The sequence below is a fragment of the Schistocerca americana genome, chromosome 3 (assembly GCF_021461395.2).
Source record: "Schistocerca americana isolate TAMUIC-IGC-003095 chromosome 3, iqSchAmer2.1, whole genome shotgun sequence".
Taxonomy (NCBI): Eukaryota; Metazoa; Arthropoda; class Insecta; order Orthoptera; family Acrididae; genus Schistocerca; species Schistocerca americana.
Genome location: NC_060121.1, coordinates 968,464,924 through 969,041,639, shown reverse-complemented (window position 1 = coordinate 969,041,639; position 576,716 = coordinate 968,464,924). Strand labels below are relative to the sequence as shown.

The window sequence follows — 576,716 nt, the reverse complement described above, 5'->3', positions numbered from 1 at the left end:
TGAATAGTGAATTTCGGCATTAACATCTATTTATTAATAACTGTTTAACCATGGGTAACGCCACGGTCCAAGCTAGAAACATGTATATTTATACTAACCCCCATAAGACATCCCCCCCAATGGTAAAAGCACAAATCGCACACTGAATTGTCCATAGGTACCAGTGATGTATTACAATGTGAAATGAAGGTGGAAGCTTTAAAAAAATGGCTGAAAATGACCCACGGTTGAAACTGGCCAACTGCACGGATAATACAAAGAATACAACCTAACAACCTAATTGGATCATGCTTTCAGGCTAAAAACTCGTTGAGGCTGTGGATCCCCACAAAAATAAAATTTTAAAATGTGTAACTCGTTTATCGTTTCTGCCATAGATTGGCATACACGTTAAGATTTGTGGCTGCTGAAGAAACGTTCCAGTCGTTGGCCTATGCAACAGGAATTGCGGCAAATACATTATTTACAACAAAGGGGAAAAAGTTTGCTGGAAGGCAGATACGAATCTGATACAGCTCCCTTCAAAGTTCATGACCCGATCTGTTGCACTACGGCGTGATGATGATAGTATCGTCTGTGTTACACGATATGCAATTTTTACGTCTGTATTACACGGTATACAGTTTTTACAAATGTCTAAAGGCTGCAACCAAAGATGTCAATTTTTGATACATAGTGATTCTCGAGGGGTATACTTGCAGAATTCTAGTAAAAGCAGTTAACAGACTGTATTACCGCTAACGGACGTACACCAGAAACGCGTGTGCACAGTACAATTGTTCATAGTGTACGCAGCAGGCTAGAGTGTCAAAGATTTTTCTCCCAGTGAAGGGCTGAATTCACATCACTGTCAAAGATTTATTTAAGTAATATTTTATGTAATCGAAAATGAGGTTGCCTTAAAGAGCCCCCCCCCCCCCCCGCCCCCTCCCCAATCCCGCAGTGCAGACCACTGGCAGAAGGGAGTTGGTGAAGGTTCCAGCTGCTGACATGTTCTTCGCACATTTGCGACTGCAAGACAGGACACGACTGGACCGTTTCTCGACAAGAAGTGCAGTGATGGTGCCTCCTTTCTTCAGTACAGATTTTAATGGCTGAAGTATGAGGGAAGTCGTTGAGTATCGCCGTAGTGGTATTGCTTATCGGCGTGCAATTCTTTGGCTAAGGTGGCGAAAGACGTGGTACAGTGATGTCCTTCTCTTCATGTGTGCTTGCTGGAGGTAATTGTTTCCTAGGAGCTGTGATGGTTAGGAAATCGTCAGCTCATAGGCATGATCATATCGCCTCTGGTACATCACTATTGGTTAGCATGTAGCAACAAGTGAACTGTCTGGAAATAAAACCGTTCTCAGCCTGTCATTCCTCACGCTGTCCTTCAGCAATAAAATCGTCTAAAGTTTTACACTTACTTCATTTGGCTGGAATTGTCGCACATCAAGGCTCACCTTGAAATCGTTGTTAGTATTCCAAATGTTTGATGCTCCACCATGAGTCTTCTGTCTGAGCAGCCCATGCTTCACCTATGCTGGGTGTATGTCGCAAAATCCAGGAGGGTTTGAGGTGATGCATGGAGCTGGTGACCAGCTTCCCATGTAGTGATTTGTTGACTGTATTGTCTTCCAGTCCGAGTACCCGATGCGGTCCAGAGTATGGCGGCTGCAGTGCTGGTCTGATTGTATCATCCTGTAACATGACATACTCGCAGTCTGCTAGATCAGCATGCACACAGATTTTACGGAGCCATGGGACTGAAACAGTGGTATTCCTATTCATATGATTTGTTCGTTCACTTTCTGGACTAGGGCTGGTAACTCCATAGTGACAGGTGGATGTACTGGGCAAATGAAATCTGTTGGTCAGTTGAGCAGCTCACCATATAAAATCTCTACCAAAGAGGCTCAGAGGTCTTGTTTGAATGTGAAACGAACGCTCAGTATGACCAAAGGGTAAGAACTTTGCCCACTGGCCCTCATGACACATTGGAGCTGCCTTACCACTGTTCCACCAGTCCATTGCTTTGTAGATGGTAGGCCAAGATGCAGTAACACTGAATGCCAGAAATGTTATGAAGATCGGAGAACAGTATAAACCCACATGGGGAAGGCCTCAGACACGGCCTACGGATTCGGCTCAAAGTTGGCAGGTCGCTTGTGTACAACCTAAAACGAAGGAATCTAAGCTATTTTGGGTCAACACCCTAAAGGTTGTGAAGAGCAATCGACTCAAAATTGGAGGGGTCGATACATAATTGTAAATAGAGCATTTTTCATCATCGGGTATGGGGTCCGCAAACGCAAACTTTTCCAGAAATCGAGGAAAGAAACTTATACAACTGCCGCTTCTGTACCCACATGGTAAACGCTATTCGGCGACAGCGCTGATAGCGGCTGGCTGGCTGGCTCTGAGCACTACGGGACTTGACATCTGAGGTCATTAGTCTCCTAGAACTTAGAACTACTTAAACCTAACTAACCTAAGGACATCACACACATCCATGCCCGAGGCAGGATTCGAACCTGCGACCGTAGCAGCAACGCGGTTCCGAACTGACGCGCCTATAACCGCTCTGCCACTTCGGCCGGCCGCTGATAGCGCACCGGCCAAGGTAACTGGCTGGGACTCGAAGAACCCGGGTTCGAATCTCGAAAGATATGACACAACAAACAATAGCTAGTTACTACAGCATAAAAAGACGAGCTAATTACTACAAACTACATACAGTACTCGTCATATGTTACTTACGAGGAGGAGGAGGAGGAGGAGATTAGTGTTTAACGTCCCGTCGACAACGAGGTCATTAGAGACGGAGCGCAAGCTCGGGTGAGGGAAGGATGGGGAAGGAAATCGGCCGTGCCCTTTCAAAGGAACCATCCCGGCATTTGCCTGAAGCGATTTAGGGAAATCACGGAAAACCTAAATCAGGATGGCCGGAGACGGGATTGAACCGTCGTCCTCCCGAACGCGAGTCCAGTGTGCTAACCACTGCGCCACCTCGCTCGGTATATGTTACTTACGAAATGACACTGTATTCATTCACAAAACGTATTTCATTCGGCGCATTAACGATGGAAAAATCACTTCATGTATCCGCGAGGTTCGCGGCAGCCTAATGACGGAAAACAACTCTTTCCGATTGACTTCTATAAGGCTCGTGCTGGACAGCTTCACTCTTCCGGGTTCACAACTATGATATGACGAAGAGGCAACCGGGACAACTTAACTCTCCGCGCGTGCATTCTGTCCCGTGCCTCGCTATAAACAAGCGTCGCGCGGTTGGCTATCTGTGATCCCTTGTAAGGAATTCGCAGCACCCTTACTCGGAGTTGTTTTCATGTGACAAGGCTTAAAAGTTTCATACTTTACTAACTCACGGCGTTTGGGAAATTAGTTTGCCTACCTTATTACTATCATTCCTTATTGATTTACTTACCTTATTAACCCTCCTATCTGCATCAATTGAGATATGGAAAAATACAGACGAAAAGAATAACATCCGCTAGGTTTCTTCGAGATTCGAACCCGGGTTCTCCCATGCCGAGCCAATTACATTTTTTTATCTCATTTTGTTCGCTTTTGTTCGTTGAATCTGCTCGGGGCGGACGTCGTAAGACTTCCGTTTAAGTTCGCTGTTGATCGATTAACTCAGTTTTTTTTTTTTATTACAGAGGGCTACTAACCCTGTGACCGAACACGCTGAGCTACCGTGCCGGCTTTACCTTGGCCATTGCGCTATCGGCGCTGCCGGCGAAAAGCGTTTTGCATGTCGGCACACAAGCGGCAGTTGTAAAAGTTTCTTACCCCAATTTGTGGAAAAGTATGCGTTTTCGGACCCCATACCTGATGATGAAAAATTCTCTACTTACAATGTAAGTAGGCTGTTTATGTTTTCTTATTGGTAACGCCACGTAGCGCTCTGTATGAAAATCACTGGCTGTGCTGTGTGCAGTCTGTGGCTAGTTTGCATTGTTGTCTGCCATTGTAGTGTTGGGCAGCGGCAGCTAGATGTGAACAGCGCGTAGCGTTGAGCAGTTGGAGGCGAGCCGCCAGCAGTGGTGGATGTGGGGAGAGAGATGGCGGAGTTTTGAAATTTAATACTGGATATCATGAAGTGCTTTATACATTATGACTTTTGAACACTATTGAGGTAAATACATTGTTTGTTCTCTATTAAAATCTTTCATTTGCTAACTATGCCTATCAGTAGTTAGTGCCTTCCGTAGTTTGAATCTTTTATTTAGCTGGCAGTAGTGGGGCTCGCTGTATTGCAGTAGTTCGAGTAACGAAGATTTTTGGTGAGGTAAGTGATTTGTGAAACGTATAGGTTAATGTTAGTCAGGGCCATTCTTTTGTAGGGATTTTTGAAAGTCAGATTGCGTTGCGCTAAAAATAGTGTGTGTCACTTTAGTGAATGTTTGAATACGTTCAGTTTTGCTCAGCTGTTTGAAAAGCAAATAATGTAAGAGGTTTATCAGCACAGTAATTCTAAAATTGTTCTAAGGGGACGTTTCAACAATTATCTATCGATCCCGCCAATTTTGAGTTGATCGCTCGTCATAACCTTTAAGGGTGATTTTCCCAAAAACGAGGGGGTGTTGACCCAAAATATCTTAGATTCCTTCGTTTTAGGTTGTACACAAGCGACCTGCCAAATTTGAGCCGAATCCGTTGGCTGTGTCTGAGGCCTTCCTATTGTCAGACTGGCAGCCCTGGTCAGTAGTAATGGATGCTGGCAAACCGAAACGTGATACGTACAATTTTACAAACGCCTTAGGCCTAATTTTCATCAATATATCCAGCGAGGGCGTCACCTCAGTCCAGCAAGTGACGTGATCAATTGCAGAAAGATTATACCTGTAACTTTCTCATTGTGGTAGGGTACTGACCAGATTAAGTTCAGCATGTTGCAACTGGTCTTTAGATATTTTGTATTGCTTGTGCCCTGGATGTGCTGGTCGATCAATCTTGCAGTGCTAGGAAGCCATGTAGGTTTAAGTCCTCAGACTGCAATCTCACTTCACATCAGACCAGACAAACTGATATGTAATAAGCTTAGTAGTAGAGCATACCCCAGATGTGGCTGTTGGTGCAAGTTATGAAAGATAGCCTTCCTCATATTTAGTGGGATTAGACACCATTTGGTGTTGTAGTACATCACACTAGATCTGTGTGGACGATTGATGGGTGGGTTGATATTCTGGTTTCAAACCGGTTGTAATATATTGTAGAAGACTGCTGATTTGCCGATTCTTTTGTTGAGTCTTGCCGAGGTCATCTTAGCTCATCTCAGCTGTCAGTGCATTTACTCAAGGTAGGTAATCCATCACGACAATGCCTGTGCATTTCAGGTGCTGAACGTCTGTGGTGAACTGCGCAATCTACTCGAGGTGACGGTAACAACGTGGAGAACAGTATTTGCCAGACGGTAGATAGAATCTGCTAGCAGTTAGTAGTCTGTGTAAGTTGTGAGTGGTGTACCCTCGATATCACCCTGTATGTGTCGCACTACCAGATATGTGGCTAACAGTTCCCAGTCTTAAGTTGACCACTTACATTGAGACTCGGCTAGCTTCTGTGAGAAGACATGAAACAGTTGTTGCTCGCCTGTAACAATCTGCTGAAGAACTGCACTGATTGCAATTTCGTGCACATCAGAGGTAATTGACCTGGGAGATGCTGCTACCAGATGGGCTAATGTTGTAGCCCGTAGCAAGCTGGGCTTCAGACAGTTTTGGGCCTGTTGCATTTTTGGAGTCCAAGTGAGAGCCTGCCTGACGAATGTGTTTTTTCCGGCCAATGCACCTGTCAATGGCGCCTGTATGGCTGCCTCTTATGGCATGTCATGTCTTGTCTGTAGAAATTAATCATGTTGGGAAATCGCTATAACTCCTGATAGCTTTTGGGCCATGGAAGATGGCAGACAAGCTCTGTACGTTGGGTTGTAAGGTTGAACTCCAGCTCACCTGACAGAGTGTCCCAGCGATGTTACTTCAGATTGCCGAAGTTGGTATTTGCTGTCATTCGTCACTACCCTGAGACGTTCAAGGCTCTCAAAAATAAGTTGGTACTCATTTTCTTTTAGTGATGCACAAAACTTAACGACTGTCTAAGTATGAGAAACAGAACGGAACTTGGGGGAGAATTTTATTGATGAAGCATTGCCACGTTTGGGCCGTGTTTCTCAAATCATAAGGCATGAACAAGAGTTCGAAAAGCCCAAATGGTGTTATCATCACAGTTTTTGGTATGTCATTGGTAGCCATGGGAATTTACAGGTAATCTTTTTTACAATCTAGAACGCTAAGCACAGAAACACCTTCTAAGGTGTGAGTAGTCTTGCATTTTCAGCATTGGGTAACAGTCGGGTATTGTGTGTGGGTGTTCAGGGCCCAATAATCACCACGTAATCTGTATGAGTGAAGCCTATGGGTCCTCCTATGGTATTACTGTGCCTACCTGCAATAATTCATCGACAGCAGTTTTAGCTGCTCATATTCTGTCGGGTGACAGTGTGCATACTTTGTGATAGACTGGCGGACCTGGTATGATGTTTATTTTGTGCACCGTGTCGCGATTAATGCTTCTACGTTTATATGTTGTCCAGGTGGCATAGAGAACACAGGGACATACGTAGGAGAGGCATGCACATTATTACAAAAGTTCATCTTACTGGCCTATATCTGTGGTGAGTTATGCAGCGTGTAAGCTCTGATTGTCCATGTGTGTCATCCATCGACATCACAGCAGGTGCTGTCTCATTGACGCTGGATATTTGCAGACAGTGGTGCATTTCTCGCTGTAACTTTGTAACGCCGGAAATGCATATCCTCCTATTTCCATGTATTGTACTATAAATTTTCTCCTTATTTTGTTGCCCGAATATATGAAATTTCTGTGCCTTTATATATTGTAATTGTTTTACTATTTGTATATATATTTATGCATCTATGTCGATGTATAATTGGTTTGTTTTGTAAATAATATTTGTATTTTACGCTGGGTCTTGCCTAGGGAAAACTGTGCTATCGAACGAATGCATCGATAGGTCGTGTGAAGAACGAAAGTGTTTAGGATCTTTGGTAGTGTTAACTCTGCCGCGTGAAGCGCGGGCAGAGGGGAGTCTGACTGGAGTAGTGCAGTGGAGAAGGTGTGTTGTGTGACGCTCCCGCGAGTTGCCGCGCGTTCGGGGTTTGGCAGCATGTAAATGCGCTCGACTTGCTATGATAGTTTCTGACACGGTGTCGCGGACGGGAAGCATTAGCTAGCGCACATCAGGAGCCCGTTTCGCCTGGTGACCGTGTCGAGAAGAAGGCGCGCCAACATCCAGCTTCTGCAACAGCGACGGCCGACAATGAGTGACTGTCGCCACCTCCTCGACCGACGACTTCAAACCTTCAATCAACCAACAAGGAAGACTGGAAGCACGTAAAGTTTTAGAACTGTATGGCAGATCTCAGCTTTTAAAATTGTTGCATCAAAAAATTACAGCAACTTAGCATGAACCTTTGTTGTTCATTGTCCCAATTGCATGACCAAGCAGGGTCCCTCCTTTTCCGGAATGAACCCGAGTGTCGTTGAAATTCAAACGCCAGCATTAAAGTAATAGCATTCGATTTCACTCCTTTAATTTCAAAGTTCAGTTAAGGTATTCATAGCTGGCTACAATATTTAGATTACACAAGCACAAATTAAGAGTGCGAGTTTTGTTAGCGTATTTTAGCTTACCTGTGACTGCATTTCAGCTTGGTATGTACTAAATTTTACTATTGTTAGTTGTTCAGAATCATTAAATTCTAGTTCAAAGTTAAATCTCTTATTTCTAAATTGCGTAGATTCAAGTAGCTTTTGAAATGATTGTTGAGGTAGCCCAGGACTAACCGTATTTTACTGAATTTCGATGTGCTTCAGAAACAAAGCTCACTTTTAATTTCAGTGACTAATTTTTCCGATTTTATTAATTCTTTTGCTAAATTAAGTCAGAGTGTAGCGAAATTTATTACTTCTGACAAACTTTCAGTTTTCACACTACACGCGTCAACCTTCAGTTGCCACACTTCTAGTGCTAATTATATGTGTAATAACCTTTCTGTTTCAGTTACTATAGTAATTGTCCATAGGACTGGCGACTGTAATTTCCCCCAAATCTCAAATATCTAATTACCGCTAGTTAATTGTTAACGTAACGGCCGCACATTTACTTTCTTTATTAACTTTACCCCTTTTCAAAATTAATTTCCACAAGTTTCATTTGCATTTTTCCTTTCATTTAGATGTAACCCTTTCCTCCCTCTTTACCGACAGATTAACTTTGGTGACGATTGCTTTTTCCAAATTTCCATTAGGTACACGCGGTTTAATTTTTCACTGTCATTAAGGTCGATAAGTGAGGAGGAGGTTACAACTTCCGTAGGTGAGGTTGCGTGGCAACCAGTCCCCTTCCTAACGAAAGTACTCGAGTTTTCAATTCTAAATTCTCGTTGTGCAGCCTGAGCCTCTCATTTCTTTGTAACGCTTCATCGCAGTTTGTAATTCAGATGCTAAAGTCAAATGGTCATTAAGTGCTTGGAGGCAGATATCATATATAGAGATTGAAGGGCGTTGTACCAGATTAGTTCCTTCCAAGGCTGCATGTGAATGCGCTAGCAGACTGCCACTGATACTGCATACTGACTCTCCACTGCTGGTTTGTCTGAGGATAACTTGTTAGTTCAGAGAGATGTGAAATTGATTGAGAAAATCCGTGCCCAATATCAGTTCACGGGCATCTGCAACCATAAACTTCAATGGAAATTTCTCATCCAAGTTGAGGTCCACTTTGTGCATGATGGTTCCAAATAGCCTGATGTGAGTGTCGTATGTGGCGTGCAGTTGGATTACTGACATTGTAAGTTCCATTTGCTGCTGTTCTCCAGGAATGGTGCTCGCTTCAGAGCCAGTGTCGATATGGAAGCATTGATTTGTTGAGCTCTCTAGCATGTACAGTCTACTATTGTCACTTGTAAATGGGGCAAAACTACACTCCTGGAAATTGAAATAAGAACACCGTGAATTCATTGTCCCAGGAAGGGGAAACTTTATTGACACATTCCTGGGGTCAGATACATCACATGATCACACTGACAGAACCACAGGCACATAGACACAGGCAACAGAGCATGCACAATGTCGGCACTAGTACAGTGTATATCCACCTTTCGCAGCAATGCAGGCTGCTATTCTCCCATGGAGACGATCGTAGAGATGCTGGATGTAGTCCTGTGGAACGGCTTGCCATGCCATTTCCACCTGGCGCCTCAGTTGGACCAGCGTTCGTGCTGGACGTGCAGACCGCGTGAGACGACGCTTCATCCAGTCCCAAACATGCTCAATGGGGGACAGATCCGGAGATCTTGCTGGCCAGGGTAGTTGACTTACATCTTCTAGAGCACGTTGGGTGGCATGGGATACATGCGGACGTGCATTCTCCTGTTGGAACAGCAAGTTCCCTTGCCGGTCTAGGAATGGTAGAACGATGGGTTCGATGACGGTTTGGATGTACCGACCACTATTCAGTGTCCCCTCGACGATCAGCAGTGGTGTACGGCCAGTGCAGGAGATCGCTCCCCACACCATGATGCCGGGTGTTGGCCCTGTGTGCCTCGGTCGTATGCAGTCCTGATTGTGGCGCTCACCTGCACGGCGCCAAACACGCATACGACCATCATTGGCACCAAGGCAGAAGCGACTCTCATCGCTGAAGACGACACGTCTCCATTCGTCCCTCCATTCACGCCTGTCGCGACACCACTGGAGGCGGGCTGCACGATGTTGGGGCGTGAGCGGAAGACGGCCTAACGGTGTGCGGGACCGTAGCCCAGCTTCATGGAGACGGTTGCGAATGGTCCTCGCCGATACCCCAGGAGCAACAGTGTCCCTAATTTGCTGGGAAGTGGCGGTGCGGTCCCCTACGGCACTGCGTAGGATCCTACGGTCTTGGCGTGCATCCGTGCGTCGCTGCGGTCCGGTCCCAGGTCGACGGGCACGTGCACCTTCCGCCGACCACTGGCGACAACATCGATGTACTGTGGAGACCTCACGCCCCACGTGTTGAGCAATTCGGCGGTACGTCCACCCGGCCTCCCGCATGCCCACTATACGCCCTCGCTCAAAGTCCGTCAACTGCCCATACGGTTTACGTCCACGCTGTCGCGGCATGCTACCAGTGTTAAAGACTGCGATGGAGCTCCGTATGCCACGGCAAACTGGCTGACACTGACGGCGGCGGTGCACAAATGCTGCGCAGCTAGCGCCATTCGACGGCCAACACCGCGGTTCCTGGTGTGTGCGCTGTGCCGTGCGTGTGATCATTGCTTGTACAGCCCTCTCGCAGTGTCCGGAGCAAGTATGGTGGGTCTGACACACCGGTGTCAATGTGTTCTTTTTTCCATTTCCAGGAGTGTAGTTTGGTTCATGTATTTGAGCAATGGATGACTTTGTTGAGTGTAGCGATCCTCAGTGCCTGCTGCGGACTGCGTCTTGTATTTGGGTTGTTGCATGGCGTGGAGCATAGCAAAAGCAGGCGTGAAACCAACACAGCAGTAGCTACACCCCTCGCTGCTGTGAGGAATGCTATTGTTGGCTGCGGGTTTGTCAGTCACGGCTGGCAGGCGATCACTGTCCTCGCAGTGGGGTCTAGTGACGTCACTCTCGTGAGAGTATGTAATAACTAAGGTCTCGTCTAGTGAATGATGTGTCGTGTCAGGAATGTGCTGCTGGCGGTCATTGTTGTCGATCACATGTGAGTTTTGTCGTTCTTGCAGGATTTGTGAGTTAGCTTCCACCTCTGCTCGCTAAATGAATTGCGAAGCAGTTTAATAATGCAGATTTTAAATGTCCCAGGTTGGTGTTGGAAGCAGTGCAACGAAAGATGTGGACCGATGCAATATTTGAAATTTCAAATTCCATAACGCGACCTGATAACCATTCTATGCTGTATGATCAGTGAAAATTGTGAGACTTCTCCTTTGAATGACTACCGTTTCAGGTTGTACAATAAGAGAAAAAGAAACTTAAAATTAGTAACAAAGTCATGTCAATGACGGTCCTGTGCCACGTCGAAGAGTTACGTCTCTGCCACAAAAGAGCTGAAAAATCGAAATAGTAGCACAGTGACCCAAAATTATGGATTCACATGAGTGCTAAAAGGAATCCGTTAAACTTCTATTATACGATAAATCAGTAAAATCTAAAGGCCGTAACTTCAACTAAATAACGAGGAATTACAATTACGAACAACTTGAATTGGAAAGAACACATAGAAAATGTTGTGGGGAAGGCAAACACTTAGAAAATGTAACAGATCTACTTAGAGATTGCCTACACTACACTTGTCCGTCTTCTTTTGGAGTACTGCTGTGCAGTCTGAGATGCCTACCGGATAGGATTAACAGATTACATCGAGAAAGTTCAAAGAAGAGCAGCCCCTTTTGTATTAAACCCGAAATAGGAGAGAGAGTGTCACGGAAATGATACAGGACTTGGGGTGGACAACATTAAAACAAAGGGGTTTTTGGTTGCGGCGGAATCTTCTCACGAAATTTCTGTTACCATCTTTTTCCTCCGAATGCGAAAATACACTCCTGGAAATGGAAAAAAGAACACATTGACACCGGTGTGTCAGACCCACCATACTTGCTCCGGACACTGCGAGAGGGCTGTACAAGCAATGATCACACGCACGGAACAGCGGACACACCAGGAACCGCGGTGTTGGCCGTCGAATGGCGCTAGCTGTGCAGCATTTGTGCACCGCCGCCGTCAGTGTCAGCCAGATTGCCGTGGCATACGGAGCTCCATCGCAGTCTTTAATACTGGTAGCATGCCGCGACAGCGTGGACGTGAACCGTATGTGCAGCTGACCGACTTTGAGCGAGGGCGTATAGTGGGCATGCGGGAGGCCGGGTGGACGTACCGCCGAATTGCTCGACACGTGGGGCGTGAGGTTTCCACAGTACATCGATGTTGCCGCCAGTGGTCGGCGGAAGGTGCACGTGCCCGTCGACCTGGGACCGGACCGCAGCGACGCACGGATGCACGCCAAGACCGTAGGATCCTACGCAGTGCCGTAGGGGACCGCACCGCCACTTCCCAGCAAATTAGGGACACTGTTGCTCCTGGGGTATCGGCGAGGACCATTCGCAACCGTCTCCATGAAGCTGGGCTACGGTCCCGCACACCGTTAGGCCGTCTTCCGCTCACGCCCCAACATCGTGCAGCCCGCCTCCAGTGGTGTCGCGACAGGCATGAATGGAGGGACGAATGGAGACGTGTCGTCTTCAGCGATGAGAGTCGCTTCTGCCTTGGTGCCAATGATGGTCGTATGTGTGTTTGGCGCCGTGCAGGTGAGCGCCACAATCAGGACTGCATACGACCGAGGCACACAGGGCCAACACCCGGCATCATGGTGTGGGGAGCGATCTCCTACACTGGCCGTACACCACTGGTGATCGTCGAGGGGACACTGAATAGTGCACGGTACATCCAAACCGTCATCGAACCCATCGTTCTACCATTCGGAGACCGGCAAGGGAACTTGCTGTTCCAACAGGACAATGCACGTCCGCATGTATCCCGTGCCACCCAACGTGCTCTAGAAGGTGTAAGTCAACTACCCTGGCCAGCAAGATCTCCGGATCTGTCCCCCATTGAGCATGTTTGGGACTGGATGAAGCGTCGTCTCACGCGGTCTGCACGTCCAGCACGAACGCTGGTCCAACTGAGGCGCCAGGTGGAAATGGCATGGCAAGCCGTTCCACAGGACTACATCCAGCATCTCTACGATCGTCTCCATGGGAGAATAGCAGCCTGCATTGCTGCGAAAGGTGGATATACACTGTACTAGTGCCGACATTGTGCATGCTCTGTTGCCTGTGTCTATGTGCCTGTGGTTCTGTCAGTGTGATCATGTGATGTATCTGACCCCAGGAATGTGTCACTAAAGTTTCCCCTTCCTGGGACAATGAATTCACGGTGTTCTTATTTCAATTTCCAGGAGTGTATTTTGTTGACGCCGACCTACATAGGGAGAACAGGTCATCACAATAAAATAACGGAAATCAGAGATCGCACGGAAAGATATAGATGTTTGTTTTTCCGCGCAGTCTTCGAGAGTGGAGCAGTAGAGAATTAGCATGAAGGTGGTTCGATGAACCCTCTACCACGCACTTAAGTGTGATTTGCAGAGTATCCGTATAGATGAAGATGCAGATTATTAACGTAAATGTGTGGATTGGTATCGTAATAAAGTATTCGAACACATTCTCAATGGCCCCTTATTATATTAGAAATTATTCAGAGCTGCAGACAGCGATGCTTAAATGACAAGATCAGGATGGTAAAAGACAAAAGTGAACAGCCAGGCATCTCCTAGCTACCCTCGAAGAAAAAAAAAAAATGGCTCTGAGCACTATGGGACTCAACTGCTGAGGTCATTAGTCCCCTAGAACTTAGAACTAGTTAAACCTAACTAACCTAAGGACATCACAAATATCCATGCCCGAAGCAGGATTCGAACCTGCGACCGTAGCAGTCTCGCGGTTGCAGACTGGAGCGCCTTTAACCGCACGGCCACTTCGGCCGGCTCGAAGAAAAAAATTGAAGGTTGTGCCCTAGTTTATTTCTACAGACAGTATAAATACTGCCAAATGGGCTCTTTGATCCTCAATCGATGTATCAATTAAATTTTCCTTTGCACAAGCATATACAAAATTTTACACAAAAATTTATAGAAAAGGCGTCTTACAAATTGCAAAAGGATTTTGAGCCAGGAATTATTTGAGTTCCCTCATTTCGTTTCCGTGCGAAATCATCGGTTGTTGTGTCTGAGGCGGTAATTTAATTAATGGGAGACTCCATAGTGTGCTGTCTGGCATGAGAGTCAGGTTGATAGACGCACAGAGATATCTCCAAAACTGAGAAGGTGTCCTGCTGCCCAATTTTTCCTTGCAAATTACTTGTTGCAGCTGTTGCTCTGGTTTCTTGGCAAGTCAGTGGGGCAATGCAGGATCTGCAGAGTCGAATTGGCCTTCGTCCAAGGTGATTGTATGATATCACTTATGAAGTGTGTGTGTGTTCCCCTATATTGCTTAGCAGGACCATGAACTTGGAAGTACAGTAGAGCGTCGATTATCCGAAGTAATTGGGGGGACATGGGTGTTCGGAAAACTGGTTTGTTCGGATAATTGAACTGTACATGTTTATTTGCCAAAAAGAAGTACTGTACAGTAGAATCAAGCATAGCTATAAAATTTGCTATGCTCATCTTTTGTTTTTTTATATCCGTAATTGTCGACTTCCCCACCTTGTACTCATTGGATGAAGTGGTTACAGATTCACCTTCTTCTAACCTTTTAATAATCTCGTACTTGTCCCTCATGGAAAGGACAACACGTTTACGTTTAAGCATCTTGTATCGTCAAGTTCACTTCTTCACGCAGCAGCACACAAGTGGTCGTAACAGAGAACAGAAGGTGACTGTTTGCACCGTGAGAAGCTCTTCTTGGGGGCGCGCAATCCTTCAAATTGCGCGGAGCGGCACGCCTCAATTCTAAGCTGGGGCAGCTGCTGCTGTGAACAGCTTTGATACTGCCGCTACTTCTACTGCCAGTACCAAGCCGACAGAAGTGTGCTGATTGTTGGAACACAGCGACTGGCTGCTTGGCCGGTCAGCAGCGCCTTGTGAAGGCTCCATTAGAAGCAATGTTCCGCCAGCGGTGGCCCAGTGCGGCGACTACTGTGGGAAACTTGGTTTGGGAGTGAGGAGGGGGATGATGGACGGTAGGGTGGGAGAGTAACAGGTGCGAGCGAGTACACAGTTCGGTTAAGCGGTCGTTCGGTTGACCGACGTTCGGATAATCGACGCTTTACTGTATCATCGAAGATTCTGTAACTGTATAGTATGAATTAGACGATTATGAACTGTGTTCTGATTGGAAGGTTGGCAGTTTAGGTGTGGAAAGTCGGTCATATATGTGCTCTACAGAAGTTCTCTTGTTGATGTGCTGGAAAATGTGGTCTGAGGATGATGGCAGATAGGATTCCTTGGACCATGTGTGGCGCTAGTGCCAAACTGAGGGTCTTCTCATGTGGCCCAGCTGACTGGACCCCACATGACTTTATGAACGGATCAGCTAGACAGTTCCTGACATGGATGGACTGCAAAACCGCACGAGCTGTTGTCATGCAGACATGAATTAGGTGGCGGAATATTGTCTTTTTGGCGTGAGAGAAGATCACCGCAATCGCCAAGGAGGTCGAAAGGCATTGCACGATGTTTGTGCTCACGTTCGCCATTGTTGTTGGCATTTGTAAGACACGGCAGAACGCTGAAACGGTACAGTAGTTTCCGCTCTATAAGCAGCAGGTTTCGCTGCTCGCTCGCACCAGGAAATACAAATGGAGGCGGCTCCGCAGCCAATTTTATTGCACGACGCGGCCTGCTGCGGGTGCAACAGAGCCCATGTGGACAGGTGGAAAGAAATGTGTCAGGCTTCATAATACGTATTTATATGTGTCGTGTATTATGCATTTCTTGTACGAGAATGTGAATCTGCACATGAACTTTCCTAATCCTCCTCACACCTTTCCGTAAAGCGTGGACAAATCTTAGTTGGGAAGTAGTTCTGTAGTATAGTAGGGAATCAGAGAGACAGCACAGGCAGGTAAAAGTCAAAGATGTTCCAGTGTCGCCGGCCGCGGTGGTCTAGCAGTTCTAGGCGCGCAGTCCGGAACCGCACGACTGCTACGGTCGCAGGTTCGAATCCTGCCTCGGGCATGGATGTGTGTGATGTTCTTAGGTTAGTTAGGTTTAAGTAGTTCTGAGTTCTAGGGGACTGATGACCACAAATGTTAAGTCCCATAGTGCTCAGAGCCATTTTTGTTCCAGTGTCACAAGATTTGAGGGTGGAGAGGTTGGTCACGGCAAAGTGGTTCGACCACCCCCTCCACCGGGGCCCAGGAAGACCTCTGGGTGCCCACTATATTCTGGGAGTGTTACAGAAGACGGGTAAGTGAGCAGACGTGTCCTCAGTGCGTCTGTCTCAATGTTCACTCGTGGAAGAGAGGTATTTAAATATTTGTACTAATTCTTTTATTTCCAGCTTCGGATTGTGTAAGGAAATGAATTTTCTCGTTTGATTTCGGAAATTTGACCCCCCTTTGTTAAAGTACACTCCTGGAAATTGAAATAAGAACACCGTGAATTCATTGTCCCAGGAAGGGGAAACTTTATTGACACATTCCTGGGGTCAGATACATCACATGATCACACTGACAGAACCACAGGCACATAGACACAGGCAACAGAGCATGCACAATGTCGGCACTAGTACAGTGTATATCCACCTTTCGCAGCAATGCAGGCTGCTATTCTCCCATGGAGACGATCGTAGAGATGCTGGATGTAGTCCTGTGGAACGGCTTGCCATGCCATTTCCACCTGGCGCCTCAGTTGGACCAGCGTTCGTGCTGGACGTGCAGACCGCGTGAGACGACGCTTCATCCAGTCCCAAACATGCTCAATGGGGGACAGATCCGGAGATCTTGCTGGCCAGGGTAGTTGACTTACACCTTCTAGAGCACGTTGGGTGGCACGGGATACATGCGGACGTGCATTGTCCTGTTGGAACAGTAAGTTCCCTTGCCGGTCTAGGAATGGTAGAACGATGGGTTCGATGACGGTTTGGATGTACCGTGCACTATTCAGTGTCCTCTCGACGATCACCAGTGGTGTACGGCCAGTGTAGGTGATCGCTCCCCACACCATGATGCCGGGTGTTGGCCCTGTGTGCCTCGGTCGTATGCAGTCCTGATTGTGGCGCTCACCTGCACGGCGCCAAACACGCATACGACCATCATTGGCACCAAGGCAGAAGCGACTCTCATCGCTGAAGACGACACGTCTCCATTCGTCCCTCCATTCACGCCTGTCGCGACACCACTGGAGGCGGGCTGCACGATGTTGGGGCGTGAGCGGAAGACGGCCTAACGGTGTGCGGGACCGTAGCCCAGCTTCGTGGAGACGGTTGCGAATGGTCCTCGCCGATACCCCAGGAGCAACAGTGTCCCTAATTTGCTGGGAAGTGGCGGTGCGGTCCCCTACGGCACTGCGTAGGATCCCACGGTCTTGGCATGCATCCGTGCGTCGCTGCGGTCCGGTCCCAGGTCGACGGGCACGTGCACCTTCCGCCGACCACTGGCGACAACATCGATGTACTGTGGAAACCTCACGCCCCACGTGTTGAGCAATTCGGCGGTACGTCCACCCGGCCTCCCGCATGCCCACTATACGCCCTCGCTCAAAGTCCGTCAACTGCACATACGGTTCACGTCCACGCTGTCGCGGCATGCTACCAGTGTTAAAGACTGCGATGGAGCTCCGTATGCCACGGCAAACTGGCTGACACTGACGGCGGCGGTGCACAAATGCTGCGCAGCTAGCGCCATTCGACGGCCAACACCGCGGTTCCTGGTGTGTCCGCTGTGCCGTGCGTGTGATCATTGCTTGTACAGCCCTCTCGCAGTGTCCGGAGCAAGTATGGTGGGTCTGACACACCGGTGTCAATGTGTTCTTTTTTCCATTTCCAGGAGTGTATATGGTCCCCAGTTTGCCTGTTATCCCCCTCAAATAGTGGATGTCCCACGTAAAATATTGGGAGACTTTGGTGGTATACATTTGGCCAATGCAATTCCGTCTTGCCCGTAGAAATGTGCGTGCAGATTACTATAAAATATACCCGAGCTGTAAGTTGTAAAATTGTAATATCTGTAAAACTGGAACAATTGCTGCAATCGCTGTAAAGTCGAGTGATAATGTTTAAAATAAATAGGTAATCAATTGTCATCATTCTTTAACATACCTTAAGAATCACAAAGAAGTCAAGTTAAAGGAATTCATTTAAAATAAAAGATATAGAATGCAGGGACCCACACATCAGCGTGTGAGTCCTCCAGCCCCTTGCCTAGTATCATACAGAAAGGACACGCTCTCTAGGTAGCGCTCTCAAGCTCCCCTCCCCAGTTATCCGTTGCGCAGTTTTCATTCAGGGCTTGACGACATCAACTTTCATCTTGCGTCCCTAGGCAAGGAGGTTTGAAGGTTATCTTTCAACGTCATTTTTGTGTTTCGCATAAATCGTAAACTGATCCGGGTGGAAGCACGGAAATGGCGTAATGTCATAGCATGCAAGTTATGATACGGAAAGCATCAAATACTAGTAGCCCTCAACCACTGATATACAGTTGTCCATCACTTTATATAATACATCGTATCAAAAACATCGAGTTTTCGAGAGCTCCTCAATCTGCTGGTTTTTTGAGGCAGCATACCTCGCACAGTACAATATAAAAATCAGCAAATAAAAAGTTCAAATCCATTTGGCGTACTACCCTATGGCGTCTCCTAAGTTCTGCTTGTGATGTAGAACCGTTGCTGCACCTTATTGGCCACACTTCACGAAGCAAAAAACAGATGTGGGCAGTTCCTCCTTTCACTTTTTGCAATGTAAGGGAAGTGGAATTTCACACTGTGACGTGACAGGCTCCACGTCCATTACATTTGCACATCCCGTGAAAGGACACCAGGAAAACTGGAGTTGCAATTTAATTGCGCTGCCTCCATGCACCTCACGTTTAGTGCAAATTGAGAAACCTAAATTCTTTCTTCCCTACACCAAGGTTTATGTATCTGTTCTTCATTGAGACTGTAATGCACTGTACAGAATATATGTTAAACAAATTTACAGCAACGATTTTAGTGCAATAAACCAATTCACAGTGTATGCTTTTCTGTTTGTTCCCTCGCATCTTCTTACCTTAGCTCCAGCGTAAATGCTTATTCACGTTGCCAGTCAAGGCTTGTGTACACTAGTGAATCCCCTGCACATTTTTGTCAATGCGCGCTTGCCAATGTTCATTTATATTCACTTCGCTGTAAAGGGATCTAAATGCAACCTAGAGACTTGTAAACTTTTGACGACTGCAATTGCATACAAATTTATTCGAAAGTGAATAAAGCATTAGTACTTATATGCTAGTTTCGAGACAAATTCTGAGCTAGGAATAGCCACAATTTTAGGACCATTCTTTATACGCTTTTGAAGAATTCAGCTTAAAATGATCTCTTAATGAGACACTTCTGTATATATAAAAAAAAAAAAATTTATCTCAGCAGCACATGGATGGAATTTTTTTAACTCCCCTACTAAATATCTGGATTTTCTTTTTTGCAACATCTCTTCAGGAAAGAATCATGTTCTCTCACTTTTCAAAGCATTCATAATCTTTTCAAATTCCAATTCATACACTGCTGGCCACCGTAAATGCAACACCAAAAAAGACAAGAGGCAGCACAACAAAATTTATTTTGTAAATAACATGTTGACCAAGTGTCAAATGATTACGTTTACAGACGTCTGTGACATGTGGTTCCTGCCAGAATCAGTAGCCAGAGTAGCCGCCATTGTTGGAGATCACCGCTGCCACACGTCTCGGCATTGAGTCGAAGAGACGTTGGATGTGTTCCTGGGGTACAGCAGCCCAAGCAGCTTCCACACGTTGCCAAAGATCACCTGGTGTGGCAGCTGGGGATGTAATCTGGGTCACTCGTTGAGCAACCGTGGACCACATGTTTTCTATCGGCGAAAGATCCGGAGAGCGAGCCGGCCAGGGAAGCAATTCAATCTGGTTATTGACGAAGAACCTTTGGACAATGCGTGCCACGCGTGGTCGCGCATTATCCTGTTGAAATATGACTGTGGCCGAGCCCTGAAGGTAAGGAAGGGCAACTGGCTCCAGCACCTCGGATATGTAGCGCCGGCTATTTAAAGTACCGGCAATGCGTACTAGAGGCGTGCGAGCCGCCCCATACCATAATACCCGGTGCAAGACCAGTGTGGCGCTGCATAATGCAGCTGTCCAGCATCCTCTCTCCACGGTGTCTCCACACTCGAATCCACCATCGTGGTGCTGCAGACAGAAGCGTGCCTCGTCAGTAAAGACAACGTCATTCCATTCTGCCGTCCACATCCGTCTGTCATCACACCATTGGCGACGGAGACGTCTGTGGTTCTGCGTCAATGGTAGACGAAGCAATGGACGTCTTGCGGACAGACCACTCTGCTGTAAACAGCGTCGAATGGTACGCGCAGACATTGGATGATGCGTTACAGACGCAATATGCTGTGCTATGGTTCGGGATGTCACTGAGCGATCCGTCACTGCCATGCGTACAATTTGCCTATCAGCACGTGCAGTGGTGCACCGATGTGAATGCGATCGACCACGTCGGTCCGTCGTACCCTCCTGCATCCAACGGTCAAATATCCGCATTACAGTTGTTTGGTTTCGTCCAACACGACTAGCGATTTCTCTGTATGATAATCCACAATCTCGGTAAGCCACTATCCTTCCTCTGTCGAACTCGGATACTTGATCAAAAGATGTTCGCTGTTGTCTACGAGGCATAACTGATCGTCTTGCGAAACAACCACAAGGTAAACACACGTGCCGAACGTACACTCGTCGAAATCTCCAAGCCTTAAATGGCGCTATGAGGTGGCGCCACAGGCGCGCGTGATGTGCGTCTGCGCTGAAATTCTAATCAGTTGCATATCTCATCGCTGCAAACTCATGGTGTAAATTTCACTCGATTCGGATGCTTCCTTCAGGGTGTTGCATTTACGGTGTATTTTCCCCTTGATTGATAATTGTTGTGACAATATCTGCAATGTAGCCTTCCTAAGTCACGCCATTACTGTCGATTATCTCACAAGAAATCCTTTTCTACTGCAAGGACTTTCCATGAAATCCATCTGACTTTTACGGTTTGACGTTTGTCCAGAGGTTTCTCCTCCCTCCTCCACTCCTTTATATCTGTCATTACCTTACCGTATGTTGAACATTGTCTCTTCCTAACTTTCAGTTTCGTCATTTATTACTACTAGCTCTTCATGAGCAATGGTAACCCTTTTACCTCTCTAAAATTGCTTTTTATTAAGCGTGTTTCCCCTTCATCTTCACAAGCCTCATTAAAGTTGGCTTCCTTATTAGTATTTCAGTGTGGTAACACTAGATCTTCTGTGATTCTATACACCTCTTTCTCAAACTCACTCTCTTCTATTACGAAACCATCAGAATAGCAAACTACTTCACTGCCATCCACACACATGGTTAATATATCTTCCTGTATCACGTTAACATCCACATACCTATGCTGAGGCAAAATCCTTATTCCATCGATAAGTACTTCGTCTTCTTCACTTTCGCTACCCTCTGAATCGCTTTTGCTGTTGTCAGATTCAATAGACCTATATTGTCGAAGGAAGGCAAATTTGTAATCACTGCTACCAAGTGGATCTTCCTCATTAACATAACATTCTACCTTTGCTTCATAAACATCTTAAACACCATGGATTTCCACTAATAATTGTTTGCCGGCCGCGGTGGTCTCGCGGTTCTAGGCGCGCAGTCCGGAACCGTGCGACTGCTACGGTCGCAGGTTCGAATCCTGCCTCGGGCATGGATGTGTGTGATGTCCTTCGGTTAGTTAGGTTTAAGTAGTTCTAAGTTCTAGGGGACTGATGACCACAGCAGTTGAGTCCCATAGTGCTCAGAGCCATTTGAACCATTTTTGAATAATTGTTTAAAATGTGTTCATCTGCTTTGAAATTTATCGTTTTATATGGATTGAGTCTTTCCACATAATCTGCGAATAGGGTTATTTCATCTACAATGTCTTGGGTAAACATGTTTGTGTTATGCCCCTTTTCGTCCCGAATTTCCTTTACTGTTGGTAGAACCTCCTTCAGGTCACTACTTCCTTCATTTTCTTATCTTGAAACATCCTGTACATTTGAATGAGTTTCTTCACAAATACCTCCTCTCCTTATACCTCATCCATTTGTGTACAGTTGTCATGCAAAACGACAGACTGCCTTTCTCTTGATGCTTCCAACTAACCCTCACACAGATCCCTTACTTCAATTCGCTTATCGCCATTTGCCTCAAGTTCCAACTGGTCCTTGTTCTTCCAGTTCAGTTTTTACACCCATGTTTGCACTTCTATTGTATTCTGATCATAGGTTCTCTTTTGAAACCATTTTACATTATGACAACGCTTTTCCTCCTGCCCCTAACCTCATATCGGACACACTTATGTTTTCTGTTGTCTTTGGGCCAAGCACTTTCATCTGCAGACACCAGTCATTCAAACTGTGTGCAGAAACTAGTTTTCCTCGTCATCGTGTGTTCTGCTATAATGGAAGTTACTCCTACACCGATTGGCAAAGTGCCTCCGACACGTCCTCTCATCATATTAATTTGTGGTCCATTCCACCCACCCCTATCGACACATTTACCTGTCTAAAATTCCGTAATTCGTGAGTTTCGTGCCAATGGTCTTCATTCTCTACTTCTTCCAAAAACTCGTTGACTGTTTTATGGTAACTCCTGAAGCAACGTTTTAAGTCACCTTGAAGTTTTTTGCTAGAGTTCCCATACCATCTCAGATTCACACTTCGGTAGTAGGGTAGTGGGGGCATCACGCCAATTTTGATATCAGATTGATACGCAAATTAATGAAATTGATCAATTAATTCTCCCAACCATGCTCACCCCCACCCCCCACCACGCCTACTCCAACCCCCCGAATGACGTCATGTGTTTTCCTCAGCCTGCACGTGGTCCCCAGCCCACTAACACTCTCCCCCTTCCCTGCCCCTTCCAACCCCCCCCCCCCCACCCCCCATGCAGAAATTGGTGGAAAATTAAAAACGACGGTACCCTTTCCAGGATTCAGCCGTGGTCCTTCTGGATGGAAAACCTAAGTGCACCCCCCAACACATGGAAACTGCCCAGATGCAGGAGAGGAGCGTTAGGTTAGTGTACTTTATTTATGTTGGTTGGGGAAATGAAGTAAAGATAGGTCCTAATTATGTATTTAATCATAAAGATTTGGCTTAATCACACAACTATAGCCGCGCGGGATTAGCCGAGCGGTGTAAGGCGCTGCAGTCATGGACTGTGCGGCTGGTCCCGGCGGAGGTTCGAGTCCTCCCTTCGGCATGGGTGTGTGTGTTCGTCCTTAGGATAATTTAGGTTAAGTAGTGTGTAAGCTTAGCACTACACAAGGACGACCTAAAATCACAATACAACTCAAAAACGAACGATACCATACAACTGGTGTTATCCTGCTGGAAAAAAATTTCACAGTACCACTCCAAACTAGTGACAGACACACTCAAACTCTACCCTTCATCCACAAGCTGGTGGGAAAGAGGCAGGGGTGTAAGGCACTATCTTTATTCTTTTTGGCTGGAAATATAGTCAAGTGACAAGATGCTGGTGTTGGACAGAGAGGAATTTAAAAAGTGTATTACCTGTAAGCATACAGTATCTATCGTTGTTTGACGTCAGATTTCGCTACAGACGTCTGCTCAAAAACCTCCGTGCAGCCCAGGTAACCGAAGCCAATACATGCTACCACAACTGACAGAAAAATGCATCACAGTTCTACTTACACTTCGAAATTGTCCTGAAAGAAAAAAAACAGCACTCGTAATGAAAAAGAGTGCAGAGGGGGGCGGTAGTTGAATGTGCGTTCTCGTCGACAGGTGCTCACAAACTGCCTAAAATCGAGGTCCTCTTTCCCTCCACCCGTCCACCTACGGGAAGGACACAGGGTTTTTCAAACGGCCAGCTGCTCCGCCGTGCTTTGCGTGGCCGCTAACCGCCTTGAGGCGATGCTCCTTCGCCAGCATAATAGCATGTATACTCAACTTCGAGGAGAGAGCACTCCAGTCGTCGGATTTGAAACCTACGTGATTTTGGCGATATGTGGACGACACCTTTGTTATCTGGCCTCACGGAACTGCATCGCTGAATGTATTTCTTGAGCATCTTAACTCGCTTCATCCCAACATGAAGTTCACTATGGAGATGGAGCTGTGAACTTCCATTTCTGGACGTGTTGGTACGAAGAAAAGAAGATGGTACATTGGGTCACGCAGTGTACCGTAAACCATCACACACGGACTTATACTTACAGGCCACCAGCTGTCACCATCCTTCGCAACGAAGTCTCGTACTTAGGACGCTCGTTCACAGATCACGAGCCATATCAGACGCAGACAGCTTATCCAATGAGCTACTCCATCTGCGTACCACTTTCCAACAAAATGATTACTCCGAACGGGAGATTCGCTGTGCCTTACACCTGAAGCGGGTTACCCAACGTGAGGAACTGGAAGAAGGCAAAGAACAAAGGGGAATGGTCATCTTGCCATACATCGGCGGTGTCTCTTCAAAAATAGGAAGACTATTGAAGCGGCATAAAGTTATATGTGTCTTTCGTCCGCCGGCAAAACTCAGAGCTCTCTTGGGCTGATCTTACGAGATTCCTTACAGCTGCGGCATGTCGTACATCGGACAAACTTGTCGCACTGTAGAAGAGACATGTACTGAACACCGACGCTACACTCATCTGGAGCAACCAGAGAAGTCTGCAGTGGCCGAGCATTGTCTCAGTACAGGCCATTCTATGAACTATCAACACACCAGAATTCTCGCGTCGACGAGTTCGTACTTTGACAGTGTTATTAAGGAAGCAGTGGAAATACGTAGCTCGACGAATCTTGAAACAGAGACACGGGCTTTCAGCTCAGTTCAGCTTGGAATCCGGCAGTGGTCATATTGAAGTCGCATCGAGCAGAGAAGAGTACTATTGGTCATACGACGGATGACGATTCGCCAGCAACATAAACATTCTATTGACAACGAGAGGATAGTCACGCGCCTACGGGGACCACATACAACACATGACCAACCGAGCTAGCACGAGGCTCAAACAGCTCTACCCTTTGCTCAACAGGCGTAGCACACTGAACAGAAGGGTGTCGAGGTCCATGTACATGACACTTATTCGACCCCTGATGACGTACGCAGCTCCTGTCTGGGGATACGCTGCGCCTACACGCCTGCGCCGTCTGCAGCTCATACAAAACAAAGTACTCAAAATCATAAGCAATGCTCCACGATACACACGCATCGCGGACCTTCACCGGGAATACCGACTTGAGACTCTCACGGTTGTTATCCACAAACTCACCACAAGACTGTACAGAAATTCCAGACATTCGCAGAACCCATTTATTCTGAATCTGGGGAACTACGACCACAACCATAGATGGAAACATGAAAGACCAAAAGACATACTTGTAAGGACCTAACATCTATGGCCAAGCACACGCAAACACAACGGTACTGGCGAGCCCCTGTTAATCAGACGCCATTACTGGATATCCAGCTGGAATACACTGCCGAATAACTGGCACCACGCAGGGATGCCGTACCGTACACTGCATGCAGACAAGCTCTACGCATCCTCCACACAGTGAAATGATCTATGGCCGATCTTCCACTACTGTATAACGATCTTGATTGTTCCAGGAAGGTAGCGGCTGCAGCAACTGGGATACATCGCCATCGCTCGCCACTGTAATGAAGCATGATACCCATACTAACAAATCCAACCTTGCATGAACTATCGCAGCTAGTAAGCCACTACTGCTCTTACTACCCATCCCACTGTCGCAGAGGTTTTTTCTCACAGCACGAGCCTTGGCACTTTTTTCCCTCTGCTCTTCAAATCGCTACCCTGACTCGCGTTTCGTCCACTATCTATCACCTGATGGACCGTGTTAATGCGTAGTCTTACCCAGACGCACGGATAACATCACAGCCCAGCATCCTGTGATCCACTTACTAGATATCTAACACGTTGACGGAGGTGACAGTAGAACTTTTGGTTTGGTCACCACGTTGGTGCGGGCGTGGAGGGGCCCCATCTCTATTTTTTTTAAAAAAGTGCCTTTGCAGTGTATTCGTCGCACCTGAAGATGTCGGCCAGATGCGCTGATGAAATATTGTGGAGTTTTCGCTATGACATCTGACGTCTCGTGCGAGAACCATATATACAACTAAATAATAATAATACATATGAGAGGCACCCACATGCCTTGCTCATACTGTGGCATCAAGCAGTCAGGCCTGCAAGATGAGTGGTCTGCCAAGCGAGTGGATTCATTCTTACTTATCGAGTAACATGAACTCTAGTACTCACACTTAAGTTACAAGTTATCCTCCTATATGATTAATACGCAACGGAAACACGCGTCTGACTATCAGTAATTTACAGAACTCTGAATGTACACTACGCACTGGCAATACCACATTTTCTTTTTGTCTTTTATTTAACGGCTTTTGTCAACACGTGGCCACCGCACTGAATATGAATGGCGCACACACTATAAATTCGGGACATTATGACAACATACAATTCGAAGGAAAAGTCCACCAATCTTTTTCTTTTCACTATCTTATTTATTCCGATAAATTCTCTAACCTAAACACACAAATTCTACAACCTACAACAATAACACATGAGAAATTCCGCCCAGTGGGCATGGCTTTACAATGGTGAATCTCTATCTTATGGTCTCGTAATTACTTTTAACGCTACAGTGCACTTTCTGGATAGGATGGTGGATCTTTTATTATACCTCACGCTTCGACTCTCACAATCATCATCACTAAACTTTCCTCCAGACCGAGCGGTACTGAAGGAACAAGCATAACCCACTAATCTTTTGAAACTACCTCGCTACTCTCCCATGCAAACCACAAATACCCTAATTACATGACATACACCACACTACAACATGAAATACTACACAGAGAATAGTCACAACATTATCACTTTCAGCTTTCCCACTTCAATTAATATTTATCCCAGTTTCACACGACACTGCCCCACTTCATAATTCCACTTTCCTACTATGAACTCTGGAGATATATGCACGTCTTCCTGTGCAATGCAAGCCAAGTGGCGTTGCTGGATAGACGGCCGACTCACCTTGCTTCTCTCTCAGAGTTTGAATCTAGCGTCGCACGGAATCATATCACGCAAAGTAATATTAAGAACGTATTCCTCACACACACGCGAGTCCTCAACTGATACCATGGACGAGTACTTCTCTTTATCTTTTGTCTCATACACAGTTTGAGACTCACACAGTACTCACCACGTGGAAGTACTCGTCTCTAATTTCAAGTCCTGCACACGCCATTTCTTAAATATTTCAACTTATGGTACACACGCTATTTCTTAAATATTTCAACTTATTGTACACACGCTGGTAATTCAGCTTAACTTAAGCACACAGAAGTATTTCAACTTATTGCTACACGTGGTTTCATAGCGACCGTTGGTCACTTCCAAAGATTACTACGATCCCATTAATATTACCTGCCTGACATTTAATTCACCCCACAAAAGTTCCTGAAATAGAGAAATTATTATTTCAAACTGCTCTTAAATATTCCACAAGCATACCATGTCTCCACTCTTTTGTCTTTATGGAGCACGCCTAAGACAGGTCTTAACAGCACAAGATCCAGTGGCAGAGTGCTGAAACATGGCCGTTCTTCAGGTCATCTCGCACCTCTGCTTAAGTGGGGGAGCACCTTGCTACCGTATTGGTCAGCCACATTTCAGGCGCTCAAAGCTCAGGTAAATTTCATCTCTTTGGTTCCACCAAAGGTGGCCAAAGGATCGTCTCAAAGATGATCATATACTCACGTTCACTATCTGCGGTTAGCAGACGACCATACATTCATTCATTTCACAGATCTCACCAAACTGGATGTAGGGATTTATTTTTGGGAGTGCACATGTGATCAATTAAATAAATAAATTGTCATTCTTTCCCACACTGGTATCCGGCTTCGCTGTATTAATTGAAACTGAGTTATTATTAGAAAAAATATGTTGTTCAGACAAGAATAATGAAGTATGTTGTACCTATTTTCAATGTCGGGCGGTACTGTACCCTTTCACATAAACATAGTGACACAGCCACCACATTCCGCGGCTGTGTCTGGTGACCACCCACAGCAGCCCGCTGTTCTTCGGTGCAGAACAATCGTATTTATTGTCAACGCAACTCTTTCTCGCAATATGTTAAACATATTTCTTGGAAAGACTGTACCCCTCTGGAACAACAACGGAATTCCGGAGAACACTCCAGGGGCTGGGGGGTTGGTTTGTTTGGGGGAAAGAGACCAAACTGCGAGGTCATCGGTCTCAGCGGATTAGGGAACGACGGGGAAGGAAGTCGGCCGCGCCCTTTCGAAGGAACCATCCCGGCATTTGCCTGGAGCGATTTAGGGAAATCACGGAAAACCTAAAACAGGATGGCCGGACGCGGGATTGAACCGTCGTCCTCCCGAATGCGAGTCCAGTGTGCTAACCACTGCGCCACCTCGCTCGGTCGTGAACTCTCCAGATCGCTTTTCAAACGGGTAGCTGCTCCGCCGAGAGCTTTCTCTGCGGCCAACTGCCACCCGTCTGTGGTCAGTGGTCTCACCAGGCCTTCCGCTACCATCTGCGGCCCCTCGCGGTATATGACCTGCCTTCAGGCGACGGCCATTCGCCAACCTAAAAGGGAAGTTTAGCGGCACCGCCACGCCCCTAGTCGGAGTGCGGCTGTGTCCGGCGACCACTCGCAGTAGAGTGGCCCGCCCGCACTCGCCATTCTCAGATGGAGAACAACTGTACTTAACATCAACGCATCTCTTACAGTCGAGCATCTATTTAAAAAGGAGAACACAATTGCTACAATAATAAATGTCCTCTTTTCACAAAAACAGGTGCAGTCCATTTTCTTTCAGTTTTATCCGCAAAATCGGTATAGTTTTTTACGTTCGACTGCAGGATACAATTCGCATCTTATTACTTTGTGACGTCCAATGAAGTGCACCGCCCCTACATATACATCTACATGGATACTCTGCAAATCACATTTAAATGCCTGGCAAAATGTTCAAATGGCTCTAAGCACTATGGAACTTAACATCTGAGGTCATCAGTCCCCTAGAACTACTTAAACCTAACTAACCTAAGGATATCACACACATCCATGCCCGAGGCAGGATTCGAACCTGCGACCGTAGCAGTCGCGCGGTTCCACACTGAAGCGCCTAGAACCGTTCGGTCACACCGGCCGGCTAAATGCCTGGCAGAGGGTTCATCGAACCACCTTCACAGTTATCTATTATTCCAATCTCGTATAGCGCGCGGAAAGAATGAACACCTATATCTTTCGGTACGAGCTCTGATTCGCCTTATTTTATCGTGGTGATTGTTCCTCCTTATGTAGGTCGGTGTTAACAAAATAATTTCGCATTCGGAGGAGAAAGTTGGTGACTAGGATTTCGTGAGAAGATTCCGTCGCAACGAAAAACGCCTTTCTTTTAATGATTTCCTGCCCAAATCCTGTATCATTTCCGTGACACACTCTCCCATATTTTGCGATAATACAAAACGTGCTGCCTTTCTTTGAACTTTTTAGATGTACTCCGTCAGTCCCATCTGGTAAGGATCCCACACCGCGCAGCAGTATTCTAAAAGAGGACAGACAAGCGTAGTGTAGACAGTCTCCTTACTAGGTCTATTATATTTTCTAAGGGTCCTGCCAATAAAACGCAGTCTTTGGTTAGCCTTCCCCACAACATTTTCTATGTGTTACTTCCAATTTAAGTTGTTCGTAATTGTAATACCTAGGTATTTAGTTAAATTTAAAGCTTTTAGATTAGACTGATTTATCGTGTAACCGAAGTTTATCGAGTTCCGTTCAGCACTCATGTGGATGACCTCACACTTTTCGTTATTTAGGGTCAACTGCCGCTTTTCGCACCATTCAGATATCTTTTCTAAATCGTTTTGCAGTTTGTTTTGGTCTTCTGACGACTTCATTAGTCGATAAACGACAGCGTCATCTGCAAACAACCCAAGACGACTGCTCAGATTGTCTCCCAAATCGTTTATATAGATAAGGAACAGCAAAGGGCCTATAACACTACCTTGGGGAACTCCAGAAATCACTTCTGTTTTACTCGATGACTTTCCGGCAATTACTATGAACTGTGAGCTCTCTGACAGGAAATCACAAATCCAGTCACATAACAGAGACGATATTCGATAAGCACGCAATTTCACTACGAGCCGCTTGTTTGGTACAGTGTCATCACAAATGATCAGCAAAGACATGTCCACTCTGCGTAAAATCAGGAAAAAGAAACTTATACTATTTTGCTGCAAAAATTATCGATCCCCGCAGAATGTCCTCTTTATCTCGAAACCACCATCGGATTAAATAAAAAGCGAGAATTTAAACTCCAAAGAAAAAAGTCTACAGGGTGGTCCATTGATCGTGACCGGGCCAAATATCTCACGAAATAAGCTTCAAACGAAAAAACTACAAAGAACGAAACTTATCCAGCTTGAAGGGGAAAACCAGATGACGCTATGGTTGGCCCGCTAGATGGCGCTGCCATAGTTCAAACGGATGTCAACTGCGTTTTTTTAAAGTCGGAACCCCCATTTTTTATTACATATTCGTGTAGTACGTAAAGAAATATGACTGTTTTAGTTGGACCACTTTTTTCGCTTTGTGATAGATGGCGCTGTAATAGTCACAAACGTATAAGTACGTGGTATCACGTAACATTCCGCCAGTGCGGACGGTATTTGCTTCGTGATACGTTACCCGTGTTAAAATGGACCGTTTACCAATTGCGGAAAAGGTCGATATCGTGTTGATGTGTGGGTATTGTGATCAAAATGCCCAACGGGCGTGTGCTATGCATGCTGCTCGGTATCCTGGACGACATCATCCAAGTGTCCGGACCGTCCGCCGGATAGTTACGTTATTTAAGGGAACAGGAAGTGTTCAGGAATATGTGAAACGTCAACCACGACCTGCAACAAATGATGATGCCCAAGTAGGTGTTATAACTGCTGTCGCGGCTAATCCGCACATCGATAGCAGACAAATTGCGCGAGAATCGGGAGTCTCAAAAACGTCAGTGTTGAGAATGCTACATCAACATTGGTTGCACCCGTACCATATTTCTATGCACCAGGAATTGCATGGCGAGACTTTGAACGTCGTGTACAGTTCTGCCACTGGGCACAAGAGAAATTACGGTACGATGACAAGTTTTTTGCACGCGTTCTATTTAGCGACGAAGCGTCATTCACCAAGAGTGGTAACGTAAACCTGCATAATATGCACTATTGGGCAACGGAAAATCCACGATGGCTGCGACAAGAGGAACATCAGCTATCTTGGCGGGTTAATGTATGGTGTGGCATTATGTGAGGAAGGATAATTGGCCCCCATTTTATCGCTGGCAATCTTAATGGTGCAATGTATGCTGATTTCCTACGTAATGTTCTAGCGATGATACTACAAGATGTTTCACTGCATGGAATGGCGATGTGCTTCCAACATGATGGATGTCCGGCACATAGCTCGCGTGCGGTTGAAACGGTATTGAATAGCATATGTCATGACAGGTGGACTGGCCCGCACGTTCACCGGATCTGACGTCCCCGGATTTCTTTCTATGGGGAAAGTTGAAGGATATTTGCTACCGTGACCCACCGACAACGCCTGACACCATGTATCAGCGCATTGTCAATGCTTGTGCGAACATTACGGAAGGCGAACTACTCGCTGTGGAGAGGAATGTCGTTACACGTATTACCAAATGCATTGAGGTTGACGGACATCATTTTGAGCATTTATTGCATTAGTGTGGTATTTACAGGTAATCGCGCTGTAACAGCATGCTTTCTCAGAAATGATAAGTTCACAAAGTTTCATGTATCACATTGGAACAACCGAAATAAAATGTTAAAACGTACATACGTTTTTTATTTTAATTTAAAGAACCTACCTGTTACCAACTCGGTAGCGTTCTCGCTTCCCACGTCCGGGTTCCCGGGTTCGATTCCCGGCGGGGTCAGGGATTTTCTCTGCCTCGTGATGGCTGGGTGTTGTGTGATGTCCTTAGGTTAGTTAGGTTTAAGTAGTTCTAAGTTCTGGGGGACTGATGACCATAGATGTAAAGTCCCATAGTGCTCAGAGCCATTTTTTTGTTACCAAGTGTTCGTCTAAAATTGTGAGCCATGTGTTTGTGACTATTACAGCGCTATCTATCACAAAGCGAAAAAAGTAGTCCAACTAAAACATTCATATTTTTTTACTTACTACACGATAATGTAATAAAAAATGGGGGTTCCTATTTAATAAAAAAAAAAAGGTGTTGATATCCGTTTGACCTATGGCAGCGCCATCTAGCGGCCCAACCATAGCGCCATCTGGTTTCCCCCTTCAAGCTAGACAAGTTTCGTTCTTTGTAGTTTTTTCATTTGACGCTTATTTCGTAAGATATTTGGCCCAGTCACGATCAGTGGACCACCCTGTATGTTAAGCAATTTCCTTCAGCTTAATGGACAAATTAAATGTCCTGAGAGGCCTCTCGCGTGCAGTGTCTGTAAATAAACTGTAATGAATGTGTGTATTGCAGACATTTCAGTCACGTGAAATAACATTAGAGAATACAATCTTCAACGCTATTGGCTTACAAGTCAGAAAAAGCACATTCAATTTGTAAGAGGTCCGAACAGATGTAATTTCGATGTATTGCTCATCCGCTGCCTGCAATAGGCAAGGTATAAGAGAATCTCTGACCAGAGAGCAGTGTTGACTGCAGTAGGAACTGTGTAGCTGTAGCAGTAAGTTGTTGCTAGTCTGCAGTCTGCTCTGGTCTGGTCTGGTGTATCGTGTTGGCTGGCCAGGTCGCGGTGCAGCGATGACGGAGCCTGAGTATTATTGTATAAGGTAAAAAGCAGCCTCGCGCATATGTATTAATGTTATCTCAAGTCGCATGTAAATGTTTTAAAACTCTCGTAATAATAATCTTCCTCATAAAAAGTAACTTTTAACAACCATTCATTTCAATTTAAAGAATTTACTAATTTCTCCCATCCATGATCATCCCGGTTATTGCAATAGAAAAATCAGTTGCTTCCTTTCATAAATGACAGATAGGTCGGCCAGCATTGCACAGAGCTGTGCCGGAAAATTTATTGTAAGAGCAGATATATCCGGCGACTTCATTGACGTAAGAATTTTTCCTTTTTTTATTCAGAATGATCTTTCAGGGCCATGACGCAGCACTGCTGTCGTCCAAAATTTACCAGGTTCAATTCACAGTGAATTATTGAAAAGTCATAAGTGAGCGACAATTTAATTGAGAGGTTACTTACATTGTTTTATTACCAGGTTACTGAATTTATTTTTATTGGGACGTTACACTGAATGTGAACGACATAATTATAATTTTTTACTGTTGAGAGGCTTAGGAATTTTTCTGTTATGAGGTCACGCTAAATGTGAATGAATTTTGAGCTTCGATTAAATCGAAAAGAATTTTGTAGGGAGGTTATAAATGTAAATGAATTTTGTGGGGAGGTTACACTGTGAAAGAATTTTGTTTTGAGCTTACACTAAATCAGAATCATTATCCATAATATTTATTTTATTTTTTGTGGGGAGGTTACAAATTTACTTTCGACAACAACAAGCTGTAATTCAAGAGGACGTAGCTGTTTTACACTCTGTGGCAGGTCCTGTTTTATAAATGTGATGCTGTATCATACTAGCATTTACGAAACAAATTGTGAGAGCCTGTTTCGCCCTGTGTATGTGGGAGATTGAAATGTCCTTAAGAGATATCGCCGAAACGAAAAAAAAGAAAAAAGAAACACCTGTCAAGAACCATTCCATGCTGTCCTACCCATCTCCTCCACCAACAAGGCACGTATTTGATATCAGTTTCATTGGCTAAGAAATTAAATTGATCGCGAGAGTCAGTTTGCATGGCGAGTAATTTTTTTTTTTCAGTAGTCGGATTACAGTTACTAGGTAGGCCAAATGGGAATCTGTGGAGGGAAAACAATTTTCTTTTCGAGGAACACTACTGAGAACCGACATTTGATGCTGACCGCAGAGAAATTCTACAGCCCACACCATACGTTTCACGTAAGGACCGCACTGTTAAAAACATTATCGTAGCGACAATGTTACCGTCACCCTGCATAAAAAATGGTCTACAGGCACACACGAGTTGCTGATAGCATTACGCTTTCTGGTAGAAATGCTGTCTGCTGTTTTGACAACTCGGTGGAAAAGCGAACATCTCGTAGCTCTACCAACCGTGTACAGTGTGTAAGGCCAGCGCCAAACGAAGCACTAAAGAAGATACATGATACATACATGACACATCTGGAGTGTCCTGTATTGATGCCCATGTACAGAAGTTAACTTCATTCTCATAATCGTTTCCATGCAGCTCTTGATGGAAAGAGATGTGACAGGGTTGGAACCTATGTTGATGGAGAATGCACAGGACACTTGCCTGTCTTATGACATTTCCTTGTGCGATTGTGTGGGATCTAATGTGCGGATCAACTGCAACGGCAGCAAGAACATCAGTTTCTCCATCTTCTGTCGTCACTTGTTTCCTTCTGTTACACTGTCTAGGTGTTACACTAGCACTTTCATATAACTGGTTGAAGAGGGTGATAAATTACTGCCGAGATGGCGGACGTCAATCGCAATATCTTGCTGCATACTTGTACAAGAACAAACTGCATTCTTCCTACACTCTCCATACACCATGAGCATGACGGCTTTTTGTGCACATTATCCACTCACGAACTAACGCTTGGACTGCCACACACTAACTGACTAGCAACTCGCATTGTACTTAAGGAACATACAAGCCCACTATAAGCAAACATAACATTGCACCTAGGTTGATTATGCTTAAACTGAAGGTGGAGAAGGGGAGAAATGAAAGGGGATCACTGTTGTCTGCTGCATTGGCACATTACGCGGAGTCAGAGGCGACCAGTGAAAATGTGTACCAGGTCGGGATTCGAACCCAGGATCTCCTGCTTAGTAGGAAGGTGCGTTAACGACTGCGCCATCCGGGACACAACATTATCGAAAATGCGTGGACTGTCTCGCCATGCCTCATGACTGATCCAAATGCCCACCAAGTGCCACCTATCTGCAGTCCCTGTCCATTTCCTCCGTATTTGCTACTCTGAGATTCCCACAGGAGGTCAGACATATTTGTGCATATGCACTGAAGAAGGTGGATTCATTGCCCAGCTAGGCATTTCAATTATGTGAATGCGTGGCATGCAGATTGAATGACACAAAGAAGTTTCAGTGTGGAAGCTTTTCAGAAAACGATGTCTTGTAAACGACGACTAGCACTAGAATCCCACAACAAACACCACTAACATTCTAATTTATCCTACTTTTGGTTTGTTAATGTCGATAGGCATTGTTCCATTTAAAAAAAGTGTATGTTTGCGTAAAAAATACACTTTCTATGTATCATTGCAATCTGTTGAGTGGCTAACGATACGAACCCCTGACTCCTAACCTAGCATGTGTAAGCTGCACACTAATAGCATTTTCCCTTTCCGCAATATTTGCGATGCAAATTTTAGGTGATTCACCTTGTACAAAAGTTGGAGATGGCAGTTGGAAAAATGAACGTTTTGTGCAATAAAAGGACAGATTGTCAGTTGCATAAGTCAAAATATAAGAAGTTGATGTGGTGATAAATTAAAATATAAAATGGATGACTGGAGAATGAGTCTCACACACAAATATATAGAAAAAGACAGATACTTGCATAAGATGAAATAGAAAGGCTGATATGCTGATTGATTAAAATAGATATACACATGAGTGAAGAGATGAGTGGATGTAAACTGCCTGGGATAAGGGTATCATTGGAATGTAGCTTTTAAAGGTATTGCGTAGGATGGCGTTTGTGTGGATGGTTGTTTGGAGGTTGGTTCAAATGGTTCAAATGGCTCTGAGCACTATGGGACTTAACATCTCAGGTCATCAGTCCCCTACAACTTAGAACTACTTAAACCTAACTAACCTAAGGACATCACACACATCCGTGCCCGAGGCAGGATTCGAACCTGTGACCGTAGCGGTCGCGCGGTTCCAGACTGAAGCGCCTAGAAGCGCTCGGCCACATCGGCCGGCTTGGAGGTTGGATGTTTGGAGGACCCGTGGTCTAGGGGTAGCGTCTTTGATTCATAATCAAAACGTCTTCGGTCCCGGGTTCGATCTCCGCCACTGCCTAAATTTCCGGCATAAGAAGTCAGCCTCATTCTGCCAACGGCCTTGTCAAAGAGGGCGGAGGAGCGGATAGAGGTTCAGGGCACTCTCTTGTCCTAGGGGTGGGAAATTGCCCCTAAAGGCGGAAGAATCAGCAATGATCAACTACATGAGGATTCAGAAGGAAATGGAAACCACTGCATTAAAGACACGTAATGTGTATCCACAGGACATGTGGCCTGTAATTGAAGAAGTGTCATGATGATCTCTCCATTGGCAAAAGATTCCGGAATAGTCCCCCATTCGGATCTCCGGGAGGGGACTGCCAAGGGGGAGGTTACCATGAGAAAAAGATTGAATAATCAACGAAAGGATAACATTCTACGAGTCGGGGCGTGGAATGTCAGAAGCTTGAACGTGGTAGGGAAAATAGAAAATCTGAAAAGGGAAATGCAAAGGCTCAATCTAGATATAGTAGGGGTCAGTGAAGTGAAGTGGAAGGAAGACAAAGATTTCTGGTCAGATGAGTATCGGGTAATATCAACAGCAGCAGAAAATGGTATAACAGGTGTAGGATTCGTTATGAATAGGAAGATAGGGCAGAGGGTGTGTTACTGTGAACAGTTCAGTGACCGGGTTGTTCTAATCAGAATCGACAGCAGACCAACACCGACAACGATAGTTCAGGTATACATGCCGACGTCACAAGCTGAAGATGAACAGATAGAGAAAGTGTATGAGGACATTGAAAGGGTAATGCAGTATGTAAAGGGGGACGAAAATCTAATAGTCATGGGCGACTGGAATGCAGTTGTAGGGGAAGGAGTAGAAGAAAAGGTTACAGGAGAATATGGGCTTGGGACAAGGAATGAAAGAGGAGAAAGACTAATTGAGTTCTGTAACAAGTTTCAGCTAGTAATAGCGAATACCCTGTTCAAGAATCACAAGAGGAGGAGGTATGCTTGGAAAAGGCCGGGAGATACGGGAAGATTTCAATTAGATTACATCATGGTCAGACAGAGATTCCGAAATCAGATACTGGATTGTAAGGCGTACCCAGGAGCAGATATAGACTCAGATCACAATACAGTAGTGATGAAGAGTGGGCTAAAGTTCAAGACTTTAGTCAGGAAGAATCAATACGCAAAGAAGTGGGATACGGAAGTACTAAGGAATGACGAGATACGTTTGAAGTTCTCTAACGCTATAGATACAGCAATAAGGAATAGCGCAGTAGGCAGTACAGTTGAAGAGGAATAGACATCTCTAAAAAGGGCCATCACAGAAGTTGGGAAGGAAAACATAGGTACAAATAAGGTAGCTGCTAAGAAACCATGGGTAACAGAAGAAATACTTCAGTTGATTGATGAAAGGAGGAAGTACAAACATGTTCCGGGAAAATCAGGAATACAGAAATACAAGTCGCTGAGGAATGAAATAAATAGGAAGTGCAGGGAAGCTAAGACGAAATGGCTGCAGGAAAAATGTGAAGACATCGAAAAAGATACGATTGTCGGAAGGACAGACTTAGCATACAGGAAAGTCAAAACAACCTTTGGTGACATTAAAAGCAACGGTGGTAACATTAAGAGTGCAACGGGAATTCCACTGTTAAATGCAGAGGAGAGAGCAGATAGGTGGAAAGAATACATTGAAAGCCTCTTTGAGGGTGAAGATTTGTCTGATGTGATAGAAGAAGAAACAGGAGTCGATTTAGAAGAGATAGGGGATCCAGTATTAGAATCTGAATTTAAAAGAGCTTTGGAGGACTTACGGTCAAATAAGGCAGAAGGGATAGATAACATTCCATCAGAATTTCTAAAATCATTGGGGGAAGTGGCAACAAATCGACTATTCACGTTGCTGTGTAGAATATGTGAGTCTGGCGACATACCATCTGACTTTCGGAAAAGCATCATCCACACAATTCCGAAGACGGCAAGAGCTGACAAGTGCGAGAATTATCGCACAATCAGCTTAACAGCTCATGCATCGAAGCTGCTTACAAGAATAATATACAGAAGAATGGAAAAGAAAATTGAGAATGCGCTAGGCGACGATCAGTTTGGCTTTAGGAATAGTAAAGGGACGAGAGAGGCAATTCTGACGTTACGGCTAATGATGGAAGCAAGGCTAAAGAAAAATCAAGACACTTTCATAGGATTTGTCGACCTGGAAAAAGCGTTCGACAATATAAAATGGTGCAAGCTGTTCGAGATTCTGAAAAAAGTAGGGGTAAGCTATAGGGAGAGACGGGTCATATACAATATGTACAACAACCAAGAGGGAATAATAAGAGTGGACGATCAAGAACGAAGTGCTCGTATTAAGAAGGGTGTAAGACAAGGCTGTAGCCTTTCGCCCCTACTCTTCAATCTGTACATCGAGGAAGCAATGATGGAAATAAAAGAAAGGTTCAGGAGTGGAATTAAAATACAAGGTGAAAGAATATCAATGATACGATTCGCTGATGACATTGCTATCCTGAGTGGAAATGAAGAAGAATTAAATGATCTGATGAACGGAATGAACAGTCTAATGAGTACACAGTATGGTTTGAGAGTAAATCGGAGAAAGACGAAGGTAATGAGAAGTAGTAGAAATGAGAACAGCGAGAAACTTAACATCAGGATTGATGGTCACGAAGTCAATGAAGTTAAGGAATTCTGCTACCTAGGCAGCAAAATAACCAATGACGGACGGAGCAAGGGGCACATCAAAAGCAGACTCGCTATGGCAAAAAAGGCATTTCTGGCCAAGAGAAGTCTACTAATATCAAATACCGTCCTTAATTTGAGGAAGAAATTTCTGAGGATGTACGTCTGGAGTACAGCATTGTATGGTAGTGAAACATGGGCTGTGGGAAAACCGGAACAGAAGAGAATCGAAGCATTTGAGATGTGGTGCTATAGACGAATGTTGAAAATTAGGTGGACTGATAAGGAATGAGGAGGTTCTACGCAGAATCGGAGAGGAAAGGAATATATGGAAAACACTGATAAGGAGAAGGGACAGGAGTAAAGGACATCTGCTAAGACATGAGGGAATTACTTCCATGGTACTAGAGGGAGCTGTAGAGGGCAAAAACTGTAGAGGAAGACAGAGATTGGAATACGTCAAGCAAATAATTGAGGACGTAGGTTGCAAGTGCTACTCTGAGATGAAGAGGCTAGCACAGGAAACGAATTCGTGGCGGGCCGCATCAAACCAGTCAGTAGACTGATGACAAAAAAAAAAAAAAAAATGAGGGAATAGTGGAGAGGAATGCAGTTCCAAACCAAGGCTTAGAAAGTGGTTGGAAAGGACTGCAGTGTGAAGGAGTCCTGACAAGAGGAGTGCGATAGGGATCTCCTAGATCCGGTAGGAGGGTATATATCATGGTGGATTTTGTAGTCTGATAAGGGAAGGTACTTAAAGCTTCATCAGGAGAGGATGTAGATGTGTGATGTTGAGGGAATGTGGTGGTAGAGGCACGACAGAGTAGAATGATCAGTGAGCATGGAGGAAGCTAGGAGGTGGGTAGTGTTGAGTTTATGGGTAATGAAGGATATTTCGGCGGTGTCCAAGATGAAAGAGTAGGCTGGGGAGTTTTAGTTGGTAGGGGATGCGGGTGCAAATTAGAAACTTTCTTCTTTTTTGCAATGGGTGTGGAGTCCCGTCACACTTGCACTGGCAGGGTGACCATCACCAATGTTCTACTGTCACCTCTGCGTTTGTTAGTGTTAAATCGAGGAGTTTACAGGATGCGGTCTGTGATATTATTCGTACGTCTGGGTAGGATTACTCATTAATATGGACCCATGGGGAGATAGAGTTGGTCAAAAGTAAACAAAGAGTAGTGCTTTGGAGGGGCACAGGGAAAAAGTCCCAAGGCAAGTGACAATGGAAAAGAAACCTTTGTGACAGTCAGGTTAGGGAGTAAAGGTAGTAGCAGTCTCCTGCTATCTGCGACAGATCACGCAAGGGATAGGTTGTATCAGTGGTTGGGTATCACGTGTCACTACCATATGTCATAGCTACGTTTGTCATATAGTGCATCAGACCTGTCAAGGAGGGAGACGCCACTGCTGCTGGACACCGACAATGTCTCCTAGGCCAGCTGCTTCAGCTGTTCCTGTAACATAGCAGTGTCGTCAAATGACAGTCAATTCTACATCTACATCTACATATATACTTCGCAAGCCACCCAACGGTGTGTGGCGGAGGGCACTTTACGTGCCACTGTCATTACCTCCCTTTCCTGTTCCAGTCGCGTATGGTTCGCGGGAAGAATGACTGTCTGAAAGCCTCCGTGCGCGCTCTAATCTCTCCTATTTTACATTCGTGATCTCCTCGGGAGGTATAAGTAGGGGGAAGCAATGTATTCGATACCTCATCCAGAAACGCACCCTCTCGAAACCTGGACAGCAATCTACACCGCGATGCAGAGCGCCTCTCTTGCAGAGTCTGCCACTTGAGTTTGCTAAACATCTCCGTAACGCTATCACGGTTACCAAATAACCCTGTGACGAAACGCGCCGATCTTCTTTGGATCTTCTCTATCTCCTCCGTCAACCCGATCTGGTACGGATCCCACACTGATGAGCAATACTCAAGTATAGGTCGAACGAGTGTTTTGTAAGCCACCTCCTTTGTTGATGGACTACAATTTCTAAGGACTCTCCCAATGAATCTCAACCTGGTACCCGCCTTACCAACAATTAATTTTATATGGTCATTCCACTTCAAATCGTTCCGTACGCATACTCCCAGATATTTTACAAAAGTAACTGCTACCAGTGTTTGTTCCGCTATCATATAATCATACAATAAAGGATCCTTCTTTCTACCTTCTTTCTATGTATTCGCAATACATTACATTTGTCTATGTTAAGGGTCAGTTGCCACTCCCTGCACCAAGTGCCTATCCGCTGCAGATCTTCCTGCATTTCGCTACAATTTTCTAATGCTGCAACTTCTCTGTATACTACAGCATCATCCGCGAAAAGCCGCATGGAACTTCCGACACTATCTACTAGGTCATTTATATATATTGTGAAAAGCAATGGTCCCATAACACTCCCCTGTGGCACGCCAGAGGTTACTTTAACGTCTGTAGACGTCCCTCCATTGATAACAACATGCTGTGTTCTGTTTTAACAAAACTCTTCAATCCAGCCACACAGCTGGTCTGATATTCCGTAGGCTCTTACTTTGTTTATCAGGCGACAGTGCGGAACTGTATCGAACGCCTTCCGGAAGCCAAGAAAAATAGCATCTACCTGGGAGCCTGTATCTAATATTTTCTGGGTCTCATGAACAAATAAAGCGAGTTGGGTCTCACACGATCGCTGTTTCCGGAATCCATGTTGATTCCTACATAGTAGATTCTGGGTTTCGAAAAACGGCATGATACTCGAGCAAAAAACATGTTCTAAAATTCTACAACAGATCGACGTCAGAGATATAGGTCTATAGTTTTGCGCATCTGCTCGACGACCCTTGAAAGAACTGTCAGGTGTTGATGGTGTTGGGAGTTGATTTGCGTATTGTGTTCGAGTTCCCTGCAACTGGCCATTCTTCTGTCTGAGGCTCAGCTAGCAGTGCTAGTCAGTATCAGATATGCAGGGTTTTGTCTTATTGTGTCGTTTGCATTATTGTATAAATACTATAGATGGTTAGTCCCTAAGGAACAATGTCTTTGGGTCTTATGTTTCCATATATGGTTGTGATCGTGCTTCCCCAGATGTGTTATGTCAGGATTGATCGAGAGACTAGATTTTCTGTTTAGCCATGTGGTATGGTTTTTGAATACCTCTGGTAGAGATTCGTGGCGGTACTTGTTTTGAAGATCCGCTGTATGAGTATATCTTGGAGTACTGTTTATGACGCATAGAGCCTTGCTCTGTATTTCCTGGAGGAAGTTCAGGTATTTAGCTGCTGCTTATCCCCAGACAGGAGCAGCATACATCAATGGTGCAATCAGTGTTGCCTATACGGACCTAGACACCCACCTACACATTGTACTATTCCTGTTGAGCACTGGGTATAGTTGTTTGAGCCTTGCATTAGCTCTGTTGGTCACGTGTTGTATGTGGTCCCCCCCCCCCCCCCCCCCCCTCCCAGGCAAGATCCGGTGCAACCAGATGCCAAGGTACCTGACTTTAAAGAAGCAGCTTATTGGGCATTTATGTGGTATTATCTGTCTATAGTCTTGGTATTTGTGCAACAGTTTTTGTCTGCGAGTAAACAGAAGTGACTCACACATGTCAGCGTTTATTTGAATATGCCATCGCTTCAGCCAAGACTCAATAGTTCTGAGTGGTGTCTGTTCGAGTCTTGTGCAAGGATGGTGAAGTCATCCATGTAGATGGCTACCATCGTGTTGTGTGTTATTGGGATATCATTGATGTAGAGGTTAAACAAGATGGGGCTAAGGATACTACATTAGGATACCACTGCTTGGATTACGTGTTGTACTGATTGTTTTCCCTGAATGTCCATGTTGAAACATCTGTTTGTGATGTATGAGTTGCAAAACAAACGAGCCCATTAGGGAACCCAACATCTATGAGTGTGCATATAATACCACAGTGCCAGAGAGGATCAAAGACTTTTTTGATGTCCAGAAACAAGGCCCCAGTTGCTATGTTCATGTTGTGGCCATGTGTTATGTACTCTACTACTCTTAGGAATTGTTGTGGTGTGGAGGGGTGATTCTTGAAGCTGAACTGCTCCACGCACAGGGTGCTATTGTCGATAAAATACCGAGTGAAGCGTTTTAGTATTACCTTCTCAACAACCTTTCTGCACGTGCTCAACTGGCTGAAAGGGAGGTAATCTTGTGGAAGGGAGTGGTCTTTCCCTGGATATCTGAATTTCAGTACTGTGGCTGCCTTCCAATAGGCAGGGAAGTGTTGTTATTGTAGGGTGGCATTCGTGATGTGTGTAAAGTTTTCGATAACTTTAGCTTTGAACTGCTGGAGGACACAGTTCTGAATGCCATCATGACCAGGGGATTTCCTAGGTGGGGAATGCTCAGTTGTCCAGGTGATTTCATATGTACTCGTGTGTCTGGTTTTAGTGCACGCTGCCTGGGCTACAAGACGTGTAACCGCTCGGTCAGTTTCAAATGCAAACGCTGTGTCAGAAGGTACCAGATTCGTTGTGAAATGTGGAAGATGCTTCTGGTGTGCTGGCCATAAGCTCCGCTTCCTCCTCAATCGGCTATGCTGGGCTATCCAGACCCTGTAGAATTGATGTGTAGCGTTTTTCCTTGGTGAAGTGTCAGAATAGATGCCACACTCCAGGATGCGTGGTATCCAGCCCAGCGAGTTTCTGGTCCCATTGTGTGATTTTAAATGTTCGTGTTTTGTTCCGTGTGATCCCCTGGAGCTTGTTAATGTGCAGTTTATACAGCGGGCGCCTGGTATTCCACCAGTATCTCTTGAGATGGCACAGAGCCGCTGAGTGGTGTTGTGGTGAATTAAGTGGAATGGCATCAATCATTGCTCTCTGGACTGCAGTGATGAGAGCTTCAACCGCTTCATCAATTTATTCTGGTTGCCTAATGTCGTGCATGTAAGGAAAACAACCATCAAGCTTTTCCTTGAACAAAGCCCAATTCGCGCCCCTATAGTTCAGCATTCTGCTTGGTTCATTGTTCTGCATAGCTTCTTTCATTTGAAGTATAACATGCGTGTAATTGGAGGGCAGATCGTTTAGAGCCTCAGGGTTCAGCGTTATGCCCTTGATGAGGGCATGTCTAACACACCTTGACTCTGATTCCTTTGGCAAGAAATATATGTCAGTTCAACTGCCACCAGTGTGATGTAGTTTCGGGCTAATGTATGATCGTATAGTTTTTTGCCGTTGGAAGTTCGTCTTTGGGAATTCCAATCAGGGTGTTTTGTGTCAAGATCTCCAGCGGCTATTACATGCGGTGCTATGTTGAGCAATGCGCTGATATTGCGTGTGCTGACGTTTACTGGCTTGTTGTAGAGCGAATCAGTGCCCTGTGAGTTCCGTTGAACTTACCCCGACGATCGTGGCCTGTACTCTCTCAGATGTAAGGAGCTCAATCTTCGTGTGTTCAGTGTCCTTGTGTACAATGATTGCAGTTCCGCCACCACCGCTGTTGTCCATTTGGTCGGTAAAACAGTTGCATTAATTGGTGAAGTTTAAATTGTGGTTTGTTTAGTCTCACACAAGAGAGCAATGGGAGCATCCAGCTTGACTCGTTTATTGTAGAATCTGTATGTATTCTAGAACTCGAACTGGTAGTGTTAGGTCAGTTACATAAATGGGCAGCAGTTCCCTTCAGAAATTTAGAGCACATACGTAGCAGTCACGTAGTGAGAACACTTTCCACTCATAACACAGCATCAAATTGGTTTTTTGGTTTATAAAAAAAAAAAAAAATGCACATAGGTCCAAATGTGTTCGTTGAAGTGAAATGTAATGTCGTAAACCGACAAAATCAAGGTAGGAACTGAACGGACTAGCAGACCACAGTAGAGCATACACTTGCAATAACTATCAACAGGTGGCGGTGGTATACCAATAAATCAGTGTAGTTAGGGCATTATGCTAAGATATATGAAGACAGTATCTGTTCTTTCGGACAGGTCTGAAAGAACAGATACTATCTTCATATAGGTAACGCTTATTGGCCAATGATCTTCTTCAGTGCGGATGCACTCACATTGCTCAAACTCTTACAGGAATCAGTAGATTGACTGCCACAAGTAATGAGTATAGTGGGCAAGGGCACTACAAATGAAGTGTGTAGACAGCAAGTTGGATTCCTCTGTTATGCCAGTGTTGCCTGGATATCCGCCCCCCCCCCCCCTCCAGCTTTTTCAAACGCCACATGCTCCGCCTTGCTTTCTGTATCTGCCTTCCTTCCCCCACACAACTCCAGTATGACCTCATCCCCTTCGCCCACCTCCTACTTTTCCTCCAACATCTCTGCACCTTTTACACTGTCCGCAGGCTTGATCTCCCTCGTCCTCTGGTTCCCTCATCGCTGTATCCCTCCCTCTTTCCACCTCCACAGCTTCCATCTCCTTCATCAGGGCAATTCCCAGCACCTACCCCTGCCAGATGTTGAACTTCGCCATGACATCTACCCTTCTTTCCAACTGTAACCTGGCCTTATCCCCCCCCCCCCCCGCCAGGGCCCCCTTTTCCATTTCCCCTCCTCCCAGAACGGATTTTCCTCCTTCCCTCCCTGAGTCCCTGCACCCCCTCCTTGGCTGTTTTCCTTTCCCATCCCTTCCCTCCCCAGCCGTCCTTCAGCGCACCCCCCTCATCCCCCTTTCTCTTCCCTCCTTCTCGCCTCCTTTTCTCTTCTCCCCTGCCCCCCCCCCCCCGGCAGATCCTCCTAGGTTTTTATTGATTATCAAGTGTGCTGCATTAGTGTTGTGTTCTGTGCCATTATTCAGTGTCATCTAGTGATGTGGTTTTAATTGTGTGCTTGACCTGTATATAGTCCATTATTGTTCGTGTGCTTGTTGTACTGTGGCCGCCTTTTATATTGTTTTTGCTTTGAGTGTTTTTTTAAGTGCACTTCAAATTACCAGCTGTGTTCTTTTAACTTTATGTCAACTTTTAACTGTCCCCTAGTGCATGTCCCCATATTAGTGTGTATTTTAAGTCTCCTCATCTCCATTTCCAGGGTTTTTCTATGTACCCCTTCTTTATCCCCCTTTTTATGTAAGAATCCCCCTTTCTGTATTTTATACAGCCGTTTGGCTGAAGAGCAGTGGGCAGTGCCACTGCCAGTCCTCCCCTGCCCGTGTGGGGCAGGGGAATGAAATTACAATAGAGACAAAAAAAAGCAAGTTGGAAATGTGGGTCTCACAGGGAGCGTGCTGGAGATAAGTCTCTGCAGTCGCACTATCTTCTGTGTCCTCGGTGGCTTAGTCATCCAGCACGGCAGTTCAGTGTGTTTGGCCAGAAGACTAGCTACCCTCTGTAGTAAAAAACTGAGTGAATGGATCAATGAACAACCTGGATGGGTGACATTGAACGTCCGCCCCGAGCAAATTCAATGAACTATATAGAACAAAATGAGATCAACCCCCCGCCCCCCCCCCCCCAAAAAAAAAGGAAAAATCGGATAGAGCATCTGCCATGTAAACAGGAGATCCCAGGTTCGAGTCCCGGTCGGGGCACACATTTTTCAACTGTCTACGTTGATATAATTTATCAACGCCTGTAAGCAGCTAATGGCTTGAATTTCATTGTAAACTCATTATGCTAAGATGTCAGAAACTCGTTAATAACATTGTTTTGTTTCAAAGTACCGTGCAACCGATACTGCAGCTCCTGTCGATAGTATTCCATGCTGATGCATGTAAATTTCTTATTGTGACACAAAAATTCCTTCTGTGTATTTACGATTCGCAGAATATGTTATGTGTTAATTTGTTGTTTGTAAATTAAACGATGTGTTGATATACGAGTACCACTTCTTGACAGTTTCTCCAAGTGCACGGACTATCCTGAGCTGCATGTCTGTTCAGCTCGTACCTTGATGAATACGTCGTTACATTTTACGGCTGTGCCATTTCACTTCAGGGAGCACATTTGGCATTATGTGTATGTTATATTTTCATCTTCTGTCATTGATAAATGAATGTGCTTACGCTGTATTACGAGTAGAATATGTTCCCGCAATGTGATAGATGTCTTTGCACTTTAAGTTTCCGAAGGTTTGAAATCTAATTGTAATGTCGTTTACACTCCGTTACGCTCGTACATGAAATGATGATACGAAGCTGCTGTTGAAAAGGATCGTCATAAAATAAGCTATATTTATGATCTTGGCTTCAGAAGAAATTACTTTCCATCAATTCTTAAATCTGATTGTACACTTTACAGTAGTTTCTTCTAACTGTAATATGATCTGCGATCAGGAAAAATATCATCTGCACAATTTTGTACTTATCGAAACGAAACACATTTTGACTGGCAGTTCAGCTCTTGATTTTGTTTCAGTGGTTGGTAATGTTTGAGCAGATGGCGTTGATAAACTCAGGGTTTGTTTTGTTTATGTACAGGAAGGTTGGTAGCAGTGTGAGGTGTTGATAGCTGTCAGTGTTGAATATGCAAAAATATGAGAAATTAGAGAAAATTGGCGAAGGCAAGAGCATAATTTTTTCCAGTAGATAGTGTTCGGGAGATTCTGTTAAACTGGAAAACCTCTTTGTCGAAAAACGTGATTATCGGTATTGACATCGTCATACAGTGTTTTTGTTTACACTCTTGAGATTTAATCTTTTGTTACAGGTACTTACGGAACTGTATTTAAAGCAAAAAATCGCGAAACGCACGAAATTGTCGCTTTAAAGAGAGTGCGTTTAGACGATGATGATGAGGCAAGTATTTTGTTGAATTGTTTTCTCCTGAGAGAACGTCGGAACTGTATCAAGCCAATATAGTGCTTTGCAGTTATGAATATTAATGTTGTTGTCATTGATTAGGGTGTACCTTCATCGGCGTTACGTGAGATATGCCTCTTAAAAGAACTAAAACACAAGAATATTGTACGGTTGTATGATGTGCTTCACAGCGATAAAAAACTAACGTTGGTGTTTGAACATTGTGATCAAGACTTAAAGAAATATTTTGATAGCTTAAACGGGGAAATAGATCCAGATGTAGTGAAATCTTTCATGTAAGTACACCCAATTGCTTCACTTACAAAGATTTATGAGATTTGCGCTTTATGACTTTACCTAACTGATGATAAATGACCTCTACATTTTGTGAGGCTATATAATACTAGTAAATCATGATTTATATTGTGCCAATGAATGTCTGTGTCCTTTGACTAAACGTAGCAACATTTTAATTTTCTTATGTAGGTATCAACTGCTGCGAGGCCTCGCTTTTTGTCACAGCCATAACGTTCTCCACAGAGATCTCAAGCCACAGAATTTACTTATTAACAAGGTTCGTATAGTTTTTGTCACAAGCACTGTTGAATACATATCAATGTGAAGCATTCATGTCATGAAAATGAGGTTTTAATTCAATTCCAACATCAAACAGTTTACACATGCGTGAAGAAATGAATGTGATGTGTCCTGTCATATTTTGCTTGCTGCTCCACTAACCTCATATCATGGAATAGTTTCATTAAAAAATTTTTGTGACTCTTTCTTCAATTTCTTCATGATGTGTTCAAATGCCGGGATGACTCCTTTGAAAGGGCGTGGCCATTCCTTCCCCATCCCTCCCTAATCCGATGAGACCAATGACCTCGCTGTTTGGTCTCTTCCCCCAAAAAACCCAACTCTTGTGAAGTAGCACATGCTTTGTGTGAATGACCCAACTTCATCATGGTAATGTAGTTACTTAATATTGTAGATGATAATGGTTACAGAAGGCGTTCTGTTAAGTAAAACTTCAGATGAATATAAGATATTGATTCGCTGTCCTTATATATTACTGTATAAGAAAGACATGATAACAGAAATGCAAGCCATGTGTAGAATGAGTTAGCCAGATAATAAATAGCAACTTCTGTTACATGAAGATGTTTTTCATAGAAATTGTGTTTCAGATGTTCTTAACATGCCTGATTAATTCTTGCAGCAACTGGGTTAAATGTTTGTCATTTTTTACTGTCCTTACCACTTATTTTTAACATGATGGTTTGATACGGCCTGCCACGAATTCCTCTCCTGTGCCAAACTCTTCATGTCAGAGCAGAATAGCACTTGCAACGTACATCCTAAATTATTTGCTGGATGTATACAAATCTGTGACTTCCTCTACAGTTTTTACCCTCTACAGCTCCCTCTAGTACCATGGAAGTTACTCCGTGATGTCTTAACATATGTCCTGTCATCTTGTCCGTTCTCCTTGTCAACCTTTTCCACATATTCCTTTCCTCTCCGTTTCTGCACAGAATCTCCTCATTACTTACCTTATCAGTCCATCCAATTTTCAACATTTGTTTGTAGCACCACATATCAAATGCTTAAATTCTCTTCTTTTCCAGTTTTCCCACAGTCCATGTTGAGCTACCATACAATGAGTTGCTCCAAACATACATTCTCAGGAATTTCTTCCTCAAATTAAGGCCTGCGTTTGATACTAGTAGACTTCTCTTGGTCAGGAATGCCCTTTTTACCAGTGATAGTCTGCCTTTGACATTCTCCTTGCTCTGTCCGTCATTGGTTATTTTGCTGCCTAGGTAGCAGAATTCCTTAACGTAATCTACTTCGTGACCATCAATCCTGATTTTAAGATTCTTGCTGTTCTCATTTCTGCTACTTCTCATTACTTTTGTCTTTCTTTGACTTACTCTCTATCCATATTCTGTACTCATTAGACTTTTCATCTCATTCAGCAGATCATGTAATTCTTCTTCACTTTCACTCAGGATAGAAATGTTGTGTACTGATTCTATAAGCTAAATAATGGAAACTCGAGGATGGAATAATGAAAGTATTATGAAAAGGATAGATTGCTTCTAACCATATAGAGGAGTCATTGAGTCACAGACAGGCTCAACAAAAAGATTACTATATATTTAAGCTTTTCGTCAAAACACCTTCTTCTGAAGTAGACCCCCCCCTCCCTCCCCTAACCTCCTTCCTGGTCGCCATGACTAATTATATCCTCACTCACAATTACTTCTCCTTTGAAGGCTTCACATAGAAACAAATCTGAAGTACAGCAATTGGCACAATCCTAAATTACTAGGAATGTTTCACTAGTAAAGTTTGTTCCAAAGTCTGTTTTATTAAGGCAGATCAGGAAATTCGTGAATCAACATTGAAAACTTTTGCCTTAAATTTATTTTAACACTATGATTATTGCATGTAACCATAATCACAATCATGGTACATCAAACTTTTTTTCAGAATGGTAACTTTGAATGCTTCTAATTGTTGAGCTTAACTTATGTTCAGTTCAATTAATCATCAGGTTAAGCATACCTGTGTGAGCAAAGCTATTTGATTGTAGAGGACTGGAAGAAATTTTAAAAATTAAAAAAGAAGATAGTAAGAATAAAAAAGAAATACAGAAATAATTTAACACAGTATATACTGCAAATAATATGTGCAATACTATTGTTAAGTACTTCTGTACAGAATAAAAGGAGTGTGCTACAAGGAAAACTTTCTATTTAGTTTTGTAAATTTAAGCTCTATTGCTCAGTTATATGTTGAAATCATCCTTCATATTTCTGTGGTGGGAGATGTAGTATAACAGGTAATGCCATGCACTGTACAGTGGCTGTGAATGTTTGTAAGTCTGTTTTTTTAGGTTAGATTTGTTGCAGTGGTACAACACTGCTTTCACAGTTTTAGAGGGCGAACTGCTCAACATTTGATGCAGTTAGGAGTTTTAGACCAACAAGAAGGCACAGTGTATGCTGTGGTGCAATGAATGTACGAAGCCTGTCTAAAAAGTATCCGACCTTTGGCCAGAAAAAATATTTTGAATATCTGATGGGGTTGTGACCCTAATCCCCTTCAAAGTAGGCCCCTTGTGCTTGCACACACTTAGCCCACTGATCCTTCCACTGCCGGTAACACATCTGGAAATCTGTATTCGGAATGGTGTTAAGCTATGTCGTTTTGTTCCACATGATCTCTTCTGTACTCTCAACGGGATCATTTCAGTGGCATCTTCAGTTTCAGAAACAACCAGAGGTTGCAAGGAGCCACTCCTGGGGAGTAGGGAGGTTGGGAAACGGCTGTAATTCCATGTTTGGCCAAGAAATTTTGGGTCAAGTGGGATGAATGTGCGGGGTCATTGTCGTGATGCAGTTGCCAGATTTTTGCTATCCACATGTCTGGTCTTTTGTGCCGAACTGCGTCACGGAGTTGCCGGAGATCATCTTGATAGTACTCCTTTGTCACTCGTTGTCCTTACAGTGTGTATTCATGATGCATAATTCCTTGGACATCAAAGAGGACAGTCAGCACCACCTTGATTTTGCTTTGCACCTGCTGCACTTTCTTCAGCCTTTGAGGCTCTGGATGCTTCCATTGCAATGACTGTCTTTTTGTTTCTTGGCCGTACATATACACCCATGACTCATCTCCAGTTATCACGGTGTTCAGACACCGATGATCAGTGTTGGTGGAGACCAGAAGGTCCTGTGCAACATCAAAATGGAGGTCTTTTTGATCCGGCGACAACAACTTGGGCACGAATTTCGCAGCCACTTGGTGCATGTTCAAATCATCATGAAAAATTGCATGTGCAGAATCTTTACTCACTCCACCTTCTTGGGCAATCTCCTGCACGGTTAAACAACGATCTGCCATTACCAAATTTTGCACCCTCTCAACAACAGTTGCACTCCGAGCTGTTTGGAGCCTGCCAGAATGCTGGTCACTCTCTGCTGATGTGTGGCCTTTTTTGAATCTGTTGAACCATTTCTTAATTTGTGTTACACCTATCGCATCTTCTCCAAACACCTGCTGTATCTTACGAATTGTTTTGCTTCGACAATCACCAAGCTTTTTACAAAATTTGATGCAGTCTCTTTGCTCAACACATTTAGTCATCTTGAGAGAATCAGTAATCCGATGAACATGTTGTGTAGCACCTCACTCAGTGACCAACAGGTAGTGACTGACACACTGGAAGGCAGGGACAAAATTCACACGTGCGCATAAAGATCTCTTCCTTTACTGTGTACAAATGGTGCCTTGCTATCGTTTCAATTTTGCGCGGGAAAATCAAAAGTTGGATACTTTATAGACAGACCTTGTATTGCATTCCTGCGAAAAAAATGTAGGCTGTGACTAGCAGTTTCTACTGAGTGTACTTCAGTTTTAACCTCAGATTAATACCATTTTAAACTACAAAGAAGAGTGATTGCTTTTCCCTCTTTCCTTGTATACTGCCTTATTGATTAGTATCCAGCACTGAAATTGAGGCTAAAGCATTCGTATAGATTGCATTACACGTATGTGAAGAGTAATCGTACCTGATTAGTTCAGTGAAAATGACCATGAAATTTTGAGTCTCGTGGACAGTAAGAGGGCAGCATTTGCGTGGCAAAACAACCATAGTCTGCATCCAAGGAACTACATTACCAGGAAATGATATCAGAACACAGGTGAACTTCAGAACTGAAGAGTCACTGACGGATGCTTAAGTCCTGAGAAAAGGAACGGCTGGTTGAAACCAAAACCATACAAACTGCCTTCAGTGCTACCAAGACAGAGTACAGCCTATGTACTCAAAGCCTCAACCCTATAAGATCTAGGGATGGTGGTACTTTCCTGAAAGGCAGCTGCTCTGTAAAAGGTGATTGGAAGAAACATTTCCAAGAATGGAATTCCTACAGATACCTTCTCCCCCCCATGAACCATTGACCTCGCCATTGGTGGGGAGGCTTGCGTGCCTCAGTGATACAGATAGCAGTAACATAGGTGCAACCACATCGGAGGGTTATCTTTTGTGAGGCCAGACAAACGTGTGGTTCCTGAAGAGGGGCAGCAGCCTTTTCAGTAGTTGCAGGGGCAACAGTTTGGATGAATGACTGTTCTGTCCTTGTAACACTAACCAAAATGGCCTTGCTGTGCTGGTACTGCAAACGGCTGAAAGCAAGGGGAAACCACAGCTGTAATTTTTCCCGAGGGCATGCAGCTTTACTGTATGCTTAAATGATGATGGTGTCCTCTTGGGTAAAATATTCCCCCCTTTCAGATCTCCGGGCGGGGACTTCTCAGGAGGACGTTGTTATCAGGAGAAAGAAAACTGGTGTTCTGCAGATTGGAGTGTGGAATGTCAGATCCCTTAATCAGGCAGGTAGGTTAGAAACTTTAAAAAGGGTAATGGATAGATTAAAGTTGCATATAGTGGGAATTAGTGAAGTTCAGTGGCAGGAGGAACAAGACTTCTGGCAAGGTGAATACAGGATTATAAATACAAAATCAAATAGGAATAATGCAGGAGTAGCTTTAATAATGAATAAAAAAACTGGAGGGTGGATAAGCTACTAAAAAAAGCATAGTGAACACATTATTGTAGCCAAGATAGATACAAAGCCCATGTCTACCACAGTAGTACAAGTTTATATGTCAAATAGCTCCGCAGAAGATGAAGAGATTGGTGAAATGTATGATGCAATAAAAGAAATTATTCATATAGTTAAAGGAGACAAAAATTTAATAGTCATGGGGGCATGGAATTCAATAGTAGGGAAAGGAAGAGAAGGAAAAGTATTAGGTGAATATAGACTGGAGGTAAAGAATGAAAGGGGAAGCCGTCTGGTAGAATTTTGCACAGAGCATAACTGAATCATAGCTAACACTCGGTTTAAGAATCATGAAAGAATGTTGTATACATGGAAGTGGTCTGGAGACTCTGGAAGGTTTCAGATAGATTATATAATGGTTTTAAATTGTAAGACATTTCCAGGGAGAAATGTGGACTCTGCCACAATTTATTGGTTATGAACTGTAGACTGAAACTGAAGACACTGTAAAAACGTAGGAATTTAAGGGCATGGGACCTGGATAAACTGAAAGAAGCAGGGGCTGTAAAGAGTTTTAGAGAGAGCATTGGGGGATTGTTTGACAAATACAGGGGAAAGAAATACAGTAGAAGAATGGGTAGCTTTGAGACATGAAATAGTGAAGACAGCAAAGGATCAAGTCGGTAAAAAGTCAAGGGCCAGTAGAAATCTTTGGGTAACAGAAGAGACATTGAATTTAATTGATGAAAGGAGAAAATATAAAAATGCAATAAATGAAGAAGGCCAAAAGGAATACAAAAGTCTCAAAAATGAAATCAACAGGAAGTGCAAAATGTCTAAGGAGGGATGGCTAGAGGACAGATGTAAGGATGTAGAGGCATATATCACTAGGGGTAAGATAGATACTGCCTACAGGAAAATTAAAGAGACCTTTGGAGAAAAGAGAACGACTTGTATGAATATCAAGAGCTCAGATGGAAACCCAGTTCTAAGGAAAGAAGGGAAAGCAGAAAGGTGGAAGGAGTATATAGAGGTCTATACAAGGGCAATGTACTTGAGGGCAATATCATGGAAATGGAAGAGGATGAATATGAAGATGAAATGGGAAATAGAATCCTGCGTGAAGAGTTTGACAGAGCACTGAAAGACCCTAGTCAAAACAATGCCCTGGGTGTAGAAAACATTCCATTAGAACTACTGACAGACTTGGGAGAGCCAGTCGTGACAAAACTATACCATCTGGTGAGCAAAATGTATGAGACAGGTGAAATACCCTCAGACTTCCAGAAGAATATAATAATTCCAATCCCAAAGAAAGCAGGTGTTGACAGATGTGAAAATTACTGAACTATCAGTTTAATAAGTCACAGCTGCAAAATACTAATGCGAACTCTTTACAGACGAATGGAAAAACTAATAGAAACCGACCTTGCGGATGACCAGTTTGGATTCCATAGAAATATTGGAACACGTGAAGCAATACTGACCCTACGGCTTATCTTAGAAGCTAGATTAAGGAAAGGCAAACCTACGTTTCTAGCATTTGTAGACTTAGAGAAAGCTTTTGACAATGTTGACTGGAATACCCTCTTTCAAATTATGAAGGTGGCAGGGGTAAGATACGGGGAATGAAAGGCTATTTACAATTTGTACGGAAACAAGATAGCAGTTATAAGAGTCGAGGGACATGAAAGGGAAGCAGTGGTTGGGAAAGGAGTGAGACAGGATCGTAGCCTCTCGCCGATGTTATTCAATCTGTATATCAAACAAGCAGTAAAGGAAACAAAAGAAGATTTCGAAGTAGGAATTAAAATCCATGGAGAAGAAATAAAAACTCTGATGTTCACTGGTGACATTGTAATTCTGTCAGTGACAGCAAAGGACCCGGAATAGCAGTTGAACGGAATGGACATTGTCTTGGAAGGAGAATATAAGATGAACATCAACAGAAGCAAAACGAGGATAATGGAATTTAGTCAAATTAAATTGGGTGATGCTGAGGGAATTAGATTAGGAAATGAGGCACTGAAAGTAGTAAATGAATTTTGCTATTTGAGGAACAAAATAACTGATGATGGTCGAAGTAGAGAGGATATAAAATGTAGACTGGCAATGGCAAGGATAGCGTTTCTGAAGAAGAGAAATTTGTTAACATCGAGTATAGAGGTAAGTGTGAGGAAGTCGTTTCTGAAAGTGTTTGTTTGGAGTGTAGCCATGTATGGAAGTGAAACATGGACGTTAAATAGTTTGGACAAGAATAGAATCGTAGCTTTCGAAATATGGTGCTACAGAAGAATGCTGAAGATTAGATGGGTAGATCACATAACTAATGAGGAGGTATTGAATAGAATTGGGGAGAAGAGAAATTTGTGGCACAACTTGACTAGAAGAAGGGATCGGTTGGTAGGACATGTTCTGAGGCATCAAGGGATCACCAATTTAGTATTGGAGGGCAGTGTGGAGGGTAAAAATTGTAGAGGGAGACCAAGAGATGAATACACTAAGCAGATTCAGAAGGATGTAGGTTGCAGTAGAAGCTTGCTCAGGATAGATAGCATGGAGAGCTGCATCAAACCAGTCTCTGGACTGAAGACAACAACAAATATCTTTTAAAAAAGTGCACCCACCTTATGTGTGCTTACAGATTTGCTCACTACTAAGGTATGAGCATCAGAACTTCAAAGATACAGTAATCATCATCTTCAAAAAGGAAAATTTGCCTGATTGTAGTTAGTGTTTTGAATTTTTTCTGCTCTGAGTTACAAGAGAAGGCCAGAGAATAAAACTGACCATTGCACTTGGCCTTTTATAGATCTAGTCAAGTCCTTTGACTCAGTTAAGGAAGATGCAGTCCATAGAAAAATAATATATCGAGAGACTTTTTAATTGCTGCATGCCAACATGGAAGGCATTATTCTCCCTATTAGCTCTAGTAGAGGACAAGGAGAACAATTTGGAATAGTTACAGGAGTTACACATGAATATGTAATTGCCTGCAGCCATTAATCTGCTCAAAGCAGAATAACCACTTGGAATAAGAAATGGAGCACAGGACTGATGGAGGGTTACTTAAACCTCAAAAGATTAAGGGCAAGGAAAACCGTATCTTTGACAATCATTATACAGCTCCTGTAAGCTGAGACAGTATCATTTTCACTTGCTTGGTATATGATAAGCAAGTCCTCCCACTCCTCATGACAAAGCTTATAAAACCATTGAACTTTATTTCAGCAGCAGACAGACACATACTGTATCAACATTTGTATACTGCCTAATCAGTTTATTGTTTCCTAACAAACAGTGGCAATTTTCTGCAGGACATAAAACATTATACCTATATCGCCATTCACTTGTGGACAAGTGCAAACTGATACGGAAGTGCATTGCCGTATATGTACTTTCACAACCTTCACTCACTTACAGCAAAGGGTTTTCGGTAATAGTAACATCAACACTGCGCCTATTCTGAATGTGTAACAGTCTGTGTTAATATGAACTTTAACTTATATCTGTAAAACTTGGGTGACAGGATGAATGTAATTAGCTTGGAGAAATATCATCAGTGCTGTCTGAGCAGAAACCTGACAATAAAATGACAAGACTGGCATACCAAAACCAGTGCCCTTGAAGAAGCCAATGCTACAAGAATTGAGGTGAGAATAATTGAATATCAGTTTTGATGAAGTAACATCTTCCTAAGTAAATCATGCCTACTGTACATATGGCTGGGCATCACATGCACAAATGACAACATAAAAGGTAAAAGGATACTCTGAAATTCAATATGGAGAAATGCTGGGTCAGTATTGAAAACTGGGAGTATGTAACAACTAATCAACAAGACTGGTAACTTATCTGCTTTTGGCTTGTTGTCACTTTAATGTTAAGTAACTAAAATTGTGCTAAATTTCATTATGTTGTATAATTCATGTGGCATCAGTTATGGAATTTGACTTAAGAAGTGTGTAATACATAGTCATTCTTCATGTTCTGTTAGATTAACAAGTGACTTGCATATTTAAACAGGTAAAGATACTTGGAACAACCTGTGGCCTACATAATGCAAAGACAAAGAAAGAGCTCCAGAATTTCAAGAAATTTCAAACCTTGTACTACATCGGCATTCATTACCCTCGTGTTCCTGCTAGCTTTCTGATTACGGTCTTTCACTGGATGTAAATCATGTTGGATTTATTTTTGCAGTCAGTCAGGGTGTAGGAGACAAAATGCTGAAGGGAACATTCAATTTCATCTGCCTTACTGATGTTTTGGCTGTTCACTAATGTTCAGTTAATTTAGGGCACGCATTAGGTAAATGTGGTCTGTATCCTGCCACACAAGGCTAGAATTTTATGTAATGTGACAATTGAGAAAGGAATAATTTGTAAAGTATCATTAATTGTTGTGTGATGTAATTCAAACGTTTTGAATTAACCGTACAAGAATGTCTTACTGTCTTCTATTCCTTTCCCAGAATGGTGAATTAAAATTGGCAGATTTTGGTCTTGCTCGTGCTTTTGGTATCCCTGTCAAATGCTACTCAGCAGAAGTTGTTACATTGTGGTATAGACCTCCTGATGTCCTGTTTGGTGCCAAACTTTACACTACGTCTATTGACATGTGGTCTGCAGGCTGCATATTTGCTGGTAAGCACTTTACTCAGAATAATTTGAAATTCCCAATTTAATGCTTTGTGTGATAGGGGGGCTTGTTGAATATGTTTTGCACAAGATACATGATTCCACTCTGAAACTGATAAAGAAGGCAAAATCTGCATGAAAAACATACCCTGCTTGGTAACCTTAGGACTGTTTGGTGAAATTGAGTTTAAACCTATGTTAGTATGCCTGTGTCATCAGCAGTCATGACCTTTTTGATCTGATTTTTAAAGTCATTGGAAGATCATTTCTGTAGTTTAACAGTAAGACCAGACCCAGTATTGATCCTTGGGGGACTACTTATATTATGGTCCCTTATTCTGAGGTCAGCCTTATTCCTGTGCAAGAGTCTGTAACTGTGACCCTCTGCTTTCCATTAGGAAGGTAAGGCTACATCCATCCAAGAGGAATGTTATTAATGCCATAAGATTTTCGTGTACCACATACAATCATATGAATTGTGAGTAACTGTTTATGCATCACATAATAGATGCTTATTAAACATCTTGTTAGGGTACAGGAGACACACCAAAAATTGATTTGTATAAAGTGAGGTGGAACAGCATTCTAAATTTAAGATTTTATCCTGAGAATAAAGAGTTGTATTTCCATAATAAGATGTTAAGTATCAGTGACATCCTGCTTAATTATCGATCCATCCTTAATAAACTAGTTCACTGAGTAGTAAGATTTATGTAGCGGAGTATCATGTAGCTTCTTTTTCAGTAGAGGTTCACGTTAATAACATTCTTGTCTTTGTCTGTTCAAGAGTTTCGCTCCCATACGTTGAGGATTCTCAGGAAATAATTTGTATCAGTTGACAGGAATTGTGAAACTAACTTATTTTTTTTGTACTATACAAATGATCTGAATGATTTTCCAGGAATAATTTGGGTTCGCTGTATAAAAAGATTATAATATTACCTTAGAGGGTGCAGGCTTTAAATAATGGATGACATGATTCACTTGTTTAAATTCTTGTCTAAATTTAGGCCCAAAAATTTGGCAGGGTCAATTCTACTAGGATCGGGAGGACTATTTGTCAGCTAAAGGCAATGGGAAACAGTGGGTATCAAATTTTGCTGGAGAGACATTTGCTGTAGTTGGAGACAGTATTGCTCTTTCAGCCATTGTTTCATATTGTGACATTGCTTCCCTCTGTTTTCTGTTGTTGAACTTTATTAATTGTTGATCTTTTATGTTGATCTTTGTTAGCTCCATATTTTGGAAGAGGGAAAATTGTGTTTTTTTTTCCTTTATTAATTGGTAAGTTAAACACATTTATGGTTTATTAAGTTATTTTATCATTTCCAAATGAGGTTATAACAATGAAATTACTTACTTTCAAGCCGAATAAGAACCATTACATGTTTACATTTACCCTCAAAAAAATTACAAAGCAGGGTAACTGGGTACAGTTACTGAGCGGAGATTGCAAAATAATATGATATTATTCCATATCAGGTTTTGAAAAAATGTCAACAACCTACATCAGGGGCGGGCAAACGTTGCACGCGGCTCATGAGCGCACAGTGCTGCACGTGTGCTGCTCGCGTGCAGGCGTCGACGGGCTGTGGCAACAGCGGGAAGGTTGCGGCAGTGTAGTACCAGGCTAAGCTGTGGACGTTGATGCGAAGTGACCACTACGTAGTGAACTTTGTATTTCAAGAACCGGAAAATGCAGAGTGAATCAAGGAAACGGAGAAGTGGAGATCTGCTATCTTTTAAAAAGAAATGGGAGAATCATTTTTTCTTTGTGCAAAAACGTGAAAATTCAAAATGTTTAATATGTGGCAGTATTCTCGCTGGTCAGCGGAAGTTTAGTATTGAATGCCATTATAATAAATTTAATGAGTACAATTTATTGTCGGATTCTGGGTGGATGGGGAAACTGACTGACCTTAAGAAGAGCGATCTGACGATACTACATGAATCTGGCATAAGTTGCTGTTGTCACGAGAGATCTGCGACTTTCTTTTGTCATGTCTCTCATCTAACTGATTTAACATTTTATAGAGCACTGTTTTCAATTTTCCATGACGACAACAATGATAGCCCAGCGATACGTGCAAGTTATAAGATTGCGCTTAATATAGCGAGAGCTGGAAAACCATTAGCTGAAGGTGAGTTTATAAAGGCGTGCATCAGTGGTGCTGCTGATTTACTTTGCCCACTGAATACAAATCAGTTTTGAGCTATCACTCTTTCTTGGCGGACTGTAAGTGATAGTATAAGTGCCATGGCAGTTGACGTTTACTGTCAATTAAGGAGTGCAGTGCAGGAGTTTATTGCATTTGATGAGTCCACATATATTTCAGACACCGCGCAATTAGTGATATATGTCTGCGGCGTGGACACTGCTCTGCACATAACAGAGGATTTTTTAGACATGATATCTTTAAAAAGCACGACCACTGGTGCGGACATCCTTAAAGCCATTGAAGATGCTTCGATTCAGCTGGCTTAAACTGGGAATGTTTGGTGTCAGTGACACCAGACGGAGCACCTGGAACGAAAGGGCAAGAAATGGGATTTGTTGGATTACTGATAAAAAAGAGCTACAGCTTACAGAAAAATCATTATACAGCATCCACTGCATTTTGCACCAAGAAGTACTCTGTGCAAAAGCAGCAAAACTGGGGGACGTCATGCAGGTGGTTATTCGGGCAGTTAATTATTTGAGATCCCACGGGATTACGCATAGTTTCACACATATTTAGCTGAAATTGGGGAAGAGTACGGTGACATACAATCCCACAGTGAAGGCCGCTGGCTTAGCCTCGGTAATGTACTCAAAAGATTTTTTGAGCTGAGAATACCAATAAATCAGTTTTTAAAGGACAAATGAAGGTACGATCCCAAGTTAGAAGATCCAGAGTGGGTTTGCCGACCTTGCATTTTTAGTGGACATTACCGGACACGTGAATGCATCGAACACAAGTTTGCAGGGAGAAAATCAGCTAATTTGTGAAATGGCTGAAAAGATGCAAGGTTTCACCAGCAAGCTTGAGATGTTGGAACGACAGCTCTCATCAGGGAACACACTGCATTTCCCTACTGTGTCTACTGTGCGAGAACAGAATTGCAAAGAATATGGTTCGGTACTTAGTGCAATAAAAGAGGAATTTCTCAAGCGATTGGGGATATATCATATTTATCCCAAGTTTTTGAATGGTTCTCGAGACCATTTGCTGTTTCTGTAGATGATATTCATCCCAATTTGCAAATTGAATTTATAGATATACAATGTAATTCTCGTCTGAGAGACAAGTTCCTTTTGGCAAGACGTGTAATAGACTCTTATCAAGACTTTTCACAGCAAGAGTTTCCTCGTCTCCATCGTGAAGCCACGGAGATAATGTCAATGTTTGGCTCGACGTACGTTTAAGTCTCAGTTAAGAGCAAACATCAGTGATGAAAATTTACATAACTGTTTGCGTTTGTCTGTATGTAGAAATTTGGTTCCAGACATTAAACTTATTGTAAATTCCATCTGTGATAATTATATAAAACGTATCGTAGGTTCAGAAATGGCTCTGAGCACTATGCGACTTAACTTCTGAGGTCATCAATCCCCTAGAACTTAGAACTACTTAAACTTAACTAACCGAAGGACATCACACACATCCATGCCCGAGGCAGGATTCGAACCTGCGACCGTAGCATATCGTAGGTAATAAGTACTCTTTCAAAGCGTGATTTCTTTCAAGCACTCCTACTAACCTTATGCCTTCATTCATTAAAGCAAGCTAGGAAACAAAATGCATTACAAAGGAAGAAGCGGAGAGACGGTATGGTGGGGAGGGGAGGGAAGCGGGTGGCCAGCTTGCCCCTGTGTGCACGCAGAACGCCTACTAACTGCACACAAGGAAGTGCACAGCACACGTGCAGGAATCCTGCCCGCCCCTGACCTACATTGAAAAGTGTCCAGATTGCAGTTGTGCTGTAAATGATGTTTTAAGAGTTGTGCATGAATAAAGTTAAAATACTTAGGGAACCAGAAGCAGCTGATGGTGTGCTAAAATCAGTCATATACCACCGAATTAAAGGGTGGAAATTGTATTTTTCTGAGAGTCTGGAATTAGGGAATAAAAAGAAGAAATTAAATCTGATCCTTGATACAGGATTTGCATAATTTTATTCTAATTTCTTCTTTGGTTGGAGGATACCACTGGATAAATTAGGCCTTGGGCATCAGCAAGCTCTTACTCCACGCATTGAAGCTGCAGTGACCCATTGTTTAATTGCTCATACAGAAATGGCGTATCCATGTGACGGATAAGAACTTAAGTTATTGGTACTGCAATAGGTTAAGCAGAATTCATTGAAAACTCCACTTAAGGATGGTCATCCTCGTGAGGATTAAATTTTCTTTACTTTACATTTCTGATCACAAATTTTTTTGTCATCAGGCTACTGGTTTTGGTCTATATGATCATCTTCAGATCTGTTCAATAAAAACATGTCCTAATGTTCTGCAGCCATAGTGGCATCGTCAAATGTTAAACAGAAAATTAACACTAGCATCGTCAAATATATACAAATAACAGCATATGCAAGAGTCATCTTGTCAGTAGCTGTAAAGGAAATATTTTCTATATTGGGGTCACTGTTTTATTTGCGACCAGACTAGGGTCTCTACTGGATCAGGTAGGGAGTAGACAACTGCTTTGTCCTGTATTACTGCAGATGACACTTGCCTGCTACCATTGATCCAAATACATACATCTTTACAAGCCACTGTACAGTGCATTGCTAAGGGTACATTGTACCATTGCTAATCATTTACCTTTGTGTTCCACTCACAAATAGAGCGAGGGAAAAATGACTGTTTGTATGCCTCCATGTTATTGTTGTTGTTGTTGTTGTGGTCTTCAGTCCTGAGACTGGTTTGATGCAGCTCTCCATGCTACTCTATCCTGTGCAAGCTTCTTCATCTCCCAGTACCTACTGCAATGCCTCCATATGACCCCTAATTTGTCTTATCTTATATTTGTGCACCTTATGCGAAATGTACGTTGGCAGCAGTGGGGTCCTTCTGCAGTCAATTTCAAATATCGGTTCTCTAAATTTTCTCAGTAGTGTTCCTCGAAAAGAACATCACCTACCCTCCAGAGATTCCCACTTGAGTTCCCAAAGCATCTCGATAATACTTTCATGTTAATCGAACATACTGATAACAAATCTAGCAGCTCGCTTTTGAATTGCTTTGATGTCTTCCTTTAATCTGACTTGGCGCCACATACTCAGATTGGCCGTGGGATTGTCCTGTTGCCATTTGTCGGTTGACAGGCAGCGCTGTGGTTGTCGGTTCACACATACATCACAATCTCCAACAGGCAAAGCATTAGTGGTCATGCGTTGCCCAGAGCATCTGGCAAGAGGGCAATCCCACACCCAATCGGAGCGCGTGGTGCCAAGTTTCCGTAGTTTAAAAATTGTGCATTGTCGATGTATATAACATTAGTAATTTCGGTTCCTACTGGTATCGGATATCCAGGGTTAAAATTTCATGACACAATTTTTGTCCACCCTGTATTGTTCCACATTGTTTCTGGTTTCTCTCTGTAGCACTTTTGTCATTGCCCTGTTCTTTTCCTCTATTGATGACCTGCAATCTTTGTCAAACTATTTCTGGGTTCTTCTGTTCCTTCTTATGCCTATTATTTCTTCTGCAGCATGTTTAATGGGTTTTTCAATCCTGCTCCACCTTTTGTCTATTCCTACTGTGGTCTCTTCATTGCTCAACTTTCTGCTTAGTGTTACTTGGTATTTTTTTACTTCATCAGGGATTTTCAGTTTGTCGGTAACCCATTTCATCATTTTTGCCTATTCTGTTGTCGATGCCATTTGTTAGTGACAGTTTCTCTCTCAAGACTGATTTTATCACAGAGTGGTCTGAGTCACAGTTTGCTCCTCTGCAGCTCCGTACATCCATAACTGACATGTCAGTCACTAAAATATGATCAATCTGATTGGCTACTTCATTGACTACAGACTTCCAAGTACCCAGATGGATCATTTTGTGTGGGAAGCAGGTACTTTTAATAATCATATTATTTCTTGCTTTGAATTGACATAGTAAGTATCCATTCTTGTTGTATTCTTCGTGTAGTGAATGTTCTACAGAAACTCCATATGGATGTTCATTCCTCCCTATTTTTGCATTAAAATCTCCTACTGCTAGGGTCAGGTCATATTTAGGTACTGCACAGAATACTTGTACCAAGTCTTTGTAGAACTGTTCTTTAATTATGTCCTTTGTTGAATTTCTGTAATATTCTTTTTTTTTACAGTATGGGGTTATTAGCCCCACACCCAATCCTCAACCTGGAGGACCAGAATTTGTATTAGGTTTACTCCACTAGGGAAGCTGGCTCCACACTCCTAGGTCATGACCAATCTGGCTTGGGTGACTCTGCTAGTAGCTATGCAACCGCCGGCACAACTCGCAAACCTTCCCACCTGGCACTGAAGGTGCCTACTATAAGGCAGTGTCTCCTGGGAAGGTTGGCAAGCTACTAATTACTTGAAATCAAAGTCAAAACTTCTCATAATTGTTTCCAATTTCCCGCCTGACCCAGTGCCCTTATTTTTAAGGGTTATTTTAGTTTCCTAACAGGTTAAGTGTCAGGTTTTGATTTATGCCATATGTGTTTTTGAGATGCCCAGAGTCAAAACATTCAGTTGGATCCTTGCATCTGAGCCATCGAGTGTATTAATGACGTAATCAGGAACATTTTCCACTTAATGATTTTCTGTTAAAACAGCTGTATCTTCAGCTAACAGAAATGATTAACATTGGTGGGTAAGTCATCAACACAGAGCGGAAGGGAATAGCCTTAAGGGACATCTTGTCACTGTCCTCCATTTTGAAGTCTAATTTTCTGTAGTTGAGCAGACAATTGCTCTTTACTTTCACGTGAATATGACATGGACAGCTGTTCTGCACTCTCCCAGTCTAATGCTCATCTAGTTCGTGTGTTTGCAATGTGTGGTTTAGTGAGTTGAAGGCCTATTGAATGTCTCTGAAATTTTCAGCTAGTTTATTACTTTTGTCCAGTGAATTGCTAATCTTGGAAATACTTTATTTGGTGTCTACAGTATTTTCTGCTTAATGGAAGCCATATGCATATGTTTTCCATAAAATTTTGTATCTCAATAGTAGCTACTTTCTCAGACTCTATTGATAAAATCTGAAGAAGAGAGGTAGAGACTTTCAACACAGCTGGGATACAACCTTGTTCAAAAGACTGATTTATTAATACAGCTGGTGTGGACTTCTTATTTTACACACTTTAATTATCTTTGAGGATATCCTGTCCCAACTGGTAGAATTTTGTTTTTTTAACCATAAAATAATAACGTCTGTGTCCACTATTAAAACATTTCAGAATTTTGAGATGCTCAAACTTAAAGGAGTTTATTTTTTTCTGGTAGTCTGCTATATGACATGTGATGTCACTATATTTGTGAAAAATTCGTTGGAACACTCTGATATTCATGCAGGAATAACAATGGCGTCCTTTTTGAGCTGAATTTCAGGAAGTTACAAAAGTTATATTTCATGATTTACTATGGTGTCTTTAATTGAATTTTACATCTTAAAATTTGCTTGTTTGTCATTGGTTTTTCATCTTTCACAACATTTTAAAATATTGTTTTGTAACTGGTCCACACAATAGAAGACATTGGCAAGATCACAGAATATACCAATGGGATAACTTTCCTTGTTCTGGTCTGCTAGGTCTTCATTTTTTGTGTCTTGTATCATGGTCTCTGTGAAGAATCCTTGACAAATCCTGAACTTATAGTACTTAAAAAGTTCTGCTCAGAAATATATGTCAGTTTTCTGCCACTTTACAAAAAATATTTGAAAATATCTAAAGAGGCGAACTGAGTCTGTAATTAGAAGTGGTTTGCTTATCTCCAGTTTTATAGATGGGTGCTACTGCTGCATATTTAAGTGTGTCAGGAAATATGCCCGAAATTATTGACTGACTAGTTGCACCCAATGGTGTTACCTGCAGCTAAACAATTTTTTATAAAGAAATGTTAATGCTGAAACTCACAATTCACATGTATGCACATCGCAACAGTTATCCACTTGTGGCCCAGCAAAGTGTGGCGTCATAAGGGGGAGGGGGGGGGGGGGGGGGTGGAAAATTTTGAGACAATGAGATGAGGTGGCAGAGTATGCATTCCTCATAGCTCACATGTTTACTTAAGGTAAAAATTTTTACGTGTTCGAGTAGTGAATTACAAAATGTACCAGGAAAGAGAGTAAATAATTTCAAGATTGTTTCCAAGATGCCTAGCGTGGAAAACATCATAATTGTATTAGTGTTTATGGAGAGCCAGAGAAATACTGTAATATGTCCCTGTGAACAACATTCCAAGACTTCTTGTTATCTGTGAATATGTATAGATTTCTGTCTCTTGATACATGTGAGCAGCCAGTGTAGAGTTGTCAATGTGAAAAACATGATGTGCCCAGATGAATACCTGCCACATTTAATGTTTGTCCTTGACTCATATTTATAATGATCGAGAAGGCCACTTTCAAAGGGAACTGTAAGCATTTGAACTGAAAAGACAAGTTTGTTGGCTCGATAGGAATTCATGCTATCAGTATTGTCTTTCGTATGGCTCTGCCAGTGATTATGGTGGCCTGCACGATATACCTTCTCAGCTCCATGATAGTAACTTGGTGCCATTGCACAGTCTTGGTGGATCCAGGTTATGCATCAGTGTGACAGGCACTCCCACCTTCAGCTCCAACTAGTGCGATGGCGTACCCGACAGCTCTAATGAATATAGAAACTCTACAGGGTCTGTAGTAGTGTCTGTTTTCATAACTGTATCCATTGACAGGCAGGTTGTAACCCCACCAAATATATGATCAGTAATTTTTTATTAATGTTTCCCACCGATTCATTCTTTGGGTGCTGTTATCTGTACGCTAAACTTAATGCATTCATTTGGTAGTTAACATTCATGGAAGACTTTTAGTTATGTTACCCATCCCATGGGAGCAGTAATCATGTTGACCATCCCATGGGTACAGTGACTCTTTCTGGAATAAAAGATGACATATGTGTTAATTCAGGGTATAGACTATATGTATCCAAATAGACTATATGTATCTAAATCCATTCAGACATTTCATCATAAATGAGGAACAAACATACTAACTCGGCCAAGAAAGAAAATAAGCAATTTCTAGTTTGGTGCAGCACAAATTTTATATTTGTTTGTGTAACAACGTCATATGCCCTCGTGTGTGCCTATTACCAGTGGATAGGCTTGCATATCCTAATCAGATCCTGCCTAACTAAAAGTCTACCACATTCTAGATGTAAAGGCACATCATCTGTCATACAGCATTTAAATGCCACCATGGTCATGAGTCTTCAAGTGTTTAGAAGCTGTAAGATAGCCTGATGCTCAGTGGCTAAAATGCAATAGGATTATATGAAAGTATGGATCAAACACTTTGAGGATTGTTTAAGCATTGTATTCATGACATTGAATTGTATTACGTATGACATATTACACAATAAAGGTATTTCCCCAAATACGGTACAGTTCAAAAGACAAAAAGTAAATAGCCTTTCTAAGAGTAATTATTGTTCTAAATTTCACGTTGAATGCTTCAAATCAATAAATATCTTGTACTAAACACATTTAAAAGTAGCATATGTGTTCATTTGGGCTATAAGCTAAATCCATTCCAAATTTCTTCCAAATCTGTCCTGCCATTTCAGCATAAAGGAGTAACAAGCATATACAGAACTTTTGCATTTATAGTATATGTAATGATTACAAAGATAGCATAAAAATAGTCCCTTCAAGTGGGCTCAAGATTTTAATACTCTGCAAGAAAACGATCATAGACAGCAGAATTGCTACTTTTTAGTGACATGGTGAATCCTGTTATCTCCTAAGGAATTGTGTTTTCGAAATTACGGTCAGCTGATGGTACATGCAGTGTCTGCACATATACATCTAATGCATCTGTAAGCAGTTGTTTATTAGTCGATGCACAGTGACATTTTCTGTCACTGTGAGGAAGAAATTATTGAATTTAGTTGCCAAGGATTTGAAAGTATCGTCGTTTCTGCCGTAGCTCCTGTGTGGGTCTTGGTTTCATTTGTAGCACAGTTTTTGTTTGTTTCTTGTTTGTTAATGTCTTCTCTATTCTTAGAATGTTTTATATTTTGAACAGAGTGCATTTGTCTGCTACATTAACCTGGTTTGCTTTTGTTAAGTTTTACACAAATTTATTTCTGTGGAAAACGAGACTGCAAGAAATGATGTAGGAATCTATTTAAGAAATACTTAAACTTTTGATCTATACTGTCTGCTGTATAAATTTTTTCCCAGGATTCTTTCTGTAATTTCTTTCTAAACATTATGATTGAGTCATTGTAGATTATTCTGTGATGCAGTAATTTTTTCTGTTAGCTTTATTGCCTAAAGCTAACTGGACAGCATGTTTTTTACTGTTAACATTTGACCTTCATGGTCAGAGCAAAGATAATGTAAATCTACCCATTTTACCTCTACCGAACAAGATGGTTCAACATTTGGCATACTGGATTTGCTTTCAGAAGGTGCAGTGTTCCAAAATCTTGTCTGACCATCTAGACTTAGTCCCGCCGTGAATCAGTTACGGTGAATACTTGGATGTTTCCTTTGAAAAAGACACTCAGTTTTTGAGTTTGTGCTCTGCCTCTAATCACTTCTTTGTCCACAGAATATTAAACCCTAATCTTTCTTCATTCCTCCCTTGTTTTGTAATTGGTTTTCAAGTTCTGTCAATAGCAGGTTCAATAGAAGTGGAGAATTTTAAGGTGTGAACCTATAATGGGGAAGCAGTTAATGCTGTGGCAGCATGAATGAAATTTTATTACTCACATATTGTCTGAAGAAGACTTAGAAAATCTGAAATAGGAGACTGAGCGGGAATAGATTTGACTGCAACATCTTTTTCATCTTCTTCTTCCTCTTCTCTTTCACAAAATTTCAGGCCCAAGGAGTGGTTCTGTGCAGTTTCTTTATATATTTATTTACTTCTCTCTCCTGTTCAGTCATATGTGATCTATGGCTTATTGTCTTGTGCAACCATCAACATGACCAAAAATTTGCTGCCTGCTAGTGTATTTTGTGTATCACTTAAATTTAACATCAAATTATGATTATTTTTTATTGTGGTTTCTAGCCAAATTACATTAGTAGGACACAAGGAATCTTGACAGTTGTGTACATGATCAATAAAAACTATTCTTCTTTTGGTGATATTGGGAATATCTCAGATAACAAAATTTGTGCACATGCAAATCATATTCTGAACTGCTGTATTTGTTGCTTTGATAGAGGACGAAGGGGCTGGGCTGTGACGCCCCATCAACAAAGAGGTTATTAGAGATGGAGCAGAAGTTTGGATCAAGCAAGGATGGCGAGGGAAATCACTCTTGTCTTTTTTGAAGGATACTCAATTTAAGAAAACCATGAGAAACCCATAATTATCTAGATTTTATGTAGTTTGCTTAGCATGATAGGAAATAATTTCTGTAAAAGTCCACATGAATTTCGGTGGCCTACTGTTAATCTCATTTAGAAACGAGCATTTCAGTGTCATTTTTTAATGTGTTTGTTGGATTTTTGAATTTGTTAGCTCCTGGAGTCATCTTTGTAACGGTCTAAGGTGAAACTGAATGACCAAATATTTTTTTCTGTGCATTGCTACACACACTTTGATTTTATCTGAACTAATTTTATTCAGTGCACATTTTGCAGCTCAGCAGATTTTTTTAACGTTATTTGTTGATACACCAATGTGTTTTCCAGAGTTGGCGAATGCAGGGAGACCACTCTTTCCTGGTTCAGATGTCGAAGATCAGTTGAAACGAATCTTTAAGTTGTTAGGTACTCCAACTGAAGAGACATGGAGTGGTCTGACACAACTACCAGATTATAAACCATTTCCAATTTATCATCCAAGCATGGCATTTAGTCAAGTAGTGCCGAAGCTAAATGCCAAAGGTCGGGACCTTTTACAGGTAAGCAGTTATCAGATTTCACTTCAGCATGTGATCACTCATATAATGTAGTACTAATTTTGCCCTAGTCGGGAAATAGTATAGTAGTTTTTCAAACAAAAGAAAAATCCATATTTTATTTAAAATAAGCATAAAATAGTTAATCTTTTTCTAAAGTAATTTTATACCCTTTCAGTTTACAAAATTATGACTTCACTATTCTGAAAATAATAACAGTAATTTCTGGAACCTTTCTTCTTTCTTCAGATAATTCCCTTAATGCCAAATGAAAGGGGGGGGGGGGGGGGGGGGGAGAGAGGGAGAGAGGGAGAGAGAGAGAGAGAGAGAGAATTCAGTTCTAGTAACTACTGCTTTTTTTCCCTTGCCTGTGTAATGTGTTTCATCATGTACACTGGCTCTTCCAATACTTTTGGTTTATTGAAAAAACTGGTTGCTAATGAAATAATATTAAGGGAAATATAAAATGCAAAAAAGAATTTTTTGAGAAGGGTGTAAGGTTAGTCCATAATGGCTCACATGAGCATTAAAAAAATACGAGGAGGATTGGAAGTTGAAAAATAAAATACACAAATGTTTTTGAACATTGGAATATGAAGAAATGTACATACAACTCAAATGAACTTTATTCCACAGATTTGGAATGTGCCAATATACAGATCATTAGAAGTGCAGATCTGTACATTATGTCCAACTTTGAGAATTCAGTATAGTATAAAACCCTCACATATCACATTTGGAGCCCCTAAACATACTAACATGAAATCATATACTTTTGGGAATCCTCCCCCCCCCCCCTCTCTTCTCTCTCCCCCCCCCCCTCCTCCCTCCCACCACCACATTGTCTCCTTGCCATTTCTGACACACAGGTTATATGAGAAACCACAAGGCATTAACAGTTGATGCTGGGAAACTACGGCGAAAAAGTTGCAGACCATTTGTATCCCAGACATTTATTTATTATTTATTTATTCATCCAGGGATCATTTTGCAGTGATACAGGATATGTCAAGGTAATAAAATTCCAGTGAATGGGCCAAAATATAACACAGCATAAATAACACGCTTTAAGAGAATAGGACAGGTATTCTACAGGGATAGAACAGTGGTTGGCTGTGGCCTTGATTAAGGAACCATTCTGGCTTTTGCCTTAACATTCCAGAAAAACCACGGAAAACCAAAATCAGGATGACTGGACAGAGCAGCTCTATCCTCCTGATTACAATGTCAGTGTTCTAACAGCTGCACTGTTTCACACAGTAGTTCTCTAGTGACTAATGTATCTTCATTTTCCAAAGATTGTTTCGGGTAACTTGTGATATAAAACTTAATTTCTTCTTCACTGTCCATGCACTGAAGACATGTGGTGATAACTCCTGGACGTTTCCGGTCACTTGCTAAGTAAAACATAGTTGTACTCTTCACTTTCGCTTACACTAAGCCACCTACAGATGACGCATTGACTGAGAAGATGCAGATGTGCCCCTTTGCTACTGTCCACTTGAAAAACTAACTCGGTGTACTGTACTATTGTGCATGATACATCTTGACACATGATCCTTGTGAAATCAATAAACCATGATTACTATACCCTACTCTTGTTCCTTGAAGTAATCTTTAATTGCGTGATATGCATTATTTCTGAAGTACATTTTAGCTGGCTTTTTTAAACAGATGTGTTTTAGTAATCGTCTTCTCTTCCTTTGGTGCTTTATTACACAGTTTTATCCCGTAATATAAAATACAAGGTGCATTCAAGTTGTAAGGCCTCCGATTTTTTTTCTAATTAACTATTCACCCGAAATCGATGAAACTGGCGTTACTTCTTGACGTAATCTCCCTGCAGACGTACACATTTTTCACAACGCTGACGCCATGATTTCATGGCAATGGCGAAGGCTTCTTTAGGAGTCTGTTTTGACCACTGGAAAATCGCTGAGGCAATAGCAGCACGGCTGGTGAATGTGTGGCCACGGAGTGTGTCTTTCATTGTTGGAAAAAGCCAAAAGTCACTAGGAGCCAGGTCAGGTGAGTAGGGAGCATGAGGAATCACTTCAAAGTTGTTATCACGAAGAAACTGTTGCGTAACGTTAGCTCGATGCGCGGGTGCGTTGTCTTGGTGAAACAGCACACGCGCAGCCCTTCCCGGGCGTTTTTGTTGCAGTGCAGGAAGGAATTTGTTCTTCAAAACATTTTCGTAGGATGTACCCGTTACCGTAGTGCCCTTTGGAATGCAACGGGTAAGGATTACGCCCTCGCTGTCCCAGAACATGGACACCATCATTTTTTCAGCACTGGCGGTTACCCGAAATTTTTTTGCTGGTGGTGAATCTGTGTGCTTCCATTGAGCTGACTGGCGCTTTGTTTCTGGATTGAAAAATGGCATCCACGTCTCATCCATTGTCACAACCGACGAAAAGAAAGTCCCGTTCTTGCTGTTGTTGTGCGTCAACATTGCTTGGCAACATGCCACACGGGCAGCCATGTGGTCGTCCGTCAGCTTCGTGGCACCCAGCTGGATGACACTTTTCGCATTTTCAGGTCGTCATGCAGGATTGTGTGCACAGAACTCACAGAAAAGCCAACTCTGGAGGCGATCTGCTCAACAGTCATTCGGCGATCCCCCAAAACAATTCTCTCCACTTTCTCGATCATGTCGTCAGACCGGCTTGTGCGAGCCCGAGGTAGTTTCGGTTTGTTGTCACACGATGTTCTGCCTTCATTAAACTGTCGCACCCACAAACGCACTTTCGACACATCCATAACTCCATCACCACATGTCTCCTTCAACTGTCGATGAATTTCAATTGGTTTCACACCACGCAAATTCAGAAAACGAATGATTGCACTCTGTTCAAGTAAGGAAAACGTCGCCATTTTAAGTATTTAAAACCGTTCTCATTCTCGCCGCTGGCGGTAAAATTCCATCTGCCGTACAGTGCTGCCATCTCTGGGACGTATTGACAATGAACGCGGCCTCATTTTAAAACAATGCGCATGTTTCTATCTCTTTCCAGCCCGGAGAAAAAAAATCGGAGGCCTTAGAACTGGAATGCACCTCGTACTGTTTTGAGTGCTTTCGTTTGTTTTTCCTGGCTGAATGTAACTCCAAACTGGCTCTTGTTTGATGATTATGTACAGAATTATTAGTGGAGTATTTATTAATATTTTCCCTTGTGTGCCCCATATATTGGTAATGTGGTCACTTGGTACAGTAAAGATTCCCTTTTTTTATTTTTAAACAACCCTTTAAAATGAGCCTGGTTACTACTTCCAGTTATTATCCTTATGGTTCTTTTCTACAGTTTAAAAACTTTGTACATGTTTTGGGCCTTCAATCCCCAGAAAAGAATCCCATACCTAAGAATTTAGTGTACGTAGGCTTAGTATGACACCACAAGACATTGACTGTTACGCACTGAGGCTAACACCCTACGATCATAGCATGCTGGTGACATTCTTTTTGCCAGTACCTTTGTATGTTCACTCCACATTAGATGACAATCAGTGTTCAGCCCTAAAAACTTTGTGTTTTCTAGACAGTCTATGGATTTATCATCTATGCTTAAAGTGCATACTGTTAGTTTTCTTTATGTTCAACTTTAATTTATTGCATACTGTCCAATTGGGAACATCCTTGAGGGTTTCATTTGCTTTCCCTTTTAGGAGTTCTGATGTTTTACCTGTAGCTATGATGTTGCTGTAATAGGCAAAGAGAACTTTTTGTCCCTGTCTTACACTGTCTGAAAAGTCATTGATCTATATTAAGAACAAGATTAGACCTAGTACAATATCCTCAGGACCAACTGTGTTTATATATTTCTTGTCTGACAATTGCTTTGCTAAAAATTTATCATCAGCAGACTTGTGAAAGATCTCCGCCTTTTGCACCCAATTTTTTAAGAAAGACTGAAACCACTCATTCAGTGTTACTCTTATACCTAGCACTTCTAGGTTGTTCAATACTATTTTATAGCCAACAGTGTCAAAAGCATTGTCCAAGTCTAAGATAATGTCTTTATCACAATCATCCCTATTAATAGCTTCAGGTGAACTATACAATAGAAACCCTAAACACAGGCTTTGGGGATCACACAGCTCAAAAACTCTCTCTGACTATAGAAACTGAGCTACAGCTTAAACACTGCATAACAATCACCAGTAGAAACTACAGTAATGAAAATATAAATCATTTTCTCCATTACTGGAGGAAAGAAAGCTGGGAAGAGATTTATAACTGCGAGCACACAGATGGAAAATATAATAACTGTATTAACAGTTTTTCCTACTATTTTGAACTGTGCTTCCCTTCAACCCAGAGGAAAACGTACACAAGGAAAAGAAAAAAATAAATGGATTACTCCTGGGATTCTAGTACCTTCAAACAAAAAAAGATTACTGCCCATATTGTCCAAACAACTCACATCACCAGAATTTGACTCTTATTACAAAACCTAAAAAAGATATTGAAAAATGTAGTCAAACAAACAAAAATAATGGCAAATGACACATACATAAAAAAATTCCACTAATAAGATGAAAGCCATATGGAATATTGCCAGGAAAGAAACTGCAGCAGAACAGATAGACTTCCATAACATTAATTGCCTAATGGCGAACTCAACTGTGACAACTGAGCCCACAAAAACTGCAAATAAATTTAATTCCTACTTTACGCAGATAGCTGAAAATCTTATAAATCAAAATTTATGCTGTACTCCTATAGATCAATCCAGATGTACTATAAATAACAAATCTATTTTTCTATACCCCCACCAATGAAAAGGAAATACTTAATATAATCAAAGAACTGAAGCCCAAATTCTCTGTTGGTACTGACAGTATCCCTGACTATATCTTGAAGAAATGTGCTCCCCTCATAGCCAGGCCACTTGTCAACATCTGTAACTGGTCTCTATCAGAAGGGGTGTTCCCAGAAAATTTGAAGATAGTGAGAGTGAAACCCCTGTTCAAGAAAGGGATAAAAAAAGAAGTATCAAACTACAGGCCTATCTCGCTCTTATCTGTTTTTTCCAAAATAGTTGAAAAAATCTATTATAAAAGACTAATCAGTTTCATAGAAAAAAATTATTATTTCTCAAATACTCAACATGGATTCCGAAAATCTAAATCTACTGAGACAGCTGTATTTGCATTCCTAAATGAAGCCTTAAATGCAATAGACAATAAAGAACATATCTCAGCCATATTTGTAGACCTCTCTAAAGCATTTGATGTCATCAATCACAACATCTTGCTTCAGAAACTTGAATGTGTAGGTATTAGGGGCCCGGACTATGAATGGATAAAATCATATCTCCAAAACACAGAGCAATTAGTTGAGCTTACTATCGAAGAAGGGAAAGATCACCCTCAATAAATGCCAGTTCTACTTTAATAATAACAAAAATATGACATCAATCATCTGTTTACCAAACTTAACAGCTCTGTACCATGGCATTTATGACCACTAAACCAAATTTAAAGAAAAAATTGCTTAGTAGGAGGTAGTATTGATGTTGTTAAGACATCACATATAGCTTTACTTAGCATAGCAAACAACTTTTTCCCCCCTCCTGTGTCTTCTGATAGATTTAGACTAAGCGTAGCACACAACTTTTTTTTCTCCTCCTGTGTCTTCTCACAGATTTAGTCTCTAGATTTGCCAACAGTTTACAATGTGTAAGTTGAGTAACTGTCTCAATAAAATATTGTGGGGTTTGCTCAGTTAATCTGATGGTAAATCCAATGTCCATGCATTTTCCTACACTTTGTTGTAATATCAACATAACTCCACAACTTATCCATTCTTTCTCCTCAGCATCTGAGTATCCTATTTTTCTGCTTCTTTACAGCGTCTTCTGGTGTGCAATCCAGCACTGCGGATGGCAGCTGATGATGCAATGGCGCATCTTTACTTCAGTGATCTCAGTCCTGCCATTAAAAATGACCGCTGCCAGTGACTGGTGCCATGTCCTGTGAGTGATGTTTCTTCAAACCCCACTGTGTACTCACTAATATGGTTAGTATTAATTTCAGGAAACCATTTTCTTAATCAATTTTCTGTTCATTCATGACACTGAACAAGATTTAGACTGAGTTAACTCTGAAGTGTAGTGCAATGTGTAATATAAGGAGCTTCTAAAGAGGACACACAGTGAAGGCAGTGTTTGAGGGGGGGAGATGCATTATTATGTTGTCTGATTTTATCTATTACCATTTTACCCATTGTGTACGTGGTGTAGATGTACAAAAACTGCCAAGAAATTGTTTGTGTGTCTATCGACCTGCCAGCACTTTCGTTTGGTAAGTCACATCATCTTTGTTTTTAGATATATTTTTCCCACGTGGAATGTTTCCCTCTGTTATATTCATAACATTAATTTGAACCTGACAAGAAAGTGTTTTGTTAGAGATAGAAGATTGGAAAATGTAATTTGTCTTTTTATTGGGAATTGCATGGCCACAGGAAATGTTGCACATTCTGTGTACTGTCAGAGTGTTTGAGTTTCTTGCCAAATATGTTCCGTAAGAATGAAGGTGAGGAATTATTTTTACAACTTGTTAACAGCCTGATTATCAAACTATGTCTCAGACTGACTAGACCCTTTGGGCTTTACAGGCTGTTACTGAAGTATCTGAGCATAGTGCAAGACCTAGTTCACTCCATCATTCTGTCAGTACACCTGCCCTCCTTTCTGGATAGCTGTTTTGGAAAGAGTGCTGTGTGTGAAAGACAAGTGTCCAAGTTTGGAGTCTGGGTTGATTATACAGTTTTAATCTGTCAGCAAGTTTCATAACAGTGTACGTTTCACTGCAAAGAGGAAGATATATGCCGTTGTTAATTATTCCTCTCCATTTCTCTTTTCATTGAGTACTACTTCAGCAATGGATTAATGAAAACCTCTGTGGAATTTCAAAAGTAGAAAAGAACATTAGTATTTTCAGGCTTTTGTGTGAGTTGTCTGATATATCTGGTATGACCACAGCCAGTAAAGGACAAGGGATTAACATACAGTTTTAATCTCTTTGGAAATTTCATCATTTTGTTTTAACCTCCTTGGAAATTTCATCATGATAATCATTTTAATCCTGCAAAAGTTGACTTGTCCTTAGAAACATTTTTCCCTGTGCTATCAACCATACCTTAACATGTGGAGTGCCAAGTGGCCACCATCACCATCGGGAGAGCCTCACGCCTCACACCCGATGCCATGGCCTGACCTGGCAGCGAAACATCCATCAATGTGCATGTGGCAGTCAGTGTGTTAGTGTGTTGTGGGCTGATTTCTGCAAGTGAGGCCTCAATGGCATATTAATGCCCTGCATTATGGACTGCTGCTCCCATTGGTAGCTTATTCACAATTTGGAAATAGAGCTGTGCACTTATTACTTCTGACAGATATATTCTCAAATGGTACCAAAGGCAGTGAGTGGAGACAATACGAGAGTGGAAAAGAGGGGTTCTGGATTCGAGTACCCGCTCAAATCAGCATTGTTAACATGTTATAAGCGAGAACAGAATATGATTCACGTCACAAGTTGATATGAAAATATTTGAAAGCATTGTGCATATTATAAAACGAAGTCTTGTTGATGCTATAATTGATTTGATAGTAAAGGTGAGTTTTTGTGGTGTCTGCAACAGTGTGAATAAATTCCTGCGCCACTGCTGCCGTATCGTCTACATAAACTGAAATGCTGCTGAGGGGTGAAACAGTGCACTAAATTTATTTAACTGGTGTGCAGAAGTCAGTTCTTAAAGTCATCCCAGTACATTCCAGTATAGAAACTAATATAATAATGCTGTTGTCAGGGTTCTCAAATGCTGTGTGAAATGTTTTCATGTAACCTTTGCAGTATTTTAGTGTGTGACTTCTATGATGTGGTGGTCATCATCATCATCATCTTGGACAGTTTCCAGCCACTGGCTGGGTCTGTCGGGAACACAAGCCTCTCCATCGTGTTCTGTCTTTCCACCATTCCCCCTCTTCCACCTTCGTCCAGTTCTCTCCTCTTCTCGTCACACATTCCTTCACTCCCTTCACCCATCTATCTCTTGGTCTTCCTCTGGGCCTCTTCCCCTCCAGTTGCAGATCAAACATCCTCTTTGTAATTCTTCCCTCATCCATTCTCTTCATGTGTCCATACCACTGCAGTCTTGATTTTTCTATCCTGTCCTGTACTGGTTCCTCCTTTAGTCTTTCCCTCACATACACATTTCGCAATTTGTCTCGTCTTGTTACACTCAACCTGCTCCTCTGGAACTTCATTTCACTAGCCTGTATTCTACTTTTGTCGCTTTTGTGCATTACCCATGTCTCACTTCCGTATTGGCATACGGAAGATGTGGTGGTAACAGGAATAAAATTTTATGGAATAATTTTGGTGCATTCTGTGTCTAATCTGTTAAGGTGCCTAAAATGTTGTACCATTTATTCAAAACAAACTTTGTAGCGGTAATCAAACAATGGAAAATCCAGGATTAGGATGGAATTAACAATATTATGAAGAGGATAGTTCTATTCACTGTATAGCAGGGATGCTGAGTCGCAAATAGGTACAACAAAAAGACTGTCGGAAAGTGAGCGATCAGCCAAAAAGGCCTTTATCCAACAGGCGCGCTTGCTCGCGCACTCTCTCTCTCTCTCTCTCTCTCTCTCTCTCTCTCTCTCTCTCTCTCCCCCCCCCCCCCCTCTCTCTCTCTCTCTCTCTCTCTCTCACACACACACACACACACACACACACACACACACACACACACACACAAAAACTGTGGCTCCAGCTGCCAGAGACTGTGGTCAAGTGTGTGTGAGTTGCGTTTACGTGTGTGTGTGTGTGTGTGTGTGTGTGTGTGTGTGTGTGTGTGTGTGTGTGTTTTGTCGATGTTCAACAAAGGCCTTGTTGGCTGAAAGCTCACTTTCCGACAGCCCTTTTCATTGTCCCTATCTGCCACTCAGCATCCTCTGCTATATGGTGAGTAGCAACTATTATTTTCATAATATTGTTACAGTCCATCCTGGATTTTCCACTGTTAAAAGTAGGGTGAATTAGAATGTCAGTGGTGTTTGTTGTAGGATTCTGGTGTGAGTCATTTCTGAGATATTGTAATTTGAAAAGACCCCACACTGACACTTGTACAATAGCTGTGGTAGCACGCACTAAAGAACAACACCACTGCATACGTGGGTCATGTGGGTTCTGACCAGTGACAAGACAACTGAACATCACAGGTTGTGTTGAAAATGATCACCGGTATCAGCAATACATGATTTTGTCTGGTATGGAACATCAGCTGCACATATGCTAGCATTTCAACAGAGATGTTCGAGCAGGCTGCAGTAATAAATTGTTCATATCATCGAATGCAGTTGGTATGTCCTTGTAGACAGTGTCTTTTGGCTTTCTCCACAGAAAAAAGTCTGCATGCATCAAATCCTGGGAAGGGGACAGCCAAGATATAAGTCCCCTGTGTCGAGTCGAATGATTTGGGAGCAATTCGTGAAGATTTGTCCACTATGGGCTGGACAGCTATAATTTTGGTACCAGAGGCTGCTCCTAGTCTGCAGAAAAACATTTACTGGCATCTGTGGAAGATGGTCTGTTAGAAGGCTGCGATGCATGTTCGTTTTCAGTGTTGTGTCTATGAAAAATGAGCCTATTAGCTGATGGTTCAGTATTCCACACCACATGTTTACACTCCATGGATGCTGACATTCCATGTGACAAAGCCAACAGGGATTGTCAACAGACCAATAGTGCGTGTATCGGCTGTTTATCTGACCATGATTGGTAAATGTGGCTTCATCATTAAACAAGTAGATGATACATAAGTATAATGTCTTAAAGCTCATGTACACAATTTAACACAGTTGTTGTAATTGTTTCCGTGCTGCTGTTGATGGAGAGAGGTGTGATAGGGATGGAACCTATGTCACTGGAGAACGTGAAAGATGCTTGCCTGACTCATGCCACTTCCTTGTGTGATTGTGCATGAGCTAACGTGCGCAGCAGAAAGGACATTTTATTTCCCCCACTTCTGTGGTCACTTATTTCCTTCTGTTACATTGTCTAGGTGTTACACTACCACTTTCACGTGACTGGTTGAAGAGGTTGATAAATAATTGCCAAGATGATTGATGCCTGTTGGGGTATCTTGCCTCGTACATCATACAAGAACGAACTACATTCTTCCTGCACTCTCCATATGCCATGAGCATGTCAGCTTTTTGTGCACTGGTAAATCATATCACCCGTGGAGATGTTGCACAACACGATATCTCGTAAATAAGTCACACTAGAATCCTCCAACAAACGCAACTGACATTTTAATTTACTCTACTTTTACTTTGTTAATATCAATAGGCATTGTTCCACTTAAAAAAGTGTAAGTTTGCTCATAAAATACACCAAGTATTACTACAATGTGTTGATGGGCTTCAATATGAGTCCCTGACTACCAAATCATTCTGTGAAAACCGGACACCAGTAGCACTCTACATTTCTGCAATATTTGTAGTGCAAGTTTTATGTGATCCACCCTTTTTATAACCAAATTAGTATTCATGTACAGAGTGTATATATAATTAACTACTTTGCAACAATGTTATATAGATGAGATCCCTGTCTGTTATGCAGACTAAATTATGCCATACCACTTGTGAAGACAGTTATTAGCAGATAAAGAAATGCCAAGATAGTGTCTACAGGTTTGGTTTTCTCTGACATTTTACTGCTCTGTTTGTGTGATCTAATTGAAATAATTAAATTTCCACTTTCATTGTTTTTATTTTTTGCAGTTGTTGTGCTTTGCAGAACATCTCTGCCATCAACAGAAGTTATACCTATGAGAGATGCTGCTGAATGGATGGTATATTTTATTCACAATGATGCTTGTGATGCATATGCTTGAGATCCTGATGTTTGGTACTGAACATTCCTAAGCAATATGTGTACTGTGCTTTGTCCATAGTTTCTTAAGTGGAAAGTATTTGATGTGGAATTGGATAATCACAAAGTGAACTACACATATTATATAAATACCAAAGATGAATATTTTCTTTTTGAGTGTATTACTTAAGTGTCTTTTTATGTAAGTGAGCCCCTTATTGTTGTGAGAAGAATATAATGAAAAATATTAGTTTTTGGATGGATGAGTCATTAAGAAATTGACTGAAATCTAATTGGGTTGTGTAAAATGTTGAATGTGCCCATATTCTGGTAATGACATTGCTTGAAAATATTTTTACAATGTGAGCCCCTAAAACAGTATTTGAAATGTTTGAATGGACTGTGCTGTAGTGTAGTTTAAAAAGGTTTGCGGTCGTTACTTTTTGTCATACCTTGATTTTAATCAGATCCTTTTTGTGTGGTTCATTACAGAAGTAAGTGTTTCTGTTAATATTTGTTTGTTTAGAAAGTGTATTTCACATAGCAGTTAGTTTAATAATTCTTGCTTCATTAAAGAGCTCAGTTAATTCAGTATCTAAATTCTACTGTAACTGAAATTTAAACAGAGAAAATTTAACACGTTACTACCTATCTTCACTGCTTTCTATTGTTTTAGAGTGTATTGCACCTGAATTGTCATTTTGAAACAACTCTAGTCTTGATATCAAAATCTAGCAGATAAGATAACTTCACTGGTCAAACATATTAGTCTCTTTCATCAAGCTAGGATATGCCATGTTCCTGTTCCTTTGTAACAAGTGCAGTTTGCTGTGATGTTGATTGGACAAGGCTGTGGATGTAGGTAACACCATTGTCCAATCACTACACCCATTAAACACCACATGGCAGTCAGATTAAAAAACTTTTTCATCCCTAATACTTTAAGCACTGTTCCAAATACCAATAGATATATTTAATGTGGTCTCTATTAGGGGACTTTTCAATCATTCCCAGATGCATAATTGGCTCTGGACATTCATTTTACAGTGCAACCTTTGAAGACAGTGCTGCTTAAGCTGCAATTTCAGACAGGCGAATGACAAAACATGGTTGTCATGCATGTTGTCGCTGTTGCTCTTCACAGTACCTGTCAACTGAAATGAATGATCCGTTTCCTTAAAATTAAAACAGAACAACAGATATCCATCACTAGCCTGCACAACTCTTTTTCAGGCCATTGTCCCAGAAGACTTTCTGTGCTACCCAATGAACATGGGGCTACATATGATTTACAAAGGTTGAAAGGGGGTTAGTTTGACTGAAGAACATGTTTACTGTGCTCTACTGCATCCAAATCTTTCGACCTACTGTATGCAGGCAGTTCTGTGAGCACAAGTGTGTGTTTCTTGCATGCACCTGTGTTATAAATTTACAAGTGACTGAATTCCTGGCAGTATTCATTTTGAGACGTGCAGGAATGACGTTGTCATTAGCTATGAGCTGAGAGTCATGCTATCAGTCTCAGTCTATGTTGATCAGCATTTGGTCACAATTCTGACTTGGTGAATCCAGACAGTGCTATCTGCTGAGACATAGTCAGTGTAATCCACCACATCTTTCACAGCATGACTTTTGGTACACCTAAAGGCTGTGTCACAGTTTTTACTCTCCATCACATTGTGTCTTGCACCTCTTTGTTATATCTGACTAGCCGGCCGAAGTGGCCGTGCGGTTACAGGCGCTGCAGTCTGGAACTGCAAGACCGCTACGGTCGCAGGTTCGAATCCTGCCTCAGGCATGGATGTTTGTGATGTCCTTAGGTTAGTTAGGTTTAACTAGTTCTAAGTTCTAGGGGACTAATGACCTCAGCAGTTGAGTCCCATAGTGCTCAGAGCCATTTGAATTTTTTTTATATCTGACTAATGACAGAAATAATTCAGTGGACTGCTTCAAACACACTGTAAACACTAGCCACATTCGCCAGTAGTTTACCCTACACTCCACATAATACCATGCTATGAGCAGTTCCTTGACGGAATTATTAAGTTTGATACACATGATGACTAACCTTTGTCTGCTGAACTTAAGTTATATTTATTCTAAATAGGGCAGAAAATGCAACTGGCATTTTTGTAAAGTATATTTAAGTCTATATCCAATTTTATGGATGCAGTAACACTTTATACAATAGGTAAATAATTTATATTTGTACTTTGTCTGTAAGACTTCTGTAATAGTCATTATGCTAGACATTCGTATTTGCTCTGCTGTAAAATCTGTCCATCAATGTAAAATATCTGTATTAGTCTGAAAATTTTAAGGTCAACATGGTTTGTGAAGAAAGGGACCGAATCATTTTAACGATCACGTGACACTAATAAACATCATCATGTGTGTACAGTATGTTGACATATGACTAGTAAATAGAGCACTCTATCATTATATTTAAGAAACAATGTTAGATGGGAGTAAAGTGACAGTGGTCCAAATTTTTGCTGTTTTATTGCTTATTCTCAGAGTGCTGCTCTTACTATTTTGAATATTATATGCTATGCCTGTTTTTTGTGACATTACAGTTTGTAGAAGATCAACAAAGCAACAATATTGAATCTACCTTCTTTGCTCTACATTTTGTTTTATTACACATTGTAACCAAAGATAAAATTTCATTACTATTCTGTTTCATTGCTTAACACAATAAAAAAACTGGAAGATAGTTAAACCTCTTTATCTGTGGCTGTGTAATGAGGTAGTTAGGCTTTTTCCTTACAATTGAAGTAGTTTGTCCCTGTGGCAAGTTGTATACCGTATTATTTGCCCTGAGCAAAATGACATGCTGGTTAATGCAGTGTTCAAATCCCTGTCCAGGCACGCAGATTTAGGTTTCTTGTTCTTGTCCTGAATTGGTTATGGTGAATTCCAGAATGACTCTTTTTAAAAAGAATGCAGCTAATGTTCTTTCTCATCTCTGCCTATTCTCAGAATGAGCTTGTGTGTAATGACATTGTCATTTACGTGGCAGTGAAATGCTAATCTTCCGTCCGTTTTTGTATTTTTAGGTGTTCTGTATGAATGAATTATTTTGTTTAACAGAGTTTAGCAACTGTAACTGAAATAAAGATTTCAGTTTCTATTGAATGTGTTAAATTTCTGCTGCTTCAAGAAATTAATGCAGAGTAAGTCAAGAAAAAAAATTGGTGACTAACCAGAAATATTGTGTCTTACAGATGAGATCACTGACATTGAAATGGCAAATAAAAACAGAGAACTGAGGAACAGATAACAGTTTGTAACTCCAAATATTTAGATTCTTTCTCTTGAAGTGTGGATTGAGAATAATTCTACCTATAGTATGCCCTGTCAAGTAGTTGGTAACAAATTTTTAATCAGAACAGGTTTCAGTGATATACATTTTATTTACCATGTAGTTTGGTGTTTATTACAGTTCTCCTAAATTGTTAAAGGCACATAGTAGGAACGTCAGAGCTACAGTACATCCTTCCTGATCCTCATCCAGTTGGAAGAGTATGTTTGACAAGGGAGCAGCTTTTCACCCTTTAGTGATAGTCTGAGAGAGTGGGGAGTAAGGTGACTACTCAGTCTAAATGGAAAAACCTATTTTTATTTGCAGAGGAGGAGGACAAATATATAAAGAACAGAGACATTTTAAAATAACTGAAGACAACAAAAATAATCAGTGTTTGAAAATATACTGTAAGTAGCACTTTGCTACTCCCATGGTTGTCGGAATTTTGTAATAGTGCCTGGCAGGCAGTATTACAACCTCCTCTCCTTCTCTCTCTGTCCATCTCGTCCTTTCCCCTCCCTCTGTCCATCTTCTCCTTCCCCCTTCCTATGTCATTACCTCCCCCCCCCCCCCCTGACCGTTACCTCTTCCCCCCTCTCTCCCACTTTAAGCTTTTGTTCTTGTTGTTGCAGAGAAAACCTTCATTTAGAATTAAAGTCATTTAAAATGAATCAGTGAATGTTTTGAGATCATTGGTATGCAAGGTATAGAGAGACCTCTCCAACTGCTGGTTCTGTGAGGATAGGAGCTTCAGTGACAGTATTTCACATAATTTTAATCTGCAGAGGTGGGAGGTGTGGATTATAGAGTTTCAGATATTAAGATTCTGTATTAGGATTCTAATCATAAGGCGATAAACCAAATGTCAAAATTTCTTGTGTTCTTTTGACACTGTGCCTGAGAAAGAAAACAAAATACCAAATTTTTGTGTGGACAATAATTGTTTAAAATTATATGTATACATAAAGAATATATATGTGAGAAACAATTTGACTAATGTTTAAATGCCCTGTGATCATAGTTAAAACTGATACCGAAAAAGAAAACAAAACTGCACAGTTTCACAGCACAGCATACACAGCATTTTCTTTCTCTCAGTCAGTTTCAATGGAAAACTTGTACATTGTTGCTCAAAAAAATATAGCCTATGCCCGTTGAAATGTATGTTAGAGTTGTTGTTGTGGTCTTCAGTCCTGAGACTGGTTTGATGCAGCTCTCCATGCTACTCTATCCTGTGCAAGCTTTTTCATCTCCCAGTACCTACTGCAACCTACAGCCTTTTGAATCTGCTTAGTGTATTCATCTCTTGGTCTCCCTCTACGATTTTTACCCTCCACGCTGCCCTCCAATACTAAATTGGTGATCCCTTGATGCCTCAGAACATGTCCTACCAACCAATCCCTTCTTCTGGTCAAGCTGTGCCACAAACTTCTCTTCTCCCCAATCCTATTCAATACTTCCTCATTAGTTATGTGATCTACCCATCTAATCTTCAGCATTCTTCTGTAGCACAACATTTTGAAAGCTTCTATTCTCTTCTTGTCCAAACTATTTACCGTCCATGTTTCACTTCCATACAAGGCTACACTCCATACAAATACTTTCAGAAATGACTTCCTGACACTTAAATCTATACCCGATGTTAACAAATTTCTCTTCTTCAGAAACGATTTCCTTGCCATTGCCAGTCTACATTTTATATCCTCTCTACTTCAACCATCATCAGTTATTTTGCTCCCCAAATAGCAAAACTCTTTTACTACTTTTAAGTGTCATATTTCGTAATCTAATTCCCTCAGCATCACCCGACTTAATTCGACTGCATTCCATTATCCTCGTTTTGCTTTTGTTGATATTCATCTTATATCCTCCCTTCAAGACACTGTCCATTCCATTCAACTGCTCTTCCAAGTCCTTTGCTGTCTCTGACAGAATTACAATGTCATCGGCGAACCTCAAAGTTTTTACTTCTTCTCCAAGGATTTTAATTCCTACTCCAAATTTTTCTTTTGTTTCCTTTACTGCTTGCTCAATATACAGATTGAATAACATCGGGGAGAGGCTACAACCCTGTTTTACTCCCTTCCCAACCACTGCTTCCCTTTCATGTCCCTCAACTCTTATAACTGCCATCTGGTTTCTGTACAAATTGTAAATAGTCTTTCGCTCCCTGTATTTTACCCCTGCCACCTTTAGAATTTGAAAGAGAGTATTCCAGTCAACATTGTCAAAAGCTTTCTCTAAGTCTACAAATGCTAGAAACATAGGTTTGCCTTTCCTTAATCTTTCTTCTAAGATAAGTCGTAAGGTCAGTATTGCCTCACTTGTTCCAGTATTTCTATGGAATCCAAACTGATCTTCCCCGAGGTCGGCTTCTACTAGTTTTTCCATTCGTCTGTAAAGAATGCGTGTTAGTATTTTGCAGCTGTGGCTTATTAAACTGATTGTTCGGTAATTTTCACATCTGTCAACACCTGCTTTCTTTGGGATTGGAATTATTATATTCTTCTTGAAGTCTGAGGGTATTTCACCTGTTTCATACATCTTGCTCACCAGATGGTAGAGTTTTGTCAGGACTGGCTCTCCCAAGGCCGTCAGTAGTTCCAATGGAATGTTGTCTACTCCGGGGGCCTTGTTTCGACTCAGGTCTTTCAGTGCTCTGTCAAACTCTTCACACAGTATCGTATCTCCTATTTCATCTTCATCTACGTCCTCTTCCATTTCCATAATATTGTCCTCAAGTACATCGCCCTTGTATAGACCCTCTATATACTCCTTCCACCTTTCTGCTTTCCCTTCTTTGCTTAGAACTGGGTTTCCATCTGAGCTCTTGATATTCATACTAGTGGTTCTCTTATCTCCAAAGGTTTCTTTAATTATCCTGTAGGCAGTATCAATCTTACCCCTAGTGAGATAAGCCTCTACATCCTTACATTTGTCCTCTAGCCATCCCTGCTTAGCCATTTTGCACTTCCTGTTGATCTCATTTTTGAGACGTTTGTATTCCTTTTTGCCTGCTTCATTTACTGCATTTTTATATTTTCTCCCTTCATCAATTAAAGTCAGTATTTCTTCTGTTACCCAAGGATTTCTACTAGCCCTCGTCTTTTTACCTACTTGATCCTCGGCTGCCTTCACTACTTCATCCCCCAAAGCTACCCATTCTTCTTCTACTGTATTTCTTTCCCCCATTCCTGTCAATTGTTCGCTTATGCTCTCCCTGAAACTCTGTATAACCTCTGGTGTAGTCAGTTTATCCAGGTCCCATCTCCTAAAATTCCCACCTTTTTGCAGTTTCTTCAGTTTTAATCTACAGTTCATAACCAATAGATTGTGGTCAGAGTCCACATCTGCCCCTGGAAATGTCTTACAATTTAAAACCTGGTTCCTAAATCTGTCCTACCATTATATAATATATCTGAAACCTGTCAGTAACTCCAGGGTTCTTCCATGTATACAACCTTCTTTCATGATTCTTGAACCAAGTGTTAGCTATGATTAAGTTGTGCTCTGTGCAAAATCCTACCAAGTGGCTTCCTCTTTCATTTCTTAGCCCCAATCCATATTCGCCTACTACGATTCCTTCTCTCCCTTTTCCTACTACCGAATTCCAGTCACCCATGACTATTAAATTTTCGTCTCCCTTCACTATCTGAATAATTTCTTTTATCTCATCATACATTTCTTCAATTTCTTCGTCATCTGCAGAGCTAGTTGGCATATAAACTTGTACTACTGTAGTAGGCGTGGGCTTTGTGTCTATCTTGGCCACAATAATGCATTCACTATGCTGTTTGTAGTAGCTTACCCGCACTCCTATTTTCCTATTCATTATTAAAGCTACTCCTGTATTACCCCTATTTGATTTTGTATTTATGATCCTGTATTCGCCTAACCAAAAGTCTTGTTGCTCCTGCCACTGAACTTCACTAATTCCCACTGTATCTAACTGTAACCTATCCATTTCTCTTTTGAAATTCTCTAACCTACGTGCCTGATTAAGTGATCTGACATTCCACGCTCCGATCCGTAGAGCGCCAGTTTTCTTTCTTCTGATAACGACATCCTCTTGAGTAGTCCCCGCCCGGAGATCCGAATGGAGGACTATTTTACCTTCGGAATATTTTACCCATGAAGACGCCATCATCATTTTACCATACAGTAAAGCTGCATGCCCTCGGGAAAAATTACAGCTGTAGTTTCCCCTTGCTTTCAGCCGATCGCAGTACCAGCACAGCAAGGCCGTTTTGGTTAGTGTTACAAGGCCAGATCAGTCAGTCATCCAGACTGTTGCCCCTGCAACTACTGAAAAGGCTGCTACCCCTCTTCAGGAACCACGCATTTGTATGGCCTCTCAACAGATACCCCTCTGTTGTGGTTGCACCTACGGTACGGCTATCTGTATCGCTGAGGCACGCAAGCCTCCCCACCAACAGCAAGGTCCATGGTTCACGGGGGGTGGGTTTGTTAGAGTAACAAGTAAAATTTTTAAAATAATTGAAAAGCCACGATCACTTCAGTTGTTTATTAGATGACTGGTTTCAGCTCTCTGAAGGTGCCATCATCAGATCTGGAAGGTATAACATAACAGGTTTGAGGGAATGCTTACATGAGTTAACTATATACATTAAAATTATTACAGAACCACATACCTGAAATGTGGATTGACATTTATAAAACCATATGGACATCATGGCATATGAGGCAGACCATCTGTTATACCTTCACAGATCTGATGATGGCACATTCAGAGTTCTGAAACTGGTCATCTAATAAACAACTGAAGCAATCGTGGCTTTTCAATTATTTTAAAAACAGAGTGTTCACTGTAAAAGTTTTTACGTCAGTTGGTCAAGAAATGTTTTAGATTTTTGGAAACATTTCCCTTTTGTATTTTACATATATTTTTATATTAAAAATATATAGCCTATGTCTGTCCAAATGTTTATTGAAGTATTGTGTGAAAATTTGAGTGAAATTGGTGTAGATCATTTCGAGAATTTTGACAACAATGTTGAAAAACATCTTGTCTTTTGCCTTTACAAATGTCTGCTTGTGTCTGTGTATGTGCGGATGGATATGTGTGTGTGTGCGAGTGTATACCTGTCCCTTTTTCCCCCTAAGGTAAGTGTTTCCGCTCCCGGGATTGGAATGACTCCTTACCCTCTCCCTTAAAACCCACATCCTTTCGTCTTTCCTTCTCCTTCCCTCTTTCCTGACGAAGCAACCGTTGGTTGCGAAAGCTTGAATTTTGTGTGTTTGTTTGTGTTTGTTTGTGTGTCTATCGACCTGCCAGCATTTTCGTTTGGTAAGTCACATCATCTTTGTTTTTAGATATATTTTTCCCACGTGGAATGTTTCCCTCTATTATATTAATAATAAAAATGGGTAGATAAAAATAAAATCTACTCACCAAGTGGCAACAGGGGAACACATATACACAAAAGGATTTAACTTTTACAAGCTTTCGGAGCCAGTGGCTCTTTCTTCTGATAGCAAAGTTGACAGGGAAGGAAGAGGGGTGAAGGAAAAGGACTGGATCGGTTTACGGAAAGGGGTCCAGTTCAGGAAAATCACGCAGAACCTCTGGTCAGGGGAGACTTACTGGACGGGATGAAAAGGAAAGACTCATTACACTATATTATTAATAATTGATTATTTTCATTGTTTTCTGTATTATAGTGTTATAGATTGGACAGATAAAAAATCTGTTCACCAAATTGTGGCAGGAGAAAACATATATAAAAGATTTGGAAATGCACAAGCTCTCAGAGCCAGTGGATCCTTTTTCTGGCAGAAGGGTGTAAGAGATAGGAAGAGGTGTAGAAGAAATGGACTGGTGAGGGTTACGAACTGGATGGAGTTACGGAAAATTTGCCCAGAACTTGCTGGATAGGATGAGGAGGGAGGACTATAATTGGTGTCTGCACTGGATGATACTTGAAAACCCGAGAACTTAATGGTGGAAGCTAGGGCGATAAACAAGACAGAGATTACTGACAAAACATTGTGCAAGAGTCAATAAGAGCAAAAAGCAAAGTACATTGTACTTGGTATGTACGGGGTGTTCATTTTAAGTGAAGACATTGAAATATTTGAAAACTCTACATTGGACCAAAAAAAGTTATAATTCCAAATTGTTTGTCTCAGATGGGACATCCAACGATACCACATGTGCCTCGCCACCCCATCCCGTGCGTGGCAACTTTGAAATGTTTAATGGGAACCCCCATTTTTTATAGCAGATTACAATTCTACAGCAAAATCTACATACGTTTTGTCTTAAGCATTTTCTTTGTTTCACTACAGATGGTGCTGTAATTACTGTATTTACTCGAATATAAGCCACACTCGAATCTAAGCCGCACCTGAAAAATGAGACTCAAAATCAAGGAAAAAAAATTTTCCTGAATCTAAGCCGCACCTGAAATTTGAGACTCTAAATTCAAGGGGAGAGAAAAGTTTTAGGCCGCATCTCCAAATCGAAACAAAGTTGGTCCATTGTAATATGAGAGACAATTTAGGTCGAATGAATGATGATACAGCTACAGTAGTTTGGTTCGAGTCGTAACCTTAGCAGTTAAGCTTTACCAGGTAGCCATTGCTATGTGTCAGGCGCTCCGTCCGTATTTATATGGGTACCCTTCCTTTTTCACGTGCTTCGTCTGGTTTGAATTGATTGCTTATTTTTCTTCGATCTGATAAGCGCCGTTTTCTTTGTTATAGGTGTTTACGTCACTCTAAGCTGAAATGCATTACTGTACTGCGTCACGCATTGTTTGTCGCATTCTGACTGTGCATGTTTACCGCCTGTCACCGTTCGCGGCATGGGTTGCTTTTGTGCGCACAACTGCGGCTTACAATTTAAAAAAAAAAAAAAAAGAGAGGAATCGTCTCATTAGCGAAACAATGGCAAGAGACTGCTATTTGTTGTTACTTACACTGCTGCTTTCTTTGATAATGATCAACAAGAACCAAATACACTGCGTATGATAGAAGATGTTCTGAACGAGAGTTTAGCGAAAATTTTTCTCTGTTTGAAAATCTTTGCAGGCACCTCTTTAGTACATTACATTATGAACAGAAATTAGAGTCATCTTAGATTTAAAAATCTAGTCAATTGCTGTGCTTCATTTATGACAGTATCACTATTAGGCATAAGAATAATACGAATATAAACATGACATGATATGTATATTCTTCCGCGTTTGCTGTTGTCTCGTTCTAGTTTCGTAGTTTATTAGGCTGACACGATTTAAATGAGATAGCAGCAAACACGAAACAATACATGGCAAAATGTTTATATTCGTATTATTCTTATGGTGAAGAGAATACTGCATGTGATTCACAATTCACAGAAGTTCCTATTTATTTATTTTATTTCAGAACGTAGAGTTGGCCATATTGAGAAACAACCCAAACAGTCTTGCCAATCGGATTTTCGTAGTACATTGAAATGCTGCTACATTCGAAGATGAACGATACGGAATTTGTATTTACTTCGTTGGATAATGTATGAAAATGCAGTGGTCGAAACTCGGGGCGGAGAACAAAAACTCGTATTCTACCTTTTTCTTAAATTTATTTACTGACGCAGAGGATTTGGTGCCAGTATTTATCTTTGTGCCTACAAAGCATGCCTGTGTAGCGCTACATATATTCGACAGCAGAAGTTAGTTGTGGCGGCACCCACCAACATTTTTCAGAACTTGCGCTTGCCTTGCACTCGATTCTAAGCCGCAGGCAGTTTTTTGGATTACAAAAACCGGAAAAAAAGTGCGGCTTAGATTTGAGTAAATACGGTAAAGGGATAGGAATGGGTACACAACCGTAATTTGTGTCATGCTACTCAGTGGCCCGTGAATATCCCATGGCACAGGGGGACCCCACCTCTGTGCTGTGAGTGTAGATCAGGCCAGTATTTTGTAACTGGTAATTGGAAACCCCATTCACAACATTGTATCCCTCTGACATAATGAACAGGCACTACTCGATGGGTCACCATGGCTATGTAGCAAACTATGACGTACCATAACAGGCAGCACACTGCGACCAGAGCTCATATATCGTGCAGATGAGAACAGATAGCGGCTCCGAACATTACAATACTTGTGCAGTGTTTATTGCCTGTGCACCTGCCTATCATTTGGAAAATAGTCGTGGAAGTGGACGATGAATGTTGCAACCACAGAAGCAAAAAATTTAAATGATCCTGTTTTATGGAGAACATAGGAGAAATGTGGAGGCCGCTGTTGTCTTGTATGCTGAGCATTTTCCAGAGGAAGCTCACTCTCGTTTGTTCTTTTATGTGGCTTTGAACACCATATGTCTGATGACAGTGTACAGACCGGCAAAAGGAGACGAAGCAAACATGTTACAGGAAAAGCCAATGAAACAGCTATATAGCTGCAGTGCATCACAACCCATGGATAAGCACCCAGCAAGTACACCGTGATTCTGGTGTGTCTGTAGGTAGTATTGTCACAATACTGCATCATCATAAGTATCATGCCTACCATGTGTCACTGCATCAAGAACTTTATGGCACTGATTTCCATAACCTGGTAGTGTTTTGTGAATGGGTGAATGGGCATGTCCAGAAACGCAGAAGACCCCCCATGTTTTGTGCCGAGGTACTATTTCAGATGAGCCTACCTACATTCGCATGTAGGCATTAACTGGCACAACATATATTACTGGAGTGCAGACAATCCTCAATGATTGTGGCATGTTGACATCAACATACTTGGTTGGTTAACATATGGTGTAGCATCATGGGAAACAAACTAATTGGTCCGTATTTTATTGAAAGCACATTGGATGGACACAAATATCGAACATTTATGGAACAGGAACTACTGATACTACTGCAGGTTGTTGCTCTGAATGTTTGAAAATGTATGTAGTTCCAGCAAGACAGTTGCCCAGCACATTAAGCAGTTGAAGCACAAGAGGTATTAGACTGTGTTTACACTGCTCGGTGGATCGGCAGAGGTGGCCCTATTCATTGGTCTGCTAGGTTGCCAGATTTGACTGTGCTGGATTTCTTTCTGTGGGGGTATTCAAAGGATAAGGTGTATAGCAAAGCCATCAAGCTGTGAATACATGGTCGACCGCATTAGAAATGCCTGTGTTCATATTCCCACAGATATGCTTCTGTCTTGTGTATGGTCCTACCCTCACAGCATGGAGATGGGGTCCGTCGCACCATTGGAAATTCATGGGCCATTTAGTAGCATGTTGTAAATTACAATTGAGCAACCATTTCTTTTCCTCCAATTACAGCACCATCTGCGGTGAAATGAAAAGCATGCTTCAGACAAAATGCAACGTGCAATAATAATAAGGGGGTTCCCACTGAAGATTTCAAAGTCCCCTCCCAGTCAGCAGTTTCTTTATTTGAATTGTGGTAGACTATTTAATGCAGTCTCAGGTGTTAGATGTATGTGTCAGAACCTTGGTATGGTCTTAATCGATCCCATGTAATTCCAATAAGCAATGTTCTGTAACTGGCGATTTATTAGGCTGCTGGAATCTGATGTGGCATTGGTGTTCTTGGCAACGATCTTGGACAGTGCACACCATCTGAGCTATCTGTGCCTTGCTACATAGACAGTGTACTTGATCAACCCCAGATTTACATAGACCGAGGTCGTCTTTGACACTATCAAGCAGGACTCATATTTTAGCAGGTGAGTGGAAGACTGTCTGCTGTTGGTGTTTTTTGGAAAATTTGTCATGTCTTTCTGGATAATGCACCACAAAAAGGAATAAATCCGGTGGTCACATCTTTCCTGTAGCTTTATGTGATGTGATTCTTCAGATGTATGTGTAACAACATGAAAAGACGTGACATGCTGGGCTGCTGGAAGAGATTTTTCTGAGTCCATTTGCATTCCATATGAGATTCTGTGAAGAATGTGTAATGGTAAACTCTGCCAAGGTAATGCCTCAAATCAACTCAATGACAGCTAGAAGAATTGAGAAACGTGTCCTAGCTATGAACATGTTGTGTGAAATTGTCTTTTAAACGGATAATGGTAAATCATTTACAGATATTACAATTCTTTCAAACTGTAAAAATGTTAACACATACTTTGTTACACCCAACACTTAGGTGTGCTAAATAATTGATTATAATTATTTCCTTTTATTGAACTTATGTTATCATGCAGATACATTATTGCACACCAAAGCAAAAACAATATATGAACATGACCTCTTTTGGTCTTGTGGGTTGAAAGTTGGACAACAATAGGGTAAGATCATAACTAATAAAACTTCTAATAACTGCAGGAAAGGACACAATTCTTCTATAAATAAGACAGTTTCAATGGTAATAAATAACATTTTGTATTCTAAAAACGATTTAGATAACTTAACAGCTATTACTCTTATTACATATCTATTAACATGGAACGTAAGAAGAGTGTGTTGTGCTAGGTCAGTGGTACTACTTGGAAAGGTAAGATGTCTTCTCTTTTATCAGACAAATTAAAATTAACAGAGTATATATTACCTTCTTTAATCATTTTTCTACACAGATAATAGATTGTACATTATTGTCTTTATCCATTTTCACTTGATGCACTAGACATGAAAAACTGTAAATGTTTTTCACGTATTATAGAAAAAATTAAGTCATTTTTTTTTCAAGTATATTCACAGGGAGAAATATGCCAGGAGATGGCACAAGTGATAACAGTCTGATGCTCCCTGCAAGACTATCATCAATCTTACAGTGTACAGCTAGATGAGAACGCAGCTGGGTGAGGATGCACTTTCATGTCTTAAGTAAGGACTCAATTTTGTGCCCACTCCTAAATCCACACCTGTCAAGGATATCATAAGTTTATTAGAACAGCTGTATGACTTCCTCCTGAAGCAGCTGAAGAAGTATGTTGTGAAACCTGTCGTGCTCTCATCCGAACAAGACCTTTGACACCGAACGTCTCTAGCAAGGAGAGGGCAGCCATTCGTGAACTGAGAGAAGATCCAGATACTGTGATCGCGCCAGCTGATGTTGCAGCTATTGTCCTATCTCACCAGGAACATATTGAAAATGTGGGGCCAACTGAAGAAAGTGCATACTGGAAAACTGAGACTGATTGTACCAAGAGGCTGGAAAGGAGGACTATGGTGCTTCTCAGAGAATCTGATTGGCCAGTCAAAGTTGTTACAAAGCTATGACATATAGCACTGGTTCCACTGAGACTTAATGGACTGCCAGAAGTTCACGAAGATAGCTTGGATATATGTCCTATTGTTTGCAACACAGGTGACTCTATGTGCTCACTCACTAAATACCCAATGAATTTACTAAATCCTAACATCAGGAAGTGTTCACATCACGTCGCAACTTCATGGATTTTGTTGGATACCATAATGACTTTACGCCTTAGGATACTGACATCCTTGTCAGCTCTGAAGTTCTCTCTTTTTATGGGAATGCCTTTATGGAAATCCTTAGAACTTACTGGCCAGAAATTTGACATAGAGATGACCGACCTGTTCAGGCATATCTTGATGTTGATATATTTTCTTCTTCACTAACATGTATATGGAACATTTTGAGTAGGAACCCTGGAATCAACCCAGTGGAAACCTACCTGTTTCCTTGGGTATGTAGACAACACCTTCATCATATGGCCACATGCAAAAGAAGCAAATGACTTGCTCATACAGCTCAGTTCCATACAACAGAATATCAGTTTTACCATGGAAGTTGAAATGGATATAGTGCTCCCCTTTTTGGACATTGTAAGGGAAAGAAGAGCCAATAGCGCGCTGGGCTGCAGGATTTTCCAGAAGATGACGCACAGGTGCAGGCAAGTGCCACCACATAGCACAGAGGAATGGGGCGTTCAAAACGTTGGTACATGTGGCTCACACCCTCTCTGAATGGAACTCTCAACCAAGAAAAATAATATCCAAGGGCGATAGAATGATGTTCCGGAAGAATGGCTACAGGGCAAATTCGGAGAGCCCTATGCCCTACACACAGTGTATAACCAGCGGAAACAGAAGAGGAACCTCAGGAGGCTGCAATCATTTTGTTTATTCCTTTTTGTGGTGTGTTACTGGCAAAGACTATGAATTTTCCAGTAACAACTGTTGATAGGACGGGAAGAGGATGAACATTAGGAAATAATCACTTGCTTTCTCTCATGACACTGAATTCTGTTGCCTGTCTGTTCCATTCAAACGTCCTTAGTTTTCTTTGATCCAACATGCATACATTATCTGTCAACATCGCAGACTTGCCTGGTCCCCTTTTTCTTCCTTGTTTATTTTTTTTTAAATATAAATCTCAAACAAAACTCATTCACACCATTTTAACATGAACCTTTATGTCTTAATCGTACATTATCATTACTTGTTGTATGTGTATACTGTAGATTACTGTACAATATTCTGATTTGTCTCCGAATGTTGTACATCTTGTTCCACTTTACATTGTCAAATCTTGTCCCTGTATCTACAAAGGCTGTGAAGATATCCTTTTTTTACTCCTCCCATTATGAACAGAACAGTCAGAAATACTTTCCTGCTAGCTTTACCTACCTTCTAGCCAAATTGACCTTTGTCTTCAGTTGCCTTTTGTTTCTTCTGTATATTATTTTGTTAATATTTTTGAGATGACTCACTGAATATTCATACTTCACCTGGAATTTGAAGAGTACCCTATGCATGTTGTCACTCCTTGACTGGTTTGTACAGTCTCCACTTCTAGTTTAGTCAATGAACAAAAATGGGGGAATGTCATGTCATCTCACATTTTTGCACAGTGCTAGGATGGGCTGTCATGAACTGCATACTAAACCTGCGGACTGGTGGGGTGTGAGCGTTGGGTTTAAAGGTCACTTTTTGTGTTTTTCACAAATAACTTGAAAACTGTGGTTTCTAGTGAAAATGTTTCTCAGTACAATATTAAACTACATTAAACTTCCTACAAATAGAGTCCTATTCATTTTTTCTCTGTGACTAATAGTTTTCATTTTCAGGGATGGAAACTTCACAGATTATTAAAAATATTGCTCTAACGGTATAAAACTAATTTTCATCTTCCAGTGAAGTAGATTAAAAACAAATATTAAATATGTGTACAAAAATTTAAGTGCAGGGTGTTAAGGGGTAAATTGCGTTCCAACGTTGTAACAGGGAGATGTGTGGTGTAGAAGCATGAGTGAAGACAGGTCCCCGGTCCACCCCTCTAAGTCACAAGAAGAGACTACAAGATGTTTCACAGAGTTATACGGACCCTCCACAGTGTGACTTACGAGTCACTGGCAACATAATGCACATACATGATCAGGGAGAGCTTATTTTGCACAAAATGCATTAATACCACCTGGAATGCAGATATGAGTTACTGATAACACTTAACACAGGTAATGTATTTATACAGAATTCCAGCTTGTGGAGCATTTAGAGGACAAGTTTGGGGAGGTGGAGTGCTTGTCCAAAATGTGGTCGGGGTCGGTCTTGATCAAAACGGCATCCTCTGCCCAGTCACGGGCACTACTTGCCTGTGACAAGCTGGGGGATGTTTCTGTTTCCATCACGCCCCAAAGAGCTTAAATATGGTCCAGGGTATCATATTTCACACGGACTCTTTTTTGCAGTCTGACGCTAACTTAGAGTCCGGCACGACCACCGGGGTCCGATGGATAATCAGGTTGTCACCGATACCTTCATCTTGGCCTTTGAGGGTGACACATTACCCGAGAAGGTCAAGGTGATGGTCTACTGCTGTGACATAAAGCCCTATATCCCTCCCCATTGTGGTGCTTTAAGTGCTGGAAGATTAGCCATGTCTTTCCGCTGTACTTTCAATGTCACCTGTCAGGATTGTGGATGTCCCATACATCCTAATACTCTCTGTGCCCCACCTCCTATCTGTGTCAACTGCGGAGAGCACCATTCGCCTTGCTTCGACAGACTGCAGGATTCTCCAGAAAGAAAGAAAAATAATGGCATACAAGACCCTGGACCGACTGACATACACAGAGGCTAAGAGAAAATATGAGAGGCTACATGCTCTGCATATGACGTCAACCTACACCGCCACTATGACAACAGTTGTTCCATACCACCACTTACAGTTGGCTCTCAGAGCCATCAGTCTCTACCTGCCCCCTTGATGGTGGGGGCACTTCCCTCCCTGTTGCTCCTGCACAACCTACTTCAGGAGCAACACACCCCCAACCATCGGGGATGTCAGTCCCCATTTCTCAACCGGAGAAGCGTAAGTCTTCTTCAGATCCTCTCGCCAGGAAGGGATCCCTTGGGTCACTCCCTTCCCAGGTTCCTACCAATGGCAAAGCTGACACCCGCCAGTGGCTGAAGCAACTACAGGTAGCTGGTCGTAGGGCTTCACGGCCCTCCTCAGTCCCTGAGACTGAATCAGTGAAGCTCTCCCAACCAGACAAACCTAAGGAGCAGTGAGAGAAACCTGAAAAGAAAAAGACCTCCAAGAACCAAGGCACTGCGGTGGCACCCACACCACCACTGCCTACAAGCTCTGTGTCTGAGGATGAGGTGGAGATTCTGGCGTCCGCTGAGGACCTAGATCTTGCTGGGCCCTCAGACACAATGGATGTTGATCGCACAGGTACTCATCTGGTGGGAGCAGGTGACCCTGAGGCGTAAACTTCCTCATTGAGTGTTTCATGCCTGCCCAGTCTCACAATCATGTAATCCTCCAGTGGAATTGCGGCAGTTTTTTCCACCACCTGGTTGAGCTACGGCAACTATTATGATTTACACCTGCTTTCTGCATTGCCCTCCAGGAAACCTGGTTCCCGGCAGTGCTGACCCCTGCCCTTTGCTGCCATAAGTGATATTACAGGAACCATAGCAGCTATAATTGAGTGTCTGGTGGAGTTTGTGTCTATGTCCTGAACTCAGTATGCAGTGAACCTGTGCGCCTTCAAACCCGTCTTGAAGCTGTGGCCATCAGGATAAGGAGGATGCAGGAAATAACTGTCTGCATTGTATATCTTCCTCCAGATGGTGCAGTACCCTTGAACATGTCGAGTGCACTGAGCAATCAACTCCCTAAACCTTTCCTACCTTTGGAAGAGTTTAATGCACATAACTCCTTGTGGGGTGGCACCATGCTTACTGGCTGAGGTAGGGAGGTTGAAAATTTACTTTCACAACTCGACCTCTGCTTCTTAAATACAGGTGCCCCACACATTTCAGCGTGGCACATTGCACATATTAGGCCATTGATCTGTCGGTTTGCAGTCCTGGCCTTCTCCCATCTATTCACTGGAGAGCGATGACAACCTGTGTGGTAGTGACCACTTCCCCATCTTCCTGTCACTCCCCCAGCATCATGCCCATGGATGCCTACCCAGGTGGGCTTTAAACAAGGCACACTGGGAAGCTCTCACCTCTGCTGTCACCACTGTATCTCCCCCACAAGGTGCCATGGATGATGTTGTTGAGCAGATCACTACAACAATTGTTTCTGCGGCAGAAAGTGTGATCCCTTGTTCTTTAGGGTGCTCCCGGTGAAAGAAAGTCCCTTGGTGGTCACCGGAAGTTGCTGAGGCAATTAAAGAGCATCGGTGAGCTCTACAGCAACATAAGCGGCACCCTTCCCTATAGCACCTAATAGCCTTTAAGTGGCTCCGTGCCCACGTTTGCCAGCTTATAAAATGACCATTGGATGCTATACGCCATCTTCCCAAGTTTGGACAAAGATGAGAGATCTTTTTGGGTACCAGACCCCAACAGGAGTCCCAGGCATTAACATCAATGGTGTGTTATTTACCAACGGAAACGTGATTGGCTGGCACTTTGCTGAGCACTATGCTTGAGCCTCTGCATTGGAGAACTTCCCCCCAGCCTTTTGCACCCTCAAACGGAAGATGGAAAGTAAAGTCCACTCATTCACTACACACCACAGTGAACCCTATAACACCCCATTTACAGAGTGGGAGCTCCTTAGTGCCCTTGCACATTGCCCTGACACAGGTCCTGGGCCGGATTGAATATACAGTCAGATGATTAAACAACTCTCGTCTGACTACAAGTGACATCTTGTCATCTTCGACCGGATCTGGTGTGATGGCTTCTTTCCATTGCAATGGTGGGAGAGCACCATCATTCCGGTGCTCAAACCTGGTCAAACCCTGCTTGATGTGGATAGCTACTGGCCCATCAGCCTCACCAATTTTCTTTGTAAGCTGCTGGAACGTATGGTGTGTCAGCAGTTGGGTTGGGTCCTAGAGTCACGTGGCCTACTGGCTCCATGTCAGGGTGGCTTGCACCAGGGTCGCTCTACCACTGATTATCTTGTGGCCCTTGAGTCTGCCATCTGAACAGCCTTTTCCTGATGAAAACATCTGGTTGCCATCTTTTTTTACTTATGTAAAGCATACCACACGACCTAACAACATCATATCCTTGCCGCATTCTATGAGTGGGGTCTCTGGGGCCCGCTCTCGACTTTTATCCACTATGAGGGTGCCTCCCATAGTTCCCCCCGTATTCAGGAGAATGGCATTCCACAGGGCTCCGTATTAAGTGTCTCTCCATTGGCTGTTAATGGTCTAGCAACAGCTGTAGGGCCGTCAGTCACACATTCTCCGTATGTGGATGACCTACATTTTGTACTGCTCCTCCAGTACTGGTGTTGCTGAGTGGCACCTATAGGGAGCCATTCACAAGGCGCAGTCATTGGCTCCTCTAACCCACATCTTCCAGTTTTCAGCCACAAAGTCGTGTGTCGTGCATTTCTGTCGGCAATGCACCATTTATCCAGAACCAGAATTTTACCTTAATGACGATCCACTCACTGTAGTGGAGATTTATCGATTCTTAGGACTGGTTTTTGATGCATGGTTGACTTGGCTACCTCACCTTCATCAGCTTATGCGGAAGTGCTGGCAGCACCTCAATGCCCTCTGCTATTTATTTATTTGTGTCAGAAGTACCAGGACACAGACTGTGCTGTTTTAAAAAGATACGTATTTGTATACATGAGTAATTCAGAGACATATAAACAAAATAAAATGAACATACAGGAAAAAAAGAGTAAGAAATCAATATTTACATAATACACACAATAGTAAGAAATAAATATTTGCGTAATACGCACAGGAGTAAGAAATCAATTTGTACATAATAAACACATTTACACTAGTTGTGTCCAGTATTTGGCAACATTGACTGCACTGCTATAAGCCATGGCCAGTTCCAGCCCTCCGCTGCCTGAGCAACACCAACTGGGGTGCAGATCACTCTATGCTGCTGCAGCTCTACAGAGCTCTTGTTCAATCCCGCCTTGACATGGGAGTCTGGTTTACAGTTCGGCGACGCCCTCAGCGTTGCATTTACTCAACACAATGTACCACTGTGGCGTTCACCTAGCGATGGGAGATTTTAGAATGAGTTCAGTGGCCAGTGTCCTTGTGGAGACGGGAGTCCCACCATTGAAGGGTAGGCATGCACAACTGCTCGCCAGTTACATTGCACACGTTCGTAGTTCTCCTGCACATCCGAATTACATTCTCTTTTTTCCCAACCACGGCGGTTCATCTCCCGCATTGGCGGCTCAGATCAGGGCTTACGATTGCAGTTTGCATCCGGTCCCTTCTGTCTGAACTGGAGTCCTTTCCATTACCACCTGTCCACGGGGTCCATTCATGTACACCTCCATGTTGTACACTTAAGCCTCAGATTATTCTAGACCTTAGGACTCTGTTAACCCTGGCACTGTCCGCTATCAGTTCCTCTCGATTCTCAACATGTACCGGGGCCGTGAAGTGGTTTACACCGATGGCTCGATGGCTGATGGTCACATACGCTTTGCGTATGTTCATGGAGGACAATTGAGCAGCACTCCTTGCCAGATGACTGCAGTGTTTTCACTGCTGAGCTCGCATCCATATCTCGTTCTCTTGAGTACATCCGCTCATGCCCTGACGAGTCATTTCTCCTGTGTACTGACTCCTTGAGCAGCCTACAAGCTATCAACCAGTGCTGCCCTCACCATTCTTTGGTAGCGTCCATTCAGGAGTCCATCTATGCCCTGGAATGGTCCCATCGTTCAGTAGTGGTGTTTGTGTAGACTGCAGGACATGTCGGAATCCCAGGCAATGAACTTGCCACAGGCTGGTCAAACAGGCTATGCGGAAATTGCTTCTGGAGATGGACATCTCCGAAACTGACTTGCGTTCTGTCTTACGTCGCGCCGATCGGTGTGGCCGAGCGGTTCTAGACGCTTCAGTCTGGAACTGCGCGACCGCTACAGTCGCAGGTTCAAATCCTGCCTGGGGCATGGATGTGTGTGATGTCCTTAGGTTAGTTAGCTTTAAGTAGTTCTAAGTTCTAGGGGACTGATAACCTCAGATGTTAAGTCCCATATTGCTCAGAGCCATTTGTCTTACGTCGCAGGGTTTTTCGGCTTTGGGAGACGGAATGGCATAACAGTACACACAACAAACTGCATATCATTAAGGAGACTATGAATGTGTTGAAATCTTCCATGCGGTCCTCTCACAGGGAATCAGTTGTGTCCTCTGCCAGCTCCGCATTGGCAATACGTGAGTAACGCATGGTTACCTCCTCTGTCGCGGGGACCCACCTCGGTGTCGTCCATCTCTTGCTGGGCTGCCCACTTTAAGCCACTCTGTGGTTGACTTTTAACTTTCCCAGCACCCAACCTTCGGTGTTGGGCAACAATACCTCAACAGCAGTTTTAGTTTTATATTTTATTTGTGAGAGTGGGTTCTATCATTTGATCTAAGTTTTAGCACATGTCCTTTGTCCCTCTGTGCCCTCCATCCTAGTGCTTTTAGGTTGGAGGATTTAATGCGTTGCGGAGTGGTTGGCTTCTCATGGTCATCCAGCTATGGTAATGTGCCCTCTTGCTTTGATGTCTTCTACATATTTCTTCCGTCTCTCTGGGGTTTTCTTGTCCGATTTTGCCCATTTTAGTGTTTGTTGCCCTTCTGTCATTCTTGTGGTTTTCTCCTTTCTTCCAGCTGTGTTTTGTATCTCAATTATATTCTTCACACCCTTGTGGATTTATTTTAATCAGAGTGAGGGACCGATGACCTAGCAGTTTGGTCTACCCCCCCTCCCCCCTTTAAACCAACCCAGAGGATTCAATTGTATGCCTCTACCACAGAAGTAGGTCACACCTATGTGTTATAGAACTGCAGATATTTCAACATAAGTCAAGCAATGCACTGCAGCAGGTTACTTTTCTAGACTTGAATATGATCAGTACCATTCCATCTGACAGATTCAAACTTATCTTGGAAGGTACAGTGTGGATGAGTGGTTACAAGTGCCAGAAATTCGTGAATACAAAATATTTGTGCAGTCTACTAGTAACACAATTAATGGTGAGATAAGTGCAGTTACTTCTTGGACATTCATTATTTGCCATCAAACGACTAAAACACAATTATATGGCTTTTACAATACAGCATCAATGACAGACAGCAGCAGCAAGGTGCCACATTTACCAATCCAATTCCTTTGCCCCCGACTCTACACGGGTCACTGACAACATCACGCTTACAAATCAAACTCTCAGGAATGTATTTTACATAGTAGTTCACTAACAACTGTAAATAAGTACTCAACGAACTGAAAATAACATCACTTTATAAACATGAGCTCAGTGAAGTTATTTTGTGTATGCACATAAAAGATCTGGAAAGGAAATACTGGAAAGGTACAGCATGTCTGTAAACTGAAAAGTGAGTAGTGCTCATGCTGGGGGAATTTGCTTTTCCCAGAAGCTGTCATACAGGATGACTAAGAATCAGTTTCTTATCTAGCAGTGTAGAACAGTGCGCAGAAAGTTATGTAGATTCTGTCCACATGTGTTGCCTGCAATACTTTTATTAGTAATTCATATCTGCATTCCATGTTGTGTTAATGCATTTTGCGCAAAATAACACATGCATGGCATATCTGCACGGTGTGGAGGGCTTGTTAACATTGTGAAATAGCCTGTAGTTGTTTCTTGTGATGTAGGGAGGTAGATGAAGTAGGTACACCTTTTCGGCCTTCAGTCTGCAGAGCTATGAAGAAGGGAAGTGTATGAATACAATCTGGGGATGTACCTACCCTTTGCTTACCCCATACATCTCCTCTCTCTGCACGGTTACACTCCCAGAATACATATTTTAAATTGGTTTTTATCCAACTTCATTTAAAGTTAAACTCCAATTTTATACTGTTAGAACAATATTTCTAACATTCTGCTATTTTTCCATCGTCTGAATGAATAGGACTTTTTTTGTAGGAAATTTAAAGTAGTTCAACTAGACTACTTCAATAGGACTCGTGGTTTTAGAGTGATCTGAGAAAAACATAAAAAGTGATGTTTAAACCCACCACCACCACACTAATGTTCGAACCCCACCAATCAGTATTTTTTGTATGTTTTCGGGACGCTCCCTCCTAGCACTGTGCAAAAATTTATGACTACACTATTTTTCCCCTAATCGACTGTCTTTTGGTCTTCGTTAAGTGGGCTACTCCCTGTCACTGCGGGAATGATACTCCTGAAGTAGGGACTAATGTTGTGTAAAATTTTTTATACGCATTTGGCTAGGTGTGGCTTCATGTATGTGCTGTTGTATCTTCTTAAATTTGCTTCTCTTTCATTCTCACTAGTGAAGTATATTTGCAGAAATTGAGCCATATGTTTGAGTTGTAATAGCTTCGCACCAACTGAATGATCTGCAGCATTATCATTTGGAGGCAGGTGTTATGTTTATGGATATTAACCATAAAATGCCTGTGATCAGGGTGTAGATTGTGGAGTTTGGAAATACTATGGAATGTATATTTTCAGCACTGTGCCACATTCATGGATTTTCATCTTTCCGTTTAAGTTCAGTCATGTTTGTGACTCATATTGTCACATTGTAAGCAAACTCAAGTCCAAATCTGAAAGCAGGGTTGTCAATGAATTACAACATGTAGAACTGAAAGTGCATTTATTGCAGATGCCAACATACAGCCAGAACAAAACTAAACTCCTGAAAAGAGAGTGCTGCTATTTATGAAACATCAAATATTGCAGAATGATGCTACTTACACACACATCAAATATTGTGGAATATACACACTTTACACACACGTCAAATATTGTGGAATATACAGACTTTACACACACAAGATATTTCAAGAACCTTCCAGAAATGGTGGATACTAAGGAACAAACAGTTGCTGGTGCTTGGGTTTGAACTGTTGACCAGCACACCAGCCAGCAACACTACACTGCATACACCACAGCCCATGACATTGCTCCCTCTCCTTAAAAAAAAGTGACCTTCCGTTTCAGAATTTATCATTAGAGCTGACTACAGCACCCTGGATTTAGAACTCGTCAATGATCTTCTGTACAGTGGTGCGACGGATCCTCGTGTTCTGGTCATGTTGTTACAACCTCTCCACTATGATTAGAATCAGAGATAGCCCTTCCCATCTGAGCTTCATTATTGATTTGCACCTTGGGACTGTAGGAGGGCTTCATGTGGAAGACATGGGCAATGTGTCCACACTTCTGTCTTCTTGTGGAGTGTCGTAATCCTGGCCTTCTTATGCAATGTCTGACAAGTGACAAAAGATACAACATGGCTCAGAGTAGTGCTTTAGTAACTTTTTGGATAGCCCCACTTTCTGCACAGGCATAAAATTCCCTACTTAGTCTCCTAGGCTGTATCTCACTGACTGGTGTTTGCTTTTACAGTGCTCCTGGTCTTTCCTGTGGGTGCCCAGGGTCCAGGGTGTGAGCCAGCTGCCTTGTTTCCCTGGTCCTGGTGATGAGGTGTTTCAAATAGTCAAACTGAGTATCGCCTGGTTGAAATGGGAATAGTGTGTCCATTGTCATTTCAGTCTCGCGGCAGTGGGGCAAGAAGAACGGAATGAAACATTTAATGTCTTGCTTCATTGTGTTGCATGCAACTATGTCGTCTTGTATTCTATCCTGCTCTCCTTGTTAGACATAAGCGTGGATTGAGAGCATGTCTGTCAACATCTTACTAAAGCATCCTCAGAGGTTACTCGACTGTGGTTGCTAGACAGTCAGCCTGTGTGTGATACTGCAATGTGGAATTATCACTGGTACTACTCCGGACTGGAAAACTTTTCCACAATCAATGATTATCACACTGGGTGCTCCACGCTTCAGAATGACATCTTTTATGAGGAAATTTACAATATCTAGAGCTTCAGCAGTCAGTACGGCTTTAGCGGTAGCATAATTAGTGAGGTAATAAGTGTAGTCTGTTGTCCATCAATTCCCATTTGTTGATTTTGATGGTCTCCCCAAGAAGTTTATTCCAGTTTGGTGGATGGTGCTGCTGCAGGTGGGATTGATGCCAGATGGATTGTTGTTGGGTTGTTTTTGGGGGAGGAGACGAGACAGCGAGCTCATCGGTCTCATCGGATCAGGGAAGGACGGGGAAGGAAGTCGGCCGTGCCCTTTCAAAGGAACCGTCCCGGCATTTGCCTGGAGTGATTTAGGGAAATCATGGAAAACCTAAATCAGGATGGCCGGACGCGGGATTGAACTGTCGTCCTCCCGAATGCGAGTCCAGTGTGCTAACCATTGCGCCACCTCGCTCGGTGATGCCAAATGGCCTGCAGGTAATTGCGACATGTGCTTCCATTGCCTGCATTTCCTACAGGGCTCACATAGTGTCGTAACAGATCTGTAGAGACCTATATCTGATTGATCTAGATCAGAGGTTGCCAAATTGTCAATTGTGAGCTACTGGTAGCTCATGGGGGACACTTTCTGTAGATCATGGTAATGCTGATGTTTGCCAGAATGGATTGCTCCACTGAGCTCAGACTGTGCACACAGAAACAACTGCTTTCCTTTCTGCTGAGCAGATGCCATTGTTATTCAAGAAAACTACATTATCAGCCTTTTAGTTGATTGTACACGTGTGAGGTTGTGCATATTATATTTTTCGTGTGTATATCAGACTTTTGCTAACATGAATAGCTTGATTTGCGTGTTGATATTAAGCAAAAAAACTTATTACCTTCATTCGGAAACTGATTACCTCCTTACACAGGTAAAAGAAAAATGTATGTGTTTACTGTGCTATGCAAGCGTATCTGTTGGGAAGAAAGGGAATGTTGAAAGTTACTTCAGAATTGTTCATTCGGGTATCGAAAAGGATTTCCCACTAGATTGTGCTCTAAGGAAACAAGAGGCAAGGGAGCTAAAATCCATACTCGATGATCAACAATCAGCTTTTTTAAAACCACTAAAAAAGAATAAAGGAGCAGCTGAGATTTCATTTAGAACTTCAAAAATAATGGTTCATAATAACAAACCATATGAAGACAGTGAATTAATCAAAATTGCATTTTTAGAAGCTACGGATTCATAATCAAATAGCATAAAAAACAAAATTTAATGAAAATTCATGTCATATCTACTAGAAAAGTAAGTTTATAGGCAAACAACTGTAATATTTTTTTAAATAGTTCTTATTTCTGTCCCATTTTCTTTTGATACCTCATGGTAGCATTTAGAAAAGGTGTGGTGGCTCAGAAGCTACATATGTTTGACAACCACTAGTCGAGTCTTCACAAATACAACATGATAAGTGAAAGGTCTCTGTTGGATTCCTTTCATGTTAATTTCTTAAATATGTTATCATTTACGGCATAAATTCCTCTTCTAAATTTACTGTGGTGTTTCTGACTATCTGGGAGGAGACTGAGCAGTGAAACGTGTTACTTTTACACATAAACAAGAACGAGCTGTCACCCTACTACACTTTAAAACACAGTTTATATGTAATTCATGTCACACAGTCTCATACGGAACCTACATCCACTTTCTTTTATATACTGTATATGATAAGATGCTGTCATCCCCCTTCCCTTCTGTGTGAGAGGATGAATGAGCAAATGTATTTGTAGTTGCATGCTTGAGGGTAGCAGACAAGCCTGTCTGCTAGAGAACAGTAGGACCAACGTCGGAACAGGTAGCTACACTTTCTAAAAGCAGAGAGGTTTCTATTCTTAGTATGGTCCTGTCCGTCCCTTGTCATGTTGGTATAGGAAGCGGCCTCTCTGGCCACTTCCGTTTTGTATACAGAAGCCGCCCTCAGGAAGGGACCACGGCAGTCTGTCCACGGCAAGCATCTGAAGTGGTAAGATCTCCGGCTAAGCGCGTGTCTGCTAAGTCCACAGGATAATGGATTTCTTAAGTTCAGCCTAACTGAAAATTTAATCACCTTTATTTCAGGTTTAGCTCTAAAATATCTAATGTTATCTTAAATTGCAACGCAGTGTAATTCGAGTGTGAAGTTCAGAATATATTCCGGTAGTTGCTTTGTCACTACTTTGTGAGTAAAGTGGAACCACGTGTTGATCAGTAACTCTAACTAAGTTAATCAATCTTAAATGCGAATGTGCGTGAGATTATAATGTCTCGTCTTGACAATATTTTTCAATATAGCAACTTTTCTTTATGTTCAACCCACGTGGGGTGTACTTTGTGAGACCAGTACCACGAGCTTATACAGTTGTTTGACCCATCAGGTTAATAGTAAGATGATAGTAACCAGTTCGAGGTTTTTCTTTTGTAAATTGCTTTTCGATTTAATTTATTTTAATTATCAAAATTATTGTGGAGTTACACTCTTTGTGTAAACCAAGTTGACCACGTGAAACATGTGGTGTAATCATCAAAGTAGCCCTCAGCTATTCTTTTCGGGAAGATTTCACAGAGAGTTAGTATGAATTTAGTATACCAGTGTGTGGTAATTACATGACGGACAGGATTGTGCTACGAACGTAACTTCTTTGGGTGAAGATTGAATCGGTTGGTTGTGGTTAATTTCCTCTTGCATATGTTTCAACGTTCTTTGTGTGTTGTATGCAGTCTCCCAATCTTGGCTCCATATTTGATGTGTTCTGTAAGATGACAAATTCACATTTTCACAATCTTAAATAAGGCACCAGTTTAGTTATGAATAAAGTTTAATATGCTGAAATTTCAATGATCAATGTTAAAATAAATTTCCAAATATAAACTGATTTATTTCTTATTATTTAAATTGTCTTATATATATATATATATATATATATCACCGGTTGTCGTATGACTATTAAAAGATTATAATTAATGTTAGTCTGGTTGGGAATTTGGTATGCTAGACTGGATACACAGGTGAAACAGTTGCGCAGTAATGCAAGGTTAACTTCCCCAGACAGCTCACAGGTTTTAACCCGCTTTTATTGTCTATCAGCACCGCTTACACCACAAATTAAAGCAACAACGTTACACAAAATACTGGAGTGTTGTAGAAATACTTCAGGATTACTGGCTACTTATGAACTGGGATGACGAGCAACCATTTCTGCCCCATTGGATTGTAGTTTCTTTTATACATTGTTCTGTTTTTTAACTGGAAACCTCCTTTGGTCAGTTATTCATTCTTCAAGACTTCCATAGTTTTCAGCTATACTGGATCTTCCCTCTGTTCAGCAGCAGTATCATTTAATGCAGCCATGACTAATATTTTGTCCACACTGTTGTGTTACACCGAAGGATTCCTTGAACTGCAATCAATGCCCCTGTGTCTGTATCCGATTTTGTATACCATCTTGACATCATACTCCTGAAGCCTCGGTGCCCATCTCACCAGCTGACCAGATGGATGCATCAGGCTAGTCAGCCAGCCTAGGCAGTGGTGATTGGTTTACCAAACAAATGTGGCTGGAACTTGTTGATGTTCAAAACAACTGAAAGGCACTCTTTCTCAATTGTAGAGCAGTTCGCCTCGCACTTGGATAGTACTCTCGAAGCATAAGCTATCACTTTTACACCACCTTTCTGAATTTGTCTGTATCCCAAAATGGCTAACGTGACGGTGAAGTTCTATCATAGCATTCTCATTGTACATTGTTAGGACAGGAGAATATGTTAGTGCCTCTTTAAGGACAAGGAAATATCTTTCATGTGCCTCATTCAAGGAAAATGTGGTGTATTCCTGCAGTAATTCTTGCAAGGAATGTGCATTGGTACAGAAGTCCTTTATGAATCACTGGTAGTACAAGCACATTCTGAGAAAACTTTTCACATCATAAGGTTGCAGAGGAGTCAGAAAATCTGTGACTGCTCTTATTTTTCTCGAACCAGGATGAACTTCATCACCATGTGCCAGGTGCCCCAAGATTTTTACTTCTTGAATGATGAAGAGCTGTGCTCAGAGCTGTTTCATGGACAAATGTGGGAGGTTCCATGTTATTATCTTACGTAAACTGCCCATTTGTATATTTACAAGTGCAGTAGTTTTAGGATTTTTAATGAAACAATTAAAGACTGACATGGCTTTTGTCCCTCTGTGTTACAGATAATGCTAGTGGTTTTTTAAAATTTTGAACACAGTTTGGCTTCAAGGTGCATTATGCCAGGAAATTTTTTCTGTACATGGTGCCAGACTGGAAATATGCATGATGTACTTACAGTACTGTGTCCAATACACATAGCATATAGTAGATACATAGTTTACAAGTTAGCTGTAAGATCTTGTACATGAATGTTCCATTTAATATTACTTATCATGTGACATGATATGCCATCTCAATCACAGCAGGGTGCATGTAACTGCTGGTCGCTGTGGCCGAGCGGTTCTAGGCGCTTCAGTCCGTAACCGCGTTGCTGCTACGGTCACAGGTTTGAATCCTGCCTCGGGCATGGATGTGTGTGATGTTCTTAGGTTAATTAGGTTAAAGTAGCTTTAAGTTTAGGGGACTGATGACCTCTGATGTTAAGTCCCATAGTGCTTAGAGCCATTTGAAACATGTAACTAGTTGTAAACTAATCATCAATATTGTGTATGTTGTGACAAAATGAGCAGCTTGGCTGATCTGTTGAGCACTGTGCAGAGGCGAGAAATAGAGAGCAAGTTTGTTGTTGTGTGTGGCCAGCCTAGGTGAATCAGAAAAGTTAGACAAAGGCACAGCATGAGTGAAGCTGCCGGAGAACGGTTTGTCTGCATACAGAGCAAGGCACGGCACTGTGGAAAGGCCAAGGCTAACGTTAACGCATCTGGTGACAAAGGAGATGAACACCAAGATGGCCTGACAACTGAATGTGTTACATTAAAAGTATTTTGTGTTTACTGAAGTAGCCAAAACTGCCTACAGTTGAGCTATAGAAAATATAAGAAAATTTTTGGAATCAGCAGAAACCGTAGAATACAATTATTACCATAGTTACATACATCTTGTTTTGAAGTCATTAAAGTTTAAATGTTTATTTATTTATAACAAGTAATAACTATCAGCAGAAATGTTATTAACATGTAGACACACTAATGATTAGGTCATGACCTAAGTTTTATGATGAGCAAATCTGTTGTGCAGTATGCATGAAACAAATTGTTTAATTAAAAATTATAAATACTTTGTTCTTTGTTAAACTGTGATACAACAGATAATTCTGCACATGGACACTGTTATTTAGCTTTGGCATGTTAACATTGCAGTAGGGACTATGATGTAATAATTTACTTAAATATGATTTGTTCTGTTCATAAAAAATTAAGAAATATGGCTTGAATCTCATACTGCTGCAATGACTCATAGAATACAGACATGTATTTGATGACTAGCTTCTGTGATTTATTTTCTGAAAAAAAAATAAATAAATAAAATAAAAAGATAGACATTTAGTTGTGAAATAAGATTTAGTTGTGGAATAAGATGTAAATATATGTAGATTTAAGAATGTATTCATTGCAGTTTCATAAGGTATACAAAACAGTGTTTGGAAAGATTGCACAGGGAAAGTAGCAGATTTGACCGCTGTAGGTGCTCATGTGTAGCAGAGGAGCCTTGTGGTCTTATGCCACTGTCATTGGTGAAGTGAAGATGGTCTTTTGATTGTTCTCATTGGAAGAGAAGAATCTTTTTCGGTAAGATTCGGCAGTCGATGAGCTGCTTTTGATAAACTGGTTCAGGACAGTGGTTTCACAGACTTGTTGTGATTATAGTTGAGTAGTTGACTGCATTGAGACATGAAAGTATTAAAAAGTGAGCAGCAGGACTGATATCAGTGTCAGAGTTAATTTGATTTTTAATGAGTTTTAGTGGAACTGTGAAAACACTGCAAAGTGTTGAAACTAAGTTAGGTGTGCTAATAACTCTGAGATTCATTAGTGTTCAGAACTTTTTAACTGATGCCGTGCTTGCTTTTCTGTCCTCTGTAGATTGATTCATTTAAGTATCTTCCGCAAGCCTATTTAGAAATGTGTGGCCGCCTTTTGTAAATGTTTTCTTTGTTTGATTCTTTGCTTGTAAGTAAATTTACAAGTTTAATTTAAACCAACTTGTTAAGCTACCTCATTGTCCTTCGGGATAATGTACCTCATTTTATTTGTTAATAATTCTGATTTCATATACTTGAAAAATTGCTTAATTCTCTACAATTTCACGATTATGGTAAGCCACCTAAATGCTTAATTATTTGGGCCAAAATGCAGCAATATGTAACTGACTTGTAGATGAAGTCAAGGCAGAAATATTGTAGGTTGTGTGCTTGCCCAGTCATTACAGTTGGTTTGCTCATCAGAAAGTAACCAGTGACATTGCAATGTCTTAGCTGTCATTTGTATGAATAATCATTACCAGTACTAAATGAGCTGCAATAAAGCCATGTACACCATTGGAAAGTACGTTGTCCTCGATGGTGAGTGTTCATCGGAGGTGAGGGTATCATCTGGAGTGCCCCAGGAAGTGTGGTAGGTCCGCTGTTGTTTTCTATCTACATAAATGATCTTTTGGATAGGGTGGATAGCAATGTGCGGCTATTTGCTGATGATGCTGTGGTGTACGGGAAGGTGTCGTCGTTGAGTGACTTTAGGAGGATACAAGATGACTTGGACAGGATTTGTGATTGGTGTCAAGAATGGGAGCTAACTCTAAATATAGATAAATGTAAATTAATGCAGATGAATAGGAAAAAGAATCCTGTAATGTTTGAATACTCCATTAGTAGTGTAGCGCTTGACACAGTCACATCGATTAAATATTTGGACGGAACATTGCAGAGCGATATGAAGTGGGACAAGCATGTAATGGCAGTTGTCGGGAAGGCGGATGGTCGTCTTCGGTTCATTGGTAGAATTTTGGGAAGATGTGGTTCATCTGTAAAGTAGACCGCTTATAAAACACTAATACGACCTATTCTTGAGTACTGCTCGAGCGTTTGGGATCCCTATCAGGTCGAATTGAGGGAGGACATAGAAGCAATTCAGAGTCGGGCTGCTAGATTTGTTACTGGTAGGTTTGATCATCACGCGAGTGTTACGGAAATGCTTCAGGAACTCGGGTGGGAGTCTCTAGAGGAAAGGAGGTGTTCTTTTGCGTGAATCGCTACTGAGGAAATTTAGAGAACCAGCATTTGAGGCTGACTGCAGTACAATTTTACTGCCGCCAACTTATATTTCGCGGAAAGACCACAAAGATAAGAGAGATTAGGGCTCGTACAGAGGCATATAGGAGGACGAATGGCTGGCGGTGACGGCCAATAAACTGCGGTCGGTAAAGTCAACCACTCGGCCGTGGCGTTCCTCCTGCCGGTTGCTCAGGCGGGAAGAGGTGGCCCTCACACGTCTTCGGATCGGGCACTGTCCTCTGACGCATAGCTATTTGTTACGGCGGGAGGATCCTCCGTTTTGTGGTGCTTGTGGTGTGCCAATCTGTGTCCAGCACATTTTAACAGACTGCATTTTATACATCTACATCTACATCTACATTGATACTCCGCAAGCCACCCAACGGTGTGTGGCGGAGGGCACTTTACGTGCCACTGTCATTACCTCCCTTTCCTGTTCCAGTCGCGTATGGTTCGCGGGAAGAACGACTGTCTGAAAGCCTCCGTGCGCGCTCTAATCTCTCTAATTTTACATTCGTGATCTCCTCGGGAAGTGTAAGTAGGGGGAAGCAATATATTCGATACCTCATCCAGAAACGCACCCTCTCGAAACCTGGCGAGCAAGCTACACCGCGATGCAGAGCGCCTCTCTTGCAGAGTCTGCCACTTGAGTTTATTAAGCATCCCCGTAACGCTATCACGGTTACCAAATAACCCAGTGACGAAACGCGCCGCTCTTCTTTGGATCTTCTCTATCTCCTCCGTCAACCCGACCTGGTACGGATCCCACACTGATGAGCAATACTCAAGTATAGGTCGAACGAGTGTTTTGTAAGCCACCTCCTTTGTTGATGGACTACATTTTCTAAGCACTCTCCCAATGAATCTCAACCTGGTACCCGCCTTACCAACAATTAGTTTTATATGATCATTCCACTTCAAATCGTTCCGTACGCATACTCCCAGATATTTTACAGAAGTAACTGCTACCAGTGTTTGTTCCGCTATCATATAATCATACAATAAAGGATCCTTCTTTCTATGTATTCGCAATACATTACATTTGTCTATGTTAAGGGTCAGTTGCCACTCCCTGCACCAAGTGCCTATCCGCTGCAGATCTTCCTGTATTTCGCTACAATTTTCTAATGCAGCAACTTCTCTGTATACTACAGTATCATCCGCGAAAAGCCGCATGGAACTTCCGACACTATCTACTAAGTCATTTATATATATTGTGAAAAGCAAAGGTCCCATAACACTCCCCTGTGGCACGCCAGAGGTTACTTTAACGTCTGTAGACGTCTCTCCATTGATAACAACATGCTGTGTTCTGTTTGCTAAAAACTCTTCAATCCAGCCACACAGCTGGTCTGATATTCCGTAGGCTCTTACTTTGTTTATCAGGCGACAGTGCGGAACTGTATCGAACGCCTTCCGGAAGTCAAGAAAAATAGCATCTACCTGGGAGCCTGTATCTAATATTTTCTGGGTCTCATGAACAAATAAGGCGAGTTGGGTCTCACACGATCGCTGTTTCCGGAATCCATGTTGATTCCTACATAGTAGATTCTGGGTTTCCAGAAATGACATGATACGCGAGCAAAAAACATGTTCTAAAATTCTACAAGAGATCGACGTAAGAGATATAGGTCTATAGTTTTGCGCATCTGCTCGACGACCCTTCTTGAAGACTGGGACTATCTGTGCTCTTTTCCAATCATTTGGAACCCTCCGTTCCTCTAGAGACTTGCGGTACACGGCTGTTAGAAGGGGGGCAAGTACTTTCGCGTACTCTGTGTAGAATCGAATTGGTATCCCGTCAGGTCCAGTGGACTTTCCTCTATTGAGTGATTCCAGTTGCTTTTCTATTCCTTGGACACTTATTTCGATGTCAGCCATTTTTTCGTTTGTGCGAGGATTTAGAGAAGGAACTGCAGTGCGGTCTTCCTCTGTGAAACAGCTTTGGAAAAAGGTGTTTAGTATTTCAGCTTTACGCGTGTCATCCTCTGTTTCAATGCCATCATCATCCCGTAGTGTCTGGATATGCTGTTTCGAGCCACTTACTGATTTAACATAAGACCAGAACTTCCTAGGATTTTCTGTCAAGTCGGTACATAGAATTTTACTTTCGAATTCAATGAACGCTTCACGCATAGCCCTCCTTACGCTAACTTTGACATCGTTTAGCTTCAGTTTGTCTGAGAGGTTTTGGCTGCGTTTAAACTTGGAGTGGAGCTCTCTTTGCTTTCGCAGTAGTTTCCTAACTTTGTTGTTGTACCACGGTGGGTTTTTCCCGTCCCTCACAGTTTTACTCGGCACGTACCTGTCTAAAACGCATTTTACGATTGCCTTGAACTTTTTCCATAAACACTCAACATTGTCAGTGTCGGAACAGAAATTTTCGTTTTGATCTGTTAGGTAGTCTGAAATCTGCCTTCTATTACTCTTGCTAAACAGATAAACCTTCCTCCCTTTTTTTATATTCCTATTAACTTCCATATTCAGGGATGCTGCAACGGCCTTATGATCACTGATTCCCTGTTCTGTACATACAGAGTCGAAAAGTTCGGGTCTGTTTGTTATCAGTAGGTCCAAGATGTTATCTCCACGAGTCGGTTCTCTGTTTAATTGCTCGAGGTAATTTTCGGATAGTGCACTCAGTATAATGTCACTTGATGCTCTGTCCCTACCACCCGTCCTAAACATCTGAGTGTCCCAGTCTATATCTGGTAAATTGAAATCTCCACCTAAGACTATAACATGCTGAGAAAATTTATGTGAAATGTATTCCAAATTTTCTCTCAGTTGTTCTGCCACTAATGCTGCTGAGTCGGGAGGACGGTAAAAGGAGCCAATTATTGACCTAGTTCGGTTGTTTAGTGTAACCTCCACCCATAATAATTCACAGGAACTATCCACTTCTACTTCACTACAGGATAAACTACTACTAACAGCGATGAACACTCCACCACCGGTTGCATGCAATCTATCCTTTCTAAACACCGTGTGTACCTTTGTAAAAATTTCGGCAGAATTTATCTCTGGCTTAAGCCAGCTTTCTGTACCTATAACGATTTCAGCTTCGGTGCTTTCTATCAGCGCTTGAAGTTCCGGTACTTTACCAACGCAGCTTCGACAGTTGACAATTACAATACCGATTGCTGCTTGGTCCCCGCATGTCCTGACTTTGCCCCGCACCCGTTGAGGCTGTTGCCCTTTCTGTACTTGCCCAAGGCCATCTAACCTAAAAAACCGCCCAGCCCACGCCACACAACCCCTGCTACCCGTGTAGCCGCTTGTTGCGTGTAGTGGACTCCTGACCTATCCAGCGGAACCCGAAACCCCACCACCCTATGGCGCAAGTCGAGGAATCTGCAGCCCACACGGTCGCAGAACCGTCTCAGCCTCTGATTCAGACCCTCCACTCGGCTCTGTACCAAAGGTCCGCAGTCAGTCCTGTCGACGATGCTGCAGATGGTGAGCTCTGCTTTCATCCCGCTAGCGAGACTGGCAGTCTTCACCAAATCAGATAGCCGCCGGAAGCCAGAGAGGATTTCCTCCGATCCATAGCGACACACATCATTGGTGCCGACATGAGCGACCACCTGCAGATGGGTGCACCCTGTACCCTTCATGGCATCCGGAAGGACCCTTTCCACATCTGGAATGACTCCCCCCGGTATGCACACGGAGTGCACATTGGTTTTCTTCCCCTCTCTTGCTGCCATTTCCCTAAGGGGCCCCATTACGCGCCTGACGTTGGAGCTCCCAACTACCAGTAAGCCCACCCTCTGCGACTGCCCGGATCTTGCAGACTGAGGGGCAACCTCTGGAACAGGGATGGGGATCTGCCTTGTGTTTTAGCTAACGATGAGACGTGTGTGTCTAGGGTTTTTAAGTTTTGTGATGTGTCTGGACTCTGGCCTAAACTTTTAGGCTGGAGGTTTTAGTGTATTGCAGAGTGGCTGACTCCTCCCCTTTTTCCTTGTGGTCAGCCAGCAACTTCCATCTGCTACATTGTTTTAGCTCCCTCTACCTTTTTCTTCCTGTGTTCTCCATGTTTTACTGCTGACGCCCTGCTTCATCCCACGCTTCGGTGTGGGTGAGCACATATTTTTCAATGATTGTTCCCTGTGTTTTCTGTTCTGTTTTATATAACTGTTCTGAGTTTTTTTTCTTGACACCTGTCTCACTATGATACTGAACGGGCGCTGAAGACCTTGCTGTCGTGCGCCCACCAAACCCTTCTACTACTACAAGAGGCATATAGGCAGTCATTTTTCCCTCGTTCTGTTTGGGAGAGGAAAAGGGAGAGAAGATGCTAGTTGTGGTACGAGGTACCTTCCGCCACGCACTGTATGGTGGATTGCGGAGTGTGTATGATTTCAAACAAGAGTTTCTGGTATAAAGAGCTAATCAATTAGATGAAAACTTTAGTAGTTGTTCTGGCTGTAAAATTCACAGCCTGACAAAAAGTGAAGCACACAGAATGGCAGGACGAAATGAAATGCAAATTAATTTCATGGGTTGAGAGGATATTTGATGTTATTTCAGTGATTACAATAGACACAAATTTACAAGGAACTTGTCAGTATGAGCCCCCTTATCAATATGATGTTGGACCTGCTCTGGCCTGGACACGTGCACTGATTCAGTTGAGAACGGCGTCGGAGTCACTGTATCCTCTTCCGAGGCAAGGTGGTTCTGGATGCTGGCAGTTGGGCGAATAGCCACGTGAGCTAGTTTGACACATTTTGTTGGGAACAGATCTGGAATTCTGCTGGCCACGAGAACACATCAACATCAGCAGTGTGTTCATATAGATGTGTGCCACATGTGGACAGACGTTGTCCTGTTGAAAAAATGGCACTATAATACTGTCGCACGAGAGGAAGCACACGAGGATGCAGGATGTTGGTGTTGTACCATTGTGCTGCCACACTTCTCTCTGTCAGTACCATCTGAGACCTGAAGACATACCTGATGGCTTCATATTATGAAGATGTCTGGAGTATCATTGCTGTGCTTGTCCAAAACTTTGGAAGAAAGTCACCTCGCCCTAGGTCGTTGCTGTACTTGCTGATGATGGTCATCCAACATTGTGTAGAACTGTCATTCGTTGCTAAATACAATGCGACACTATTTGTCAGCATGCTTCCTAGCATGGCACTACTCCAAATGCAGTGGTGTTAATGATAGCTTGTGGTTGGGACAGAAATTCTCTAGTCCGGCTGCTGCTTGTCCCTGATCTGTGGTTGAGATGACACAGGATGTTGCAGACAGTTGGTTAGTTGTTTCGAGATAGAAGAGACAGGTGTGAGTGGGTTATGATGTGCCTGATGCACAATACAGTTGTCGTCCCTTGTGGTGGTCAGACATGGTCAACTGGAATCTACATCTACATCCATACTCCGCAAGCCACCTGACGGTGTGTGGCGGAGGGTACCGTGAGTACCTCTATCGGTTCTCCCTTCTATTCCAGTCTCGTATTGTTCGTGGAAAGAAGGATTGTCGGTATGCTTCTTTGTGGGCTCTAATCTCTCTGATTTTATCCTCATGGTCTCTTCGTGAGATATACGTAGGAGGGAGCAATATACTGCTTGACTCTTCGGTGAAGGTATGTTCTCGAAACTTTAACAAAAGCCTGTACCGAGCTACTGAGCGTCTCTCCTGCAGAGTCTTCCACTGGAGTTTATCTATCATCTCCGTAACGCTTTCGCAATTGCTAAATGATCCTGTAGTGAAGCGCACTGCTCTCCGTTGGATCTTCTCTATCTCTTCTATCAACCCTGTCTGGTGCGTATCCCACACTGCTGAGCAGTATTCAAGCAGTGGGCAAACAAGCGTACTGTAACCTACTTCCTTTGTTTTCGGATTGCATTTCCTTAGGATTCTTCCAATGAATCTCAGTCTGGCATCTGCTTTACCGACGATCAACTTTATATCATCATTCCATTTTAAATCACTGCTAATGCGTACTCCCAGATAATTTATGGAATTAACTGCTTCCAGTTGCTGACCTGCTATTTTGTAGCTAAATGATAAGGGATCTATCTTTCTATGTATTCGCAGCACATTACACTTGTCTACATTGAGATTGAATTGGCAGTCCCTGCACCATGCGTCAATTCGCTGCAGATCCTCCTGCATTTCAGTACAATTTTCCATTGTTACAACCTCTCGATATACCACAGCATCATCTGCAAAAAGTCTCAGTGAACTTCTGATGTCATCCACCACGTCATTTATGTATATTGTGAATAGCAACGGTCCTATGACACTTACTTCGGATGACTTCTCTCCATTGAGAATGACATGCTGCGTTCTGTTATCTAAGAACTCTTCAATCCAATCACACAATTGGTCTGATAGTCCATATCCTCTTACTTTGTTCATTAAACGACTGTGGGGAACTGTATCGAAGGCCTTGCGGAAGTCAAGAAACACGGCATCTACCTGTGAACCCGTGTCTATGGCCCTCTGAGTCTCATGGACGAACAGCACGAGCTGGGTTTGACACGACAGTCTTTTTCGAAACCCATGCTGATTCCTACAGAGTAGATTTCAAGTCTCCAGAAAAGTCATTATATTCGAACATAACATGTGTTCCAAAATTCTACAACCGATCGACGTTAGAGATATAGGTCTATAGTTCTGCACATCTGTTCGACGTCCCTTCTTGAAAACGGGGATGACCTGTGTACTTTTCCAATCCTTTGGAACGCTACACTCTTCTACAGACCTATGGTACACCGCTGCAAGAAGGGGGGCAAGTTCCTTCGCGTACTCTGTGTAAAATCAAACCGTTATCCCATCAGGTCCAGCGGCCTTTCCTCTTTTGAGCAATTTTAATTGTATCTCTATCCCTCTGTCGTCTATTTCAATATCCACCATTTTGTCATCTGTGCAACAATCTAGAGAAGGAACTACAGTGCAGTCTTCCTGTGTGAAACAGCTATGGAAAAAGACATTTAGTATTTCGGCCTTTAGTCTGTCATCCTCTGTTTCAGTACCATTTTGGTCACAGAGTGTCTGGAAATTTTGTTTTGTTCCACCTACCGCTTTGACAGTGGGAATAATGTAGATAGAGAGGTAAAAATTGACACACATGCTTGGAATGACATGGGGTTTTATTAGAACCACCCCATATTGCTAGACGCATAAAAGATCTCTTGCGCGCGTCGTTTGGTGATGATCGTGTGCTCAGCCGCCATTTTCGTCATGCTTGGCCTCCCAGGTCCCCAGACCTCAGTCTGTGTGATTATTGGCTTTGGGGTTACCTGAAGTCGCAAATGTATCGTGATTGACCGACACCTCTAGGGATGCTGAAAGACAACATCCGACGCCAATGCCTCACCATAACTCCGGACATGCTTTACAGTGCTGTTCACAACATTATTCCTCGACTACAGCTGTTGTTGAGAAATGATGGTGGAAATATTGAGCATTTCCTGTAAAGAACATCATCTTCGCTTTGTCTTACTTTGTTACGCTAATTATTGCTATTCTGATCAAATGAAGCGCTATCTGTCGGACATTTTTTGAACATTTGTATTTTTCTGGTTCTAATACAACCCCAAGTCATTCCAAGCATGTGTGTCAATTTGTACCTCTCTATCTACATTATTCCGTGATTTATTCAGTTTTCAAATTTATACTGTCTTTTTGATCACCCGGTATTTAATAAGATCTGTCACAGCGACCACTCAGGTGTCAGTGGATCAGCTTGTTAAAATCAAGCTAAGGAGGAACTTTCAACATCTACTGGTATACCTGCTATAATAAGAAATTATTTGTAGCATTTTCACTGACACATCACCATGCTCATTTTGGTGTATTTGGATGTAATGCTGCTGGTATAGTTTAAATATTGTATGAAAATTGCCCATAGGTGCATTTAGGAGGGTAGAATAGTGGGGGCAATGTCTATACAAGAATTGCATGAAGGCAAATAAGTCATATTAGCTTTGTGAGTTTTATGTGGAAAGAGCTTTCAATCTGTATAGTAACAAAGCCACAGGTCATGGTCGAAGTACTATTCTGCCAAATTAAAAATCAGTTTTCTGTTTGGCATGACCATCATCACTGAGATTATATGTGTTGGATCATGTATTGATCCTTATAGTACATCGCAGTCAATAAGGGTTTTTGTTGATGAATGCATTATTGGTTTTAACGAATACAATCAATTTTTGAAAATGTAATGTAATTGGGTAGATAAAAAAATCTACTCACCTAGCCATGACAGGTAAACATGCATATAAAGGTATTAAAGTTTGCAAACTTTCAGAGTCACTGGCTCGTTCTTCTGGCACAATGGTGGAAGGTAAAGGAAGAGGGGTGAAGGGAAAGGAAGAGGGCTGAAGGGAAAGGAAGAGAGCTGAAGGGAAAGGAACTGGATATGTTTAGGGAAAAGAGTAGAGTTCAGAAAAGTCACCCAGAACCCCAAGTCAGGTGAGACTTACCAGACATGATGTCTTTCCTTCTCGTCTCATCCACTAAGTCTCCCCTGACTTGGGGTTCTGGGTGACTTTTCTGAACTCTACCCCTTTCCCTAAACATATCCAGTTCCTTTCCCTTCACACCTCTTCCTTCCCCTTAAACCCTTCAGCTGGAAGAAGGAGCCACTGGCTTCAAAAGCTTGCATAAGTAAAACCTTTTTGTATGTGTGCATTGTCCTGGGGCTGCTTGGTGAGTAGATTTTTTTGTCTATCCAATTATATTGTCAAAAATTGATTATTTTTATTGCTGCATTCTACTTCTGATTCTTGTTGACTGGAAGGCCTAAATGTTAAATAATTTTGTGGAGTGATATTGATCTCATGAAACTGGGGAGTTGGCTAGGAGCCATTGTGGGGTGCAGTAGTTGTGTCCCCTCTGGGAACCTAGATAGCATTTTCGTAGTGCATTTTTGAAGAGGGGAGGAAGTGAACCTTGTGATCACCCAAGTTGACTACCAGTATGGAAAGTCTACCAAACATTCAAAAGTGTGTTCCTGTTTGTGTGTTTGGAATTCTGCTAAGGCATTTTCCACTTTATCTCAACAAGTGTTGTATTTTATGGAGCATGGACTGTTTGAGTATGAAGAGGCTTTGAATCCTTAGCCAGCTTGAGGTATTGTTGGATAAAAGTGCTGCTAGATTTGGCAATTTTTAATTGAAGCCAAAAAATTCCATTTCTGCAGACATTTGAATGTGGTGTTCACGTGCCAGTCTTTCCATATTGATTTTGAGCTGCATTCCTATTTAGTTGTTGTGAAGATTATTGACAGAAATTGCCAGGAGCCAGTTGGAGACAGTGATGAATTGTTGGTGGTGTAAATATAATATCCCACTGATCATTCTGAAAATAATTAGTGCAGGGCTTTCATTGTGGACATTAGACCCTATGCCGCAATTTAAAGTGAGTCAGGTGACATTTATTTGGACTGATTTAACATGTGAGTCTATATGTGTCTTCCAATAAGTGTTTCTGACTAAATCATGTAATTTTTCTTGTTTTTAAAGCACGAGTAGTGCTAGAATTGGTATTTCTGCAATGAGTGCAATCTGATACTTAGAGAGAGTAGAAATACCAACTTTCAAAAGATAAGTATGTTATGTGACGTAAATAATAAAGCTGATTTTAGTAAATAAGTATTTCTTTAGCGAGGATCAGGTTGCAACAGTGAGCAGCAATGTGTATGCTGTTACAAAACCTCTTAGCAGATTAAAAATGTATGCTGGACTTTATATATATAGAGTTATAATAGAGGGAAACATTCCACGTAGGAAATATATATCTAAAAACAAAGATGATGTGACTTACCAAATGAAAGTTCTGGCAGGTCGACAGACACACAAACAAACACAAACATACACACAAAATTCAAGCTTTCGCAACAAACTGTTGCCTCATCAGGAAAGAGGGAAGGAGAGGGGAAGACGAAAGGAAGTGGGTTTTAAAGGAGAGGGTAAGGAGTCATTCCAATCCCGGGAGCGGAAAGACTTACCTTAGGGGGAAAAAAGGACAGGTATACACTCGCACACACGCACATATCCATCCACACATACAGACACAAGCAGACATATTTAAAGACAAAGAGTTTGGGCAGAGATGTCAGTCGAGGCAGAAGTGTAGAGGCAAAGAAGTTGTTGAAAGACAGGTGAGGTATGAGTGGCGGCAACTTGAAATTAGCGGAGATTGAGGCCTGGCGGATGACGAGAAGAGAGGATATACTGAAGGGCAAGTTCCCATCTCCGGAGTTCGGATAGGTTGGTGTTGGTGGGAAGTATCCAGATAACCCGGACGGTGTAACACTGTGCCAAGATGTGCTGGCCGTGCACCAAGGCATGTTTAGCCACAGGGTGATCCTCATTACCAACAAACACTGTCTGCCTGTGTCCATTCATGCGAATGGACAGTTTGTTGCTGGTCATTCCCACATAGAATGCGTCACAGTGTAGGCAGGTCAGTTGGTAGATCACGTGGGTGCTTTCACACGTGGCTCTGCCTTTGATCGTGTACACCTTCCGGGTTACAGGACTGGAGTAGGTGGTGGTGGGAGGGTGCATGGGACAGGTTTTACACCGGGGGCGGTTACAAGGGTAGGAGCCAGAGGGTAGGGAAGGTGGTTTGGGGATTTCATAGGGATGAACTAAGAGGTTACGAAGGTTAGGTGGACGGCGGAAAGACACTCTTGGTGGAGTGGGGAGGATTTCGTGAAGGATGGATCTCATTTCTGGGCAGGATTTTAGGAAGTCGTATCCCTGCTGGAGAGCCACATTCAAAATCTGATCCAGTCCCGGAAAGTATCCTGTCACAAGTGGGGCACTTTTGTGGTTCTTCTGTGGGAGGTTCTGGGTTTGAGAGGATGAGGAAGTTGCTCTGGTTATTTGCTTCTGTACCAGGTCGGGAGGGTAGTTGCGGGATGCGAAAGCTGTTGTCAGGTTGTTGGTGTAATGCTTCAGGGATTCCGGACTGGAGCAGATTCGTTTGCCACGAAGACCTAGGCTGTAGGGAAGGGACCGTTTCATGTGGAATGGGTGGCAGCTGTCGTAATGGAGGTACTGTTGCTTGTTGGTGGGTTTGATGTGGACGGACGTGTGAAGCTGGCCATTGGACAGGTGGAGGTCAACATCAAGGAAAGTGGCATGGGATTTGGAGTAGGACCAGGTGAATCTGATGGAACCAAAGGAGTTGAGGTTGGAGAGGAAATTCTGGAGTTCTTCTTCACTGTGAGTCCAGATCATGAAGATGTCATCAATAAATCTGTACCAAACTTTGGGTTGGCAGGCCTGGGTAACCAAGAAGGCTTCCTCTAAGCGACCCATGAATAGGTTGGCGTACGAAGGGGCCATCCTGGTACCCATGGCTGTTCCCTTTAATTGCTGGTATGTCTGGCCTTCAAAAGTGAAGAAGTTGTGGGTCAGGATGAAGCTGGCTAAGGTAATGAGGAAAGAGGTTTTGGGTAGGGTGGCAGGTGATCGGCGTGAAAGGAAGTGCTCCATTGCAGCGAGGCCCTGGACGTGCGGGATATGTGTGTATAAGGAAGTGGCATCAATGGTTACAAGGATGGTTTCTGGGGGTAACGGATTGGGTAAGGATTCCAGGCGTTCGAGAAAGTGGTTGGTGTCTTTGATGAAGGATGGGAGACTGCACGTAATGGGTTGAAGGTGTTGATCTACGTAGGCAGAGATACGTTCTGTGGGGGCTTGGTAACCAGCTACAATGGGACGGCCAGGATGATTGGGTTTGTGAATTTTAGGAAGAAGGTAGAAGGTAGGGGTGCGGGGTGTCGGTGGGGTCAGGAGGTTGATGGAGTCAGGTGAAAGGTTTTGTAGGGGGCCTAAGGTTCTGAGGATTCCCTGAAGCTCCGCCTGGACATCAGGAATGGGATTACCTTGGCAAACTTTGTATGTGGTGTTGTCTGAAAGCTGACGCAGTCCCTCAGCCACATACTCCCGACGATCAAGTACCACGGTCGTGGAACCCTTGTCCGCCGGAAGAATGATGATGGACCGGTCAGCCTTCAGATCACGGATAGCCTGGGCTTCAGCAGTGGTGATGTTGGGAGTAGGATTAAGGTTTTTTAAGAAGGATTGGGAGGCAAGGCTGGAAGTCAGAAATTCCTGGAAGGTTTGGAGAGGGTGATTTTGAGGAAGAGGAGGTGGGTCCCGCTGTGACGGAGGACGGAACTGTTCCAGGCAGGGTTCAATTTGGATAGTGTCTTGGGGAGTTGGATCATTAGGGGTAGGATTAGGATCATTTTTCTTCGTGGCAAAGTGATACTTCCAGCAGAGAGTACGAGTGTAGGACAGTAAATCTTTGACGAGGGCTGTTTGGTTGAATCTGGGAGTGGGGCTGAAGGTGAGGCCTTTGGATAGGACAGAGGTTTCAGATTGGGAGAGAGGTTTGGAGGAAAGGTTAACTACTGAATTAGGGTGTTGTGGTGCCAGATTGTGTTGCTTGGAATTTTGAGGTTTTGGAGGGAGTGGAGCTGGAAGTGGGAGACTGAGTAGATGGGAGAGACTGGGTTTGTGTGCAATGAGAGGTGGTTGAGGTTTGCTGGAAAGGTTGTGAAGGGTGAGTGAGTTGCCTTTCCGGAGGTGGGAAACCAGGAGATTGGATAGTTTTTTGAGGTGAAGGGTGGCATGCTGCTCTAATTTGCGGTTGGCCTGTAGGAGGATGCTCTGAATAGCCGGTGTGGATGTGGGAGAGGAAAGATTGAGGACTTTTATTAAGGATAGGAGTTGACGGGTGTGTTCATTGGCTGAGTTGATGTGTAGGTGAAGGATTAGGTGGGTGAGGGCAGTGGATTGTTCAGTTTGGAACTGGTATAGGGACTGATGGAAAGAAGGGTTGCAGCCAGAGATGGGAACTTTAAGTGTGAGGCCTTTGGGGGTTATGCCAAATGTCAGACTGTGGCTGAGGGACTGCGTCAGCTTTCAGACAACACCACATACAAAGTTTGCCAAGGTAATCCCATTCCTGATGTCCAGGCGGAGCTTCAGGGAATCCTCAGAACCTTAGGCCCCCTACAAAACCTTTCACCTGACTCCATCAACCTCCTGACCCCACCGACACCCCGCACCCCTACCTTCTACCTTCTTCCTAAAATTCACAAACCCAATCATCCTGGCCGTCCCATTGTAGCTGGTTACCAAGCCCCCACAGAACGTATCTCTGCCTACGTAGATCAACACCTTCAACCCATTACGTGCAGTCTCCCATCCTTCATCAAAGACACCAACCACTTTCTCGAACGCCTGGAATCCTTACCCAATCCGTTACCCCCAGAAACCATCCTTGTAACCATTGATGCCACTTCCTTATACACACATATCCCGCACGTCCAGGGCCTCGCTGCAATGGAGCACTTCCTTTCACGCCGATCACCTGCCACCCTACCCAAAACCTCTTCCCTCATTACCTTAGCCAGCTTCATCCTGACCCACAACTTCTTCACTTTTGAAGGCCAGACATACCAGCAATTAAAGGGAACAGCCATGGGTACCAGGATGGCCCCTTCGTACGCCAACCTATTCATGGGTCGCTTAGAGGAAGCCTTCTTGGTTACCCAGGCCTGCCAACCCAAAGTTTGGTACAGATTTATTGATGACATCTTCATGATCTGGACTCACAGTGAAGAAGAACTCCAGAATTTCCTCTCCAACCTCAACTCCTTTGGTTCCATCAGATTCACCTGGTCCTACTCCAAATCCCATGCCACTTTCCTTGATGTTGACCTCCACCTGTCCAATGGCCAGCTTCACATGTCCGTCCACATCAAACCCACCAACAAGCAACAGTACCTCCATTACGACAGCTGCCACCCATTCCACATGAAACGGTCCCTTCCCTACAGCCTAGGTCTTCGTGGCAAACGAATCTGCTCCAGTCCGGAATCTCTGAAGCATTACACCAACAACCTGACAACAGCTTTCGCATCCCGCAACTACCCTCCCGACCTGGTACAGAAGCAAATAACCAGAGCAACTTCCTCATCCTCTCAAACCCAGAACCTCCCACAGAAGAACCACAAAAGTGCCCCACTTGTGACAGGATACTTTCCGGGACTGGATCAGATTTTGAATGTGGCTCTCCAGCAGGGATACGACTTCCTAAAATCCTGCCCAGAAATGAGATCCATCCTTCACGAAATCCTCCCCACTCCACCAAGAGTGTCTTTCCACCGTCCACCTAACCTTCGTAACCTCTTAGTTCATCCCTATGAAATCCCCAAACCACCTTCCCTACCCTCTGGCTCCTACCCTTGTAACCGCCCCCGGTGTAAAACCTGTCCCATGCACCCTCCCACCACCACCTACTCCAGTCCTGTAACCCGGAAGGTGTACACGATCAAAGGCAGAGCCACGTGTGAAAGCACCCACGTGATCTACCAACTGACCTGCCTACACTGTGACGCATTCTATGTGGGAATGACCAGCAACAAACTGTCCATTCGCATGAATGGACACAGGCAGACAGTGTTTGTTGGTAATGAGGATCACCCTGTGGCTAAACATGCCTTGGTGCACGGCCAGCACATCTTGGCACAGTGTTACACCGTCCGGGTTATCTGGATACTTCCCACCAACACCAACCTATCCGAACTCCGGAGATGGGAACTTGCCCTTCAGTATATCCTCTCTTCTCGTCATCCGCCAGGCCTCAATCTCCGCTAATTTCAAGTTGCCGCCACTCATACCTCACCTGTCTTTCAACAACTTCTTTGCCTCTACACTTCTGCCTCGACTGACATCTCTGCCCAAACTCTTTGTCTTTAAATATGTCTGCTTGTGTCTGTATGTGTGGATGGATATGTGCGTGTGTGCGAGTGTATACCTGTCCTTTTTTCCCCCTAAGGTAAGTCTTTCCGCTCCCGGGATTGGAATGACTCCTTACCCTCTCCTTTAAAACCCACTTCCTTTCGTCTTCCCCTCTCCTTCCCTCTTTCCTGATGAGGCAACAGTTTGTTGCGAAAGCTTGAATTTTGTGTGTATGTTTGTGTTTGTTTGTGTGTCTGTCGACCTGCCAGCACTTTCATTTGGTAAGTCACATCATCTTTGTTTTTAGATATATATATATATATATATATATATATATATATATATATATATATATATATATATATATATATACACATTCGTCTTGCACCCATAGGGGAAAGGATGGCATCTGAAGGAATAGTTCCTGGTTTGAGTCTTGGTGCAGCATATAGTCAGGAAGATCCAAGTGAAAAATATAAAAACCTGTAAGTTGTGTCCATATAAAGTTCAACAACGTGCCCAGAACATTAAATTTGATAATGGCTCATAGTGAGTCTCATTTAAGTTAGTGCTGGAATTTCTCTTTTAATAAAGAAAGTGATCCACTGGTTGGCTTCTGGCAGAACTGATACAACTTTCAAGTAAATGGAAAACACATTTCTACAGGATCTACACTATCTGATCAAAAGTATGCGGATGCCCCCAAAAACATACATTTTCATATTAGGTGCATTGTGCTACCACCTACTGCCAGGTACTCCATATCAGTGACCCCAGTAGTCATTAGACGTTGTGAGAGAGCAGAATGGGGCACTCCACTGAACTCACGGACTTCGAACATGGTCAGGTGATTGGGTGTCACTTGTGTTATACGTCTGTATGCAAGATTGCCACACTCCGACACATCCCTAGGTCCTCAAGATCATCTCACCTAACTGAGCCTTGTTGTCTTGTTGAATGAAACAAGCATCTTATTACAGCCACAAGTAATTTTTTTGTATGTGTAGGGTATTGTGAGGGGATGTGGAGTGATTCTCTGAAACATGAAATAGCAGCTCAGGTGGTGACGTTGTGACTTCCCAAGCTGGACTACTACTCACTTGAAGATCTGCAATCCATGGCTGGTCATCTCACTCATATAGTACAGCTTTCATGAATTCTATGTGCAACAGTCAACAATAAGTGCCTACCTGTTATTTCAGCAAAGACATGATGTGGTTACCACTCTGCTGCCTAAACACTTTAACAACAAATGTCATTGAGTGATGTGCATAATAGCAATTTCTGACTACTGAAGTTAGAAATTGTTGTAAAAGCCTGTAAAAAAACATGAAGACAGACATTGTATTTCCATACAATTTTTGCCAATGATCTTACATTGGGATTCACCTGGTAAATTACATCATAAGAGCCATTCAATAAAATTGGTTATCCCACTGTTTTCTGTACCATCCTACTCTCATATATGAATTGTGTGCTGTTTACTGATCAACATCCTCAACAGATCTCATACTATTTAAACTTCACAGAACTGTCCTGCACACCTCACTGCACAAGCACCTCTGGGAGGAAGAATATTGGAGGGAAGTGGTATAGCCAAACCTAAAGATTGCTTACAGAATTAATGCTTTGTTTTGGAACAGTGTGTGCTGTTTTGACACTAGCTGATAATTTAAAAGTGTGTGCCAGACTAGGAATTGGAATCAGAAATATGGGAGTTGTCCAAAATTGTGAAAATACCATGAACATAAATGCAAATTCTAGCCAAGCCTGCATGTTGGATTGTTGTATTTGACTGCAAGCAGAATCTGTACAATGACGTCGATACATTGCAAGTGTTCTGTGTAGCTGGGAGTGCATTAGGTGGGTGCTATGTACATTCAAACATGGGTAAATTGTTGGTGCCATATGGCATGTGCTTCCATAACCAAGATAGCTTAACTGATTTGGTGCCTCTTGAACCACCGCACTTAATGCTATTGAGCCACTATGATATACTTTGAATAAGAGTTTGTGATTGCTATCTACCTCCATCATTGCTACATGTATGATGTCATTTTGCTGGAAGAATGGTGTAAGATTCCCCTGAAAACCTTAAAGAAGCTGTATTTATCCATTCTGAGATGACTTTAAACTGTTTTGAGCGCCAATGGGTTTCCTACACTGTACTGGGTGTGGTAATGTGTTGCTTTTGGTGTTTCCATACTTTTGTCCACCCCCCCCCCTGTGGGTAGTGATGATGGAAACTGTGATGCCAGGTTGAGTCATACCTGGATCACTCAGATTAGTAAGACAATTGCCTGTAAAAGCCAAGTTTCCGAGATTGCCTTTTGATCTTCCAGTTTCAAAACAGCACAGATCCTAATACAGAATGAAAGACTGTTTGTGAAAAATTCTTACTTTACACAACATTTGCTTTGTTTTGTGGTTTTTCCTTACTTTATGGAAACTGATAGCAAAAAAGAGAAAAGTCTAACAAGTAAAACTTATTGAATTTCAATCTTGTGATGCCTTTTATACAAAAGCTGCACATTAATACTGTAGCAGGTATGTGAGAATGTAACTGTGGGTGGCTGTGCATACTAAAGAATCAGTTTACTCAGCTTAAACATTTTATAGCAGTAAGTGAGGACTTCATCCTAGCTGCTCTGTGGTAACTGAAAGGTATAAAAAGATGAATCACTTCCTTTCTTTTAAGTTTCACAGCATCAGTGCAATTTATTGTAACGAGAGAAGCACTTTCTTTCAATATATTAAGGAGGATTTCGATGTTATATGTGTATTTTCTGGCTGTAAAGCTGTTAAATATATATTTTGATAAGAAAGAACTGGCTGCTTGGTTCATTATTACTGAGGCATGATGTATTTCATGATTATTTATATATCCCACATAAAAAATCTCTGTTTAATGCCTCAGTTATTTTGTTATTTCATTACTCTTTTTTTCAAATAAAGTGATGATTACTAACCAAGTATGATACAATAACTAAATGTAAGAGTTGCACTTTCATGGGATTTGGGTCTTAATATAGTTGACACAGTTATAAAATTTAAGAAACAAACTGATGCTTTATTTTTTGTGACTAACAAAAATACATTACACCATTTTACTCTTTTCTACCATCAGATAAAATACTATATCTGATAAATGCAATATGAAACAAGGAAGACATTTGTCGTACATTCATCCTTGGAGGATAGCTTTTGATGCAGGATTTTACATCACACCACATTTGTGCAAATTTCACTGACACATTGATGAACATGGCTCAGAAGTAAAAAGTCAATTCATTGCTTCTGTTATTATGCCACTAAGATGTTAAAGAACTGGTACAATAATTTAACATTTGTACATGCACAACAAAATATAGCTTAAATAAAAATTTATGTACACAACATGACTGTAAATTTGCTCATAGTAAAACTGAATGCCACTCTTTTCAGCATGTTCCAAAAATAGAGATACAGTATAGGTGATGAATATGAAAAGGGAAAAATGACTTCCTACTTATATTGCTAAATACTTCATTTTGTCGATGACAACGTTATTAACAGGTAACAACCTGTCATCACTCTACTGTGGTTTTTTGACTAACAGTCATTTTCTCTTGAGTGATCACATAGAAAGCAAAATGTTAAATAGTTGAGCTAGATCCTTGGAAATCAAAATTATTTCTATATGATCACAATAACTTCAATTTCCCTCTAAGGATTTTACTGACTGTGTGTTTAAACATGATAGCAACTAGTGAGGTTTTTTGAAGGAGCAGGTACAGTTTCATGCTCTTGGTAATGAGACTACTGCTGCCAGTCCTCACTTAATGTTAACTGATTTGTATCCAGCCAATCAAGATGTCTCGTGCGAGGGAGTCTCATCATCAGTCATATTTTTTGTTCTACTTTCTGTTTTAAGACAGCTTCCACAATACTGAAAGATGCCTCTTTAAAGTCACTTTAAACAATAATTAAGAGTGTAAATTTTAGCTACACTACGTCTTCCTTTTAGCTGATTAATTTAAGCCACACATAACATGTAAGATTGGAGGAGGAGGAGGAGGAGGAGGAGGAGGAGGAGGAGAATGTGCTGTTTGTTGTAGACAACATACCTTTTGTGATTATATATGATATGTTAAAAAAAATAATAGACTTTTCAAATCTGTAAAGATGCTTCCACCAGAACTGTTGCACTTAGAATGTACATGAGAAGTAAATGCTAGCATTTTGAGCATTGGTTGGTGTAATACTGCCTGTTCTTATCGATTTAAATGGAAAATAATTTGCTTCTGCTCTTACCTCCTCTTTAATGAAAACACTTTTAGTTACTAGTGGAGCATCACACGGGATTCATAGATGGACAGACATGATAAAAACAGAATTCCTAAGGATTGTGGAGCTTGGACTGAGTTACTTGTGATGAAATCGAATAGTAGGGCATGTAATAGACAGTTTAATGAGCAAATTTTACAAGTATACACAGTGTCAGGCCATAATAAACTACTGCAAGTTTTTTGCAAATGAGGAAAGAGATCAGAGGGGAAAACTGTATTACTTCTTCTAACTCAACTTTACCTTACATGTTTCCTTAAAAGTACATTTAATTAAAATACATTTCTATTTAAGTATCATCAGGAACAGCTGCTTCAAGAGCAAAACATCAACAAATCTCTCAACACTGTTCAGAGTCTGTTCACTGTCAACATTACTATTTGTATTGTAGTTCAGTGTCTTTACTTTTTCTGTCTGTGAGCAAAGGTTCAGTGCTTTAGTAAAAGTGCAGCCAGTGCCTCCACTAATGTGGCACTTGGTGCACTGTGTAAGGTTTGTCCATATAGTTGTACAGTATTGAAAAAATAGTTATTACACAAATGAGGCCAGCGGTTATGCTTCCCATTGAATTTCAAGACCGATTCCTCTGGAGCAGTGATTCCGACCATGGCAGTAATTGGCAAAATTGTGGAGTCTTATTACAATACTATTCCAGTCAGTTCATTTTGCATTATGATGGTGCCATCAGAGAATCATTTTTGCACAGGAAATATGTTACATGCAATATCTTTGCAAAATACAGGTTATTTCAAAAAGATTATTGTGATTTCACAAGACTATTTCATGTACATGAATAAAGACAGAAACACTGGAATGAAGTGTTTTCCCTGGTGCATAAGTTGTCAGTTTATGTGGTTGACAATAGGGGTGCCCATGGTGTGGCTAGAGACCTCACTCTTTACCGAATATGAATGGCTGATATTATTCTGGCATTACAGTTCCATCTCATGTGTTTACCAACAACACTGTTGAGAACTGCTGTGTGTTTGGAAGATGGTTGAAAGAAAGCCTGAAGCCTGTATTATCCTGAAGCTGCACCGTTCCTCAATTTTTTCTTAATACAAGAAAAACTTTCAACTAAGTACATGTTGTAAGAATGGCAGCAATTAGACAAAACTGTTTGAGAGCTTCTGGAAGATTTTGACCCATTTAATTCTCAATCATTCTTATAATGTCTCTCACACTGATGGAGTCTAATGTTTCTTTATGCTGGTGAGGAAATACACCACAGTTCTACACATGACGGCGAGTGACTGAAGGGTGCACCATTCATTTGTAATAACGAATTGACACTGTCTACTAGGAAATGCTGATCATAATTGCTAAACTGAATAGTATCATCTAATTTAAGAAAGAGCAGTTTATCACAATGTGAAAACCTGGTTTCCACTTGCGTTACAATATTATCCAATAGCTCGAAGTAAACCTCGTAGTATTGTTGACATCAATGGATTGCCAATGTATTCATCTGTCACTTCAGCTCTATTCGTGGAAGGTTCAGCTCGCAAATTAGTCCAGCATTTCATGGGACTGAAAAAGATGATGAATTTATCTTCATTCCTTAAGTTTTTGATGTGAGCTACATGTTCCCAAACAGCACTGTTGACGAACTGTGCTTTTTTTTTCTTTGAAGAGTGTTGAAAAACTGTTCAGTCTTTAAAAAACTCCTTTGAAAAATAGAGAGAAGAAAAACAAGTTCAATGTGTAGGAGGTGATGTTTGAAATTGCAGGCTTCTCTTGCAGTTGTTGCTCTAGAGTTTGGACTGTCAATTATTTCATTTAGAACATCATTAAGCCCCGAACGGTTTTCGTGCATCGATAGGAGATGGAGATATCACATCAACAAAAGGCATTTTGCACTCTCCATTTCAACATGTGAAATTCAGTGAAAAACTATGTGGTGTAATTTTATTTGAGAGTACTGCCTCAATGATAAGGGGTGTACGGATCTCACATTGCACCATTGCTTTCCAAGACTGCCTTATCTCAGCGTATGTGATATTTGTAGTGCAGGTTTGTGAAAGACTCAATCAACATGCCTCCACTCCCAACAACTTCGGGTGAAGAGTGGGACAGCTCTGATTGCATTAACTCCAAACACGTTCTCAGAAGTACAGGACGAGTTTGTCAGTCGTCTGGACGGATGTCGTGCATTTGGTGGAAGGCACATTTGACGTTTGTGAAATGTAAATGAAAGCTTTGATCCTAAACATAATTGGTAAAAAGCAAGCCCAAACATGCATGTAAAAGTCTCTTGTAAAATTGTATGGTGGTTCTGAAAATAAAAACTTTGTATGTGCAGGGCCAGTTTAAGGGCCAAGTGACAAAAGGTGCAGTTGGGGTGCCAAGCTGAGAGGGGCAGCTGAAGGTATCGGAGTTACTGGCAGCCACTTGGGGCGTCAAACTGAGAGTGGGCACCGCTTGTGTGGTAAAATGTTCTCGAACGGTCCTGTCTACGTGCAAGTTAAAGTTTACCCCCGGTTTCGATTCTTTATAGTCTTGCGATATCGGAGTAATCTTTTTGAAACGTGGATGGGAATTTTTCTGCCGCACAAACACACCACGAGTCTTCGCAGTGGCGCCCAGCTAGGTCTTGGAGTCCGTGTGGCCAGGCAGACAAGCACTGTCCGATCGCAGAAACTGCTTCGTCGGAAGTTTCCCCGCTGACGCTCGTCGGTCGCCGCAGGCAGTGGGGCTCCTAGACGCCGGTGCTGGCCGGCCTGGAGGCGGGCGAGTGGCCGGCGGAGGCGGCGGCCGCGCTCGCCTGCGTCTGCGCCAGCGCGGGCTGCGGTGCGTGGCAGTGGAGGCAATGCGCGCAGGCGGCGCACTGGCCGAGGCGCCTGGCGAGCGCGGCGCGCAGCTTGAGTGCGGGGCCCAGGCGCATGCCCAGCGCCCCCGTCATGTGCTCCTCCGTCAGCAGCGGCAGCGCGCACCCGTCGATGCGCTGGTCGCGGAAGTTCTGCAACAGCGAGAAAAACAGCGGCCGCTTAGTACAGGGGAGTAGAGTGCGCGCAGAATAACGTACAAGTCAGCAGGGCACGCGTGGGGAGTGCGGTAGTGGTGGGGGTTGCGAGCAGGCGCTCTAGGGGAAATGCTGAGCGCTGGAGGGGAACTGTAGGCCTATATCTCTGACATCGATCTGTTGTAGAATTTTAGAACACGTTTTTTGCTCGCGTATCGTGTCATTTCTGGGAACCCAGAATCTACTCTGTAGGAATCGACACAGGTTCCGGAGACTGCGATCGTGTGAGACCCGAGTTGCTTTATTTGTTCGTGAGACCCAGAAAATATTAGATACGGGCTCCCAGGTAGATGCTATTTTCCTCGACTTCTGGAAGGCGTTCGATATAGTGCCGCACTGTCGCCTGATAAACAAAGTAAGAGCGTACGGAATATCAGACCAGCTGTGTGGCTGGATTGAAGAGTTTTTAGCAAACAGAGCACAGCATGTTGTTATCAATGGAGAGACGTCTACAGACAAAGTAACCTCTTTCATGCCACAGGGGACTGTTATGGGACCATTGCTTTTCACAATATATATAAATGACCTAGTAGTGTCGGAAGTTCCATGCGGCTTTTCACGGATGATGCTGTAGTATACAGAGAAGTTGCAACATTAAAAAATTGCAGCGAAATGCAGGAACATCTGCAGCGGATAGGCACTTGGTGCAGGGAGTGACAACTGACCCTTAACATAGACAAATGTAATGTATTACGAATACATAGAAAGAAGGATCCTTTATTGTATGATTATATGATAGCGGAACAAACACTGCTAGCAGTTACTTCTGTAAAATATCTGGGGGTATGCGTACGGAATGATTTCAAGTGGAATGATCATATAAAATTAATTGCTGGTAAGGCAGGTGCCAGGTTGAGACTCATTGGGAGAGTCCTTAGAAAATGTAGTCCATCAACAAAGGAGGTGGGTCACAAAACACTCGTTCGACCTATACTTGAATATTGCTCATCAGTGTGGGATCCGTACCAGATCGGGTTGACGGAGGAGATAGAGAAGATCCAAAGAAGAGCGGCGCGTTTCGTCACAGGGTTATTTGCTAAGCGTGATAGCGTTGCGGAGATGTTTAGCAAACTCAAGTGGCAGACTCTGCAAGAGAGGCGCTCTGCATCGCGGTGTAGCTTGCTGTCCAGGTTTCGAGAGGGTGCGTTTCTGGATGAGGTATCGAATATATTGCTTCTCCCTACCAATATCTCCCGAGGAGATCACGAATGTAAAATTAGAGAGATTCGAGCGCGCACGGAGGCTTTCAGACAGTCGTTCTTCCCGCGAACCATACGCGACTGGAACAGAAAAGGGAGGTAATGATAGTGGCACGTAAAGTGCCCTCCGCCACACACCGTTGAGTGGCTTGCGGAGCATAAATGTAAATGTAGATGTAGATGTAGAAGTGCCGTTCTAAACTAAAGCCTGCGCTCACATTTTTTGTAAATATTACGTGGAGTCACGCCACGCTCACACTTGGAAGGAACCATCCACAAAGATCTATTGTTACCTCTGCTTTTGTTGAAGTCCACGTCATGTAGCAAGGCGGCCCCGTTCTGCGCAACCCCCTCCACTAGCCACTGGCAACCAATAATATTCATTCTCTTTCCGAGTGACTAGCACCGAGTTACGGTTAGACAGCGAGGATCTCACCCCTACATGTTGCACTGTTGCCGTACTTCGCGACAACCATATTATTCATCCAGCTGTCAGTTTTTTTTATTTCGTTTCCTTTTTTTCTTGTAGCAGTATACCTGTGAATGTGTACCTGTAAATGTTTAAGTACGGTTAAAAAGAGTCACGTCGTGGCAATAAATGTGAAGTGCTTCATAAGCAGGCAAGAGGGATTATTTACCACATTTATAACTTTTTCAAGCACGTCTCCTACTGCTGACATTTAAAGACACAAGAACGGACTCGAGAACCCTGTGGTGTCGCCAAGAGAACTGTAAAAAGAATTCTAAACAAAAGTGTCAGAACAGTAGGAACTGTAGAAAAAGTTGATTTAGCGTCGCCTCGAAAGCATCAAAATCGCAAGGAACCTTTAACACAAATGGATGGTTTTAACGATGTTTAAAAGTGTTCCATGTGAATGACGAATGCCCGACATAACAAAAATTTGTTGCAGTTACTCAGGAGAATATGGTTCAAATGCCTCTAAGCACTATGGGACCTAACATCTGAGCCAGCTAGAGTGGCCGAGCGGTTCTAGGCCCTACAGTCTGGAACCGCGCAACCGCTACGGTCGCTGGTTCGAATCCTGCCTCGGGCATGGATGTGCATGATGTCCTTAGGTTTAAGTAGTTCTAAGTCGAAGGGACTCATGACCTCAGAAGTTAAGTCCCATAGTGCTCAGAGCCATTTGAACCATTTATGAACTTAAAATCTGAGGTCATCAGTCCCCTAGACTTAGAACTACTGAAACCTAAGGACATCACACACATCCATGCGCGAGGCAGGATTCGAACCTGCGACCGTAGCAGCAGTGCGGTTCCGGTCTGAAGTGCCTAGAACCACTCAGCCACAGGGGTGGCACACAGGAGAAAATTGGCTTCGATGGTAAGTGCTTTGTCAATGTAAAGAATTTTAAAAGATGGTGGTTGCAGACATGTTAAGAAGAGAGTTTTTAGTTCAAAGAAGTGACGCAATTGCAGCACAAACTTCACACATCAAAAAAAAGATGTGCATCACCTCGATTCCGAGAGTTCCGGAACCTCTACAGAAAATTGGAATAGAGATCAAAATAAACATCATTTCCGCCCTTTTTACTGCTAATGAAAACCACACATTTCATGTTGTACCACCATACAGCGAGACTTTCAGAGGCGGTGGTCCAGATTGCTGAAAACGTCAGTACCACTAATACCCAGTAGCACGTCCTCTTGCATTGATGCATGCCTGTATTCAACGTGGCATACTATCCACAAGTTCATCGAGGCACCTTTCGCCCAGATTGTTCCACTTCTCAATGCAATTCGGCGTAGATCCCTCAGAGTGGTTGGTAGGCCACGTCGCCCATAAACAGCCTTCTCAGTCTATCCCAGGCATGTTCGATAGGCTTCATGTCTGGAGAACATGATGGCAACTCTCGTCAAGTGATGATGTTATCCTGAAGAAAGTCATTCACAAGGTGTGCATGATGGGGGCACGAATTGTCGTCCATGGAGAATGCCTCGCCAATATGCTGCCGATATGGTTGCACTGTCGGTTGGAGGATGGCATTCACGTATCGTACAGCTGTTAACGACGCCTTCCATGACCACCAGCGGCATAGGTCAGCCCTACATAATGCCACCCCGAAGCAGCCTAGTAGCCGCAAATACAAACCGGCTATTTAACATTCCAAATGTAGACAGGTGAAATGTGTGAAACATGAAGTAAGAGGCAATATATTATCTGACAGCAGCAGACATGGTAATAATTTGTCTACATAGGAGCTTAGAAGTACAATAAAGGCTGAAAAACGCCATTACAGAATTACGAAGGGAGCTGAATAACTCAGCGAATAGAAAAACGGCATAACATGAAACGTAGTTAATATAAACCATTTAATGAACAAACAGTTATGAATCGACTTAGAAGAAATATTTCGGTAACTGCAAGAGGGATCACGAAATCAAATATCAAGTAAAGGCTTTATACTGTTGAGGAAGCTTTTATTACGTAATTGTAGCTGCTCATTGAGAATGAGGCCATCATTTCGAGAAAGATGTTTAAACATTTCTAATTCTTCGAGAAAATCTCATCTACGCTCTTTCTTCTCAGTATGCAAAATGTTGATATTGTGAATAGCTTTAGGCGCGTGACCTGTAATCTGTAGGTGGTCAGCAAAAGACGAATTTTGGGTGCTAGTACCATTTTTTTTCTTAAAAGATGTTCTTTGTAGTTGACTGTAAAGTCGCATATGCCTTCAACCAGACAATCTTCAGAGACGTGTTTGTAGGCAACCCCGTCATACTGAACGCCTTAGACACACTGTCCAGTGAGTGCAGCAACTACGCAACAAAATTTTTCTAAGAAATTTCCTTAATTAGCTCATACAACCACACACTAAATACACTCGTGAAAAAAAGAAAAACATTATCCATTACGAGCCCATCCAAAGCTTATAGTGGTTCTACATTGTGTGTGTTGTGTTGCCTTTATTGCTTGTAAATGTCACTCCAACTCTGCGTAAAATATGTAACATTAATTTGTTTATATAAAATGTGCTACATTATTTTTGTAACCTTCAGTATAATCGTATTAAACAGTCAATACTGCACATATTTAATAACCACACAGAACACTCAGCACATTCACACTAAACAATTAATATTTTCTTTTTAGTCATACAGACACTAAAATTAGAAATTGTATTTTCGGTGCCTGTAAGTCAAATTTAACTATGACCATAGATATAATTTTCCGATGTAAACAAAGATGTCAGTCAGGAACATGGCAGATACGGCGCTCTTTCTGTGCAAGATACAAGTGGAAAATCGTTTGGTGCCACATCTATAAATAGGAAAATCGGAGTAATAACAAGCAGAGTAGAAAGTAAGTACATACACCGAGTAATATATAGTAAATATACAACCAGCGGAACCGAGCGAGGTAGCGCAATGGTTAGCACAGTGGACTCGCATTCGCGAGGATGACGGTTCAAACCCACGTCCGACCATCCTGATTTAGGTTTTTCGTCATTTCCCTAAATCGCTTCACACAATGCCGGGACGATTCCTTTGAAAGAACACTGCCGACTTCCTTCTCCATATTTTCATAATCCAATAGGACCGAAGCATCTGTTTGTCGCCGCCGCCGCCCCCCCCCCCCCACCGTCCTCCTCCTCCTCCTCCTCCTCCTCTTCCAAATCAATCAACCAACAACTGGTTAAGTGCACAAGCTAAGCAAAATGGTTAGTTTTGTACAGGCTAGCTGCTGCATATAAATTTCTGTCGATATTTTAACGATGTGCTGCTTACTGACGATTCAAATACGTATCACGCCAATTGAAGATTGGTGAAAGCCCGAAATGCATATTGACATAAATAAAAACACGAAGTGACTGCTCGCTGTACTTCTGAAAATAAAGTAGTAAGGATCTAATAAAAGAATAAGAAAGTATTTGAGAGCTGAAATATATATACCTATCCAGGAATTGTGTTTTTATTGCAGTTTTACTTCGCATTTCTTTCCTTTGAGCGAGGCAAACTCATTAGTTACGTCATTGACGTCAAGTATATCATCTGTGGCGTATTACATCAACGGGTAACTAAATTTGTGCTTTCACCCATCCTTGGTTTGAAGCAGTTTTTATCTTCAATTAAACAGTCTTTTTCCATTCCTTCTGTTTTGGCCCCCGGTCATTTTTTGCGCACCTTCCTCTCTATCCCCCCCCCCCCCAACCCCTGTGCCTGCGACCTTGGCAGGGGCCCCATCTCGCGCCGTCCCTTCGGTACTTCCCTGGACTGACTACGTAGAAATAGTAGTTGCACGCTTGCAGACGAAAAGCGAAGAGGGGAAAAGAAGACAACATAGAATAGTAAAATTAGAAGGGCCGAGAGAGGGACGGAGTAGCTGTAAACTTATGTCCTCTGTTTTAAGAGGATTTGGGTTTCAAAATCTGACATTTTAGGTGAGTTCAAAACTACGATCAAGCCGATTCACTCCTCCGCTCTTTCGAAACTGGTAAAGTTTTCTGTCGATAAACATTCCTGCAGCTGGTGGAGTATTAAACTGTAACAAGCACAAATAAAATTAAACCAAGGAAACTAGTAATTTGCTCGAAACTGAATAAACTGTAATGTAATGACCTAGGAACTTATGACGCCAGAGGTGAATGCACGTAAAAGGTTTCCGGAAGATAAGCAAAAACTAAGATGGCAGATTACAGTGATTAACGCTATCGTAACTGTAGTTTCGTAACACTCTTTCCGAACTGTTGCTGACAGCAAGCAGTAATTGTGGTTTGAATTCTGACCACAGATCGGGCTTTATTCCGGCACACCACTGAGCGTTGACTTCCGCGGTCAAGGTCACCAAAAAGCGACGAAGTATACAAGAACGCGCATTCGGTGTGTGTGTGTGTGTGTGTGTGTGTGTGTGTGTGTGTGTGTGCGCGGGGGGGGGGGGAGCTTTCCCAGTGCAGGAACTTCAGATTTTAAGGGAAAGTGCAGTGCTTCAGTGCTTTTTCAAATAAGAATTTCATCTTTCAGCGGTATGTTTTTAAAATGTATATATTTTCGTTTTTAAATGTTTTTACCCTATAGCCACAAACAAAGGCGTAAGACAAGCGTGCAGCAATTCACCCACTTTTTAACATTTATTTATATGACGCAGTCGGAAATAGGAGATTTTTAACGGAGGAATTAAAGATTAACAGTAATTACCGCTTGAATTGCCTTTCACATGCAGACTACACCACATTGCTGGCTTATAATGGTGACCTACAAACGGATTACATTTATTGAATAAGGTTCCCGAAGGTTTGATAAAAACGGAAGACAATGGGAAATATTCTGCACCGACAAAAATTGTGATCAACAATAGAACAGGTTAAAAACTTTGACTGTTTAAGTTGTGACAGCCATTTGAGTATGACTTAGACATACAGAAGCAAGTAACAATGTTTTGGAATATATGTGGAACAATAAACAGATGCCTAAAAAAATAAAACAAGGAAAAAACGGAGAATGAAATGGCAGTTCCACTGCTTGTTTACGGAAGAGAATCGTGGGTTAAAAGTAAACGTCCAGGAAGTCTTATGCAGGCAGTGAAGATGGGGCTTCTGAGAGCAGTAAAGGGATGCGCAAGAGCCGACAGATTTTGAAATTCGGGAAGAACTGCGTATATTTAATACCCTCAATAAAATACCAGAAAATAGGAAAAACTGGAATGGCCAACTTGAAAGAATTAGTTGCGAAATATTCCCTCTCCAGATAAGATTTAAGACAGTTGGGAGAAGTAGTCAAGGAAAACGGAGGAAGCGATGGATATCATATCAGGCAAAACGGAAAAAGGCCTAATGCTTGAAGTGAAGAAGATGATGGTGGTGGTGATGGTGATGGTGATGATGATGATGATGATGATGATAGCCGTCCGTCTTTGATTTTTAATTTACAGAAAGCAAAACAGTCCTAATGTTTTTTTCCCCTCATCTTTGTTCTGTTTTTTTAAATAGTTGTGGGTGAAGAGCAGAATATTGTGCAGCTGACAACGCACACGTCGTCCGTAAGGAGGGAATGGGATGAAATAACAATAAAGAAGTCCACCTCATTCACTGAAACACCACTGTCCAACAAACCGCTTGGCTTCACAATCTAATACCAGGCCTACATGTGTGTGTCCGCAGCTCGTGGTCTCGTGGCTAGCTTTGCTGCCTCTGGATCTCAGGGTCCCGGTTTCGATGTCCGCAGCTCGTGGTCGTGTGGTAGCGTTCTCGCTTCCCGCGCCCGGGTTCGATTCCCGGCGGGGTCAGGGATTTTCTCTGCCTTGTGATGACTGGGTGTTGTGTGATGTCCTTAGGTTAGTTAGGTTTAAGTAGTTCTAAGTTCTAGGGGACTGATGACCTGAGATGTTAAGTCCCATAGTGCTCAGAGCCATTTGAACATGGGTCCATCATTACGAACCCGAGAGTAAACGGCAGAGTATGGAATGGGAAAATCCAAATTCGCCGTGCAAGAAAAAGCTCAAGACCCAACCCTCCGCAGGAAAACTGATGCTTACGGTTTTTATGAACGGACAAGGTCCAGTACTGGAGCACTGTGGGGAAAGGGGCACAACAATAAACAGTCAGATGCTAAAGCCTGCAATTGGAAGCAAACGCCGAGGATTGCTGTCAAAAGGTGTTGTGTTGTTTCACGACAATGCCCGTCCGCATACTGCTGACCACACTGCTGAAACGCTCCAGAAACTCATCCTCTATGTAATCCCAATCTTACCCCTTCTGACTATGACTTGTTTGGTCCACTCAAAGAGTCATTAAGGGGCCGTCGATTTGCCTCGGACGAAGCAGTGAAAGACGCGCTGCATTCCTCGCTCGTAGGTCAACCGAGAATCTTGAGGATGCTTGTACAACGATGGACCAAGTGTGTTGAAATGCAAGGAGACTTTGTCGAAAAATGATGTTCTTGTAAGTTTCCTATTTGATTACGATAACATTTTATAACTACTTTGCCGGCCCGAGTGGCCAAGCGGTTCTAGGCGCTACAGTCTGGAACCGCGAGACCGCTACGGTCGCAGGTTCGAATCCTGCCTCGGGCATGGATGTGTGTGGTGTCCTTAGGTTAGTTAGGTTTAAGTAGTCCTAAGTTCTAGCGGACTGATGACCTCAGATGTTAAGTCCCATAGGGCTCAGAGCCATTTTAACCATATAACTACTTTGCGGATAATAATTGACTTACCCTCGTACTTCTATTATCGGACTTCTGCTGCAATTTATGCTGATTTAACCCGCTATAAATGTGGTGTGACCGCCAGACACCACACTTGCTAGGCCTTTAAATGGGCCGCGGTCGGTTAGTATACGTCGGACCCCGCGTGTCGCCACTATCAGTGATTGCAGAGCGAGCGCCGCCACACGGCAGGTCTAGTCTAGAGAGACTCCCTAGCACTCGGCCCAGTTGGACAGGCGACTTTGCTAGCGATGGTTCACTGTCTACATACGCTCTCAATTGCAGAGACGACAGTTGAGCATAGCCTTCAGCTACGTCATTTGCTACGACCTAGCAAGGCGCCATATTCAGTTACTATATGTCTTCTGAACAGATAATATTGTAAATCATGTACCGTCAAGAGCGACGTTCATCATTAATGGATTAAAGTTAAATATCACACTAATTACGTCCGCTTTCCGAATTCTAATTCTTTGTCATGTTCCAGACCTCACGTCAGTATAGTTCTTCCCTACTCACGCCAGCCTGCGTGAGCTGAAACGCGTGCATTTCGGCCTCCTCTAGTAACACGGTGTTGGCTCTCCTGCCAACCCACAACAAGAAACACCTGTGGTACGTAGTTATCTGGCGGTACGAAGGCGGCGGAGACAAAAAGGATAAGAGCGGCTGGTACTGAGCCGTAGGAGCTTCCAGATAGTGCGTCACAATGACGGAAATTCCAGGCCAGCGGCGGCAGTCGGCGCACGCGTTTCCGCTTCCTGCGGCCGCTGGTCTCTTCCGTCCCAGCGCCGGGCCCCCGGGCTGCCCCCACATCCGATTTATAGGCGGCCGACGTGACTCGCCTCCAAATGAGGGATCGCGTTTGGTGAGTCTGCCTGACCCAGCCGTGTGGGCAGCCGCGGCCGCCTGCTGCCTTGAACGAACTGGCGAGCGAAAAACCCCAGACAACTGCACTCTCCAAAGAAACTCAGATGTATATCAAGATGATGATGATCCTTTTTGTACAGACGTACTCTCTGGTGCTGGAAGCATTTTCAGCTGGTTATGTCCTAGAGAAGATTGATAGAGAATTTTCTAAAACCAGTCCACAAGGGATCCAGCTTCTAACAACCCTACCACAACAAAGGTCAAAATTTTAATAACTATTGTGGTGTTGCTCACGCTGCTAAATACTGCATTATCGGGCAACAACAGTCGTATTATGTGGCAGGTGTCAGTAGAGCACAGTTAATGGTCATCATTTTGTGTTTCCCACGCTGGTCTCGTCGTAAAATCTAGGTGGTTATGATTCCAAGCTCGGATGCAAAGAGGCCTAGGTTTTATTCTGCTATATTCAAAAGTTTTGTAGATGCGCTTCAGAAAACATTCTTCAAGATTACACTTTTGCAGGACAATGGTGATGTAAAAAAAAGCAATCAGCACTCCGAATTTAAGTAACACTTCCTTTTAATTGCAATATCACGTAAACACAAAACATCACTTCACAATGCAAAACATACTTGAAAACATCTTCCTCAGATTTTATAAGCCAACTACAATATGCATCTTTCCAACATAACGTCCAACACTTAGACTCTCTCAAGGTCCGACTCTCTAACAAGTTAACAACTAACTAACTATCGCTTACGGGCCCAAAAATCAGAGTTACAAGTACGTCAAAGATCATGGTGACAAAAGAAAGAATACACATAAGAATAATATCATTGCAATATAAACATATCGATGTATCACAAATGAAATCAAATCTGAATGTTGTCTCAGAAATATGTTAACTACTTTACAGAAAAACAGTGGAATATTACTGGTATCGAGAGGTTCAGGTGAGGTGCCGTAATGGTTACGTAATTCAAGTACCATTACAAGCTACAGGATGTGAACATTAAAAGACTTGCCTATGCAGATGATGTAGCACCAATAAGTAGTTCCAAAAGAGAATTGATCAGAATGATGAAAAATTAGTACAAAATTTCTGAGAAAACAGGATTACATGTTAATGAAGAAAAGACAGAATACCTGCCCATAAGTAAGAAAACCAGAAAAGATGCACCTCTGACTGTAGATGGATTCAATTTCAAGACTGTTGACCACTTCAAGAACCTAGGAAGTATTTTTAGTAATAACAACAGAACAGATATAGAAATAGATGACTGTTTATCAGCAGCAAACAAGACACTTTTTAGTTTAATCCAAATTCTAAGAAAAAGATCACTTACAAGGGAACCTCCCCATCGCACCCCCTCAGATTTAGTTATAAGTTGGCACAGTGGATAGGCCTTGAAAAACTGAACACAGATCAATCGAGAAAACAGGAAGGAGTTGTGTGGAACTATGAAAAAAATAAGCAAAATATACAAACTGAGCAGTCCACGCGCAAGATAGGCAACATCAAGGATGATGTGAGCTCAGGAGCGCCGTGGTCCCGTGGTTAGCGTGAGCACCTGCGGAACGAGAGGTCCTTGGTTCAAGTCTTCCCTCGAGTGAAAAGTTTACTTTATTTTCGCAAAGTTATGATCAGTCCGTTCGTTCATTGACGCCTCTGTTCACTGTAATAAGTTTAGTGTCTGTGTTTTGCGACCGCACCGTACAACCATGCGATTGTTATTGACGTCGCGAGCTGGATTCATATTGCCCACGGAATACATCTCACGTCTTTAATGCACTCTCGTCCAAAGTAGCGAACAGTCAACAGCCAGCCAGGGAGCCTCGTTAGCAGGAATACTCTCTCTTCCGTGAGCTGTAGTCGACTGACGTCGTGTGTTTCGGTGTTCGTTTAGGTGTAGCGTCCCCATACTATGGTGCAGTTACCTCGCATCGGACGGACGGAGGGACAGATAATAATTGTCTTAAAATAAAAAATTAAACTTTTCACTCGAGGGAAGAATTGAACCAATGACCTCTCGTTCCGCAGCTGCTCACGTTAACCACAGGACCACGGCGCTCCTGAACTCACACTCTCGTTGATGTTGCCTATATTGCCCATGGACTACTCAATTTGTATGTTTTGCTTATTTTTTTCATAGTTCCACACAACTTCTTCCTGTTTTCTCGATTGATCTGTGTTCAGTTTTTCAGGACCTATCCACTGTGCCAACTTATAACTAAATCTGAGGGGTGTGCGATGGGGAGGTTTCCTTGTTAGCAGTAACTTCAAAATCCGCTTATATCAATCGACCATTATACCTGTGATGTTATATGGATGTGAAACATTAATATTTAGAAAGAAAGATGAAGAAAAACTGTTAATATTCGAAAGAAAAGTACTAAGGAAAATTTTTGGACCTGTATACGACGAAAATAACATGGAATGGAGAATAAGAAGAAATGAAGAATTAAGAGGGCTGTATAAACACTGTAATATCGCCGAAGTGCTCAAGAGGAGAAGGTTGGATTGGGCAGGCCATATAGCAAGAATGGCAGAGAATAGACTACCTAGAGTGGCATTCAGCAGAACAATAGAAGGAACGAGAAAAAGAGGGAGACCCAGAATCAGATGGCGGGATGACATTCGGGAGGACACAATGAGGATGAATAGCAGCAGCAACTGGACAAACAGCGCATTGGACAGGCAGAAATGGAAGAGGCTCATAGAGCAGGCGTATGGTCGATAAGGCCCTTGCCACATGTAAAGTAAAGTAAGTAGTACAATATACATCGAAGAAGTACTCAAGGAAATACGCGAGTGGTAGCTTCCATCACAGCAGCAGCACATCGAAGCACACCGTTTGGTTTGTGAGCTGACGGAGCTTATCGTAAGAAGAGACTTATTCTGGATTTCCTCTGTATTCTTTAGTTTGGACTCTTAAATTTCTCGAGTCTGTGTGCATTTATCAGACACACTTCTACGTTTTAATAGCTGTCTGGATCATATTTCCGTTGTCCTTAAGAAGGACAGGGAGTTCGATTGCTGTGTTCAGATGCAGGCTGAGTTGGTGACCCTTCGCTCACAGCTACAGCCAGTGCCGGCTTCGGCCACAAAGCTTGTGATAATGCTTATCCATTATGGGCATTTAGAACCGAGACTGTATATTGAATGTAAATAAGTTATACAAAACAGCAACCAGTCACTTTTTTGAATAATTACGTTTCATTTCATGAAACGGTTTTCGAACTTTTTCAGGTTCATCTTCAGATGGTTTCAGGAAGTTACATCATTATTGCTAGCATAATGCTGGGTGCTGGCTTGCGACATTATAGTCGGCTTTTTTCGGTTAGTGTCCATCTGTCTGCCTCCATTTTGATGTCCAGTTGTTGTATCACTACACACACTTCCACACAAACTATATTAATTTACACTCTGACAGCGAGACTTTTCCAGCATCCAGCATGCGCTTTACAACATCGTGTACTTTCAACTGTGTATGTTTACGCCATTAATTATGATACACCCTGTATAGGTGACGATGCTGTCGTCTGGAGTGCCCCAGAGAAGTGTGATGGGTCCACCCTGGTTCTCTGTGCGCATAATCGATCTAACGTATAGGGTAAAGACCAATCTGCGACTGTTTGCTGAGGATGCTGTAGTGTACGGGAAATCGTCATCTTTTATAGATTGTGGAAGGATATAGTATGGCTTCGACAGGATTTCTGTTTCGTGTGATGAATGACAGCTTGCTGTAAATGTGGAGAAATCTAAGTTGATGCAGATGGGAAGGAAACAAACAATCCCATAATGTTAGAGCAGAGTATTGGTGGTGTACTGCAGTCATGTCGATTTAACATCGAGACGTAACGGTGCAAACCCGACATTAACTGAAGGGAGGACACAGGGTCGGTTATAGGGAAGGTGAACAGACGACTCCGGTTTACTGTGAGAATTCTAGGAAAGTATAAAATGGCTCTGAGCACTATGGGACTCAACTGCTGTGGTCATAAGTCCCCTAGAACTTAGAACTACTTAAACCTAACTAACCTAAGGACAGCACACAACACCCAGCCATCACGAGGCAGAGAAAATCCCTGACCCCGCCGGGAATCGAACCCGGGAACCCGGGCGTGGGAAGCGAGAGCGCTACCGCTAGGAAAGTATAGCTCGTCTATGAAGGAGACCGCGTATAGAACACTAGTGCGACCTTTTCTCGAGTAGTGTTCGAGCGTTTGGGATGTCCGCCAGGTAGGATTAAAGGAAGGCATCGACGCCGTTCAGAGGTGTGTTACTTGATTTGCTACCGCTAGGTTCGATCAACACGCAAGTGTTACGGAAATGCTCCTAGAATTCAAATGAAAATCTCTGGAGGAAAGACGGCGTTCTTTCCACCGAACACTATTGAGAAAGATTTGAGAAGCGCCATTGTGACAGATCGCAGAACTGTCTTACTGCCACCAATGTACCTCTCGCGCAAGGAGCGCAAAGCTAACATAAGAGGAATCAAGATTCGTGCAGAAGCATAAACTGTCGTCTCCCCTCATTCCATTTGCGAGTGGAGCAGGAAATAGGGGAATGACTAGCAGTGGTACAAGGTACCCTCCGTCATGTACCGTATGCTAGCTTGCGGTGTATGTCTGTGCTTGTAGAATCAGATCGAAGATGGTTGTAGGACAGCCTACCAGAAGAGACGTAAAATGAATTACATTTGCGTGATATTATATCGAAGTATACAGGGTGTTCCGAAACTATTCGTTCAAATTAATGGAGGAGGTAGAGAACGTCAAAACAAATGTATGTCATAAGGAATATATGTTCTCCGAAGTCAACTTGTAAAGTTAGGGAACATTTTGTCAGTGGCACTGACTGGGAATGCGTACTGACATTCAAAACTGCTCTGTGTACAGAACACGTGTTGGCAGAACTGCTGGGGGATGTACCACTGAATGTTAGGCAAAGGATGTACTTCTAGCACGGCGGGGTGCCAGCCATTTTAAGCCTTGCTGTGAGGAATCAGCTGAGAACCACCTTCGGGAATCGATGGATAGGTCGAGGTGGCCATGTGCCAGAGGCATATGAAGCAGCTTATGTTCGACACCGTTATGGAAACAGAAGAAGACCTCGCCGCTATAACTGCCGTCGTACAATTGCGATAATGCCAGGAACCTTCGAACGGAACGACAATCAATTGTCCGGCGATGTACTGCGTACATACAGCCCACTGGTCACGCATTCGAGCAGCTCCTGTGAATGCCACTGTTTTAATTAGCTTGCTGAAGTACCTTCTGTGAAAATCGTCCCTAGCATCAGAAATTGCCGTCAGGAACCATATGTACCACAGCTGAATGTACGAGCAGCCCTTAGCAGCTCGCCATCTCACAACTGTTCATGACGTCGCCTTTCCGGCTCAGATTTTTTTTAATATGTGACTTGTAAGTACTGCATCTTTTCCAGTCAGTACAAACTTTAATTTTATTAATGCACCATATATTTTAGAACAGTTAGTCTAATTCTGAAGACGACGCTCATAGTAGCGTCGAAACCAGGTCAATTTTGACTTAATATTTGTGACCAAGGGCTTATTTGTTCCAAGAATATACAGGGTGATTCAAAAAGAATACCACAACTTTAAAAATGTGTATTTAATGAAAGAAACATAATATAACCTTCTGTTATACATCATTACAAAGAGTATTTAAAAAGGTTTTTTTTTCACTCAAAAACAAGTTCAGAGATGTTCAATATGGCCCCCTCCAGACACTCGAGCAATATCAACCCGATACTCCAACTCGTTCCACACTCTCTGTAGCATATCAGGCGTAACAGTTAGGATAGCTGCTGTTATTTCTCGTTTCAAATCATCAATGGTGGCTGGGAAAGGTGGCCGAAACACCATATCCTTGACATACCCCCATAAGAAAAAATCGCAGGGGGTAAGATCAGGGCTTCTTGGAGGCCTGTGATGAAGTGCTCTGTCACGGGCTGCCTGGCGGCCGATCCATCGCCTCGGGTAGTTGACGTTCAGGTTTCATAACTAACCTTTTTCGTAGGACTCTCCATACAGTTGATTGTGGAATTTGCAGCTCTCTGCTAGCTCTGCGAGTAGATTTTCCTGGGCTGCGAACAAATGCTTGCTGGATGCGTGCTACATTTTCATCATTCGTTCTCGGCCGTCCAGAACTTTTCCCTTTGCACAAACACCAATTCTCCGTAAACTGTTTATACCAACGTTTAATACACCACCTATCAGGAGGTTGAACACCATACTTCGTTCGAAATGCACGCTGAACAACTGTCGTCGATTCACTTCTGCCGTACTCAATAACACAAAAAGCTTTCTGTTGAGCGGTCGCCATCTTAGCATCAACTGACGCTGACGCCTAGCCAACAGCGCCTCAAGCGAACAAATGTACAACTAAATGAAACTTTATAGCTCCCTTAATTCGCCGACAGATAGTGCTTAGCTCTGCCTTTTGTCGTTGCAGAGTTTTAAATTCCTAAAGTTGTGGTATTCTTTTTGAATCACCCTGTATATCTTTTGATGTTGCCTATCTCAATTAATTTCAACGACTAGTTTCGGGACACCCTGCATAATCGTGGTACTGCTGTTCATCGTCGTGAGTACGATTACATAAGAGAGAGTATGTGCAAAACTATACGCACAGTGGTTCTCTCAAGACTACCAAACAACTGAAGAAAGGCTTCGAATACTCGTCGCAATGTTTAGAAGCCTCACAGAATCGTTATAGAGTAGCATGCTGCGTGTCTGCATCCGTGCGCAACGGACTTAATGGAACTGAGCGTCGACGTGACAAACGAGCCGCGCATGCGCATAAACATGTGTAGCCCACCAGTGTAAACACTCTCGACTGCGCGTTAGCTTGTAAGCGGGCGAGCCTCTCCCACCGCAGGTACGATTGTAAAATACGTCTCTAAACACCGCCTAAGACGAGGGGGAGCATCAAATCCGTTAGCGCTCTCTAACGCGAGGGACGACACGTGTGAATTAGGATGGACGTGAGCGCCGGCGCGCGCTTACACACACACACACACACACACACACACACACACACACACACACACAAACAAACACAACACAACACTCGTGCTAGGTGAGGGAAGGGGTAAGAACACCCGGCTGCTGAATATAAATGCAGCAATTGGATTTGCTGAAGTGTATGGATCGCGGCGCAGATAGCCGCCGGCCGGCGAGTTAAGCACTTGTTGCGGCATCAGTCAGGCCACACGGGGGCCCACAAGTCGCACGCGCCGCCACAGGGCGTCGCCGCAGTCCAGACCGACAGCGGCGCCGCCTCGGAATCAGATCCGACTCACCGGCTGATGGCAAACTGCTGTCAAATGCGTAAAACACAACTGGGAATCACCTAGCCACATAATACTGTTGGAACAGACAGCGGAGGAAACTCTTCGGACGCTTTTGCGTAACTTCGGGCTGTAATATTAGTAATTTTCGCCTCACAAACATTAATATACGCTCAATAGTAAACGCCTGATGGCCTAAAGTTATCGAACAATTGTAAAGTAAAAGAAATGAGCCATTGCATAGCAGCGACAGAATCTATTATTCTCTATCTTTGCCGTTCTTGCGCGGTGCCAGTAAAATCTCTATGTACATGTATCGATTAATGGTGTAAAAAAGAATTCTGTTGTTTCAAGACAATGAGGCTTTTGGCGCATCACCTTTTACTGTTTGTATTCCATGCGAGGCGGGCGCGGACTTGCTGCGTTCCGCAACTGTATTTTATATTCTGTGTGAAAATATTGACTAAATATGCTAAATGTTATTTTTTTTTCTTTCAATCAGAAAACATGTACTTTCTTGATTACGAACAGACAGCATCAAGAGGACATTTTGACTGTTATGTATAAAGTATTTAACCACGATGGTCATCTATTGTAATTTAATATGAAAAGGTACGTAGCATTAAAAAAAAAGTGTGTTAAAGATAAGTGTGCTTATTTTCGTAAATTAACCTTGATGATTCCATCTCCTCATTTACTTGAATTATAATTATTTTGTGTTACATCACCAGAAATTACGATCACGCTGATGGGCCGAACGCAGCATGAGGCAGAAGGAACATTATCGCTTTCCTATTATTTCTGAACCAACTTTTTTGTGTAGTGTTGCTTTTCTTTTAAAGTCTATAAATCTTCTGGTCCCTTAGTGGTGATCCGGGTACGACTACATCGCGCCTATAAAAATGCACAGAAATGATAATGTTTCTTCCGAACGATCTCAAATATATATATCAATATGCTGCTCTTATTCAGGTATTTAATGGTCAACGTATGTTATTATAATAGCTTAATAAATCCCTGATTCTGTTGCCAAGTGGCCCACCAAAAATATTTACTTTTTCGACATTTAAAAAAAAAGTACAATTCTTTTTATTTTCGTCCCTCAAGAGCAACGCTACACTTGGCGCCCGAACAGGGACTTGATCAAAAATCATTTCATGTATGTGTTTAAAATTTTTTCAGTGCTTGTTCTAATAACTGTTTCATTTTTTCATGTGGATGCAATTCAACCGAGAAAGAGAAGTGGGAAAACCTTTTAATTAATTCAGAAGAACGATTGATGGAATTACCAAAACACGCGAGTATTCATCCGTATCACCATCAAGATAGCCATAGTAAGTGAAATTTTTATACGCAGTAGCCAAGCTTTCGTAGTGACGTAGCGTCTTCCGAGTGATCTCAAATATATATATATCAATATGCTGCTCTTATTCAGGTATTTAATGGTCAACGTATGTTATTATAATAGCGTAATAAATCCCTGATTCTGTTGCCAAGTGGCCCACCAAAATACTTACTTTTTCGACATTAAAAGAAAAGTAACAATTCTTTTTATTTTCGTCCCCCAAGAGCAACGCTACAGGGCGTATCCCGAGGGAGTGTTAATGGACCACTGCTTTCACAATACATAGAAATGACCTAGTTAATATCATCAGAAGTTCCATAAGGCTTTCCGCGGACGAAGCTGTAGTATACAGCGAAGTCGCTACACTAGAAAATTGTAGCGATATAGGCAAAGACCTGCGGACGACTCTACATCTACATCAGTACTCTACATCTACATCAGTACTCTGAGGTGCATGGCGGATGTTCGTCCCATTGAACAGGTTATAAGTGTTTCTTCCTGTTCTATTCACGTATGGAGCGAGGTTAGAACGATTGGTTGAATGCCCGTGTGCGTGCAATAATTATTCTGATCTTATCCTCACGATCCCTGTGTCACCAATACGCAGGAGGTTGTGGTATATCCCTAGAGTAATCATTGAAGCCGGTTCTTGACACTTTGTTAATACACTTTCTCGGGATAGTTTAGGTCTACCTTCAAGAGTCTTCCAGTTCAGTTCCTTCAGTACCAATGTGGCACACTCCCACGATTAAACAAACCTGTGACAATTCGTGCTGCCCTTCTCTGTATTCGTTCGATGTCCCCTGTTAGTCCTATATGGTACGTGTCACACACTCTTGAGCAACATCCTGGGATGGGTCGCACGAGTGATTTTTAAGCAAACTCTTTTGTAGACTGATTGCACTTCCCCAGTACTCTTATCAATAAACCGAACTCTACCACCTGTTTTACCCACGACCGAACTTTTGTGAAAAATGGTTCAAATGACTCTAAGCACTATGGGACTTAACATCTGAGGTCATCAGTCCCCTAGACTTAGAACTACGTAAACCTAAGTAACCTAAGGACATCACACACACATCCATGCCCGAGGCAGGATTCGAACCTGCCACTGTAGCAGCCGCGTGGTTCCGGACTGAAGCGCCTAGAACTTATGTGATCATTACATTTCATATCCCTACAAAGTGTTACACCCAAGTATTTGTATGAGTTGGCTCATTGGTATTATCGTCATAGTATACTAAAATTTTTCGTTTTGTGAATTGCAAAATTTTACTTTTCTGAACATTTAGAGCGGGTTGCCAATCTCTGCACCACGTTTGAATCTTATCAAGACCCTTTTATGAGGCCACATCAGTCTCTGAATAAGTACCTTGTATTGGGTGTTTCAAAAAGGACTTTACAACTTTAAAGATTCATATACATTTATTGAAAGAAGATACAGAACTGAGCTTAGTGTTATTTTGTAGGGAATCATATAAAGTTTTTTTTTTTTTTTTTTTACCTTAAACTAAAGATGTTGTACGTGGCTTTCGTTAGTTATCCTGCACACATCCCGCCGGAAGTCAATTTCTTCCCAGACTCGCTGTACCACTGCAGGTGTAACTTACTCAGTGGCGGCGTAAATTCTACCTTTAAGTTCAGGAGGAGAATCTGGCACAGGAGGTGCAAACACGATATCCTTGATGAATCCCCATAAAAAAAAATCTAGCAGTGTCAGGTCTGGGGAACGTAGGGGCCATGCAATTGGCGCATCAATCCACTGACCTGGAAAGCTGTCACAGAGAAAATCCCGGACGTCAGCCAGGTGGTGGGATGGTGCACCATCTTGCATGAAGTAAACATTTAGTTCTCGATCATCCTCATCGATCTGTGTTATCAAAAATTGTTCTAACATATCCAGGCACACTATCCCGTTGATGGTTCTCTCTCACGGAAAAAAGGAGCCGTACACTTTGTTCTTGCTCAATGCATAAAAAACGTTCAATTTAGGGCTATCACGAACATGTTGCAATGTTTCATGTGGATTTTCATTGCCCCAAATCCTACAGTTACGTGTGTTAACCTTGCCACTCAAGTGGAAAGTCGACTCGTCAGAAAAGATGATTTTGTCCAAGAAATGTTCGTACTCATGTAATCGATTTAACACATCCGCACAGAAATTCTTTCGAGCAACTTTATCAGTGTCTTTCATTGCTTTTACGACCGACAATCTGTACCGTTTCGCATGCAAACTGTTCCTCAACACACGCCAAACAATCGTATGTGTGATCTGCAGTTCGCGAGATGCACGCCGGGTCGATTTCATAGGGCTGTTGACAAAATGTTGTCTCACTCATTCAACAACATCGTCGTCAGATGCGCTTGGACGACCTGGTGATTTCTCATGTCTTACCGAGCACCCTGTTTCTACGAAACATTTATGCCGCTCATAAATTGTAGGCCTACTAGGAGAACCTTTAGCGAATTTGGTACGGAAATTACGCTGAGCTGTTGTCGCCTACTTCGATTCTTCAAACCAAAACACACACCTAGCTCGCTCGGGTCCAGTGAAGGCAGCCATCTTTAACGCAACTGCCACTAGCGCTCCTTACGGTTCGATTCGGCACTAGCGAACTACGCGAGACAAAAAAATGGTTCAAATGGCTCTGAGCACTATGGGACTCAACTGCTGTAGTTATCAGTCCCCTAGAACTTAGAACTACTTAAACCTAACTAACCTAAGGACATCACACACACCCATGCCCGAGGCAGGATTCGAACCTGCGACCGTAGCAGCAGCGCGGCTCCGGACTGGAGCGCCTAGAACCGCACGGCCACCGCGGCCGGCTACGCGAGACAAAACTTGATGTATTTCCCTACAAATTGACACTACAGTCACCTCTGTAGGTACTATGAATTGATTTATACGAATTTTCTAAGTTGTAATGTCCTTTTTGAAACACCCTGTATAATACAAGAACAAACGAATTTCGTGCAATTGGTTATTGGTAAGTAGTTCTTAAAGGTGACTGGCGTATACTTACACTTTTTACGTCGCCATTGTCCCAATCGAACACAAAAGTCACATTTTTATTCATATTGCGGTAAAGACAGATGGTGTATGGAGCGTCTCCTGATTTAGATCCTGTTCAAATTCTCTGTTGAACTACTGCTGCCTGACGAATTTAAATGGTTGGGCATCCAACATACAGTCTGCAACATCTTCCCATTACAGCAGAAGGTCAACTCGCTCCCGGCGGTGGATAGCAAATAAATTACTCCTTTCGAGTTAATGCTGTAATGAAACAATTCACGAAAAAAAATGTTTCGGCTATCTGTTTGAGAACCATACCGAACAGCCAAAAAGTGTCCACGATTAAATACTGCTGTTTAAAAATATATTGCTCTTGCCTTCAAGTATAATGGTCGGACCGTAGAGCAGTTAGCTTTCCCCACGTCTCAGGTATGATGTATATCTGAAAATTGTAGCATTCGCCGGGTGAACGGTGATTTACTGGTACGTATCACCTAACGGGAAGTACACGCACCTTAGATAATGGTCACGCGAGATTCAGCAGTTCCTGGTAAAGAGGTGAGTGGCTGATGCTTCGTGAAACTGGTTTTGTTCACCTTGATTTCTGTTCCACGCCTTCGTCGTGTATGTACGACAGCTTTGCTTAAACATGACAGCTCGCGGCAAACAAATTATTATAAAATATCTGTTAAACAAGACTTCTGTGTATATACAAAGGGCGTTCAAAAAGTTTTGCACAGTCGTCTCTATTTTTTATTTTGAGCAGGAGGAGAATGAAATTTTTTGTGAACATACTCGAAACATTTAGCTATAAGTTGGTATATGTTTACGACTTGTAGTTAATAGATCTACTGCAGTGTGAGACAGCAACCGTACATGAATATAATAGGTATAAAACAGCCCAGGTTGCAACAAAATTTTACTTTTACCATGTTTCGACTCCGTCTACATCAGAAAATCCACAATTTCGTAAAAGGAAGTGAACAATTAAAACCATATGATATTAAAAACATTGAAACTGACATGAAGCTGGTAACTGCCTGTAAAACTATACCTCCATGGCGTAGCACAGTACACACTGCTAGAGACTGAAAGAGGTTAACAGTCATTGGAGGTGGCATCGGACTAAGAGGTTCACACGCCCAAGTTGCCACACTGTGATACGAAACAAGTCGCGCCTTCGAATATCAGTCGAAGATATCAGCTGCTAAATTTATGAAAAGTATTTTAAATAGCTTGTAAGTTTTCCATCTCACATATCAACAGCCAGATTATGCGAAATAAAATAAAAATTATACGACAATGCGGCAGCAAATACTAGGTACATTTTTGTACGAAACGATTACAATGTAATAAACAGAAAAGAGAGAGGAGAACTATATTTTAGAATCTACTCAAAGGTAAAAGGGGAGTTAAGTTTAGACATTTCTAAGTAATGGCTTTATACCGTTAAAGAATTTTGTTATGTAACTGCAACGGTTCATTAAGAATGAAGCCGTCATTACAAGATAGGTGTTTGAAAATTTCCAGCTCTTCAAGAATATTAAGTCTGAAGCCTTTCCTCGCTGTGTGCAATGTACTGACGTCATGAATTCCTTTAGGCTTACGGCGTGTAATTAATAAATCATCGGCAAAGGACAATTTATACACTGAAGCGCCAAAGAAACTGGTATAGGCATTCATATTCAAATACAGAGATATCTAAATGGGCAGAATACGGCGTTGCGGTCGGCAACGTCTATATAAGACAACAAGTGTCTGGCGCAGTTGTCAGATCGGTTACTGCTGCTACAATGGCAGGTTATCAAGATTTAAGTGAGTTTGAACGTGGTATTATAGTCGGTGGCAGTTATAACAGTCGAGGGACATGAAAGGGAAGCAGTGGTTGGGAAGGGAGTAAGACAGGGTTGTAGCCTCTCCCCGATGTTATTCAATCTGTATATTGAGCAAGCAATAAAGGAAATAAAAGAAAAATTCGGAGTACGTATTAAAATCCATGGAGAAGAAATAAAAACTTTGAGGTTTGCCGATGACATTGTAATTCTGTCAGAGACAGCAAAGGACTTGGAAGAGCAGTTGAACGGAATGGATGGTGTCTTGAAGGGAGGATATAAGATGAACACCAACAAAAGCAAAACGAGGATAATGGAATGTAGTAGAATTAAGTCGGGTGATGTTGAGGGTATTAGATTAGGAAATGAGACACTTAAAGTAGTAAAGGAGTTTTGCTATTTGGGGAGCAAAATAACTGATGATGGTCGAAGTAGAGAGGATATAAAATGTAGACTGGCAATGGCAAGGAAAGCGTTTCTGAAGAAGAGAAATTTGTTAACATCGAGTATAGATTTAAGTGTCAGGAAGTCATTTCTGAAAGTATTTGTATGGAGTGTAGCCATGTATGGAAGTGAAACATGGACGGTAAATAGTTTGGACAAGAAGAGAATAGAAGCTTTCGAAATGTGGTGCTACAGAAGAATGCTGAAGATTAGATGGGTAGATCACATAACTAATGAGGAGGTACTGAATAAGGTTGGGGAGATGAGTTTGTGGCGCAACTTGACTAGAAGAAGGGATCGGTTGGTAGGACATGTTCTGAGACATCAAGGGATCACCAATTTAGTATTGGAGGGAAGCGTGGAGGGTAAAAATCGTAGGTGGAGACCAAGAGATGAATACACTAAGCAGATTCAGAAGGATGTAGGTTGCAGTAGGTACTGGGAGATGAAGAAGCTTGCACAGGATAGAGTAGCATGGAGAGCTGCATCAAACCAGTCTCAGGACTGAAGACCACAACAACAACTACATTATAGTCGGCGCACGAGCAAAGGGACACGGCATCTCCGAGGTAGTGATGGAGAGGGGTTTTCCCGTACGACCATTTCGCGAGTGTACCGTGAATATCAGGAATCCAGTAAAACATCAAATCTCCAACTTCGCTGCGGCCGGAAAAAGATCCTGCAAGAACGGGACCAACAACGACTGAAGAGAATCGTTCAGCGTGACAGAAGTGCAACCATTCCGCAAACTGCTGCAGATTTCAATGCAGGGCCATCAGCAACTGGCAGTGTGCGAACCATTAAACGGTACGTCATCGATATGGGCTTTCGGGGCAGAAGGCTCACTCGTGTATCCTTGATGACTGCACGACACGAAGCTTTACGCCTCGTCTGGGTCCGTCAACACCGACATGACTGGAAACATGTTGCCTGGTCGGACGAGTCTCGTTTCAAATTGTATCGAGCGGATGGAGGTGTACGGGTATGGAGACAACCTCATGAATCCATCAATACTGCATCTCGGTAGGGGACTACTAAAGCTGGTGAAGGCTCTGTAATGGTGTGGGCCGTGTGCAGTTTGAGTGATATGGGACCCTTGATACTTGTAGATACGACTCTTGACAGGCGACAAGTACGTAAGCATCCTGTCTGATACGAACATTATTGAGCATATCTGGGATGCCTTGCAGCGTGCTGCTCAGAAGAGGTCTCCACTCCCTCGTACTCTTACGGATTTATGGGCAACCCTCCAGGATTCATGGTGTCAAATCCCTCCAACACTATTTCAGACATTAGTCGAGTCCGTGCGGCACGTCTGCGTGGTCGCGGGGGCCCTGCACGATATTAGGCAGGTGTACCAGTTTCCTTGGCTCTTCTGTGTATATACAAAGGGCGTTCAAAAAGTTTTGCACAGTCGTCTCTATTTTTTTATTTTGAGCAGGAGGAGAATGAAATTTTTTGTGAACATACTTGAAACATTTAGCTATAATTTGGTATATAAAAGTATTTTGTTATATTTACAGGTGAGCCATAATGGATCGTGAAGTAGATGTCAGGTTGGACAACGGTCGGTGATGGGGTTCGTCTTCAAGACCGGCAATGACCCTGCCACATCGATTCACAGGAAGCTGCTCCCTGTTTATGGGGAGGACACAGTGGATCGCAGCAGTATCTAGCGGTGGTTGCAGAGGTTTAAAGAAGGCGATTTCTCTCTACTGGACAATCCACGATGCGGTAGACCATCGACGGCAGTGACCGATGTGAATACGGAGACCATTGATCAAATCATCCAAAATGAGAGATGGGTGACTTGCCATCATGACCCACAGACCACAGCTTCAGGATCAGCTCATCAGATTACACCATGACAATGCCAAACCCCGTAAGTCCTTATGACGCACGAGAAAATCAGGACAATGGGTAGGAAAATTGTTCCTCATCCTTCCTACAGTACGGATTTGGCTCCGCCTGATTTTTACCTCTTTGGTCGTCGGAAGGCCCACCTGCGATGAAAAACATTTGATAATGAGAAAGACCTTTTCCTGTGTCAAGCGGTGGTGTAAAAGTCAGTCCCCAGAATTTTACCAAAGTGCATTTACATCACGGAAACGTTGGGCTAGATGCGTCACAGCTGATGGAAGCTACATTGAGTAGGCTCAATGTATAGCTAAATGTTCCAAGTTATTTCACAAAAAAATTCATTCTCCTTCTGTAAAAAATAAAAAAAAATTAGATACGACTACGCAAAACTTTTTGAACGCCCTTTATACCTTAGTTTTCGTAAGAGATGTTGTTTGTATCACCAGAAATTTCTCGTCCTATTTGGCCTATGACTTCCTTCTTTTCTTAGTCAACATCTGGCAATGTACAGGTCTCTTTTCAATTCATCTATACTATTTATTTCTTCGAACAAAACTTTTATGTGGACGATCATAACCGAGTTTACTTGACGGCTGCGTCCTTTATTTCTTTTATAACATTTCTCTTATGTCACCTACATAATTCGCTGGATCTGTATCATGAAATTCCCTGAGCAGTGGTAAAACAAGTTTATCATGCTACCGTAAGCAAACGTCTGCGCTTTTGATATATGGCGGGGCACTAGCCCATGAAGATTCTATCGCCGTTTGAAACATCCCTATACGAAGCGACAGCTTGATCTGGAGCCATCAGTTACTTGTACCTCTAAATGAATTTCTCGGGCAGATGTGCAAAGGCTTGTTAAATGTTATCAGCTTCTATCTGTTCCCCAGAGCTTCCGCGAACAAATTTTACCTCGTGGCCTTGGACTCTGAACCCGCACTCACACGAGGAAATTGCTTTACTCCACACTCCACCCTTTACATGTTCGGCCCAACCTTAACGGTTTTCTCGCGTTTGTTATCAGTGAGCAGATAGGCTTTCGTTGGAAGTCTCCTGAATGTACCCATGTGGATACAAACAGCAGAGATAATTCAAAGTATTGATCTAACAGCCGGTAGCCGGACTGCTTGAATAATGGTCTTCCCTACTACGGCTGTGTTTTCCTTTTCTCTGAGGAGTTAATGAGCAAAAACGAACGAGTTAGTATGAAATCCAATTAACACTTTTCCAACACTAACCAACCAGCCGTGAGAAATACTGGACTGTCGTTTTTTTTTTTTTAAATTGTACAATAAAACAGTTCTTCGTGTATCAAGCGAAGTATTCATTTTAAACGAGCAGAAACTAGAGACTACAGGAAACATTATGTTTGTAAAGCAAATATCAGGGAAGTACAGCTAAATACGAACATTAAAGTAGATCACACGAACAGCACACTGATGTATTCCTCCAAAACTAGAAGGAAACCATCGGAAATAAGCGACTGGGCTCTCTCTTTTTTTTCTCTCTCTCTTTACGACCCTTCTGACCGTAAACACAGGTGAGGCGGTTTGTAAACAGCGACAGTGTTTTATTGTGGGCCGTGGGGTCTCGGGAATGAGCACTGCCTGGAACTGTTACTGTGATTTGACGTTGTGATCTCTGAAGTTAGACGTGCGGTGAAGCTTCTGCTACAAGGTTATCGGTACTGTAGGTTGAGTCGGAAGTTATATTCCAGTCGGAAATTAGGACCTTTCTGAGTTCGAAGAGAAGCTATTATAGTTCCAGCTGTCGTTTAGTGAAAAAAGTACGAGCCGATCGAGCATCAGAACAGAGGGGCGACTGAATTCAGGACTAAGAGATAGAACTGAGTATGTTATTCTTAACAGGGTGAAATCGGCAAATATAGAGGTAATTTTTCGAGTACCCCAAGGGAGAGTTATAGGAATATTACTGTATTCGATATATGTAAATAGTCTAGTGGATAACGTCGGGAGCTTTATGACGCATTTTTCAGGCGATGCAAAATGACCTGTATAGGATCTATGATCCAAAAAGGGACTAGCAGATGAACTGAACACAAATAAATGGAATATATTGCGCCTACATAGGTGAACGAGTCCATTACTGTTCGATCACGCTATTGGTGAAAAAATCACTGAAGACTGAAACTGTCGTAAAATAGTTAAAATAAACACAGCGACCTAAAGAGGACTGACCGCACAAAAGAAGTTGTAAGAGAATCACATGCCAGGGGGAAATTAATTGGAATCTGAATCATTCACGAAGATGTGACTTATTAACCACTTGTTCGATCAATTCTTGAATATTGTTAATCTGTCTGGGACCATTACGAAAGAGGATTAAAGTAAGAGAGAGGGAGAGGGAGAGAAGATCCAACGAAGAGCTACGCGTTTCGTCACGGGCTCGTTTACTCGGCGCAAAAGCGTTTCGTAGACATTCAACAACCTTCAGTGGCAGACGCTACAAGAGAGAAGATGTATGCTGCGGAGAACGTTATTACTGAAATTCCGAAAGCGTCTGTCCGAAGACGAGGTGGACACCTTGTTACTTTCTCCCACATACATCTCGTGAAAAGACCGCGATGAAAAAAGTGGGAGAAATTAGGTGGAAGTTTGTCGACAGTCGTTCTATGTACAAGCTATTCGCGAATGGAACAGGGATGGAGGACCAACGCAATATGTCGCAATATGGTACAGTAATTATTTAGCAATTTTCAGTGCTGTTCTTTTATCATGAAAGTAAATATGTTCATTGTTTCTTCACGTGCGATCAGTTGCAACATTGTGATATTTTCGTATAACACTGAAAACGAATTTCATAAATTGAATCAAGAACACACACTGACAATGTCAGCGACGTTGCATTACATAATGGTAACAGGATCTCTGGCGTACGAGATAGCTGAGAGAGAGAGTCGAAAGTTAGTTGAGAAAGACGTTGGACGATATGTAGCTGCGAGAAAAAGCGCGCGCAAGTGAATACGTATGCTGACAGAGTGGTGGCAAGTCTGTAGCACGGCTTTGTGGACGTGATGGGCATATAATTTTGTGGGCCGCTGTACAATGTTAATTAATGAAGAGGCTTCAAGAGAATTATTAACGGATGATTATTGTGTTGCCAAAGCATGTTTACAAGTTATGCACAAAGCATCTGTTGCTGCCGAACTATTACGTCGCGCTCGCAGCTTCACTTCACGTAAGGCTATTACCAGTTTAGACAACCAGTATTGTAAAAAAAAAAACTTACTAGTGTTGTAGAATTTTCCTTCAACAACATATTGCGTTTTAATTATTTACCCGAGTCGTAGTTACCATACGCAGGGTCGATATTCTATTATTTTAACAACCGAGCATCACATTTTAAACAGAGAAACTCTTAAATATAAAAATGGTAAACGTGCCAGAAAGTAAAGCCAAATTTTCTCTTACACTTATTACCGATTTATCAACATTACCACGGAAACTGTGTACTACAATAATGTTAACTGCTTTTTTATTTGAGGTTTATTAAATCTATACATATTATAAAAAAGTGTGTGTGTGTGTGTGTGTGTGTGTGTGTGTGTGTGTGTGTGTTCCTAATTTCCTCCCAAACCAGTAGACCGATTTCAACCAAACTTGGTACACTTGTCCCTTACTGTCGGGTAAGAACCTCGTACCTATCGCAGTTCAGGAGATATGACGTCATAAAGAATGCGATGCGTGAAAAACTTCCGCACTGTGTATGAAGTTGAAATTTATTACTTCTTTGCTACCAACGTTATTCGTAATATACATGGTGTTTCAAAATGAATATACTAGTTTTAAGACTTTGCTGCATTTTTTACATTCAACTTACAAATAAAACATCAAATTAAAGAGCAACTCAAACAGTTTTTCCTACGAGTGTTCAATGTGAGCACCATTCGTCACACATTTTTATGTGCATAAATCTTCCTTTCTTCACCGTGCGGCCATCAGCTTGTGGCTATAGATATACCAGTAAATAGATATTTGAGATCCTCCATTCCTCTTCTAAATAATATTAATCTGAGTAATAACTGTATAGTCTAGTAGCCAGTCTAATCTGCCTAATAGCAGCTCCTGTAACCTTTCCCTGGGATATCCTTTATGAAATCCTTTCAATACAGCTAATAAATTGCAACTTAAGTTAATCTTAATCTTAATATTTAATCTTTTCCTTATTGGTAATCACCAATTGTGTGTCTCGCTCTCTGTATTGTATAGCCCATGTGGTAAGCTGCATGTTACATCATAATTAGTTACGATAATGTACCACATCGCCTGCCGGCCGGAGTGGCCGTGCGGTTCTAGGCGCTACAGTCTGGAACCGAGCGACCGCTACGGTCGCCAGGTTCGAATCCTGCCTCGGGCATGGATGTGTGTGATGTCCTTAGGTTAGTTAGGTTTAATTAGCTCTAAGTTCTAGGCGACTGATGACCTCAGAAGTTAAGTCGTGTAGTGCTCAGAGCCATTTGAACCATTTTGAACCAAATCGCCTCCCAGATTTTGTAATCACTAGCCATGGATCACCAATAATTACGACTTCACGTAAAAGAGTTGTTCCGATGAATTAAAACTCGAAAAACCAAAAGTGCTTTAAATTATCTCACCCTGTACGAGGTAGGCAGTTTATTCTTCTTGATACTCTCCAGAATAAGTTACGAAAGGCTTCGTTTCGCTTCGAACAACGAATAATAGCAGGGAGTAGCTACCTTTCATTGGTTAGCGTACAAGATTGCTGCAGTACTGATTATATAATCTCTGGGAAAATTTCGTAACTTGACTCAAGCTGCCAAATGATTTCTTTAACATCTTTCTCTCCAAGACTAGCAGTTTGTGTTCATCCGTTTTCCTTGCTGTAAATGTTTCACACACATACAAAGAGCTACCGGAAGAATTACACTCTGGCATAGCCTGACTTCAAAACTTCTCGAGTCGCTCTACTGCACAGTCCCTTAGGCCAAAATATGCTCTATTTGCCGCTACGATTCTCGCCTTAATCTCAGTTTCCATTCTATTCCGTTCACTAAAAACGCTCCGCAAATATTTAAATATATCTTTTAAAAGTGAACTCATCAACCGTCGTTGGGGTGCCATGCTCAGAACCATGTACTCAGTTTTCTCCTCGTTAATTTGTAACCCTGCTTTCCTTGCAGTATTTTTGTAAGAACTTGTCGTGAGCTGCCACTCGCTTTTTCTTTCAGTGATTAGGAAATCCCTAAGCCGGCCGGGAATCGAACCCGGGACCCCGAGATCCAGAGCCAGCTACGCTAGTCACTAGAGCACGAGCTGTGGACATTAGGTTCACGTATTACGTACTCGTATTACTTACTATTTTTTCGCGTAGAATAACATGTGTTCTCGAAACGATATTTCAGAATACATTGGGCAAATGAGTGCGTCTTCCGGGTCCCGTTTCTTCACATTCAGCATCACGCGTATAGGAGAACTCCGGTTATCACTCGGCTGTTACGGTACTTGGAGCTCGGGCGTCAGGCGTCTGTTGTGGGAAGGAGCGAGTGACAACCGGTTCGCGCGCATGTCTTAACTGCGTACTATCATAATAATAGCCCAAATTTTATCGCGGGTTTGACTGCTATGGCTGATATGTTGCAAGTACGCCCTTTCCTCCTAAAAATATGAGGCCAAGTTGGTGATAGTCTCTTCTAAGGCTAGTTCTGACTTCAGAATGGTCTGACATTTCTATACTGATCATTACTCTGCGATAGGTCAACTCTAAAAACATGGGTACTAGAGGTACACTGACAGAAAAAGAATCGCAACACCAAGGAGGAGTTGTGCGACGGAAACGAAAGTTGGTAAGTTTGTTTCCACACCTGAAAGATAATGTGTATTCAGACTTCGCACCAGTCGCGTAAGAATCAGATTTGCTTTAAGTACACGCTGTAACGGTCGTGATTGTTAAGTTACCTTTGGGATTGGTCGTGGTGAGCTGAGGTTAGTCAAGAATGTCTTTAAGGCGACACAGGCGCCATTATCAACATCTCACTGACAAGGGGAGGCCGCCAATTGTGAAATTCAGATTCGATTCATACTGCGCATAATAAAAGCTCATGGCCAGAGGTGTAATGTGGCAAAGCACCAAGATGCACTTCTCAGCCGTTGTCGAGAAAATCGGCAGTTAAAAGAAACCGTTGCGGTGAAATACTCTCTACGATTAATAATTTTCTACAGCGTCGTGGCGCAGCGGTAAGCGCTCGGGTTCGTAATCCGAAAGTCGCCGGATCGAATCTCGCGCGATGCTACCTTTTTTTAGTATTTGTTTTTTGTAATTCAAATATATATATATATTTGAATTTATAATTTTTTTCCGGCAATCAGTTGCAACAATTATGCATGTAATAAGTTGTTGAAAGTCGTTTGTCGTGGAAAAACTGGCGACTTCGAACATCATTATGTTTTCAGCAAACAAAGTTGTATTTCAAAAATGTTATTAATTGTGTTCATAATGTTAACCACGTATAGTTAACGGAAGACGTAGAAACGATATTCCGAAACGAATACGTATAGGTAAATAGTTTAGACAAGAAGAGAATAGAAGCTTTCGAAATGTGGTGCTACAGAAGAATGCTGAAGATTAGATGGGTAGATCACATAACTAATGAGGAAGTATTGAATAGGATTGGGGAGAAGAGAAGTTTGTGGCACAACTTGACCAGAAGAAGGGATCGGTTGGTACGACATGTTCTGAGGCATCAAGGGATCACCAATTTAGTATTGGAGGCAGCGTGGAGGGTAAAAATCGTAGGGGGAGACTAAGAGATGAATACACTAAGCAGATTCAGAAGGATGTAGGTTGCAGTAGGTACTGGGAGATGAAGCAGCTTGCACAGGATAGAGCAGCATGGAGAGCTGTATCAAACCAGTCTTAGGACTGAAGACCACAACAACAACAACAACAACAACAACAACAACAAGGCAAACGTTCGAATTAGAATAGAGACCCCACGAACACAAATTTGCTGTGGCAGGTATGAAATATAAACTCCGTTACTCGCTCGTTACACTTGAAGGACAGATGTTGAATGGGCCGAAACGAGCCGCCCCATAACAGCGTAGTTGCCTGCTAACTTCGAAAGAAGGTAGATGCGGTCCCTAGCGCAACTTGTAACATCGTCGAAAATCAGTGCGTACGTGAGAGCTTTGGTACACCCTGTTAAAAAAAGGGAAAAATGGAGGCGGTACAATTGGAGAGCGATCCGCCTTCACCAACATGCATAAGCAATTCATTAATAGTATATATATTTGAATTATAAAAAACTAATAATAAAAAAAATTGCATGGTGCGAGATTCGATCCGCCGATCTTCGGATTACGAAACCGAGAGCTTACCGCTGCGCCACGACGCTGTAGAAAATTATTAATCGTAGAGAGTATTTCACCGCAACGGTTTCTTTTAACTGTAGATTTTCTCGACAACGGCTGAGAAGTGCATCTTGGTGCTTTGCCACATTACACCTCTGGCCACGAGCTTTTGTTATGCGCAGTATGAATCGAGTCTGAATTTCACAATTGGCGGCCTCCCCTTGTGAGCTTGAACGAGGTCGTGTAATAGGGCTACCAGAAGCTGGATATTCGTTCTGGGATTCTGCAGAAAGACCTGGAACGAATGTAGCCACTGTACATGATTGCCGGCAGCAGCAGTCGCGAGGATATACGTTCGCAAGAAGATCGGTTTTCGTACGACCACGTGGCACTACCTACCTAGAAGGAAGACCATCGTGTTCAGCGTATGGCTCTGGCGAATCGTACTGCGTCTGTAGCAGCAAATCGAACCAGTCGGCACCACAGTGGTCCAGCGAACTATTAGAAATCGGTTACTTCTGGGGCAGTCCGGGCCAGAGGCGCTGTAGCGTGAATTCCACTGACTGCCGGCCGGTGTGGCCGAGCGGTTCTAGGCGCTACAGTCTGGAACCGCGTGACCGCTACGGTCGCAGGTTCGAATCCTGCCTCGGGCATGGATGTGTGTGATGTCCTTAGGTTAGTTAGGTTTAAGTAGTTCTAAGTTCTGGGGGACTGATGACCTTAGAAGTTGAGTCCCATAGTGCTCAGAGCCATTTGAACCATTTTTTTCCACTGACTCCAAATGGTTCAAAATGGCTCTAACAAGGGAACCTCCCCATCGCACCCCCCTCAGATTTAGTTATAAGTTGGCACAGTGGATAGGCCTTGAAAAACTGAACACACATCAATCGAGAAATCAGGAAGAAGTCGTGTGGAACTATGAGAAAATAAGCAAAATATACAAACTGAGTAGTCCATGCGTATGATAGGCAACATCAAGGGTAACGTGAGCTCACGAGCGCCGTGGTCCTGTGGTTAGCGTGAGCAGCTGCGGAACGAGAGGTCCTTGGTTCAAACCTACCCTCGGGTGAAAAGTTTAACGTTTCGTTTTCAGTTTATCTAACAAACGCTTATATTTTCATCAATTTTTTGGGAATGATTATCACATCCACAAAAAAACCTTAATCGGGCAAGGTAGAAGAATCTTTTTACCCATTCCCCAGGTGTGCAAGTTAGGTGGGTCGACAACATATTCCTGTCATGTGACGCACATGCCGTCACCAGTGTCGTATAGAATATATCAGACGTGTTTTCCTGTGGAGGAATCGGTTGACCTATGACCTTGCGATCAAATGTTTTCGGTTCCCATTGGAGAGGCACGTCCTTTCGTCTACTAATCGCACGGTTTTGCGGTGTGGTCGCAAAACACAGACACTAAACTTATTACAGTGAACAGAGACGTCAATGAATGAAAGGACAGATCATAACCTTGCGAAAATAAATTTTTCACTCGAGGGAAGACATGAACCAAGGACCTCTCGTTCCGCAGCTGCTCACGGTAACCACAGGACCACGGCGCTCCTGAGTTCACACTCTCCTTTATGTTGCCTATCTTGCACATGGACTACTCAGTTTGTATATTTTGCTTATTTTTTCATAGTTCCACACAACTCCTTCCTGTTTTCTCGATTGATCTGTGTTCTGTTTTTCAAGGCCTATCCACTGTGCCAACTTATAACTAAATCTGAGGGGGGTGCGATGGGGAGGTTCCCTTGTAAGCACTATGGGACTTAACATCTGAGGTCATCAGTCCCGTAGAAGTTAGAACTACTTAAACCTAACTAACCCAAGGACATCACACACATCCATGCCCGAGGCAGGATTCGAACCTACGACCGTAGGTGCAGCGCGGTTCCGGACTGAAACGCCTAGAACCGCTCGGCCGATGCACTGCCATTTGCGGCTTCAGTAGAGTCAAGTGAGAGCTCACTGGAGTGCAGGGTGGAAGTGTGTTGTGTTTTCTGATAAAAGCTGGTTCTGGGTTCAAAAATGGCTCTGAGCACTATGGGACTTAACATCTATGGTCATCAGTCCCCTAGAACTTAGAACTACTTAAACCTAACTAACCTAAGGACAGCACACAACACCCAGTCATCACGAGGCAGAGAAAATCCCTGACCCCGCCGGGAATCGAACCCGGGACCCCGGGCGTGGGAAGCGAGAACGAAAGCTGGTTCTGCCTCAGTGCCAGTGATAGCCGCGTGTTGGTTAACAGGAGGCAACTTGAGGACCTGCATCTATCCTTTCTGCGGCCTAGACACACTGAAATCATGGTCTGGGGTGCGATTTTGTATGGCAACAGGACCACTCTCGTGGTTATCCCACGCCCCCTGTCTTCATATTTGTGCGTCAGTACATGAATAGAATAGCATTGCAGGGGGTATTTTCCAACAGGATACCGCTGTTGTAACACGGTGTGTCGTTGCCTTGGCCTGCTAGATCACCAGATACGTCTATAGTCGAGCACTACTGTACATCAAGGACAACTCCGAGCCAGACTCCCTGTGGCGCGCATTCCACTAACATCCGGCCGGCACCAGTTGAACACAGTGCATACACATTAGGATGCTTGCCTTCAGCGTTCTGGCGTTACATCAGCTTTTCACATTTACAAAGGCTTATACTGGGCTTACATAAAGTTGTGATCTTGCAATGTTAATCACTCAAATATGTTACCTATACAAATGTGTCCCCGAAATTTCAGTACTCTGCATTAATTATTTTCTGGTGGTGCGATTTTACGTCACTGTTTTAATTTGTGTGGTAACCAACTTTTTCAAGACATTGATGCCCCTATGTAAGGAGTGTTACACCTTCATCGTCGGTGACGCCTCTGCTACAGGCACAGTCTAACGTAACAGTCGCGACACTTCGCCTCGATTTTGTTGCCTACCGCGCCAGCAGCGCCCCAAGCGGGCAGTAACTTAAACTGAGTTCGGCGCGATCGTGAAAGCGAATAGTGGTTGTTTATTTTGATTTCTACAATGGTTTTTACAAGCGGGAGCGTTTGTAGCGCAATAAATTGCAGCAACAGCAGAAAGAAAACACCACAGCTGTCTTTTTTAAGTTTCCTAAGGATCCTGAGAGGTATATATACCATCATGTTACTGAACTGTATCGTCAGGATTCACTTGCAAACTACACGTGTATTAATGATTAATGTTTCGTTTTAGGAGCAGAAAATGGCCAGTTAATAGCAAACGAGAAGACCTTATGAAAAAAGACCCAGTTTACTTGTATAATAATATCAGGTTTTGTTCGCTACATTTAGAACAAAACTAGTTCATGAACGCAGACAATAATAAACTCGTGTGGAATGCAGTACTCACACCGTTTGACATCCCAAATAAGCCACCTCAGTTGACGATGAAGAGGAAACTGCCACAAAGATTCGACAATCCATATAAAGCTGTAAAACAGTCCTATGACACAGAAGCAGCCAGTTCAGCTCTCCATGTATCAGTGCCAGATTCATGTGAATCGTCAACACTGACCTGCTTTGACGATTAAGTGGTTAGATTAAGTGCATTTATTCGTGTCTTACAAAATCGAAATGTTTGGTATGTATTTCATTCACTTCTGTTGTTAGTCACATAATTTTCCTTGCTTCCTTCGTGTGATCACATTATTTTGTTAGCACCTTGTTCACTGACAGTTTGTTTGAAAATTATTCAAATATTTGGTTTTGTGTGAAATGTAATCAAAAAAATTGTTCAAATGGCTCTGAGCACTACGGGACTCAACATCTCAGGTCATAAGTCCCCTAGAACTTAGAACTACTTAAACCTAACTAACCTAAGGACGTCACACACACCCATGCCCGAGGCAGGATTCGAACCTGCGACCGTAGCAGTCCCGCGGTTCCGGACTGCAGCGCCAGAACCGCTAGACCACCGCGGCCGGCGAAATGTAATCAGCTCATTATAATGTTTTCAACATATTTCACCCACTATTTGGCAGTTGCTTGTGCCAAGTAGAATAATATAAAGATGAAGGTCGTACTTGTGGCAACAGGCGACAATGACAAAGACAGTAGGCCCACAGAACGATAAATGAGCTGCCGATCGCATTTGCATGTAGAGGTACATGTCTGTGCTTCTTACGTGTGAATCTGTGTATTTATATTCTTTTGATATCAACGAGGTAAGCTGCAATTCCATCCAACGTCACAAGTGTTTCTTCACGAATGTGTTGTAGCTTGCCACTCGATTCACGTTTTTTGACCATACTTGCGCTTATTTTAGAATCATTTTGAGAATCATATATGCCTTCTGATACTACACAAACCCTTGGAGGCAAGAAAATAACCCAAATATTTCGTAAATTACGTAGGAAATGGATGCAAACAAACATTATGCTTACGACGCGTCTGATGTTCACCTTACTCGCCGCTTGGAGAGCTAGTGTCGCTCCATCTGTCAAACGGTAACAACTTTTACAGCAGTGAGCGTCGCGACTGTTATGTTAGAGTATGGCTACAGGGCTGTCGGTGTTGCAGGCAAAGGCTATAGTCTGTCGGTAAACTGAAGAGCGAGCGAGCGAGCGAGTCCCCACTCTGCCAACCCAGTTACGTCACAGGGCGCTTCTATAGGCCGTTTCACAACGTAGTGCCGGCCCTGTCGCGGCGCGCGATTTAAATCTGTGGCGACGCCGTACACAGATACGCCTCGGCTGCGTTTATTTTTAGACAAATGCATTAGGACCATAAGGAATACAAAAGACGATAGCTTCTTTCGAAACACAACGGTAGAGTAAATAATATTAGTATAAGAACGGAAGTCAGTATTCTACTACAAGCATAGAACCGAATGCCTGTTCATGTGAATATATGTTCCTCTATTGCTATTCGTAAAACGAGCCGCACATAATGCAATCAATCTGTAGAATTTAAGGCTTGTTCTTACTTTGTGTTTCTACTGAAAGCTAGAAGTTTTTTTTTTGAAGGATTATGTTGAAACTTAACAATTCTTGCAACATGAAGAGTGACAAAAAAGTAGTGGAAATCGGACTAACACACAAAATTACAAATTTCTGCTTACTTTTTAATCACTGACTTCGTAAACATGTCTCAAAAGTATGTGTACAATGTTATGCATATTGGCTATTTACTCTGTTGTCAGTTGTCAAAAAGGTTACATGTGTTTTGGTAGCATCAACGATTATTTTTTTTGCATAAAAATGGATTAGAGGATCTGTATTAAATTTTGTTGTGAGAATGGAATAAAATGTATGAAATGTTTTAGAAATGTTGAATACTGCTTTTGGTGAGCCTGTTATGAGTAAACCAAGGGCATACAAATGGTATAAACATTTCAAAGTGGGTCTTAAAGGGCAGCAGTTTCACAAGTATGGATGAGATTAAAAATGCACAGTTAGAAGACCTATAAACTATCCCGAAGAAAAAGTTCCTAAAGTGTTTCGGAAATTGGAAAAAGCACTGGCATAAGTGTGTAGTATGTAATGGGGAATATTTTGAAGAGTATAACATTGCTGTAGACTAACAAATAAAGTTATTACCAAAAAACAAAAGCTAATATGTAAGCGCACCTCGTATGTCAAGCTTTCTGCTTAGAAGTCCAGAATCGGGGTATGTGTTTCGAAGGAAATTTCAGCAGTGTTTAGAATAGCTATTGCGCACATGTTTTAAGCAATATGTCTTAGAATCGGGTGAATAGTGACCGAGATACGGATTTAGTGTTCCATCAGCATCAAAGGCTTTACGTGATTTTGAAACTGTCTATAACGATGGGTTTCCTCACAAAACTATTAGTTTTCCTTCGTGGCAATTCCGGTAAACCATGCGGCTTATTTCCGCGTTCTTTCTTTATGCATCCTATTGGGCGAGGCTGACGTTTGCGTAAATTGCAGCCGTTTGGTTGGGAGTGGTAATATTAGCTAACAGTTTGTAAGGGGTCCGTAGGCCCTTACTATAAATCTGCACTCGGCACAGGTCGATAGGGCGAACAATCGATTGTGTCGTGTTGCGAGAGCGAGTGTGGGGTTGAACCAGTGCCATGTAGCGGGTAGAGGTGTTGGAGGCCAGTTGTTGTAATGTAAGGCTTTAACGCTTTAACGACAAAGGGAGTTGCCATCGCCGTGGTTTAACCCCTTTGTACTAGAATAATACCGGGAAAGTGAAGAAGTATAATTACGGAAGTGGTCAGTGACATTTCTAGTGCCGATATTTTGGTTTCGCGTCTACCGCGCCGGCATCTCCTTGGATTGCAGTGTTGGATTGCAGTGTTGGATGCAGTGATGGATTAGCGTGTGACGATAATGGAAAATGAAGAAGCCTGTGCTGAGATTAGCCGTAATTAGATATGTATGACGAAGGCAGTGGCTGTCTCGTCCTTTTTTGTGTTTTTAAGACGAATATAGGTTCGTAATTAGTGAAACTGTGTTGGTGTTTTTCTTGTTACCAGACATTTCATTATTACAGTATTGAACAGGACGAACTGGAAAGTAACAACTTCCGTAGCAGTCAATTCCGATTGCCAGCCCCATTAGGTACACGGTCACATTAATAATAATTATTGGGTTGCTATTCGATCAGATCAGGTCGGGTCGAAATTAACGGAGGTGTTACAAGTTCTTTACGCGTCGCCTCTTTAACATACGCTGTACTAACATTAGAGACGATCGAACGCTCGTCACTCCGCAAATACCTCCTTTTCTTCGTCTTCTGCGCATTTTCTTGCAGTGCTAGACGATTATCCATCACTTCCGGATATCGAAGTATATCAGTAAGTATACAAAGTTAACTGACACTGGCAACTAAGATCCCACGAACAGAAACGACGTATATCACTGCACGCCGATCTGCACCGCTGGACCGGTAACGGGCAACAGATTTTGGGTGCCCCCGTAGTCCGGTGGCAGCGTTCTTCCGGGAAAGGCCACTTCCCCCACCAAAAGCGCTGCTCGCTCTTGAGTTTACAGGCAGACTGTAACGCGCAATTTCAGCCGGAGATGCCGGCGTTACCGAGTCGGAGGCGAAGCTCGGCTGCGCGGGGCAGAGGCTGTGCGGAGTGCTGCACCCACGGGCAGAGTTCAGGCACGGCGGGAGGGCGCGTAGGCCGGCCGGCCGCCATCACTCACGCAGCCGCGGCCGCGCCACTTTCTCCGCGCATCACCCGGCAGCGGCCGGCGGAGATCCGACGCCGATTACGGGAGCGCCGGCCAGCTGATGAAACCGCGCCTTAACGACCCCCGGGCCGGGCAGGTGGGCCGCAGTTAATGCCCGCTCTCGAGATCGCCGAGTCCGATAGATGATCCCCGCCAGATACTACTCACACACTCTGCGAGTCGGGTGCGTTTCTAGATCGCGGCACTATTCCTCCCCCAGTAGCCGGCTACTGGTCTAGGCGGAACTCCAGTCGTTCTCTCCTCGCCTACTCACGCCTATCGAAGTCGAGCCTGTTACACGCAGAGCACGTGTTTGAGATGGAAAATGATCTGGTGGTTGATCAGTCGCCATCACTTTGAACAGTCTAGCGGAACTGCGGGAAACATAGGACAGGTACTCATAAGGTTTTAGTTATCACGCGCGGGATTAGCCAACCTTCCAATTTCTACCTGATATGAGGGAACGCCTGGGTATGAAGTACTTCGAGGCAACACGAGGTCTGATTCACTTTCTCACTGGCCATGGACCCTACCCGACATACTTATGTCGATTTGGGAAAAGGGCAACACCAGCGTGCGACTGCGGCGATCCGGAGGGTACACCCGAACATGTTGTTTACGAATGCCCTCTCTTCAATGATGTCGCAAACACACTACGAGACAGACTTCCTAACCATGACACGTATCAACTGCTTAGACGTGAGGAAACCTTTCAGACTCTAAACACCTTGGCAAACGAGGTATCTCGAAAAGTTTTAACCGAATATTTAAGAGAGATACAGTAAGAACAAGGATAATAATTATTACCGATTGTGACCAAGAGCCCTAGTCCCATACCGCCTGTGCGTGGACTGGCTGACTTCACCCGAGTTGGAATCCGCCATGTACAGGACTAGGGGGAGTAGGGACCAACCACCGATGACGACACACCGAATATGACGTAGGATAAGTTAGTTTGTAGGACTTAGATATAGGAAACTAGAATAGGTACTGCAGCGAATTATAACGTCGAGGCCTGCCCAGTGCCAGGGGCATGTTCTTCGGGGTTAGCTCGAAGAACAAGGCATAATATAGTAGGTTTATACTCTTACTGGCACACATGTGACGCTGCAGAAAATACATAAATTCAATTACTTATAGGAATTAGATATAAACAGTAGATATAGATATTAAATGCCCATTGTTGTTAGTGTAACTGTAGCTCACTATTAAACTAAAAGCTAGCTGCACAATTCAATATAAATGTATAACTGTTAGGACCCACTAATGAGTTTAAGGAAGTGGGTCAACTTGTGTAATTATAATGGTTATCAATAAGCGCTCTAAGGCGCTAAACTCGTGGACTGTGCGGCTGGTCACGGCGGAGGTTCGAGTCCTCCCTCGGGCGTGGGTGTGTGTGTTTGTCCTTAGGATAATTTAGGTTAAGTAGTGTGTAAGCTTAGGGACTGATGACCTTAGCAGCTGAGTCCCATAAGATTTTACACACCATTAGTTATCACCTCCTAAAGCTACGTGACTGATTCTTTATTTATGAACATGTCTGAAAGAACAGATGCCATCTTCATATCATTAAGGCTAACCGGCTGATGACCTCCTTCATTGCGGATGCACACGATTTGCCTGAACTCTTACGGGACTCGGTGGATTGTCTGCCGCGAGTAATGGTTATAATGGAAGGAGCACAACGAATGTAGTGTGTGGACTATAAGTTGAGAATGTCGGTCTCACGGGTAGCGTGCTCGAGATAGTCCCTGCAGTCGCGCTATCCGCTGTGCCCCCGGTGGCTCACATGGATAGAGCGTCCGCCATGTAAGTATGAGATCCCGGGTTCGAGTTCCGGTCGGGGTACACATTTTCACCTGTCCCCGTTGATATATATCAAAGCCTGTCAGCAGCTGAAGGTATTAATATATAATTCTAGTGTCGTTCTAGACGGCTGCAGGCCATCAATGGTGTCTATTCTTTCGGACAAACCCGAAAGAACAGACACCATATCCATATAAGTATTTAGTTCTGGCAATACCGGAAATGGCCTTCCTCTCCTGTGCGGATGCACACATGTTACCCGAATCCTTACGGCACTTGGTAAGAATGTCTTCCATGAGTAATGAGTGTGTTGGGTAGGGACACTACGAATGTAGTGTGTGGACATATAAGGTGAAAATGTGGGTCTCGCGGGAGGCGTGCGCGAGATAGTCCCTGCAGTCGCACTATCCTCTGTGCCCTCGGTGGCTCAGATGGGTAGAGCGTGTGCCATGTAAACAGGAGATCCCGGGTTCGATGGTGGTGGTGGTTGTTGGGATGTTTAAGGGGGACTAAACAGCGAAGGTCATCAGTCCCCCATTCCAAAATCAGGCGAGCCCAAAATCGACGGAGCAGGTAAAAACCAAAGGGGGAGGAGACGTCCCCCCAGGCGCTAAAAGAACACAAATGCAGCAACAAACACTACAAACAAGAACAGGACAGAGGCACACCAGACAGAAAGAAACAGAAGAAAGGAAGATGGCCGGAGACTGGTTGACTGACCACGAGAACAAAAATGGGAAAGAGTCAACCATCTCACGGCACACCAGAACAGCAACAGACGCAAGGACAAAAGACACAGAAAGGGAAAGGTGCAGGACCTCCCTAAATCGAACCATAAAACGGACTACCACGGATAAAATTTAAAACGTCATCAGCCCTGGAGGCATCGTCAGATAAAACCAAAGCCAAAGTGCCCGGGAGATTAAAAGATTGCCGGAGTGTGCGCAGTCGAGGACACTCCAGCAAAATGTGGCCGACCGTCAGCCGGGACCCACACTGACACAGGGGGGGATCCTCCTGACGCAAGAGATGGCCGTGCGTCAGGTACGTATGGCCGATGCGCAGCCGACACAGGACTACCGAGTCCCTGCGAGAAGCCCGCAGGGAGGAACGCCACACGGCGGTCGTCTCCTTGACAGCCCGCAGTTTATTCGGGGCTGTCATGCCACGCCACTCAGCAGCCCACATCCCAATCAGCTTACGGCGCAACACCATCTGCTGGTCGCAAGCCGTAAGGCCGATCTCCAAAGCCGGGGCGTCGATCGCCCCTTTGGCCAGCCTGTCTACACGTTCGTTCCCTGGGATGCCAACATGACCGGGCGTCCAAACCAGGACCACCGAACGACCAGAACGGGCAATGGCGGAAACAGTCTCCTGAATGGAGGACACCAGAGGAGAGGAGGGATAGCAGCGGTCGATGGCCTGAAGGCTGCTCAGGGAGTCACTGCAGATCACGACGGACCTACCTGAGCAGAAACGCATATGGTCAAGAGCGCGCAATATGGCCACCAGCTCTGCAGTAAAAATACTGCAGCCAGCCGGCAAGGAGCGCTGCTCAACATGAGCAGCATGAGCAAAAGAGTAGGCAGTGCGACCATCAACCAGGGAACCATCAGTGTAGACAGTCTCACAGTCCGAAAATGAGGCGAGGAGAGCAAGAAAACGGCGACGGAGGGCCACAGGCGGAACCGAGTGCTTGGGTCCCTGTGCCAAGTCCAGACGGACGGACGGCCGGGACAAACACCAGGGAGGCGTAGGTGTACGGACCCGGAAGGGAGGCAGAAGAGGGAATGACCCCAGTTCTGACAGCAGGGACTGGACACGGACAGCTATGGAAAGCCCAGACCTAGGGCGCCGTTCGGGCAGATGGAGGACCATAGCAGGGAAAAGCAGGCGACGATTGGGATGATCTGGCGAGCAATGAACGTGGACAGCATAGTCGACAAGCAGACGATGGCGGCGAATCCGCAGTGGGGGAACCCCGGCCTCCACCAGTAGACTATCCACGGGGCTGGTGCGAAAAGCGCCAGTGGCAAGCCTAACCCCACAGTGGTGTATGTGGTCTAACAACTTTAACACTGAGGGGGACGCAGACCCATAGGCCAGGCTCCCATAATCAAGCCGGGACTGCACAAGGGCTCTGTACAACCGCAGCAGCGTGCAGCGATCTGCACCCCAAGACGTGTGGCTAAGGCAGCGGAGGGCGTTGAGGTGCCGCCAGCATTTTTGCTTCAGCTGAGTAACATGAGGAACCCATGTGAGCCGGGCATCAAACACGAGTCCCAAGAAGCGGCAAGTGTCCACCACTTCAAGCAGGTGGCCGTCGAGGTAAAGTGCAGGATGAGGGTGGACCGTCCGACGCCTGCAGAAGTGCATTACTCGAGTCTTGGCAGCAGAGAACTGAAAGCCATGAGTCAGTGCCCATGATGCTGCCTTGCGAACGGCGACTTGCAGCCTGCGTTCGGCGACTCCCGTAGTCGTGGAGCTAAATGAGATGCAGAAGTCGTCGGCATACAAAGAAGGAGACACCGACGACCCCACTGCTGCTGCCAGACCATTAATGGCCACTAAAAATAAGGAGACGCTCAACACCGAGCCCTGCGGGACCCCATTTTCCTGTATATACGAGGAACTAGAGGTGGCACCGACTTGCACCCGGAAAGAGCGGCGCAATAAAAAGGTTTGAAGGAAAGCCGGGAGCCGACCACGAAGACCCCACCCATGCAACGTGGCGAGGATGTGATGCCTCCATGTGGTGTCATACGCCTTCCGCAGATCGAAAAATACAGCAACAAGATGCTAACGTCGGGCAAAAGCCGTACGGACAGCAGATTCCAGCCGCACCAAATTGTCCACTGCAGACCGGCCCCGATGGAAGCCACCCTGGGATGGAGCGAGGAGACCGCGCGACTCAAGGACCCAACACAAACGCCGCCCCACCATACGTTCGAGCAATTTGCACAAAACGTTGGTGAGGGTAATGGGACGATAGCTGTCCACCGCCAGTGGGTCCGCACCGGGTTTCAAGATGGGGACAATAACGCCCTCCCGCCATTGCGACGGGAACACGCCTTCGCTCCAAATGCGATTAAATATCGCGAGAATGTGTCTCTGGCAGTCCCTGGAGAGATGCTTCAGCATCTGCGCGTGGATGCAGTCTGGGCCTGGTGCTGTATCAGGGCAATCGGCGAGGGCGGCGAGGAATTCCCTCTCGCTGAAAGGAGCATTGTATGTTTCAGAACGACGCGTGTGGAATGAGAACGGCGTCCGCTCGGCTCGCTCCTTTAGAGAGCGAAAGGCGGGGGGATAGGATGCAGTCGCAGAGCTCTGAGCAAAGTGCGCGGCTAGCCGTTCAGCAATGGCGGCAGCGTCCGTGCAGACAGCGCCGTCCAAGGAGAGCCCAGGGACACCCATAGGGGTCTGGGAGCCATAAATCCGCCGGATCCGGGACCACACGTGCGAGGACGAGACACGGGAGCCCAGGGAGGAGACGTACCTCTCCCAGCACTCCTGCTTACGCCGTGCAATAAGACGACGGGCGAAGGCACGGAGCCTCTTAAAGGCGATGAGGGTCTCCAGAGACGGGTGCCGCCTATGACGCTGGAGAGCCCGCCTACGGTCGCGAATAGCCTCAGCAATCTCCGGCGACCACCAGGGGACAGCCTTCCGCCGAGGGAGGCCAGAGGAACAGGGGATGGCAGCCTCGGCCGCCGAAATGATAGACGTGGTGAAAACACGGACCACCTCGTCAATGTCACCCTGTGGGGGAGACGCAATGGTTACAGCGGAAGTAAAAGCTGGCCAGTCAGCCCTGTGGAGAGCCCAGCGGGGCAAGCGCCCAGAAGAATGACACTGTGGCAGTGACAAATAGATGGGAAAATGGTCACTGCCACACAGGTCAGGATGCACCCTCCAGTGGAGGGATGGGACAAGTCCAGGGCTGCAAATAGAGAGATCGATGGCCGAGAACGAGCCATGGGCCACACTGAAATGCGTGGGAGCACCGGTGTTCAAGAGGCTAAGGTCGAGCTGAGCCAACACATGCTCCACGGCCCGACCGCGATCATCGGAGACAGTCCCACCCCATAGAGGATTGTGGGCATTGAAATCGCCCAGAAGCAGCAATGGTGGCGGGAGTTGAGCCAGCAGCGCAGCCAAGACATGGCGGGGGAGCTCCCCATCCGGAGGAATGTAAACAGAGCAAACAGTAATAGCCGGCGAGAGCTCAACCCTGGCAGCAACTGCCTCTAAAGGCGTCTGAAGGGGTACTGGCGAGCTACAGACAGAGTGGTGAACAAAGAGGCAAACCCCACCTGACGCTCGTTGACAGGCAGCACGGTTCTTATAGTATCCCCGATAACCGCGAATGGCGGGGGTCCGCAGTGCAGGAAACCAAGTTTCCTGCAGAGCAATGCAGAGAACAGGGGAATCACACAGAAGCATCCGGAGCTCTGGCAGGTGGCGGAAATAACCGCCGCAGTTCCATTGGAGAATGGAAGCAGGAAGGGACTGGGAGGGCGTGAATGCGACTAAGAGGCAGACAGCGCTTCAGAGCCAACCGCCGCCACTGGGGGAGAGTCAGCTGAGTCCATAGGAGAGGCCCCCAAGGGTTCCGTGAGGGCGAGATCCGCGGCAGAGGCGAGGATCTCCACCTCATCCCCGGAGCCAGGACTATGTACAGCAGGCGGTGCTGAAACCGCCGGAACGTCCTTCTTCTTGGACACATTCCGTTCCTTCTTCTCGCGTCTGCCCTTAGGGTGAGAGGGCTGGGAGAGCTTCTCTGAAGGAGCGTCGGAGGCTGACGACGACGCAGAAGCCCTACGACCAGCAGGTGGCGGAACCTTCAGCCACTGGCTGACATCCGGCTGGGAAGAAGAAGAAACGGAGGAAGGGAGAGCCCCGAGGGACCCCTTCCGCGAGAGAGGAACCGGCGGAGGCAAAGCCGCCGGAGAAGGAGGGGGAGGAATCGAGCCTCCCGGTTGTGGAGCAGATGTCACTCCCGAAGTAAGCTTGGGGGGAGCGACAGAAGAGGGTTTGCCCCCAACTGCTAAGGGGGCAAGAGAGGAAGGCTTGCCCCCAGGCACGAGGGGGGCAGACAGAGACACATGGCCCCGAGGGCCCACTGAAGGCGGCACAGATGAAGCGACAACCGTCGCTCGTGCGGGCGACGATAACGTGGCTGCAGCATAAGATGTTCGAAGGGAAGCAGGATACAACCTTTCATATTTCTGTTTAGCCTCTCGATAAGTAAGCCGGTCCAGGGTCTTAAATTCCATGATCTTCCGCTCCTTATGAAGAACGGGGCAATCCGGCGAGCATGGAGAGTGGTGCTCCCCACAGTTAACACATACAGGCGGAGGCGCACATGGAGAATCAGGATGAGAGGGGCGTCCGCAATCTCGACATGTAGCGCTGGATGGGCAACGGGAGGACATATGCCCAAACTTCCAGCACTGGAAGCACCGCATCGGGGGAGGCACGTATGGCTTGACGTCGCAATGGTAAACCATCACCTTGACCTTCTCGGGCAAGACATCACCCTCAAAGGCCAAGATAAAGGCACCGGTGGCCACCCTGTTTGTCTTGGGTCCTCGATGGACACGACGGACAAAATGCACACCGCGTCGTTCCAAGTCGGCTCTCAGCTCGTCATCGGATTGCAACAAGAGGTCACGATGGTAAATAATCCCCTGGACCATATTTAAGCTACTGTGGGGAGTGACGGTAACAGGGACGTCACCCAGCTTATCACACAAGAGCAACGCTCGTGACTGGGCTGGGGAGGACGTCTTGAGGAGGATGGACCCATTCCTCATTTTTGACAACCCCGCCACTTCCCCAACTTATCCTCCAGGTGTTCCACAAAAAACATAGGCTTCGTCGGAAGAAAGGAGTCACCATCAGTCCTGCTGCAGACAAGGTATTGCGGTACGTAAGGCTCCCGCTTGGCACTAGATCGGCGTCCCTCCCATGGCGCAGCCAACGAGGGGAACGTCTGAGGGTCATACTGCGCAGCATCGAAGTCGACTCTACCTCGCTTAGAGACGCTGGCGGCCGTGCGACCACCAGCTTGGTGTGATTTATTGCGCTTCATTGCGCCACATCCGCCCAGATGCCACCTACTCCGAACGAGGGCTCTCCCCAAGGGCGCCACCCAGCCAAAGCAACGGGTACCTGGCCGATATCCCGTTGCCCGGAGTCCCCGTGCCCCAGACAAGATGGGCACATACTCCTTGGCATGCATGGGGAGGAAACAGCTCAGGCATCTGTAGTGCGATCCCTGCGGGGTCAGGGGGCTACCACCAAGAGGGTACATGACGACCCCACCACAACGGACTGGCTACCGTGCTGGATTTTAGGTGTTTAAAGGGTCCACAGTTGTCGTAGGCGCTAAGAAGAAGAGTGCGCACAAGGCGAGAAGGAGACCACCCAGAAGATGTTGGGCGTAGTCCCCCCCACACGACAATAGGTAACATGCAAGATGGTGGAGTATGATGGACCAATACAAAAACACCACGTAAGGTGTCCTTCCCCAAATGGCACGCACTGACGACGGAAATTTGGAAGAAAAAAGGAGGTCAAACCCAAGAGGGGACCATCACAGAAGGCCGAAACGTTGGAGACTCCTTTTAGTCGCCTCTTACGACAGGCAGGAATAGCGCGGGCCTATTCTTACCCCCGAACCCGCAGGGGGATCCCGGGTTCGAGTCCCGGTTGGTGTACACATTTTCAACTGTCGCCGTTGATGCATGTCAACGCTTGTCAGCAGCTAATGGTATTCATTTAATTGTAATTTGATTCTTTATTTTTTTTGCAGGTATAAATCTGCAGTCCTGGTACACACTGAAATTCCCGCGCCACAATGTAGCACGACTTTGCTACGGAAGAAAAAAATGGTTCAGCCCATTTCCAGTTGATAAATTTTGCCTATTTCGACTCTTCTGCGTGGCGCGGGATTTTCAGTGAGTACCAGGACTGCATAATGTACCCTGCAAACAAACAAAAATTCATTACTTCGGTGGAGTCGGCTCGGCTACGTACCGAATTTCCAGAGAACTTTCACCTGCATTTTTTATTTTATTTTAATGTATATCTCAGGTAAAATTTCAGCACAATATTCTACCTGAAGATGACACAATATTGTCCTGAAACCGATTATACCGTCACGAGATAAACATCAAAATAAATTAAAAAATACAGTTGTAAGCAAACTTACTTTCCTTGGGACAAAAAATTACTTCGTAGTTTTCTATATTATTCGAGACTATCATTATAACTTTGAGACTACGGTTGTTAAATGTGTATGACACCAACCTACTTATCCCGAACACATGCACACCTATGATCCGTAAGCCGCTTAAATGTCTGTGAAAGAAACTGTTTTGTAAAAGACAATCATTTTCCTCTTCTTCCCACTCAGTTCGCCAGTGGAACACAGTGCGGATAGCTACCGTGAAGCCTTAGTATGGACTGTTAATTTATAGTATTTCCTTCACCTCGCATGTGAGAGAGGAAGTTTTTACGGCACATATAAGTTTTATACACTTCCAGAACGCGTAGTGGTACGCATAATGTAATAAATGTGGCTAGCTACAGTATTTTGAGTTTTGAAATGATATTCATAATACGATGAAACCTAACCTAAAATGTTCGCATGTAAGGCTTCCATTGTCAACCATTTCGTGAACAAGTCCAAAAGACTAGTATTGTACGTAGGCTCTCGAAAAAACAGTTTTAGAAAAGTTACTTCTAATCGATGTCTGGACAGATCAACACAACGAATGTTGTTTGTCGGCTATAATAAATGCACCATGTTGCCTGTAGGCCCTACAGCGACAGCAGCCTGACAGTTTATCCCGAAGTTATAGAAGAACTTGGTCATCGCAGTGGACTGTGTTTTCGTTGCAATATTTTGCAGTATTTTGCCACACACAGTAACTTGCGAATCCTGATCCACCATGAACACCACAACGATTAAAATTAATGTGTGTTCATGTGCAGAGCTACCTTGTAAAGAAGAAAATTTAGAACTGCCTAGGATTCGTCTCCAGATCAGACACAGCCCGTTTTCTACAGCTTCAAGAATGTTTTCATGTTGCCCCACCTTCGACACTGTTGTGAGAGGTGTCTTTATCCGTTGTGTTTATAACTCCGAACTTTATTCTGAAGAAAATATTGCACGTATTCTCCTGGAATTCTCTTATTATTTAATCACAATATCACACTGAAAACGACGACTTGCCGGCCGGTGTGGCCGAGCGGTTCTAGACGCTTCAGTCTGGAACTGCGTGACCGCTACGGTCGTAGGTTCGAATTCTGCCTCGGGCATTGATGTGTGTGATGCCCTTAGGTTAGTTAGTTTTAAATAGTTCTAAGTTCTAGGGGACTGATGACCTCAGATGTTAAGTGCCATAGTGCTCAGAGCCATTTTGAACCAAAACGACGACTTAAATTAGTGTTTTCTCATTGTAATTTTTATTGGAGGGAGAAGTTCAAGCTTCGCCACAATTATTCGACAACACTCGATTCATATTCAGAAACAGTTCATAGCAAACCTCGACCAGAGTATCTCTATTTACTTTTCGATTTCGTTTATGTAATCTAAACTAATGCTAAAGTAAGAACGAGTAGAGAAGAACATCCTCAGATCGTAGAGTGTCTAGAGACGCAGTAAGCTGGAGACGGATAGTTAAAAGGAACCATCCAGGCATTCGCTTGAAATTAAACCACGGGAAAACTAAATTTTTATGGTTTGACCGAGATTTGAAGCCCGCATGTATAGCGCCTTACTGCGTCACTTCGCTCAAGGCGAATCTCGATCACTTTCCCCCATTCTTGTCACGGCGGAAACAGTGCTAAGAAGAATCTAGTCGTCACCAGAATCTTCAATGTAAACGTAAAGTAGAACGTATTTTCAGCGATTTTCTTCTCCTCTGTGAACTGCAGAAATTACATTATCGCGCTTAAAAAGCTGTGCTTCTAGGAAAGATTTACTGCCTATGTGTGTGTTAGAGCACGACGGTCAGTTGACGTATGAGAACTAGAATGTAAATGCGAGTCCAGATAGGAGAAAAAGCTGTCGCTCTGTGGACGTCAGGCAGACAGAGCGCTCCTGCATGCTTCGCAGGGTAGTTATTTGGACGGTAAGAAAGAGGCCTTTAACCTCGGTAAACTATTCAGACAGAAACGCTACCGACTATACAAGACGTCCTTCCGCGAGCGTGCAACAGGAGAGGACCGTAACCTGTAATTGCGCGAGGAAGCTGCAATTTGGTTACTCCATCCAATGAAGCAATTTGCCTCGTCCCTGCGCTCGATTAGACGCAAAGAAAGCAAAGAGAAGCGATGGACTCCAACTTCAGCTGCAGGCGGAAGCGTGAAATCAGTGAAGAGTTCGACGATGGAATAAGAAAGCGAACGGCAGCTTCCGAACTTTTCAAACGGCGCACGCGGATGGCAACTTCCAGTGGCAGAAAACACTTGCGGGGCCAGTGATTTCAACGATCCGTAGGAAGACGAACCTTGGAGGAGCGCTTTCACAGAGAACTGTCAGCTCGGGTAAGTAAGGGTAAAAATACGGATCATTAGGCGCTGAAGTCGTAAACGACTTGTCCCAGCAGTCGAACTCGCCCAAGGTCGGCCGCCGAGGAGACACCTGTCCGTCGCAGACAAACGAGATTTCTACGTCGGCAGGTTCGCCCACGGACATAACGCGACCTCTGGCCCCAAGGGCGACAGCCCACCGCCTCTGCGTGTCTCTCGAATAGCCAAACGGCACATTTTCACAAGCAGGACATGCGCTATCGCTACATGTATCAGTGTGATAGTTAATAAATATTGTAACCAACATAATTCCTTTACTCTAGTATTCTACATTTTTTGTATTAAGCTGGGATGAAAACGTCGAGAAAAACAATTTTTTCTAATTCCATTAAAACTGACGAATTAACATTTATATTCCGTGTTAAATTTTATTTTTCACATAATCAAGCCAATGTATAGGTTTATAACATGCGCAACGACACGTTACAGATTCTAGTTGCGTATCATCCTAGTTTTACAAGTACGGACTTGTTTCCGTTGTATTTTCAAATATTTAACTCTGCTGTTAGTAACGTGTGGGAAGTGGTGATGTCATTTACCTCTGCATCAGTACTTTGAGAGACAAACTTTCTTATTCTTTCGTTCTCGGAGACCTCGAAAACCCATATTGCAGGGAGACTCTTTTTCCAATGGAGCTGTCATTGATAAGCATTGCAAGGCCCTTGCGCAAGCTAGATGCCAGTCAGTTCCAAGCATACAACTCGCTTCATATATTAAAATAACTTCACCTCTTCAGTATACTGATACTTACGAATTAATAACAGTAAAATAAAATTCTTTGTGTGTACGCGGCATCAGTAGCTACTGTAGTAATTGTTTTTTCTTTTTCTTTTTTTTTTTTATTAGGACTAGTGCTTCCCTTACAGTTACTGAAATTTCCTTTTTCGTTATGACACAAGCTTCATTTTAATCAGTTGAATCATCGCCAATGGTAGGGTTTCGTCTACATGCATGTTTCAGTAAAACTGTCCTTTTTCACACTAGTGTTCAGCTGCCCACAGTAGCCACGAATCCAGTTCCCTCACTGACGAGTTGCTCTACAGACGAGCCGTTGAAATGCAGTTATCAAAATTTTCCGGATTATTAAGCTGCAACATTTTACGCCCTGAAAACTTACACTTTATTCCCTGATGGCCAAATTACAGCGAAGAAGATTCCTTTCACCAGCAAGATATTGACGACGACTATCGTTACTTATTTTGTTTTAACGACGTTGATTGAAATATTGTCTTTGAGCTTCTGAGAGTAGCAGGAATAAAATATAGGGAGCCAAAAGTTAACTATAACTTTTACAGAAACCAACTACATTTACAAGAGTCGATGGGCATAGACGGCAACCAGTTGCTGGTAAGGGAGTGAGACAAGGTTGTAACTTTTTCCAGTATTATTCACCTATAGAATGAGCAAGAAGTAAAGGAAACCAAGAAGTAATTTGAAAAACAGAGTAAAAGTTGGGGGAAAAGAAATAAAAACTTTGCGGTTTGCCGATGACACTGTAGTTCTATCAGAGACAGCGAAAGGCTTGGCAGGCAGTTGAACGGAATGGATAGTGATTTGAAAAGAGGTTATAACATAAACACCAACAGAAATAAAACAATGGTAATGGAACGTAGTCGAATTAAATGAGACGGTGATGAGAGAAAAAAAATGGTTCTGAGCACTATGCGACTTAACTTCTGAGGTCATCAGTCGCCTAGAACTTAGAACTAATTAAACCTAACTAACCTAAGGACATCACACACATCCATGCCCGAGGCAGGATTCGAACCTGCGACCGTAGCGGTCGCTCGGCTCCAGACTGCAACGCCCAGAACCGCACGGCCACTCCGGCCGGCTGGTGATGAGAGAATTAGATTGGCAAATCAGATACTAAAAGTACTGGATGAATTCTGGTATTTGAGCAGCAAAATAACTGACGATGGCCGAAATAGATAGGATTTAAATGTGGAGTGGCTATAGCAGGAAAATCATTTTTGAGCAAGAAGATTTCGTTAACATCAAGTATAAATTCAAGTGTTAGGAAGTGTTGAATGTAACTGCCTGAAGTTTAGCCTTGTATGGAAGTGCGATGTGGATGATAAGCAGTTCAGACAAAAAGTTTTGTAACGCACTGTCCAGGTGAGAGTGTGCCAATAGGTCGTTTCTTTAACAAGCGGTAAGCGGCTGAGCCGAGTGGACGACGACAAACCGTACATGAATCCGAAATGACAAGCCGAGAGGGATTAAAACGTGCAGCCAAGAAGCCAACAGCGTACGGACGAAACCTGAATAGCAAACCGAGAGAAATAATCAAAAACAAGCGTGTCACTGTGTGCGAATAGTTACGTCGGCGACCGGAAACCTTCCGATAATATCAGCGTCAGTGGCTGAGGTATGAGAGCGCACTTCTCTCGTTGCCTACGCCGCCAGAGGTTCTTGCCAACTGCATCCATGTCGCCTGCGGTGCGGCCGTAAAACCACACAATTCTTGACGGCCAACGCTGGTGCCTTCATCTCGATCCGATTCTCATCCGAATCGACGACGACGCTAAAGAGAGGACAGAAACTTCTCAAATTTGGCGCTACAAAAGAAAGTCGAGTATTAGATGGGTAGATCGAATAACGAATGTGGAGGTACTGAATGGATCTGGGGTGAAAAGAAATTTGTGGCACTAATTTACTAAAAGAAGTGATCGGTTGATGGGACATATCCTGATGCATCGGTGAATCGTCAGTTTGATAATGAAGAGCCAGTCGCGGTGACCGAGCGGTTCTAGGCGCTTCAGTCCGGAACCGTGCGACTGCTACGGTCGCAGGTTCGAATCCTATCTCGGGCATGGATGTGTGTGATGTCCTTAGGTTAGTTAGGTTTAAGTAGTTCTAAGTTCTAGGAGACTGATGACCTCAGAAGTTAAGTCCCATAGTGCTCAGAACCATTTGATAATGAAGAGAAATGTGTGGTGTGCAAATTGTAGAGGCAGATCAAGGGTTGACGGCAGTAAGCAGGTTCAAATAAATGTAGTTTGTAGTAGCTAAGGAGAATGAGAGTCTGGGACAGAATAGACTAGCGCGGAGAGCTGACTGAAGACCACAACAACAACAAACAACAAACAACAACAGTGACTTATTCCAAACGCGCGGCGCACTTACGGAGATTGCCTTTCATGGTATCGACTACGTTTTTTTAGATAGGAACCCCCATTTTTTATTACATATTTGTGTAGTACGTAAATAAATATGAATGTTTTAATTGGACCACTTTTTTCGCTTTGTGATAGATGGCGCTGTAATAGTTGATACCCGTTTGACCTATGGCAGCGCCATCTAGCAGGCCAACCATAGCGCCATCTGGCTTCCCCCTTCAAGCTAGACGATTGTCGTTGTTTGTAGTTTTTCCGTTTGATGCTTATTTCGTGAGATATTTGGCCCAGTTACTATCAATGGACCACCCTGTATTGTACAGGATGGTCAGAAGCAGTGTGAAAATCTTGTGTGTTATGGGGTACGTTATGCGGTGAAATAATTGTTGAGAAAAATTGTAGATGCATTGCGCAGTTTCCGAGTGAATTAGCACTGAAGTTACCCAATCAGGCCGTTGAGAGTGGAAATTCAACATAATTAGCGTCAGCTGTTCTCATAGCGCAAATAATAGCGCACGAGATTGCTCAACCTTTGGCTTGGGTTCGATCTTTCCTACCATCCCAAGTCTAATTTTTGTATCGCTCTGTCGTTCGGTTTCCCAAAACCGAACGACAAATGTGTTAGGCGACACCGTCTATGGTGGGCCGCTAGAATTTGCGCGCGGAAAGGCCTGATTGGATAACTGCAGTGGTAATTAACTCGGCAACGGCGCAACTATTTTTGAGCACAACCTACCTGCAACACCCTCACAACACTGGACTCACATTCGGGAGGACGACGGTTCAACCCCGCGTCCGGCCATCCTGATTAGGTTTTCCGTGATTTCCCTAAATCGCTTTAGGCAAATGCCGGGATGGTTCCTTTGAAAGGGCACGGCCGACTTCCTTCCCCGTCCTTCCCTAATCCGATGAGATCGATGACCTTGCTGTCTGGTCTTCTCCCCGAAAGAACCCAACCCAACACCTTCACAAGCTGTTCAGACTGTTTCTGAGCACCCTGTAGTATTTGGCAGTGGAGAAGTACTTCTTCGTTGTGGAAAATCGTGAAGAGCAACACGAGGCGGCTTAGGGCCGGATGACCTCCGCAACAGGTGTTGGGCGTGCGAGCTCATTACTCCGAGCGCCGGCCGCGTTTGCGCGTTAACTCTTTGCCGCCTGCCGACGGCATTCGCCGCGGGTGATTAGCGCCCCGTTAGCGGAGGCGGCGTCGAGCGCCTGGCGAGTAGCGCCGCGGCGCCGCCGCCGCCGGCGCGGCCGTCGACCCCGGCCGGCGGTGAGCGGCGATTGTCCGCCCCGGCCTCTCCAGTCGTAATGAGCGGCGGTGGCAGCGGCGGCGGCGATGTGGAGCGGCGCGCCGGTAATGGCGGAGCGGCGTAATGACGCAGCGACCCTGGGTGTGGCCGGGCCAGCCGCGGCCGGCCGGATTCCTCGGCGAACGCCCCTGCTCTGCCGCCGCCGCCGCTGCTGCCCCCAGACGGCTTCCGCCCGTTGCGCACCGCTTCCAGCTACTGCTGCTGCTAGTGCCACTTTCGAATCGGCGAACTGGCATCTTGCGATATGTCTGCAGGCTTCTATCGCCGCAGTCAGTTTCCAGAAACTGGCGGTTTATTGGTTGTTGTTGTTGTGGTCTTCAGTCCAGAGACTGCTACTCTATCCTCTACAAGCTTCATCTCCCAGTACTTACTGCAACCTACATCCTTCTGAATCTGTTTAGTGTATTCATCTCTTGGTCTCTCTCTACGATTTTTACCCTCCACGCTGCCCACCAATACTAACTTGGTGATCCGTTGATGCCTCAGAATATGCCCTACCAACCGATCCCTTCTCCTAGTCAAGCTGTGCCACAAATTTCTCTTCTCCCCAATTCTGTTCAATACCTCCTCATTAGTTATGTGATATACCCATCTAATCTTCAGCATTCTTCCGTAGCACCGCATTTAGAAAGCTTCTATTCTCTTCTTGTCCAAACTATTTATCGTCCATGTTTCACTTCCACACATGGCTACACTGCATACAAATACTTTCAGAAACGACTTCCTGACACTTAAATCTATACTCGATGTCAAGAAATTTCTCTTCTTCAGAAACGATTTCCTTGCCATTGCCAGTCTACATTTTGTATCCTCTCTACTTCGACCATCATCAGTTATTTTGCTCCCCAAATAGGAAAACTCATTTACTACTTTCAGTGTCTCATTTCCTAATCTAATTCCCTCAGCATCACACGACTTAATTTGACTACATTCCATGATCCTCGTTTTGCTTTTGTTGATGTTCCTCTTATATCCTCCTTTCATGACACTGTCCATTGCGTTCAACTGCTCTTCCAAGTCCTTTGCTGTCTCTGACAGAATTACAATGTCATCGGCGAACCTCAAAATTTTTATTTCTTCTCCATGAATTTTAATACCTACTCCGAATTTTTCTTTTGTTTCCTTTACTGCTTGCTCAATATACAGATTGAATAACATCGGGGAGAGGCTACAATCCTGTCTCACTCCCTTCCCAACCACTGCTTCCCTTTCGTGTCCCTCGACTCTTGTAACTGCCATCTGGTTTCTGTACAAATTGTAAATAAGCTTCCGCTCCCTGTATTTTACTCCTGCCACCTTCAGAATTTGAAAGAGTATTCCAGTCAACATTGTCAAAATCTTTCTCCAAGTCTACAAATGCTAGAAACGTAGGTTTGCCTTTCCTTAATCTAGCTTCTAAGATAAGTCGTAGGGTCAGTATTGCCTCACGTGTTCCAATATTTCTACGGAATCCAAACTGATCTTCCCCGAGGTCGGCTTCTACCAGTGTTTCCATTCGTCTGTACAGAATTCTTGTTAGTATTTTGCAGCTGTCACTTATTAAACTGATAGTTCGGTAATTTTCACATCTGTCAACACCTGCTTTCTTTGCTATTGGAATTATTACATTGTTCTTGAAGTCTGAGGGTATTTCGCCTGTCTCATACATTTTGCTCACCAGATGGTAGAGTTTTGTCAGGACTGGCTCTCCCAAGGCTGTCAGTAGTTCTAATGGAATGTTGTCTACTTCCGGGGCCTTGTTTCGACTCAGGTCTTTCAGTGCTCTGTCAAACTCTTCACGCAGTATCGTATCTCCCATTTCATCTTCATCTACATCCTCTTCCATTTCCATAATATTGTCCTCAAGTACATCACCCTTGTATAGACCCTCTATATACTCCTTCCACCTTTCTGCTTTCCCTTCTTTGCTTAGAACTGGGTTGCTATCTGAGCTCTTGATATTCATACAAGTGCTTCTCTTTTGTCCTAAGGTCTCTTTAATTTTCCTGTAGGCAGTATCCATCATGCCCCTAGTGAGAGAAGGCCCTACATCCTTACATTTGTCCTCCAGCCATCCCTGCTTAGCCATTTTGCACTTCCTGTCGATCTTATTTTTGAGACGTTTGTATTCCTTTTTGCCTGCTTCATTTACTGCATTTTTATATTTTCTCCTTTCATCAATTAAATTCGGTATTTCTTCTGTTACCCAAGGATTTCTACTAGCCCTCGTCTTTTTACGTACTTGATCCTCTGCTGCCTTCACTACTTCATCCCTCAAAGCTACACAATCTTCTTGTACTGTATTTCTCTCCCCCATTCTTGTCAATCGTTCCGTAATGCTCTACCTGAAGCATTATTTACAATGAGGTGACAGAAGTCATGGGACACCTCCCGAATCGCGTCGTACCTCCTTTTCCCCGGTGTAGTCCAGCAGTTCGACGTGGCATGGACTCGTTGGAAGTCCGCTGCAGCAGTACTGAGCCGTGCCGCCTCCATAGCCCTCCACAGTTGTGAAAATGTTGTCGGTGCAGGACTTTGTGCACAAACTAACCTCCGGGATACGCCCCATAAATGTCCGACGAGATTCTTGTCAGGTGATCTGGCTCACCAAATTATTCGCTCGAACTGTCCAGAATGTTCTTCAAATCAATCGCGAACAATTGTTGCCCACTGATACGGTGCAGTGCCATCCATAGAAACTCCATCGTTGTTTGGGAACACGAAGTCCACGGATGACTGCAAATCGTCTCTAAGTAGCCAAACATAACCATTTCCAGTCAGTTGGACCAGGGGACCCAGTGCATTCCACGTAACATTGATTTCAACGATTATTTCATGCGGTGTTGCTTGTCTGTTAGCACTGACAGCTCTACTCAAACGCCGCTGCTCTCGGTCGCTAAGTGAACGCCGTCAGCCACTGCGTTGTCCATGGTGAGAGGTAATGCCTCAGATTTGGAATTCTCGGCAGACTCTTGATATCGAGGATCCCTAACCATCTCCGAAACGGAATGTCCCATGTCTAACTACCATTCCGTGTTCAAAGTGTGTCAATTCCCGTAATGCGGCCATAATCTCGTCGGAGATCTTCTCAGATGAATCACCTGACTACAAATGACAGCTCTGAGAATGCACTGGCTTTTCGTATCTTGCGGAGGGGCTACAGGAACATTACACACTGTGTCCCAGGAGGAATGGTCGGTATTCAGGGGCTCTAAAATGCGTACGTTAAAAGCTATGGGCACTTCATCTTCGATGCTGTGAAACAAATGTCTTCTGCTGAGAGCTCTTTGCTTTCCATGTTTGTACGTCGTGGTTTGGATCCAAACAAAGAAAAAGTAAACATGGGTTCAGAAATGGATATCTAAAGAGCTATGAATACTTGTTGAGTAGAAGAGACGTGTTACACAGCAGCGAAGGGGAAGAAGTACTCATAGCTCTTAACGTATGGATTTTAGAAGCAATGTTTACTAGACTTTTTTGCTTCGATTAATCTTTCCTCTTAGATTCCTAAATATTAACCATTCCTCCAGGGACATCCTGTAGTCTGGACCATATGCAGCTAAATGATACGTTCTTGGTGCTGGCAGAAATTACGAAATTTTACTAACGAATTGCTACTGCAGTGCCGTGTGGTTTCCATGACAAAGTCATTCTGATAATGTAGATTTTCCCAGATCTGTCGGTCTGTGTCTCCCGTCTCCTCTCTCTCTCTCTCTCTCTCTCTCTCTCTCTCTCTCTCTCTCTCTCTCTCACACACACACACACACACACACACACACACACAGTATTTAAATGCTCTTTGTTTCACAGTAAACGAGCACTGAACGTAAATACAAAGCCTGTGAAGATGTTAAATATCACACTTTACCAAATCGCCATCTTTGAAACGTGTTGTGTCAAATTACGGAATAAAATTTTTAAAAGTGTAGATAATCGATGCAAGTGAATATTTTAAGCTGCAGGTGTTTCCATACGTTAACTTTTAATGTAGATCACAATGTTACATACAAAGAAACTGAGGTATTTACGGCACCACTAACTCATTCACTCTTTAATTAGTAAGCAAATATCCCACTCCGTTTATCTGTAACTTTTTTGATCTGTGTTACAAGTCTATTGTCAACGTATGGGAACATCTACTGCTTGCAGTGTTCACTTATGTCCGTTATCTAGGTTTGTAAATATTTTATTCTGTAATTTAATGCATATCGTGGCGAAGTACGATGTTTAACACCTTCATAGTCTTTGTTCTTAGGTACAGTGTTTGCTTACTCTGAACTCAAAAAAACGGTTCAAATGGCTCTGAGCACTATGGGACTTAACATCTGAGACCATCAGTCCCCTAGAACTTACAACTACTTAAACCTAACTAATCTAAAGACATCACACACACCCATGCCCGAGGACTGTGAACTCAAGTGCACACCTGTGTGTGTGTGTGTGTGTGTGTGTGTGTGTGTGTGTGTGTGTGTGTGACCTTGCAAAATACATTAGCGGAACGTGATGGAAGACAGACACCGTCTGGGTTACTTATTTCCTTTATAGGTCATCCTCAGATCCAATGGTTAGATACAGATCTGAAGATGACCTATAGAAAAATTCCTAAACCTGTGTTCCAGAACACCCATTAAGTGCGACGTAGGGGATCTTAGTATTTCTCCCTTATAGTTAAGAGTGGTCACGGTGCTGTCAGATGTTACGTCCTCAATAAAACAACACTCATGGGTTTCTCACAGCATTATGTTGTACAATAACGTCCTTGGAGCGAAACGTGCTTCTCTCAACCAATCAGTAATATTCAGGAAAAAAAGCACTCTCGTTTTTTATTCGTACTCAACGTCTCGCAAACAAGAGATGCAGATGAACAGGTCGGTTCTGTGTTGCTACATTTTCGAAAGGAGTTTCTCACTTACCGCTTCAAATGGTTCAAATGGCTCTGAGCACTATGGGACTTAACAGCTCTGGTCATCAGTCCCCTAGAACTTAGAACTACTTAAACCTAACTAACCTAAGGACATCACACACATCCATGCCCGAGGCAGGATTCGAACCTGCGACCGTAGCAGGCGCACGGTTCCGGACTGCGCGCCTAGAACCGCGAGACCACCGCGGCCGGCTACTTACCGCTTCGTCGACTACTAACGAAGATACAGGTTACCTTCGCAAATACCTGCGGCGGGAATATTTGACCAATGGAACACATTACGTTATAATGGACCAATGTTCTACAGGAAGAAAAATAACCTCGAGTGTACCTCTAATGTTCTTAATAAACGTTAACGGTTTATCAGATAGTATCAGCAGCACTATCAGACGGATCACTAGCAATGTTATAGTCCACGGGAAAGTATCGTCTTCGGACGATCGTAAGATATTGCGGAAAGACTTTCACTCGACCTCATGAATGGGTGCCCTCTTAAAATGTGAACAAACGTCAGGCAATGAGTATTACGAAGAGAAAGAACTAACGGTATCCGACTACAAGATCAATGGCGATTAATTTGATATGAAATGGGACGATCACGTAAAACCAGTATTAGGGAAAGCGAATGGAAGACTTAGACTTCTTGCAAGGATCCTGAGAGAGTGCAGTGCTTGTGCAAAGCAAATTGTATACGAGACACTGATGTGACCAACCAATTGTAATTGTTTCAACGTTTTCAGTGCTTATGGAGCAGGCACGACAACAATCGAACGAAATCAAAGCCGCGCTGCTCGGATCTTAATAACCAATACGAAAGAGTAACAGAAATTTTTTGGGGACTGAAATGTAAATCGTTGAAAGATGGACGACGTAATGCTCGTGAAACGCTGTCGGACGAATTTAAAGAGCCTGTATTCTAAGAAGACTGCGACCGTCATGACGCCACCACGATTTATCTCGCCTAGGGCTGTTTATCTTCAAGATAAGAGAGCTTGGGGTACGCACAGAGCCACATTTTCTCACGGATAATTGCATCATCTACAAAAAGCCTGAGGTTGCAGTCAGCACTGTACACCAAGCCAATATTGTCTAATGTAGACAGTAACGGTCCCATTAAATTCCGCTGAAGCACTCCAAGTATTACTTCAGTTTCTATAGACAAATTTCCATCCACGGTAATGTCCTGCGACCTAACTATCAGTTTTCCATCCACTCACAAACCTGGTTAGACCGCCCAGGGGAACGTATTTTCTTTGGATGGCGTCGACGTCTCTATTATCGAAAGACTGTCGAAAGTCTAGAGGCACCGAATACAACTGGTTTCTGTATCTACATATAGACGAACTTCAGGTGTTAATCGAACAGTCGGGCGGTATGGAATACCGTGGTTTTTCGTGCGTGGAGTATGCTCCCAAGCGAGAGACGCATGGACTACTTCAGAATGTTCCCGTGATGCTCTGCGACGTACGAGTTACAACGCGAAAAAAAATTGTTTTCGTAATTTTCAAAAATTTCTACAGCCAAGTTTTCAAAAATGTGCAGTAATTATTGACAATGTACACTAACAATTAAAACTATGCCAATTCATTAAGTAAATGAGCAGCGGATCGTGAAGTATTGCTCAAGGTTTGGCTGTGGGTACATTTGGCTCTCTTGTTTTGTTGTGAAATCCAAGATCGAGTGTCGGGAAATATGGAATACTTGGTATTACGCGACTGTGTATGTACCCGCACTACACAAACAAATAACTGTTTCAGAACTTTGGTTTGAAGTTAAGTTTATTGACAGAATTATCATGGAATCAATTTTTTTTTGTTACTAAAAAGTAATTCTTTTAAGAGTATGAATTAAGAGTAATCTCAGAATTGTGTTTCGTGTACGTTAATTTTTTTCAGATTTGTATGATTATCTGCGTTTCGACCACTACCTATTCCACATTTCCTGTGTATTCTATATTAAGCTGCAAGTGTAATTAAAAAAAAAACAATTTCCTTGGTTATTTTATTTAAATTTTAGCAAAAGAAATACAAATGTTTATTGCCAAGTATTGAAGTTTATCATAAAGTGTGTTTAACAGCTAAGAATAAGTTCAATTTAGTGATACAAATACAAAAATACGTGGTATTCTACAATACCCGAACTTTTGTATTCTCGGTACGGTGAGTCTGCAGACAGCGTTGTACCAACATTATGGATTCTCTGTTCTCTTCCATTTCGCGTATTGAGGAATGGTCAATGTTCGGGCTCTGAAATGCATACCTTAAGAGCTATGGGCACCACTTCATTTCTGATACTGTGCAACACATCTCTTCTACTGAGCCGGTCCATGTGGCAGAGCGGTTCTAGACGCTTCAGTCTGGAACCGCGCTACCGCTACGGTCGCAGGTTCGAATCCTGCCTCGGGCATGGACGTGTGTGATGTCCTTAGGTTAGTTAGGTTTAAGTAGTTCTAGGTTCTTGGGGACTGATGACCTCAGCTAGTAAGTCCCATAGTGCTCAGAGCCATTTGAACCATTTTTTTCTTCTACTGAAAAAGCGCTCATAGCTCCTGAAGTATTCATTTTAGAGGCTATGTTTACTAGACTTATTTTGCTTCGGACGACCGTTTCTGTCATATCCCTGAATACTGACCATACCGAGCAAGGTGGCGCAGTGGTTAGCACATTGGACTCGCATTCGGGAGGACGACGATTCAAACCCGCGTCCGGCTATCCAGATTTAGATTTTCCTTGATTTCCTTAAATCGCTCCCGGCAAATTCCGGGATGGTTGCCGCGAAAGGGCACGGCCGATTTCCTTCCCCACCCTTGACGCAGTCCGGGCTTTCGCTCCGTCTCTAATGACCTCGATGTCAATGGGACGTTAAACCCAATCTCTTCCTTCTTTCATTCCTTTCATAACTCCTGGGAAGCCATGTATACGTCTTCGTATGTATGTTAATTTCTCTTACCTAGTTCTCATGATGCCTGCGCTTGATTTACGACAATGGCAGCGCAGGGATCGGACAGTCTTCTTCGAATACAGGCGCTCTACATTCAGTCGACAGGGTTCCGCGACAACTATGTCTTATTTCTTCCAAGGACCTCCATTTAAAATCCCCGCGCATTTCTGTTACACTTTCGTACGGGCTGTACAGATCTGTACTACTTAACAGATCAAAACGAAAATTTCTGTTCCGACACTGACAGTGTTGAGTGTGTATGGAAAAAGTTCAAGGCAATCGTAAAATGCGTTTTAGACAGGTACGTGCCGAGTAAAATTGTGAGGGACGGGAAAAACCCACCGTGGTTCAACAACAAAGTTAGGAAACTACTGCGAAAGCAAAGAGAGCTTCACTGCAAATTTAAACACAGCCAAAACCTCTCAGACAATCAGAAGCTAAACGATGTCAAAGTTAGCGTAAGGAGGGCTATGCGTGAAGCGTTCAGCGAATTCGAAGTAAAATTCTATGTACCCACTTGACAGAAAATCCTAGCAAGTTCTGGTCTTACGTTAAATCAGTAAGTGGATCGAAACAGCATATACAGACACTCTGCAGACACTCTGGGATGATGATGGGATTGAAACAGAGTATGACACGCGTAAAGGTGAAATACTAAACACCTTTTTCCAAAGCTGTTTCACAGAGGAAGACCGCACTGCAGTTCCTTCTCTAAATCCTCGCACAAACGAAAAAATGGCTGACATCGAAATAAGTGTCCAAGGAATAGAAAAGCAACTGGAATCACTCAACAGAGGAAAGTCCACTGGACCTGACGGGATACCAATTCGATTCTACACAGAGTACGCGAAAGAACATGCCCCCCTTCTAACAGCCGTGTACCGCAAGTCTCTAGAGGAACGGAGGGTTCCAAATGATTGGAAAAGAGCACAGGTAGTCCCAGTCTTCAAGAAGGGTCGTCGAGCAGATGCGCAAAACTATAGGCCTGTATCTCTGCCATCGATCTGTTGTAGAATTTTAGAACATGTTTTTTGCTCTAGTATCATGTCGTTTTTGGAAACCCAGAATCTACTCTGTAGGAGTCAACATGGATTCCGGAATCAGCGATCGTGTGAGACCCAACTCGCTTTATTTGTTCGTGAGACCCAGAAAATATTAGATACAGGCTCCCAGGTAGATGCCATTTTCCTTGATTTCCGGAAGGCGTTAGATACAGTTCCGCACTGTCGCCTGATAAAGAAAGAGCCTACGGAATATCGGACCAGCTGTGTGGCTGGATTGAAGAGTTTTTAGCAACAGAACACAGCATGTTGTTCTCAATGGAGAGACGTCTACAGACGTTAAAGTGGTAGCAGTTACTTCTGTGAAATATCTGGGAGTATGCGTACGGAACGATTTGAAGTGGAATGATCGTATAAAATTAATTGTTGGTAAGGCGGGTGCCAGGTTGAGATTCATTGGGAGAGAGTCCTTAGAAAATGTAGTCCATCAACAAAGGAGGTGGCTTACAAAACACTCGTTCGACCAATACTTGAGTATTGCTCATCAGTGTGGAATCCGTACTAGGTCGGGTTGACAGAGGAGATAGAGAAGATCCAAAGAAGAGCGGCGCGTTTCGTCACAGGGTTATTAGGTAAGCGTGATAGCGTTACGGAGACGTTTAGCAAACTCAAGTGGGAGACTCTGCAACAAGAGAGGCGCTCTGCATCGCGGTGTAGCTTGCTGTCCACGTTTCGAGAGGGTGCGTTTCTGGATGTGGTATCGAATATATTGCTTCCCCCTATTTATACCTCCCGAGGAGATCACGAATGTAAAATTAGAGATATTCGAGCGCGCACGGAGGCTTTCCGGCAGTCGTTCCTCCCGCGATGCATACGCGACTGGAACAGGAAAGGGAGGTAATGACAGTGGCACGTAAAGTGCCCTCCGCCACACACCGTTGGGTGGCTTGCGGAGTATAAATGTAGATCTGTTACGATCGTAGCAGCGCGTCTCCGAATTCGTTCAGTGTGCTGTCATGCCTACTTGATAAGGACTGCAAACACTGGAATACTTCTCTATTACTGGTCGCATTAATGTCTTGTATCCAATTTCCTTTACAGATACTTTTTCTCTACCCACAATCGCGAGAACATCACGTGAGTAGAGCGCGGTATGAGATCATCATAGTCGATGTTTCCGGAGTTCATGCCGATTTTCACGGAGCAGGTTCTCTCTTCCCTGGTGGGTCTTAATGTTTGACCGCGTTACTCACCATTTGAATGCGCACTTACACAGACATTCGTTGAGTCCGCGCTTCCGTCGACCACTGCATGTCTTCTACGTCCGATAATCTCGAGAAACTGTCGATGATGTGACGAAATTAAAAAGGACAGCCTAAACACTATGTTTTGGCGTCCGGTAGCCGGAATACCAAGTCCGAAAGCGCCGCTAACTGCCGATGCTCCATCGACTCGACGGCGTCGCCTGCTGTTAAAACACACACACACACACACACACACACACACACAGGTTGTGAAGATAACAGCCTCCGACTGGCTAATCATCGGCGGCGCCAACCGGCTGTCCGAGCCGATCGCATGTTATTACCGGCCTAATCCTCGGCTGCCAGTTAATACCTGCCGCGTTCATTCCGAATGATGATTCGGTACCTCCGGGCTTGGAAGGGGGAGGGGAGGGAGGGAGGAAATGGTGGGGAGGGGTCGGGGTGGCAGCTGGCGAGGAATGTCACGTGCTGACGCTAAACGGTGCTCGTAATTACGTGGCCAGTCAGAATTCGGTAATCTCTTAACGGGATCAGCCACTGTCCGACAGAGATTGCCGGCTTACGATCGGCATTAATCAGCTCGCCCGAGAATATCTTGCGCCAGACTCCGTGTATATAATAACGTAATTTTTATGCAAAAGATCCAGTTCGCGGCGAACTGTATACAAATGTGAGAACAAGATAACGTCGCCCCGGCAAGGTAGACTTGTTAGGCATTTAACAAATACGCCTTTCCGCTAGTTACAATAATTCGAAAACTAGCATACTCTGGGGCACCGCTACGGTTAGAACGATGAATTTATGGAACAGGACCTATCTGAAAAATCACACAGCTGTTGCATCTTAACTGCGTTACTGTGGATAAAGTAAATTGCTTATTGTAATATTCAGCCATTAATGCTGCGTAACTAATGACCAGTTGTCACCCATTTGATTCGGAGCTTCCGAAAATAAAATTTCACGAATCTACATGGTTATCAGAACAAAATTTCGACAGTGTTACGTGTCGCATTGACAAATGTAATTCAATGACAGAATAGCGATATTTGACGATACATTGGGAAATCCCAAAAGAGAAAAATTGAACTTGTTCTTTGTAAAATCCGAGAAAGAAATCGTTACACATCACGTCGACCGAACGTGTTTCATGGGCCACAGTTAGGGTTCACTGTGGGTGGTATACGGTCGCGAACATTTGGTACTTTATTCTACAGCTACACCTGCCATTATCATACTAATTGATGGACCCGAATAAATGGCATGATAAAAAAAAATGGTTCAAATGGCTCTGAGCATTATGGGACTTAACTTCTGAGGTCATCAGACACACACACACATCCATGTCCGAGGCAGGATTCGAACCTGCGACGGTAGCGGTCGCGCGGTTCCAGACTGTAGCGCCAGAACCGATCGGCCACTCCAGCCGGCTGGCATGATCTGCTTGTACCAAATGTAATTTGCAGATTCCATTGAGTTCCGTGTAAAGTCTACGAAAACTGGTTTAGCTAATGCTTACTTTGAAGGAGGTAAACACCCAAAAAGCGTGTTGGTGTGCACAATCTAGTGATTTTAAATTTTGACTCAAGATCCAAGTATCTGTCAGTAACGACCTTGACGAATGGTATTACCAGTGACCAGCTAACACGATCTATGCCAAATTACGTTTTGTGCGTCCCACCACCGCTTCCTGTGTTTTAGCAGAAATAAGTTTTAATAGTTGCTTTTGTTAGTACAAGTGAGTAAAATCAGGTGATGATGAGGGAATTACACCAGCAAATGAGACGTTTAAAGCAGTAGATGAATTTTGTTATTCGGGCAGCAAAATAACAGACAATGGCAAAAATTGGGAGGATGTAAAATGCGGACTAGCAATACCAAGATAGCTTTTCTGAAACGAATATAAATTTCTGTGAAACTTTTTGGCAGAGTAAAACTGTGTGCTGGACCGAGACTCGAACTCGGGACTTTTCCCATTCGCGGGCTCTACCAACTGAGCTACCAAAACACGACTCACGACCCGTTCTCACAGCTTTGCTTGTCCTCCCGAATTAAAGTCTCGGCCTGGCACAAAGTTCAAAGGGACTGATGACCTCAGATGTTAAGTCCCATAGTGCTCAGAGTCATTAGAAACATTTTTTGCTATTTCTGCAAGGTTCGCAGAAGAGCTTCTGTGAAGTTTGGAAGATAGGAGACGAGGTACTGGCAGAATTGAAGCTGTGAGGACGGGTTGTGAGTCGTCTTTGGTTAGCTCAGATGATGGAGCACTTGCCCACTAAAGGCAAAGGTCCCGAGCTCGAGTTTCGGCCGGACACACAGTTTTAATCTGCCAGGAAGTTTCATATCAGCGCACACTCAGCTGCACAGTGAAAATCTCATTCTAGAGTTTTCGAACTGTTCAACAAAAACGTACAAGAGTGGCCGTCAAACGCGTTTCTCTTGAATAATCCGAAAAATTTGGCCTCCAGAAAACATAACCCAGTACAAAATTTAACAACATTATGAATGAAAACACAAACAACGGTGGTGTAATATTTTACAATGTTTATCGGTTTTCGACAGTTATACCATCATCAGGTACAAAGATAAGTATGTGCTGCAGTGAAATTTTGTTGAACCAAAGGCTTTAATCTAGTGCGTTTACAGAATATCTTCGTTTCCAGATATGAAAAATGTAAATGTTAGGCTTAGGAATAAAACAAGGAGGATTAATTCAGTATAAATTAAATGTAGGGTTATTTGAATAAGTTAAAAAATGTGACCATTAAACAATGAATTACATAAATATTGCAACAGCTGTTTCTAGAAGAAAATAAATTGAACACAATGCATCCTAGTCAAATAATCTTACAATGCATGTAGACTGAAATAATCCCTCAAATTTTTTTCTTAAGCCTAACATTCAAATTTCTCATCTCTGGAAACAGGGATACTCTGGAGATGCATTAGTTTAAAATCTTTGACGCAACAAAAATTTCTCTGCACCACGTACTTATCTTTGTACCCGATGATAGTAAAATAGCCAAAAACCGATTTGTAAAATAAATAGTAAATGTTGTAGAATATTACATCAGTGTTATGTATATTGTCATTCATACTGTACAAACTATTCTACCAAGAAGCGGCGAAACAATCAATCAATACAAATTTAGCAACATTAAATTTCGTACAAGTCCTGTTAATTCTTGCTAATACACTATTGGACATTAAACTTGCTACACCACGAAGGTGACGTGCTATAGACGCGAAATTTAACCGACAGGAAGAAGATGCTGTGACATGCAAATGATTAGCTTTTCAGAGCATTCACACAAGGTTGGCGCCGGTGGCGACTCCTACAACGTGCTGACATAAGGAAAGTTTCCATCCGATTTCTCATACACAAACAGCACTTGACCAGCGTTGCCTCGTGAAACGTTGTTGTGATGCCTCGTGTAAGGAGGAGAAATGCGTGCCATCACCTTTCCGACTTTGATAAAGGTCGGATTGTAGCATATCGCGATTGCGGTTTATCGTATCGCCACATTGCTGCTCGCGTTGGTCGAGATCCAATGACTGTTAGCAGAACATGGAATCGGTGGGTTCAGGAGGGTAATACGGAACGCCGTGCTGGATCCCAACGGCCTCGTATCACTAACACTCGAGATGACAGGCACCTTATCCGCGTGGCTGTAACGGATCGTGCAGCCACATTTCGATCCCTGAGTCAACAGATGGGTACGTTTGCAAGACAACGAACAATTCGACGACGTTTGCAGCAGCACGGACTATCAGCTCAGAGACCATGGCAGCCGTTACCCTTGACGCTGCATCACAGTCAGGAGCGCCTGCGATGGTGTACTCAACGACGAACCTGGGTGCACGAATGGCAAAACGTCATTTTTCCGGTTGAATCCAGGTTCTGTTTCCAGCATCACGATGGTCGCATCCGTGTTTGGCGACATCGCGGTGAACGCACATTGGAAGCGTGTATTCGTCATCGCCATACTGGCCTATCTCCTGGCTTGATGGTATGGGGTGCCATTGGTTACACATCTCGGTCACCTCTTGTTCGCATTGACGGCACTTTGAACAGTGGACGTTACATTTCAGATGTGTTACGATCCGTGGCTCTAGCCTTCATTCGATCCCTGCGAAACCCTACATTTCAGCAGGATAATGCACGACCGCATGTTGCAGGTCCTGTACGGGCCTTTCTGGATACAGAAAACGTTCGTCTGGTGCCCTGGCCGGCTCATTCTCCAAATCTCTCACCAACTGAAAACGTCTGGTCAATGGTGGTCGAGCAACTGGTTCGTCACATTACGCCAGTCTCTACTCTTGATGAACTGTGGTATCGTGTCGAAGCTGCAAGGGCAGCTGTACCTGTACACGCCATCCAAGCTCTGTTTCACTGAATGCCCAGGCGTATCAAGGCCGTTATTATGGACAGAGGTGGTTGTTCTGGATACTGATTTCTCAGGACCTATGCACCCAAATTGCGTGAAAATGTAATCACATGTCAGTTCTTGTATATTTGTCCAATGAATACCCATTTATCATCTGCATTTCTTCCTGGTGTAGCAATTTTAATGGCCAGTAGTGTAGCTTGCGTGTAGCGAGCGAGAGTACGTGAAAATCTCGCGCGTGGTTTTTGAAGACGTTGCGGGTTGCATAAAACCCATAGACTGGGGGTAGCTGAATCACCGTGCGCAGCGAGAGCAGTCGCTTCTTCTGCGATCGTGGTGCCGCAGTGGCACAGTAGCGGAAGAGGACCAGCAGCGGGGGCGGCGGCAGGGCGTGTTGTGGCTGCGTGTGTGGCCGCTGGCTGCGGCGACGGCGCCTGCGCAGATCCGTAATTGCGGCCGCGGGGCAGTCGCGCACTGCCGACTAATCGCCGCCGCCGCCGCCGCCGCCGCCGCCGCCTGCGCTAATGAGAGGCTAATGTATGCCGGCGCTGCTCGCGTGCGTCCGCGCGCATACGCCGCTACTTCCTCTGTCACAGTCTCCGCAGTCCCGATGCTATCTGCTGATTAGCCGTCATTCGTGGCGGTGCGACGGGCTCGTACCCAGCGCAGAGAACCGGTCGAATGAAAACAACATCACGTCTCGTTTCCACTAGTTTTCCGCAGTACAGCTGCTAACTAATCGCCTGACGTATAAACCAGACACTTCCCCGTCTTCTATAATTTTGATACATTAAACTTGTAACGTTCATCTACACTCATGGTCATAAATTAAGGATAATTCTGATACATGACGAAACAACGCTCAGTCGCAGGTTCGAATCCTGCCTCGGGCATGGATGTGTGTGATGTCCTTAGGTTAGTTAGGTTTAAGTAGTTCTACGTTCTACGGGACTGATGACCTCAGATGTTAAGTCCCATAGTGCTCAAAGCCATTTGAACCATTTTGAAACATCGTTCTGATGGACGGTTTGTGGGCTGAAATCACCTCGAGGTATGACCATGCGGTGCATTTGACCTGCGGTCGTCGCACGGTGGCGCTGGCAGCAGTCCACATACGCAGTGGTGTGTTATTGCATGTCAGAGTACGGTGCAGCGAGTAAGTGTGCAGGCGCTTTCAGACGTGCTAATGATGACTGTGTGTTGAAAATGGCTCAAAGAACACATATTGATGACGTTATGAGGGGTAGAATACTAGGGCGACTGGAGGCTGGTCAAACACAGCATGTAGTAGCAGGGGCCCTCCGTGTGCCACAAAGTGTGATCTCAAGACTATGGCAACGATTCCAGCAGACAGGAAACGTGTCCAGGCGCTACAACACGGGACGTCCACAGTGTACAACACCACAAGAAGACCGATATCTCACCATCAGTGCCCGCAGACGGCCACAATGTACTGCAGGTAGCCTTGCTCGGGAGGTTACCGCAGCCACTGCAACAGTTGCCTCCAGACACACAGTCTACAGCCGACTGAACAGACATGGGTTTATTCGCCTGGAGACCTGCAAGGTGCATTCCACTGACCCCTAGTCACAGGAGAGCTCGTAAAGCCTAGTGTCAAGAACACAGTACATGGTCATTGGAACAGTGGTCCCAGGTTATGTTCACGGACGAGTTTTCATCTGGCGTGAACCACGAACCTGGTACGAACCCCTTAATGTCCTTGAAAGGGACCTGTATGGAGGTCGTGGTTTGACGGTGTGGGATGGGATTATGATTGGTGCACGTACTCCCCTGCATGTCTTTGACAGATGAACTGTAGCAGGTCAGGTGTATCGGGACGTCATTTTGCACTAGTACTTCCGCCTTTTCAGGGGTACAGTGGATCCCACCTTCCTCGTGATGGATGATAACGCACGGCCCCGCCGAACTGCCATCGTGGAGGAATACCTTGAAAAACAGAAGATATCAGGCGAATGGAGTGGCCAGCCTTTTCTGCAGACCTAAACACCATCGAGCACGTCTGGGATGCCCCCGGTCGACGTATCGCTGCACGTCTTCAAACCCCTACGACACTTCGGGAGCTCCGACAGTCACTGGTGCAAGAATGGGACGCTATACCCCAGCAGCTGCTCGACCACCTGATCCACAGTATGCCAACCCGTTGTGCGGCCTGTGTACGTGTGCATGGTGATCATATCCCCTATTGATGTCGGGGTACATGCTCAGGAAACAGTGGCGTTTTGTAGCACATACGTTTCGGAGCTGTTTTCTCAACTTATCACCAATACTGTATCGTATGTTTTCCGTATGTGCCTATGCTATTAGCGCCAGTTTTGTGCAGTGCCACGTTGTGTGGCACCACATACTACAGTTATCCTTAATTTATGAGCATGAGTGTAGATATAAATTAGTGTCACTGAGCGCTCGCGGTGTAACTAATGTCGTGTTTAATACTTGAGGTTGGTCTGTTGTTTGACCGTAACTGGTGGTTTTAAGAAAGTGACGTACAGCTGTTGTGCCAAATCTATGTGATTTTAAATAATGATTATAACGCAGGGTGTTTCACAATTCGAACAACAGGTTTCTAGGTGTTGGGAGGGGACTTGGATATTAGATACAGTGTAGGACGAAAAACGACGCACCACCAAGCAATTATCGCAAGGAGATGGAAATCGGTACATGTTCATGTACAGACAAATAAATTATTACAGTTTCAGAAAAATTCGATGATTTATTCAAGAGAAAGAGCTTCACAAACGAAGCAAGTTAATAACGCGCCGTTGCACCTCTGGCAAGCAGTTATTCGGCTTGGCATTGATTGAGAGAGTTGTTGGATGTCCTCCTGAGGGATACCGTGCCAAATTCTGCCCAACTGGTGCGTCAGGTCGCCAGAATTCGGGGGCTCCAAACGTTCGGAATGGGGGAGACCAGGTGACCTTGCTGGCCATCGGTTTGGCAAGTGCGGGCGCGTATAATCTTGCAGAAATGTAAGCGCAGATTGACTCGCCACGAAGAGCAACAAAACGGGGCGTAGAATATAATTGACATACCGCTGTGCCGTAGGAGAGCCGCGAATGACAACCAAAGCGGGTCCAGCTATGAAATTAAATAATAACCCAAACTATCGCTCGTGGCTGTCGCGCCATATGGCAGGCGACATTCGGGTTGGTATCCCACAGCTGGCCCAGCGTCTCCAGACGTTTTCATTGCCCATCGGCGCTCGTCAAGAATCGGCACTCATCACTAAAGACAATTCTACTCCAGTCAATGAGATATGAGGCCGAACTCGTGTTCAGGGACGCCTCGTACAGCGGTGGGGTACCAGCCTGGCTGTCGCCCGCCGTACAGCCCGACGACCAGGAGTGATGACGGTCTGGGGTGAAGTTTCTCTTCATAACAGGACCCCTCTGGTTTCATCCGCGGTGCCCTTGCAGTATAGCGATACGTAGACGATAGTCTACGCACCGTTTTGTTGCCTTTCATGGCAAGCCATCCTGGGCTTACATTTCATCAAGATAATTTCCAATAGCAGCTATTAAAATCAGTCTTGATCACAAATTTATTTATTCTGGTAACCGGTTTCGACCACGCCTGTGGTCATCTTCAGACCTACAAGTCAAATACAAAGTCTGAACAGAGGGCTACATACATTAAAGAAAATTATATAAATCTACAAAGTTGTAAAACGATGAATTACCAAAATGCTATACGAGCAGGAGCCTCTTCCTGGTGGTAAATCACTGCTAGATAGAGCTTTTTTTTTCTTTATTGAGTTTCGATTCCCCCTGAAGGGGGGCGGGCTGGCAGCAGCTTAGTACGCCGCTCTTCAGCCTACAGAATTTTGTTTTAAAAAGATGGAGATAATAATTAATAAAATCTGGCGGTAAAATCGGTGACTTAAATAGTAAAATGGCGGAGAATTGTGGAACTTAAAACATAAAACAAAGAGTTGATGATGCTAATAAAATACACAGGAAGCAGACAGGTAAAATAATAGACAGACAGTTAAAAACCACGGAGACAGTCCCATAATGGGGGGGAGGCGGGCTGGGCAGACGCGACAGGGAGTGGGGAAAGGCAGGGAATGCGAAAGGACTCGGGGGGGGGGGGGGGGGAAGAGAGGCAGAGAGAGGTTAGGTTAGGTGGGGAGAAAATAGGATGGAAGGGGGGGAGGGAGCCTGGGGAAAGGACACAGGAAAGGAGGGGGAGATGAGGATCAGAGTTGATAGGAGGGATAAATGGAGGGAGAGAGAGCATGGAGTTGATGGAAGCCACCTTGGGAAAGGAGATGAAGGCTGTAGAGATGGAGGGTAGGGGGGGGACAACAGTGAAGGCAGGGCTGAGGGTGGGGGTTGAAGAGAAGAGAAGCAACCAGGGGGTGAGGGGGATCAAGGCGGCTGGATGTGTAGAGTATGCGGATATGTTCGAGGAATAGGAGCAGATGGGGGAAAGGAATCAGGTCGTAGAGGATCCGCGTGGGGGATGGGAGGCGTATACTAGATAGAGCAGTGCATGTCTTATTTATATACTGGATGCTCCGCACTCTTTTGACAGGATGCTGTCATCACTAACCAAGGAGTTAAAGGTCAAATAACAACGTAGAATTTCGTAATGAAAGAACAATGACAAGAATAAAAAATAAAAATACATGGAACTTAGCTGCTTCAACAGCTATTGTCAGATAAAATATGTAAAAATATTAAACATATGAGATAAATAAAAATCGCTACAAGAGTACATAGATTGCTCTCTCTGGGCCTGTTGGAGAACCGTTTAGAAGCTACTAGTTGCCATGGTAAGTATATACGCCACTACAAAGATGTGGCAGCAGGATTCTCTCCAAAGAGGTTATCGATAGGCAAACGCTGTCACGTCAGACGACGCAACATGAACAGCAGCATGTTTTTATAAAAACGATAGACGCTCTACCAGGGCACTTTCCATTAAGGAGGCTGCAAAAACCGTTTACTGACGTGTTGTAGTAAATGCTGCACAGATGCAATTTCAAGGTGTAACAAGTGACATCCATTTGTGTAGATTATTCGAGAGATAATAATTAGTTCTTGCAAATGAAAACTGAGCAAGAAAGTAATCGAGAGGGCACAGTACTTGTGCATAAAAATACTGCCTATGACGCTCCTATATAGACTGTGAATTTTACACGTGACAATATTAAACGGCATTGCTATGTTTTATTTTACATCCCAGTCTTACAAACAAAAATATAGTTAAAGTATAAAAAATAGTACTTGAAGACTAAGATGAAAGCAATGACAGTGTAAGGTACGGAATTAACAGGTACCTGTGACAAACACTGAAGTAGGTGACATGCATTATTGGTCACTAAAATATATGCACAAAATTATGTATATAATAATAGTTTATACTAACTTTTGTTTCTTAGTACAGTGTAAAGGAAAAGCTGAAGAGTGGCTAAAACTTATGAGATAGACTATGTTATCATAAAAAAAAGATAACTTGCACATAAATATATAAAAAATGTCTATGAAACAAATATAGAGACATAAATTGTGTATATACCATTAATGAGACAGTAGAGGGAATTTAAAATACAATTCTACAAGCCTTAGTGTCAGAATATTAAAAGGATTAGAATTTGCACTATGCAGTTTTAAAGGGAAACAGAAGTAAATATTCTATAAACAGATTGTCAGTCATAAAATAATATTTGGCAAAATAATAAAGGTTACAAAGTATAAAACGTTTCATAAAGGTTTGAATAATTTTTAACAAATGAGGGAGGGAAGAGTGAGCATTCTAAAGCAAATCGTCAAAAAGCTCAAAGAAACGTTTGTCTTTGAAATCAAGCTGCTCATTTACAACAGATAACGGTTTACTTTCATAAAGTGAATAGATTTCAATTTCTTCTAAAGTATTTCTTCTGAAGTGGTCGAAACCGGTTACCAGAATAAATAAATTTGTGATCAAGACTGACTCTAATAGTTACTATTGGTAATAACATTTATCACTGTCTGCTCCCACGATGTATTCAAAAGTAATTAAGATAATTTCCGCTGCACACGGCGAGAATTTCCGATGCTGGTTTTCGTGCTTTCCAGATCGTAACTTTGCCCGTAATGCCACCGGATTCCTGCCCAGTTGAGAACGTTTGGAGCACTATGGCGAAGGCCCCTCCAACCATCTCGGGATTTTGACGACCTAACGCCTCATTTGGATGGAATTTGGCACTATATCCCCCGGAGCGGGATGGGGGACGGGCGCTACGGAAGAAGTGTGCACAGTTTGGGAATTTGGGTTGGACGGGAAGCGCGCTCGTGTAGGCGGCAGCTTGCGTAAAGCGGAAATTCCGGTTTCGTGTTCCGGTCCGGCACAAATTTTCACTTGTCGCCATTGACGTCGGTATTTCTCTTTAATTATGTAAAGACAAATATTTTCATATCTTACATAAATTTAAATACAAATTTGTTGGATCTTTCGCGGCCACATGTTGACGCATCGCCTGTTGTCAACCGAAGATTCCAAAAGAGAAGACGTCTGCTCAACGATTTTCATGAAATTTCGCGAGCACGAGTGTCAAGAGTCCACCCTCCGTAGTTGGTGATAGGTAAGGCGGAGGGTAAATCTGCTACCATGCTAATCACTCGTGCTGATGGCATTTCGGAAAAATCGTTGAACAGGCGTTAGCCGAAGTTTCCGAGCAGAAGGCAACAGGCAGTACGTCGTAAATTTGAAAGCAAGTAAGTGTTTTCTGATTACTCTTGTCTGGAGTAGAGTACAGTACGATATGCCGAGAACGACAATGAAATTTGGATCGTTGGAGAGAGAGAGAGATAGAGTGTTGCTGCACTGAAGCGACCCGTGGTTGGATGGCTCAGTCGATAAGAGCTTCGCCCGTGACATGCAAACTTTCCTTCCGTTCTCTAGTCTAGGTCCGGCACAAATATTCAGTCTGCCAGAAAATTTCAGTTACATTTTAGTCGCAAAACTACTGACAATGGGAGAAAACCTCAAATTAAAGATAAGACACTGTCGACTCATTTCTCTGCATCGATAAAAAAAGGCAAGTCCAAGTATATTAAATGTTCTCGATGCGCTTGTCGCGTTAATTCTCTATAAAAATCCCAAGCTTCGACAGTGTCTACCTTTGTCAGTGTAGCAACTGTCTGTCAAAGAAGTAACAGAGTCACACATGTAAATGATGCAGCATTGGCATCAATGATAAAACTTTTTCCATTATTTGTCACCTTGTACTTGCATCTGTGTTGTCAAAGAAGACCATATAGCATCCTAAAATGCTGAGTTTTCCTGAGAAGTCTATATGTAACGTCCTGTTGAAGGAAGTATGTTGTCACTGTGACGTTGAGTGGTAACAACAATGCTACTGCGCAGTCCATCACTCCGGGTACTGAGTATACCAAATGTATTTAGTTTATATTAAGATGTGTGTTCCCTTGCATATTCTCACATCTGTTGATGTATTTTATTGGTATAATATTTATCACTGGTGGCATGTAGAAGAAAACGATAACGTTATTCAAGAGGGCTCTGCATTACTTACAACACGAGATTTTGCGAATTAGACGTATTTATAATTTTGGATAATACAGTACCTAATTTACTGATTATCACTGCACATCACGGCGTTGATTTGCTCGGCAGCGGAATGTACGAGTAAAGGATAACTGAAACGAAGCAGAATCAATTTTCTTATCAGCCTTTCCGTTTCTGTATTATACGAAATTTTGAAATGATATAGGCTCTGACCCTGAAAGAGTTTATCTTGTTCTTCTACACAAACCTGCAACATGTGATGTAACAGGCTCATGTGTGCGCAGAATCATTAGGTATTTTCGCACTCATTCTTGTGTAACCTCGCGGCTGCCATTTGGTAGTTTGTCAAGGTACGAAATAGGCTACGACGATCTTTGACTGCCAAGCTTAAGGAGATGAAGTTCAAAGTACAGTTTAGATAGGGACGAAAAAAAAATCGAGCTCCCATGTGTAATAAACAGCTTCAAATATCTTTGATTGCTTTACAGTTGAGCTAATGTGTTAAATATTTGATGTTAAGCACTTTAGGCCTTTGTGGTTGAAGACGCGAAGCCGTAATTACGTTGGTATTGTTAGTTTCGGATTATTCACCAAAAGAATGACGCAAAAGTAAAGACGGAGACTTTAACGCATTAAGTCATTTGTAAGTTAATCGTACATTTGAAGCTGTTTTGTACGTGCGAGAACAATACTTTAAACGATCGGTGTTGGAAGTCTTAAGTGCTCCCATGATCAACCACTGGACGAGTATAGTGTGGGTAATACCCGCTCCGTTTTAAGAAAAACTAGTTCTTCCCGCAGTTCGACGTTTATGACGTAACTCCTGAACAATATATACAATGATACATACAATCATATAATTTTGCAGTCACATTCAGTGGTGTATGTGGATTACGTGTTCAGTATATGTTACGGATGGAGTTAGTCGCAAGAAGTAATGAATTAGGGACGACATGCCTGATGCTGAAGTTTAACTCCGTGGACAGCGAAAATGTTGCAAGCGATAAACATTTTCCCCTTCGCCCTTCTGTGGGTTGTGTCACTGAGAAGAAGCTTCGTAAAGGTTTGAAATTATTTGTTAAGTCTGCCGGAAGTCGCTCAATGCTCTCATTCTGAAATACTGGATGAATGCAGTCTGCTAAGTTGCGCACCGAGAGCTACACTATCTCAAGGCATACAGGGTGATCCGGTGGCCCCTGTCACCGGTGTTCATGCAACCCGCAACACCTTCAAATACTACACGAAAGATTTTATATTCTCTCACTGGCTAGGTGCAAAGTGTTAGTCCTGCAAAAAAATGAACATGACCTTTTTGTAGGAAATTTAATGCAGTTAAATTTTGTACTGGGATGTGTTTTCGCTAGAGGCTCTAGTTTTCGAATTATTAAAGGAAAACGTACAAAAGTGACCTAGAGAAGTATTTTTCTTGAATAATTGGAAAGCTAGAGCCTCTAGCGAAAACTTATCTCCGTACGAAATTTAATCACATTAAACTTGCTATAGAAAGGCCACGTTTATATTTTCTGTCTAACTAATAGTTTGCACGTAGTAAGTGAAAGAACAGTAAAATCTCGCTAGTGGTATTTGGAGGTGTTGCGGGTTGCACAAAACATAGTTGTAGGGGGAGCTCAATCATTTTGTATACACAGTTCCTAACTTCAATACTTTAATGGCTCTACTGAAGGTTTTGATTGCCCGTGGAAGCCGAAGTGTAGGCAGCTTTGCAACTCGGACCAGGTTGTTGTAGGCGCATAGTAACAGAGATGGAGAAAATCTAGACAAAATAATAAAGACCGTGGGCACGAGATCAAGAGGAAAAGGAGCCGGCAGATGGATAGATCAAATCATGATCTCTGGTCTACCTCTTCAGCAGGCACTAAGAGAAGCTGGCAACTGTCCGGGATGGAGACGCTTGGTTCATGGGGTCACGACGCTCACCAATGAGCACAACGACTTGTGATGATGGGTAACAGAGACCACTGGCACTGATACGTATTTTACGTCCGTGTGACTGTGCTACTTCTTCGACAATCTGTTCTTTTCCTGACAAAAACAATGGTGCATACTGTGGAAAAATCGGAGTGAGGTCTACGCGACCATTGCACTGAGAACATTTAGTACAACAAATTTGTCGCGAGAGACTTGGTGGTCATACCGTGCAGGTGTTTTTCTGAAAATGTCGAGAGGTTTTCAGCGCTGCGGAAGGCGACGCCGGAAGCGGCTGCAGGTGGAGCAGCGAAGCTCGGCCCCTTCGCGGCGTCACGTCTCCGCTTTCTTCGCCGCGACATCGGAATTCGGCGTTCACGGTTCACGGCGCCTGCCGAAAGGCGAGCGCCGCGCCGGCGCGGTGGACAATCCGGGTCCAGAGCCGGGCGCCACGCTCCGCCGGCTCTGCGGCCGGCGCGGAAAAACGTGAGAACGACGCCGCGGCGCGGCGCTGCGGTCGCCACTTCGACTCCGGCGGCGGGTTATCGGGCCGCTACCGCGCGCGGCTCTGCGCTTTCCGCACGAGCGGGCGCGCTCTGCCACTGGCTGGATAACTACCCGGCGACAGCGGCTTCCTTTCAGATCTGGAGCAGCCTGCTGCGGGCTCTCGCACCTGCTCTGCGAGCACACGGAGCTGTTTCGTTAAATGCACCATATTGTAGCGGCATCACCGTTTGTGCAGAGAGTGGCAACTGACCCTTAACATAGACAAATGTAATGTATTACGAATACGAAAAAAGAAGAACCCTTTACTGTATGATTATATGATAGCGGAACAAACACTGGTAGCAGTTACTTCTGTAAAATATCTGGGAGTATGCGTGCGGTCAGATTTGAAGTGGAATGATCATATAAAATTAATTGTGAGTAAGGCGGGTGCCAGGTTGAGATTCATTGGGAGAGTCCTTAGAAAATGTAGTCCATCAACAAAGGAGGTGGCTTACAAAACTCTCGTTCGACCTATACTTGAGTATTGCTCATCAGTGTGGAATCCGTACCAGGTCGGGTTGACGGAGGAGAGAGAGAGAAGATCCAAAGAAGAGCGGCGCGTTTCGTCACAGGGTTATTTGGTAACCGTGATAGCGTTACGGAGATGTTTAGCAAACTCAGGTGGCAGACTCTGCAAGAGAGGCGCTCTGCATCGCGGTGTAGCTTGCTCGCCAGGTTTCGAGAGGGTGCGTTTCTGGATGAGGTATCGAATATATTGCTTCCCCCTACTTATACCTCCCGAGGAGATCACGAATGTAAAATTAGAGAGATTCGAGCGCGCACGGAGGCTTTCAGACAGCCGTTCTTCCCGCGAACCATACGCGACTGGAACAGGAAAGGGAGGTAATGACAGTGGCACGTAAAGTGCCCTCCGCCATACACTGTTGGGTGGCTTGCGGAGATAAATGTAGATGTAGATGTAGAGTGTCCGCCCTCGGCACGATGGCTGCAGAGCGCTGCCCCGCGACAGGTGGCTGCCGGCAGCTGCAGCGACGCCGGAGGCTCGAGGAGCCCTAATAGCACGCCAGTGGGAGGGGGGAGGCGGGGGTGGACCCGTGCGGGGGCGGCGGCCGAGCGTATCGGGAGCGGGTGGCCCGCGGCGCGTGGTGGGCTGCGCCCTCGGTGCGTGCGGTCGTTGACTGTCGCCCGGCCGCTGGCGGCGTCCGCTGGCCGTGACCGGCCGGAGCGCCGCGGCAGGTGTTCGCGGCTCCTCCATTAACGCTCGCTGCCTCCGCCGCGCCACGTGTTTGCCATCGGCGGCACTCTGCTGGTACTCCCAGCCTGACTCGGCGCGACAGGTGTCTCGCCAGGTGGCCGAGAGTGTGCTTGCAGTCGCGCCAGACCGCACTGCAAAGTCGGTAGGAAGGAGCGCGGGTCAGACCGGAAGGGAGATCAACCATTAACGTCCCGTTTACGATTAGGTCATTAGAGACGAAGCGCGAGCTACATTTGGACTATCTTTGTTGATCCATTATGGGCTGTGGGACAACGGCTGGCATGCACTTCTTGACAGAATAATTTACCAACAGCCGTATGTATTGTAGAAATTTATTTTATGAACGTCTTATATGTTACCAGTTACAATGAGTACAACAAATGTACTATTATACAAATATAGAACACACGTTAACAATTGACAGGTATCATGTTGACTATGTAAGTGACTCAAAAAGACATATTGCATATCATTAAAACTATATGTAACATTAGGGCAAATATGCTTCTGTCTATGTCATGCTGTTGTTAATAGTTTTCACTGTTTTACTTGAATATAGCATAATAGATGAACATATGTATACGCTATTATTCATAAATCCGCACCACACAGTTTTAACAGGCAATGCAACACAACCATCAAATGTATTGCATACTATCATATTCTGTCGCAGTCACTACATTTGGATATATGTCTGTATGCAGTACATATGATGGTTGTGTTGCATTGCCTGTTGCAATTGTGTGATACGGATTTATGAAGAATATCGTATACATATGTTCATCTATTATGCTGTATTCGAGTAAAACAGTGAAAACTATTAACAACAGCACGACATAGGCAGAACCATATTTGCCCTAATGTTACATATAGCTTTAATGATATACAATGTCTTTTTGAGTCACTTACATAGTCAACATGATATCTGTCAATTGTTAACGTGTGTTCTACATTTTTTATAATAGTACATTTGTTCTACTCATTGTACAGAGGCCTGAAGATGGCATCAATGTAATGCCGAAACTGGTAGCATATAGGAAGTTCATAAAATAAATTTCTACAATACATACGGCTGTTGGTAGTTTATTGTATAAAGAAAAACATTTGCACTAGGTTGTGGAAAGAAATAGGTCGCGATATTTTCAAAGAACCAATTCCGGCATTTCTCTTTACGTGTATCATTCGCCCCGGGAATGTCCTGTCAACTTCGCCGTCATTACAGCCAGAGCACTAGCTGAATGAACAAACCGAGCAGAGGCTAACCCTAGTAGTGTTAGAGCTTTCTCGGCGCGCCCTTTCCCCCGGGGAGCAGTTTTGTGAAGAGCGAAAAGAATGAGAAAGGACAAAGGAAACAGAGAAGAGTGAGAACGAAGTAGGAGGTGCAACAAGAAAAACCCGGGCAGTGCGAGGACGACTCTCGCTCTGAGGCTTCCGTACAAACTTAGTTATGTATATAGATGATGACGATGTCCCATACTCCGAGGAGCGTAGGGGACGATGCGGGAGACCCGCACCGCCGTACTAGGCAAGGTCCTAGTAGAGGTGGTTTGCTATTACCGTCCTCCGACGGTAATGGGGATCAATGATGGTGATGAAGACGACACAATAACACCCTGTCATCTCGAGGCAGGAAAAATCCCTGAGCCCGCCGGAAATCGAACCCGGGAACCCGTGCGCGGGAACCGAGAACGCTACCGCTAGATCACAAGCTGCGGACATATAGATGATGATGATAATAATAATAATAATAATAATAATAATAATAATAATAGTAATAATGTGCCTCAGTGGTTTGGTGCAAGCCCTTCCATTGGACGCCACTTTGGCAACTTCCGTGTCATTAACTTATTCCGGTTATCCAGCCGGGGAAAGGGGACCTACAGTTTAATGTGCAATTCGAACCAGGCGTTTCTGGCGGCTTCTCACGTCGTTGAGACATGAAGGCTAGATTAAAAGACTGGAAACTCCGTCATCCGACTGAGATTCGAGCCTGCGACGCCCTAGTTTCCAGGCACACGCCCGCCTTACCGCTAAATCACCAAGCTCAACCTATATGTAGGTCCTTCATCTACACATCTTGATGGGTGACTGTGCGAGTATCAAAATATGTTACACATACGGCCGTATCTTTTGTTTGTATTCACTGAGAAGCTGCAACGCTTTTCACCGCCAACATACCGTGGGCCTCAGTACCTGAAACAAATTTTAGCTAGATACGTCTACCCGTCCCTGAAAAAGAAAGAGACTGACAACAAATGGCAAAAAAGTATTTTTTATATGGTGTAAGTACAAACTAACAATTTTCGAACTTTTTCCGTTTACTTTTACTGTGAAATCTTGCTTCTTGTCAAATTTCATCATTGTAAATCTACAGGAGGTACCCTACACGTTTTGATGAGCGAGAGTATCGAAATACCTGGAAACGCAGTCGTATGACATTTTGACTTTGGAAATAAATTTGCCTCCGATTGCAAAAATGATTTTCAATATCTTGTCATTGTGTCATCATCGATTTCTGCACTTCCTGCCCCATCCTCAGGTGCTGCCGACGACTTTGGTGCCACTCCGCGAGTTTTGCCTTGGACGCAGCGTTTAAAGCGCATGCTACGTCTGAATGGTGATGACAGCTAGCTGTCTTCCTAGGAAATAATACGTCGTAAAAGGCCTAAAAACAGTCTTGACCGCATTAAGACATTTATTTGTAAGGGAATCTGTTTCGGTCAGAATGTGACCATCTTCAGACCGTTTATACCATGACGGTGGGCCGTAGCGGTGAACAGAGAAGTAGTAGTGGCCCCACGAATGTCAGCTGTTGGTTTTCTTCGACGGAAACGTCCACAGAAATTAGTGATACCTCATATATATACTAGGTGCAACTGAGGACGGGGATGGTACCCCTAAATCCATCGACACAAAAGAAAAGAAACTGAAGATCATTTTTTTTTTCAGTCAGAGACAAATTTATCCTACTCTCAATTTCTGTAAGACCTATCTTTAACATGTATGGAGTCGCTTGCGTCTTGTCCTCGACTGCTGACTGGAGTCGCTCTTTACTCAGAGTGAGGCAACATAACGATAGTGTGAAGGAGTATGTTATACTTTAGCGCGCCCGGTTAGCCGCGCGGTCCAACACCCGGCTTCCCAGACTGGGAAGGAGCGCCTGGTCCCTGGCACGAATCCGCCCGGCAGACTTATGTCGATGTCCGGTGAGCCGGCCAGTCTGTGGATGGTTTTTAGGCGGTTTTCCATCTGCCTTTGGCAATACGGGCTGGTTTCCCTTATTCCGCATCAGCTACACTATGTCGGCGATTGCTGCGCAAACAAGTTCTCCACGTACACGTACACCACCATTACTCTACCACGCAAACATAGGGGTTACACTCGTCTGGTGTGAAACGTTCCCTGGGGGGTCCACGGTGGGCCGAACCGCACAATAACCCTGGGTTCGGTGTGGGGCGGCGGAGGCGTGAAGTGGACTGCGGTAGTCGTCGTGGGGTTGTGGACCACAGCGGCTGCCGCGCGGACGGAGCCTCTCCGTCGTTTCTAGGTCCCCGGTCAACATACAATAAAATACAATACAATGTTATACTTTTGTAGTTTTGTTTTTATTGCTTTGCATTGATCGCTAATAAAATAATCAAAAGCGAATCGCGTTTTTATCGCAAGCAATACGACTTTGGAGTGTGTCGATCCGTGTTTTGAAAGGTATCGTACATAAAAAGATTTACTTCAAGTGGACCTTTTACTACACTGTAAAAGCGTTTTCATATCAATAACTGAACATAAAGTGAAGTAGCGATGACGATTAAACAAAAAATTGGGTGACGCCGGCGGTGGGGTAGAGGGGGAGTGGCTGAAAAGTAGAAATTTTCCCAGAGCGTCAGTTACCACGGATGCGACATTAGCTAAGACACTGGACTCGTATATGCTTAGAGACAAGTGGACGCGAGGCTTCATTTCCCCTACAGCCAAACCAACTTACGTTTATCGTGGTTTCGCTCCGCTGCTTGACATGGGAAGGACACAGCTGACATTATCCCTCACCGTTTTCTCGACATCAGAAGAATCACAAAGAAAGTGTCAACAGACGGTTCGAAATGTAGTTTTTTAATATATGTATATTCCTCATCGTTAACAGTAGGTGATACACATTTTGGGTCGTTGTTGTTGTTGTGGTCTTCAGTCCTGAGACTGATTTGATGCAGCTCTCCATGCTACTCTATCCTGTGCAAGCTTCTTCATCTCACAGTACCTACTGCAACCTACATCCTTCTCAATCTGCTTAGTGTATTCATCTCTTGGTCTCCCTCTACGATTTTTACCCTCCACGCTGCCCTCCAATGCTAAATTTGTGATGCCTTGATGCCTCAAAACATGTCCTACCAACCGATCCCTTCTTCTAGTCAAGTTGTGCCACAAACTCCTCTTCTCCCCAATCCTATTCAATACCTCCTCATTAGTTACGTGATCTACCCACCTTATCTTCAGCATTCTTCTGTAGCACCACATTTCGAAAGCTTCTATTCTCTTCTTGTCCAAACTAGTTATCGTCCATGTTTCACTTCCATACATGGCTACACTCCATACAAATACTTTCAGAAACGACTTCCTGACACTTAAATCTATACTCGATGTTAACAAATTTCTCTTCTTGAGAAACGCTTTCCTTGCCATTGCCAGTCTACATTTTATATCCTCTCTACTTCGACCATCATCGGTTATTTTACTCCCTAAATAGCAAAACTCCTTTACTACTTTAAGTGTCTCATTTCCTAATTTAATTCCTTCAGCATCACCCGACTTTATTCGACTACATTCCATTATCCTCGTTTTGCTTTTGTTGATGTTCATCTTATATCCTCCTTTCAAGACACTGCCCATTCCGTTCAACTGCTCTCCCGAGTCCTTTGCTGTCTCTGACAGAATTACAATGTCTTCTCCATGAATTTTAATACCTACTCCGAATTTTTCTTTTGTTTCCTTTACTGCTTGCTCAATATACAGATTGAACAACATCGGGGAGAGGCTACAACGCTGTCTTACTCCCTTCCCAACAACTGCTTCCCTTTCATGTCCCTCGACTCTTATAACTGCCATCTGGTTTCTGTACAAATTGTAAATAGCCTTTCGCTCCCTGTATTTTACCCCTGCCACCTTCAGAATTTGAAAGAGAGTATTCCAGTTAACATTGTCAAAAGCTTTCTCTAAGTCTACAAATGCTAGAAATGTAGGTTTGCCTTTTCTTAATCTTTCTTGTAAGATAAGTCGTAAGGTCAGTATTGCCTCACGTGTTCCAACATTTGTACGGAATCCAAACTGATCTTCCCCAAGGTAGGCTTCTACCAGTTTTTCCATTCGTCTGTAAAGAACTCGCGTTAGTATTTTGCAGCTGTGACTTATCAAACTGATAGTTCGGTAATTTATTTTGGGTCGTACAAAACAAATGTATTAATGACCTAAAATATGTATCACCTACAGCAGGCCGCTGTGGCCGAGCGGTTCTAGGCGCTTCAGTCCGGAACTCCGCTGCTACTACGGCCGCAGGTTCGAATCCTGCCTCGGACATGGATGTGTGTGACGTCCTTAGGTTAGTTGGGTTTAAGTAGTTCTAAGTCTAGGAAACTGATAGCCTCAGATGTTAAGTCCCATAGTTCTTAGAGCCATGTGAACCATTTTTTGTATCACCTACTGTTAACGATGAGGAAATAAGTTACTGGTCGTAGACATAGAAACGGCGTGTTCTTCCCTGATGAAGGATTGGGAACTGAAGAGGTTGTTCGGGGAGCAGATAAACATGGGACGAGGTAGGCTGATTATATGACCCTAACGTCCAGTTCAAATCTCTCTCTCTCTCTCTCTTTATTTCTCTTTCTCTCTCCCAGCTAACTCTGCCGCAGGTCACGCCGTCCTGTCTGAACCCTGTGAGGACGGGACGCCAGGTGCGTCGGTGCGCGGGGTCATTACTCGGTCGTCCGCGGTACCGAATGACACCGCGACCAGCCCAATACCCTGTCCCTATGAATACATAACGTTTCGAGCCATACATAGCGAACAACTCATAAAGAGGTACTGAATCGAAAAGCGGACAGCAGAAATTTATGGAGCGATTTGACTAAAAGAAGGGCTACGACGGTAGGACGTACTCTGAGGCATCGAGATACCGTCGGCTTATTAATGGAAGGGACAGCACGTAAAGGGGAATGTAGAGGGAGACGTTGACTGAATGTCGTGAGCTGCTTCCGATGGTTTGGGGCACAGAAACTATGCAGAGATGGAGAGGCTTGCACAAGATAGAGTGAAGAGTTTCATCAGAACCGTTTTAGGGGTACGGACCACAATAAAAATAACCCCGGATTTTAAATCACATTTGTAGAGGTTGTTGTAAGTGCAAAGGTTGCAGTCACTGATACCTTAATATGTACCCGATTTGATGTGTTACTTGTTTTTCCTCTGCATCTAACAGTATTTCCATGGTTCAAATGGCTCTGAGCACTATGGGACTCAACTGCCGAGGTCATTAGTCCCCTAGAACTTAGAACTAGTTAAACCTAACTAACCTAAGGACATCACAAACATCCATGCCCGAGGCAAGATTCGAACCTGCGACCGTAGCGGTCTCGCGGTTCCAGACTGCAGCGCCTTTAACCGCACGGCAACTTCGGCCGGCAGTATTCCCACGAAAATGTAGTTTGTTACCTGATGCTTTGTGCACGATTGTATCTGCATCAGTATTCGGACTACACCTGTCGGTATAAACTACACGTTTTGCTTTCACGCCTCCACACTTCACTCCGGCCGGCCGTGGTGGCCGAGCGGTTCTAGGTGCTTCTGTCCGGAACCGCGCGACCGCTACGGTCGCAGGTTCGAATCCTGCCTCGGGCATGGATGTGTGTGATGTCCTTAGGTTAGTTAGGTTTAACTAGTTCTAAGTTCTAGGGAACTGATGACCTCAGATGTTAAGTCCCATAGTGCTCAGAGCCATCTGAACTTCATCGCCTGACCTGCTGCCCAGGGGGAATTAAACATTAATGTCTTGCTCTTGCAACATGTGCTTCGAGGTACTAACCAACCTAAAAACATAATACTCCTAATGCTATAATTAATAGTCTGAAAATGAAGTAAATACTGGAGTTATGTTGTTCAGTACACCGTCCTCAGTCAGCAAAAAGAAAGACCTGCACTTATATCCCTAAAATCTTGTATATATATATATATATATATATATATATATATATATATATATATATATATACAGAAATAATCCCTCCTGCCCCCACCTCCCCCTGTTTTTCTGTCTCTGAGCGAAGTCTGATCTCAGGAACTACTGTAGGGATTTTGATACGATTTCCTCTAACAGGCAGACTGATTTACGAGAAACGACTGTGTACGAATACATAATTTATTAGCGCTGCACCAGACCAGTCGTCTGGCCTTAGAGAGTGTCATCCATGCGAAGACGGGGTGGGTAGTGAGTTTAATAGACAATATCCACGTAAATCTGGTTGTGGGGAAGCTAGATGGGATTTGAGATTCTCTGGAAGAATCCTAAAGAAATATAATTCATCCATGAAGGAGGCGACTTACAAATTTATGGCCTAACTGACTCGCGATTACTGTTCGTCATTTGGCGCTAAAACATATGTCCACTCAGTGATTAACACACTTAGTAACATACCGCTAGAAAAACAAGCAATACAAAAAGGGCCTATAAACGACGGAGAGGCTCCGTCCCCGCCGCAGCCGCAGTGGTCCCCAACCCCACGACGACTACCGCAGTCCACTTCACCCCTCCGCCGCCCCACAATGAACCCAGCGGTATTGTGCGGTTCGGCCCCCGGTGGACCCCCCAGGGAACGTCTGACACCAGACGAGTGTAGCCCCTATGTTTGTGTGGTAGAGTAATGGTGGCGTCCGCCTTCGTCTAGAACTTGTTTGCGCAGCAATCGCCGACATAGTGTAGCTGAGGCGGAGTAGGGGGAACCAGCCCACATTCGCCGAGGCAGGTGGAAAACCGCCTAAAAACCACCCACAGACTGGCCGGTTCACCGGACCTCGACACAAATCCGCCGGGCGGATTCGTGCCGGCGACCAGGCGCTCCTTCCCAGTCCGGAAAGCCGTGCGTTAGACCGCACGGCCAGCCGGGCGGGCCATCAACAGGTTACTCGAAAATGGTAATGAGAGCGGAAACAGATCTGACATGAAATAAAGGCTGATAATTACGTTGCTGCTATTCTGGGCCTTCTTTACAATATCTAAGTTAGTTTGATGAAGACGTAGAGATAATTCAAAGAATAACTGGGGGACCCGCTCATGTAAACTGTAGCAGAGTGACGAGCAGTGTTCAACAGTCCCCACTGAGAGGCCTGCAGGAAAGAAGCGGAGTATTATCTGAAACTTCCGTTGTGGTCGGCACTAAGTTGAAAAACGTGACATTACACGTTTCAAAAATCCTGTGGACGAAACTCAGAGGTAACGGTTTACGGAGCAGATGGACCGGGTCCAACGCCTGGATGTGGGCTTGCGCTCTGCGGCGCGGTTCGCCTACGTCCTCGCACGCAGCTGCCGTGCCGCGCCGTGCAAGCGCGCTCTCCTTTTTTCTTCCACTCCGCCCCTCTGCTCCATTTTCTCCCGAGGGCAGGCGAGTGTTCACTGCCCCGCACGCCAGCCCGTGCCTGTTACCGCTCCGTCCAGCGTGCGTGCAACAATCTGCGAAGAACTTACCTCGTCTCCTCCAATGGGCTGCGGTGCTCGACCGATCATGTTACGCACTGACGAGGAGACACGCGGCAGAACATCAGTACGAGCGAGCGCAGTCTGAAAAGTTTTCGCCCTGATAGTGATAATGAGAAAGTTGTTTTCAAATACCTTTTACTTTGCAATACGAGTTGGATAAAAAGTAGAGTGTAACGGAACCTATTGAAGGCTTCATTATAACGAAGTATGCGATACCCTCCTAATTCAACCAGTTTAACTAACAATTATGATAATAGAAGAGTAATTGTGTATGTTAGCAATGATTGCATAACAAGTCTACATAAACAGTCAATCCATTAAAATACAATTAATAACTGACCCACACAAAAGTTAACATCACTTGAGCACTGATACAGCAGATATCATTATGTAAAAACACTACATTCAAGTGAAATAATTAATACGAAATACGAATAATATTGGTCAACTTTCGTATTTTGGATCTCCTTAAATAAAAATTACCCAGTGAAACCTATTTATTCACTAGGACTGTTTTCACTCCCTATTCACGTAAACACATCTATTTTGAACGAGAACCACTATAATTTTCAATAATTCATGTTATTTACTTATGTATGCAAATGAGAGAAGTCAATAAATGTACATTTGAAAAACGGCCTTTTTGCAACAAAGAATTGTTCTGACAAGTTGACAAATCTGTCATTTTAATGACCTGTTAAATTATGTCACTCGATGTAAATTAATAACTTTTTTGTACAAATTACGATAACAGATGGATGCTTGACTTACAATCCACATCTCTTCTTAGTAGTTCTTTGACGAGGTTATAAATACAAGCAGCAAGAAGCCTCGTCAGCTCAGTCTTAATAGAACTTTTGTAAAGTGTGTATGTTATTGTCTTATGTGGAAAAAACAATGCAAAGATCTTGTAAAAGAAGTGTTACTCTGTACTGTGACAATGTCTTTGGGTGGTCAGCGGAGTTAAGATGGCTACCACGCCAATAAATAGTTGAAGTTCACTTATGCTGTCGTGCATTATCAACAAGCACATCAACAACACGGGACCTCATCTCCTTACCCCTAGATGAATACATATAGAGCCAACATTAACATCAAGATATAGCAGTGAACCAGCCAGCAGCAGCAGCAGCTACTACAATACAATTTAATGGCGCCAACCCAATTCTCTACATCAAGTACTAACAAGCTTCGTATATTGGAGTGTTCTGGTGCGAATATAGGAATATCGACGATTGGGTGACCGTTGTAAGTGGCAACACCGCATTACATGAAGGACGTGCGTCACATGGTATGCCCACTGCCTATAGCAGAAGGTCAGCCGAAGTAGTGCAGTGCGCCGCGACGGCTGTGTTTGAGCCATTTGCTGCGTGTACAAACTGAAATTGTGCAATTCCAGTTTGAGCGCCGTAACAGCATGTTTAGGAAAGACAAACAACGTGCGTAGATCACGGCTCAAGTGGCTCGTAGTCTGGGGCAGAACACTGTCCCCTTCTGGCACCGCATTCAAACATCCTTCATGACGGTGAACGATAAGACTTGTATATTTCTATTGTCTATTGTCAAACCACAGTTTATGAAAGACGTTTATATTCTATTAATAGGATTAAGTAGGAATAATTAATATTTGTCATGTTGGAAATAATTGTGGTAGCAGGGAATGTCTGCACCAAAGTATTGTTGACAAATTGATATAATTTTAAAAAGGCCGGGAGAGACCGCGTATGGATACATTTTAAGAAAAGAGCGGGAAGACCGCGCATTGGTACATTTTGTAATGGTAGCAGCGATTGTCTGCACCAGAAAGCATTGTTGGCAGGACAGACCGCACTTTATCATTCGTAGGAAGTCAGTAGTAAGCGAGATGTGAAGCGAGTCGATAGCGTGTCTGAAGCGAGAGGTTGAGAGGAGCAATGTGCCTGCCAGCCACCAGCTATGATTTACAGGAGATTATAAACGGATGTACAGAGACATGAGCTATCTATTATCATAAGAGGAACTAATATTATTGAATTATTTTCTTTGCGAAACTCAAGACTACTGAAGGTATGTTTGCGCAATGCTAGTTTTAAGATTATTGTAAAAAGTGAGTCCCATTTGAACGTTTGTAAAATCATTTTATTACCAGCAGTAAATATTTGAAGAAACGTTTTCAGAATATAATTAATTTTTTGGCAGCAATGTTGCTTTACTGATTATAATCCATCCCAAAAACCATCAACGTAAAACTATGCAAAAATTTTATTGTTGTCAAGAAAAAGTGTAACTATGAATTACGTAACTTCAGTCAAATTAATTAACGAATAACGCCAGCTTTGCTATTAAAGAATAACGTCAGCTTTGGTAATAAATACAGCCACTTATTATGACAGCCCACCAACAGTTAATAGAGTATAGTAAATCAGAGTAAGTATATTCATGTCGCAGTTCGATGTAGCAGTCAGATGGCGATCCAGTAACAGTAAAAAAGGTAAGGAACAGTTTTGGGTTATTGCAGGTAACGACTGAGGGCCACGACGACGACACATTCTATGTTTCGTCGAAGTAATCAGAAAATCGCTTTAAATAAGCAGCAATTAAATTTGTATGCGAAGATTGAGAAAGAGAATAAATTTCAAAGCGAATATTTCATTTGTTATTATTAAGCAAGAGATAGAAATCCTAAGGAAAGGTTTCATAGGCTATGGTAAAAGGGAAGGTTGCGTAAAACAAAAGAGATATAGAGAAGACGGGAAGGTTTCACCGTCTCTGTGGGGAAAGGTGATCGAGATGCGGAGCGATTATATTGAGGGTTTGTACTAAGGTGAATGTCTGTTAGTAACGTTTGCTATGTACCATTACGTGTTACCGCTACTTTTTAATCAACCCACGTGTAACCTCTTTTAACATCATTAAACTTCATGTAGCCGTGTCCCAATGACATTATTCCATCTCTGTTGTGTTCCACGGGATGCGCCACAAAATACTCGTCAACAGTTGCAGTTGCTTCATGAACGAATCACCTAACCAGCACGAAGACTTCGAGTTTTTGGAAGAGATGGAAGTCTGAAGGGACCTAATCCGGGGACTGGGGCTGTGTTCTGACTCTTAAGGGCGCAGATACCTAGATTTTCCAATGACTCGACACTTTTGTATGTAGATGCATTATCTTGATGAAAGATATATCGGACTTTTAGGGCAACACCTGTTGAAAGGTTAAAGTAATATTAGCAGTCCCTTTTTATACCTTTTAAAGAAAGTTTATCAACTGAATTCTTTCCGTGGCTCAAAACACCGGTACGACCACCTTTCCCCCTAGTGAAGACGTCTTAACCTTTCTTGGAGCTGAAGAACCGGCTTCTGCACACTTTTCCGATTGATGTTTTAATTCTAACGTGTAGGGGTGAACATATTGTTACATACTGATGTAGAAAATCACTTTTGCTTTTGCGAAAACGAGCCAAACAGTTTTCGAAAATTGTCGTGCGAATTCACTTATGATCCACTGTTGCCAGTTGCAGGACTCTCTCATTTATCCAGACCACGAGTAACGTGGAACTTCCTGGGGTGGTAAGCCTGCCATCGAATTATCACTCTAACCCGGACACCCCATGCTCACCAGCTAACTAACAGTATTCAATAATCGTTCGTAGGAGATGTTTGTAAGCGATCTTTCTCGACGCTTCCTTCGGATTTTTCCACGAAAGCAGGTCTCGTTTCCAACAACAAGACTTCTCTGAGATTACCATCTGCTCCGGAAGCAAACCGCAGAATATTTACGCTTTTGTTTTATACTGGTGATATATCAACGCGGGTGAAGTCAAACGATATCAGATCATCCCGCCTTGGTAATAATATGGCCATATAATTTCCTAGCAGAGCGCTACCGACAGCCTGTCCCACGTCATTTATACGCAAGATGTTTCAAAACGACACAGAAAAAAAGTCAAGTATTTACAGAACCTGCTTTAAGTTAGATTCAGACTATTTAGTCCGACGTTTTAGTATCATTAATTACTATTAATACTTGGGCGCCTATCCTGAAGATGAGAGCTAATATCTCTCGCAACGCCGCGATTGACTGGTTTTAGTCGTCAGTCTTCTGATTGGTTTTATGCGGCCCGCAACGACTTCCTCTCCTGTGCCAATCTTATCATCTTACACCCAACTTCCTCAATTAGTTGTTGGATATCTTACAATCTGTCTTACCCTCCAGTTCTATGACATAAAATGTGAGGAGCAATATGTCGCGTAAACTGTCCTGCACGCCACCCATCGGCAAGGAAGTGGGGCTTCCGGCAGCGACGGTGAGCGGACCTTCTGAGGACGCCACGGGATCCCTGAGATGAGTCGAAACGAGCGCTTCAAGGACCCAGTGGAACATAGTGCGCCTGGCACCTACAGTATTCAGTATGTGTATCAGGCAAGACACTACGCTACGTTCTGCAGTGCTGCTTGGAGCATACCAAGTTTCGTTCACCTTAGACAGAAGGATAAATCGGCGGTTTAACACAGTTGGGACGGAGGCCGTATACTCGATTCTGAGCAACCCACAGTACTGTCCAGGGGCAATGGATTTTAGGACAGCATAACAAAGGATCAGTGGTCTCGTGAAGAGAGACAGAAGCTGGCTACAGTAACAGGTGGTACGGTCAATGACCCTGGTTAACCAAGCAGGGATTCGAAGGCGGCACCACTTGCAACTCCACCTCGCCCTATGGTACTGTCTAACAACCCTACCACAACAAAGGTCAAAAATTAATTATGATTGTAGTGTTGCTCACGCTGCTAAATATTGCATTTTCGGGCAACAACAAAGTTATATTATGTGGCAGGTGTCATTAGAGCACAGTTAATAAAGTCATTTCTTGAAATGATGGATAAACTAGGCACTTATCTTTTCGTGTTTCCCACGCTGGTCTCGTTGTGAACTCATGCCTCGATCGTCGAAAATCTAGGTAGTGATGATTCCAAGCTCGGATGTAAAGAGGCCTAGGTGTTATTTCTGCGATATTCAAAAGTTTTATAGATGTGTTTCATAAACCATTCTTGAAGATTAAACTTTTGCAAGTTAGGACAATGGTAATGTAAAAAAGTAATCAGCACTCCGAATTTAAGTTACACTTCTTTTTTATTACTTTTGTTGCAATATCAAGTAACTCGTTCCAAAACATCACTTCACAACATAAAACATACTTGAAAATATCTTCCTCGCTGTTAAAGTTCACATTTCATAAACTGACTACAATTTGCGTCTTTTTAACATGACGACCAAAGATTGACTCTCTAATAACCGCTTACGCGCCCGAAAATCTGAGTTACAAGTACGTCAAAGATCATAGTGACAAAATAAAGAATACACATAACAATAATATCATTGCAATATATACATATCTATGTATCGAAGTACCTCTACATTAATGAAATCAAATCTGAATGTTGTCACAGAAATATGTTAACTATTTTACAGAAACACAGTAGAATATTTCTCGTATCGAGAGGTTGAGGTGAGGTGCCGTAATGGTTACGTAATTCAAGTACCATTACAAATGGGAGGGACCGGAGATTGGATTCAAATTAGGGTCGACCGCGTTAATAAGAGAGACGAAGAACTGGATAAAGTGGCTAGGACGGGAGGAAGAACAGACCGAGAATTTCTCTCGGTGTTAAACTTCAGTGATTTATTGGAACGACGGGAGCCTTAATTTGGAATGCCATCGTAGGATGTTAGCTCCCAACCTCGCGGAAGCCATTACAGCGTCTTGGAATCTGCGACACTTCGGCCGGTCTGCATTGTACGCTGTGCAGAAAATCTAGTACTGATAGCTTAAGACTATTGCCTTTAAAATGCGTTATTGTAATTGTAATCTTAAGTATTGTTGCTCATGTGGGGTAAACAGCCGTAAATGAAGCTACGAGAACGAACAGTCGTCTTAGTTTCCTCGTCACATTTTACTTTGCAGACGACGTTCTTTTCTATTTTGCAGATCATTAAGTGGATTCTCCGACAATAAAACCGTATAAAAAGTTATTGGCCATCAACAAAAATTACGATTTCCTTCTTCCTCGTATCTGCCATTTAAGCGCCCATTAAATTAGCAATGAAAGGGACCGAAAACAAACCATAAATATTATACATCTATCTTTACAGCGCGTTTTACTCCGTAAAACCGGGTCCCGTTTACGGCTTACAAACGAAGCGACGATATCTTTGGCAGTGCTAACTGGTCTTTCACATTAACGAGTTAAGTGCTGGTTCGAATTCAGGTGAACTCCAGGCACGCGAGAAGGCCAGAGGCTGTAACACAGAACGATATTAGGAGTGATTTATAAAAACATATGATCAACATCGAGAGTACAGACTAAGTATACACTGAGGAAGCCCATTTTGCAACAATATGTAAAGAACGACAGTGTGCGGGAAACACTTATTTTTCCGCCACTGTGCTTTACAGGCATCTCGAAACTACCTAGGAAGGTGCATTCACGCTGTGGAACAAAATTCTCCGGCACTTCGCTGCGTTGTGCTGACATTGGCACTTTATAGAACTTTACGGTTCTGCAGCGCTTTAAACATCGACAGTTATTACAACTGTGTTGCTCTCATGAAGTTTTCAGTTCATTAGACGTTAATGTTACGATCGGTCTCTGGAGATATTTCGTGAATAGAGCTGATAGTTGTTAACGAAGGAACGCCGGAAAACCTAAATTTGGATGGCCGGATGCGGACTTGAAACACTAATCCTCCCGAATGCGAGTCCTACGTGCTAACCACGGCGCGTCCCTCTCCTGACGCTATTCACGATGTGCACAATTCTTTTCACCTATTAGGTAATTACTGTTTGTGTTCATCTACATCTACATCCATACTCTGCAAGCCACCTGACGGTGTGTGGCGGAGGGTACCTTGAGTACCTCTATCGGTTCTCCCTTCTATTCCAGTCTCGTATTGTTCGTGGAAAGAAAGAGTGTCGGTATGCCTCTGCGTGGTCTCTAATCTATCTGATTTTATCCTCATATATAGGAACAATATACTACTTGACTCCTCGGTGAAAGTATGTTTTGGGAACTTCAACAAAAGCCCGTATCGAGCTACTGAGCGTCTCTTCTGCAGAGTCTTCCACTGGAGTTTATCTATCACCTCCGTAACGCTTTCGCGATTACTAAATGATCCTGTAACGAGGCGCGCTGCTCTCCGTTGGATCTTCTCTATCTCTTCTATCAACCCTATCTGGTACGGATCCCACACCGGTGAGCAGTATTCAAGCAGTGGGCGAACAAGCGTACTGTAACCTACTTCCTTTGTTTTGGGATTGCATTTCCTTAGGATTCTTCCAATGAAACTCAGTCTGGCATCTGCTTTACCGACGATCAACTTTATATGATCATTCCATTTTAAAACACTCCTAATGCCTACTCCCAGATAATTTATGGAATTAACTGCTTCCAGTTGCTCACCTGCTATATTGTAGCTAAATGATAAGGGATCTTTCTTTCCACGTATTCGCAGCTCATTACACTTGTCTACAGCGAGATTCAATTGCTATTCCGTGCACCATGCGTCAATCCGTTGCAGATCCTCCTGCATTTCAGTACAAAAAAAATGTTCAAATGTGTGTGAAACCTTATGGGACTTAACTGCTAAGGTCACCAGTCCCTAAGCTTACACACTAATTTACCTAAATTACCCTAACGACAAACACACACACCCATGCCCGAGGGAGGACACGAACCTCCGCCGGGACCAGCCGCACAGTCCATGACTGCAGCGCCCGAGACCGCTCGGCTAATCCCGCGCTTTCAGTACAAGTATCCATTGTTACAACCTCTCGATATACCACAGCATCAACAGCAAGAAGCATCAGTGAACTTCCGATGTCATCCACAAGGTCATTTATATATATTGTGAATAGCAACGGTCCTACGACACTCCCCTGCGGCACACCTGAAATCACTCTTGCTTCGGAAGACTTCTCTCCATTGAGAATGACGTGCTGCGTTCTGTTATCAAGGAACTCTTCAATCCAATCACACAACTGGTCTGATAGTCCATATGCTCTTACTTTGTTCATTAAACGGCTGTGGGAAACTGTATCGAACGCCTTGCGGAAGTCAAGAAACACGGCATCTACCTGGGAACCCGTGTCTATGGCCCTCGGAGTCTCGTGTTCAGATATACTGAACTCTTGCAGTCCACCGGGCTAGTCCTTAGTTAATCGACATATTCAGATATGACATGCACTAAGAGATTCGTGCTACAGTGTGATGTGCACATAAGAAGACTGCTACATGCAACGTTCTGTGCAGGGAACGGCGAAGTATACTTTGCGGTTCGCTCGCTACACACTTCACGTGTTGCGAACTCTGGTAACTGGCAAAGCTATGGTGAGCGCCACAGTGGGCCACTGTTTCTGCTTCTGAGTCTCCCGAAAAGAGTTGTACATGTTTAGGAAACTATCGTTGTAGACTGTCAAAGTAATATGTTGTTGTCTGTTTCTAACCATCCTCAATGATTACTAAAGCGGCTAAGTACCTTCAACCTACCTACAGTAACACGAAAATCAATGTCGGCCGCTGTGGCCGAGTGGTTCTAGGCTCTTCAGTCCGGTACCACGCGGCTGCTACGGTCGCAGGTTCGAATCCTGCCTCGGGAATGGATATGTGTGTGATGTCCTTATGTTACACTACTGGCTATTAAAATTGCTACACCACGAAGATGACGTGCTACAGACGCGAAATTTAACCGAGAGGGAGATGATGCTGTGATATGCAAATGATTAGCTTTTCAGAGCATTCATACAAGGTTGGCGCCGGTGGCGACACCTACAACGTGCTGACAATACGAAAGTTTCCAACCGATTTCTCATACACAAACAGCAGTTGACCGGCGTCGCTTAGTGAAACGTTGTTGTGATGCCCCGTGTAAGGAGGAGAAATGCGTACCATATACATTTCCGACTTTGATAAAGGTCGGATTGTAGCCTATCTCGATTGCGGTTTATCGTATCGCAACATTGCTGCTCGCGTTGGTCGAGATCCAATGACTGTTAGCAGAATATGAAATCGGTGTGTTCAGGAGGGTAATAAGGAACGCCGTGCTGGATCCCAACGGCCTCGTATCGCTAGCAGTCGAGATGGCATGCATCTTATCCGCATGGCTGTAACGGATCGTGCTGCCACGTCTCGATTCCTGAGTCAACAGATGGGGACGTTTGCAAGACAACAACCATTTGCACGAACAGTTCGACGTCGTTTGCAGCAGCATGGACTATCAGCTCGGAGATCACGCCTGCGGTTACCCTTGACGCTGCATCACGGATAGGAGCGCCTGCAATGGTGTACTCAACGACGAACCTGGGTGCACGAATGGCAAATCGTCATTTTTTCGGATGAATCCAGGTTCTGTCTACGCATGATGATGGTCGCATCCGTGTTTGTCGACATCGCGGTGAACGCACATTAAAAGCATGTATTCGTCATGGCCATACTGGCGTATCACCCGGAGTGATGGTATGGGGTGCCACTGGTTACACGTCTCGGTCACCTCTTGTTCGCATTGACGGCACATTGAACAGTGGACGTTACATTTCAGATATGTTACGACCCGTGGCTCTACCCTTCATTCGATCCCTGCGAAAACCTACATTTCAGCATGATAGTGCACGAACGCATGTTACAGGTCCTGTACGAGCCTTTCTGGATACAGAAAATGTTCGACTGCTGCCCTGGCCAGCACATTCCCCAGATCTCTCACTACTTGAAAACGTCTGGTCAATAGTGGCCGAGCAATACGCCAGTCACTACTCTTGATGAACTGTGGTATCGTGTTGAAGCTGCATGGGCAGCTGTACCTGTACACGCCATTCAAGTTCTGGTTGGCTCAATGACCAGGGGTATGAAGACCGTTATTACGGCCAGAGGTGATTGTTCTGCGTACTGATTTCTCAGGATCTATGCACCCAAATTGCGTGAAAATGTAATCACATGTCACTTCTAGTATATTTGTCCAATGAATACCAGTTTATCATCTGCATTTCTTCTTGGTGTAGCAAATTTAATGTTCAGTAGTGTAATTAGCTTTGAGTAGTTCTAAGTCTAGGGGGCTGATGACCTCAGATGTTATTTCCCATAGTGGTTAGAGCCATTTTTTTAACGAAATCAATGCTAAATGTTGTGCGAGCACTCCGAAGCCCACACAATAGACACGTGCGACCGAACGACGCTACTGCCTGCAGCCTCACGTGATACACTGCTCCTTGCCACTGTGCATCGCTACGCTACCAGCCTTCTGACGTCACGTGCACACCACTACTTCTTCTTCATGTGCCGTCTCCTCTAAGAAGGTTGGCTGTCATCATGGCAATTTCTGATCTTGATTTGGCTGAACTAAGGAGTTCTGACGTTGAACAGTTGTACCAATTTTTTAAATTGTCAATCCAGGATGTCCGTCTTCTACCCCTCGTTCTCTTCCCACAAATTTTCCCTTCTAGTATTATTTGCAATATTTTGTAATTTACTCCCCTAATAACATGGCCTAAATATTGTAGCTTCCTTACTTTAATAATTTTAATTAATTCTTTTTCCTTTCCCATTCTTCTTAGGACATCTTGATTAGTAATCCTCGACACCCAACTAATTCTAAGTATTCTTCTATATGTCCACATTTCAAAAGCTTCTAAACTGTTCATGTCCTTCTTTTTCAATGTCCACGCTTCCATTCCGTATAATAATTTTGAGAATACATAGCATCTTAGCAACCTCATTTTTGTGTTTAAACAAATGTCTTTCGAACAGAATGCATTTTTCATCTTATTAAAGATACTTCTGGCCTGTCCTATTCTCGATTTAATTTCTTCTGAGCTTTCAATCTCCTCATTTACAATTGTTCCGAGATATTTAAATTTACGTACTTGATCGACTCTTTCCCTATTGATTGTAAGATTTTCTTGTTGGTGTGTTTTAGATATCACCAAGAACTTAGTCTTGCTTACGTTAAGAGTCAAGCCAAATTCTTCACTTTTTTCTGCGACTTTGTCAAGAAGTAATTGTAGATCTTTGAGGTTTCCAGCTAGTAGTGCAGTGTCATCAGCAAACCTAACATTGTTAATGTTTAGCCCATTCACTTTAATGCCAGCTATTTCATCTGATAGAGCTGCCTGGATTATGTCTTCTGAATACATATTAAACAATAAGGGTGAGAGAACGCAACCTTGTCTCACACCCCTCTTTATTTCTATATCATTCGATAACTCATTTTCTACCTTCACGGTTGCGGTTTGATTGTAGTAGAGGTTATATATAATGCGGATGTCTTTCTTATCAAGTGTTTTCTTTTCCAACAATTCTATGAGATGATCATGACGAACTTTGTCAAATGCTTTATTATAATCCAGGAAGCACACATATAGTGGCTGGTTAACCTCCCACTACGAGTTGGGCAAAAAGACGGAAACGCCGCGAGAAATGCGTGCTTGAACATAAAAGCAGATGCTAGTCAAGCCTGGCAAGTTGCGCCGTTGTATTTGACTACTAACGGCACCTGTGCAATTTGCTCAATGCGTAAGTCGCCGTCAGAAAACTGTTCTGTGTAGTTGTGACTGCATTGTAGCCGGCCGCTGTGGCCGACCGGTTCTAGGCGCTTCAGTCCGTAACCGCGCGACCGCTACGGTCGCAGGTTCGAATCCTGCCTCGGTCATAGACGTGTGTGATGTCCTTAGGTTGGTTAGGTTTAAGTAGTTCCAAGTTCTAGGGGACTGATGACCTCAGATGTTAAGTCCCATAGTGCTCAGAGCCACTTGAACCATTTGAACTGCATTGTATTGGAGCTAACTCGGATGTGCCCAAATTTTTGCTGGTCGTACGGTGGTTGCTTGCGTAACCAATATAGCGTAAGTGTTTGATGTTTCAAAAGGCACCGTATCGAAGATTTATACCGCATACAGAGAATGCGAAAAAACATCATCCGCTAAGTCACAAAGCGAACGGAAGTGTGTATTGAGTGATCGTGACAGACGTGATTGAAGAAGATTGTGACGAAAAAAAAGGACGACAGATGCAAAAGTCACTGCAGAAGAGAATGTCGCACTCGCGAACCCTGTCAGCAACGAAGTAAAACGAAGCGAGCGCCCCGAGCAGGAAACTGTACGGCGAGCTGGAATCTCAGCAGCACTCATCAGTGATGCAAATGCCGGTAACAGGAAAACGTGTTGTCGAAGCCATAAAACCTGGACTATGGAGCAACGGAAGAAAGTCATTTGGTCGGATGAGTCTTGTTTCACACCAACTTCCAGCCGAGTTTGCGTCCCAGGAGTGAAATACGGCGGGGGTTCTTTGATGATTTCGGCACCCACATCGTGGTATTCCGTGGACTTCATGCTTTGCCACGTCGCGTTATTTCCAAGGATCACGTGACAATTTTGGATAATGAGATCCATCCTATGGAACAGTGTTAGTCCTGAATAGTGAAGCTGTGTCTCGAGACGACAGGGTTCCTTTTCACACAGCGCACGGCTTCGAGGGCTGGTTTTGTAGACACGAGGATGAATTGTCGCATCTCGTATGGCCACTACAGTCATCAGATTTCAAAAGTACTGAACCTTTGTGATTTACTTCGGAGAGAAGGGTGCGTCATTGCTATCCAACCCCATCATAGCTGTCACTATGTTTTAGGGTGAATGGTGTAATGCCCCTTGAAAACCATAGGGACCTGTAGATATTCGTTCCGAGCCGCTTTGAATGCCAACCACTTTTCTACACCATACTTGAGCAAGGTAATGCGTCGTGTTTTTCATGTTTCCATATCTTTGTGCAGCCCCTATATGTGGTAATGCAACAGTAGCTGGTAATATTGGCATTTACACTACGCCAGAAGGGCTGTATAAAGCCGTAGACGTATGAAGAAAGGAAAGGTATCGGTAGACAAATGATTGTCTTTCGGTATAAATTCTGGAAGTGAGAGAAAAGTATTACAAAAGGAATTTGTATTGTGCTTGCAGGGTAGAATAATTCCCTAAATCTGGAACTACGGTGTGTCTATCTTCCCTTCCTAATATACAAGGTATTAGGTAAAATTATTACCAACAGAACAGTGAAAAAACATATGGTTTTAATACGTCGAAGGAATAAGTTAACTTTAGAGCAGGTGTAGTACAGGGTGATTCAAAAAGAATGCCACAACTTTAGGAATTTAAAACTCTTCAAAGGGAAAAGTTCTGGACGGCCGAGAACGAGTGAGGAAAATGTAGCACGCATCCAGCAAGCATTTGTTCGCAGCCCAGGAAAATCGACTCGCAGAGCTAGCAGAGAGCTGCAAATTCCACAATCAACTGTATGGAGAGTCCTACGAAAAAGGTTAGTTATGAAACCTTATCGTCTGAAATTGGTTCAAGCACTGTCTGCAGCTGATAAGATTAAAGGAATCGATTTATGTGATTTTATCCTTGCTCAAATGGAAACAGATGAATCTTTCGTTTCAAAGATTGTGTTTAGTGACGAAGCAACTTTCCACACTAACGGGAAAGTCAACCGTCACAATGTCTGTATATGGGGCACTGAGAATCCGCGGGAAACAACTCAGTACGCCTGATATGCTACAGAGAGTGTGGAACGAGTTGGAGTATCGGGTTGATATTGCTCGAGTGTCTGGAGGGGGCCATATTGAACATCTCTGAACTTGTTTTTGAGTGAAAAAAACCTTTTTAAATACTCTTTGTAATGATGTATAACAGAAGGTTATATTATGTTTCTTTCATTAAATACACATTTTTAAAGTTGTGGTATTCTTTTTGAATCACCCTGTATAATGGATTAATGTCGGGAAAGAAATTACACATTGTGAACACAAACTCCACGACCCAGTTTCACAGGTTGTTCGGAGACATTTTTCGAATATTTTGGTACAAGGGACACATGTTCTCTGGAGGCTTGTTACGGAGTATTAATGTAATGATCATTTATTCGGTTTGTTATCCCAGTTGCTTTTCTCCCTCTTAATCTTAAAACACATTCACAACAGAGAAAAATCCTGCAATGAGCAACCACCGCAGCGTCATGTGTCATCGATGACCATAGATCCCTTATACCAAAATATTGCTGAAGAGTCTCCGAAATGTCTTCGGCGGAATTAGAGTGAAGGCAGTGGAACGGAGACATGACGTGAATCGCAGCGTTGTTGATGTGCTTTTGTTTCGATGGTTATCCCCAACTGAAACCATTAATCGCAAGCAAAGAATGGCATACATAAACTTTTCCACATTCTCTCATCATTTTTAATACTGTAAGAGCCGTGTGTTTGTGTATGAGAGTGATTTTATTTCTGTAATTGTGTGACTTGTACTCTCTACGACTACATTTGTCTCATTTTTCTCTTAACACTGTGAAAGGATAGCTATTATTAACCAATGAAACGAGTGCAGAATAACTCTAAAGAAATTCGGGAAGGACAAAATGTCGAAATATTATGTTGTATCCTTCCATTGTAAATGATCATATTTTATAAATGGTGAAACTAACTATAATGTGCGTCTGAAGATTTGTACGATACCGAAGACTAAAACTGATTCACATAACGAATTTTTCATCTCAGACTTCCGCCGAACTCTTTTACTCCGTAAAACTGTTACTTCGCTAGCGTAACAGCTGTGTAATGCAGTCATTTTTATTCCTTGTACGCTCGAAAAGTTGGGAACGAGTCTCACCTGTCGAGATTAGCAGTGAAGGACAGGGTTCGCGCCCGGGCCAGACTATAGCCGGCTGCCACGCTCCACTTGGCGGTAAGCCATGGCGTTGCGGGTTGCGTCTGGAGGCTTGCTAGGCAGAGTCGGCTCGCCTCTAATGCGCCACTGAGACCGTCTCCTGGGCTGATGGTGAGTCGAGTTACATCACGCCCGATCTGTGGTTTACACACCACGCAGGCTTGATTGGTTGATTTGGGGGAGGGGACCAAACAGCGAGGTCATCGGTCCCATCGGATTAGGGAAGGATGGGGAAGGAAGTCGGCCGTGCCCTTGTAAGCCCGATTCCAAATTCTTGCGAACAGCAGAAAACGATAGTTCTGCTTGCGTTTCTACTGCTCATACTCCATACCCAATGTCTGTATGGAGGAATGTTAATCCGCGGGCACGAAGGGCAGTAAACACCTTTGTTAAAATCGCGGTTCATCTAACAACGGGACCTTACGAACTGCCCGTCTTCGATTTCTTTCATACTTAAAGCTCATTGCCTGGACATCAATTTCCTACAGCAGTAAGTCGCAATTCTGAGAAAAAAAAGCTTGAAGATTAGATTTCCTAGCAGTGTTACGTAGAAAACACGTCTAACATTTTAACATTGTCATTAATACCTGAGCGTGTAGCAAAATAGGACAGGCTGCAACATCATATAGGAGATCTCACAATTAACGTACAGTAAACGCTTGCAGAAAACAGATGCAAAGCTACTCATTAAACATAATGTCTCTGACAGATTGTAGCGTACAACGCCATCTGCGATGCGGACGCTGAAGCTATTCGCTGTTCAATAATGAGTTTTGCTTATAGCGCTCCTAAACAGGGAACCGCTGAATAGTTCATACATTTGCTAACGTTGCAAGTATTATAACCAAGCGTAATAGACTAACTTCAGCCCTTTAAAATGTAAATAGTATTTTCTCCATCATGAAGAACTGGTTCTCTGCAAATGGAGTGTCGCTGAATTTCGCTAAAACACGATACATGCAGTTTAGTTGAGCACAAAACCTGACCACAAAATTTAGAAGTGATGCTTGAGGATTATAACACGACCCTCTGCCTCTCCGCTCTTTAGGGCAATAATTTAAGTACTCATTTTCTTTTCTCTATAATTTGAGGAAGCGGACAATGAAGGGTCCGACTGAGAACAGTTATTAGCCAATGATAGACTTACGGTTTATTACCGAAATCACAACATCTTTGCCACATGGTCCACCCACTGCACACATACTTCGTATTCTGTGCCGTGCATCTGTGACAGCAGAAGTGAGACATACAGGGTGACAATCATTGAGCTACATGAAAAAAAATTAGAAACTACGCCGTGCACACACTTTATTCAACATGTAAACGTCACTACAGATATTCGGATTTAGATTACGACATGTTCGATATGCCTGCCGTCATTGGCGATTATGTGGCGCAGACGAATAACGATATTCTGTATGGCCCGCTGAAGTGACGGAACATCAATGCTGTCCATGACCTCCTGAATAACTGTTTTCAGCTCAGCAATCGTTTTGGGGCTATTGCTGTACATCTCGTCTTTAATATAGCCCCAAACAAAGGAGTTGCATGTGTTCACATCCGGAGAATATGGTGGCCAGTCGAGCCCCATGCCAGCGGCCTCTAGGTACCCCAGAGCCAGAATGCGGTCTCCAAAGTGGTCATCCAGGACATCAAACACTCTCCTGCTTCGATAGGGGTCGAGCTCCGTCTTGCTTGAACCACATCTTGTCGAAATAATGGTCTCTTTGGATAATGGTGATAAAACCTTCACGTACCGTTCGGTAGTCATCTTGCCATCAAGGAACAGAGCACCGATTATTCCGTACTGGACACTGCACACCACACAGTCACCCGTTGAAGGTGAAGAGACTTCTCGTTCGCGAAATGCAGATTCTCAGTCCACCAAATGCGCCAATTTTGCTTATTGACGAACCCATCCAGATGAAAGTGGGCTTTGTCGCTAAACCAAACCAGCATGCGCATATTTATTACCACCATGCCCCGCGGACAAACATTGAACGTCCTAACGCAAACCGTTCGTACGTTGTGACGATTTTATTTCATACAGTTCAATAATTGTCACCACATATGTTTCAATATCTCATGGAAATGCCTTCTCCGAGTAGTAGGTTGATTCTCACAATACAAAAGAAGTTGCGTCATTATTCACTTCGGGAGAATAAACGAACTGATTAAGAACACGACACAACAGTTGCACTTTAATAGATACTTCACTGCTGTAGGGACTACACAGTATTATTATTATTATTATTATTATTATTATTATTATTATTATTGGTACTACTACTACTACCACCACTACTACTACTACAACGAAGCATTGTCATCATGCAGTCTCCAATTTCACCCAGCTCGGAAGTAAGGAATCCAGCAATCAAGTGCTCAAATTCTAATTTGGTTTGCTTCAAATGGGTTGTGGGTCGTAGCTGAAGCAAGTGCTGCTAGGGAGAGAAGTGGTTCAGAGGAAAGATGTTTGGTAACAAGTGTGTGCCCTCAGATTAGATAGTTGACTTACTTTTCTCAGAAGAGTTGAAGGTACCAGTCGCAAGGCATTGAGAACTGTTTCATCATTTTGTAAAAAATAAAAAAACGTAAACAGTACCAATATTTCACTGACTCATTAATTCGTTACATGCCCCGACATATTGTCAGTGGAACAGCGTCCAGTACGGTACTGAAATGGTACAAATTTCAGTCTGTAGTCGCAGTTTATTTATTTTGACCACTGGCTACCGGTTTCAGTACACAGCTACATCTTCAGGACACCCTTAAAATGTGTAGGTAGCCCCTTACCACAGTCATCAAATGAGATGATGATGTTTGGTTTGTGGGGCGCTCAACTGCGTGGTTATCAGCGCCCGTACAATTATCCGATCTTTGCTCAGTCCAATTTCGCCACTTTCCTGGATGATGATGAAATGATGAGGACAACACAAACACCCAGTCATCTCGAGGCAGGTGAAAATCCCTGACCCCGCCGGGAATCGAACCCGGGACCCCGTGCTCGGGAAGCGAGAACGCTACCGCGAGACCACGAGCGGCGGACGCAGTCATCAAATGACGCATGTTCTTGGGAAGGGAGTGTATGGACTGCATGCCAGAAGTAAGAGGCTACCTATACATTTTAAGGATGGCGTGAGGATGGTATTGTGTACCGAAACCGGTAGACACTATGCAAAATAAATAAACTGCGACTAGAGACTAAAACATATTCATTAGTTCGTGGCGTATTAATACATAGAGAACTAGAAATCATTTATCTTTTGTCGTTTTACAAATGGAAGTTAACAAAGAAAATTATTTTTCATTCTAAAGTTTAGTTAGGCGCTACTGTTGATAATGGTGCGGGAGGGTGCAGGATACTACAAGGGATAGGCAAAATAATGTGAACAGTTGAAGTAATGGGATGGTTGAGTTTGACGGTCAACAAAGCAGGTAAGGCACGTGTCATGCTGGAATATGCGTGTTCACTACGGACTAGCCATCAGTGCAGGTGGTTTATGAGTAGTGTACACTTTTATTTCCATTCAGAGGCCGAGGCCGATGTGCAGTGAAGAGGTCTGATTGTGCTGGCCATATTAGCTGCAGCATCAGTAACCAAGAAAGCCAACTTACTGAATGTTTCAAGAGCAGCTGTTTCGACAGTCACGACAGCCTGCACAAACATGGAAAGACATCATCGTATAAACGTAATAGTGGGCGCAAATCAAAACTAAATGAAAGACAGTCGTACGCTAACACGAATTGTGCCAAACAAGAAAAAACTACTGCGGCTAAAGTGACTGCAGAGCTCAAGAGCCATCTTCGAGACCTCATACCTATCGACACTGTCCTCAGAGAACTTCATAAAGCGAATATTCATGGACGAGCTGCTATACCGTGACCATTAGTGACGACAACCAACGCAAAGAAGCCTAAAGCATGGTGTTAGGAGCATAAATCCTGGACGGCTGATCAGTGGGAACACGTCATAAGGACGACGAGTCGACGTTTTCTTTATTTCCAACATAGGGCCGGGTTTATATCTGGAGAACGCCAAAAGAAGCCTACAATCCTGATTGCTTGATTCCGACGGTTAGGCATGGAGGTGGAAGCGTAATGGTGTGGGCAGCCATATCATGGTATTCTGCTGGTCCCATCACTACTCTCAAAGACCGTGTTACAGCCAACGACTATGTGAACATTTTAGGTGATCAGGTGCACCCCATGATTCAAGTGCTGTTCCCCAACAATGATGCCATATTTCAGGACGATAATGCACCAATACAAACAGCCAGGACAGTACAATCGTGGTATGTGGAGCATGCAGCTGAACTGCAGCGTCTTCCCTGGCCAGCACAGTCCCTGGACTTGAACATTATCAAACACTTGTGGGCGATATTGGAGCGCAGACTCCGGAGCAGGTTTACGCCTACCCGTCACTACAGGAGTTAGGAGAGGTTCTGATCGAAGACTTGCCACTGGGGACTGTATAATCCTTATATGCAAGTATTCCAAGAAGAATCGCAGCTGTATTACGGGCAAATGGGGGTCCAACCTCATATTAATAAACGTTCTCAAGTAAGTATAGGTGTTCACATTGTTTTGTCTATGCCCTTGTAACGCTGGAAATGCATATCCTCCTATTTCCACCTATTGTTGGGTTGTTTGGGGGAAGAGACCAAACAGCGAGGTCATCGGTCTCATCGGATTAGGGAAGGACGGGGAAGGAAGTCGGCCGTGCCCTTTCAAAGGAACCATCCCGGCATTTGCCTGGAGCGATTTAGGGAAATCACGGAAAACCTAAATCAGGATGGCCGGACGCGGGATTGAACCGTCGTCCTCCCGAATGCGAGTCCAGTGTGCTAACCACTGCGCCACCTCGCTCGGTCCCACCTATTGCACTATAAATTTTTTCCTTACTTTGTTACCTGAAGATAGGTGGCTTTATATATTGTAATTGTTTTATATATATATATATATATATATATATGCATTTATGTCGATGTATAATTGGTTTGTTTTGTAAATGTCATTTGTATTTTTACGCAGGGTCTTGCCTAGGGAAAACTATGCTATCGAACGATTACATCGATACGTCGTGTGGAGAACCAAAATGTTTAGGATCTTTGGTAGTGTTGGGTCTGCCGCGTGGAGCGCGGGCAGGGCAGAGTCTGGCTGGAGTAGGGCGGTGGAGAGGTGTGTTGAGTGACGCTCCCGCGAGTTGCCGCGCTTTCGGAGTTTGGCTGCATGTTATTGCGGTAGACTTGCCATGATAGTTTTTGGCACGATGTCGCGGAGCCGGCCGCGGTGGTCTCGCGGTTAAGGCGCTCAGTCCGGAACCGTGCGACTGCTACGGTCGCAGGTTCGAATCCTGCCTCGGGCATGGATGTGTGTGATGTCCTTAGGTTAGTTAGGTTTAAGTAGTTCTACGTTCTAGGGGACTGATGTCCACAGAAGTTAAGTCCCATAGTGCTCAGAGCCATTTGAACCATTTTTTTTTTTATGTTGCGGACGGGAAACATTAGCTGGCGCACATCAAGAGCCCGTTTCGCCTGGTGACCGTGTCGAGAAGAAGGCGCGCCAACGTCCAGCTTCTGCAACAACGACGCCCGACAATGAGTGACTGTCGTCACCTCCTCGACCGACGACTTCAATCCTTCAAACAACCAACAAGGAAGACTGGAAGCACGTAAAGTTTTAGAACTGTATAGCAGACCTCAGCTTTTCAAAACTGTTCCATTTGCATGACAGAAATACAGCAACTTAGCATGAACCTTTGTTGCTCATTGTCCCAATTGCATTACCAAGCAGGGTCCCTTCCTTTTCCGGAATGAACCCGAGTGTCGCAGAAATTCAAACGCCAGCATTAAAGTAATATCATTTCATTTCAATGTTTTCATTTCAAAGTTCACTTAAAGTAATCAGAGCTGGGTACAATATTTAGATTGCACAAGCACAAATTAAGAGTGCGAGTTTTGCTACCATATTTTAGCTTACCTGTGACTGCAGCTCAGCTTGGTACTAACCAAATTTTACTATTGTTAATTGTTCAGAATCATTTAATTCAAGTTCGAAGTTAAATCTCTTATTTCTAAATTGCGTAGATTCAAGTAGCTTTTGAGATGATTGTTGAGGTAGCCCAAGACTAACCTTATTTTATTTAATTTCCTAGTGCTTCAGAAACAAAGTTCACTATTAATTTGATTCACTAAATTAACTTTCAATTTTACGGTTTTATTAATTCTTTTGCTAAATTAAGTCATAGTGTAGCGAAATTTATTACTTCTGACAAACATTCAGTTTTCACACAACACGTGTCAACCTTCAGTCGCCACGCTTTTGTAGCTAATTATATGTGCATTAACCTTTCTTTTTCAGTTTTTATAGTAATTGTCCATAGGACTGGCGACCGTAATTTTCCCCAATATCTAATTAACGCCAGTTAATTGTTAACGTAACGACAGCACATTTACTTTCTTTATTAACTTTACCCTTCTTCAAAATTGATTTCCACCAATTTCATTTGCATTTTTCTTTTCATTTAGACGTAACCCTTCCTCCCTCTTTACCGGCAGATTAACTTTGGTGACGATTGCTTTTCCCAAATTTCCATTAGGCACACGCAGTTTAATTTTTCACTGTCATTAAGGTCGATAAGTGAGGGGGAGGTTACACCCTGTAGCTACCATCTGGTTTCTGTCAGGGATAAGTGTCTCAGAAAGGCTGCCCAGGAGGAAGATGAAGACGCGCCAGGCGGGGCAACGGTCTCGTGGGGCGGCTATCGGCCCGGAGCGGCCATCCGGGGTCGCGGCGCTGCCCTCGGGCGACGTACGGCGACACGCCGCACTCTGCTCTAGTCTGGAGCGTCAGCTCTGCTCCGGCGCGGTCCGCGAGGCAGCCTAATGGTGCGCGGCGTAACCATGTTAGGCCGTGAAGCGAGATTAGGGCCGGCATTAGGCGGACCGTGTAAGCGGCGCGGAGGCGCGTGCCCATCTCGGAATCGGCGCTCGTGCGGCGCCGCGGCCGGTATGCGCCGCGGAAGTGGAGCGCCGCTGCCACACGGGGCTCCCTCAGGGCTCCGCGCACGGACCGCTTCTACCGACGTGAAAACGTGTGTTCGCCCGTAGGTCGAACTCTATTATGTGACGAAACACCGTCATTTACGAATGCACAGTTTCGCGGCGAAATGTACTCATAAAATTTTCTTGGGCTTCCAGCCGGCGTCCTGCGGTTTAAAATACACGAACTTTCGGCCGAATCGCTAAAAAACTAAGTAAAACAGTCATTAGTCAGAATATTGTTTTGAACGCCACAGTGTTTTACTATGCACGGTCCAGTTGGAGGTGGCACAGTGTTGCCTTTCTCCGACCTTTGCGCTGACTTCCATATACAGGGGAACCTACATTTTAACGTGGAATCCGAACCACCACGCAACTCGACATTTTCTCACATCAACAAACATTGCCAGAGATGAATGAAGTGGTTGTTGTTGTTGTTGTTGTTGTTGTTGTGGTTGTGGTCTTCAGTCCTGAGACTGGTTTGATTCAGCTCTCCATGCTACCCTATACTGTGCAAGCTTCTTCATCTCCCAGTACCTACTACAACTTACATCCTTCTGAATCTGCTTAGTGTATTCATCTGTTGGTCTCCCTCTGCGATTTTTACCCTCCACGCTGCCCTCCAATACTAAATTGTGATCTTTTGATGCCTCAGAACATGTCCTACCAACCGATCCCTTCTTCTAGTCAATTTGTACCACAAACTCCTCCACAATTCTATTCAAAACCTCCTCATTAGTTATGTGATCTACCCATCTAATCTTCAGCATTCTTCTGTAGTACCACATTTCGAAAGCTTCTATTCTCTTCTTGATCAGACTATTTATTGTCCATCTTTCACTTCCATACATGGCTACACTCCATACAAATACTTTCAGAAACGACTTCCTGACACTTAAATCTATACTCGATGTTAACAAATTTCTCTTCTTCAGAAACGCTTTCCTTGCCATTGCTAGTATACATTTTATATCCTCTCTAGTTCGGCCATCATCAGTTATTTTGCTCCTCAAATAGCAAAACTCCTTTACTACTTTAAGTGTCTCATTTCCTAATCTAATTCCCTCCGACTTAATTCGACTTAATTCAACTACATTCCATTATCCTTGTTTTGCTTTTCTTCATGTCCATCTTATATCCTCTTTTCAAGACCATGTTCATTCCGTCCAACTGCTCTTCCAAGTCCTTTGCTGTCTCTGACAGAATTACAATGTCATCGGCGAACCTCAAAGTTTTTATTTCTTCTCCATGGATTTTACTACCTACGCCGAATTTTTCTTTAGTTTCCTTTACTGCATGCTCAATATACAGATTGAAATACATCGGGGAGAGGCTACAGCCCAGTCTGACTCCCTTCCCAACCATTGCTTCCCTTTCGTGGCCCTCGACTCTTGTAACTGCCATCTGGTTTCTGTAAATAGTCTTTTGCTCCCTGTATTTTTCCCCTGCCACCCTCATAATTTGAAAGAGTATTCCAGTCAACATTGTCAAAAGCTTTCTCTATGTCTACAACGCCGTCCGGTGTGGCCGAGCGGTTCTAGGCGCTTCAGTCTGGAACAGCGCGACCGCTACGGTCGCAGGTTCGAATCCTGCCTCGGGCATGGATGTGTGTGATGTCCTTAGGTTAGTTAGGTTTAAGTAGTTCTAAGTTCTAGGGGACTGATGACCCCAGATGTTAAGTCCCATAATGCTCATGGCGATTTGAACCATATGTCTACAAACGCTAGAAACGTAGGTTTGCCTTCCCTTAATCTATTTTCTAAGATAAGTCGTAGGGTCAGTATTGCCTCACGTATTCCAACATTTCTACGGAATCCAAAGTTATCTTCCCCGAGGTCGGCTTCTACTAGTCTTTCCATTCGTCTGTAAAGAATTCGCGTTAGTATTTTGCAGCCGTGACTTATTAAACGCCGCGTGGGATTAGCCGAGCGGTCTAAGGCGCTGCAGTCATGGACTGTGCGGCTGGTGCCGGCGGAGGTTCGAGTCCTCCCTCGGGCATGGGTGTGTGTGTTTGTCCTTAGGATAATTTACATTAAGTAGTGTGCAAGCTTAGGACTGATGACCTCAGCAGTTCAGTCCCATAAGATTTCACACACATCTGAACATTTTTTTTGAACTTATTAAACTGCTTGTTCGGTAATTTTCACATCTGTCAGCACCTGCTTTCTTTGGGATTGGAATTATTATATTCTTCTTGAAGTCTGAGGGTATTTCGCCTGTCTCATACATCTTGCTCACCAGATGGTAGAGCTTTGTCAGGACTGGCTCTTGGTTCAAATGGCTCTGAGCACTATGGGACTTAACATCTATGGTCATCAGTCCCCTAGAACTTAGAACTACTTAAACCTAACTAACCTAAGGACATCACACAACACCCAGTCATCACGAGGCAGAGAAAATCCCTGACCCCGCCGGGAATCGAACCCGGGAGGACTGGCTCTCCCAAGTGGTAAGTGACAGATTAAAGTCCTAGGAAATCGAACCCGACACCTCTGCAGTCCGGCAATTACCGCTTTTTTAAAAACATGTAAAACTGAGATGTATTCTAAAAAAGTAAGTTAATGTTGATTCTACTCTCAGTATCGAATGTACAACTCAATACTTCTTTCATATATCAAGTCTGTTACATCAGTCTTATTTCACAGCTGATCATGTGGCATCTATAACCCACGTAAGTCACCCAGAGTACGTGAACCGTTGGGTCTGATATCCGTTTACCAACTTTCGTGCTGAAAGAGGCTGGGAAATCCATCCATCTCTTCATCACTGTATAAATCCTTATTGGAATTAGAAGTACAATCCGCTTTAACAATCTTGATTAGTGAGTTAGCTGAAAATTTATTACCCCTGTATGTGGCAATCTTAGCCTTGGCCCCCCAGTCACACCGCCAATAATTACAACACTAATAATACGTAAACAATGCCCGCCCGGTTGGCCGTGCGGTCTAACGCAAGGCTTTCCGGGCGGGAAGGAGCGCCTGGTCCCCGGCACGAATCCGCCCGGCGGACCTGTGTCGAGGTCTGGTGAGCCGGCCAGTCTGTGGGGATGGTTTTTAGGCGGTTTTGCATCCGTCTCGGCGAATCTGGGCTGGTTCCCCTTATTCCGCCTCAGTTACACTATGTCGGCGATTGCTGCGCAAACAAGTTCTCCACTTACGCGTGCACCACCATTACTCTACCACGCAAACATAGGGGTTACACTCATCTGGTGTGAGACGTTCCCTGAGGGTTCCACCGGGGGCCGAACCGCACAATAACCCTGGGTTCGGTGTGGGGCGGCGGAGGGGTGAAGTGGACAGTGATAGTCGTCGTGGAGTTGTGGACCACTGCGGCTGCGGCGGGGACGGAGCCTCTCCGTCGTTTCTAGGTCCCCGATTCACATAACATAACATGCGTAAACAATGGTTGCGCCCTCAAGGGATGGAATGTACGTGTTTGTCGTGCAGTATTTCTTTTGGAGGGAATAATAAGAGTGGACGATCAAGAACGAAGTGCTCGTATTAAGAAGGGAGTAAGACAAGGCTGTAGCCTTTCGCCCCTACTCTTCAATCTGTACGTCGAGGAAGCAATGATGGAAATAAAAGAAAGGTTCAGGAGTGGAATTAAAATACAAGGTGAAAGTATATCAATGATACGATTCGCTGATGACATTGCTATCCTGAGTGAAAGTGAAGAAGAATGAAATGATCTGCTGAACGGAATGAACAGTCTAATGAGCACACAGTATGGTTTGAGAGTAAATCTGAGAAAGACGAAGGCAATGAGAAGTAGTAGAAATGAGAACAGCGAGAAACTTAACATCAGGATTGATGGTCACGAAGTCAATGAAGTTAAGGAATTCTGTTACCTAGGCAGTAAAATAACCAATGACGGACGGAGCAAGGAGGACATCAAAAGCAGACTCGCTATGGCAAAAACGGCATTTCTGGCCAAGAGAAGTCTACTAATATCAAATATCGGCCTTAATTTGAGGAAGAAATTTCTGAGGATGTATGTCTGGAGTACAGCATTGTATGGTAGTGAAACATGGACTGCGGGAAAAGCGGAACAGAAGAGAATCGAAGCATTTGAGATGTGGTGCTATAGACGAATGTTGAAAATTAGGTGGACTGATAAGGTAAGGAATAAGGAGGTTGTACGCAGAATCGGAGAGGAAAGGAATATGTGGAAAACACTGATAAGGAGAAGGGACAGGATGATAGTGCATCTGCTAAGACATCATGGAATGACTTCCATGGTACTAGAGGGAGCTGTAGAGGGCAAAAACTGTAGAGGAAGACAGAGATTGGAATACGTCAAGCAAATAATTGAGGACGTAGGTTGCAAGTGCTACTCTGAGATGAAGAGGTTAGCACAGGAAAGGAATTCGTGGCGGGCCGCATCAAACCAGTCAGTAGACTGATGACCAAAAAAAAAAAAAGAAAAAAAAAATTTCTTTTGGCTGTGACGGACGTTATCGTAGCAGTATAGGTAAATGCACGTGTTTGTTATAACTCGCCTAGTGTAAAGTTACAAACTGGTATAGCTTGACAAAGCCTTAAGCTGTTACACTGATTCGGGTGTCATAGTGAAGAGCTTATGGAACACTACTACGATCCCCAGAGAGACAATGAAATTATTCGCCAAAATGTAAGTGAAAATCGGTTTTAAATTCAAAATTGCAAAATAATGAAAGATGTCGTCTCATATGACTCATAAACATGCACAGAATTACAGAAAACGCAAGTCACAGGAAAGTTCGCGTCGAAAGGAATCCAAGAAGCCTTAAAAGTCCAGTGCCTAGCGAATGCGTCGAAGGGAAAAAAAACGGCACAAAGCGATTACGTGCCTGACTCATAGTGCATATCAATGCGTAGTATTAAATCGAACCCACCGAAGCTCAGGTCATGTGCGCCTGTGACCTGCTTTTGGCCGTTGACTATTTTATGAAAGATGTCACTGCTGACCATGCTGGTCCCATCGATTATGGTGCTACACACATCGCGAAACATCCCTCGATACACTTCCTGAGCCCAGACACTTGCTACATACGATGAAACTGAGATTTATCTGTTCTGTAAATATTATACTACTCAGTGTAACCATTATATTAAAGAGATTATAATTAAATTAGATATTAATACGAAACACCTGTTATGATTTTATCCAGACATATTCAAGAAAAATCTACGACGCGATCCCGTGCACACACAGAAATGTTTTCATCAAGTTCAGGATACAACGAGTCCGAAATCTTCAAGTAAATTTCTAAGGCACCCTAGGGTTGTTTGCCGACCGTTGTGACCGAGCGGTTCTAGGCACTTCAGTCCGGAACCGCGCTGCTGCTGTGTTCGCAGGTTCGAATCCTGCCTCGGGCATGGATGTGTGTGATATCCTTAGGTCAGTTAGGTTTAAGTAGTTCTAAGTCTAGGGGACTGATGACCTCAGATGTTAAGTCCCATAGTGCTCAGAGCCATTTTGAACCTAGGGCTGTTTTCATATGAGAGAACCCGATTTCCAGCACACTGAGACAACACCATATTAAGATTCTCATCTTTGCGAGTTCTTATGATTATCAGAGATAGCGTTGAACAAACGCTCAGACGAAGTCCAGAATGAAACATGGTTCTCTTCAGATATCTTCTACTATTGTAAACGGGATAATGAAACAATGCAAATGATCGAAAATTTTTCTTGATGCACACTGAACTCTTTTCTGTCCCACTGACAGTTGAATTGATAAGCGAATGACGGAAATGTGAAAGACGTGAAAATAAAAATCCCTGAAGGCTCTCGAACAATCTGTCAAATAGGACACAATCGAACGAGTTACCATAAGGCACAAAAATAATTAATACTGTTGTTAGAACGAAAACAATATAGGATACTGATAATGTTAGGTGATGAGCATGTCGTGAGTAATGAAAATCAGTCCCACCTCGTAACGGACTTCTCCGTTAGCCATATTTACTCCTTTATCACTTATTCGCAAGTATATTCTTCCATCAAAACCATCGGCACATTATTGAAATTACTAGGATTTTGCGATTGGAAACTGTGACCACACGGTTAACTTTTTGAGGTTTAGGGGCTATCTGTAGTTGTAAATGATGGAATGCACTTATAGAAAAAAGATATTACAGTATCTGATGTGATTTCATTTTAAAGGACGCGTAAAAAATTCCAGCATTTCGTACTGTATGCAATACATGCTATGTACGAGTATTTCAGACTTGATTAAAGTATCAATGCTGAAGATAATGTTACGAATTGTTTCACTAATAAATCGTCCTCTTGTGTCGTAACTGTTACTCAATAAGTGTCACTAAAAGGACTCCATTTTCCCATTTTCTTTGCTGCTTGAAATACTACTACAATTTCGTCCTAGCGCACTACTAATATCTGTTTCCAGTAGCTTGACAGAAATACAAGCCAACGCTAAGTATTCTGGTATAAATAGCCGTCGATTGAAGATACGCCCAAATACATTTTACGCGGTAGCTTCGAGGACGTAGCTATATCGTTTGGGAATAAATTTTAATAATGGACAGGATGTCGTAATAGCCACGGCAGTGAAAAACTAGCAATTAGCGACTTTAATCACACGCCCGCGTTATTGCAGATTGAACGATACGCGGAAATTTCATCGGCGACAGCTCTTGGAGCCTAATTACGTGTCTAACGGAGCTAATTACCGCCGTCAAGAAATTGATAGCCCTCCACATTTATGGTGCATCGGTCGGGAGAATAATTGTCACGAGTGCTGTCATTTCCTTTTATTCCAGCAAATTCGCATCTATTAGGCAGCAATTACCATGTGTCGTCGAAGGGCGAAGCTAAACGTTTTGCATGCACAACTCTATAGTATGAGCAAAATAAAAGTGGTACACAACAGCTATATACATCGTCATAGCCAGGAACTGCTTCATGCAACAGTGAAGGAACACCTCTTACAGACATCTCCATACATCATGAAATTTATCGTATCGAATTTGGAAGGTCCTGAGTGGTTCCTTCCATTGGAACATTATCTATGCCGTTTATAATCACGAGAAATTCAACATAAAGGTTCGTAATTTGTCTTCCCGCAGTTCGTCCGGCCAGACGTGCAGCTTATTTCACTTTCATACAAGTCTCTACGATGTGGTCAACTCTGGTGCGTTCTCGTACCGATTTATTCGTTTTCCTCTCCTCTCTTGTTGACAAGTACGTTTGAATTCAAGCCCGATGTCACGCTGATATCAGAACTGGCAGAACAACCCGACTGCACTCTTTATGCTGCAAACATACTAAGAATTAACACCTGAATACAGTAACAGATTTTCTGAATGAACTCTACGTTTATTATTCCACTTCTTTCTTTCTGTGTGTCTTTCCTTTGTATCTTTCTAAGTTCATGAAATCATCAAATTTCGAAGCCATCATCAGACAACTTAAGATTTAATAGACAGACGTCATAACATCAGCGAGTGCTTCTAGCTTTACAAAAACTGTTATTTCCAAACAAATGTGACGATTTTGCACTGTCGCAATTAGACCTGGGTACAAAACAAGAAATATTATGTAAGAAAGATTGTTTTAGACTCTAAAGATATGAGTATAAACAACTAAATCCACTGATTGTCCAACCTAAACGTATTGTATCGTGAAGATTAAAAGTACAGGGCTATTACAAATGATTGAACCGATTTCATAAATTCATTGTAGCTCCATTCATTGACATATGGTCACGACACACTACAGATACGTAGAAAAACTGATAAAGTTTTGTTCGGCTGAAGCCGCACTTCAGGTTTCTGCCGCCAGAGCGCTCGAGAGCGCAGTGAGACAAAATGGCGACAGGAGCCGAGAAAGCGTATGTCCTGCTTGAAATGCACTCACATCAGTCAGTCATAACAGTGCAACGACACTTCAGGACGAAGTTCAACAAAGATCCACCAACTTCTAACTCCATTCGGCGATGGTAAACTTCTACCCTTCCTCTCTGAAGTGAGACTATGTTAAATACGCTGTGTCCATTATAGACCGAGTTAGTGAAGTCTGAATTGCTACAATAGCTTCTGGATGCCTCACGGTTTAAAGTTTACGGCCCCTTTTTCTTCTGCGAAAAAAACGTTACAGGACACGTGTATCTGGACATGCTGGAAAATTGGCGCATGCCACAACTGGAGACCGACAGCGCCGACTTCATCTTTCAACAGGATGGTGCTCCACCGCACTTCCATCATGATGTTCGGCATTTCTTAAACAGGAGGTTGGAAAACCGATGGATCGGTCGTGGTGGAGACCATGATTAGCAATTCATGTCATGGCCTCCATGCTCTCCAGACTTAACCCCATGCGATTTCTTTCTGTGGGGTTATGTGAAAGATTCAGTGTTTAAACCTCCTCTACCAAGAAACGTGCCAGAATTGCGAGCTCGCATCAACGATGCTTTCGAACTCATTGATGGGGACACGCTGCGCCGAGTGTGGGAGGAACTTGATTATCGGCTTGATGTCTGCCGAATCACTAAAGGGGCACATATCGAACATTTGTGAATGCCTAAAAAAACTTTTTGAGTTTTTGTATGTGTGTGCAAAGCATTGTGAAAATATCTCAAATAATAAAGTTATTGTAGAGCTGTGAAATCGCGTCAATCATTTTTAATAACCCTGTATATGAGTGCAAAGGCCAAAAACAGTACGTCAAGTGAATAATGGCACGGACTAGCGTGCTATCGCGACGAAAATACAGAAGTTGATGATTGTGACAAATACGAAAATCTGGATGGGCAGAGGGGAGGAAGGAGACAATTGCTATGTGGGGAGAGGGAAATATGTAATTTGCAACAAACGTGTGTTTATCAATAGCCAGAACTTCCAGTTATCTTGCGTTTCTGCCTCTATTTGGTCTGTGGAGAACATCCCATTTAATTTCATAAGAATGACATTCAATCACAGCATGCTCACCAAAGGTGGAGTCATTGTTTTTTAACCTCAAACCACTGATTCAAAGTTCACTAATGTATAAACCTATCTCAAGACCACATAGAAACCACAGTGTCAGACACTGCCACAACTACATTTGTATACACGTCAACCACGAACAACGTATTGAACTTAATTTCTTTTCCAAAGTGTCGGCCCCGGTACAAATTGAGTCTTGAGCCTGTTTTGCCCCACCGCTTATGACAAGACTTGGGTTTGCTGTGTTTTCACTCTTCAGCACATCAGCTACCAAATACAGCTTTAAGCTTAAGCGAGGCTCCTCAGATTGCTACTGAATTGTCCGACTGGTTGTTATGTGGCCTACACTGAGGGCAGGAAAGTACTTTGGCTTTTGGTTCAGACAAAGCGTTTCAATGTCACTCTGTTTCGATATTATTTTTTAAATTTAATTCTGGTTGTTCTTTTCACTCAAAAATCGGAGCATTTTGAACATGAAAGCTGGAAATTCTCTAACTTATTCAGAGTTGTAGTCTCATATATCTGAGATGCTGAGATACACATTTAGCGTCCAGCCTAACACACACCGCTCTATAAAAATTTAGCAATGTAGCACAGCGGTTAACACAATGGGCTTGGATTCGGGACTATCGGCCATCTTTATTTAGGTTTCCTGTGGTTTCCGTGGGTCGATTAAGGCGAATATCTCAATTTGAGACCCTCAATTTTGTTGCCCTATCCAGACTTGAACTTCTCTTTAATAACATCGTCATCGACGAGGTGGTAATCCCTTGGCTCTCTTTTCCTTTAAACCACAATTTGTCCATTAGGGGCGGGTAATTGGTCTGATATTTGATCACATTTATGGACGCATGGAGTCGTGCGATTATTTGGAAGGTGTGCACTTCGTGACGTACGGTCATCTCGACGTCGGTGCGACCCGACCATAAATTTCTACCCGTCCTCTCTGAAGTGAGACTATGATAAATACGCTATCTCTATTATAGACCGAGGTAGTAAAGTCTGAATTGCTGCAATAGAAAATCTCTCTCATTTGGGCGCGATTGTTAGCCTCAATTCAGGCATGGATTCTGGTCACATATTCACGTCAATAATAGTAGTAAAATACCCTCATCTAGTCTAAAACTATGTGGTCGGAGGCTAGTCTTCTGTTTCTAGGTAACTGATAGAGTAGCCGTTTTGCACATTTACTAGTTCGTTTGATATAAATACACTGCCTGAACAGAAAAATGAAGCACCAAGAAGGGGAGGAGGAAACGAAATGAAACTTTTCGGGTGGACGGCATAGGTAATGAAACTTCCTGGCAGATTAAAACTGTGCGCCCGACCGAGACTCGAACTCGGGACCCTTGCCTTCCGCGGGCAAGTGCTCTACCAACTGAGCTACCCAAGCACGACTCACGCCCGGTACTCACAGCTTTACTTCTGCCAGAAGTTTCATATCAGCGCACACTCCGCTGCAGAGTGAAAATCTCATTCTGGAAACATCCCCCAGGCTGTGGCTAAGCCATGTCTCCGCAATATCCTTTCTTTCAGGAGTGCTAGTTCTGCAAGGTTCGCAGGAGAGCTTCTGTAAAGTTTGGAAGGTAGGAGACGAGGTACTGGCAGAAGTAAAGCTGTGAGTACCGGGCGTGAGTCGTGCTTCGGTAGCTCAGTTGGTAGAGCACTTGCCCGCGAAAGGCAAAGGTCCCGAGTTCGAATCTCGGTCGGGCACGCAGTTTTAATCTGCCAGGAAGTTTCATATCAGCGCACACTCCGCTCCAGAGTGAAAATCTCATTCTGGAAACTCCCCCAGGCTGTGGATAAGCCATGTCTCCGCAATATCCTTTCTTTCAGGAGTGCTAGTTCTGCAAGGTTCGCAGGAGAGCTTCTGTAAAGTTTGGAATATAGGAGACGAGAGATACTGGCAGAAGTAAAGCTGTGAGTACCGGGCGTGAGTCGTGCTTCGGTAGCTCAGTTGGTAGAGCACTTGCCCGCGAAAGGCAAAGGTCCCGAGTTCGAATCTCGGTCGGGCACGCAGTTTTAATCTGCCAGGAAGTTTCATATCAGCGCACACTCCGCTGCAGAGTGAAAATCTCATTCTGGAAACATCCCCCAGGCTGTGGCTAAGCCATGTCTCCGCAATATCCTTTCTTTCAGGAGTGCTAGTTCTGCAAGGTTCGCAGGAGAGCTTCTGTAAAGTTTGGAAGGTAGGAGACGAGGTACTGGCAGAAGTAAAGCTGTGAGTACCGGGCGTGAGTCGTGCTTTGGTAGCTCAGTTGGTAGAGCACTTGCCCGCGAAAGGCAAATGTCCCGAGTTCGAGTCTCGGTCGGGCACACAGTTTTAATCTTCCAGGAAGTTTCATGAAAGACACTCTCCGTGGCCGCACATTCACCAGCCGTGCTGCTATTGCCTCAGCGATTTTCCAGTGGTCAAAACAGACTCCTAAAGAAGCCTTCGCCGCTGCCATGGAATCATGACGTCAGCGTTGTGAAAAATGTGTACGTCTGCAGGCGATTACGTCGAGAAGTAACGCCAGTTTCATCGATTTCCGGTGAGTAGTTAATTAGAAAAAAAATCGGAGGCCTCAGAACTTGAATGCACCTCGTACAGTTGAAAAATGGTACCACTATACTGTCACAACAGAGGTAACTTATGAGGACGCAGGATGTCCTTGAGGTACCGTTGGGCCGCCAGAGTTCCCTCACTCACTACCAAACGCGACCTGAAACGGTACTCGACGGCTCCCCATTCCCTGATACCGCTGTACCTCGTTGGAAGAATGGGACTTCTCCTCAGGTAATCGGAATATTCGCCGAAGATGGTTATCAGGGGTCGTGCAGAACCGCGGTTCATCGTTGGACACGATACCATGCCATTAGTCAGTAGCCCACGCATTGCCATGAAATGGCAGTTCTCAAGTCCAGCTGCTGCTGGTCACGGTCCAGTGGAACGGGATGACACAGAATATTGAAGGGAGTCCAGTACTTGCTCTCAGATGGCAGGTCCAGATGTGAAAGGTTTACGATTTCCTTGGTGCACAATTTGGCTATCCTTTCTTGAGGTAGTGAGACATGGTCGACTGGAATCCTGAAGATGAGCATGCTTACCCTCACACTTCCATGCAGTTAACCTTCGGCCCACTGCCACGTCCGAATGTCCTACGAATCTGGATGTTGCACCATTCGACCAAATGGAAACCCACAATTAGGCCCCTTTGAAACTCCGTCGTGTGCTGATAACGCTGGCTCGCAGGAGTACACGGCATCTCCGTGTCCTCTACAGTGATCACACAGCATCTGACGCTGATCACGCTCCTTATATGTTCCCACCACGAGGCCTGGTGAGAATACTAAACACAAACAACATCAACGTGCACTAGTGGCCGTTCTACCTATCAGAGAGAATTGCAGCTCTAAACATTTACATTCCCATCTATGGCGTGTACGTGTAGGGAGGTACGTTGAGATCCGACCATGTCATGTGAGTGCTTCACTCTTTTTATCAGGCAATGTAGATTCAAATCACAATTTTTGGTAAGTTCTATCAGTGCATACTGCTGACGACCGCTCGTATAAAAATAATAAAAATACTGACCCTTCAGTAAGTAATCCATCATAATAGATTCTTTATAGATATAATAAACGTTGTACTATCTAAAACAGGAGTGAAAAGTTTGTACGGCCTTGCTTTTCAGTGAACGTACAACTAAGGGAAGCCCTTGACGAGATGGCCAAGGTTATGAAAGTTTATGACCTAGTTATAACGCGTGGAAAAGCTGGTTTGGTCAATAAAAAATATTTCAGTAGCCCCCGGTGGCCAGAAGCCTACATACAACAGCAGGTTTTTTTTATACTGACTGGTGAAGCTTGTTATGTTAAACAGGTGAGGCGGTATCTTGGGGAAGTGCCTTGTTTCATGGCAACAGGAGATTTCGCTGTATATCTCTTTAACGTTCTGGACACTTGTGTGACTAAAGTAAGCTGATAAGGAAAGTACAAAGGATGGAAGAGCGTACTGTTACTCTGAACTCGGCTGAAGATTCTTCTCAGTAACTTAGTGAGTGGTTGCTCGTTTTTCTAAGAGAGCGTCGGCCCTTCCTCTTCCAAATCTTTGAGGAGGCTAGTGAGACATGTTATTAGTTGATCTCGTAAATTAAAACCTTACTTTTTGTTTCTGCGAAATACACGCGCTACCGGATTAAATGACTGCGTCCAAATTGTACTCGTGTGGGTTAGGAGTCCTGTCAACTGCAATTACATGACGCCAAAAGTAGCAAAAAGTGTGTCCGGTCCTTAGCTTTGATGGTGCCTTCTGGTACTACCGCTGGTCCCAAGAAACGTCCTCCCATAGCACAATACTGTCTCATCGAACCTGCGTCTGTGGCACAGTTCCTGTTTAGAGCAGGGTTTGCCTCGACGACATCTGGACACGGCCATCGACCTGATGTAAAATGAATCGTGATTTATCCGACGAGGTGACAAGTTGGTATTGATTGATGTAGGGCTCAGTCTCTATGATCTCGTACCCGCTACAATCGTAACTGCAGATTTCCTTGGGTCAACACAAGAACACGTAGGAACACTCTACTACGGAGCCCCGTGTTCAGAAATCTGCCCTTAACGTTGTGCTCCAAAACATTTGATTCTCATCCAGCACTCTAGTCTGTTCTCACATCGCTACCTATCTTGCTTCGTAGAACGAGAACGCCTGCGACCACGGCCTATGGTAACGCGTGGAGTCCAATGCCTTGTCGCCAACTCATGGTAACCACGTTCCATGTATGACCACAAAATCACCAGACGAACAGCCGACTTGCTGCACCATATCCGAGATGCTCATTTCTGTGCACTACGACCTATCCTTTGTAAGAAATCCTTATGTCAGTGGATATTATGTGCGGCCCCTGTCGTCGCTTCTCCATCCGCCTCTGCTCCGCGTATACCCTGAAGAGCCAAAGAAACTGGTACACCTGCCTAATATACTGTAGGGCCCTCGCGGGCTCGTAGAAGTGCCGCAACACGACGTGGCGTGGACTCGATTAATTTCTGAAGTAGTGCTGGAGGGAATTGAAACCGTGAATCCTGCAGGCCTGTCTATAAATCCGCAAGAGTAAGAGTGATGGAGATCTTTATCAAAACTAGACGTTGTCTTAATGGGAGCCGGCCGGTGTGGCCGTGCGGTTAAAGACGCTTCAGTCTGGAACCGCGTGACCGCTACGGTCGCAGGTTCGAATCCTGCCTCGGGCATGGATGTGTGTGATGTCCTTAGGTTGGTTAGGTTTAAGTAGTTCTAAGTTCTAGGGGACTGATGATCTCAGATGTTAAGTCCCGTAGTGCTCAGAGCCATTTGAACCATTTTTTTCTTAATGGGATTTCCGCGATCGTTCTTTAAATAAAAATATGGCATTTCAGTCTTTGATCGCTATAGTCTATTTCCAGTGACCGGTTTCAGGCTAGCTGCCCATCTTCAGATCATATATTTCAGCTACAGAGTTACTTATCAATACAGAACTATCGCTTCACTGTCATAACTCATTAAGTGGACCACAAAAACGGATCACGTTCGACAATGTTGGACTACGTCGAAAGGTGGGAACACGTAACGCAACCAGGAACATTTTCGAATGTCCAGAGGACCATGACAAATCGCGGTGACTATTATTATTCTTGAATATAAATGTCATATCTGTTTGTCCCACTGCGTATTTCTTTGAGGTACTTCCTGTAGCAGTTCTTCCTATGAATGGTCCAAGTTTCATCGAGATATGTTACTTGCCAGTGCCGCATCACGCGAAAGTTACTTTCGTCTTTAAGTTTTGCTCGTCAGTTATTTAACAAAATGATAAATACACTGCTGGCCACCGTAAATGCAACACCAAGAAAGACAAGAGGTAGCACAACAAAATTTATTTTGTAGATAACATGTTGACCAAGTATCAAATGATTACGTTTACAGACGTCTGTGACATGTGGTTCCTGCCAGAATCAGTAGCCAGAGTAGCCGCCATTGTTGGAGATCACCGCTGCCACACGTCTCGGCATTGAGTCAAAGAGACGTTGGATGTGTTCCTGGGGTACAGCAGCCCAAGCAGCTTCCACACGTTGCCAAAGATCATCTGGTGTGGCAGCTGGGGATGTAATCTGGGTCACTCGTTGAGCAACCGTGGACCACATGTTTTCTATTGGCGAAAGACCCGGAAAGCGAGCCGGCCAGGGAAGCACTTCAATCTGGTTATTGACGAAGAACCTTTGGAAAGTGCGTGCCACGTGTTGTCGCGCATTATCCTGTTGAAATATGGCTGTGGCCGAGCCCTGAAGGTAAGGAAGGACAACTGGCTCCAGCACCTCGGATATGTAGCGCCGGCTATTTAAAGTACCGGCAATGCGTACTAGAGGCGTGCGAGAGTAATATCCAATACCGCCCCATACCATAATACCCGGTGCAAGACCAGTGTGGCGGTGCATAATGCAGCTGTCCAGCATCCTCTCTCCACGGTGTCTCCACACTCGAATCCGACCATCGTGGTGCTGCAGACAGAAGCGTGCCTCGTCAGTAAAGACAAAGTCATTCCATTCTGCCGTCCGCATCCGTCTGTCATCACACCATTGGCGACGGAGACGTCTGTGGTTCTGCGTCAATGGTAGACGAAGCAATGGACGTCTTGCGGACAGACCACTCTGTTGTAAACGGCGTCGAATGGTACTCGCAGACACTGGATGATGCGTTACAGACGCAATGTGCTGTGCTACGGTTCGGGATGTCACTGAGCGATCCGTCACTGCCATGCGCACAATTTGCCTATCAGCACGTGCAGTGGTGCACCGAGGTGAATGCGATCGATCACGTCGGTCCGTCGTACCCTCCTGCATCCAACGGTCACATATCCGCATTACAGTTGTTTGGTTTCTCTGTATGATAATCCACAATCTCGGTAAGCCACTATCCTTCCTCTGTCGAACTCGGATTCTTGATCAAACGATGTTCGCTGTTGTCTACGAGGCATAACTGATCGTCTTGTGAAACAACCACAAGGTAAACACACGTGCCGAACGTACACTCGTCGAAATCGCCAAGCCTTAAATGGCGCTATGAGGTGGCGCCACAGGCGCCCGTGATGTGCGTCTGCGCTGAAATTCTAATCAGTTGCATATCTCATCGCAGCCAACCCATGGTGTAAATTTCACTTGATTCGGATGCTTCCTTCAGGGTGTTGCATTTGCGGTGGCCAGCAGTGTATTATGTAAGTCTGCAGGCTTTCGTGGGCGTTGTCACTAAAGCTAAAATCTTCTAAAATAATCGACGTTTCGACCCCTCTGCGGGAAATCTCCCCTTTAAAACGGAACGCGCCACTGGTCTCTGACAGTATTCCAGCAGTAGTGGAGACCGAAACATCCTGAAGAAGATCCCGGCAGAGGGGTCGAAACGCCGATTATTTTGGAAGGAGATACGACGCTGCCTAACAACCCAGAAGATTTTAAGTGTAGTAATGAGTGGACTAGAAGCACAGTGTATGAACGGCAGCCACGGCACGAGCCGGGCTGCGAGCGCGTGAGATGGAGGGCGCGCGGGTCGTGACTCGTGCAAACAAGTGGTTGCGTGGCGTGGGACGCAGCGGCGCGGAGCGCGGACGAGTACCTCACCTGCGCGCTCCCCGGAAGCGGCAGTCATGGGTCTTCGTTACCCGCGGGCCCTGCTGGCTCCTGGCGAGACCAATTAGGGGGCGCCCAGCTAATGAGGACGGCGACACCGCTGCGGGGGCGGCTCTGCAGGAAGCGGGCGCAGCGCCCGTAACCACGGCGGCGGGAGGTCGCCGAAAAAAGCAGCCACCGTCTCCTTCCTATTTAGACACCTCGAGTCCACTCTCACAAGGGAACCTCCCCATCGCAGCCCCCTCAGATTTAGTTATAAGTTGGCACAGTGGATAGGCCTTGAGAAACTGAACACAGATCAATTGAGAAAACAGGAAGAAGTTGTATGGAACTGAAAAAAATAAGCAAAATATACAAACTAAGTAGTTCATGGGAACATAGGCAACATCAAGGACTCTGGGAACGCAGGAGCGCCGTGGTCTGTTGGTAAAGTGAGCAGCTGCGGAACGAAAGGTCCTCGGTTCAAATCTTCCATCGAGTGAAAAGTTTAGTTTTTTATTTTCAGTTTATGTGACAAACTCTTATGTTTTCGTCACTTTTTTGGGAGTGATTATCACATCCACAAGAAAATCTAAATCGGGCAAGGTAGAAGAATCTTTTTACCCATTCGCCAAGTGTGCAAGTTAGGTGGGTCGACAACATATTCCTGTCATGTGACGCACATGCCGTCACCAGTGTCGTATAGAATATATCAGATGTGTTTTTCTGTGGAGGAATCGGTTGCCCTATGACCTTGCGATCAAATGTTTTCGGTTCCCATTGGAGAGGCACGTCCTTTCGTCTACTAATCCCACTGTTTTGCGATGCGGTAGCAAAACACAGACACTAAACTTATTACAGTGAACAGAGACGTCAATGAACGAACGGAAAGATAATAACTATGCAAAAATAAAGAAAGTAAAATTCTCATTCGAGGGAACACTTGAACCAAGGACCTCTCGTTCTGCAGCTGTTCAGGCTACCAGGGGACCACGGCGCTCCTGAGCTCACATTGTCCATGATGTTGCCTATGACGCCCATGGACTACTCAGTTTGTATATTTTGCTTATTTTTTCACAGTTCCACACAACTTCTTCCTGTTTTCTCGATTGATCTGTGTTCAGTTTTTCAAGGCCTATCCACTGTGCCAACTTATAACTAAATCTGAGGGAGGTGCGATGGGGAGGTTCCCTTGTCAGCAGGCTGTCTACTGCGGTAGGTAGTCCGGAAGGCTCCTCCTTTACGTCACTCCGTGGAATTACTGCTGGCTTAGTGTGGGAGAAAAAGGAGACCCACCGGGATCCAGGAGTAACTGTTATGTATTCAAATAAAGAAGCATTACGAAGTTACGGATTAATCACAAAATGTATCCTTGGTTGTATGTTAACCGGGATAAAATCATAACAGGTGTTTCGTATTAATATATAATTTAATTATAATCTCTTTAATACAATGGTTACACTGAGTAGTATAATATTTACAGAACAGATAAATCTCAGTTTCATCGTATGCAGCAAGTGTATGGGCTCAGGAAGTGTATCGAGGGATGTTTCGCGATGTGTGTAGCACCATAATCGATGGGACCAGCATGGTCAGCAGTGACATCTTTCATAAAATAGTCAACGGCCAAATGCAGGTCACAGGCGCACATGACCTGAGCTTCGGTGGGTTCGATTTAATACTACGCATTGATATGCACTATGAGTCAGGCACGTAATCGCTTTGTGCCGTTTTTTTTTCCCTTCGACGCATTCGCTAGGCACTGGACTTTTAAGGCTTCTTGGATTCCTTTCGACGCGAACTTTCCTGTGACTTGCGTTTTCTGTAATTCTGTGCATGTTTATGAGTCATATGAGACGACATCTTTCATTATTTTGCAATTTTGAATTTAAAACCGATTTTCACTTACATTTTGGCGAATAATTTCATTGTCTCTCTGGGGATCGTAGTAGTGTTCCATAAGCTCTTCACTATGACACCCGAATCAGTGTAACAGCTTAAGGCTTTGTCAAGCTATACCAGTTTGTAACTTTACACAAGGCGAGTTATAACAAACACGTGCATTTACCTATACTGCTACGATGACGTCCGTCACAGCCAAAAGAAATTATTATTTTTTTTTTTTTTTTGGTCATCAGTCTACTGACTGGTTTGATGCGGCCCGCCACGAATTCCTTTCCTGTGCTAACCTCTTCATCTCAGAGTAGCACTTTCAACCTACGTCCTCAATTATTTGCTTGACGTATTCCAATCTCTGTCTTCCTCTACAGTTTTTGCCCTCTACAGCTCCCTCTAGTACCATGGAAGTCATTCCCTGATGTCTTAGCAGATGCACTATCATCCTGTCCCTTCTCCTTATCAGTGTTTTCCACATATTCCTTTCCTCTCCGATTCTCCGTACAACCTCCTCATTCCTTACCTTATCAGTCCACCTAATTTTCAACATTCGTCTATAGCACCACATCTCAAATGGTTCGATTCTCTTCTGTTCCGGTTTTCCCGCAGTCCATGTTTCACTACGATACAATGCTGTACTCCAGACATACATCCTCAGAAATTTCTTCCTCAAATTAAGGCCGATATTTGATATTAGTAGACTTCTCTTGGCCAGAAATGCCTTTTTTGCCATAGCGAGTCTGCTTTTGATGTCCTCCTTGCTCCGTCCGTCATTGGTTATTTTACTGCCTAGGTAACAGAATTCCTTAACTTCATTGACTTCGTGACCATCAATCCTGATGTTAAGTTTCTCGCTGTTCTCGTTTCTACTACTTCTCATTGCCTTCGTCTTTCTCAGGTTTACTCTCAAACCATACTGTGTACTCATTAGACTGTTCATTCCGTTCAGCAGATCATTTCATTCTTCTTCACTTTCACTCAGGATAGCAATGTCATCAGCGAATCGTATCATTGATATACTTTCACCTTGTATTTTAATCCCACTCCTGAACCTTTCTTTTATTTCCATCATTGCTTCCTCGATGTACAGATTGAAGAGTAGGGGCGAAAGGCTACAGCCTTGTCTTACTCCCTTCTTAATACGAGCACTTCGTTCTTGATCGTCCACTCTTATTATTCCCTCCAAAAGAAATACTGCACGACAAACACGTACATTCTATCCCTTGAGGGCTCAACCATTGTTTACGTATGTTATGTTATGTGAATCGGGGACCTAGAAACGACAGAGAGGCTCCGTCCCCGCCGCAGCCGCAGTGGTCTGCAACCCCACGACTGCCGCAGTCCACTTCACCCCTCCGCCGCCCCACACCGAACCCACGGTTATTGTGCGGTTCGGCCCCCGGTGGAACCCTCAGGGAACGTCTCACACCAGACGAGTGTAACCCCTATGTTTGCGTGGTAGAGTAATGGTGGCGTACGCGTACGTGGAGAACTCGTTTACGCAGCAATCGCCGCCATAGTGTAACTGAGGCGGAATAAGGGGAACCACCCCGCATTCGCCGAGGCATATGGAAAACCGCCTAAAAACCTTCAACAGACTGGCCGGTTCACCGGACCTCGACACAAATCGTGCCGGGGACCAGGCGCTCCTTCCCGCCCGGAAAGCCGTCCGTTAGACTGCACGGCAACCGGGCGGGCATCCTTGGTTACTTCGTTGATTAGCCTGCTGTCCGATGCACATTTCTGTGCCTAACATTTCGCCTCCTGCTACCGGAGACATCATCAGCGACTATCAAGACTCACAGAGCAGTTTTAAACATAAAATAGCTCACAAGCTGATCTGTTTATACGTATCCACGCAACAGTGCTGTCGTGATGTCATCGGACCGTTGCCTAACAAGGAACCCCTTGAGTGCAAGTTCAAACTTTAATCAGACTTTTGTTGAAAGTGTTGTGTTACCAATTACGACAGGGCCGGCCGCTGCGGCCGACCAGTTGTAGGCGCTTCAGTCCGGGACGGTGCTGCTGCTACGGTTGCAGGTTCGAATCCTGCATCGAGCATGGATGTGTGTGATGTCCTTAGGTTAGTTGGGTTTAAGTAGTTCTAAGTCTAGGGGACTGATGACCTCAAATGTTAACTCTTATAGTGCTCAGAGCCATTTGAATTACGACAGAAAATGAGTGTCCGGGAGGTGCAGAAATCAACCTTCTATGGGATGTACGTATTACTCTTCACAAAATGTGTTCCGAGCAGAATTAATAGTATCGTAGTAACAGTGTGCGATTCGTGCTTTTACCAGTGGGGGGGGGGGGATGTCCTAGGGGGTTAGTATAATTATATATGTTACTACCTTGGACCGTGGCGTTACCCATGGTTAAACAGTTCTTTATAAATAGATGTTAATGCCGAAACTCACTATTCACGCGTATGCACTATCAGAAAAGCCATCCCTTGTTACATCTGTAAAAGTACATTATAGGTAAAGCTTATTTACAGAATCATCTACATACAGGTATACGAGGGGAATTCAAAAAGTAAAGGTACATTTGTGAAAAGCTGTACTAATTCTGATGATAGAAAACTGGAACATGCGTTATTTTTCTACGTAACATCCCTCGACTTCAATGCAGTTTTCCCGACGTTTTACGAGTTTTTTTTTATTTCATCAGAAAATACGTTTATCGGTTCCATCTGTAACCAATTGACCAGCAATGACGTCATCATCACTTTCAAATCTTCTTCCCTGTAGTGCTTCCGTTAAGGGTCCAAACATGTGAAAATCGCTTGGAGCCAGGTCTGGACTGTATGGTGGATGTTGCAGCGCCTCGAATCTTAACTCCTTTAACTCCTTTATTGCGTCGGGTGCCCGTTTGGCAGAATGTGGGCGAGCGTTATCTTGCTGCAGGATGACACCTCTTCACAGTTTTCCACGACGTTTGGATCTGATTGCAGGTTTTAGTTTCGTACGCCACACATCACATCCACCATACAATACAGACCTGGCTCTAAAGCCTCGTTTACGCTGGGGGGACGTCTTGCAACATTGTGGCATGCTACGGAAACGTGGCGTGCGTCGTCTTGTCATTTAGTTCTAAATGTTTTGAAACGCTTACCTACTACGGAACACTTATTCAAAATTAATAAGCAAACATATTAACAGTATTAATAGTAAGACTATGTTAAAAACTTTCAGTGTTTGGCTCGACAAATTTAATTATATGTAAAGTTTTACTCCCGTGCGTGGGAAATAAATATCCCAGGTTGGGATGCATAAACTAAAACCAGAGGAGGGGATGGTCTGATGCAGAGAGGGGGAAATCCCCCCATCCCCCCCTGCAAATCGCACACTGCGTAGTAATAAATGAAAATGTCGTGCCTGATTCTAAACTTTCACTGCGTGAAGAGCGAAAATGTAATAAACGGTGGACTTTTTTCAGTTCACCATTTTACGGGTGTTGCCAGCGAAAAACAGTATTGTAAAGATTTCAAATAATGCGTTAAGTTCAAATTCGTTCTGCTTGCGACGACGCCACAAGTCGTGTACAGAAAAATGGTTCCAAGCACTATGGGACTTAACAGCTGAGGTCATCAGTCCCCTAGAACTTAGAACTACTTAAACCTAACTAACCTAAGGACATCACACACATCCATGCCCGAGGCAGGATTCGAACCTGGGACCGTAGCAGCAGCGCGGTTCCGGACTGAAGCTGCTAGAACCACTCGGCCACAACGGCCGGCCGCACGTGTACACAGTTTCTAATTATATGGAGTACCGGAAATCAAATTTTTGTCGCCCCTGCGCACTTTCAGATAGGCAGCCTGCAAATGGGACCGGGTTGCAGTGCTGCGAGTTAATCGGTTAGTAATGCAGGTTGAATCTAGATAGAAGCATAGTATCGGAAATATGAATTTGATAGTTACTTGGTGCATGTCGATTTATCAGTGTTGCTCAGACGACAGCTGCTCTTGTTTCCCTTAACGTGGATATTAATACTTCTTCCCGTAGATTTGATTGCGCGTGTAAGGGATTTCATACCTCCTGGAGTGGTTAGCGGCTGGCGTAGATCCTTAGCAGTTTCAAATATACTGTGTCTTCGTAGAACGCACCTAATGCGATATGTGGCGGTTTTCACAACTGGTACGAAAACTTCCCATGAACTTGTTCTTTCTTACGAAGCACGAGATATTTTAGAATGTATGGTAATCTTTATCTTTTTGTCAGACTAGCCGCTCCTTATGAATGCAGTTTTTAATGATCGAGGTCTTCCTCGAAGTACTGTTATTCATTGATTTTTTAGCCCGGTTCACCAATGTTTCGATCATTCCTCTTTTGCGCTTGAGCTAGTGATCGTAATTTCTATGAAACTATCCATCCTTGTGAGTGGGCTTTCTGTATGCTGAACTTAGGTCCGGTTTTCTATGTACCTGTACAACAAAAAATGAAATTGTACCCTCTTTCTCTTTGTCTTAGCATCGTTCTCGCCGGTTTATTAATGGTGTGAAGTGTTCGAAAAGTTTTGCACCATCCATATGTTCGAGAATGTTTGTGGGCTGACCTTCGAGGGGAGAAGGAAATGAAATAACAAGTCTTACGAAATTAAAAATAATAAGTTTACTGTACAATAAAGACTAAACAATAACCACATAAATGGAGTCTATTAGAAATTGCATCTCTTTGCATATATGCGAAATGAAAATCTGCGTCTGAATAACGTTCAGTACTGTGTTGCCCCATCTTGTGCCTTGTAGCATCCTTGAATGGGTCTTTGCGTACTCTCTACAAAGCGTTCGAGAAGTTGCCGCTCAGGTCTGGACCACTCTTCGATGTTGGTCCTCCTGAGATCATCGATTGTGTGAGAAGGGAATCTACGGCGACGTTCTGCAGGTTATAAGTGGTCCTCAAGCTTCCCCAAACGGGTTCTTGTCAGCAGACTCTGTAAACAATTTCATTCGGCTTATTCCGGCCTGCTAAAGGAAGGTGCTGACGTAGTGGGTGCGGTGTGCTTGTGCATTATCCTCTTGAAGGGCGAACTCTTTACCGACATGTTGACTGTAGAGCTGGATGATGTTTCGGAGGATCCTGTCCCTATACACCACAGCCTTCATATTATCCTCGATAGCGGTGATATACACCGATATTTGTAAATGATACCTGCCGAAAACATGATTCACCCACCTCTCTTCTGTGCCTGCGATACTGTGTGCCTGAGACTTGCACTGGAGTGGTACCTGGCCGCCTCCTTACCATTCTACGACGACCTTAAGACCACTCGGTGCACTACTGCACTGGGTGGTTTGTACTGCTGGTCGTAGTGGACGTCTAGAGGCCAAATTGATGTTCTGGAGCGAGAGTCAGGTACTGTTTCTCTGGGATATACTACGAGTTGAGAAAAAATTTTCTTAGAACAATAAATACATCGGAACTGGTAAATGTACGTAGACAAGAAGAATAAATCTCTGGAATTTCAATGACGTTTGTTTTAGTCAAAAAGCTGTAAGAGTTTTGACATAAAAAATTCGGAGGCATTACTTTTCAGCACGCTCTCGTATGTGTGCAAAATGCAGAGAAATATTGTCTTTCTCGAGGTCAAATATATTTTTTGCAAACTTCAGTAAACACAGCTAATGATCTGAATATTATAAACTCACATTCTACATGTGCACCCCGCAAGCCACTGTTGGGTGCATAGCAGAGGGTACATCGTGTCAATATTACATATCATCTTTCTTATTCCATTAGCGTAATGAGCAAGGAAAAAAAAGTGCTATTATGCTTCTGTTCGCTCCACGATTTCGCCTACGTATGCAATATAATGGTCTTATTCGAATACAAGTTCTCTAAATTTACGCAACACAGAATCGTGAGAACTAAGTAGTCTTTCATGCAGTGATTCCTACTTGAGGTCGGCAACCATTTCTGTTATGTTTTTTTGTTAGACCATACCTACTTGTTACGATACCGGAAGGGCATCCCTGAATTCGTTCGATGTCTGCTGCCATGTCTACTTGATAAGAGCTCCAAACACTGAAATAATACTCTAGAATTGGTCACACAAGCGTACTGTATGTGATTTCGTTTACGTAAGCATTGCACTTCAGAACACTTCCAATAAATCTAATTCTTCTATTCGCCTTTCCTAATGCTAATATTACGTCATCGTCCCATTTCATATCGCGTCTTAGTAATTTCAATAAATACTGATATACCTGACACGTTCGCCACTAATCGCGTAATCGTACGCTATCGGTTTCTGTCTCTTTGATATAGGTACTATCTTACATTTATTTATGTTTAGAGACAGCTACGAATCTTTGTACTATGTGCAGGGGCTCTAAACACTATCAAGAAGAAGGGAGTGCAAAATTTTTGCAGAGAAATAATTTCTCGCTGGATTTGATAACTGGTTGTTGATGTTCATCACAATTATGCTTAAAAAATGGTTCAAATGGCTCTGAGCACTATGGGACTCAACTTCTGAGGTCATTAGTCCCCTAGAACTTTGAACTAGTTAAACCTAACTAACCTAAGGACATCACACACATCCATACCCAAGGCAGGATTCGAACCTGCGACCGTAGCGGTCTCGCGGTCCCAGACTGCAGCGCCTAGAACCGCACGGCCACTTCGGCCGGCCACAATTATGGACGAAAAGTCAGATAGTGGTATGTTGCACAGGCTGCTATCAACATTAGCTGTTTGTTTCAAGAGTCTTCAGTGTTGTTCTCTCTCTACCCTCAAGCAAGCGACCTGAGCACAGGCGTTTGTCCGCTGAAGAGCACTGGAGGCACACTTCTGAGGACGCGCTGCGCGCAGTGAATGCCTCCTGGGGACAGCTAATGCGATCTAATGCACGTCGCAGAACGCGCTCGGACGTGCGCAACCGCGTGACGAGCGACCACCAGAGCGCGAACGCTGCCCCGCTCGGCAGAACTGCCCGCGTGTCAACCGGTGAACTGGAGTTGAACGAACCGATTAAGCAGAGACTGCCGAAGGGGACCCTGTAATCGCTAATGTTCCGTCCAGGCAGCCGCGGCCCGGAGACTGCAACGCACGGCTGAGCGACGAACCCTGCGGGCGGCGCATCACCAAACTGCGCCTTCCGGCGCGTCCTGCGCGGACACGAACTCCGTGTCCCGTTTCCTACAGCTCATCCAACAATCTTCAGGCAACATTTTACCGACAGATTACCTTCTGAAACAAACAATTTCGCGAGTACTTTTGACGTAAGCAACATAATTCGAATATACTGAGGTGGCAATTGGTCACAGGATAGCGGCGTGCACATGCAGAGATGACGGCAGTATCATGTGCACATATTATGAAAGATCAGTCCATGGTCAGAGCAGTCAAGTGATTCATGTGAAAAGCCGGCCGTTGTGGCCGAGCGGTTCTAGACGCTTCAGTCTGGAACCGCGCTGCTGCTGCTGCGGTCGCAGGTTCGAATGCTGCCTCGGGCATGGACGTGTGTGATGTCCTTGGGTTAGTTAGGTTTAAGGACACTACTGGCCATTAAAATTGCTACACCACGAAGATGACGTGCTACAGACGCGAAATTTAACCGACAGGAAGAAGATGCTGTGATACGCAAATAATTAGCTTTTCAGAGCATTCGCACAAGGTTGGCGCCACCTACAACATGCTGGTATGAAGGAAGTTTCCAGCCGATTTCTCATACACAAACAGCAGTTGACCGGCGTTGCCTGGTGGAACGTTGTTGTGATGCGTCGTGTAAGGAGGAGAAATGCGTACCATCACGTTTCCGACTCTGATTAAGGTCGGATTGTAGCCTATCGCGATTGCGGTTTATCGTATCGCGACACTGCTGCTCGCGTTGGTCGAGATCCAATGACTGTTAGCAGAATAGGGAATCGGTGGGTTCAGGAGGGTAATACGGAACGCCGTGCTGGATCCCAACAGCCTCGTATCACTAGCAGTCGAGGTGACAGGCATCTTATCCGCATGACTGTAACGGATCGTGCAGCCACGTCTTGATCCCTGAGTCAACAGATGGGGACGTTTCCAAGACAACAACCATCTGCACGAACAGTTCGACGACGTTTGCAGCAGCATGGACTATCAGCTCGGAGACCATGGCTGCGGTTACCCTTGACGCTGCATCACAGAAAGGAGCGCCTGCGATGGTGTACTCAACGACGAACCTGGGTGCACGAACGGCAAAACGTCATTTTTTCGGATGAATCCAGGTTGTGTTTACAGCATCATCATGGTCGCATCCGTGTTTGGCGACATCGCGGTGTACGCACATTCGAAGCGTGTATTCGTCATACTGGCGTATCACCCGGCGTGATGGTATGGGGTGCCTTTGGTTACACGTCTCGGTCACCTCTTGTTCGCATTGACGGCACTTTGAGCAGTGGATGTTACTTTTCAGATGTGTTACGACCCGCGGCCCTACCCTTCATTCGATCCCTGCGAAACTCTACATTTCAGCAGGATAATCACGGCCGCGTGTTGCAGGTCCTGTACTGGCCTTTCTGGATACAGAAAGTGTTCGACTGCTGCCCTGGCCAGCACATTCTCCAGATCTCTCACCAATTGAAAACGTCTGGTCAATGGTGGCCGAACAACTGGCTCGTCACAATACGCCAGTCACTACTCGGAAATCATTGGGGAATTTAGTACTCAGAGATTCATAGTGCCAAGGCTGTGCCGAGAATACCACATTTCTGGTGTTACCTCTCACCACGGATTACGCACTGGCCGATTGCCTTCACTTAACGATCGAGAGCAACGGCATTTGCGTAGAGTTGTCAGTGCTAACAGACAAGTAACTCTGCGTGAAATAACCTCAGAAATCAGAGTGGGACGTTTGACGAATGAATCCGTCAGGGCAGTGCGGCGAAATGTGGCGCTAGTGGGATACAGCAGCAGACGAGTGACACGGGGGTCTCTGCTAACAGTACTACGACGCCTGCACCTCCTCTCCTGGGCTTACGAGCATATGAATTGGACCCTGGACGACTCGAAAACCGTGGCCTGGTCAGATGAGTCCCGATTTCAGCTGGCAAGAGCTGATGGTAGGGTTCGGGCGTGGTGCAGATACTACGAAGCCATGGACCCAGGTAGCCAACAAGGCACTGTGCGAGCTTGTGGTGACTCCATAATGGCGTGGTCTGCGTTTTCAAGCAATGGACGGGGTCATCTGTCCAAGTGAACCCATCATCAACCGGAAATGGTTATTTTTCGGCTGCTTGGAGATCATTTGTAGCCATTCGTGGACTTCAGGTTCCCAAACAACGATGGAATTCTTATGGATGACCTTGCGCCATATCATGGACTCCAGTTGTTCGCGACTGGTTTGAAGAAGATTTTGGGCAGTTCGAGCGAATGATTTGGCCATCCAGATTGCTCGACATGAATCCCATCGAACCTTTATGTGACATATTCGAGAGGTCAGTTCCTGCACAAAATCCTGCTCCGTCAACGCATTCGTAATTATGGACGGCTATAGAAACAGTGTAGCAATGTTAATTATAATCCGTCTTGACTGCATAAAACGTTTATTCTTATGACGGGTTTCGGTTCCTCTAGAACCATCATGTGACGCAGCATGTGAAGGTTGCGGTGTATGGACGGGTTACTCCTGTAACCGAAATTGCAGATCCGAAGATGGTTCTAGAGGAACCGAAACCGGTCATAAGAATATACATTTTATGCAATCAAGATGGATTATAATTAACATTGTAAAACCACTGATTGCGGTTATCCTATCAGACATTATGTCTGTTTTTGCAAAATGAAACTCTGTACCTCTATATTTTTGCAGAAAACTTTCAGTGACTACTGAGACCATGTGACGTCGAGTTGGTGCACTACTCCGGACAAAAGGAAGTCTGCCAGGACATTAGGAGGTGTCCCACGACTTCTGCCACGTGTTGCTGGGGCTCAACCATACGTTCCACCGACTTGACGGGACTGGTGTTCTTTCTGAGTTGAGATCACTACTATTTACACGTTTGAGGGTAAATGTGTGGCCCTATCCTAGTCTAATAAGCCTTCTATTGCGCATTACATTTATCTTTCTTCTGCTATGCCATACGCGACATTTATTCTGTCATAGGACGAGGTTTTTTGGTATAAATTTAATTCAAAATCGTAATTATCTGTCGTAGTAAATTCATCTTATTAGATTTTCAGCATTTTTTTTTACAAGAGTTTTCATTATATTTATTTGTAACGTGTCATGGGAATCTATTAATCTCTGCTAGGACGTCTTTTCAAAATCCGTGTTAGATTTTTTTTTTTTTTTTTTTTTTTGTCGCTTCAGTCTGCTCATGTGAGATGTGAGTCATTCAGGGTATTCCACATACTGTGCAGTCATAAAGATAGGCTGAGGCGACCGTAGATCTATGAAGAAACAGTAAATGCCATTAAACATGATACGCGAGATAGAAACGTTAGCTCCCGTTTCAAATGGAGATATCCGTGTGGCTGGAGGGATGCTAGTGGAAATTACGGACTGAACGCCTTCGGCGACTTGTTGAAAGAAATGAAAGCAGGTGGCGAGACAGTTAACGTAAGCAATTTCAGCGTAGCCGAGTTATGCGCTGCTGCAGTCAGACTTGAAGAAGTGATTAAGGAAGTACAGGAGTACCGTTACTGCTTAGGCGTTAGTACCCCTGCTGCGGCTATAACGGCAGGTAACGAAGTAATTAAGAAATGTCGAAGAAACTGCCTCGCAACTGGTGCAGCGAATTCTGCTTCAATTAATCATTCAGACCTGCTGTTCTTGATTGATTAATGTAGCCCAGTTAAGTGCGCCATTGTCCCTAATTTGTTGTGGCGCCGCGAGTCGCGGGATTAATCTCTCATCGATAGAAGATAGCTGTTGCTTCAGGCAAAGGTCTGAGCTCATGCTCCTTCGCGGATATAGCGTTGCGACAGATGCACAGTGCAAATGTTTCCATTGCTTCCGTCATGTTTTCATTTATAACTGCCCCCCCCCCTCTCTCTCTCTCTCTCTCTCTCTCTCTCTCTCTCTCTCTCTCTCTCTCACACACACACACACACACACACACACACACACACAGAATATATATACCGGGTGATCAAAAAGTCAGTATAAATTTGAAAACTTAATAAACTACGGAATAATGTAGATAGAGAGATAAAAATTGACACACAAGCTTGGAATGACATGGGGTTTTATTAGAACAAAAAAAAAAAAACAAAGTTCACAAAATGTACGTCCGATGGCGCTGGACAGCAAAGCTGCTACCGTGTCGGGTGAGAGGTACGCCGATGTGTTACAGAATCGCATCATCCCCAGCCTGGCCGATAAACACCTGCTGGAACGTACGATGTTTATGCAGGATGCCGCTCCACACCACATTGCTAGACGCGTGAAAGATCTCTTGCGCACGTCGTCCGGTGATGATCGTGTGCTCAGCCGCCACTTTCGTCATGCTTGGCCTCCCAGGTCCCCAGACCTCAGTCCGTGCGATTATTGGCTTTGGGGTTACCTGAAGTCGCAAGTGTATCGTGATCGACCGACATCTCTAGGGATGCTGAAAGACAACATCCGATGCGAATGCCTCACCCTAACTCCAGACATGGTTTACAGTGCTGTTCACAACATTATTCCTCGACTACAGCTATTGTTGAGGAACGAAGGTGGACATATTGAGCATTTCCTGTAAAGAACATCATCTTTGCTTTGTCTTACTTTGTTATGCTAATTATTGCTATTCTGATCAGATGAAGCGCCATCTGTCACACATTTTTTGAACTTCTGTATTTTTTTTGGTTCTAATAAAACCCCATGTTATTCCAAGCATGTGTGTCAATTTGTACCTCTCTATCTACATTATTCCGCGATTTATTCAGTTTTCAAATTTATACTGACTTTTTGATCACCCGGTATAATGCACGCAGTAGATAATTATTGCGAGAAGAATGACCTTGCTGTCCATCAACACCAAGACTTCGATAAGAATCAGAGAATGTGCAGTACCTCCCGCAGAACTGTGCATCTGCCGCACTGGTACGTGAAAGATGAAGGAAATGAAGTGAAGTGAAAGAAGGAATATATTTGGCAGAGAGGTCAACAAAACAAATTTAAAAAAAATGGTTCATATGGCTCTGAGCACTATGGGACTTAACATCTCAGGTCATCAGTCCCCTAGACATAGAACTACTTAAACCTAACTAACCTAAGGACATCACACACATCCATGCCCGAGGCAGGATTCGAACCTGCGACCGTAGCGATCGCGTGGTTCCAGACTGAAGCGCCTAGAACCGCTCGGCCACCAGCGGGCGGCCAAATAAATTCATATATTTAATCAGTTAACGATCAGTAACAAAACTACAGTTTATTAAGATATGACAGTTTTGCCAGTAGTGTTATTCTAATATTTTTACAATTCCAAAGAGAGGAATAAGTGTATAATTTCTGCTGACCTTATTACCTCAATAAGGCTGGTGCTGCCAAAATAGTCGCTATTATACTATAGTATTTTTTTTACCCATTTCATCGACACTAATATAGAAACTTAGTCATGGGCTGAAAACGTCCCGTGCCTGAATTAGAATCATAATGAGATCGTCGCTTATGCGAGTGCTTGTCTCTACAGGCTTGGAAACGATACGTAACTGTACTGTATAATGTAGCAACACATGTCAAATTAAAATTCGTACTGTTGTGGTCTTCAGTTCGGAGTCTGGTTTGATGCAGCTCTCCAAGCGTTCAATGAAGATACGCGTCCTCGGGGAATATAATGGCTGTGGTTTCCCCTTGCTTTCAGCCGCTCGCAGTACGAACATAGCAAGGCCACCTTGGCTAGTGTGGCAAGGTCGGATCAGTCAGCGTTCAGACTGTTGCCTCTATGCTTACTGAAAAGGCTGCTGCCCCACTACACGAACCATGAGTTACTCTGGCATCTCCATAGATAATCCGATGCAGTAACTCCAACTCTACGGTTGTCTTTATTGTTGAGGCACGCAATCTCCCCTACCGCAGCAAGGTCCATGGTTGGGAGAAAATACAATACCCATGTGGACGTCCTGTAGGGAAGCAGCCTACTCACGCCTTATAAAATTGTCATCAGTCTTTCCATTGTGTGCCAGCCAGTCCGCTGTAACTAGCTCTGACGTCATAAATGTTGCGCAATACTTTAAAAATCAAGCAAATAATCTAAAATGTTTCTAGCATGTCAGGAGTAATACTAAATTAATATGTGTTGAATATCAGTTCAATAACTTTAACTAATTTCGAAATTTGGACATTTTTCTGTAAAAATCATTGGCACAACAGAAAAGAGCTAGAGAGTTAAAAATTTATATTTAGATTCCTCTTTCATAATAATTTAATAAAAACAGTATTTTGGATTTCACAAATTACAATTTTAGTGGAAATTCATGATTTTTCTGGTTTTTGTCTTAAAAATTAAGGAAGCAAGGTAGATTAAGTAGGCTAATAAATAAGGCTAGGATGTTTATATTTAAGTAGAATGGAGATCCGCTATAACCATAAAGATGTGAGAAGTTTCATTTGAATACCTATAAAACTATAGCAATAGCGTATCTCCAAAGGGCAAGTTCAGAGCTCGTCTACTGCGTGTAGTGTGATTAAATTAATTCTCTCGCCCAAAATATTTTACTTAGCCACGTCAAACTTTTATTATGATTACTTACCTGTGTGCTGAATGCACATTTAAATTAAGAACTTCATCGGCCATCAGCAAAAGAATCTATGATTTATTCGGTAACTTAATGTGGTGCATTACTAGCCCAGCGGCTAGTCGGGAGAGCCGATTTGATCAGGCGTTCCCTTAGCCGTCCGCACCGCAGCTTTATATATAAGAACGCTGCGCGAGGAAGCAAGGCCCCAGTTCTCTCCAGACGCTGAATAGCACGCCATCTGTGTCGGGAGTCGCGTCGCGTCGGTATCATTGCTACAAACAGCTTCGGATGCCGTATTAAGTTACTCGGGATACGCGTAACCATGAAATCATTTTCGAGTGAAGTGTTAATTCTGGGATGACTTTAATTATCGATCTTCAGTTTGCGTATTGTCGTATTTCCACGTGCCGCCGCGGGACAAACATTCTACCATTATTTAGCGTGGCGTTTGATGAACCTAATCATCAAATTATGGCGAGCATTCATTTAAACATTTAATTTGGACATTTATAGTTGCATCAGCGCATTAGACTCTGAACTCATCTGTTAGTTAGATTGTGTGGATTCGTTTGTTTTCATCTGTGACTTTCAGAATACAGAACGTCTTTTTTTTTTACGACCGTTTTTGATTATAAAGCCCAGACCATCTCCTAATTCCTCAGAGCTATAAGCTGTAACTATAAGTGTATTCTCAGATGAAGTGGGCACTAGGAATTCTAATTACAGGCTTCAAGTTTTGCTAATCACTTTCTGGTTGCCAATATTGTAGTTAGAGAGCCAGTGTTGAGAATGGCAAAAGACAGCATAAATAAGAGGAACATTTAACAACAATAATTCCACCCGCCGCCCCACATATGGTGCATCGGCCGGGAAGTGTTTCAACATTCAAACATTTATACAACAGTAAAAATAATTCCACCTGCCGCCCCACAGTCCGTGAACTCGTAAGGGGGAGTATGTGGTTGTAGCCAAGCATTTCAATTTCGCTAACTGAGCTAGTGAGTCTCTAATGTGTGTCTTCTTATACAATAAAAACCAAACTTGCTCTTCTGAAGTCACACGTGGTCGGCCCTGCCCTGGTCTTCGGGATACAGTTTCAGTCTCTACAAACTGTCGCCACATCGGAGAAAGAACAGAATACTTGACATTAAGCCTTAGGGCCGAATCAGTTTCCGACTGCCCTGCTTCCTTTCTTTCTATGTTTCTCCACCGCAGAGAGTCTCTCAGGCATTTTTTCTGTGCCACACTGCACCGTCTGTGACTGCGTACACAGCGACAGCCGTTGTGGGGCTACCCGACGAACACTACCTCGTTTCATAGGTACCCTGACGTCATCGCTGGCGTGGTTGTCCGTTGATCGGAATGCCATCCATGCACAACACGACCGTACGGATATCTGGTTGACAATTAGTAAGATTATGTCGTGGATTAGACACAGGACGGGGAAACAGCGGTTTGTTGCTTTAATTTTGGACACCAGTGTAAATAGTTTCCTGACATATATCCATGTAACACATTTTATTCCTCTACGTGTGACGAATGTTTCCTGTAAGTTTGACCATATGTTTTTGTTACATCCTGTGTACGGTGTAAATAGTAAAGGTGCTATCACACATCCTATGGGAACTCACGCAATTACCTTCACATCTCGTTAACAGCTGACTTGTCTCTGCGAGAAAGTTTTGAATGTAGTCAAAAATGGTTCAAATGGCTCTGAGCACTATGGGACTCAACTGCTGTGGTCATAAGTCCCCTAGAACTTAGAACTACTTAAACCTAACTAACCTAAGGACATCACACACATCCATGCCCGAGGCAGGATTCGAACCTGCGACCGGAGCGGTCGTGCGGTTCCAGACTGTAGCGCCTTTAACCGCTCGGCCACTTCGGCCGGCGAATGTAGTCACAAACCTGCTTCGAATAAAGGAAATGAAAAATGGTCCGTCCAATACTTGTCCTCCTTCACGCCAAAGAAAATTATTTCCTATACATTAATGAACTTTTTCTTTTTAGGCAAGTAGTGACCTGACAATCAGTTGTTGTTGTTGTGGTCTTCAGTCCTGAGACTGGTTTGATGCAGCTCTCCATGCTACTCTATCCTGTGCAAGCTTCTTCATCTCCCAGTAACTACCGCAACCTACATCCTTCTGAATCTGTTTAGTGTATTCATCTCTTGGTCTCCCTCTACGATTTTTACCCTCCACGCTGCCCTCCAATACTAAATTGGTGACCCCTTGATGCCTCAGAACATGTCCTACCAACCGATCCCTTCTTCTAGTCAAGTTGTGCCACAAACTTCTCTTCTCCCCAATCCTATTCAATACCTCCTCATTAGTTACGTGATCTACCCACCTTATCTTCAGCATTCTTCTGTAGCACCACATTTCGAAAGCTTCTATTCTCTTCTTGTCCAAACTAGTTATCGTCCATGTTTCACTTCCATACATGGCTACACTCCATACAAATACTTTCAGAAACGACTTCCTGACACTTAAATCTATACTCGATGTTAACAAACTTCTCTTCTTCAGAAACGCATTCCTTGCCATTGCCAGTCTACACTTTATATCCTCTCTACTTCGACCATCATCAGTTATTTTGCTCCCAAAATAGCAGAACACTTTTACTACTTTAAGCCTCTCATTTCCTAATCTAATTCCATCAGCATCACCCGATTTTATTCGACTACATTCCATTACCCTAGTTTTGCTTTTGTTGATGTTCATCTTATATCCACCTTTCAAGACACTGTCCTTTCCATTCAACTGCTCTTCCAAGTCCTTTGCTGTCTCTGACAGAATTACAATGTCATCGGCGAACCTCAAAGTTTTTATTTCTTCTCCATGAATTTTAATACCTACTCCGAAGTTTTCTTTTGTTTCCTTCACTGCTTGCTCAATATACAGATTGAATAACATCGGGGAGAGGCTACAACCCTGTGTCACTCCTTTCCCAACCACTGCTTCCCTTTCATGCCCCTCGACTCTTATAACTGCCATCTGGTTTCTGTACAAATTGTAAATAGCGTTTCGCTCCCTGTATTTTACCCCTGCCACCTTCAGAATTTGAAAGAGAGTATTCCAGTCAACATTGTCAAAAGCTTTCTCTAAGTCTACGGATGCTAGGAATGTAAGTTTGCCTTTCCTTAATCTACCTTCTAAGATAAGTCGTAAGGTCAGTATTGCCTCACGTGTTCCAATATTTCTACGGAACCCAAACTGATCTTCCCCAAGGTCGACTTCCACCAGTCTTTCCATTCGTCTGTAAAGAATTCGTGTTAGTAATTTGTAGCCGTGGCTTATTAAATCTTAGTTCGGTAATTTTCACATCTGTCAACACCTGCTTTCTTTGGGATTGGAATTACTATATTCTTCTGAATGTCCGAGGGTATTTCGCCTGTCTCATACATCTTGCTCACCAGATGGTAGAGTTTTGTCAGGACTGGCTCTCCCAAGGCTGTCAGTAGTTCTAATGGAATGATGTCTACTCCGGGGGCCTTGTTTGGACTTAGGTCTTTCAGTGCTCTGTCAAACTCTTCACGCAACATCATATCTTCCATTTTATCTTCATCTACATCCTCTTCCATTTCCATAATCTTGTCCTTAAGAACATCGCCCTTGTATAGACCCTCTATATACTCCTTCCACCTTCTGACAATCGGAGTACGCTGGAAATGCGGTACAGCGTTTACATAGAGCGAAAATCGATTGTGGGAGCTGAAATCCGGTAGCCAAACCCGCAATTTCATAATCGATATTGAATTGTATTGGCCAGTAGTGGCAGTGGGAAATCAGTTTGTGAAGAACCAGACCTGGGAGCCCACGCAGACGCAGTGTGTGAGGGCGGGTGACAAAGTGGAGCACGGCAGAGCGCGGAGCAGCCTGGAACAGCGTCCGGAGCCGAGCTGCGGGCCGCGGGCGGCGCAGGTGCGCCGAACACAATCGCTAATTCCGAAGCATTAGCGGCGAGATGGCGCGATAGCCGCGGAGGGGGGCAGGCTGTCCCGCCAGGCGCACGGCCGGCGGGCTCTGCGCATGCGCCACGCGGGCAGATGGCACAAAGGCAGCTCACTGCACAAACTACAGGCGGTGGACAGCAGTATGGAAACATGCATCAATATATACTTCCGATGCTAGCCAAAGGCTGCAGGTTGTGCCATTGTATTTCACCTCAAACGGCACCTCTGCACTGCCCTCAGCCGGCCGCGGTGGCCGAGCGGTTCTAGGCGCTGCAGTCTGGAACCGTGCGACCGCTACGGTCGCAAAATGGTTCAAATGGCTCTGAGCACTATGGGACTCAACTGCTGAGGTCATCAGTCCCCTAGAACTTAGAACTAATTAAACCTAACTAACCTAAAGACATCACAAACATCCATGCCCGAGGCAGGATTCGAACCTGCGACCGTAGCGGTCCCGCAGTTCCAGACTGCAGCGCCTTTAACCGCACGGCCACTTCGGCCGGCCGCTACGGTCGCAGGTTCGAATCCTGCCTCGGGCATGTATGTGTGTGATGTCCTTAGGTTAGTTAGGTTTAAGTAGTTCTAAGTTCTAGGGAACTGATGAACGTAGAACTTAAGTCCCATAGTGCTCAGAGCCGTTTGAACCATTTTTTGTGCACTGTCCTCAAGAAGTTGCAAGTGTCAGTCGCGGCCCGAACACTGTTCTGTGTGGTTTTCAGTTCGTTGTGTCACAGCTAAGTGAACTAGAACATTGGCGCCTTTTTGGTGCTCGTGTGGTGCGTGCTCTTGTTGCTACCGCATTTATAGCCGGCCGTTGTGGCCGAGCGGTTCTAGGCGCTTCAGTCCGGAACTGCGCTACTCTACGGTCGCAGGTTCGAATCCTACCTCGAGAATGGATGGGTATGGTGCCCTTAGGTAAGTTAGGTTTAAGTAGTTCTAAGTCTAGGGAACTGATGACCTCAGATGTTAAGTCCCATAGTGCTTAGAGCCATTTGAACCATTTTTCGGAGCCCGACGAATTTGTATCATTTCTTAAGCGAATTCCGTGAAGTATTTCCTTCAGTTTAGAAATCGAGTCGAACTTACATGGGCTTAAGTCAGGGGAGTGCAGTAGGTGGTATAGCACTTAGCAGCCCCATCAGTCGAACAAATCAGTAACTGCTTGCACTGTACGTGCTTGAGCACTGCCCTGCAAAATGATGGTCAGGTCCTGCAGAAACTGTCATGTCTTCTGTCTCTAAGGTGGTCGTGGGTTGTGTTCCAAAAATGAACAGCAATCAAATCGGCGGAGCAGTACGTCGCATGATTTGTCTCGCGCCGCAAAACGCCGAGAGTGCGTGGATTCATACCGCGGCCGCGAGTTTGACTTCGCGCGGCACGACGTGACCCCACGGAAGCTCCGAAGAACATTCGAAAGGAACGTTTGAATGTTGATACAGCACAAGGAGAGCCTCGACGATAGGGACCGGAGACAATTGTCACGCCTCGTAATTGACAATCGAAAAGGAATTGTAGCATTTGTCGTGGCCAGGGGGATGCTGAAACAAATTACACTTTGAGAGGTGGCATGAGCCCCCTCTCATATTTCTATCTTACGATTCTCCTCTCTAATTGCATGCGTTGGAAAGTTGCTATTCCTTCACACCCGGACTTCCCACGCAGCGTCTCTCGTCACCAGGGTGGTCAGGTGACAGGCGGGCTCTGCTGATTTTGAAAGGGTGTGAGGGAGTCGAGTGAATGCTTTCCAGATGCCGACATTGTCAAAAGACACACCCGGAGGGGCCTGAAGTAGCGGCTGGGCTAGAGGTTCCGTTACTTCGCAGAAACTTAGCGAAAACACTTTCTGGCGGGCTACCAGCGAGGCGTGGGAATGACTTGTGTACCCAGGCAGTTGTGGCGGGAAAATTCCCGCGCTTTCTGCAAAATAGTAACTGTGATTGGCTTGCTCAGGGCATAGCTCCGTGACGTAGCAAAATCAGCGCAGAAATTGGCGCCAAGAATCTCCATTGGTGGAAAGGTAGTGCTCCGGCAATGGAGTGGAATTTTCCGCCGGTTTTCGAGTTGCTGATTGGAACGTTTAACCACGGCCACTGTCGTGGGGGCGGGAATGTTCGGTGTTCGGCATGTACGGGTGCTCTAGAGTAGTCGGCTCTCGCTTTTCGGTCGAGGACGTCAAAGCAACCAGCCATCGCCTCCGGTACGCCAGATCGTGTTCTGGCAGTTAAGAAGATAGTTTGGTAATGTATGTCCGCAGCACCGGCAGATAGGGATTTTCCTAGGCGATAATCAGAGCTCAGCAGAGCGCGCCTGTTCGTCTTTTTCTAACTTTGTTCTGTCTTGAGTAGCAGCAATTAATGTTGGGTTAGCTGTGTGTCTCTCTTAAGATTTGAGTGGCAAGGAATTGGCTCCACATACCACTTCGTCATAATCTAGTTTAGGGACAACTTCACCTTCACAGCGTTTGTTTGAGTATCCAATTTGAGCCAATTTGATGTATTATAAATGTTTCATGTGTTTTTGTTTATTATTTTGTGTTTAGTCTTAATAAATCATATTGTTATTTTGGACAGAACTTTCATTCTGTTAATCGGTAGAGCAACCCATCATTTCTCTCTACGTTAATGAAACCTTCCTTTATTTAACTTATTTATCAAATTAAATTATTGCAGGTGCCAAACTCTCTTCTACTCCACTGGCAGGGTTGATTAGTCAGTTCGCGTATTTAATCCTTGTGCAACAGCAAAAGTCGGAGTTAGAATAGGGGGGTCTTAGAGCATCATTTACATATGTAGATTGTAGAAGAATTTAGTGTTAAATACACTGCTTGCCCCGGCACCTCGCAACTTTGCACTGTGGCTTGCTCCTCACTTGTTGCTACCTGGGAAATAATCGAAAACGGTGCACCCTCGCAGTATACAGACCTCGGTTGCCGGGACGCGCTGCGTACACGATTTCTCAGTGTGCGTAGGTGGGAACAGGTTGCTGTCGGAGGACCACAGGCCGCGACACGACGCTGTGGACGGGGGACGGGCAGAAGGCCTTAATCGCGGCGCAGGCGGCGAGACAAGTTGCCCCCGCGGCCGCCAGAGGCGCTCGTGACGAGCCTATTTGCGCAGCCCGGCGCGCCGAGGCTCCCGGCATAACTCACGGACAGTCGCCGCCCGCCGCGCTAGACCTCACGCAGTCAGCGCGAGACAGCCCCGCCAACACCCGGGCGTCGTTTTCTTCTTTCATTCCGTGCCAGTCTCCTTATGTCGGCGTTCTTGCCACCAATAACTTGCACACAAGAATGAAATTTTCACTCTGCAGCGGAGTGTGCGCTGATATGAAACTTCCTGGCAGATTAAAACTGTGTGCCGGACCGAGACTCGAACTCGGGACCTTTGCCTTTCGCGGTCAAGTGCTCTACCAACTGAGCTACCCAAGCACGACTCACGCCCCGTCCTCACGGCTTTCATTCCGCCAGTACGTCGTCCCCTGCCTTAAAGCTGCGAGGACGGGGCATGGGTACCTCAGTTGGTAGAGTACTTGCCCGCGAAAGGCAAAGGTCCCGAGTTCGAGTCTCGGTCCGGAACACAGTTTTAATCGGCCAGGACGTTTCAACTGGCACACAGCTTTGCAGTCAGTGGCAAAGCAGTTGCTCTATACAGAGTCAATTACCTAAAATGAAATAACAGTGAAATGAATGCATTTAGCTGCATACAGGCGTTGATATACGTCAACCGGGACAGTTGAAAATGTGTGCCCCGACCAGGACGAACCCGGGATCTGCTGCTTACATGGCAGACGCTCTATCCATCTTTTTGTTTTTTTGTTCCATATAGTTCGCTGCGTTTGGTCTGGGAGGACATCACAAGACATCACTTGAATTTAATCGTTGATTCCTTTACTCAGTTTTTTTTAATTACAGAGAGCAAGCAGTCCTCTGACGGAACACGCTGAGTTACCGTGCCGGCGCCCATCTGAGCCTCGGAGGACACAGAGGATAGTGCGACTGCAGGGACTTATCTTTGGCACGCCTCCCGTGAGACCCACATTCTCAACTTATTGTCCCGCACTATATTCATAGTGCCCCTGCCCATTATACTCATTACTCGCGGCTTTACCGCCGATTCCCGTAAGAGTTCGGGCATTGTGTGTGCATCCGCACCGAAGAAGATGGTCAAATGGCCGGTGACCCATAACTATATATATAATTACCTAAAGCGTGCACAGCAAATACTACGGGAAAGGGCTATTGATGAGCAGTTTTCAGAGAATGGATTGGCAGTCAGGGGATCTTAGTGCTAAGCAGTAAACAGAACGCAGTAATATTGAGAGAGAGTAGTTTTCGTGAAAATACACTCGTTTTTAAAAAAAATAGAATAGTGATTACTGATGTTAACAAACCGAAAGTGGGTAAATTAGAATGTCAGTGACGTTCGTTGCAGGATTCTAGCACGAGTCGTTTATGATACATCGAATTTTGAAAAGCACCCACAACGATACTTCCAGAATAACCAATGCATACACTATTCATGTGGATTCTGACCGGTAACGAGACAACTGACCATCACAGGTCGTGTTCAAAATGACCATCGGCATCGGCAGTCCACTCTTCCAGTCTTGTATGTGAAGACTGGTGCATACGTGCTAGCATTTCGGCGGAATGTCCAAGCAGGCTGCAGTAATATGTCGTTACATATCGTCGAGTATAGTTGGTACGTCCTTGTAGACAGTGTCTTTCAGCTTTCCTCACAGGAACGAAGACTACAGGCGTCAAATTCGGTGAACGAGCGGGCAAGGTACATGTCCTCTGCGTCCATTCCAGCGTTTTGTAAATAAGTCGTGAAGACCTGCTGTAGTACTTGGTGCACTGTGGGCTGGACAGCCATCATGTTGGTGTCACAGGCTTCTTGTAGACTGCAGGTGAACGTCTTCCAGCATCCGTGGAAGATGCTCTACTAGGAGGCTGCGACACTTGTGCCAGTTCTGTGTTACCGTCTACGAAAAACGGACTTCTGAGCTGATGGTTCACTATCCCACTCCATGGACGCTGACATTCCACTTGACGAAGCCAACGTGGATCGTCGACAGGCGGTTTACCTGGCCATGATTGATAAATGTGGCTTCATCACTAAACAAGATACATGTCGAGTATCCTGTCTTAATTTTCACGTACAGAAGGCAACACGATTCTCATAATTAGTTTCGTGCAGCTCTTGATGGAGAGAGGTGTGACAGGGATGGAACCTGTGTCGATGGAGAATGCGCAGGACATTTGGCTGACACATGCCACTTCCTCGTGCGATTGCGTAGGAGCTGGCGTGCGGATCTGCTGCAACAGTAGAAAGAAGATTGATTTGCCCCTCTTCTGTCGTCACTTGTTTCTTTTTGTCAGGTTGTCTCGCTGTTACACTACCACTTTCACGTAACTGGTTGAAGAGGCTGACAAATAACTGCCGAGATGGTTGACCTCTGTTGGGATGTCTTGCTGCATACACCGTACAAGAATGAACTGCATTCTCCCTACATTCTCCAGCACCATGAGCATGTCGGCTTTTCCTGCATTGGTAAATCCCATCGCTCGCTCACGACCTACTGCTCGGACTGTTACACACTGCCGGCCGCGGTGGTCTAGCGGTTCTAGGCGCTCCGTCCGGAACCGCACGACTGCTACGGTCGCAGGTTCGAATCCTGCCTCGGGCATGGATGTGTGTGATGTCCTTAGGTTAGTTAGGTTTAAGTAGTTCTAAGTTCTAGGGGACTGATGACCACATATGTTAAGTCCCATAGTGCTCAGAGCCATTTGAACCATTTTGTTACACACTGACTAGGAAATCGCAGTGTACTCAAGGAACACACAAGCACACTGTAAGCCAATATAGCCACATCGTACCTAGCAACTACGCAGGCTGAATGGAACAGACAAGTGTCTGTCTGGAAACTTTTCAAAATGCGATACCTCGTAAACGACTCTGACTGCAACAGACACCCCTGACAGTCTAATTTACCCTACTTTTAGTTTGGTAATATCAATAGGCATTGTTCCATTTAAAAACGTTTGCACAAAGAATACACTTCGTAAGTATTAATACAATCTGTTTATTGGTTCACTTCACAGGTGCACGATTTTCTTCTATTTGGCGCCCCAGACATGCGCAGTGGTTTGACCTCCTCACTACCGTTGCAGTAGAGGCCGCGGTCCCTACCACTTCAGATGCGTCATAGTTCAGTCTCAAGTCTATGACTTTTTTTTATTATCGAAGTTGTGCTTTCTCATAATATTAGCGAAATTCGGAGCGATACTGGCGTATTCAAAGCGAATTATTTATTTGTTCAGTTTCAAATGCAATAAAGTTTATTATTTACATAAGATTTGTTGTGTCGTACTTTATCCCTGGCTTTACAAAGCGTCCAGACACTTGGGAATTTTTGTCATTGGTAAAAACTGAAAAAGCACCTTTCATGTGCAGCGCGTCTAGGGTTGGGAAGAAAGGGGGTGAGACTATAGGAGGGTTTAACACACTAAGCTCCTTTCAATTTCTGTTTTACGGCCATCTGCTCCCCCTCTTCTTGCTGTCTTTTCAGTAGCTTTGTTCGAGCTCCTCATTCCAATCTCCTACATTCCACATCGTTCGAAATCACAAAAACCCTCATAATACATTGCCCACTTCCAAATCATCAAAAGAAACGGCTAATGTTTTTTAAGGAAAATCTCAAGTAAATCATCGGTATTTTAACTTACTGTAATGTGTTATTCTCGGCAGAGGATATCACGTGCTGGTTATTAGGCAATGCAGGCATTGGTCCGTGAGGAGCAGAATTACGTGAACACCTTGTAAGCAATTTTCACCAATTTATTCCCAAATACATGTCACAGTGAGGTCCGCGCTACGCCAAGCCGCCATCAACCGTGTCTGTCGCCCTAGCGCGAATAATTACAGACTTACCACCAGCGTGAGTCAAGAGAGACTGACACTTCGTTAGGTCCTCGGCTAGTTAAACAGCATTTCCGCTGACGTTATACCCGTGCAGGTGGCTCCAGAGATTTAGTTGTTGTGCAGGCATTCTGTGGCGAGCGTCCATCTATACTGACGGAAAGTAATTTGTTAGCTTGTCAGAGATGGTGGGAGCTACGTTCAGCGCGCTTGCGCACCATTTACTGACATTATAAATGGTATTGAATTTGAATTTAAGGCTTCTGAATTGTTTTAATATGTTTTTGTGACTATCCTATCCCAACCAAGCGTGCGTTTCGATTTATGTCTTGAACTAGAATGGATTCTGAACTCAAATGTACCATAACGCGAGATTGGTGACGCGTAAATAATTGTTTAATGTTAATTCCAGTGCGTGTGCGTCCGTAGCTGTCTGAATGCGGAGGACCCAGGTTCAATTCCCGGTATTGCAGGAAATTTTCCACGAAAAGGGACTGAAACAGTCCCCAATTATATGGAAACGTTTCTATACTTCTTTCCTGCATACATAGCGCGAGATTTGCTCCTGGTGGCCAAAACTGGAACTATTTTGTTACCAGCGTATATTGGTTGCGCACTAAGGGATTACAGCATCTACCAAGTTTCGCTGCCATACGACAATTACAGGCCGTTCTGGACCTCTGTGGGTAGCTGCACTTTAATTACAACCACACGGTATGTAATATCTCACAAAAAAACGTCAATCAGAAAAAACATTACTGAACACCATATTTTTAGTCCTAAATGATAGTGTGAGGAAAACCGCTGTTGTCCGTTTGGTAACGTTCATGTTAAAATTTATATTGCAATACTTTAATCAATAGTGCTAACAACTGTTGATAGCCGCGAACCACAAGAATTATAGTTTTCAATAAATTCGATACTTTCAGATAGTGCAGCATTGCTATATTAAACCGCACGACGGTCGTGAATAACTATGTTTAACGCTCCTGGAAAGAGTTTGTCTACCGTGTTTTCGGATGGTGATAAGTTCGTTGCTCTACCTAGCATCGAAGTTACCTCATCTCTCTCCCGGAGATACAGTACAGTCACTTCTTGAGTGTGCGTTTCCATTAACGACGAGTTACCGCTGTCTGGCTAACAGGACATACAGTCGTTTCTGAACTGCCGTGGAACACGTCGTTTCCAGTCACCTTGGGAATGCACGCGTCGCCTTAAGAAGTTCGGAAACTTTTACTCGTGATCGAGAAAGTGAAAAGAGAAACAACTTCGGATGACACGTAATCGATGCGGCCCTTAACTGGAAATCATTAAATGATTCAGTCATAGCCCAGACTAGTTGGACATGGAACGAGTCAACAAACAAATTGCAGAATGCTGTTTAGAAAAAAAATTATATAAAGAAACAAAGAATTAATAAAACACGAAGAGAGTTTTGAGGGAGTATACGAATAAATACCACGTTACTGAAAAATGCATCATCCTACGAGATAATTCGATCATAGATTGCTAGAATCTTATATTGTCAAACAAAATTCCAAAGTTTTCAATCTTAGAGACATTGATTCTACACGTTTATATGTTTTTCATAAGCCACATTTGTTGTCTTCCTTCAATGATAACGTTCTCCAATGGCGCACGCAACTGGTCCCGCAGAATTTGTTGATAAACAGCACCTGTGAATGTAATCACGGTACTGCATCTGACCGCACATGGTTATTGTGGTAATGCGCTATTCCAGCAAACGTGAATCTCGCCTCACACGTAAATAAAAGGCAGACTGTGACTGCTATGACTATCACCACCACCATTGTCACTGCAATAACTACAATCGGCCAGCAGAAAGCAGCCTACACCACTGGCTAAGAATGTTTTTGGTGCAAGCAAGGTAACAAGCTAGTTGTGACTTACAGTATCTCCTGTAAGAACATTTTGATCCTGCAGCCTCTGTGATGAAAGACACAAAAGCGTTAAAGACGTTAGTTGCCAATGGGCATCCATTTATGTCAAAGGGGCAAGTTGAAAATTTATGCCTTCCAAGATTCGAACCGGTGTCCTGCTTACTAAGTAGATGCGCTGACTACTACTCCATTCAGACACAGTGGCCATCACAACCGCACGAAATTCCGCAAGGTAGTTCAAATGGCTCTGAGCACTATGGGACTCAACTGCTGTGGTCATAAGTCCCCTAGAACTTAGAACTACTTAAACCTAACTAACCTAAGGACATCACGCACATCCATGCCCGAGGCAGGATTCGAACCTGCGACCGTAGCGGTCGTGCGGTCCGCAAGGTAGTGTCATAGGCGCTCTGCTGTTCCTGATTTACATAAATGATCTAGGTGATAATCTGAGCAGCCCCTTAGATTGTTTGCAGATGACGCTGTAATTTACTGTCTAGTAAAATCATCAGACGATCAATTCCAATTACAAAATGATCTAGAGAGAATTTCTGTATGGTGCGAAAAGTGGCAATTGGCACTAAACAAAGAAAAGTGGTTACTAAAAGAAATCCGACAAATTTTGGGTATACTAGAAATCGCACAAATCTAAGGGCTGTCAATTCAACTAAATACCTGGGAATTACAATTACGAGCAACTTAAATTGGAAAGACCACATAGATAGTATTGTGGGGAAGGTGAACAAAGACTGCGCTTTGTTGGCAGAACCCATAGAAGGTGCGGCAAACCCACTAAAGAGACAGCCTACATTACACTTGTCTGTCCCCTGCTGGAGTATTGCTGCTCGGTATGGGATCCTTACCAGGTATGATTGACGGAGGACATCGAAAAAGTGCAAAGAAGGGCAGCTCGTTTCTTGCTATCGCGCAATAGGGGTGAGAGTATCACTGATGTGATACGCGAGTTGGGGTGGCAGTCACTGAAACAAAGGCAATTTTCTTTGCGGCGAGATCTATTTACGAAATTTCAATCACGAACTTTCTCTTCCGAATGCGAAAATATTTTTTTGACGCTCACCTACGTAGAGAGAAATGATCATCATAATAAAATGAGAGAAATCAGAGCTCGAACAGAAAGATTTAGGTGTTCCTTTTTCCCACGCGCCACTCGAGAGTGGAATGGTAGAGAAGTAGTATGAAAATGGTTCGATGAACCCTCTGCCAGGCACTTAAGTGTGAATTGCAGAGTAACCATGTAGATGCAGATGTAGCATGTTTCCTGATAGGAATTCTTAACTTATACCATACACTACTTATGTAGAGCGCCTGCTCATTATCGGCATTACTCGTGGCATCTCGCCGATTCCCGTAAGAGTTTGTGGTTGATGTACATCTACACTGAAGGAATTATTGGCCGTCATCGCCTTAATTAATAATACATGTGCTGTCTGTAGTACGCGCCTTTTACAGACGTCTCCTGGGGCACCCTATTTGTAACTATGACTCCATTCAAATGGTACGAAAAGATCATCATCATCAGTTTCACCTTTGATTGTTGGCGGCTGGATTTTTTTCGGGAGTGGAAAGTCTATAGTTTTCGATTGTGGCTCAAAATCTCGTACACAGGTTTCATCAAGTGCAATAGCCTTTTTCAGAATGAGATTTTTACACTGCAGCAGACTGTGCGCTGATATGAAACTTCCCGGCAGATTAAAACTGTGTGACGGACCGAGACTCGAACTCGGGACCACTGCCTTTCGCGGGCAAGAGCTCTGCCGACTGAGCTACCCAAGCACGACTCGCGACCCGTCCTCACAGCTTCACAGTTTTGCCAGTACCTCGTCTCCTACCTTCCAGACTTCACAGAACAGCTTCTGTGAGCTTTAATCTGCCAGGAAGTTTCAGTTCTCCTTCTGTTCGATAACGTTGAAGCAATGGAAATGGAAATAAGCGTTAGGCGTCAGTGGCCGGGAGTTCCCAGTCGGGAAGTTCGGCCGCCAGGTGCAACTGTCTTACTGAGTGCGACGCCACACTGGGCGACTTGGGCGTCGACAATGAGGATGAAATGATGATGAGGACAGCACAACACCCGGTCCCTGAGGGGAGAAAATCTCCCTCCCCAGCCGGGAACCGAACCCAGGCCCCCGTGCGTGGCATTCCAACGCGCTGACGATTCAGCTATTGGGGCGGACAACGTTGAAGCAATTTCTCCTCGATTCTTTTGCGACCTGGTTTCTGCTTTTGCCTCAGATTATGCAGAAACCATCCGGCAGCAACTGTTCCCATCTTTGAATTATCAGTTATTATTCTGAAAAGTGGGGCAACGGCCTTGCCGCTGTGGATACACCGGTTCCCGTCAGATCACCGAAGTTAAGCGCTGTCGGGCGTGGCCGGCACTTGGATGGGTGACCATCCGGGTCGCCACGCGCTGTTGCGATTTTTCGGCGTGCACTCAGCCTCGTGATGCCAATTGAGGAGCTACTCGACCGAATAGTAGCGGCTCCGGTCAAAGAAAACCATCGCAAAGACCGGGTGAGCGGTGTGCTGACCACACGCCCCTCCTATCCGCATCCTGAGCTGAGGATGACACGGCGGTCGGATGGTCCCGATGGGCCACTGAAAACTGAAGTGACAGACATTCTGGCCTCTTATGTAATTTTCTCAGGTGTTTTTCGTCGATCCTTCTCTAAATGTCACTAACAATAACGTGAGAGGCGTAGCCTGTTGAGGTTGATGGTCTTTCGCTTCTTGGGTTGTAGTCAGTGCCTACCTGACCTTCACGAAAACGAGCAGACTATCATGACACTGTGCTACGATCCACTACACTATTCCCATACATCTCTCTCAAAGTGTTGTAAATTTCCGTAGAGTTCTTTCCACGCAGGGATTCGATTTTGACGAAGGAAGGGTGACCACAGAGTGTAATCCGACCTGACACAGTTTCAGCTTCGATTTTAAAACTGAATTACGACACAGTCACGCCAACCAGCCTACACCTATACGTACGTCATGCCTGAGGTCTCGCCCACAACTGGCATAAATTTCGACTTGATCACGCCACCGTAATGGTCGCGCATGCGCAGTGTGCAGGACTTTTCAAATGACCCTCGTATGACAGGCGGGGCCGTTGATTCTAGCACGAAGAGCTTATTAGCATTTCACTATCGAGACGCGCCGCTCAGTTTGCTATCTCCGTGCACTGAGTTGTATCTACCGAAGCAGATGATAGGAAGGCCGTCATCCGTCATCTGCAGTGACATATATTGTTCATTGCTGACCCAGCCATCTCATCCGTGCGCTGTGATTTCACTGCGAGCTGCCTCATTCCGTTACGTAACTGGGAAGACGAACCCGGCTGCAGCAGACACTGGTGACGGACCGCAGAGGGCTTCGCGGAGCAGAGACTTGACGGATGACAAAGACCGACCGCAGCGGCGCGGCCATCAAATTACTGCCAAGTGACGACGAAGGCTATTTGTCAGTCCCAGATAGGCACTCAGAGGAGCTGTGCACACACAGCCCCCCCTCTGACCGCGCTCGCCAGTTTCGAGTACGGCTTCGCGAAGATGTGAGTTAATATTCGTCATACTTGTGCCGCCTGGCATTCTCAGTAAGCGCTGAAGTCGGATAATTTATTGTAGTCGACACACTGAACGCCTCCCAGTTTTTGTTTTGTTGTTCTATCATACCTTGAACCAGTCGAGACAACTTCTATCCATTGCTAAGCCATTCTCGGCCGTATCATTTTCTCCATTGTATCTGGTCTACTACTTTATCGCCACAGAAAGAAAACTACTTAGGAGATCCGCGGCCATACTGACACCAACTGTTAATACACTTGTCCTACGCGCGAAGTAATTTAGTTTTATGCTCACATGACACGGTTTGGAAGAACCTCATCATTAGATTTGTAGCATGAAATGTAAGACACAAGATATTGAAAAGAATAGGGCAAGGTGGGGTAAACCCGACCTAGTAATTTCTTGTGGCTATAAAACGCTTATCCGAGGTCGGATCGTAACGTTATATACGTTAAACTATAGGTAATATAAAGGAGCAAATGTTTGCAAAATATTCTTGTTATACCATCAATAGTTTCTGGGATATCCGTATTTTAAGAAACGTCCATTTCTGCCATTTTCAAAAATGGTGGGGTAAATCCGATCCCCTATTTGTTTGGCTGATTTTGCACAGAAATAGTTCTAAATGAACGGTTTCTGTGGAAAATAATTATAATCATTTACGTTCTTTACGTAAATGAACAAAACGTATTCAAAAATTAGGTGTAGAGTACTAAATGTACTGAAATTTAAATGAATGTAAATTTTAATTGCAAAAAATCACTAACGACAGCTCGTAAAGACATTCCCATTTGCATTGCAGCAACTGCTCGGCGAATATCGTTTTGATTGCGTTTTGTCGTTTTTCGTTTGTAATTTCGTACATTTTCCTGAAAATAAACAAAAATTCACTTTGTTTCCATAAATAAATAATTCCATACACATAAACGATAAAAAAATGCCATTTTTCATTTAACACAGCCGGCCGGAGTGGCCGAGCGGTTCTAGGCGCTTCAGTCTGGAACCGCGCGACCGCTACGGTCGCAGGTTCGAATCCTGCCTCGGGCATGGATGTGTGTGATGTCCTTAGGTTATTTAGGTTTAAGTAGTTCTAAGTTCTAGGGGACTGATGACCTCAGAAGTTAAGTCCCATAGTGCTCAGAGCCATTTGATCCATTTTTGAACATTTAACACGCATAGAAACATTTTACACGAAATTTCCAACAAAAACGATACAGACACTGAATAGGTCAGTTATGCACTACAAAATCACTTACCATTTGTTTTGCGATCGTTTTATTTAATAAGGTAAATCTAGTAGTGCAATTTGCACAGAAATTAAATTGTAACAATCGACATCACACTTGTTGTCTTTGTTGAGGGTGTAAATGTTAAATGCGGAAAAGCTGTCAAGGTGACATGTTCGTTATTTAGAATGCTCTATATGGTAACACTAACGCGATATCGCTCCGCTTTGCCGTTTCTCACAAATAGAAGGCGGTCGGGTTTACCTCACCTTACCCTATATTGAAAAAAATGTAGTAACAGCGGAGACAAGAAAACGATTTCACCAGTAGATGGCGTTATTGAACGCAGTTGCTCTGATATCAGGCACAACCGTTGTATACCAAATGCTCATTATATACTGGGTGTTACAGGTACTGGTACAGATACTGTGGTAACTGTACTTTAATACGTACCAGCTTCAGTGCAGTGGGTTTAATGTCCACCCCTCCCCCCCCCCCCCCCCCCTCTGTGTGTAACGGTCTTCCCGCAAACACATCACATAATTTACTACCTGATGTTCTCTGTACGGTCGTAACTGCATCACAAAGTGGACTACACCTGTCAGTATAAATTATCCGTTTTGCGTCCAAGCGTCGTCACTTCACTACCCGACCGGCTGTCGAGGGGAAAGCGAGCACTAATGGGTTGCTTGTGCCAGGCGTATCTGGAGGTACTAACCAACCTACAAACATACTCCCCGTAAGAACTATAATTACTGGTCTGCAAATGAATACTGACGTCCCGTTGTTCAGTACACTGTCCACAGTTATCAGTAGAAACATCTGCACTTGTACCCCCCCAACACCATATATGAACTTCAGACTTTCAGAGGCTGCTCAGGAATACCTTCTGACAAGGGGAGGCCGCCAATTGTGAAATTCAGATTCGATTCATACTGCGCATAATAAAAGCTCATGGCCAGAGGTGTAATGTGGCAAAGCACCAAGATGCACTTCTCAGCCGTTGTAGAGAAAATCCACAGTCAAAAGAAACCGTTGGCGTGAAATACTCTGTAAGTTAATGATTTTCTACAACGTCGTGGCGCAGCGGTAAGCGCTGGGGTTCGTAATCCGAAGGTCGCCGGATCGAATCTCGCGCCATGCAAAATTTTTTTATTATTAGTTTTTTGTAATTCAAATATATATATATATATATATATATATATATATATATATATATATATATACATTCAGGGTGATTCAAAAAGAATACCACAACTTTAAAAATGTGTATTTAATGAAAGAAACACAATATAACCTTCTGTTATACATCATTACAAATAGTATTTAAAAAGGTTTTTTTCACTCAAAAACAAGTTCAGAGATGTTCAATATGGCCCCCTCCAGACACACGAGCAATATCAAACCGATACTCCAACTCGTTCCACACTCTCTGTAGCATATCAGGCGTAACAGTTTGGATAGCTGCTGTTATTTCTCGTTTCAATTCATCAATGGTGGCTGGGAGAGGTGGCCGAAACACCATATCCTTAACATACCCCCATAAGAAAAAATCGCAGGGGGTAAGATCAGGGCTTCTTGGAGGCCAGTGATGAAGTGCTCTGTCACGGGCTGCCTGGCGGCCGATCCATCGCCTCGGGTAGTTGACGTTCAGGTAGTTACGGACAGATAAGTGCCAATGTGGTGGCGCTCCATCCTGCTGAAATATGAATTGTTGTGCTTCTTGTTCGAGCTGAGGGAACAGCCAATTCCCTAACCTCTCCAGATACTGTAGTCCAGTTACAGTAGCACCTTCGAAGAAAAAGGGACCAAAAACTTTATTGGCTGAAATGGCGAACAAATGTACAACTAAATGAAACTTTATAGCTCCCTTAATTCGCCGACAGATAGTGCTTAGCTCTGCCTTTTGTCGTTGCAGAGTTTTAAATTCCTAAAGTTGTGGTATTCTTTTTGAATCACCCTATATATATATAAACACACACACATAAACTATTAATGAATTGCTTATGCATGTTGGTGAAGGCGGATCGCTCTCCAATTGTACCGCCTCCATTTTTCCGTTTTTTTAACAGTGTGTACGAAAGCTCTCACGTCCGCACTGATTTTCGACGATGTTATAAGTTGCGCTAGGGGCCGCATCTACCTTCTTTCGAAGTTAGCAGGCAACTACGCTGTTATGCGGCGGCTCGTTTCGGCCCATATCTGTCCTTCAAGTGTAACGAGCGAGTAACGGAGTTTATATTTCATACCTGCCACAGCAAATTTCCGTTCATGGGGTTTCTATTCTAATTCGAACGTTTGACTTACGCTATACGTATTCGTTTCGGAATATCGTTTCTACGTCTTCCGTTAACTATACGTGGTTAACATTATGAAGACAATTAATAACGTTTGTGAAATACAACTTTGTTTTCACGACAAACGACTTTCAACAACTTATTATATGCATAATTGTTGCAACTGATTGCCGGGAATTATTTATATATATATATATATATATATATATATATATATATATATATGTATGTGTGTGTGTGTGTGTGTGTGTGTGTGTGTGTGTGTATATACACGCATTTGAATTACAAAAAACAAATGCTAAAAAAAAAGTTGCATGGCGCGAGATTCGATCCGGCGACCTTCGGATTACGAACCCGAGCGCTTACCGTTGCGCCACGACTCTGTAGAAAATTAATAATCTTAGAGAGTATTTCACGCCAACGGTTTCTTTTAACTGTCGATTTTCTCGACAACGGCTGGGAAGTGCATCTTGGTGCTTTGCCACATTACACCTCTGGCCATGAGCTTTTATTATGCGCAGTATGAATTGAATCTGAATTTCACAGTTGGCGGCCTCCCCTTGTGAGTTTATTGGTATGGCGTCTACTCGGTGTTTGTGTGCTGTGTGTCGTAAGTTTTGGTTATTGCATACTACAGGCTTCTTCAATGTTATGAAGGTATTTTCATAGAAGCAACGTGACTGCGATAGGAGACTAGACCTAGCAGTAAGAAAGAGAGGTCAACAGTATTGGCCCAAAAAGTGAGAAAATTATAAACGAGATACTGGGCACAAGAGCCACATCGAAAAAGGGAACGAAGGCTTGCATTCGTAGACACTGGCAAGAAATCTGGGACAGGGCAGAAATAGGGAGGAGAACTTATCAGTTCCTGAATCAGCTCAGTTGGTAGAGCACTTGCCCGCGAAAGGCAAAGGTCCCGAGTTCGAGTCTCGGTCGGGCACACAGTTTTAATCTGCCAGGAAGTTTCATATCAGCGCACACTCCGCTGCAGAGTGAAATCTCATTCTGGAAACATCCCCCAGGCTGTGGCTAAGCCATGCCTCCGCAATATCCTTTCTTTCAGGAGTGCTAGTTCTGCAAGGTTCGCAGGAGAGCTTCTGTGAAGTTTGCAAGGTAGGACACGAGGTACTGGCAGAAGTAAAGCTGTGAGTACCGGGCGTGAGTCGTGCTTGGGTAGCTCAGTTGGTAGAGCACTTGCCCGCGAAAGGCAAAGGTCCCGAGTTCGAGTCTCGGTCGGGCACACAGTTTTAATCTGCCAGGAAGTTTCATATCAGCGCACACTCCGCTGCAGAGTGAAATCTCATTCTGGAAACATCCCCCAGGCTGTGGCTAAGCCATGCCTCCGCAATATCCTTTCTTTCAGGAGTGCTAGTTCGGCAAGGTTCGCAGGAGAGCTACTGTAAAGTTTGGAAGGTAGGAGACGAGGTACTGGCAGATGTAAAGCTGTGAGTACCGGGCGTGAATCGTGCTTCGGTAGCTCAGTTAGTAGAGCAGTTGCCCACGAAAGGCAAAGGTCCCGAGTTCGAGTCTCGGTCGGGCACACAGTTTTAATCTGCCAGGAAGTTTCTTATCAGTTCCTTCCTAACATAAAAAATATCAAGAATATAGTTTCATTCGGCCGAGGGAGCTATGCACTACCTCTTGGGGTATGGTCCATATCCCAGCTACTTACTGAAAATACGGCAACACAACACAGGTACTCGAGAATGAGAAGCAATCGGCATCCCAGGCCACATCGTCTGGGGATGTGCCATTAGACAAGATGTTACAGGCCAGAGCAGGAACGTCTCTGGCAACACAACCGTCTATACCTTAATAAGTAATGAGGAACTGCGGCATAAGTTAAACTCTTTGACAGCTAAAATATCAGCTTATGAAGTGCAAACCAATATGGCTGAGAGATGAGCAAGAAGAGGCCGTACATCACGACAACGTGATGCACCATGGCAGAATATCCACCTGCAGCAGCCTTCCGGATCGCAGCGAGATCTCAGCGACGACCAGGAAGGGTTTCATGAGACTGACAGCCATCTTATAATCACTGTACTTTGGGTGGCACAGCACCGCAGACCCCATGAATCCTGAGCTGTAACTCATCACGCCGGCCCCTGTGTATCCAGACAAATGAGAACTCTAGCTTGGCTCTAATACCAAGTATAGTAGTGTAGTGTAGTATTATATAATAGTGCATTTCAGAATTATAAACTACAAAATTTAAGATTTAGCAATACAGACCGGTCGTACGTGCCTTCTTGATTCCAGCTGAACATTACCTATGAGTCAGAGAGCCAACTGGAGTACGCAGACTTTTAAAAAAATTATTTTTCTTTTTTATGTAGATGCTTCCCTTAAATACGATGATGCTTAGTTATACCAAAACTAAACTCCGTTTGAACAGACAGAGGAAGGTTAAATGGTACCGACCAAACACCATCCCATCTTCAGCTCGTAGATGTCACTGGATAAGGATGTGGACGGGCATGTGCTCAGCGCACTGCACTCCTGACCACTGTCAGTTTATGAGATGGGAGTCGCTACTCAGTCAAGTAGTCCCTTAATTTGGCGATAGAGCTTATTTTTGATGATCTTATGGCAATGCAGCTGGTGCTGTTTTATACTAACACATTTGAAATTCTGTTACAATATTATGCGCTACATTCATGCCAATTCATGTACAACATTTGGTCTATTCCTGTATTTATATAACAGTCTGAAAGAAAGTAGCAAATAAATAAATAAATAAATAAATAACGAACTGAATAAATTACAATGACGTTATTACTCTGTAATGAGCCATCGGAGACTGTGGATCCCTTATATGAAATTACTCAGAAGACACATCTAAACCTCTGAATGTTTATTGTGGTGTCACCGCCAGACACCACACATGCTAGGTGGTAGCCTCTAAATCGGCCGCGGTCCGCTAGTATACGTCGGACCCGCGTGTCGCCACTATCAGTGATTGCAGACCGAGCGCCGCCACACGGCAGGTCTAGAGAGACTTCCTAGCACTCGCCCCAGTTGTACAGCCGACTTTGCTAGCGATGGTTCACTGACAAATTACGCTCTCATTTGCCGAGACGATAGTTAGCATATCCTTCAGCTACGTCATTTGCTACGACCTAGCAAGGCGCCATTATCAATTGCTATTTATCTTGTGACGCATGTACCGTCAGACCGATGTTCACCAATTATGGATTAAAGTTAAGTATTCCAGAAGCTACGTACTTTTTTTACTAGACTCAACTCCTTTAACTGTTCCAGACCTCACGCCAACCTGCGTGAGCTTGAACGCATGCCCTTTGGCCTCCCGTCCTCGTGGATTGGCTGTCTTGCCAGTCCACAAAATTTATCGATGGGGCTCCATTTCAGCCAGTATAATGTGCGTATGTGAATCAATGGGGTAAGAGGTAGAAGAAAGAGATGATGATGATGATGATGATGATGATGATGATGATGATGATGATGAGGAGGAGGACGAGGAGGAGGAGTAACATAAAGGACAAGGAGAAGACTAGGAGAAGAGAGTGAAGGTGTAGAAAAAGGAAAACAGAAGATATAAATAATAATAAAAAGATGATATATAAGAATATGAAGACGAGGAAGCAGCTACGAAGAAGGAGAGAAAATAAAGAAAATTAGGAGTAAGGCGGTAAGTGAGAGAGTTAAGGAGGTAAAGGTAGAGCGTTAAAGTGGGTGAGTAGAAATAGAAGAAATAATAGGGAATAGCACTATTGTGAGTTGAGAGAGCAGGGAAAAATTACAGACAAGGAGCAGAAAAAGTGAAAATGATTAATAACGGAGAGACTGAGAAAAAGAGGAGGTGGGGGAGGGAGAGTGGATTGTGAGCAATGTGGGTGATAAAAGATAGAGGTGGTGTGGAGTAGAGATGGGCAAAACTGTTCTTGTCAGAGATCGGATCAGAACTGTTCACTCCCTGAAATGAACTAGCTCTTTTTCATGACTCACCACTCATTCACAACAGAAAATAAATGGAAGGCACATTGCCCTTTAAACTTGGTTTATTCCAGTACTATACCTGTATTTTGATCTTATTTGATCCTATTTTGAAGTAACACAGATAATGAGTAAGAATTTTGTATTGTTTATTGAAATTTCCACGATATGACAAAGTTTTTGATTATCGATTTATTTTGCACTATCGTGGTTTTTTGGGTGATCGGAAAATGTTGTAACTTCAGATTTACATTAACAATATATTTGGCTATAATGTATTAAAATTTCATTAACCTCGTACAAATACATCGCAAGCCATATATTTTTAAAGTGAGCATTTCCTTCCAAAGACGCCTAAAATCGCAAAATCCGTACTACAATAAGAAAGAAATATATAAATTTGACTGTAAGACCAAAGTGCTGCATATAGCCTTCCGCAGAATAAAACAAGGAAAATATTGGTGTATCACTTTTGCTATACGTTTATCGGTTCACTCGTAATTAAAGTGTAAATTCGAGTGACCATAATAAAAAATCCTATAGTAAGAGGAGCCATCAGGAACCTAATCTGATCAGTTTAAACAAATAAAAATAAAATAAAAACAAATGATGTATACATAACATAATTATGTAATATACTCGTACATAACGGTGTTACTACGAAGAACAATATCCAGTAGAGACGAACTCCGATGCAGAGGCACTGAGTCAAGCAGGTCGAGCCACGTGCTGTATTACTGCGCGAGCTAAGACCGCAGAGACCAGAGTGACACCTGAGTTGCTTTGCTCAACGCTCTGGCTAGAGTCGAGAACGGTGGGGTGAGCGTTGAGCGGGCGAGTTCCGAGGGTGGGGGGAGCGGTGAACGGCCACCAGTCACCAGCTCCGAGACAAATCGTCCGTTCTCTTGCGAGCAGGTTGTTGCAAGTAGTTCTTATGTTCTCCGCTAGGAGGCTCTCTGTCCTGTTGCTCAAATCAACTGCCCAGAGGGCAGGACGTGCGACTGAAACGATCGCCGACAGAGTGCGATGCTAAGTTAAAGCTGCCCCAGACACTGCACGCGGCAGAGGAAGCACAGAGACGGCACGGCATGTGTGAAACACAATATCCAAGGGGGCACTGCACAATGCAGGCAGCCAAGGTGAAGCAGGGCAGAGGCCGGCGCTGGCTGTGTTGTGTGGCGTGCACTGTGCTCTGACCAGCAGAGGCCCCACTGGTCTACTCCGACTCTCTCTCTCTGCTGTGGGAAACGTTTGGAGCTACCGTTCTTTTTTTCTGAATCACTGATTGTTCACTCCTTGGAAAGATTCAACTCTATGAATTAGTTCAGGAGCGGATCCCCATCTCTAGTGTGGAGAGAGAGGTAGTAAGGTAGTGCGGAAGAGGGTGTCTAAGTGAGGAAAAGAGGGGTTAGTAGAAGAAGAAGATGGAGTAGAGGAGCAGGAGAAGAAGAGCTGGAAGAAGAAATAGACTAGGAGAGGAACGCAGGGAGGGGCAGAGGGAGGGGGGGAGGGAGAGAGAGAGAGAGAGAGAGAGAGAGAGAGAGAGCTAGCTAGCAGTCTGGACGGCGGTGGCGGTGCGCCGTGTCTGGCGGTGCTGGCCAAATGAAGAAGCGAGCGGAGGCGAGCCGCGGGAGCCGGTAGGCCGGCCGACCGGTCGCGTCGCAGGGCATTGCAGGGCAACTGGAGCAGCGGCGGCGGCGGCGGCTCGCATTCCAGCCGGGCCACGCAACAGGTGCAGCGAGCCTCGCCTGGCCTCGCCTCCGCTCCGCCTTAGCCGTCAGCCGCGCCGGGCAGGGCAGGGCAGGGCAGGGCTGCCGGCCGGGCAGAAGCGCTACGTGCGCCGGGGCCCTAACGTCGCTACTCAATCTCCTTACCTGCCGACGCCTGCGACCCACCGGTGGCTGCTTCACTGCAGCGCCACCACTGTCTCTACTGTCTCTACTGGAAATCGGGAAGTAGTGCTGATATCACTTTCTACATCCACGTAATATACAGGGCCAAATATCTCACGAAATAAGCGTCAAACGAAAAAACTACAAAGAACGAAACTTGTCTAGCTTGAAGGGGGAAACCAGATGGCGCTATGGTTGGCCCGCTAGATGGCGCTGCCACAGGTCAAACGGATATCAACTGCGTTTTTTTTTAAAAATAGGAAACCCCATTTTTATTACATATTCGTGTAGTATGCAAAGAAATATGAATGTTTTAGTTGGACCACTTTTTTCGCTTTGTGATAGATGGCGCTGTAATAGTCACAAACATATGGCTCACAATTTTAGACGAACAACTGATAACAGGTAGGTTTTTTTAAATAAAAGTCAGAACGTAGGTACGTTTGAACATTTTATTTCGGTTGTTCCAATGTGATACATGTACCTTTGTGAACTTACCATTTCTGAGAACGCATGCTGTTACAGCGTGATTACCTGCAAATACCACATTAGTGGAATAAATGCTCAAAATGATGTCCGTCAACCTCAATGGTTCAAATGGTTCAAATGGCTCTGAGCACTATGGGACTTAACTTCTGAGGTCATCAGTCGCCTAGAACTTAGAACTAATTAAACCTAACTAACCTAAGGACATCACACACATCCATGCCCGAGGCAGGATTCGAACCTGCGACCGTAGCGGTCACGCGGTTCCAGACTGAAGCGCCTTTAACCGCACGGCCACACCGGCCGGCCAACCTCAATGCATTTGTCAATACGTGCAACGACATTCCTCTCAACAGCGAGTAGTTCGCCTTCCGTAATGTTCACACATGCATCGACAATGCGCTGACGCATCTTGTCAGACGTTGTCGGTGGATCACGATGGCAAATATCCTTCAACTTTCCTTTAGAAAGAAATCCGCGGACGTCCGATCCGGTGAACGTGCGGGCCATGGTATGGTGCTTCGGCGACCTATCCACCTGTCATGAAATACGCTATTCAATACCGCTTCAACCGCAAGCGAACTATGTGCCGGACATCCTTCATCTTGGAAGTACATCGCCATCCTGTCATGCAGTGAAACATCTTGTGGTGGGCCGGCCGGAGTGGCCGTGCGGTTCTAGGCGCTACAGTCTGGAACCGCGTGACCGCGACGGTCGCAGGTTCGAATCCTGCCTCGGGCATGGATGTGTGTGCTGTCCTTAGGTTAGTTAGGTTTAAGTAGTTCTAAGTTCTAGTGGACCGATGACCGCAGCAGTTAAGTCCCATAGTGCTCAGAGACATTTGAACCATCTTGTAGTAATCTGGGTAGAACATTACGTAGGAAATCAGCATCCATTGCAACATTTAGATTGCCATCGCTAAAATGGGGGCCAATTATCCTTCCTCCCATAATGCCGCACCATACATTAACCCGCCAAGGTCGCTGATGTTCCACTTGTCGCAGCCCAATAGTGCATATTATGCCGGTTTACGTTACCGCTGTTGGTGAATGACGCTTCGTCGCTAAATAGAACGCGTGCAAAAGGTCTGTCAGCGTTCCGTAATTTCTCTCGTGCCCGGTGACAGAACTGTACACGACGTTCAAAGTCGTCGCCGTGTAATTCCCGGTGCATAGAAATATGGTACGGGTGCAATCGATGTTGATGTAGCATTCTCGACTACGACGTTTTTGAGATTCCCGATTGTCGCGCAATTTCCCTGCTACTGATGTGCGGATTAGCCGCGACAGCAGCTAAAACACGTACTTCATCATTTGTTGCGGGTCGTGGGTCACGTTTCACATGTGGCTGAACACTCCCTGTTTCCTTAAATAACGTTACTATCCGGCGAACGGTCCGAACACTTGGATGATGTCGTCCAGGATACCGAGCAGCATACATAGCACACGCCCGTCGGGCATTTTGATCACAATAACCAAGCATCAACACGATATCGACCTGTTCCGCAATTGGTAAACGATCCATTTTAACATGGGTAATGTATCACGAAGCAAATACCGTCCGCACTGGCGGAATGTTACATGACACCACGCACTTACACGTTTGTGACTATTACAGCGCCATCTATCACAATGCGAAAAAAGAGGTCCAACTAAAACATTCATATTTCTTTACGTAGTACACGAATATGTAACAGAAGATGGGGGTTCCTATTTTAAAAAAAACGCAGTTGATATCCGTTTGACCTATGGCACCGCCATCTAGGGGGCCAACCATAGCGCCATCTGGTTTCCCCCTTCAAGCTAGACAAGTTTCGTGCTTTGTAGTTTTTTCGTTTGACGCTTATTTCGTCACACATTTGGCCCGGTCACGATCAATGGACCACCCTGTATACAGGGTGAAAAATATTTGAAGCGACAGACTCTGGTAGGTTGTACGGGACATCAAAAGAAATATTTTTCCCTAATGTCATTTTTTCCTATGAGGAGTATTTAAACCGGTGTAGGCCGTACAACGCTCTTCAGTTGTTAGAGATCGTATTACGCTCTTCAGGTGTTGGCAACTGCTGTCCACCAGTGTAGTGGTGCACTGTCTGTGTTTACTAATGGAGCGATACACCTGGAGTGAGTACAGTGATATGGTTGGTGCGTACTACGTAGCGCACCACAACGGACGAGCGGCACAGCGGGTTTATCAACAACAATATCCTAATCGCCGTATCCCTTGTCATACGACCTTTGCTGCTGTGTACCAACGTCTGCGTGAGACCGGGTCATTTAGCAGATTGCCTGGACAGGGACGCCGTCGCACGGTAAGAACGCAGCAAGTTGAGGAAGCTGTCTTGCAGCATGTGGAGCGGGATCCTTCAATTAGCACTCGTGCAATTGCACGTAACATGGAGACGAATCAGACGAATGTACGAACAGTCCTTCGAGAGCAATTGTTACGTCCATTTCACTTACAGCGTGTCCACAACCTGGAACCAGTTGATTATCCAGCCAGATGACAGTTTTCGCAGTGGTACCTGGAACAGTGTGAAATGCATCCTACATTTCCAACTTCTGTGTTGCTTACCGATGAAGCAACGTTCGAGCGTGATGGAGTCTTCAACATGCACAATTCCTATGTTTGGAGTAAGGATAACCCACATGCCACAGTTACTGGCGCTCGTGCGGTTCTTCGTTAATGTGTGGGTCGGTGTTGTTGGGGACTGTTTAACTGGGCCGTATCTGCTACCTAGGCAAATTAAATGACAGGCACTATTACAATTTTCTCGCCAGAGCATTGCCAGAATTGCTGGAAGACGTCCCGCTCCCTACAAGTTAACGTATGTGGTTCCAACATGACGGGGCGCCGGCACATTTCAGTCGTCGTGTGCGTCGATTCCTGGACCGACGGTTCCCAGAAACGTGGATTGGCAGAAGTGGTCCTGTACCATGGCCTGCTCGGTCCCCAGATATGTCCCCTCTGGACTTTTTTGTGTGGGGAGAGATGCGCAACCTTGTTTACGCAACTCCTGTTGCATCAGAAGAGGATCTGGTTGCCCGGATAGCAGCAGCAGCAGGAACGATTCAGGAACTCCTGGGGTTTTTGCCCGTGTCAGACAGAACATGATCCGACGGTGTAACCTTTGTTTACGTGTCAATGGAGGCATTTTTGAAAATCTACTGTAATTGAAATCGGGTTGTGTTAATGTGTTGTCTCTTGGTCATAAAAAAATGGAAAAGTGTCTGTTGGTTTAATTAATTTGTCGCCAGATAAATCTTCCTCTACCGGTTTTAATACTACTCATACGAAAAAATGACATTAGGGAAAAATATTTGTTTTTATGTCCTCTACTACGTCCCAGAGTTTCTCGGTTCAAATACTTTTCACCCTGTAGTGGCACAGTCATCGATAAATTACCACTGCTATCGCCCGGTAAAGCTGTTGATTGTATCTTGGCCATGATACAACTTTTAAGATGGATTTTCTACCAGATTTCGATACAAGGTTTGGAAACAAAAGTATTTCACATCGTCATCAGTGCAAAGTTTCGATCGTCTGTGAATCATTTTAATCCTTGCACTGACGATGGAGACGTAAGCTGTCTCTGCATCTGCAGCGAAGCGGAGGACTTCATCGGCGGGAGCGCAGTTGTCAAAGAGCGATCTAACTGGCGCGCGGTAAAGGGCCGTGAGCGGCCGCGCGGGCACACCGTCCCAAGCGCCGGGGAGGCAAGCTGACGAGACGAGACGAGACGAGACGAGATCAAAGCGGCTCTTTTTCCCGCCGCGGCTGCCTTGCGCGGCCTGCACCTGTCAGCGGCCGTCGCAGATCTCGGACACAGCCAGTCACAGCAGAACGTCTTCCGTCCGGGCAGTGCTGGGCCGCTCCAGCTGCCTGCCCGTCCCACGGGCTCAGTCTGACGTCGCTTCTCCACTGCATTGCGGAGTCGGCGAGATAATGCCCGCTGCGGGATGCGTGCTGCGGCGTTTCCAGTTCCCGACCAGCCGGATCGGAATTTTCCTCGCCGACTCTGCGCTGGTAACACCTCAGTTCCTGGCCGCACCCGTCGGCTACTGCTAGTGAGCGTCACAGCCGGTTTCTCCGTTTCCGGGGGACTGGGATTATTCTCCCGCCTGACAATACACTACTGGCCATTAAAATTGCCACACCACGAAGATGACGTGCTACAGACGCGAAACTTAACCGATAGGAAGAAGATGCTGTCATATGCATGATTCAGAGCATTCACACGAGATTGGCGCCGGTGGCGACACCTATAACGTGCTGACGTGCGGTCAGTTTCCAACCGATTTCTCATACACAAACAGCAGTTGAGCGGCGTTGCCTGGTGAAACGCTGTTGTGATGCCTCGTGTAAGGAGGAGAATTGCGTAACGTCACGTTTCCGGCTTTGATAAAGGTCGGATTGTAGCCCATCGCGATTGCAGTTTATCGTATCGGTTTATCGTATCGCGACATTGCTTCTCGCGTTGGTCGAATTCTAATGACTGTTAGCAGAATGCGGAATCGGTTGGCCCAGGAGGGTAATACGGAACGCCGTGCTGGATACCAACGGCCTTGTATCAGTAGCAGTCGAGATGACAGGCATCTTATCCGCATGGCTGTAACGGTTCGTGCAGCCACGTCTCGATCCCTGAGTCAACAGACGGGCACGTTTGCAAGACAACAACCATCCGCACGAACAGTTCGACGACGTTTGCAGCAGCATGGACTATCACCTCGGAGACCGTGGCTGCGGTTCCCCTTGACAGACAGGAGCGCCTGCGATGGTGTACCTGGGTGCACGAATGGCAAAACGTCATTTTTGCGGATGAATCCAGGTTCTGTTTACAGCATCATGATAGTCGCATCCGTCTCTGGCGACATCGCGGTGAACGCACATTGGAAGCGTGTATTCGTCATCGCCATACTGGAGTATCACCCAACGTGATGGCATTGGGTGCCATTGGTTTCACGTCTCGGTCACCTCTTGTTCGCATTGACGGCACTTTGAGCAGTGGACGTTACATTTCAGATGTGTTACGACCCGTGGCTCTACCCTTCATTCGATCCTTGCGAAACCGAACATTACAGCAGGATAATGCACGACCGCATGTTGCAGGTCCTTTACGGGCCTTTGTGGATACAGAAAATGTTCGACTGCTGCCCTGGCCATCACATTCTCCAGATCTCTCACCAACTGAAAACGTCTGGTCAATGGCGGCCGAGCAACTGGCTCGTCACAATACGCCAGTCACTACTCTTGATGAACTGTGGTATCGTGTTGAAGCTGCATGGGCACCAGTACCTGTACACGCCATCCAAGCTCTGTTAGACGCAATGCCCTGGCGTATCAAGGCCGTTATTACGGCCAGAGGTGGTTGGTCTGGGTACTGATTTCTCTCTATCTATGCAACCAAATTGCGTGAAACTGTAATCACATGTCAGTTCTGGTATAATGTATTTGTACAATGAATAGCCCTTTATCATCTGCATTTCTTCTTGGTGTAGCAATTTTAATGGCCAGTAGTGTATTAGCCAGCTTTACCTTAATCCAACTAAATGGTGGTGGTCTGGCCTGACACTGCGGTTTTTAAAGGCGTTTGCTTTTCACAGTTTACCCGACGTCTCTTTATACACCTTGGGAAAAGAAACTTGTCAGAGAATTGGTAGGAAGCAGCATTTTGCATCAAGTACTACCCTGAAGAGCCAAAGAAACTGGTACACCTGCCTAACATCGTGTAGGGCGCCCGTGAGCATGCAGAAGAGTCGCAACACGACGTGGCATGGACTCGACTAATGTCTGAAGCCGTGCTGGAGGGAACCGACACCTTGAATCCTGCAGGGCCGTCGATAAATCCGTTGCAAAGCATCCCAGATATGCTCAATAATGTTCATGTCTGGGAAGATTGGTGGCCAGCGGAAGTATTTAGCCGCCCGGTGTGGCCGAGCGGTTCTAGGCGCTACAGTCTGGAACCGCGCGACCGCTACGGTCGCAGGTTCGAATCCTGCCTCGGGCATGGATGTGTGTGATGTCCTTTGGCTAGTTAGGTTTCCGTAGTTCTAATTTCTAGGGGACTGATGACCTAAGAGGTTAAGTCCCATAGTGGTCAGAGCCATTTGAGCCATTTTTTTGGAAGTGTTTAAACTTGTAATAGTGTTCCTGGAGCCACTCTATACGAATTATGGGCGTATGGGCTGTCGCACTGTCCTGCTGCAATTGCTCAAGTCCGTCGACAAACTTTTTGATTTATCAGTCGCCTGACGTAAATCATTTTCATTATTCTTGTTACCTCACTTAAAAGAAGAGTAATATCATTTTCCAATATTAACGTTAAAAAACGTCTTTGGGCCTACAGATGTAACGTGTTATTTCTTTCGGTTTGATAGTTTCATCTGAGGACCACCAATTCCGACTTGGCGTCCGATCGGGAAATGTGGCCACACTACTCGTTGGGAAAAGTAGGCAAAGTGTTTACCCCAGTAGCCGCGCGGGATTAGCCGAGCGGTCTCTGGCGCTGCAGTCATGGACTGTGCGGCTGGTCCCGGCGGAGGTTCGAGTCCTCCCTCGGGCATGGGTGTGTGGATTTGTACTTAGGATAATTTAGGTTAAGTAGTGTGTAAGCTTAGGGACTGATGACCTCATCAGTTAAGTCCCATAAGATTTCACACAGATTTGAACATTTTGGTATGGCAGAGGGTAAGCAGTGCGTCAGGCTTGTTCCCTCGATAGCTGATAGAGGAAAAACTACGGAGGACGTACCTTCTAAATTTGCTACAGATATGAAACATTTTGAATTTAAAATTAGTTGTCAGAAACAAAAATTATCATAAGTAAATAAAAATTGAGGACAATGACGTCAAAATCGAAAGAAATAAAATACAATACGTTGATATTTTTGTAACGAATGCATCTTAAAAGTAGAAGACAACAAATACATTTTTTACCCCAGTAAGAGTTAATTACTTCCATATATCACGCATGATACTAAGGACCGTTGTGACTTCTAAGCCATTTTATATACAGAGCTATTATCCGTGATCCTATCGCTTTGTGATGATTTTGAATTAATTCACTTATTTTATTTAAGATCATCACTGTTCTGTTATGTTTGGCCTAATACAGAAGTCCGATAGAAAACGAACTGCTGCAGTCGACTGGTTTTGTTTCACATACTAGGACATCATGATACTTAGTAAACGTGTTTGTTTATCAGAACAACAAACATGAGTCTCTGCTACGATGACAGTGGCCACATTACCCCTTAGATAGCGGGAAGTGGTCATTATGTAAGCCTTCGGAAAAATGCATATAATTCCTACACATTATTTTCTTTTTCAATTAAAAATATTCAGTATGAAGCCTTGTAATACGCAGATTCAAAGGACGTACATAAGCGCAAAGCTTCTAGCAAATAACAAGATTTGCTGAAAATTCAATTTGTTAGAGTGGTCGCTTTCACCTTCAACTGCAGGTGCACAAACACCACGGCAGGGGTAGTGTATAGAAATCTGCCTACTGAAAATGCAAAACAGCTCGCATTATTATAGGCCAGTAACGTTAACATTCGCCCTTGGAGGATAATAGTACTTATTTGAGGGTCGAAAGTCTGACGATCCTAGAGGAAAGGAATCTTCTTTAAAATAATTAGAGCAGGTTCAAGAAAAAGCACTAACACCGCTCGATTCATTAAGTACTTACACAAGTAGCAGTTCCAGTGCAATTTAATGGCGTATATTGGAATCCCGTCAGCTGGTTACAGGAAATAACGAATCACGACATAACATTCTGGTTTGAAGATGGCAACTCATACGGGATCCCAAGATTCATTACTCATTTCGGTCGCTGAAGTTTCTAAGACGTTACGTTAAAAAATTAAATACTCGCGTAGAATACTTTCTCCTGCCAATAATTACGAAATTTTCTTTAATTCCGACAGGAATATTGAAGACAGAATCGTAGCACGAATATCATCTATTTTGCAGCCTAGTGGCATGAACCTTGCTACAAAATCTGTAAGTGATTTTTATTTAAAAAACTGAAAAAGAGAAGAGTTGTCGGAAACTGCAGCGTTCATGCAGTAGAGCTCACAGTTATGCGTTGCACCGTCCTCCCCTCCACCAACTCAGATACGTCAATCGTCTGAACAAAGTGTTGCGGGAATGTCTAGCAGCAGGCGTTTCGTATAATGAGTGCGGCGTCACACTAGTCTGCCCTATCTCGCAACGCAAATTCTTTTGTCGCCAGCGTTAACATCTCGTCAACCACTGTCCGAAACGTACTTCACAGTTGATATCTGAGGACCTACTCTTAGCACTACGACATATACGAAGGTTTTCAACTTTCAGTTAAACTCATTTAAAAGTTACACAACATCCATTTCTAGTCTAGTTCTGCGGTTTCAGTGTAACGCCGAATTTCCTGCTGGATTTGTTGCCAATGAAATATTTTCCACGCTCTCATAATCCCTCCTCAACAGCATCTGGCTCTTACTCGAAGATCTACTCATCCTGCCTGCCTCAGCGATAGTGTGACGACACTTCAAAATGAAGTCGCATTACGTCTGCTGTCTCTCATGACTAGACACAGAAAATGCCCCTTCATTGACCTGTAATGAGAAATCAGCATGCACACGTTTAAGTACAGTTTATTTTTGTTTTGTGTGGTTTGCATGTATACCATAATTCCAACAGGTGAAAACAAATCAAAAGCAGAAGCATGGGTGATTAAAATGGACACAAATTATTTTTAATTTGAATTATAACACTCACAGTTGTGCCAAATGAATTCTCGTACGTGCATCAGTCGGGAGCTTACCTAGAAAAGAAAAAAAAAAGGTATATTAATGTTGTGTGGACACTCTTGTCATTGAATTGTTAATTTATCATTTATTTATCATATTCTATACAGTAACGCGGTCTTGGACGTCATACAAAAATGGTTCAAATGGCTCTGAGCACTATAGGACTTAACATCTGAGGTCATCAGTCCCCTAGACTTAAAACTACTTAAACCTGACTAACCTAAGGACATCACACACGTCCATGGCCGAGGCAGGATTCGAACCTGCGTCCGTAGCAGCAGCGCGGTTCCGGACTGAAGCGCCTAGAACCGCTCGGCCACAAAGGCCGTTGTTGTCTCAAGTGATAAGTGTTCTCCGTTGTTATTGGTTTTGAAAGACACATTCAAAACTTAGTAAAATTTTCACAAACAGTTTTACACTGCACTCAGTTCATGAAATGAATAGAATTTGTATCTTTTAATTTGTGAAACAAGGGAGACCGCGTATGACCGGAAAAATCTAAGGTGTCTTTAGCAAGAGATTAAATTCATCATCCACTTTGTTACAACTAGTAATCATTCTCGGCGATATCGGTTTTTCAAGGAATTTGGTTGTGGACTGCTGTATATATTTATACCTGACGTTTCGTCTCGTACTGCGAGTGACATCCTAAGACGTAATGGAGATATGGAGGGATCATTCTCCGACACTAACTGCGTTAAAGAAACCAAGTACAATGGACATTGATAAGCTCCTTAAATGAATGTATATTAGTTCGTTCTCTAAAGCAGTTTACGTCCGAAATCAAGTGCCTCTATTTCAACTGCGCCTGGAGATGTCTCCAGAAGTTGTAGTCGAAACATCAGGCCATAATCAAAAGGTGCCAACAATCTGAGCACGGCCGCATTGGCTTGATCTGGAATTTGCACTATAAATTGAACAGTTTACTCGAAGAAAACTATGTATTGACACACAGTCAGCATATTTTCAGAAAATATCGTTCGTGTGAAACACAACTAGCTCTTTATACTCATGAAGTAGTAAGTGCTATCGACAGGGAATGTCACACTGATTCCATATTTTTAGATTTCCAGAAGGCTTTCGACACCGTTCCTCACAAGCGTCTTCTAACCAAACTGCGTGCCTACGGAGTATCGCCTCAGTTGTGCGACTGGATTCGTGATTTCCTGTCAAAAATGTCACAGTTCGTAGTAATAGACGGAAAGTCATCAAGTAAAACAGAAGTAATATCCAGCGTCCCCTAAGGAAGTGTTATAGGCCCTCTATTGTTCCTGATCTATATTAACGACATAGGAGGCAATCTGAGTAGTCGCCTTAGATTGTTTGCAGATGATGCTGCCATTTACCGTCTTGTAAAGTCATTAGATGATCAAAGCGACTTGCAAAATGATTTAGATATCAGTATGGTGCGAAATGTGGTAATTGACCCTGAATAAGGAAAAGTGTGTAGTTATTCACATGAGTACTAAAAGAAATCAGATGAATTTCGATTACGCGATAAGTCACACAAATCTGAAGGCTGTAAATTCAACTAAATACTTAGGGATTACGATTAGAAATAACCTGAATGGCACGATCACATAGAAAATATTGTGGGTAGAGCAAACGAAAGACTGCGATTCATTGGCAGAACACTTAGAAGGTGCAACAGGTCTACTAAAGAGACTGCTTGCACCACGCTTGTTCGCCCTACTTTGGAGTATTGCTGTGCGGTGTGGGATCCGCATAAAGTGGCACTGACGGATGACATCGAAAAAGTACAAAGAAGGGCAGCTCGTTTTGTATTATCACGAAATAGGGGAGGTAGCGTCACAGACACGATACGTGAAGTGGAGTGGCAATCATTAAAAAACAGGCGTTTTTCGTTGCGACGGGATCTTCTCATGAAATTTCAATCACCAGTTTTCTCCTCCGATTGCGAAAACATTCTGTTGGCACCCACCTATATAGGGAGAAATGATCATGACGATAAAATAAGAGAAATCAGGGCTCGCACAGAAAAATTTAAGTGCTCGTTTTTCCCGCGTGCCGTTCGAGAGTGGAACGGTAGAGAGACAGCACGAAGGTGGTTCATTGAACCATCTGCGAGGCACTTTGTTGTGAATAGCAGAGTAATCGCGTAGATGTAATTTGTAATTAGTTGTTGTGCTTGACGAATCTATGCTGACATGAAAGAGCGCCTGGTCCGTTGAAATACTCACAGAATACTTTTCAGATTTGTTTCGCCCGTTCTGCGTAAGTCCTGCTTGCTTTTTGCAAGGCAAACAACTCAGTCGCAGTCATGCAACCTTCACATCGTCGAGGGCCGACATGTTTGTTACGAAGGCAGAGTTGTGAGGTGTCCCAGGCATAAATATTCCGCAATAATGTTGTGCCGTCCTTGACCTCGATCAACCACGCGGTATACTGCCATAATGCTATTGTGTCAATAACAATGAGTGTGTAAGGGCAGCTTAAGAACAGCCACGTGAATGACGCCTTCCACCTGATGATGATGGTTGACAATGGAAAAACGCAGTGGATGACGTAATGAAACTTGTGACTGAGGCATAACAGACAGTGGAATTGGCGGAAACGAAATAGATAAGTAGACGAGTTACCCAATCAGTCTAGGGAAATACGCTGAGGTTGTTTCTCATTGAACCTGATTTCGGACGTCAGTCATTGAAGGAACATTGCGCAGGCGCAAAGTTCAAGGCGAGGAAGGCAGGCTGAGGGTTTCGGCAGCTACCGCTTCATTAGCCTCCACTGTGACTGATGCGGCGGCACGCCTGCCCAGTCTCGCCAACACAAGAAGAGCAGCGGGGCGCCCAGCCGGCGTGAGAACTGCTCTGGCGTTGAGGCGGCGTGAGTAGAGTGAATGAATGACAAGGTTGGCACGCCTGGCTTTCTAAACGAGGCCGCTGGAGCCCGTGCACTGCAGTGATGTGTTGTACTGTGGTGTGCTGAAGTTGCTGTAAATGATTACGTAGTTCAACCCATAAAATATTATGACAATGAAATGAATTAAACGCTGTTATCTTGGCTCCGCTGAGCACCAACTGACGTCACAATTCGCTTATTAGTGCTAGTTTTCGAACTGCCGTCATTCCCAGTGATTACGCTATTTTCACTAACTGTCGGACACTATATACAAGCGGTTGTGAGCAAGATCAGTCTTCTGGTGAATGAATCGAAGATGAAGAACCTGGTGATCGTCAGGGCTCGTGTCTATTAAGAGACCCACTCCAGCCCCTGGTAGTCAGAACACGATCCTACGAATGGGTCCATAATTTTAAGTATGTGGTGGTGATCTTTGCAGAGGATGCAACGGGTGAGGCAGAGATGAGAGCGACAATCCAAGCAGCAGACCGATCGTACTTCAGTCTCAGTCGACTTTTTAAGTCAAGGTGCCCGTCAAGAAATTTTCAGTTCCTGCTGTATCAAACCTGTAGAGCTGTATGGGTACGAAACTTCTGTAAGTAGGCTTTTTAGGTTTTTATGTTGGTAACGCCACGTAGCGCTCTGTATATGAAAATCAATGACTGTGCTTGGTGCAGTCTGTGGCTGGTTGGCGTTGTTGGAATATTCGCCATTGTAGTGCTAGGCTGTTGGATGTGAACAGAGCGTAGCGTTGCGCAGTTGGAGGTGAGCCGCCAGCAGTTGTGGATGTGGGGAGAGAGATGGCAGAGTTTTGAGAGCGGACGATTTGGACGTGTGTCCGTCAGAACAAGGAAATTTTGTAAGACTGGATGTCATGAACTGATATATATATATATTATGACTTTTGAACACTATCGAGGTAAATACATTGTTTGTTCTCCATCAAAATCTTTCATTTGATAACTATGCCTGTCAGTAGTTAGTGCCTTCAGTAGTTAGAATCTTTTATTTAGCTGGCAGTAGTGGCGCTCGCTGTATTGCGGTAGTTTGAGTAACGAAGATTTTTGTGAGGTAAATGGTTCAGGATAGGTATAGGTTATTGATCGTTAGGGCCACTTTTTTGCAGGGATTATTGAAAGTCAGATTGCGTTGCGCCAAGAAAATAAAAAAAATTATATAACAAAGATATTGCTTGTCGGTTTACTGTTGATCAGACTAAGTAAAGAGAGAAATGCCTGAGTACGTTCAGTGTTGCTCAGCTGTATGAAAATCAAATAACGTAAGAGGTTTACCAGCACTCTCATTCTTAATTTTTCTAAGGGGATGTTTCACATGGAGTGCCTCGATAAAAGATCTAAATAGTTATTTCGTTTTCGAGCGGGAAGCCGTAATGAAGATATATGGTCCAGTACAAAATGAGATCACTAGAACTTCGTGTAATTTTCTCGCCGCACGGGGTAGCCGCGCGGTCTAGGGTGTCTTGTCACGGTTCGAACGACTACCCCCGTCGGAGGTTCGAGTCCTCCCTCGGGCATGGGTGTGCGTGTTGTCCTTAGCATAAGTTAGTTTAAGTTATATTAAGTAGTGTGTAAGCTTAGGGACCGATGACCTCAGCAGTTTGGTCCCATAAGATCTTACCACAAATTTCCAAAATTTTCCAATTTTCTCGGTGAATGACGAAATAGTTTGGAAATTTGACAGCAAATGCCTCTGGATATACTTACTACTACTAACCATCGAGCAATCATTGCACGTTCCGCCTTTCTTCAAATTGATAACGAATTGACAGGTCTGTGTTTTGGTGTAGAATAGGAGCAAGATTTGTAAGGACAAATTTTTTGTAGTGAGTGTCGAAGGGGTCAAGGAGGGGTCGAAAGCAGCCACATGCCTTCCACTCACCCCTGCACAGTGAATACGCCCATAACTCACATGATGCCACCATACTATAACCTGAAAGACCTGCTTTATATGCTTTGCGAAGTCTAATGTGCTACATTTTGCCTGCACATTATTATTTTTACTAGCTGAGAAAACCCGTGTGCCCTGGGTATTTATATATACACTACTGGCCATTAAAATTGCTACACCACGAAGATGACGTGCTACAGACGCGAAATTTAACCGACAGGAAGAAGATGCTGTGATATGCAAATGATTAGCTTTTCAGAGCATTCACAAAAGGTTGGCGCCGTGGCGACACCTACAACGTGTTGACACGAGGAAAGTTTCCAACCGATTTCTCATACACAAACAGCAGTTGACCGGCGTTGCCTGGTGAAACGTTGTTGTGATGCCTCGTGTAAGGAGGAGAAATGCGTACCATCACGTTTCCGACTTTGATAAAGGTCGGATTGTAGCCTATCGCGATTGCGGTTTATCGTATCGCGACATTGCTGTTCGCGTTGGTCGAGATCCAAACTGTTAGCAGAATATGGAATCGATGGGTTCAGGAGGGTAATACGGAACGCCGTGCTGGATCCCAACGGCCTCTTATCACTAGCAGTCGAGATGACAGGCATCTTATCCGCATGGCTGTAACGGATCGTGCAGCCACGTCTCGATCCCTGAGTCAACAGATGGGGAAGTTTGCAAGACAACAACCATCTGCACGAACAGTTCGACGACGTTTGCAGCAGCACGGACTATCAGCTCGGAGACCGTGGCTGCGGTTGCCCTTGACGCTGCATCACAGACAGGAGCTCCTGCGATGGTGTACTCAACGACGAACCTGGGTGCACGAATGGGAATACGTCATTTTTTCGGATGAATCCAGGTTCTGTTTACAGCATCGTCATGGTCGCATCCGTGTTTGGCGACATCGCGGTGAACGCACATTGGAAGCGTGTATTCGTGATCGCCATACTGGGGTATCACCCGACGTGATGGTCTGGGGTGCCATTTGTTACACGTCTCGGTCACCTCTTTTTCGCATTGACGGCACTTTGAACACTGGACGTCACACTTCAGATGTGTCAGATGTGTTACGACCCGTGGCTCTACCCTTCATTCGATGACTGCGAAACCCTACATTTCAGCAGGATAATGCACGACCACATGTTGGAGGTCCTGTACGGGCCTTTCTGGATACAGAAAATGTTCGACTGCAGCCCTGGCCAGCACATTCTCCAGATCTCTCACCAATTGAAAACGTCTGGTCAATGGTGTCCGAGCAACTGGCTCGTCACAATACGCCAGTCACTACTCTTGATGAACTGTGGTATCGTGTTGAAGCTGCATGGGCAGCTGTACACGTGCACGCCATCCAAGCTCTGTTTGACTCAATTCCCAGGCATATCAAGGCCGTTATTACGGGCAGAGGTGGTTGTTCTGGGTACTGATTTCTCAGAATCTATGTACCCAAATTGCGTGAGAATGTAATCACATGCCAGTTCTAGTATAATACGTTTGTCCAATGAATACCCGTTCATCATCTACATTTGTTCTTGGTGTAGCTATTTTAATGGCCAGTAGTGTAGTTAGCGGGCGGTCAAGACAAAGATCACACTACACAGGTAGCGAGGAATGTCACGTGACGAAAGCCACCGCAAGGCCGGTTGTAGCTACCGAATTTTAATCACTCGTCACAGTAGCCAGAGGAAGAGCACGCAGACTCGGCCAGGAAATAAGATGATACAGTCTAGGTTCTTTAGACGTCTACCATGTTGCACTCGCACAGTTGAGCCTCGGCGACGCTGTAGCTGCTGGCAAAGTTGCTGGCGCGCGGAACCCGCGAACAATGTCCGTGGCGGCAGAAGGCAGCAGGCAGCAGGCAGCAGCAGGTAACAGCGCAGCCAGCAGAGGCAAGCAGCAGCCGCTAATTGCAGCCCTAATTGGACACGGCGTGCGCTGCTCGGGCTGCCAGACATGACCACTGGTGCGAACCTCTGCCGTGTTGCAACACGGGGCGCTACGCTAACGACGCCCGCCCTGCAGCCGCACGGAAACGGCCCCACTTGTGCCTGGCTGGCAGTTCGCAGTAGGAAAAGCGTCCGCACGTAAATAACATTGAGGTGACGGGAGTCATGGGACAGCGATATGCGGATGGCGGTTGTATCGCGTACACGAGGTGCGGAAGGGCAGTGCACTGGCGGAGCCGTTATTTCTTCTCACGTGAGAAGTTTTCCAAAGCGATTATGGTCGCAGGGCTGGAATTAACAGACTTTGAACGCGGCATGCTTGTTGGAGCTAGAAAATGGTTGAAATTGCTCTGAGCACAATGGGACTTAACATCTGAGGTCATCAGTCCCCTAGAACTTAGCACTACTTAAACCTAACTAACCTAAGGACATGACACACATCCATGCCCGAGGCAGGATTCGAACCTGCGACCGAAGTAGTCGCGTGGTTCCGGACTGAAGCGGCTAGAACCTCTCGGCCACCCCGGCCGGCATCCGACCACTGGACTGATGTTTGTACACTTCCTACAGCTACGAAGTCAATAGGGAAAATCGCCACACTCAAATTTCCACGGGAACGAATAGAATTTACTGGCTTTAAAGAAACCTATCTAAATCCTTCTCTTTTATCCAACTTCACCTCCATCTAAGTTAGGTCACCACACACTACTCTGACAGCTTTATTCTTACCACACGACGCCACACTCACAAAGTCAACATTCGCCGCGAGAAACTGGAGAATGCCTTTAGGATTTCCACATTGAAAAAGTAACCTTCCTGGTCACGAAGAACCACTAACGCCACACGTGCAAAGTAGCCCCCCTTTAAAACACAAGCTCCGCCACAGTGAGCTCACGAGATGCCACCTCAACAAGCCCCAAAGACGTTTCCTGAAACTATTTTAACATTGAGACTTTTCATGCAGTCTGACTTCAGTGAAGAACGTGGGCACTCCAATTTGGCTTTAGGTTTACGAAAAGACTGCATCATCAGCTACATGCTAGAGAAAACCAGCAGATACGTCCTCCAATAGCCACAGGAACGGGAACTACCGCGGCTAGGAAATATATTAAGAATTCAGTTTTCCTGAAAATGTACACTTAATTAGGTATTTTTTCCATTTTTGTGCGAAAATTACTTTCTCAGATATTATTAACAAGGAAGCCATACGGTACTACAAACCTTATCAGATCTGAAACAGCCACGATGAATATACACTGCTGGCCACCGTAAATGCAACACCAAGAAAGACAAGAGGTAGCACAACAAAATTTATTTTGTAGATAACATGTTGACCAAGTATCAAATGATTACGTTTACAGACGCCTATGACATGTGGTTCCTGCCAGAATCAGTAGCCAGAGTAGCCTCCATTGTTGGAGATCACCGCTGCCACACGTCTCGGCATTGAGTCAAAGAGACGTTGGATGTGTTCCTGGGGTACAGCAGCCCAAGCAGCTTCCACACGTTGCCAAAGATCATCTGGTGTGGCAGCTGGGGATGTAATCTGGGTCACTCGTTGAGCAACCATGGACCACATGTTTTCTATCGGCGAAAGATCCGGAGAGCGAGCCGGCCAGGGAAGCACTTCAATCTGGTTATTGACGAAGACCCTTTGGACAATGCGTGCCACGTGTGGACGCGCATTATCCTGTTGAAATATGGCTGTGGCCGAGCCCTGAAGGTAAGGAAGGACAACTGGCTCCAGCACCTCGGATATGTAGCGCCGGCTATTTAATGTACGGGCAATGCGTACTAGAGGCGTGCGAGAGTAATATCCAATACCGCCCCATACCATAATACCCGGTGCAAGACCAGTGTGGCGGTGCATAATGCAGCTGTCCAGCATCCTCTCTCCACGGTGTCTCCACACTCGAATCCGACCATCGTGGTGCTGCAGACAGAAGCGTGCCTCGTCAGTAAAGACAACGTCATTCCATTCTGCCGTCCACATCCGTCTGTCATCACACCATTGGCGACGGAGACGTCTGTGGTTCTGCGTCAGTGGTAGACGAAGCAATGGACGTCTTGCGGACAGACCACTCTGCTGTAAACGGCGTCGAATGGTACGCGCAGACACTGGATGATGCGTTACAGACGCAATGTGCTGTGCTATGGTTCGGGATGTCACTGAGCGATCCGTCACTGCCATGCGCACAATTTGCCTATCAGCACGTGCAGTGGTGCACCGAGGTGAATGCGATCGACCACGTCGGTCCGTCGTACCCTCCTGCATCCAACGGTCACATATCCGCATTACAGTTGTTTGGTTTCGTCGAACACGACTAGCGATTTCTCTGTATGATAATCCACAATCTCGGTAAGCCACTATCCTTCCTCTGTCGAACTCGGATACTTGATCAAACGATGTTCGCTGTTGTCTACGAGGCATAACTGATCGTCTTGTGAAACAACCACAAGGTAAACACACGTGCCAAACGTACACTCGTCGAAATCGCCAAGCCTTAAATGGCGCTATGAGGTGGCGCCACAGGCGCGCGTGATGTGCGTCTGCGCTGAAATTCTAATCAGTTGCATATCTCATCGCTGCCAACCCATGGTGTAAATTTCACTTGATTCGGATGCTTCCTTCAGGGTGTTGCATTTACGGGGGCCAGCAGTGTAAGTAGACTGAAGTGGCGAATGTAAACTCAATTGTTCTGACCATTTCGGGGCGTAATGGGAATGGTCAATCATACATGTAACTATGTGAATTAAGAAGGTATTCTAAAAAGCAGTAATTTTGCATCTTACTCATTCTTGCAGCACTATTCTGTATTCTCGCCACTTGTGCACAAGTGCTTTCGAAACTGTACCACAAAGAAACTATACTTATGTCTCCTAATATTAAAAATTGAAACGTAACTCTCGGTGAACTAGCCCTTTCAAAAACACTGTGACTAATAAGCTAGGGAGTGCAGCACATAGGCCGGCCGGGGTGGCCGAACGGTTCTAGGCGCTTCAGTCTGCAACCGCGCGACCGTTAAAATCGCAGGTTCGAATCCTGCCTCGGGCATGCATGTGTGTGTTGTCCTTAGCTTAGTTAGGTTTAATTAGTTCTAAGTTCTAGGGGACTGATGACCACAAATGTTAAGTCTCATAGTGTTAGAGCCATTTGGACCATTTTTTTGCAGCACATAACATTCTCACAAATTAGGCCAATGCACATTAAAATGATTAAAAATATGTATTTATGTTTGTTTCATAGATTAAATTCTTTTGTGCCAAGATTTTTCGCTTTGTACTTTGCAGTGGTAGCCAGAGGAAAGTTGCAACAGACTTCTTTTGCTGACATTTTTAAATCGGCCAGATTTATGGCTAATACTACAGCATCCCATGCTCACATCACACAGGTAATGCATGCCGACGACATGTGTTTCGTGGCTGGCTCTGCTGAAGAGTTCAAAACCTAATATATATATTTTAAGAGTCCTGTCGAAGATTTGATGTCAGAATAATGGACCTTAATATTAGAAGAGACAACAAAAAATACACATTCAAAATTTATAGGAAAAATACATTGAACGACACCACAATCCCTGCAACCTCATATGACCCAAATACCCATAACAGGCAGCATGCACGTCAGTGCCACATAATGCAGCTAAAATACCTTTGACCCAAGGAAACTTGCAACAGGAAATAAATGTAGTGAAGCAGATTGCAGCCGCTAGTGATTATACTGCTTCCAGGGTTGACGCAGTTCTCGATAGAGAAAGACACAAATACAAACTGTACCACAGAAGAAAAACACAAAAACAAGTGTATATCTATCATTCCATACATTGGCAATGTATTGCAGAAGACTGCAAATATTTCAAAAACCACAAAATAAAAATTGGATTTTCTACATCTAATAAGCTACAACAAAAACTAATACATAATATAAAGTGTAATAATAACCCACACTCAGACTCTGGAATATACAAAACAACATTCCAGGAATGTTAAGTGTTCTACCTAGGACAAACATGCCGTAAGTTCAACACCAGCCCCTCAGTGTACATTAATGGATACACACACAACAAACGTAAAGCATCAGCAATAGGCACACACGTACCTAATACAGGACACCTATTTGTAAAAGAAGAGCAAAACGTCAAAGTACTCAGTCGGGTAAATAAAGGGCATAACATGGATTTGTTACAAGAGATATATTGACATTGCAGAGAATGTGAAAATAAAATATTAAACGAAAAATTTGCAGTTGAATTTCTTCAGAAGATTCGACACATACAAAAAAAGTACCCTCGAGAAATGGATATAAGCAAATTGTGATCCAGATCGTTAAAATCAATACCATTTATAAACAAAGCACATTATCTCTGTCGACTACCGGTGCATCTAAAATCATCTTTGCAACTGTTTGTTTATGTAAGTTCTTCTCAGTGTATACTGTGTACAGAAAATCACGCGTGGTGTTTAACATGCGTGAGACAGATGGACTATAAGAAAACTAAGTACAAGTTCTTTCAAATTTTGCCACTAACGAAATAATAAAGATCGATAATGAACCAAAAATTGCGCGTTTTTTATATATTGCAGTAAAGTCAACAAAACAAAGTAGAAGTCACACATCAAATACATTCTACACCTACATCCATACTCCGTAAGCCATCTGACGGTGTGTGGCGGAGGGTATCTTGAGTACCTCTGTCGCTTCTCCCTTCTATTTGGGTCTCGTATTGTTTGTGGTAAGAAAGATTGTCGGTATGCCTCGGTGTGGGCTCTAATGATTTCATCTTCATGGTCTCTTCGCGAGATATACGTAGGGGGCAGCAATATACTACTTGACTCGGAGAAGGAGTGTTCTCGAAACTTCAACAAAAGCTCGTACCGAACTACTGAGCATCTCTCTTGCAGAGTCTTCCATTGGAGTTTATCTATCATCTTCGTAAAGCTTTCGCGATTTCTAAATGATCCTGTAACGAAGCGCGCTGCTCTCCGTTGCATCTTCTCTATCTCTTTTATCAACCCTATCTGGTACGGATCCCACACTGCTGAGCAGTATTCAAGCAGTGGGCGAACAAGTGTACTGTAACCTACTTCCTTTGTTTTCGGACTGCATTTCCTTAGGAATCTTCCAATGAATCTCAGTCTGGCATCTGCTTTACCGACGATTAATTTTATATGGTCATTGCCGGCCGGAGTGGCCGAGCGGTTAAAGGCGCTACAGTCTGGAACCGCGCGACCGCTACGGTCGCAGGTTCGAATCCTGCCTCGGGCATGGATGTGTGTGATGTCCTTAGGTTAGTTAGGTTTAAGTAGTTCTAAGTTCTAGGGGACTTATGACCACAGCAGTTGAGTCCCATAGTGCTCAGAGCCATTTGAACCATTTTTTTTATATGGTCATTCCATTTTAAATCACTCCTAATGCCTACTCCTAGATAATTTATGGAATTAATTTGCTTCCAGTTGCTGATCTGCTATATTGTAGCTAAATGATAAAGGATCTTTCTTTCTATGTATTCGCAGCACATTACACTTGTCTACATTGAGATTCAGTTGCCATTCCCTGCACCATGCATCAATTCGTTGCAGATCCTCTTGCATTTCAGTACAATTTTCCATTGTTATAACCTCTCGATATACCACAGCATCATCCGCAAAAAGCCTCAGTGAACTTCTGATATTATCCACAAGGTCAGTTATATATATTGTGAATAGCAACGGTCCTACGACACTCCCCTGCGGCACACGTGAAATCACTCTTACGTCGGAAGACTTGTCTCCATTGAGAATGCCATGCTGTGTTCTGTTATGTAGGAACTCTTCAATCCAATCACACAATTTGTCTGATAGTCCATATGCTCTTATTTTGTTCATTAAGCGACTGTGGGGAAAGTGAAAGTGGCATAGCACACAGACAAAACGGACTTGTAAATGGGAATCACTTCCCGAAATCGCGTCGTGTAAAATATGAACAAAAGAAAATCGTGACTCGTCGCAGGAAAGTTATTTATTAACGAAGCCAGTGAAGAAGTCTCCATGTCAGTTTCGAGGTGATCGACTTCCACCCTGCGAGTTGCTTACGAGAGCACCTCGGTGAATGTTCCATGCCCGGTTCCCCCACGAGTGTCCTCGACCCTGTTCTTTGAGAGGCCGCCGTAATTGCCGCGACTAACTACTCTTTGTTTACACTTGTTTAACTAGTAATCCGTCGCCATATGGCAGCAGTGCGACAGTATTTTTTTCCCTTTTTGCTTAATCATTCACGGTAATTCCACGGCTGCAATACAAAAACTTGTCTTTACAAGGCCAACAGTGCTGCTCTGGCATAACTAATAGCTTAGGTAAATTAATGGCTTCTTATCGGCGGCGTGTTCAGCGCTAGACAGAAGGCGACAAAACCGTTGCTGCAAGGAGAACGGAGGGACTTAAAGCCTCAACTGATGTTGAGATTCTCTCTCTCTCTCTCTCTCTCTCTCTCTCTCTCTCTCTCTCTCTCTCTCTCTCCTTTACTCTCTGTTCTAAGTCTGCGTATACACTCTGCAAACTACTATAAAGTGCATGGCAGATGGTACTTCCAACTGCATCAACCAAATATTAGGCTTTGTTTCCATTCCATTAAAGTGTGGAGCGCGACAAGAATGTGAAAATGGCTCCGTAGACGCTGCAATTCGTCTAATGTTGTTTCCGTCGTCCCCTAGGGAACGATACCCAGGAGGCTGTAGAATTTTTCTCGATTCAATTAATACTTGTTTCTGAAACTTGGTAAGTAGGCCTTGGAGAATAACTGACGTCAGTCTTTAACCGTTTGCAAAGTCATGCTTTCTTCTTTGTGTTTATTCAATACCCTCAATTAGTCCTAATTCTACAGCCACTCGGGGGAATGACAGTTTCCAGTACTGTGATCCTAGTTTATTAGTATCACTTGAGTTAAATATTGGAAGCTTGAGATAGTAATAATCTCTGCCCTAGCGATCGTAGTAATCTAAAGATGCTCAACGAACGAGTTTTGAACCACTTTTTTCTTGGCACTTATGAAATGTATAAGGGTTGTTGTATGATCTGGGAGAGAGAAAAAGAAAAAAAAAAAAAAAATCACAATTTTGTCTTCGAGAGTAAGAGAGCTCGGACACCATACTGTAAGCTGCATTGGAACAATAAATTACTGATCTTACACGGTGAGCTAGATAAATTACTTAACATTCGAACAATGGAAAATCGAGGATGGATTAATGGCAGTATTGTGGAAAGCATAGCCGCTACTCACCATGTGAGTCGCAGATAGGCACAATAGAAAGATTGTCAAACAAAGCTATCGGCCAAACAGGCCTTCATCAGAGACAACACACACACACACACACACACACACACACACACACACACACACAGTCTCTGTTTGCCAAGACCTGTCTGGCCAGAGACTTGATCATGTGTGTGTGTGATTTGCGTTTGCGTGAATGTGTGTGTGTGTGTGTGTGTGTTCAAAATTTGACTTAATTAATATTCCTACAAACAGGTCCAGTTCTTTTTTTTTCTATAGGACTAACAGTTTACAAGTAGCGAGGGAAATAGTGTGAAAAATCTTCCTTATGACATTTGCAGGTGTTGCAGGTTCCGTAAATCCAATAGGCTGGAGCAGCTGAATCACCTGGGTATTTCAAAATGGCCATCTGAACTTCTCAAGTACTAGTGTAGTGTAATAATTCTGTATCTATCTGACGATAAAACCTACCAATACGTTAAACGCACATGCTTTGATTATTCATTTAATTATACTTATGAAACTAAAAGTAGCCTGTTCGTGAGACTATCATAATTTTAACTTACGCTGTAAACATTTGTATTTAATTTTTATCAGTCGCCACGCAGTTTAAACAAATAATTACACTACGATTTACAAGGAATGTGAGGTGAAGTCTTCAAATTGCACTTTTTGAAGTAAGTGAATTTTTGAAACGTATTTCAGAAAGTGTAGTGAAAAATTAAAAAAAAAAAGATACGAAGGAAATTTGTGGTTTAACGTCACGTGACGACGTCGTCATTGCAGACAGAACACAAGCTAGGACATGGTTAAGGGGAGGAAATGGCGTACACCCTACAGCTAGCTGTCCAGATATAGATTTGAACCGCGCTGTTCCCGAATATACGCTCAGCACGAAAGAAGTGTATTTCCTACCGTGCAAGTGTTGACTCGATGCTATGTAACGTCTGGATTCTCTGTATGATGTTTTATGTTTAAAATTGTAAAACTTCTTTGATTCGATATTACGTTATATGTTCAGCCCGTAGCAGAGCGATCAGCGTGTTTGACTATAATGCATGGGACACTAGTTCGATTCCCAGTATCGCCACGGATGTTTCCCAAGCGAGATGTCTGCAATGGTGTGCACTTTGGCTCGTGATAACAACTGAGGTTCTTCTTGCAATGAGAAAACAAACAACGACGGCACTTTTGGGGATGATAATGTAGTATCTCAGCAGTTTGAAGAACACTGTGGACAGTTCGAGCAGATCGTCCGACATGAATCCCACTGAACATTTATGAGACATAATAGGATCAGTTAGTGCACAAGATCACATCGGCAACACTTTCGCAATTGTGGACGGCTACTGAGGCAGCACGGGTCAATATTACTGCAGGGGTCTTCCAACGATTGGTTGAGTCCATGCCAAGTACACTCTGGCCATTAAAATTGCTACACCAAGAAGAAATGCAGATGATAAACGGGTATTCATTGGACAGATATATTATACTAGAACTGACATGTGATTACGTTTTCACGCAATTTGGGTGCATAGATCCTGAGAAATCAGTACCCGAACAACTACCTCTGGCCGTAATAACGGCCTTGATACGCCTGGCCATTGAGTGAAACAGAGCTTGCATGGCGTGTGCAGGCACTGGTGCCCATGCAGCTTCAACACAATACCACAGTTCATCAAGAGTATTGACTGGCGTATTGTGACGAGCCAGTTGATCGGCCACCATTGGCCAGACGTTTTCAGTTGGTCAGAGATCTGGACGATGTGCTGGCCAGGGCAGCAGTCGAACATTTTCTGTATCCAGAAAGGCCCATACAGGATCTGCAACATGCGGTCGTGCATTATCCTGCTGAAATGTAGGGTTTCGCAGAGATCGAATGATGGGCAGAGCCACGGGTCGTAACATATCTGAAATGTAACGTCCACTGTTCAAAGTGCCATCAATGCGAACAAGAGGTGACCGAGACGTGTAACCAATGGCACCCCATGCCATCACGCCGGGTGATTCGCCAGTATGGCGATGACGAAGACACGCTTCCAATGTGCGTTCACCGCGATGTCGCCAAACACAGATGCGACCATCATGATGCCCTAAACAGAACCTGGATTCATCCGAAAAAATGGCGTTTCGCCATTCGTGCACCCAGGTTCGTCGTTGAGTACACCATCGCAGGCGCTCCTGTCTGTGATGCAGCGTCAAGGGTAACCGCAGCCACGGTCTCCGAGCTGATAGTCCGTGCTGCTGCATACGTCGTCGAAGTGTTCGTGCAGATGGTTGTCGACTTGCAAACGTCCTCATCTGTTGACTCAGGGATCGAGACGTGGCTGCACGATCCGTTACAGCCATGCGGATAAGATGCCTGTCATCTCGACTGCTAGTAATACGAGGGCGTTGGGATCCAGCACGGCGTTCCGTGTTACCCTCCTGAACCCACCGATTCCATATTCTGCCAACAGTAATTGGATATCGACCAACGCGAGCAGCAGGGTCGCGATACGATAAACCGCAATGGCGATAGGCTACAATCCGACCTTTATCAAAGTCGAAAATGTGATGGTACGCGTTTCTCCTGCTTACGCGAGGCATCACAACGACGTTTCACCAGGCAACGCCGGTCAACTGCTGTTCGTGTATGAGAAATCGGTTGGAAACTTTCCTCATGTCAGTAGGTGTCGCCACCGGCGCCAACCTTGAGTGAATGCTCTGAAAAGCTAATCATTTGCATATCACAGGATCTGCTTCCTGTCGGTTAAAATTGGCGTCTGTAGCACGTCATCTTCGTGGTGTAGCAATTTTAATGGCGAGTAGTGCAGAACTGCTGCACTACGGCGGGTATATTAGAAGGTATCTCGTAACTGTCATCACCTCAGTGTATGTTCCCGGAGCTCTTACAGACAGTGTGTGTGTGTGTGTGTGTGTGTGTGTGTGTGTGTGTGTGTGTGTGTGTGTGTGTGTGTGTGAGAACTCAGGCAGCCCCCGGCCTGTCTGTCTGTTGCAGCCACGGTCTCCGAGCTGATAGTCCGTGCTGCTGCATACGTCGTCGAAGTGTTCGTGCAGATGGTTGTCGACTTGCAAACGTCCTCATCTGTTGACTCAGGGATCGAGACGTGGCTGCACGATCCGTTACAGCCATGCGGATAAGATGCCTGTCATCTCGACTGCTAGTGATACGAGGGCGTTGGGATCCAGCACGGCGTTCCGTGTTACCCTCCTGAACCCACCGATTCCATATTCTGCCAACAGTAATTGGATATCGACCAACGCGAGCAGCAGGGTCGCGATACGATAAACCGCAATGGCGATAGGCTACAATCCGACCTTTATCAAAGTCGAAAATGTGATGGTACGCGTTTCTCCTGCTTACGCGAGGCATCACAACGACGTTTCACCAGGCAACGCCGGTCAACTGCTGTTCGTGTATGAGAAATCGGTTGGAAACTTTCCTCATGTCAGTAGGTGTCGCCACCGGCGCCAACCTTGAGTGAATGCTCTGAAAAGCTAATCATTTGCATATCACAGGATCTGCTTCCTGTCGGTTAAAATTGGCGTCTGTAGCACGTCATCTTCGTGGTGTAGCAATTTTAATGGCGAGTAGTGCAGAACTGCTGCACTACGGCGGGTATATTAGAAGGTATCTCGTAACTGTCATCACCTCAGTGTATGTTCCCGGAGCTCTTACAGACAGTGTGTGTGTGTGTGTGTGTGTGTGTGTGTGTGTGTGTGTGTGTGAGAACTCAGGCAGCCCCCGGCCTGTCTGTCTGTTGCAGCCACGGTCTCCGAGCTGATAGTCCGTGCTGCTGCATACGTCGTCGAAGTGTTCGTGCAGATGGTTGTCGACTTGCAAACGTCCTCATCTGTTGACTCAGGGATCGAGACGTGGCTGCACGATCCGTTACAGCCATGCGGATAAGATGCCTGTCATCTCGACTGCTAGTGATACGAGGGCGTTGGGATCCAGCACGGCGTTCCGTGTTACCCTCCTGAACCCACCGATTCCATATTCTGCCAACAGTAATTGGATATCGACCAACGCGAGCAGCAGGGTCGCGATACGATAAACCGCAATGGCGATAGGCTACAATCCGACCTTTATCAAAGTCGAAAATGTGATGGTACGCGTTTCTCCTGCTTACGCGAGGCATCACAACGACGTTTCACCAGGCAACGCCGGTCAACTGCTGTTCGTGTATGAGAAATCGGTTGGAAACTTTCCTCATGTCAGTAGGTGTCGCCACCGGCGCCAACCTTGAGTGAATGCTCTGAAAAGCTAATCATTTGCATATCACAGGATCTGCTTCCTGTCGGTTAAAATTGGCGTCTGTAGCACGTCATCTTCGTGGTGTAGCAATTTTAATGGCGAGTAGTGCAGAACTGCTGCACTACGGCGGGTATATTAGAAGGTATCTCGTAACTGTCATCACCTCAGTGTATGTTCCCGGAGCTCTTACAGACAGTGTGTGTGTGTGTGTGTGTGTGTGTGTGTGTGTGAGAACTCAGGCAGCCCCCGGCCTGTCTGTCTGTTGCAGCCGGCGGCAGGCTGGATCTTCTCCCTGCGGCTGCGCCCCCGGCGTGCCCCGCATTGGGTAATGGAGCGCAGGCCGGCCGGGTCGTGAGCGGTGTGCGCAGGCGCGCGGCTCTTGCGTCACCGCCATTCGTCAAAACGCGGCGCGTTAACGCGAGCAGCCGATGCTGCATCGCAATCGCCGTGAAGGGGGGAGGCAGCACCGGGCCGCCGTGGCGCAACCGGGCCTCTGCCCGTCCTCCACGGAGGGTCCTCTGCCGAGCCGAGGCGTCACTGCAGACAACGGCGAGGCTCTGCTCGGTGAAGGGCGGGCGTTTGCATCACCACAATCTACGGAAGCGAATTATCGGCTGCGAGAAAACCGGAAAGAAAAAAATCGAAGTGTTTTGAGGTGTGAGGTTGGTTGGTTTGGTTGTTTGGGGAAGCAGACCAGACAGCTAGGTCGTCGGTCTCATCGGATTAGGGAAGGACGGGGAAGGAAGTCGGCCGTGCCCTTTGAATGGAACCATGCCGGCATTTGCCTGGAGCGATTTAGGGAAATCACGGAAAACCTAAATCAGGATGGCCGGACGCGGGATTGAACCATCGTCCTCCCGAATGCGAGTCCAGTGTCCAACCACTGCGCCACCTCGCTCGATGGTGTGAGGTTTAATGAAGGGTGTTGAACAGTAGATGGTTCGATACGATACGAAATGACGAGCTTCTTTGCAGAACCGGACAGGAAAAACACCTCACGGCTGAGAGTTTAAAAATTTTTCCGTCGAAATGAACGTACCTACAAGTTTCTTCTGGTCAGACTTCGATAGCTCATCTGAAGATAATTTTTTCATAATGTGGGGCCACACTCATAAAGCATTTCAAGTCAGTACCGCCATTAGACTGTCTTTTTATTTGCCGTGTTACATTTACACGATCATGATTTCGGCTTTAAGTTGCCATTATCAAGTGTTTTAATGTTATACAGTACCTAAGATGGCATACTGTCTTATTTAAAATACACTATTACACACATTGCCTAAGGGTCAATATTTCTGGTAAAAGCCTACTGCTTTGTTTTAACACTCAGTATATCATATTTTAAATACGACAGTATGCCATCTAAGGCACTGTATAACATTATAACAGTTGACAATGGCAACTTAGCCGGCCGAAGTGGCCGTGCGGTTAAAGGCGCTGCAGTCTGGAACCGCAAGACCGCTACGGTCGCAGGTTCGAATCCTGCCTCGGGCATGGATGTTTGTGATGTCCTTAGGTTAGTTAGGTTTAACTAGTTCTAAGTTCTAGGGGACTAATGACCTCAGCAGTTGAGTCCCATAGTGCTCAGAGCCATTTGAACCATTTGAATGGCAACTTAAAGCCGAAATTATGATCGTGTAAATGTAACACTGCAAATAAAGAGACAGTCTAATGGCGATACTGACTTTAAACTGGGGGGGGGGGGGGGGGGGTCCGTTTCCAAAACTCGTGTGACGAATTAAACGCCGACCGGTTGCAAGCCCGAAATTTTTTGAACACTTCAGAGATTTGCGCTGAACAACGTTTTGTTTGTAATTTCCAAAATACTTTCTCGAAGCCACTGTTCAATGTATTCAGCTGGTTACGGTGATTACCGTTAGAAGGAGCGACGACATTTATTAGCGGCAGCATACAAATTTATCGAAGAGCTGTCACAAAAACAGCTACAGCAGCAGCAGCAGCAACAACAACGACGACGACGACGACGACGACACCCGTATTACCGAATGTCAACCCCAAGGAATGTATTTGCAACGACCTGCCACAAAGTCACGTCATAGTAGAAACTTCCAAAATGCTAGAGCATTTTTTTTTAATTTATTGGCTTTCGGTACGTCCCCACAAAGCCATATCAACACTGTAAAGTCAATTATGACGATACCAACGGAAGGACAGCACAACATCCGGTCCCCGAGCGTAGAAAATCTCCGACCCGGCGGGAAAACGAACCCCACACCCCATTGGTCAGCAATCTGCCACGCTGATCGTGCAGCTTCCGAGGCGGACGTTCTCGAGGTTTTTCCGTAAAGGAGAAAAGTTGTGGGACGAACACAACAAATATTTGAGTTCGTTGAGCGTAAGTGCTACGCTGAGATGATGAGATTGGCGCATGCGGGAAATTGCTCCTGGCTGCATCAAAACAGTCAGATGATTGATTACCACCTCTAAACCTCCCTGCCTCCATCTCCAGGATCAAAATTGTGCAGACTGTACAGGTCTCCGAGGATCTCGAGACAAGGAACCACTGATTGCAAAAGAATATTTAGTTTTTTATTGATCTAATCGGCTTCCTCACATCAATTAAAACTTTAAACTGGCAGTTGGATTAAGAAATGAAAGTATCAGAAATGTGCTTAGAATATGTACAATAACAGAAAAAATGGAACGAAGGTGTAAGCAGAATGCAACAAGGCAGATATCCTAAAAAATCTTCGCAATGTAAACACTAAGGGGGAACTGACATGGGCTGGCCCACGACCGATGGAGTTAGACAGGCTAAACCACCAATGTGGCTGATGATGATAAAGTTGCACCTTACTGCAGAATACTAAAATTCTTAACAATTTTTCACAGAGACGATCGCAAGTCTTTCTTCTTTAAAAATAAAAAAAAGTTAGAGAGAGAGAGAGAGAGAGAGAGAGAGAGAGAGAGCTGAATGGGGTGGGGGGAAGAGGGACAGTAAAGAACAGCCATCTACCTCAAAATTACGATCTGGGCTGTAATTTCATGAATACCCATCGTAATGTTTTTAATCAGCAAGATGGTTCTATAGCTGTTTTGCCTAAATTTCCTAACGGAGAAAGGTTTCCAGAGTAACCCCGGGTGTACGGCAAGGCAGGAGTATCACTGTTCACGATATATATGAATGAGCTAGTACATAACGTCGAAAGCTCCATGAGACTGTTTGTGGATGATGCTTTTGTATATAGAGAAGTTGCAGCGCTAAAATAGTAGCAACATGCATGAATACCTGCAGAGCATCGGCACGTTCATAAAGAGACAGGAAGACTCAGTCTTACATGCTGGTACGATCGCTGGACCATCACGGACAGTCGTCACGTCCATTAAGTACCTGTGAGTATGGGGACGGATCGATTTGAAGTGGAACGACCACACAAAAACTAATAGTAGGAAAGGCAGATTACAAGCTGAGATTAATTGGTACAAGCCTCAGGAAGCGTGGTCTATCCCCTAAATGTCAGATTAGGATATTTAGGGGTGAGATCAATGTAAATTTTTATTGTTACCGTACCCAGCAACAGATGGCAACACCGAAGTTAAGCGCTGTCGGGCTTGGCCGGCACTGGGATGGGTGACCGTCCGGGCCGCCATACACTGTTGCCATTTTTCGGGGTGCACTCAGCGTCGCGATACCATTTGAGGAGCTACTCGACCGAATAGTAGCGGCTCCGGTCACAGAAAACCATCATAACGACCGGGAGAGCGGTGTGCTGACCACATCACCCTCCTATCCGCATCCTCCACTGAGGATGACACGGCGGTCGGATGGTCCCGATGGGCCACTTGCGGCCTGAAGGAGGAGTGCTTCTTTTTTTTTTACGTTTGGAGGTTAGCCCGTTTTTCCGCGCATGTTCTCGTATAGCTTACTAAACCCTCGTTCGATTAATACTTGAATATTGCTCTTAATCTAGGGATCCATACGAGTCAAGATTGATGAAGGAAATGGAGGAGATCCATAGAAGAGCAGCGCATTTCGTTACAGGTTCGGTTGACAAGCATGAAAGCGTCACGGAGTTTAACTCCAGTGCCAAACGCTACGGCAGAGGCACTGTTAGAATTGCAACAGCGCATACTCCCAGAAGACTCAAATAATTTATTGATTGACCCTCTATATATCTCGCGATAAAACCGTGAATGTCATATTGCAGACATTCAAGCTCACACGGAATCGTTCTTATCGTGTACCATTCGTGGTTAGAACAGAAGGTAAGTTTGGTGCGCTAAGTACGCTCCGCCACACACCATATGTGGCTTACGCAGTACTGATAGAGATACTGAAGTTGAGAATATTTACCACACAAGAAAGTCACGTATTTGAGTTGTATCACTTTTTATAGTCTTATTTCCCTGGGGCTTTCGAACAAAATTCCCGTGTCCACATTATGCCAGACGTCCTGCGAATTACACTTGGCACAGTCCCTTAGTAATTGCGCTAGTCACCGTTTTGCGCACTTTGTCAACAGATGGTACTACCAGCCGCCTTACAAGGGTAGCATTCAGCTGGTTTAAATAGCGATCGAACCTATGCATAACAAGCGCACTTACAAGGTGAGCCAGTATGCGTCCTTCTATGGTCTGGAGAAGAAGTTCCATTTAATGCAAAGTGGCTCGTCGAGGTTCTGTGGAATGCCATTGATGATCGACGCGGTACAGAGAGGATACCAGGAGCTGCGCTCTCTAAAAGACACCCGCGTGCAGGCGATGTGGTGTCCATTAACCTTTCTGTCTGTTTTTGGAGCCATCCTGCGTATCAGAGAGGAAAGTACGAGGGTTGGAACTGTAACGTCCCCTTAGAAAAATTTATGAATGACAGCGCTGGAAAAACTTACGTTATTTCATTTACAAACAGCTGCGAAATACTAAATGTACTCAGACAGTTCTCTCTTTACTTATTCCAATCATTGCTAAACTGACACACAATCTTTTTTTTCAACGCAACGCAATCTGACTTTCAGTAATCCCTGCAAAAGAATGGCCCTGACTAACAATAATCTATACCTTTCATGAAACATTTACCTCAAATCTGCCGAGCGGTTCTAGGCTCTACAGTCTGGAACGTGCGACCGTTACGGTCGCAGGTTCGAATCCTGTCTCGGGCATGGATGTGTGTAATGTTCTTAGGTTAGTTAGGTTTAAGTAGTTCTAAGTTCTAGGGGACTGATGACCTCAGAAGTTAAGTCCCATAGTGCTCAGAGCCATTTGAACCATTACTCAAACTACTGCAATACAGCGAGCGCCACTACTGACAGCTAAATAAAAGATTCAAGCTACGGAAGGCACTAACTACTGATAGGCATAGTTAGCAAATGAAAGATTTTGATAGAGAACAAACAATATATTTACCTTAATAGTGTTTAAAAGTCATATATATATATATATATAATTTTCTGTCATCCAATTAAACAAATTTCCTGTTTCTGACGGACACACGTCCACATCGTCCGCTCAAAACTCCGCCACCTCGCTCCCCACGTCCACCACTGCTGGCGGCTCACCTCCAACTGCGCAACGCTACGTGCTGCTCACATCCAGCTGTCCAACACTACACTAGCGAATATTCCAACAATGAGTCCAACCAGCCACAGACTGCACACACCACAGTCAGTGATTTTCATACAGAGCGCTACGTGGCGTTACCAACATAAAAACCTAAACAGACTACTTACAGAACTTTAATAGTGGCAACTATTTATTTAAACCTCATACAGAATAGATACGTGTTTCAAAGTTTTACTGACCTTCAAAGTAGTCAACAGCATTGTGTATAAACCGTTGCCAGCGATATGGAAGTCGTAGGATACTCTTAGCAGTGCCTGTTGTGTTGACAGTTCGAGATGCGCGGTCTATTGCCCGACGAATTTGTAGCAGTTCTGAAGCGAGTGCCGTGAAGAGTTTCCTTCTGTTTAGAAATCGAGTTGAGCTCACGAGGGCTTAAGTCAGGGGAGTTGAGTAGGTGGTATAGCACTTAGCAGCCCCATCAGTCAAACAAATCAGTAACAGCTTGCACTGTACGTGCATTGTCCTGCAAAGTGATGGTCAGACCCTGCAGAAAGTGTCATCACTTCTGTCTCTAAGCTGGCCGTAGGTTGTGTTCCAAAAATGAGCAGCATGGAGACAGAAGTGCAGGGTCTGACCATCACTTTGTAGGACAAAGTGTAAGCTGTTACTGATTTGTTTGACGTTTCTTCGATGCGCAGCGATGACTAGACTATAGGAGCGCCCTCTCAAGTGTAATCTGAAGATTACAATTCAGAACTTTTTAAATAGGAACCATCAAACAGAACATTTTGAAAGAAACGTGAACCAAAGACTGTGTTTTACTGCTTAAATGCCTTTCACATCAGCTCCACTAAACACTACTTTTGTCCCTCTTCTTCTCCAGTATATCTATGAAGTATGGGACCCACACCAGATAGGACTGATCGACGATAAAGAAAAATTTCAAACAAGTGTAGTTGGTTTTGTATTATCACGAAATACGGGAGGAGAGTGTCATGGTTATAAGTGAGTTGGGACAGCTATTAGTAAAACAAGGGGATTTTTCGTGGCGGCGAGATCTCTTCGCTAAATTACCTATGTACGGTGAATTATAGCTCGAAGGGATAAATTAAGTGTTCATTTTTGCCTCATACTATGTTAGAGTTGAAAGGTTGAAAGTGGTTCAGTTCGCACTGAAGCACAAGTTTCTAAAATTGGGATGGTTCGTCATGAAGGCGAGAATATCCATAATGCTGCTTGCTAACCCAGTAGCCTGCGAAAATCCCTCTGACTTTGAAAGCCGTCTGCGAAGACATATACATTCCTCTGCGACTCGATCATACGCTTATGAAAGATGTACACTTTAATATGACGCTTACACATTCACCTCTAGTAGGAATTTACCGATCACTCTGTGTCTCCATTTAATTAGTTCCTTCGAATCTTTATCGACCCATTTACATTTTCCTCTTCTTTTAAATCTACATCTACCTTCTGTAAATCACCTGACGGTGGTCTGTTCTCTCCTTCCCTATTCCATTCGCGAATGGCGCTTGGTGAGAATGATTGTCGTTAAAACTTCACATTAGCTTCGATTTAGCGTGTTTTCTCGTTGTGGTCATATCACGAGGCGTATGTGGGAGGAAGTAATATGTTGTCGGACTCTTCCTGGAGCGTAATCCCTCGGAATTTCAGTGGTGAAACTCTACGCGATGCATAACGTCTCTACCGTTGTGTTTGCTACCGGACGTTGTAGAGCATCTTTCGCGCCGAGTTAAATTATTTTCTCTCTCTCTCTCTCTCTCTCTCTCTCTCTCTCCCTCCCTCCCTCCCTCTCTCCCTCCCTCCCTCCCTCCCTCTCTCCCTCCCTCCCTCCCTCTCTCCCTCCCTCTCTCCCTCCCTCCCTCCCTCCCTCCTAGTAATCCAGCCTGGTAAGGATCGCAGGCTGAGGAGCAACAAACAAGATTCGGTCGAATATGTATGTTAGCCACTTCTTTGATGTATGAGTTACATTTCCTTAACACTCTTCCTATGAATCTCAGCTTAACGTATGCTTTTCCTACTATTTGTTTTACTTGTCATTCCACTTCAGATCGCTTCAGATGATTACTTCTAGGTATGTTACCGCATTTCCTAATCCAGTGATTTGTCACCAACAGTGCAATCGTACAGTAGTGGATTTCTCTTTCTACAGTTCGCTACAGTCTTCGTACGTTACTGCCTTCTTACAGACAACCACATCATCTGCGAAGAGCCTCATGGTGCTTCTGGCTTTACCCACTACACCATTTTCATCAATTGCACACAATAACGCTCGCATATTTATTTCTATCTGCGAGGAATAGCTGTATCTCACCACGAATTTGGTCCGATACTAAAAGACTGTGCGGAACTGTATCAGTTGTCTTGCTGGAGTCAAGAAACATGGCATCAATCTCGGAGCCGATGTCTACGGCGCACCGGATCTCACGGGCGAACAGAGCGAGTTGCATTTCCCAAGATCTTGTTTGCAGAAGCAATATAGATAATTATATGTCATCCTGCGATAGGTTGTCCCAAGTTTGTTGAGCCTTTTGCTGCAATTCGCAATGGTTCTTGCAGACCCTGGAGAACAACTGAGTTTCCGCTGTGTCGTGTTTCATGTCTGTTCAACTGTCCAGAGATGTGGTGACCTTTCCAGGCCAGGGCACTTCTTGTACATCGACCAGCATGCTGCGACGCCGGAGCCGTACGTGGACGTACAGGGTGTTTCAGAAATGACCGGTATATTTGAAACGGCAATAAAAACTAAACGAGCAGCGATAGAAATACACCGTTTGTTGCAATATGCTTGGGACAACAGTACATTTTCAGGCAGACAAACTTTCGAAATTACAGTAGTTACAATTTTCAACAACAGATGGCGCTGCGGTCTGGGAAACTCTATAGTACGATATTTTCCACATATCCACCATGCGTAGCAATAATATGGCGTAGTCTCTGAATGAAATTACCCGAAACCTTTGACAACGTGTCTGGCGGAATGGCTTCACATGCAGATGAGATGTACTGCTTCAGCTGTTCAATTGTTTCTGGATTCTGGCGGTACACCTGGTCTTTCAAGTGTCCCCACAGAAAGAAGTCACAGGGGTTCATGTCTGGCGAATAGGGAGGCCAATCCACGCCGCCTCCTGTATGTTTCGGATAGCCCAAAGCAATCACACGATCATCGAAATATTCATTCAGGAAATTAAAGACGTCGGCCGTGCGATGTGGTCGGGCACCATCTTGCATAAACCACGAGGTGTTCGCAGTGTCGTCTAAGGCAGTTTGTACCGCCACAAATTCACGAAGAATGTCCAGATAGCGTGATGCAGTAATCGTTTCGGATCTGAAAAATGGGCCAATGATTCCTTTGGAAGAAATGGCGGCCCAGACCAGTTCTTTTTGAGGATGCAGGGACGATGGGACTGCAACATGGGGCTTTTCGGTTCCCCATATGCGCCAGTTCTGTTTATTGACGAATCCATCCAGGTAAAAATAAGCTTCGTCAGTAAACCAAATGCTGCCCACATGCATATCGCCGTCATCAATCCTGTGCACTATATCGTTAGCGAATGTCTCTCGTGCAGCAATGGTAGCGGCGCTGAGGGGTTGCCGCGTTTGAATTTTGTATGGATAGAGGTGTAAACTCTGGCGCATGAGACGATACGTGGACGTTGGCGTCATTTGGACCGCAGCTGCAACACGGCGAACGGAAACCCGAGGCCGCTGTCGGATCACCTGCTGCACTAGCTGCGCGTTGCCCTCTGTGGTTGCCGTACACGGTCGCCCTACCTTTCCAGCACGTTCATCCGTCATGTTCCCAGTCCGTTGAAATTTTTCAAACAGATCCTTTATTGTATCGCTTTTCGGTCCTTTGGTTACATTAAACCTCCGTTGAAAACTTCGTCTTGTTGCAACAACACTGTGTTCTAGGCGGTGGAATTCCAACACCAGAAAAATCCTCTGTTCTAAGGAATAAACCATGTTGTCTACAGCACACTTGCACGTTGTGAACAGCACACGCTTACAGCAGAAAGACGACGTACAGAATGGCGCACCCACAGACTGCGTTGTTTTCTATGTCGTTCACATCACTTGCAGCGCCATCTGTTGTTGAAAACTGTAACTACTGTAATTTCGAAAGTTTGTCCGCCTGAAAATGTAGTGTTGTCCCAAGCATATTGCAACAAACGGTGTATTTCTATCGCTGCTCGTTTAGTTTTTATTGCCGTTTCAAATATACTGGTCATTTTTGAAACACCCTGTACATTGTCCTGCTGGAAAAGCACATCACTTTCGTGTCGGAGAAATGGGCAATGTAGTGGGCACTGGTTACTTTAGCGTTCGGAAACATCAAATGTGATCGCGAGTTGTACCTGATGGACCCTATACCATGAAGCCCCGTATGTGTGTCGTGGGCGAATAGACTCTTGAATAAACAACTCACCATGTTTACACCATACCCGTGTACTTCCATCAGTCGCATACCTACTCTCATCACCGAAGACAAGTAGAGCGCCAGTCAACTCTCCAGTGAACGCTTTCACGTCAGAGTAGCTGGGACTGGTGTCAGCGGTAACCTGGCCAGAAGCAAACGTCATCTTTATGATGCACTACGCAGACGGTTCCCAGTGGTCTCCGTCGACACAGCAGGCACAACATGTGGCCGGATTTCGTCCCTGAATGATACACGGTCGGCCACTGCTGCTCGCACAATCCGTCGACCTTGCCATTCGTCTGTACTACGAGGACGTCCAGAACCTGGTATACAGTGTGGGAACACTCCACAGATCACCGCTGAAAGTAGCGGGAAATCACCGATACATTCTACATCTACATCCATACTCCGCAAGCTACCTGACGGTGGGTGCGGAGGGTACTTTGAGTACCTCTATCGGTTCTCCCTTCTATTCCAGTCTCGTATTGTTCGTGGAAAGAAAGATTGTCGGTATGCCTCTGCGTGGGCTCTAATCTCTCTGATTTTTATCCTCATGGTCTCTTCGCGAGATATACGTAGGAGGGAGCAATATACTGCTTGACTCCTCGGTGAAGGTATGTTCTCGGAAGTTCAACAAAAGCCCGTACCAAGCTACTGAGCGTCTCTCTTGCAGAGTCTTCCACTGGAGTTTATCTATCATCTCAGTAACGCTTTCGCGATTACTAAATGATCCTGTAACGAAGCGCGCTGCTCTCCGTTGGATCTTCTCTATCTTTTCTATCAACCCTGTCTGGTACAGATCCCACACCGGTGAGCAGTATTCAAGCAGTGGGCGAACAAGTGTACTGTAACCTACTTCCTTTGTTTTCGGACTGCATTTCCTTAGGATTCTTCCAATGAATCTCAGTCTGGCATCTGCTTTACCGACGATTAATTTTATATGGTCATTCCATTTTAAATCACTCCTGATGCCTACTCCCAGATAATTTATAGAATTAACTGCTTCCAGTTGCTGACCTGCTATATTGTAGCTAAATGATAAGGGATCTATCTTTCTATGTATTCGCAGCACATTACACTTGTCTACATTGAGATTCAATTGCCATTCCCTGCACCATGCGTCAATTCGTTACAGATTCTCCTGCATTTCAGTACAATTTTCCATTGTTACAACCCCTCGATATACTACGGCATCATCCGCAAAAAGCCTCAGTGAACTTCCGATGTCATCCACAAGGTCATATATATATATATATATATATATATATATATATATATATATAGTGAATAGGTATGTATATTGTCAATAGCAGCAGTCCTACGACACTCCCCTGCGGTACACCTGAAATCACTCTTACTTCGGAAGACTTCTCTCCATTGAGAATGACATGCTGCGTTCTGTTATCTAGGAACTTTTCAGTCCAATCACACAATTGGTCTGATAGTCCATATGCTCTTACTTTGTTCATTAAACTACTGTGCGGAACTCTATCAAACGCCTTACGGGGGTCAAGAAAGACGGCATCTACCTGGGAGCCCGTGTCTATGGCCCTCTGAGTCTCGTGGACGAATAGCGCGAGCTGGGTTTCACACGATCGTTTTTTACGAAACCCATGCTGGCTCCTACAGAGTATATTTCTAGTCTCCAGAAAAGTCATTATACTCGAACATAATACGTGTTCTAAAATTCAACAGCTGATCGACGTTAGAGGAATACGTCTATAGTTCTGCACATCTGTTCGACGTCCCTTCTTGAAAACGGGGATGACCTGTGCCCTTTTCCAATCCTTTGGAACGCTACGCTCTTCTAGAGACCTACGGTACACCTCTGCATTGTGCCCAACATGTACAGCAATCCGCACATGTTTCCCGCAAACCCATAATGTGGCCCCCGTTCAAATGGCTGTAGCTGTTCAACAGGAGTACTGACTCACCGTGGAACATAGTTGTACCCTAGAATGAATGTTGCAAAACTATTTACTTCTAAACTCTGCACAGTTACTAATGCCTGCAGAGTCAAAACAGAGGGGTGCAAAGACGGGCTACCTCAACGATATCTGATCGCCGATGACCGCGACAAACGAATCACAAACACTCTCAGTATGAACACCCCGTGACAGTGTACAGAGGCCTTGAGGGTATGGCATTTTTCTTCCATCAGTGTATAAAAGTCCGACGTCAGCGACACAGGCTTATAATATTATATCTTCGGTCACGTCTGAGTGAATGTCAAACTGACAGCCTAAACTGGCGCAGGCCGCTTCTTAACCCCACTTTCCCCAGACTCTGACAACTTAGCCAGAGCTAGTGCTTCCTGCATGCCAGTCAGACGTTAAAATGTGATCTGGCTTCGCCCAGTGCTGCCACCGGCGGCATCACTTTCAATGTCTCCAGAGGACGGAGATGGTCACGGAAAACGTCCGAGGCGAGACCTCTCGGCCGTCTGTAATTCGCCGCTCTTCGGAGGCGCGGAGAGCGGCCGGGTGAGCGAGTGATAGCTCCGAATTAATTACGACTATCCTTCGGAAAAGCAGCGGCGGCGGCGGCAGCGCCTGAGAGAAAGGCTCAGAAGGCGCCGAAGCACGCAGCTCGCCTCCAGTGAAGGGGCTGCTGGAAGGCGGAGGCGGCTTCCGCGTGTGTGTCCAGCAGCTGCTCAACCAGCTTCCGCACGGTCGTCCGAACCCAACCTCTGGACTAGTGTAAACGAAGGTATAGCAGGGGAAATTCGAGTAAGTCACTCATCGCCCTTTTTCAGACGCCGACCCACACTCAATAGAAATAAGCCATGGAGTGTCTGACAAGAACAGGTGCAGAAGCACCACGAACTACTGTCGAAATAAATCCTACAGGTTTCGACCATCTAGTCATCTTCAGGTACCATAAAATCTTCTATATGTGAGTAAAAGAACTCCCCACAGGTAACACTTTAACCCTCTACCGTTATTCTGTCAGATTTTGGATGACATTTCCACGTAGAGAGTGTATAAAACTCGTGTCAGAACCCTTAGGGATTTATTTTAGTACGCTGAACAAAGATTTGGAAGGTAGGAGACGAGGTATTGGCGGAAGTACAGCTGTGAGGACGGGGCGTGAGTCGTGCTTGGGTAGCCTAGATGGTAGAGCACTTGCCCGCGAAAGGCAAAGGTCCCGAGTTCGAGACTCGGTCTGGCACACAGTTTTAATGTGTCAGGAAGTTTCATCGAAAACATCACGCATGAACGTCATAACTTACGAAAAACGCACTTGAAAATGGGAATCATTTCCCGAAACGAGCCGTGCAAGAAACAAAAAGAACATCGCAGCTGATAGCTGCAAAAATTTATTTTGAAAACAATTCCGTTGTTTATGCAGGCACGGACTTTCACAAGCCGTTTCTCATACGGTAAAATAAAAAAAAATGTTTATTATGACATGACGCGTTTAGAAAGAACCCCATCACCAGATCTGTAGCACGAACAACAATGAGGCGACGAAAGCCACGGGATAGCGTTAAGCACGTACCTGTAGTATGCGTATACAAGGTATAAAAGGGCAATGCATTGGTGGCGCTGTCATTTGTACTCAGCTGACTCATGGGAAAAGTGTCTGACGTGATTATGGCCGCGCCAGGGGAATTAACAGATTTTGGGGGCGGAGCTAGACGCATGGGACATTCCATTTCGGAAATCGTTAGGGAATTCAATATTCTGAGATCCACGGTATGAAGAATGTGTTGAGAATAACACATTTCAGGCATCACCTCTCACCACGGACAACGCAACGGCCGACGGCCTTCACTTAACCACCGACAGCAGCGGCGTTTGAGTACAGTTGTCAGTGCTAACAGACAAGCAACACTGATTGAAATAACCGCAGAAATCAAAGTGGGGCGTACGACGAACGCATCCGTTGGAACTGTGCGGCTCAATTTGGAAGCAGATGACCGAAGAGAGTGCCTTTGCTAACAGAACGGAATCGGCTGCAACTCCTCCTCTGGGCACCTGACCACATGTGTTGGACCCTACAAGACTGGAAAACCCCCTGCGTGGGGGTCTGTAAACAGGAACGGCATGTACAGGACTATTACAAATAATTGAAGCGATTTCATAAATTCACTGTAGCTCCATTCATTGACATATGGTCACGACACACTACAGATACGTAGAAAAACTCATAAAGTTTTGTTCGGCTGAAGCCGCACGTCAGGTTTCTGCCGCCAGAGCGCTCGAGAGCGCAGTGCGACAAAATGGCGACAGGAGCCGAGAAAGCGTATGTCGTGCTTGAAATGCACTCACATCAGTCAGTCATAACAGTGCAACGACACTTCAGGACGAAGTTCAACAAAGGTCCACCAACTGCTAACTCCATTCGGCGATGGTATGCGTAGTTTAAAGCTTCTGGATGCCTCTGTAAGGGGAAATCAACGGGTCAGCCTGCAGTGAGCGAAGAAACGGTTGAACGCGTGCGGGCAAATTTCACGCGTAGGCCGCGGAAGTCGACGAATAAAGCAAGCAGGGAGCTAAACGTACCACAGCCGACGGTTTGGAAAATCTTACGGAAAAGGCTAAAGCAGAAGCCTTACCGTTTACAATTGCTACAAGCCCTGACACCCGAAGACAAAGTCAAACGCTTTGAATTTTCGGCGGGGTTGCAACAGCTCATGGAAGAGGATGCGTTCAGTGCGAAACTTGTTTTCAGTGATGAAGCAACATTTTTTCTTAATGGTGAAGTGAACAGACACAATGTGCGAATCTGGGCGATAGAGAATCCTCACGCATTCGTGCAGCAAATTCGCAATTCACCAAAAGTTAACGTGTTTTGTGCAATCTCACGGTTTAAAGTTTACGGCCCCTTTTTCTTCTGCGAAAAAAACTTTACAGGACACGTGTATCTGGACATGCTGGAAAATTGGCTCATGCCACAACTGGAGACCGACAGCGCCGACTTCATCTTTCAACAGGATGGTGCTCCACCGCACTTCCATCACGATGTTCGGCATTTCTTAAACAGGAGATTGGAAAACCGATGGATCGCTCGTGGTGGAGATCATGATCGGCATTCATGTCATGGCTCCACGCTCTCCCAACTTAACCCCATGCGATTTCTTTGTCTGGGGTTATGTGAAAGATTCAGTGTTTAAACCTCCTCTACCAAGAAACGTGCCAGAACTGCGAGCTGGCATCAACGATGCTTTCGAACTCATTGATGGGGACGTGCTGCGCCGAGTGTGGGAGGAACTTGATTATCGGCTTGATGTCTGCCGAATCACTAAAGGGGCACATATCGAACATTTGTGAATGCCTAAAAAAACTTTTTGAGTTTTTGTATATGTGTGCAAAGCATTGTGAAAATATCTCAAATAATAAAGTTATTGTAGAGCTGTGAAATCGCTTCAAACATTTGTAATAACCCCGTATATTGGTGACAAGTTTATTTGACGACAGGAGATTGCAGCCGCTTTCCGTAAGACTGCCCCTCCGGACAACTCCTAAGACAAAGGGTGCAGCCCCTGTTAAGTCTGCAGTGGCGAGCGCGACTAAACTGGGTCCGGCATTTCCGCAGGCAGAGCAGAATGCAGAAGCGGCCCGGCCGGCCGAGAGGGGCCCCGTGGGCGTGCTGGAGTGCTGCAGGCCTTGGCGGCCGACGTCTGACGTCAGGGTTCGCGCACCTGCTGCTCTTGCCTCTGACTCTGCAGCGTCACCCCCCCCTCTCTTACTGCACTACGCTCTCGTCATCCCATCCACTTGCCGTTCGAGCCTTGCACACAGTGCGAAGAAGTCACACAACAGTGGACTCGTTTATGCAGACGTTCGTAATGAGCTCCGACTCACGGATGTAAAAATCCAAATATTGTGCAGACGTTTGTTGCTCTGACACTTACTGGCAGACTAAAACTGTGCGCCGGACCGAGACTCGAACTCGGGACCTTTCCCTCTCGCGGGCACTTGCTCTACCAACTGAGCTACCCAAACACGACTCACGCCCCGTCCTCACAGCTTTTAATTCCGCCAGTACTTCGTCTCCTAACTTCCAAACTTCACAGAAGTTCTGTGAAACTTGCAGACCTGGTACTCCTGCTGTGAGGACGGGGCGTGAGTCGTGCTTGGGTAGCTCAGTTGGTAGAGCACTTGCCCGCGAAAGGCAAAGGTTCCGAGTTCGAGTCTCGGTCCGGCACACAGTTTTAATGTCCCAGGAAGTTTCATATCAGCGCACACTCCGCTGCAGAGTGAAAATCTCATTCTGGTCTGTTACTCTATTTCACAGAATATCCACCGTGCCCTAACGGCTGGTACTGAGACAGGGGCGCTATGGTAAGCACAGTGTATCGAATTCAGGATGCCGACGGCTCAAATCCACTTCCGTCCACCCAGGTCTAAGTTTTTTGTGAATGCCCTAAAACGCCGGCGAATACTGGAATGGCTCCTCTGAAGGGTCACGGCCGATTTCCTTCCCCATACTCGACACAGTCGGCGCTTATTGCCCCGTCTCTAACGATCTCGATATCTGCGTCGTGGTAAGCCCAAACTTCCTACCCTTTAATTCTATAAACTCGCATCGCTCAAGCGGATATCATCAAACGTAGTGAAACATGAGCACACCAGTACACTGTAGGCCTTGGTGGTCTAGCGGCTGCCGGCACGTTTGCTCAACTTGTTCGGTCAGTTAACTGTCAGTCCTACGCAATTAAAAAAAAAAAAAAAAAAAAAAAAAACTCAGGGAAGTTCTCATCAAGAGAATGGGAAGATCTCATGCGACAATCAAAAAGAACAACTGATGACGTAACGGCGAAGAAACAGTAAGACGACAAAAGAAAGGAGTAAAGAGCGTATTTGGAAACCGATAGGTCACGGTTTCTAATCGCAGCCGGGTCACGGATATTTCCAGTCTGCCATTCACCTAGCGTTCACCTCTCAATGGTGTGAAGAGTCGGCAGGAAATAACACGTGGTTCCGTTTCTACGTTGAACTATACGTCCTCTTTCTCGGTTTGATAGCGCTGTCGACAGGGGTCGTCAAATTGATTCCACATTGCAGAGTTTCAGAAGGCTTTTGACATCGTGGCTCACAATCAAATTGCATGCCTCAATTGTGTGACTGGATTCGTGATTACCTATCAGAAATGAAAACAGAAGTAATATCTCGCGTTCCCCAAGGAAGTGTTATATGCCCTCTGTTGTTCCTAATCTACATAAACGATTTAGGAGACAATCTGAGGCGTCACCTTAGATTATTCGCAGATAATTCTCTCATTTACCGCAATGTAATGTCATCAGATAAACAAAGCGAATTGCAAAATCGTTTAGGCAATATATCTGTGCGGTGCATATAGTGGCAATTGACTCTAAATAATGAAGAGTGTGAAGTCATCCACATGATGACTAAAAAGAGTCCGCTAAATTTCATTTACACGATAAATAGCACAAATCTAAAGACTATAAATAACACAAATCTAAAGACTGTAAACTCAACTAAATAAATGTGATGTACAACGACGAATGACTTTAATTGGAACGATAACATAGATAATGTTGTGGGGAAAGCAAACCAGATACTGCAATTTATTGGCAGAATACTTTGGAAATGTAACAGGTTTACTAAATAGACTGCATACTCTACGCTTGTCCAACCCTTTCCGGAGTATTGCCGTGCGGTATCGGATCCACGTCAGATAGGACTGGTGGAGGACGAAGTTCACAGAAAGGCAGGTCGTTTTGGATCATCGCGAAATAGGGGAGGGTGTGCCACGGATATGGGGAGGCATTTCAACCACCAGCTTTCTCCTCAGAGTATGATTTTTTTTTGCCACATAAATAGGGGGAAATGATCATAATAATAAATCAGAGCTCACACGGAAAGATTTAAGTGACCGTTTTCACCGCGCGCTGTTCGAGAATGGAACGGTAGAAAAGTAGCTTAAAGGTGGTTCGGCGAACCCTCTGCAGCCAGGTGATTTGGAAGTGCAGAGTAATAGTGTAGCTGTAGATGTATAGTGGTAAGTGGGGTAGATTAGGGACACGCGAGTCGCCGTAGTGGCGTCCAAATGGAAGGATTGTACTCGGCGATTGAGCCACACGAAATCCATGTATTTAAGAGTTGAGAATGATAATGTACGCTTGCTTGCAGTTACCACGAAAACTGTACTAAAATAAAAAAAAATGTACATGAAGAAAAGTGAAGATAAAGTACGTCTAATCAGACGATAGGTTGTTCTCTTCCTAAGAAAACGAACGAATGAAACCTGCTGGAAAGAAGTCCTTCAAAGCCATGAAATGTTACATACGTGACTGATGAAATGGGGACTGAACCAATTAACTGCGGTTCAGAGTATAGAAAGAGAAAGAGCTTAATACTGAAGAATAAAGCAGACTCGTTTCGTTTTACGGTGTCCAACTGGTTTGCTCGTCTGGGCTCCTACAGACATACTAATAGTCACTACGGGACATGTCAGTAAAATCCTTCTTGGTATCTGAATCGGTCAAATGTAGTAAAACTATGAACGTTTCGGCTGCAAACGGAGTTAGACTTCCTCAGGGTGACTACAACAGCAGCAGCAACGGTGGTAGTTTTGTTACGTATGACGTGTGTAAGCTGCTGCTCCTTTATTTAAGCCAACTCGTATATTTAGGCTGCCTGAAAGTTCATAGGGAATCGTAATGGATGGTTGCGACAGCAACGAGGGTGAACTTACTCCCGAGGTACAGGCTCGAGTTGGAGAAGAAATTTCTTAACCGTGTGCCTGCTGACACACGCTCTAGCTGCAGTTCCCACAATTTTAATAAAAATTCCACCCAATGCACTATCGTTAAGATCATAGTGATTCTACAGCACTAATTTTGTTTTACTTTGATTCCAAGCAAGATGAGCCCTTCGAGCCTAATCTCACTCGTCCTGCAACCACATTTTTGTACTTAAAACGTTTTGAACCGAATTGATCCTTTATAAATGGTTCTGAAAGCCTGCGACTTTGAAAACAGTAGGTTTGTTTATAAATAACTTATCTGCTATCAGTCATGATTTTCTTTATTTTATTTTTCGCACGACGCGTTTCGGGAGCTGATTTCCATTTTCAAGTGCGTTTTTTGTGTTTGTTACGCCATTTCTATGTGTTGTCCATGTGTGAGAATCTGCTTCATTTCGTTGACTTTACTGCAATATATAGGAAAACACGCGAGTTTTAGCTGGCTGTCGATCTTTTTGTGAAGTTAGTGGCGAAAGTTTCCATGGTCCATTTGTGCAGAGATTCTCTCACACACAAACACACACACACACACACACAGACACTAAACATCACACACAACTTGTTTTACACTTTTAAATATCGAAAACATTTTAAACAAACAAAACAGTTACCATAAGGAAACTGTAAGTACAAATTATTCTAAATTTCGCCACTAACATCACAAAAAGATCGACAACCAACTAAAACTCTCGTGTTTTTTTTTATATACTGCTGTAACGTCAACGTAGTGAAGCACACTGTCACACATCGACAACATCACATAGAAATGGCGTAACAAACACAAAAAAACGCACTTGAAAATGGAATCATTTCCCGAAACGCGTGGCGCGGAAAATAAAATAAAGGAAGTCGTGAGTGGTAGCAGATGAGTTATTTATAAACAAAACCTTTTGAATCGAGTTTGCTATTGTTGGTAAGTTCTTTCAAGTCGTTCATAGTTGCGAATCGTTTCCTGACTATCCAAATACGCTGACCGAAAAGAATCGGTACACCTATAAATAAGTAATGCAGAGTAATGAAATTTTGTGAACACATATGCCTGGACAACATATTTAAGTATCAGCATTACAGGATCACAAGTTAATGGAAAGGTGAGATAAGCCATTGCAAGTGTGAAATGATGGCGTGTTAAAAACTGGTGGAACCGCGAGAATGCTGAATGCAAACCTGCAATCGTGCATGCATTGTGTTGTACAGGCGCTGGATGTCAGTTTGTGGGATGGAGATTCATACCCGTCGAACTCGGTCGTTCAATATAGGGGAGGTTAACGCCCTTTGTGGATGACGTGGAGTTGTCGTCCGATATACCTCAATACGCTCGATTGGGGACACATATGGTGAGCGAACAAGCCTAGGAAAGATGTCGATATTCTGTACAGCATGCTGGGCTACAACGGCGGTATGTGGACGAGCGTTATCCTGTTAGAATACACCCCCTGAAATGCTGTTCACGAATGAAAGCACAAACGGAGAGACGTACCAGTTTGCAGTCAGGATGCATGGGATAACCACGAAAGTGCTCCTGCTGTCGTACGAAATCGCACCCCAGACCGAAACTCCAGGTGTAGGTCCAACGTGTCTAGCACACATTCAGAATCGTTGCAGTCCCTCAGCTGGGCTCCTCCCACACGGCACATTCTGAACTAACCTAGACGTTGGGCGAAGATATTGATCGACCTGTCACCGCCACTAGGTTTTTGGCTTCCTCATTCGTTAGCTTCTCAGTTCACAACCAAGCTGTCACCTTCCAGTGTAACCTAGCATTCGGGCTACGCTACAGACGAGTGTCATCACAACTAGGTTGTTGCTTTCAAATTTGTTGGTCTCGCCAAATCATTCCAACCTACATTTCGTCTAACAATGGGACAAACCAATGTGAAGCTAAAGGACAAAGTACACCACTGACCATTAAAATTGCTACACCACGAAGACGACGTGCTACAGACGCGAAATTTAACCGATAGTAAGAAGATGCTGTGATATGCATGATTCAGAGCATTCACACAAGGTTGGCGCCGGTGGCGACACCTACAACGTGCTGACATGAGGAAAGTTTCCAACCGATTTCTCATACACAAACAGCAGTTGACCGGCGTTGCCTGTTGAAACGTTGTTGTGATGCCTCGTGTAAGGAGGAGAATTGCGTACCATCACGTTTCCGACTTTGATAAAGATCGGATTCTAGCCTATCGCGATTGCGGTTTATCGTATCGCGACATTGCTGCTCACGCTGGTCGAGATACAATGACTGTTAGAAGAATATGGAATCGATCAGTTCAGGAGGGTAATACGGAACGCCGTGCTGGATCCCAACGGCCTCGTATCACTAGCAGTTGAGATGACAGGTATCTTATCCGCATGGCTGTGACGGATCGTGCAGCCACGTCTCGATCCCTGAGTCAACAGATGGGGACGTTTGCAAGACAACAAACATCTGCACGAACAGTTCGACGATGTTTGCAGCAGCATGGACTATCAGCTCGGAGACCGTGGCTGCGGTTACCCTTGACGCTGCATCACAGACAGGAGCGCCTCCGATGGTGTAGTCAACGACGAACCTGGGTGCACGAATGGCAAAACGTCTTATTTTCGGATGAATCCAGGTTCTGTTTACAGCATCGTGATGGTCGCATCCGTGTTTGGCGACATCGTCGTGAACGCACATTGGAAGCTTGTATTCGTCATCGCCATACTGCCGTATCACCTGGCGTGATAGTATGGGTTGCTATTGGTTACACGTCCAGTCACCTCTTGTTCGCATTGACGGCACTTTGAACAGTGGACGTTAAATTTCAGATGTGTTACGACCCGTGGCTCTACCCTTCATTCGATCCCTGCGAAACGCTGCATTTCGGCGGGATAATGCACGACCGGTCCTGTACGGGCCTTTCTGGATACAGAAAATGTTAGACAGCTACCCTGGCCAGCACATTCTCCAGATCTCTCACCAATTGAAAACGTCTGTTCAATGGTGGCCGAGCAACTGGCTCGTCACAAAACGCCAGTCACTACTCTTGATGAACTTTGGTATCGTGTTGAAGCTGCATGTGCAGCTGTACCCGTACACGCCATCCAAGCTCTGTTTGACTCAATGCCCAGGTGTATCAAGGCCGTTATTACGGCCAGAGGTGGTTGTTCTGGGTACTGATTTCTCAAGATCTATGCACCCAAACTGCGTGAAAATGTAATCACATGTCAGTTCTAGTATAATATATTTGTCCAATGAATACACGTTTATCATCTGCATTTGTTCTTCGTGCAGCAATTTTAATCTCGAGTAGTGTAATTTATCAAAATATGACAGGTCGCATTTTTTTTCAATTTTTAAAGAATATTCAGACCAATTTCTAGCAAGCCGTGCCGTAGACTAGAGCTCGCTGTGCAGCATTGCTGGACAGGAGACCGTTTCTTCCGTGGCTTTACGCTGCCTACGGAAAGCCTTTAATCCCAGCAGCAGCCCCAGCCTCCGCAGAGCTCTCACCAGCGTTCCCGTGTCAGAACGGGTGTAAGCGGAGCATACAAGAACGGGACGGAAGTGAGTGGATGACAAGGAAGACAGATACAGTTGAAGTAAATGGAGGAGAAAGAAGTTGGGTAAGACAGGATTAGGTGAAGTATAAAGATGAAAGATAATGCAGTAGTAGAGCGGAGATGGGAATCAAGGAAGAAGGAGAAGGATAGGAGGGTGAAGGGCAGGTGAAGGTTGAGGTGGAGGTGGAGGAGAAGGAGAGTAAATAACGGGAGGTGGAAGAGATGGACATGACAAGTGTGGCGATGACGTCGGAGATGTTTCTGGGGTTTGTGACTGGATGCCTGGAGTGCGGCGTGGTCCAGCTGAGATAGTCAGTCGTCCGGAGCGTTCCCACCGGCGCACGGTTCCCTCCATCCCTCGTGTCGTCAAACAGCGGCGGAGCTCCGTGGGAGTCTGGCCGGCCGGCGGTCGTCCGCTGTTTGCCCAGCAAACAGTCCGCTCCTACAGCGCCGCCGCTCGGAACGCGTGTCTCCAAAATTAGCCGCGTGTGATTCCACGACCACGCCGTCCTGCAGAGGTCGGCCGGCCTCTCCCCGGACCGTTCCTCCAGTTCCCACGGCGTTCGTCCACCCTCGACAGTCTTGCGGGAACGAGCACGCTTCAGTTTCTTAAACAGTTGACAAACAGGATCTCCCGCTCGTGGAAATTACGTCGCTATCCACCTCGAGTGGCACGAAAGGGAAGCACTGGTTGGGAAGGGAGTGAGACAGGGTTGTAGCTTCTCCCCGATGTTATTCAATCTGTATACTGAGCGAGCAGTAAAGCAAGCAAAAGAAAATTTCGGAGTTGCAATTAAAATCCACGGAGAAGAAATAAAAACTTTGAGGTTCCCCGATGACATTGTAATTCTGTCAGAGACAGCAAAGGACTTGGAAGAGCAGCTGAATGGAATGGACAGTGTCTTGAAAGGAGGGTATAAGATGAACATCAACAAAAGCAAAACGAGGATAATGGAATGTAGTAGAATTAAGTCGGGCGATGCTGAGGGAATTAGATTAGGAAATGAGACACAGTAGTAAAGGAGTTTTGCTATTTGGGGAGCAAAATAACTGATGATGGTCGAAGTAGAGAGGATATAAAATGTAGACTGGCAATGGCAAGGAAAGAGTTTCTGAAGAAGAGAAATTTGTTAACATCGAGTATAGATTTAAGTGTCAGGAAGTCATTTCTGAAAGTATTTGTAAGGAGTGTAGCCATGTATGGAAGTGAAACGTCGGTGATAAATAGTTTGGACAAGAAGAGAATAGAAGCTTTCGAAATGTGGCGCTACAGAAGAATGCTGAAGATTAGATGGGTAGATCACATAACTAATGAGGAGGTATTGAATAGAATTGGAGAGAAGAGAAATTTGTGGCACAACTTGACTAGGAGAAGGGATTGGTTGGTAGGACATGTTCTGAGGCATCAAGGGATCACCAATTTAGTATTGGAGGGCAGCGTGGAGGGTGAAAATCGTAGAGGGAGACCAAGAGATGAATACACTAAGCAGATTCAGAAGGATGTAGGCTGCAGTAGGTACTGGGAAATGAAGAAGCTTGCACAGGATAGAGTAGCATGGAGAGCTGCATCAAACCAGTATCTGGACTGAAGACCACAACAACAAGAACCTCACGAGAAGTATTTGTAAGAAAGCAGTACTTTTTTACCTCTATTACATTCCTGGGGGGGGGGGGGGGGGGGTGGAAAGATGGTAAAACCGCGAGAAATGCGGTGTTGTATTTGACTACTAATGGCACCTGTGCAGTGTCCTTAATCCTTTGCAAGTGTCACTCATAATGTGTGCTCATACGAAGGGTGATTTCATACCCAAGGCAGCGGAATTGTTTCGGTTTGCAACAGGCATCATTTCCAAAATTCAAATCGCAAACAAGGAAAGCGGAGAAACATCATCCGATAAGTCACAACTCTGACGACAGTGTGTGTTGAGTGATCTTCGAACGGTTCAAATGGCTCTGAGCACTATGGGACTTAACATCTGAGGTCATCAGTGCCGTAGAACTTACAACTACTTAAACCTAACTAACCTAAGAACATCACGCATATCCATGCCCGAGGCAGGATTCGAACCTGCGAACGTAGCAGCCGCGTGGTTCCGGACTGAGCTGCCTAGAACCGCTCGGCCACAGCGGCTGGCTGAGTCATCTTGACGGACGGTAATTGAAGAGGATTCTGACGAAAAAGAAGAGGACGACAGTTCCAAAAGGCACTGCAGAACAGGGCGATGCTCTGGCGAAACCTGTCGACACCAAAACAACACAAAGGGAGCTCCATAAGGTGGAAATTGCAGGGCGCGACGGGATTCCTAAGCCACTCACCGGTGATACAAATTGCCCTTAACGGGGAAACGTGGTAGCAAAGCCATAAAACCCCGACTGTGGATGAATGGAAGAAAGTCATTTTGTCGGATGCATCTTGTTTCACACTGTTTCAACTTCTGACCAAGTTTCCGTTCAAAAAAGGAAACGTGGCGGGGGCAGCCATATCGTGGTGTTCCGTATACCGCACGGTTATTCTGCGGTGCTGCATTACTGCCAAGGACTCACTTGACCCATCCCGTGCAACACTTGTTCCCCAGTGGCGGTGCTGTGTTTCGAGACGACACAGCCCCTGTTCACAAAACTCTTGAGATTTGGCAATACTCTCTTAGGATGTAAAGGTTGGCTACAGCACCCATACACAAGCTCTGGAATTTAAGATATTGATGTCGCGCTTCGCAGCGCACGGATTAATTGGTGGCAGTTTGGCTGCCAGTGTAGGGGCCCACCTGCCCGCCTGCTGTGGTGCGCACGTGTGTTGGGTGAGGGGTCGTCGCCGAGCTGCCGTACTGCCGTGTCCGCCAGCAGCGACACAGGATTTGGTATTTAGTTGATATATTTATAATTTGCAGCGCGCTTATTAATTTAAAAAAGGGTTTGTGTATGTGCATAGCAGCAGACGGTAATTTTGATAATAATAGGAGTTGAATTCTTAAGGGAAACCATCATTAGGCATATACGTAGATTAAGTATTGATTTTTGTCATTGATTTCTTTTGTAATTGTCAGGGAATTGTTTCACTATGTATTTAATTGAGAATATTTCAGTTTAAGTAGTGCGTAAGACTAGGGACCGATGACCTCAGCAGCTTGATCCCTTTGAACATTGTGAACACGTGGCCAACTGACTTTCAGTACGTATATTAAAACGAATGGCCGAAAGTCGCAAGGTTTTTTTTTTTTTTTTTTTTTTTTTTTTTGGGGTTTTAGGGCGCACAACTTCAATGGTCATTAGCGCCCTGACTACTCTAAGAATGCACCGCGAGGCACAAGTTGACCACAACAACTAAAAGGGAAAACACGATAAAAGACAGACTGACAGGCATAGGATTAAAAAACAGCATCATCAAATGTCCTTAGCTAGGTGTGTCAAATTGATAAAACGAAGAACACGAGCAGCTGCTCGTGGGTCATCCGCTAAAATGGCATCGAAAGTATTTGGCAGGTTAAGATCGAGGCGCAGTGTGTTAAGATCTGGACAGGACATTAAAATGTGTCTAACCGTCAGCAAGTGCCCACATGGGCAGAACGGCGCCGGCGCAGCCGTCAGCAGATGGCGATGGCTGAACCGGCAGTGTCCAATTCTTAACCGGGCTAAAACGACCTCCTCCCGCCGAGAAGGGCGTGAGGAGGACGTCCAAGCCACGGGAAGAGGTTTTAAGGCCCGAAGCTTGTTGTCGGTAAGTGCAGCCCAATCGGCATGCCACAGAGATAAGATGCGCCGACAAATCACCCTGCTAAAATCGGACGAAGGGACGCAACAAGAAGCTGTTCGAGGCTGGAGGACCGCAGCCTTGGCCGCGGCATCTGCAGCTTCGTTCCCAGGGATACCGACATGGCCCGGAACCCACATAAAGCTAACTGGAGAACCGACGTCCACCAGCTGCTGAAGAGAGCGTTGGATCCGGTGTACGAAAGGGTGAACCGGGTACGGATCACTGAGGCTCTGGATGGCGCTCAGGGAATCTGAGCAGATGACATAAGCAGAATGTCGGTGGCGGCAGATGTAAAGAACAGCCTGGTAGAGGGCAAAGAGCTCAGCTGTGAAGACCGAACAATGGCCATGGAGCCGGTATTTGAAACTTTGTGCCTCGACAATAAAGGAACACCCGACCCCGTCATTGGTCTTAGAGCCATCTGTATAAATGGAAGTCATGTCGATGAACTTCGAACGAAGTTCCAAAAAACGGGAGTGGTAAACCGAACCGGGGGTGACCTCTTTTGGGAGCGAGCTGAGGTCAAGGTGAACGCGGACCTGAGCCTGGAGCCAAGGTGGCGTGCGGCTCTCGCCCACTCGAAAGGTTGCAGGGAGTGAAAAATTAAGGTGTTGAAGGAGGCGACGGAAGCGAACTCCAGGGGGTAGCAGGGCAGAGACATACAACCCGTATTGACGGTCAAGAGAGTCGTCAAAAAAGGAACGATAAGACGGATGGTCGGGCATTGACAGTAGCCGACAGGCATACCGACAAAGCAGTATATCGCGCCGGTAGGTGAGTGGCAATTCGCCAGCGTCAGCATGAAGACTCTCTACGGGACTGGTATAAAATGCTCCGATCGCAAGTCGTAAACCCCGATGTTGTATGGAGTTGAGGCGACGTAAGATGGATGGCCGTGCAGAGGAGTATACGAAGCTCCCATAATCCAGCTTGGAGCGGACGATCGACCGATATAGACGAAGTAGGACGGTTCGATCCGCTCCCCACGACAGACCACTGAGAACACGGAGGACATTTAAAGAACGTGTACAACGGGCGGCCAAATATGACACATGTGGAGACCAGCTAAGTTTCCTGTCAAATGTAAGGCCTAAAAATTTGGTTGTCTCCAAGATTGGGAGAGCAACGGGACCGAGTCGTAAGGACGGTGGGAGAAACTCTTTGTATCGCCAGAAGTTAATACAGACCGTCTTCTCGGCAGAAAAACGGAAGCCATTGGCGACACTCCAGGAGTAAAGACGGTCAAGTGAACGCTGAAGACAGTGCTCCAGGACACGTGTACACTGCGCGCTGCAATAGATGGTAAAATCGTCCACGAAAAGGGAGCCTGATACATCAGCTGGGAGGCAATCCATTATTGGATTGATCGCGATGGCGAAGAGAGCGACGCTCAAAACTGAGCCCTGTGGCACCCCATTCTCCTGCCGAAAGGTGTCTGACAGGACAGAACCCACACGTACCCTGAACTGTCGATCCATTAAAAAGGAACGAATAAAAAGAGGGAGGCGACCGCGAAGGCCCCATGTATGCATGGTGCGGAGAATGCCCGCCTTCCAACAGGTGTCGTAAGCCTTCTCCAAATCAAAGAACACAGCCGCGGTCGGGCGCTTCCGCAAGAAGTTATTCATAATGAAGGTCGACAAGGTAACCAGATGGTCAACAGCAGAGCGGCGCCTACGAAATCCACATTGTACATTGGTAAGTAGGCGTCGAGACTCGAGCAGCCAAACCAATCGAGAGTTAACCATTCGCTCCATCACTTTACAGACACAGCTGGTAAGCGAGATAGGTCGATAACTGGAAGGCAAGTGCTTGTCCTTCCCCGGCTTAGGAATCGGGACAACAATAGACTCGCGCCAGCATGCGGGAACATGTCCCTCAATCCAGATGCGATTGTATGTACGAAGAAGAAAACCTTTACCCGCAGGAGAAAGGTTCTTCAGCATCTGAATATGAATAGAATCTGGCCCTGGAGCAGAGGACCGTGATCGGCCAAGTGCGTTTTCGAGTTCCCGCATGGTGAATGGGGCATTATAACTTTCACAATTCGAGGAGCGGAAGTTAGGTGGCCTAGCCTCCTCTGCCTGTTTGCGGGGGAGGAAGGCAGGGTGGTAATGAGCGGAGCTCGAAACCTCTGCGAAAAAGCGGCCGAAGGCATTGGAGACAGCCTCAGGGGCCACAAGGACGTCATTCGCGACCTTCAAGCCAGAAACTGGTGAGTGGACCTTAGTGCCAGATAGCCGGCGGAGGCTACCCCAGACAACAGAAGAAGGAGTAAAACTGTTGAAGGTGCTTGTGAAAGCAGCCCAGCTGGCTTTCTTGCTTTCTTTGATAATACGACGACACTGAGCACGTAATCGTTTATAATTGATACAATTCGCCACTGTAGGGTGGCGTTTAAAGGTGCGTAAAGCACGTCGACGAGCACGTAAAGCGTCTCTACATGCTGCGGTCCACCAGGGGACCGGTACGCGACGTGGAGAAGAAGGAGGGTGAGGGATGGAATATTCAGCAGCAGCGAGAATGACTTCTGTGAGGTGTGCGACCTGACGATCGCAGCTTGTAAAGGTTTGATCCTGAAAGGTCGCCCTGGAAGAGAAGAGCCCCCAGTCTGCCTTGGAGATGGTCCAATTAGAGAAGCACGGAGAGGGGGTATGCTGCAGGAGATGGATAACACACGGGAAGTGGTCGCTCGAATATGTATCAGAAAGTGCATACCACTCAAACCGGCGTGCAAGTTGGGGAGTACATATAGAGAGGTCTAAATGGGAATAGGTGTGAGATGTGTCCGAAAGAAAAGTAGGGGCGCCAGTATTGAGGCAGACAAGATCGAGCTGGTTGAAAAGGTCTGCTAACAAGGAGCCCCTCGGGCAGGATGCTGGAGAGCCCCAAAGGGGATGGTGGGCATTGAAGTCTCCAGTTCACAAAAATGGTGCAGGTAGCTGAGCAATAAGTTGCATCACGTCTGCCCTGGTAACGGCAGATGACGATGGAGTGTAAACGGTACAAAAGGAAAACGTAAAAGTGGGGAGAGTAATGCGGATGGCAACTGCCTGCAGGCCGGTGTGCAACGTGATGGGATCGTAGTAAATATCATCCCGGACCAGCAACATAACCCCTCCATGAGCTGGGATACCTACCACAGGGGGTAGGTCGAAACGCACAGAGGTGTAGTGTGCCAAGGCAATTTGATCGCATGGGCGTAGCTTCGTTTCCTGGAGGGCTACGACAAGCGGACGGTGCAAGCGGAGCAGCAACTTCAAGTCCTCTCGGTTGGAGCGAATGCTGCGAATATTCCAGTGAATAAGTGCCATCGTAAGAAAAGAAAGATGAGAGAAGTGGTCACCTCGAAGGCCGCTTAGGGCCTGGCTTCGAGCGAGCACTGCCGCCGCTATCAGTAGGCGGACAGTCATCGTCCATTGGGTCTATAGGGTCATCGGCCATCTCAGGAGGATGGCCAGGAGGGGGAGCTTCCTCCGCCAGTGAACGGCCAGATGTACGGCGACCAGCGGTGCGGCCAGGCGAAACGGATGACGGCCTGGGGCGGCAGCCGCTGGGTGGCGCAAGAGAAGAAATGCGCCGTGGCGGGGAAGGAGAACTGTGCTTCCTATGCGCCTTTTTGGAAGGACGTGTAGTGGAAGTACCGGTCGAAGGCTGGGAGGTCGAGGTACGGAGGAAGTCTGCACGGGATGGTTCCTTCTTGAAGGCCCGTGCATCTGACTTCGGTGTCTTCGTCTTAGCAGAAGCTGAGGAAGGTGCTCGTGTCTGTGGGGTGATGGGAGGAAGAGGAGACGTCGACCGCGCGATCTTAGCACTGGCCGAACGGACGACCGTGGTGCTGAAGGTCAGATCGCATGTCTGGGTTGCGACCTCCCGGGTAGTCCGAGGAGAGGCGAGGACAGTACTGTATTTCCCCGCTGGGAGCAGCGTGGGCTTCCTACTAGCCAATAGCTTGCGAGCAGCCGAGGTGGACACTTTCTCTTTGACCCGAATTTCCTGGATACAGCGTTCTTCCTTATAGACAGGACAGTCGCGGGAGGATGCGGCATGGTCACCCTGACAGTTCACACAACGAGGAGACGGAGGTGGACAGTCACCCTCATGGGCATCCCTGCCACAGGTGACACATTTAGCCGCATTGGAGCAAGACTGTCGAGTGTGATTGAAACGCTGACACTGGTAGCAGCGCGTAGGTGTCGGGATATAGGGGCGAACAGAAATAACCTCGTAGCCCGCCTTGATGCGCGATGGCAGCTTAACACTATCGAAGGTCAAGAAAATTGTCCGGGTCGGTACAAGGTCATTGTTGACCTTTTTCATGACCCTATGGACAGCCGTCACGCCCTGCTCAGCGAGGAATGATTGAAGCTCCTCGTCAGTCAATCCGTCGAGGGAGCCAGTATAGACCACACCACGAGACGAATTCAAAGTTCGGTGGGCCTCCACCCGGACAGGGAACGTGTACAGGAGGGTGGCCCGAAGCAGTTTTTGTGCCTGAAAGGCACTCTCAGTTTCTAGTAATAAGGTGCCGTTACGCAACCTGGTACAGGATTTGACAGATCCGGCTATGGCATCTACGCCCTTCTGAATAACGAAAGGGTTGACAGAGGAAAAATCCTTTCCGTCCTCAGATCGAGAAACTACGAGGAACTGTGGGGCAGGCGGTAGTACTTTTGTCACTGTTGGCTGGTCACGTTTCCGTTTTTGGGTCGAAGTCGAAAGAGATGGAGTAGAATCCATTGCGGAGGAATCCCCCATGATTGCCAGCGTCTCCGATGGCGCGCTCCTTCCTTGTGGGGACCCTCTCAGAGGGCACTCCCGCCTTAGGTGAATGTTTACACCTCAGGTCACACCTCCCGAGAAACAGACGGAGGGACCAATCGGCATGGTCAGAAGGTATCAGCTCAGGCAATCACCCCTCCCCGGGCCTGGCCTTTACCAGGGGATACGCGCGTGCCTTACATGACTACCCAGGGCGGGGACTTACGCGTTACCCCGTCACCGGCTACGCGTGCGAACGCGTGGGTCGGCCTTCAGGCACGCACAGGGAGGAAGGAAGAAGAGGAAAAAGAAGAGAGAGAGGGAGAAAGAGGACAGACTGTCTCAAACGCCGAGGCGGAGACCAGAGAAGGCAAGGAGAAGAAGGCAATGAGAAGGCAAGGGGAAGAAGGCAATGAGAAGGCAAGGAGAAGAAGGCAATGAGAAGGCAAGGAGAAGAAGGCAATGAGAAGGCAAGGAGAAGAAGGCAATGAGAAGGCAAGGAGAAAAAGGCAATGAGAAGGCAAGGAGAAAAAGGCAATGAGAAGGCAAGGAGAAAAAGGCAATGAGAAGGCAGGGAGAAGGCAAGGGAAAGAGTAAGGAAGACAGTGAGGTGGAGAAGAGCAAAGAAAGGAACCAACAAAAGGAAGGAAGAAACGAGAAGTGAAAAAACCAAAAGGACCACGATGATAGGTCGTGGAACCGTCCGTCTCCGGACGCAGGCGCTAACTACCCCCGTGAGGGGGATGGACTCCTTTTAGTCGCCTCTTACGACAGGCAGGAATACCGCGGGCCTATTCTAATCTCCGGACCCGCAGGGGGGAAAGTCGCAAGTAAGCACTGTGAGACGAATTGGATGCTGAAGGCTATGCGCTGCATTTGTCTCCGTATTATCATGTTAGGAATGGGTTCCTGACGCCAAACATCCAGTTTGCTAAGAACTCGTCAGTACAATCATAAAACTACTCTGATATTCCACATGTCAGTATTTTGTTCATTAGGTGACAATACGGAACTGTGTCGAATGCTTCTGGACGTCAAGGAACGCGGCATCGACCCTGGCGCCGACATGTACTGCCTTCTGGATCTCGTGGACGAATAGAAAGAGCTTTGTTTGACACAATCGCGCTACATCGTTTCCTACACCCGAGTATAGATACCTAAGGAAATTTGTGGTCTCTCTTCCTCGACGAATTCAGGCTATTATTAGAACTAGAGGCGTTGTTGCATGGTATTAGCATGATGTACCACGGTTCAGATTCCGGCGACACACAGAAATTATACTGTTCCATTAAGTTTCGGGTGTGCAGCCGCAAGAAATCTCATTCTTCTTCTAATATTTCGGCTGTATACCGTCCAGCCATCTTCAGAGTGAGTCGCAAGAAATTATACTGCTGAAAGATGATATCGCTGTCGGGGAAGAGGGTAGCTGTCAGCGTGTCTTGGATTACTACCATAGATCCCATGCAAGGGCAGGAGAACATCTGCCATAACATAATACTGCTTCCACCAGCCTGCGTCGGTCACGCGCTGCACGTTTCGAGACGCCGACCACCTCCATGACGGGTTTGTGAAGACGACCGTCGACCTCGTGTAGCGAAAATGTGATTCACCAGAAGAGCCAACACGTTTCCATTGACCGATGGTCGAATCCCGTTGGTCCCGTGCCCACTGTAAGGTGTCTCTTACGTGAGGAAGACATTTTTACCAGTTTTAATAAATTATTGTCTCTTATTGCTGTATTTCCGACAGTTAGGAAGTGCTGTAGTCCGTAGCCGGCCATGAGTCGGAGAGCATTTCCTACGCCAGCTGGCTAGGTGACGAAGCGACCATACGTCGTGCGTATTGGGGTGGGGCTTGGCGCTGGACCGTAGCAACAAGCGTCAGCCTGGGAAATATACATGACGGGAAGTACCGCCATCTTGGCGCCAAAGTCTCCGATTTTGTTTATTTATATTTAATAATTAAAGTTTATGACAACATGAATACTAGGAGGAGCCTCTGGATGTTTAAAGCTATTTATCATAATTTTGCCTCGTTAAAATTCACACCCGTTCATTAATAAATGCATATCTTAGTAAGTACGAACTTGATGGGAAATCCACGAACTGTAACGAAACTAGTAAGGGATGCGGACTGCGCGCCAAAGTCGGCAGTCGGCGTTAAGAGCTCTACCTGTCTTGTTCGATGGTAGCCACGCTCTCGGTTACGAGTAGTTTGTGACATGAGTGTTTCATTATTGATCTAATAGGAATAAAAGTGATATTACGGCATTCTGAATGTTAATTTCGAGTAAATAGATACCCCAAAGTTGACCGATTGCAATTTCAGATAATTAGCTTCCACCGACAGAGAGATCCAATGCGCCAATGAAGAATCTGCACGGGACGACATTTACGAGAGCTGCACCGCGCAAAGGTAGGAGGAAATCCGACGACACGACCCACCGAGGCGGATCGAGGAAGGTCCGACTTACACTCGCAAATCCCGGGTGGAAATGCTGACCAGTCATACTGTAAGTCACATATACCACCCTCTAAGGACTCGCGGCTAAGCTGAGTAATAACAGTATCAGTTTATAAGCGAGCGGATCTTGCGAGGTGAGTAATCATTTGTGCCTTGTTACTTACTTCGACCGGAACTGTAACTGTAGAAACTCCAATTGTCCAGCGACGAAGAGGATGAGGGAGTGTTGCACGGAGGGGGGAAGCATGGGGAGGGACTGCCCTATTTGGGCAGGTGAAGGCTCGGGTGTAAGAAACGGCGGCGGCCTTAAATGAGTGATTACGTCAGCATTCAGCCGGCGTGAGCTGGCAACTAGAAGGCGGGCGATCTCTGTTCCCGACAGCACGCGTGCCCGGCCTGCTAAGACTCCGGCTGTCGGCGGTCGCGACAGAGGAGCCAGCGTCCTCAGCGCGACGTCTTCCCTCCTGCCGTCCGGCCGGTGGGACTCCGAGGCTCCGCTAACACGCGTAGCGCACTGCGCATGCGCGCCGATAGCAGGTAACGTAATGAGCGGCCGACCGCAGGGGCCGCCGTTAAAGACCGGCCTCCGGCACCATAACTGGCAGCTTTACGGCGACGCGGTGCGCCGCGGCTTAACGCGCCAGCAGCCGGCGGGAGCACCACCGCCGCGGCTTGCGCCCGGCAGGACGTGACCCTTCCTGCGACTCCCGTAACGCCTGACTGCTAGTGACACCGTTCGATGAACACTGGAGTTATTTACCGCTGATTTCTGCACAGTAGGTATCCGTTAGGATAGCCAGTTTCAGTCTGCGAGGAAGTTTCATATCAACGCACCACTGCAGAGCCGTCATTTTACACTGTGACTGACAAGGGGAGGCCGCCAATTGTGAAATTCAGATTCGAATCATACTGCGCATAATAAAAGCTCATGGCCAAAGGTGTAATGTGGCAAAGCACCAAGATGCACTTCTCAGCCGTTGTCGAGAAAATCGACAGTTAAAAGAAACCGTTGCGGTGAAATACTCTCTACGATTAATAATTTCCTGCAGCGTAGTGGCGCAGCGGTAAACGGTCGGGTTCGTAATTCGAAGGTCGCCGGATCGAATCTCGCGCCATGCAACTTTTCTTTTTTTAGTATTTGTTTGGTTTTTGTAATTCATATATATATATATATATATATATATATATATATATATATATATATATATATATATATATAATTCCCGGCAATCAGTTGCAACAATTATGCATTGTTGAAAGTCGTTCGTCGTGGAAAAACTAGCGACTTCGAACATCGTTATGTTTTCCGCAAACAAAGTTGTATTTCACAAATGTTATTAATTATCTTCATAATGTTATCCACGTATAGTTAACGGAAGACGTAGAAACGATATTCCGAAACGAATACGTATAGCGTAAGTCAAACGTTCGAATTAGAATAGAGACCCCACGAACACAAATTTGCTGTGGCAGGTATGAAATATAAACTCCGTTACTCGCTCGTTACACTTGAAGGACAGATGTTGAATGGGCCGAAACGAGCCACCGCATAACAGCGTAGTTGCCTGCTAACTTCGAAAGAAGGTAGATGCGGTCCCTAGCGCAACTTATAACATCGTCGAAAATCAGTGCGGACGGGAGAGCTTTGGTACACCCAGTTAAAAAAAAGGGAAAAATGGAGGCGGTACAATTGGAGAGCGATCCGCCTTCACCAACATGCATAAGCAATTCATTAATAGTGTATATATATATATATATATATATATATATATATATTTGAATTACAAAAAACAAATAATAAAAAAAAGGTTGCATGGCGCGAGATTCGATCCGGCGACCTTCGAATTACGAACCCGAGCGCTTACCGCTGCGCCACGACGCTGCAGAAAATTATTAATCGTAGAGAGTATTTCACCGCAACGGTTTCTTTTAACTGTTTTCTCGACAACGGCTGAGAAGTGCATCTTGGTGCTTTGACACATTACACCTTTGGCCATGAGCTTTTATTATGCGCAGTATGAATCGAATCTGAATTGCACAATTGGCGGCCTCCCCTTGTGAGTAAATATACACTGTGCAACAGAATTAAAGGACCACTTATTCGAAACCTCCTAATTGTCTCCCATTCTAACGCATAACTTTGAAATTTAGCTGAAAGTTACCAACAATCTTTCTCTGTGATGGTGAAAAACGTGGCACCCTGCGACGAGGCTTCAGAGAGCAAGGTGTCGACACATCCGTGGGGATGTCACACGATGGGAATGTCATCACAGCCTGTCTTGCCCATTCCAGCAATCCTTTTGACGCATCTGTACTGGGGCTCAGGGCAGCAATTCCCAGTCACGCGGTTTTCTTATGACTGACCGAGGAAAATATTTGACTCGCTGCCGCTCTGAATCGAAACGAAAAGGCGTCAGGTGGTGGTATAAAGGGCGTCAGTGAAACCACTCGCTTCCTCGGGACGTTGATTCCCACGCATTTTGCGATCGGAGACGGCAGTTCCCAGTGCGAAGAGCAAAACGGCGATGGCGTTCTTGACACCGTTTGGCATTGTTGACAGCTTCTGGGTTCAAATGGCTCTGAGCACTATGGGACTTAACTTCTGAGGTCATCAGTCCCCTAGAACTTAGAACTACTTAAACCTAACTAACCTACCGACATCACACACATCCATGCTCGAGGCAGGACTCGAACCTGCGACCGTAGTGGTCGCGCGGTTCCAGACTGTAGCGCCTAGAACCGCTCGGCCACACGATTCAAACCATCTCGACGAACATAGCGGGGCTGCAGCCCCATTTAATGTGATCTTACCTCTCTGCAGTCCAGTGCGACCGCAATTTTTGATCAGCTGTACAGGTAGAAGCACTAGGGGCCGTTCAAAACCAAAGGTGATGTGGAATACTACCATGAATGCAAGCAACGGACGTTTTATTGGACAACTCTGGTGGCATCTGAAGAAACTATGTCAAATGTTGACGTGGGTTTCGTTACTGCTCAGAACTGCTATGCAGCTGAGTCTGGCTCAATCCCAGGAGTCCGAGATGAACGAACATTGCCAGATTTCATTCACCACCACCATATGTGCCAAGCACCTGGTCCCATAGCTGGCACTTTAGACAGCAGATGCTACATTTATGACGTGTTAAGAGTGACCTGTGACCCATCTTCTAAGCCCCTCAATCGCTGTAACGTTGTCTGTAAATAACGTAGTCCATTTTCAAAGACCGAGCGAGGTGGCGCAGTGGTAAGACACTGGACTCGCATTCGGGAGGACGACGGTTCAATCCCACGTCCGGCCATCCTGATTTAGGTTTTCCGTGATTTCCCTAAACCACTCCAGGCAAATGCCGGGATGGTTCCTCTGAAAGGGCACGGCCGACTTCCTTCCCCATCCTTCCCTAATCCGATGAGACCGATGACCACGCTGTCTGGTCTCCTTCCCCAAACAACCAACCAACCAACCAACCATTTTCCTGATGCGGATCCTACACCGCATAGCAATACTCCAGAATAGGGCGGACAAGCGTGGTGTAAGCTGTCTCTTTAGTAGACCTGTTGCACCTTCTAAGTGTTCTGCCAATGAATCGCAGTCTTTGGTTTGCTCTACCCACAATATTATCTATGTGATCGTTCCAGCTTAGGTTATTTGTAATTGTAATCCTTAAGTATTTAGCTTAGATTTGTCAGACTTATCGCATAATCAAAATATAGCTGATTTTTTTTTTACTACTCGTGTGAATAACTTCACACTTTTCTTTATTCAGGCTCAATTGCCACTTTTCGCACCATACAGATATCTTATCGAAATCATTGTGCAAGTCATTTTGATCATTTATTTAAATAATAACTACGTTTGTGACTGAAGAGTTCTTTCCCTTATATTTTATAAATATCAATAACTTTCGCTGCAACAATTGCTACTATGAATAAAATAAATCATGTTATTTGTTGACTTCTCTTGCAGGGCAGCCTTTATCTATATATTTCCTGTGGGCGATTAAGCCAGTCGTTTCACAGCAACCGCCCCGCAATCGCCCCCTCCCTCTCCCCATTAATGTTGCCTCAAACTTGAAGCTACTTCGACGTAATACACGCGACGTCATACTGGACGGCGGCTGAGAGGTTGGGACCCCAGCGGCGTGCGCTTCGCAGGTTGCCTAGAACACAGGCGCGAGGCGCAAACAAGTGGTCGCTGCGGAGCTGGGGGGGCAGATCGAGGCGACAGATGTCCGTCCGCGGAGCAGTGTTTGCTCGGCCGGAACGCTCTGTTTGCACGGGTGTTCGTGCGCTTGCGCACCGGTCCATCTGCTCCTCCAGGTCCCTTCTCTTCGTGAGCATTTCTCCCTCACTCTCCACATAACGGAAAACAACACTATGTAATGATGACCCTTCAAACTCTAACGATGTTTGCACTCGACGGTGAGTGTTGAAAGAAGTCGAGAAGATTCGACAATCGAATCGAAAGTTGACTGCCTGTTGCTGGAAACAACTTGGTAGAATGAGTATGAATCGATCACATATCGAAGTTTTTCGAGACCGCCATCCCTGTACAAAATCTTATTGGTGTTGCGACAGCTTCATATCGGAGTTAGTACTCGAGCTTCCGGAGATATTCACCACATCATAATACCAAGTGAAGTCACACGGCCCATGACAAGATAAAACGCCGTTATAAAGGAGGCACACTTTGTTCATGCCAGAGAGTAGTCTTCTGACGAATAAAGCGGCGGTCATCTTCAAAAACTTGAGTTTTAGCTCGGATTTGATGGGGTCGCAACAAAAAGATGTTATATATGAATCTATCAGTTTAATTTTTCTATAGCACCTTAGCTAATTTTAAGTCAAGTATGAACATTACACACTGCTAATCATTGAAATTGCAACACCGGGAGGGATAGCAAATGAGATTTTACTTACTGTACGTGTACAATATAGAAATAACAATACATGATTACGTCCGTACATGATTTGGGAGGTTTGAAGAGTACGAAATATAGTGGAACTACCACCTGTGCCAGTAAGACAGGCTCTGAACCGGCTGTACACCGAATCGAACTGAGCTGCATAACAGACACGGACACGTCATTCTATGTTGCCTCAACTATATGCCAGAAATCATCAATCGTAGTGGGGGCGTGGAAGTTTCTCGGCAACCCACGACCATACGCTTTCAGTGGGTGCGAGGTATGGAAAAATGTGTTAGCCAGGGAAAAAGCCGAACACATCCTGTATCGAGGTGGGCTAGGACAGCACGAGCTTTGAGAGATCGTGCGTTATCTTGTTGAAATACGGCGCCGCAGAGAGCTCGAAGATAGTGCACAGCCTATGGCCTCGACACGTTTGAAATATAGCGGCTTCATTCCGCTGCCACGTCTAGAGAAGACGCAACAATGGTCCCTGTGCTGACATTCCGTGTTGCTCCAACTGTTCTACAGAGCCCATGCGGATACTTGCTTTGCTGTGAACAAGTCCATTTCCTGACTGTGATCCTGCACGGGCGAGAGGACAACGTATCCTTTCGGGCGCTAGTCGAGTGAAGACAGTGAGATCCTGCATCGCGCTGAGTATGGTCTACATCTACATACATACTCCGCAATCAACCACTTCCATAGAGTCTCGCCATGAACGAGCGCTGTGATTGGCTAGAGTGCTCCCTCAATGTCTCCAACGCAACGTACACTCACCAACATATTTAAACACATACGAAATAACGGAGTTACATTTAAATAACTTGAAATTAAATACATATTCCTATGGCTGGACCATAAACACACCCTAACACACATGATTAAATACATAAACAATTAACATATATCAAAAGAAAACAAGCAAAAGGTAGGCCAGGAGCCTAATGTCTCTGTGCTTTCTAACACACAGTAAATATTTAACCAGTTTCTTCATGAATGGTATGTATCGGATGTAAACAAAGGCACAGACGAATAAATATATTTATAAGCATGCTGCTACCGTTTTTTCGTGTAACTGTGGAGTACTTATGGCCTGACGCGATCGATAGTAATCTGCCACGTTGCCGTCCAATAACTCATGTAATATTCAATTTACGTGCCTGTAATTCATACCAATTTATGTTTACACTAATGGCTTTCTAAAGCCACGGCGATCGACGAAATCGGATGAAGTGTTTATATTTAGAAATTCGCTGCTGGGCGTTACTTGTATAACTTACTCTCAGATACTAATCTTTATTAGTTTAAAGATATTGAAAATCTGGTTACACCACCAGAATCGTCGTGCAAATAACGGTAATGTACATGTTTGTTTTTGAGGTATCATGATTCAATGGATAAAGAAGTTCTTTACCTAGAACCGTTTGTGGGCTTCACTAATACAGTAAAGTAATTTTTTATATTTTGGCTGTATATGGCACTGGGCGTAAGTTTCTCGGCGTAAGCGCCACCTGCCTTTCTTGGTGTATAACTACATTATTTGTACCAATGCTGCCATACCGTTATAACGAGAGTGTTAATTTCCTTCCTTTTTTTAATTGTTACTCTACCTAAGGACGTTACTAATACTCATAATTTACACGGTGCCTTTGTTCGCCAGTTGGCACATGTTTCTCGGCACGAGCGCCACCTCCCTGTTTTCAGGGTAACTACGCTCGCCGATTACACTCAGTCGGTTGTGAGCTGTGCAAGATCCATGAGCTATTTTATATTAACGTGACAAACCCTAATTCTAGGGCTATATTTTATTTTTGACACGTGGATCTATGCCGGCAATCGTAAAAACGGCGATGGTACATTAGTCGTTACTAATGTAAAATTGTAAGTATCAGTCGTCGTTATCATACTTCTGTAATACAAGAGTTCTCTAATTTGTGATAAAATTTATTCTTGGCTTATAAGTTTCAAGCTTTACTAATGTAAGCTACGATGTCCGTTGTCCTTAGGCTACCTTCTGAAGAAGACAAATTTATATTTGTGGAAACCCAGGTAAAGAATTTCTTTATCCATTGCAACTGGTCGGCTGTTTATAATTTTATTACGTGAAACCGTTGCTGTTGTGCAGCTATGTTTAAAATATCATGGTTCATCTGGCTACTATTAATTTCTATACGAACTGTGAAATGTCTGCTATTAAGGTTTCACTAAGTCCGCCATCTTGGGCGCTCTCCTTCATCGACACAAAGCACCGTCCTCGCCACAGCGGAATTCCCAGCCACGCGGCTGGACCATGCGCTGGGGCTGCCCCTCTCGTCCGGCTGACGTTTAGTACCACGTGGTCACCCAGCCGAGCGGTCACTGCTTCCTCACAAGGGAACCTCCCCATCGCACCCCCCTCAGATTTAGTTACAAGTTGGCACAGTGGATAGGCCTTGAGAAACTGAACACACATTAATCGAGAAAACAGGAAGAAGTTTTGTGGAACTATGAAAAAATTAGCAAAATATATAAACTGAGTAGTCCATGCGGAAGATAGGCAACATCAAGGATAATACTAGCACCGGAGCGCCGTGGTCTCGTGGTAACGAGAGCAGCTGCGGAACGATAGGTCCTTGGTTCAAATCTTCCATCGAGTGAAAAGTTTAATTTTTTATTTTCAGTTTATGTGACAAACTCCTATATTTTCATCACTTTTTTGGGAGTGGTTATCACATCCACAAGAAAACCTAAATCGGGCAAGTGTACAAGTTAGGTGGGTCGACAACAAATTCCTGTCATGTGACGCAGTTGCCGTCACCAGTGTCGTATAGAATATATCAGACGTGTTTTTCTGTGGAGGAATCGGTTGACCTATGACCTTGCGATCAAATGTTTTCGGTTCCCGTTGGAGAGGCACGTCCTTTCGTCTACTAATCGCACGGTTTTCTGGTGCGGTCGTGAAACACACACACTAAACTTATTACATTGAACAGAGACTTCAATGAACGAACGGACAGATCATAAATTCGCGAAAATAAAGAAATTAAATTTTTCACTCGAGGCAAGACTTGAACCAAGGACCTCTCGCTCTGTAGCTGCTCACGCTAACCACGGGACCACGACGATACTCAGCTTACGCTCTCCTTGATGTTACCTACGTTGCACATGGACTACTCAGTTTGTATATTTTGCTTATTTTTTCGTAGTTCCACATAACTTCTTCCTGTTTTCTCGATTGATCTTTGTTCAGTTTTTTAAGGCCTATCCACTGCGCCAACTTATAACTAAATATGAGAGGGGTGCGATGGGGAGGTTCCCTTGTCAGAACTTACAAGGAGACGGCACGACCGTGGAGTCGGGGATTTGTCCGCAATTTTGTGTGGTGAAAGAGGACCCCTAACACCTCACGTGGTTAAAATATTAGGACGCACTACCCGGAAAATCCCGGGAAAAATCGATCCAAGGTTTTTTAGGTGTCTTATGAGTATAAAATGTTAGTCCACTGCCGAGCCCCCGTCTGGCCTACATGGTTAGCGCTCGGGCCCTAACGCCGAAGGTCTCGGGTTCGATCCCTCCTCCAGCACTTTTTTTTTCCTTCTGTTGCTTGCAAAATTGCAGCGCATTCTTACAGGAGAACCGTGAAATTAATTCCCGGGAAGATTGTATAAAAATTCATTCTATAATTCACCAACAATTATCGTCACCAATATTCCGAGACATGATTCAATATGCCTGGTTTGCCCGAAAATTGTCAGAAACTCTAAACATTTTCGTGAATGTTAATGGGGCATATTTTTGTACAGATTTATTGCAAACGCCCTGTGATTGTAAAAAATCCGCTTTTATATGTTGCGCAAGATGTCGCAAAAATTATTGTTTTGTTTGTTTTTACGATAATTACCACTGCGGTTCTTGTTTATAACTATTATATGTATAAAAACTGAATCTTTTCCAATCGACTTTGTTATTCTGATTGAAAAGGCAATGTTTCTCCTCATATACTTTACAATGAAAAATGGAAAACCCACTGCCATGAATTGTGTTGTTGGACAAAAAGAAAATAATTTTTATTCAGTAATGAAACTAATTTGTTAAAGATAATGTTGGTTTGGGAAACTTTCTGAACAATTGGTGGAATAACCAAAGAAAATGAAACAGAAGGAAAAAAGTGCCACAGGAGGAATCGAAAACGAGACCTCTGGCGTAACAATCCGAGCCCTGAACACCTAGGCCAGACGGCCGCTCGGCAGTGTACTAAAGTTTTATACTCATAAGACAGCTGAGAAACTTTGGATCGATTGTTTCCCGGGATTTTCCGGATAGTGCGTCCTAATATTTTAACCACGTGAGGTGTTAGGGGTTCTCTTTCGCCACAAAAAATTGCGGACAAATTCCCGACCTCACGGTCGTGCCGTCTCCTTGTTGTTGTTGTTGTTGTTGTTGTTGTTGTGGTCTTCAGTCCGGAGACTGTTTTGATACAGCTCTCGATGCTACTCTATCCTGTGCAAGCTTCTTCATCTCCCAGTACTTACTGCAACCTACATCCTTCGGAATCTCCATAGTGTATACATCTATTGGTCTCCCTCTACGATTTTTACCCTCCACGCTGCCCTCCAATGCTAAATTTGTGATCCCTTGATGCCTCAAAACATGTCCTACCAACCGATCCCTTCTTCTTGTCCAGTTGTGCCACAAACTCCTCTTCTCCACAATTCTATTCAATACCTCCTCATTAGTTATGTGATCTACCCATCTAATCTTCAGGATTCTTCTGTAGCACCATATTTCGAATGCTTCTATTCTCTTCTTGTCCGAACTATTTATCGTCCACGTTTCACTTCCATACATGGCTACAAATGGCTCTGAGCACTATGGGACTTAACAGCTGTGGTCATCAGTCCCCTAGAACTTAGAACTATTTAAACCTAACTAACCTAAGGACATCACACACATCCATGCCCGAGGCAGGATTCGAACCTGCGACCGTAGCAGTCGCGCGGTTCCGGACTGAGGGCCTAGAACCGCGAGACCATCGCGGCCGGCTACATGGCTACACTCCACACAAATACTTTCAGAAACGACTTCCTCACATTTAAATCTATACTCGATGTTAACAAATTTCTCTTCTTCAGAAACGCTTTCCTTGCCATTGCCAGTCTACATTTTATATCCTCTCTACTTCGACCATCATCAGTTATCTTGCTCCCCAAATAGCAAAACTCCTTTATTACTTTAAGTGTCTCATTTCCTAATCTAATACCCTCAGCATCACCCGATTTAATTGGACTACATTCCATTATCCTCATTTTGCTTTTGTTGATGTTCATCTTATATCCTCCTTTCAAGACACTGTCAACTCCGTTCAACTGCTCTTCCAAGTCCTTTGCTGTCTCTGACAGAATTACAATGTCATCGGCGAACCTCAAAGTTTTTATTTCTTCTCCCTGGATTTTAATACCTACTCCACATTTTTCTTTTGTTTCCTGCAGGATTAATGGTGTCTATTTCCTCCAGCACCACTTCAGACATTAGTCGAGTCCATGCCACGTCGTGTTGCGGCACTTCAGCTTGCTGGCGGGGGCCCTATACGATATTAGGCAGGTGTACCAGTTTCTTTGGCTCTTCAGTGAAGGTGGCGTTCTTCCATGTCATCGATCTACGGTTCAAAATCAAGTTCACAATTTCTGACATGCTAGATACTGCTCTGCACCTTCGAAAGTAGTCTCCAACGTGCTTTTTCTACGCTATGACGTCAGAAACTTGGCACGGTCAACGTTGTTCGAATTCACGGGTCCGTCTGCCAACGGCTTAAGCGTTCATTATCTACGATGGGAACTTCATCTGGCGTGCCTCGAGGCGAGAGTCACTCCCGGTGTGAGGACTGTCTTTAAGAGTGCGTTATTTCTGGCCACGGCCTCCAGTGTGTCTCGATGCTGCAGAAGTAAGGCCCGGGAAACGACGGTAGGGGACTTTAGAGGTGGACAGTGGCTATGGCTGGGCGTCGCCTGCTCGTGGCGCCCGCCGGCAGGCAGAGCGGTGGAGTGTCGGAGAGTGTGGTGACGAGCTGAGGTCGGCGCGGCTGCGCGCGGCCTTGACCGCCGGGCCGGCCGGCGTCCGCTCGCCGCGCCGCTACCTCACAGTCATCAGCGGCGTTGCACCTTCTCTCCGCCCTGCGCCGCCTGCTCCCGCTGCCGCCGCCGCCGCCTCTGCAGCAGGTGGGCGGCGGCGCAGCCGGCGGTGCGCTCCACTGCTCCCGTCACTTCGCAAGCTCTTCCCTGCATTCGCCGGGAAGTCACACTCTGGCGAGCGAAGGTGGGACTCGGGTCAGGTCTGGAACCGCAAAAGGCCGTTTAGGAGGCTCTGCGATCTCGCTACGCTCGTTCCCACCTCAAAAAGGTCCAAATGGCTCTGAGCACTATGGGACTTAACGTCTCAGGTCATCAGTCCGCTAGACTTACAAGGAGACGGCACGACCGTGGGGTCCGGGATTTGTCCGAAATTTTGTGTGGTGAAAGATGACGCCTAACACCTCAAGTGGTTAAAATATTAGGACGCACTACTCGGAAAATCCCGAGAAATAACGATTCAAAGTTTCTTAGGTCCCTTATGAGTATAGGCAACTGCCGAGCCGCCGTCTGGCCTAGATGTTCAGGGCTCGGACTCTTACGCCAGAGGTTTCGGGTTCGATTCCTCCTCCGGCATTTTTGTTTTTTTTCTTCTGTTGCTTGCAAGATTGCAGCGCATTGTTAGGGAAGAATCGTGAAATTAATTCCCGGGAAGATTGTATAAAAATTCATTCTATAATTCACCATCAGCTATCGTCACCAATATTCCGAGACATGATTCAATATGCCTGGTTTGTCTCAAAATTATCAGACACTCGAAACATTTTCGTAAACGTTAAAGGGGCATATTTTTGTACAGATTTATTGCAAACGCCTTGTGATTGTAAAAAATCCGCTTTTATATGTTGCACAAGATGTCCCAAAAATTATTGCTTTGTTTGATTTTACAATAATTACCACTGCAGTTCTTGTTTATAATTATTATATGTATTAAAAATTGAATGTTTCCCAATCGAATTTGTTATTCTGATAAAAAACCCAATGATTCTTCTCATATACTTCACAATGAAAAATGGAAAACCCACCGCCATGAATTGTGTTGTTGGACAAAAAGAAAATAATTTTTATTCAATAATGTAGCTAATTTCTTAAAGATAATGTAGGTTTGGGAAACTTTCTGAATAATTGGTGTAATAACAAAAGAAAATGAAATAGAATAAAAAAAAGTGCCAGACGAGGAATAGAATGCGAGGCTTCTGGCGTAAGAGTCCGAGCCCTGAACTTCTAGGCCAGACGGCAATGGACTAACATTTTATACTCATAAGGCACCTAAGAAACTTTGGATCGATTTTTCCCGGGATTTTTCGGGTAGTGCGTCCTAATATTTTAACTATTAGGAGTCCTCTTTCACCACACAAAATTTCAGACAAATCCCCGACCCCACGCTCGTGCCGTCTCCTCGTTAGACCTAACTAACCTAAGGACAGCACACACATCCATACCCGAGGCAGGATTCGAACCTGCAACCGTACCAGCAGCGCGGTTCCAGACTGAAGCGCCTAGAACCGCTCGGTCACAACGGCCGGCGTTCCCACCTCGCTTACATCCTCGTCGAACCTAACAAGCGGGTAGAGCATAGCCTTGCACGTTCAGGGTGACAGTTATTGCATTATGTGACATACACTCGTCATAATTTCTGAACGGTTTGCGTTAGGACGTTCAAACTGCACGATCGGCCGTGGGGCGTGACGCGAATTAGAATGCGCTGTATGGTTCGCTTTAGCAACAAAGCCCTCATTTGGATGCTTTCGTCACTGAGCAAAATTGGCGCATTAACGGGACTGAGAATCCGCATTTCGCCATCGAGACACCTCTTCTCCCTCAGCGGATGACTGCATGGTGTGCAACGTCCAGTCACGGAATAATCGGTGCGATATTCCTTGATGGCACGGTGACTACCGAACGGTACGTGTAGGTTTTGGAAGACGATTTCCTTCCCAATATCCAAAGTGACCATGATTTCGACAAGATGTGGTTCATGACCCTTCGGTACCACCTCAGCGGATGCACTGCGTGTGGTGCTCGGAATATGCCCCATGGATATCACGATCAAATACAGCGTTGCAAGGTACTGGTTAAAGGTGGGGAGACTAGATACGGTACACACAATAACTTGTGTGCCGATAGAGACGATACGTCACCTTGAAAGTTGCGTTTCGATACATGGCAAGTTGAATGGGATGTAAGTGATAAGGGACGTAGACTGCACGACTTCCTCCCTGACATAAGGGAGCGGTTGAGAATGAGACATATCGATCCCAGCCGCGGTATGGTACATTTCTTAACCGGGCACGGACCTTATCCCACGCACTTAAAGCGCGTGAGTCTGAGGCAGACACCTACATGCACATGCGGGGAAGAAGGTTCCCCAGAACACACTGTCTTGTTCTGCGGGCAATACGCGAACAATAGACATACACTACACAGACTACACAGATATATATATATATATACACTCCTGGAAATTGAAATAAGAACACCGTGAATTCATTGTCCCAGGAAGGGGAAACTTTATTGACACATTCCTGGGGTCAGATACATCACATGATCACACTGACAGAACCACAGGCACATAGACACAGGCAACAGAGCATGCACAATGTCGGCACTAGTACAGTGTATATCCACCTTTCGCAGCAATGCAGGCTGCTATTCTCCCATGGAGACGATCGTAGAGATGCTGAATGTAGTCCTGTGGAACGGCTTGCCATGCCATTTCCACCTGGCGCCTCAGTTGGACCAGCGTTCGTGCTGGACGTGCAGACCGCGTGAGACGATGCTTCATCCAGTCCCAAACATGCTCAATGGGGGACAGATCCGGAGATCTTGCTGGCCAGGGTAGTTGACTTACACCTTCTAGAGCACGTTGGGTGGCACGGGATACATGCGGACGTGCATTGTCCTGTTGGAACAGCAAGTTCCCTTGCCGGTCTAGGAATGGTAGAACGATGGGTTCGATGACGGTTTGGATGTACCGTGCACTATTCAGTGTCCCCTCGACGATCACCAGTGGTGTACGGCCAGTGTAGGAGATCGCTCCCCACACCATGATGCCGGGTGTTGGCCCTGTGTGCCTCGGTCGTATGCAGTCCTGATTGTGGCGCTCACCTGCACGGCGCCAAACACGCATACGACCATCATTGGCACCAAGGCAGAAGCGACTCTCATCGCTGAAGACGACACGTCTCCATTCGTCCCTCCATTCACGCCTGTCGCGACACCACTGGAGGCGGGCTGCACGATGTTGGGGCGTGAGCGGAAGACGGCCTAACGGTGTGCGGGACCGTAGCCCAGCTTCATGGAGACGGTTGCGAATGGTCCTCGCCGATACCCCAGGAGCAACAGTGTCCCTAATTTGCTGGGAAGTGGCGGTGCGGTCCCCTACGGCACTGCGTAGGATCCTACGGTCTTGGCGTGCATTCGTGCGTCGCTGCGGTCCGGTCCCAGGTCGACGGGCACGTGCACCTTCCGCCGACCACTGGCGTCAACATCGATGTACTGTGGAGACCTCACGCCCCACGTGTTGAGCAATTCGGCGGTACGTCCACCCGGCCTCCCGCATGCCCACTATACGCCCTCGCTCAAAGTCCGTCAACTGCAGATACGGTTCACGTACACGCTGTCGCGGCATGCTACCAGTGTTAAAGACTGCGATGGAGCTCCGTATGCCACGGCAAACTGGCTGACACTGACGGCGGCGGTGCACAAATGCTGCGCAGCTAGCGCCATTCGACGGCCAACACCGCGGTTCCTGGTGTGACCGCTGTGCCGTGCGTGTGATCATTGCTTGTACAGCCCTCTCGCAGTGTCCGGAGCAAGTATGGTGGGTCTGACACACCGGTGTCAATGTGTTCTTTTTTCCATTTCCAGGAGTATATATATATATATATATATATATATATATATATATATATATATAGCAATAAGAGACGAAGAACAATGGGCACAATTAAACGCACTGACAAACAGTATTTCAAAAACAGCACATGAAGAGTACATGTGGACACGACTTAACAGTCATGCCTATGTGCTACGTAACACCAATCTCCAGAGGGTGGACAGCGATACCCACAGTGACAGCGAAAATAGTGACAATGAGGAGGAACAGGAGGAGGAAGCTCAGATGTGACAGTAAATAAGCGTAACGTGCTGGCGATCTAGCCAAGAAATCACCAAATGCCGTACATGGATGGGCACCTAAAGGATTTAATACATGGGATTAGTAATAAATAAATAGGATAAGCAATATTATTTCTCTACTAATAACCATTTGTGTGTGTGTGTGTGTGTGTGTGTGTGTGCGCGCGCGCGCGATCAACGGCTCGAAGAAACTATTCCGAGGTATTCACCGTCAATCTCTCCTCTAACCTATCACCTTTTTATATTCTTCTTAAAAAAGCAACATATTTTTATTTATATTTCAACCTTACATTATTGTTATTTTGAGGAGTATCATTCTTTGTAAATGTTGGAGATAAAACAAAAGAAAAGAAAACTGTAAAAAAGTTTGAAAACGAAATTGTAATATGTACGACCTGTTTTAAACATCAGGTAACGGGTCTACAATTTGGCAATAAATAAATAAAAATTCCAGACGTCTTCTGAAAAATCCAGCCGATGTGCGAACCCGTCTGAACGTATACGGTGGTCTGCAAATGAAGGAGATACAAATACCCACCGTACCGAAATTTGGATCCTCCGATAGTGCCGCTTATCGTCATGGGAAAGTCTGTACTGCGAATTCATTTCATCCGCCTCTACTAGGAACAACACACTAAATTCTAACCCGAAATGCACGGACGGAGAAAGGAAAACAGCTATACGAAAAAATGCTCAGCAAACAACGAAAAAAGTCAGTAGTTCTAAAGAGTGAACGCGTTCTTTATGTAAACCAGTAAGAACCAGTTGGAAGGAGACTGGCAGCCGGCCGTGGTGGCCGAGCGGTTCTAGACGCTTCAGTCCGGAACCGCGCGACTGCTATGGTCGCAGGTTCGAATCCTGCCTCGGGCATGGATGTGTGTGACGTCCTTAGGTTAGTTAGGTTTAAGTAGTTCTAACTCTAGGGGACTGATGACGTCAGATGTTAAGTCCCATAGTGCTCAGAGCCATTTGAAGGAGACTGCCTCTAGCGTAGCTGCAAATAACGCCATTCTGAAATCGTTTTGGCCGTTTTCGGTATCAGAAGACACCTCCTGTATATTTCTCGGTTCCTGTTCACAAGCGGCTTCTGTGGACACGATGGTGTTTCTTTGCAGCCATATATACATCCGCTCTCTCTTCGCAACAATATCATGCGATACGGAGAGGTTGTGGTAAATCAGTGGGTCTGAATTTCTGCTGACGGGGACACAGAACTTGGTAGATATGGTGAAGTCAGTTAATGTGCCTTGACCGAATTAATCTCTAGGACTATGAGCGGACACCAATTAGCGGAAACACTGTACCTCCGTAGCTTAATCCGTAGCAATGCGCTACACAGCTGTACGAGCTTATAAGTGCCTTTTCTTCTCATTTGTTTATTTTCTGTTTATGAGTATTATTTATGAATTGCATGTCAGCACGTGTAACGGCATTTACAGTCGTTATATCCGCAACTGCTAGACATGTTGCTTTTATTCATTTACCTACCGCTGCGTTGTCCAAAGCAAACATGATTTTCCTGTATATCGCCATCCATCTTAGTCGCAGAAAACAACTCCAGGAAACGTGAAGCTGACGTCACGAATGTATATGCAGTTTGCACGGGGCCCCACAAGGAAGACTGGACGTGGCTCGTACGTCGCAGCGCGTGACGCGAGTCTTACGAGTGAGTGCCAGCAGCCGTCTCTGACGGGGAGCCAGTAACTGTTTCAGAGGAGTTTAATAATTCTCGAATGCATGTTTCAATGCATGCAAGTTCTCGACATAACACAACAAAATTGAGACCGCTAGCGGGAGCCTTTTCAGTTAAATATTGATTTCGCGTGGATCCTGTACGGTGCCGGGCGTTAGCGAAGTGTGTGGGACAAGCCGAGTAGTGTGACGTCACAGAAGGACTGTTGATATGCATATCGGGAATCCGATATTCTCATATTAAAAAACTATCGTTATCGGCCCTCGATATACGGAAGAAGGTATCGATATGTCACCGGAAAAAATAACGACGTACCGGCCTATAAAAATATCGGCTGCAGTTTGTAAATACACTATGTGATCAAAAGTATCCGGACACCCCCAAAAACATCCGTTTTTCATATTAGGTGCATTGTCCTGCCACCTACAACCAGGTACACTGTATCAGCTACTTCAGTAGTGATTAGACATCGTGAGAGAGCAGAATGGGGCGCTCCGCGGAACTCACGGACTTCGAACGCGGTCAGGTGATTGGGTGTCACTTGTGTCATACGTCTGTACGTGATATTGCCACATTCCTATCATCCCTAGGTCTGCTATTTCCGGTGTGATAGTGAAGTGGAAACGTGAAGGGACACTTTCAGCACAAAAATGTACAGGCCGACCTCGTCTGTTGACTGACAGAGGCCGCCGACACTTGAAGAGGGTTGTAATGTATAATACGCAGATATCTGTCCAGGCCATCACACTGGAATTCCAAACTGCAGCAGGATCCGCTGTATGTACTATGACAGGCGGGAGGTGAGAATCTTGGATTTCATGGTTGAGCGGCTGCTCATAAGCTACACACCACGTCGGTAGTTGCCGAACGACGCCTCGCTTGGTGTAAAGAGAATAAAAATTGGACGACTGATCAGTGAAAAAACGTTGTGTGGAGTGACGAATCACGGTACACAATGCGGCGATCCGATGGCAGGGTGTGGGTATGGCGAATGCCCGGTGAACGTCATCTGCCAGCGTGTGTAGTGCCAATAGTAAAATCCGGAGGCGGTGGTGTTACGGTGTGGTTGTGTTTTTCATGGAGGGGGCTTGCTATTACAGCACAGGCCTACATTGATGTTATAAGCACCTTCTTGCTTCCCACTGTTGAAGAGAAATTCGTGGATGGCGACTGCATCTTACAGGACGATCGAGCACCTGCTCATAATGCACTGCCTGTGGGGGAGTGGTTACGGGACAATAACATCCCTGTAATGGACTGGCCTGTACAGAGTCCTGACCTGGATCCTACAGAACACGTTTGGGATGTTTTGGAACGCCGACTTCGTGCCAGGCCTCACTGACCGAGATCGATAGCTCTCCTCAGCGCAGCACTCCGTGAAGAATGGGCTGCCATTCCCCAAGAAACCTTCCAGCACCTGGTTGAGCGTATGCCTGAGAGAGTGGAAACTGTCATCAAGGCTACGGATGGGCCCACACCATATTGAATTCCAGCATTACCGATGGAGGGCGCCAAGTCATTTTCTTCCAGGTGTCCGGATACTTTTGATCACATAGTGTATATTGCCGGTTCAAGAGCTGTATATTTAAGTATTGATCTATTTTTAGAAATTCTGTACAGAAACAAGCTCGCAGCCTGCTTATTCCCCTTAGAGCAAGAATTGAAAGGGAAACGACGCATGTTCGTGTTTGGCGGTAACCACTCTGCTAACAATGGTAACTGCATGTAAGTGGGACAATAAAAGCTGTCCGATGGGTCCGTCGCTCAGATTCGTTCACAACGCTTCATGTCGACTTTTCTGTTTTATCATTTATGCAAACGTCAGCGACCTATGAGTTGTAATGCAAAATTGGGTGATGAAGCTAAACGTTGCAGATTCTGTTGGTAGCGCCGAGCGCGAATTACGTCAGCATTTCTCCTCACACGCCCCTGCCCACCGTAAAAAGCAATCTTGTCATTTACATTTTTGTTCATTGTTTTCAGCAATGTTTTTTTAAGAATATCGATATGACGAAATTCCGTTAAAATTTTTTTTTAACGTAGCTGGTGTCCTATTTCTTTGCATTGGAAATTTTGTTATTCTATTCACGCCACGAGCCCCCATTGTAATCGGACTTCTACTTTGTGCCACCTATACTTGCTTCACACAGTGATCGAGAAAGACTGGACGTGAGGAAAGCTCAAAAAGTAGTAAGATTCCTCCAGAGAGTGAAAGTAAAATTGTGCTGTAATACAAATTCAAATATTTACTGAAAATTGCGAAAAAATTGTAATTAAGAAATGAAAATATCGGCACTCTATGCTGACATTTCGATATCGATGTATCTGTGGAATTATATTGCCGATACACACTGATATCTTTCGGAAAAAATAACGATCTATCGATATTTTATGAACAGCTCTACCTCACAAGTTCGTTGCATGGCTCTTATATCTCGTTGTCCAGGGTATAAAGCATGTGATGTCCTCGATACAATGCATTGAATTATAGCTAAAAAAAAGCCGATAGGAATGCAATGCAGTGACCAAATCGTGAATAATAGAAATGTGAAAGGCCCATCTTTGCTTTGTAGGTAAAAACGCAAGTCGGCAAGAACGCTTTCAGTTGCAACATCAAGGTGTTTAATACAGACAAATTAAAATAATCGAGCGAAATTCCAGGGGAATTCACACAAGCCTCAAATGCTAATAACATGCATGGTTCACGATTTCATGGCAACGGCCTTTCCGCAGTGGATACACCGGTTCCCGTCAGATCACCGAAGTTAAGCGCTGCCGGGCGTGGCCGGCACTTGGATGGGTGACCATCCGGGTCGCCACGCGCTGTTGCGATTTTTCGGCGTGCACTCAGCCTCGTGATGCAAATTGAGGAGCTACTCGACCGAATAGTAGCGGCTGCGGTCAAATAAAACCATCGCAACGACCGGGAGAGGGGTGTGCTGACCACACGCCCCTCCTATCCGCATCCTCAAATGGTTCAAATGGCTCTGAGCACTATGCGACTCAACTTCTGAGGTCATCAGTCCCCTAGACCACAGAACAAATTAAACCTAACTAACCTAAGGACATCACACACATCCATTCCCGAGGCAGGATTCGAACCTGCGACCGTAGCGGTCGCTCGTATCGAGACTGTAGCGGGTAGAATCGCACGGCGACCCCGGCCGGCTCCGCATCCTCACCTGAGGGTGACACGGCGGTCGGATGATCCCGATGGGCCACTTGTGGCCTGAAGACGGAGTGCTTTTTCACAATTTCATGGCGTGTAGAGTTTTACCGAATACTTGTAGCGAAATTTAATGGTGGGTGGTTAAAATGTCTTTTTTCCAATACGATGTGCTAAGCCCGAAATAGTCTCTAATGACCGTGCTGTCGACGGGACGCTAAACTCTGTTGTTCCTTTCTTTTCCAAACCGACAGTCGAGCTGATGTTCCAGAAATACACTGCGGCTCATGTGCAACTTAATTTCTGCAGAGTACCGTGTTTTCCACACGATCACCCGTTACGTATTCCGACGCCCTTCGTGCTATACTTATCGATATGTAAGGCGAGCTGCTACGAAAGTGCGCGGGCAGGCGATGTTAATTAAGCCGTTGTGGATTTCCTTGCGACGACACTTTGGCGAAGGCCGCGGCATCGCCGGGCAGGTCTGGCCGGCCCTGAGCGCGCGGCGCTACGGGAGCAGCGGCGGCAGCCGCCGCCTGCGACCGACCTGGATGGCGCGCGCTCTGCCGGGTCACGGCGAGGGGGGTATCGCGGTAGCCGCGCGTTGGCCAACCGCCGCCACCTCCAAGGCCGCCGCCGCCGCCGCCTTCTCCCTTTTCCCAGCGACGCCCACGCCGCGCAGCCTGCCCTTCCGTCCGCAGCTTCCATACTCCCTGATATGGCGCGCGCCGCTAACCTGTGGCGCACTGCAATCGATTATAGTTCGCTGTCCTGGTGCGGGTGGCGCTCCGGCGGCGATTTGTTATGACGTCGCTGGGGCGTGTTTGCGGTGGCCGGCGGAAAGCTAGAGGGTAGTTGGCTTTCCGGGTTGTGCACGGAACGTGAAGTTCGCTCTGCCTGACCTGCTAGTGACTAGCGCTAAGGTTGTTGTGCCTCGCAATATGAGCAGAGTGGTCTGGGGCGGAGGCGACTCGCCGCTGTGCTGACCATGCGGCGGTCATTAATTGGAGGCGGCGTACTTGTTCTTCCTGCCTGTCTGATGTGCAGGTACGGTGGGGTCCTGTGATACTCTGGCCCGGAGACAACTAGTTGCTGAATTTTGGAGTCGTCTCCAAGGTTGGCTCTTCAGATTTTCCCCTGAAGCCCCAGCAGCGGTTTCTGAACTTTTCTGATGTGGGACGGTGTTGTTGGAAGTTTTTGCTGTGTGTGTCGCTCGTTATTTCGTTGGTACTAATTTATTTGCTCAACTGGAGTCCCGCCCGGAGTTGCGTTCATGTATAGTACATTTGGCTGTCGATGTGTTAGATAAACTCTGCCTAAGAAGGGCGGTTTTGTACGGTATATACATAGTGAATTACTGCTGCTTGGTATATGTGGTCTTCTGGGACCTGAACAACACGATCTAGTCAATTTGGTTGTGTAACAGCATTTAGTGGCATGTTCTGTATTGTTTTTACTGTGTTATTATTAACTTGGTGGAATAGTCGCGTTTGGTGCCGTTAAGGCACTTCTAAGACTGTGATTTGACTAATCATGTGCGCTTGGCTTTTATTGTTTCGGTTTAGGAAGCGAGAATTGTTTGAGATTTGTGTGTGTGTTGGCTTCCGGCACTTAAGAGCGCCCGAGTTAAAGGCGCTGTGATTATCATGTGTTGTCGGGATGCTGTACTGTATTTTTGAATCTTATCTTGTGTTGATATTATCTGTCGTGTGTCACAGAACATAACCGAGTGCGTAAGTGATGGGCAGTTGTGGGAGGCATGTCTGGGAGCTCTCAGCGGTTTATTTCGGAGACCGTTTCTAGTGGGAAGGCTCCGAAGTGTTGAGAGCTCGCTCGTCTGTGATTGCGTTGGGAGTTTCCCTCGCCCTTTGGTTGTATCAAATTATTATTTTGTTATTATATTTATTGCCTGTATGTTGCGCTTCTTTCATTTTATGGTGTCAAGCGCCATTATCTTTCTCAAGGTTTTTTCATATAAATCATTTTAAATTGTAATGCCAAGTTAACTTATTATTGGATTTTGTTTGTTGGATAAACTCTAAAAGCACTATTGTAAAAGGTTCTTGATCTTATGGTGCCAAGCCGCCGTTATTGTTTTTAAAGCTCACTCTTTAACCATTTGTTAAGTTTTGTAAGTTATATGAATCTGTTGTTATTTAAAAGACTTTAGAATTGGCAATTTAATAAACTGTGCACAGAGTCTGCTGTTTGGATATTACTGGGTGGAACTCCTTGGATAGGTATCCTATAAGAAAACACATTTCACTCCCGTCACACCTGCCGCCGCCTCTCTAACTGCTACCCAGCTCACTGTACCCCGAACGTAAACACGAGAGCGGCCGCAAACCGACGATGGTACCTTCCGACGTTCCCCAAGTCAGGGTGGACCAAATAAGAGTGGCCCTCAGAACAGAGTTCCAAGATACAAAGAAACATAGAAGTTGAAAGGAAATACGACTACAGTACTAAACTGACTACAGCAGATGTTGAAAGTGACCACCATTAATTAACCTCTTGGCACTTTTGGGCCCCTGGTCAGCAAGTTGCTGAGGGCGGATCAAAGCTGGACTGCTGGAACTGCTACAGTCTTATCCGAATTGTTTGTTTGTTGTTGTTATGGTTTTAGGGCATAAAACTGCTACGGTCATTAGCGCCCGGTCTGTGACTTAGGAAAAGCTAAAAACTGGCAACCAGCAGCAATGGAAGCAAAACTCAAAAAAGTGGGGAAACCAAAAACAGAAGGAAAGCTTAAAAAACTATAGAAGTGGGGTTGTTTGTCCCCAAAAAGAGCTTCAAATGACTGACATCATCTCACTGGCACTAATGAACTCGAGAACGCAATCGGCTGATCGCGTGTCATCTACTAAAATGGAAGATATATCGGGCGACAGCTGTAGACGGGCGCGTAACGGAGTAAAATAGGGGCACTCAAGTAAAAGGTGTCTTACCGTTCACAGCTGAGAGCAGTGGGGACAGAGTGGGGGAGGATCGCCACTTAAAAGACGTCGATGGCTAAAAAGACAGTGCCCTATCCGGAGTCTAGTTAAAATTACCTCCTCCCGACAACGCGTTCGGGAGGAAGAGGTCCAAGCACAGGGAAGAGCTTTCACGTCCCGCAATTTATTATTGGGAAGTGTCGACCAATGTGCGTGCCATAAAAGAGCAACACGACGACATAAAACACTCCGTAGATCGGCGAAGGGAATCGTGGGAATAGCTGGCCGAAGAAGCGAGACTGCAGCCTTGGCCGCTATATCGGCCGCCTCATTTCCACAGATACCAACATGGCCGAAATGTTCTGCCGCAGTCCTTGAAGACTACGAGGGTTGTTGCGATACACGTAAGTCTTGAGGGCTCGCCACAAAGTAATCGCACAATGACAGATCAGGAAACCTGGGTGGCCAGCTAGGGCCGCGACGAAGCTGGCCTCTGTCAACAACTCAGTCAGGCATGAAGATGGTGCAAACGTGCTGCAAGGTTCGGCCGGCTGTGTGGGTAGTTGCTCCATACTGTCGGGGTGTGTTTATAGGCACACATTCAAGTCCAATCGTATCCACTTGTCCGAGAACTTTTATTTGTCCCACACTGTACCTATATCACAATGTGAATAACACCGCCGCGCGGGATTAGCCGAGCGGTCTAAGGGGCTCTAGCCATGGACTGTGCGGCTGGTCCCGACGGAGGTTCGAGTCGTCCTCCGGGATGGATGTGTGTGTTTGTCCTTAGGATGCTTTAGGTTAAGTAGTGTCTAAGCTTAGGGACTGATGACCTTAGCAGTTAAGTCCCATGAGACTAAACAAATCACCCTCTCGGGTAATAGGCCGCGCCATTTTATAGCGCTAAAAACAGTATTGTCTTCCTGAAGCAGTTTCCACAGAACTCTGTCTCATAACAATGGTGATGTTGTGGAATACTAAGTAAGTACTCCAGAATTCGAATCAAGAATAACTGCCAAGATGAGTAACTTAGACGCAGACACCCTTCCGGTAGGCCGGCCGCTGTGCCCGAGCGGTCCTAGGCGCTTCAGCCCGGAACCGCGCGACTGCTACGGTCGCAGGTTCTTTTTTTATGTGGTTTTAGGGCACACAACTTCAATGGTCATTAGCGCCCAGACTACGTTAGGAATGCACCGCGAGGCACAAGTTTAAAACAGCAACTAAAAGGGAAAACACGATAAAAGACAGACTGACAGGCATAGGATTAAAAAAAACAGCATAATCAAATGTCCTTAGAGAGGTTGGTCAAGTTGATAAAACGAAGAACGCGAGCAGCTGCTCGTGGGTCATCCGCTAAAATGGCATCTAGAGTACATGGCAGGCCAAGATCTAGACGCAGTGTGTTAAAATCCGGATAGGACGTTAAAATGTGGCTGACCATCAGCAATTGCCCACATGGGCAGAACGGCGCCAGCGCAGCCGTCAGCAGATGGCGATGGCTGAAACGGCAGTGTCCAATTCGTAACCGGGCCAAAACTACCTCCTCCCGCCGAGAAGGGCGGGAGGAGGACGTCCAAGCCGCGGGAAGAGGTTTCAAGGCCCGAAGCTTGTTGTCTGTAAGTGCAGCCCAATCGGCATGCCACAGCGATAAAATGCGCCGACAAATGACCCTGCTACAATCTGACGAAGGGACACAACAAGAAGCTGTCCGAGGCTGGAGGACCGCAGCCTTGGCCGCTGCATCTACAGCTCGTTCCCAGGGATACCGACATGGCCAGGAACCCACATAAAGCTAACCGGAGAACCGTCGTCCACCAGCTGCTGAAGAGAGCGTTGGATCCGGTGCACGAAAGGGTGAACCGGATACGGATCACTGAGGCTCTGGATGGCGCTCAGGGAATCGGAGCAGATGACATAAGCAGAATGTCGGTGGCGGCAGATGTAAAGAACAGCCTGGTAGAGGGCAAAGAGTTCAGCTGTGAAGACCGAACAATGGCCATGGAGCCGGTATTTGAAACTTTGTGCCCCGACAATAAAAGAACACCCGACCCCGTCATTGGTCTTAGAGCCATCTGTACAAATGAAGGTCATATTAATGAACTTCGAACGAAGTTCAACAAAACGGGAGTGGTAGACCGAACTGGGGGTAACCTCCTTTGGGAGCGAGCTGAGGTCAAGGTGAACGCGAACCTGAGCCTGGAGCCAAGGTGGCGTTTGGCTCTCGCCCACTCTAAAGGTTGCAGGGAGTGAAAAATTAAGGTGTTGAAGGAGGCGATGAAAGTGAACTCCAGGGGGTAGCAGGGCAGACACATACAACCCGTATTGACGCTCGAGAGAGTCGTCAAAAAAGGAACGATAAGACGGGTGGTCGGGCATTGTCAGTAGCCGACAGGCATACCGACAAAGCAGTATATCGCGCCGGTAGGTCAGTGGCAATTCACCGGCTTCAGCATGAAGACTCTCGACGGTACTAGCATAAAATGCTCCGATCGCAAGACGTAAACCCCGATGTTGTATGGAGTAGAGGCGGCGTAAGATGGACGGCCGTGCAGAAGAGTATACGAAGCTCCCATAATCCAGCTTTGAGCGGACGATCGACCGATACAGGCGAAGTAGGACGGTTCGATCCGCTCCCCACGACATACCACTGAGAACAGCCGGCCGCGGTGGTCTAGTGGTTCTAGGCGCGCAGTCCGGAACCGCGGGACTGCTACGGTCGCAGGTTCGAATCCTGCCTCGGGCATGGATGTGTGTGATGTCCTTAGGTTAGTTAGGTTTAATTAGTTCTAAGTTCTAGGGGACTGATGACCACAGCAGTTAAGTCCCATAGTGCTCAGAGCCATTTGAACCATTTTTTGAACCACTGAGAACACGGAGGACATTTAGAGAACGGGTACAACAGGCAGCCAAATAAGACACATGTGGAGACCAGCTAAGTTTCCTGTCAAATGTAAGACCTAAAAATTTTGTTGTCCCCACGAATGGGAGAGCAACGGGACCGAGTCGTAAGGACGGTGGGAGAAACTCTATAGCGCCAGAAGTTAATACAGACCGTCTTCTCGGCAGAAAAACGGAAGCCATTGGCGACACTCCAGGAGTAAAGACGGTCAAGAGAACGCTGAAGACAGCGCTCCAGGACACGTGTACACTGCGCGCTGCAATAGATGGTAAAATCGTCCACGAAAAGGGAGCCTGATACATCAGCTGGGAGGCAATCCATTATTGGATTGATCGCGATGGCGAAGAGAGCGACGCTCAAAACTGAGCCCTGTGGCACCCCATTCTCCTGGCGAAAGGTGTCTGACAGGACAGAACCCAGGTCGCAGGTTCGATTGCTGCCTCGGGCTTGGATGTGTGTGATGTCCTTAGGTTAGTTAGGTTTAAGTAGTTGTAAGGCTAGGGGACTGATGACGTCAGATGTTAAGTACCATAGTACTTACAGCCATTTGAACCATTTTTTAACTAATGTGAAATCACGTCCAATCTCAAACTAAAACGCTCTCGGCCATTATAGCGTATAGTGTATGAAGCAAACCTGATTTGCTTCATGATAGTGGTGCTATAGCGCCACTCTTATGCGACTGGTACGAAATCTGAATAGACACAGTCTTTCGTATGTAGAAGCACGCCTACCAACTTTATTTCGCACAATCCCTTCTTGGTGTGGCGTTTATTTTTCCGTCAGTGTAATTACGTCCATCTGCCCCACGATATTTCGTGAAAACGGAAATTACACGGGCTTTTTGTTACCAATCGCTGGTGTTGCTCCAATCACCTGGGGTAAACTGTTTCTTGATGGGGAACAACTTATTTCTTACAATCTCTGTGGACTCTAATAGGCATCTCGTCCAGTGTAGGTGTTTTTCCAGTGTTGATCGATTTCCACGACCACACTTCGTTCACTCCATGCCATTTCAAGTATTGCCACTTGCATCCGCCTGGGATTTCGCGTTCGCTTACCGTGTCACGTAAGCACCACGAAATGACTCCAAAAAAGTCCAGACATCAGTCTTGACGGAGTGAGACGACCGTCTCTCTCCCTCCTTCTGAGGAGACACTTGCCGACCGCGTCGCCGTGAAGTGCACGCTTCCTGAGCAGCAGACGCGTTTTACGCAGAGTCTGTGCACACTTAGACCGTATTTAGGAGGATCGCGCGCTCCCCGTCCAGCGGGCAGCGGCAGCTGTTTGGCGCGCTCCAGCCGCCACGGCTGCCGCCTGCCGGCTACCGTTTTTGGCGCTAAATGAGCCCGGCCGGGCACGGTAAACCCAGATCTGCAGCCTGCCGAAACGGGACCACGGAAGCCCGTGACGGTGGCGGCCTCGCTATCTCCCTAGATCTGCCAGGGGACACGCCGCAACTGCCCGCGCCCTGCACTGCTGCCCTGGGGCCCTATCCTGTATCGTTCATACCGATCGGTGTACTACGTTAGTCTCGGTAGTGACGTCATTTTCGGTTCTTTATCGAAATATCCTATTCAGTAAGCTTCTGAGACCTGTCACCGAACGGTCCTCCCACCGATTTTACGACAATTGTACCGAGAGGTTTTGGATTTCGGTGTGGCCCTGTCTATCGGTGAGCTGTGATTTATGGACGCCTAATTTGTCATTTTAAACATAGTTAGCGGTTTTAGCTTTGGATTCAGTAATTGTCTTACAAAAGAATCACCAGAGGACGCATCCAGTTGGAAAGTGAATTCATAATACTCTCTCTCCGTTTGTTAGAAATATGCTTAGGTTGGGTTGTTACTGTGAATGATTACATTAAAAAAATCGTTTTCGGTCCATATTCTCTCGAAATACGTGTTATTTTTATGCAAATAAGAGTTTCAAAAATGGTTCAAATGGCTCTGAGCACTATGGGACTCATCATCTGTGGTCATCAGTCCCCTAGAACTTAGAACTACTTAAACCTAACTAACCTAAGGTCATCACACACATCCATGCCCGAGGCAGGATTCGAACCTGCGACCGTAGCAGTCACGCGGTTCCGGACTGAGCGCCTGAACCGCTAGACCACCGCGGCCGGCAAATAAGAGTTTAGAGATCATTAAATATCAAGACATCGGCTCTGCTTACGTATAATACATGTGAACTCACGTTACTGGTGACTTTGTGTACTCTTTTCCCACACATGGTTTAGTTAGTAATTATCGAAACGTGTTTACAACTTTCAAGAAACAGTAGAAAGCAATTATGTGAAGCCTGATATTGGAAACCTTCCAAACTATTGCGCATTTATGACTTGCGCAGCACCGTTTGACAACGAAGTCAGCCGACGTTCCACTATAGAAGAATACAAGATTTGAGCGCCGTGTTCCTGTTGTTTCCCGTGACTAAGTGTTAAGCGCGCGGGAATGTGATGTGGAGGGATACAGCCGGCCCGAGTAGCCGTGCGGTTCTAGGCGCTACAGTCTGGAACCGCTTGACGCTACGGTCGCATGTTCGAATCCTGCCTCGGACATGGATGTATGTGATGTCCTTAGGTTAGTTAGGTTTAAGTAGTTCTAAGTTCTAGGGGACTGATAACCACAGCAGTTAAGTCCCATAGTGCTCAGCGCCATTTCAACCAATTTAGAAGGATACAGGTTCGCGCACGGAGGGATACATTTTTTTTTCCTCCTCTTCATATATGCAGCACGTTCTGAGACATTGTTGTTCGTGTAAGTTAAGATTTTTCTGCAATATTCGTTATTGCTTACGTGTAAGAGCGCACTTCTTCAGTAATGATTTCGTGATTTCTGTTTGTTTGAAAATCGAAATACGAAATTGCTGGAGATGAAATTGCTGTGAATGAAACAACCGACAGTGACCTTTATATTTTTTTCTTGTCAGAAAATAATTCACCATTTTTTCCGAATATGTATCGATTTCCGAGTTGCGGTTAGACAGGAATCTCAGAGCACAACTTATATTACTGGGATTGTAACTAGCAACAGTCATCGTCATAATCTTGCTCGTCACAACTGTTTACCTGCGATCTAAAACTCAACAACAGAGATGAAAGATCTCCGCCGTTAGACTGTAGCACCATATACGAAACATTTTCATTCATGAGATGCATGTTATAAACTTCGACGAACTGCAGGAGCTCTCGAAAACGCGTTTTTTCAATCTTGTTTTTAAGACCCAAATCGTTGACGTATCATATAGCTAAGTAAGCTACTTAATCATTTGGATCTCTAGGAGTGAGTTATAACCACTTTCTGTTTTATTCATTGAAACTCTCAATCAGTTTTTCTGGTGTTTTTATAGTTGTATTAGTACAATGTGGCACTACATACTATTTGTAACTCATTTTCCGAGACGTAAAATCCAAAACACGATGTCAGTGTGGATGAGAATAAGATGACATAATGCGACATTTACGAAATCTGCAGCATACATTGAAATACGCTATCTTTATTATGCATGCATGGAAACATACGGTCAGGCAAACTGTAAAAATTTTTGTACATTTCAGCTGAGAATGATGGAAATGGATATACTGCGCCTGATACTGTTAAGGAGGAGGCAGGAGCGATGAAGGCGGGAAAGTCAGCTCGATGGAATGCGGCGTCATGAGTTATGGCAACGTAAACTCATTTTTCTGAACTCTGAAGAATAGCGTGCCTGTTTCGTTTGCTAGCCGCTTTGTGTTCGTGGCGCTGTGCGCGCTGCAGTGCGCATGCGCGGATCTGCGGCCGCTTGCTTTTAATTGACTTGCGCGACGCGAACCTACAACAGCGCTTCGGTTCACTAGACCTATACGGTATCGCTACCGAAAAGCATACTGAATAATGCACGGGCTCTAATTCGAGTACTAGACCGTTCGGCGCTCTTGAGTACCGAATCGATCGGCGCAATAGCGGAAAGATACAGAATAGGCAACCTGGCCACTCACACTTCTTTTACATTCAGTACGCCGCCGAAGAGAATGAGACGCAAGCTGAGCAGACAAAAGATATTGGTCACCTCCTGTGACCAAAATGGTACTGAAACACAGGACGACAGACTGAATGCCGAAATAGTAAATGTCTTTTTTCCAAAGCTGTTTCACATAGGAAGACTGCACTGTAGTTCCTTCTCTAGATTATCGCACAGATGACAGAATGGTAGATATCGAAATAGATGACAGAGGGATAGAAAAACAATTAAAATCGCTCAAAAGAGGAAAGGCCGCTGCACCTGATGGGATACCAGTTCGATTTTTACACAGAGTATGCAAAGGAACTTGCCCCCCTTCTTGCAGTGGTGTACCGTAGGTCTCTAGAAGAGCGTAGCGTTCCAAAGGATTGGAAAAGGGCACAGGTCATCCCCGTTTTCAAGAAGGGACGTCGAGCAGATGTGCAGAACTATAGACCTACATCTCTAACGTCGATCAGTTGTATAATTTTGGAAGACGTACTATGTTCGAGTATAATGACTTTTCTGGAGACTACAAATCTACTCTGTAGGAATCAGCATGGGTTTCGTAAAAGACGATCGTGTGAAACCGAGCTCACGCTATTCGTCCGCGAGACTCAGAGGGCCATAGACACGGGTTTCCATGTAGATGCCGTGTTTCTTGACATCCGCAAGGCGTTCGATACAGTTCCCCACAGTCGTTTACTGAACAAAGTAAGAGCATAAGGACTATCAGACCAATTGTGTGATTGGATTGAAGAGTTCCTGGATAACAGAACGCAGCATGTCATTCTCAATGGAGAGAAGTCTTCCGAGGGAAGAGTGATTTCAGGTGTGCCGCAGGGGAGTGTCGTAGGACCGTTGCCATTCACAATATACATAAATGACCTTGTGGATAACATCGGAAGTTCACTGAGGCTTTTTGCGGATGATGCTGTGGTATATCGAGAGCTTTTAACAATCGAAAATTGTAGTGAAATGCAGGAGGATCTGCAAAGAATTGACGCATGGTGCAGGGAATGGCAATTGAATCTCAATGTAGACAAGTGTAATGCGCTGCGAATACATAGAAAGAAAGATCCTTTATCACTTAGCTACAATACAGCATCAACTGGAAGCAGTTAATTCCATAAATTATCTGGGACTAGGCATTAGGAGTGATTTAAATTGGAATGACCATATAAAATTAATCGTCGGTAAAGCAGATGCCAGACAGAGATTCATAAGAAGAATCCTAAGGAAATGCAATACGAAAACAAAGGAAGTAGGTTACAGTACACTTGTTCGCCCGAGGCAGGATTCGAACCTGCGACCGTAGCGGTCGCGCGGTTCTACATCTACATGATTACTCTGCAATTCATATTTAAGTGCTTGGCAGAGGGTTCATCGAACCACAGTCATACTATCTCCCTACCATTCCACTCCCGAACAGCGCGCGGGAAAAACGAACACCTAAACCTTTCTGTTCGAGCTCTGATTTCTCTTATTTTATTTTGATGATCATTCCTACCTATGTAGGTTGGGCTCAACAAAATATTTTCGCATGCGGAGGAGAAAGTTGGTGACTGAAATTTCGTAAATAAATCTCGTCGCGACGAAAAACGTCTTTGCTTTAATGACTTCCATCCCAACTCGCGTATCATATCTGCCACGCTCTCTCCCCTATTACGCGATAATACAAAACGAGCTGCCCTTTTTTGCACCCTTTCGATGTCCTCCGTCAATCCCACCTTGTAAGGATGCCACACCGCGCAGCAATATTCTAACAGAGGATGAACGAGTGTAGTGTAAGCTGTCTCTTTAGTGGACTTGTTGCATCTTCTGAGTGTCCTGCCAATAAAACGCAACCTTTGGCTCGCCTTCCCCACAATATTATCTATGTGGTCTTTCCAACTGAAGTTGTTCGTGATTTTTACACCCAGGTACTTAGTTGAATTGACAGCCTGGAGAATTGTACTATTTATCGTGTAATCGAATTCCAACGGATTTCTTTTGGAACTCGTGTGGATCACCTCACACTTTTCGTTATTTAGCGTCAACTGCCACCTGCCACACCATACAGCAATCTTTTCTAAAGCGCTTTGCAACTGATACTGGTCTTCGGATGACATTACTAGACGTTAAATTACAGCATCATCTGCGAACCATCTAAGAGAACTGCTCAGATTGTCACCCAGGTCATTTATATAGATCAGGAACAGCAGAGGTCCCAGGACGCTTCCCTGAGGAACACCTGATATCACTTCAGTTTTACTCGATGATTTGCCGTCTATTACTACTAATACTACTACAACAACAGAAGCGCCTAGAACAGCTCTGCCACAACGGCCGGCTGGGGGGGGGGGGGGGAGGGAGGGGGGTCAGGCTCCATATTAATGTTCACTAACAGTTGTCCGGACACTTTCGATCATACAGTGTATCTTTAACGCGACCGTGCGCCTCGCTTTCGTACGCCGGCCCAGGACTCGACGGAGTCGACTCTATTGATTCAGAAAATACCTGCAGTTCGGTCTAGCCGTGCCGCAGTTCAGAGTCAACCATCGACGGAGAAAAGGTTACACAGCCCCCGGCTAAGCTTACATGCTGAACCGATTCGTACGGATCTGTTTCAAGTGGGACTGATCAGTCCCCCATCCACCCCCACTCCCTTTACCCTCACGAGCGACAGAAAATCCAGAATGAGTTTGGGCAGAAGCGAGAGGCGCTACCTTGCGAAAGGATGTTCCCGTGTAGTCGGGCGGCCGCTTTCTCGCGCACACACACATGTGCCGGGTGCGTGGCGTGGCGTGGCGCTACCTTTCGCCTCTCGCGCTCCCTGGCCGTCCATCAATCGCTTCTCGGCGCACCCAGCAACCTACATATGCACGTCGGGCGTCTGCAGTGCGCGCCCAGTGAAATCGAACGCAGCCGCGGTGGCGTCAGCCTCGGCTTTGCTGCTCGGCGGGCAGTGCGTTGCAGGCAGATGCGCGCGCTCTGCCTGCCTCGCAATAGGGAGCACCAAAAGCATCGTCCGCTTTCGCCCTCGCCGAAGCGTGTATAATGCACGCGACGGGAACTCTTTTGACGTCCGTTTTAGGGTTCCGTGCGTCACTCGGTAAAAACGGAAACCTTGTATGATCATTTTGTTCTCTGTCTGTCTGTCTGTCTGTCTGTCTGTCCGACAGTTAAAAACCCATATATTTCGGAACGAGTAGACGCATCGACCTGAAATTTTTCACGTCCTAATAAGGTGTACGGTCCTTTGGCGGTATACTAAATGAAAGGTTCTAACTCAATGCAATCGAAAGATTCGGCCATTCATGTCACATGTTTTGATAATCTCAAACTCACTCATCAAAACCTATGAGGACTTCCTGTTGACGTAGAATTGTAGTCGGAAATAAAAAAAAAGAAAATTTAGCTTTCTGCTAAAGGGGGACACCAGTTATCCAACGGGAGCCGACTTTCAAAGTCTCAAGAGCCAGTATTAAGTGAAGAAATTGGAGATATTCTTCAACACTTCACGTACCCCTCCGGTAGAGGTTGCGGCGCTATTAGACCATCTACGTCACGCACAAGAGCATTTAAGCAGTCATTCACCCCGCGTTCCATCCGCGAACTAGTGAAGATATAATGAGCTGCTGTTTTAACTCGTCTGGTTGAATGTCTATCACAGCTAAAGCTGTCCTCACACGGGACGAGGCAGCTAACGTTGACGTGGACGCGAACGGGACATCTGACCTCACGAAAGAGAACGAAATTAGAATTATATATTAATACATTTCATAATTTTTTTCATAATGTGGCGCCAGAGTCATAATGTATTTCTTTAAAGTCAGTACCTCCATTAGACTGTTTTTTTATTTGCAGTGTTACATTTAAACGATCATGATTTCGGCTTTAAAGTGCCATTATCAAGTGTTTTAATTAAACTTCCTGGCAGATTAAAACTGTGTGCACCGACCGAGACTCGAACTCGGGACCTTTGCCTTTCGCAGGCAAGTGCTCTACCATCTGAGCTACCGAAGCACGACTCACGCCCGGTCCTCACAGCTTTACTTGTGCCAGTATCTCGTCTCCTACCTTCCAAAAGGCAAAGGTCCCGAGTTCGAGTCTCGGTCGGTGCACACAGTTGTAATCTGCCAAGAAGTTTCGTATCAGCGCACACTCCGCTGCAGAGTGAAAATCTCATTCTGGACGTGTTTTAATGTTGTACAGTGCCTAATATGGAGTACTGTCGTATTTAAAATACACTATTAGACACATTGTCTAAGGGTCGATATTTCTGGTAAAAGCCATCTTCAGTCGTAATTTCCGCTCTCCGCGCTCTCCAGTGGCCGTTGTCGGCATTATTTGACACTCAAACCATACAAGTTCTTTATGAAAATGTACGCCCACTAAGCAGCTGGGTTAACTCCGTTAGTGGTTGTCGAAGAAGAACGAAGAAAATCGCGAACAAGATTCTGAATTCGTCGATGGTTTGAACAGTGAATTGCTGATGCAGAAACAATCTATAGTACTGCACAACGATCTGAGATACATACGAGTAGAACTTATTCCTTAACTAATTTTTTTACCATTTTCGGTTTTTAAATTGAATAGAGTGGAAGGTATAATGCCTGATGTCTTTTTGCGCATGCACAATATCCATATTCTCGATGTCGCATTGACTATCAACACTCTGAAATAACGTACTTCATAACATAGGTTCCAAAATCGAGATTCGGTTCATAATTTCATTAGAATGGAGGAAGAGATTTTTTCGAAGCAGCTCATCATCACCACCACCACCACCACTAAAAAACACATTTACTGGCAACACACACAAACGTAAGTTGCCGCGCGGGGTAGCCGCGCGGTCTTAGGCGCCTTGTTACGGTCCGCGCGGTTCCTCCCGTCGGCGGTTCGAATCCTTCCTCGTGCATGTGTGTGTGTGTGTGTGTGTGTGTGTGTGTGTGTTGTGTATGTGTGTGTGTGTGTGTGTGTTGTCCTTAGCGTAAGTTAGTTTTTAAGTTAGATTAAGTAGTGTGCAAGCTTAGCGACCGATAACCTCAGCAGTTTGATCCCTTAAGATCTTACCATAAATTTCCAAAATTTCCGTAAGCCAGTTCATAAACCCAAATATATGCGTTCATATACATGGTGAAAGTTATTGAACTATGTGAAATAAAATCGTCATTACTTCTGAACGTTTTAGTTAAGACGTTCAAACCGCACGGTTGGCCGCAGTGCATGATGGGAATTAGTATGGTTTGGTTCAGCAACGAAGCCCACTTACATTTGGATGGATTAGGCAATAAGCAAAACGGGCACATTTGGAGGACTGAGAATCCGCATTTCGTAATCGACAAATCTCCTCACCGTCAATGGATGGCTGTGTCGTGTGCAATGTCCAGTCACGGAATAATCGGTGCGATATTCCTTGATGGCACAGTGACTACCGAATGGCAAGGGGAGGTTTTGGAAGATGATTTCATCCCCATTATCCAAAGTGACCATGATTTTGACATGATGCGGTTCATGCAAGACGGAGCTCCATACCATCGACGCAGCAGAGTGTTTGATGTCCTGGAGGAGCACTTTGGGGACCGCATTCTGGCTCTGGGGTACCCAGAGGCCACTGGCATTAGCCTCGATTGGCCGCCATTTTCTCCGCATCTCAGCACATGCGACTCCTTTTTGTGGGACTCTATTAAAAACAAGGTGTGCAGCAGTAACTCCAAAACCATTGCTGAGCTGGAAACAGCCATTCAGGAGGTCGTTAACAGCATCGATGTTCCGACACTTCTACATCTACATCTACATTTATACTCCGCAAGCCACCCAACGGTGTGTGGCGGAGGGCACTTTACGTGCCACTGTCATTACCTCCCTTTCCCGTTCCAGTCGCGTATGGTTCGCGGGAAGAACGACTGTCTGAAAGCCTCCGTGCGCGCTCTAATCTCTCTAATTTTACATTCGTGATCTCCTCGGAAGGTGTAAGTAGGGGGAAGCAATATATTCGATACCTCATCCAGAAACGCACCCTCTCGAAACCTGGCGAGCAAGCTACACCGCGATGCAGAGCGCCTCTCTTGCAGAGTCTGCCACTTGAGTTTGCTAAACATCTCCGTAACGCTATCACGGTTACCAAAACGCGCCGCTCTTCTTTGGATCTTCTCTATCTCCTCCGTCACTCCCCTGTGGCACGCCAGAGGTTACTTTAACGTCTGTAGACGTCTCTCCATTGATAACAACATGCTGTGTTCTGTTTGCTAAAAACTCTTCAATCCAGCCACACAGCTGGTCTGATATTCCGTAGGCTCTTACTTTGTTTATCAGGCGACAGTGCGGAACTGTATCGAACGCCTTCCGAAAGTCAAGAAAAATAGCATCTACCTGGGAGCCTGTATCTAATATTTTCTGGGTCTCACGAACAAATAAAGCGAGTTGGGTCTCACACGATCGCTGTTTCCGGAATTCATGTTGATTCCTACATAGTAGATTCTGGGTTTCCAAAAACGACATGATACTCGAGCAAAAAACATGTTCTAAAATTCTACAACAGATCGACGTCAGAGATATAGTTTTGCGCATCTGCTCGACGACCCTTCTTGAAGACTGGGTCTACCTGTGCTCTTTTCCAATCATTTGGAACCCTCCATTCCTCTAGAGACTTACGGTACACGGCTGTTAGAAGGGGGGCAAGTTCTTTCGCGTACTCTGTGTAGAATCGAATTGGTATCCCGTCAGGTCCAGTGGACTTTCCTCTATTGAGTGATTCCAGTTGCTTTTCTATTCCTTGGCCACTTATTTAGATGTCAGCCATTGTTTCGTTTGTGCGAGGATTTAGAGAAGGAACTGCAGTGCGGTCTTCCTCTGTGAAACAGCTTTGGAAAAAGGTGTTTAGTATTTCAGCTTTACGCGTGTCATCCTCTGCTTCAGCGGGTTATGGAGAATTTCGTTATTCGTCTGCGCCACATTATCGCCAACGATGGCAGGTATATCGAATATCTCATAACCTAAATCCGAGTATCTGTAGTGACGTTTACAAGTTGAATAAAGTGTGTGCATGCCGTAGTTTGTAACTGATTTACGTTTTTTCCATATAGTTCAATAATTGTCACCTTTTATACTATAGAATGTTTCATAATTGCAAAAACGTCCAGTCTGTAACTTGTGTTTACTTTCTAACATAGACTGGGAGTCACGTTAAAATCTCTAGCTACTGGGGAAACATTACAGTCGTTCGACTTTGCAACAACAGTACTTTCAAAAAAATAAAAAAAGTGTGTGAAATCTTATGGGACTTAACTGCTAAGGTCATCAGTCCCTAAGCTTACACAATACTTAAACTGAATTAACCTAAGGACAAAAACACACACCCATGCCCGAGGGAGGACTCGAACCTCCGCCGGGATCAGCCGCACAGTCCACGACTGCACTGCCTAAGACCGCTCGGCTAATCCCGCGCGGCAACAACAGTGATAGCACATACATTATTTATAGTAAATAACGCGACTTCGAGATAATACTTGTATTAAATGACTAAACAAGACCAAGAATATTTTTGAAAAAAAAGGTGAAAAAAAATTTGTAACGAGGTAGACGTGGAACTACTGCCTTTCCCTTTACATCTCCAGAACTCACGACGTTATCAACTGCACGAGGGTTCCGATATTGCAATCATGCCTCAGTAAACGGCATACCCTGTATAAAGACTGTATCTACCGATGGCATTATTTGATATTTAACACGTAAAATGTACCAAAAAGAAGCCATTTTGGTGTATCATCATTGTGCTGTAGCAGTGAAGCGGGATACTTTCGTGCCACCCAAGTTATAACACTAAAAACTTTAAGTACAGGAAGATTTTACCTACTGGTAAGTGGTTTCCTGTCATTCTATTGTAACAAATCTTAGCTAAAACGAAGAGTTTTAAAGATATCATCAATTTGGTGACGCTTTGAAACGGTTTGTATTCATATCAAGAACTCTAGGAGATCGATAACCCATAACCCATCAAATACGATGTTTAATGCCGTACAATGTGGCGGCTCCCATCTCACGCTTGTAACGTCTGTGCAGGTGGACACAGGTTGCCCAAACTCTTACGGGAATCGTCAGCTTAGTGTGCGCGAGTAATGAGTGGATGGGCAAATATCTATTAAGTACATTACGAACGTAGGTTGTCGGCAGTTGGGAATGTGGGTCTCACGGGAAGCGTGTAAGTCGCGCTATTCATCTGTCTCCTCGGTGGCTCAGATGGGTAGAGCGTCTGTCACGTAATCAGGAGACACCTGGTTCGAGTCCCGGTCGGGGCACACATTTTCAACTGTCCCCATCAAGGTATATGACAAACACCTGTCGGCAGCTGAGGGTTTCAATTAATTCTCACTTATTGTAACGTAAAACGTTGACGCGTTTCACTGGCCACGCTCCTCTCCAAGAGGCAAATATTTAAGACGCCAGATTCTTTGTTTCACGCTCCGTTTTGTAGGGGTACGTGGAATTCTGCCGAGGCCCACGAGAAAGACAGGTCTTACGAGTGCCAGCAGCAGTCTCTGCGGGGAGTAAATAACTATTTCAGACGAGTTTTAATAATTCTTGACTGCGGGTTTAAATCCCTTCCTTCTCGATAACATACGACAAATTTAAGACCTTTTAAATAAGTACCGAATTCCCGCGGGACCTGCACGGAGACGAGCGAACCCGAAGTGTGGCGGACAAGCCTACTAGTGTGACGTCACAAGTTTGTTGCAGCCCGTATATCTTGTTAGCCCAGAGTTCTAAGCTGTGACATCACCAGCTCCTCGTCCACGTGCGTTTTCACGTCCCGTGAGAGGACGGCTTATGAACAACGACACCGTGGCCTGAGAGGGACGTATCGGTGCCGTCGAGAAAGCCAAAGTGTATCTTCGAAAGGAGCAGAGCCGCTGGTAAAATACATACACTACTGACCATTAAAATTGCTACACCAACAAGAAATGCAGATGATAAATGGGTATTCATTGGACACATATATTATACTAGAACTGACATGTGATTACATTTTCATGCAATTTGGGTGCATAGATCCTGAGAAATCGGTACCCAGAAAAACCACCTCTGGCCGTAATAAGGGCGTTGATACGCCTGGGCAATGAGTCAAACAGAGCTTGGATGGCGTGTACGGGTACAGCTGCACTTCAACACGATACCAAAGTTCATCAACAGTAGTGACTGGCGTATTGTGACGAGCCACTTGCTCGGCCACCATCGACCAGACGTTTTCAATCGGTGAGAGATCTGGAGAATATGCTGGCCAGGGCAGCAGTCGAACATTTTCTGTATCCACAAAGGCCCGTACAGGACCTGCAACATGCGGTCGTGCATTACCCTGCTGAAATGTAGGGTTTCGCAGGGATCGAATTAAGGGTAGAGCCACGGGTCGTAACACATCTGAAATGTAACGTCCACTGTTCAAAGTGCCGTCAATGCGAACAAGAGGTGACCGAGACGTGTAACCAATGGCACCCCATACCATCACGCCGGGTGATGACGAATACACGCTTTCTATGTGCGTTCACCGCGGTGTCTCCAAACACGGATGCGACAATCTTGATGCTGTAAACAGAACCTGGATTCATCCGAAAAAATGACGTTTTGCCATTCGTGCACCCAGGTTCGTCGTCGAGTAGACCATCGCAGGCGCTCCTTTCTGTGATGCAGCGTCAAGGGTAAGCGCAGCCACGGTCTCCGAGCTGATAGTCCATGCTGCTGCAAACGTCGTCGAACTGTTCGTGCAAATGGTTGTTGTCTTGCAAACGTCCCCATCTGTTGACTCAGGGATAGAGACGTGGCTGCACGATCCGTTACAGCCATGCGGATTAGATGCCTGTCATCTCGACTGCTAGTGATACGAGGCCGTTGGGATCCAGCACGGCGTTCCGTATTACCCTCATGAGCCCACCGATTCCATATTCTGCTAACAGTCATTGGATCTCGACCAACGCGAGCAGCAATGTCACGATACGATAAGCCGCAATCGCGATAGGCTACAATCCGACCTTTATCAAAGTCGGAAACGTGATGGTACGCATTTCTCCTCCTTACACGAGGCATCACAACAACGTTTCACCAGGCAACGCCGGTCAACTGCTGTTTGTGTTTGAGAAATCGGTTGGAAACTTGCCTCATGTCAGCACGTTATAGGTATCGCCACCGGCGCCAACCTTGAGTGAATGCTCTGAAAAGCTAATCACTAGCGTATACAGGATCTTCTTCCTGTCGGTTAAATTTCGCGTCTGTAGCACGTCACCTTCGTGGTGTAGCAATTTTAATGGCCAGCAGTGTATAAACAAGGAGACTGCTGTGTGCGTAGCACTCAGTCCGTGACGTCACCAGAGGCAATCGCCGGGCGTCTTTCACGTACGCCACGACCTCACTCATAATCGTGACTGGAGCGGCGATCCGAGGCGCACGCGCGGAGCGTCCGGCCGGCAGCCAGTCGGCAAGTGTTTACTGGAGGAGATTAGCGCCGGAGCTGGACCGGTGCGGGCGCCGGCAGCTGGCAGCTGGGGCGCCGGCGCTGCGGCTGGAGCTCGAGCTGGAGCGGCCGCCGTGACTGGTTTGATGGGCCGGAGCGGCGGGCGAGGAAGGCGTCCTTGCTCTGGAAGAGGCCGCCGTCCATCAGCGCTCCAGCTCCGGCCGCAGCCACTGGAGAGGGACGGGGCGGCCTCGCCCGCCGCGCTGTTTATGCCCGCCATTACGCGCCTCTCGCGCTTCCTGCTGCAGAGACGCTGCTTCCAAATACGAAGTCCGCGCACGTCCCACACCTGTGATCGACAGCCCTCGGAATCCAGTTGCCCCGACTAATAGCGTCGTATCTCCTGCCGCAGTTCTTTAACACCTGTCTCGTAAACGCAGGTTGGTCGCTCACCTTAGCCATACCCGATGCCTAACAGGGTAAAGCACTCCGTAGCCAACGAACCAGACGTGTCTAGATTCCACTGCACAGATACTGCCCTGGCAAAGAGGGAAGAGAGCAACGCTGAGGCGAATGAACCCGCAAACTGCGACTGTATTTCCACATCAACTGTAGAATATACCAGAACAAATGAAAAATTATGCCGAACCCGGATTTCCCGCTTGTCGCGAACAGTCGTTTTAACCGCCTCGGACATCCGTGCACGGTTGCAGAAGCCGCCTAAATCTGTAGTTCTCGCGGTGTCTTCTCTTCCTTGTGCCCGTTCTATCTTATCGTGATTCCTGCGCACTGTCAGACACTGTCTTCAGACGCTTCACTTCAGCAGTCATGGTAATACAAATGTTCAGATGTAGGTGAATTCCTAACGGACGAAACCGCTGAGATCACCGAGCCCTATCGAATCCTGCCTCGGGCGTGGATGTGTGTGATGTCCTTAGGTTAGTTAGGCTTAAGTAGTTCTAAGTTCTAGGGGACTGATGACCTCAGATGTTAAGTCCCATAGTGCTCAGAACCATTTGAACCATCGAGCCCTAGAGTTACACACTACTTAAACTTAAACTAAAACTACAGGGTGATTCAAAAAGAATACCACAACTTTAAAAATGTGTATTTAATGAAAGAAACATAATATAACCTGTTATACATCATTACAAAGAGTATTTAAAAAGGTTTTTTTTCACTCAAAAACAAGTTCAGAGATGTTCAATATGGCCCCCTCCAGACACACGAGCAATATCAACCCGATACTCCAACTCGTTCCACACTCTCTGTAGCAAATCAGGCGTAACAGTTTGGATAGCTGCTTTTATTTCTCGTTTCAAATCATCAATGGTGGCTGGGAGAGGTGGCCGAAACACCATATCCTTAACATACCCCCATAAGAAAAAATCGCAGGGGGTAAGATCAGGGCTTCTTGGGGGCCAGTGATGAAGTGCTCTGTCACGGGCTGCCTGGCGGCCGATCCATCGCCTCGGGTAGTTGACGTTCAGGTAGTTACGGACAGATAAGTGCCAATGTGGTGGCGCTCCATCCTGCTGAAATTTTAATTGTTGTGCTTCTTGTTCGAGCTGAGGGAACAGCCAATTCTCTAACATCTCCAGATACTGTAGTCCAGTTACAGTAGCACCTTCGAAGAAAAAGGGACCAAAAACTTTATTGGCTGAAATGGCACAGAAAACGTTCACTTAGGCGAGTCACGTTCATAGTGAGTTGTTTCCCGCGGATTCTCAGTGCCTCATATACAGACATTGTGACGGTTGACTTTCCCGTTAGTGTGGAAAGTTGCTTCATCACTAAACACAATCTTTGATAACGAAAGATTCATCTGTTTCCATTTGAGCAAGGATAAAATCACAGAAATCGATTCTTTTAATCTTATCAGCTGCAGACAGTGCTTGAACCAATTTCAGACGATAAGGTTTCATAACTAACCTTTTTCGTAGAACTCTCCATACAGTTGATTGTGGAATTTGCAGCTCTCTGCTAGCTCTGCGAGTCGATTTTCCTTGGCTGCGAACAAATGCTTGCTGGATGCGTGCTACATTTTCATCACTCGTTCTCGGCCGTCCAGAACTTTTCCCTTTGCACAAACACCCATTCTCTGTAAACTGTTTATACCAACGTTTAATACACCACCTATCAGGAGGATTAACACCATACTTCGTTCGAAATGCACGCTGAACAACTGTCGTCGTTTCACTTCCGCCGTACTCAATAACACAAAAAGCTTTCTGTTGAGCGGTCGCCATCTTAGCATCAACTGACGCTGACGCCTAGTCAACAGCGCCTCAAGCGAACAAATGTACAACTAAATGAAACTTTATAGCTCCCTTAATTCGCCGACAGATAGTGCTTAGCTCTGCCTTTCGTCGTTGCAGAGTTTTAAATTCCTTAAGTTGTGGTATTCTTTTTGAAACACCCTGTATTTTGTGTTGACTGTAGCGGAGGACATATGGCAGCCCCTAGTGGCTTTCTTGGATTTTATTTTAATTCTATCTGACGCTGTCAGGTATGACCGCAAAATGGTTCAAATGGCTCTGAGCACTATGCGACTTAACATCTGAGGTCATCAGCCCTCTGGAACTTAAACCTAACTAACCTAAGGACATCACACACACCCATGCCCGAGGCAGGATTCGAACCTGTGACCGTAGCGGTCGCACGGTTTCAGACTGAAGCGCCTAGAACCGCTCGGCCACACCGGCCGGCGAATGACCGCAGCTTTCGTATTTTTTGGTACGATATGCTGTAACATTTAGTATTAATTTTGTCCGAAGAAGGTGACACCGAAACCTAGGTCACAAATTAATTGTGTTCGCGACTGAGGGCTGTGTTTTTCAAAATTTTGTAAACTAAAACTAACATATTCTAGGAACAACACACACGCCCATGCCTGAGGGAGGAACTTCCGTCGGGAGGAGCGGCGCAATCCGTGACATGGTGTCACAAACCGCGCGGCCACTCCGCGCGGCACACGCTGTAATACAGTTCGAGCACAAGGGAGAATAGACATCAGGTCAAATGGAGATTTGGACGGCAGCCAATCTACCGATTCCCGTAAGAGTTCGGGTATCGGTAGATTGACTGCCGCGAGTAATGAGTATGGTGGGCAGGCGCACTGGAAATGTAGTGTGTGGACAGAAAGTTGGTAAGTGTGCGTCTGACGGAGAGCGTGCCAGAGCTAAGTCCCTGCAGTCGCACTATCGTCTGTGTACTCGGTGGCTTAGTTGGTTAGAGCGTTGCCATATAAGCAGGAGGTTCCCGGTTCGAGTCCTGGTCAAGGCACACATTTTTCAATTGTTCCCGTTGATATTTGTCAACGCCTGTAAGCAGCTGAAGGTCTAGATTTCATTATAATTTCATTTTTCTAGAGCTGCAAGATCACCAACGATATCTGTACAGATACCAGCTTCATATATCCTAAATGGGTTGTGGCCGCTGCCTGCATGGTGGGTTTACTACGAAAGTAATACCCACCCCACGGCTTGCATTTCCAACATCGTTTGCAAGAAAGCCTGTTACGATGATCAGTTCTCCCTATGTGGGCTGGTGCCAATGAAATATTTTCATTTTGAGTGAGGAAGTTGGTGACTGAAAATTCGTGAAAAGATCTCGCCTTTGTTTTAATGATTGCCATCCCAACTCGCTTATCATGTCCGTGAACTCTGTCGCCTATTTCGTGATAATACAGAACGAGCTACCCTTCTTTGAACTTTTTTGATGTCCTTCGTTAATATTATCTGTTAATGACCCCACACGGCACAGTACTACTCTGATGGAGGACGAACAAGCGTTGTGTAGGCACTCTGTTTAGTAGACCTACTGCGTCTTCTATGTGATCTGCCAACGAAGCGTAGTCTTTGGTTTGCCTTCCACACAACATTATCTATGTGATCGTTGCAGCTCAAGTTGTTCCTAACTGGAATTCCTAGGTAGCTACTCGAATTCAAAAATGGTTCAAGCCGGCCGAAGTGGCCGTGCGGTTAAAGGCGCTGCAGTCTGGAACCGCAAGGCCGCTACGGTCGCAGGTTCGAATCCTGCCTCGGGCATGGATGTTTGTGATGTCCTTAGGTTAGTTAGGTTTAACTAGTTCTAAGTTCTAGAGGACTAATGACCTCAGCAGTTGAGTCCATTTTTGAAATGGTTCAAACGGCTCTAAGCACTATGAGACTTAACATCTGAGGTCATCAGTTCCCTAGACTTAGAACTACTTACACCTAACTAAACTAAGGACATTACACACACCCATACCCGAGGCAGGATTCGAACCTGCGACCGTAGCACCAGCGTGGTTCCGGACTGAAGTGCCGAGAGCCGCTCGGCCACAGCGACCGGCTTACTCGAATTAATAGTCTTCAGATATCTGTGTCTTACCGTGTAATCGAAATTTAAAGGACTTCTTTTTTTTTTACTCAGGTGGATGACATCACACTTTCTCAACGTTGTACAGGAGGCTGCGAAGTAAGCATTCTGATTCTGATTGGCTGGAAGTCCTAAAAATCAAATAATTTCGCGAAATCGGCCGGGAGAAAAAATGAGTTTGAGATAGCAAGTCGTGAACCTTCTGCAATGGAATTTATGTTTCATAAATGCTTATCATTTCAGAAATCTAGAGTTCATAATGTTTCTTGACAAACGAATTAACTTTCCCGTTACGGAAATCCCATAAAGTATTTCAAAGTGAGTTTCAGTGAGCAGGGTTCGAATTCTGTTTTGGCACTTTGCAGTGTTTCTCTGCTAGTGTTGCGCGTTAACGAGTTTGAACTTGTTCAGTAGAAGAAACCCTCAGAGCTGAGCGTAGAGGTATCAGCAAGCTCTAGATATTTTTGAATAAACGTGTCTGTCGGTTGGGTTGTCGTCAGATCGACAATGGTTGGGCCGACTGCCTGTCTCACGTAAGCGATGGTTAGTGTTTGAATTCCAGGCCGACCCTCGGAACTTCTGAGCGCCCTTGGGCGTACTGCCTTTTCTTATTGTTTGTACTTGGATCGCTTTCAGCCGATTTTTTGATTAAGGTCGTTTTGCCCTTAAGGCGTCAGATGGTTTGGGCCTTCAGCCTAATTTAAGAACTGTTTTACCTAAAGCCTTTGGCATTTTTAAAATTAATGTTGTTGAGTCGTAAGTGTTGGGCATTCAGCCGATTTTGAATTTAAGTTGTTTTGTTCTTGAAGTGTTAGATTCTTTGGGCCTTCAGCCTAATTAAGGAACTGTTTTAAGATAACGCTTTGCCTTTTAAATTTCTGATTCTAGTTGAGCTTTAAGTTGTTGGCTTTGTTCAAATGTTCAAATGTGTATGAAATCTTATGGGACTTAACTGCTAAGGTCATCAGTCCCTAAGCTTACACGCTACTTAACCTAAATTGTCCTAAGGACAAACATACACACCATGCCCGAGGGAGGACTCGAACCTCCGCCGGGACCAGCCGCACAGTCCATGACTGCAGCGCCCGAGACCGCTCGGCTAATCCCGCGCGGCGTTGTTGGCTTTCACCTGTTTTTAAATTAAAGTGGTCTTGCCCTTAAGGCATGAGATAGTACGGCGCAGTCAGCCGCTAATTAAGTTCCGAAACTAAAGCCGTGGTTTTTTTTTTTAATTTTCTTGGCTCTTGTAATGTTTGATCAAATAAAAGGTTGTATCCAGAATGAGATTTTCACTCTGCAGCGGAGTGTGCGCTGATATGAGACTTCCTGGCAGATTAAAACTGTGTGCCGGACTGAGACTCGAACTCGGGACCTTTACCTTTCGCGGGCAGGTGCTCTATCAACTGAGCTACGCAAGCACGACTCACGCCCCGTCCTCACAGCTTTAATCTGCCAGGAAGTTTCATATCAGCGCACACTCCGCTGCAGAGTGAAAATCTCATTCTGGAATCATCCCCCAGGCTGTGACTAAGTCATGTCTCCGCTGTATCCTTTCTTTCAGGAGTGCTAGTTCTGCAAGGTTCGCAGGAGAGCTTCTGTAAAGTTTGGAAGGTATGAGACGAGATACTGGCAGAAGTAAAGCCGTGAGGACGGGGCGTGAGCCGTGCTTGGGTAGCTCAGCTGGTAGAGCACTTGCCCGCGAAAGGCAAAGGTCCCGAGTTCGAGTCTCGGTCCGGCACACAGTTTTAATCTGCCAGCAAGTTTCAAAAGGTTGTATGTTCGAGTGCAACTGACAGCCGCTTATTTTTGCCCCTTTCCACAACTTAAACTACCTGTTCTGCGGGTTTAGCAGGGCGTCTCACAGTCTTTTATTTGTCTGTACATCTACCGATTTCCATCCCATTCGGATATTCTCCTCGTCGTGCGTCGTTTTTTTTTTTTTCTGTCTTAGACGGTGTATTGGTTTGGCAGTGTAGCAGTGGAGACATATATTCCGGGGTCACTAACAAACGTTTCCAATTAAATCCTCGGAATTATGCGTCTCTTAATTCGTGTGGCACGCCGCCAAGAGTGCGTGGATTGGCCGGCCGATGTAGCCGAGCGGTTCTAGGCGCTTCAGTCTCGATCCGCGCTGCTGCTACGGTCGCAGGTTCGAATCCTGCCTCGGGCATGGATGTGTGCGATGTCCTTAGGTTAGTTAGGTTTAAATAGTTGTAAGTGTAGGGGACTGATGACCTCAGATGTTAAGTCCCGTAGTGCTTAGAGCCATTTGAACCATTTGAACCATTTTTTTGCGTGGATTCGGGTCGCGGCTGCGAGTGTGTGGCTTCGTGTGACGCCTCTGAGTCTCCTACGAACGGACGGAAGGAACCTAGAGGTGGGCGACAGTTGTAAAATGTCACGTCGCACCTTTCCCCTCGGCGTGTCGTCGGCAGCGTAAACACACCTGCGCCGCTGCTTGGCGGGACATCTCCACGCGCCGCCCTCCGCCGGCAGGCTCCCGTAGCGTCACGCAGCCAATTAGCTTTCCATTATGAAGTCGCTCGCTGCCGCCTTTGTTCAGGGAACCGGTTTTCCGCGAGTCCCCCCACGGACGCCGGCGACCGTCCTCGCGTCCGCGGCGGCGCCTGTGTTACTTTGTAATGACCGAAATAGACACCGCTTACAAGCGTGCTTACACCGGCCTCCCCACATTGTGGTTCAGGCGGCTTCACTGCCAGGGTACAGGAGGCATCCGGTCGCTGGTGGCTCTTTGAGAGGAGAAACAGGACTGGTGGTGGCCGCAAGCGGAAGGTGCGGCGGTGCAACTCCTCTCCGTTCACGAGCTGCAGAAGCAGGTAGCTGCTGACGTTCCAGGGGAAGGCGTCATCTCTGATTTACGAAAACGTCTGCTGTAGAGGTCCTTACTGTCTTTTAGTAAACAGAACACCTGCTCGCGGAGTGTTGCTTCGGATACTCCATCTGATCAAAAGTCTCTGGAAACTTATTACTGGACATTAAACTCCCGCCTCTGTGCCGACTGAGAGCCGTGGTAAAAATTGCTGTTTTGAAGAGCGCGCCGCAGCGCGTTGTGTGAAGCAGTCTCCCTCCGTTTCTGGCGGTGGCGCCGCTGTGGCAATCGCAGCTTTGGTGTTTCCCTCTGGTGGGAAAGGGGAAAGGTTGCCTGTTCACGAGCATTTAAGGGGCGCTATGAGCTCGCCAAGAGAACCCCTCCCTCCTTCTGAGCGGATTTCCCCTCCTACTCCCCCTCCATCTCTTGTGCCTTCTTTCAGTGTCTCTGCGCTCCCTCCTGCCCTGTCTTCTCTTTTCCTCTCCCGCCCCATGTGTCTCCTGCCTCTTCCTGGACCCACGGTTGCCCCTCCTCTCTTCATCCCGCCGCTTCCCCAGCTGCCCCGTGCTCTCCCCTCCTTTTCCATCCTCTCTGACCTTTCCCTCGGCAGGTCCCACCTGGTAGTTTTATTCTTCGTCGTGTGTGCTCCAGTGGGTTTTAAGTGTGTTGTTTCGGAGTGTTTTTAATACTGTGGCCAACTTTTAACCTGTGCATGCGCATCCAGTGTCTTCTCTGTGTTTTAAGAATCGCCAACTGCGTTTTTTAACTTTCTGGTGGCTTTAACTGTCCCCAATGAACGTCTACATGTCAGTGTATTTTTACCTCCATTTTCTCCCCTTACTCTGTTTTATGTTCCCCTTTTTTACCTCCTTATGTATATATTATTTTGTTCTAGTTTTAGTTGTCATGTTACTCGGCTGAAGAGCGGCGGATTGTGCTGCTGACAGCCCTCCCCTTCCCATATGGGGCAGGGGAATGAAATCACAATAAAGAAAAAAAAAAAAGTCGCCAAGGGGTCAGTTGGTCAGCCGGGTCAGTGTGGGGCAGTCAGTGTCTGTCTGTCGTCCGGAGTGCTAGCGTGTGTTAGGCCGCCAGGCTGCTCGAGTCTGTTCGGGCAATGCTCATTGGCGGTTGGATCGATCGGTTGGTCGGCCGCGCACTGAGACACAAGATGACTTGTCCGTCTTGAGCGTCGGCGCATGTGAGGTCGCCACGTGAGTCCAGTGGGCCGCGGCGTATAGCGAGGGGTAGTGAGTTCGCTGCCGACACGAGAGCAACAGGAGCCAACCCTCGACTTCGGTCTGGCCGGTGCGAGCTGCGACGCCGTGAGACGGGAGATTGGCGCACCTTCCTGCGTCCGTTGAAGCGGCTGGCAGCGGACGGTTCGGGAGATCGTTTTGGGGGTGCTGCGCCAGGTCTTCGCCACACATCGCAGTTTTAGAAGTTAAGTGATTCTTGAAATGTTGTTTCATTTACATTCTACTTGTTTCCTTGGTCAGTCTCTCGTCCCCAGCTTCCTTGTCTGTGTCTCGTCCGCATTTGTTTGGCAGTTAGTGTCTGTCTGTCTGCCTGCCGCACGTTAATTGCTGCCTCTGTCATGTTTGTCGGATTCGGTGTTAACGAATTTATTGCTTGAAGTGTAACGGCCGAATTCCTGAAATATGTTTTTATCTTGCCTATCATCTTGAGAGGCGGTGTGTGTGTAATGTAGAACATGTTTGACCAACCTTGTACATTTTATGTAAGATTACATTTCATGGGTTTTTATTTAAATGGTCATTTTAGTATATAAAGTTGCCACCCTTCCACCATAAGACGTTTTTTTTGGATCAAGTTGCACCTTCGGTGGCAAGTTAATTTTTTTAATGTTAGTGTTTTGCACCATTTCCATCTCTCCTACGGGGTGCATAGTTTATGTGCTTGTGTGAGTTGTTAAAATTTTTAGTTTAAAGTAATCTCGTGTGTTGCAGATTTGCACCAGTGTTGTCTTTCAGAGTATGTTGTGAGCGGTCGTGACTATAGCCGTGTCAAAAGTGAGCGGCATCAGCCCGAAAGCTCATACTGTCAAAAATTTGTTCTTTCTGCTTCTGAATAAATTGTAACCTGATACTTAGAGGGTGCTTTCTGATTATAATTTTAAATCTGTTTCTAAAAAAAAGGCTTTTAGGAATAAAATTTCCATTTGTTGAAAGAAATTTGATTTGTTTTCATCACTTACCCACTCGCAACTACTTCCAGGCTCACATAAATGGCTCTGAGCACTATGGGACTCAACTGCTGAGGTCATTAGTCCCCTAGAACTTAGAACTAGTTAAACCTAACTAACCTAAGGACAACACACACATCCATGCCCGAGGCAGGATTCGAACCTGCGACCGTAGCGGTCTTGCGGTTCCAGACTGCAGCGCCTTTAACCGCACGGCCACCTCAGCCGGCCATAGGCAGACTCACATAGTGTGATTAAATGTGTTAATGTTCTTGATGAATCGCTAGTAAATAAAGTAAATTCTTAAGAAAAAGTTTGGAAAGTAAATTCACGTTTCAGACTGGAGCTCTGCTGGAGACATTTTCAATAGAATGTCTTTCTGCCTGGAAGAATGCCAGACCATTCTTCCTCAAGAGCCGAAACCGGATCACGTACTGATGTTGGACGCTAGGGTCTGAAGAAGTTCTACCCCATTAGTACCCAACCTGGACCCTACAGACCATTAGTGGGCATTCCAGCTTTCAGGGTGGGCAGTGGGCGGTACTGGTTCTAAAAACATTTTTATTAGGTCACAAAATTTTAACAAAGTATTTCGTAATTATTATTGTTATTATTATGTGCTCCTCTTCCCGCAACGATTCTTTGTAAATTTTATAAAGTGAAGTTATTTCCCAACTTTAAAAATCACCATTGGCATGGTATTGGCGAGATAACAGTAGGCGGCAGGTAGAGAAAAGTTTGACTACCCTGTTCTAACTCATCCCAAATGTGTTCCATTGAGTTTAAGCGGGGACTCACGGGAGGACAATCCATTTCACAGATGATACTGTGCACAAATCATGGCCTCAGCGATTTTGCTTTATGGCGGGTTGCGCTGTCATGCTGGTATGTCGTCTCGGAACTGTTGCTCTACTGTGATGTAAAATGTGTACATATCCTGCGTTTTCGTAGGCACAGTAAGAGCACTACATCCTAACTACGAAAAACACCCTCTTACCACAACATAATTTCCTGCGCACTTCACTGTTGGCACTGCATACGATGATAGGAAGTCTCTAGGCATTCCCACAACTCAGATACATTCTTCGGATTGCCACAGGGTATACTGTGATTCATCATTCCAAATCAGTCGTTTCCAATCGTTCACTGTCCAGTGGCGTCGTCCTTCAGAGCAGCTCAATCGTCGCTGAACTCTGAATGTGTGGCTTACGAAGAGATTCTCGACCATTGTACTCCATTCTTTTCAGTTCCCTAGGCTCAGTCATTGTGATAGCTGAATCTCTCGTAGTACAATCATGGAGACTAGTCAAACGACTCCTATTTAGAGGTATTATGGTTAAACCAGAGTATCATCTCCATCTTGTGGATATTACAAAACGCTTCTACCAGGTCACAAAAATAACACTGGAAGCAGAAAAATAACTAATTTGCTTACAGCATGTTGGATGGCAGCAAGGCAGCAAGGAGAAATGATTCGACAAAATTGCAAAACCAGTCGAAGCTGCGCAGAAGTATTTCTTTGTTAACTGATAAGTAGTATATGATTTGAAAATGGACTGAAAAGCTCCGAAACTATGTATCAGTTAATAAAGACACGCGTCTGTGCAATTCTATCTTTTTTTTTTACTATTTTGTTGACAAAACTTACTATCTGAAGAAATATACGTCAACCAAGCAGTACTTTAGGGCTGTAGCTTATCCTCTACACATTTTAATACTGAAATACGTGCCACAATGAGAAAATCAAAATACTGATCGAGCCCAAGTTTCTAAATAGATCGCTATTTTCTGATATACCAAGGTATTTTTCAAAAAAACTCTGGATAATCTCTCTCAACAGATCTGTTCAGGATAAACACAAGAATCTAAGCATAGAAGACCTATACTCTTACTTTTAGAAGTAAATAATTCTACACAATACACGTATTGGCCAAACGCCTCACTTTTAATCTATTAGCTGCCACGTAACTTTCGTCACTGATCGTGACGTCAGTCAAACTGAGTAAGTATGAGCCTATATTTGGAATAGTCCGAAAACATCTAGGAGAATGTAGAAAGATTCTTGAATAAAACTTCATAAACTGATAGCAGTGCCGGTTTTGTTGTATGGGGAGACTTTAGTGACTAATACAATACATCTTAGTACAATGCAGACATCGGAAATGACATACCTGAGTGACTCCTGAAACGCTACAAGAGACACTCTCAAGAACAGATAGCGGCAGCTTCTGTATACATTCTTCCCAGAGTTTCCCGTCAAACTACTCACGTAGACGCACCGTTAATACAGCGCAATTACTACTACAGTAAAAGAGTAGTTTACACGCATACGTATGTATAGAGAATGTTTTTTTCTAGTTTATCACCCCTGACGGAAATATGATGGAGAAGCAAGAAATCTGACAGCATACCGCGTGTAAAAGAAATGTATCAGTCGAGTTGTCTCATTTATATCTATGGCGAGAAGGAGCATTCTCTGGGATTTTCCGGACAGTAGCCTGTACTCAGGTCCAACGAGGAAGTTTCCGACTATAGAAGAAGAGACACTCCAAAGTGAAGGAATCCCAGGTTCAGCAAGACACAAGGAGCGAAGTGAACCGTGAAGAGTGTAAGAGCGGGCGGCACGACTTGTAGGCGCAGACAGACATCTTTACTAGGGTTTTGCAGTGGGTTCTCGGAACGGCGTCACGCGATTTCTACTGGAGGTCCAGTTCACGGTCGAGTTCGCCCGCCGGTGTTGTGAAACTGACCGGAAGCGATGCGTGCCTAATTGCCTCTTTGTCGACGGAACGTCGAGCGTAAACGCAAGAAGCGGCGGCCTTGGGGAATGCACCTGACCCCACTTTTATCAATGAGGCTTTCGCGAAGACGTCAATTATCACGGAGTGATGATTCAACAAAAAAACAAACATTTTCGCTGAATGAGTCTCTCTTTCCGCAACGACATGTGTGGTACAAGGAAATTTAACTGACAAATCAGAATTATTACACACTGACGCCTAAGTAAGTAAATAAGTATGTAGTACTCGAGTATACCGAGGTTTGAACCTTTTTTTTCGTGAACTTGACAAGCAGCCTCTGAATTCCGACCCAACACATACTGATAATCAAAATTTCTTAATAATTCTGCTTATCAAGTTGGATGATAGCATCACAGAGTGATGCTTAGATCATGCAGTGCAGCTAATTTGAGGCAGAAATTTCAGTGCCCTGTTCTGTTAGAAATGGTATCTCACAACGAAGCGGTACATCTTATAGCAAGAACTCCGCAAACAGCTGCATCTCGAACAACTTTTACTAACCCACTACGACCACCATACAGTAAAGCCGCATGTCGTCAGGAAAAATTACAGCTGTAGTTTCCCCTTGCGAAAGCAAACCGTTCGCAGTACCAGCACAGTAAGACCGTTTTGGTTGACGTTACCAGATCAGTCAATCATCCAGACTGTCGCCCCTGCAACTACTGAAAAGGCTGCTGCCCCTCTTCAGGAACCACACGTTTGTCTGGCCTCTCAACAGATACCCCTCCGTTGTGGTTGCACCTACGGTACGGCTATCTGCATCGCTGAGGCACGCAAGCCTCCCCACCAACGGCAAGGTCAATTCTTTACAAATTTTTTGAAGTAAAGTTTTTCCATATCTTAATCACCATCGCTATGGTATCGGTGGGCGTTTAGAAAATGTTGCTACTAACAGAGATACAAAAATACGCGGCAGGTAAAAAAGGTTGACTACCCCGCTCTAACTCATCCCGAAGACGTCCATTGAGTTTAACTGAGAACTGACGTTTGGAAAGACCATTTCACGAATGTTGTTGCACACAAACCACGGCCTCAGCGATGCTACTGTATGACAGGTTGCGTTGTCATGCTGATATGTCGTCTCTGAAATGTTCCTCTACTGTACTGTAAAATGTGTACATATTCTTCCGCATTTAGCGTTTTCATAAGCACAGTAAGAGCACTACACCCTAACTACGAGAAACACCCTCTTACCACAACATAATTTCTCACGCACCACGCGGTCGGCACTGCACACGATGATAGCTAAGTTTGTAGGCATTCACAAAACTCAGATACCTTCTTCGGATTGCCACAGGGTATATTGTGATTCACCACTGCAAATCACTTGCTTCCGGCCAAATCCACTGTCCAGTGGCGTCGTCCTTCAGAGCAACTCAATTGTCGCTGAACACTGAATGTGTGGCTTACGAAGATTCTCGCTTACGAGGTGCATTCAAGTTCTAAGGCCTCCGATTTTTTTTTCTCCGGACTGGAAAGAGATAGAAACATGCGCATTGTTTTAAAATGAGGCCCCGTTCATTGTCAATACGTCTCAGAGATGGCAGTACCGTACGGCAGATGGATTTTTACCGCCAGCGGCAAGAATGAGAACTGTTTTAAATACTTAAAATGGCGACGTTTTCCTTACTATAACAGCGTGCAATCATTCGTTTTCTGAATTTGCGTGGTGTGAAACCAATTGAAATTCATCGACAGTTGGAGACATGTGGTGATGGAGTTATGGATGTGTCGAAAGTGCGTTCGTGGGTGCGACAGTTTAATGAAGGCAGAACATCGTGTGACAACAAACCGAAACAACCTCGGGCTCGCACAAGCCGGTCTGACGACATGATAGAGAAAGTGGAGAGAATTGTTCTGGGGGATCGCCGAATGACTGTTGAACAGATCGCCTCCAGAGTTGGCATTTCTGTGGGTTCTGTGCACACAATCCAGCATGACGACCTCAAAATGCGAAAAGTGTCATCCAGGTGGGTGCCACGAATGCTGACGGACGACCACACGGCTGCCCGTGTGGCATGTTGCCGAGCAATGTTGACGCGCAACGACAGCACGAATGGGACTTTCTTTTCGTCGGTTGTGACAATGGATGAGACGTGGAGGCCATTTTTCAATCCAGAAACAAAGCGCCAGTCAGCTCAATGGAAGTACACAGATTCACCGCCACCAAAAAAATGTCGGGTAACCGCCAGTGCTGAAAAAATGATTGTGTCCATGTTCTGGGACAGCGAGGGCGTAATCCTTACCCATTGCGTTCCAAAGGGCACTACGGTAACAGGTGCATCCTACGAAAATGTTTTGAAGAACAAATTCCTTCCTGCACTGCAACAAAAACGTCCGGGAAGGGCTGCGCGTGTGCTGTTTCACCGAGACAACGCACCCGCACATGGAGCTAACGTTACGCAACAGTTTCTTCGTGATAACAACTTTGAAGTGATTCCTCATGCTCCCTACTCACCTGACCTGGCTCCTAGTGACTTTTGGCTTTTTCCAACAATGAAAGACACTCTCCGTGGCCGCACATTCACCAGCCGTGCTGCTATTGCCTCAGCGATTTTCCAGTGGTCAAAACAGACTCCTAAAGAAGCCTTCGCCGCTGCCATGGAATCATGGCGTCAGCGTTGTGAAAAACGTGTACGTCTGCAGGACGATTACGTCGAGAAGTAACGCCAGTTTCATCGATTTCGGGTGAGTAGTTAATTAGCAAAAAAATTGGAGGCCTTAGAACTTGAATGCACCTCGTATCGTACTCCATTCACTTCCCTCGGCTCAGCCATTGTGCTAGCTGGATCTCTCGTAGCACTTTGGAACTCACGAGTTATTCTTTCCCGTAATTTCATACATATTTGTTCGATCACTGGTTTCGTGGCTTATAGCCACTTCACCACGTACACACAAAAATTAAAAGACGGCAAAGTGGTCCAAGATACAGTTGCTTGCGGAGTTCTTGCTATACAATGTACTACCAGGGCTGCGGGTGCCCCGATCACAGACTCGTTCGTGCGGAACGGTATAATTAAAGTATCAGCTGGTGTGTCGTTTTACAAGTTTTGTAAGGGAGAAAACTTTCTGCGCGTGTTACTGAATGGTTCCTCACTGCACGTAGTAATTGCTTTCAGTATTCAAAACGTTGCGGACGAGCAAAGTACATACGGATGTAGCGATTTGAGGGTGGGAATGTAGCGTAAAGGGGATAATATTGGTTTGCTTTATTATAATTGCAGTTATGATGATTACTTTTGAAATAATGATCAGTTTACTTACTTTTTTCTATCTTTGTTGTTTTCATTTGACTGCTGCTTACAGCCGGCCGCTGTGGCCGAGCGATTCTAGGCGCTTCAGTCTGAAACCGCGCGACCGCTACGGTCGCAGGTTCGAATCTTGCCACGGGCATGGATGTGTGTGATGTCCTTAGGTTAGTTAGGTTTAAGTAGTTCTAAGTTCTAGGGGACTTATGACCTTTGATGTTAAGTCCCATAGTGCTCAGAGCCATTTGAACCATTTTTTGAACTGCTGCTTACAATTGTTCTTTGGTCACTCAGCTGTTCTTGTAAATTGTTTGTGATAATTTTATACTAAAGCGTATTTCTTTAAACGTCATGAAATGTTTAATTACAACTAGAATCAGAATCTTTCATGAGGTTATGAGACCAGAGATATGGAAATGGACACGTATTCGTCAGTTTTTATAAAGGAATATAATGAAAAACGGGCAAGAGAGAATAAAGTAGTTGATTTGACGAACGATTGCTGTTCCGGTTCGTCCAATATATTAAAATAAAAATAATTGTAACGAGAAAATATAATAGTATGTGACAGAATAAGTGTTAATAGAACTGTGTAATATATTTGTTCTAAGTATTTGTATATTGTGAAAAGTGTTTGTAAACGAATGATAATCAGGTACATGGATGTTAATTTGACTAGAGCAGTGTGTCACGAGACAAAACGCACGACGGAGACGCAAGGCAGAGATTGTGGTTGGGTTGTTTGGGGAAGGAGACCAGACAGTGAGGTCATCGGTCTCATCGGATTAGGGAAGGACGGGGAAGGAAGTCGGCCGTGCCCTTTCAAAGGAACCATCCCGGCATTTGCCTGGAGCGATTTAGGGAAATCACGGAAAACCTAAATCAGGATGGCCGGACGCGGGATTGAACCGTCGTCCTCCCGAATGCGAGTCCAGTGCGCTAGCCACTGTGCGCCACCTCGCTCGGTAGAGATAGTGGTCTTCTGCGAAAATAGCGGAATTTACAGTGACTGTGATGTAGTGAACTGTTTACTGCCTGCAACTATTGTGCTGAAAGCATCTTAGATTCGATTCGACCACTGTGTTGGACCATCATTCACAGCAAATCAATTTTATGTGTATAAAGCAAAGATATAATTCTGATTGTTTGATGTGAGGTCCGCCAGTTATGCAAAACACCTTTTTTTCTCAGTACCCAGTCCGCCCCGGTAGCTGAATGGTCAGCGTGACAGACTGTCAATCCTAAGGGCCCGGGTTCGATTCCCGGCTGGGTCGGAAATTTCCTCCGCTCAGGGACTGGGTGTTGTGTTGTCCTAATCATCATCATTTCATTCCCATCGACGCGCAGGTCGCCGAAGTGGCGTCAAATCGAAAAATCTGCATCAGGCGAACGGTCTACCCGACGGGAGGCCCTAGCCACACGACATTTCCATTTTTTCTCAGTACCGAAACATGTTTCGGTACCACTGGGCCATCATCAGTGGGTTTTAGTTTTTATTTATTGCGTAATGTGAACATTTTTGTTAAATGATTACAACATTATGTGAATCTTTAGTTGAAACAATAGAGCGTTTCTTTTTGTAAATACCTTTACATTTGGTGTGCCTGAATTTTCCGGATCACTTGTGTGTTATTCACAACAGGTAGCTTGCCATCTGCAACCAAACGATGTTGATGAGAAAGTTTTTTGCTGGGGTTAACCTATCTTCTAGAATGTAATTCAGTTTGTCGCGATGTTTTCGCGCCTATATTCGTTTTTACTTACGTATTCGTGTGACAAGCACTCCCATTCTCCGCATCATGGTGAAGTGTTGTGATGCACACGTAACTGTAACATGTATTTTCCGCAAATAACGTAGTAAAACGCTTTTCACTTCACCAAAACACAGTGTGATTGTGGTCTACATCTACTTCTACATTTATTCTCCGCAAGCCACCCAACGGTGTGTGGCGGAGGGCACTTTACGTACCACTGTCATTACCTCCCTTTCCTGTTCAGTCGCGTATGGTTCGCGGGAAGAACGACTGATGGAAAGCCTACGTGCGCGCTCGAATCTCTCTAATTTTACATTCGTGATCTCCTCGCGAGGTATAAGTAGGGGGAAGCAATATATTCGATACCTCATCCAGGAACGCACCCTCTCGAAACCTGGACAGCAAGCTACACCGCGATGCAGAGCGCCTCTCTTGCAGAGTCTGCCACTCGAGTTTGCTAAACATCTCCGTAACGCTATCACGCTTACCAAATAATCCTGTGACGAAACGCGCCGCTCTTCTTTGGATCTTCTCTATCTCCTCCGTCAACCCGATCTGGTACGGATCCCACACTGATGAGCAATACTCAAGTATAGGTCGAACGAGTGTTTTGTAAGCCACCTCCTTTGTTGATGGACTACATTTTCTAAGGACTCTCCCAATGAATCTCAACCTGGTACCCGCCTTACCAACAATTAATTTTATATGATCATTCCACTTTAAATCGTTCCGCACCCATACTCCCAGATATTTTACAGAAGTAAATGCTATCAGTGTTTGTTGCGCTATCATATAATCATACAATAAAGGATTCTTCTTTCTATGTATTCGCAATACATTACATTTGTCTACGTTGAGAATCAGTAGCCACTTCCTGCACCAAGTGCCTATCCGCTGCAGATCTTCCTGTATTTCGCTACAATTTTCTAATGCTGCAAGTTCTGTGTATACTGTGGTTTTTTGTGTCCCAGCCCAGTAAATGTTGATTTCTTCACCAGAGAGTTCGGCGCAAAATTTGAATTTTGAATTTGAATCACACTGTATTTTGGTGAAAATAAAAACGGAAACCCACTGATGATGGCACAGTGGTGCCGAAGCATGTTTGGGTACTGAGAAAAAGCGCTGTTTTGCATAACTGGCGGACCTCACAACCAACAATTTTAACTGAAAACACGGCCAACACAAGGAGCTGCAAATCAAAATGACGAATATATTTCTGATGTGTGCTAAACGTACATTTATATCCCCAGTTCCATATTTCGTTACTCAATTTTCTCTTGCGTATCAGTATTTCAGTGACTGACCTCTTAGATCGTCAGTCGCTAATGTAAGGGAATAAAGCAACGGTGTTCAACGAAACTCCTGTGCAGACGTGCCATTTAACAGGTTGCAGACCCGTCTTCTGCTGGATTGTTAGCAGTAGTAGTTAACCGCAAAGTGTTCGTAACGTTGCACGGCAAGGGGAGGGAGGGTGGGGGGAGGGGCGGAGGATAGGAGGCATTCCTGTACGACGTCTCCCCTACGGGTGTACCGTAGGTCTCTGGAAGAGCGTAGTGTTCCAAAGGATAGGAAAAGGGCACAGGTCATCCCCGTTTTCAAGAAGGGACGTCGAACAGATGTGCAGAACTATAGACCTATACTTCTGACGTCTATCTGTTGTAGAATTTTGGAACACGTATTATGTTCGAGTATAATGGACTTTTCTGGAGACCAGAAATCTACTCTGTAGGAATCAGCATGGGTTTCGAAAAAGACGATCGTGTGCAACCCAGCTCACGCTATTCATCCACAAGACTCAGAGGGCCATAGACACGCGTTCCCAGGTAGATGCCGTGTTTCTTGACTTCCGCAAGACGTTCAATACAGTTCCCCACAGTCGTTTAATGAACAAAGTAAGAGCATGTGGACTATCAGACCAATTGTGTGATTGGATTGAAGAGTTCCTAGATAACAGAACGCAGCGTGTCATTCTCACTGGAGACAAGTCTTCCGAAGTAAGAGTGATTTCAGGTGTGCCGCAGGGGAGTGTCGTAGGACCGTTGCTATTCACAATATATATAAATGACCTTGTGGATGACATCGGAAGTTCACTGAGGCTTTTTGCGGATGAAGCTGTGGTATATCGAGAGATTGTAACAATGGAAAATTGTACTGAAATGCAGGAGGATCTGCAGCGAATTGACGCATGGTGCAGGGAATGGCAATTGAATCTCAATGCAGACAGGTGTAATGTGCTGCGAATACATAGAAAGAAAGATCCTTTATCGTTTAGCTACAATATAGCAGGTCAGCAAATGGAAGCAGTTAATTCCATAAATTATCTGGGAGTACGCATGGGGAATGATTTAAAATGGAATGATCATATAAAGTTGATCGTCGGTAAAGGAGATGCCAGACTGAGATTCATTGGAAGAATCGTAAGAAAATGCAATCCGAAAACAAAGGAAGTAGGTTACAGTACGCTTGTTCGCCCAGTGCTTGAATACTGCTCAGCAGTGTGGAATACGCACCAGATAGGGTTGATAGAAGAGATAGAGAAGATCCAACGGAGAGCAGTGCGCTTCGTTACAGGATCATTTAGTAATGGCGAAAGCGTTACGGAGATGATCGATAAACTCCAGCTGGGTAGCTCGGTACGGGCTTTTGTTGTAGTTTCGAGAACATACCTTCAGCCGGCCGGAGTGGCCGTGCGGTTCTAGGCGCTACAGTCTGGAACCGAGCGACCGCTATGGTCGCAAGTTCGAATCCTGCCTCGGGCATGGATGTGTGTGATGTCCTTAGATTCACGCGTGAAGCTGTCTGCTCCCACACGCTGAAGGTCATCTTCAAAGTACCGATTGAACGGGAATAAAGTATGAGAAAGACAATTACGTACATAACATTAAAAATCACGAGATGTTAGATCCACAAGGTCATTTATGTATATTGTGAATAGCAACGGTCCTACGACACTCCCCTGTGGCACACTTGAAATCACTCTTACTTCGGAAGACTTCTCTCCAATGAGAATGATACGCCGCGTTCTGTTATCTAGGAACTCTTCAATCCAATCACACAATTGGTCTGATAGTCCATATGCTCTTACTTTGTCAAGTTCTAAGTTCTAGGCGACTGATGACGTCAGAAGTTAAGTCGCATGGTGCTCAGAGCCATTAGAACCATTAGAACCATACCTTCACCGAGGAGTCAAGCAGTATATTGGCCCCCCTCCTACGTATATCTCGCGAAGAGACCATGAGGATAAAATCAGAGATTAGACCCCACACAGAGGCATACCGACAATCCTTCTTTCCACGAACAATACGAGACTGGAATAGAAGGGAGAACCGATAGAGGTACTCAAGGTACCTTCCGCCGAGCGGTTCTAGGCGCTACAGTCTGGAACCGCACGACCGCTACGGTCGCAGGTTCGAATCCTGCCTCGGGCATGGATGTTTGTGATGTCCATAGGTTAGTTAGGTTTAAGTAGTTCTGAGTTCTAGGGGACTGATGACCTCAGAAGTTAAGTCCCACAGTGCTCAGAGCCATTTGAACCATTTGAACCTTCCGCCACACACCGTCAGGTGGCTTGCGGAGTATGGATGTAGATGTAGATGTAGATGTTGCGGACCCGCCTTCTGATGGATTGTTAGCAGTAGTAGTTACCGCAAACTGTTGCAAGGGAAAGGAAGGGGGGGGGGGCGGAGGGTAGGAGGCATTCCTGTACGATGTCTCCCCTACGGGTAAGTTCATTAACAGTCAAGCAGCGCACGGATATGCGTGTGAATGTGTGCGGAGAGAGCCGGGAAGCCACGGCCGCTGCAGAAGCTGCCGCGGGCGTCGAAAGTAGTGGGCGGCGTGCCGGACGCGGCCGGTGCCGATGTAATCTGCCGGCGTCGGCGTCGCAGATAACGTAGCGCAGCGGGGCGGCGCTGCCAAACTGGAGAGCTCGTGCCGGCGGCGCCTTATTGCGCGTTACAAAGTGTGTGTGTGTGTGTGGGGGGGGGGGGGGGGGGGGGTGCGGGGGTGGTATGGCCTGCTGCTACCATTAAGCACCAGGGCCAGCGCCGACCACGGCGCGACCTCGGCGGAACAACAACGTTCACGACAGCCGCTCGGGAGTGACACGCCGCGCACCTGATCTCAAGGTGGACCCTATCTCGCGACAAGATCTTACGGGCACTTTCGTCACGCTCGGAGGGGAATTAGTCCGTGATGTCGGCGATCGTGAAAACGTTCCTTCCAATTACTTGTTACCCGGTTTCCACTATCCGCTGCTGGAAGCGGTGGCTGTGTTATGTCAAAAATTTGCAACGACAACATTGACGAGATACTTTGTATCAATCTGTTTCGCAATATGTCTGAACTCGTGATTTTTAATGTTGTGTTCGTACTTGTCTTTGTCATACTTTATTCCCGTTCAATCGGTACTTTGCAGTTGACCTTCACCGTGTGCCGTAGCACTTTGTATCGTGACTATGTACGCCGGACAGTAGGAGGAGACAGCTTCCCACGTCAAACATGGCATGACAGATGGGTGATCCGACCCGGTATCTAGCTGTTAGTAGTCACGGCTGCTGCCGAAAGATGTCAGCATCTTACGGACTATGAAACCATACGTGGTTAAAAAAGCTATATTGGCAAATGCCTCTGAGCACTATTCGACTTAATATCTGAGGTCATCAGTCCTCTGGAATTTAGGTTTAAGTAGTTCTAACTAACCTAAGGACATCACACACACCTATGCCCGAGGTAGGATTCGAACCTGTGACCGTAGCGGTCGCGTGGTTCTATACTTTAGCGCCTAGAACCGCTCGGCCACCCCGGACGGAAAAAAGCTATATTTCGGGAACAAAACTGTACTGTGAGTGTTACTACTACTAGGATTAACTATTGTTAACTTAATCTGTTTCTTTATTGGTGTGAACGTAGGTGTGAAAGCTAAGTAATCAGATAAATGAATGTTGTTGCGTCCACTATCCGAGTACACGTCATCTGAGAACTGGTTTCACGGAGGGAGTGAGTAATACTCTCAGGAGAAATTTGTTATGTACAACTATCCTCTTCATTGGGCTGAGACAACAAGAAACATTTTACGATAATTTTGTTATTGTCGTGTGGCTAGGGCCTCCCGTCGGGTAGACCGTTCGCCTGGTGTAAGTCTTTCGATTTGACGCCACTTCGGCGACCTGCGTATCGATGGGGATGAAATAATGATGATTAGGACAACACAACACCCAGTCCCTGTGCGGAGAAAATCTCAGACCCAGCCGGGAATCGAATCCGGGCCCTTAGGATTGACATTCTGGCACGCTGACCACTTTTTTTTTCGATGTACTTCGTTGCGTTTGGTCTGGGCGGGCGTCACAAGACATTCGTTTAAGTTGATCGTTGATCGTTGATTCTTTGACTCACTTTTTTTTTATTACAGAGAGCACGCAGTCCTCTGACCGAACACGCTGAGCTACCGTGTCGGCGTACAAACACACACACACACACACACACACACACACACACACACACACACACACACCGGTGCCCGAGGGAGGACTCGAACCTCCGCCGGGACCAGCCGCACAGTCCATGACTGCAGCGCCCAGGACCGCTCGGCTAATCCCGCGCGGCGTCACCACTCAGCTACGGGGGACGGGCATTGTGTTATTTAAAATAGGAGTTACTTCGACGATTATGAATTTTCTAAACTCGTTCATTTAATAAAGTGTTCATAAAAGCTATTAGATTGTGAATGGTCAAATGCAAAAAAAATGCGATTGAGCCGTTAAATACTAATATCGGACTGGTTATGATACGTATCACCGAATCAGAGGACGGTAAGTTTACGCCTACTTTGTGGACTAAGAGAATTATTTTCTAAAATTCAAGGACAGTTTAGCGCTCAGCCATCATCATGTTCAGACACGCACATTATCAGCTTTCAATAGATCAAATAATTTTGCAGAATAATGGGTAAAACTTAACCGTGGAGTGCCGCAAAGTGAACGCGGATGTGTGTGTCTGCGTGTGTGTGTAAGATTAACGCGTGAAATTCCGATTTTTGTGTGTTAACTGTGACTTTTGAATTAACCAAAATTTGAGTGGCATATTTTGGAAGTCGGGACAGAGAACTGTACGCCAAAGAGATTGATTTTTGATAATATCAGAGCGAACATTCCGTCACAGATAATCCGTTTTGTAATCTTTTTGGTAACTGGTATACCTAATTACCGTAAGCCAGGCCCGAATCTATGGGGGAAGGGGCAAACCGGGGTATCTGCCCTGGGCGGCAATTTCAGGGGGGCACCAAATTTAAATCCTTGATGAAAAAAATCCTTGTTTCACAAAGCGCGTAGCATCCAGTGCACTATGGTCTATCGATTATTCATATAGTTTTGAAACGCATCCATGTTGGTTCTTGAACATATTCTAAGTTGAAAATTCCTGGCAGATTAAAACTGTGTGCCCGATCGAGACTCGAACTCGGGACCTTTGCCTTTCGCGGGCAAGTGCTCTACCAACTGAGATACCGAAACACGACTCACGCCCGGTACTCACAGCTTTACTTCTGCCAGTACCTCGTCTCCTACCTTCCAAACTTTACAGAAGCTCTCCTGCGAACCTTGCAGAACTAGCACTCCTGAAAGAAAGGATACTGCGGAGACATGGCTTGGTAGAGCACTTGCCCGCGAAAGGCAAAGGTCCCGAGTTCGAGTCTCGGTCGGGCACACAGTTTTAATCTGCCAGGAATTTTCATATCAGCGCACACTCCGCTGCAGAGTGAAAATCTCATTCTGGATATTCTAAGTTGATTTCTGAACGAATCATGAGTTGATTTTTGAATGCGTGCATAGTGTACGCCACGTCTCTGCCAGGGGAATCCCCGTCGCACCGAGATATAAGAAAACTTTCCCACAGACGAAAGGGGAGGGCGCTGTACTACCTGAGCTGAATAAACCCGAAAGGGTGACTGTCAATAGCTGTTTGTTTATGTGATTGACTGGATGTGCGAGTGATCATCGTTGTTTTAATTACTGGAGTGGAAATAAACGACTAACAAGAATAACAGGTAAGAAAGATTACATGTGAATCTTCTCGGTCTTTCCAAGAAAATGAAATTTTGACAGAAAATTTTTGCCAGATCGGTACACTATAAGGGCCGGTTGTACAGTCCCCGGTTAGCAGCAGCTTATCTTCTATTCTCGCAATAGCGCGGAAAACGCGTTGCACGAGCGCGTAATAACGCGTACACGGAGAATAAACGCGGGATGACTAATCTGGCGGTTCAGGCAGGGTTATGAAGTTAACCTGAGAATAAGTTTTGACAGTGGCAGGTACAGGTGCAGAATAAGTGACTACAGGGTAGTTTGTTAGACTGTGGAAGTAGAAAAAACGGGGATATACACAAATTATATGGAAGAATATGACAATTCCAAATTTTTTATAAAAGTTTCGTACTACTGCTTTTTGATCTCATGCTTGAAAAACTGGAGCGTATGAATGAAATAGGAAACTACTTCCTAACATAAAACTTTTTGCTTGTTGTAGGCATGATATTGGTACTTCTTGACTTATATTCTATCGTATTCTTTATGTAAATGACGCAGATAAAAATGTCCATGCCGCATTATGTCATCTTATTCTAATTCACACTGACGCCGTGTTTTAGATTTTGCGTTTCGGAAAATGAATTAGGAATAGTATGTAGTGCCACATTGTACTAATACATCTATAAAAACACACGAAAAATTGATTCTGAGAGTTTCAAAGAATAAGAAGACATTATGTCATCTTATTCTCATTCACACTGACGTCGTGTTTTAGATTTTACGTTTCGGAAAATGAATTAGGAATAGTACGTAATGCCACATTGTGCTAATACATCTAGAAAAACGCACGAAAAATTGATTCTGAGAGTTTCAAAGAATAAGAAGATAAACAGAATGTGGTTATAACAAGCTCCTAGAGATCCAAAAGATTAAGTAGCCAAATTCCCTATATGAAACGTCAACGATTTGGGTCTTAAAACCAAAACTGAAAAAAAACGCTTTTTCGAGAGCTCCTGCAGTTCGTCGAAGCTTATAACATGCATCTCATGAATGAAAATGTTTTGTATATGGTGCTACAGTCTAAAAATATTACGGCAGAGCTCTTTCATCTCTGTCTACTGTGGTTGAGAATTCGATCGCAGATAAATACTTGTGACAAGCAAGATTATGAAGGTGACTGCTGCTAGATACATTCCCAGTAATTCAAGTTGTGCTCTTAGATTCCTGTGTAACCGCGACTCGGAAATCGATACATATTCGCAAAAAATGGTGAATTATTTTCTGACAAGAAAAAATATAGAGGTCACTGTCGGTTGTTTCACTCACAGCAATTTCATCTCCAGCAATTTCATATTTAGATTTTTTAAACACACAGAAATCACGAAATCATTACTGAGGAAGGCGCTCTTACGTGTAAGTAATAACGAATATTGGAGAAAAATCTTAACTTACACGAATAACAATGTCTCAGAACGTGTTGCATATAGGAAGAGGAAAAAAAAAAAAAAAAAATGTTGCATCCATCCGTGCGCGAACCCGTATCCTTACATACGACATTCCCGCTCGCTAAACACTTACCCACGGCAAACAACAGGAATGTAGCGCTCAATTCTCGTATTATTCAGTAGAGGAACGTAGGCTGACTTCGTTGCCAAAATGTGCTGCGTAAGTCATAAATGCGTGATAGTTTGGAAGCTTTCCAATATCAGGCTTCACATAATTGCTTTCCACTGTTACTTGAAAGTTGTAAACACGTTTCGATAATTACTAACTAAACCATCTGCGGGAAAAAGAACACAGAGTCACTAGTAACGTGAATTCAGACTCATGTTATGTACGTAAGCAAAGCTGTTGGCCCGCATCTCGCGGTCGTGCGGTAGCGTTCTCGCTTCCCACGCCCGGGTTCCCGGGTTCGATTCCCGGCGGGGTCAGGGATTTTCTCTGCCTCGTGATGGCTGGGTGTTGTGTGATGTCCGTAGGCTAGTTAGGTTTAAGTAGTTCTAAGTTCTAGGGGACTGATGACCATAGATGTTAAGTCCCATAGTGCTCAGAGCCATTTGAACCAAAGCTGATGTCTTGATATTTAATGCTCTTTAAACTCTTATTTGCATAAAAATAACACGTATTTTGGGAGAATATTGACGGAAGACGTTTTTTTGGATGTAATCATTAACAACCTAACCTAACCATATTTGTAACAAAGGAAAATAGTCTATTATTAACTCAGTTTCCAACTGGATGCGTCCTCTGGTGATTCTTTAGTAACACAGCCGCGCGGGATTAGCCGAGCGGTCTTGGGCGCTGCAGCCATGGACTGGGCGGCTGGTCCCGGCGGAGGTTCGAGTCCTCCCTCGGGCATGGGTGTGTGTGTGTGTGTGTGTGTGTGTGTGTGTGTGTGTGTGTTTAGGATAATTTAGGTTAAGTAATGCGTAAGCTCAGGGACTGATGACCTTAGCGGTTAAGTCCCATAAGATTTCATACACATTTGATTGATTTAGTAACACAGTCACTAAATCCAGAGCTGAAACCGCTAAATATGTTTAAAATAACAAATTATATGTGTCCATAAACCACAGCTCACCGATCGACAGGGCCACACCGAAATCTAAAACCTCTCGGTACACTTGTCGTACAATCGGTGGGAGGACCGTTCGGTAACAGGTCTCAGAAGCTTACTGAATAGGATATTTCGATAAAGAACGGAAAATGACGTCACTACCGAAACGAACGAACTACACCGATCGGTATGAACGATACAGAATAGGGCCCGTCAGTCCGCGACTCCCGCGCCCGCGTTGAGAGGCGAGCAAAGCGCGGAGCAGCGTGGTGGAGAGGCGCGGGTTTCGCGTTACGAGCGCTGCGCGGACCCGTTAACAGTGCTCCGTAATGAGTGGGACGGCGGGCCGTGATGAATGCGCGGCTATGAGCGGCCGGCCAGGAATCAGTTAATTAGCGGCGGCCGCCGTTCACAACAGGTGCCCGCCGCCGCGCCGCGCCGCTCCAACCGGATCTGCGTACGCAGGTTCCGCACGTGTGGGAGGTTGTGGGCGTGTGCGTAGCTCCTGCTCATTGTCCGCCCGGTAGCGGCCTCTGTATCCCATTAAGTCGCACTGGTCACTTACTGGTCGCTCTGTAAGGATTTTGCTGCTTCTGTGTCGCTCGCCTTGATGTGAAGCTGTCGAGCAGTGCTTAGCGTGAGACAAGATTCTTATACACTACTGGCCATTAAAATTGCTACACCAAAAAGAAATGCAGATGATAAACGGGTATTCATTGGACAAATATATTATACTGGAACTGATATGTCATTACATTTTCACGCAATTTGCGTGCATAGATCCTGAGAAATCAGTACCCAGAACAGCCACCTCTGGCCGTAACAACGGCCTTTATACGCCTGGGCATGAGTCAAACAGAGCTTGGATGGCGTGTACAGGTACAGCTGCCCATGCAGCTTCAACACGATACCACAGTTCATCAAGAGTAGTGATTGTTTGACGAGCCAGATGCTCCGCCACCACTGACCCGACGTTTTCAATTGGTGAGAGATCTGGGGAATGTGCTGGCCAGGGCAGCAGTCGAACATTTTCTGTATCCAGAAAGCCCCGTACAGGACCTGCAACATGCGGTCGTGTATTATCCTGCTGAAATGTAGGGTTTCGCAGGGATCGAATGAATGGTAGGGCCACGGGTCGTAACACATCCGAAATGTAACGTCCACTGTTCAAAGTGCCGTCAATGCGAACAAGAGGTGACCGAGACGTGTAACCAATCGCACCCCATACCATGACGCCGGGTGATACGCCAGTATGGCGATGATGAATACACGCTTCGAATGTGCATTCACCGCGATGGCGCCAGACACGGATGCGACCATCGTGATGCTGTAAACAGAACCTGGATTCATCCGAAAAAAAGGCGTTTTGCTATTCGTGCACCCAGGTTCGTCGTCGAGTACACAATCGCAGGCGTTCCTATCTGTGATGCAGCGTCAAGGGTAACCGCAGCCATGGTCTCCGAGCTGATAATCCATGCTGCTCCAATGGTCATCGAACTGTTCGTGCAGATGGTTGTAGTCTTGCGAACGTCCCCATCTGTTGACTCAGGGATCGAGACGTGGCTGCACGATCCGTTACAGCCATGCGGATAAGATGCCTGTCATCTCCACTGCTAGTGATACGAGGCCGTTGGCATCGAGCACGGCGTTCCGTATTACCCTCCTGAACCCACCGATTCCATATTCTGCTAACAGTCATTGGATCTCGACCAACGCGAGCAGCAATGTCGCGATACGATAAACCGCAATCGCGATAGGCTACAATCCGACCTTTATCAAAGTCGGAAACGTGATGGTACGCATTTCTCCTCCTTACACGAGGCATCACAACAACGTTTCACCAAGCAACGCCGGTCAACTGGTGTTTGTGTATGAGACATCGGTTGGAAACTCTCCTCATGTCAGCACGTTGTAGGTGTCGCCACCGGCGCCAACCTTGTGTGAATGCTCTGTAAAGCTAATCATTTGCATATCACAGCATCTGCTTCCTGATGGTTAAATTTCACGTCTGTGGTACGTCATCATGGCCGGTAGTGTACTTTTCACTGAGTGAATGTGTTCTGTGTATAGCAAACTGAAACCACTTAGCAGACCGGTACTCGAACCCAGATACCCTTTCCCAAAGCACGAATTTAGACTTTAGGGACGAGCCTGGGCGGACTGACCTTAAATTTTGTTCATACTTATAGTATTTAAAGCTCAGTGCCTGGACAATAATTTCTTAAATCAGTACGACACAAATTATCGAATTTTTTTGTAGTATACAAGGCGTAGTTCCCCGTTTCACTAACAGTGTACTGCATATTTATGCCGGCTGGATCCCCACTGTATTTAGTTTTTCATTTGAACAGGCAGTGACCACTGTAGAGCTGTCAGAAGCATGCTTCTGTACAAGCAGCACCAGCAGATCGTCTGTGCATTCATGTCACGAGCTTGTAAACAGTAGCGAGTTACTCATTTAAATTTTCCAGACTGCTTTTGTAGTTTAAAACATTCAGTCCGGCACTGAGAATTGTCTTGAAAGACACCATGTTTACGCCAGTGACTGTTCAAATGGTTCTGAGCACTATGGGACTCAACTGCTGAGGTCATTAGTCCCCTAGAACTTAGAACTAGTTAAACCCAACTAACCTAAGGACATCACACACATCCACGCCCGAGGCAGGATTCGAACTGTGACCGTAGCGGTCTCGCGGTTCCAGACTGCAGCGCCAGAACCGCGCGGCCACTTCGACCGGCGCCAGTGACTGTCAAACTTTTTATTTCCAGCATTGCAATAACGGCCTTAGGTCATTATCGAATGCAGATATTTTGACTTTAAGCCCTGTCTGCTTTACACAAGCTGACACATTTATAAGTCGTTGTCATTTGCTGTTATATACATTCGTAACGCTGACATTTCAGACAGCTGAGCATCTCTTCACGCAACGAACTTGTGCATGAACATACCCGTCGGAGAGTGCTTACGAATAATTAAAGAAAAGAATGAGATTTTCACTCTGCAGCGGAGTGTGCGCTGATATGAAACTTCCTGGCAGATTAAAACTGTGTGCCCGACCGAGACTCGAACTCGGGACCTTTGCCTTTCGCGGGCAAGTGCTCTACCATCTGAGCCACTGAAGCACGACTGGCAGAAGTGAAGCTGTGAGTACCAGGCGTGAGTCGTGCTTCGGTAGCTCAGATGGTAGAGCACTTGCCAGCGAAAGGCAAAGGTCCCGAGTTCGAGTCTCGGTCGGGCACACAGTTTTAATCTGCCAGGAAGTTTCAATTAAAGAAAACCTAATCAAAAATAAGAAACTTAGTCCATGAGAAATTCTTGCATTAGTCAAACTTTTTGAACTCTCATTATCCTACAACTATTTTGATTTCAACGGTAAAAAGTATCGTCAAAAGGAAGGCGTTGCTACGGGCAGTAGCCTAGCAGGTACGCTAGCTGCCGTTTTTGTTAACGATCTAGAAAATGAATTCTATTTCGCACGTAAGACCTTGGAACAAAAAACGGTTTATTATAAGAGGTATGTTGATGTGGTACTTTTACTACTTCAGGGTCATGGAGGTAAAGTACAAAAGAATCAGTTGGCTTATGACTCTCACACAGGCACATCCTTGTCCCTGATGTGAAGGTTAGAAATGTCTCGTTTACATGAACTCATGGGCGACGCAGCTATCATTACTGTCGTTCGTTTGTACACATGCGTAGAAAAATCGGCACTGCAACAAGATTTGATTGCTGATTAACGTTGTCAATTTACATAACAAACTAAGATTTTCACTTTAGGATTTTTTTATTTAACTAGGGCGACTTGGCTCTAAAAATACGATGATGTGTAATGAGTGTCACGTCACACACTGAACAACATTTTAGATTGACCTGAAGATGGCGCGGTGATGAGCCGAAACAGGTAATCAGGGAAGAAAATTTGCGAACTTCAACAGATCGTGTATCTCCCCCCCCCCCCCCTCCCCTACCCCATTGGCAAAGTCATGGACAAACATTCAGAGGAGACCTCGGATGAATGGTGTGTGTGTGTGTGTGTGTGTGTGTGTGTGTGTGTGTGTGTAGAGAGAGAGAGGGGTGCGGGCGTGGCCATCCGCCTGCGGCTGTGGATTTATGCGGCAGGCGCTCCCATGTCAATGCAAAGCGCCCCGCTGCGGCCCGTTCATCGCAGCCAGACCCATCCTCGCTACAGATGCACGCGTACACCGGCCCCTCTCAGTCTGTCCAGCATTAGCCACGGGCCTCGATTTACGGCGTATGTTTTCCTATCGTGTTGTCGTTGTAACCATCAATCCCAAGAGATGCAGCTCTGCCCGCTAGTCTATCCTGTGTAAGTCTGTTCATCTCTGCATAACTACCGCGGCCTACACCCATCTGAAACTGCTTACTGTGTTCAAGTCTCCCTATCCTCCTACAATTTTTACCTTTCACTCTTCCCCACATTACCGACTTAATTATTCCTCGATGGCACAGAGTACATCTGTTTTTTTAGTCGAATTGCGCCGTAAGGCTCCTTTCTGCACAGTTCGATCCACCGCCTCTTATCCAGTTACTTGAAATCCGTCTATAATCATCGGTATTCTTGAAACTTCCTGGCAGATTAAAATTGTGTGCTGGACCGAGACTCGAACTCTGGACCTTTGCCTTTCGCGGGCAAGTGCTCTACCACCTGGGCACCTGCCCGCGAAAAGCAAAAGTCCCGAGTTCGAGTCTCGGTCCGGCACACAGTTTTAATCTGCCAGGAAGTTTCATATCAGCGCACACTCCGCTGCAGAGTAAAAATCTCATTCTATCAGTATTCTTCTCTACCACCAGACTTCAAAAGCCTCTTTTTGTTCTCGACTAAACTCCTTATCTCTCACGTTTCACTTTCATGTAAGGCTACACTTCAGACAAATACTTTCAGAAAAGTCATTCTAACATTGAAATTTGTACTCGACATTGTAAGATGGCAAGAACTATGCCCCTTACATGAAGTCATTAAAGATCACCTAACTCACTGTATTGCAGTAGTTCGAGTAACGAAGATTTTTGTGAGGTAAGTGTTTTGTGAAAGGTATAGGTTAATGTTAGTCAGGGCCATTCTTTTGTAGGGATTATTGAAAGTCAGATTGCGTTGCGCTAAAAATATTGTGTGTCAGTTTAAGCACAGTCATGTATAATATTTCAAAGGGGACGTTTCATCGTCTGGCGAACATATTGGAGCAGGTTTCACGCCCCCACCGTCACAATCACCGAGCGAGGTGCCACAGTGGCTAGCGCACTGGACTCGCATTCGGAAGGACGACGGTTCAATCCCGCGTCCGGCCATCCTGATTTAGGTTTTCGTTATTTCCCTAAATCGCTCTGGGCAAATTCGTGGATGGTTCGAATGGCTCTGAGCACTATGGGACTTAACATCTGTGGTCATCAGTCCCCTAGAACTTAGAACTACTTAAACCTAACTAACCTAAGGACATCACACACATCCATGCCCGAGGCAGAATTCGAACCTGCGACCGTAGCAGTCGCGCGGTTCCGGACTGCGCGCCTAGAACCGCTAGACCACCGCGGCCGGCGGGGATGGTTCCTTTGAAAGGGCACGGCCGACTTCCTTCCCCGTCCTTCCCTAATCCGATGAGACCGATGACCTCGCTGTCTGATCTTCTCCCGGAAACAACTCATCCCTCGTCACAATCTAGTGAATATGTTCCTAGTGGACCATGCGAACAGTCGGATGGAACGACCCATCACTCTAGAGATCTCAGCTGCACCGGAAGTACGTGGGTCTTACTAAAACGAGTTGAGGCACTCGTCCTGTCCCACCAGAGATCACATAGAGGCTGCTGTGGAGGAATGGAGCAATATCCCACAGACTATCTCGACAATTTGGTAAGGAGAACATTCGAAAGTGCCTCCAGCTTTATGCAAGAGGACATTGAGAAGAACATGTAGTGTTTGCAGTGAAATGTTTTGAAAGGTATTTATCTTCTTGATTTTCGTTTCCTTATGACTGTATCTCATAGAACAGAACCAGTTTTGTTTCCTGTTACATGCAGTATTGACACTAAAGTAATATGCGACATTTATGTTGACCACTGTACCTTCTGGTGCACCAGAAGAATGGATGATGATGATGATGATGTTTGGTTTGTGGGGCGCTCAACTGCGTGGTTATCAGCGCCCGTACAATTATCCAATCTTTGCTCAGTCCAATTTCGCCACTTTGGGTGATGATGAAATGATGAGGACAACACAAACACCCAGTCATCTCGAGGCAGGTGAAAATCCCTGACCCCGCCGGGAATCGAACCCGGGACCCCGTGCTCGGGAAGCGAGAACGCTACCGCGAGACTACGAGCGGCGGACCAGAAGAATGGAACCTTACACTCTCGGGAGAGAGAGCCGATACGTAACCGCGAATTCAGGATAAAGAGAAGCAGCGTGTGGGGGAAGGGAAGCCGTGTGGAGACATTAACTGCCGGCGTTGGTCGTTATCGAGTCGGCTGTCCGGCCGTCGCCGGTTTCCCCGCCGACAGGTGAGGTGACCGGTCGGGGCTCCGGCAGTGCGTGCACGCACTCGCAACGCCCATAACAGGAAGGGGCAGGCGCGCGTGCCCGCTACCTGCAGCTGCGCAGCACGTCCTGTCCACCTCGTCTCCACTGCGCGGGTCAATTACAACCGACTGTCTCTGCACGGTTTTAATCCCGCTAAAGTGAGCAAGATGTATTCAGATAGGCAAAATACCCTCAGACTTCAAGAAGAATATAATAATTCCAATCCCAAAGAAAGCAGGTGTTGACAGATGTGAAAATTACCGAACTATCAGTTTAATAAGTCATAGCTGTAAAATACTAACGCGAATTCTTTACGAATGGAAAAACTGGTAGAAGCCGACCTCGGGGAAGATCAGTTTGGATTCCGTAGAAATGTTGGAACACGTGAGGCAATACTGACCCTACGACTCATCTTAGCAGAAAGATTAAGGAAAGGCAAACCTACGTTTCTAGCATTTGTAGACTTAGAGAAGGCTTTTGACATTGTTGACTGGAATAATCTTTCAAATTTTAAAGATGGCAGGGGTAAAATACAGAGAGCGAAAGGCTATTTACAATTTGTACAGAAACCAGATGGCAGTTATAAGAGTCGAGGGGCATGAAAGGGAAGCAGTGGTTGGGAAGGGAGTAAGACAGGGTTGTAGCCTCTCCCCGATGTTGTTCAATCTGTATATTGAACAAGCAGTAAAGGAAACAAAAGAAAAGTTCGGAGTAGGTATTAAAATTCAGGGAGAAGAAATAAAAACTTTGAGGTTCGCCGATGCTATTGTAATTCTGTCAGAGACAGCAAAGGACTTGGAAGAGCAGTTGAACGGAATGGACAGTGTCTTGAAAGGAGGATATAAGATGAACATCAACAAAAGCAAAACGAGGATAATGGAATGTAGTAGAATTAAGTCGGGTGATGCTGAGGGAATTATATTAGGAAATGAGACACTTAATGTACACTTAATGTAGTAAAGGAGTTTTGCTATTTGGGGAGCAAAATAACTGATGATGGTCGAAGTAGGGAGGATATAAAATGTAGACTGTCAATGGCAAGGAAAGCGTTTCTGAAGAAGAGAAATTTGTTAACATAGAATATAGATTTAAGTATCAGGAAGTCATTTCTGAAAGTATTTGTATGGAGTGTAGCCATGTATGGAAGTGAAACATGGACGATAAATAGTTCTGACAGTAAGAGAATAGAAGTTTTCGAAATGTGGTGCTACAGAAGAATGTTGAAGATTAGGTGGGTAGATCGCGTAACTAATTAGGAGGTATTGAATAGGATTGGGGAGAAGAGAAGTTTGTGGGACAACTTGACTAGAAGAAGGGATCGGTTGTTAGGAGGGATCACCAAGTTAGCATTGGAGGGCTGCGTGGAGGGTAAAAATCGTAGAGGGAGACCAAGAGATGAATGCACTAAGCAGATTCAGAAGGATGTAGGCTGCAGTAGGTACTGGGAGATGAAGGAGCTTGCACAGGATAGATTAGCATGGAGAGCTGCATCAAACCAGTCTCAGGACTGAAGACCACAACAACAACAACAAAATGGCTCACACATACTTTCGCTGTGGCGTTCGACACAAGAATTTGCCTGGTACAGACCCTCGTAGGGACAAAATTTTTGTCGTCGGTATTTGGACAGCGTCGGGAGGAGAGGTGCTAAATTAGATTAGATGTATTTTTCGATCTATAGAGCCACAATCAGAGGGTCGTAAACGACCATGTCATAATACCAGATTACACAATTCGAGTACATACATACAAGAGAGAGAGACGGAGGGAGAGAGAGACGGAGGGAGAGAGAGACGGAGGGAGAGAGAGACGGAGGGAGAGAGAGACGGAGGGAGAGAGAGACGGAGGGAGAGAGAGACGGAGGGAGAGAGAGACGGAGGGAGAGGGAGAGAAAGAGAAAGAGAAAGAGAAAGAGAAAGAGAAAGAGAAAGAGAAAGAGAAAGAGAAAGAGAAAGAGAAAGAGAAAGAGAGAGAGGCACTAGTGTTATTCCCGGCTTATTAGTAGCGATTCACAACGACAAAATTGGGACAAATTTCGAAAACAGTGAGAAAAAAGTTGCAAACACATCAAATTTCCACCGAAATCAACACAATTTATTGGCATTTACTAATCTTCACGCCGGCCGGGATGGCCGGGCGGTTCTAGGCGCTACAGTCTGGAACCGCGTGACCGCTACTGTCGCAGGTTCGAATTCTGCCTCGGGCACGGATGTGTGTGATGTCCTTATGTTAGTTAGGTTTAAGTAGTTCTAAGTTCGAGGGGACTGACGACCTCAGAAGTTATATCCCATAATGCTCAGAGCCATTTGAACCATTTCTGAACTAATCTACGCCAAGACAAGTGCTGCAATAGACAGATTTAATGTATTGCCATTACATAGAAAGAAGGATTCTTTATTGTATGATTATATGATAGCGGAACAAACACTGGTAGCAGTTACTTCTGTAAAATATCTGGAAGTATGCGTACGGAATGATTTGATGTGGAATGATCATATAAAATTAATTGTTGGTAAGGCGGGTGCCAGGTTGAGATTCATTGGGAGAGTCCTTAGAAAATGTAGTCCATCAACAAGGGAGGTGGTTTACAAAACACTCGTTCGACCTATACTTGAGTATTGCTCATCAGTGTGGGATCCGTGCCAGGTCGGGTTGACAGAGGAGATAGAGAAGATCCAAAGAAGAGCGGCGCGTTTCGTCACAGGGTTATTTGGTAACCGTGATAGCGTTACGGAGATGTTTAGCAAACTCAAGTGGCAGACTCTGCAAGAGAGGCGCTCTGCATCGCGGTGTAGCTTGCTGTCCCGGTTTCGAGAGGGTGCGTTTCTGGATGAGGTATCGAATGTTTTGCTTCCCCCTACTTATACCTCCCGAGGAGATCACGAATGTAAAATTAGAGAGATTAGAGCGCGCACGGAGGCTTTCAGACAGTCGTTCTTCCCGCGAATCATACGCGACTGCAATAGGAAAGGGAGGTAATGACAGTGGCACGTAAAGTGCCTTCCGCCACACACCATTGGGTGGCTTGCGGAGTATAAATGTAGATGTAGATTTACGAGGATAAGGGAAAGACCGACCCATGAAAATCAGGTCGAAGAAAAACACCTTTGTAATCAGCGTAGTGAGCTCCTACCGTCACCTATTTAGCACGATTAGGGAAAGACCGACCCACCGACTTCAGGTCGAACAAGAACCCCCTTCTGTAACGTCACCTTAGAAAAATTAGTGAATGACTGTGGTGATAAACCCCTACGTCATTTGATTTTCAAACAGCTGAGCAAAACTGAACGTACTCAGACATGCACTAAAGTGACACACAATATTTTTAACGCAACGCAATCTGACTTTCAATAATCCCTACAAAAGAATGGCCCTGACTAACAATAGCCTATACCTATCCTGAATCACTTACCTCACAAAAATCTTCGTTACTCGAACAACTGCAATCAGCGAGCGCCAATACTGCCAGCTAAATAAAAGATTCAAACTACTGAAGGAACTAACTACTGATAGGCATAGTTAGCAAAGGAAAGATTATGATAGAGAACAAACAATGTATTTACCTTAATAGTGTTCAAAAGTCATAATATATATATCAGTTCATGACATCCATTCTTACAAATGTACTGTCTCTGATGGACACACGTCCAGATCATCCGCTCTCAAAACTCCGCCATCTGTCTCCCCACATCCACCACTGCTGGCGGCTCACCTCCAACTGCGCAAAGCTACGAGCTGTTAACAGGCAACTGCCCAACACTACAATAGCAAATTCCAATAATGCAAACCAGCCACAGACTGCACACAGCACAGTCAGTGATTTTCATATAGAGCGCTACATGGCGCTACCAACACAAAAACCTAAACAGCCGACTTACAGTTCTTCCAGCGAACCATACGCGACTGGAACAGGAAAGGGAGGTAATGACAGTGGCACGTAAAGTGCCCTCCGCCACACACCGTTGGGTGGCTTGCGGAGTCTAAATGTACATGTAGATTTACGAGGATAAGGCAAAGACCGATCGATCACAATCAGGTCAAAAAAAACACCTTTGTAATCAGTCTAGAGAGCTCCGACCGTCACCGATTTAGGAGGTTTAGGGAAAGACCGACCCACCATCTTCAGGTCGAACAAGAACCCCCTTCCCCCGCAGACGGAAATAGCGCACAGGTCAAGGATACAGGCACGGTCAGATGGCTCAAATGGCTGTGAGCACTATGGAACTTGACATCTGAGGTCATCAGTCCCCTAGAACTTAGAACTACTTAAACCTAACTAACCTAAGGACATCACACACATCCATGCCCGAGGCAGGATTCGAACCTGCGTCCGTAGCGGTCACGCGGTTCCAGACTGAAGCTCCTAGAACCGCACGGCCAGAAAATGATCTTACAATGTAACTGCAAATAAAGAAAAAATACGTAAAAAAATTCCTCCTAATCCATATGTGGCATACAGCAGACCAGTGCTTAACAGTATTGGTTAAAAACAGTCTTGGTTGCAATTTTAGTTTTTCATTTTTCAACGACGCGTTTCGCCTTATTTAGGCATCTTCAGGTTATCTTTTTTAGATGGACCCGAGAGGCAACAAGATCTGCACAACGCGTAAGCATATGCTTACTAACTGAGCCCGCATCTTACTCTGTTACTCGCTCCTGCGAACGGCAACGCGTTATGCAGATCTTGGTGCCTCTCGCGTCCATCTAGAAAAGATAACCTGAAGATGCCTAAATAAGGCGAAACGCGTCGTTGAAAAATAAAAAACTAAAATTGCAGCCAAGATAGTAAGCATTACTACCTGAGCCCCCATCTTACCCTGTTACTAGCTCCTGTGAACGGGAACGCGTTATGCAGATCTTGGTGCCTCTCGCGTCCATCTAGAAAAGATAACCTGAAGATGCCTAAATAAGGCGAAATGCGTCGTTGAAAAAAGAAAAACTAAAATTGCAACCAAGACAGTTTGTAACCAATACAAAAAATACGTAACTCTGTTTTTTTTCGAATCGCTAATTAAAACACTGCGACCCTCTCTTGAAGGAAGCAGCGTTCTCTACGTCGGCCTGCTTCGCCTGCAGAGCAGAGCCCGGCTTGAAGCCTCTGAGTAAACGCTACTGCCTGCTGGCAGCCTCCGGTGTGATGCAAGACGTACGGAGCGGCTGCCTTGGACTGACCCAACACGGAGGGGAGGAGAGCAGAGCAGAGCAGAGCAGAGGCAGATGCGCGGCCGAGGTCGGCGGGGTGCTCGGCCGCCTTCCGGCAGCGCGGCGGCGCGCGTCACGAACTGTTACACATGCGCGGGGCCTTTCACCGCGCCTCATGACGGCGCCGTTGCGGCACTCCGCCGATTGCCGGCAGCCGCGGATGCGCCGCGCTCCACGACCGCTCCAGATACCATCTGCCCCGCACGGCCACTCGGCAGGCTGCGGGCACCCGCCTGCGCTTCGGCAAAAAGCGCGTGCGTTCGCGTGCGTGCATCTGTATGCTAATGTGTGGCGCACAGTCCGGGGGTATCTTCTCTTCTCTCCTGCACACTCTACCACTAGTGTGGCTTTATTTTGCTTTCAATGTCAGTCTCCTCATTTACGCATACATAGTTAATAAGACTAGCAACCAAAGGGTATTTAACTTAGCAAAACACCTAGTACATAAATAATAACCCCCCCTCTAACAACCACAAAAACATTGGCATATAAACCAGGTAACAAGCTACTTCCCAACACCCATCTCAGTAGCACACACACACACACACCACACACACACACACACACACACACACACACACACACACACACAAGCTAAAACGTATCACCCCTCACTGTTACAAAATAAAAAGTTTTCCTAGTAGCCTTGATCAGTTATTATCGTAATTGAATTACTCGTACGTCAGGTGTGTTGCATATCCATCAGGCGTTGCTTCATCTCGATCGCTTTGACTGCTTATACATTCACTCTCCTCCTAGGCTGCCCTAGAAACCAGCAGTGTTGAACCGGAACGTAGTAATCGGCACTGGTGTACCAAAGTGAGTCAGGTTAAATACACACATCAAAAAACGTTTTTGTATCACCCCGGTCCCAGAACTCCTCAAGACAGACGTTGGCTTTGGATATTGTATCACAGACACAGTCCCTTTGACTCCTCTTCGGGCTATGTGCGACAGAGGGATAGATTCCGGAAACGAAAAGAGTGACTGCATAAGGTTTATTCCAAACTCAAATTAAAAATTTGACATATTTTTCTTCTTTGTGCATAGACCAGTTGCACAGATGACCATACGCACACAATAATAACACGTGCAAATGCTTAAAATGGCTCTGAGCACTATGGGACTTAACATCTATGGTCATCAGTCCCCTAGAACTTAGAACTACTTACACCTAAGTAACCTAAGGACATCACACACATCCATGCCCGAGGCAGGATTCGAACCTGCGACAGTAGCAGTCGCGCGGCTCCGGACTGAGCGCTTAGAACCGCTAGACCACCGCGTCCGGCCAATATCACGTGCACAAATAGAATAACATTATCTAGCATACATTTTAATACATCACTATTTCATATCTGACCAGATTCCAGGGTACATAGTACTTTTAAAAATACATCAAGCAAAGTCCAAATTCTTAAAAATTATTTAATAGAATTTAATAGTCCCCTTTTAAAGTGTTTCAGACTCATATAAAATCTGTCTGTGGTACAGAAATCCATGAAATAATCTCGAAGGAAATACCAGTCACGGACACAGTCCCTTTGCCTGTTCCTAGATGCCACTAAATCCGCCCAAACATGTAAACAATGATTCACGGGCAGCGCCTCTTAGACGGAGGGGGTCCGACAGCCGATCAGTTCCAGACAGTACACCAGGAAGGAGGTACATGGCTCGTGTTGTCTGTAGTTCAACCATGCCTAGACGGTTATACCGCGGTTCGGTCGCGTCCGCATTGTTACGTTGTGCCATGAAGGGCTCTCAGCAAGGGAAGTGCCCAGGCGTCTCGGAGTGAACCAAAGCGATGTCGTTTGGACATGGAGTAGATACAGAGAGACAGGAACTGTCGATGACATGCCTCGCTCAGGCCGCCCAAGGGCTACCACTGCAGTGGGTGACCGCTACCTACCGATTATGGCGCGGAGGAACCCTGACAGCGACGCCACCATGTTGAATAATATTATTCGTGCAGCCACAGGACTTCGTCTTACGACTCAAACGGTGCGCAATAGGCTGCATGATGCGCAACTTCACTCCCGACGTCCATGGGGAGGTCCATCTCTGCAACTACGACACCATGCAGCGCGGTACAGATGGGCCCAACAACATGTCGAATGGACCGCTCAGGATTGGCATTACGTTCTCTTCACCGATGTGTGTCACATATCCATTCAACCAGATAGTCGTCGGAGACGCGTTTGGAGGCAACCCGGTCAGGCTGAACGCCTTAGACACACTGTGCAGCGAGTGCAGCGAGGTGGAGGTTCCCTGCTGTTTTGGGGTGGCATTGTGTGGGGTCGACGTACGCCGCTGGTGGTCATGGAAGGCGGCGTGACGGCTGTACGATACGTGAATGCCACCTTCCGACCGATAGTGCAACTATATTGGCAGTACAATGGCGAGGCATTCGTCTTCATGGACGACAATTCCTGACTTCCTTCAGGCCGGCCGGAGTGGCCGAGAGATTCTAGGCGCTACAGCCTGGAACCGCGTGACCGCTACGGTCCTAGGTTCGAATCCTGCCTCGGGCATCGATGAGTGTGCTCTCCTTAGGTTAGTTGGGTTTAAGTAGTTCTAAGTTCTAGGGGACTGATGACCTCAGAAATTAAGTCCCCTGGTGCTCAGAGCCATTTTTTGAACTTCCTTCAGGATAACAGCATCGCCCGACTAGAGTGGCCAGCATGTTCTCCAGACATGAACGCTGTGCCTGGTGTGGACTGAAAGTGCTGTTTATGGACGACGGTACTCACCAACCACTCTGAGGGATCTACGCCGAATCGTCGTTGAGGAGTGGGACAATCTGGACCAACAGTGCCTTGATGTACTTGTGGATAGTAAGCCACGACGAATACAGGCATGCATGAATACAGGAGGACGTTCAAATGGTTGAAATGGCTCTGAGAACTATGGGACTTAACATCTGAGGTCATCAGTCCCCTAGAACTTAGAACTACTTAAACCTAACTAACCTAAGGACATCACACACATCCATGCCCGAGGCAGGATTTCAACCTGCGACCGTAGCAGCCGCGCGGTTCCGGACTGAAGCGGCCAGCGTGCCTCAATTTTCACTTGAGCACTTCGTGACTGACTGCTCATCTGACAAGGAGGCTGTACGGATTAGATTTTAGTATGTTTTTAAAAAATTTATCGTACATAAAGTTCAGACCTCAAATATCAATCACTCAAAGCACTTCCATTCGACTCTCAAAAATTATCGAGGAAATCGACTTTGAAGATTTCTGAGCGTCTTTAATATCCTAAACCGGGTTAAATTTTTCGGCAGTCCGCGTGGCTTTATGGGATAACGTCCGCCTCCCATGTGGATAGCCCGCGTTTGATTCCAGGCTGTGGCAATTTTCAAACAAAACAGTATGTTCTACGAGCATTTCCGTGAAACATAAAATACATAAAGCCGAAAAACATTTTGAATTTTTTTTAAAAATTTAAACAATTTTCTTTTATGAAAGATCGATTCCTCTGTGTGTTTCTATGCATCCAATTACACATACAATTGGATGCATAGAAACACGCAGAGGAATAATAGATGCTGTCACAGCCACTAAAGGAAAACGAACAAAAGACAATCTCATTCCGCGCGATCAAAACCAGATATACGAGGTGAATGTGGATATATAAAGAATATGCAATCGAGAAAGTAGTGTGTGTCAGTGTAGTGCATTGTGCTAGAAGTTGAACACCTGTGTTTACGAGAACGCATAAGAGACGTGTGGGTCCAGAGAAGCGTGAGTGGAGGATGGGATGGAACAGCTTTTAGACATGAAAACTGCTTTTGATCTCGTTGAACCGATTTGTAAGGAAAGCCACAACTGTCTCAGTGACCACCGAAGAAAGCTTCGTCCCACCTCAGCGGCTCACAACAGGCCACGGCAGTCCACCCACCCCACCGCCGGCCTACACCGAACCCAGGGTGGTTGTGCGGTTCGGCCCCCAGCGGACCCCCGTGGGAACGTCTCATACCAGACGAGTGTAACTCCAAAATTTTGCGTCGTAGAATAATTATGATGTATACATGCGTGGAAACAGTGTTTGTGTAGCAATCGCTGACATAGTGTAACTGATGCGGAATGAGGGGAACCAGCCCGCATTCGCCGAGGCAGAGGGAAAACCGCCTTGAAAACCATCCACAGGCTGGCCGGCACACCGGACCTCCACACTAATCCGCCGAGCGCTGAAACTGGAAACCCTCGGCCCAAATACCGAACTGGAGCGACTCCATTTGTTCCAGTACGGGAAGTTCCATTTAACATTTTCTTTAACTTCGCCTGAATATGAGTAACCGGAATTTTAAACTGGTAGTAGTTGCCATTACATTAAAACGGAAATCCATTGAGCGCCGCATAAGAAGGGAGGCGAAAAAACAACTTTCATTGCGCTTCTCTTTTAAACAAGCGTTGAAAGTCTCAGAGTTTGTTTTAGTGTTACTGCTGCATTAAAGCCACAAGTGGCCCACCGGGACCATCCGACCGCCGTGTCATCCTCATTTAGGATGGGGATAGGTGGGGCGTGTGGTCAGCACACCGCTCTCCCGGTCGTTATGACGGTTTTCTGTGACCGGATCCGCTACTATTCGGTCGAGTAGTTCCTCAAGTGGCATCACGAGGCTGAGTGCACCCCGAAAAATGACAACAGTGCACGGCGGCCTCGATGGTCACCCATCCAAGTGCCGGCCACGCCCGACAGCGCTTAACTTCGGTGATCTGACGGGAACCGGTGTATCCGCTGCGGCAAGGCCGTTGCCACTGCTGTATTAGCATATCAATTAATTTTCAGGGAAAGAAGACTAAACGTGCAAGGTGACGGCAAGTCACCTGTCACTAGCTCCGTCGCTGGACGATAGGTGGAAGGAAGCAACCTTGCTCAGCTTACCGGCAAATAAGTTTCATGTATGATTTTGTTTAAAGAATGTAGAATAGGAGAGTTATTTAAATGTAACAAAAGTTTTGATATATTACCTCACCTAATAAATTATTACTTTGACCTAGTTGCTGTCTGAGGAACGGGGCGCAAATTAAGTCAAACCGCTGAGCTCTGGTGTGTGCGCAGGTATCGCGTGTGTGTGTGTGTGTGTGTGTGTGTGTGTGTGTGTGTGTGTGTGTGTGTGTACCGACTGCGCAACGTAAACGGTAGCGGGACGGTCGGAGGTCGACAGACGGTAGCTGTCCTCGCGACGGCCATAAATGTCAGCGCGCCTCTAAATGAGCTGCTCCAGCAGCCGGGTGGGCGCCAAGGAACCGAGCAATGATGCCTTTTTTGCGGCTACTGGCTGTCTGTCACGACCGCTAGTACAGCAGCTTTATCTCCGTGCAAAATGCAGAAATACACGCGACGCATAAATAAATGGATCAGTCCACATGTGGAATCACACAAACATTTACATGTCGTCTATAACGTAGGAACAGAAAGTCCATAATACTTGCACATGTGGGAGAACCACATGTAATACACAGTACGTACGTTCGTATGCGACATCCATCCACCGAAAATCCGCATTATTCCGTACGTGTACCTCAGGTTATTCTCTCGATAAATCCACATCCAGACTCAGTATGCACATCCATATGCAGATTCATGGGCTCTGAGCACTATGGGACTTAACATCTGAGGTCATCAGTCCCGTAGAACTTAGAACTACTTAAACCTAACTAACCTAAGGACATCACACACATCCATGCCCGAGGCAGGATTCGAACCTGCGGCCGTAGCGGTTTCACGATTCCAGACTGAAGCGCCTAGAACCGCTCGGCCACACCGGCCGGCACGCAGATTCAGTGTGCAGAGTCCGCATATTGGTGTACCGAATAATTTGAGGTACATGTGCGGAACGATAGGGGTGTTTTAGTGGGTGCATGTCAAAAAAGGAACTAAAGCTTTACTCCAGGTGGTCCTCCACATGTGTTATAAACTTTCCGATCATATCCAATACAGATAATGTTAATGTTTGTGTTTGGTTCCACTTGTGGACTGCCGGATTAATTTGAATGCAACATCTGTAGCGGCGTGTTGCACACAGATAATCTGTATATTTCTCGAAGATAACTATACAGTCGAAACTGGCTAATAACAAATAAACCGAAAACTGTACATCCCATAACGAACAATGTTTTCTACTTGGAAAAATAAACACTGAGGTGACTCGCTTGCCGTGTGGGAGGACTGCCGCTGCCCGACAGGGTCGTCAAACTTGAGCTTATATTTCCCAAAAACTCTTTGAGAAGTTAATGGTACTAGAGCAACACTCGTAACAGCTAAGTACTGGGTGGTTATAATCAATGTGCAGCTACTCACAGAGATCCAGTGTGGGCCGTAATTATCGTAGGGCAGCGAAACTCGGCAAGATATTCCAATGCGTTAATGCGGAATAGATTTACGTTGAAAAAAAAAAATTTGTTCCAGTCTTGGTCACCAGAAGCAAATCTGGCGCTGTGAATGCAACAGAGACGTATAGAAATGTTACCATATGCAATGGGTTAGGCACGGGATAGGGCAGATGGGATCAAATAAACGAGAAAGGCATAATGCTGATTTTATTATTAACCGTCGCTTACACAATTTGTTCAATATGAACACCGCAAAAGTCGAGGAGATGCTGTACAGCGCCAGATTTGCACCTGGTGGCCAAAATTGGAACTAATTTTTTTTTTTTTTTTCGAGAGTAAATCGGTTCGCATTAACGCACTAGCATGTGTACAAAGTTTCGCTACCATACGATAATAGCAGCCCACAATGGATCTCCGTGGACAGCTACACTGTTATAACCACCTGGTATATACCACAACAGCGTCAAAGACCAGCAAAATCGGTGACCCAGTGGGTGAACGTTTCTCTTGTAAGAAGAGAAAGTCGCGAGAAACTGGAAAATGATCAAGAAGTGGTTTAGACAACTGTGCGGACAATCGTTATCACAAAAAAACAAGCACTAAAGGAAAACAGAGGAAAACGCTACCACTTCCCGCAGCGATAATCGTGGCGCAACTAAGCCATCTGCAGAAACAGAATCTATAGCAGGTAATCAGGAGGGGGGGTTTAAGATCATTTTCCAGAGACACGGTGACACCGCTATTACAACATAACGTTAAAAAGAAGCACTATATGTCGCTATCTACATAGAACTCCACAAATCGTTACGTGTCTTGCTCATTGTAATGATTTTGTTGATCTACTCCAGCGTCGATACGTACCGAGTATTCTTTCAGAAGTTGCTCGCGCATTGATACACAGCCCTAGTACGTTTTTAGCCGAACGTTATTACACCCACAGTGCAATAGTAGCCCAACTTCATACCAAGAATAAAAAGGGCAAATGCAATGTAATAACATGAAAAGTATTCACAGTTTCGAATACGAACAACCAGCTTTGGCTATCCGTGCGGTACCCATGCCACACCCAAGCTTCCAAATGTCATCTGGCACAAATTTTCATCGTCGTCATTCCCTTATGCAGTTGATGGTTGTTCGTGTCGACACCTGCGAATATATTTCATGTATTTCATTACAGTTGTAGTCCACGGAATGCCTGTTGCTTTGGACATGCTTGCATGTAGTAGTCCTTAACACCACAAGCATTGGAATATCGCACTCATAATTCGATAGTCTGCAACGATTTTCAGGAAAGAGGCCACCAAACTGCTTCAAAACCTTTCTCTATTCTGCGGCGCTGTGTGCTGTGGAATGCCGATAATGCAGGACGACACAGGGTAAGGAATTTTCCTGCCAACGAAAATCAATAGTCCTACCTGTCACACAGCGTCGACAACACGAGAAGACTTCAGCAGCGGTACTCACCTGAAAGAGACAGGACATTTGGTATAAATTACAGGAAAATAAAATTTTTTTGTTCGTAAAACGTATTTTTACTTTTATTCTACTGGAACTGTCTATAAAACTTGAATGAAGAAAACTTTGTTATATGCACACAACACTTCAGAAGAGAAAAACAGTAATAACTATTTTAAACATAATAATAATACGAGGGTTGCCCAGAAACTAATGCACCGCCTTTTTTTCCTTCAACAATTCTTTATTGAACATAATAAGAATAATATACAGGAAAGAATGGTGTTTTATCTATACGCCCTATTTTTCCACGTAATCACCGTCCAGTTCTATAGCCTGCCTCCAGCGCGAAACAAGGGCGTGTATGACCTGTTGGTGCACACACTTTTGAATATCCAGGAGTGCGGATAATTGCATCCTCCCTCCCTTTGCTGGTTGACAGATGCAGCGCCATCTGCCGAATCGGAATGCGTCTGTCCTCGCGAACGACTACATCAGCTCGCTGCAACGTGTCAGGTGTGACAGCCGTGGATGCCCCCCCCCCCCCCTTCCGGTGCAAATAGTGAAGCTGTGCCGAAACGCCTCCTGGTGACCTCATTCTCCGTGCCCAGTGAGAGTAACTGAACTTCTGTCGACAGCAGATGCTCCTTAGACTTTGCACAAGCGTTTGTGATTATTCCTCACACTTTCTATCACTGCAGTGAGAAATTCAATGACGGCATGTTGCTTATAACGTACGTCACCTACAGACACTATTTGAAACTGTCCTGCAGCTACGCTATCTGTCGGAAGTGACGGAAACTTGGGGCGCTCATTCAGGAGACTACAAATAATACATACGTAACGTATCACATTCGTAGCATTGTTTTCGACTGAGAAAAAAAAATGCACTGCATTACTTTTTGGGTAATAATAAAATAAAATGTGCGTTTTGTAACAACATCGACGCTGTACTATTGTACATATAAGTAAATTTTTTTTTCCATCTGATTTTTCGATAAATTAGTGTGATTGATGTTCTGATTTAATTTCTTTTTTGTTTCATGTCATTGTGTTAAGAAAACTGTAAATAAGTTTTAATGTGAATACACTGCTGGTCACCGCAAATGCAACACCCTGAAGGAAGCACCCCAATCAAGTGAAATTTACACCACGGGTTTGCAGCGATGAGATATGCAACTGATTAGAATTTCAGCGCAGACGCACATCACGCGCGCCTGTGGCGCCACCTCATAGCGCCATTTAAGGCTTGGCGATTTCGACGAGTGTACGCTCGGCACGTGTGTTTACCTTGTGGTTGTTTCACAAGACGATCAGTTATGCCTCGTAGACAACAGCGAACATCGTTTGATCAAGTATCCGGGTTCGACAGAGGAAGGATAGTGGCTTACCGAGATTGTGGATTATCATACAGAGAAATCGCTAGTCGTGTTGGACGAAACCAAACAACTGTAATGCGGAGGGTACGGACCGCATTCACCTCGGTGCACCACTGCACGTGCTGATAGGCAAATTGTGCGCATGGCAGTGACGGATCGCTCAGTGACATCCCGAACCGTAGCACAGCACATTGCGTCTGTAACGCATCATCCAGTGTCTGCGCGTACCATTCGACGCCGTTTACAGCAGAGTGGTCTGTCCGCAAGACGCCCATTGCTTCGTCTACCATTGACGCAGAACCACAGACGTCTCCGTCGCCAATGGTGTGATGACAGACGGATGTGGACGGCAGAATGGAATGACGTTGTCTTTACTGACGAGGCACGCTTCTGTCTGCAGCACCACGATGGTCGGATTCGAGTGTGGAGACACCGTGGAGAGAGGATGCTGGACAGCTGCATTATGCACCGCCACACTGGTCTTGCACCGGGTATTATGGTATGGGGCGGTATTGGATATTACTCTCGCACGCCTCTAGTACGCATTGCCGGTACTTTAAATAGCCGGCGCTACATATCCGAGGTGCTGGAGCCAGTTGTCCTTCCTTACCTTCAGGGCTCGGCCACAGCCATATTTCAACAGGATAATGCGCCACCACACGTGGCACGCATTGTCCAAAGGTTCTTCGTCAATAACCAGATTGAAGTGCTTCCCTGGCCGGCTCGCTCTCCGGATCTTTCGCCGATAGAAAACATGTGGTCCACGGTTGCTCAACGAGTGACCCAGATTACGTCCCCAGCTGCCACACCAGATGATCTCTGGCAACGTGTGGAAGCTGCTTGGGCTGCTGTACCCCAGGAACACATCCAACGTCTCTTTGACTCAATGCCGAGACGTGTGGCAGCGGTGATCTCCAACAATGGCGGCTACTCTGGCTACTGATTCTGGCAGGAACCACATGTCACAGACGTCTGTAAACGTAATCATTTGATACTTGGTCAACATGTTATCTACAAAATAAATTTTGTTGTGCTACCTCTTGTCTTTCTTGGTGCTGCATTTACGATGGCCAGCAGTGTATTAATGTTTATGTCAAATGTCAAGCAATATTGTAATAGAACTGAAATGTAACAAATGTTGAAATTATTGTAAGATGTTTAAAATTGTAACTGTGCGTCTGGTCCATACGTAGGCAATGTATTAGGATATGTAGAATGCAAAACCTCGGGTGAATACCCTGTCTGTAGGGGAGCGGTAAAAGGTGGATGGCAGGCGAGCGCGGGAAAATGCACGGGTGCTGCACGGCACAACGGGCTCAGCAGTAGTAGTCGGAGTTTGGCACTGGTTTGAGCAACACCTTCTGGAGCGAGGAGGCTCTCCTGGAAGACGTAGTTTCACTGAGCCTCGGGTATGCCGTTCCAACGCCCATACAGCATGGCAAAATTCCATAGGCACTAAATGGAAAAGTATTGCGGCGCTAAGAAGAATTAAAGTGCCGATACGTCAAGAGCCATAGCTGTGGTTGTATGTGTGCTCTGTGCCTCGCCATCTCGCCGCCCGCCAACCGCCGCATCGATACAAACAGGTGGAAACTTCTAGTACTGTATTCGTATGGACCAGTGTTACTTTTGTTCCATACTGTTCAATAACAACTTAAATTTTACCAGAACTTTCCTATCATTTAATTATCCTCACAACTAACCTAGATAGGGTCCTTTCCAAATGTTGTGCAATCCGAGTGTCCCGAAATGAAAAATTAAATTTTGTGTTAATAATAATTACTTGCAGACCTAACTATGTAAGAATGGTGTTTAAAGAACTGTTTTGTTAATGAACCAGTAAATGAATAACGAAGGTCTGACAAAGTTAGAAGATAACTTTGATATTGATTTAGTAATGAAGTTTAATTATTTCGAGACAGATATAATGGTATTTAAATGAGCAGGAAATAAGATAAAAAGAATAGTATCTCATATATTGGAAATCTTGAGCGCATAATGATTTCAATAATAAATTTTTTAATACAGTGATCACAACAGTTTCAGGGCCCCCCCCCCCTTTTTTATTCATTTAAATTTTGAAGTGTTCCACATTGGTTTGATCGGCAAAAGTTAAAGTCAATATAAAAGCCAAAATTCATCAGAGTTTTGTCTTTATCAAAATTGACATTTTGTGTGTGACTCGAAAGTGCTGTTTCTAGGGTAGCCTATGCCCGAATTTAATCAGATCAATGGACAGTACAAAGTTTTGTAGTATACATTATAGTGTAGTGTTATGTATTTATGGTTTTTCCATATCAGTACAGAACGTGAAACTATCAGTTCAATAGATTTTCTGGTTCTAAAATTTACTATATTATGCAGTGTTACTACGTGTTGGTTTGCATGAATATACACCAACTTGTACAGGGAAGAAACTCAGTTAATGCTTAATTAGGCTGGCGACCGTATTGTTAACCAATTGGTAGCATCTTCTGTGTTGCTTTTTGTCCGTCCTGACGTGTAGTTGCGTTTCGGACTTACTTGACGTATCATTGTTATTACAGAGTGGGTGTAAGTCTGATTTGCCTCCATTCAGGTACACGCGGCCAATATCTATACGAAAATCCTGTCTCGTAAGGTAAACCCCACTCACATACCATACTACAGGCATTAATGAGTATTGTGTGCTCCACGCGCACGTTACAGTTTGTCTAGGGCCTCCTGTCGGGTAGACAGATCGCCTGGTCTAAATATTTTTAATTGATGCCACTTCGGCGACATGATTTTATTTCATTTATTCGTGTCAGAAGCATTTACGATGTATAAAACAATGTGCAATATTTACATGTCGTGTGTATACGAGGTGTGGCTAGAAAAAAACCGGACTAGTACTGGTGAAACAATAAAACGAATGCAATAAGGCTGAAAGTCGCGTGGCCTGTCACGTGACTCTCGCTCCGCCTACTGCTCGAGTTTCATCTGCCTCCTGCACTCAGTCTGCCCGTGGCGTCTGTTTTAAGTAGTTGACGTTTTGTCTGTGCGTCGGAAAATGTTGAGTGTACAGAAAGAACAGCGTGTTAACATCAAATTTTGTTTCAAACTAGGAAAATCTGCAAGTGAAACGTTTGTAATGTTACAACAAGTGTACGGCGATGATTGTTTATCGCGAACACAAGTGTTTGAGTGGTTTAAACGATTTAAAGATGGCCGCGAAGACACCAGTGATGACACTCGCACTGGCAGACCATTGTCAGCAAAAACTGATGCAAACATTGGAAAAATCGGTAAACTTGTTCGACAAGATCGCCGTTTAACAATCAGAGCAGTGTCTGAGTTAACAGGGGTTGACAAGGAAAGTGTTAGGCAGATTCTTCATGAAAGTTTCAACATGAACAAAGTGTGTTCAAAAATGGTTCCAAAGTGTCTCACAATTGAACAGAAGGAACGCCGAAGAATGATTTGTTCTGACATCCTGGAAAACATTGAAAGTGATCCCACCTTCTTACAAAATGTTATTACTTGCGATGAATCGTGGTTTTTTACTTACGATCCCGAAACTAAACGCCAATCGATGCATTGGAAAACTCCTGGTTCTCCACGACAAAAAAAAGCACAAATGTCAAAATCGAAATTCAAGGCAATGATGATTTTTTTTTTTTTTTGACATCAAAGGGATTGTGTACATTGATTGGGTACCAGAGGGACAAACAGTGAATCAGCATTACTACATTAGCGTCCTGGCTACCCTACGTGAGCGAGTACGGAGAAAACGGAACGATTTGTGGAGAAAAAAGCCATGGATCCTTCACCAAGACAATGCCCCAGCTCACAGTGCGTTGTCAGTGAAGACGTTTTTGGCAAAACACAACATTCCCATCTTAGATCATCCACCCTACTCACCTGATTTGGCCCCCTGTGACTTTTTTCTTTTCCCTAAAGTCAAGTCAGCTTTGAAAGGAACTAGATTTGAGACTGTTGAAGCAGTAAAAGAAAAAGCGACGGAAGTAATGTATGGACTTACCGAAAATGATCTGCAACATTGCTATGAACAGTGGAAAATTCGTATGGAGCGGTGTAGAGACCGAGGAGGAGAGTACATTGAAGGAGATAACATGAAATTGTAAATAATTGTAAATAAATGTTTTTTCCAGCATCAGTCCGGTTTTTTTCTAGCCGCACCTCGTATATATTTACATGACAATTATTTATACTTTTGCCGCCCAGAAGTTACCGACCTCTATTACAGTTGGCGTTACAGGTAGCAGGCCTTCTGTTGTGCATGTTGCTGGACATTGGGTGCACTGGAGCAGGTGGAAGGTCGTCTGCGTTGCTCCACGCTCACTGGGGAGGAGGGGGGGGGGCTCCTCTAGGAAACCCCAAACTGCTCTTACATTTCGTGACACTCGAGCGTAGTCTGTTGAGGGATCTCCATGTATTCCAATTCTGTGTGTAGCCGGGTGGTGGTCTTTCGCTTGGTGTAATCCATCCTACAGTAGTGGTAAGCTTTGCACGCCACAGTTCGATTCGCCATTGCTGTGGTGGCCCAACTACAGCCTCGGTAGATCTGAGGAAGCTCTTTCTGGATTTTAGTCGTGGGTTTACTTGTTGATAGTAACATAGGGGGGTGAGCTTCAGACGTTTCTGATTTTTCTTCTCATTTTTTGCTGCTACCTCTCGGCGGATGTCGGGGGGTGCAATTCCCGCGAGACGACATGACTATCGATGAGGATGAAATGATGGTGAAGACAACATCCAGTCCCCGAGCGGAGAAAATGCCTTACCCGGCTCAATATCGAACCCGGCCCCTCGCATGGCATTCTGCCCCGCGGACAATAATAATAATAATAATAATAATAATAATAATGTTATTCAATTTGTATATTCAGCAAGCAGTAAAGGAAACAAAAGAGAAATTCGGAGTAGGAATCAAAATCCAGAGAGAAGAAATAAAAACTTTGAAGTTCGCCGATGACATTGTAATTCTGTCAGAGACAGCAAAGGACCTGGAAGAGCAGCTGAACGGAATGGACGGTGTCTTGAAAGGAGGATATAAAATGAACATCAACACGAGCAAAACAAGGATAATGGAATGTAGTCGAATTGCTGCGCGGGATTAGCCGAGCGGTCTGGGGCGCTGAAGTCATGGACTGTGCGGCTGGTCCCGGCGGAGGTTCGAGTCCTCCCTCGGGTGTGTGTGTGTGTGTGTGTGTGTGTGTGTGTGTGTGTGTGTGTTTTTGACCTTAGAATAATTTAGGTTAAGTAGTGTCTAAACTTAGGGACTGATGAACTTAGCAGTTAAGTCCCATAAGATTTCACACACATTTGAACATTTTTGTAATCGAATTAAATCGGGTAATGTTGCGGTTATTAGATTAGGAAATCAGACGCTTAAAGTAGTTAATGAGTTTTGCTATTTGGGGAGAAAAATAACTGATGATGGTCGACGTAGAGAGGATATAAAACGTAGACTGGTAATGGAAAGGAAAGCATTTCTGAAGAAGAGAAATTTGTTAACATCGAGTATAGGTTTAAGTGTCAGGAAGTCGATTTTGAAAGTATTTGTATGGAGTGTAGCCATGTATGGAAGTGAAACATGGACGATAAATTGTTTAGACAAGAAGAGAATAGAAGCTTTCGAAATGTGGTGCTACAGAAGAATGCTGAAGATTAGATGGTTAGATCACATAACAAATTAGGAGGTATTGAATAGAATTGGAGAGAAGAGGAGTTTGTGGCACAACTTGACAAGAAGAAGGGATCGGTTGATAGGGCATGTTCTGAGGCATCAAGGGATCACAAATTTAGCATTGAAGGGCAGCGTGGAGGGTAAAAATCGTAGAGGGAGGCCAAGAGATGAATACACTAAGCAGATTCAGAAGGATGTAGGCTGCAGTAGGTACTGGGAGATGAAGAAGCTTGCACAGGATAGAATAGCATGGGCAGCTGTATCAAACTAGTCTCAGGACTGAAGACCATAACAACAAATTTAAAAAAGTATTTCTTAAATACTGTAAAATTGATAAAATAGATTTTCGCACAGTTGTCTCTCTTAGCATCATGTAACATACAGTAAAAATATTAAGGTCCTGGCATCAAATAGTTTTTTTCAGAAATGGGTCAAATACTTGCCTAAAGTAACATGGGTTAGACAGGAAGGGTGTGTTCCTCTTAGCAACAGCAGCTACCTTCTACAGGAAAATGTGACGCTATTTTTAAAGAATCTACATGCATTGTTTCCGTAGAGGTACTTTCACGACAAAAGGAGAAAATGTGTGGTTTGTGCCAAGCAAGTAACGAACGCCAGTAGTGTCGTTACAACAGCAAGTTCCCGGCGCCTCCACAGTAAGATAGAGAGAGAGCTGTGCAGGTGCGCCGGTAGCCGGCAGCGAGCAGCGGGCAGCGGGCTTAGCCCCGTCCCTGGTAACCCGGCGACCTCTGGACTGGTTGGGCCCGCATTCGGTTACGCGGACCCACAAAACGACGACCGGCCGCCGCACCCGAAATTGAGGCCGCTCGTTACGTATTCGCCTCGAAAAACGATCAGCAAGGAGTGTCGATGTAAAGCAGTCTAGGCGAGTCGCGTCTGCGATGTCTCCAGACCAGGGACTTCGTTCTCGCGTCTTGTAATACAGGGTGATTCAAAAAGAATACCACAACTTTAAAAATGTGTATTTAATGAAAGAAACATAATACAACCTTCTGTTGTACATCATTACAAAGAGTATTTAAAAAGGTTTTTTTCACTAAAAAACAAGTTCAGAGATGTTCAATACGGCCCCCTCCAGAAACTCGAGCAATATCAACCCGATACTCCAACTCGTTCCACACTCTCTGTAGCATATCAGGCGTAACAGTTTGGATAGCTGCTGTTATTTCTCGTTTCAAATCATCAATGGTGGCTGGGAGAGGTGGCCGAAACACCATATCCTTAACATACCCCCATAAGAAAAAATCGCAGGGGGTAAGATCAGGGCTTCTTGGAGGCCAGTGATGAAGTGCTCTGTCACGGGCTGCCTGGCGGCCGATCCATCGCCTCGGGTAGTTGACGTTCAGGTAGTTACGGACAGATAAGTGCCAATGTGGTGGCGCTCCATCCTGCTGAAATATTAATTGTTGTGCTTCTTGTTCGAGCTGAGGGAACAGCCAATTCTCTGACACCTCCAGATACTGTTGTCCAGTTACAGTAGCACCTTCGAAGAAAAAGGGACCAAAAACTTTCTTGGCTGAAATGGCACAGAAAACGTTCACCTTAGGCGAGTCACGTTCATACTGAGTTGTTTCCCGCGGATTCTCAGTGCCCCATATACAGACATTGTGACGGTTGACTTTCCCGTTAGTGTGGAAAGTTGCTTCATCACTAAACACAATCTTTGAAACGAAAGATTCATCTGTTTCCATTTGAGCAAGGATAAAATCACAGAAATCGATTCTTTTAATCTTATCAGCTGCAGACAGTGCTTGAACCAATTTCAGACGTTCAGGTTTCATAACTAACCTTTTTCGTAGGACTCTCCATACAGTTGATTGTGGAATTTGCAGCTCTCTGCTAGCTCTGCGAGTCGATTTTCCTGGGCTGCGAACAAATGCTTGCTGGATGCGTGCTACATTTTCATCACTCATTCTCGGCCGTCCAGAACTTTTCCCTTTGCACAAACACCCATTCTCTGTAAACTGTTTATACCAACGTTTAATACACCACCTATCAGGAGGTTTAACACCATACTTCGTTCGAAATGCACGCTGAACAACTGTCGTCGATTCACTTCTGCCGTACTCAATAACACAAAAAGCTTTCTGTTGAGCGGTCGCCATCTTAGCATCAACTGACGCTGACGCCTAGTCAACAGCGCCTCAAGCGAACAAATGTACAACTAAATGAAACTTTATAGCTCCCTTAATTCGCCGACAGATAGCGCTTAGCTCTGCCTTTTGTCGTTGCAGAGTTTTAAATTTCTAAAGTTGTGGTATTCTTTTTGAATCACACTGTAGAGCGGCGACCTTCGGTGAACCATGTAGCATCGAGATCCACGTACTGTGAGAGGGAATATGTTTACGCGGCAGAGGTGTGAACCGAGATTATATCCGCAGATCGGATTAGCGACCTAAATTCGGCCACGGCCGACACGTTGCCGTTTTTGGTTTCGACACTGATACATGTACAGGTGGAGGAGAGTTGGGTGACATCCAAAAGATCTGCGACGTGGAGGACGTTTTGACTGGTGTTGTAGAGGTTTCGATCGCAGCAGTATATTCAGGTTGATCGTAGGGGGTAGGTAGAATGCAGAAAGATCTTAAAACCCAAAACGCCCGGTGAGACTAAGAAGAAGAGAGGACTTTTTTAGAAAACTTAACCAGCATTAGGGAGCCTTAACGGCATAACCATAGTCGTCACCGCACGTTTTAGGCTTTGCCTGTTGCGCCTGTTTTTGTAGAAATTAGTCCAAATTGTAGCATCTGATGTTGGGTCTCGCTATGCTTCTTCGTCCTGTTTGTATCTTTATTGTATTTTTGGCACTCTGTCATTCTCTAACTCGTCCTGACCTTTTACATTTAGGGACATTAACCGTAATTCTACTTTAATTTCTGTATTTTACTTCTGATGTTTTCTTTAATATCATTTCTACATCCTTGATTTCCAGTATACGCTTTTCAGAGTGCTGTGGCTAAATTAGCAAAAACGAAACCCTTATAGGATCATTTTATTGTCCATCCACCTGTTATGACCCTTTTTGTTCAGGATCGGTAGAGGCATCAAATTGAAATTTGTGTCAAATACTAAGAGCTGCAGTCCGTTTCAGCCAACGAACCTGTCGCATTGGTGCACCGGTTCCCGTCAGATCACCGAAATTAAGCACTGTTGGGCTTGGTTAGCAGTTGGATGGGTGACCGTCCGGGCCTGCCGATCGCTGTTGACAAGAGGGGACCACTCAGCCCTTGTGAGGTCAGATGGAGAGCTATCTGTCTGAGAAGGAGCGGCTCCGGTCACGAAAACTGACAATGCCGTTCGAAGTCCGCATCCATTATCGCATGTGGGTTCAGGATGACACGGCGGTCAGTGGGTACCTTTGGGCCTTCAAGGCCTATTCAGGTGGAGTAACATTAAGTACAGCCCCTTGCAGGTGTAAAACATTTAACCTTATAAGTCAGTGCAATCAAAACATACGGCTATTTAGGTCACTTATTTTGACACTCGCAAACTCAGTAATCAAAACATAAAGATGAATACTTTATATATACAGGGTGTTACAAAAAGGTACGGCCAAACTTTCAGGAAACATTCCTCACACACAAAGAAAGAAAATATGTTATGTGGACATGTGTCCGGAAACGCTTACTTGCCATGTTAGAGCTCATTTTATTACTTCTCTTCCAATCACATTAATCATGGAATGGAAACACCAGCGTGACTTCAACACTTTGTTACAGGAAATGTTCAAAATGTCATCCGTTAGCGAGGATACATGCATCCACCCTCCGTCGCATGGAATCCATGATGCGCTGATGCAGCCCTGGAGAATGGCGTATTGTATCACAGCCGTCCACAATACGAGCACGAAGAGTCTCCACATTTGGTACCGGGTTTGCGTAGACAAGAGCTTTCAAATGCCCCCCTAAATGAAAGTCAAGAGGGTTGAGGTCAGGAGAGCGTGGAGGCCATGGAATTGGTCCGCCTCTACCAATCCATCGGTCACCGAATCTTTTGTTGAGAAGCGTACGAACACTTCGACTGAAATGTGCAGGAGCTCCATCGTGCATGAACCACATGTTGTTTCGCACTTGTAAAAGCACATGTTCTAGCAGCACAGGTAGAGTATCCCGTATGAAATCATGATAACGTGCTCCATTGAGCGTAGGTGGACGAAACTGAAATGAGCTCTAACATGGAAATTAAGCGTTTCCGGACACATGTCCACATAACATCTTTTCTTTATTTGTGTGTGAGGAATGTTTCCTGAAAGTTTGGCCGTACCTTTTTGTAACACCCTGTATATATAATTAAGTTTGTACGTAACCCTCATAGTGAAAGTCCTACTGGTACTTGTCAATTTTTTACTTTTTTTAAACGAGGTTGCACTTTAACACGGTAATGGGACGTGTTCGGCAATAACTTAACTTTGAAGTGAAAGGAGTAGTAGCGTAGAAAAATTCTGTGGACAAGGAAAGGTTAGATCATATAAATCGGATTATCGAGAAGGGCTTAGTAAATATGGATTAGAACCCGAGAAGTAGTAATGGATAAGAACAACAGACAAAAGGAAATAGTAACGTCTTAATGTAGTGTTCTGCGATTAAACTTACAACACCACTGTCAGTTTGAATAAAATCGTTTCGGTTATTAGGCCACGTCATTTTGAAGCTAAATCCACTATTAACACCGACCGATTTTGTAGCGGTTCTCTTAAGGGCGACGAAACTACTGGTTTCCCGGATCGCCTTCCCAATACACTGCCCTATTTCAGTTGTTAAGTGGCACTTGACGCCCCTTTCCTGAACGTCATTGGATAGTTCAGAGTCTACATACCTCTGGAGTTTGTGTGAAAGGCTACTGCCTGCGCTACCCTAGCAGGCGATTGGCAGAAACAGTGAACCGGCAGTTTGTACCGAGCGGCAGCGTTTTCCTGAAGCAAGACGTCGATGCCATACGAGGAAGATTTCTTTTGTTTGCTGCCGAAAGAACAACTGGGATGGGGCGAGGGAGATTAGGGTTTAACAGCGATATCTTCTGGTAAACCTTCCGGGATGTAAGGTCGTGGTCCATGAAACTCTTCAGCTCCTAACGTTTCGTCCAGAGCTGCGCTGGACATCTTCAGAGGGGTGTTTCTCCTCCGGTGAGTCTTGCCGACTGACGGGTCGGACGTCTGAGAGCGACTTATATATCGTAGAAAGTGGGCGTGACCAGAGTTGCACGTGATATGCAGAGATAATCTTTGTCAGAGATAAAACACTCAGCCTTGGAAAAAGCAGATAAGAAACCATCTCGCTGGTATCGGTATGTAGACTATACATTTGTGGTCTGGCCACATGGTAGAGAAGCCTTAGATGAATTTTTTGATTACCTTAATAATATAAATCCAAGAATCCAGTTTACCATGGAGAGAGAAAATGATAACAAAATACCGATTTTGGATGTTTTACTTATGAGACAGACAGATGGAAGATTGAAACAACAGATTTTTAGAAAAATAACGCACACAGACAGATACTTACATAAAAACTCTAACCACCATCCACAACTAAAGAGAGGTGTGATTAAAAGTCTCGTTGACAGAGCCAGACGGATTTGCACGCCAGAGTATCTAGATGTCGAATTAAAACATCTGAAGCACGCTTTTGAGAAAAATGGCTACTCAAAGAAAGAAGTAAGCAGAATTCTGCACCCAAACAACAAAAAGCCTAAGGACAAGCCCGAAAAACGATGGAAGAATACAGTCTCTCTCCCTTTTACAAAGAAAGTAACGGATCAGATTTGAAAGATTTTAAGTAAACATGATATTAGACCTGTTTTTAGACCAACGAAGAAAATTTGTCATGTTCTCCGGTCTGTAAAAGATAAACGTGCTCCTCTGTCAGCCAGTGGCGTATACAAAATTCCGTGTACATGTGGTAAAGTTTATATAGGAACAACAAAAAGAAGCGTAAATACACGGTTAAAAGAACACAGAAGTCTTTGCCGCTTAGGAAAAACAGATAAATCGGCTGTAGCAGAACACGCTTTTCAGTCAGGAAATCATCAAGTGAAGTTTTCCGAAACAAAAATTTTATCTACGACGACGAACTATTACCCACGGCTTTGTAGAGAAGCAATTGAAATATATAAACATAGGGATAATTTTAATCGAAAAGAAGAGACCATGAAACTTAGTGATATTTGGACAGTAGCACTACAGAATTGCTAGACAGTTTTATCCGTGACGAGATTACGATCGATAGTTAAGTTTTATCTCTGACAAAGATTATCTCTGACAAAGATTATCTCTGACAAAGATTATCTCTGCATATCACGTGCAACTCTGGTCACGCCCACTTTCTACGATATATAAGTCGCTCTCAGACGTCCGACCCGTCAGTCGGCAAGACTCACCGGAGGAGAAACACCCCTCTGAAGATGTCCAGCGCAGCTCTGGACGAAACGTTAGGAGCTGAAGAGTTTCATGGACCACGACCTTACATCCCGGAAGGTTTACCAGAATATATGTCATCCGGTCGTGAAAGCCTTCATACTATTTAACGGCGATGCCAATAGAAACGGAGCACATGTTCAGATTGGGGAAAGAAATCGGCCGTGCTTTTTTTTTCTATTTGTTAGCGATCTGGAGAAAACACGGTAAAACTTAAAATCGGCGAACGGAGATCTATACGGGAGTCCTACCGAATACGATTCCAGCTTCTCAGCAATGCAAGAACTGTGGTGTCATGTACGTAATTTAAGTGACATGGTTGCACCTCGTCTGAACACATGGCGCACGGCAGTCGTAGAGACACTTAGCTAGTATGACGGCATTTGTGACTGATTTGTGAGCGATTTTTGCGATAGCATTACAGCTTAAGTTTCCTGATACAGATTATTTTAAATGCAAAATATTTGGTCAGACGAATATCTGCAACTGAGGAACATATTAACAGAATAAAAAATCCGCTCCAGTTGCTAGTACTTTCTTGTTTATTGCACGACCGCTTTCGAAGCGTAAAGTTTGAACTTCAGGTGCCTGCACATAATTACCACAGAAATATGTGGTGGTTGGACTAGTCAGTCAGGGGGTGGAGTTGGGGGTGGGGGGTCACGCCCACAAAAAACAAATGCATGGGAGCGAAGGGTCAGCAATCGCGACGACCGCGGTAAAGGCGTTCGCAGTTAAAATACTACCCACTGTTAGTTATGTAGGTTTATTGTATCATCTTCACACCACTACATTTTCTTCGTAGTTTTTTCATTTTTGTCACATAAAAGAGTCTTGCAATTGTGAAAGTTTTGTGCTTTATTTCTGTAAACGTCCTGTAACTACTGTTAAAGAGACTGCTATTTCTTATTTTCTACTACTGAGTACACACTCGTCTATTAACATGTTAAAATATTTCTACGTGCACAAAATTGTATATTAATGTTAAATTGTAATTAACCTAATATGTTAAGAGAGAGACAAGCTTTAAAAGATATCGACAGGTTGCTTTGTGAAGAGGTAACAAAGGAGTCGGGAGGGAAGTGGAGACAGATCTTTGTCATGCGTGAGAAAGGGAATGGCAGCAACTTTTGACTGTGTTTTCGGTGCATAATGCGGACTGTTTTCGACGCGTAGTGCCGACTGTGAAGTGCAAATATGCATTTGTCTTGAGCTAATATTACGCAAATAATTAAAAAGCTACGCTTTTCGGACAGTAGAGTAACGTGTTTACTAAGTGGATTTTTTTCTTTTTCTGACCCTGAGCACGTGGTGTGAACTGTAAAAATAAATGTTGGACACGTTTGGTGTACACCGCCGACTACAGAACCTTTAGTGCAACGAGGAGACTGTAAGTAACTAACATGATATTGCATCGCTACACTACTGGAGTTTATGGAGAGGACAATTAACAGCATCAACTCTTAATGAGGATTACACTTCTGGTTTACGGGCTTCTAATGAGATTTGATGACGCGACGTTTCCTACAGCTAAGCGTTTCTTCAGCGCACTTTGTTACTCCTAGGAAGCTTTTACCTCGTAAATTTGTTTCGGAAGATCCCCCATAATAAACATGTCGCAGCAGCAGCAGCAGCAGCAGCAGCAGCAGCAGTAGAAGAAGGAGAAGAAGGAGAAGAAAGAGGGGAAATAAATTACTGTTCACACGTAGTTGTTTGTGTGTATTGTAATGAAGTCGTCATGTGCAATTTGCACAAAAGATGTTTCTTTTATTTTTCAGTGATCCTAGAACCGTTATCTCGCGTAGTGTATGCAGTGCCGACCGGGGTGGGCGAGTAGTTCTAGGCGCTACAGTCCGGAACCGCGTGACTGCTACGATCGCAGGTTCGAATCCTGCCTCGGGCATGGATGTGTGTGATGTCCTTAGGTTAGTTAGGTTTAAGTAGTTCTAAGTTCTAGGGGACTGATGACCTCAAAAGTTGAGTCCCATAGTGCTCAGAGCCATTTGAACCACTAGTCTATGCAGTAACACTTAACGTGATTTTCAATTTTATGTTTTTTTTTACTGTAATTGAAAATGGATATCTACTACGTCTACTTACGATATGAGCATCAACGGATAATTGTGCACATAAAGATGTAAATGTCGTGTGACTAGGGCCTCCCGTCGGGTAGACCGTTCGCCGGGTGCAAGTCTTTCGATTTGACACCAACTCGGCGACTTGCGCGTCGATGGGGATGAAATAATGATGATGATCAGGACGACTCAACACCCATTCTCTGAGCGCAGAAAATCTCTGACCCACCGGTAATCGAACCCGGGTCCTTAGGATTGATATTCCGTCGGGCTGACCACTTTTTTTTTTGCATGTTCTTCGTTGTTGATCGTTGGGTTTGGTCGTTGCGGATGTCACATGACATCCGTTCAAATTCGTTTGTTGATCGTTCCACTCAGTTTTTTATTACCGAGGCCAACTAGCTCTCTGACTGGCTACCGTGCTGGCATCACTGAATAGGTCTGCTCCTCTAGCTCACTGAAACATAATGATACGGCGATGTCCTCGGGACAGCCTACGCACGCAATACACATATTCAGCAACACTCAGCTACCGGGGCCAGAGATTGTGCACATGAGTTTGTCGTTTCAACGCTGCCGAAGACTTGTTCGTAACGTAGGAATTTAAGAGCGTCTAGAGGAAAGTGCACATTCGTTGTAGTGCAAATTTCACAATTTTATTCTCTTTTATGCATACAGCACCATTCTCTGCCAACGGCCACTTCTGTGAGTAGGCTTTCAGTTTTCAAATTTCCGCGCTAGTTCGTTTAGCGACGAAGATTGGTTATCGTCGAGCGGAAACAAACGGGTGCCACCAAGAGTGCGCCGGCGTCGTGACTGTTGTTTTGGCCGAAGGTGAAGGCTTGGGGCGAGCCGCTCGGTTGATTGGGTGGAGGGGGGGGAAGAGGAGGGGGGCTGGAGAGGAGGGGGGGGGGGGGGGAAGGAGGGGCGGCCTTGGCTGGCGGCTACCGCGGCCGGCGGGAATGTATTAACAGCGGGAGACAATAGCGAGCAAGGCCGGCACGCGATCGTGGGATTAATAGGCGCCGTAATTTCGGGCTTTCCGGCACGGTTTTCGGCTCAGTTTAAAGAGAAAGCTGCGCCCGGCAGGGCGTGCGATAGGCGGCGTGACTCGGCCATCGACGGTACGCACGGCGACGGCGGCAGCCTACTGTCCCTGTAACCGCCGCACCGGGGGAAATATCGCCAAGGTCGGCGCTCGCAGGAATTCTGGACGGCGGGTGCAAACCGTGTAAACAGACGAGGACTTCCGCTTTTACGGAAGGAACTGCGAAAGTGGAATCTGGTTCTTCTTATTTTTGAGATCAGGGCTATTGACCGTGCGGTCATCAGTGCCCTTCTGATGTTACTGAGACAGCTTCATTGCTGAAACTTGCTGGCAGATTAAAACTGTGTGCCGGGCCGAAACTCGAACTCTGAACCTTTGCCAAGTGCTCTACCATCTGAGCTACCCAAGCACGACTCACGCCACGTCCTCACAGCTTTACTTCTCCGACTATCTCGTCTCCTACCTTCCAGACTTTCCAGAAGCTCTCCTGCGAAACGCAAAGGTACCGAGTTCGAGTCCCGGCCCGGCACAGAGTTTTAATCTGCCAGGAAGTTACATATCAGCGCACACTCCGCTGCAGATTGAAAATCTCATTCAGCTTCATTGCTGTTGTGATCTTCAGCCGCGCAGGATTAGCCGAGCGGTCTAAAGCGCTACAGTCATGGACTGTGCGGTTGGTCACGGCGGAGGTTCGAATCCCTCCTCGGGCATGGGTATATATATATATATATATATATATATATGTGTGTGTGTGTGTGTGTGTGTGTGTGTGTCTTAAGGATAATTTGGGTTAAGTAGTGTGTAAGCTTAGGGACTGATGACCTTAGCAGTTAAGTCCCATAAGATTTCACACTTTTTTTAATCTTCAGGCCGAAAACTGGTTTGATGCAACTCTCCACGCTGCTCTATCCTGTACAATTCGCATAATCTCTACAGAACTATTGTAACTTGAATACATTTGAACTTGCTTACTGTTGATTGCCTCTACATTTTTTACTCCTCCCCTCCATTTACCAAATACGACTCTTTCATGTCTCAAGATGTGTCCACGCGCAACTGATCCTTTCTTCTGGTCAAGTTGTGCCATAAATTTCTGCTTTCTCCCAATCGAGTTCTCATTTGTCATTCCATCCATCCATCCATCCATCCATCCATCCATCCTTCAGCACTACTTTATAACACTAGTCTTTCACGGCCGGTATTGTCTTCACTTAAAATTTCCGGGCTGATAGGCCGTGGTCGAAGTATAAAACTCTCCCCTGACGTTTCGTCTCCGACTGCGGGAGACATCCTCGGAGGTAAAGCAGCGAACTGCGAAGAGAACTCGACGAAGCGCTGATTATATAGGCAGTACAGAGGGCGGCACTGTCCATCACGTGGCGTCGGCTATGAGATTGTCCCTGTTAATGCCAACATTCTCGATTGAAAGTCATCGATCGTCACGCTTGCGGTGCAACGCCGACATCCAAATTTTATCCAGTTTAACAGCTTCGTCTTTCCTGTTACAATTATTACGGTGTTTATCAATCTCGATAGCCTCTCTATAAAAGGGTGCATAATAATGCAAGGTTCTAGATATGACGCTCGTCTCGCTGAATTTTACTTCATGATCACCTTCCTGGTAAACATGTTCCGCTACGGCTGATTTATCCGTGTGACCCAGGCGGCATTCCTCTTACGTTCAAGAAGACGGGTGTTCACACTTCTCTTTGTGGTACCGATATAAACCTGACCACAACTACAAGGAATTTTATATATCCCCGGTGTAGCCAAAGGGTGTCGTGCGTCTTTTGCCGATCTTAAATATTCTTGTGGCACTATATTCAGAAGTTTCTATTCTGGTAAACCTTCCGGGATGTAAAGTCGTGGTCCATGAAACTCTTCAGCTCCTAACGTTTCGTCCAGAGCTGCGCTGGACATCTTCAGAGGGGTGTTTCTCCTCCGGCGAGTCTTGCCGACTGACGGGTCGGACGTCTGAGCGACTTATATATCGTAGAAAGTGGGCGTGACCAGAGTTACTTGTGATATGCAGAGATAATCTTTGTCAGAGATAATACTTAACTATCGATCGTAATCTCATCACGGATAAAACTATCTAGCAATTCTGTAGTGCTATTGTCCAAATATCACTAAGTTTCATGGTCTCTTCTTTCCGATTATCTTTGACAAATATTATCTCTGCATATCACGTGTAATTCTGGTCACGCCCACTTTCTACGATATATAAGTCGCTCTCAGACGTCCGACCCGTCAGTCGGCAAGACTCACCTGAGGAGAAACACCCCTCTGAAGATGTCCAGCGCAGCTCTGGACGAAACGTTAGGAGCTGAAGAGTTTCATGGACCACGACCTTACATCCCGGAAGGTTTACCAGAAGATATGTCATCCGGTCGTGAAAGCCTTCATACTAAGTTTCTATTCTCTTCCTGTCTGAACCACTTATCGTCCAAATTTCACTCCCGTACAAGGCTACACTCCAGACATACCGTCGGGAGATAAAGCCGGTATCATATGAAGAAATTAATTCTCAAGTTGTAACCAAAACCTGTCTTCAGAAAGCACCTGAAGCACTGCATATTGGTGTACCTAACGAACGTCAGCCTAGCGCTGCGCAGAATATGCACACACGAGAAGGGCTGTGTTTACAGAGTCAATGACCACTATCCGCCACACTCACCATGACGACGGAGGCTACGCGTCGGAATATGCCCAAATATGGCAAGGTTCAATCAAGTGACGCCTATGTGCGTGAGGTGGAATTTCCCAGTGCATCTCTAATATGGAACGATGCAGGGATGACGGCTATAAAACACAGGACGCGTCAACAAGTTAAGCCCATCTTACACGATCGAATTTCTTGTCTCAACTGACTATACTCGAGACAAGTGTTTCTACTGCAGCGCCCCTGGCGTCCCATCCCCGTACTGAGTCTCGTCTGTTTTGAGTAGTCATTTTCGTTTACACGGCAGCGCCAAAAATGCCGGTGTTGTGAGAGCTGTCTGCTGTGCAGTTTGGCATCTGAATGGTGAAAGTGAGGTTGTGAGGTACTACGTTTTTTATGGAAAAATCTAAATATGATTGCAAAATGTAGGAACAAGCAATGACAATAGAGTTTATTAATGGCTGAAGCAGAATTCATAGCAGAAGCTCTTATCAAAAGTGGTGTGATAAACTGTTCACACTCATGACGACTGAAAGAATAGGAAAAGTTTCAACCCAGAACATATCCATTTGTCTGCTAGACAAAATACTCACTTGGAAACGCATTAGACAATATGTAGAGCGCAGTAAACACCGCCTTTTTGCTTTATCCTCTGTATCTTGCTTTCTCGCTAACTGCCAAATAACAACGAAAATTATTCTTCTCGTCCAGTAATTTTGATTTTCTCACTGTTAAAATAATTTTCATTACACTCGTTTACATACTTATGCTCTTGGTAGGATGTGAGGTCCGCCAGATACGCAAAACACCGTTTTATTCTCAGTACCCAAACATGTTTCAGCAGCACTGTGTCATAATCAGTGGGTTGCTCTTTTATTTATTCTTTACACTTGGTGTGCATGATTTTTCCGGATAATATATTTTTTCAAATAATATACACGTGATCTGGAAAAATCATGCACACCAAGTGTCATGAATAAGTAAAACGGAAACCCACTGATGATGGCACAGTGGTGCTGAAACATGTTTGGGTACTGAGAATAAAACGGCGTTTTGCGTATCTCGCGGACCTCACATTCTACAATTTTAACTGCAAACACAGTCAACAAAAGGAGCTGCGAATCCAAATGATGAAATTTATGTTCTTCTTTATGGATAGAGTGGGTTTTCTCTCTTTAGAACGTAAATTGTTTTGGCTTTCAGATATTCCGTCTACAGGAAAGACTACAAGAACGCTACTAGGGAAAAATTCCAAGACCTTCTGTAACTTTCCAATTGCTACGAAAACAAAGTAAGCAACATAATAAAGATTAACAAGACACTAAAGTACAAAATTAGTGTTGTAACAGAAGCGAGCTCGACGAGAACATGTTATAACTTCCGACGTTAGCAGATGCCGCCACAGTCTTTCGTTTCTGCGCATGTGCAGTGTGCAGAATACTCGGAAACTTAAAATTCCGTACTCGGCACAATCTATAAATAATTCACGTCATGGACACACATGCGATGTGGTTGTTTGTTGATTTACACGCAGGCACGAAAGGCGCACGCATTTCGAGTAGTCGATTTTGACCGGAAATTCTCTCGTTCAAAACAGCTTTAGACGACAGTACAGTAGGCGTTTAGCCGGCCGCTGTGGCCGAGCGGTTGTAGGCTCTTCAGTCCGGAACCGCGCGACTGCTACGGTCGCAGGTCCGAGTCCTGCCTCGGGCATGGATGTGTGTGATGTCCTTAGGTTAGTTAGGTTTAAGTAGTTCTAAGTTCTAGAGGACTGATGACCTCAGAAGTCGCATAGTGCTTAGAGCCATTTGAACCATTTTTGAAGTAGGCGTTTATGACCCCTGCGTCGCTCGCCGCCAGGCTGTGTACTTTAGATATCGGCACAGTGCCTTCACGAGGATGAAAGACAACACACTTCCTCGACATATTTTGCATAGTGACGTGAGGAAAGTTAGAAGGCCACGTGGTGCTCCTCCGAAGCGCTTTAAGGACCAGTTCAAGAAGTATCTAAAGAGATCACACACTGACCCGAGTAACTAGTGCGGCACAGCAGCTAACGCACAACTGCTTAAGCTACTGTCGTACATTTTGAACAAGAATGTCGAAGGCAGAAAATAAAAAAACTTCAGAGATGCAAACTTAGGCTAGCCCTCCACTCTCTATTACGTATAACCAACGTGGTCGCCTGTTTCATGCCAGGTCTGCTGAGCTGTCAAATTCATTTCAGTACCTGAACTGTGATGCTATAATGGAAAAAGAACAGAAAAAGAAAACTCGGATGCGAGTGTCAAATGGCTCAAATGGCTCTGAGCACTATGGCACTTACCTTCTGTCATCAGTCCCCTAGAACTTAGAACTACTTAAACCGAACTAACCTAAGGACACCACACACATCCATGCCCGAGGCAGGATTCGAACTTGCGACCATAGCGGTCGCGCGATTCCAGACTGTAGCGCCTAGAACCGCTCGGCCACAGATGCCGGCGATGCGAGTGTCAGCCTCCGTCGGCAGGGTGTAGTAGTTTGTAAATACGGAGAGATTTACACAAGGTAGAGTTGCGTGGAGAGCTGTATCATACCAGGCTTCGAACTGATGGCCACTGCAATCCAAGAGTCAGGAGGAATAATAAAACCTCCAAACATCAGACGCCGGATCCGAGAACAGGTATATCACACTTGAAAGGCAACAGCACTCATGATGAAATCTTCTCGGGCTTCCATCCGGGAAGCTGCGTCGAAAATCCTGGCGAAGAAGATTATGAGATTGACACTCACCGAAACGTCGCGGTTTTTCGACTCAGCTATCCGGATGGAGGCCCGAAAAGATTTCATCAGCAGTACCTATACACTGGGAAAGCCTGCATTCACATACGAAGCACTCACTCGTGTTTATCTTTTGGTCTCTTCATTAAAAATCTGTATAAACTGCAGAGAAGTGTAGGAATGAAGCTGTGATGAATGTTAGCCTTTCGATTGTGAAGGAAGTTTGCTGGCGTATATGAGAAAAAGTCACGGCTGACATAAGAGTGATGTCACGCGACCGAAGGCCGCAGTCTGCAGACACGAGTGTGACGGTGCGCCTTCGATATGCTGTGCGGGTTGCATTTCACTACTCGCCACCTGTTAGGGGCTCAACATTGCGCAGGCTAGATTCTGCTAACGTTGTATTACGTTCCGCATTTGGATGGCTGTGTTTCAGGTTTGTATATAACTACACAATATGTTACAGTACACAAGTGTATGTATAATATAATTTATTAAATAACGTTTACTGTAACCTGTACTCTAGTTGATTGTACATGGAAAGATAACAAGTAAGAAGATGAACTTACGGAAAATAATAATTTTGTATCCCACAAATTTGTGCTGGTGATTTAATTTTAACTACCAGCAACTATTTAGAATCACTTCGAGTAGCTATCAAACGTGAACGATGACCAACCGACTGCCTGAATAAACAAGCACAGAAGTTTTGTACATTCCCAGTATCTCTACGAGAAGTATCCTCATCCATCAGAGGTGAAATCGAAAGATGACATGTTAGAACTCCGAGACTGTATACGAAAAGGACTGAGTAAAAATTCTTAGACGACCATTTGTAAGCTCGTATTTTTATAGACGAGTGATCGCAGTAAGCATTTGTGGTATTTCCATCGAATATAATCTGTTTGTTTGTCGGTATACACACCGTCCGTCCAAAACGTTCCGAGCCTGATTTTATTCCTGGCGAATAAGTGACGTCAAGCAGTGTGAAGTAGTGGGCGTGCGGCCTAGTGTGGCAACGTTGCTGTGTCACAAATTGCAGTGGAGTAACATCTCTAAATCAAGTGTTCAAGTCAGTCTCCAACATGTTTCGAAGGAAAGTGTGTGCGAAGTTTCTCCCGGACACCTTGACTCCCGAACAAAAACAACGCGTGGATTCCTGCCCCAACTTGACTGAAATGCGAAACATGGACAAATTTTTTCTTGAAAAGATCATCACGAGTAATAAGACTTTTGTTATCAATACGAACCTACAACAAATCGACAAAGTGTAGAAATTTAAATGAAGACTCAACGCTTTAGCGACATAACTGGCATTTAAGGCAGTGTGAGACGCGGGTTGAACGACGTCCCGAAGATGGACTTCCAAAATGGTTCAAATGGCTCTGAGCACTATGGGACTCAACTGCTGAGGTCATTAGTCCCCTAGAACTTAGAACTAGTTAAACCTAACTAACCTAAGGACATCACACACACCCATGCCCGAGGCAGGATTCGAACCTGCGACCGTACCGATCTTGCGGTTCTAGACTGCAGCGCCTTTAACCGCACGGCCACTTCGGCCGGCGATGGACTTTCCTGAGATTTTTCACGTGGTCGTATGAATGTTGCGGCTATTTTTTATTAATGTAGTTTCGGGACCTTTTGGGCCGATGTATAGGGAGAGGAAAAAACTGTTTCAGTTTTAGACCAAAGCCATTGTAATTTTTTTGCCATATTACTTGTTATTTTTGCAAACTAGGTAATACTTTTGCCAAACTGATTATTATTTATTTATCAAATTAAGTGTATTTTTCCAATTCGATGTCTTTTTGCCACATAGGGTATCGTTTCTGCCAAAGTCAGCGTTGCTTTTGCCAAATGCAGTTAATTTTTTCTGCCAAATTCTGTGACTTGTTCTGCCAAATTCGGTGTTTTGATTATTTTGCCACATTCAATAGTTTTGTCAAATTCCGGTTTCTTTTCGCTTATTTTGGTGCTATTTTCTTCGTCACGCGGGAAATAGTTATCAGTTTGAAATTATATACGAACTCAAGCCTTGAGGATGTTAGAAGTCCAAATGCAGTTTTCATATTCAACAATTATCCGCTACGAATATTAGTAAACTTCCGTCCTTAGATTAATAACATTTTTATACAACAAAATTACGTAATTTTGCGATACCTCGAAAAAATCGCCTTTTTCTCGTTATTTCGCAAAAAACCGCTAATTTCGCATTTTTTTTACGTTTTTGTTTTCGGGAAATTGTCTTGTCTCTGTTGATCGGACGTATATATGTATTCGATTCGGTAAACGATTCATTCTGACAACAATTCCCTGGACTAAGCAATATCCTTTCTTCCGGCAGTACTAGTCCCGTAAGGTACACAGAACTGTAATATTTCGAAGGTACATCTACATCTGCCTACATCTAGATGGTTACTCCGCAATTCACACTTAAGTGCCTGGCATTGGGTTCATCGAACTATTTTCGACTACTTCTCTACCATTCCACTCTCGAATGGCGTGTGGGAAAAAGGAACACCTAAATCTTTCCGTTCGCGCTCTGGTTTCTCTTACTTTATTAATATGATACTTTCTCCCTACGTAGGTGGGTGTCAACAAAATATTTTCGCATTCGGAAGAGAAAGTTGGTGATTGAAATTTCGTAAATAGATCTCGCCGCAAAGAAGACCGCCTTAGTTTCAGTGACTGCCACCCCAACTGGCGTATCATATCAGTGACACTCTCACCCCTATTGCGCGATAACACGAAACGAGCTGCCCTTCTTTGCACTCTTTGGATGTCCTCCGTCAATCCTGCTTGGTAAGGATCCCATACCGCGCAGCAATATTCCAGCAGAGGACGGACAAGCGTAATGTAGGCTGTCTCTTTAGTGAGTTTGTCGCATCTTCTAAGCGTTCTGCCAACAAAGCGCAGTCTTTGTTTGGCCTTCCCCACAATATTACCTATGTGGTATTTCCAATTTAACTTGCGCGTAATTGTAATTCCTAGGTATTTAGTCGAATTGACAGCCCTTAGATTTGTGCAATTTATCGTATACTCAAAATTTGTCGGATTTCTTTTAACACCCATGTGGATGACCTCGCACTTTTCTTTGTTTAGTGCCATTTGCCACTTTTCGCACTATACAGAAATTCTCTCTATATCATTTTGTAATTGGAATTAATCGTCCGATGATTTTACTAGACGGTAAATTACAGGGTCATCTGCAAACAATTTAAGGGGGCTGCTCAGTTTACCACTTACATCATTTATGTAAATTAGGAACAGCAGAGGGCCTATGACACTACCTTGCGGAACGCCAGATATCTCTTCCGTTCCACTCGATTATTTACCGTCTTTCACTATGAACTGTGACCTCTCCGAGGGGAAATTACGAATCCAGTCACACAACTGAGACGATACTCAATACGCACGCAATTTGATTAATAGTCACTTGTGAGGAACGGTATCAGAAGCCTTCTGGAAATCAGTTGAAGTACTGGTTCAATTAAAGCTGTGTGGGCGGGTCGTGAGTCGCCGTTTGATGTTTCAGCCCGTAGCGCAGTTTCCTGACAAAGACAAAGGTTCCAGGATCGAGTCCCGGTCGGACACACAATCTTCCATGAAGTTTAAATCCGGCATTTCTCAGTAACTAATTAGAGAAAGACTTGCCGTTTTGAATGAAAGACTTCCGGACCTTGCCCTCCTTCGATGATACCGTTGCGAGTGCCCCTTTGACGCGGCTGTGCGATTTCCAAAGCAATGCGCTGTCAGTGAAAAGCGGAGACACTCGGTTGACGAGCGTGCCCTGACGGACACATCGTCCCCCGGAAGGTCGCCGCCACCGCCGGCTGAGGTAGCTTTCACTGGGGGCCCGGCAGTGGGCAGGGCAGCCGCCGCTGCTCTACTTGCGTCAGTGGAGCGGAACCGCCGCAGGCTCACCTTCGGGTCGCGCCTGCCCCACCTACGGCTACCGACTCTTAGGGGGCGAAATACGCGTTCCCTACCTACAGACGCTCTTCCCTACCCACACCCACCTTCCCCCACAAGACTGGAGAGTACAGTCGACTCGACTACCACACTGTAACTTATTAGGGTACGTAATGCAACAAACTTTTTTCTGAAGCAGGTTGTTTTTATTCAGGATATCAATACACCATAATTATTATTCTGTACTTTTTTAGGAGACATGATAGTGCGTGAAGAGTTTGACAGAGCACTGAAAGAGCTAAGCCGAAACAAGGCCCCGGGAGTGTTCAAAATTCCATTAGAACTACTGACAGCCTTGGGAGAGCCAGCAAGATGTACGAGACAGGCGAAATACCCTCAGACTTAAAGAAGAATATAATAATTCCAATTCCAAAGAAAGCAGGTCCTGACAGACGTGAAAATTACCGAACTGTCAATTTGATAAGTCACGGCTGGAAAATACTAACACGAATCCTTTACAGACGAATGGAAAAACTGGTAGAAGCCAACATCGGGGAAGATCAGTTTGGATTCCGTAGAAATATTGGAATACGGGAGGCAATACAGACCCTACGACTTGTCTTAGAAGATAGATTAAGGAAAGGCAAACCTACATTTCTAGCATTTGTAGACTTAGAGAAGGCGTTTGACAATGTTGACTGGAATACTCCCTTTCAAATTCTGAAGCTGGCAGGGGTAAAATACAGGGAGCGAAAGGCTATTTACAATTTGTACAGAAATCAGATGGCAGTTATAAGAGTCAAGGGGCATGAAAGGGAAGCAGTGGTTGGGAAAGGAGTGAGACAGGGTTGTAGCCTCTCCCCGATGTTATTCAATCTGTATATTGAGCAAGCAGTAATGGAAACAAAAGAAAAATTCGAAGTAGGTATTAAAATCCATGGAGAAGAAATAAAAACTTTGAGGTTCACCGATGACATTGTAATTCTGTCAGAGACAGCAAAGGACTTGGAAGAGCAGTTGAACGGAATGGACAGTGTCATGAAAGGAGGGTATAAGATGAACATCAACAAAAGCAAAACGAGGATAATGGAATGTAGTCGAATTAAGTCGGGTGATGCTGAGGGAATTAGATTAGGAAATGAGACACTTAAAGCAGTAAAGGAGTTTTGCTATTTGGGGAGCAAAATAACTGATGATGGTCGAAGTAGACAGGATATAAAATGTATACTGGCAAAGGGAAGGAAAGCGCTTCTGAAGAAGAGAAGTTTGTTAACATCGAGTATAGATTTAAGTGTCAGGTAGTCGTTTCTGAAAGTATTTGTATGGAGTGTAGCCATGTATGGAAGTGAAACGTGGACGATAAATAGTTTAGACGAGAAGAGAATAGAAGCTTTCGAAATGTGGTGCTACAGAAGAATGCTGAAGATTAGATGGGTAGACCACATAACTAATGAGGAGGTATTGAATAGAATTGGGGAGGAGAGGAGTTTGTGGCACAACTTGACTAGAAGAAGGGAGCAGTTGGCGGGGCATATTCTGAGGCATCAAGGGATCACCAATTTAGTATTGGAGGGCAGCGTGGAGGATAAAAATCGTAGAGGGAGACCAAAAGATGAATACACTAAACAGATTCAGAAGGATGTAGGTTGCAGTAGGTACTGGGAGAAGATGAAGCTTGCACAGGATAGAGTAGCATGGAGAGAGTAGCATGGAGAGCTGCATCATGTGAAGAATATTGTGCTACCCTCAGGAAATTGAAGAAATGACTTCAGCCTGTTCGTCTCCACAAAAATGGAAACGAGCTACTCCTCCTTCATGACAACGCAAGGCCTCTCACAAGTCTACCCTACGCACCCTTTAGGAGCTCACAAAACTTCATTCGACTGTTCTTCCTTATCCACCCTACAGCCCAGATTATCGCACCATCCGACTTCCATCTGGTCCAATGAAGGACACATTCCGCGGTAAGCAGTACAGAGATGTCGGTGAGGTCCTTGCTGTCGTAACACGTTGACTTCGACATCGACTAGTAGAGTGGTACCATGCCGTTATACATGCTCTCGCAGTAAGGTGGCGTAAGGCCGTTGCATTTAAGGAAAACAATGTTGCTTCAGAATGTGACAAGCGCTAGAGGCTGCATCGCCTATGCAAACTATCTGCGAATTATAGTATCTGCCAAAACGACAGATGAATTGAAGGAAAATAGGAGGGAATGGGTAAAATCTTCTCAGGTATTGTTGAAAGGAAAGTGCGAGTATTAGTTGAGGACCAATTGGATGAAAATCAGTGTGGGTTTAGGCCCATTAGAGGTTGTCAGGACCAGATCTTTTGCTTACGGCAAATAATGGAGAGGTGTTATGAGTGGAACAGGGAATTGTATCTATGCTTTAAGGTCTAGAAAAGGCATATGACCGGGTTCCTAGGAGGAAGATATTGTCTGTTCTACGAGATTATGAAATAGAAGGCAAACTTTTGCAAGCAATTAAAGGTCTTTACATGGATAGTCAGGCAGCAGTTAGAGTTGATGGTAAATTGAGTTCATGTTTCAGAGTAGTTTCAGGGGTAAGACAAGGTTGCAACCTGTCTCCACTGTTGTTCATATTATTTATGGATCATATGTTGAAAACAATCGACTGGCTTTATGAGATTAAGATATGTGAACACAAAATAAGCAGTCTCGCATATGCGGATGACTTAGTTGTGATGGCAGATTCGATTGAAAGATTGCGAAGTAATATTTCAGAGCTAGATCAGAAATGTAAGGACTATGGTATGAAGATTAGCATCTCCAAAACGAAAGTAATGACAGTGGGAAAGAAATATAAACGGATTGAGTGCCAAATAGGAGGAACAAAGTTAGAACAGGTGGACGGTTTCAAGTACTTAGGATGCATATTCTGACAGGATGGCAACACAGTGAAAGAACTGGAAGCGAGGTGTAGCAAAGCTAATGCAGTGAGCGCTCAGCTATGATCTACTCTCTTCTGCAAGAAGGAAGTCAGTACCAAGACTAAGTTATCTGTGCACCGTTCAATCTTTCGACCAACTTTGTTGTATGGGAGCGAAAGCTGGGTGGATTCAGGTTACCTTATCAACAAGGTTGAGGTTACGGATATGAAAGTAGCTAGGATGATTGCAGGTACTAATAGATGGGAACAATGGCAGGAGGGTGTCCACAATGAGGAAATCAAAGAAAAACTGGAAATGAACTCTAGAGATGTAGCAGTCAGGGCGAACAGGCTTAGATGGTGGGGTCATGTTACACGCATGGGAGAAGCAAGGTTACCCAAAAGACTCATGGGTTCAGCAGTAGAGGGTAGGAGGAGTCGGGGCAGACCAAGGAGAAGGTACCTGGATTCGGTTAAAAATGATTTTGAAGTAATAGGTTTAACATCAGAAGAGGCACCAATGTTAGCACTGAATAGGGGATCGTGGAGGAATTTTATACGGGGGACTATGCTCCAGACTGAACGCTGAAAGGCATAATCAGTCTTAAATGATAATGATGATGATGATGTTTCCCTTCACGCACCCAACTGGAGAGTCGATTTTCCTCATTTTTTGTGCAAATGGTTCAAGTGCTGCTGCGGATGTTAATGTCTGAAGGAGGATCGCAGGCATACCTCGTGCACCGGGTATTTTCCGACGAAATACGAAGGCGCTCGTGGTGCGAGACGCCGAAGAACATGATAGAGAGGCGCCTGTCTTGGAGCCCAGGGTCCGGCATCACTCGCGGCTAATTGCAGGAACTGCGACGGCGCGGTTCGTGCCTGGCTGCGGCGTGCGTGCGCTGGCAGCAGAAAGGAGCCGAGCTAATGTACGCGCGGTGTAGGCGCGTTTCTGGGCGGACAAGCGGAAGCTGGGAGCGGGCGAGTGGAGTGGAGTGGAGCGCCGCTGCCTTTCACTGGCGCGGGTGACCGCGGCCGCCGCTCGCATTTCTCCGCGGGTCACAGAGGTCGCCACCTGCCGCCGAGCGCGGCGCCCCCTGGCCCCAGGCACGGGGTTCGCCTCGCTTTCTAGGCCCTCCACTCCGTCCCGTCACGTGACAGGCCTACGTGCCACCGGCTTGCCGCTAACAAGTCTCCCAGCACCCGCCGTGAGCGCCAAGTTACACAGCGTCGCTCTTTCCACAAGCGTTCCCCGCGTTCTTAATCCTGCTCAGGTCGAAAATGTACACTACTGGCCATTAAAATTGCTACACCACTACAGACGCGAAAGTTAACCGACAGGAAGATGATGCTATGATAGGCAAATGATTAGCTTTTCAGTGCATTCACATAAGGTTGGCGCCGCTGGCGACACCTACAACGTGCTGACACGAGCAAAGTTTCCAACCGATTTCTCATACACGAACAGCTGTTGACGGGTGTTGCCTGCTGAAACGTTGTTGTGATGCCTCGTGTAAGGAGGAGAAGTACGTACCATCACGTTTCCGACTTCGATAGAGGTCGGATTGTAGCCTATCGCGATTGCGGTTTATCGTATCGCGAGATTGCTGCTCGCGTTGGTCGACATCCAATGACTGTTAGCAGAATATGCAATCGGTGGGTTCAGGAGGGTAATACGGAACGCCGTGCTGGATCCCAACGGCCTCGTATCACTAGCAGTCGAGATGACAGGTATCTTATCCGCATGGCTGTAACGGATCGTGCAGCCACGTCTCGATCCCAGAGTCAACAGATGGGGACGTTTGCAAGACAACAACCATCTGCACGAACAGTTCGACGACGTTTGCAGCAGCATGGACTGTCAGCTCGGAGACCGTGGCTGCGGTTACTCATGACGCTGCATCACGGACAGGAGCTCCGGCGAAGGTGTACTCAACGACGAACATGGGTGCACGAATGGCAGAATGTCATTTTTTCGGATGAATCCAGGTTCTGTTTACAGCATCATGATGGTCGCATCCGTGTTTGGCGACATCGCGGTGAACGCACATTGGAAGCGTGTACTCGTCATCGCCATACTGGCGTATCACCCGGTGTGATGCTATGGGGTGCCACTGGTTACACGTCTCGGTCACCTCTTGTTTACATTGACGGCACTTTGAACAGTGGACGTTACATTTCACATGTGTTACGACTCGTGGCTCTACCCTTCATTCGATCCCTCCGAAATCCTACATTTCAGCAGGATAATGCACGACGCATGTTGCAGGTCCTGTACGGGCTTTTCTGGATACAGACAATGTTCAACTGCTGCCCTGGCCAGCACATTCTCCAGGTCTCTCGCCAATTGAAAACGCCTGGTCAATGGTGGCCGAGCAACTGGCTTGTCACTATACGCCAGTCACTACTCTTGATGAACTGTGGTATCGTGTTGAAGCTGTATGGGCAGCTGTACCTGTACACACGATCCAAGCTCTGTTTGACTCATTGCCCAGGCGTATCAAAGCCGTTGTTACGGTCAGAGGTGATTGTTCTGCGTACTGATTTCTCAGGATCTATGCACCCAAATTGCGTGAAAATGTAATCGCATCTCAGTTCTAGTATAATATATTTGTCCAATGAATACCCGTTTATCATCTGCATTTCTTCTTGGTGTAGCAATTTTAATGGCCAGTAGTGTACACTGAAGCGCCAAAAAAACTGGTATATGGTTCAAATGGCTCTAAGCACTATGGGACTTAACATCTCAGGTTATCAGTCCCCTAGACATGGAACTACTTAAACCTAACTAATCAAACTGTATTCGATTACCGTATTCGAACATTATGAAGTACCTCGAAGAAAACGATTTATTGACATATAGTCAGCACCGATACAGAAAATATCGTTCTTGTGAAACACAACTAGCTCTTTATACTCATGAAGTAAGAAGTACTATCGACAGGGGATGTCAAATTGATTCCATATTTTTAGATTTCCAGAAGGCTTTCGACACCGTTCCTCACAAGCGTCCTCTAACCAAACTGCGTGCCTACGGAGTATCGCCTCATTTGTGTGACAAAATTCGTGATTTCTGTCAAAAAGGTCATAGTTCGTAGTAATAGACGGAAAGTCATCGAGTCAAACAGAAGCAATATCCGGCGTTCCCCGAGGAAGTGTTGCCGGTCGGAGTGGCCGTGCGGTTCTAGGCGCTGCAGTCTGGAACCGAGCGACCACTACGGTCGCAGGTTCGAATCCTGCCTCGGGCATGGATGTGTGTGATGTCCTTAGGTTAGTTAGGTTTAAATAGTTCGAAATCTAGGGGACTGATAACCTCAGATGTTAAGTCGCATAGTGCTCAGAGCCATTTGAACCATTTTGAGGAAGTGTTATAGGCCCTCTATTGTTCCTGATCTATATTAACGACATAGGAGACAATCTGAGTAGCCGTCTTAGATTGTTTGCAGATGATGCTTCTTTAACGTCTTTTAAAGTCATCAGATGATCAAAACGACTTGCAAAATGATTTAGATAAGATATATGTGTAGCGCGAAAAGTGGCTATTTTCCCTGAATAAGGAAACGTGTGAAGTTATTTATTCATATGAGTACTAAAAGGAATCAGCTAAATTTCGATTACGCGATAAGTCACACTAATCTGAGGGCTTTAAATTTAACTAAATACTTAGGGACTACAATTGCAAACAACCTAAATTGGAACGATCACATAGATTATACTGCAAACACTGCGATTCATTTGCAGAACACTTAGAAGGTGCAACAGGTCTACTAAAGAGACTGCTTACACTACGCTTGTCCGCCCTATTCTGGAGTATTGCTGTGCGGTGTGGGATCCGCATCAGGTGGGACTAACGGATGACATCGAAAAAGTACAAAGAAGGGCAGCTCGTTTTGTATTATCGCGAAATAAGGGAGATAGTGTCACAGACATGATACGTGAATTGGAATGGCAATCACTATAACAAAGGCGTTTTTCGTTGCGACGGGATCTTCTCATGAAATTTCTCCTCCGATTATGAAAACATTGTTGGCACCCACCTACATAAGGAGAAATGATCATCACGATAAAATAAGGGAAATCAGGGCGCGCACGGAAAAATTTAAGTGCTCGTTTTTCCCGCGTGCCGTTCGAGAGTGGAACGGTAGATGGACAACATGAATGTGGTTCACTGAACACTCTGCCAGGAACTTTATTGTGAATAGCAGAGTAATCAGGTAGATGTAGATGTAAAGGCATCACACACATCCATGTCCGAGGCAGGATTCGAACTTGCGACCGTAGCAGCAGTGCGGTTCCGGAATGAAGCGCCTAGAAACGCTCGGTCACAGCGGCCGGCAAACAGGTATAGGCATGCGTATTCAAATACAGAAACATGTAAACAGAGGGATTACGGCACTGCGGTCGGCAACGCCTGTATCAGACAACAAGTGTCTGGCGCAGTTGTTAGATCGGTTACTGCTGCCACAATGGCAGGTTATCAAGATTTATGTGAGTTTGGACGTGGTGTTATAGTCCGCGCATGAGCGATGGGACACAGCGTCTCCGAGATAGCGATGAAGTGGGGTTTTTCCCGTACGACTGTTTCACGAGTGTACAGTGAATATCAGGAATTCGGTAAAACATCAAATCTCCGACATTGCTGCGGTCGGAAAAAGGCCCTGAAAGAACGGGACGAACGACGAATGAAGAGAATTGCAACCTTTCCGCAAATTGCTGCAGATTTCAGTGCTGGGCCATCAACAAGTGTCAGCGTGCGTACCATTCAACGAAACCTCATCGATATGGGATTTCAGAGCCGGAGGCCCTCTCGTGTACCCTTGATGACTGCACGAATCAAAGCTTTACGCCTCGCCTGAGACCGTCAACACCGAGATTGGACTGCTGATGACTCGAAACATACTCCCTGGTCGGACGAGTCTCGTTTCAAACTATATCGAGCGAATGGACGTGTACGGGTATGGAGACAACCTCATGAATCCATCAATGCTGCATGGCAGTAGGGGACTGTTAAAACTGGTGGAGGCTCTGTAATGGTGTGGGGCGTGTGCAGTTGGAGTGATATGGGCCCCTGATAAGTTTAGATGTACGACTCTGACAGGTGACACGTACGTAAGCATCCTGTCTGACCACCTGCATCTATCCATGTCCATTGTGCATTCCGACGGACTTGTGCAATTACAGCAGGACAGTGGGACACCTCAGACGCCCAGAATTGCTACAGAGTGGCTCGAGGAACACTCTTCTGAGTTCAGACACTTCCGCTGCCCACCAAACTCCCCAGACATGAACATTATTCAGCACGTCTGGGATGCCTCACAACGTGCTGTTGAGAAGAGATCCCCATCCCTTCGTACTCTTACGAAATTATGGGCAGCCCTGCAGAATTCATGGTGTCAATTTCCTCTAGCAGTACTTCACACATTAGTCGAGTCCATTCCACGTCATGTTGCGCTTCTGTGTGCTCGCTGGGGCCCTAATCGATATTAGGCAGGAGTACAAATTTCTTTGGCTCTTCAATGTATAAGATGATGATGATGATGGGTTCGTGAGGCGCTCAACTGCGCGGTTTTAGCGTCCGTACAAAGTGCTAACCTTTGCTCAGTCCAATCTCGCCACTTGCATGAATGATGATGAAATGGTGACGACAGCACAAACACCTAGTCATCTCGAGGCACGTGAAAATCCCTGACCCCGCCGATAATCGAACCCGGAAGCCCGTGCTCTGGAAACGAGAACGCGACCCCACGAGCGGACTCAGTGTGTAAGGCACCGTATGTTTAGTCTCTATAAGTGCAATTTCACGATGTCAAACTGGAGTAGTCCATCCACACTGATGGGCCAATACATCATTATCACTCGCTTAGCGACATGTTGGTCCATCTTTAGAGCCACCATACAGGAGGTATTCACCGTGCCTTTGATTAGACTACTCTTTTGGTAGGTTTTCGGAGGTATGTGGCACCATATATCTGCACTAACTGTTGGTTTGTGGTAGTAGAGCTGGCGCCAGAGTGTGCCGCAGTCGTGTTTTATTGGGTTCAGATCAGCAGAATTTGGTGATCAAAACATCAGCGGCAGTTTACTGACATGCTCATGAAGCAACACTAGCACGATTCTGTCCTTGTGACAGGGAGTGTTAGCCTGTTGGAAAGCGTCACCGCCGTCAAGGAAGGCATCACACATTAAGGAATGCAGGTGGTCTGCGGTAATGTTCACAGCTTTCACCATGACTTCCATTACCATAGATATCATGGCAGACCAGGTGAATAGCTCCCGTATCACAATATTGCCACCATCGGCCTGCGCCAGTGGCGTGGTTTAATAAAGGCAGATGCCAGACAGAGATTCTTTGAAAGAATCCTCAGGAAATCTAATCCATCATCAACGGAAGTAGCTAACCAAACCCTTCGTTGGATCAGTACTTGAATATTGCTCGTCAGCATGGGATGCGTACCAGATAGGATTAACATAGGAAACACAGAAGATCCAAAGAAAAGCAGCACGTTTCGTTACAGGTTCAGTTACTAAGCACGAAAGTGTCACAGAGATGAGCAACGAACTCCAGTGGCACCCGCGGCAGGAGGGGTGTTGTGCACCACGGTGGGGTTTATTGTTCACGTTCTGGGAGCGTAGGCGTTCCTAGAAGAGTCAACAAATATGTATTTTGCGAAAAGATATGAAGATGAAATGAGAGATACTCGTGCCCAGACGGAGGCTCACCAACAATAATTTTTTCCGGGAACTACTCGCGACTAGAACAAGAACAGGGGAAGTGACAGTTCTACACGAAGTTTCCTCCACCACACACCGCAAGGTGGATTTCGGAGTACAAGTGTAGTTGTTTCGAGCAGCCGTTCGTCTCTATGACTCCGAATCTGGACACAAACATCAGTGTGGTGTGACAAGAGACCTAATTCAGCTGACCAGATGACACACACTCATCCACAGTCCACTCTCTATGATCCGGTTCCCGCTGCAATTGTAATCGACGAAGTCTTTCAGTGAACACAGAATGGGTAGTAATCATTTGTTGCAGAGCTTCTTGTTCAGTGATGTACCTGTACCTTGTTCCTGCACCAGTACTCTGTTGTCAGGCTTGCTTTGCGGAGCTGGCAATCCTCTGTCCTCCATGTTCTATGATAAGGCGTGAACTTCACCCACCACGCCGCCTGCTCGTGGCTTGACTCTCCTTCAGCTACTTTCCATAGATGCTACAGTAGCACGCGGACAGTCGACAGGGTTCGCCGAGATGCTGCTTCTCAGGCTTCGAGCTTTAACAATCTGTCCTGTATAAGTAAATTGTGTCCCCATCTGCGGCCCATTTTGTCGCTAGAAGGGTTACCCATTTACTTCTGGTCCATGCGATGAGCCCACTTCGCCACTGAGCGTACAGTCTCACAGAGGCCAGTGGTCTCAGTGTTTGGTCTCATCTCTGTGTTTTGGGAACACTGTTCTGTTCATAATTGTCTTGTCGCTTTCGACGAGTTTGCGACAACTTGCAATCAGGAAGGGGCCACGTAACAGAAAACTGAAGTTGGGGCATGCTACAGCATCTGGAGGGGGGAACACTACAGCAGCCAGAGAGAGGGAAGGAGAGGGGCACACACTACAGCAGCCAGAGGGGTGTGGGCTCACACTGCAGCAGCCAGAGGGGGAACACACTACAGCGGCCAGAGGGGGGAACACACTACAGCGGCCAGAGGGGGGAACACACTACAGCGGCCAGAGGGGGGAACACACTACAGCGGCCAGAGGGGGGAACACACTACAGCGGCCAGAGGGGGGAACACACTACAGCGGCCAGAGGGGGGAACACACTACAGCGGCCAGAGGGGGGAACACACTACAGCGGCCAGAGGGGGGAACACACTACAGCGGCCAGAGGGGGGAACACACTACAGCGGCCAGAGGGGGGAACACACTACAGCGGCCAGAGGGGGGAACACACTACAGCGGCCAGAGGGGGGAACACACTACAGCGGCCAGAGGGGGGAACACACTACAGCGGCCAGAGGGGGGAACACACTACAGCGGCCAGAGGGGGGAACACACTACAGCGGCCAGAGGGGGGAACACACTACAGCGGCCAGAGGGGGGAACACACTACAGCGGCCAGAGGGGGGAACACACTACAGCGGCCAGAGGGGGGAACACACTACAGCGGCCAGAGGGGGGAACACACTACAGCGGCCAGAGGGTGGAACACACTACAGCAGTCGGACGAGGGCAGAGAAGTGTCCTACTTAGGCTATTTGGAGCCTTTGGTACCACCTCAGTGGATGCACTGTGTGTGGTGCTCGGAATATGCCCCACAGATATCACGATCAAATACAGATCTGCAAGGTACTGGTTAAAGGTGGGGAGACTAGATAAGGTACACACAATAACCGGGGTGTGCCCATAGAGACGATACGTCACCTTAAAAATTGGCGTTTGGATACATGGCAAGGTGACTGGGATGTAAGTGATAAGGGACGTAGACTGCACGACTTCCTCCCTGACATAAGGGAGTGGTTGAGAATGAGACATATCGATCCCAGCCGCGGAATGGTACATTTCTTAACCGGGCACGGACCTTATCCCATGCACTTAAACCGCGTGAGTCTGAGGCAGACACCTACATGCACATGCGGGGAAGAAGGTTCCCCAGAACATACTGTCTTTTTCTGCGGGCAATACGCGATCAATAGACCTACACTACACTTAGATTACACAGATACAGACATAGATATATACACAGCAATAAGAGACGAAGAACAATGGGCACAATTAAACGCACTGACAAACAGTATTTCAAAAACAACACATGAAGAGTATATGCAGACACGACATCACAGACATGCCTATGTGCAGCGTAACAGAAATCTCCAGAGGATGGACAGCGATACCCACAGTGACAGCGAAAATAGTGACAATGAGGAGGAACAAGAGGAGGAAGCTGAGATGTGACAGTAAATAAGCAAATTGCTGGCAATCTAGCCAAGAAAACACCAAATGCTGTACATGGATGCGCACCTAATGTAGTTAATACATAGGATTAGTAACAAATAGGATAAGAAACATTATTTCTCTACTAATAACCATGTGTGTGTGTGTGTGTGTGTGTGTGTGTGTGTGTGTGTGTGTGTGTGTGTGTGTGTGTGTGACTGGCAGTCAACGGCTCAATGAAACCATTCCGAGATATTCACCGTCAGTCACACTCGGTGATGGTACTAATATATCTCTCATCTATCCTATCTTCTTTTTATATTCTTCTTAAAAACAACTAAATTTTATTTATATTTCAACCTCAAATTATTGTTATTTTGAATCATTATTTGTAAATGTTGTAGATAAAACAAAGGGAAAGAAAACTGTAAAAAGATGAAAAACGAAAATTGTAAGATGTACGACCTGTTTTAAACATCAGGTAACAGGTCTATAATTTGGCAATAAATAAATAAAGTAAAATACAGCAGCCAGAGGGGGGGGGGCACACTACAGCAGCCAGAGTGGGGCGCACACTACAGCAGCCAGAGGGGGGCGCACACTACAGCAGCCAGAGGGGGGGGGCACACACTACAGCAGCCAGAGGGGGGGCACACACTACAGCAGCCAGAGGGGGGCACACACTACAGCAGCCAGAGGGGGGCCCACACTACAGCAGCCAGAGGGGGGCGCACACTACAGCAGCCAGAGGGGGGCGCACACTACAGCAGCCAGAGGGGGGGCGCACACCACAGCAGGCAGATGGGGGCGCACACCACAGCAGGCAGATGGGGGCGCACACCACAGCAGGCAGATGGGGGCGCACACCACAGCAGGCAGATGGGGGCGCACACCACAGCAGGCAGATGGGGGCGCACACCACAGCAGGCAGATGGGGGCGCACACCACAGCAGCCAGATGGGGGTGCACACTACAGCAGCCACAGGGGGGAACACACTACAGCAGCCACAGGGGGGAACACACTACAGCTGCCACAGGGGGGAACACACTACAGCTGCCACAGGGGGGAACACACTACAGCTGCCACAGGGGGGAACACACTACAGCTGCCACAGGGGGGAACACACTACAGCAGCCAGAGGGGGGCATACTATAGTAGCCAGAGGGGGGCATACTATAGTAGCCAGAGGGGGGGAACACACTACAGCAGCCCGAGGGGGCTAGACATGCACCCATCAACATTTCAAAGGTTGTGGATTAACAGACTGCGTTGTTTATGAGCTGTTAAGCTGTAAAAGTACCAACAAAAGGCGGACCTATAACAGATGAGCGGCTGACAAAGCGCCTGTCCAGTTGTCTCGATCGCTGGAGCACCTGCGGCCTTTCACCAGACGCGGTCCAGCAGGCCGGGCCGGGCCATGCCCTGCCATGGCGCGCCCTTCCCTTCCCTTCCCTTCCCTTCCCTGCCGCTGCCTGTCGCCGCCAGGGGAAAGCTCGCGGTCGCCGGCCGGACTCAATTAATAGCCAGAGCGGGCGAGTGCGGCTGCGTTCGGCGGCCCGGAAATTTATCGGGGCCGTCCGGGGGCAGCGCCGGGTGTGGGGGGGCGCGTGGGCGGCCAGGGTCCGGCGGGCGGCGCGGCGTTTATCACCGGCCGGCCGCTACCTTATAATCCTGCCCCTGCACCGCCGCTGAATATTAATAGCGGCCAGCACAAAAACGCCATCCAGTGTTCCACTTAGCGGGCCGCGCGCACGAAATATTGCCGCCGGTTTCTCCGCGACGGGATGCGTCGACCTCTCGGCCAGCCCGTGTCGTTCCGGCCGGGTTAAGCACGGTGCCACCTGTCCGATGTTCTTCAGCCACGGTGTACCGGCTGCTGCTCGTAATGGCGCGAGAGGATCCAGATCTCGTAAACTGACACTTTGCAGGGATTCTGGCGGTACTTATTTTAGATTACATCGTTAGAAACTGTCTTCAGCGATATAAATCACTACCAAGTGGCACGTGTAGACTGATGAAAGATAGACGTGGAAGGAGTAGCACAGACAGAACACGACACCGAATGAAGAGGCACAGTGTCTTACACTACGGGGTCGTATTCACGAGTTGTCAAGTTCAAACCTCCATCAAGTATTTTCCCTTAGGTTTTCCATAATAAAAAAAAAAAAAACACTCCGTCTTCAGGCCACGAGTGGCCTACCGGGACCACCCGACCGCCGTGTCATCCTCGGTGGAGGATGCGGATAGGAGGGGCGTGGGGTCAGTACACCGCTCTCGCTGTCGTTGTGATGGTGTTCTTGACCGAAGCCGCTACTATTCGGTCGAGTAGCTCCTCAATTGACATCACGAGGCTGAATGCAGCCCGAAAAATGGCAACAGCGCATGCGGGCCCGGATGGTCACCCATCCAAGTGCCGGCCACGCCCGACAGCGCTTACCTTCGGGGATCTCACGGCAACCGGTGTAACCACTGCGGCAAGGCCGTTGCCTTTAGGTTTTCCATGGATCACCTAAACCAGTTCGAGCGCATTACTCGCCTACGACCTAGGTGTGTTCAGCTCAGGCTAATGCTTCGTCGCTTCTAATGACCAGGACAGCCACGGGTTCTTAAATTCCAATCGTCCTTTCTTCATCTAGAGTGCCACCAAGGTACTTGTCATTAACCACAGTAAATAATAAATGCTCCGTGATGGCGTCTGGCAGAACACGAATAATCCTCTTATAATAGGGCAAAAAGTGAATCAACCACCACAGCAAAGATACGATGAATACACAAAAACATTGTTGAAAACTTATGATAAAACTTACAAAGAGAAATCATTTTTTCCTAATAACGTTCTGAAACTGAGACTTGCAAAAGATAATTTCTTATACCCAAAACAATAAAACCACAAGAGTTTAAAATACACGACAGGTGGGACCGTATGTCCCCGGAGCTGTGACACTTCGCTCCCTGATTCCGCCCGATACATATCGGTAAGACTTGGTGGCCTTCGTGACTGTGACGTCATGTTCCAACTGCTGCCAGCCACAATATTCAAACAGTTGCATTGTAGTTGCTTGGTGAACGTGTGTCCAGTATATAGGCTTCCGCAAGGAGGTGGCAGGGGGGGGGGGTGGACTTGGCGAGAGGGTGTATGCCCACTCCTATAATCTGACAACGCGTTTTTTACTCGTTACACAATTCTCTCACTTTCTAACAATGGTTATCAGCGACTCTACTGAACTATACTTTAGCACTGCTAGTCCAACGGGAAAATACTGTGACTTTAGCGATCACTGTATATATTTATATACAGCGTTTTTCCGTAAGAGCGTGCAGAAATTTAACAGGACATAGAGAATACTCCACTGAACAATTTGAGGTTGGGAACCTGGTGTCCGAGAAGCCAGATTAAGGACACATGGAACTAAACTTCTCTACCACTTTGCCTACCATTACTGTTTTTCAGCTTATTTACTATTAACATGCATGCAAGTCTACACATACAGTGCTGTTTATTTACATGTACATTCCTTATTTCCCGCAAGAAAACGAGGAGGACGAGCACGATTACCAGGAAGTCATGATGCAACTTTTGTTTACTTTACTTATCCATATGGCGGCTGTGTTGTACCGTATTTACATTCCCCCATGACAGAACGTGCTATGAATCAACGCCATACCCTTTCATTACTCGTCGCTTTTCAGAGACGTACGGTTCAATACGATGGAGTAGCACCGGTACAGTATTTCCTGGTCGCTGCATTGAAAGCGGAGGTCATATTGCATGGGCTGAGAGGTCACCTGTCCCGAACCCACTTTATTATTTCCTAAGGGGATATCTAAAGCCACTTGTGTACGAGACCCCAGGGGGTACGGAGGTGGAATTAGTTGCCAGATTCGTAGCGGCCTGTGATGTGATTCGGAACTCACCAGGATTATTTGTCACGGTGCGTCAGAATCCTGTTCGCCGATGTCGTGCTTACATTGAGGTTGATGTCCGTCAGTTTCAGTACATTTCGTAAGATACAGCACAAATGGTACTTTCGTTCTGCGAATGATGGCATTTGCCTTTTTTTTTTTTTTTTTTTTGTCATCTACTGACTGGTTTGATGCGGCCCGCCACGAATTCCTTTCCTGTGCTAACCTCTTCATCTCAGAGTAGCACTTGCAACCTACGTCCTCAATTATTTGCTTGACGTATTCCAATCTCTGTCTTCCTCTACAGTTTTTGCCCTCTACAGCCCTCTAGTACCATGGAAGTCATTCCCTCATGTCTTAGCAGATGTCCTATCATCCTGTCCCGTCTCCTTATCAGTGTTTTGCACATATTTCTTTCCTCTCCGATTCTGCGTACAACCTCCTCATTCCTTACCTTATCAGTCCACCTAATTTTCAACATTCGTCTACAGCACCACATCTCCAATGCTTCGATTCTCTTCTGTTCCGGTTTTCCCACAGTCCATGTTTCACTACCATACAATGCTGTACTCCAGACGTACACCCTCAGAAATCTCTTCCTCAAATTAAGACCGGTATTTGATATTAGTAGACTTCTCTTGGCCAGAAATGCCGTTTTTGCCATAGCGAGTCTGCTTTTGATGTCCTCCTTGCTCCGTCCGTCATTGGTTATTTTACTGCCTAGGTAGCAGAATTCCTTAACTTCATTGTCTTCGTGACCATGAATCATGATGTTAAGTTTCTCCCTGTTCTTATTTCTACTACTTCTCATTACCTTCGTCTTTCTCCGATTTACTCTCAAACCATACTGTGTACTCATTAGACTGTTCATTCCGTTCAGCAGATCATTTAATTCTTCTTCACTTTCACTCAGGATAGCAATGTCATCAGCGAATCGTATCATTGATATCCTTTCACCTTGTATTTTAATTCCACTCCTGAACCTTTCTTTTATTTCCATCATTGCTTCCTCGATGTACAGATTGAAGAGTAGGGGCGAAAGGCTACAGCCTTGTCTTACACCCTTCTTAATACGAGCACTTCGTTCTTGATCGTCCACTCTTATTATTCCCTCTTGGTTGTTGTACATATTGTATATGACCCGTCTCTCCCTATAGCTTACCCCTATTTTTTTGAGAATCTCGAACAGCTTGCACCATTTTATATTGTCGAACGCTTTTTCCAGGTCGACAAATCCTATGAAAGTGTCTTGATTTTTCTTTAGCCTTGCTTCCATTATTAGCCGTAACGTCAGAATTGCCTCTCCCGTCCCTTTACTTTTCCTAAAGCCAAACTGATCGTCGCCTAGCGCATTCTCAATTTTCTTTTCCATTGTTCTGTATATTATTCTTGTAAGCAGCTTCGATGCATGAGCTGGTAAGCTGATTGTGCGATAATTCTCGCACGGGTGCTGTTAACTGATGCAAATTAAAAAGTGCACATTAATGTGATTTTATTCTTAATATCTGCTTAAGCTGGCTTCTCCGACCCCACTTTTCATACCTCAAATTATTCGGTAGAGCATCCTCTATGTCCTGTTAAATTTTTGCACGCCCTTTTTTTTGTTTACAACCATGTGAGATGGGAAAATTCAAGAAAATAGAGCTAATACAGAGGCTACCTAAAATCGTTCTTCTCATGCGCCATTCGCATGTGGAACTGGAAGGGGGATCAGTTACTGATGCCAGAAGTATCCTCTGACACACACCGTCCGGTCGCTTGCGGAGTATTGATGTAGATGTTGACGAGAAATTATGCCAATCATACACGTCCGCAGGGAGGTAGGGGCAGGAGGGTACACTTGACCTCTACACTCCCAACAGTGTGGAGTACAGAGTTCTTATTCATCATACAATTTTCATATACTTCTGGCAGTAAATTCAGCGATTCCTCAAAACCTCTATTTTAACCAATTGCAGCATTAAGTGGCTGGTCGCAGTGAGACAGTACTAACATAGTTACCATGTTCTCTTTAAAAAATCTGAGAACAGACACTCGATTATGGAGCACTGGCTTCATTCGTTTGCAAGTCGCTCTGCTTTCAATAACAATGAGCCCGCTGCTGATCCGCGGATCAAAGGAAGGCGAAACAAAGCCGCTCTTGCGTGCCGGGCCGACTTTCTTTACTGCCTTCTTCGAACTGTTGCTGGCATGTTGCCTACAAGGCGTTTACACACTGTTGTGGAACCAAATTCCCCGTCACAGTTTTCTTAACTTAACAGTAGCTAAATGCAGCGTTTCCTGGAGCATTGTTTGGTTTCACAGAATGACACTTGCCGGAAGCGTGTACACTCCGCTATGCATCAAAATTTGTTCACTCTGCATTACCACTTTCGAAGAAGTTTAATCAAAGGCTCTTTATTACTGGTTCAAAATGGCTCTGAGCACTATGGGACTAAACATCTGAGGTCATCAGTCTCCTAGAACTTAGAACTACTTAAACCTAACTAACCTGAGGACATCACACACATCCACGCGCGAGGCAGGATTCGAACCTGCGACCGTAGCGTATTACTGGTTATTTCTGATCATAACCAACAGAGTTCTCACTTCTAAGTATTTCCTGCCTCACACGTCTCACATCCTAAATCAATAAACACCATTGGAATATGGATAAAAATATCTTTTCTAAATGGTTTCCTTCTTTATTTATTAGCTCAGTGGTCACTTCATTGGATACATATCAGATATAGTCGTAAAACTATATAATTTTAGATCGTCAACATTCAAAATTTATGACATTCATGATCATTTCTATAATACAAAAACATTTACTTTGAAGGTAATCATGAGTCATATTTACGTTTTAAGTATCAACATAATCCATCTATAAGGAGTAAAAATACTGACTGGATAACCAATTCTCTGGAATATAACAAATTTTTTGTGTCAGCAACAAAATTTAGTTTTTGTGGTATGACACACCTCAAAACTGATCAAGTAATTTACTTGGCTGGAAACCACAAAGAGCCTATCATGAGCAATGTACGTCAAAAAAATCTGATTCCACACTTCGAAGTGCGGTAGTTTTGTGCGTCTTTTGATCAACTGGCTTTGAATTGCCATCAAGGTTTCTTTTCTGCTTTTGTTTTAGATTATCGGCAGAAGTTGCTGAGCGCAGCTGGAATTAGCTTTATCCGTTTTTACATTCCGGTTTTCGGATGTCGGAAATCATCCAGAGACTAGTTAGATATTAGTTAACATTTCATAACTGGGATTCACAGTCATGTGAAATTTCTTGAAAAACATCATGTTTACGCCAGTGACTGTTAAACTTTTTATTTCCACTATTGAAATTTAGGCCTTAGTCCATTATCAAGAGCAGATGTTTTGGCTTAGAGCCATGTCTACTTTATACAAGCTGTTATACACATATAACAGCAAATGACAACAACTTATAAATGTGTCAGCTTGTATAAAGTAGAGATGGCTTAAAGCCAAAACATCTGCACTTGATAATGGCCTAAGGCCGAAATTGCAATAGTGGAAATAAAAAGTTTGTCACTGGCGTAAACGTGATGTCTTTCAACTAGTTAGATAGCTACAAGGCTTTAATTGTTGACTTGGTTTGCAGAGATTCCCAAAATGGTCGATATCGACCCCTTGGGGTCGATATCGGTTTCCTAGGGGTCGACATAAACGAAAACTGATTCTGGGGGTCGACGAGGTCTAAAAATCGACCCCTATTAAATTAACACAAGTTCTTATTTAAAACTTTCAAGATAGGTAGGTACTGTATTGTTTATGTTGTGTGACGTGAACTAAGAATAATTAATATTTTTGTAGGAAATAGCATTGTTGTAGTAATGTAAAGTCTCAAGTTCGTACAAGACGAAAAACTCGGCAAGTCTGTGTGGACAAGTTTGTACAAGATAGTGAGTTCGAGCATACGTCTTTCAGGCGCGTTTTGACTTGCTCTCTATTTGACGCTTACGCGTTTTCCAATTGGTACCTTAGTACCTAGGTATTTTGTATCAATAGGAAAAAACTAAAGATAGGCCCCCTTATTCATAATAGTCTAACTTAAAGCATTGCTAATTCTCACTCTGTCTTCTTCTATTGACCTAAGTCAGAATGAAAAATAACACTCTGCAGCAGCCGTTTTAAGTTAGCGGACCATTATGAATAAGGGGGTTGATCTTAAAAGTAGGTAATTTAGCCATAGGGGTCTGAGGTAACAGTTCATTTTGGAAAAGGGGCCACTTGTCCAAAATAGTTTGGGGATCACTGGTTTAGTGCAATGATGCCCCGAACTCTTGCATGTGGCGGTGCAGAAGATTGATCAGGATCCGGCAAAAGTTTCCAAGTAATCTGTAGGGATAGAGAGTTGCGTAATTTGTCTGACCCATTGCACATAGCCTGGCGTGCTCGAGCCCATGAGTGGGAATTTGCGCAACGCCATGGGAGCTTTCAGTGTGGACGAAAGGAACGTTACAACAGGACAATAACTCTTTAATGAGAGAAGTTTAGTTTGTTTTGTGATGTGGTGATATATCCAGAATACATGAAAAGTCTGTCACACATACTGCTTTTCCGGATCAGCCCGACTTGGGGGAGTACTCGCCCCTCGGCGGTCTCTTGTATCAGTTCGCGGTGTGTCCGGCGCTCGCATGAGGCATGTTCAGCGGCGGCACAAAGGGACGCCGCATGTGGGTCGACCCGCCCCGCCCAGGGCAGAGCGAGCCGCGCCGCTATCGACACATCGACATCGCCAGCGGTCGACCGGTCGACCGGCCGGCCGGCCTGCGGCTTGTTGTTTGGCCACGCCGGCCAGGGGTCGCCAACAAGGGGCAGTCGCCCGCCGGCCGGCCGCTAACTCGCCACGAGATCGCTGTTGCGGCCGCCTCAGACGGCGGCAATATACACCGCTCTAGCCTGATGTATTCAGCGGCGCAGATAAGGCTGTGCCGCCGGAACACACGAACACTGTGCAACAACATGAGCACACCAGTGGCTGTAGATATGAGTGCCTGGAGTAGTTTGGTATTTAGCTGGAGCACGTCACGGGTAGATGCAATGGAATCAAGTGGAGATTGCGATACCATATGCCTAGTTAGACCAGTGCGTAATGATCGAGACGACTAAAATATCAGACTACCTAGTCAACATGGCGAGTACAACGTCGTATCTTTGGACATGTTTTGAACAGTAAATGATGGTTCGAAGGGCTCTAATCAGTATAGGACTTAACATCTGAGGTCATCAGTCCCCTAGACTTAGAACTACTTAAACCTGACTAACCTAAGGACACCACACATATCCATGCCTGAGGCAGGATTCGAACCTCCGACACTAGCAGCAGCGCGGTTCTGGAGTGAAGCGCCTAGAACCGCTCGGCCACCATCGGTCCAGTTTTCACTTACGAATTTAGTGCATTGGAAAAAAATCCACGGCCTGCGCAAACTAAAAAAAAAATAAAAAATAAAATTTGCTATACAGCTAACGCTGAGAAAGCATTAGACAATTACGAATACATGCAGACTGATTCCGTGATGGTGTTGCAGACATTTACGGACGATGAAGAAGGGTAATAGTATCACTTTTAAGGTAAGGCACACTGGTCCATAAATGAGCGAGTCGAAAGTTACAACCGAAAATCGTTCTGGTGCCTTTCCCAATGCGCCTCTTCTCCTGCAAGCTGTTTGATTTCCTTATTTTGGGAGACGTTATTATGGACCAAAAGAAGAAAAAAAGAACTTGTTTGGTCAATTTTGATTTTATCCATACTGGATGAGAGGTCGTGGTTGTGAATGTCAGTGTTAAAAAATATATCGGTTAGATGTTGAACACCATAGGCGACACCATTTTAGAGTTTTTTATATTTTGACTACTATGTGAAGATGCACCTTGGAAGACATGGCTGCAACAAGGGAAGTAGCCACGATGTTTCAATTTTATTACCAATTTTGTTGTGCCTGTGGCATGTTCCATTTTAGCGAGTTTTAACAGGTTCTTTTTACTTTTTATTATTCTGATGATGGAAACTTGACTTCCGAAACGCGTCATTCTTAGTGTCTGTACAGTCTGGAACCGCGCGACCGCTACGGTCGCAGGTTCGAATCCTGCCTCGGGCATGGGTGTGTGTGTGATGTCCTTAGGTTACTTAGGTTTAATTAGTTCTAAGTTCTAGGGGACTGATGACCACAGATGTTAAGTCCCATAGTGCTCAGAGCCATTTGAACCATTTGACACTCGTGAAAATAATAGAAACAATTTTTTCTCCAGAAAACACGAGTTCACAAACAAGCCGCTATTCAATGGTGGCTTGTAAGGCGCCCTCAGCACGGAATGCAGAGAGCACATCTGTTAAAGTGGAAACACAGAACCCACAGAACATCCATCTTCGTACGGTGAATAATTTGCGAGTCAATGAAATGTAATACTCCGCATGCTCCTTGCGGCAACTCTACTCCGCCTCTGAGCACGGGCTCCTGCGGAAGTGTCAGTCCTAGAGTTTCCAGAATGAGATTTTCACTCTGCAGCGGAGTGTGCGCTGATATGAAACTTCCTGGCAGATTAAAACTGTGTGCCCGACCGAGACTCGAACTCGGGACCTTTGCCTTTCGCGGACAAGTGCTCTACCATCTGAGCTACCGAAGCACGACTCACGCCCGGTACTCACAGCTTTACTTCTCCCAGTACCTCGTCTCCTACCTTCCAAACTTCACAGAAGCTCTCCCGCGAACCTTGCAGAACTAGTACTCCTGAAAGAAAGGATATTGCGGAGACATGGCTTAACCACAGCCTGGGGGATGTTTCCAGAATGAGATTTTCACTCTGCAGCGGAGTGGGCGCTGATATGAAACTTCGCAGGAGAGCTTCTGTTAAGTTTGGAAGGTAGGTGACGAGGTACTGGCAGAAGTAAAGCTGTGAGGACGGGGCGTGAGTCGTGCTTGGGTAGCTCAGATGGTAGAGCACTTGCCCGCGAAAGGCAAAGGTCCCGAGTTCGAGTCTCGGTCGGGCACACAGTTTTAATCTGCCAGGAAGTTTCAGTCCTAGAGTTGTTCTGCACCGAGTTTTAGATCCGGTTTAGGCACAGTGGCTGAGCTGGAATGCTGGTAAGCAGTGGTGTGTTTTTGCGAGGGCTGCGGGAAGTGGGTGTTGCGGCGGCTGCGGCTGAGGTCCTGGTTACGCAGCCCGGGGCGGCCACGCCCCGCGGCTTGTCCCTCGCCGCACACAATTGCACACACAGTGGCAGCGGCTCCCGCGCTGCGCCGCTGACCCGGCCCGGTGGCCGCGCCGCGAAAGTCGCGCCAGCCACGCCTGGCTGCGGGCCCTGGAAAAAGCAGCGCCCTTCTCCGGCCACGCCACATCTGCATGTCCAGCCGCCGGGCTCCGCTTCTCACACCACTCGCTGCTTTCCTTCTCCGTTGTTTTTTCCCCCCAGCTCCTCCTCTGTTACCTTCTTCACGTCCTAGGAAATGAGAGTGCGGAATTCCTAAGCAGCACTGCGGAAAGAGTCGACCTCCCGCTTCCCAAAGCGACACCGCTGCTGCACTGCCCACAAAGCCAAGGTGGAAAGTTTCATTCGTCTGTGCCTCGGAGCTTCCGTGGCGTCAAACGGAGACACGCACGTTGCAGCGACCAGAAACCGAGCACTTTCGGGCGATGCGCTGCACTACGTGACGGACTGCTCCACGAATTTAATTGGACACGTTTACTGGCGGATCCGGATTAAAATTCTGCTCTGCTGTAGCATCAAATGCTTGGCTATAGAAATGTGTGGAGCTCCAATATTTCCACAATGAAACTTCCTGGCAGATTAAAACTGTGTGCCCGACCAAGACTCGAACTCGGGACCTTTGTCTTTCGCGGGCAAGTGCTCTACCATCTGAGCTACCGAAGCTCGACTCACGCCCGGTACTCACAGCTTTACTTCTGCCACTATCTCATCTCCTTACCTTCCAAACTTTACAGAAGCTCTTCTGCGAACGTTGCAGAACTAGCACTCCTGAAAGAAAGGATATAGCGGAGACATGGCTTAGCCACAGCCTGGGGGATGTTTGCAGAAAGAGATTTTCACTCTGCAGCGGAGTGTGCGCTGATATGAAACTTCCTGGCAGATTAAAACTGTGTGCCCGACCGAGACTCGAACTCGGGACCTTTGCCTTTCGCGGGCAAGTGCTCTACCATCTGAGCTACCCAAGCACGACTCACGTCCCGTCTTCACAGCTTCACTTCTGCCAGTACCTCGTCTCCTACCTTACAAACTTTACAGAATCTGTGAGGACGGGGCGTGAGTCCTGCTTGGGTAGCTCAGATGGTAGAGCACTTGCCCGCGAAAGGTAAAGGTCCCGAGTTTGAGTCTCGGTCCGGCACGCATATCTAATCTGCCAGAAAGTTTCACATCAGCGCACACTCCGCTGCAGAGTGAAAATCTCATTCTGGAAACATCCCCCAGGCTGTGGCTAAGCCATGTCTCCGCTATATCCTGCAAGGTTCGCAGGAGAGCTTCTGTAAAGTTTGGAAGGTAGGACACGAAGTACTGGTGGAATTAAAGCTGTGAGTACCGGGCGTGAGTCGTGCTTGGGTAGCTCAGTTGGTAGAGCACTTGCCCGCGAAAGGCAAAGGTCCCGAGTTCGAGTCTCGGTGCGGCACACAGTTTTAATCTGCCAGGAAGTTTCATATCAGCGCACACTCCGCTGCAGAGTGAAAAATCTCATTCTGATTTCCACAATTTTACACAAATGATGAGGACAGAGTACGCCAGATGACTACGGGGAGCAACGAGCGTGAGCACAGTTGAGTACAGCTCTAACACTACTAGCGGCGCTGCACACTGGGTCACCGAGGTGTCAACGGGTGTGCAGAATACACACTACGCTTTAGCAAATTGAGAAACGGGGGAAATCTGCAGTCTTTCGTGGCTCACATGTGGATGATTGGCAGGTAATCATTCGAAACATCGTGGAGTAGTAAACGACGACCGGCTGCAAGGCCGAAATTTCCGAGTGTTCTGTTCGTCCGGGAAATTTTAGAAACCAAACTCTTATTTACTATGGCTAAGCATTTCCCGGGAAAATACTAGTGGTACGTAAAATCACTAAGCCAATCGACCACTCATCGACCGCTCTGATGTGGCCATGGAACACAGCAAGAGGAAAGGTGAAGTTTTAACTCTCGTGTTAAAAAAAAATTACTCGCACGAGAGGATCGTACAGACATATAATCGTTTGACCGCCGCATTCATTCCCGTATGTAGGACATACATATAGAAAAGGCATCCAGAGACGTTTTTCTGTCACTCTATTTGCGGGTGGAACAGAAAAGCAAATGGATAGTGATGGTGCAAGATGTCCTCTCCCACACACCGCATACTGGCTTGCAGAGTATCTACGTAGTTGGCGATGTAGAGGGATACGCCGTAGTTACGCACATTGGTGTCGACCCACAGTTTCAGGCTTTTCATGATATACGGGGTGGTCCATTGATCGTGACCGGGCCAAATATCTCATCAAATAAGCGTCAACCGAAAAAACTACAAAGAACGAAACTTGTCTAGTTTGATGGGGGAAACCAGATGGCGCTATGGTTGGCCCGCTAGATGGCACTGCCATAGGTCAAACGGATATCAACTGCTTTTTTAAAAATAGCAACCCCCATTTTTATTACATATTCGTGTAGTACGTACAGTAATATGAATCTTTTAGTTGGACCACTTGTTTCGCTTTGTGATAGATGGCGCTGTAATAGTCACAAACATATGGCTCACAATTTTAGACGAATAGTTGGTAACAGGTAGGTTTTTCAAATTAAAATACAGAACGTAGGTACGATTGAACATTTTATTTCCGTTGTTCCAATGTGATAGATGTACCTTTGTGAACTTACCATTTCTGAGAACGCGTGCTGTTACAGCGTGATTACCTGTAAATACCACATTAATGCAATAAATGCTCAAAATGATGTCCGTCAACCTCAATGCATTTGGCAATACGTGTAACGACATTCCTCTCAACAGCGAGTAGTTCGCCTTCCGTAATGTTCTCACATGCATTCACAATGCGCTGACGCATGTTGTCAGGCGTTGTCGGCGGATCTCGATAGCAAATATCCTTCAACTTTCGCCACAGAAAGAAATCCGGGGACGTCAGATCCGGTGAACCTGCGAGCCATGGTATGGTGCTTCGACGACCAATCCACCTGTCATGAAATACGCTATTCAATACCGCTTCAACCGCACGCAAGCTATGTGCCGCACATCCATCATGTTGGAAGTACATCGCCATTCTGTCATGCAGTGAAACATCTTGTAGTAACATCGGTGGAACATTACGTAGGAAATCAGCATACAATGCACCATTTAGATTGCCATAGATAAAATGGGGGCCAATTATCCTTCCTCCCATAACCGACGTTTTTGAGATCCCCGATTCTCGCACAATTTGTCTACTACTGATGTGCGGATTAGCCGCGACAGCAGCTAAAACACCTACTTGGGCATCATCATTTGTTGCAGGTCGTGGCTGACGTTTCACTTGTGGCTGAACACTTCCTGTTTCCTTAAATAACGTAACTATCCGGCGAACGGTCCGGACACTTGTATGACGTCGTCCAGGATACCGAGCAGCATACGTAGCACACGCCCGTTGGGCATTTTGATCATAATAGCCATACATCAACACGATATCGACCTTTTCCGCAATTGGTAAATGGTCCATTTTAACACGGGTAATGTATCACGAAGCAAATACCATCCGCACTGGCCGAATGTTACGTGATACTACGTACTTATACGTTTATGACTATTACAGCGCCATCTATCACAAAGCGTAAAAAGAGGTCCAACTAAAAGATTAATATTTCTTTACGTACTACTCGAATATGTAATAAAAAATCGGGGTTCCTATTTTAAAAACGCAGTTGATATCCGTTTGACCTATGGCAGCGCCATCTAGCGGGCCAACCATAGCGCCATCTGGTTTCCCCTTCAAGCTAGACAAGTTTCGTTGCTTGTAGTTTTTTCGTTTGATGCTTATTTCATGAGATATTTGGGCCGGTCACTATAAAAAAAAAGTGTGTGAAATCTTATGGGACTTAAAAGGTCATCAGTCCCTAAGCTTACACACTACTTAACCTAAATTATCCTAAGAACAAACACACACACCCATGCCCGAGGGAGGACTCGAACCTCCGCCGGGACCAGCCGCACAGTCCATGACTGCAGCGCCTAGACTGCTCGGCTAATCACGGGCGGCCCGGTCACTATCAATGGACCACCCTGTATACAAGCGTAGTACTCCGAAGGTCGCCGCTCCGTCATTCCGATTGCGTCTCTTACCTTATTTACATGGCCAGTTTCGGCCTCTCATGAATGCCATCTTCAGGCCCCTTTGCACCCTATGCATCGGATACATCGTGCGTGCGTCAAGACTTCGAAGTACCACTCCACAACAAAAATTCACGGAGTCCATATACTGATGGCTACGGCTACGCGTGCATCGATGTATCTGATTCTCTATACATGGAGTGCATAGGGGCCTGGAGGTATCATTAATGAGGTGCTAGCCGGCCACTGTGGCCGAGCGGTTCTAGGCGCTTCGGTCCGGAACCACGCTGCTGCTACGGTGGCAGGTTCGAATCCTGCCTCGGGCATGGATGTGTGTGATGTCCTTAGGTTAGTTAGGTTTAAGTAGTTCTAAGTCTAGGGGACTGACGACCTCAGATGGTAAGTCTCATAGTACTTAGTGCTCTTTAAACCATTTTTTTGAATTAGATGCTATGCTAAAACTGATCATGTAGATGAAATAATAACTTCTGAAAAACATACGGCTGATTGGTGTTCTTTCTTTGGTACAGTAGGGTAATTGGGGAGCTGGGCCAGCAGCCGACGGTGCGCTAACACGGGCGAAAGCGTGGACGGCGCCGGGCTGCACGCTCCAGCTGAAGTCACGCACTTTGCACCTGAGATAGCGGCCGAGGCCGGGCAAAGAAAGCGGTGTCAGGCGGCGCGCGGTCGCAGTGGCCGAGCAAAGCCGGGCAGCGAAAGCCGGCAGCGCCGTGTCGCCGGCTCATTAAAATACCGCAGCTCCCGGGGGGTCTCCACACACTGTGCGCACGCCGGAAGATCCCAGACGGGGCCGTCTGAGAACGCACTGCACCGTGGCTGGAGGGTTTCCATTTCGGTACCGGGCCTTTTCTTTGTAGGCCAGTCGTAAGTCTCAACCATCATGATCTGGCGAGACTTCCAAGTCCAACTTGAAAAACAACCGAGCACATATTACTGTATCGTTTAGGAGATGCCGGGACTGCGACAGTGCTGTCGACACATCGCCGCTAGTCCACTGTCCAGTGACAGTAATTTGAACGTCTGTCTGAAGTCTGAGTAACCAGCTTCTGTAGCGCAGACCACTGTGTCACTGAGGCTCTGGAAGGAACGTGGAGCCATGCTGGTTCCAGTGTCGTGGCTAGCTGCGCTACGTTTCTCGGCTGAGAAATCCATGGCGTGCACAATCCCATCAAGGTGATCCCACTGGTCCTCGACTGTGTTTACATACGGGGAGAGTTTGGTGTTTCAAAAATGGCTCTGAGCACTACGGGACTTAACATCTATGGTCATGAGTCCCCTAGAACTTAGAACTACTTAAACCTAACTAACCTAAGGACAGCACACAACACCCAGCCATCACGAGGCAGAGAAAATCCCTGACCCCGCCGGGAATCGAACCCGGGAACCCGGGCGTGGGAAGCGAGAACGCTACCGCACGACCACGAGATGCGGGCAGAGTTTGGTGGCCACGGGTGCACTGCAAATTCATCCTGGTGCTCTTCGAGCCAAGCCCGTACATTGACAGCAGTCTGAGGACTACCGATGATATTGCAGTCCTGTCGAAGACGGGAAATGGCTTGGAAGAGCAGTTGAACAAAATGCATAGTGTCTTGAAAACAGATTACGAGGTAAACATAAGCAAAAGTTAAACAAGAATAACAAAATGTTTCAAATGGCTCTGAGCACTATGGGACGTAACTTCTGAGGTCATCAGTCCCCCTAGAACTTAGAACCACTTAAACCTCACTAACGTAATGACATCACACACACCCATTCCCGAGGCAGGATTCGAACCTGCGACCCAAGCGGTCACGCGGTTCCAGACTGAAGCGCCTTTAACCGCACGGCCACACCGGCCGGCCATAGGTCCAGGCGCTGCAGTCATAGACTGTGCGGCTGGTCCCGGCGGAGGTTCGAGTCCTCCCTCGGGCATGAGTGTGCGTGTGTTTGTCCTTAGGATAATTTACGTTAAGTAGTGTGTACGCTCAGCGACTGATGACCTTAGAAGTTAAGTCCCATAAGATTTCACACACATTTGAACATTTTTTGAACTCCGGCCAACAAGAATAACAGAGTGTAACTGAGTTAAATCAGACGATGCTGAGGGAATTAGATGTGAAAACGAGGCACTAAAATAAGAACAGGAGTTTTTCTATTTCGGCAGCGAAATAACTGATGATGGCCGAAAAAGAGGGAATATGAAACACAGACTGGCTACAGCAAGGAAAAAGTTTCTGGAAAAGGGAAAATTATGAACACTGGATATATACGAGTGTTGGAACTTTAATAGTGACAACTATTTATTTACAGGAAACGGCATTACACCGCTTCCCGTCAGATCATCGAAGTCAAGTGCTATCAAGTGTGGCCGGCACTTGGATGTGTGACCATCCCGGCCGCCGTGTGCTACTGCCGTTTTTCGGGGTGCACTCAGCCTCGTGATGCAAATTCAAGAACTACTCGACCGAATAGTAGCGGCTCCGGTCAAAGAAAACCATCATAACGACCGGGAGAGTGGTGTGCTGAGCACAGGATCCTCTTATCCGCATCCTCATCTCAGGATGACACGGCGGTCGGATGATCCGGATGGGCCACTTGTGGCCTGAAGCCGGAGTGCTTTTATTTACAGCTCGTACGAAATAGATACGTGTTTCAAAGTTTTACTGACGTTCAGAGTAGTCACCAGCATTGTGTATAAACCGTTGCCAGCGATGTGGAAGTCGTAGGATACTCTTAGCAGTGCCAGGTGTGTTGACAGTTCGAGCGGCGCGGTCCATTGCCCGACGGATTTATAGCAGTTCTGAAGTGAATGCCGTGAAGTGTTTCCTTCGGTTTAGAAATCGAGTTGAACTCACGAGGGCTTAAGTGAGGGGAATGCAGTATGTGGTACAGCACTTTGCAGCCCCATCAATCAAACAAATCAGTAACAGCTTGTACAGTACGTGCTTGAGCATTGTCCTGCAAAATGATGGTCAGGTCCTGCAGAAAGTGTCATTACTTCTGTCTCTAAGCTGGTCGTAGTTGTGTTCCAAAAATGAACAGCATAGAGACAGAAGTGGTGATACTTTCTGCAGGACCTGACCATCATTTTGCAGGACAATGCTGAAGCACGTACAGTGCAAGCTGCTACTGATTTGTTTGACTGATGGGGCTGCTAACTGCTGTACCACCTACTACATCCCCTGACTTAAGCCATCGTGAGTTTAACTCGATTTCTAAACCGAAGGAAACACTTCACGGCATTCGCTTCAGAACTGCTACAAATTCGTCAGGCAATAGACAGCGCCGCTCGAACTGTCAACACACCTGGCGCTGTTAAAAGTATCCTACGACTTCCACATCGCTGGCAACGGTTTATACACAATGCTGGTGACTACTTTGGAGGTCAGTAAAACTTTGAAACAAGTATCTATTTTGTACGAGCTGTAAATAAATAGTTGGCACAATTAAAGTTCCAACCCTTGTATTTCAATGTCGGGAAGAATTTCCTGAAGGTATTTGTACGGAGCGAAGATGTGAAGCGTCTATTACAAACAGTTCAGGCAAAAAGAGACTGGAAGACATTAAAGTGAGGTGCTACAGCAAATGCTGGAGATCAGATGGATAGATTGGATACTTTTGATTGAAGACGTAACTGAATCGTCTTGTTGGGAAAAGAAATTTGTGACACAACTTGACTAAAAGAAGGTCAAACGGATGTAGGTTGCAGAAGTTACTCAGGGATGAAGAGCCTTGGACAGGATGGATTAGCGTGCAGAGCAGTTTTCGGTCTGATGACTGCAATAACAAAACAGGTGTGCTCGAATTTATGGTTCAAAAAATGGCCCCAAACACTATGGGACTTAACATCTGAGGTCATCAGTCCCCTAGACTTCGAACTACTTAAACCTAGCCAACCTAAGGACACCGCCCACAGCCGGCCGCGGTGGCCGAGCGGTTCTAGGCGCTACAGTCCGGAATCGTGCGACCGCTACGGTCGCAGGTTCGAATCCTGCCTCGAGCACGGATGTGTGTGATTTCCTTAGGTTAGTTAGGTTTAAGTAGTTCTATGTTCTAGGGGACTGATGACCTCAGAAGTCATATAGTGCCCAGAGCCATTTGAACCATTTTTGACACCACACACATCCATGCCCGAGGCAGGATTCGAACTTGCGACCGTAGCAGCAGCACGGTTCCGGACTACAGCTCCTACAACCGCTCGGCCACAGCGGTCGGCGAAGTGTTTATGTGGAGCTAGATTGCTGGAAGGGCGTTTATATTTCAGTAGTTACTAGTTTAATCCTCTCGTGAGTCGAACCAAAGGTGTCAAGCTCTATTAGAACATTTTTATAAGTAAGGGTTCAGAGAGTCGATCCGGGTCAAGAATTAGGCATTTCCTTGTTCATCAGTAGCGCAATACGTCGCAGAATATTCGTCGCTGAATATTAGGTATGATACTAGCTGAAAAGAAAAAAAAATGCTGTATTGGTAATAAGCGAGCAGTTTTATTGGACCGTTAAGATGCTGTCCAATCGAAACACGTCACAACACGGTGGAACTCCTTAACTGAGATAGAAGATACGCTTGCGCAACGCAGTCGCCGGCGTGTTAGAACGCCGTGCAGCCCCACGACAGGCGGTGTGCGCGAGATTCTAATCGGCGACCAGCAATTGCAGGAGATGCCAGCCCCGATGCGCTGTCCGGCTGCTCATTTATTTCGAACGGCAGGAGCGTTGACGTCTGCTTCTGCGTCTGCGCTCCCTATCTGGCAGAGTTTCCTTATACACCCGGCGCTGGAAGGCAGAATGGCGCCTGTTTATCTCGGCCACACAGTTTCGCACTTGAGCCGCGTGCTGTCGGCGCTGCCAGCTTCCGCGTCTGGCGCCAACGCCGGCCTCGCAAATCAGCCCCTAGTTAGCGGCTAACGGAACGCATCGCGCCCGTGTCGCGGCAAACGGACAGCCTTCCGAACAGGGAACATTCAGATCGGCTCGCATCACGACTGCGACTCGCAAGTGCTCTACATCTTACGTCTCTGATTACGGCGAGTAGCCTCGCGGGCTTGTGCCATAGTCGTACGCTCACTTTCTTTTGCCGTTCACCAACTGCGCAAGAAAAAAAAAATCACAAGTACTTCTGTAAACATTATAATTTACATTATTGTTACCCCAAATATGTAACGGAGGAGGATAAGAAATGTAACTCTCATCCACGTTTAGGCCTATAAAGATTCAATAATCTATCGAACTTCAACAATATTATCTTGGAACTCTTCCATTTGGTCCGTGTTTGCATAGAAAAACAGTAATATCACAAATTAAGTCCGCCTTGATGCAAACACCGTGTTATTTGTTTTTTTTCTTTACTATCCCAAACTTGTTTCGGCGACAAATATCACATCATCAGTGGGTTTTTTAATCTAAAACATGCAGAAAATGGTATGGTTGTACAAACACAGTAAAACATTATTACATTTTTACAAATTATTTCAAAAGACGATTTGTAAAAATGTAATAATGTTTTACTGTGTTTGTACAACCATACCATTTTCTGCATGTTTTAGATTAAAAAAACCCACTGATGATGGTGGTATTTGTCACCGAAACTAGTTTGGGATAATAAAGAAAAAAACAAATAACACGGTGTTTGCATCAAGGCGGAGTCAATTTGTGATATTACTGTTTATTGAACTTCTGTTTTAAAAACCACATATTTCGTGGATAGATTACATTTCTTTACAAATTCCCATGAAACTCAGTCCGACACAGCTTTTCCTACAATTTCTTTTAAGTCGTCATTCCACCGTAGGTCACTTCAAACGATTACTCCTATGTATTTTACGGTTATTACTGTTTCCGGCGATTTTTGACCAACAGCGTAATCAAACAGTAATGGATTTCTTCGCCTGTTTACGTGCAAGATGATACAGTTGTGTACGTTCAGGATCAACTGGCAGTTGCTGCCGGTCGGGGTGGCCGAGAGGTTCTAGGCGCTACAGTCTGGAGCCGCGCGACCTCTAGGTCGCAGGTTCGAATCTTGCCTCGGGCATGGATGTGTGTGATGTCCTTAGATTAGTTAGGTTTAATTAGTTCTATGTTCTAGGCGACATGACCTCAGAAGTTAATGGTTCCTTTGAAAGGGCACGGCCGACTTCCTTTCCCGTCCTTCCCTAAACCGATGAGACCGATGACCTCGCTGTCTGGTCTCCTCCCAAACACAACCAACCAACCGACCAACCTCAGAAGTTAAGTCGCCTACTGCTCAGAGCCATTTGAACCATTTTTTGCCAGTTGCTGCACGAATCATTGTTGCTCCTCATTTTCTCCGTGTTTCGCTGAAGCATTCTGATGTTGCAATCTTCCTATAGAGAACAGAATCGTCTGCAAAAGACCTCATCCGATATTATCCACTAGATCATTTCTAAATATTGTAAATAATACTAGCCCTATAAGACTTCCTTGGGATATTCCACAATTTACAATTACATCTAGCGATTTCATCCCGTTAAGAATAGCGTACTGGGTTTTAACCTTTACAATGTCCTAAATCCAGTTAAAAATCTAGTCCCTAAACGACGCAGAAAGTCGTAACCTAAGAGATTAGTCGAGAAATCAGTTGACGTCCTTCTGTGGTCATAAGAACTGAGGTAATACATCGGACCCTCTAACTCTCGGGTGCGAAACAACCAAGAAAAATATGGAGGTCCCTCAACTGTATCAGAATTGGCCACGTCATAACCAAAGTAGCTCTGCACAAGTGGGGAATCACCAGTAATGGCCAATGTGCATCAGAACAAACACTGGAGTACATTTTCCACGACTGCCCAAAAAGAAAATTCACTGATACCTGGAAAGAATTTGTATGAACAACACCTACAGCAATTAACTGGTTGCAGTCTTTGGATATCCAGCTATGATGGAAAATGGATCTCTTGACTTCTTTCATCTACTGCCAGTTCTCCAGCTTTCATCATTATAGGACTGTTCGGAAAGTAAGGTCCGATCGGTCGCGAAATGAGAGCCACAGTGAAGGTCAATAATATTTTATTTGCTACAGTTAGTTACACCTTCCAGTTACTTCTCCACACAATCGGTGCTCCGACTTAGGCATCTGTTCTTGCGTTATAACAACTTTCCAATACCCTCATCATACGAGCTAGCCGCTTGTGCATTCCACCAGTCCTGTACGCTGGTCTGCACCTCGTTGTCTATGCCAAAATGTTGTCTTCATGCCCAGCGGTCCAAGCACGCAGAGATGAAACTCAGGGGGAGCCAATTACGGATGCTGTTGTTGGTGATCAACATTTCTCATCGAAAACGCTGCAGGAGCATCTTTATTGCCCCTTCAGTGTGGGGTCGAGAATTGTCATGCAGAAGGAAACGCTTGACAGTTGTGTTATGTGGGCTGCGTGACATCAGGGGAAATCTCTCACCGGCCCCCATATATGGCGTGACACAATATTTTCTAGGCATATTTACGTGCTCGCTGTGGGTTCAGAACAGGAAAGAGTGAGACGACGCGATCGAAGGACAAACTATAGACACTGCGAAATTTTATCGGATTTTCACTGTGGTTTCCATTTTGCGCCCAATCGGACCTTTCCAAATAGCCCTCGTTTATATGGCGTGTAACAGCTGTAAGCTCGGATATCTTTTTTATATGTAGTGCCTTAATATGTACATACATTCGTGTGCTGGTTGTTTTTGCTCTGCATCGAAAAGTCTTCCCAGAAACACAGCATGTAATTTCTACCTGCCCTTTTCTGCATGGTCGTAACTGCACCACTGAACTGACTACGCCCGTCAGTATAAGCTAATCGTTTAGAGTCCACGCATCCACACTTCAACAATTAACCTGCTGCCCAGGGTAAAAAAAGCATTAATGGCTTGCTCTTGCAACAAGCACTTGGAGGCACTAACCGACCTAAAAACATAATATTCCTATTAGCTAGAGTTATTAGTCCTCAGATGAAGTAAACACCGATGTAATGATGTTAAATACACTCTTCTCAATCACCAGTAAAGAGATCAGCACTTAGCCGCACAGGATTAGCCGAGCGGTCTAAGGGGTTGCAGTCATGGACTGTGCAGCTGGTCCCGGCGGAGGTTCCAGTCCTCCCTCGGGCGTGTGTGTGTGTGTGTGTTTGTGTGTCCTTATGATAATTTAGGTTATGTAGTGTGTAAGCTTAGGGACTGATGGCCTTAGCAGTTAAGTCCCATAAGATTTCACACACAGATCAGCACTTACACCCATTATCCCTGATAGATGTATCTGACTGCAAAGGTTCATATCATTTTATCTTATATCAACTTAAATGTATGTACTTGTAAATGTAATTCTCTAAATAAATTAATAACGACAGTGTGGAACCGAATCACATGACTTATAGATGTCAAGGAACATTTTTCTGATTTCGTGGATGACCAGAGCAAGCAGTCTTTCACAAGATACCTGTTTCCTGAGGCTCTGTTGGTTTTTGTAGAGGGTACTTTTCGTTCTCCAGTCCTGTAGTGCTACATAAAATACCAACTGGCAGCAGCTCTTGAGAGCTCTTCACTAAATTTCGTAATTGTAATTCCTAGGTATTTAGCTGAATTTACAGCCTGTAGATTTTGTTTCTAACGGGAAACAAACCGTTGCTTTCCGTTGACACTGAGTGTAGCATGGACGATATGATGAGCCGTATTTGTTCGAGATGAGTCCGGCTGCACATTGCAAAAACGAAATTACAAATGTCTCCAGAAATACCGTACACGGCTCTTAGAAGAGATACCTGGCATATGTCAGTATTCATGACGACATCCGCGCCTTCCTTGCAATGGATTTCGCAAAGATTAGACGCTTTAAATATATATATATATATATATATATATATATATATATATATATATATATATATATATTGTCGTTAGAGAAAGTGTTCGTCAACGGAGCTACTTGACAGATGGGGATGCACGTGTGTGGCCGACGGCGGACGAGGAAAAGTACGGAAAGCACACACTGCCTCTCACGTAGCCGACTTCTGTCAGACGCATTAGCGTTAATAGCTCGTCAGCGCACCAACAAGAGTAAACAAGCAGCCGCTAGCGGTGCAACTCGAGGACCTAAACCAACACGTTCCGCCGGAAGAGGTCAATGCATCACTTGTCATACGTTTTCCATCTCGGGTGGTAATCACTGGAGAATTTATCATCAGGAGAAGGAAGTTTCTCTTCTAGTCCAAAGAAGATGAAGGTGAAAATCCTCCCGTGCTTACGGCAATCTAATCGTTAGCAGGAATAAAAGTTCCTATTTTCAAGGATATTGTGGTGATTAGAGCTGGGGCGTCATACGGAGGGACCCGTCCCGTTGTTCTCAAAGTGGTTTAGAGAACTCACAGGGAGGGTTAATCGAGGTGTCTGGACTGGAGTTTGAGCCCAACTTCTTCCGAACAAATATTCATGGCGGCCATAAATACTTCGCCTTACCCGTAAGGATAGCCTTGCGTGTTACAGCCTCACTTCTGGGACGGGGAGGTGCTCCGGCCACGTATCGAATCCGCCTGCCGTACTGACGACGAGGATCGTCGTGCTGAGCAGACAGGATGTGGTTTTTAGGCGGTTTCCCACATCTCATTCGGTGAATACCGGGCTGGAATCCAAATCTCGCCTCGGTTACAATTCGCAAACATTTAGAAAACTTTCGCTCACTTTCATGTGAATGACACGCAGTCAGTCGGGGTACACCATTCCGAGCCAGGGGGTAAAGAGGTGGCTACAGGCCACCCCTTAAATTAACCACGCCATATCCTTAAATAACAAAGCCGACCGTGCGCCGATGCGGGACAAAGCCACAAGAAAAAGAAGAAGTCATAAATACTCGTCCTTGTTCGATCAACTGTCGTGGAAATAACATTCCGCTCGCTAGAGGAATTTAAGCTACTCAGCTGTTCTGATTGATCATTGCGACGTTTCCTAAAGCCTAACCGCTAGTTTCAGATAACGGAATATTCTGAATCTGTTTTTCAAAAAATTCTTTTTGTTACTTGATTATGACTAGTTTGGGTTTTTATTCGTAACCCATTCTTAGATCGTCCGTCCAAGCGGAATAAACATTACTCCACACAGCAAAAAGCATGACAATCGTTATCCAAAGAAGTGCAGTACAAGCGTTCATTAAACCGGATACAATGAGAAACAACTTGTATCCGGTTTCATGGTCACTTGCATTGAACTCCTCTGGATAACGATTGTCGTCAGTTTTGCTATGTGGAGTAATATTTACTCCGACCAGATGGGAGATTTGAGAATGGGTTATGAATAAAAACACGAAACCGGTCATCACCAAGTAATACAAAGGGCTATTTACAACTATGGCTGTTTTTCATATTGAAATAGTATCACAAGTTGTGGCCCTAAAATCTCCTAGCGTAATGGAAATTCGTAAAATACTTAGCATTTTCTTCTCGTATCTGCAACATGTGAGTAGTAACATATCTGTTACAAGCTTTTTTGAGCTTGTTTTAGTAGCAAATGTTTCATCGTCATGAGCACCACAAAATTCGCCACAATCTTCAAGAGTAAACTCTTTTTCCGTCTCCTGCACACGTCGTAGTCAGTTCGTGTGATGGCAGAGGCTTGAAAAGTAGCCATTATAAAACAAATATTTCAAAATGCGTGTGTGAATTCCTAAGAGACCAAACTGCTGAGGTCATTGGTCCCTAGACTTACACATTACTGTAACTAACTTACGCTAAGAACAAAACACACTCCCCTGCCCGAGGGAGGACTCGAACCTCCGGCGGGAGGGGGTGCTCTCCTGCGAACCTTTCTTTCAGGGGTGCTAGTTCTGCAAGGTTCACAGGAGAGCTTCTGTAAAGTTTGGAAGGTAGGAGACGAGGTACTGGCAGAAGTAAAGCTGTGAGTACCGGGCGTGAGTCGTGCTTCGGTAGCTCAGTTGGTAGAGCACTTGCCCGCGAAAGGCAAAGGCCCCGAGTTCGAGTCTCGGTCGGGCACACAGCTTTAATCTGCCAGGAAGTTTCATATCAGCGCACACTCCGCTGCAGAGTGAAAATCTCATTCTGGTAATTTCAGTGTGTTGCAATTGCAGTGCAAAGCTGATCCTTGCGCCACAGTAGGAATCCATATTCTGTCGGGCAGTATTCAATTCGAAGTTGCCTTATAACAATTTCATTCCGCTGAAGAGGTAGACTATAGGCGACTTGTGGAACTGGCGAAAGCTTTTTATATTGCACCAAGCAACTTCTTAACTCTCAGACACATTAGACAGAACCCTGACAGTAAGGTCACAAAATTAAAATAAGAGGCTACGTAGATTTTTAAGTGTATTCACAGTACATTGTCTTGGGAGTGGAGATGGGATACGCAGTAAAACAGATACCGAAAGGAACATGGAAGGGTACTGTTGTGCTCAGCATACTAAGCTGATCCACAGAAGGATACAGAAATGGGGCATGTGTGTTTATTGCAGCTTGTCGTATCTCACGTAACGTTTCTGTGTTAACGATCTCATTAACAATAAGGCGGTACTGTGGTACCCTCCTCCACTTTCTTTGCTTTTTGTCGTAAGTCTTCTGACCGTTTTTACTCCGCTCGTGTGCCAACTACTTCTTCTCCCAACGTGCCTTCCCCAAGATGAGATTGACTTTTTGAAACCAACCATATGCTAGGGTGTAGGGCAGGTCCCAGATAGCACATCCTGCAGACGTTCTCCCTGGGCGGCCCTAGTTGGCAAATAAGCGACGAAACAGGATTTCTTGTGCTGCATTAGAGCTGCGAAGAAAATAAGATTGCTTTTGGAAATGGTGTCGTACCCTAGTGGACAAGTTAGGCGGTATGATGGGGGTTCGAGTTCCGTCGGATGCCATCAACTTGTAATAATCTGTATCTAAATAACTGGAATTGTTATTTTTATTCCGTTAATTGTTTTAAAGATAATCTTTATTTTAATCCTTTGCCACATCCTTTTAAACATCGCATTAACTTTTTTATTTGGTATCTTTTTTCTTCCTTTTATTCTTTCTGTTATTTGAAATCTCTGTCCATGTGTCTTTAATTATTTTTAATAGCAGTTTTATGGAGAATAAAACAGCGATCTAAATGGAGTAATGCACCATGATGGCAGGTGGCGCATATAGTCTGAAGATCGTCGCTATTTGACGGAAACTGAATACCGTTTTTAATAAATGTTTTATTGCTATCAAGAATGTTTCAATATAAATTTTAAATATTTTCATTTGTGTCTCGTAATATATAAACGATTTAAACTACCGATCTATCGAACAGAAAACAAAAGTTGTAATAATTTCTTTATATTGGATGTGTAATGGACGTAAAAAATTATTATTCGTTGCATTAAGTACTGTTTTGGTTGTTATAGCAAGAAAGATTTGAACATATAAACATTTCAACAGTAAATTGAATAAAAATAATTATCATAGTCTTTTAGACAAAGATTAAACCAGGAGATAGCACACGACGCAACTATAAGGCTGCGTTCAAACACATGGTTTTGAATTGCGGTGTTCAGACTGGCGGCCGGGCCGCGACGACACGGCGTAAGCCTTCCGGAGCCGAGCCGGCGACATCTCGAATGTTTAATATTGCCGGCGCGAGCCGACCGCAGGCGCGAGCCTGTGGAGCAGCACTACAGCTTCTGCAGTACACGCATCACACGTCTCCCTTCTGCTTTCATCACAAGTGTGACTGCACACGTCTTTTATTATAAGATGTTACCTCACATTTCACAATCAGTGAGGAAAAATTACGTTTATTATAATGATACATGAGAAATTACTTTTATTTCATTTATTTAATCTACCGTATTTACATTTAAATTTGTGTTCTGTTTCGAAATTTTGTCTTGAATGTTCTGCAGCACATACTAAAATGTATTATGATTCATTCTGTAATATGAATAAAATTTTTCAGGATAGTTTTTAAGTTCTTCATGTAAAGAAAAAAACTCTCCTAAATGTCTGTTGCTATTTATGGGATGAATCCATAACCTCCTAGTTCTTCTGTACTTCAAAACTCGACGAGTTACAGCAGATTCAAAACAATACGAATAAAAGAGTGAAGACATTGTTCTACACGACAGCACAGACTAGCTAAAGGCGAGCAGCTGTTGGCTGCAGCTGAGTTTTCTACTGACTTGCTTGTCAGCTGTCGAAGGGTGGGGATTTTTTAAAATTTATTTATTTGGCCTCCGGCAGCTGACATCCATTTAGCCAAAGAGTGGGGATTACCTTGACAGTGCAGCGCAGCCCGCCAAGGAAGAAAAAAAAACAATGAAGAACAATGAAACGCACATCTGTGTCGATGTACAGTAGTTTCATCAACTCTCCATTATTTTTTCTGTCAAAGTAGACAACGAGACTACAGAATTGCGCTTCAGTTTCTGCAGTAAACGTATCACAAATCTCCAGTTTGTTTTGTGATTAGTTTTACACCACTGATCACTAGTAATTAGTTTTTTTCTGTCCTGCATTATATGACTACATTTAAACCAAGCTGTAACCGCTCGAACTCCGTGGCTTGCGGACGCGGCACTGACGCCACTGAATATCTCGCATTACTTGTGACCAGAGACAGATATCAGTGTCATTATCATTTCAAAAACTTTTTAGTACTTTTAGTTACATTTCATTCGCAACAATGTATGGTCTAAAACGGATCTAACAGTAAACTACCCGCTACATAACTTTTTCACTACAAGATTTGTAAATCAAGTGCACAACGTTGACAAATAGCATCATTTCACAATGACTGTTAAGAAATATGAAAAGGATAAATGGTTCAATACGAAGCTAAGATGTTACACTAGCACGTGTACAAAAAACAGATTTTTTAGCCGCATACTTTCTTCAAAATCGGTTGGGAAACGTTACGAAACTAAGAAATCACGCGAAACGAAAAGTAGACTTTTTCTTTTTTCACGACGTAAGTAACGCTTTTAAGGAAAAAATGAGTTCATAAAACGATGTGGCGCAGTCTTATATACCGCTAAGAATTTTTAGAACATGAAAATCGGAGAAGTGGATTTTCCCCCATTTCGCCGACCCGGCTCGGCGCGGCGCGCTGTGTGAATGCACTACTCGTCGGCGTGAGCTGGCTAGGCACGAGCCGAGCCAGCACGCGTCAGCCCGACCCGGCCCGGCCGGCAGTGTGAACGCAGCCTAACCTTTGGCATACCAGTTAAATAACAGCTACACTGCAGCGCAATTTCGAAAACCAGTGTTGTTTGCCAGGCCACAATATTTTTTGGTTGATTACGCGTAGGGCCCATCAGAGAGAATGGCTGCAGGTGTGATATATGGGGCCCTAACCTTCATCGCAGTGTATGTAGGTGGTTTCAGAAGGTCGATCCAACCACTGACAACTTCGCTATGTCAGAGCAGCAAGCCCTATATCCTCAATTGTTCCCTACAGTTTTTAACCTTTACAGTTCCCTCTGGTACCATGTGAGCTATTCTCTGATGTCTTAACGCATCTCCTATCATCCTGTTTATTCTTCTAGTCAGTGTTTTCCATACGATCATTTCCCCTCCGATTCTATGGGGAACCTCCTCTTTTCTTATCCTATCAGTTCACCTAATTTTCAACATCTCACATAACATCACGTCTCAAACGCTCCCAATCTATCTTTCTTCTTCTGCTTTTCTTGCAGTCCACAAGCCACTTCCACAGAATGCGTGTTTAACGTACATTTTCACAAATTACTTCCTCGTTTTAACGCCCCTATGTAAAGGAGCATAATTACACACAAAGAAAATCAGCTCTCAGATACTTAAGAAAGATAGCTTGAAAGTCATTCAGTTAATAATGTCTGTAAGATAATTTATGTCTACGCGAGTTAATGTCACTGGCGATGTGCAAAGGCATTCTATGCTCGGGTTATCGTCTACTAAGGCATGCCACATCCTTTGGCGGTTTAGCGAAAATATCCCCACACTGTGCAAAAACAAACTGGCATAACTTCTTCGAAACCTTGTAACGGTTTACCACTGCGACGCATAAGTTGTAAATTTGGCCCACAGGTGCCTACAACCTTCCCCTGTAATCGTGTCGACACATGTGAAAAAAAAGGACCACAGCTCTTTTCATGGGAGGTGAAATGTATGTTAACGATGTCATATTGGTAGCAAATTTCACGACAGTGCAGCTCAATGACATCGTGGTCGCGGTCGTGTCACGTGATGGGAATGTCGTCACTTCCCCTCTTACCCACATTTCTCCCCTTACTTTTTGACGCCCCTAAGATGGAGATCAGAACCACCACACACAGCCTTGAAATCACGCGGTTTTGTTACGGGTGGCCGAGGAAAACATTTGGGACACAGCGTCGTTCGGTATCGACACGAAATAGCTTCAGGAGGTGGCATGCAGGTTCGTCAATGAAACCACTCCTTCCCTTGGGGGTGTTGATTTCTGCACATTTCGCGGTCGGAAACGACAATTCCCAGTGCAGCGAACAACATTCTTGACAACGTTTGACACTGCTGACAACCCCCCGGATGATTCAACGGAGCTCTGATGACATCATGGGGCTGTAACCACAATGAACGTGATCTGAAGTCTTTGGAGTGTAGTGCGAGCGCAGTTTTTGCTGTGATGTGTAGGATGGAACGAAATCTGAATGTGATTGGAAGCAGCAAAGAGAGTGTGTGTGTGTGTGTGTGTGTGTGTGTGTGTGTGTGTGTGTGTGTGTGTGTGTGGTTTTTCAGCCCTTCTCTTTCGCGTTCTGCTATGGCGTTATTACTGAGAAGAGCAAAAATGACACATACGTGAATAAAACGGTAAAGGATCCTTCTAAGACCTCCTAGAACACCCTCGTCACCACCCACGCGCCTTTGTTGAGCAGAGATTATGACATCCATTCAGCGGTCTGGTACCACCTGGCAGCTCTAGCGCCTGAGGAGAGGCTACCTCTTGGCTTGCCTATTTGTGGCTACATAAGGAAAATCGCTGTTCGGAAAGTAAGGAACAATCGCCCGAGAATTGGAAACCACAGTGAAAATCAAAACTGTTTTACTTGCAACAGTTAGCTAAACCTACCAGCTACTTTTCTACATAGACACCGCTCCGACTTGGACACCTGTCGCAGAGTTGTAACACCTTTCCAATAACCTCGTCACAGAAGGCAGCTTCCTGTGCTTTGTGACAATTTTCTACACTGGACTGTAGTTCGTTGTCTGTGCCAAAATACTGTCTTCATAGCCAGTGGTTAATTTGAGAAGAGATGAAAATCAGAAGGAGGCAAGGCCGGGCTGCATTGATGATGATGATGATGATGATGATGATGATGATGATTGGTTTTCAGGGCGCTCAACTGCGCGGTTATCAGCGCCTGTACAAATTCCCAACCGTGTCTCAGACACTTTCAAGAATGATGATGAAATGATGAGGACAACACAAACACCCAGTCATCTCGAGGCAGGTGTAAATCCCTGACGCCGCCGGGAAGCGAACCTGGGACCCCATGCTCAGGAAGCGAGAACGCGACCTCAAGACTACGAGTTGCGGACCCGGGCTATATTGTGGGTGACCAAAACACTTACCCTCGAAAACGCTGCGGGACGTCCTCATTACCCCTGCAGTATGCGGCCGAGAAATATCGCGACGGACGAAATGCGTGACAGTTACGTTATGTGGGGTTGCACGAAATCAGGCGAAATCTCTCGACAGGCACCCATACTGGGCGGGAGACACTATTTTCTAGGCGCTATCTTCTCGCGCTCAAAAGTGAGAACAGCGACGTGGCTATGTGTACAGGCATACCAGAGACACTCTCCAACCAGATCGGTTCACAGCTTGATCGGATTTTCGATGTGGTTTCGATTTCGCGACCGATCAGCCCTTATTTTTGGAATAGCCCTCGTGAGGGTTCATTCTTGAGTCAAAATTTAGTGTGAAAGGGGGGACATTTTCTGGGCATTTTCACTGGAGTCGTATTAGTTATATGGTCGATTTAGTTCAGAAAAGGAATTGGAGGCTTTCAGGCTGAGCGATGGAGGAATGCGAAGGTATGAACCGGCGCCTGTCACGTAAATGGTAGCGACACAGAAGAGGCTTTGGCAGCAGGCGAGCGAGAAAACTGCTCCATGCACGGCGACACTGTAAAAGGAAGCGAGTGGCGGGCGAGACAAGATTTAGCTGGACCCCCGACCAGAAGAGAGGGAGAGGGGGGAGGGGAGAAGACCGGTGGGGCGGGGGGGGGGGGAGGTTCAGAAAAGGCGCCGCCACGTGACGCGCTAACAAGCCGGCAAACATTCCATTACGGCGGGGGCCGGCTGGCGTTCGCGGCGACGGCGAGGCACGGCAAACACGGCGGAGGTGGAGGCGGAGGCGGAGGCGGTAATACTCGGTAATGTGACGAGCGGCCATCATCGAGTTACCGCGATGACCGGCCGCCGCAAAACGACCACGGCGAGCCGGCGGTGGCGGGCACATCTGCTGCCTGCCTCCACCTGCGGCTGGACCTGTAGTCGCTTCCGCGCCACAGAGATCAATTTATCCGATTGGAGGCTGTTCCCTCGGATTAACTCGGGTAGCAACCATCAGGCGCGTGGCTCGACGTAGCAGCCTATCTCTCTTATCGACGTCGTTGCTTTTTTTTTAAAACACTGTCAGAAGTATCAATGTACAAAAATAATAAAATGGAAATTACAGGATGCGCGAGAGAATTAACTCGAAGCAAACACTTGCGGCTGTAATTGGATGGAAGAAAACACTTGGATGATGAAAAGCGGGGTATTAAAACCGTTGCCAGACGAAGACTCGAACTCGGGACTTTTGTCCTTCGCGGGCAAGTCCACTATCGACTGAGCTACCCAAGCACGACTCACGACCCGTTCTCACAGCTTTAATTCCGTCAGTTCCTCGTCTCCTACCTTCCAAACTTCACAGAAGCTCTGCTGCGAACCTTGCGAACTAGTATTCCTGGAAGCAAGGATATTGCGAAGACATGGCTTAGCCACAGCTTGGGGTATGTTTCCGCCGCCACCGCATGCCTGTCTACAAACACATTATTAGCCTCGAGAATAAACTGGGAGGAAATGGAACAACGCAAGCTGTTATACTGAATGGACCTATATTCTTTCGTGGGTGAAGTGTTAATTTTACTCTGGACGTCGCTGCTGGAACTTCTGGTAGTGGTTGGTTTACACTGGAAATCGTTCGTTGCGAAAACGCCTCTCTTCCTGGACATGAATCTTTCGCCGACCGAGATGTTATCGCCTACAAGACCTGGCATTGTGGTATCGACCCGAAGACGCAAAGTAGACCTAGTTATGTTTATAGTAATATGCCATTTACGTTGTATACCAGCTCATGTAGAAAAGTTACTAATGATGAAAAAATACATTTATGGATGAAGGGACTTGGTGCACTTGGAGAAAATGTAGCTCTAACTGGTGATATTACTCTGTACCATAATTATTAATAAAGTGTCTACCTTGACCTCTGTAACTGGGAAGCGTACATCGCGAACCGGGGGCTCAAGGATGCAGCAGTCTGAAAAAGTTCGAAAACATAGTGCGGCGTGTGCGCTGATATGAAACTTCCTGGCAGATTAAAACTATGTGCCGGACGGGGGTTCGAACTCGGGACCTTTGCCTTTCGCGAGCATGTCCTTCTTCCGGGAAGTTTCACATCAGCGCACACTCCGCTGCAGAGTGAAAATTTCATTCTGGAACCTCAATACTACTTGCAGCTGCCTGAAGTAGACTGGTGTGCATCACCTGAGGGCGAAAGTAACTTTTGCATGTTGCTCACAGCAAAGTAACATAGCTCGATGAAACTTAGACCATACATGAAAACAACTGCTACAGTATAGTACAGAACGTAACAGAGAGAAATACGCAATGAGACGAGCAGAAATGAGACTTCTGTTCAAAGAAAACAACTTCTCTGATGTAACCGCGATTTGTGATGGTCCTTCGGACATTACAAAAGGTGGCGCATGGTACTTAATAGGGATGTATGATTACCATGAAGGGCAGTGCTCAGTGGCGCGCTCCCATGCTGTCCACAAGGTTGGTAAGTTCTTGTGCTATGGCGCTCCATTTCTCTACCAGCGAGGTTGACTGTCGTTGGATGGTCGTTGGTGCACTGGTGCACACAGCACATCCCACACGTGCTAGAGACGGGGGAACGGGCAGGGCACCAAGTCCATCCGCGGAATATCCATTACTCCCAAGAGCTCATGCACCTGCTCTGATCGTGGCGCAGTGGTTAGACACTGGGCTCGCATTCGGGAGGACGACGGTTCAATCCCGCGCCCGGCCATCCTGATTTAGGTTTTCCGTGATTTCCCTAAATCTCTCCAGGCAAACGCCGGGATGGTTCCTCTGAAAGGGCACGGCCGACTTCCTTCCCTAATCTGATGAGACCGATGACCACGCTGTCTGGTCTCCTTCCCCAAACAACCAACCAACCAACCAACCAACCTGCTCTGATCGATGCGGTCGGGCTCTGTCATCCATAAAAATGGAGTCAGGGCCGAATGCAACTCTGAAGAGATGTACATGGAAAGGAGTACACTGTCATAATAAATTTGACCAATGATTGTACCGTGTTCAACGATTTGTAGGCCAGTACGGCCATGCACAGCATTATGCCTAACCACCCTCTTATAGCGAGAGATGGGAACACGTAATACACCCACGAGTATTATTGATCGTTTGGATGGCTCAGATGTTATGATGTAGGAAGGCATATTGCTACCTGAACGTACTGATCTCCAAATCTTGGAACGAGAGCATATCGGGCGAATGGACTGGCCCGCCCGTTTCCCAGACTCAAATCCTGTCGAGCGCATGCGGAATATGTTGGGGAAACGTACTGAGGAACTGCCGCATGCTCAAACGACCATCCACCAGTTGTAAGCAGTTGGTGGAGGAATGAAACGTTTTACAACAAGAATTCATTACCAGCTATGGGGCCAGGTGTGTGCACAGCATCCATTGTCGTCTGTGGTGTTCACACACCCTATTAAACCACCTGCTCCCTTTTGTAATGTTCAGAGCACCATCGCAAATCGCGACGAATTCGGCGTAATTATTGTGGGGTTTTTTTTACTATCATTTCTGTTCGTCTCCTCGCGTATTTCTTTGGGGTACCTTCTGTACTGTACTGTACTGTAACACGTCCAGGTTTCATCGAGATTTGTTTCTTAGCAGTGACACATCACGTGGAAATTACCTTCGTCCTTAGACGCCGGTGTAGATCTTGCTGAAGATACCACAAAATCCGGACTTAGCTCCCCTTCAAACTTTCGCCTTCAGTATTGTAACGTCTGGCCATACAGAAAGGCTTTCAACAACGGCAAGAGGACTGGAACGTATCTCAATTATTTAGGTGAAGGTGTTATATCTGTTTTCAGCCTGTTAGTCCACGTAGAACCCGGTTTCATGATGTTCGTCTGCCCACAGGCTGATATCCACTAGAGATATCCTAACTTTGCCACCTCATATGTTTTCGAAACTAAACAAAACGTGAAAAATGCAATTGGCCAGGGATGCACTACCTCAAGGGCTCACACAGTGGGCAACAATACACAATCCATAAATGTAAACGAACGCCACTTTCAATACAAAGTTAAGTTTTTTGAATGACATGTAAAAAAATTTTTTTTTCTTTTTTTACAGTATTGAAAACTGTAGGCACAGCTGGTGACGGCACACTTATTTTCATTGTTGTAAACCTCGTACCTTCTGAAATAGGAAGATTTCGAAAGAAGGCAACGGCGCCACAGTTTCTGTCGTAATGCGCAGAGCGAGGATTGGCTACAGCAGGCAACCCGCGTTACGATACCACAGTATTACGGCAGAAACTGTTGGACGGTCTCCATTACTTAAAAATTAAGTACTCCAAATGGTATAAAGTTTAGAGTAGTGAAACTAAGTCTGCCATCACTATCTGTGCCTCTAGTTTCCATTTCCATAGAATAAATACATGTCCTATTTGAAAAAAGTTGAAAGTGAGATTATTAACGTTTACAGAATGTGTACTTGTATACTTGCCCACTGTGTGACCCCTTGACATAGGTGCATCCATGGTAAATTGCATTTATTACATTTTGTTTGGTTTCAGAAATATTTAAGGTGGTAAAGTTAGGTGGGAGACCCTCTATGCCACATGACATTCAGCCACGGAAGTTGTGCGATGCTCCTTTACCGCATTGGAATTAATCCAACTCTGTTCTGTGACTCCACAAACATTACAGTAACTGTCAGTCCAGTCTTGGAGATTTTGTGTTCTTTTAAACGTGTTATGCTTTTTTCTTTGCTTCTGCGACACAGTCCCTACTCATTTAGAGCACCTGGTTATCCCTAACGATGACGTTAATACGCTCCATTGCAACAGTGGTACCCTCGTTTGTACCAAGCAGACCCGTGTAAAATGTTCCGGCTTATGTCGCCCTAGTGCGGAAGCTAAACACGGCAGCGGCTGGCGACTTACCTGCGCGTATTCGGCGCACAGGTCGATGGAGCCGACGAACGCGGCCACGTCGTCGACGCTCCAGGTGGCAGTGGCGGCGGCGTCGGGGGCGCACGTGGCGGCGGAGGCGGCGCCGCACAGCGAGGGGCAGGGCAGCACGCGGGACCCGGCCGCGGGCGCGGCGGAGGCGGCGGGGGGCGGCGCCGGGGGCCGCGGCTTCGGCGACACGCTGCCCAGCCGGCGCCTGCGCAACCAACAGGCCGTGTCACACCACCAGCTGCATCAGCCGTACAAACTGATCAATGGGAAAGCCAACTTTTCCGACAGTTATTGGAATTCAGAACCTATATGTTATGGAAACGCTGGCCGGAGTGGCCGATCGGTTCTAGGCGCTACAGTCTGGAACCGCGCGACCGCTACGGTCGCAGATTCGAATCCTGCCTCGGGCATGGAAGTGTGTGATGTCCTTAGGTTAGTTAGGTTTAAGTAGTTCTAAGTTCTAGTGGACTGATGACCACAGGAGTTAAGTCTCATAGTGCTCACAGCCATTTGAACCATTTTGTTATGGAAACAGTCGCTGTTTGCAAATGCTCAAACAAGTTTCAGCAACTCAGCTTCTGTAAAGTGCATATACTTTGTAAGTACTAACTGTTGAAACCGGTCCAGACCGAAAACAGTTTATTGGTCTGTTACGGTTATTACCTTATTTTCTACGCTATTAGCTCTGCAGGACCCTCTTTACATTGTTTCACACTAGCAGTACGTCGTCTGCTACTAAATAATACTCTGAGTTGGGCTGACCAATTAACTCACCACTGTATCTACATGCGTAGTTTTGTTGCGTGAAAAAAAATCGCAAGTATACTTTGCTGTTACTTACGGATATTTCGGATATATCCATTCTCATCTCCGTGTTCCTCTGTTGTAGAAATGCACAGAGAAACACGATTCATGTCTCTGTGAAACTCAACTCGCAAATTAGATTTTTGCACTTCGCTGAACACAATGTGTCTAGTATCTGTCGACACTCACTTGTTTTCATATCATTTCGTCCCAAAATGGCTCTGAGCACTATGAGACTTAACATATGAGGTGATCAGCCCCTAGACTTAGAACTACTTAAACCTAACGATGACACATCCATGCCCGAGGCAGGATTCGAACCTGCGATCGTAGCAGCAGCGCGGTTCCAGACTGAAGCGCCTAGAACCCCTCGGCCACAACGGCCGGCATTTCGTCCCAAATCTTAACTTTGTCCTCCCTCTCTCTCTCTCTCTCTCTCTCTCTCTCTCTCTCTCTCTCTCTCTTTGCTCACACAAACACAGCCGGCCGGAGTGGCCGAGCGGTTCTAGGCGCTTCAGTCTGGAACCGCGCGACCGCCACGGTCGCAGGTTCGAATCCTGCCTCGGGCATGGATTTGTGTGATGTTCTTAGGTTAGTTAGGTTTAAGTAGTTCAAAGTTCTAGGGGCCTGATGACCTCAGAAGTTAAGTCCCATAGTGCTCAGAGCCATTTGAACCATTTGAACACAAACACACAGACGCGCAGGATACTGTAGTGTAACTGTTTGTAATCTGTTTCTCTTCTACTATTGCCTTGTATGTGTGGGGGTTAGTTCTTTTGTAAGTTTTGGGCATAGGCTGTGGCTGGATTTTAGTAATTTTAAATCTGTGCATACTTCAGTTAAGTGGTCAACAGATGTACTATGGGAGCTATTACATATTTAAAGGGCTGAGGTGCTCTGAACATCTTGTTTTAAAGCTCCTGAGTTTTCACCGTAAGTGCTTTGGCTGACAGGAGTTGTTTGCAATTTTCGGAAATTTCGTAGAATTATTAGTACTTAAAACATGTTTGGATTTTACAAAACTAAATAAAAGTATCCACTCATGATGGCATTAAGGTGCTGAAATAAGTTTGGGCAATTATATGTAACAGTTGTTCGCATAATATGGTACCTATATATTCCATAATTCAAGTCTGTAAACATGGCTACTGCTAGAGCTACATGAACAAGGAATTAATGAATGGAGCGTAAAACATGATTTATCTGAAAAGAACATATTTCACGACCCACTGGACGTCCGGTTGCGGTTGTTGTTGTGCTCTTCAGTCCAGAGACTGGTTTGATGCAGCTGTCCATGCTACTCTATCCTGTGCAAGCTTCTTCATCTCCCAGTACCTACTTCATTCTACACCCTTCTGAATGTGCTTAGTGTATTCATCTCTTGGTCTCCCTCTACGATTTTTACCCTCCACGCTGCCCTCCAGTACCAAATTGGTGATCCCTTGATGCCTCAGAACATGTCCTACCAACCGATCCCTTCTTCTTGTCAAGTTGTGCCACAAACTCCTCTTCCCCCCAATCCTATTCAATAGCTCATTAGTTATGTGATCTACCCATCTAATCTTCAGCATTCTTCTGAAGCACCACATTTCGAAAGCTTCTATTCTCTTCTGGTCCAAACTATTTATCGTCCACGTTTCACTTCCATAGATGGCTACACTCCATACAAACACTTTCAGAAACGACTTCCTGTCACTTTAACCTATACTCGATGTTAACAAATTTCTCTTCTTCAGAAATGCTTTCTTTGCCATTGCCTGTCTACATTTTATATCTTCTCTACTTCGACCATCATGAGTTATTTTGCTCCCCAAATAGCAGAACTCCTTTACTACTTTAAGTGTCTCATTTACTAATCTGACTCCCTCAGCATCACCCGACTTAATTACCGATAATCCTACCATTTGCTACGTCATTTATGTCCTGTACCAAAACTACCGAACAGCAGTTTTGGTAAAGGTCTCCTCTAATTAGATGCCATCAAAACAAAGAAATGTATCACCGAGCATGGAGAAACTGAGTTATTCAGGCCACAGTAAGTCAAGGTTCTGGACAAAGAATTCTTCGCCCACGCACAGAGTTCATCAATAAGTAAATGTCAGCTGGATTGTGAACGCATTCTTCAGACAATACAGTGTCTAGAGTGCTGGTGGAGAACCAACTGCACCGCAGGGAGTGATACATCCCGAGGTATTAAGGAATAGCCAGTGCGCTGATGGTGAGACGTGTGCGAGGTAAAAATTGTAGAGACGGGCCAGGACTTCAGTACAATAAGCAGGTTCAGATGGAATGATCTTGCAGTAGTTATGAAGAGGATTTCCTGGGATATACTGGTGGAAGGAGGTGCAACAAACCAGTTTTCGGGGCTGAGGACAACACACTGGGAACACAAATGTTTTGTGGGCGATGATCTGGATGGCGTAGGGAGGAAGTATCAGCCAAGAGCGTAGTGTAGCAGTGAGTATATTTGTGTGGAGGAGAGACTGCGTGTACTTACAGCCTGTGCGTGTCCTTGGAGGCGAAGAGGCTCTCCCCGATGCTCCTGGAGGGGGCGTGATAGGCGCGCCTCTTGGCTGGAGGCGGCACCACGGCGCCTGGACTCAGGTCCAGCGGAGAGGACTCTGCTGGCCGGCGGCTGCTCGCGCCCTGTCACACAGCACAACACAGCACACCGTCAAACTCTGCCACAAACAGGGAAGCTATTTGCTTTAGGTTACAGCTGCAATTTATTATGACTGAGAAGTGTAATTATGGTGTAAAATTACTCAGCCTCTCGGCTGCACTTCTCCGGAAAATCTCTGGAAGACAGTTTTACAGGTGAACGCGACTCTGGTTTCCAGCCAGCATCCAGCTACTACCCATCCAATAAAAAGCCCGAAATAGGCAAATAGTATAAATTACTATAACTACAAATAGACCATACATGAGGATTACATCCTTTCACCATCCTCTGGACCTACAAACGTTTTATCTGACTCATCCTCGCCATTATTTTACCAAGCCGTAGAACTTGAAACGGTACAGTAGTTTCCGCTCTATAAGCAGCAGGTTTCGCTACTCACTCGCACCAGGAAATAGAAACAGAGGCGGCTCCGCAGTCAGTTTTATTACACGACGCGGCCGGCCGCGGGTGCAACAGAACCCATGTGGACGGGTGGAAAGAAATGTGTCAGGCTTCATAATACGTATTTATATGTGTCGTGTATTATGCATTTCTTGTACGTGGATGTTCATCTGTACATGAACTTTACTTCCGTAAAGCGTGGCCAAATCTTTGTTGGGAAGTAGTTCTGTAGTATAGTAGTGCCAAGCTTATTCCTGGCTAGGCGATCAGAGAGACAGCACAGGCAGGTAAAAGTCAAAGACTTTCCAGTGTCACAAGATATGGGGTGGAGAGGTTGGTCACGGCCAAGTGGTTCGACCACCCCTCCACCGGGGCCCAGGAAGACCTCCGGGTGCCCCCCATATTCTTGAGGGTGTTACAGAAGACGGGTAAGTGAGATTGTGTTTAGTGATGAAGCAACTTTCCACACTAACGTGCCCTCAGTGCGACTGTCTCAATGTTCACGCATGGAAGAGAGATATTTGAATATTTGTACTAATTCTTTTATTTCCAGCTTCGGATTGTGTAAGGTAACGAATGTGCTCGTTTAATTCCGGAAATTTGACCCCCTGTGTTAAAGTATCTGGTCCCCAGTTTGCCCGTTATCCTCCTCAGATAGTGAAAGTCCTATGGTATGTCCTTTGGTGGTATGCATTTGGCCAACGCAATTCCGTCTTATCCGTAGAAATGTGCGTGCAGATTAGTATATAATACACCCGAGCTGTAAGTTGTAAAATTGTAATATCTGTAAACTGGAACAATTACTGCAATCGCTGTAAAGTCGAGTGATAACGTTTAAAATAAATAGGAAATCAACCGTCATCATTCTTTAACATACATTAAAAATCACAAAGAAGTCAAGTGAAAGGAATTTATTTAAAATACAAGCTATAGAATGCAGGGACCCACACATCAGCGTGTGATCCCTCCAGCCCCTTGCCTAGCATCGTACAGAAAGGACACGCTCTCTAGGTAGCGCTCTCAAGCTCCTCTCCCCAGTTATGCGTTGCGCAATTTTGATTCAGGGCTTGACGACATCAACTTTCATCTGGCGTCCCTAGGCAAGGAGGTAAGACGGTAAACTTTCAAACTTCTAGAGCGTCATGCTCCCTCCCTCCCCTACATGCACTGTCTACAGTTGACGTCATTCCCATCTTACTTAAAATTCCTCGAACATTTTCGCAAACCAACACATGCAGTAAATTCGGAGACCAAATCCCGTAATCTGTTCTATGAGGTTTCGGGATTGTAGCCGGATAATGTTGACTCCTTGCCGCAATATTTCGGCTGGCAACCGTCGAGCCATCTTCAGGCGAGTGTCCGCCACTGGAGTCTGCTAGTCCACGGTGTCGGCTTTATACTAGGGTAATCCCAAACGTAATGTCTCCTATTCTTTTTATAATTACATAGGCCTGTTTATTTCTACAATAGTTTACAGAAGTTTACAGCTTGAACATTTAGCTATTTTCCGACAGAACCAAAATTTCTGTCGATGCATTTTTGTAGACGCTGTCGCAGTTTTTGTAAGCCTATGTCATACCAGCTCGCCGCCATGCTGTTCAGAAAGTTATGAACCTCTTCTGTAAGTAGGCTGTTTAGGTTTTTATATTGGTAACGCCAAGTAGCGCTCTGTATGAAAATCACTGGCTGTGCTGCGTGCAGTCTGTGGCTGGTTTGCATTGTTGAAAAATTCTCTATTGTAGTGGGCAGTTGGATGTTAACAGCGCGTAGCGTCGCGCAGTTGCAGGTGAGCTGCCAGCAGTGGTGGATATGGGGAGAGAGATGGCGGAGTTTTGAGAGCGGATGATCTGGACGTGTGTCCATCAGAGACAGTAAATTTGTAAGACTGGATGTCTTGAACTGCTATATATATTATGACTTTCGAACAATATTAAGGTAAATAAATTGTTTGTTCTCTATCAAAATCTTTCATCTGCTACCTATGCCTATCAGTAGTTAGTGCCTTCAGTAGTCTGAATCTTCTATTTAGCTGGCAGTAGTGGCGTTCGCTGTATTACAGTAGTTCGAGTAAAGACGATTTTTGTGAGGTAAGTGATTTGTGAAAGGTATAGGTTAATGTTAGTCAGGGCCATTCTTTTGTAGAGATTATTCAAAGTCAGATTGCGTTGCGCTAAAAAAATGTGTCAGTTTAGTGTTGATCAGAATAGGTAAAGAGCGAAATGTCTGAGTACGTTTAGTTCTGCTCAGCTGTTCGGAAATCAAATAACGTAAGGGGTTTACCAGCACAGTAATTCACTAATTTTTCTAAGGGGACGTTTCACTTCTTTCACCTCGTCGTCGGAGCTGAATCGCAGGGACCACAATTAACGCTGACAGGTACTGTGAGACTCTGAAAAAACTCAAACGGGCAATTCAGAACCGGAGAAGAGGAATGTTGAGCAAGGGCGTACATATTCTCCCTGACAACGCTAGCCCACACATCGCTCGACAAGCCGTTGCTCCCTTCAACAGTTTCAGTGGAACATAACCACCCACCCATCCTATAGTCCTCACTTGGCACCCAGTGACTATCACCTGCTCCCTGGCTTAAAAGAACACTTCGCCGCAAAGCGATTCAACTCCGACGACGAGGTGAAAGAAGAGGTTCATAACTTTCTGAACAGCATGGCGGCGAGCAGGTACGACATGGGAATACAAAAACTGCCACAGCGTCTACAAAAATGCATCGACAGAAATTGTGATTATGTCGAAAAAGAGCTAAATGTTCAAGCTGTAAACTTCTGTAAACCATTGTAGAAATAAACAGGTCTATGTACCTATAAAAGAATAGGAGACCTTACTTTTTGGATTACCCTCGTAGCAGAAGTCTGCCGTAGCTGATCATTGTATTACTACAGGAAACACTATGGATTACTGTGCCATAAAGATCTTGGCCCCGGTTAGATACTTTTGTGATGCAGTAATTAAAGAATCTGTGGAAATTCGTGTAGCACACAATCTCATCAATCGGGACGGTGCGGTGTAACGACGTATTAGTTTTCGTTTGATATATGTATGACCATGTGCAGACTTCGTCACCCACGTCAGTTACACTCACTTCAAAAAATTATTTACATTCTTTTTAAATTGTCATAGAATGGTTCTTGAACGAAACTGTAAAACATCAGTTGAGTCGTGTGCAGAGAATTACATCACTTGGGCCAATTGGTTTTCGTAACTTTTTCGAATTTAAAGTTCGTTTGTTTCTCCTCAGAAAATTATATCGACACACGTTATCTTGATCTGATCGATATCAGAATCACACATTAAATAAACTTTTTAGATTCAAAGTTTCGGCCAACGCTGTCTGAATCAATAATCTTGTCAAATATATTATTAATCCGTTCACATAACTCTTCATAAATAAATCTTCAAGACACGTGTTTCAACTTTAGTAGCATACACTATTTTATTAGCTTCCTACACATACAGATGTGAACTTGAGCGTTGACAGACAGTGACTAACATCTCAATAAGATTAAGCTCATTATGACGTCATTGTTGTACAAAAAGAGTATAAAAATTCATTTTTAATTTTTTTAGAAACACGACGCAACAACTCGGTTCCAGGATCTTCTGTTGCTCCTTGGCTGTCGACCCGCGACGTATAGCGGCCAGCAATTTCCTCTCTGGTCGCGGCAACGAAGATGCTGTCCCCGTTCGTTGCGCCGATCTCTCCGTACATGAAACACGTAAAAAAATACAAACTTTTAGATAATTCACATTTATTACAAATAATAAGAAAACACATAAACAAAAACTAAATTAAACTTATAGTCACCTGCAAACTGGGCTGACTTTGGTGGATGGGTGACGCTTAATTTCGTCCCACTACAACGGCGGCTTTCAATTGGAGTAGGCCTGGCACACGGTGATCTCTTTAATATCTTCTGAGAGAAAATATTTTATACATAGTGAATCGTGCGGCAACATCCGACGTTTGTTATTAGCGACACTGGCGCGCATTTCGACAGAGGGCGCGCATGTAGTTTACGCATGCGCCTGCGAGCCACGGGTGGAACAGTATTTGTAGAGAGCGCGGATTTCGACAGAGGACGCACCTGTAACGGCCGCCAATCCGCATGCTTTTTCCCCGCCAATTTTTTATTATGAAGCCGACGCCGTGAACTAGCAGACTCCAGAGCCGGACACTCATCTGAAGATGGATCGACGGTTGCCAGCCGAAATATTGTTGCAAGAAGTCAACATTGTCCGGTTGACCTCATAGAATATTCAGTACGCCGTGAAAACTTCGAGAATCACATCCCATACTCTCCTACATCCTCTCCAATTGTGAGCTCCTGCCGCGACTGTAGCAATGTATGCCGTCTTACCCACCTCCACACCCTACATATCCTATCCCAATGAAACTTTTACAGACCCCTCTTCTCGACCGAGAAATGCGCCCTGACACCTAGCCACCCTAACAGGCATATCTCTAGTCGCCATTTCTTTTCCTCAGATCAAGAGTCCAATGCCTCTTCCACCTTCCTGATCCACTCACGCATCATCATCACGAGAACCATGATCATCATGTTAGCATCATCCACATCACAGCCATATGTATTTTATCGTAAATCATCAACACAAACAATTTTGTTGTATTTTAATTCTATTATTTTAATATTTTTAAGTTTAAACGGTAACTGTATATTTTTATCATAATTTAGCAGCAGAGCAGCGTATAGTTTCTGCCGTCGCTCTACTCTCCCCATTCCCCATTTGGTCGTGGGATAGAGAAAAAATGGTTCTCGACCATACTCAGACATGTGGAGACGTCGAATACTTTTGATAAAGACTACAGTACAGGGGCAGAGCTTCGACTTTTGAAGTAGTTTGAAGAATACGACGCGTTTAATCCCAGAAAACTTAATCTGGAGTTGCGACGATTACGGAATTCTATAGGTTTATAGTGGGCATATCATAATTAATAGCAACAACTAAGACGGCTGAGAGTCTAAGATGTTTTAGAGAGTCAACATGTATGTTAGAAGAGCTTCTTTAGTTTATTACATTAAGTGCACTGCATACACATATCTTGGCTGGATACGATTAAATACCTGTCTTTACTCAGGACCAAAGATGGTTATCATCCACCGACATTAATTACCTTGTGTACAAAGTTACTGCCTGTAAACAGAATAAATGTAAAAATCTTCTCTGTAGCCCAGTGGATTTTTGTTTTTGACTGTGTCACAACGCGCGAAATTATGATACACGTTGTATAATCAAGATAAATGTACAATTCCTCAAAACTGTTTGCTTCTAACTTTGGTCTTTGACTTGATATTGCTTTCATCGCTGGAAGAAATTTAGGTTATGAAATCGCGTATTAGTTGGTACAGGTGTGTGTTTTTTTGACAGTTATTTAACATCATCTTGTCCGACAGGATTTAAAGTCCCGTCAGCCATAAAACAGTATGGCATTGAATTCGTGCACTAGTGATCTGTCGGGATGTCTCTGCACATCTCCTGTAGCAGAAGAGCATCTTTGACTGTGACATGTCTTTGGCGACAGTGGACAGTAAACAACCGCTGCGTTATTGTTTGTTTCGTCGTAAGACTTTACGGACCCTGCTGCCGTTAGAGGACATTGTCACTATTTTGACGTTTATAGTCTAGTTTCGTATTCTTTAAGTTAATACGAACTGATATTTTTTGTACTGCAATACGTAAATAACCCGATCAGATACGTTTTGACAGTACCGAGAAATCCCACTTCTGTTTTTTACATAAATTGGAAACATGTTCGTATCGCAATGCACTACTCTATTTTTACAAAGAAAATTCCGCACTGACTGTATGAATGATTTTTATTAAATCTGCGACCGGTTTCGCACTACTTATCCGTGCATCCTCCGGAAATATACGCTACAGAGCGTGGCTACAGGGCAATGTTCAACGTTACTAAGTTATAAATAGCGTATATTGCCTGAGGATGCGCCTATAAGTGGTGCGAAACCGGTCGCAGATTTAATAAAAATCATTCATACAGCCTGTGCGGAATTTCTTTGGATAAATGTCGAAACAACATGTTACTCTATTTTTTAGTTGCTTTGGTAATATTCTCCCCAAATATCAAACACTTTGAGACAGATTTTAATAGTTTGGACAGTGTAACAGCTACAACGCCTCTCGGTGTTAATAAACCAAAATAGCTCCCAAATTAGCTCCCATGCCCTCGAAATATAAATTCAGAAAACGTCCCAAGCCCCTCCACAAGTAGTAATTTACGAAATAGAAATAAGGGACAAATAGAGGGAAATCTATAGTAGAAAAATAATAGAAAAAGAAAAGAATTTTAATCATAAATTTTGGAAGCATGGGAGGGGGAGAAAACGATAGAAATGGTTAAATTATTAGTTATTCTTATATATGAGAAAATCAATATTATAGTCACAGAACGTAGGTCTTGAACACCAAAAATAGCGTTTACTAAAGTATAAATAGACATACAATGCAACTATGATACTCCAGTCTCTATTCTCTAGTCTGTTCGAAGTCAATTAGGACGTACAGCTTTAGGAAGCAACAATAAGAGCTTTATAAAACCAGGGCGCAAGAATAAATCGCGTCGTCCGCAGCTCGTGGTCGTGCGGTAGCGTTCTCGCTTCCCACGCCCGGGTTCCCGACCTCGATTCCCGGCGGGGTCAGGGATTTTCTCTGCCTCGTGATGACTGGGTGTTGTGTGCTGTCCTTAGGTTAGTTAGGTTTAAGTAGTTCTGAGTTATAGGGGACTGATGACCGTAGATGTTAAGTCCCATAGTGCTCAGAGCCATTTTTTTTAAATCGCGACGAGATTGTTTTTTGGGAAGCATTAATTTCAGATCAGAATTGGAACTTTTACATATTAGAGGAACGGGGAGGTGATCAATAATCTCTCTGACTTCAACGTCACTTCGTGTGAAGGTTTAAATATTTTACGGAATTAACGATTTTTTGGACAGATTCGGACTTTGTATTGTGATAGTGGAAAAGCTTTACTTCACGCGACTAGTAATCATAGTTCGTGACAGTTTATGGATATTAAACGGGAACAATCTTTTTATCGAAAGTGACAGAACATTATTTAGTATATCTGATATTGAAGGGATTCCACATTAGATACTTATTCAAGGAACCCCTTTGAAGGAGATCGTGTGAATAACTGATTTATTAATAATTATTGTTAAATAAAATAACGTGTTAATTTGAAACTGACTATTCGTCTTGAACTTTACTTCGACTTAGGTTCATAAATAATTAGGTTACGTGATTTTCACCAAGAATAAACTGCAGACTAGTAACTGAAACAAGTGAACGAGAATCTATTGAAAACACTAGTATTAATTTACTTATGGTTTTTTCCTTCAGAACTGGGAAGAAAATACGTGTAGTGACTCACTGGGGTTAATTTAAGAACTAGCCGGAATAAACCAAAAGCCCTCAATACCAGTCAATGTACAGGGCAATTACAAATGATTGAAGCGATTTCATAAATTCACTGTAGCTCCATTCATTGACATATGGTCACGACACACTACAGATACGTAGAAAAACTCAAAAGTTTTGTTCGGCTGAAGCCGCACTTCAGGTTACTGCCGCCAGAGCGCTCGAGAGCGCAGTGAGACAAAATGGCGACAGGAGCCGAGAAAGCGTATGTCGTGCTTGAAATGCACTCAGATCAGTCAGTCATAACAGTGCAACCACACTTCAGGACGAAGTTCAACAAAGATCCACCAACTGCCAACTCCATTCGGCGATGGTATGCGCAGTTCAAAGCTTCTGGATGCCACTGTGAGGGGAAATCAACGGGTCGGCGTGCAGTGAGCGAAGAAACGGTTGAACGCGTGCGGGCAAGTTTCACGCGTAGCCCGCGGAGGTCGACGAATAAAGCAAGCAGGGAGCTAAACGTACCACAGCCGACGGTCTGGAAAATCTTACGGAAAAGGCTAAAGCAGAAGCCTTACCGTTTACAATTGCTACAAGCCCTGACACCCGATGACAAAGTCAAAGGCTTTGAATTTTCGGCGCGGTTGCAACAGCTCACGGAAGAGGATGCGTTCAGTGCGAAACTTGTTCTCAGTGATGAAGCAACATTTTTCTTAATGGTGAAGTGAACAGACACAATGTGCGAATCTGGGCGGTAGAGAATCCTCACGCATTCGTGCAGAAAATTCGCAATTCACCAAAAGTTAACGTGTTTTGTGCAATCTCACGGTTTAATGTTTACGGCCCCTTTTTCTTCTGCGAAGAAAACGTTACAGGACACGTGTATCTGGACATGCTGGAAAATTGGCTCATGCCACAACTGGAGGCCGACAGCGCCGACTTCACCTTTCAACAGGATGGTGCTCCACCGCACTTCCATCATGATGTTCGGCATTGCTTAAACAGGAGATTGGAAAACCGATGGATCGGTCGTGGTGGAGATCATGATCAGCAATTCATGTCATGGCCTCCACGCTCTCCCGACTTAACCCCATGCGATTTCTTTCTGTGGGTTTACGTGAAAGATTCAGTGGTTAAACTACCTCTACCAAGAAACGTGCCAGAACTGCGAGCTCGCATCAACAATGCTTTCCAACTCATTGATGGGGACATGCTGCGCCGAGTGTGGGAGGAACTTGATTATCGGGTTGATGTCTGCCGAATCACTAAAGGGGCACATATCGAACATTTGTGAATGCCTAAAAAAACTTTTTGAGTTTTGTATGTGTGTGCAAAGCATTGTGAAAATATCTCAAATAATAAAGTTATTGTAGAGCTGTGAAATGGCTTCAATCATTTGTAATAACCCTGTATAGATAAATTAACATTCCTACTTTCATGCAAGATACGGAAGTCGGGATAGAAAAATGGGTCGCTAAAACAGGAAAAAGATTAAGACACTCACCTTAAGGTAGTTCTCGAGCTGAGAGGCGTTGGCGGAGCGCACCATGGAGAGCAGCGCCTGGGTCGAGCTCATGTCGATCATGGGCGGGAACATGCCGAGGAGGTCCGTGGCGGGGGCGGGCGTCGGCGCCGGCGTCGGGGGGCCGCCCGCGCCCGCGCCGCCCTTCTTGCCGCCCCCGCCGCCCCCGTGCTCGTCCTTGGGGGAGCCGGTGGGCGCGGGCCCGCCGCCGAGCCCGACGCCGCCCTTGATGCCGGGCAGCGGGCTGGCGGGCGCCGTCAGCGGTGCCATCAGCCCTACGAAGGGCGTGGCGGCGCCCGACTTGAAGGGCGCGAAGCGCGGGTCCAGGTAGCCGTTGCGCGCGCCCGTCGCCGCGGCCGCCGCCGCCGCTGCCGCCGCCGCACTGCTCAGGTAGCTGCCGGGCAGACACCACCACTTGTGAAGGCATTGCTAATTACGCATACAAAATTTTTTTTCTCGTGATGTTCTTTAGATTTCTATTCTTTTTATTTTGTTCATGTAGGCATTTCTAATTGTGATTCTGTAACATTCTACTGCGGTTTTTTTTTTTAATGTAAAGATGTACGACGGCAGTTCAATAAGTAATGCAACACATTTTTTTTCTCGGCCAATTTTGGTTGAAAAAACCGGAAATCTCTTGTGGAATATTTTCAAACATTCCTGCTTCGTCTCGTATAGTTTCATTGACTTCCGACAGGTGGCAGCGCTGTACGGAGCTGTTAAAATGGCGTCTGTAACGGATGTGCGTTGCAAACAACGGGCAGTGATCGAGTTTCTTTTGGCGGAAAACCAGGGCATCTCAGATATTCGTAGGCGCTTGCAGAATGTCTACGGTGATCTGGCAGTGGACAAAAGCACGGTGAGTCGTTGGGCAAAGCGTGTGTCATCATCGCCGCAAGGTCAAGCAAGACTGTCTGATCTCCCGCGTGCGGGCCAGCCGTGCACAGCTGTGACTCCCGCTTTGGCGGAGCGTGCGAACACACTCGTTCGAGATGATCGACGGATCACCATCAAACAACTCAGTGCTCAACTTGACATCTCTGTTGGTAGTGCTGTCACAATTGTTCACCAGTTGGGATATTCAAAGGTTTGTTCCCGCTGGGTCCCTCGTTGTCTAACCGACCACCATAAAGAGCAAAGGACAACCATCTGTGCGGAATTGCTTGCTCGTCATGTGGCTGAGGGTGACAATTTCTTGTCAAAGATTGTTACAGGCGGTGAAACATGGGTTCATCACTTCGAACCTGAAACAAAACGGCCATCAATGGAGTGGCGCCACACACACTCCCCTACCAAGAAGAAGTTTAAAGCCATACCCTCAGCCCGTAAAGTCATGGTTACAGTCTTCTGGGACGCTGAAGGGGTTATTCTGTTCGATGTCCTTCCCCATGGTCAAACGATCAACTCTGAAGTGTATTGTGCTACTCTTCAGAAATTGAAGAAACGACTTCAGCGTGTTCGTAGGCACAAAAATCTGAACGAACTTCTCCTTCTTCATGACAACGCAAGACCTCACACAAGTCTTCGCACCCGAGAGGAGCTCACAAAACTTCAGTGGACTGTTCTTCCTCATGCGCCCTACAGCCCCGATCTCGCACCGTCGGATTTCCATATGTTTGGCCCAATGAAGGACGCAATCCGTAGGAGGCACTACGCGGATGATGAAGTTATTGATGCAGTACGACGTTGGCTCCGACATCGACCAGTGGAATGGTACCGTGCAGGCATACAGGCCCTCATTTCAAGGTGGCGTAAGGCCGTAGCATTGAATGGAGATTACGTTGAAAAATAGTGTTGTGTAGCTAAAAGATTGGGGAATAACCTGGTGTATTTCAATGCTGAATAAAACAACCCCTGTTTCAGAAAAAAATGTGTTGCAGTACTTATTGAACTGCCCTCGTAATTCTGATTATTTCGTTTGCCAATAGGTAAGTATGTTTCTTGCTTTGTACCTGCGGTAAAGTTTGTTCAATAACGTTTATAAAGGTTTATGTAATTTACGATGACGATATAACATCTATAGACAGGGGACAGCGATAGTGATATCGAGAATCTAAACGTGGTTGTGTAGTAGACGGGATGGTGGATGGTGTGTGTGTGAAGCGTGCGCGGGGAAAATAGTACTGTGTTCCATGAAAAGCATACGTAATTGTATGGACAGTTATACCGAACTATCAGATTGTTAATTCTCGTAACCACTGCGGTATGTAATGCCATCGCCAGCGAACTTTAAGAGCAAATAAACCGGACTGTGAAAGTGCCGCTAACATTACTTTGTTGTGGCCGACCCGAACTGTGCTTTTATTCGCATGAACTTTGCTGGTATTGGTTTTGGGTGGTGGAACTGTTGTATACCACATTCTGTCAAGCCGTGAAAGTGAAGACTTTAATTAACTGTGCAATACAAATGACTTTCAGTGACGTTGTCAAAGTTTGAAGTGCGAAAACAGAGTGGACACTGTTTACGGTGTGCTTCACACACAAGAACAATTCTATGAACTGTGTATCTGTGGCTAAGACTATATGAATGTGACGAACTGTGTAATTATGGACGATAGCGTCACGTACAGTGCATAAAGTGTAAAAACGAGCGATGTCTGCGTCATGTACTTTGAAAGAGAGGACATGTCAACAACGGTCGTACACTGGCGTCTTGTGGTTTGTTAATCACCACGGGGTTAATGATACAGCTGTGCCGGAACTTTATTTGCGTTTCGCCGGAGAAGATTAACCAGCGGAACTGCCTGTATCCTGCTCTCATCGTCGTAACCCGCCGACATCGTGCTGCCCAACGCAACGCTTCGTGTGCAACAAAAAGTTAAGAGCTTTCGCCGAACCCTATCCCCTGACCTAGAAACGTCCTTTCTCTATTAAAAGTATAAGAATTACAGACTATTCAAATAAAGTCTCTGTTTGGTTTATGTTTGCTTTCTGCTAACGAATATAAAATTACAATCATTGAATTAAAAGTTGCCTGGTAGTCATTGTTGAAACACCAGTAAATATAAACTTCTTCCTCTCATTAGAACTAATTCTCCTTGCATGTCAAAATTATTGTAGTTATTTTATGTAGTTTTATGTATTGTTATGAGACTAGATATATGACAGTGACTAATAAGAGTATTTTGTCGCGAAATATGGCGTCGCGCGAAAATTACGGCGACCGCCATAATTGCTTGCGTTCTGGCCGATAATGTAAAAGCTGCTATTCCCGTATTGGTGCATTTCCTAACGTGAGCGTGAATTATAAATGTCAGCTGTCAAATCACGTAGGGACTGTTTACCCAGTAATAAAAGTTTTTGATATCGTATTGCTACGAGTCGTGGTATTAAGAGACACTGGTTATACTCAAAAGTGGGTAGATGTGTGGTGACACACCACCCCCCAGTGTTCATGCAATTATTAACAGTATCGTGTGTGATTCACGAAATTTTGTCACTTTTCCTAATTCCTTTCAGATATTATCTTAGATGTCTTTGAAGTTTCAGAGAATATATACGCAATTTTGTCGGTGCAGGTTAATTTCAGAGCCGTTTCTCGTGAATATTAGAGTTTTCAGTTCATAACCAAAGTGGGATCATATACCAAAGAGTGTGATTATCCAAGCAGAATTTTGGATCACTTCACAGTTCAGATTTTGACAATTATTTTTCCTGTGGGTTGAGGTCATCACACAGTACAGCCAATCAGCGGTCCGCTACAGCCCAGACGTACTGGGCGAATTCAGGTACGCCTCTCGTGCAGACAACAAATTTTTTGTTAACGGAAGTAATGCCCATTATACTTATCCGGGCCGTTATGCAGTGGTCGGTTGATGAATTCTGTGTCAATTCCCAACGTTTCGTCCCCGTCTGCGGAGGACATCTTCAAGGGGGTCTGTAGCTGGATGGAACGTCCGATACACCCACTGGCTCGCTACTGTAGCCAGTGGGTGTGTTGGACGTTCCATCCAGCTACAGACCCCCTTAAAGATGTCCTCCGCAGACGGGGACGAAACGTTGGGAATTGACACAGAATTCGTCAACCGACCACGGCATAACAGCCCGGATAATTATAATGGACATGACATTTCCGGCAGTGAAACTCTACATTTTATTATCATAACGGAAGTAAGTTTCTTACGACGAAATTCTTGTACAAAACTCTCTCGGTTTTCTTGCCGCGTCAAATGTGGGTGAAACCTCAAGCTGATGACGATCACCAGCAAGTGAAAGCAGTTGCTTCCTTGTACCACTGACAAGGAGACCACATGGCGCCTCAGTCTGGAACCGCGCGACTGCTACGGTCGCAGGTTCGAATCCTGTTTCGGGCATGGATGTGAGTGATGTCCTTAGGTAGGTTAGGTTTAAGTAGTTCTAAGCTCTAGGGGACTGATGACCTCAGATGTTAAGTCCCATAGTGCTCAGACCCATTATAATCATTTGAACCACATGCCAATCTGAGTCTTTTTTTCTTTTTATATGGTACGTGATGTTCATATTCAAATATCAGTCCCCGAAAGCAGTTCGATGGAACTCCCAGAAATTCTGAAAAAATCGACTTTGAAGTTTTCTGAACATCTGTAATACGATAAACTAACGCCGTATTTTCGATGGGCCGCCCGGATCTATGGTAGAATGCTCACTTGCCACATGGGGGAGGTTCAGTTCCCGGCTGTCGTAGATATTTGAACAGATATGCATGTTCAACGAAAATTTGCGTGAAGCAACAATCTTTCATAAAAGTTAGGTAACTAATTATTTATATTTTCATTGTAAACTGGATTTTTGTATAACATGCAATCAGAAATGGCAAGACGTGCATTCTTCGTAAAAATGACAGATAGGTACGAGCTAATTAGCATATAGTTGATTACTTTTATATATGACGATAGCAGTACCAACGCATTTTCCATACGACCTGGGAAAAGGGGGGTTCTATTTGACCATCCTAAGAAAAATCGCAAAAAAAAAAAATCGTCATTTGTAGCTAGCATAAATCAACAACACGCATTTTGGAGACATAGTGATGTGAAAGCAGGGTCTAAAACCTCAAAAAACCTTTTAGCACACTCTTAACAAATTTCATTAATGGTTGTTGAGTTTTATTGACAACGTACTCTTTAAAGAGATATTGACGTGTAGCTGACGTTCTGAACCTGAAAATATTGACTGTGACATTCTCTGGGAGGGAAGAGACATCTAATCCTAAGACTTAAATGGTTCAAATGGCTCTGAGCACTATGGGACTTAACTACTGAGGTCATCAGTCCCCTGTAACTTAGAACTACTTAAACCTAACTAAGGACATCACACACATCCATGCCCGAGGCAGGATTTGAACCTGCGAGCGTAGCGGTCACGCGGTTCCAGACTGAAGCGCCTAGAACCGCACGGCCACACCGGCCGGCCCCCTCTGTGTAAGACTTGACCTGTATCTAATGAACGCGATTGATGCCTGTTCAATTTAAGGCTTGAGAATTCGGAACGCGAGTAAGTGACTGATTGTGGTTTCAGAAAGATGTTGTGAAACGGTGAATTTATATTGGCCATCAGGACCTCGCGGGTCGAGGCGGCGGAGGAAAACAAGCGTGAAGCTCAGTTCGTCGCACGTGTACTCTTCAGTGGCGTCAGACACGATTAGTTGCGGCGCGTCGGTGTTACACTTTGCAGGTGGAGAATGAATGCGCGACGCGGCCAGAACACGGATGGCTGGAGTACTCACTCGTTGGGGTTGGCGTTGTTGTACTTGGCGGCGAGCGAGCGCATGAAGTCGGAGTAGTTCCTGGCCAGGTGCTCCGTCTTGAGCGGGTGGGGCGACGCTGCGCGCTCTGGCGGCGTGCCCGGGTACGAGGAGCCGGGAGTGCCGCTGCGGGACGACGTAGAGTTGTTGTCCGGCGCGCCCGACTGCAACACACACCCCCACCACCGGTCTGACGTCACGAACCACTGTGCACACGTCTGACAAAGTACAGGGCTCACAGGTAATACAGATTACTACATGGTTACTACCATCAATCTATCTCACTACTTCCAGGCCCACAGGTACACACACACACACACACACACACACACACACACACACACACATATATATATATATATGTGTTTCAAAAATCACCGGTATATTTGAAACGGCAATAAAAACTAAACGAGCAGCGATAGAAATACACCGTTTGTTGCAATATGCTTGGGACAACAGTACATTTTCAGGCGGACAAACTTTCGAAATTACAGTAGTTACAATTTTCAACAACAGATGGCGCTGCAAGTGATGTCAAAGATATAGAAGACAACGCAGTCTGTGGGTGCGCCATTCTGTACGTCGTCTTTCTGCTGTAAGCGTGTGCTGTTCACAACGTGCAAGTGTGCTGTAGACAACATGGTTTATTCCTTAGAACAGAGGATTTTTCTGGTGTTGGAATTCCACCGCCTAGAACACAGTGTTGTTGCAACAAGACGAATGTTTTCAACGGAGGTTTAATGTAACCAAAGGACCGAAAAGCGATACAATAAAGGATCTGTTTGAAAAATTTCAACGGACTGGGAACGTGACGGATGAACGTGCTGGAAAGGTAGGGCGACCGCGTACGGCAACCACAGAGGGCAACGCGCAGCTAGTGCAGCAGGTGATCCGACAGCGGCCTCGGGTTTCCGTTCGCCGTGTTGCAGCTGCGGTCCAAATGACGCCAACGTCCACGTATCGTCTCGTGCGCCAGAGTTTACACCTCTATCCGTACAAAATTCAAACGCGGCAACCCCTCAGCGCCGCTACCATTGCTGCACGAGAGACATTCGCTAACGATATAGTGCACAGGATTGATGACGGCGATATGCATGTGGGCAGCATTTGGTTTACTGACGAAGCTTATTTTTACCTGGACGGCTTCGTCAGTAAACAGAACTGGCGCATATGGGGAACCGAAAAGCCCCATGTTGCAGTCCCATCGTCCCTCCATCCTAAAAAAGTACTGGTCTGGGCCGCCATTTCTTCCAAAGGAATCATTGGCCCATTTTTCAGATCCGAAACGATTACTGCATCACGCTATCTGGACATTCTTCGTGAATTTGTGGCGGTACAAACTGCCTTAGACGACACTGCGAACACCTCGTGGTTTATGCAAGATGGTGCCCGGCCACATCGCACGGCCGACGTCTTTAATTTCCTGAATGAATATTTCGATGATCGTGTGATTGCTTTGGGCTATCCGAAACATACAGGAGGCAGCGTGGATTGGCCTCCCTATTCGTCAGACATGAACCCCTGTGACTTCTCTCTGTGGGGACACTTGAAAGACCAGGTGTACCGCCAGAATCCAGAAACAATTGAACAGCTGAAGCAGTACATCTCATCTGCATGTGAAGCCATTCCGCCAGACACGTTGTCAAAGGTTTCGGGTAATTTCATTCAGAGACTACGCCATATTATTGCTACGCATGGTGGATATGTGGAAAATATCGTACTATAGCGTTTCCCAGACCGCAGCGCCATCTGTTGTTGAAAATTGTAACTACTGTAATTTCGAAAGTTTGTCTGCCTGAAAATGTACTGTTGTCCCAAGCATATTGCAACAAACAGTGTATTTCTATCGCTGCCCGTTTAGTTTTTATTGCCGTTTCAAATATACCGGTCATTTTTGAAACACCCTGTATATATATATATATATAAGTGTTCTTTCTAAAGGCAGGTTTTCACATGGTAGATCTCCAGGCTGTCCGGTGTTCTGCCATCCTCTTAAGGTCTGCATAATTTCCTCTTCCCTTTATGTCGTCCATCACCTTGTATCTCCTTCTTCCTCTCAGTCTTCTCCCACAAAGCATCTACTAGCAAGCACTCCCTTCTCAATGAATGTCCCAACCAGTTCTTTTCCCTTCAGCAGACATCTTCTCTCACCAACCCTTTCCAATACTCTTTCATTACTCACTCTTTCCATCCAGCTTATTCTCTCCATTCTCCTCCACTTCCACATCTCAAATGCTTCTAACCTTTTTTCATCCTCTCGTCTCAGCGTCCATGTTTCTGCCCCATATAGTGCCACACTCAAGACAAAACATTTGCCAAGCCTTTTCCTTATTCCTTTATCTAATTTGCCACACAAGAGTCTCCTCTTTCTGTTGAATGCCTCCTTCGCTATGGCGATTCGAGTTTTCACCTCCTGGTACCATCTCAATTATTCAGTTATTGTGCTTCCGAGATATTTAAATTCACTTACTTGGCTAATGGTAGATTGTCCTATTTTAATATTGGACAGTCTGCGTCTTTTACTGATGACCATACTCTTTGTTTTTGCTGTGTTTATTTGCATCCCATATTCCACACAAGCTTCATTCAGATCTTTGAGCATGTTATTCACTGTCCGCTCACTTTCTGCCACTAATACCATGTCATTAGCAAATCTTATACATTCTATTCTCTTTCCACCAATACATATTCCTCTTTTCGCATCTAAACTTTTCGCAATAATCTCTTCAAGGTATGTTCAACAGTGGGGAAAGACAACCACCTTGTCTAACGCCTCGTCCAATGCTGATTTCTTCTGACATTTCATTTCCAATCCTTATCCTTACTTTCTGGTGTAAATATAGATTCTGTATCAGTCGTCTCTCTCTCTCTCTCTCTCTCTCTCTCTCTCTATCTCTCTCCAATCTACTCCTTTTACTCCTTTCCTCTTCAAGATATCCATCAGCTTGTTCCACTGAACTCTAAAAGTCAGTATAAATTTGAAAACTGAATAAATCACGGAATAATGTAGATAGAGAGGTACAAATTGACACACATGCTTGGAATTAAATGGGGTTTTGTTAGAACCATAAAAATACAGAAGTTCAAAAAATGTCCGACAGATGGCGCTTCATCTGATCAAAAAAGCAATAATTAGCATAACAGATTAAGACAAAGCATAGATGATGATGTTCACAGGAAATGCTCAATAGGTCCACCGTCATTCCTCAACAATACCTGTAGTCGAGGAATAATGTTGTGAACAGCACTGTAAAGCATGTTCGGAGTTATGGTGAGGCATTGGCGTCGGATGTTGTCTTTCAGCAACCCTAGAGATGTCGGTCGATCACGATACACTTGCGACTTCAGGTAACCCCAAAGCCAATAATCGCACGGACTGAGGTCTGGGGACCTGGGAGGCCAAGCATGACGAAAGTGGCGGCAGAGCACACGATCATCAACAAACGACGCGCGCAAGAGATCTTTCACGCGTCTAGCAATATAGGGTGGAGCGCCATCCTGCGTAAACATCGTACATTCTAGCAGGTGTTTATCAGCCAGGCTGGGGATGATGCGATTCTGTAACATATCGGCTTACCTCTCACCAGTCACGGTAGCAGTTTTGCTATCCAACGCCATCTGTCGGACGTTTTGTGTACTTGTTTCTTTTTTTTTTTTTGTTCTTATACAACCCCATGTCATTCCAAGCATGTGTGTGAACTTTTACCTCTCTATCTACATTATTCCGTGGTTTATTAAGTTTTCAAATTTATACTGACTTTTTGATGACCCAGTATATATATATACATTACTGATGTCCACAATTAAAGCAACAAATGGCAATTTTGCAAGGTTGCGTTTATTTTGCCAGAAAGCGGTATAAACAAGTGATAGTAAAGTAGAAACAATGTAAACAATACAGAATGTAAACAATACAGAATGTAAACAATACAGAATGTAAACAATACAGAATGTAAACAATACAGAATGTAAACAATTGCAACATGCATAATGCTAGACAAAAATGTTCTTTGTTTTTTCCAACTTATAGGGTTTGCACACACATTCCGACAACTGGTTAATGTGCTCAGTACGAGATGTGGCCATCCCTGGCAGCATTACAGGCCTCACAACGTTTCATGTTGAGGCAATAACGCCCATTCTTGGCGCAGAGCTGCTCGCAAGTCTTGGACAGTGGTTGGTGGATGCTGACGTGATGCCACGCCTCTCTCTATTGCATCCCAGACCCGCTCTACTGCATTCAAATACCGAGAGCGAACAGGCCGCGCCATGTATGCGGTGTTTTCCGTTTCCAAGAAAACATCAGCCACCTGTGCTCTATGAGGTCCAGCATTATCGTCCATCAATACGAAGTCCGAGTCCACACCACCGCGCAACAACCGCAAACGAGGTCCAAGATCTCGTCAGGATATCTGACATCAGTTAAACTTTGCCGATTCACCGGTACAATTTCATGAAGAGAGGTTCGAGTGGTCAACAAATCCATGCCCACACCATTAGGGATCTTCGTCGATATCGGTCTCTTTCCGCTACGTTTGAATTGCGAAATGGTGTTCTGCATCCACTCCAGATGCGAATCCACTGAGAATCACTCTCCAGACTAAATCGGGACTCGTCTGAGAAAACAGCATCGGCACACTGTTTGGGTGCCAAGGTACCAAGTTAGACAAAAAGGCCACTCTGCCGAAGCCTTCAGCACACAGGTTGCCTTGATACAATACGTTTAGTGGATGCTGCCAGTTCACAAGCCAATCGCTGTGCAATACTAAGGCGGTACTGTTGTGTCCTTACATTAAAATACGGTCCTTTCTTCTGAAGTCACACGTAGTCGGCTCTGCCCTGGTCTTTGGAATACAGTTTCGGTCTTTTATATACAGGGTTATTACAAATGATTGAAGCGATTTCACAGCTCTACAATAACTTTATTATTTGAGATATTTTCACAATGCTTTGCACACACATACAAAAACTCAAAAAGTTTTCTTAGCCATTCACAAATGTTCGATATGTGCCCCTTTAGTGATTCGGCAGACATCAAGCCGATAATCAAGTTCCTCCCACACTCGGCATAGCATGTCCCCACCAATGAGTTCGAAAGCATCGTTGATGCGAGCTCGCAGTTCTGGCACGTTTCTTGGTAGAGGGGGTTTAAACACTGAATCTTTCACATAACCCCACAGAAAGAAATCGCATGGGGTTAAGTCGGGAAAGCGTGGAGGCCATGACGTGAATTCCTGATCATGATCTCCACCACGACCGATCCATCGGTTTTCCAATCTCCTGTTTAAGAAATGCCGAACATCATGATGGAAGTGCGGTGGAGCACCATCCTGTTGAAAGATGAAGTCGGCGCTGTCGGTCTCCAGTTGTGGCATGAGCCAATTTTCCAGCATGTCCAAATACACGTGTCCTGTAACGTTTTTTTCGCAGAAGAAAAAGGGGCCGTAAACTTTAAACCGTGAGATTGCACAAAACACGTTAACTTTTGGTGAATTGCGAATTTTCTGCACGAATGCGTGAGGATTCTCTACCGCCCAGATTCGCACATTGTGTCTGTTCACTTCACCATTAAGAAAAAATGTTGCTTCATCACTGAAAACAAGTTTCGCACAGAACGCATCCTCTTCCATGAGCTGTTGCAACCGCGCCGAAAATTCAAAGCGTTTGACTTTGTCATCGGGTGTCAGGGCTTGTAGCAATTGTAAACGGTAAGGCTTCTGCTTTAGCCTTTTCCGTAAGATTTTCCAAACCGCCGGCTGTGGTACGTTTAGCTCCCTGCTTGCTTTATTCGTCGACTTCCGCGGGCTACGCGTGAAACTTGCCCGCACGCGTTCAACCGTTTCTTCGCTCACTGCAGGCCGACCCGTTGATTTCCCCTTACATAGGCATCCAGAAGCTTTAAACTGCGCATACCATCGCCGAATGGATTTAGCAGTTGGTGGATCTTTGTTGAACTTCGTCCAGAAGTGTCGTTGCACTGTTATGACTGACTGATGTGAGTGCATTTCAAGCACGACATACGCTTTCTCGGCTCCTGTCGCCATTTTGTCTCACTGCGGCAGAAACCTGAAGTGCGGCTTCAGCCGAACAAAACTTTATGAGTTTTTCTAGGTATCTGTAGTGTGTCGTGACCATATGTCAATGAATGGAGCTACAGTGAATTTATGAAATCGCTTCAATCATTTGTAATAGCCCTGTACTATCGCTACATCCGAGAAACAACAGAACGATTCACATCAGTTTGTGACTGCCCTGATTCCTTTCTTTCCATGTTTCTCCACCGCAAGGAGTCTGGTAGGCATCTTCCCTGTGCCATAGTGCACCGTCTGTGACTGTCTAGACACCGATCTTGGATGTTGGGCTACCCAGCAAACACCACCTTGTCTCATAGGTGCCCTGACTTCATCGTTGGCGTAGTTGTCCGTTGGCCGGAATGCCGTCTTCCGTGCAGAGCACGATCGTACGGACATCTGGTTGATAGTTTGTATGATTATATCGTGAATTAGACACGTGACGGGGAAATAGCGGTTTGCTGCTTTAATTTTGGACACCAGTGTATGTGTCATATATAATGAACACTTTTAATACTTATTTGTACACATATTTCATCCTGCAGTTTCATCTGAATTCTGAGACAACTTATTCTGCCAGTAACCGAGAGTGGTTTCCAGAGAAGTACTGTCTTTGACAACTGTCTGACTGCAGACGCTTTACATCAAGCGACTCTAGAGAGCACGTTAAATGTATCTGTGGTATTCAGCCCTGTAGCATGATCTTTTGCCCCGAAACATGACGTGGTTGACGCACTGAACAACGAAAATGAGAGAAATCACACTTTTTAAGTATTGCACGTCAGCCAATTACAGGAAAGAAATAATAATAGCTCATCGTCACTGCCACCCGTAGAGATAGTGGGGTTCTCTTGCTCCCACAGTATTTTTATGCAAATAGTGATGATGAAGTCCCATACTCCGTAACAGAGCGTAGGGGACGATGCGGGAGACCCGTACCACCTTACTAAGCAAATAGTGAGTCATGTATATACCAGATCTGGTTGAAATTGCTCCAGGCGTTCCTAAGTGGTGCTCTTATATGACGCTTTTTCACCTCAAACTGTCAGCCATAGGGGTGCTATGGGCGTCTTACTGTCACAATAAATTTTTCCAGGCAGCGAATGATACTTGTGTCAATTTCCGTAGAAATTTCTTCGCGCGTTACAGAGGTATGCTGATATGCCACCTTCTTTGCACCTCCTACCCCTATCCCCTACCCTTGGGGTGAAAAGTCACCATGACTGTCACCAATAGCGCTAGCGATCCCGAAAACTGTGGTTTTGATTCTAATATCGGTCGGTATTGAACATTTTCACATATCACGACTCCTCATAACCACCCCGACACTTAGCGGTTGCTGTATACTACTCCGACAGTATTTTTATGTGAATAATTACGCAAATAATGAATCAGATATAGTAAAATTTGAGTGAAGCTGCTCCATACCTTCCTGAGTTAAACTTTTATGTAATCCACTTGTCATCCCTACCCTCATCGACTGGACGTGGTAGCTACCCACCATCCATCATAATGTTCGTACATCCATATTTAAATTGGATGATGGTCGGACATCAGCTGGTATAATTTTTATAAAAAATGAAACTCCTCCAGCTGTACTTAAGATTTCATATTTATTTGGTTACTAGTTTCGACGTTGCGTCAACGCCATCTTCAGGTCCGTACACGTTGATGATATCAATTGTGTGTGGCTGAGTACTAGAAGTCCGCTGTGACACCAATACGTGCTCCACATGGACGGCGGGCATCATAATCGGATGATTGATGTTGAAACGCTTGAAGACGAACAGACAAATATTCATTTTCATATATTACAACGACCGAATTTAAAATGCTGCCATTATATACCCCGTTAAGAGGTATAATCGTATGTTACAGGTCTAACACAGCAAGTCAAGCATTATAGTTGCTAGAGGTTGTGAGGTATCAGGTGGTGCTGGACGGTGTTCCTACCTGGTGGTGCTGGTTGCTGGTGCTGTTGGAGCTGGCGGTACTGCTGTTGCTGGAGGCGGCGCCCTGTGGCCCGCCCCCGCCCACACCCCCGCCTCCCGGCGTGGAGGGCCCCGGCGGGCTGAGGCGCTCCGTCTTGACGGCCGCCGCCGGGGACTGCGAGTCGGAGGCGGTGGAGCCCGCCCCCGCGCCGGCGCCGTTCATGGCCGCGCCCGTCGGCGTGCACGAGCCGCCCCCGCCGCCCCCGGCGCGGCCGCCGGCCTTCCGGCCCCCGCCGCCCGCGCTCGGCACCGTCGCGTCTGCTGCCTCCGTCTCCAGCTGGCCCTCACCTGCCGACAAACGCCCACGCACGTCAAAAAAATGGTTCAAATGGCTCTGAGCACTATGGGACTCAACATCTGAGGTCATCAGTCCCCTAGAACTTAGAACTAGTTAAACCTAACTAACCTAAGGAGACCACACACGTCCGCACCCGAGGCAGGACTCGAGCCTGCGACCGTAGCGGTCGCGCGGTTCCAGACTGTAGCGCCTAGAACCGCTCGGCCACTCGGGCCGGACAAGCACGTCACCCTGAAGTCCACACTACACTGGCGCAGCTTTAGTACATCACAATCAGACGTGTGGCCGCTATACGGGGTGTCCCATTTACTTTGAACACCGCAAATAATTGTAATTATTGTAATTGTAATTCTGTCAGAGACAGCAAAGGATTTGGAAGAGCAGTTGAACGGAATGGACAGTGTCTTGAAAGGAGGATATAAGATGTACATCAACAAAAGCAAAACGAGGATAATGGAATGTAGTCAAATTAAATCGGGTGATGCTGAGGGGATTAGATTAGGAAACGAGACACTTAAAGTAGTAAAGGAGTTTTGCTATTTAGGGAGTAAAATAACTGATGATGGTCGAAGTAGAGAGGATATAAAATGTAGACTGGCAATGGCAAGGAAGTCGTTTCTGAAGAAGAGAAATTTGTTAACATCGAGTATAGATTTAAGTGTCAGGAAGTCGTTTCTGAAAGTATTTGTATGGAGTGTACCCATGTATGGAAGTGAAACATGGACGATAACCAGTTTGGACAAGAAGAGAATAGAAGCTTTCGAAATGTGGTGCTACAGAAGAATGCTGAAGATAAGGTGGGTAGATCACGTAACTAATGAGGAGGTATTGAATAGGATTGGGGAGAAGAGAAGTTTGTGGCACAACTTGAGTAGAAGAAGGGATGGGTTGGTAGGACATGTTTTGAGGTATCAAGGGATCACAAATTTAGCATTGGAGGGCAGCGTGGAGGGTAAAAATCGTAGAGGGAGACCAAGAGATGAATACACTAAGCAGATTCAGAAGGATGTAGGCTGCAGTAGGTACTGGGAGATGAAGAGGCTTGCACAGGATAGAGTAGCATGGAGAGCTGCATCAAACCAGTCTCTGGACTGAAGACCACAACAACAACCGCAAATAACTCTGTGTTCAGATGCGACATAAAAAAAAAAAATCAAGCAAATGTTATTTACAATGAGTGCCCTACTTTTTTTTGTTCGTTACCAAATTATGTACAGCATTAGATCTACTTCTGTTTTTAAATAACACCGTAATTCAGTAATTCCTCCCCCCAAGATCTACTCAAAAACGTATCACAGCGTAACTCTGACGTAAACATGTTAAAATGGAAGGAAGTCTGAAAGAAAAATAAAATAACGTAAACAAAAAACTCGCACGATTGTGTGGGTTCGGGGGAAACGTTTAGCAACTTAAAGACGGAAACAACAAATATTCTTAGCTCGCTGTGTATTGACAACCTGCCTACTGGCTTCTGTCTCGGGTTCTTCGGCCGACGTTCATCTAATGATTTTTCTGACGTTTCGCCAGCACGAGTGGCTGGCATTGTCAAAGCTTCACCCTCCATTGCCGGTGCTGAACTCCAGCCACTCGTGCTGGCGAAACGTCAGAAAAATCATTAGATGAACGTCGGCCGAAGAACCCGAGACAGAAGCCAGTAGGCAGGTTGTCAACAAGTGGCCACGAAAGCCTCAACAATTTCGCTGTGTATTGCTTGCGTAAAGAGTCACAGCAACGCCAACGTTCATAATGTTGAATGATTTTCGTGCAGCCACAGGAAATCGTGTTACGACTCAAACTGTCCGAAATAGGCTGCTTGATGAGCAACTTCAGTCCCGACGTCCATCTTTGCAACCACGACACCGTGCAGCGCAGTACAGATGGGCCCAACAACATGCCGAATGGAGCGCTGAGGATTGGCATCACGTTCTCTTCATCGATGCGTGTCACATGAGCTTTCAAACAGACAATCGTGTTTGGAGGCAACCCGGTCAGGCTGGCCGCATCAGACATAGTGTCCAGCGAGTGCAGCAAGGTGGTGTTTTCTGGTCGCATTATGCGGGGCTAACGTACGCCGCTCGAACGGCTGTACGACACATGAATGCCATCCTCCGGCCGATAGTGAAACCATATCGGCAGCGTGGACGACAATTCGCGCCCCCATCGTGCACATCTTATGAACGACTTCCTTCAGGGCAGGGGCGGGCAGGAATCCTGCACGTGTGCGGTGCACTTGCACGCGTGCAGTTAACAAAAATGGCTCTGAGCACTATGGGACTCAACTGCTGAGGTCATTAGTCCCCTAGAACTTAGAACTACTTAAACCTAACTAACCTAAGGACATCACAAACATCCATGCCCGAGGCAGAATTCGAACCTGCGACCATAGCGGTCGCGCGGTTCCAGACTGTAGTGCCTAGAACCGCTCGGTCACTCCGGCCGGCCAACTACGACACATTCATCTGGTATCGTCAGATCGCTCTTCTTAAGCTCAGTCAATTCCCCATCCACTCAGAATCCGACAATAAATTGTACTCGTCCATGTGAAATTTATTATAATGGCCTTCAATACTAAACTTCCGTTGAGCAGCGAGAATACTGCCACATATTAAACATTTCGAATTTTCACGTTTTTGCACAAAGAAAAAATGATTCTCCCATTACTTTTTTAAAGATAGCAAATCTCCACTTCTCCGTTTCTCGAAATACAACGTTCACTTCATAGTGCTCGCTTCGCATCAACGTCCGCAGCTTAGCCTGGCACTACACTGCCGCAACCTGCCGGCTGTCGCCACAGCCCCGGTCGACGCCTCCACACGAGCAGCACACGTGCAGCGCTGTGCGCTCGTGAGCCGCGTGCAACGTTTGCCCGCCCCCGCTTTAGGACAACGACATCGCTCGACTAGAGTGGCCAGCATGTTCTCCAGACATGAACGCTATCGAACATGCCTGGGATGGATTGAAAAGGGCTGTTTATGGATGACGTGGCCCATCTACCAATCTGGACCAACAGTACCTTGATGAACTTGTGGATAGTATGCGACGTCGAATACAGGCATGCATCAATACAAGAGGACGTGCTACTGGGTATTAGAGGTACTGGTGTGTACAGCAATCTGGACCACGAACTCTGAAAGTCTCATTGTATGGTGGCACAACATACAATGTGTGGTTCTCAAGAGCAATAAAAAGGGCAGAAATGATGTTTATGTTGATCTCTATTCCAATGTCCTGTACAGGTTCCGGAAATCTCGGAACGGAGGTGATGCAAATTTTTTTTTAATATGTTTATATTACAAATGTAACTGCTATCGCTACGTCCATTCTTTTAGAGAAGGTTGCCTTCAGTAACGCTATGATATTTGAGCGTAGAATATTCTCTAGGAGTCGCAGTGATTTGCAGAGTACAGATGTAGAGAAAGGAATGAAGCCGGATGAACTGGAATTTGGCGCCGTCCCCGGGCGAATACTGCGCCGGCGCGCAGTGTTTACCGTGAGGAGTAGAACTGCGGAATTTTGGACAGCGAGAGGTCAGCGAGATGCAGGCGTGAGGGTCAGAGGGGCAGCGCGGGCGAGCCGCGTGTTTGTTGTGAGGAGAGGAGAGGAGAGGAGGGACCGAGCAGCGCTAACGACCCGGCGCGCTGTGTCCCGGGCCGGGCCGGGCTTTCACTGCTCCAGCCCGCTCTGAGTGATGGCCGCGCGCATTACCGGGGTCACGCGCCCGCAAACACTCGTCACTCCGTAATGGCAGCCGCCCAGTCTATGCTCCGGTCTGACTCATGACGCCAGGGGCCGTTCCGTAACGCAAATTACACGATCGCGTTCACAGCTGACACGAATGGATCAAAGGTTATTCAACAAAAGACACACACACACACACACACACACACACACACACACACATATACAGAGAGAGAGAGAGAGAGAGAGAGAGAGAGAGAGATACGTACATAAATACAATGACACAATTGTCCCGGCGTTTTTAGTTACCTTTTTCTTCATTTTCCTTTAATATACCCTATGATACCTGAAACACACATATTTCTATAGGGTGCAGACAGACTTGCATCAGCTATGTGTTAAGAAGTTCGAAGTAGGTATTAAAATCCATGGAGAAGAAATAAAAACTTTGAAGTTCGCCGATGACATTGTAATTCTGTCAGGAAAGGACCTGGAACAGCAGCTGAACGATATGGACAGAGTCTTGAAAGGAGGATATAAGATGAACATCAACAAAAGCAAAACGAGGATAATGGAATGTAGTCGAATTAAATCGGGTGATGCTGAGGGAATAAGACTAGGAAATGGGACACTTAAAGCAGTAAAGGAGTTTTGCTATTTGGGCAGCAAAATAACTGATGATGGTCGAAGTAGAGACGATATAAAATGTAGACAGGCAATGGCAAGGAAAGCATTTCTGAAGAAGAGAAATTTGTTAACATCGAGTGTAGATTTAAGTGTCAGGAAGTCGTTTCTGAAAGTATTTGTATGGAGTGTAGCCATGTATGGAAGTGAAGCGTGGACGATAAATAGTTTGGACCAGAAGAGAATAGAAGCTTTCGAAATGTGGTGCTTCAGAAGAATGCTGAAGATTAGACGGGTAGATTACATAACTAATGAGGAGGTATTGAATAGGATTGGGGAGAAGAGGAGTTTGTGGCACAACTTGACTAGAAGAAGGGACCGGTTGGTAGGACATGTTCTGAAGCATCAAGGGATCACCAATTTAGTATTGGAGGGCATCGTGGAGGGTAAAAATCGTATAGGGAGACCAAGAGATGAATACACTAAGCAGATTCAGAAGGATGTAGGCTGCAGTAGGTACTGGGAGATGAAGAAGCTTGCACAGGACAGAGTAGCATGGAGAGCTGCATCAAACCAGTCTCAGGACTGAAGACAACAACAACATGTGTTAAAAAAATAGTGTGAAAGGCTTTTATATGACAGTTGATTACTTACAATTTCAACATCTTGCTGCTTCACTTGCATCACTGGTGTAATGGCGGTGCTGTTGATTGACAATACACTATTGCACATTATACCAGTGATGCAAATGAAGCAGCAAAATGATGAAATTGTAAGTGATCAACTGTCATACAAAAGCCTTTCGCACTTTTTTCGTAACACATAACTCATGCAAATCTATCTGTATCCTATACAGGCTGTGATATACATAGTCAACCACAAGGAAGATAACCAGCAGAAGACATTACTGATTTCGATTTTTAGCCCCCTCCTTCCCCCCAAAATGCTACACCAGCAGCTACAATAAAAAACAATGGACAAAGAGTTCTGGGATTAATATAGTTTAAGACTGTTAATTTTTAAGTAGCATTTCTCTGTATACAGGGTGTTACAAGAAGGTACGGCCAAACTTTCAGGAAACATACCTCACACACAAAGAAAGAAAATATGTTATGTGGACATGTGTCCGGAAACGTTTACTTTCCATGTTAGAGCTCATTTTATTACTTCTCTTCAAATCACATTAATCATGGAATGGAAACACACAGCAACAGAACGTACCAGCGTGACTTCAAACACTTTGTTACAGGAAATGTTCAAAATTTCCTCCGTTAGCGAGGATACATGCATCCACGATCCGTCGCATGGAATCCCTGATGCGCTGATGCAGCCCTGGAGAATGGCGTATTGTATCACAGCCGTCCACAATACGAGCACGAAGAGTTTCTACATTTGGTACCGGGGTTGCGTAGACAAGAGCTTTCAAATGCCCCATAAATGAAAGTCAAGAGGGTTGAGGTCAGGAGAGCGTGAAGGCCATGGAATTGGTCCGCCTCTATCAATCCATCGGTCACCGAATCTGTTGTTGAGAAGCGTACGAACACTTCGACTGAAATGTGCAGGAGCTCCATCGTGCATGAACCACATGTTGTGTCGTACTTGTAAAAGCACATGTTCTAGCAGCACAGGTAGAGTATCCTGTATGAAATCGTGATAATGTGCTCCATTGAGCGTAGGTGGAAGAACATGGGGCCCAATCAAGACATCACCAACAATGCCTGCCCAAACGTTCACAGGAAATCTGTGTTGATGACGTGATTGCACAATTGCGTGCGGATTCTCGTCAACCCACACATGTTGATTGTGAAAATTTACAATTTGATCACGTTGGAATGAAGCCTCATCCGTAAAGAGAACATTTGCACTGAAATGAGGATTGACACATTGTTGGATGAACCATTCGCAGAAGTGTACCCGTGGAGGCCAATCAGCTGCTGATAGTGCCTGCACACGCTCTACATGGTACGGAAACAACTGGTTCTCCATAGCACTCTCCATACAGTGACGTGGTCAATGTTACCTTGTACAGCAGCAACTTCTCTGACGCTGACATTAGGGTTATCGTCAACTGCACGAAGAATTGCCTCGTCCATTGCAGGTGTCCTCGTCGTTCTGGGTCTTCCCCAGTCGCGAGTCATAGGCTGGAATGTTCCGTGCTCCCTAAGACGCCGATCAATTGCTTCGAACGTCTTCCTGTCGGGACACCTTCGTTCTGGAAACATCTCGATACAAACGTACCGCGCCACGGCTAATGCCCCGTGCTAATCCATGCATCAAATGGGCATATGCCAACTCCGCATTTGTAAACATTGCACTGACTGCAAAACCACGTTCGTGATGAACACTAACCTGTTGATGCTACGTACTAATGTGCTTGATGCTAGTACTGTAGAGCAATGAGTCGCATGTCAACACAAGCACCGAAGTCAACATTACCTTCCTTCAATTGGGCCAACTGGCAGTGAATCGAGGAAGTACAGTACATACTGACGAAACTAAAATGAGCTCTAACATGGAAATTAAGCGTTTCCGGACGCATGTCCACATAAAACCTTTCTTTATTTGTGTGTGAGGAATGTTTCCTGAAAGTTTGGCCGTACCCTTTTGTAACACCCTGTTTAAGTATGTATGTATGTATAAACGCCTGAAGATAAACACAACATGTTCGAAACGCGTTGCATTATGTTAGATTAAGCATAAAATAAAAAGTGATTGGTAGCAGAAACTTGAAATAAATAATTATCCCACACAGTCACGGTTCACAAACATAGCCATTATGCCTGATAATAACATACATTTGCACTTATTTGAGTGTTGTACATATAAATCTCGTTACACGCGATAGTTACGTACTGCGGAATCGCTACGCATACCGAATTCGCCTTAATTGAGAGTCATTTTATATGTAAAATATGGGCTAGGTTCTTGTTTATTCACATATTAAGTTGAAAATAGCAGAGTTCATTAGTATTTTTACCAACAAAAATAACCAGTATCATCTTTCTGAAACGCATTTTAATGGTACATTTATATACTTAAAAGTTTAACATCGGAACACACAATAATACACTGAAATTGTTGTTTTATCTCTAATGAACTCCCAGAGTGCTCCTGTCACAAACCTTTGGTGCTAAAGGTTTTTGAGAGTGGTAGATGACAAGGTGTTTTAATTTGCAATCTTTTGCACCATTTGCTACGGCAAGAAGGGTGCATCGGTCGTTGGCAGCCTGAAAGTCTGGTACTGTGCTTTTCCTTTACTAGAAATTAACGAAGGGCTATGCATTCATTTTCAAAATAACCCTGTTCCACCAAGCTTGAAAACTAGCCTCGTAATATAGCCATTCTCTGTCACAATTTATCTAGACCTGTTTTAAATTCTGCGGCTCGGTTTCATGTGGCGAAGCTGCCTTTTTCTGTCGTTTTGAACCGCGCGACCGCTGCGGTCGCAGGTTCGTATCCTGCCTCGGGCATGGGTGTGTGTGATGTCCTTAGGTTAGTTAGGTTTAAGTGGTTCTAAGTTCTAGGGGACTGATGGCCTCAGAAGTTAAGTCCCACAGTGCTCAGAGCCATTTGAATTTGAACCTGTTGTTTTGTAGTAAAAGTCAAAACGATGCTCGAAGCTATCGATCCAACCTTAACTGGCCGAGGAAGTGCTGGATCGCCCTCTTCTCTAGTTAAATCTGCCTACATGCTCCTGGCTTCAGTTTCAAAGAGGAATGTGCTGTGACTACGGTGCTCAATCAAATGACTTAGCGTTTTATTCCATTCCTTCCATCGCCACCGAGCGAGATTTGGACACTAATCACACGTAAGTCAGTTGAACAGATAGCAATTTATCAAATTGATTCTGCATAGTCACGAACAGTTCTTACGGTGGACTCACCGCGTCCTAAAGCACGCTGAATGTCAACATTACGCTCACTTTACTAGTAGCGATGGAAGATTTCTCTCTCTCTGTTTTCTTACGAATACGGTCTTCGTAGACGCTACCTTCCCCTCAACAGACACACTTTCTTTCCTTTTACCCGACATTTTAAATACAGACCCTGTCAAACGCAACTTCACAGCTCTGCTGATCTGAACTGGCGAGCCATCTCTCTAAAAACTTGACAGAAGATGCGCGTTGAGATGCGGCAATGCATTACTGCTTCCGCGTACTGTTAACAGATGGTAGTACTGCTCATAAAACTAAGATCGGTTGTATGAGGAAACGCGGTTAACTAATCCCCGTATAACTGGTCTAGCTTTACATGTATATTGTATGAGATTACGTCTTTCTGTGTTCTATCAGAGGAACAGGCAGCTGAAGGACAGTGAATAGAGAGAAATGGCGTGTTTCTGGACACCGAATGTATGAAAATGAGGATTTCAACAATTCAAGAACTAACAGTCAGTAAAAAAAGGTGTATAAAGGTCGAGCATGTTTCCGAGTGATTAAAGTTGTTGCGATTCTACAAGCGATTTATTAGTACAGCGGATAATGTGCGAGCTATAAATGGCGGAACAGTGTAGACTGTTACTAAATTACGTTGACGAATGATTAATTACTAAAGAATACAAGGCACAGCGCATCTAATTGTTTTGTGTGTCTTTTCTGGTCAACAGACGATCTCACGCTTACAACGATATTGTGGCGCGTTGCGATCAAATATGACCGAAAATCGGCGACTATTACGTCGAAAATATTAGTCCGACCTGTATCCTTCATTTACTGCTCCGGATTTATTTGCATTTATCAGAAAAGCTGTTTGACTCTAGCCACTTCGTAGCACAAGAGCATCAATAATTATTTTATTGAATGTTCGCGATAAAAAAGAGGGGCGCCATGTGATCTTAGTAACATCAGCAAAGGTACAGATTGTAGCATCACTAAGCAGTGTTCATACGTCGCGAGGTAGGAGATACTTCTTTGCATGTGTCTCTGTTCATCGAAAAAAATTAACAATACATGTGAATTAAAAATGAACTGGGTCATATATGCATTCAAAGTTTAGCAAGACATAGTATTTTCAAGCAATGAACAGATCTTAAATGACGGAAATCATTTTATAAGCATTCTCGCATGTGAAAGTACTTGAATGGTTCTTATATTAACGCAGTGCTTAACTAGCAACGAAAATGACTTGCATTGTTGATGGCAGTAGTGCTGAAGCCATGTCATCTCAGTAACAGCAACGAAGGTACAGTTTGCAGCATCACTAGCTGTGTTCATACGTCACGAGGTTGGAGATACTTCTTTGCCTGTATCTCTGTTCATCGAAAAAAAAATTAACAGTATATGTGGATTAAAAATGAACTGAGTCGTTTGTGCATTTAGAGTTTAACAAGGCATGGTATTTTCAATCAATAAACAGATCTTAAAATAAGGAAATCATTTTACAAGCATTCTCGCATGTGAAAGTACTTGAATGGTTGTTGTATTACCGCAGTGTTTAACTAACGATGAGAATGACTTGCATTGTCGTTGGCAGTGATGTTAGAACTCGTAACCTTCATAAGCATGAAAATTTGCGTGGCGTTAAAAAGTAAAGTTAAAATCAGTGGAAGAACTTTGGTCAGAAAATAAATTAAGTAGAAATGGCTCCACCTTAATAAAGAATATGTAAATGTATTTTTTACGTGTTTAGGTAAACGTGTTTCGTTGCTTTATGCACATTAATGATGATTGGTGGGTGTGGGTTACATTACTCGTAGAAATACGACAACAAGACAGTTATTGTGTAGCTTTATTTACGCTAAGACGCGGTTTGGATGGTTTATTGGCTCTAAGCACTATGGGACTTAACATTTGAGGTCATCAGTCCCCTAGAACTTAGAACTACTTAAACCTAACTAACCTAAGGACACCACAGACATACATGCCAAGGCAGGATTCGAACCTACGACCGTGGCGGTCGCGCGGTTCCAGAAGGAAGCGCCTAGAACCGCTCGGCCACAACGGCCGGCCAAATTAAGTACTAACTCACTAAGAATGCCCGTTTAGATGTAAGAGAGAGACTAAATGCTTTAATATTATAGGGTGAAATAAATGCATAAATAAATAAAATAATACATTTACATCTTCATCAGTGCGGAAAGTGTTAGGCAAGCAGTTGCACTAAAAATTTTAATTTGTTAGGATGGACGATGATGTAAAACAGGAATTATTCCTTACCGAGCGAGGTGGCGCAGTGGTTAGACACTGGACTCGCATTCGGGAGGACGACGGTTCAATCCCGCGTCCGGCCATCCTGATTTTGGTTTTCCGTGATTTCCCTAAATCACTCCAGGCAAGTGCCGGTATGGTTTCTCTGAAAGGGCACGTCCGACTTCCTTCCTAATCCGATAAGACCGATGACCTCGCTGTCTGGTCTCTTCCCCCTATCAACCCAACCAATTATTCCTTTACCAGGAGAAAAGCAGGTTAGTTGGACATGTACTGTGACCTCCCGAACCTTAATGTAGCGGAGGGAGGAACTGCAGACGGTTGTAAAGATTCGAAAGTGCAGCGCAGGTTATAGAAGATAATATCATCTCTAAGTGCCTTCTTCAAAGGTAGGCACAGGGCAGAGAGAAATGACGGACACCCAAAAAACCGGTTGAGCGACGGTCGAACGTATGTATAAAAAAGTGTTCTCATTAATTGTGATCCACATTTACATCCTGTCGGCGGACAGGGTTCTCCTGACAGGTACGCAACATTCCGTGCCTGTAATGCGGACCCAGTGTAGCAGGCTGCCACTAATAACTTCAGTACTCCGGCGTCCGTAAATGAAAGCTGACGCGGAGCTGACCCCAAAAATAAAAAGGGAAATACCGGCGCGTGGCCCATTGTTTCAGACCTAAGGCGAGCGCTGAGCTCGTTTCGAAACGGCGCGACCGGCCGGCGCGTGTCTTTGATTTATGGGCCAATAGAAACGCGACCCGATAGCGCATTAATGTGCTCTGCGTTACGTTAATGGAGCGCGCGCTGGGGCGTTCTGCTGGCTGCTGCGCGATTTTTATGCCGACTCCGTGACGGCGGCGCGACCATTCAAGCCAAAGTCGCGCGGACTGTGGTGAATGGTGTCCCGCCATATCGCCGCGCAGAGCGTGGACACTGCTGCGCTATAGTCGTTCACGACTGTCTGCGCCGACGATAAACATGCGGGGCAGCCGCTGTTCTGTCAGTGAGACGTGTAGAGCGGCCGGTGCTAATGACGGGGGCTGTGTGCAGCTGCCTGAATAATGGCCCGTTCGGTCGCAGTATGGTTCCCGGTGTGTTGTTGTCCAGTCGGCGTTAAATCAGTGTTGGTTCATTTCAGTCAAGTAGCAATATGTAGTCCGTTCCAAGCGAAGCACGTTGTCAGCTTGTGAAACTACAACATTGTGAGGGAGTAGTAGTTTGTTACGTGTCATGTAGCAGTTTTGAATCCTCCCGAAAATAGGTGTACGATTTGTAGAAAGACGGCTATTACCTGTTATGCATCAGACCAAGAAAGAAGTAAGGCAGGGACGTAAACTTTCTGTGCCACTCTTCAAATGGCTCTGAGCACTATGGGACTTAACTACTGAGGTCACCAGTCCCCTAGAACTTAGAACTACTTACACCTAACTAACCTAAGGACATCACACACATCCATGCCCGAGGCAGGATTCGAACCTGCGACCGTAGCGGTCGCGCGGTTCCAGACTGTAGCGCCTAGAACCGCTCGGCCGGCCCTACTCTTCAACCTGTATATCGAAGAACCAATGAAGGCAAAAATAGAAAGTTTCAGAAGTGGTATTCAAATTCAAGATGAATGATGAGATTACTGGATGCCATTGCAAGTTTTTGTGAAAGTGAGATTTAGAAGACTTGTTGCACAGGATGAACAAACTGACTAAATTTTCTCATGCTGAGAAATTACAAAATGGTTCAAATGGCTCTAAGCACTATGGGACTTAACATCTGTGGTCATCAGTCCCCTTCAACTTAGAACTACTTAAACCTAACTAACCTAAGGATATCACACACATCCATGCCCGATGCAGGATTCGAACCTACGAACGTAGCGGTATCGCGGTTCCCGACTGAAGCGCCGAGAACTGCTCGGCCACAGCGGCCGGCGAGAAATTACAAGGAACGTTCTCTTTTACTAGGTAAAAAGTTTCTAAAGCCAAGATAGCATAAATATTTCTTTACTTACGAACAACCGGTTTCGATAGACTTTGCTGTCATCTTCAGGTCTTCAAATATTTATGATATAAAATGTGTTAATTTTGAGCTGGACCTAACGCCAAGTCGTTAAGTAGATAAAATGTAGCACATAATAAAAAGGTTTGTCATAAAGGAAACATTTAAAATCGAGAAGCACCTTCTGCACATGGCCATGTCGATATACGTAACGCTCACAAACGATTGTTACGTCATAAAAAACACTATGTACCATAAAATGGACAGTAGCACTCCGTCGTCAGGCCACGAGAGGCCTACCGGGACCATCCGACCGCCGTGTCATCCTCAGTGGAGGATGTGGATAGGAGGGGCGTGGGGTCAGCACACCGCTCTCCCGGCCGTTATGATGGTATTCTTGACCGAAGCCGCTACTATTCGGTTGAGTAGCTCCTCAATTGGCATCACGAGGCTGAGTGCGCCCCGTAAAATGGCAGCAGCGCGTGGCGGCCTGGATGGTCAGTAGCACATCTGTTCATGTTAGCTAGACATGTTCTAATCATTGGAGATCCACCTTAGACGTTTAACGTACAACTGCCTTGTTGTTTGCAAGTAAAGAAATAATTATGCGATCTCTGGTTAAAAAGTTTTTACCAAGATGAACAAACTATTGCGAATACAATATGGATTGATAAGAAGGCAAAGGAAAACGACAGTATTTAGGAGCAGCAGTAATGGGATTACAGACAAACTTACAATCAAAATTGGTGACCACGTAGAGGATGAAATGGAGGAACTCTTAAATTTACAGATGTTAGAGTGAAATATTTGAGGTCTGTGACCATATTGTAAATTTATTGAATAATTTCTACTGCTGCAGTCATTTTTACAAATATTTATTAGAACGACGCGTTTCGAGAGCATGCTACATCATGAGGTGCGTTACAGTTACGTGTTCATTACATTAATCTGAATTGTCATGGGGCTCGTTTTCTGGGTATGCTACATAAGTTATGAACCTGATCACACTTTAATGTAATGTATATGTAACTGTAACGCTCCAGAGATTCGATAGGCAGTAGACTGCTCCATTCGCACCATCAACAGTACAGGCTCTGCTAACAGTATACTACGCCCTCCACATCGCTGGCAACGGGTTCTACACAACGCTGGTGACTACTTTGAAGGATAGTAACAGGTGCAAACGTGTAACTCTTTTGTATCGGTTGTGAATAAATAGTTGCTACTATTTAAGTTCCAACCCTCGTACAATGGTCGATGTAACATACAGAACCTACATAGTTACCCTCGTGTCTGTTATTTAAAAGTAAACAGTATTTATAGCAAAATTGAAACTGCCGACGTTTAATTATAGTTTTACTGGAAATTTTTGATATGTTGTGTAAAAGAGAGGAACGTAGTTAAAATAAAGAAAATAATACAGATTAATCGTATAGTGCTAGAAAATACATTTCCTCAACAAAAGGGTAAAATAAAGAAAGACAAAAATATATCAAACATCACTTCAATACTTCGTCGAACATGTATCTGTTACGAACAAGTTTCGCACATATCAGTAAAAACACATAACTCCTGCCTTTGATCGTGATGAGGGACGTTCTATCGAGTACAATGTAACAACAATAATTATATAGATTGCATGGCGGCTTAATTATTAAATATGTAATGCAAATACTTTTAATTTTTTGATTTTAGTAGCTGTCTGTCCGATTACGTAGTCTCGTAAACGGTTGGCCCTGACTAGTATTTGTACGCAATCTGACTGCATAGAACAACAACAAAGAATGAAATGAAATTTCCGTTAACACAATTAATTAATTAAGTCCCCAGCAACTATAAAACCTACGAAACCAAAGCACAAGTATAACTGTTCTGTGTGTGGAAGTATGACTCAACGTACACATCTGGCACGGTTCTTCTTCAATAAGACAAGAAATTTCAAATACCATTTATACTGAAGTGATAAAAAAAAATTAGAAATACTATAATTGCGGAAGAAAACCAGAATTACACTCTAATACAAGAACACAAGCCAGATGCTTTGTTGACTGAACCTGTAATGACGCATTATTCAAGACATTGAAATAATGAAAAAAAGCGAGTTTTGTTACCTTCATATATATTGATGAAAAGCACTCTAATCATTACAATATCTCCATTAGAACATCATCTGCTGTCTATCCTATCACACAACTGCATAAGACATGGAACAAGCACTCTCCACTACGACATCTCAACAAACACTGCCCACTACGAGTCCTCGACAAGCACTGCACTCCACTACTTCTCAATAACCACTGCCTACTACGAGTTCTCAACAAGCACTGCCAGTGGAGGCGGCTGAATAATACTCTTTGGCGCAATCTCTGGCGCTGTGGCTCAGTGTAGCCACCTTTCAAGATTTTATTTTTATTTTTGTGCATGCATGAATCAGAAGTAATTGCTTTGTTTGCATAGAAGCGCAGAAGTTACGCGAGAAGCTAATTTTTATTATTTACAAAATGCAATGTATATTCCTTAAGGATATAAAAGACACAATGACCTAACAATGGATGATGTGCGGCTCGAATTATGTGCAAAACGAACAACCAAACAAATAAAAAAAAAAAACAAAGAGAAGCCGTCAGCTCCCTGTTTCTCTCTTACTCATCCATTTACGTTTCTTTATCTACCAATACCGGTAAATGTACTATTTACTACGCCATTTATGTAGTGCACCAAAACTACCGAACCGTAGCTTTGGTCGAGCGCAACTCTAGTGGTGACGTACACTGATCAGCCAGAACTGTAGGACCGCCGATCCTAATAGCCGGCATGTCCAGCTTGGGTACGGATAACAGCGGCGACGCATCGTGGAAGGGAAGCAATGAGGCCTTGGTAGGTCACTGGAGGGAGCTGGCACCACGTCTGCTCACAAAAGTCTCCTAATTTCAGTAAATTCCGAGAACGGGGGCGGGGAGACGAGCTCTGACGCCATGTTCAATCATATCCCAGATGTGTTCGTTCGGGTTCAGATCTGGTTAGTTTTGGGGCCAGAACATGAACTGAAACTCGCTACTGTGTTCTGCAAACCGCTCCCTGAGACTCCTGGTCTTGGGAGATAGCGCATTATCAGTGTTGAAAAATACCACTGCCGTCGGGAAACATCATCGCCACGAAGGGGTCTACGTGGTCTGCAACCAGTGTACGGTGCTCCTTGGCCGTCATACCGCCTTGCAGAGTTGCTCCCCTGGAAGAGGACGCAATCGCGCCCTCCCATCGCCATGATGAAGGACGTATTGGGATTCATCAGGCATGCAACGCTCTGCCATTGCACCAACTCCGCGTGCCGATGGTCACCTGCCCATTTCCGTCGTAATTGCCGATGCTGTGATGTTAACGTGTGCACAAGCATTGATCGTCGGCTACGGAGACCCACTGTTAGGAGCGTTCGGTGCACTCTGCCCAGCATTAAAATCTGATTTTAGTTCCGCCACAGTTCACGAACTGTCTTGTTTTACCAGTCTGACCGAGCGAGGTGGCGCAGTGGTTAGCACACTGGACTCGCATTCGGGAGGACGACGGTTCAATCCCGTCTCCGGCCATCCTGATTTAGGTTTTCCGTGATTTCCCTAAATCGCTTCAGGCAAATGCCGGGATGGTTCCTTTGAAAGGGCACGGCCGATTTCCTTCCCCATCCTTCACTCACCCGAGCTTGCGCTCCGTCTCTAATGACCTCGTTGTCGACGGGACGTTAAACACTAATATCCTCCTCCTCCTTACCAGTCTGCCCAGCCTTCGTGTCCGATATCCGTAAGGAGGGGTGGTCACGCAACCCCACAACGTCTGGACGTGGCTTCACTTTGGTTTCGCCACGTGCTGAAGACGCTCACCACAGCACTCCTCGAACACCCCACAAGTCGTTCAGTTTCCGACTATCCTCGGTCAGACTCAGATAGATCGAGGTCATTCGGAATTCTACACAAGGACAGCCCGCTCAGTGGTACTACTCTACTGGCCATTAAAATTGCTACACCAAGAAGAAATGAAGATGATAAACGGGTTTTCATTGGACAGATATATTATAATAGAACTGATATGTGATAACATTCTCATGCAGTTTCGGTGCATAGATCCTGAGAAATCACTACCCAGAATGACCACCTCTGGCCGTAATAACGGCCTTGATACGCCTGGGCAGTGAGTCAAACAGAGCTTGGATGGCGTGTACAGGTACAGCTGCCCATGCAGCTTCAACACGATACCACAGTTCATCAAGAGTAGTCGCTGGCCTATTGTAACGAGCCAGTTGCTCGGCCACCATTGACCAGACGTTTTCAATTGGTGAGAGATCTGAAGAATGTGCTGGCCAGGGCAGCAGTCGAACATTTTCTGTATTCAGAAAGGCCCGTACAGGACCTGCAACATGCGGTCGTGCATTATCCTGCTGAAATGTAGGGTTTCGCAGGGATCGAATGAAGGGTAGAGCTACGGGTCGTAACACATCTTAAATGTAACGTCCACTGTTCAAAGTGCCGTCAGTGCGAACAAGAGGTTGCCGAGACGTGTAACCAATAGCATCCCATACCACCACGCCGTGTGATACGCCAGTATGGCGATGACGAATACACGCTTCCAATGTGCGTTCACCGCGATGTCGCCAAACACGGATGCGACCATCATGATGCTGTAAACAGAATCTGGATTCATCCGAAAAAATGACGTTTTGCCATTCGTGCCCCCAGGTTCGTCGTTCAGTACACCATCGCAGGCGCTCCTGTCTGTGATGCAGCGTCCAGGGTAACCGCAGCCATGGTCTCCGAGCTGATAGTCCATGCTGCTGCAAACGTCGTCGAACTGTTCGTGCAGATAGTTGTTGTCTTGCAAACGTCCCCATCTGTTGACTCAGGGATGCGTTATAGCCATGCGGATAAGATGCCTGTTATCTCGACTGCTAGTGATACGAGGCCGTTGGGATCCAGCACGGCGTTCCGTATTACCCTCCTGAACGCACCGATTCCACATTCTCCTAACAGTCATTGGATCTCGACCAACGCGAGCAGCAATGTCGCGATACGATAAACCACAATCGCGATAGCCTACTATCCGACCTTTATCAAAGTCGGAAACGTGATGGTACGCATTTCTCCTTTTTACACGAGGCATCATAACAACATAGCGTGTAGGCTAATTACCATCATAACAACGTTTCACCAGGCAACGCCGGTCAACTGCTGTTTGTGTATGAGAAGTCGGTTGGAAAGTGTCCTTCTGTCAGCACATTGTAGGTGTCGCCACCGGCGCCAACTTTGTGTGAATGCTCTGAAGAGCTAATCATTCGCATATCACAGCATCTTCTTCCTGTCAGTTAAATTTCGCGTCTGTATCACGTCATCTTCGTGGTGTAGCAGTTTTAATGTCCGGTAGTGTACATGCACCGGGCGTGCGTCTGACTGGCAGTCATTCCGCGCCAGGTGACACTGCTTTCGCCTGGACGCGGTTATATCTATATCTACATCTACATACATACTTCGCCATCCACCATACGGTACGTGGCGTAGGTTACCTCGTACCACAACCAGCATCTTCTCTCCCTGTCCACTTCCAAACAGAACGAGGGAAAAATGACTGCCTATATGCCTCTGTACGAGCCCTCATCTCTCTTATCTTACCTTTGGGGTCTTTCCGTGAAATGTAAGTTGGCGCCATTAAAATTGTACTGCAGTCAGCCTCAAAATGCTGGTTCTCTAAATTTCATCAGTAGCGATTCACGAAAAGAACGCCTCCTTTCCTGCAGAGACTCCCACCTGAGTTCCTGAAGCATTTCCGTAACACTCGCGTGATGATCAAACCTACCAGTAACAAATCTAGCGGCCCGCCTCTGAATTGCTTCTATGTCGTCCCTCAATCCGACCTGATAGGTATCCCAAACGCTCGAGCAGTACTCAAGAATAGGTCGTATTAGTGTTTTATAAGCAGTCTCCTTTACAGATGAACCACATGTTCCCAAAATTCTACCAATGACCCGAAGACGACTATCCGCCTTCCCCACAACTGCCTTTACATGCTTGTCCCACTTCATATCGCTCTGCAATGTTACGCCCAAATATTTAATCGACGTGACTGTGTCAACTACTAATGGAGTATTCAAACATTACGGGATTCTTTTTCCTATTCATCTGCATTAATTTACATTTATCTATATTTAGAGTTAGCTGCCATACTTTACACCAATCACAAATCCTGTCCAAGTCACCTTGTATCCTCCTACAGTCACTCAACGACGACACCTTCCCGTACACCACAGCATCATCAGCAAACAGCCGCACATTGCTATCCACCCTATCCAAAAGATCATTTATGTAGATAGAAAACAACGGCGGACCCACCACACTTCCCTGGGGCACTCCAGATGATACCCTCACCTCCGATGAACGCTCACCATCGAGGACAACGTACTGGGTTCTATTACTTAAGATAGCATGTGGGTGGTCGTAACGCTCTTGGTGATCAGCCTGCCTTTTTTTTGGTATTGCAATTTTCGCAAAGAGTAGAGTACGCCTCTTCCTAATTGGGCGTACCGAAACTGCGCTGCGTGCTGTTTCCTGCCTCCGACGCCGCCCGTTAAGATGTGGCGCGCGGTCCAGACTGAGGGACGCGGCGCAGGCTGGGGCCCGGCCTCCAGCGTCGCTCGCACCTGCTGGCGGACGCGCGCCCTTGGCTCTCTCATTAGCATGCAATTACGGCGGCCGCATCTCAATGCACGGCGCCGCGCCGCGCCGGGCCGTCCCTGCCGCAAGTTGCAAGCCAAGCGGCGCGCGCCGCCGGCGGCCGGCTGGGGCAGCCTCGTCCCCCGCTTCCGATTCAGGCCACGCGTCTCATTCATCCCGGCCTCACACCGTTCGTTGTTTGGCAGCGCAGGTTCCTTTACACCTTGCTGCGCCGGACTCCGGCAGCGCCTCAACATTCGCGTCACGGATCGGCGCGCCGCAGCCCGTGTTAATTTGCTAGCCGCCTTCGCTTCATTCGGCCCCCAGCGTAATTATTCTGCAAACGTCATCTTTGCGCATTAACCGGAACCTTTCCTCTATGCCTACATCGGAGGAATACGCAGCTGTGCTGACAAACGCGTAGGTTGCTTGCCGTATTGCGGAGCGCGGTTTTGACTGATTGTAATGCACTGAGGTGACTAAAGTCATGGGATAGCGATATGCACATATACAGAAGGCGGTATTATCGCCTACACAAGGTATAAAAGGCCAGTGCATCGACGCTGTTGTAATGTGTACTCAGGTGATTCATTGGAAAAGGTTTCCTACGTGATTATGGTTCCAGACGGGAGGACGACGGTTCAGTCCCGCGTCCGGCCATCCTGATTTAGGTTTTCCGTGATTTCCCTAAATCGCTCCAGGCAAATGCCGGGATGGTTCCTTTGAAAGGGCACGGCCGACTTCCTTCCCCATCCTTCCCTAATGCGATGAGACCGATGACCTCGCTGTCTGGTCTCCTTCCCCAAACAACCCCAACAATGGGAATTAACAGACTCTGAAGGCGGAATGGTAGTCGGAGCTAGACGTATGGGACATTCCAGTTGGCCGGCCGCTGTGGCCGAGCCGTTCTAGGCGCTTCAGTCTGGAACTGCGCGACCGCTACGTTCGCAGGTTCGAATCCTGCCTCGGACATGGATGTGTGTGGTGTCCTTAGGTTACTTAGGTCTAACTCGTTCTAAATTCTAGGGGACTGATGATCTCAGATGTTAAGGGGAGCCGGAGGTGGTGAAATCCAAAAAATTACTATCTTTTTTTGCTACCCAAAATTAATTGGAACATTCCTCTTTAATGTAAACTTTGAATTATTGTTCTACTCGCCCTACAAGTGGAGTTATTACCATTTTCCCCCACGCCTGCAGAGGAAATGGGCGGCCGCTGAATGCATCTAACATCCTCTCGTGACTTCCTGGCGAACTGCTTGGGATTTTCTCGGCCTGTTACGCATACAGCGCCTTATGTTACGCATACAGCGAGTGTGCAAGGATTGGCTACATTGTTTTCTGTGACAAATATTACCCGTATTTCCTTACAGCTTACTCCTATTTTCCTCAGAATTTCGAACATCTTGCTCCATTTAGTATTGTCGTACACTTTTGTTCTGGTTACGATGCCACGTTTTAGTAACCGTGTATATAAGAAGAGGAAGAACGTAGGGAAAAGAAAATTAACACTAATACCAAGTTGCGATACTACAACGAATAAGAGCGCAGAACATCGTCTCTTTGCTGTTTACCGTTTCGAATTAGTTCAGTGTTGCGCCTGTTGTTGGTAATATTATACTTCTTGTGTAAAGCGGGTAATATGCAGTATGTACAAGAATCAGGAGGGAACAATAAAACCAATTTTTCATGACTTAGCACAGCCAGAATTGTCACACATATGTCTACACGGAAGGACGCAGAATACTAATGAGAGCGTAAACAATTTGCTTTGGAAAGTGATTCCTAAAAGGGTGTTTGTGAGCATAAAAACACTGCACTTTGGCATTTATGATGCAATAGCAACCTACAACCAAGGGAACAGTGTGAAGTGTGAAGTTCTGAAGGCATTAGGATTTACAGCTGGGGTGAACACTGTACGAGCACTAAGAAATAATGACAGAGAAAGGATAAGAAATGGCTCTGAGCACTATGGGACTTAACTTCTAAGGTCATCAGTCCCCTAGAACTTTGAACTACTTAAACCTAACTAACCTAAGGACATCACACACATCCATGCCCGAGGCAGGATTCGAACCTGCGACCGTAACGGCCACGCGGTTCCAGACTGTAGTGCCTTTAACCGCTTGGCCACACCGGCCGGCGAAAGGATAAGAGGAGCAGAAAGAAGAGAAAGGCATATGACGAACGATGGAACAACAGGCCAGAAAAGAAGACAGAAGAGGATGCTTTTGGAGGATGAAGAAGAAGACCCTGATAATCCATCCTATAGTGCAGGAATGTACCGAGAAACTTTGACAGCCATTTCCCGTAAATTAGAATTTTTCGAATATAAGGAACGTTTTCTCAAAATCAACTCAAGCTCGAGAGATGAAATTTTTATACAGCACTCCTAGTGGTCAAACTTACATTGCAACACAGCCATTTGGCAATATGTTCAGTAGTTTCATTTCAGTTTAATTATAAAGCAATTATTTGTAAAAAAAATTTGGGTCATTAATAAAAAAAATAATTGGAAGGAAACTAGAAAAGATACTCCAAAATCCCTCTGTCATAACTGCAATACTAAACCACTGTGTATGTAAAAAAAAATTCAAATTTTTCTATTTGGTAGTTTATTCATAAATGTTCCTCAAACTTAGTGATTTTACCATGGGCAGCATAGGCACCTCCGGCTCCCCTTAAGTCCCATAGTGCTCAGAGCCATTTGAACCATTTGAACATTCCAGTTCGGAAATCCTCTAGGGAATTCAGTATTCCGATATTCACTGTGTCAACAGCGTGCAAAGAATACCACAGTTCGGGCATGACACCTACCACATCTAACGCCGTGGCCAACTGTCTTTTCTTAACGACCGAGAGCAGCGGCGTTTCCGTAGAGTTGTCAGTGGTAACAGGCAAGCAACGCTGCGTGAAAAAAAAAACAGCAGGAATAAATGTGGGAGGTATGACGAACCTATCAGTTAGGGCAGTGCCGCGAAATTTGGCGTTGACGGGCCATGGCAGCAGACGACCGACCCGAGCGCCGTTGCTAACAGCACGACGTCCCCTGCAGCGCCCCCTGGGCTCGTGACCACATCGGTTGGACCCTAGACGACTGTAGAAACGTGGCTTGGTCAGACGAGTGCCGATTTCAGTTGGTAGATATGATACGCAATCGCAATAAAGTCATGAGATGTTCAATTGTCTCTTTTATTAGAACACGTAACGCGTTTCGGGGTTACACCCATCTTCAGACATCACAAAATTTAACTCGTTCCTAACCAACCAGGCGTACAGCCTTGACAACTGAAAGAGTGTGTCCAATAACAAATGACTATAACTGTGTCACAAGCAGTCCTGAAGCAGGTATACGCTCTGCTGCAAGAATGCTTGTGTCATATGGTATTGGACACACTCTTAGAGTTGTCAAGACTGTACGCCTGGTTGGTTAGGAAGGAGCTGAAGTCTGTGAAGTCTGAAGATGGGTGTAATCCCGAAACGCGTAACATGTTCTAATAAAAGAGACAATTGAACATCTCATGAGTTTATTGCGATTGTACAGCATTGTTTGCCAATTATTAACATAAAAATGATCGGAGGCCTCAGATGGGATTTTACGTCCTGTATATCAAAAATGGTAGGTTTCGAGTGTGGCGCAAGGGTTGGGTTGCGTTGTTTGGGAAGGAGACCAGACAGCGAGGTCATCGGTCTCATCGGATTGGGGAAGGAAGTCGGCCGTGCCCTTTCAAAGGAACCATCCCGGCATTTGCCTGGAGCGATTTAGGGAAATCACGGGAAACCTAAATCAGGATGGCCGGACGCGGGATTGAACCGTCGTCCTCCCGAATGCGAGTCCAGTGGTGGCGCAAGGACCCAAGTTGGCAACAAGTCATTGTGCGAGCTGGTGGTGGCTCCGTAATGGTATGGGCTGTGTTTACGTGGAATGCACTGGGCCCCCAGGATGTTAGGCTGCTCGGAGACCATTTGCAGGCATTCATGGACTTCATGTTCCGAAACAACCTTGGAGATTTTATGGATCATAATGCACCACGTCCGAAAGAACAGACACCACGCATTAATGTAACTGACACGTGTCGACTGACAACGAATCTACCACCTTCATTGCGGATGCACAATTATGTCCGACCTCCTGCGGAAAGTAGCGGGAACTGC

General features: G+C 44.9%; 2 protein-coding genes, 3 non-coding genes and 3 pseudogenes across 5 annotated transcripts; 5 read left to right on the top strand and 3 right to left on the bottom strand.

Moving 5' to 3' along the window:
* The first annotated feature begins 47,113 nt into the window (after positions 1-47,113).
* LOC124605391 (cyclin-dependent-like kinase 5) lies at positions 47,114-83,394 on the top strand. Its single transcript, XM_047137033.1, has 8 exons — positions 47,114-47,223; positions 47,370-47,458; positions 47,564-47,757; positions 47,948-48,035; positions 57,512-57,683; positions 69,549-69,760; positions 75,613-75,779; positions 80,557-83,394. Exons 1-7 carry the CDS (start codon positions 47,187-47,189, stop codon positions 75,718-75,720), a joined length of 900 nt encoding a protein of 299 aa, XP_046992989.1. The 5' UTR covers positions 47,114-47,186; the 3' UTR covers positions 75,721-75,779; positions 80,557-83,394.
* Positions 83,395-135,126: 51,732 nt separating this feature from the next.
* On the bottom strand, positions 135,127-553,302 carry LOC124606594 (mucin-1). Its single transcript, XM_047138578.1, has 8 exons — positions 553,102-553,302; positions 545,060-545,241; positions 539,554-539,749; positions 539,338-539,481; positions 529,857-530,005; positions 526,691-526,760; positions 526,538-526,648; positions 135,127-135,387 (listed from the first exon to the last, which is right to left on the bottom strand). The coding sequence occupies exons 1-8, from the start codon at positions 553,300-553,302 to the stop codon at positions 135,127-135,129; spliced, it is 1,314 nt and encodes a 437-aa protein (XP_046994534.1).
* Trnas-cga lies at positions 257,623-257,699 on the top strand. Its single transcript has one exon. It is a non-coding gene; the product is annotated as a tRNA-Ser (tRNA).
* Trnas-cga lies at positions 257,925-258,001 on the top strand. The gene has a single exon. It is a non-coding gene; the product is annotated as a tRNA-Ser (tRNA).
* Positions 294,234-294,351, top strand: LOC124607878 (annotated as a pseudogene).
* LOC124607851 lies at positions 385,117-385,234 on the top strand (annotated as a pseudogene).
* Positions 399,322-399,395, bottom strand: Trnas-cga. Its single transcript has one exon. It is a non-coding gene; the product is annotated as a tRNA-Ser (tRNA).
* On the bottom strand, positions 448,975-449,092 carry LOC124607954 (annotated as a pseudogene).
* Positions 553,303-576,716: the final 23,414 nt, after the last annotated feature.

Excerpts from the sequence above, each read along its gene's own strand:
- LOC124605391 (XM_047137033.1), top strand. The coding sequence starts at position 47,187 with ATGCAAAAATATGAGAAATTAGAGAAAATTGGCGAAG. Across the intron at positions 47,224-47,369 it reads ATTAGAGAAAATTGGCGAAG|GTACTTACGGAACTGTATTT; the intron begins GCAAGAGCATAA and ends CTTTTGTTACAG. Across the intron at positions 47,459-47,563 it reads GTTTAGACGATGATGATGAG|GGTGTACCTTCATCGGCGTT; the intron begins GCAAGTATTTTG and ends GTCATTGATTAG.
- LOC124606594 (XM_047138578.1), bottom strand. The coding sequence starts at position 553,302 with ATGAACGGCGCCGGCGCGGGGGCGGGCTCCACCGCCTCCGACTCGCAG. Across the intron at positions 530,006-539,337 it reads AGCTCGAGAACTACCTTAAG|GGCGCGAGCAGCCGCCGGCC; the intron begins GTGAGTGTCTTA and ends GCTGTGTGACAG. Across the intron at positions 135,388-526,537 it reads TGTGCGCCGAATACGCGCAG|AACTTCCGCGACCAGCGCAT; the intron begins GTAAGTCGCCAG and ends TCGCTGTTGCAG.